The sequence below is a fragment of the Corvus hawaiiensis genome, chromosome 18 (genome assembly GCF_020740725.1).
Source record: "Corvus hawaiiensis isolate bCorHaw1 chromosome 18, bCorHaw1.pri.cur, whole genome shotgun sequence".
NCBI classification, from domain to species: domain Eukaryota; kingdom Metazoa; phylum Chordata; class Aves; order Passeriformes; family Corvidae; genus Corvus; species Corvus hawaiiensis.
The window spans coordinates 4,602,993-5,162,202 of NC_063230.1; the positions used below are offsets into that span (position 1 = coordinate 4,602,993).

Consider the following 559,210-nt stretch of genomic DNA (forward strand, 5'->3'; position numbering starts at 1 on the left):
AGAAAAAACAGCTCATGAGAGCTTAATTACTCGTTTTTTGGAGGTGATGAATTTACCAAAACAGCTGGCAATAATGTACATTAGGACACGTCAGGCAGGGTACTTGGGAGGCAACAGGTAATTGATTGGTGGATGAAGAAACTCAGAAAACAACACTTTTGCCAGAACTCTAAGATCTTCCCTTTGCTCCCAGTGACTCAATTGATGCCTTAGGCATCAAATCACTGCCAGAGAAACTGCTCGGGTTCGGGTGCAAGTGCGGGTGCGAGTGCGGATAAGGTTGGGTTAGGGTCAGGGTCAGGGTTAGGGTCATGGTTGTGGTCACAGTTGGGGTGAGGGTCAGGGTTGGGGTCAGGGACAAGGTTATGGTCACGGTTGGGGTCAGGGTCGGGGTTAGGGTGAGGGTCAGAGTTAGGGTCTAGGGTTAGGGTTAGGGTCTAGAGTAAGGGTTATGGTTAGGTGTGGAGTGGTATCTTTTCAGCTTTATACCGGCTAGTGCTTGTATTTCAATGCCTTAGAAAGCCTCGAGCAGCCTTGAGAGGTAGCACAGGCAATCTAGCACTTTAGTAGCTCTAAAATCGGTACCTGAATCAGCTGCAGAGCAAATACCATCAGCAGAAGCAAAGAGGGAGAAATATAGCTCCCTGCTCGCTCAATTCCCTGCAGTTAGAAGCCTTCAAATGAGACAGACGACCAGAGATGTTTACAGGAAGGTAGCTGAGCTGAGAGAGGGCGTTTGCCTCCCCTCGACCATCTTTTATTCGGAGAAGGGGAAAGGGGATGACTGGGGGTGGACCCGGGGTGAGCGGCCAATCAGACACTGCTGAAGAGTCTGAGTTACATTTGGCTTTGCCCGCGCTTGGAACAAAGGAACTCGGAGCACATGTCTTTGGGAGGGGGGAGGGGAAGCTCAAAACAGGCAGCAACAATTCCCTATTTTTTTTTCTTTAAAGCTGGGTTGTAACTCTTAGTAACTTAAAAGTGCATAGAACAGTAACAAAACAACAGTGCAAAATATAATTGTAATCTATCGTCCCTACAACTCGACAGTACCTAGGATGCCTTTAAACTAGTTCCCCAGTCAAAACTCAGGGGTTTAGTCAGGACATCTATGGTATGGAGTATCAGGACAAAGATTTACAAAATACAGTGCAAAACCTGAGTGCAAAACAGTGCAACTTAACTTAAGGGATTGACATGAAGATCTGCAGTAGGGGGTTTACATGAAGGTGCAAAATCAGGATTTCTTTTTACGGCGTCTCTTCCAGGAGACAGTTTTAACCTCCTTAACTTTTGAGGAAGTGACATACGGTTTTACCCACTTCCCTGGGATCCATCTCAGTCCTTGAGGGGTAGATACACTGGCATACCCACGTCCCCAAGTTACAAGTTTGTACGGTCCTTGGATTTTTTGAGTCTCTGGGTCCCGGATCAGGACTTCTGGATTTTCCTGCAGTTTCTGTCTGCTGGTGTTCTGGAAATGACGATAGATGGGAGGGTTTGGATCCTCAAAGGTGCCATTCAGGAAGTTTATGGTAAACAGTGCTTTGCTGAGTCTGAGGACAGGTGAGTTGAGTTTGGTGGTCCCTGATTGTTGTAGCAGCATTCGCTTGAGGGTTTGATGGGCACGTTCAACAATGCCTTGTCCAGTTGGGGAGTGAGGAATACCTGTAACATGTCGAAATCCCCACTGCTGACGAAAGTTTTTAAACTCCTGGGAGGTGTAGGCAGGTCCATTATCAGTTTTTATCTCCTCAGGTATACCGAGCACAGCAAAAGCTTGGACAAGATGTTTTTCAACGTCCTTAGCCTTTTCACCTGCATGTGCAGAGGCATACATAGCACCAGAGAAGGTATCAATAGAAACATGAACGTATTTTAATCTCCCAAATTCAGGGAAATGTGTGACGTCCATTTGCCACACTTCACCGCTATTGATGCCTCTGGGATTGACCCCCATGCCCAGTGATGGAAGCTGTAGCTTCTGGCAGTTGGGACATGTTGCCACTATTGCTTTTGCCTGTGTCCGCGACAGATGGAACATGCGGATAAGAGCAGGAATATTTTGATGGTACATGGCATGGCTCAATTTTGCTTGTTCAAAAACTTGGGGGAGCTTTGGTAAGTCGGCTGATAGAACTATGTCTGCTGGCATAGCCAGAGCATCAGCTTTACGATTACCCTCCGCAATAAATCCTGGCAGGTTTGTATGTGATCTCACATGCATGACAAAATAGGGATGCTCTCTGTGGGAAACCAGATAAATTAATTTTGAGAGTAAATCATAAATTTTCTTGTTTGAGATTTCTTTTAGGAGAGCATGCTCAGCTCTAACAGTTACTCCAGCTACATATGCTGAGTCTGTGACCAAATTAAAGGGTTCTTTGAATCTCTCAAATGCTCTAACAACAGCTGCTAATTCAGCTACTTGTGGTGATCCCTGGATTACCTCGATGTCAGATTCCCACTTCTGCGTCTTTGGATTTTTCCATGTGACCACGGACTTTTTACTTTTTCCTGAGGCATCAGTAAAAACGGTAATCGCATCGAGGGGTTTTCTACTTTGAATCTCTCGAGGGATGAAAGAGAATGGCAGATTAAACATGTCATGTTTTGGGTAATGATTTGAGATTTGGCCTGAGTAACTATCTAATGCAAATTGTAAATTTATATTATTTTGGAGTAGGTGATCTAATGTGTCAGTTGTTACAGGTAAATAGATGCATGCAAAGTCACATCCTGCCAGGGTGCGGAGCCTTGCTCTACCCTTCATGATAATTTTTGCCATTAGTTCTTGCGGCTGTGTGATGGTTTTAGGAGGTTGGAGTGGAAGGAACACCCATTCAATTATGATGAGGGGTTCCTTCTGCTCTTTGTCCCACTGAAATATGAGGCCATGAAAGCGTGGTACCTTCCCTAGAATGACAAGCTTAAAGGGTAGGGAGGGCTGATACCTGTGCGCTTGTCTGGTGGAAATGAGCTCTTGTATCTTTTTGAGAGACTGCCTTGCCTCTTCTGTCAGGGATCTAGGGGATGCTGGACCGCCTTCCCCTTTTACTAGGTTTGCAATAGGAGCTACATCCTCTGTGGTGAGTCCTAACCAGGACCTTAAATACTTCAGTGTCCCACAGATCTGTTGCACTTCCTCTAATGTTTTTGGGTTATTATTAATGGTGACAGGTGTTGGGGTGATAGAGGTTTCTGTGATTTTGAGTCCGAGGTATTTCCAAGGGCTTGTTCTCTGCATTTTTTCAGGTTGTAATTCAAAGCCCTTGGCCTCTAGGGCCTCAACCACCATGTTAAGTGTCTGCTCGAGATACTGATTATTGGGAGCACACACCAGCACATCATCCATGTAATGCAGGATGATGGCTTTCTCTGCTTTGGCACGGATGGGAGATAGAATTTTAGCAATATACTCTTGGCAGAGAGTTGGGGAATTTTTCATACCTTGGGGAAGCACAAGCCAATGATAACGTTCCATGGGAGTTTCACGATTAAGAGATGGTACAGAAAATGCAAATCGAGGGGCATCTGCAGGGTGGAGTGGAATATGAAAGAAGCAATCTTTGACGTCAAGAACAGCTAAATGCCAATGTTGTGGGAGCATTGAAGGTGATGGCATACCTGGTTGAAGGGGTCCCATGTCTTCAATAACTTTATTAACTTCTCTAAGATCTTGGAGTAGCCTATATTTGTTCTTTCCCGGTTTTTGTATTACAAACACGGGTGTGTTCCATGGGCTGTTAGTTGGAACTATATTTCCTTTAGCCAATTGTTCAGCTACTAATGTTTTGAGTGCCTCTAAGTTTTCTTTTTTTAACGACCACTGGTTAACCCACACGGGTTCATCTGTTTTCCAAGTTAATTTATGTGGATGGCACTCTGCTTCAGTGGCCTGCAAGGGAAAATTTTGATGTCTAGGCGTGATATCAATTTTTGTTCCCCACTGAGACATGGCATCCCTTCCCCACAGGGTGAATTTGGTGTCTAGGACATATGGACGAAGTGTCGCTATTTGTCCTTCAGGACCTTCAATTTGGATGGTGTGTTTGGACTGCTTTGCAATTTGGGTACCTCCAATCCCTTGTATGATGCCCTGAGATTGCAATTCCCATTGCGTAGGCCACTTATCAAATGGAATGACAGACACATCAGCACCTGTGTCTAACATTCCCATTATACTGATTTTATGTGATTTGTAACGGAGCTTACATTCTATTACAGGTTTGTCGTTTCCCAAAACCTCAGTCCAACAGATGGCTGGGATATGACCATCTGTGGGCAGGTATTTGGGCAGTGGAAAGGCCTGTGCAATGACTTGACCCTTTGGCATAAAGTATGGTGGATATATACATTGTACAATTAGGTTAGAACACCCGTTCTGATCCATTTTCATGAGTGTGGGTGTAACCTCTATCCCAGCAGGTGTTTCCCGAGTATCCCCAATAACAAAAAGGTATGTAAATTCTGGCATGTGGTCCACATTCTGGAATGAAATGGGTATTACAGTCTGTTTGTTGTTGAAATGGTGTGCTTTATCACAGGTTACCTTAAACCTGAGTCCAGAAGTCCAAGTTGCTTTGTCTGCAGCCCTATTTATGTCTGAACGCGGAGCTGTTAGGACGCGTTGAGTCGCTAGTTTCCCTGCTGTTGACCTGGGGAAACAGTCTTTGGAGAGTTTTTATCAGCAGTTATAATTGCTCTGCAATTGCGAGCTACATGTCCCTTTTTCTGACAACGATAGCATACAAAGTTACCGCACGATTGAGTTTCTCCTGTACCTGTAACATTCTCCACAACCTCCCCAACCATCCCCACTTTTTTCAAAAAGGGAGCAGCTGTGTTCAGCTGCACCTTCTTCGTACAGACTTCGAGGATGGATTCAACAGTAGGAGGAGGATACAGCGGGAGAGTGAGAATGACTTGTTTGCAAGCATCATTCGTATTAACTTGGAGAAGTTCGAGTAGGAGCGCTTGTTGGAGGTCAGGATTAGGGACCTGGGAAGAGACAGCTTCGTACAAACGGTTATAAAAGTGAACAATATTTTCATTTGGCGATTGCTTGATGGTGGTATAATGAGAATTAGGAGTTTGAGATGGTAATAATGTTAAGGCCTTTTCAGCAGCACGTGTGATTTCAGTAAGAACTGGACGAGGGATAAGCATTGCTTGTTTTTGAGGATTTGCCATATTATTGTCACCAGATAAAAGGTCTAATGTGATATAATTGTTTTCAAAATCCAGGTAATTATCTGGAGTTTGCCACAAAATTTTTAATAAATCAGATAAAATTATTTTCCATTGCTTTTTCCACACCATAAAATCACCAGGTGTGAGAAGAGTTTGCATTAATGTAAGTAAATCATGAGGTACAAGTAAGTGAGTTGCAAAAGTAGCACTTAAAAGGCTCTTAAAATAATTACTATGCATTCCAAACTCCTTAATTGCCTTGCACAAATCCTCAATATCAGAATAAGAAAGGGGTTTCCAGTCAGGGTTAGCTCCATTGCTAGTACAAGAGAGTGTAGTAGAAGCAGTTGGAGTTACTTCCTGGTAGGCATGGGTTCCCGGATTCAGAGGGGCAGTCACAGGACTGTGGGAACCTGGGGCGGGACAATGGGAAGCAGGGGCGGGGAGTGGAGGGGCAGGGGCAGGGAGTGGAGGCGGGGACACGGCCGGAGGAGGGGAGGGGTTGGGGGCGGGGTTGTGGGAGGCAGGGGCGGCACTTGAGCCGTGGGCGGGAACAGAGGGAGGGGTGAAACACGACGCTGTGGGGGCGGGGTCAGGTTGTGACGCAGGAGTGGGAGGGGATGGGGACAAGAAGGGATTTGTGGGATGGGGAGAAAGGGATTGTGGGAGGTGTAGTTTGGAGAGGAAGGAACATTGCGTCCGCCATTACTGGAGACAAACAAACTGGGAGAAAAGCGGTTGGGGGGAGGGTTTTTTTCCCGGGCTGCGAGCACGTGGCAATGGCTGACCCTGGGAACAAAGAGATCAGGGGAGAAGGGGTTTTTACGCGCGCTTGAAACATGAGGGCTAGAAACTGGGGAAAAGGGAGTGGAGAAGAGGGGTTGGGAAGGTCCTGGGATGGGCTCCGGATTCCCATCCAAGGCAGGGTGCTGAGGAAACACGGGTGAGCCAGGAGGACGATAGCTCTCCTGTGCTGAGAAGCAGTCTGCTCTAGCTGTGTTTTCCAGCGTAGGGGAAGAGGGGTCCGGGACACAGGGGTTGGAAGAGGGTATGAGGGAATTAACAGGGGGGTTTTGCAGCGGCTTTTCATGTACTGCCTTTTTCTCCGGCAAAGCATAACTTAGTAACAGGAGAGGAAAGAATTTTGAAACTGTTTCATCTCCTGCACGCCTCAGAGAGGAGAGTTTTCTCCCCACCTTATCCCAAAATTCAGCAGATCTTATGTCTTTGGAGGTCAGATTAGGAAAGTACTGAAAAAGCCATTGTACAAAAGATTGAACTAGATTTTTAGGGTATTTATGCCCAGTTAAAGAAAGGTAACTTTGAACTTGGTGGTATATTTCTCTATGGTGTGCAGAAACTTCAGATCCCATTATGAATGCACACGAAACCTCAACCCCTTACTCACCAAAAAGGAGGAAAAAAAAAGAGAAAGTTTACACCGGCACCAGCTTAAGACAGGAGCCCCTAAACCAGCAGGGAAATACTCACCAGAATTCTGGATTTATCACAGGAAAGCAGGTCCGGAGAAAAAAAAAAACGCGAGAAAGGTCTTCTGCTTTCCAGCCGTTCCCTCGCCACATGGCGTGGGGGAGGGTACAGGCTGAGGGTCTGGGCTCGATGTTACACAAAAAGTAACACCTCGCCACACAGAGCTGGCACAGCAGGACGTGCAGAGCTAACTCCAGCAGACACAGCTGCCGGGACACCCTAAAGTCTCTCAGAACCGGAGTTCAGAGATAGCACGCTGGGCGCCAAATGTGGAGTGGTATCTTTTCAGCTTTATACCGGCTAGCACTTGTATTTCAATGCCTTAGAAAGCCTCGAGCAGCCTTGAGAGGTAGCACGGGCAATCTAGCACTTTAGTAGCTCTAAAATCGGTACCTGAATCAGCTGCAGAGCAAATACCATCAGCAGAAGCAAAGAGGGAGAAATATAGCTCCCTGCTCGCTCAATTCCCTGCAGTTAGAAGCCTTCAAATGAGACAGACGACCAGAGATGTTTACAGGAAGGTAGCTGAGCTGAGAGAGGGCGTTTGCCTCCCCTCGACCATCTTTTATTCGGAGAAGGGGAAAGGGGATGACTGGGGGTGGACCCGGGGTGAGCGGCCAATCAGACACTGCTGAAGAGTCTGAGTTACATTTGGCTTTGCCCGCGCTTGGAACAAAGGAACTCGGAGCACATGTCTTTGGGAGGGGGGAGGGGAAGCTCAAAACAGGCAGCAACAGTTAGGGTTAGGGAGTGGGGTGCTGCCTCCTAAAATTGGGAATGGCACAGAATTTCACCCAGACCAAAGATGCCAGCAACTAGGACTCTGGCTGCCCTTGGAGTGCCAGATGCCACCTCCGAACTGACATCCAGAAACTGGGGGACTGCATTTTGTTTCCCATGGAAAAGGGCCAGCGTTCGCCTCCATGTGCCTGTGGCCGGTCCAGGCACCTGTGTGTTGTGCTGCTTCCTAAAATTGCCAGTGGTGCAGGATTTCTCCTAGACCAAAGCTGTCAGCAACTAGGACTCTGGCTGCCCTATGAGTGATGGACGCCACCTCTGAAGTGACATCAAGAAGCTGGGGGGCTGAGTGTTGTTTCCCATGGAAAAGAACCAGTGTTTGCCTCCAGCCACCTGAGGACTAGGGTCAGGGTCAGGGTTAGGGAGTGGGGTGCTGCCTCCTAAAATTGCGAATGGTGCAGGATTTCTCCCAGGCCAAAGTTGTCAGCAACTAGGACTCTGTCTGCTCTTGGAGTGCCAGATGCCACCTCCGAACTGACATCAAGAAACTGGGGGGGGCTGAATTTTTTTTCCCATGGGAAAAGGCCAGTGTTTACCTCCATGAGCCTGTGGCTGGGAGTGGAGTGCTGCCTCCTAAAATCTAGAATGGCTCAGGATTTCTCCCAGACCAAAGATTCCAGCAACTAGGGCTCTGGCTGCCCTAAGGAGTGATGGATGCCACCTCTGAACTGACATCAAGAAACTGGGGGCTGAGTTTTTTTCCCATGGAGAAGAGCCAGCATTCGCCTCCAGGTGCCTGAGGACTAGGGTCAGGGTTAGGGTTAGGGTTAGTGTTAGGGTCAGGGTTAGGGAGTGGGGTGCTGCCTCCTAAAATTGCAAACGGTGCAGGATTTCTCCCAGACCAAAGATTCCAGCAACTAGGACTCTGGCTGCCCTTGGAATGCTGGATGCCACCTCTGAACTGAAATCAAGAAAGCTGGGGGCTGAGTTTTGTTTCCCATGGTGAAGGTCCAGCATTCACCTTCAGGTGCCTGTGTGCAGGAGTGGGGTGCCTCCTCCTAAAATTGCGAACAGCACAGGATTTCCCAGTCCCCAGCAACAGGCGCCTGGAAACAAATCCTGGCACTTTTCTGTGGGAAATAAAACTCAGGCCCCCAGTTTCTTGATGTCAGTTCAGAGGTGGTGTCCGGCACTCCTAAGGCAGCCAGAGTCCTAGTTGCTGGAATCTTTGGTCTGGGAGAAATCCTGCACCATTCACAATTTTAGGAGGCGGCACTCCACTTCTGCACACAGGCGCTTGGTCTGTTCACAGGTGCCTGGAGGTGAACGCTGGCTCTCTTCCATGGGAAAAAAACCTCACCTCACCAGTTTCTTGATGTCAGTCCTGAAGTGGCATCCAGCACTCCAAGGACAGCCAGAGTTGTTGGCAGCTTTGGTTTGGGAGAAATCCTGTGCATTCGCAATTTTAGGCAGTGGCACCCCATTCCTGCACACAGGCTCCTGAACACAAACGCTGGCCTTTTCCCATGGGAAACAAAACTCAGTCCTCTAGTTTCTTGATTTCAGTTCAGAGGTGGCATCTGGCACTCCAAGGGCACACAGAGTCCTAGTTGCTGAGAGCAGCTAGTTGCTGGCATCTTTGGTCTGGAAGAATCCTGCACTGTTCACACTTTTAGGAGGTGGCACCCCGCTCCCAGACAGAGGGTCATGGAGGTGAACACTGGCCCTTTTCCATGGGAAACAAAACTCAGTCCCCCACCTCATGTCAGAGAAGGGCTCCCCATGGGCACCCCAAAAACTGGGGATGGGCATCTCCCAGGGTGGCAATTTGAGTAGCAGCACCCCTGTGTTGTCCCCGCGGGAGGGCTGGTGACATCAGTGTCTTGGTTTGAAAGACAGGTGTCTGCTAAGGAAGGCAGAAGCCTCCCTTGGAATGGCAGATGCAACCCTCTTCCCTCTGAGATATTATAATTTTGAAATCAAGGGCTTTTAGGCAAAGATTTGGGAAATAGGAATAACAGTTCTTTACTATTATATATATAACCAGTCCAACAAACAACAATAACTATGGCAGTAACAGCAAACAATCACAAACCCAGTCCCAGCCTTCTCGGCTGTCAGGCCCTTTCCCCTCGGGTGCAGTTCCGCTCGCAGCCGGCAGGGATCGCTGGCGGCTCCCGGTGAGCAGGGCAGGTGCGATGGTTCCCCCGCGGCTGCAGGGGGCGCTCCGGAGCAAGCTTGGGGAGCATGTGGCACCAGTGCCCTGGGATCCCGGGAAGGGATGGAACAAAGGTTTCACAAACCCCGGATAGCTGGCCCCAGTGTCCGGCTGGAGCTTTGGGAACAGCAGGCTGGAATGGCAGGCTGGAGCAGAGCAGGCTGGAGCAGCAGGCTGGAGCAGCAGGGATGAGCACAAATCCCAGGTGGCAGAAGCGTTGTATCCAAGCAGGGAACACCACCCCCCCCCCCCCCCCCCCACCCCCCCGGAGGTCTAGGAAGGCAGGGCGAGCATGGCTACAACGCAGTGAAGGCTTGAATCAGCGGTGGGGCAGGGCGGCCACAGCCCGGCCTCCAGAGGGGCAGGGAAGGTGGGCCGGAGGTCCTGGAATCTTCCTCCGCAGAAAGAAAAACGGCCGAAAAAGAACCAGCAGCTTCTCTCTCCGAGAACGCCGAGAGCGAACTGACCCCACACCCAGGTGAAACAAAGGAGTAGCCAGGCCCACCCCACCCTCAATGGGTAGCTCTTTTGTCTTCCTTAAGTACAGAGCGATTTGTTGTCTTAGTAACAGTATGGGGGAAAATTCCTCTAACAGAAAAAAACCTAGAATTCTTAAAACCCCAACAATCAGTGTTTCCCTTCCAGCAACTGGTGCTCCTACACGGTGACACAGAGGGTGTCATGCCACGTCCAGAACGGGACCTTCCTCCAGAGGGTCTCCCAGAGCTGCTGCTTGCCCCTGGCCTGCAGTGGATGCAGGTGAGCAGGGCCACTGGAATCCCCTGGCAGCAGGTGTGGCAGGGCATATCACCCCTCTCCCCACCACAGGTGGCCTGTGCGGACAGGAGAAATAACCCAGGTGGGCAAGACCCAGCAGGTATCATCTCCTGGCACCAAAAGGTCTGCCAGCTTAACCAAGAATCAACACCTTGGTATGGAAAACAGATGTGAGAAGAGATAAAAGAAAAAACATAGGTGACCAAAAGGCCTGCTTTACACTATAAAAGTACTACAGATTATCACAGAGGCAGAAGCCGTCTACACACACACCCTGAAAGAGTGCAAGACTTCTTCCTGGAGTCTGGACACAGATTCCGTGGTTACTTTCCTGGGAATTGAGGGAAAGGATTTCGATGTGTGCTCCATCAGGAATTGGATGGTAAGAAACATTGGATCGTAAGTTATATTATTCCTTCACTAGCTGTAAAATTAATGGTACCTTTAACCATGCATGTATAATACTAGTTGTTCTCTTTTTGTCTTACTCCTGTGTAGTAATAGTATGTTTTAAGTCTTATGTCTGCTAGTTTTGTGTCTATTAAATTAATAGTTCATTCTATAATGGACTGAATCAGCCATTATTAAACAACTTACAAATGAGGGTGGGTCTTGGGGTGCTGGCCACCTCAGTAAAGCTACTGCCTGCTGCCAGAGGCCTGGGCAAAAGGCAGGGACTTATTTAAACCCACATCATCCATTCATAACAGCAAGGAGACCCAGGATGCCCCCAGGATGGGTCTGAGCGCTGCCCCTCTGTGCTGCAGCTACCATCCGTGATCCGGCTCCTCTACAGGGTGGCCTACAGGACACTGACGGTGCTGGAATGGTGGTGCTGCCCTGGACACGCCAGAGTCAACTGCAAGGAGGTCAGAGCCGGAGTGGATGGGGGTCCTCTGCACAGCCAGGGTGGGGTGGTGGCACTCAGGAGCTGCCAGACATGGTCATCAGTGTCACTGGTGGGGGTGGTGTAAGAGACGGTCCGAAGATCCCTCATCTGCCTCACGATCATCGCCGAGGACAGAGACTGAACACAGGAGTCCTGGCCTGGCTGAGGTGGGATGTCTGCCAAGTGTTGCCTACGGGTGTGCCCACTGGGAACTGGTACGCATTCCTGAGGAAAATTAGTGCAGGTCGCAATGGACTGCGCCATTCTTGCTGCCCAGGCGGGAAGGTCTGCGCTGAAGCGGAAAGGAATGACCTGTCCTGTACACCTCTCCTGTACACCTGTCTTGTACGTCTGTCCTGTACCTGTTTCCCAAAGCAATGGACACCATAACAACGGCTGTAGATTTCCCAACCTCTTGGCCAGTTGCCCCTCGCTTCTGAAAAGGACTATAAAGGGACCTTCTGAAATAACCGAGTCCGAGATCTCCCCACGGAAAGAAGACGAACCTATTGGCGGAAGGCCACGAGGACTTCGTCTCATCCGTTGGTAGCTATTGCCCCTCTTTTTCCCCCTCTCTACTTTGTTTTTCTCTCTCTCTCTCTCTTACTCTCTTCTATTGCATTACTGTGTTGTGGGCACTTAATAAAGATGCACTGTTTTGATTAAAACTGAAATCTCTTGTGTCCTTTTACACTCTGAGATAGATAAACGAACCATCACGACCCCCACTTGCATTAGCGAATCATGACAGGTGGTGAGGAGAAGGACCTATGGGTGGGATGGATGGATGGATGGATGGATGGATGGATGGATGGATGGATGGATGGATGGAAGGAGGGATGGATGGATGGAAGGAGGGATGGATGGAAGGAGGGATGGATGGATGGATGGATGGATGGATGGATGGATGGATGGATGGATGGATGGATGGATGGATGGATGGATGGAAGGAGGGATGGAAGAAGGGATGGATTGATGGATAGATGGATGGATGGACGGATGGATGGATGGAAGGAGGGATGGATGGATGGATGGATGGATGGATGGATGGATGGATGGATGGAAGGAGGGATGGAAGGAGGGATGGATGGATGGATGGATGGAAGGAGGGATGGCTGGATAGATGGATGGATGGATGGCTGGATGGCTGGATGGATGAATGGAAGGCGGAATGGATGGATGGATGGATGGATGGATGGATGGATGGATGGATGGATGGATGGATGGATGGATGGAAGGAGGGATGGAAGGAGGGATGGATGGAGGGATAGATGGATGGATGGATGGATGGATGGATGGATGGATGGATGGATGGATGGATGGATGGAAGGAGGGATGGAAGGAGGGATGGATGGATGGATGGATGGATGGATGGATGGATGGATGGATGGAAGGAGGGATGGAAGGAGGGATGGATTGATGGATAGATGGATGGATGGACGGATGGATGGATGGATGGATGGAAGGAGGGATGGAAGGAGGGATGGATGGAGGGATAGATGGATGGATGGAAGGCGGAATGGATGGATGGATGGATGGACGGACATTCCTGTGGGTGGATGGATGGATGGACGGATGGATGTGTGGTGGCCGGTGAACATACATTACAAGGGACAGAGAGTTCTCAGTAAGATGGGTCCCTAGTACCACAGGAGCCACTTTGTGTTGGGGTGGCCAAGGGGCCTTCTCCTGAGATGCTTGTTCTGTTAAGTTAATCTATCCCAGTTTGGATTCCCTGGTTGGCTGTTAGCCTCTACCTCTCGTCACTCCCCCAGAGCTTCTCCATTGGTCCCCGTTCCCTAGTCCTGCCTTTTCCCTGCCCCTGGACAAAACTGTGAACCTCGGGATCATGTTCGTATTTGCCTCTGTTACCTTCGACAGTCTAGAAGCAATAAATGCTCCTGCCGGAACGCACACAAATGCCCTTCTTGACTCTTTGCTACCAACTATAATACTGACCTCACCCGCGCTTTTGTGCGTGCACCCCACAGAGCCGGCCAGGACGGTATTAAATGGTACCCAACATGGATGGCTTCAGACCATCCCCAACAGCGTCTCCAGTACTTCCTGGATTTAAGTCACATTTTGAGCAGCCATAGCCCCAAAGAAACCTCTGAGTTCTATCAGGGGCTTCTATGCAGAACAACCTTCTAGGGAAAGAGAAGACTGGTCTAAAGTCGGTGGACCACCCTCGAGACTTTTATTTGACCATCTGAGGTACTATGGGTCACTTTTGTATCCTTTTCTGTTAATTTCCTTTTATCTCAAGGGTTGGGAAGAGAGGGAGATGGGGGCAGAGTTTTCTCATCTTCTGCGGGAAGCCTTTCTCCCAATTCTAAGAGTCCTTGTTCGTGAGAATTTTCGTTATACATAGGAAGGTTTAAAACATTTTGTTCAGTGGTTGTTTAAGCAGTGGTTAGTTGAGTATTTAAAACCCTTTGTGCAATGGTTGTTTATATTGGGAAAAGGTTATTTGCTTTACAAGCTAACAAAAGCTGTTGATAGTCTTGTGAAACAACTGGGAAATGTTAACCCCAGTTTAAAAAACGCTTTACTGCTTTCCTCTCCCTGCATCCCTGATCCCTCTGCTCTGCTTCAAGGGAAACCGGGAGATGGATTCTGCCAGAGTGTACAGGTTTGCTACCGTCTGCCTGCTGTCTCCCTATCTCCTTTGTTCCCTGCCCAGGGTGGTGCTGGCCAGGCCACCCTGGGTTCTACCCCAAACTTCTTCCCTGTACCCACTTCCCCGGTTTTCTCTACTTTAAATTTGCTCCAAGATCGCGGTGGCAGCAGAATCAGTCCCACAAACTCAGCTGCTACCTTTATTTTTAATTCTCCCGCTTCCATTCCCCTCAAACAAAATGGCGAACGATACGTGGAAGCTGTGGTGGGCTTTTCGCCTGCACGCGGTCCCTCTTCTGTCCCTGGCCCCTCCCATGCATTGATACGTGTTGCATGGGGCCCTTCCCCCTCTGCCGAGACTCCCTTCCTAGCCATGGATCCTGCCTCTCCGTCCTGTGTCCCTGTGCCCTCCATTGATGGCCCTGCCCATGAAAACCAACCCAACTCACGTTCCCACGTGGCAGAGACTGGGAGTGGAGGTGGTAGCAGCTGGGGAGACTTCGAGACGCTCAGGGACAGCGGCACCTCTGTGTGTGCTGCCCTGCCTTCCTTCCCTCTGCTGCACAGCCGTAGTGAGTTTGCGGGTATGCACGCTAGAGCGCAAAGCCCTGCGAGTGCTGCTGCAAAAACACAGCGCCTGTACCTGCTTCATGAGGAGAAGTTGCGAAGCATTCGTACCTGCCGGCTCCAAGCCCTGTGCCGGACCAGTCGCTCCCACCAGGCTCGGCTTGACCCTGAGCATCGGCTCTGCGCCCCAGCCGAGCTGGCTTCAGGCCCCAGTTGCCCCAGCAGAAGCCGCAAACGAAGCGGCAACAACTCTCCCACAGAGCCCGCGATGTCCCCCCAGCGCCACGATCCCAGTGGGTTCCTACTGTGGCTTGAGAAGCCCCAAGCCAAAGCTGTAGAGCGGCGCCAGCACCCAGCTCAGAAAAAGCTTCCAGAGTCGCTGCCCGAAGACGCCCTAGAACTAAACTCCGATGGTGGCTACAGCCCCGGGCTGGACCTTTTGTGGCAGCCCTGCAGGGGCTTTGAAAAAAGCCCCGAGGAGCCACAGCTGCAGAAAAAAGCAGCATTCAGAGACTCCCTGAGAGGCTTGAGACAGCCTGACGATACTAGAGACAGAGGGGATCTAGTGCCTTTCGAACACAGACTGAGGAAACTGAGGCAGCTGTGGCAGCTTAGACGGGGCGCAAGCTCAGCATTTTTCTCCCCCGTCGCTGCTGCCGCAAAGAACGAGCCCACCAGCGACCTGCCGCTGGCTCATGCCTGACTACCACCCCCCTCCGAGGCAGGGGCATGCCCAAGCCAGCCACGCTGCTAGCCCAGGATCGAGCCCCGCGCGGCCACTTTCCACGGCTCGCCCTGGCCGCCCACGTGGCATGGGAATTGAAGGGACAGTTTGTTGTCGTTTCCCCTGCTGTGGCAGCGGGCTGGAAGCAGCTCCTGTGAGAACGCTCTACCGCAACTCACCCCAGCCGTTCCTTCACTGCCACGGCACTCCGGAGCCATGCCTTCCGCCCCCCCCCCCCCCCGCCGCTGCTCTGCGAATGCCCTGAGGCTGCCAAGTCGCAGTTGCTGCCTTTCTTCTCTGCCAGCTGCGAAAACCCCGCCCGCATGGTGCCTTTCACCTCAGCCCTGCTGGCAAATTCCACCCCTGTGCTGCATGAGAAGCAGAACAAGAGGGGAGTAGCAAGGGCCAAGCTGTAGGACTCAGACTGTTCCCAAAGCGCTGCAAGAACATTGTAGAAGAAGCAGTAGACCTGACCAGCTGGCAAGTGCAGCTGGAGCATGCAGAACAGCAGCCAAAGAAACAGAACAGTGACTTCTCACATTCTGATGCTGAATGTAAAAGACAAAAGACTGGAGTGAAGAAACCAAGAACCACAGATAATACCTGGAAACTGCCAGAGAAAAATAAGCCCTGGACCAGCCCAGCAAACACCATTGCTGCAGACACAACGCCAACCATGATGAACAGGGCGCAGGCAAAAGACCAGACAGCCGGTGCTTGGATACGGAGACGACGCAAACAGCACCGATGTCCACCATAGAAACAGACACACCATCCCGTAACCAGAACTGCAAACAAGACTTCAAACGGATAAGTCAAGACACCTGTGGTGTCTCCCCAGATCTTACCCCTTCTGTTGCTTTCCCAACATTTAGTATTCCCTACCACCACCCCTCTGTTTCGCCTTTCCCACAATCACACTCCCCAATACTCCTATTGAGATGGTTTCTGTTAACTTGCACTCCTCTCTTTATTTACTACTTGTTATGCATTCCCTAGCCATGGGTTCCTATACCCCTGTTACTGATATACCATTCCCCTTTCCCCAGACCTTTAAGTAAAAGAGAGGGGAAGGGAAAGCCCCCCCGCCCTTTGAAATGGCAAATTTTAAACTTTGTTTGAAACCCCAACAGAAGCAACTGCCAGAACCTGTGCCTGCATTCACCACCATGATGCCCAGCACCCAACACCTATCTGCCCTCTGGATGCTCCTGGTACCACCAACAGTGAATGCTTGGACTGTGCTGCAGCCCCTTTGGGGCAGAGAACTCTGCTGCTTCAACCTCACCTCCACCCATGAGAGCACCCATTCCAGCATCCAGAGAGAAAATCCTCTGAAAGATTTTAGGACTTATTGGGATATTGGCTTGTGGGTGCTTCTGATCATTATCGTTGTTTCATGTATGTTTAGTTGTTTGGGACATTGGGTTTTGGGATCCCTAGGGGAGGCCTTTTTATTTGATACAGAAAGGAGGAGTTGTGTGGTGGCCGGTGGACATACATTACAAGGGACAGAGAGTTCTCAGTAAGATGGGCCCCTAGTACCACAGGAGCCACTTTGTGTTGGGGTGGCCAAGGGGCCTTCTCCCGAGATGCTTGTTCTGTAGGTACAAAAATGCTGTTAGCGAGGATTTTCTTGCTATTTTCTAAGTCCATGAGAGACTTTTCTCTCTCACAGAAGAGGTAGCAGGGAATGTAAACAACCAAGCCACCTGCAACCTTGAAAAGTCTTGTTTATGGTATAATAGAGAAATATTTTGACAATGGATGGTTAGGATTTTAGCCAATCACCCCCAAGGGGTGTCTGGTCCTTTGTCCAATTAGACTGTGAAGAAAAAAGTCTATAAAAGAGTTTGTAAAATAATTAAATAAATCAATCTTGCTGCACAATTCCTGCCTGCTGGATCTTCTCTTCTCCTCCTCCTCCCTATGGCTGCGGGATATGGTGATATACCATAGGAACCAGGCCTGCGGTAATATTTGGTGCTGCCTGATGTGATCTGCACTCTCTGACGTGTCCTGCACGCTGTGAGCCAAGCCGAATTTCTCTGGAGGTACGCTGTTCCCCTTCCCCCCCGGGACCAGGAGGTCCGACAGGACTGAGAAATGGCGAACAGCAGCTCACAAACCGACGCTGTGGTACTGGTCTGGAAAGGTGTGTTTAGCATATTGCACACCTCCATTCCTGAAAACTCAGTTTGGGAATTATTAGACTGGGCTACCTTAAAAGGGATTTCCATGGACAGAGATACTGCCCTGGACTTTGCCTTATGGCAGGAACTCAGCTGTGCTGTCCGACACGAGCTCCCGTCTGGGGACCCAGCAGCGTTAGAATTATGCAAAACCTGGCTTTCATTATTTATTCTGCTGACAGACCTTGACTGTGATAGCAGAGCTGGATGGCCTATTTCGGTGATGAGTGATGGAGGAATGTCCGAGGGGGGCCCCGCTGACTGGGCTTCCGGGGCAAATGATGGTGGATTAGGAAAAACCTCCCCGGCTCCACAGGCAGAGCCTGCGCCAGCTCACCCTGCACAATCGCAGGACTCCGTGGCCCCCAGGGACCCCGCGCTGGCAGAGGCGGGGGGGTCGGGGCAGCAGGAGGGCGCACAGCCTGCCTTGCCGTTCAGCTCAGCGACAGCCACGGCTTATCCAGGGCCGCAAATCAGCGGTTTAGCGAATTGGACCCCCAGAGTGGCTTCTAGCTTGGTTGCGTATGCACCTGGATCTAACTTTTTAGCCGGTGTAGCACTGAGCGTGCCTGCCCCTAGACTGCCTGGGTGTGGTCCGCTGCCCTCCTTGGCACTGGACTGTTCTGCGCAGTTGCAGAACGGAGCCATCGACCTTTTAATACAGCATCTGCCTTTGCTGACAGAGTTACCGAACCTATCCTGAACAATGGAGGACCTGTTGCTTGCTACTGCAGCGGATGCCCGAGCAAACCTGCTGTGCGGGGCCTGCACTGCCACCACCGCCCGCACCGCCACCACCGCCCGCAGGAGACGCGGCTCCGAGCCAGGAAACGGTGCGGCCAGAGGCGAACCTGGAAGCAGCGCTGCTGCGGGAAAACCCGGAAGAGGCAGCAGCTGCAGAGACGCGGCCAGAGACGGCGGCGCTGGGCACGGCCAGTGTAAAAAGAAGAGAGGCCCGGCTCTGGCGGGGGGAGAAACTTGCAGTCCAAACCAATATGGTTGATAAGAGCAAAACTCCGTTTATTAACAATCCAGAAGCACTTATATAGTATACCAGCTTGTTAACTCTTAAGCGGCTTAAAACTTATCAAAGCGAATTTCTACTTCTACATAATTGGACTTACATTGGCAAACTTCTACAGTTATGTTATGATTAAAAGAATTCAAAGTTCACCTCCCTTCTCTCCCGGTTAGCACATCTTATCAGGACAGCTGCATCGTTTCAAAACTCCCTCTTTGTTTCTCAGGCTTGGTTCTCACACAAGAATTTTCTCATGGAGAGTCTTTCTCACACAGGCCTTTTGCTTGCAGGCTCTTGCTACAGTTCTTGTATTGATCCCATAATTCTATGAATGATCCATGTCCCTGATCCTTTAATAATTCCCAACAGGCCGGGGAGCGCGAAACAGCCGCGGGGGCAGCGGCGCCGAGCGCGGCCGGGGTATGAGAAACAGCAGCAGAAGCAGCGACCGCGACGAACGCAGCCGCGGTGCAAGAGGCAAGCGCGGCGCCGAGCGCGGCTGCAGCCCCAGAGACGGCGGCAGCAGCTTTAGTACCGGCTCGGTCGGGACTGGCCAAGACGGCACCCTGTAAAGAAGCTGCTGTCCAAACTGCAGCGCAGACAACTGCAGTCTGTACTGTCTGTTCTGGCTCTAGCGAACTTAGCCAAAGTGCCCCTCTCCATTCATTTCTGTTCATTCCCAGCACCTCAGAGTTGCCTTTGCCTGATGATTCCTTGTCAGGAAGTGAGGCAGATGAGGTTCTGGCCCTAGGTTGTCAGGCGGCTGTAGCCATGTTGCGAAGGAAAAGACTGCGCCGGTCTCGCCCCTCGACCTTTCAGGACTGCACGGTAACAGTGCGTCTGACCCATTACAATCGCTTCTTAGAGTCAGTTAAGATGCAAGCATTGGAGGAGGGTGACTGGAGGTTATTAGAAACCCTTGGAATGCCAAATAGATCTGAGGATTCTGGGGGTAACCGGGGAGCTGTTACACTCCATCCGCAGGCTTTGCCAGAAGTTCAAGATGGTAGTGCTTCCCCAAAAGGGGAGATCCAAACTTTCCCAGTGTATAAGGCTCTCCCAGATTCAGGGGAGCATGACAAGCATGAGGTAATTGCTTGGAAAGTTGCCCAAGACCTGCAATCCAAGGTGGCACAATATGGGCTAGGTTCTGCTGAGGTTATGCAGATAATAAGGGTGATAAATACAGATTTGCTTTCTCCATTTGATATCAGACACTTAGGTCAAATTCTATTTCAACCTGTACAATTTACAGTTTTTGAGAAAACCTGGAGAAAGCTGGCCAACAAGGCTGCATTAGGGAATATGCAGCTCCCTGCTGCTGATCCTAGACAGACAGCAGGAATGGATGCTTTGATGGGGACTGGTCCCTTCTCTGATCCCAGCCTACAGGGTACCTTGTCCTCTAGTGTCCTGCAGCAAGCTCAACAGGTCGGCATGGCTGCCCTGTTGAAAACCATAGAGTTGTCTGCGCCCAGAAAGCAATATACTGAAATAGTTCAAGGGAAATCAGAGTCATTCCTCTCCTTTGTAGAGAAAGTTGCTGCTTCTCTTGAGAAGCAGGTTGAGGATGACGGGTTAAGGCAGATGTTGTTAAGGCAGTTAGTGAGAGATAATGCAAATGAAGAGTGCAGAAAAATCATAGATGGCTTACCAGGGGATCCTGAGGTAACAGACATGGTCGAAGCCTGTGCTAAGGTGGGATCTGGGAACCAGAAAAGGCCTGCTTTGGCTGCGTTCCTGCAGCCTGTTCACGCATCTTCTGGTCGTGAACCAAAGCAACCAAAACAGGTGAAGAAACGGAAGCGGCCTAAGCCGAGCCGAGAAGAGAACACACCGATCCCCCAGTGCAAGAGGTGTTGGCAGGCCAGGGCATTGCTCAGACTGTTGTAGATCCCAGACTCATGCCGATGGTCGGCCTTTGTTGGGAAAAGTTCCGCCGCGGTGCAAGGAGGGGGAATTGCTCTCCGATGCAGTAGCTCCCCCAGAGAGTGGCACAGGTACAGGCACAGGCCTACCCAGCCGCCCTAGAGACGGCACCCAGGGATCAGACGGGTTTGACGTCCACACCGCAGCCGTAGTTGTCTTAGACTCTAGTGGTATTGATAAGGTTCCCTTGGATGCATATGGACCCTGAGCCCAGGGATCCAGTGCAATGCTGGTGGGAAAACCTGACGTTGCCCATCGAGGAATCTTAGTGCACTCAGGAGTTACTGACACTGACTTTAAAGGTCAGATTTGCGCTATAGTCTCCACGCAAAAACCCCCTGTAACTATTCCTGAAAAGACCTGCCTTGCTAAATTAGTGCCTTTTAAGTCTTGTGTCCCCAGGATAGAACAACAAACTCATGAAGATAACGGCAGTGGATCTACGGGACTTCCGCAGGCCTTCTGGACTGCAGACATCTCTGACCAAAGGCCACAGATGACATGTACCCTGATCCTGCTGAATACCCGTCTGCCCCAGACTCAGCTTCGAGGTTTGATTGATACGGGTGCTGATGTAACTATCATCTCCTTCTCTGCATGGCCTCCCTCATGGCCTTTAGCCCCGGTGGGATCGGCCATCACAGGAGTAGGAGGAACTACACAGAGCTATTTAAGGGAACGGCTTGTGGTGGTGAAGGATTCAGAGGGGCACCCAGCTACGATTAGGCCTTATGTTGCTACCACTTCCCTTAACCTTTGGGGATGGGATGTGTTGGCAGCTTGGGGCGTACAGATTGGGACAAATTTTTAGCAGGGGTCACTGTGTGTAAGGGCGCACAGTATCCTACACTGCCTTTGCGGTGGTTGACTAACACACCAATCTTTGAGCCGCAGTGGCCCCTACCAAAAGAGAAGTTAGACGCCCTTCATCACCTGGTTCAGGAACAGTTACAACAGGGGCACCTTGAACCTTCTACTAGCCCCTGGAACACTCCTGTTTTCGTAATTAAGAAGAAATCAGGGAAATCGAGATTATTGCAGGACCTCCGGAAAGTTAATGCAGTAATGGAAGGTATGGGGGCATTGCAGCCTGGCATGCCCTCTCCCACCATGATTCCTACGGGGTGGGACATCCTGATCATTGATTTAAAGGATTGTTTTTTCACAATTCCTTTGCATCCTGATGACAAACCAAAATTTGCCTTTACTCTGCCTGCCATTAACAATGCTGAACCTGCTAAGAGATACCAGTGGAAGGTCCTCCATCAAGGGATGAGGAACAGCCCAATTATCTGTCAGTGGTATGTCGCCCAAGCTTTAGCTGGAGTTCGCAAGCAGTTTCCTGATGCACGCTGCTACGATTACATGGATGATATCCTGGTGGCAGCGCCCACTCAGGACGAGCTGCTGAGAATACAGCCTCAGCTGCTCGCTGCTCTGCATGCCTACGGATTAGAGGTAGCTCCAGAGAAAGTTCAACAGCATCCTCCTTGGAAATATTTAGGAGTGAAAATTTTGGACCAAACTATCCAACGCCAAGAGGTGCAATTCCTGGATTCGATTAAAACCTTGAATGATGCTCAGAAGCTGTTGGGTGTCATCAATTGGTTACGACCTTATTTAGGTCTAACTGCAAAGCAACTTTCCCCACTTTTTAATACATTAAAAGGGGATCCTGATCTGAATTCACCTCGGGAGTTGACTCTGGAAGCGTGACAAGCGCTGCAGGAGGTCCAACAGGCTGTTTCCGCTCGTCAGGTTTATCGAGTGGATCCCTCCATTGCTATCACTGTTTTCATTACTATTCCAGACCTCCATCCTACAGGTATCATTGGCCAGTGGAATGCACAATGGCCTGATCCTTTGCATATCCTAGAATGGGTCTTTTTGCCTCACCAGCCGAAAAGGACTGTGACCACAGTGTTTGAATTGGTCGCTTCTCTGATAATCAAATGCCATCAATGGTGTTTGCAACTGATGGCTGCGGATCCTGCAGTAATTGTCATTCCGATCTCAAAGGAATACCTTGAGTGGAGCCTCATCCATAGTGCTCCTTTGCAAAGCGCACTGCAAAACTTTTCAGGGCACATCACTTACCATCTGCCCAGCCATAAATTACTGCAGTTGGCAAAATCAACCATGCTTTCCTTGCGGCCGAGAAATAGCCGAGTACTGATGCAAGGACCCATTGTCTTTACAGATGGTTCAGGGAAAACTGGGAAAGCCATTGTTACCTGGAAGGAGGGATCGGAATGGCAGGTGCTGAAGGAACACAAGTCAGGCTGTGCTCAGTTAGTTGAATTAAGGGCTGTTACCATGGCTTTTCAACGATTCTCACAGGAACCTTTGAATTTGGTTACTGACTCTGCTTATGTAGCAGGTATCACCCAATGCTTAGATTGTTCACTTCTGAAGGAGGTGAGCAATGTGGCTCTGTTTTCACTGTTGCAAACCTTGTGGTCTGCAATTCAGGCTCGAGTGCATCCGTATCACATTCGAAGCCACACCAATTTACCAGGGTTTCTAACAGAAGGCAATGCCAGGGCTGACATGCTGGGCAACCCTGCGTGTGTAGGGCCTCAGCCTGACAAAATTGCACAAGCCAAGGCATCGCACGGTTTCTTCCATCGAAGTGCACATACCCTGCAGAAGCAGTTTCATTTAATGCCAACCGAGACGCGCAACATTGTCAGCGCTTGTGCTGACTGTCATGGACTCGCTGCGCCTTTGCCAGCAGGGGTAAACCCCAGAGGGCTAAAAGCCTTGCAGATTAGGCAAACGGATGTAACTCACATCCCAGAATTTGGTCGGCTGAAATATGTGAACATGTCTATTGACACTTTCTCCTCGGCTATGTGGGCTACTGCTCACACTGGAGAGAAGGGCCGTGATGTCATTGCCCGTTGGAAATTGGCTTTCTCAGTCCTGGGTGTGCCAGCTTCTGTGAAAACCGATAATGGTCCTGCCTACGCCTCGGAGAAGACGCGGCAGTTTTTACACCTATGGGGTGTAGACCATACCTCTGGTATCCCACATTCTCCTACTGGCCACGCCATTGTCGAATGCGCTCATGGCACCTTGAAGCGTGTTTTGGACAAACAGAAAAGGGGAATGCATGGAGAAACCCCACAGAGCCGACTAGCAAAAGCTTTGTATACAATTAATCACCTTACAGTACCACAAAATTCAAATAATCCTGTTATTCTGAACCATTTTCTCTCATTGCAGTCTGCAGGCAAGAGACAACTGCCCCGGGCTAAAGTCTGGGTGCGGAATTTACTCACTAACCAGTGGGAAGGCCCACATGAGCTTATCGTTTGGGGTCGTGGGTATGCTTGCGTTTCCACAGATACTGGGGTACGGTGGCTACCTGCAAAATGCGTTCGCCCTGACCTACGGCACCAGAGGCAGAACAGGCAACCTCCAAATGATGGCCAGAACACCAGCCATCCAAATGGCGACCAGAATGTAGATCATCAGCCTAATGACTCTTCTGATGATGACCAGGATGTCAACCATCAGGCAGATGGTCCTTCTACAAGCAGAGACTGGGATGATCCTTCCACAAGCAGAGACTGAACTTTAAATTTCTTGCTATGGAGTCAGATAGTTAAAGCCTTAAGGACATATTTAGAATTAATAACTGAGGTAGATTTCTATTTAGGATTAATAAGAGAGTTGTTATCTTATAAAACAAAAAGGGGGAATTGTAGATACAAAAATGCTGTTAGCGAGGATTTTCTTGCTATTTTCTAAGTCCGTGAGAGACTTTTCTCTCTCACAGAAGAGGTAGCAGGGAATGTAAACAACCAAGCCACCTGCAACCTTGAAAAGTCTTGTTTATGGTATAATAGAAAAATATTTTGACAATGGATGTTTTAGGATTTTAGCCAATCACCCCCAAGGGGTGGCTGATCCTTTGTCCAATTAGACTATGAAGAAAAAAGTCTATAAAAGAGTTTGTAAAATAATTAAATAAGGCAATCTTGCTGCACAATTCCTGCCTGCTGGATCTTCTCTCCTCCTCCTCCCTATGGCTGCGGGACACGGTGATATACCGTAGGAACCAGGCCTGCAGTAATACTTGTTCTGTTAAATTAATCTATTCCGGTTTGAATTCCCTGGTTGGCTGTTAGCCTCTACCCCTCGTCACTCCCCCAGAGCTTCTCCATTGGTCCCTGTTCCCTAGTCCTGCCTTTTCCCTGCCCCTGGACAAAACTATGAACCTCAGGATCATGTTCGTATTTGCCTCTGCTACCTTCGACAGTGTAGAAGCAATAAATGCTCCTGCCAAAACGCACACAAATGCCCTTCTTGACTCTTTGCTACCAACTATAATACTGAGGCCACCCGTGCTTCTGTGGGTGCATGCGGGACCCCATGGAGTCGGGCAGGGACAGTATTATGGATGTTCCCTTGTGGATGGATGGATGGATGGATGGATGGATGGATGGATGGATGGATGGATGTACCTGTGGATGGATGGATGGATGGATGGATGGATGGATGGATGGATGGATGGATGGATGGATGGATGGACGGACGTTCCTGTGGATGGATAGATGGAGGGATGGATGGATGGATGGATGGATGGATGGATGGATGGATGGATGGATGGATGGATGGATGGATGCTCCCCTTGGTGGGCGAGTGTGTGAATGTTCCTATGTATAAATGGCTGGCTCTGCCCATGGATGGATGGATGAGTGGACAGGTGGCTGGATAGATCTTCCTGGGTGGGTGTCCCTGTGCGTGGATGGACAGATCCTGGCAGGCAGGGAGTGGATGGACATTTGGGTGGACAGGGGTGGGTGGGCAACAGGATGTGCCCAGGGTGGGGAAATGAAACTGCTGATGGAGGGGGTGTGGGTGGATAGACAGATGGACATTCCTCAGTGTGGCAGTGCCCAAAAGGGGGGTGTGGGCCCCCCACCAAGAGTGGCTGGGTCTGGGTGGGCAGTGGCTGAATGGGTGCGAGGCTGTGCCATGATGGGGGAATGGGCACTGCAGCTCCTGACAGGGGGGTCTTTGTCCCAGTTGTCACCACATCCTCCTCCTCCTCCCTGTCCTCCTCCTCCTCCCTCTCCCCCAGGACCCTGCTGTGGGTCCCAGCCCGGCCCCAGCTCCCTGGGATCCAGGGCTGTGAAGGCAGTGAGTGGCAGCCAGGGATGAGGACACCTTGGGGTGGCACTGAGGGCCTGCAGGACAGACGGTGACATGGGGGGGTCTGGAAGCAGATGGATGGGAGCAGCACTGGGGGAGGGGGGGATTTCTTCCTCCTCCTCTTTCTCCCCTTTTTTCTCCTCCTCCTCCACCTCTCTGTGTTCTTGGCCACCTGCCCCAGATCTGGCCCCACTTAGGGCTGTCCCCTGCAGCACGGTGGTGGCCGTGCCTGGGAGGACTGACAGCGTGGGGGGGCCCAGGGGCCACCTCTGCTCCAGACACCCCTTCCCTGCGGTGCTGGGGGGCCCAAGCTGCTGTCCCCAGGGTCCCTCTGTGGGGACAGGGTACTGGGACCCCACCATGGCATGTGGATGCAGGCAGTGTCCCCAGGATTGTGCCCTCCACTCCAAAGCCACCTCCAGAATGGGTTGGGGGGCCATGAGGGTGTTTGGGTGGATGGGGTTCAGGACTGTGGGTGGGGAGAAATTAGGGGGCCTGGGACTGGGTTTGAGGGGATGATCATGGGGAGATTTGGGGGTTGTGGACCATGGGTGGGTTTGGAGGGTTGTGTGTTGGGGGGATCTGGTGTGTGGTCATGGAGGATTTTGGGGGTCTGGTTTGAGAAAAATGAATTCACAAGCTGAATTTTCAGCAGCATAATATTGAACATTTATTAGTAGAACAAAGGCATATCATAGCGCTGGGGTGCTTAGCAATATTGCCAGAGGCGCGCCTCCATTCATTTTACTGTGAACTTAAGTGCTCTCGTAAACAGTTACATATTCATTAAGCCCAGAAAGTAATTTGCACTTCACTCAACTTTCCCCCCTCTCCGGTCCCTGCCCCCTTCCACTAGCATGATGCTGACTTCATCCTCTGGATCGGTACAGAGTTGAGGCATCCCCCCTCCAGTGCCTCCTCACTCTCCAACCTAATTTATAGCTGACAGTTTCCTTGGGAGGTGTGAGTTTTGATGAGATAACAGTCTTCCTGGGATGCATGAGGTTTATCTTCTTTGTTTCTTTAAGATGTCCTGGTTTCTGGCTCTGTAGTTTCTCAACTTAAAAGACATTTTTTTCCATGTGTTTATTACTACGTTTCCCAACATATTACAACTATTTCAAAGTTACAATTTACCTTAATCTTGTTCCTACTTAACTATATTTTATTTTAACACTATTTCTACATAGTACTTCATTACTTATAAATGTTAAAATCATATATGCGAAAGACAACATTTATCATTCACTCATTTATCACAGGTTCAAGACCATGGATGGGTTTGTGGGATCGTACCTCAGGGTTATGGGCGGGACTGGGGGTCTGAGGCTCACCCAGAGTGATGATGGGGCCCTGCATCCCTCACTGTTTTGGAGGGAGGTACGACAGCAAGGTCTCTCCCACAGGAGGCGATACCCCACAGTGGGGTATCCTCAGGCTGATCCCCCTTTCCTCGGCAGAGGCTCACACCTTCCTCATCCTGTGGGACACCAGGCACCTCAGCTCAGCCCTGTGCCGGCCCCTCCTGCACGCCACGGCCTTCTCAGGTGGGTCTCTCTCCAAACCTGCTGAGGTGGGCACAGAGGTCTGGGTGCCCCCCACCCCACGGCCTGTGCCCCCCAATTTCCCCCGCAGGGTGCCTGAACTGCAGCCGTGTCAGGGAGCTGACAGCCTGGCTCACCACTCTCAAGGTGCAGGCAAGTTCCAATCTGGGGTTTGGCCACCTCCCCCTGCACCCCCTGAGGGGCACCAGAGCCCTGGGGGAGGGTCACCCTGTGCCCCCTGCTGTCACCCCACCCTCCCGTGTCTTTACCAGGTGGCCCGGCTGGCGGTGGCTGAGCCCCTCACCCCAGCAGCACCCAAAGGCAGCACCCTGGGCGGGAGGCCTGAGGGGCAGCTCTGGGGGTCCCTGGCCACCCCAGGGATGACAGTAAGGCAGGGTTACAGTGGCCACCCAGGACCACCTGCCCGGGATGGAGGCAGGGGGCTCCCCAGAGAGAAGGGGTTACCCGGGTCCCCCGGCCCCCCGGGTCCCCCTGTCCCTTTGGGGCCAGTGATTCCCCGACTGGCTGAGCCTCGTAAGGGGGGCTGTGGTGGGGGATCCCCACCCAGTGTGACCCCAAGAACGGGGCTGGGTTGGGGGCTGGACTGGGGCAGAGCCAGGTTGGGGGGCCTGAGCATCACCTGGGCTGGGGGTGGTGTGGAGACCTCCTGGTTGTCATTGGGGTCCCAAGGATGAAGTGTGGGGTGCTGGTTAGCACTGGGGACCTCCCTGCCATCACTTGGGTCCCAGGGTTGAGGTGTGGGGTGCTAGGCAGCACTGGGGACCCCCCTGCCATATTGGGGTTCAGGGATGAAGTGTGGGGCACTGGGCACAGCCGGGCACCTCTGACACCACCAGGAGTTCAGGGATGAGGTGGGGGGCACTGGGCACTGCAGGGGGCCCCCTGCCAACATTGGGGTCCCAGCAATGTGGGGTGCTGGGAAGAGCTGGGGACCTCCTGCCATCACTGGGGACAAGACACGGGGGAGAGCAGAAGATGGGAATGGGGTCCCCCTGTGTCCCCAGGTGATGCTGGGAGCTGCAGGGGGCCTGGCCCCAAACGCCTCCCTCCATTCTCCCCCCAGGGGACCCCCTCCTCTCCAATATCTTCACCGAAGCCACCAGGAGCATTGTGGGTCCCATGGGACTTCCCGGACCCGTGGGGCTGATGGGTGAGAGTGTCCCCCCTTCCTTTGTCACCCCCCAACACTTTGGGGGTGCCCCAATGCAGGGCGGAGCTGTGTCCCCTCTCCTTGCAGAGAGGGGACCTCAGCCTCCTGTCAGTTTGGAGGGGGGATTGCTGTATCCATGAGCTATTCAGGTTTTATCATTTGTCACTGATCCAGATACCTTTGTTTTGCTTCAGCAACACTGAAAAAAACCAACAGCTGCTTCTCAATATCTTAAGTTGGGCTGAACTCTTGTAGTTCTGGAAGATATTGGCACGTGAGGAAGGACATAAGGAAGGGAAGAGAGCACGTTTGCAGCGTTTACCTCTGTGCAGTGTAACCAGGTACCTCTGACCAAAATGGCAATGATGCCACCTCATTGTTGGTGTTCTCATCACAGTTGTTCCTCTGACTGTGGGATGAAGAGGAATCTCTCACAGGCTGCAGCTTATTCTGCATTTTACATATATCTAGTGTTATCATGCCTTACAAAGGCAAAGGTTTAGTACCCAGCATGTCCAGATCAGACTCTCTGTATTGTCTTGATGTTTTATAACATTCCTCTAACAATACCTACAGTATAAGAAGCATCTACTCAGTACAGATATGCTGATTTCCGTACCTATAGAGCATTGTTTTGATCTTCTCTTCATTTTAGATCTCCTTTATAAAAAATAGCCCAAACACAGGGTAGTTGTAAGATTTAAGCCTTTTTTTTTTCTTTTTTTTTAAATTAATTATTTTAGTTTTGGTAATTCAGATGGGGGTTTTCTTGGCATTGAGTTTATTCTGTAGTTATTTCCTGATTATGGATCAATTATTGCCTTATTAACGTCAGTATTGAAAAGTCAAACATCATTAGATGCATTTCCCAGGTTTCCAGCTGAAGGTAAATTTTATATTTTTCCCTGATTACCTCAGCATATGCTTGCCATCACTTTGCAGGGAAAGACAGTAGAATGACACCCCTGAACTTGTAGACAGTGATAAATATGTGATATTTGTGAACCTGTCTGGGCTCAAATGTGTATTTCCTGGTGGGTCACAATTGCTGGATGATGGAATTGGTGACCCAGTGACTTTCTTAGCTGATGATTTTAATGAGCTGCTTCCTTGCCTGTCAAAGCTTCCAGAGGGCCCACTGGGGACAAATGCTATTGATCCTTCAGCCACAATAAGGGGAAATAAGGCCAGGTGAACACAGAGACCACTGATGTGTAATATGTTACTGATTAATGGCCTTATTTTGTCCCCCCTCATTATCAAGAGGTAATTGTTTCTCAGGGAAAAGAACCAAGAACACAGATTCTTTGACTTACAGACATTAAAGAAAAGTAAGTTCTTAAAGTTCTGTTGTGCTTCTGCTTTTCTCATTCTATATGTGGCAGTGATAAATTAGCCTATGTACAGGTAAAGAAATCATATTTTCCCCTGTCCATGCTTTTCTTTTCCTCCGTCTCAAAATCCAGTCAAAGAACCTCCCTCCACAAACTCTGTAGGCCTGATCAGGTGCTCAGAGAAATCAGTTGCAGTGCTTCTGCCAGATGAACATGATCGGGTCTCCTTCTGATCTTTTAACTTCCTTGCAGCCCTCAATGGGTTTTGAGGACCCCAGTTCTGCTGTTCTTCTGGGATCATTTCACCATGATCTGGGTCAAGTTTCATTGTCAGGGCTGTTGTGTTACCCTGTGGCCAACAAAAAGAAATCTTAATTTAGCAGCTTGGGAGCTCCTGGGTTAACTGTGGTTACAGAGGGTGGAACCTTCATCTTGGTCCTTCCTCACTGTATGGAACTGCAGGGAGAGTTTGTGAAATTTCATTACATATAAAAAATTGAAACAAAGGGGCTTGTCCTCAGCTGGAGGGCATGAGCCATGCTGCCAAAATCCAAACTTTATGCTAGCTAAGGAGGAGACCTAATGTGTCTGCCTGCATGTAAGATGAGATGATTGTGCCAAATGTAATTAGCTAATGTCTGAGCAGCTCTCTGAGCTCCCAGAGCAGGATGCCAATGTGAATGTTAGGAGTCTCTAATGGTTTTATGTCTTATCTATGCTTTTATCTGATGATGGCTCTTCTTTCTCCTATTGCCACCAGCTAATAAGGGGTTTCTCCTCTAAAAAGAAAACAGATTGTATTTTTTCTTCTCCAGCATCAGCATAATGAAAAATTTCTGCTTCTTTTACTTTGAGGTTGCAAAGAGCTCCTCTGAAGCAAAATAGCAGCTTTCCTTTTCCTGCTTCCTGAAAAACTTCGTTTCTTCAGGCAAGATCCTCAGCTCTACTCAAGTCTTTATCTGCCAATTTAAAGGACTGAAAAAAACCACTAAGAGGTCCAATACACAGATAAAAGAGGATTTGGGCTTTTCAAACTTCTGAGGGTTTTCTCCTGCAGGTATCTTGGATTCTCCCAAATACTTCCATGAACAATCTCACAGTCTTAGACTCTCCATTTCAGTAGACCCTTGCAAGTGAGGTTCAAAGTAACCCATTAATACCTGGAGATGCACCAAGAGTCCAAGCAGCTCACTAAAGGTCTCCAGAGCATGCGATGGAGCTGCTCAGATCAGTGCTCTCTCCACTCCTCCTTTGTCCCATTCTGTTCTGACCCTCTACAATTTCAGCTAATGGACCAGTTATTAACAAATTCCATTAGCCAAAACAAGCCATGAAAACTTGGGTTGGTCACTTGCTTGATGCTCTGGAGGGCATTCAGACAATGAACTGTTTCCTGTTGTCCGTTCCCAGTGTTACCCAAACCCCTCCCTCCTCAGGTTTCACCTGTGACACTGAAATAAGAACATTTGTCTGGGTATCACTGGGCAGAAAGTTATGGTTGCATGAGAATTTCCTGGATATTGGGCTGGCAAGTGCTACAGGAAAACTCATCAATTAAAAGGGTAACTAATGCCTCTTTCAGCACTCACCCTTCCCTTCTGCTTTGCAACAGTTCTGAAATTGTCATCTCTATTATCTTTTCCTAGGAAAGATTTCACCATTGTGGAAAAAAGCCAACCATCCTATTATATCAACAATAGTCCTTCTGTGTTTTATACTGAACATAAAAAGCAGTATCTTATAATTAGGAATTATAAAATAAACATCTCCATCTTTCTTGGAGATAGGCTGTTTTCTTGGAAAGAAAAGTCATTGTAGGGGTATTCAGAAACTGGGGTGCATCTTCCTAATCAGAATTTCAGATTTATCACCACTCTGTTCTGCTGCCTTTTAAATTAATGGTACCACACCAGCACGTTAAAGAGATGAAATTATATTTAGCCTGGCACACTAATAACAACGATTCTTTCTGTTAAGTTTCAATAAATATCACTGTTATAGCATTGCAGGAGATAAAAACTCAGGCTAACAAACTCCAGGATATTTGGGATCAGCTCCAGCTCCTGTTAAGGTCAGTGGAAAGATTCTTATTGACCCTGATGAGTATTGATGACTGCAAAATCAGAATACATTATTATTACAAGTGCCGTGACTGATCTTGTAACCAGCAGTTTGATCTGGTAACTGAGTGTGTGTAGCCACAAACCTACACACAGAATACATTTCCCAATAGGAAAACTGACCCACCATAACAAGAAAGTGATCACAGACAGAAAGATGGGACCAAATGCAGCTGGGAAGAATTCTCAGGTGCCCCAAGCTGAATTTTGTTGATTTTAAAACATGAACAGCTGATCACAAGGAGCTGGGAGCAGGTACCAGGGCTTGAAACACTTTGAAATTACCCTGTTTCTTGTACTCTTCTTAATCATCTGTCACTGAACACCAAAAAGGGGATGTTAATGCATTTTGACCTACCTGATAGAGCAGAAGTCAGATCCTTGATTATTCTGCAGTTGAGAAGGGAAATAAAGGGTGTGTTCCACCGGAAGGGAAAAATTCGCTCTTCCACAAAGCACAGCAACCTTGAAACTCTTTCCCCTTAGGACGTGCCTCCCCAAGGAGCTGGAATGCTCCAGCTACACAAACCTCCTGCAGGCTTTGGGCTGATGGCTGCATCAGCCCCAGACAATAGCATTATTTTTAGTGGCGTCAGTCCTGATTAACAATGTCTGTTTTCAAGATTCTGATTTTCCATTGTTGATCCAGACTCCTGCAGTGCACTTCACAGGGGCAAGATTAGACCCTGAAGTAGGTGAAGGCTGAAAAGAAATCCTTTTCTTTTTGTTGACATCTTTCTTTTTTTTCCCTGGCAAATGGTTGTTTCTTTCCCATGTGATTTATATGGTTTGTTATTAGGGTGGCTGTATTTTAGTACATTACATTGTAAATTACACCCAACTATTACATGACAGATTTGGTCATTGTGCCATAAATTGTAGTGGATTTTTAAAAGAACATGGTTGACAGCTCCAGCATCTAATTTATTTCTAGGACCAGGTTACTGTAACAGTCATCAAAACATTGTCTTGCACAGAGAGTTAGTTCATTAGAACATTTCTCAGAATATTCCAGCAAATCCTTGCCTTTCAAAGGCTGCTGTTCCTTACCTATGGCTCTTCAAACCATGCTTACAGAGAGGGCATGTTGAAGCTAAGGGAAATACACATATTCTGTAATGAAAACTTTGCATTAAAAGTGTGGCGGGAAGATCACAATGTCCAGCTGTTCCCATTTCTTGTAGGAAAAGAGGAGGAACTGTGACACACATAATCTAAGTGGCTGAGAGAAAAATGACAGAAAACCAAGCTTTTGCTCCTGTAAAAAAATAGACTTGATTACTGCAGGCTTCTAAAAAGAATCCAGGGCATGAGCAAAGGCTGAAAGTTGTTGAACCTTTTTGGAAGCCCTCTACAAATTCCATGAGAGTTACCAGATTTTCTCACACATGAAGTGTAAAAGGAAAATACTGAAATTTTTAAACAAGACAACCATTTAGAAGGGAAGCACTGTGGGGTTGAGCAGTGGGCAATCAGACTCCTCAGTCATGGGCAAGGAGCTGTTAATCTTTCTCTACAATTGCAGCTTCTATAGCTAAAGGGGACCAAAAGCCCCTCATCCTCACGGAAATCCACAAGTTCCTACACCCTCTATAGCCCTCCAAGGAGCTTTTGCCCTGTGACAACAGTGCACCTGGATTTTTGACAGCCATGGAGCATAGCATAGCAATTCTGTCCCAAACCAGAATATTTTGAGATATTATTTACCAATCTGTACTGCAGCTTGTCTTGGTATCACAGGACAAAAGTGAACTTTGAATTCGTGCATTTAAACTTTTTTTTTTTTTTTAATTGTGATAAATGTAATGTATAATTAGGAAAAAGAACAAGGTCCTGTTATGGTTACAAGCAGGTTATTTCCTGGTGGGTTCCTATCCCAGAAAGTTTCTCACTTGCTTTTTCCTCATTAAATGGTCTCTGATATAATAATTACCTGAACCCTGGGTCATGTTCACCAGTGCACCTGAGGCCACTGCAATTACATTGAAATAAAGCTGGAATGGTGTTGATCAGTCAGATGCAAATTTGATGACTGTTCTAATTACTGTATTTGGGAACCCTTAATGAAAGAAGAGTACGGCTGTGTATGTGTGAGAGAAGGAAAGATGGTTCCTTTGGGATGCTACACAAGGGAAAGTGCCAGGTATATTAAATATTTATAGAACAATTAGTATTCAGCTCATCCCACAAGTTCAGATCTGAGTCCAGACGCAAACTTTCCCTAATGGGTGTACTTAACCTTTCAAGACTTATCCTGCTTGTAACATAACTGGCCTCGTCCAGCCACAGAACCATGTGCACAGCCCTGCCTGTGTCTGCCTGTTGCTTGTGTTGTGTGAAGCTGGAGCTGATCAAGAGAAGTCCATGAAAAGATTCCAGGCTGATGGTGGAGTGGGAACTAATTAAATTCATTGTCTGTGTCAAATACCGTTATTAATGGAATATGAAATAATATTAAATAACCCCAAAATATTTCCATAAACACTTGAATTTATGAAAAACATTCAAATGAGGAATCTTCCAATATTTGCCACTACAAATCAGTTTGTAAGTTCCTTGATAATAAAAATCCCACTCAAGTTGGCAAAATTGTTCAAATTCTTAAACTAACGTTTGTTATAAATGTTTTCATGAACTCATAGACAATAAATGTTCAGTAATGTTTCCAAAAGGCTGAATTCACAGAACTGCATTGAACAGCCACATCTGAAATGAATCCTCATAGCAGGAAATCTGAAAAATTAGGTGTCCAGTTTAAAAGAAGCATAAAAATGAGAAGGTATCTGCTATTAAACTCCCTTGTAGTTTAATCCACGTGGATTCTGAAGGAAATTTGACTGAGCTGGGATTTGATGCTCTGTTTTCAGAGCATTAAAGTGAGGTAAGACAAAATCCTGCCCTTTCAGTGCTACAACAGACTGTCTTGCCATTCACAAGGAGAAAAACTTCCAAGAACATGAACTGGTTTGCAGGAAAATGGAGCACTGAGATGAAACCAGGGCTCCTCCCAGCACAGCACAGGTCACCCACAGCACTGAGCAGATGCCCAGCGCTGTCTGAGTTGCTGGAACAGATCCTCTAATGTTGATATCTGACTTAATCAGATAGGTCAGAAGCCAGGAGACAGAATGGAAAAGGACAGATCATGGAAAACACCCAAAGACATCTTTACATGTGTTTGAGCTCTTGCAGGCTTGCACAGTCAACTTATTTATTGACTTCAAATGGTGATAGCACTTCAGAAGGTTATCAGTGAATGAAAAAGCAATCTCAGACTGTGAAGGAAACTTCCATTTTTATCTGAACATTTCACTGGTCACATATTTATTTACCATGAATAATTTACCAAAGTTAACAGCTCATCACAAATCTTTGGTGTTTCCAAAGCCACAGCCCTCAGCTGTGGCCCACAATGAAAAATGGGAATCTGCAGCTGCAAGGGTAAAATTGCAAAGTTTGGTTTAAACTAAGAAAGGCATCTCTCTCACAGTACCTGTGACAGCATCAGTGTACAGAGTAAAGCCCCACAGCCATTGCTGACTCAGTAACACTTACAGAAATAGAACAGCAAAACCTGTCCTGATCCATAATTTTTAAGGAAGGGAATGTGCATCCTTGGAGTCATTACACTTTCCACTGTTTAATATGCCACATATAAAACTCAGTCCACTTCAAAAGCAGAATAATTAGCTGTTTCCTTTGCATAGTGTTGACAAATAATTTGATTCATATATTTATTTGGAATTACCAAATGAGAAGTAGTTTAAGCAGCCTCCCAAATCTCTCCTCTTCCTTTTCTTTTCTTCTCATGCTTCTCACTGAGTTTAGTAATCTCAACGTCTGTACAAAATGCTTCTATCTACAAGCTTCACTTTACAAACAATACAATCACCTGAAGAGCAGCTAAAAGATACCAAAACATCTAAGACCAAAAGAATAATGGCTATTTTCCAAAGCCTGCCAGTAAACAAAACTTTAAAAAATCAAGTTGTGGAGGTATATGTGTTTAATACCTCAGGAAAAAAAAAGGGGGGAGGGGGGTGGAATAGAATGTTTTCTGCAGCTGAAGTTCAGGCAGAAGTTAAAAAGACAGTTCACCTCAGTTCACTATAAATAGAGGCATCTAAGCAAAAACCTATCAGTGCAAAGCAAATTTGGACACCAAAATGTACAAAATGTACCAAGGAAAGGACTGATTTAGCAGTAGACGTGAAAAGAGGAAAAGCTGGAGACACTGGTTCACTTGGTGGCGCTGATTTGGAACAGACAGGGAGCCATTTTTTCTCCAGTGGCTGCTGAAGTGACACAGATTTCCTTATAACTTCATAGGACCAAGAACCAATAATGCAGCTCTGGGTTTGTTCCTTCATAGCCACAGTCCCTGAGTTTGGGAAGTGTTGCTAAGTGGCCTGGCAATCCTGAGGATGGACAGCCAGCAGAGAAGGGAGGCTCCCACAAGCTTGGCAAGACCAGAATTACCAGATACAGAACTGGCTTTGAAAAGAGAAGGGTAGATCAGTTTTCCCCTGTTCCCCTGCAGAATATTTCTGTACAAGGACTTATTAAACCAAGCCAAAATATTATTTTTTGGAATATGGGAGGCCTCCATCCAACCTCTTGTGTCCCAGGTGATCCCCCTTTTGGGTAAAGGGAAGTGTTATACTGAGCTATGTGACAGAAGCAGCAGCCCTGCTGCGTATGCATAATTCGAACCCCATAGTCTTTCCTCTAAAACAGGGATGGATTTTCCTATCATGAAATATTGTGCTGAAGTACATAAGAACTTCAAATTACTGTGCAATGGATGCAGTATGAGAATTTTAGGCACTGAGTTACCTAATTTCCAATTTATATTTTTTTCTTCCCTTAGAACATAGGGAGAGGTTTGCTGTTCTCTCAGGAAGGACAAAAGCATGGCTAAACATTGGAAGATGGTGAGAGTACTTTTTTTTCAGATAAGTAGAACTCAGCTTGGACCCTGATGTGCCCTTTGTTACTGTTTCATGTCTGGACATACGTGTTAGTCCCAAAGAACCTCTGGGCATTAAACTACCATTTTTGGTCTTTATGTGGACTTGTGTACAGACACTGGAACGTCTTTCCAGGACCCCTGTGAGCTGTGAACATGCCTTTGAGGAGAGTCCTACCAGCCAGAAATACAGAAAAATGTGGTGGAGAGACCTTATTCTGCCTTACAAGGAATCCTGGTGGCAAGCCATAGCATCTGAAATCAGGTGAAGACCTTTAAAAAAAAAGCATTTTGAAAAAGTCATGTCTCTGGCCCATCTGCTTTGCCCATCATGATAAGCAATTTTTCCATGATCTTACTCATATCCTCATATTCCTGCTCTGTGCAGAGTGATCAGTTCCTCTTTCAAATTTCAGCATGAAGTGCAAGGCTGTAAGCAGCAATATTGGGTACTCTGGCTCATTACCTTGGAGGGCTATTTTTATGGTTGTTCATGGAACTATATCTTAAAACTCTCAGTTCACATTCATAAATCACTTTCACAGCTTTCTGCTGAGCTGTCTCAGCGCAATGGTTCTTCCCTCTGAGGTTACAACCTCTCCGAGGCTCTTGGGACTGTAACTACCCTCCCTCACTGCAGCTTATGAAACCAAACTATTGGCTGAGGACATCCTTCCTTTTCCTCACCTCAGTAAGCGCTGCAAGTCAGCGCTGTTTAAAATTTAATCAGGTTTGTCCCAACAGGATATAGTTCATGGATTTTAACCCATTTTCTACACAAACCACTAAATTTAGCCACACTAACTGCCTCTGGACAGAACCTTTATCTCAAGAACCTCTTAATGAGCTCTCATTAGCACAAATTGGCCCTGAATATCTCACCACTTCCTATCTCCTGCTTTCTCTGCAATCCATTAGTATCTGTTAGCAGCCTCATTTGAACAATTAAACTTTATAGTTTCTAGAAACACACAATAAACACCAGGTTCTACTCTTAACGTCTGTGTCTTTGAGAGACCTGGGAAGGGATTCACATGGTCCAGCTTAACAGAGCCCAAATTCTACCTGTACTTCATTGTCCTCAGAGAAAGATTTAGGTTGTTTATGTGACTGGCAACTGCCAGTCTCCAAATCACTCTCTATTTGAGGTCCCCTAGAAAGGCACTAAACCTCAATGTCTGATGTTAAACAATAAGAATCTACATCCTTTCCTCACAGCCCAGGGTCACGTTTCCCCGGCTGATCTCCGCACACAACTTTGCCTTCTCCGCAGAGTTTATTTGCACAGCTTTTTGTTGTCCTTGTTTATGTCCACCTTGGATGGCTCAAACTGCCTTAAGCAGCTGGATTTTCTCAGCCATGACCCTGGTAACAGGTTCTTATTTAACTGTGTTTTAACCACCAGCAGGCAAACCCAAACTCTAAGCCATTACAATGGTTCCTGAATGTGGACTTGTGGATTAAAGGCTTGAGTGGCCCTGGAAGGTGCTGATCCCTTGATATGCAGAGGATATGGACTCCATCCCTACTGAAATCAACTCCAACGGTAATTGTGTGCTGTGATGTGAACTGTTTTTTCTGCGCTTGTCTGGTGACTGTATTTAAAGTCCCCTGAGAACAAACAGATCAGAGATTTTACAGCTGCACAGAGCTTGTGCCTGAAAGTTAATGGCTACGTTGGCAAGGATAAGGAACCTGGTCTTTCTTACTCTTTCCTAAAGATGTACAACCTTTTCTTTTGACATTTTGATAGATCAGCAGATTCCCACTCCATGTTATATTCCAGAAGTGCAGCTGAGAGATTATTAATGTCTGTGAAAGTGAAAATACTGCACATATAAAAGTATTTACTGCGTTACATCTTGTAGGATAACATCCAGAACACGGAAACTTTGGCTCCATTCAAGTCCATTGCAAAACTCCCAGGGATAAAAATGTCTCATTCATAAAGTTGTAAGCACACCCTACTATTTTTTGTAACTTTAATTAATGAAATGCTCTCAGGAAGAGCCAGAGAGAGCAAAATCTCAACTTCAGCCTTCATCTGACCAGAAGTCTTCATTTTGCTGATACAGGTGTGAAGGTTTTTCTAATACCAAATAGCAGAATCAGCCTGTTCCTTTCTGAGTGTAGGTTGCCGTATTTTTCCTCACCACCTTGAAAATCATGATGGAAGCAGATCTTTATTTACTAGTTTTGTGGTTGTTTGGGCGGTTTTGCCCATATGTTAGGTTTTAGACATAATATTCCATTCCTTGCTCCCTTTCGTGCATCCTCCAAAGTAGATTTCACCTTGCAGATGTCATGTTCAGTAAGGACTGAATCATTTACTAAAAAATTGACCATAATGCTTTAAGTTCGTTACTTTCTGCTGCTCTTCAATGCTTTCGCTAAGTTTAGCAAGAGGCTGGGGTTAGGAGATGGCAAATTCAGTCCAGATGAGAGGAAATGTCTTTGCGGGCTTTACTCCCCTTGCTGAAGCAGCTCAGACACTTGGAAATGCGAGTTTAAGAACGCAGCGCAGTTCTCCCGGGGGTTACGCAAACTCGGCTTAAGTCCTTTAACTGGAAGCGCTGAAAAAGTTCCGAAAAGGCCGGACCAGTCCCAGTTTTTGTGAAAATACTGCCGGGGCGCTCCCAGGGCCGGGCAGGGGCAGCGCGGGGACTCCACGCTGGAAACATTGGCGGGCGTCGTCGGGCTTGGTGTTCTTCCCATCGCTTCCCGTGAAGCCAGCCCCGCGCTGAAACCCCGCGGCAGCCTCCCCCGCCCCGCCCGGCGCCGTCCCGGGGCGGCTCCCTTGGCTCGGCACCGCTCGGTCCCGCCTGCCCGGAGCGCTGGGCTTTCCGCGCCGCCCGCCCGCCGCACCGCAGCCCCATGTCCGCGCTCCCCGCCGGCGCCGACATCAAGCGGGCTCTGGAGAACAGCCCCGAGACCAACATTGAGGATGAGCTGCCCGACGGGCCACCGCAGCCGCGGCCCAAGAACTACCTGCTCCTCAGCATCCTCTCCTGCTTCTGTCCCGCCTATCCCATCAACATCGTCGCCTTCGTGTTCGCCGTCATGGTGAGTAGCACCTCCAGCTTGGGCTCCGAGGGGCGACCGCCGGCCCCCCGCGCCCCCAGCCCCGGCAGGGAAAGGGGCATCCAGCTGCCTCTGGGCCGCTTGTCCCGGGAGCCTGCGGACACTGGGTGAGGCAGCGAGCCCGGGAACACCAGCAGGCGCGGGCAGGGGGTCCACCGAGCTATCCCAGAAGCAATGGAAAACGTGGAGTGGAAGGCAGTTTCCAACAAGTTTTCACTATCTGGCTATCAGGTGGCAGGTTTATTCCATTTAATGGGGTTTGTTATATCAACTAAGTCTCACACTGAACTGGACACAGACAGTATCTGTGGGAAAGTGTCAGCTGGAGAACAGAAATCAGATTTGGTGTCTGCTTTAGCTAATCAAATATAATAGGAGTGCTTTTTTTCCAGTAAACAGGTTCTTTGATACTATTTACTAGAATAATACAGGCAATTATAATGATTGTGGGTTGTTGGCAATTGCCCATGTAAATTGAGTATCAAAACACTAAGAGAACAGCCTTACTCCTACAATTTGTAATTGATACACATTGTCCTTAATAACCCAGAAATCCCGGTAACTTCCAAAGGATTGTTGGAACAGAAACTCCTTCTCTGAGTTAAAAGTTGCAGAGTCAGATCCAGAGTTTTCCAGTCATATACATGATCAGTGTTATCAGTAATACTGCAATGTATTTCTGTTGTTTAGGAGCTGAAAAAGGTTTAAAACATGTTCTGTATTTTCATCCTTTTCTCTGACAGCCAAGCTGAGAAGGTAAGTAAAAATGTAGTTATTTCTTTTTGCAATTAAGTATAAGAATAGCTAACTATGTCTAAAATATCCCCAAACACACTCTTGTAAAACTAGTAAACTAGTAAGATTGCTGAAGTTTGAAAACTACAACTCCAAAACCATTTTTCAAGTCTTTTTCTTGCAGTTAAGTATTAGCTGTCTTTTTTTTTTTTTTTTTTTTCCTTCTGTGTTTATTTTCTTTGTTGTTACCTTAACTATACAATCTCTTTTCATTATTTTGGGAAGATTTGGCTCTGCTAGTACTCAGCATGCTTTCTGTCCATGGACACTGAGGGTGCTATATAAAGTACTGAGAGCTGATGATCTGGGGCTGCGAGCGTCTGTTCGCTCTGACAGTGCTTTCATCAAGGTACTGGGGCTGTACAGAAGTTAACTGTCAAGGACAGAATTTGGCCTCTAAAGATTTTTGCACCCCATATGGAGAAATCTCCACCCACAGCCTCATTGAAGTTCATGAAGGCTTTTGGACTCAGGCATCAGTAACTGTTACCAGGGGATATGTAGGAACCAGGGTGGGAAGAGCACTTCCTGAATGCTGAACAGCCTGTGCAGGTCTCAGCTGCCCTCTCCCTTACAGGGGGAAACAAAAACCAGACCAATAACTTCCCCTGTGAACAGCTTCTGTTTCAACAGCATCCTACCTAAAACGTCTCCTTTTCCATAAAAATAACACATCCAACTTCTTTTCCACAGCTTGACCCCCCTGCCTTTCCAAGCTGCAACCTGTAACCGCTGCATTATCCTCAGCTGCAAGTTCTGCATTTTAGCCTGTGCTGGTTTTATTTCCACTTCCGCTGGGATCGGCATCCTCCCTCCCTTTCTCAGCTGGAGCTGCTAAGGGTTAACACTGAGATACAAGAGTGGGTTATTTGCTTTTCTTACAGAAGATACCTTTACAGTCTGCAGAGCTTGCTGGAGATCTTGGGTCAGATTTAAAGACCCCTACAAGTGGATTCTCTACAAATTTCCACTTCTTAAAATGGGCCTAAAAGTCCTATTGGCTTCTAGAGGGGGCATGGTTCAGCACCCTGTGTACCTGTGTCATGTCCTCCTTAACTGTTCTAAATTCAGACAATGTTTTCACTCTAAAAGTAGAGTCTGGGCTCTAACACACCCGCAAAATAAATGACAGATTTGTCTTCAGTCTCTTCTGTCTCTTCTGCTGCCCCATTTACAACTCCAGCACTGGTTTCCTCACTTCTTTCTCACCTTTGAAGGCTCAAACCTCACCATTACAGATCTTAGCTCCTTTATTTTTAGAATAAACCTTTTGCAAGTTCTCCTTATTGCAATAATAACCTTTCCTTGTTCCTTACCTGTCTGTTTCTCATGGCAGGGGTCAGAGGAAAGCTGGTAGAATGGACATTAATGGCATCAGTGTGTTGCTATATTGGCATTACAGGAGCCCTCCTCCAATGAGCCATTTGGCCACTTGCAGGGGTGACCATTGCTCGGCATTTTTGGCAAATGGAGTTCTGTTTTCCCCAGGACTCCTGGCTGTAGGATCACTGTTCCCAACACCCTTCTGCAGTCCCAGCCAGATGCCATCAGTTCTGCTCCTTGTTACTTCCAGCAGCTGGATCATTGCTGAGCAGCTGTGTCATGTTGCTGAGCCATCAGTTGGCTCACTCAGCCCCAGGGATGCCTTGCTCAGATTTGCCCTATTCTTTCTCATACAGGCGTAACCACAGGCATCAGGGTGTGGAGGCAGGTACCAAGTCAGGAGACTTAATGTGGCACAGGAGATTTCTCTGGTGTGAGGCTGGGGGTAGGCACTGTGCTATTGAGCTCTTTGGCTCCTTATCTGCAGTGGTGAACCCAAAGAGCTCCCAGTGAGCTGCCAGTTGTGTCTGAGACCTGGCTTGGGTGAACTGGCTATGTCTGGCTCATGGGATCAGAGCCAGAGGGAGGCTGTGGAATAACTCTGGGAAATGAATTGGATATTTTCAATGCCAGCACTGAGGTTTGACAGTTGAACACATTTTGTTGGCCTTTCTCAATACCCCCCCTTCAGCTGTCTTTATTTCAAAGATCTCTATGTCAGACTAGTCCTGTAATTCCATAGGGCCTTACATTTGTAGTGACCTCCAAACAGTCTCTCCAAAGCTATTTCTCACTGATTTTTGCTCCAAACTCCCTCTTTCTGTTGACACATTTCTGTTTAATCATTTCCATGCTTCAAACAACATATGTGGTCAAGCTGTGACAATGTTGGCTCATCTGCCTCTGATAGTAACAAGTTCTTTGTCTGCATTTGTTGCTGTTGGATTCAGTCTGTATATGGGTTTCCCTAAGCAGAGACAACAAAATAGAGGGTGGTGGAAGTTGTGGGGACAGGAAAGGATGGACCTTGCTTTCTAAGGGAGTCACCTCTTCTAACTGGTATTCTAACGAGCCATGGGCATCGTGTTGGCTGCGACCAGGTCAGTGACCAGCAGAGTAACCAGTGTTTCTGTAGTTAGAAAGTTTACTTGCAGAGTTTATTATTTATACATCCCTCATTAGGTAACTTGTAGGTACCTGGATATCTAACACCATATGGGTCAGCCTGTGCCCACTTTAGGAATATTAAACAACAGGGCTCAGCAGCTGCTGTTAAGGCATTTTTGCATTTTGCCCTTGCCTTTGCAAACTGCTAAGTTTTTGTTTTTCCTCTACAACACTCTGTAGAACAAACTCCCCTTTCATGTGTCCTGCTCAGCACTTGCCTGTTCTGAATTTCTCCCCAAGTTCCCCCTCTTCTTTGTGTTTCCCTGTGCACTGCTCCTACAAGTGAGGAGTCACCCTGAATCAGCAGGTCTCATTCTTCCTTAGGTCTGAACTAGAGAGTGTCTCCTTTCCAGGCACAGCCAAATAAGGTTCACCCAGCCTGGCTTATAGAGCCTAGAAAAGGCTGATCAGAGAACCTCAGTCTGGTCTGCCCAGATCTGTAAGAGATGTAGAGGAAGATTTCTGAAGTAACTCAGTGTTCTTTCTGTTTTCACCGTGATCAGTGCTCTGAGAGGGTGGAACAGAAAATACACATTAAAAGGGATTAATATTTTATAGCTAACTCAGCACACTTCTGTTCACATGAGGTCAAGTCACTTTATTGTTGAAATGAGAATGTTTTATAAATAGATGTATGTGAACCTGGTGAAGTCACTGAGATTACTCAATTAAATAAACAGCTGCAGAACTGTGGCTTTAATTTATGTTATGTTATGACTTCATAGCAAGCAAGGTAGCAGAAACCTGAGCAAACATATGGTGTTAGGTTGGAAAGGGCTGAAATTTGTTTTAAAAGTCAGACAGACCAAATGTCTCATACAGATGCTGTGTTCTCAATATATTGCCCAGCTCTTGGAAATAAATAGACATAACATTTAAGGCTTTAACAGTTGATGTTATGTCTGTCTAATGTTGAAAACTGGAAGCTTGAAAGCAGAAAAAAAAAACTGGAAGCAGATAGAAGTAATGGATTTCAAAAAGCTTTGCATCAGACCCCAACCACTCCCTCAAACCTCTTACTTTTTATTGAATCCTATTTAAGTTATTTTGTTTAATTTAAACCTTTTCATACAGAAACTTTGGTCTCCTTCCTGTATCTCCCAAATCCTATTCTTTATCATTAATGCTGTTTTCGTCCTCTTCATCGTGGATTTGTATTAAAATGACATTATTTATTAAAGTCTGCATGGTGAATTATTTATGCAGTACCTGCAGAAATCACATGGACATTTTCCAAACATCCTAAATACGTCAGTAAAATGGCCCAGACCTGCAAGCTGGTGCTGTGAGGTCTTGCTTACAACTCTGTCTCAGTTTTGAGACCACAAGCCTGGAGAATTGAGTTGATCTGTAGATGCCATGCAAGGGGAGTCCTTTGATAAGAGGGGAGCACAAAGTCCAGGGCTGAGGTGTCTGTCGTGCTTCTCTGTGTGGTTGTTGGCAGAGACAGAAGGAGGTCAGTCTGCTCAAGGCCAAGCCAAGCCATGTTTGTTCTCATAATCCTTTTAATGACTTCCCAAACATACTTTGAAAAAACTCTTCTGCAGCCAGGACTGCTGGGGACAGTGGAGTAGCTTAGGTGAGAGGACTGTGCCAGCCCCTCCTTTGTATCAGGATCAGGGGTGACACTGTCCTGTTTGACCATGTGCTCGTGTCCATCTCTCATTTCCATCTCTTCCCTCTTTCCCCATTATGTGCTCTCCACCACCAGCCAACCTCAAAGAAATCTGACAGCAGAGCAGAGGTATTAGTGATATTCTTTGGGGACATAAACTAGGGAAATGTTTAGGCATGTGGGCTTCCAGGAACGGAAGAAATGTATCAGTGCTCTCTTTAAGGACATGAGTGCATCAGCATCTCAGCCTTTTGTAGACACCAGAGAATAAGTACCTGCACTTATCCTTGAGATGCAATTCTAGGAATACAGGCTGTGTTGCTTTGGGACTGTCTGGACTGATGCTCCTGCAGTGCTGACACCACGAGTGCACCCAGCCCATTAGCTATGTGTGCTCGCTAATCAACACAACACAGGCATCATGTCCCTCATTGCTTTTCTGCTTGGGAGAAATGGCTCTACAGCAATGCTTGGTATGCTCTGAACTTCATCCCTTTCCTGCTCCCCACAGTTCCAGCTCTTCATTCTGTTGTTCTGTGTTTGCTGCAAAAAGTGATTTATACCTGAAGAACTTTCATAATAGCACTTGGTGATACCTCATGCAGTCGTTTTCTAGAGACAGTCTGAATTCTTTAGTCCAGAGAACAGTTCATTTGATCAGGTCCCCATATTTCTCCCCCTACTCTTCCCATTTCTCTGATACTTCCTGAAATATATACAAGATACTAAAAACCACGTTATGACTAATCTGATTCCCTGAGGACGTATACTAAGTTCAATAGTGCAATCTGATCAAGAAATCTGGACTCAGTGTTATGGTTTATGAACTCAAACCCTCATGATTTTACAAAACAATTCTTAGGAATAATGCCCATTAAAAAATGCTTTGATAGCATCTCATTCTTGGGAAAAAAATTACTACAAACTGTGTTTAGACTTGTGCACTACAGTACTTCAGTGTCATTCACTGAACCTTTTTCTTTAAAAATGGTTTGGTTAAACCGAAAATTAATTCAGAAAATCCTACAGTCTGTCTCACAAAAGCCTAGAAGGTTAGAGTGGTCTTATCACAAACTGCAATCTGAGCATGTAATGAATGTAAAGGATCTGCTGAGTCACGGGTGGGTATAGAGAAACTCGAGTCTCTAATATGAGTATATCTGATGCACACCTCGGGATGGATATAATAATAAGTGTCTTCCAGAAATGAAAAGGAACACAATTTCTAGCCTATAAGGATGGCACTCCGATGTTTTGTTCAGATGACCTGTATTTCTTCAGTTTGTATTTTTCCCACCACTAGCAAACTTACCTATTAATTCTTCAAACTTTGTTTGGAAAAGTAGAAGATTGGAAAAATAGGAAATTAGTATGCTTTTTTAAGTTTTGCTGAGACTTTCTCTAAAAATACAGCCTATTTATGCTCTTTTTTATGTTTATAGTCCTATAAAGCATAAGAATTTATCTCACTACTGGTGAAGTGGCCAACTAACAATTCATATATACTACAAAACTATTTCCAAAGATTAAAGCCACTGGTTTATGCAAGTGGGTGGAGGTTGGTTTGACAGGTTTTATGCTGGTGTGCATCATATGAACAAAGCCTCACCACTGGAAAAAAAAAAAAGAGGTGTCACTTCAAGGAAAGGTACTGAAAATGAGCAGAACAGAACACTCGACTCCCTGCTTACCTTGGCAGCAGACATTGATTTGTTCTGTTAGTTCAGAGCTGTCATGCTGCTTTGCCAACAGGTTTCTGTTTTAAAGGAAGAACTGTGAATTCCCTGTTTCCCCTCTGCAGGCTCTGAACAGTTACAACCAAGGGGACGTAGAAGGCTCCAAGAGGCTGGGTCGCAATGCGCTCTGGGTGGCGGTGGCCTCCATCATCATCGGCCTCGTCATCATTGGCATCTACTGCGTGGTTCAATTCACAACGGTGAGCAAATGCTCTCACAGCCCTATGTGCAGGGACTCCAGAACAAGACACTATGGGATTGACACAACTACCTCTTTTTATCTGTTTAGGGATGCGTGTATGCTTTCCAAAAGGATTTTTTCATATTTTATGGTTTTGAAAAATCTGTTGTCTGTGGTTAAACACAAGCGACCCTCTCAGCAGCAGGGGGTTTTCTAGAAACTCTTGCAACTCCAATACGTTTTTCCAATTTTGGCCAGTTGCTTTTTTGGTTTTTCTCCTCCTCAGCTTTACCATCTTTCAGACCAAGTGACCTGAGATCTTTAAATTTCAGGTAACAGAGTCCCCAGGTGCTAATTTTCGGTCTCACAATCTGGCCAACCGATCCTTTAACTCTGCAAGGAGGAGACAACAGTCAATTACTCTTCTACGGTTTGACAGTAAAACAGGTGACCAGAACTATATCAAAAGTGACCACAAATGTCATTCTGACTTGGGTCTCTGTGGGGTAAGGACCTTCACTCTCTGTGCTGTGTTATTGTTCTGCCTTCATACACCTGCAATAATAGAAATTAAACTCAACAAATGAATCTCCGTAACACAGGGGTTACCCAGATGGATTACTGGAAAAGAGGATGAAAGTAATTGAGGGTATTGATAATCTTTCTTAAGGTTGTGGAACAATATGTTCTTTTCTGCACAGTATTGTGTGCTTCCCATTACAATATCCAATTTATATGAATCAATTATTGGCTGGTTCGGTTGGAGGGCATTTCAGTGCACTGTACCAACTTTTGCATAAACTATAAACAGAGAACACCTCATTTACCACTGAAATGAAGACATCTCCAGGGAGTGGAATGGAGTAGCTGGTTAAACGTGTACAGCATTCTCATACAAAATTTGAAGTGCAACATACTGAGCTGCAGGGAAGTTACTGGACGTGGGGTCCCACTCTGCGGGATAATATTGGATGGTGCCACAGACTCTGAGGCTTCCTGTGTATTCATTAGTTTTCTCTGCATTTTGCAAGCATGAGTCTCTCTCTGGTTTAGCTTGTGTTCAGCTCATTCAGCCCTCACAGATTTAAACCCAAGTCCCTTCAGGCTAGGGGTGCCAAGTTTTGTAATTGACAGCAGCAGTAAATTCCTCTGTTTGCCTCCACCACCTTACTCGTAATTTCTCGGGCAAGGAGACCAAAGTCAGTAATTTTTTCAAAGTAGGGGAGAGAAGGGCAGTGTAAGGAGTGGAAGACAGCACTGGCCTGAAGCATTCACAGTGACCAAGCAGTAGTAAATCAGTATAATACAACTTTATTTTTGTTTTGAGGATTTTTTAAATTGGTTTTGGTTCTGGGGGTTGTTTTTGAAGAGAAAATTCTCTGTTGGGTGGAAGCAGCCAGGTGCCTGAGAACCCTCAGCTGGGGTATTAATTTCTGTAAATAGGTTCCACAGACCTTTCTTGGCCAAATGGTACCATGAGTTTTGTGAGGATTCAGGGTTTACTGGATTCACTCTGTTCTCTGCTTTTTCAGCCTCTTTACTGCTCCTCTTCTCCCTCTCACTTGTCACCCTCTAAAAAGTCTTAGCTTCTAAGAAAGGATTTGATGGCAACAACAATCTTTTGATATGAAAATGAGTCAACAGAAGCACCCAACTGGTCTTTCCACTCTCCATGCTTACCTGAGGCCCCTTTGTTGCCTTACTCCTGGACATTTTTACTTTATACTAAATTGTCTTGGTCTGACGTGCCACTGGTGTGAATAGCTTTGCACACTCTATTCAGTTATCTCACACCCATTTGGGCCTTGCTCATGATTATTTACTAACAGCCACTTTGTGTCTGCTGAAGTGAGGTGATTGTAAATTAATTTTATGCTGACTTTAATATATGTTTCAGTATTAGTAAGGTAGCACAAAATAGCCTTAATACAATAATATGGCAGATTTATTTGATTACCATTTAGCACAGATTTAATGTTTCCATGACCTACACATGCATTTTTCCTGGCAGTTAGACTTCAGCAATATGTATAAAAAGCTTGACCATTCCAAGATTGATTCCTGTGTACTTTAACCACTTGTAATTAATCAGATGCCACAGTACCCAGTTCTTCCTGCTGACATTCCTTGTGGCTTCTGTCGGTCTTCAAAGGGTAACAAGTCTCACTGCAAATTACCACTGGGAGATACTGCTGCCAGTGTCAAAGATGTACTGAGAACTTGAGTTCTCTTCCACAACATCCAGCCTCTGGAAAGGAACAAAAGTGAGACATCCAAGTCAGGCTGGCAGGAGGGAATCTCTATCAATTGTTACACAACTTTTCTTCTTGGTACAGGAACTTGAGTCGGGCTCAGCTGGCTCTGAAGCCTCCTTCAAAACAACTCCACATGCCTCAGCCAGGAGAAAAATATCGAGTCAGGTGTGCTGAGGGTAGAAATGGTAGAAGTTGCATAGAGAGGAAGAGCAGGAAATTCATGCTTTGAGCAAACAATGATTTTATACCACCAATAACAATCTCAAATGTACCCCCAATAACAGTGGCAGACTTGGGAAGAGGAAAACCCTTTCACTTTTCAGAAAACCCCTATTTCCAAGTGTCCTCATGTGCCTTCCTTGGTTTGTTCAGTCACAGAACAACAGTAGCACAGGAGTAACAGCAGCCAACACCTAAGTCGGCAGGGAAGAAACAGCCTTGACTTCTCATTTTGAAGATTTACTCAGAGCTAAGTCAGCTCAGGGCTTCTCCTGCTGCCTTGGAGAGCCTCATTTGTCTTGAACACTGGCATGTTATCTTTAGCAAACAAAATATAAAGTGATACATATATATATATCCTGGAACAGGGCCCACCAACACTTGGGAACCATCTACGTTCTGCAGTCATGCCCCTAAATGTAGGCAAGGGGAAGCCATCACTTGCATCACTGGAGTTGACAGCCCAACAATAAAACTTGTATGTCTTGATCAGTGTAAAGTGGTGTGTTTCTCATTGTGCTGAGGACTCTGAGTGCAGAGCTGTGGTGTGTGTGTAAAATCAGGGCTGTGCCTCATTCCACACTGGACCAAATTTATTCTAACTCTTTCCCATTCATTTTTATCCTCTCCTGTCAGCTTCCCCTGCGCCTCTGGCTTGCCAGTCCTGAGCTGAGTTACATTTCCAGGGTTTGCTCACGTGTAACTTTAGCTGGTATTTGTGTCACCACAGTCCGGCCCTGCATATATGCCTCAGGCATGTTGTCCATCAAGAACTGCAGTGAGAAATGGGACATATTTGCCTTCCCTGGGGAGACACCCCTGTGAACTGGAGCAGTGCAGGGCTGTGTGCCACAGCCTGTGTGTGCCATACCCTGTTTTCTCCCACCCAGTGCCACTGTTCTCATGGAGCCTCTTAGCAACCTTTCCACACACTTGCACAGACCTGGAGTCAGCCTTCCCACCTATAAGCATTTTGTTCAGCAAAAGATTGTAATTTTGTCAGTCTGTGAGGGCTCTCAAGTAATTTCCAATCTGTGTTTTCAGAGCAGCCTCAACATTTTTGAAGCAGATCTCAAATTCTGTTTTGTTTTGGGTTTTGCTGACATGAGACACCCTCGGATTACATTTGAGTTCTGCTGGCAGGGTTTAGGGAAACATAAGCCTGGGCTGGATCCTCCTTACTGAAGTGAAGGAGATCCTAAGTATCCCAAACCCTTTTCTGAACTGGATCTAAACATGTCATCTTCTACTTCATGCTGCCATGTGAGTAGTTCAGAACAATATTCAGCTCCTCACAGCACATACTTTCAGACCATCTCTAGTGTCTGAGTGACACTTTACAATGCTGTTCAGGGCTAAGCTAGAGCTCACATGAGTTTTGCCACCCAGCTGAGCCACAAGGCATTTTACATACAGCCCACGTCTTCTGTGTTCCTCTCTTGTGGATCTCTGCAGTCTGGACAAGTAGGAGTGAGCCAAGTAGAAATGTGGAGGATGAGTGAGGTGTTAGAGAGAAGTAAAAATTTCAGTGGACTGAGACAGCAACAGTTTTGGTCTGAGGAAGGGTAGCCAAAATGCTGTGGTTTTGGAATTTTATGCAAATCATTATGATATTTTAATGCCTTCGTAGAGGAGCCTGAACTTCTGACCCCTTCTTTATTCTCACTTGATTTAGAGCTTTGCTCCGGGGAAGCCACAGAAATGCTACATGTCAGCATGACTTCCAAGGAACACAAAGCCAGCCAGGCTGTGTGGAAAGCACCAGCTTGCACTGCTCAGAACCAGAAGGGTCTTAAATCAAGCACAGGTGTGGTAATGCAGCATTGATAATTCTGGGTAGAAGGAAAAGGAGTAAGTGTTTAGAGACTGTGCACCAGGGACAAATGTACACATATAGTTTCCTCACCGACTTAGAAATAATTCTTCAGGAGGAAAAGGCATGCAAGATTATTTTTAATATCTCTTCTGTCCTGAGGTTCTCAGAAGCCTTTGCAGGCATTTCACTTAGTGACTGCCTCTCTTTCAGAGACAGAATAAGCTGAAGACCAGCACGAGGACAGGGATTACTCAGCCAGCCTCCAGATCTTTACGTTGGCCATCCTGTCCTCTGCACCTTACCATAAAAATGAACAAGTCAGGGTCTTGTGCTGCAGGGATTGACCTGCCAGTAAGGGATGGAGCTCCAAGCCTGAAGTCAGGGCATTCCTGTTTTTTTACCCACATTAATTGTTGGTGTCCACCCAGCCAGGGAGCTCAAACTGCTGCTTTTCTATTGGTAAGGGCACATACTGATTATTTCCTTGATCCTTACCTCGTTTTACTGGACTTGTGAAAACATAGGAGCCTGAAGTCCTCTACCTGTCTCTCAAAGAGTTCCCTCAGCTGGGAGGCTGAGCAGTGGCACACGTGCAGGTGCACAGACAATGTGACTACATCAGCCTCACTTCCTTAGCAAATCACATGAAAAATCCTGGTCCAGCTGTTTCATCTGTGCACAGAGGAGATGTTCCTACAATGGATTCTGCCCAGTCCAAGAGACAATCAGAAAAGGCATTAATGCTGTCTGCAGGATATATTTACTGTGTAGTGCCTCAGGTCCTACGCCCCTCCTTGAGGAGCTGCTAGAACATAGCTGCTTGATGGAGGAGATACCTCAGACTCCAGCAGAACCCAGAATTCAAGGATAGGTCAGGGCATCCATAGGTGTTGTCTGAGACCTTTCCCCTACACAAGAATTTGAGGGAACTTCTCAGATCCTTCCTCTCCTAATGCAGATGCACAAGACAGGTTTTCCAGTCCTTTTAAAGTATGTTGTGAATTACTGTTGAATTTACCAAGTTCTCTACTGCTGGAGTGTTGTTCTTCTCTGACTGCTTTATGTACCACTCCAAGAAAGTAGAGATGCTGTTGACCTCATGAAGCTTTGTCAAATAAGAGCCCATTTCCTGGCAATGAAAGGCCCTAGCTTGCATTGATTCAGGTAACCCAGTTTAAAAATTAAGTTCGGATTGACAGATGACCAATGCCATTAGAAACTCAGCTCTTTGATTCGAAACTGTATTGAGCTGCTAATCTAGAGGGATGTTTGTTAAGAGAACAAGTGCCACTAATGTGGCATAACGTATCCATTAGATCTGTAGAATTAATAATTTAACTCACAGGGCAAACACTCTGTCTTCTCCTCCTTTAAATGCACATATTTCTGTGTCCTTGCAGAATGCTATCTGAAGACCAGGACTGCACTTGGAGGATATCAACATGTAAACCTCTGGAGGAGGAAAAAGAAGAGATGGAAACCATTCCAGACTGTTAGCTCTGACCCTACAAGTCTGCAGAGGCATGTTGGTGGCAAATGAACTGATAGCCCAGTTAGTTAATCAGCATGGCGTGACCAGGTTTCCAAAATTATTTATTTATAAGACATCTCAGTACAAAGCCGCGTTTTCTCTTTCACCCTAATGTATAATGAGATCTTGCCCTTAAAAAAATCCCTTTTCTTTCTCATTTCCATGGAATGTATGCTGGATCCATGATGTTCCCTGGCTGACCCCAGCCAAACAAAGCCAATGTATCCAGACTGTTTATAGTGCACAGTGTAAGATCTGATGCACAGCCCACTGGAGCTAGTAGGAGAACACCTGTTACTTCTGGTAGATTTTGGATCAGGCCATTAAGGATTTTTTCATTACTTTAAAACAGTCTGAACATGACACAACTGTAACCATGGGTTTGTGATTTTATCCTGCTCTGTGATTTTATAATGCTGTGGGTGCACTCTGACTCAGCAGCTGCTTTCTTTTGTCATCCTCAGCTTTTAGAACTTTACCTTGGATTTTTAACCACCTGGGACCGATTTCAATCACTTTATTATTAAGAGAGACTCTTCTTCCATAGCATCCATGTTTTTCTTAATGCTTTCTTTTTGTTTTGTTGTCTTTCATTGTTGCACTCCCTTGACTTAGCTCCAGTCCTGCTTTAAATTTGTACTGATCATATTCTCCTCTTTAAACTTCACATATGTAAAAAGTTCCTATTTTTTTTATCTGACAAAATATCTTTTTAAACAGATGTCCTTCATCCCTTTGTTGTTGTGCTTCTAGCAAGGCACACAGTTTCACTGTGTTCTGCATTGCTCATATGGGTTTTGTTTAGTTCATCCTCTCATCTCTATGACTGGTCTGTGTATCCCTGCAGTTAGAGATGGGCAGACTTTTGCACCTTTTCCTAGTTACAGACACACTTCCTGATCCTAAGACACTACTCAGTGAGCAGCCTCAAGTTCCAGAATTGATGGCCTCTAAACTACTTCAGTTTCTTGATACCTTATGAAAATTTAGCACGGGACAGCTGTTTTTATTAGCTGGAAACTGTTTCATAGAACACAATTGTTTTGTCACACAAATATTTCATGTTAAAAGGAGTAAGCTCTGGTGAGCATTAAGACGTGGCTGCATCTTCAGCAGTTGTTGCTCTGTTTGCTTTATTACCACACCTTCAAGAGAGCTGTGCCAACTTCCACTCCCTCTCCCTGCACTAACATCAACCTGGAGCAACTGCCCAGAAATCCAGGGAATTCTGCAGGTGCAGGTGAGAGAAGAATCATCTGCCAGGAGTTCAACTACCTATTAAAAAAAAAATTCTCCCAGAAACCTTTACCTGTTAAAGCATATGCCTGGAAGTAGCATGTATTTTCTGTGCCTTGATATTATATTTTCAATGTGCTTTTTCGCTTTCCTTCCCGCCAAATTTTGTTTTTCATTGAAGTCAGTGAAGCATCACTTCTCCTTAATTACTGCAGTATTAAACTTCACAAACACTAGTGAAGTCAGTTGATTTATTAAACATTTACACTGATCAGATTTGTTCACATGGGAATCTTGCCACTGATTTTGATGATCTCAAGAACTGGCTGTTTTGTGAACTCCTCTTTGGTTTTTGAATACTATTTTAATGGTCTGATATGTCTTGTGGGACTTTAGTAGCTTGCCTTATTATCAGATATGTTAGAAATGTCACTGACAAGTGGAATAAAATTACTTTTAATTCATGTCCATTCTGGTATGTGGGAAGTGTCTTTCCTTAGTTTTGTTGGCTCTTCTACTTGAAAGAGTAATATCCCTTTTTCTAATCCCTTGGACAGTTTCAGAATAAAGTGAATCACAGCAAAAGGAGGTTTCCAGAGTTATGTGAACACCAGAGGACAGGGATAGGCAACTCAAAGTATTTTTTTAAACTGCCCAACAAGGGCTGACATCAATAGGAGTTAGACACCTGACTTGTTCAGAGGCTTTTGAAAACCATAGTGGAAATCTAACTAGCATTTTGTTCCTCATAAATATCTTTTAAGTCTCGCTCTTAATATAATTGAGAATTGAGCCATTGTACCTTCAGTGCTTCTGAAGATAAATGTTGCTACCTTACAGTGCTATTGATTGGTATAAAAATAAAGGCTTTATATTAAACCACTTAATGTGACAGAGAGGGGAGAATGCAGTGATTCCTCTAATGTCCTTACTGCTTCTGTGTCATAGGTAACCTTATTTTTGCTTTACTAATGTATTGGTATTGGTTCTCTTCATCTATTTATGTTTACATAAATTTTCAATCATGTTTGGGAAGTGCAGCTTGTGCTGGAAAGGGGTATGGTCCTTGTACAACCACATCATTTTGCTGTAGGTGTGACAGACACATCCAAAGCAGGCAGCAAACACAGGGAGCCTAAATGACATTTTAGTGCCCAAATCAGCAAGGCCCTGGTGACAGCAGTGGGTATGGAAGGCAGAATGCAGGTGTCTGACTGAGGAATTTGTACCTGCTCCATATTTTGAGGGGCATGTATAAAAATTTTATTATCTTTGAAAGGCTCTGGAAATTACCTGTTCTTCATTGTCATGCATCTAAATTTGGATTTGGTCCATTATTCTGCAGTGGACCTACCTTTTTTTGGTAGGAAAAAACCCCTGTTATAGATACATGTACTGAATGATGTTATTTGATGAAACAGAGGGAGGTGGGAAGCGGTAAAATGTGTTTCAACTCAGCATCTGTGTCCTGGGTGCATGAACAGAGTCTTCCCTCTGCAAAGCTGCTTCAGGCTTCCATTTTTTGGACTCAGTGTCCCTGCATGCTGAAGGCACCAACTAATGCCTCAAGTCCAGTTCTCTTTTCTTTCCGGCACATATTATAGGCAGAGACAGATGGCAACTTGAAATTGCTGGCCTCAGCTCCTGGATCATGCTGGCACCTTTGACTTCTTACAAGGCAGCCGCATTCTGCAAAACAGCCCAGTGCGTGTATCTTGATATGTAACCCTAGAAGAGGCTTCTAAATATAAGTGGGAGTTCTTTGCTGCTGTGTGAAGGGGGTCAGCCAGACACTCAACACATGGTGGAAGTTTCATCAGATTGCACAGCAAAAAAAAAAGAATCTAGAGGACAATATGAAATTAAATTCTTGGTGTGCCTCCCTGCAGGGGCACCCAGGGGTTTAAAGCTTTCACCTGAAGACCAGCACTGGCTCTTCAATTTATGTGGTTGCAACCACGATCTATGAGTGGTGAGGCTCCACAAGCTGTTGCTTTTGTACCTCTATCTTTGGAAATGTGCTCACAGTGTATTCTGCCTCTCAGCCTGGAAATAGGTTGTATCTGGTTGCTACCACAATGTCCATCACTTTCAGCATCTGTTCAAGTGTTTCTGCTGAAACAGTGTGCAAACATTTCTCTCTAGGCTCATTTCCTCCCCTGGGCCCTAACTTGGTCTGCCAGTTATTTAACATGGATTTGTCGGTGATTGAATCACAGACCCAGACTGGCAGGGGATCTGAATTGTTTATTTAAAGGAGTGAGTCGGTTTTATACATTTTTCTAAGGCACAGTATTTCCTTATATGGCGTGACCTACCCCGTGTTGCCACATCAGCAACACACTTTCTCAATGTCCTTTTATGGGGTGGTCACTTACTGTTCACCCGTCCGTCAGCTCCCGGCAGGCTCCTCTCCATAGGGGTCTGCTGTGTGACACCACCTCCCCCCAGGGTCCAGTGGAGACAAGCCTCTCTGTGCCGCCATGTGCTCCTTCGTTCTGCCATGTGCCTCTGCAGGCAGGTTTTACAGCTCACAACTCAATTCTACCTTATAATTCCCCATAGGATTTTATTACTGATTTACCTCAGAAGGGGGAAGATGGAGTTATCTCCCCCATTGTTTTTACTTTGTGTGATTGTGTGTGCACACACACAAGAGGATTTGAAGGATTGAATTCCAAAATATAAAGGAAGTCACTGGATTGATGGGGGCCAAGCTGGTTAGAAGCATCCTGGTTACCTGACAGCTGTTCAGGAGCCTTTGTGGATGGGGTTGTTTCCTGGAAGGAAGAGTCCATATCACCAAACCTTGAATCCTACCGTGGCTTTGTAGGAGACACCTCCAGGCAAGGCTGGAGCCCTCAGGGCTGTGCAGGGCTGCTGCCTGACCCCCAGCTTTCTGAGACTGAGCCCTCAGTCTCCACAGGCAGCACCTTCAGGCTCAAAAACTATCTAAATGTTGGTTTCCTCTTACTGTCCTCCTACCTCCAACCTCATTTTTAATTAGCAGGTCTTGGTAGGTGTGCAGTGTTAGAGCAGAGAAGGGATGCAGTGGTGTTTGAAGGATTTCTTATGTGCACTCCCAGCTTTCCATTTCCCAAGCACAACGGTATTACTGAGTTCCTACCGGCTCTGTGGCTCACATGCATGAATGTAGAGACACAGGGATGCCTTCAGTAATAATAAGCCGATGGCAATGAGTTAAGAAGGGTCCTTGCGTAGAGTTCCACAGAAAGCAGTTTATTGCTACAACTTGTGAAGGTTTCTAGAGGCAAATGACTCCAAGCACGTGACAGCTCAGGCTTAAGTATAGGGGTGTGGCTAACACCAGGAGCCAACTGGGGAAGCAGAACTGGGTTACATTACCATAACCGAACATGGCATTCTGGGGAGAGGCTTCTTTCCCTCACCATAACCGCTAAGTCTTGGGCACCACAGACTGTCTTATAGGAGAAAGGTTCACAAAAGATGTCTGGACTTCAGGCGGCTCTCTTGAAAGCTGTTTATTGCATAGGCAAAGTTACAGCATTTCTGGGAGTGGGTATCCAGAGCCAGCCCTACAGCTATCAGCTACAGCTTGTAGGCATACCTGAAGCCACCATCTGTTCAAGTTACAAAGCATTATCTACTTTTCTTTGCTGAGTATCTTAATACATAACAACCAATAAGCACCATACACAATACCTTTACATTTGCCTATAGCCTATCATAGCTACTACCATCACCATATTATAGTCATTATTATCCAATCACAAGAGTAAGTAAGTTACAATTTAAGCTTACAATGGAAAATTCTCAGACCTCTCTTCCTCTTGCTACATCAACATTTCTTGTTTGCCTGTGATAGCTCTCTTTTTGGTAAAAACATGTTTTCTATTTACTTATGCTCTTCTTGAGACTTATTTACTTGGTGAAAAACATGTCTTTGGTTTTAGTCACATACCTTTGTCCTAAACATAAAAATCTCCTTCCAACTCATCTCCAACCTTTGCCTTCTCAGTTATTCAGTGCTCAGTGTTTCAGCAAAACATCTTTTACTCTATACCAAAACTTGCTTTCATTTCTTTCTCATCCTCAGTTTCTACATTCATATCTGAATGAATATATCTGTGATAATACATATCTGTGAAACTTTCTTGCCAAACTTTCATCCTTTCCAACACTGTCTTACCAAGAGCTCTCTCTGTGCCCTGTGCCACAGGCTAATCAGCTACCACACAATGGCATGTTCTGCACGCACAGCAGGACAAGTGTCCCTGAAATGGAAGTGAGCCTCTGAGGAGGCTGCCCGACTTCCTCTGCAGCACTCCCTGGCAGCGTGGCAAAGTGGCCTAAATTCAGAAGTGACCTAAAAGGAGGAGGGGGCCTGGAAATAGATCACCCAGCCAGTGTAAAGATGGAAAAACAAATTTGGGACCCTCTCCTAGTTTTTTCTGTTAAAGGAATTTCCCCCCATACTGTTGCTAGGGGAACAAATGGCCAGATACTTAAGAAGAACAAAAGACCTGGCTGCTCTTTTTTGTTTCACCTGGGTGTGTGGTCAGTCGGTGTCGACATCCAGAGAGAGAGGAAGCTGCTTTTCCTTCAGCCGCTTTTCTTTCTGCTGGAGAAACACCGGGATCCCAAGCCACCTTCACTGCCCCGCTCCGAGCTGGGCCGTGGCCGCCCTGCCCCGCCGCTGCTTCGAGCTTTCGTTATGTTGTAGCCCTGCTCGCCCTGCCTGCCTAGACCTCCGGGGGGTTCTCCACTTGGATACACCTCGTCTGCCATCTGGGATTTGTGCTTGTCCCTGCCGTTCCAGCCTGCCGTTTCAGTTTGCTGTTCTTGAGGCTCCAGCCGGACACCGGGATCGGCTGCCCAGGGAGTTTGTGAAGCCTTTGTTCCATCCCTCCCCGGGATCCCGGGGCACTGGTGCCGTGTGCTCCCCGAGCTCGCTCCGGAGCGCCCCCTGCAGCCGCGGGGGAACCATCGCACCTGCCCTGCTCACCGGGAGCCGCCAGCGCCCCTGCCGGCTGCGAGCGGAACTGCACCCGAGGGGAAAGGGCCTGACAGCCGAGAAGGCTGGGACTGGGTTTGTGATTGTTTGCTGTTACTGCCATAGTTATTGTTGTTTGTTTGACTGGTTATACACATATAGATATATAATAGTAAAGAACTGTTATTCCACATAATTTTTCCACATCTTTGCCTGAAAGCCCCGTGATTTCAAAATTATAATAACTTGGAGGGAAGAAGGTTGCATCTGCCATTCCAAGGGAGGCTTCTGCCTTCCTTAGCAGACACCTGTCTTTCAAACCAAGACAGACCCCAAGGTAGAATGGAAGACTATAGTAAGAAATTTACCCAGAGGGTTTCTGCAGTTAAATTTATCCTGTCTTGAACTCCAGGGTAAGTTCTGTTCTGCTCCCACCCAGCTCACAAGCTGCAAGAAGTACTTGCTCATGTGATTTATGGTATGTCTGAATCTGATCTACCAGCTCATGTCTGAGGATGGCTCTTCCGGGTTTGTCATCTCTCGCTGCAGGGCTCAGGCTGCTTCCACTTCACTTACAATGACTTCTCTTTGGCTAAATAAGCTTGTATCACGTCAAGGGAAAAAACTTTGCCAAATATCAATGGATTCTTCAGGACTTTGAACTGCACAGCCTGAGGCTTAAGGGCACCACATTTCTTTTTTGACACCCACTCTGAGGTAAGAAGAAGGGAAACTCCACTGAAAGTAAACTATACAGACCAAAGCAGGCTGTGTGGTCATGGTGAGCCGTGGCAGCCTCATGTTCACATTTCAACCAGTAGTCAATGGGGGCTTAATTGCCTTTTGATTTTAATCAAACAAAAAGAGAGAGAATGCATATAGTGAAAATGAGAGATTCTGGCCTAGAGCAGTGTTTGGTTAGTGTCATCCCTGACTTCTGTGCCTGAAAAGCTTTTAAGGTCACTCCTTACCCCTGTTGTAATGCTAGATTTAGTTTAGCAAGCTGCAGCTTTCATGAGAGCTCAGTGGAGCTGCTTAGGGCAGTGCGACCATTGTTGCACTCCCATAGTCCATTTCAGATGGCTCCGTGGTTTTGCTCTGGCCAGCTATCAGCCTTACAACCAGTGATGGCAAAGGAGGTGAGAAGGCTCTCCCCATGAGGGTTTCAGAGGACTTTTAATCACATCTTGTCCACTGGCCCCCAGAAGCAGAGAGACCTTGTGATCTGGGCACAGGGGGTTTTGTCAGGGGCTCAGGGGCAGTACATGGGCGGAGTTGGGGCACAGGAACCAATAGGGAGAGCTCAGGGGAGTGGCCAGGGCTAGGGGCAAGGGAACGTGGGGTGGGAACAATGTGAAAGGCATTTAATGAATGAATCAGTGGGAAATACACCACCACATACCTCATCTAATCCAAGACATGTATTCCCCTAATACAGGTCTCTCCTGACCTCAGAGCTATCCTGTTTGGTCCTTACTCTTGTTATAAATAAAATATGTAATTCGTGCTATTATATATAAAACTGAAATGTAATTAGACCCTACAGAGACCGAGTTTCTAAATCCCTGCACCAGCCTGGCTGAGAGAAAAATTTCACAAAACTAAAAGTATTTCTTTCACAATAAGTGAGGATTCCACCTAGGTGGGGTTGGATCTTATCACTGGGACATTTGCACCATGACGACTTGATCACCACACTCTGATATCTACATCGCATCTGATAAGGAATCGGACAATCCGGGAACTAAACTATTCCAGGAACCAGAGATGGCCCATCCATCAGCAGAAATGACCCACTCATCACCCAATTCATCAGACCCAGGAAAGGCTTTGTGCAGCCCAACTCCGGGACAAGAAAACTTCATGAATATGAGAAGAATAGAAATTCAGACTCTGCCCAAAAACTGTATAAGAAGGGACCAGCCAAAGCAGCATTCGTGAACTTGGGAGGTCTGATGTAGAGATCAGATCTATGCGTGTTCACCCAGCTCCGACCCCGGGCTCGGTGCTGTTTTTCTCAATCGTGGCGTTTGAAACCGATATTTCGGTCGCATAATAAATGTCATTTTCTTTATTAATTTTGATTGGGAAATTTTGTTTATAATACTCTCTTTTGAAGTGAGTCACCTGATGGAGAGGGACGGTAAGTGATATCTCTAAGGGGGTAGAGTCACTCAGTAGCAAAGATGTCACTTCACTTGACCCCTCAGCCTGTACAGCACCAAAAGTGCTCTGTAATGATTCTCAGAACTTTGACCAGCCCTGCTGAGTCTCATCGTTTTAAGGGCCAAGAACCAAACTGCCTTATAGTTAACTTCTGACTAAGAAGATTTAATAGTCATGCCAGGTCTAGTTCATGTTTACTAAAGAAGGTAGCTGTGAGTGAGGGAAAAAGGAGCTGAGCTTTGCTTGTGGCTACTGACATGGCAACTAACAGAGACCACATGGCTCTTCATATCCTGCAGGTATTTTACAAGCCTCTGCTTTTAAAACCTCACATTGTCCTAGGAGGTGGTGTGGCATAGTCATGACACCAGGTAAAGCATTTAATCGATTACTTTTTATCCTGTTTTATGGGCTGTGAACAGTCTCAAAGTGGACTGTGTCTTTTTTTTCTTTTTTTTTTAAGAGAATTTCTTATTCAGAATTACTCAGTTGTGTTTTCCCTGATCCTTTTACCCCAATGGGGCAGAAGTAGAAAAGGTATTTTGTAGACTTCCTTTGGAATGTGGACACTGGTTCAGATGGGGTGGAAGAGGGGGAGTTTTTATGCCCTTCAGGCTGCAGAGCATAGAAGGAGGCAAAAAGTCACAGATGCTGTTAAAGGGAGGAGCAAAACTCCAGGGTTCCAGAGAATCAGTGGGTGGCTGAGCTCTGCCAGGCTCCTGTGGCTTGTCTTTAGCTAATCTTTCACTTCCCACATCTCCTGCATTAACAGCTGTGAGGGAATTGGGCTCCCACTCAGGCTGAGGGGAGAAAACAACACTCCAGTGAATGCAAGGACCATGCACAGAGATGTGTGTGAGGAGGTGGGGGAATGATTTAGTTTTTCATGGTGTAATGTCATCCAGCCCTCAATATTCTCAGGGACCAGCACCTGACAAAGTGAGTTACAAGGCTGATTGCTCCAGGACTGTGCTACACCCACCTGTCATGGCGAGAGGAAACAAGAATCAGGCTTGAAAAGGGAGAAGACAGAGGGAAAATAGGGAGGAGAAGGCAGCAGCAGTGAGGCTGAGATGCTTTGTCCATGGCCTCTGTCCTGTCCACAGGCCAGCAGCTTCCAAAGGTTTTGGCATGGAGCACACAGAGGCTGGTTCCTCACCGTGGAAAGAGGAACCATCACATTTTAACACCAGACTTTAAAATGAATGCTTGTACCTACCACAAACTGGTTACCACAGCCTCGTGACCTGTTAGCAGTCCTTACCCTGCAGTTTGTTACCACTCTATGGTTCGTAGAAGAATAAAAAACATTGCAAAGGCCAGGCCCCAGGTGAAAGTACCATGGCCTGTAGTGGGTCTATGTGGCTGTTTTGCAGATCATCACAGTGGTCCTGATGGGCAAGTGATGGGCAAGACATGGTACCCTGTACTGCAAACAGTGCTGGCCAAGAAAACTGGGGAGAAGAAAACAACTGGGGTTGGAGACAAGGAATTTAGGATCACTAAGCTGTGTGAAATGCCAAAATAACAGCAGCTGCATTTTATAGCAGGGGCTGTTTTGCAGGGCTGGGGAAGAGTTGCCTGCACACATTGCCCTGGCAGCCCCTGCCAGCCTGTCCCATGCAAAAAGGGAGCAGCTGTTCCCCAAAACACAGTGGGAGCCAGCACTGCACTGGGCACAGCCAGTCTGTCCATCCCGGCAGAATTCTTCCCACAATGTTACAGCATGTGGATACACTTCCATTTGGCAGGAATTCTGTCTGCGTGCATTGTATTTGTAATGGGGGAAAAAAGGCAATTTCCCTGTAAAGAGAACTGTGACACACCTGCAGACCTCAGTTCTGTGGCTGTGAGGAAAGTGGAAGAAACAGCAACAGCTGGGGGAGAGCCAAGGGTAAAACCAGATAGTTAAGTGGGAATGCTTTGAGAAATGTATCAGTGTAATTTCATTTGGGAAACATTTATCAGTTAAGGACTTAGACTGCCATCTGTGCTCCCTCAGACACAAGAGCTCATGGTTCCAATGCACTCTGGCCTTGGGGCTCAGGCCCATCCGCCGCTCCCGATCCACGGCGCAGGGCACACGCCGTTCTCGCGTGACTCCAACACCGCCTCCAGGCGCTGCCTTGGACACGGCGGCTCCCGGGGCGGGCACGGAGCCTTGCCCTGGCACCAGTTCGGTGTTGAAGAGGCGCGGGGGGGGGGGCGCGGGGGGGAGCCCGGGATGGAGCCCGGGATGAAGCCCGGGGTGGAGCGCGGGGCAGCCCCGGAACGCCCGCGCCGGGCTGGGTTTCCCCCGGCGGCCGCGGGCCCGGCCGGGCGGAAGCGGAAGCGCTGCAGCGGCGGCGGGAGCGCGGCGGGCGGTGGGTGCCGGGGCCGGGCCCGGCGGGGCAAGGGCGGCTCCTGGGGTCGGGCATCCCGGTGCTGCCAGGCCGGGTTGTGCCCCCCATGCCCCGCGGAGGTTCCGGTGCGTGGGGCTGGGCGCCCGCGGGCCCCCTTCCGGCGGAAACTTCCGTGCGCATCCACGCAGGGCTGTGGAGCGGCAGAAGGGCTGGGTCTCGGGCGCGGCAGGCGCTGCCTCTCCCAGAGGAAAGCGGGGACAGAGGGAGCGTCCGTGGAGCGGCAGCGGGACTGAGCTCTCCCCAGGGGATGGTCATAGCCCCGAGGCTGCCAGAGCTTCAGGAGCGTTTGGACAGCGCTCTCAGGCACTGGGTGGGAGTGTTGGGGTGTCTGTGCAGGGCCAGGGGCTGGACTGGATGATCCCTGTGGGTCCCTCTAGCTCAGGACATTCTGTGGTTCTGTGTTTAGAGCCCCTTTCAGCTGCTCTCAGCATCCTCAGCAGGGTGAGATAACGTTATTCTAGCGAAGTCACATTTCATGTAGGCTGGTTTTGGAGCGTTCTGGCAGAAACTTCCCCTGGTGTTCCAGCTGGCGAAGTGCACGGGGAGGCAGAAGGCAAAGAGCAAGCCCTTAGCTTGGGAAGACACAACAGCTGTGTGGCAGGGACCTGCTTGGTCAACTTCTTGAGTGGCTGAATCTGATAGAAGTGCTCGTGTATTGAACTGTAGCACATTACCAGAAGAAGCTAAAACCTGTCATTTAGTGTCTTTATTCAGAATGTGGTATTGCTTTACAATGGGTTAATCAAGTTTCTGAGGCTCTTCAACTCAGAAACACAGACCAAGTCTACTGATGAGTTTTCTTTCCTGCCTGCTGGTGTTCCAGCTTCGGGAGTACCTGTGCTAATTGGCTTTCCCTGCTCTTTTAGATCCATAAAAATGGGGAACACAAGCAGCGAGCGAGCGGGGCTGGAGCGCCATGGGCACAAGGCCTCCCGAGGGGACAGCTCAGGAGGAGCCATCAGTACCAAAGAGGATGACAGACCAAAAATCTTAATGGATAGTCCTGAAGATGCAGACTTGTTCCATTCAGAGGAAATGAAGGTACTGCTGGTTTGTTCTCCCAGCATTGCTTGCTTGGAATGCTGTGGGGCTGTTTGCAACCTGCAGGGATTCTGTCACTGTGTTTACACAAAGCTGACCATCCCCCTTCCTTCCCATGCCAAGGAGAGAGTGAATTGATGTTTAAGCAGGTATAACTGGGAGGGAGGGGCATTATTTTGCCTTCCACTCTTCCTGCAAATTTGGTAGGCTTTAACACCTTGTGGAATTTGTGCAAATTGAACTTGTGAACGGCATCTAGAAATGCAGCTTATATTCTGCATCTGATGAAAGCTAGAGAATCATGCCTGAGGGCAAAAAAAGCGTTCAGTGTGACACAGGTTGTCTAAGTCTGCCAGGAAAGAAACTTTTTTGATTGAGACATTGTGCTTGTAGGCTCCATTGGAGAAAGAAGAATTTCTAGCTTGGCAGCAAGATCTGGAAGTGAATGACAAAACCCCAACCCAAGCTCGGCCCACAGTCTTTCGCTGGACTGGAGGAGGGAAAGAAGTTTATTTATCAGGGTCCTTCAACAACTGGAGTAAAATTCCTCTGACAAGAAGGTAACGAAGTGCTGCCGCAGTGGTGTTCCCCATGGACTGGGAGTGCTCAGTGTCATGAGGACGGTGGTCACTTGAGAGATGGGACTGTGCTTAGTTTACCACTGTCCTGCTTCTCTCCTCAAACCCTTGATGACAATCTGACTTTTCCATTCTTGGGTGGCACAGGGTGGAAGTGGAGCCAATGTGTCAGTTCACTGGGCACAACACACAGATAACCCAAAACAGTCTCTGTTGTGCCGTCTGTGCCTAGAGTGGGACTGGGGTGTGGATAGGGGAGCTGGTTCTAAGCACAGTGTCTCTGGTGACACATCCTTGCCATGTCAGTGGCTTTTGACCATCTCAAAGGGTCCGGAGACTGTGGCCGTTTGGAGCAGCATCATTTTTGAGATGCTGGTAAAGCCTTCTGAAGAATCGGGGAGTTCACAGCCCAGGAGTATGGAAATTGCCAAGCAGCAGCTATTCAGACCCAAAGTAACCCAGAAGTATCTAGCTGCTGCTTTTATCTGCTCATTGTTCATTTATTTCAAGGGCATTTGGGAAATGCAATTTCTGATGGCAAATACTGAAAGGCAAGGAAATATGAGAAAGCTGATCTTGTTCCATCAGCAGATAAATGAGGTCTCGTGTGCTAACAAGTAACATGAAGATGTGAGGGTGACTTTCCAAAAGCTCAGTGCCAGTTATGGGATGTGAGGAATGTGCAGGGACTCACTGTCACTGAGCATTAATCATAATTTGATTCTTTACCTTTAGATTGCATCAGAGATTCTCTGAATGTGCCTTTTTAAGGTTTTGCACATTGAGGAGGCTTGTGCTTTGTGTCACAGTGTGTGTCACAGTTTATAGATCAGTGTGTACTTTTCAGAACATTGCAGGGCTGACTGATTGTCTTAAATTCCAGTCACAATAACTTTGTGGCAATCCTGGACCTGCCAGAAGGAGAGCACCAGTACAAGTTCTTTGTGGATGGGCAGTGGACACATGATCCTACAGAGGTAACGTTTGCTTTGAGTCACTGTTATTGATTGAGACATCTGAAGAGGAGAAAGTGGCTTTTCAAGCTGGTGAGAGAGGTTTCTGATCCCTGCTGGCCTGGGTAGTAGCATCAAACTGAGCTCAGAGGGCAGGAAATGCAATGAGGGACAGGATCTCTGGGCCACTGGTTTGTAAGTGATGCCAGGCTTTTCTTGTGTAGTGCCAAACTGTCTTTTAGAGCACTGTAGCATTGCTGGCAGCCCAGAGCTTGTGTGCTGTCCTGGCCCTCTGTGCCAGGATGTTGCTATTGCTGCTCTAGATCTTTTCATAGTCCAGTAAATGTGCCAAAATCTACCAGGCCTGTTCTTCCTCCTCTGCTATAAAATGAGCTTTAACCCCAGCCTGCCCAGCAGTTCCCCACATGCTTATGAACTCAGTGTCCAGACCTGGTGTCACAGGTAACTCTAGCCCAGACCTGACCCTCGCCTTGTCTGCAACCCTGTGGGCTTGGCAGGTTCAACTGGCATTTTCCCCTCCCAGTCCTTAAAATCCTGCACTTCCCCTTAACCTAACACTCATTGAGCTGTTTTCAGATCTGGTTCTGTCATATTTCAAAAGCAATATACGTCATTCTTGGTAATGCTGATTGTGTAGTTCTGAGAATCTATTAGTCCCACAGGCTTGCTTTATTCTGATTTTTGTATCTTGCCTCTTGCCAGCCAGTAGTAACCAGCCAACTGGGTACTGTCAACAACATCATCCAAGTGAAGAAAACTGACTTTGAAGTGTTCGATGCTTTGATGGTGGACTCCCAAAAGTGTTCAGACATGTCTGGTATGAGCTTACTGGTAACTTTATATCACACTTTTTAGAGCTGATAAAAATTTCGTTTTCCTTTTTGTCTGGAGTTAAAACTCCAGTAGAGATTAATCTCCACTTGTGTCAGGCCCTGTGGATGTGTGCGGGAATCACAAATGCCCAAAGGAAGAATGTGGAATGCACAGAAGAGGAAACCTCTGACAAGGCAACACAGATGTGATGAGGAGGAAGTCATGGGTGCTTAATAACTGTTTGCCCCTGCTGTGTGCAATTGCTGGGTTTAGGGCAGTCATTGGTGGATCAGTCTCTGCTTTACCACATCAAACCAGTGTTGACAGCCTACATTGCTCCGAATTCAGTGTTCCTCTGCTAAGGAGATGGCTGAGGGGGTCAGAAGTTGCACTTTAAGAGGGAGAAATTAGGTGCATCTCAGTGCTAACACAGGCTCAGGAGTGTATCATATCCTCACAGTGTAGTATAAATTATCTATGTCTTAGAATATTTGCCTTAAGTTCCAAGTTGTAGTGTAACAGAAGAGGTGGGGTTTAGTTTGAGCTGTGTCTGAGGTCAGCCTTGCCCTGTTTGTTACTGAGCTTTGTAGGGATGGAGTCCATGACTGAAATAGTACTTTACATCCTCCTTCAGAAGACCTTGGGACCTGAGGCAGGAGGTGTGTTTGGGTGGGTTTTGCTCTGTACAACTTTGCCCTGGACAAAGCCTTTTTGGAGAAAGTGTTATCTGTGGGACAGGCCAAGAGGAGATTCTAGCTGATGCCTTGCCCCACATGCTGTAGTCCTGATTGGACTCTGAAGGGCTCTTTCCACAGCCCAGTCTCTGTACAGGAGGAGTAGTTGCCCTTCATGGGTGCATCCCATGTTTTTGTACCTCCCTTGCAGGAACAGCCTGCACTGTGGAGTGTTTGCAGGAGAAATGCTGGGCAGAGATGGCAGAGAAGTTCTGAAGTGCAGTTGGGCCCTCAAAACTGCTGCCCAAAACCTCACAGCTCGTTTCAAGTCAGGCTTTGGGCATCTTAAATCCCCTCTTGGGCAGTGACTGATCCTCTGGCACTGCACCAGCTGCTGCAGTTGTTATACTTAAGTGCCATTGATTCCCTTAGGTTGCATGTACCTATAAAGAGCAGATGTTCTTAAAAAGTATTTAGGATTAAATATCTACTATTGCTTTGGCAGAGCTGTCAAGTTCACCCCCAGGACCGTACCACCAGGAGCCCTATGTTTGTAAGGCAGAGGAACGCTTTAAATCTCCACCCATTCTCCCTCCACACCTGTTGCAGGTCATCCTGAACAAGGACACAGGCATTTCTGTGAGTACATTACTTTGGTTTGCTAAATAATGCCCTTGAGGGTGGGAGCAGATGGGGAAAAAATCTGAGTACAGGCAGGAGACAGCTTAGGAAAAACCTTAGGATAAGTTATTGTATTGGTGAGTTCCATATTATGCGTGTCCAGATGGATTCATCTGAAGTAAATCTATTTTTCTAGTTGACTGTCATTAAAATGGAAAATTATATTGCTGTTTTCCTCCCAAAACCTTAATCTTGTCAACTGTTAAGACACCAGAAGCAGATAAGGTGTAATCAGAGTCTGATTCATGGTCCTGATGACGACGCAGAGGTTTTACCCAGAGGGATCTGTGGTGGTTCTGAAATGGTTACTGTGTTTGTGATGGACTAAGCATGAGCAGCAGTGATGTACTGGGGGTATGGCTGGTCACATATTGTCACCCATTAGCTGTGATGGATGTGAACTGTGACTTCTGTTATTGTCACACTCTCCCTCTTCTCTGCAGTGCGATCCCGCTCTGCTCCCTGAACCCAACCACGTCATGTTGAACCACCTGTATGCACTTTCCATCAAGGTGAGAGGCCAGGGCATGTCCTGCACATGGGAAGCCTGGGTGTCTGACCATGGTACATGCTTGTTTTCCCTCCCCTGTAGGATGGAGTGATGGTGCTTAGTGCTACACACCGTTACAAGAAGAAATACGTGACAACTTTGCTGTACAAGCCGATATGAGCATCACAGTCATTTGTGACCAATTGTTCTGGGCCAGTGCAGTCTCAGAAAAAAAATGCTTCACTTAACCAAATGTACTTCTGCTCTGTGCTGTAGCAAACGAACTCTGATTTCATACTGTTCCTGAGACTTCCAGGTTCTCCTGTATTTCCCTTATTTTGTTAGCCCCACCTTGGAAGTTCTTGGAAATGGCAGCTTCACAGCAACTAGACAGGTGGCAAAGGTGTCAGTGCCGCTTGTCAGCTCAGTTAAAAAATGACCAATTTAATTAGGCTGATGTGAAGGCAGCAACAGACCAAAGAGCTTTAGCAGTGAGGCAGACTGGGAAGCTGCCAGCCCAAAGTCTAGAAAGTTCAGGATTCTTGGGGAATCTGATTTGAGCATAATACTTGGCAAAAGCAAGCTCATTACTGCTTCTGTTGCTTATCAAACATTATTTCAGTAATGAGTTCCAAACTTGCCTGGCTGAAGTAAGTGTGAGTATTGATCTTTTTGTAGCAGCCTTTTCTGGGCAAAATCAGCAACATAATCACTACAAGCTCATTATTATTTTACAGTAGAGTGGGGTGCACTGTTTCTACTGTGAATAGCTCTGTAGTTTTTCTCTTCATGAGAACTGAAATACATCTTTTCCCCTGTGGAATTTCTGGTAAAGACAATTGTTTTTAATGGCTGGATTTTTCTGTAAATTGTAAATGTGTCTTGCAGTAATCTGCTTTTAGAAACCAGTTTCTCTTGTTGTCACTGATGAAGACTTCCTTAAGCTGGGAGGGGTGGCTGTAAGGAAATGAATGGGTTCAGTTTAGGAGTTAGTTCCTCAGTAACAGCCTGAAGGGGACTGTAAGTTTCCTGTGTCCCAGTGGCCAAACTTGCCCCTCAGTGTCAGCAGTTGCAGTGTGCTGGATGCAGCAGCACTGCAGCCTGCTGTGCCCAGGGCTGGAGCTGGGCAACTTTTTATTCTGTTTCTGTTTTCTAAGTGATTATAGTAATGCCAGACTGCCTGTCCTCGGTGTTGACAGCCTGTTTTATCCCAAAACAAATGCAACATTAATGCAAACCTGCTGCCAGTGTACCCTGGGCCTGCCTGGGAGGAACCAGTGCTGGAGGGGCCCTGCTGGGCCCTTCCTTGGCTCGTTTTGGTGCCTGGGTCACTGTGACTGTGCCAATGACAACCAGCCCCGTCCCACTGTGGGGGAAAGCACTTCGCACAAGTCTGTGAGGAGTCTGAGTGGGGACAGAGTGCAGCAGCCAGCATGGAGTGGAGCGAGCCACAGCAGGAGGGTGCTTTGCCATCCTGGGGTCTGTTCACCAGCCTTGTTGCAGTATCTTCAGTAGCTAAGTAGATCTGGGTCTGGTGCAATGGTTTTCTCTGAAAACTCTTTCTTCATTCTGTGTTGTGGATAGTATTTGGTATTCTGAACTACAGAATTTCTTGTTTTCAGCCTCTTTAGAAACAAATAAAACATTTTCAAGAGAAGTGGGTGACTTGTCTTATTATTTTTCCATCTTTGGTAACCTTGCATTCAGTGAATTGTTATTTTGTTAGTGATTTCCTGATAGCAGTTTTATGCCTTGGTGGTTTGTGCAAGCTTTTCATTTAGCGGTGCAGCTTGAAGCACTTTATCCTCTTGCACTTAGTGAAGAAGACCAAGGTGTTCATGTTTATTTGTGATGTAAAGTTTAGAGGAAGGACAAGAGGCCAATTACTTCAAAGCTCCAGCAACAGTCCCTTAGGGCTGGAAAGCTTGGGATGGGGCCTTCGGCCTCCTGTCAGCTTCTCTTTGTTCCAGCAGCCACTTCAAGCAGACCTTTTTCCCCAAGTCTTTGTCCTCAACAGGGTGACTCTCTGGGGTCAGAGGCTCATGCAGGGTCAGGTCCAGCTGTGTGAGGGGACAGCCTGTGCCTCTGCAGTGTCCAGTAGCGCCAGGGAATGCTAAGGCTGTGGGAAGTGTGGTCAGTGCTGGTACCTGCAGAGTACTCCATGTTCTTCATCAGTGCATGAGGTATGGTGGAACCACAGGACAGGAACAATTATTGTGTAGAAAGCTTGAGGGTTTTTAATTTTGATTTTTGGTTTGTAGTCCCTGGCCCTGTCTCAGCTAGCAGAGGGCTCAGCACAGGAACTGCAGCTGCCACTGCACCATCAGCTTTTGCAGCCCCGAAAGAGTTGGGAGGCCCAGGGGGGAGACCAGGGTGGGGGCCCAGGCTGTGTGACAGCCTGCAGGCATGACCCTCCCTCAGCTCCACCTTTCCCTGCCCACGGCTGACCAAGCACAGCTGCCCCCAGGGCTCTCCAGACACAAGCAGCATTTGATGGAGAGGAGATGGTCCCTGGCACCTGTGGCCTCAACCAACAGTCTCAAGAGCCACAGATTTCCTCAGGTAAGCCACTACCACTCTCAGCCCCCCCAACTTCCTTTCTCTCCAGCAGGAGGGTGGATGAAGGAAGAGGTAAGCTGGTTGTTTTGGTTTTTGTTGGGGGCTGGGGTTTGGGGTCGTCTTATTGGTTTTTTTTTTGCTAGGTCCTTTTCTGCTTGACAGATGAATGAATTAGATTAATCACTCTTGTGTTCCCTTATTGCAATGGGATGAATCAAATCCCTCCAAAGGCAAAAGCTGGATCAAGAGTTGGGTTTATTAGCTCACTTACATTCCCCACCCACAGCTCACAGTCTGTGCTGTTGTGTTTATTCTTGGCTGTTGCTAGGAGAGCACATTTTTTAAAGGTAGGTGCAGACACTTTTGTTACAGTCACTTTTGGGGACCCTGGAGTAAACCAATACAGGCATAACAAGAGCTCCCTACCCTCCCCTGACCCCCTGAAGTTCAGCACAGCATGTGGGGGTCAAGCTGACCTGGATTTGTGCAGGGTTCTTGGGAATCAAAAAGTTCACTAAATAATTAATTTTCTTTTACTCCACCAGTTTCTGGATTAATTTAGTTTTGTTACAACTCAGATCATGCATCATAGGACTGCAACAATGAGCTTTAAATAAGTATTGTTTGTGCACAGTAAAAGAAATAAAGGAACATTGAACAAGTCAGCATTTCATCATATACATCATAGTAGGCACAATAGATAAATCAAGCAGCTCGGGATTGATGTGTAGAGCATTTTCATGGAGAATGTCATGTAGACCAAAACGTAAGAGGAGCCATTAGTAACCCACCCCCACAGCCTCCAACAAGCCCTTTCTCGGGGCTGAGGGGGTGGGTATGTGCACAGAACCAAAAACACTGAACAAATTAAGTTACTGTAGGCAGCAGGGTGCATATTAAAAACCTCTTCCTGTGAAAGAATACTTCAGACCCTGTAAAAACTAGTTCAGTTAAAAATAGATGTATTTACATTTAAGTCTGATCTAGCAAGTTTTCCCAGCAGGTGTAAGTTGAGCTGTACAGTAACTCTGCAGGTTGTACTCAATCTGACTGGATTTGTGAATGGTCTTTTTTTAAAGTTGCAGCTATTAGGCCTTAAAGCACCAGCATGTTACAGCAGTGGGATGAGGAACTATCTCCCTCTGCTTTGCTCCCAGTATACTGCTGGGATAAGTCCCAAACCTGGCATTAGATCACACTGTTGTTAATTAAGATGCCTTTTTTCCAGCTCAAGATGTGTGGGGTCATTTAGCAGGGCAAGACTGTTTTCCCAGATACTCACAGGTGCTTCACCTCTGCCTGTCTCACTGGTGAGGCAGGATTTAGCTGTAGGTGCTTGCAGCTGACTGCTGCTCTAGTGAAGTACTCAGATAAATCCACCTGGTTTAAAGCATGTCAACATACTTGGGGTTTGTGAAGCCACTTATGCTACTTGTTCAGGGAATGATGAGTATTAAATGCTAAATATTGCCAGGGTTTGCTCTTGGGTCAGCTGTGACACCCAGGATTCCCCAGCCCCAGAGCCAGGGGCAGGGCAGGAGGGGCAGGGGCACTCTAGAGAGAAGGAAGCCGTCATTTCACCATGCCAGTCAAGATAGTTATTTGTTTTATTTGGTTATTGTTCAACAACAAAGTTCAATACTTTCCAGGTGGAGCTTTGAACTGTCCCTCTGAACTGTCCCTCTGGTTCCCTCCCTTGTCAATAATAAAAAGGTAATGAAGAAAAATCCTGTACTTCTAGAGACCTAAAATCTCATTTATGCTAATAAGCTTCAATTGCAATTTAATGTTACAATATTTCTTCATGAGAGCGAGGAGGACTGAGGGGAGGCTCCTCCAGTGTCTGAAGATGGCTGTCCACAACCACCAGTAAAACAAAAAGCTAGTGTTGAAAAACGCACAGTTTACAATAAAAAAGTAGAAACCAATTCAATTCCCTTTTGTTACGAATATAAAGTTTCTTGTAAATATGTACAGTCCTTTGAGCTATTTCTATAGCAGGAAGCATTTCACGAACAAGACACAAGATACACACTTTCAGGACTCAACAAGCCCATTTCTGAGGTCTTGAAGATCTTCCATGAAATGCAAAGATTTAAAGACTGATCTCAGTGACCTTTCAAAATATTCAGACCAGGAGAGAAAAACTTTCAGCAAATTTCCTGCCAAATCATCTGACTGAAAATAACCCAACAGACGAGAACAGAATACAATATTCATGAAACTCGCCAAAGGACACCGACAAGGCATTGGAATTTTGATGGGTTTCTAGAACAGGTTAGCACAGGCTTGCAAGGGACTAGCAGAAATTTTAGTGTGGCGCCAAGGGAAGATTGGCTGCAGTTTTGCTCTTTCCAGTTGTAAAGAACATGATTGTTCACTTAGAATGTTGCTATTGCAGAGTGAATGGTCAAAACCTGCTTTGAAAATCATTTGCTCTCTGCTTCATGTTCACAGCAGAAGAGAATAGGAAGCAATAAAAGGCTCGAGGTCAGACACAGGGAAGCAAAAGTGTGTCAGCAACTGCCAAAGCTGCTCCCCGTGAGTGTCCTGTGCCAAGACACCGGATCTGATTGCATGACAAGCTCCAGCTCACAGGAGGAGCCAGCCTGGGCTGCTCCCCCTGGGGAGCTGAGGCTGGCAGGACTCTGCTGAAGAGACCATGTCCAGTGCTGAGAGGAGTGACTGTAATTCTTGTCATAGAATAAGGCTTATTAACTCTTCGGTGCCAAATTTCTAGAGTAATTAACGGCTATTTTGCAGCGTAATCTAAAGGTTTCAGTTAATTTACAAGTGAGGTACAATACACTACTCAGCAAAGCAACCTAAAAGGAGAGAGCAGCCAGTGATGGTGCAGCAGCATGCACTGAACTGTCATGCAGAAGACCTGGATAAAGTCTTACAACCCAGTAGCTTGTAGGTAATGCACTTTGTCTCAGGGCTCGGCAGAGGGGTCAGGTAAAGCAGCATTCTTCCCTCCCCATCAGAGCTGCTCTAAAGCAATTTTAGTGAGAACAAAATAATTTTCAGAAGTGGCAGGTGAACAGGCTAATCCGAAGAAATTTTTCCTGTGTTCTGTGGAGAACATCCAACCACAGTTCCTATTGAAAGACTCACTCACCTTGGCCCTTCTGTTTCCAGGCCATCAGGGGCTCCCAGCACATCTCAGAACTATGACCAACTCTCTGTTAAGGGGTGCTAACCACAGTGATGACCTGGGGCAGGACACTAGTCCCATTTCCGGGATGAACTACTAGGGACTAAAGTGGATACAAAAAGTTAATGAACTGCTTGAAAGAGTAACAGTAGTACAAAGTGCAAAAACAGGAGTGCAGAAAAGCACAGAGAAATTAACTGAGCTGTGAACGGTCTTCAAAAGCATCATGGCTCCCACTGCAGAGCGAGCTTGGGCCCAGGAATGCTGTTTGGGAACTGGGCTGCAGACAGATGGAGTGCATATACTCAGTCCATTTTCTTTTTTTCCTGCAGGTCAAGATGAGTAACTTCGTCTCGCTGAGACTTACACTGAAGACTGGTCCCAGACCTGGCAGGGAAATAAAAGGGCAAGTTACAAGTCACAGATACTTCTCTCCCAGGCACAAGGTGCTGGCAGCAGTGCATCCCCTGCTGCTCCCACAGAGCCAGGGCTCCTGTCATCCATAAACACTGACAAAGGCAGGCACTGTCAGCATCACTCTGAGCACAGCAGGCTCCCACATTCCCGGTGCTCCAGACATTATTCCCCTTCAAATCCTCTATCACTTGCTAGTAAATGCACCTTTGCTTTCAGCCCATTCTAGTGTCCATCAGCTTTGCAGTCCCAGAACCAGCCCAGGGCAGGTGGACACAAGGCCAGTGCATGAAACCCTGTGGGCTCTGTTCCAACAGAATTTGAGGAGCAGGCAGGTGAGATTTGATCTGCTCTTGTGCTTTCCAGTGCCACCAGCCCTTCTGCAGTACATACAAGCCTTTTCCTGAGAACAGACATGTTCTGCAGGCTCCTGACTTACCTTATTGACTTGAGCAAGAGGAGTTCTGGCCCCACTCACAGGCACCCTCCCTCGGCTGCTATCCTCGAACAGTCGTCCCGGGGACCGCTCCCTGCGGGTGCTCAGCAGTCGGCCCGGAGACTTCTCCCTCTCCAGAGGTCTCCCCGGGGACTTGTCCCTGCGCAGCTCTGTCCGTCCCTCACGGTACCGGTGGGGTGTGCTGGGCTCCCGGGGGTGGCTTGGCCCTTCCAGAGGCCCTGGGCTGGAGGCCACCCGCTTGGTGATGTGCTCATTGTACGTGGGAGGGCCTCTCTTGTTCGGGCTGCTGTCATTCAAAAAGAATTGATATGAACTGCTGAGTGACAAAAACCTCCCATTACATTTTCTTTTAGCAAAAATGTAACTTTTCCCCCAACACCCCCAGCCTTCGGGTGAGAAGCATCAGCCCCTCCCTGAGCCAAGATGGAAAATGCAGAGATATTTTGGTAGCTGGAATATCCATCACATGAGCCACGCTGGCAAAGTGCCTTAATGAGTTGCCAATGTAAGTCGTGTACGGAACAGGCCAGAGAACACCACCTTTTCATACACTCCAGCCATACATTTTTCCATATAAAAATACACTAAAATTTGATATATGTGTTTTCACACAATTTTCAGTAGCTCAGGGATGTTCAGGTCAGGCTGGGATGAACTACAAGCCTCAATTTCTCAGTGTCATGTGCACACTGTGGCACCATCAGCCCCCGTATCTAATTACCTGTGTATCACATCACAACTTTCCAGCACTGTCTCCCTAAGGCACACTCATTATTTGATAGAAGGGGGCTCTTGCTTTACAGCTTGTTACAGCCAAGCCATGTTTAGTGTAATAATCAACAGCATCTGAGCTCAAAAAGCTTTGAAGCCAGAGTTCTATCACAACAACAAAGCAAACCAGCACAAGGTCACAAAGCTTTTATGGAGATTATCCACATCTTCCTAGAGCTGCTGTTTGTTTCCTTCTGGATGTTAAGCCATTAGTGACTCTATTCCAGCATTACAGTAACTGGCTGTCATCAGCCTCTAGGAACAGAACAAGGGCATCCCACCATGCCAGGGGAAAAGGCATCAGGAGGGAAGTTTGCTCCTGAGGCACCCAGGGACTGTAACACCCCGATGTCACCATGACACCCTGATGTCACCATACCTGCGCGTGGCAGAGGAGCCTCTGTGGTGCTGCTGCTGCTGCTCATTGTTGGTCTCCTTCACCAGATTGCCTTTACAGCAGATCACCCTTAGCTTGTCTTGGTAGGAGGAGGCCAAGTAGATCGCTCCCGAGGAGATTGCAGGCCCAAGGTACCGTGGGTTTGGTATCTCCAAGTGGGCTCGTGCTGGAGTTCTGGGGAAAATTGCAGGAAAAAGCCCATTACAGTAGCAGCACAGTACCTTTTCCTGGCAAGTTCGCATATTTATGCAAAACAGGCTGTTCAAAGGAATGAAAAGAGAACAACTTACCCTAGAGAAGCTCGTGCCTGAATCTCGATCACTTCAAGGGAATTGAAGTGGGTCACGAACAGATAGGGCTCCCTGTAGGCTGAAGGAGCAGTGCAAAGGCAGGAAAAAACACAGAATACATTCTCTATTAAAAACTTCTAAAACACAACAGCAAGCACAAGAGAGACTGACAGCCCTGTGGGAAAACTAAAGAATACATTTTATGTAATGACACAGACACTAAGTGGGGAGATGCAAGCTTAAAGAATTGTTGCTTTGAAACCGTGTCTCAAGGACTTTACTAACCAAAGTATCATAAAAAAGGCATTAAAGCCAGACTATTAACTGAAAAAAATCTCATTAGGCAGTGCCAAAAGGCTTGAGGGAGAATATGTAGCCCTCATATTCTTCACTATTTCAGAAACTTAGAGCATGGTTAAAAATTCCACTAGCCAGTTCAATCAGTGTCAGACTAGGAACATTAAGGAAATGGAACTTTGGTTTAGTTTTCCTTAAATGGCTTATATTTCAGAAGGTTTGCCATCTGGATTTATAGTGAGCTTAAATCGTGGGAAAAAGATCCATAGCTTCTGGAAGAATTGGGAGAGGGAAAAGGAGACAGAAGGGCTCAGTGCAGACTACCCATTCCACAAGGATGCTTCCTGGTTTCAGTAATTTCCGTAATCCAAGGGAATGTCCCTCAACACCTACCAAAAGCTAAGGGCAAGCGGTTCCATTTCAGGTCATCTGTCCTACTGCGTCTTCCATAGGAATCCACAAAGACACCAAACTCTGCCAAGAGAGGTCACATCATGTCATGAGCATTGGCCTGAATTTTATTCATTTATTTTGAAGGGACAAAGGCAATTGTTCCTGGGCTTTTTATCAGGGACATCCTGCAAATCCCAGAGTGCCATGAATTACTCTAAATGCCATGGAATTGGTTAGATGTAGGAATACTGCCAGGCCAAAAGGTGCTGCAATTCTAGGTCTCTTTGTTCCAGCTAAGGTAAGGTTATTATTTAATCTACAGTTGGGAAGGTGATGAGACTCCTACCATTACTCACCCAAAATTACTGCTAGTGGGCTTTTGAAGATGTATGCATTCTCATGACAGTATCTAAGAGGGCAACAAAAGCAGCTATAGAAAAAAGTAACACCCTCTCTTACTTAATCACAAGAAGGTTAAAAACTCTCATCTGTCTGCATGGAAACCAGACAAAGCCCAATCTGAGAGCCCCTGAACACCTTATCAGGGTAATCAAACACCTGTTTGCACTTAACACACTGCTTGTGGTCCTTCCCTCAGGCACAGAAGTCTACACTCAGCAACTGATCCACAGGCATGGAGAAAGCCAAAGCAGGTTGTGCAAAATTCAACAGCACTTAGGTACCTTCTGCAGCTCAGAGAACAGGAGTGGTACAACACTAGCACCACTTACCATGGAAACACAGCAGATACTCCTCCCTCTGCCCTGCTGGGTTCACTTGGATGATACTGACTGGAAAACTGTTGGTGGAAGCAGCAAACACAGCAGAGGCCAAAGTGTGGTCATTTTTATCCAAAAACTCTGCAAAGAGAATGGAGAAAAACACCTTGATTTGCACCAACCTTTTTTCCTAAACTGCTTTCGAAAAGCCCTATAAAAGAACCTGTGGAGCCACTTGGAACATTCCTCAGGAATTGTCTCCTACCCTCCAGTGTGTACTGCTTCATCTCAATTTCATAGAACTTGTTGGTGCCAATGATGATGCTGTAAGTGGTCAAATGGATACAGCTGCAAGGCTCAGAGGTTTCAATCTCCTGGAAAAAAGGACAGTATGGACAGATATTAGTTCCCTGTACCAGCTTACAGATAGCGCTCAGTCTGGAAGGTTGTATATTGCTACATTTATCTTTCAAAAGGGAGAGAGATGGCAACCTCAAAGACCCTAAGAGCCTCTAAAAAGCATCTGGACAGAAACTCTTGCTAGAAGAAAGTTTTGTTTTGTTGGAAGTGATGCTTGAATGTAGACTTGCATATCAACTCGCCTTGAGGTGCTAACCCTAATAAGATCCCCTTCCTTTTGGAAGAATATACTGTTCTGGAAGACGTTCTTCTGCTCTGCAGCTCAGTTTTCTGGAGCAGTATTGAGCAGCTCCTTGTTTACAGTAGGTCACAGCCAATCTTCCTTCCTTCCTTCTTTGTACAATGACAGAGAGATGTCCACCAAGACCTGCCTTGTGACTGAACAGCTGGGATAGCTCTGCAGGCTAGCCTGACACAACATACAGATCCTGAGATCTTCTGAGGACAAGATTCCTTGCATAAATCCTACTTTATCTGGAAATTTAGTTGGCAGGAAAGAAAAGCATATTCTGGGCTTGCTGCCATCTTGTTAGGATCTAAATTCAGTTGTCTGGATTAGTGGAGATAGGGAAAACCTGCCCGCTAAAACACACTTTTGCATGTTCTGCATGTAACCCCTGTCAGAGGAAGGGCTATACACCCTCAGCGTTCCTTGCTGTGAGCAGGAGTTGGTATCAGCTACAATGCTTGTACACATTCCAGGTTAGCTGGCATCCACATTGTTTGTGCCGAGATCTCCATTATTTATGGCTTTCCTCCTGAGGAGCCCAGATCTGCATGACTGTGCCCATTGCTTCTCTCCAGCAGTGCCCACATAGCACTCAGGGATAACAGCCTCAGCCACACTGTAAAATTAACTGGTGCCTTCAAAGTCACCTGCAGAATCTCCCAGGGAGTTGTAGTTCGACTGGAGCATCCTTTAATTTGTGAATAGGAGAGGACATGAGTTTCTGGGCACCAGCCTGTTTTAAGGCAGGTGGTATTTAAACATTTTGTCCTGAGGAGAGATCTCTGAGGATATGATGACAGCTCAGTCCAATATCTCAAAAAAAATCACAGTTCTGTTCTGCATCTCTCCAAAAATGTCAGCTCTTATTAAAGGAAATTTCTGCCTACTCCACTTTGAGTCAGTGCACGGTTCAATTTGTTATCATTTTAGCTGGCAAACAAATGTTCTCATGCACACAGAAAGGTTTTAGATGTTTGCTCCAAAGCAAAGGCTTAGAACACTATGTGAATTACCTCAGCTATTGCAGGGAGCTACTAAACTCACCTTTCTGATACAGAACTTGCTTAAGCTCTCATTGTATCGCAGAACCACCACTTTATTGGGCATGGCTGCACAGATACAAAGACTGTTCTCAACCTGTAAGGAAGATAACAAGCATAGCTCAGGATGGCAATAAAGTAAATTCTATTGCTGAGCATGTGAAATGGATCTGAGAACCACCTCTTGCCACAAAAAGAACTTTGAAGAGATAAGCAAGTACGTCTTTTAATAGGGTAATTACTGTGAATTCATGAAATAATGAAAAGCCTCTTCATATTCTCAAAAAAGAACGTGAATTTAAATGGCTTCTATGATTTCTTTTATGCTTGAAAGACATTAAGAAAAAATTAGAAAGTTTCCCACAGAAAAGGGATTGACAAATTGAAATATGTTAGATCTATATTTTAACCCTTGAAACTTGACTTAAGCATCACTTTGAAATGAGTGGTGTTCAGTTTGTTACCAAGGTAAGCCATAGAAGTAATTGTTAATGAGAATTTTGGCTGTGGTTTAATGCTCCACACTAAAACCAATAACCTGTGTAAATGTCTAGAATTAAAGTGACACAAACACCTAAGGAAATTTGCTAGCCTGGAAGCATGACATTCAAGAACAAAGACTGGATAGAATTCACTAACTAAAAATCTCAAAATTACAGTCAATAGTGAGGAGACAGTAGTACCATGCTATGCTGGATTTCTTACTACCTAGCAGTTTAGGCTATACCATCATGGCATCCTGACTGAATTGCTCCACATTAGCACCAGATCCCCCATTCTGTCTCCAGCTCAGCCTCCCTTCAGCCCATACATTCTCCTTATTTGAAGAAAAATATTCAAAACAAGAATATAGACCTTGGATGTGTTGCCAGTGGAATGAAGATGCTGATTTGGTTAATATTAAACTCAGAGCAGTATAACAGGTGGTCAGGGGGCACGAGGGAGCTGTAACTTACTTTGCCAGCAGCAAAAAGGTGACATCCTTTGACAGCCTCAAAGACATTTGGTGAGACATCGGGCTGGGCTGGGAGGTGAGACTGGGCTAATGACTGCTTCACTTTCTTTACATCAACAAGACACAGAGCCCTTTCTTCTCCTGGAAACAAAAAAAGGTTGCATTTCATCAAGGGAGAACTCCCTATTCTCTACCGAAGTCATACCTAAACAAGCAGCTCATTGTTACAGGCTGTTACTGTGCAAACAGTCACAAGGTACCATGTAGAATTCATTCCATATTATTCCTATTCAAACTGAAACAGAAAACTTACAAAAACCCAACGCCACAACAGGCAGTAAATCCACCAGAAGAACAGCAATTCTCTGCATAGATTATTAGTGTTGCTGAAGTTAGCAGAACAGAGTAATTGTGGCCTCATTAAGACACTATTCAAAATTAGCCAGGAAGTTTTATTTTGCCCTTCAGAACTTCTTCAAGTAAAAGATGTTTTAATCACTCTGTGCCAACAGAACTGGTAAGGGATTTCCAAGAACTGCCCTAATGAATTGCATTATAGCCCAAGGCCAATTCCTCTCAGAAGTCCAGTGACAGACTAACACAGCCTTCTCATTATGTTGAGATTTGCTTTGTTCTCTACCACCCTGACACAAATAAACCATGGACATCTTAAATCCTTACCAGGAAAAAAAAACACAAAACAAGCAGAACAAGAGAGAGAATTTATTTTTCATTCCCTACAAATGTCATATAGACACTTCGATAATTTGGGCTTTCAGATGAAGATACATGATAATGTTCAGCATGCCTACATCTGTGTGGGAAGGATTATCTCTGGAAAACCACAGATGGAGAGATTAAAGCTGGTGTTCCTTTCATAAAGTAATCTTAAATCGTGACAGGAGTCCCAGCTTTGTTACAGGGCAAGAGAGGATAAGAGTTGGCCCTATGCCCCTATGTCAGTGATCACCTAGCAGTCCTCAAAGAGTTAATTACATTAAAAAGGTTATGCAATAATTACGAAGAGATGTTCACTCATTAGCTCAACACTTTTTAAATTGAACTTAAAATGACAACTGACCTCTAACCTGGAAATGTTTTGTCTCTGGTTCTTCCCTCCCTCAGCTCTGAAATCACCTTCTCATGAAGGTTTAACTGAGCCTTCATTCACATACATAATCCCTTGCCAGCCAGCCTCAGACAAGACTCTGTTAACCACAGCAAGTAATTCCTGACAATTTGCTGATAAAAAACCAGACAAAAGCCTGGAATGAATCCAAAGGCAAGCAGGACCTGGCAGCACAAAGCCACTGCAGAGCCAATGGGAACACACAGCCCTGTACCTGCTATCATGAGTAGCTTCTCCAGATCTTTGATGAGGTGAATTTGGAAGACAGCACCCATTCCTGGGATGTGTGTTAAGGAATTCTTCAGTACATTCAGGGCATAGAGACCTTCTTCTGCACCCACCAGTACTACCTACAACAGGGGAAAAAATAGCACTACATGAGGAGAACAAAGAATGCTCCAAGAGCAACTTGCATGACACTCTTTAGCAGTGAAGAGAAAAATCAAACCCACAAATAAGTGCATAATTACACATATTGCCATCAAGATACCGTTTCCCTGAATCAATTATCCACTACTGAGAAAGACCCAAGTGAACAAGACCATTACCTGGTCACTGAAGGGCATTGTGCAATTTATATCTAAACGGTCTTCACCCTCCAGCTTCAGCAGGGAGTTCCCCAGCAGTTTCTGCAAATGATAAAAATTTTGTTTTTCTTGTTGAGTTAATCTTCATCTCTTTATCTGTGAGTATTTTAACAATGTGAGGTCATAATTTCAGACAAGCAAAAAGCTTGGCACAGATTTCTTTTTCTCAGAAAGCTAAAAGTTGCAGGGATGCCTCCTACAAAAGAATTAGTAAACTTTTATCTACCTTAAACGCAGTAAGGGGAACTGATCAGAATTATCCAAAATTCAGACAGAACCCACTGTTGCCTCTATCCTTTCCATTTTCCCCAATGTCCTACAACAGAGCAGTGGAATTTTCCAAGGGGAAGGATTTAAAGAAAAGTATAAATGTTGGTGGGAGCATGTATTTTTCTCAGAGACAAAAGGAATGTGAGCCTGAGAAAAAAAGAGGATTTCCTGCAGTCACATATTTCGTACCTCCAGAGCTAACATTCTCTTATGCAATGCCATAGAATCCAATCTCCCTTTACCAGAAAATAGAGAGTCATCAGTGTAACAATATGAGAAAGGCTATCCAAAACCTAAGCAAATCTGTTTAACCTCTTATTAGGAATAAAACTTAAACTAAAAAGCGCACACCTCCCCACACAACAAGAAACATAAAACTTCTGACTCTCTAAGAATGGGAGGGGAGGGAGTTTTTGCTTCTTTTAAGGTTTGATCATTCCATGTGGTACCTTATGAGACTGGACTAAAACCATGTCCTAACTGCTCTTCCTTCCCCTGCTGGAATTACAGAGGTATTTTGGGATCCTCTTACTACACTCCCCAAGTCTAAAGAAGGGTATTGTAATACATAGCATTGGTCTCACAGTGAACTGGCTCCTGGTGCTCATATTATGAGGCAGAAGCAATAACTTACCTTCAGTTAAACCTCAGTATGTCAAATACTGAAAAAATATTTTTCAAAACTCTGCTCCCTCCCAGAATATTTTATTATTAAATGAAACTTTTATACTCACAGCATCAGCCTCAGCTTTTTCTCTGGAAACTCTCCCACCTGCCACTATTGATTCCAGTGCTGTGACCCAGCGCTGTTTGTCAGGGAAGCTGGGTGCTAACAGGTAGAGTGTTCTACCAGGCCAGCAAGTGGTGTGTGGATGAGACTCCAATTTTAGGATATATGGCACATCTGAGATGTTATATAGATAGAATAAGACTTAGATTAGTTTTTGGAATATTGTCAGTGGACTTAAAATCAACACCTTTCAGCCTCATTGGAGAGAAGTTGTATTTATCATGACGTACCATGGCAATTTACACATTGGTTTCTCCTTTACAGGTCCTGCACAGGCTAGCTACTTACACCTAAATATTAGCTGGATGTATGCAATCCATACATACAAGGCTGTCTTTAACTAAACAAAAATAATTTCTTGCCTTTTATTCAAAAAAGAAAGAAATTTCATTGTGGGGAAAAAAAACCCAAACCAAAACCAGCCACTTGACTAAAGTTTTCCCTGTACTGATTAAGAAAAATCTGTAAAAATTGGTTATGGAAACCTTTGTTTTTAACAGTCTGTATCCTTTAATGTAACAGTCAAGACATACAGAATCTTATCCATCAGTTCTGTTCAGTACATACAAATCAACACATCAACATTTTTTCATAATATGAGCCTGTATATACCCCACAGCATTCCTAAGTTAATGGCTTTCTGGTCAGAGCACAATGGTGGCAGGAGTTATACATCACAGTTAATAGAGAAGAAATTTAAATAAACCAAGTGTTTATGCTACAAATCTCTTAAAATTTACTTCCATTTGAGTTGATGACTATATTAACCACAGTTTTACCACAACAGAAGCAACAGCCTGGGTGTAACTAGATCTGGAGTGCTGAGCTATTCCCCTAATTCAGATGGAGGTAAATCACAGCATTACAGAATGAAAGCTTGAGGGAGAAAATTCTGTTCAGCCAAACAAGGCTAACTGATGGCAAGGCAGATGAAATCCATTTGACCTCATCTATGTAAGATTCTCACCTGTCTTTGCTGTATTGGTAAGCTCAGTAGCTCCTACAGCTCCATGAACAGTTACATCACCATCAGGAAGGCAGAGCTCAAATTCCTCCAGAGGCCTCTGTCCAGCTGCAGGAGGATGGGGAGACAGATTAGGAATGGACAAACAGGTAGCAAGAAAATAACTGTGATAGCAAAATGAAGTGGATGCACACTGTATGTTTTCACAGCTGGATTATTATGACATGCCAGCTAATAAAATGGCTAAGGGTCTAGAAAAAAATAATGTTGCCTTATCACTGAAGATTTAGCTAAATTTGGTACAGCCATAGCAAACAGTAATAATCTTTAAGCCTCTCAACTCACCAAACAATATCTTAAGATTTAAAAAATATGTCCTTGCTAGAAATTCTAAGTTACCTTCTCTTGCTTCTGCATCATAAATGAGCACTTTGGTTCCTTCCAGGACAATATACTTCCTGTCCCAGCCCTGTTGCCCACGTTTATTATTCCTGAGGAAAATAAGCACAAAGCCATGTTGGACTTCCTGCTTGTATTCTACATAAAGCAAGCATGCAACTCCTATAAAAGAGAAGTTTCAGTGGTAGTAATTGTAATTATGGTGGTGGCAATTGTAATGCCCACGTAATGGGCCTATACCAATTAACTCATTTTAAGAGCCAGGATAATATAAGGCCAAGTATTTCAGCACCTGACATGGCACCAAGATTCCTGTTTATACCTTGGCACTTTCATCCATCCTTCAAGATGCAGACTGGTGCTTGGCTCCTTCATCTGCAGGCCAGGGGAATTCATCTTATCCCGGCAGAACGCTTCCGAGAAGTGCGTGGCATATTCTGCTGGCAGCCCACAAGTAGCTGGTAAGCAAGTTGAGCATTTTGGGTGACACATCACCTGGCATTCTGACAAGAGGACAGGAAAAATCTTCTGTTAAATGACCAAAAAAAAAAAAATCATGACACAGCTGCCTCAGCTTCTAACACACAAATCCCAGCTTCTCCAAGGTTCCCCTTCCACTCCGAACCATCAGATGTTGTCTGATGTAGAATGTTTGCACCAAGTAGTTTCAGAGTCTTCATACTTAGTCGTTTCTTTCCCTGTTCTAGATGGCTGATGCCTTCTCCTGCCCCTAAGTTGTGCTGTGTTTTGCTCTTACCCAGACACTTGGAGGCCTGTCTGCCGAAGTGCACCGTGTCCAGGCACACGGCGCACTTGGTCGCCCTCATGTTCAGCCCCACATTGAAGCGATGGGGGATGTTGTGGTGCATTCGCTCTTTCAGACGCCGGCTGTACTCTGCCAAGGGACAAAACTCATCAGCAGGGTAAAAAAAAAAAATAAATAAAGAGATGGCATTGACATGGATAGAAAAACACTACCAGGAGCTGAGCAGGAGCCTACCCTCTGGCGTGGAGGATTCCTTCCTGCGGCTGGAGGGTGGAGCCAGCAGACTGATGGGTGTGGGCTGGTGCTCTGGGGAGCGGACCATGGCAGACATGATGATCTGCTGCCTGGCTGTGGCTGGGGTGGAGGGGTGAGGGTGGTCGGATATTTTCCGATGAGCAGCTAACAGACAAGACAAATGCCACTGGTTAACATAACCAACATGGCACCCTGGTTCCTAGCAGGGCTCTGTGTGACCAGTCAGCAGTTACAGCCCACAGAATGAAGTGTAGCCTTATTGTAACTTCACAGAAGTAGTAATAATTAAACAACATATATGTTACTGATAGAGTGGCACACAATTGAAGGCACATTTTTCAGACCAAAATTGTGTGCCTCCTTCCAGATTCACCTTTTCTGTAAACCCCTACCTTCTTCACGAGCAGATCTGAGTTCAATGCGTGTTTTCTGTAGAGCCTCCTCCAGCTCAGCAGAACGAGCCTTCTCCTTCTCCAGTGCCACTTTCAGCTCATTGTATTGCAGGGGAACCTGTGTGGGTAAAGAAGGGTCCTCTTTCCGCCGACTAAACAGGCCCTAGCAACAGAAACACACAGACAACTCCTAACTCCTAGCAAGAGATGGCTTAAACTAGGCAAAGTGACACTAGCTAGTGGCAGTCTGGCCAGAGGGCCTAATGGCAATTCTGTTATGAGTAAGGATGGATTTTTAGTTCATATTGGCACTGGAGAGAAAAATGCCAAGATACGGATTAATTTAAAGAGGGACATACATTACCTGTTAGTACTCACATCTGGAGTTTCCGAAAGCATCTAAACAAAGGATCTCAAAATATGTGGTTAAAATTAAATTACTTCATTCAAAATGACAGAAGAGCTTATGACAAAGATGTGACACAAGTCACATCGCCTGACTAATCAGTCCTATGCTGTGACTACAGGACAACCACTCTAGATACACGATAGGTTCATACACATATACATACTTACCATTTAAAAAAACATGCTTAAAATTCTGTATTTCTACAGCCTCACTGAAGTGTAGCTACTGGGTTGTAACCTAAGTGTTGTAGGAATAACAAAATACCAGAAAAGCCACAAAGAACACATTCTGCCTAGGAAAGTTTGTGTTCAACAACTCAGAATGGTCTTAAATGAGGACAACATTTTGTTACACAAAGAAAGATAAAACAGAATATTAAGAATACACAGCACATAACTAATTACAAAACCATTTAATTCCATTCCTCTCAAACCTTCTTCACCCACCTTTTTCTTTTTTGCTGGTTGGTCCATCTTTGCCTGCAGGAAATCAATGAGTTTAGTTTGCTGAGAAATAGTGCCCTCCATTTTCACTTTTTCATGGGAATAGAGAACCTGTGAATCACACACAGATGTAAGAAATTTCATCTTAACAGAAGAAACAAACTAATAACTTGATAGCAAAACAGAGCTAAAAAATACTGTAAGGAAAGTGTCACACAGAAACTGTCAATCACATCCTAAAGCCTCACAGAGAATGAGGCAGAGTGCTGCCCTGCTTCCTCACCCTCACCTGAATGTTTTCCAGCTGATACTCCAGGTCACTTCTTTCAGTCTTCAGAAGATCTGCTCGGTCCAGAGCCTCCTGCAGACCTTGAGTCAGGCGGAAGATGTGATTTTTCTGCAGATCCATTTGCTGCTGCAGCTTTGCCTGCTGTTAAAAGCAAAACAAAAGCCAGTGTTTTAGGTTTGTTGTCTTCTTGTTTGTAAGTAAAAGCTATTAAATGTTATCACTCCTTGTAAAATAATCATCATTGCAGAACTTATAAATAAACACACAACTCTTCAAAAGATGGGAAATTACAATATTGTAGAAGACTCCTTTCAGAATGCATTATGACTAGACAAGCATTTCTGTGTATTTATGTTAATCTGCAGCAACACCATTTTCTCAAGCTCTCTCTGTACAACCACCAGAAGCCATCTCAGTGCTTTGTAAAAATAAATTAAAACGGTAATCTTTACTATAGACCAGGACAGTCATAGTCACATAAGATAAGGAAAATAATGGCCAGCTGTTTACATCTTCGTCTCCAATTAACACCAGAAGAGGGCACATGACAAAATATTCCTAATTCTTTTAGGATTTGCACTTTCTTGACAAGAAAGTCCCTGACTAGGAAAACCATGAACGCTCCTATGTTACACAGGAAGAGCCAGAAATCTTTCCTGGTGATGCATAAAGGAGTGGGTGAGCTGTTAGTAGTACCCCAAGAATAAAGGCTTTAATTGCCCTAATTGTCCATAATTACCCCCGAAATCCACCTCTGGAGCCTCTTGCCCCACCACCCAGAACTGGTGGCCTGCATTCAATTACTTCCTGATATGGTGCAGGTGTGTGACCTTGGATCCAACTCCTGTGACCCAAATTAATGATGAAAAGAGCTGTGAGAAGTCTCACCTGTGGCCTCCAGGTGTGCATCCTCAGCATGTTGGCTCCAGAGCTGGTTTTAAGCTGTGGCCCTTACACTTGGCCTGGTCAGAGCTGTGCCTGGGCACAGACCTGGCCTTGCAGACCTGACCTAAGATGTGCCTCATTGTTAGAGGCTTCTATAATGATCACTGGTACCTTCACCAAATCTTCAGGTACTGTGGTCTGAGCCTGCAGGCTGCAAGGTCCTGTCCTTGCCTGGCATGCTTTCCCCTTTGGCTCCCAGCTCACCTGCCCCTGAGGAGCAGTTCACTTTTACTGCTCCCCGACATGGCCATACACTTCGCAAAGTTTTAAGTAAAAACAACTCCCTCAACTTGATTAATTTCCCCAGTTATATAGAAGAGAATGATGGATGTGTAACTCTTATTCACACAACCTCCCCTCCTCAAGATGTGGAACCTTCTGAAGTTCTAACATGAATCTCCAAGGTTACCTCCTCCAGAAGCCTCTGCTTGAGCTCCCTTTCTGTCTCAAGCTTCTGCTGTAAACTGCGGGCGTTCATCTCCAGCATGGCATGCTTCTTCTCCAGGTCATTGAGCTGGGAAAGAGGGTCAGAATAACACGGAACACTAACAAATATAGTTCCACAGTCTTAAAATCCAACTTCACCAAGAACATGCTAAAGACAAATGAGCCTTTGGTTGCTGGGGAAAAACCAGCCAAAAGACATTTTGGCTTGTTGAAATGCAGATACCAAGAAGGACTTCATACCAGGCATCATAGGCTGCTGTCTGCTTTAGTCTTTTTCAAAGAAAATCTGAGGTCTTTGGCTTGAAGATAGAATTCTGTTCTATGCCCTCCAGTCTTTTTAATTTGTCTCTATATCTTGAAAAAAGCTGCTCAATGCCACATTTCTAAAAGTAGTATCACTGGAAAACTATTTCATCTAATTATGAAAGTCTAGGATTGAAAGTTACTTACCTTATCAGAAAGGCTCTCTGCTTTGAGTTTTTGTTCCTTGAGTGCTTGCTGCAGGGCCAGAATCTCTGCCTTGTGTTCCTTGACAGCCAGTTCTACCACCTGGCGAGACTCAGTAATACGCTGATCTGCTCTCACTCTGCATTAAAATGGAAAATAATGTTACCTAACTCCTTTCAGGCTTGACCTCTCCCTAGCAGGCAGTAGCATCAATAACTCTTTCATAGGTTGCCTCAAATTCAAGATGTTTCTTTAGAAAGCCAGACTGTTTGCTGCAACACTTTTATATTATATAACCCTGTTCCTGCCCCTGCTAGAACTACAACCTTAAAAATTTCAAGACCCCACAGGAACAGTCAGGAGCAAAGACTATTTTTCCATAAAATAAAATAGAAGATAATAAATCAAGACATTTTATAAATTACAAATACCACTCCCATTGAATTGTTCACTTGCACAGAAACAAAAGGAACAATATCAGAGATGACTATTAACTAATAAACCCTTTTTCGAACTACCTCACAAGATTTTATATTTAGCTCCAACTCCCATATCCTATGCTAAATATAATTTTTGTACTAGCTTCTATAGAGCATTTTCATAAAAGTTAATAAAAGGGAAGGAAGGGAGAGAGACCTGCTCTGTTTCTCAGTATCCAGCATCCTCTGCAACTCTCTAACTCGACATTCAAACTGGGACTTCTCATCCCCTAGAACATTTCTCCATGCTTCCCACTGGCGCTCTTTCTCCAGGAGTTCATCATTCAGGGCCTCCAAGTCCATTACTTGTTCTTCCAGCATCGTGCATGTTGTCTTCAAGGCCTCCATAGTCTAAAAATAAATCCTCCTATCAATTCTCACATCCCACATCAAGCGTGCACTTTCAGCTTCAGCCTTACTATTTCAATTACAGTACATGCAAATCGGCGGCAAACAGGAGCTGGGAAATCACAGCCTGTTTACTTCAAGGCTCCCGTACATTCACTTGTGATCGCCGATAATGTCAGGTCAATCTCATTATGAACATTTTGAGATTTCCAGAGTCACAAAATTAAAATGAGTAATTCTAAATTACAATGCCTTCAGAGTGCAAGATTTCTAAATAAAATTGTGTAAAAACATGATGGGAAATACCAAATGTTTCCATTCACTCAACTGCCCTGGGAAGGAAGGCTTAAGTGCCACTGCCCCCAGCAGCATCATCATATGTTATGAGTTTCCAGATGTAAAAGGAATTTTTGCCAGCTCCCCCAAAAAGCTCCTGACTTAGGCTTAGAGAGCCTTACTTGTTTCTGGCTGGTCAGCTGCATCTCTCTCTCAGTTATCTCTCGGCGGAGATGATCAACTTCACTCCGCAACTGGACAACCTCGTCACTGGCCCCTGAGGCCTCGTCGAGTTGTTTGGACAGGAAGAAATTCTGGTTGTTCAGCTCTGCATTGTCTTCAGTGAGCTGGTTCAGCTGCTCTTCCAAATCTGAAATCACCTAGAAATAAAAATAAATTACTTGTGAGTGAGCACAGGTTTTTGAAAAAGTGTTCTCACACAGAATTACTTATTGCCAAGCTTTTACATTCTTTCTAATTTAAACAAAAGCAGTATTATAGTGGTAGATATTTGTGCATAGGAATGTGCTTGGATTAGGAGTAGAGTTTTGTGTCTTAGAGAAAACAGCTTTTTTAAAATCTGGTTCAGAGCATAAATATGCTGCAATGTAATTTATTATTTGAGAGACCTATCATAGCTAAAGCACTTGATTGGGAGCTAGGAGTTCTGACTGGATTCTCAGCTCTGCTGCTGACTTACAGAGACTTTTTGCCAAAGCACTTTACCTTTTTTTTGCCTCAATCTCCCCTAAGCACAATGGGGCTAATTAGTCTCAGAAAGGCTTTCAAAGTGTGGTATTGAAGAAAACAGACCAAGAGGTGCAATGGAGGCAGTGCAACCTGATGGATATCCCTGGGAATTGCTTATATTATTACATGTAACACTGGGTGTAACCAGGAAAGGCAGAAAAATATTAAGAAATGCATTCTATGAAAGTAACAGTGTTATGGATGGCAGCTGGGGACACATGAGGGAAGAAACCAGTGTGGGAACACAACACGGAAAATCAGTGAAAAGCAAAAACTCAACAAGGTCTTTGCCAAAATGGGAGCATATATTTGTTTAATCAGAAGAGCATTACACTAAATGCTTTAAACCACAGTCCCCTCCAATTTAAAGACAAATATAAACAACAGTGGGCCATTTTCATAGTTGGTTTTTATGAATGAAAGGCCTGAACACTGGGTGGATGAATATGTACCTCCTCCTAACTCAAAAGCAATATCACCACAACAGAAGAGAAAGAAACCTCAGTATAATCTTGAAATCAGCTTAATATAAAGAATTTCAGAAACTGGTAAACTCTATACAATTCACATTCAACCCTTAAAAATATGTTCTAGAGGCTCTTTTACCTGGATGTCAAAGAAAAGTGAATAGGATACTTCATTAAATGGGGGAAAAAAAAAAAAATCTCAGAGCACAGTTGGCCACACATTCAAATTTAAATGTTCCAATTTCCTACACTAGCCAAGGACTTAAACAACTAAAGCAGTAGAGGATAGAGCACATGGCTCTTCTCAGCTCTCTGGAAAGATGACAACCGTTTCTTTTTGAAGAATCCGTAACGCATATTTTGGCAGCCTTTTACCATGCCTCCCCTAGAGCTAAATTAACAGTATTTGGTTTTTAAACTGTGAGCAGAAAAAGCCATTACTCCCTGCTGGGTGAAGGGGAGTTCCTGCCACCCATATGTTCAGGGTCAAATCAAGACGATTCACACTTCAGAACACAACATTTCTAAAGAAATCTGAAAATGCGTTTGTTTCTGAGCACTCTCACTGCCTTGTTCAAAACACACATTTTGTTCTGCATTGTTTGCATCAAGCTTTCAGAGAGGGCAGCCTGTGTCATAAGGACATGTTAGTGCCTATATTGCTACAGAAATAAGAACTTAGATATGTTTATACAAACAAGAAGGAGCAAAAGAACATTTGTTTTTACAGTGTTTTACCTACTGCTCTCACAACAGCTGAGATCTCTACTAACTGCCAGATAAGAAACTCACTTTTTCTTCCACTTGTTTTAATTTTATGTTTAACCACACCGTGTATCTAGGCAGTTTCAAGATATACTTTACACATTTATGGTTTCTTCCACATCTATTTTATATACTAGTACAAGTAATGTCAATTAAAAAAATATTAAGCTAGTTTTGAAATACAAGAAAGCAGAGATGGGGGAAACACAAAATGGATAAAGTAATACGCAGAGTTAAAATGTCCAACTACTTAATTAATTATTAAAACTGGCTGTATTTCAAATTGACTTTATTCCTTAAGGGCTGGAAGTTACGCTCCCATTTCCTTTTATTCTATGTTCTGAGATTTTGACTTCTTTCCCTGAATACAAGTAAAATTAAACCAGATCATATTATATTTCACTGCTACATTTTACCTAGTAGGATATTTCTGGAAAACTTCAGACAAACAACAAAGCAGTTAAGAAAGAAGGGTTCCAGAAGATGTGACATGATCTTTTTCCTTCTTCTAACACTGTATTTACTGACAATTCCAAAACGCCTTGTCTTAAATTCCAAATATATTATAATCTATATAATGTAATCTAGATTGATAGATTTAATTTATTTTTTAGTAAGAGAAAATTTGTTCCTCTTGGTACAATCTTCCGTTTTTCATGGGGAAAGGGGATACTTGTTAACACATCCAATAGCTATCTACAGCTATGTATAACCCAACAGGATTAGAGAGTTTATTAACACCATAAAGCCTAAAGAGTAATGGGTAATACTGACACAGGAAAATGGGATGTGGTGCGATATAAATACCTGTCCTGAGGATCAACAAAAAAGAAAACACAGATCAAAAAAAGTCCACATTTATTTGGAAATGTTGTCTTAGGCATACATACATACAACCTCTACCAGAATCCTGTACCTGGAAAGAGTTAATAGCTTTAGATATTTTTCTTTTCAGTTAAGGAAATCCCCAGGCAAAAAAAAAGCCCAAAAAACCCAAAACAAACCAACCAACCCTGAGCTATTCTGAGGTAAATGTGAAGTATATTAAATGAAAGTCAGTAAGAAAATACTATTATATCCTTTAGAAACCCATAATATAATTAGAAAAATCTTCACATTTTAAGTTTATAAAATTAACCAAACACTTGAAACCTTGGAAAAGCAATTCTAGACAATCTAGACAGCCACTGTATCACCATTCACAGAGCAACTGGAATTTTCTATTCATGTACATCTTCATCACAAGTAATCCATAAAACAGAGATATCATCTAACTACACAAATTGTTCACTGCACACCACATCTAAGCACACAGTTTATTTTATACTGATGCAGAGGATTGTATCTCATTTTTAAATACTGCAGAGCAATCCAAGCATAGCGGCTCCTCAGTAGAAGGGACCATATCCAGCATAATTCACTCCCCACTGAATAGTCTGAGGAAAGCAAAGTATTCCTCTAGTGAGACTGAGCAGATTCACAGCTGTTACCCCAATCCTACAAACCTGTCCAGCCATGGACCAAATAAAATATCAGAGCAACAAACAATCAGGGCCATGATGATTTGGTTTGCATACCAGACAAAATGCACTAAATTTAATCCACATATGCTCCACATATCAAAACCACAGGCACAATAATGAAGAAAAGGAGAAAATAAAGGAGTTTTACTTATATACTAGTAACTGCAGATTGCAAACTTCTCCATACCCTATTCCTTCACAAAGGTGTCTCAGTTCTCAGATGCCACCAACAAACATACAGAAAGATGCTAGGACACAGCAAGGGCAACTGTTTTGGGATGCTATCAGCAGTGTGTTATTTGGAGTTTAATGTAATTCCAGACTAATAGTTTTGCTCTATCCATTTCCACTCCTCCCCATCCCCACTAATCCTTACCAGAAAGCTACCTGTCAGAAGTAAACAGGAAACAAGACAAAGCTGTCTCTGAGCCCCAAATTATTGTGAGGGGGAAGTGAGAGCAGACATAAGACTCCTTTTGTCTTTACCTACTCTCTGAGACAAAGCTTTTCAGGCAGAGAAATCCCAACACTGAGAGGCCCAGGCTCTCAAATAGGGCTGCAGATAGATTGTATCTCTACCTGTTCCAACAATACAGAACACTTTCCTCCCCTTTCCATAGTCAGACAACATCTGTGCCTTGAAACACACCTTAAACACAAAAACTCATCACGGTTTATCTTGAGGGACATTAGGAGCTGCAGAGTACTAGGACACTGCCCAGACTGCATTCCTCTCCTTCCCACACCAACCCAGGATTAAAACACCCAGCCCCTGTGTTACTGTCCTAGGTCGCAGAAGATTCAGATGGTGGTTCTCTAGTATTTTACTAAGCTGAGTGCAAAGATTTTATAAGACTATTTCCTGCTAAATATTTAAAGACTTTACTGCCTGCTTACTGGAAGTTTTCTTTTGGAAGCAATTCTATTATTATTTAGATAACTTAGTTGTATTTTTAACTTTAAACATGTTGGTGATCTGAGAACAAGCCATAGTTCAGAGGCATCTGGAAACAACTGACAAATATGTAAATTTTCCTGTTTAAGAACACCTTTTATTTCTAGATCTTTCTTTGATTGCCTGGAAAATACTTGTAACACTCAAATGGACTATATATTTCATAGAATAAATGTAGGGAACTAGTTCTTCTCCCTCACAGATCTGCTGGATGAGCTATCATTGTGTGAAGATTGTGATAAAATACGACTCTGTGTGTGCCCAGGAGCATGTGTGTGTATAGCAGGTACCACAAGTTACAATTGTTGTTGTAATTATGTATCCTATTATTTCTTGCACAACTGAGTGACAGAGAAAGCACAAAACAGGAGAACCTAAAAAAATGCCTCCTTGGGCAGAGGCCTCGGCAAAAGGAAGAACAAGTGTGCAATGAGGATACAGGGAAAGCAGACACAGCCTTCTCTACAATCAGAAGCTGTGACCTTTGTGAAGCTAGAGAAACAGGAACAATACCAAAGAAAGTAGATTAAGTATTTTTATTTATCTTTTGAAGACCACAAAAGTACAGAAGTAATTCAATTTTTCAATATTTTTTTCCTGTCTAATCTTATTTTCATAATTCTTACGCTGTTTGAGGCTTCTCAATAAAATCAAATAAAAAGTAATTCCCTACCAAAGTTTGCCAGGCTAGTTCAAGGAGTTTGTGTCAGCTTAAAAAGGATCTCTCTTGAGAGCTTCCTGAAAGAATAAATCCGTTCTTTATCATGCTGTGTAAGTAGCAGCACATTACAATTATTCCCTTGAAGCGTTGTTGGATTTTAAAAGGAGTGTAAATTCTAATCACCTTCAAGTGGAATCACACGGTCACCAAAAAGCACAGCCTGCATCCTACTGGTACCATCAGATAAAAATTAGTTTGAAACATCTGGTGAAAGCACTGTAATTAGCATTTCTTGACCCTCACTGGAAATAGAAGATTGCCCTGATTTCCTCATTCCTCAGGCAGGATGGACAGCCAGGAGCAGTCATAACACACAACATGAAAGTATCTGTCCATGGTCAATTAAATTATACATGCATTCTCCAGGGCTGGAAAGAGAGTATATAATGAGCATGTATTATTCATTTAGGAACTATTTAATTAATTTCTTATTGATGAGGATGTCTGATCCCACTTATCCCACTGAAGGGCTTACAATGCACAACACTTTTACAAGTCCTTTGAAGCTCTTGACATTCTGGAAATGTTATGGGTCATTCTTCACTGCTGGAGCTTGTTCCCCACACTCAAAGCTGAAGTGTCACTGGATAATGAGTGAACAGAAGCCACAGAGTTTCCACACCTGTTTTTGCCTGCATGGAGATCACAAAAGTGTTTTCACAGAGAGCTATCATTCTGAATGAAGGGCAAGATACAGACCAAAAGAAGGTAGCTCTGGATGTAAGATATATGATGATACATAGGGAGCTAAACGTTCAATCTAAGAAAATGAGGAAGGGAACAGAAAGTGAGGTTTCTTGTGTAGGATTTCTTTTAGACAGAGGTTAAAACAGTTTGGAAAGCTCTACTTCCTTACTTCTTCATATGGAGATATTCTATGACCAGAAGAAGTCCCTTGCTTAGTGCTAAAGAGCAAGAGAGGAAAACAGAATGACTCCCATGCTGAGAAGGTATTTTAAAAGATGAAAATTTATACATTAGAGACTTACTTCTACAGTATGAAAAATTACATTTGAGGAAATCACTGGAAGCAGAGAAACAATAAAGATAAAAAGTCCTAGCAATTAAGCCCTGCTTACAGTGTGGGCTAGAGAGAAAAAGCCCAGAATAATTTATAATCACTGCTGACCTAGAGGACTGTGGTCCTTATCCAACACTTGTATAATTCATGTCACTGGAAGGCAGATACTCTCCACTAGCCACCAAAAGCAAGTGTGAAGATAGTGTTAAACTGCAAGAATCCCTCTGGATAGACAAAGCCCTTGGACATCTGTCCTGGACTGATGAAATAAATCTGAAAACCTGTCAAAGATCTCAAACAACAGAAGGTAAAAATTCAGATCCTGGAGTTCTCTCTGCTGTGTGTCAATGCATTATTTGGAACCTTAACATGAACACTGTTTGAAGAGACCAGAAAAGTCCTACTTAAAACCCACTCTGGCCTAGATCTACAATGCAGCTCAGGATTTGGACAGGTAGATCTTTTCTTCTTGTGAGCAGAAAAGATCTTCACCTATAGTCATTTTTTGCAGCTGCTACACCATTCTTATTAGCTGCACTGCAATGAGATATTTTAATTTACTTTCTTCTCCAAAAAGAAGAATAATGACAATTTCATGATCAGACTAAAACCTCAAAATTGAGGTTTACCTGAAACCTAAAAGAAATCCAATCCATCCAGCTCCTACTAGCACCTTGAAGCCAAAAGTCCACATTAGGAACCAGTGTCATCAAGGATTAAATGAGGAAATTGTTTGTTTCATTATCCTTAATTTCAAAATAATTCAATGATCTGTATTTAATACTCACTGTGCAGCTATTACGAAGGGCTTCAAATTTACGCTGGATTTCATCTCTATGTGCCTAAAGGAGGTAAGAAGTTAATCATCAATTTTTCATACATTAGAATTCGAATCCAACAGCTGTTGCTAAACAAACTGCAGAACAACCTACTGGCAAGCAAAGTTTCAAGGCAGATGCTGCAGGCTATGAAAGCACCTTGCAGTGGCAAAGAACTGGTTAGCAAAAGTCCCATCCTACTTAATCAAAATACGCTTATGCTCCCAACTCTGGAACTGCTTTAGGAAAATGTACAAGCTCAAGAATGGAATTATGTAACAGGTTCCATCTGAAATGGTCACCAGAAGACTTGTTGATCTCATGTTAAGTTTTTACATTCTTGACATTTTAATCTGAGTTGGTTTTACTTCCATATCCAGATTGGTGTTTCATAGAAAATAAATACTGCATACAATTTAATGCTTGCAAAGAAAAACTATAATGATGTATAATGCAAGCTACCCCAAACAGCTCTGCCAATCTACCTGAATCCTACCATTAAGCCCCATTTAAGCCCGAGCCTCTCTAAAAAGCAGTGATAAAACATAATAATCAATTCTTTGGAGGACAGCATCCAAAGTACAGAAAAGTTCAAACACTCATTTTAAAGAATGCAGTATTGCATGTACCATTTTATCTCCCAATTTACAAGCAAAGCATGACAAAGCAAAACGTTCTTGTTTCAGCCTCATGGCCTCTCTCAAAATTCAAAGTGATTTAACAAGTGTCTAATGTCATGTGCTATCTGAAAATTAAACAAACGAAAGGTTAGTGCTCAAGCACATCCAGCCACCTTTCTTCATTCAGAACATTTTCCTTAGAGCCAAGAGACTAAACAGGAAAAAAAATGTTCAGCAGAAGTCAAATACGGGAGCTTTAAAGCTATCTTACCACAACAGGCAATGTGAGAAATAAAAGCTTGTGAAAAACTCCATGACAGGAATAGTCCCAAGCCCACTAAGCTGGACTGTCTTACAGCAGCTGGTCCAGCACTACCAGTTTGCCCCATTAACTGGAGCAATAACTGAGTGAACACAGGTCACAAATATTCATCTATTTCACTGCTGGGTAAAGATCTCAAGCGCATTGCCAGCCCCTGGCAGTGATATTGGTTGTTATGCAAAGCTTTCAGCTGGGAAGGGACTGCCTCAGTTCTGAGCAAAAGGAACCCAGTGCCATTTCTATTCAGTTATTCTTAGGCCTTGATGCTGTTGCTGCACTTGCCCAGCCTGTGCCCACTTCAGAACTGAGGGAATGGTTCTGCCATTCATCTACCCAAAGCATCAGCACCCATGTCAGCTGAGCCCACCTCCCCTTCCAAAAACCAGCAATGGCAGCAATATTCGGAACAGTTCTTTGATTAAATGTCACTGGAGCACGAATGCACAATTTTCAACACTTCCAAATCACAGGATTTGAAGGCCATTAAAGGCTGCTGCTCAAGGGGGGGTTAGCTGGTAGCGGGTCAAACTCTACCCCATAACCTTGGGAATCTTTTGTGACGGAAATATTTCTTAGAATCAAACAGTTTGAAAGCATCTTTTTGTGCTCAAGAGACAGCAACCAGCAGCATATAATCTAGAACTCCATTTACAGGAGGTTGGGGTGGAAGAGGGTGGCAGGACTTGAACTTTTTTTTCCCTTTCTATCACTCATACACCTCACCAGACTGCAAAGCACACATGACAATTTTTAATAAAACAAGCATTGGAATAAAATTATGTGTTAGAACACTCTCCCTAGCAATTTGGTGGGGTTTTTTTTCCCCTGAATAAGTATCCTCAAAGCAGGGTAACTGATAGGAAAAAAAAAAAAAATCATCAAAACATTTATGACCATCAAGTACTTTCAAACTCATGAGCTACTATTTAAATAAGTAAATCACAGAGTTAAACTCCTATAAACAATACCAATTTCGGATGCAACTTTCACCTCAAAACAAAAGTAATAATGCTCCTACAAGCCATCAGTCAGTTTTGGCAGCAATGAACCATTACCAGGAAGTATCCATACGGTTAAAGGTAAAATATGACAATTTAGCTATTCACGCCTCTATCAACAAAAGGCACAATTCATATCCATTTCTGAAAATTAAAAATTAAATCATATAACTTCCTTTTAACCTCTTTATGAAACATGCGCCTACATAATTCTATGTGTATCTGCAGCTCACAGGACAAGTTTCAGGGCTCACCGTGAGGGCTTGAATCTCCTCCTCTGCCTCAGCTGTTGTCTCCTCCAGCTCAGTCTTGGCCTCACGGAGCTGGTTCTCCAGGGCTGTCCGTGCAGCCTGCAGCCCAGTGATCTGGGATTCCCGCTCCTGCAGGGTCAGCTGCAGCTCCGTCAGCTGCCTTTTGAGCTCCAGCTTTTGTTCTTCATGCTCTAGACTGACCTGAAGAAAGACAAAATAGTATCCAAATGTAAATTACAAAGATGTGACAGGCAATGTAGTCTCATTTCAGAGCCCACTTTAGGATGCCATTGCCATATCTATTCCCAAAATCACACCCTGACAGATTGCTTAAGGCACTGAGAAACGAAGGACACAGCTTTGTCTACTCCGTAAAATCTACTGGGTTTCTTGGGAAAAGCAACCTGGCATTTTGAAACAAGAAGGGCACAAGAATAGTTCCAGCTGTAACTCAAACATATCAAACACTGATATAAAATGTTGAAGTAATTTGTGATGAACTTTCTTCAGTGAAACTAAGAGTTTCTAAAGATCTTTATTTGGCATACATTACATACATTTTGCAATTGACTTTCATACTTTGTCTTCCCTTCAGATTCCTTTTAAAGAAACCCACCAGCTTATCTGCCTCGGGGTTTACCTGAATGGCTTCTGATGAAGGTTTTCTTGCAGCACACACAGGATAAACATGTCACTCTATGGATAAGAAATTAACAACTAGAACAGATCTCAGTGCTCAGAATCAACTCCAAACCTTAGCACCTTCTTCAGGCTCCCTGCTATCCCAAGGGAATCTGTCGGTTGTGCTGGAGATGTGTGACAAGGCTGACAGAAACCTTACAGTCAGCTCTGGCCAAAGAAGGACAAGTTGGTTGTCCAACAACTTTAGCTAAAGGCAAGATTTCAGCCTTAGCTGAAAATTAGTGGACTGACACTGGAAAAGAATTTGTAGATCCAAACTAGTTAATACAAAATTAAAAATGAAGGACAGCTCACAAATCTTTAAAAGTGTATATTTCCATCTTACTGTTAGGCTTTCTTTCCAGAAAACTCTGACAGTGGTGCACGAAGCAGCAGGTTCTTGTTTTCTTACAGCAATTCTGTTGTGTCCTTTGCTTTCTAAGCTGTAGACTCTAAGGCTACAGGTTATCTGTTTGGTCATTGTACATGGCTGACCTATTATTCTCTACCCAGACAATTTTATAAGGGTATTGTACCAACAAACATATAAATAGAATTCTGAGAAAGCAAGATAATCTAAAAGCTCAGATTCAGGATGACAAGTCCTTAACACTTACCTTTATCTCCTTTTAATGAGCAATTTAAAATTTTTTTTTAATTACTTGGGGAAAAAAGTAGTTAGACCAAACTAAATTAATACACTTTCAAATACCACTACAACAGGTTACTTCTAGTTCTCACTATAATACACAAAATGGAATACATTTAAGAAAGTTTGTTGAGAGGGATTAGAGCCATGTTTTCACCTCTCTCAGCCGTGTCTCCAACTCCAGCAGGCGGTTCTTGTCAGTATGATCTTGGTGACTCATCTTTTCCAATTGTTCTTCTAATTTTCGATTCTGGGCCTCCAACTTTCCAGCTTGTGTTTCCAAGTAGAACTTCTGTTGCCTGAGTTCTGAAATCATCTCCTCTTGGGCTTTCCTGATAGGAGAAATGCACAAGTGACAAACCTGAAATGCCCTTAAGATATGTACTTCCACTGGGGTGAAGTAAGGAATAACACAAGTTTCCTGTGAAGTAGAACATTTAAGCTCATGGCTTAAATTCTACATCCCAGCTAAAAATAAAAATACTAGCATATTCATCAACATATGCCCAGAGCACTAAAATTCTGTATTTGCAAGTTGCACAGACAAATGACCCTTGCACAAGGTAATCTATAATGGCATTTAAGATACAGTTCATTCTTCTGATTTCATCAGTTCCTTCTTACATGTTTTTCTATAGGGGAAAAATAAATTCTAGGAGTTACTTTCTCTCAGTGTATTTCCATGAGATAAGAGGAACCCCATGCTTTAGGATTGGGGGTAGTGTGTTGGGGGTTGTTTTGTTGGGAGCTTTGTAAAGTTGTAATGGACATAGAACTTGGCCTACACTGAAGTGAAGCTTTGCTGTCTCTGATCAAAGTCTTAATCCACAAACTGAACAAAAATAATTACTTGTTCTCATAAGAATTTTGAGAGTTGGCAATGATTAATTATTACCATTTGAAATGGACAGCCTCAAAAGAAAAAAATAGGGTCTTTCTGCATTATTTATAGTTCCTGGAATCATGTTATTATGCATTGGAAAATTCTGCCTCATAAAGTGCTTTCTACTAGAAGACTCACAAAGCTCTACATATATTAATGAATTAATATTTTAAGAAGTTCACTGTGAGAGAAGCTGTTATTAATCCTATCCCAGAGAAATTAAGTGGGTTGCCCAAGATCAAATAGGAAGACTTAACAAAACTAAAAATAGAACTTAAGTCTTCTGACTCACATTTCTGTGCATTGCAAGCAAAACCACCCTTTCACCCTCTCTGATTTTTTAATTTACCTCTACAAATTATTGTCAGCCAGAACTGTCAAATGGTGTTATTTCATTTCCTACTGTTTACTGGGCTATCTTCTCAGGAACCTGACAATCACTGGTTTCCTCAGATACTGCTGGAACAAAAGCTTGCAGAGCTCCCCTCTCCTCTGAAGGGTTTAATCACTAGCTCTCCTCTTGATGCACGCTCAGATTAGCTGCAGCTTTTGTGGGTTCAAAATGCAGTCCAACAACAATTTATACATTTTCAACAGCCCAATTCACAAAATAAGCACAAATTCATTAACTATCTGCATGCATAATTAAGCAATTTTCTTTCAAAATGTTGCTAATTCTGTACTATCCCCTACCAACCCTGCAAAGTTCATCATTTGACAATGTCTCTCCATAATCTATTTTAAATTGCATGTTAAAACATTATTGTATGTTTTTCTTGTTTTCTGTGGCTCTCCAGTTAAGGATACTGCTCCCAGAAGATGCTCCCAGCTCAGCTAAGTCCTTACATTCAGTTCAGCACCCATGACTGAGACACTCAACCTTCCATACACTTCTCAGCTCCACCTTGAGACATTTCTGTTTTATTTTAGACTGAAGGTAAGTTATGGCTTTTGCTGCCTCAATAAACTCCCTGGGTGATTAACAGGAGGTCATCTGGAGCATTAAGCAACACAGTTACATTCCTCAGTTATTTCTGTGAATATTTTTGGCTGCTCAGGCTAAAATAACTTGCACGATATTTGAAACGCAATGAAAATTGGAGCCATTACATATCTGGAGGCATAATGACCACAGAAAAGGAACAAAACCAAAGCAAGTCTTTGGCAAAACTCGTCCTTATCTGATTCTATTTAATATTATAGGCGAATCTATCCAAGTGCTTCCCACAAAGGCACTACCTGATGTTGGATCCAGCAGCTGATGGACACTGAAACCTTTGTGCAGCTAAAACTGGTGAATCCCTGAACTCAGTAAGGGCAAACACTGTTTTAGCCCTGCCCTGCAGGATGTATCAAACAATCCATGCTTTTTCCTACACTTGAAGTAGAATACCCCCAAGTCATTTTTGACGGAAAAACATTGTAAGGATAAGGAATCTCAGCTAAAATCCAAAGAAAAATAAAGTTTAGGCAGACAAAAGGATCTGAATTCAAAAACATGCATAGAAATTCTTGGCTTAAAAATCTAGTGTTCTTCCTTGTCTTCTCATCCATCAAGGCATGATGAAAAGTTTATGAGTGAAGGGTGTTTAAATGTTTTCAATTTCAAAATCATGTGTCAGGGGAACTGAGTAAAATACAAATCTATTAGCAATATTTATGTTTAAAAAAAGGAATGTATGCTTCTCCAGGGGTATTTTAGACATAAAATTATTAGTATTCATTTAACATATTTGACAAACCTGCACAAATCACCTGCCTTAGGAAATGCTCCAAAGTAAACACTGTAATACAAACCAATTTTCCCAGTTGTGTTTGAGAAAACACAAAATACACAGCAAGCCACAACTGTTTGAAGAACAAAGCATATTTTTGAAAAGCTATCACTGAAAAACAAGCAGGGAGCACAGCAGGCCTGCAAAAAAAGAACCAATTTTATACAGTGAATCAGAGAATCATTTCAATTGGAAAAGGCTCTAAGGTCATGTTCCTGAGACCTGTTCAGCAGTGACAGCAGCTCTCACACTTACATGTTCCTCTGGGTAAAGAGGCTGCTATTTGCTGCCAGTTTGTTGGCCTCAGACAATTCCACAATTCTCTGCTCCAGTGACCTGATCTTTGAATCCATTGCATTGATCATCTGAAACACAGCAATGAGCCTTTGAGACTGCAAACACAAGCGGTTACAAAAATAAAGTTTATAAAAAAGGCTGAACTTTTTCCAGAAACAAAAAGAGCTAAAAGAAAACTGATCAAATGGCCAAAATGAGCAACACAGATGCAATTACTGGAGCTATTTGCAACTGCTTTCTATGGCTTTAACGTCAGGAAAAAGCAACCATTATATTATCGAGGCACAAAATGAGGGGCACGCAGCAAGCTGCATGGCTTTTTTTAAGGAAATATTCTTGAAGATACTCTGAATTAAAAAAAACATGTCTTTTAAAATTCACATTAATCAGTGAATTTCCTTCAAAGCAGCTCAGCAGCACTACAGAACCTCAAACAAGATTATCAGCCTCAGAAAGCTACTCTTCAAACAGCTTTGATTTCCAGCTCTACACCACATACCGCCTTCTGTTCAGCCAGGACTTTGCACTTCTCACGTGCTTCTTCTTCATGTCTTCTGAGCATATTCTCAAGTGCTTCCTTATCTGCAAGATCCTTCTTCATCTGATTTTCCAACACCTAAATGAAGACATTTCTTTTGTCTAAATTTTATCTGTTTCACTGGGCAAAGGGCAAGCACAAAGAAAATCATCAAGATAGACAGATTTTTTTTTTGTAAGTAATTGATCATATCTCAAGCAAAATTAAATCCATGATGCAATTGCATGAAATCCATGAAAGTGCTCCAAAAAGAGCACTCTCTCAGTTATCACTGAAGACTGAATTTAGCAACAGGATTTTGTAGAGACACGGAGATACTGTAGATTTTTTCATTATTAAGTCATATAAACTGTATTCAATAACTGTTCCAGCCTAATGCAACAGAAAACACTCTCTACCCCAAAATGTACAACAGAAGAAATAGGAAAGTCCCCATCCTTTGGCTCCCCTACCAACATGGCTTACAAGTAATTCGTGAGTTCCATAGGTAGGGATGAGAAGGCAACTGACACCCCACGAATTCTTCCAGTCAGAGACAAAAATTTAAAGCAAAGTAAAATACTTCTTTTTGTGGCACAAATAGCTGTCATTAACAGGACTAAAGTAATAAATTGCTACATTTTTCTAGAAATGCATGTTATGTATGTATGACCAGAGTTCTAAATCAGTTGTTAAACTGAAGGTCTCTTCCTTCAAAGACAAGTTTTTCAAAGGCACAACTTCTGGACACCACAGGATACTTTTTACTTTTCCAGTTACAAAAACCCCATGTCCTGTTTTATCCCTTTGAACCTCTTTCACCTGGCTTCCTGATTTCTCCTATTAAACCCTACATTCAAAGGCCCCCATAATATACCAGTTCTCTTTCTTTTTATTCTTTTTCCAATGCCTATCCTCTTTTCCAGTTTTTATATCAACACTTCTTTCTCAACATCTACATCTGATCTTCCTGCTTTCTATCACTCTCATTACTGATAACCACATGCTCTGATCTGTCAGCACACCTTACTTTTCTTTTTTCCTTCACATTTCTCCCACAGAAATTTCTTCTCTCCTCCTAAATACTACATCCTCTCACATTTAAGCTAAAATGTAGAATTAAAGTACTAGATAAATGTACGAGATAAAGACTGTTTCTACTAAGAATAATTTGTTCTTAGCAAAGATTCTTACAAAATGCATTTACTGGGTGTCATACTGCAAGTTCTTTAGAAAAATCCTTAGCCAGTGCACATACTCCTATTTGCCAGCTTGTTTTTCCTAATTTTAGATGGTGTCTATTTCTAACTGTTTGTTAATGCTACCTTGGAAAAGACAAAAACAAAGTGGGTGGTTTCTGTGGCTTCTTGGCAGATGTTCCAGCTCCAAGAAGATAGAATTTCAGAAATGGTCTACTATTTTCTGCATTTAAAACTTGCAGGTAGGCTGAGTGAAAACTCAGGGAAAATCAGTGGGAACTGAAAGCTTCTTCAGGGGATGAGATCCAACAGTGTTAACTAAATATTATTTAGTCAGCAGATGTCAAATTACAACCAACAAATGCCTTCCTATAGTTCTGGCTTCAAATGCCACCTCTCCTAATCCAGTGCCACAGACAGATAAGGTACAATGGCAGAAAAAATAGGAGAAAACTGATTTAGATTCCACTAAGCTCCCTCAACATTACAGCACTGGTAACAAGAAGGCAACTCACAAGACAAAGCAATCAGAGCCTAAAGGCAACTGTTTTTCCCTGAACTCATTCTACCCACAAAAGCTTGTAGGAACGTAAGATATTTTTACTTTGAGTTTCTCCTCATAGAATTGTTCCTTCTGCTTCAGCTGCAACTCCAGATGTTGTGCTGCAATCTGAGCCTCACGGTGCTTTTCCTCCAGCTCCTAAAAGCAGTAAAAATTCATATTCAGACACAAGGAAATGGTAGGTGCTGTGAGTATGTGTTACACAGGTACCAAACATTCATTCTCCTTTTTAAGGCTTCACACTATAAAAATCCCAAGTCCAGGATTTTCATGGTAAAAAAAAAAAAAGAAAAGATAAAAAAAAAGCATTATGAGACCTAAACATTATCAGCTTGAAGTTTGCATATTGCTGCTGACCCATCTACTGCAGAGCAAGAACACTGCTTAGGACAAAGATTTGTACTTCCATAGTAAGAATCTCCATCTCCCAGTAAAATATACCCAAAGATAGGCCAAGGACATTTGGTGAAAATACGTAGTTATAAACATTTTACAGCTGTAGTGGCATCACAGGAAGTTCAGATCTATTTTTAACAAGGTCTCTCACTTGTTTTCTCACTGCAGACCTCAAAAACAGGGTACTGGTGTCTGTGCTTTTCATTCTGCATTCAGAGGGGGAACAGCACTTACTTTGCTGTATTCCTTGGACAAATGTTGTCAGAAATACTATTTATAAATTGCTGCAAAAATGAAAAGTGGAGGATGCAATATATGTGGTAGAACATACCAGAATGTTTCTGGCCTCTTTATTTCACATCAGATAGTTTCAGCCATGCACAGTAAGGACTTAAATAATTTGTAGTTCAGCATTTAGCTATTTCTGTTGTCTGACTATATTATTTGGGGTATATCTATAATCACCTTTCAACAGGACACCTCTAAAGAGCCGAGTTTACAACTTTATGCTATTTATTGTCATATTTGCCATTCCAACAATTTCCTTAGAACAGGAGCAGGTCCAGGTCTGTCATTCACTACCAATGGGCTGACTCTTGCATAGACAAGTTCAGGTGCTGAGGTGCATCTGGATCTCCTATCTGCCCTCATTACTGCATAGCACAGGAAAATTTCTGATATTTGTGTGTGCTTTTCATAGTGTTTTCATATGCTCTTTCCTGATCTTAATCTTGAAGACATTTCCTGATCTTCCTCATCTTGAAGGCGCTTTTTTGCTACAGTAATTGTAATAGACCTCCTTTTCCAGAAGTGAGAATCAAAGAGGAGGCTCACCAAAAGTAGGTCATCAACAGTGCCTAGTCTCTGACACTCCTGCATGGAATGGAGATTGCTGCTATTTGCAATTGAAATATGTCTCCCAGCAACAAGAGGGACAACTCACCTCCCCCAGAAACCCACACGTTTCAGGTCCTGGCACAGAATCAGGCAACCAGATCAGCAGCAGCTTCAAAGCTCCCAGCATCAGACTGTTCATACTGTAGCAGAAGCTTCACCAGTTCCTGCAGTGGCACTTAACAGCCAGTGTGGGCTTAAAAAGGTAATTTCTTACCATTCCTGCTCTCACTTAGTATTCTCTATGTAGCACTGACTTTGTTATTGGCAGCACAGCAATGATCTGCACTTTCAGGCAGGGAGAAGTATCTTCTCTAACTTGTTTCTTACTTCTTCGTTGGTTCCTTACAGACAGATGAGCAGGTGCGTCTCAGGTACTGCTACATGAGTGTACATGAAAACCATGCCTTTATTCAACAATTTCCACCTTATTCTATGCAATTCTGTATCTTCAACTCCCTTCTTACCTTTCTATACCACAAAAAGTCAAAAATGTTTGAAGAGACAACCTGAGGGAAGGTACAGGGTAGGAATGGAGAAAAAAAGAATACCAGTACCTTGTGCTCCCAGATCAGCAGCAAGGGACTAGGAAAGACTCTACAGGATTATTTCTTCAATGCCTCTGACTTTTTTTATAAAATACTTTTGTGCCTCTCCAACATTCTGTCAGGACTCCATGGAAACTATCTATAAGAAGAGCTAAACATATCCCTTGGTGTAAAACAATTAGTTGATATTTCTGCCTTCCCTTCCACTTTCTTCTCCACAGAGAACATAATCAAAACCAAGGAACAATCCCCAAATATACACAAGAGGCTTATGAAACAATTCAAAGTTTTACACTATTTCTAAACAAAAAGTTGGCTCTGTGCTCAGCACAACTATAGTCTCCCACTTACCATGCACTCCTGCTATCAAAACAACTTGAAAGGAACAGCACTGCTAAAGAACTGATTCTACCTTTTCTTGACAGTGCTCAGGCATTCTGATGCTAAAGTCTGTACACCCCGAACAAGCCTGGGTCATCTGTTGACTCCAAATATGTTTATTTTTACATTTCCATTTGACATTCTCAGGTGTGTCTTGGCTTGGGATTACTGCTAGTAAGATGTAATCCTTTTTTTCCTTGTCATATTGGCAACAAACAGAGAAAATTCATGAGGAAGGCAAAATAAATTTAATTATTCCACTATTAAATTATGCTTTCTGTCCCAGGGAAGCAAAGGTATTAGAAACACCCTCTGCTTGATTCACTAGAGACTGACATACTAACTTGCCTTAATAGGTTTAACCAGGAAAGAGAGAAGAAATTGCCAACAGAGAAGTTATGGGGGTGCAAATGGTTTCCTAACAAACACCTTTGAAGACGAACAATTCGGATTACTAATTTCTCTCTGCTTCAAAATGTAAGCATTTCTAATAGATCTGACCCCTAAATTCCTCTGTAATTTACTTTAAAAGATAGATGTTTTTGTTACAGTAACCCGCCCTCACAATGTTTTACCTCTGAAACAATCATTAGGTAAATAATTTAAATATTACTGTGTTAACTGAAAAGTTTTCCCACTGAGATGACTACAATTTTGAAGCACTATTGAGACTAAAGGTACAGGAGTGAGTTTCTAACTAGAGGTCCAAATAATATTTGAATGCTTGAGCTTTCTCCAGTATGACTGGTACAGGAAACAAATCCCTTTATTCAAAAATTTCCACCTTATTCAATTCAATTCTATGTCTTCTGATCCTTCCCTACCCCTTTCTTACAAACTCTTACCCTCTAAGTTTCATTTTCACCTCTGCTCACCAGAATTTTTTCTGCCATCTGTTGAATCTGTTGAGATTTAGTTTGAATATCTTCTTTTAGGCGGTTTTCTCTTCGTTCCACAGTCTCTAATCTCTTCACTTGATTCTCCAGAGAATGGCGCCGTTCCTGCAGAGTAATTATGAGCTGCTGTTTAGGCCACCCAACTCTGCACTAGCACAAAACAAAGAGTAGTTTCTAGAGAAAATAGGCTGAAGGAGTCAATATATACGGCTGGCTTTCATATTTTGAATCTTCATCATGCCCCAAATCCCCCAGGCTAACCACATGTCCTTATCGACTCCTCACTGAAAATAAAACCCCTCCGTTTTCCTCAAAGAAATATGGTTTTTAATTAAAAATGGGTTTATGTCTAATAACACTTTCCCCTGAAGAATTACTACAGGAATAGATGCTGTTCACAGCCACCCAGATGGGGGTTCCTAAACTAAGACACATCCCAGTAACTAATTTACTCTAGACAGACACTCTGCACTCACCTCTGCTTCAAGCAATTTTTTCTTCATGCTTTCATTAGAATCTTCCCGGTTCTGCAGTTTCTCCAACTCCTTCTCAGCTCTCTCCTTTGCCTGACGGATATTCTGCAGGAGCTCAGTTGCCTCTGAGCTGGCTTTCACAGCCTGAAGATTAAAAGAGAAGAAAAAAGGTATTATATGAAAAGCACATACAAAAATTTGGTGTGTGAAAGGTTCAGAACTTCAAGATGAACCACTATAGAACTTTGGCCAAACAGTCTTAAATTAACGTGCGCAGGAGTCCAAATTCTAACTTCTGCTACATAATTTTTACTTGTATGTCACAAAAAAATTAAAACTTAGGATACATGTTTGTCTTGCTATACTGCAAGTTACTTGACTCTACATCCTCAAAGTTATGTCTACTCCCAAATTCAGCCCAAGTTCTTTGAAAGAACTCACAAAATACTCTTACTAAAGGACGAGGAGAATAACCAACCTGTTGGCTTACAGACAATTCCTTGGCATTAATGCAGGTAGAAAAGGAGATGGGATTAAAACATGATTGTTTTGAAATATTAGAAGTACTATTTCTATGTCGTTTTGGCCTCCTATTCACATTCATGATTATTAACCCTTGAAAAAGCCCCCTCTCAGCAGGTGCCAAGTTTGAAAAGCTCAATCAAGGGATTATTATAACAACCCCTTTCTTTTCTGCTGAAGGATTCCAATAAGAGAAGTTCCCTGACTATTCTTACAGTGACACCTTAAGTGCCAGACTGACCACGACAGCAAATATTAGATATTCTGCACTTCTTTCAGCAAATATTGATAAGGTGTTTTAATTCTGTTGTGAATCCTCAGCATTCAACGTTTTTACTGTGAAGAATCTGTGAAGAACTGAACTGTTAAGTGATTAAAGCAGAGTATACTAGGAGACTAAACCAAATCCACCATGTGTTTTACTAGAGAGCTAAAACCAGCTCTCTAGTACCCTGTCCTTCAGAAGCAAGGGACCAGTGCACTGTCCAGAGCATATCCAAACAGGCCTTTAAATGAGAATTTCTCTACATTACTCCAGTTCTGACTCAGCTTCCTTTGTAGAAAGAAACACTGTTGACATGTCTCAAGAGCCAAAAGCATATTGAGAGCACCAGTGACTTCAGATACCAGTTCCCACCCCCTTTTCCTTATCATCCCCCATGCTATGACTAATTCTATTATTGAGGGTAAAACAAAATGCATCCCTCCTCTTCCTTAAGGTCTCACTTGGAAATCCTGTGAAAAACTCACTTTCACCATCCAGTCATTACCTTTGTCAGCTTTTCCTGCAGCTCCTGGATTTTGGCCTGCTGCTCTGTATTGATCTATAGTTAGATAAAAAGATGGAGAGAAAGAGTCAAAACCAAAGAGGAGAAAATACTCTTTGCTTATGATACCATATTTCTTTTAATTCACTTCCCAAAAATCTTCATTTCCCCCTATAATTCCAACACACCAAAACACTCCTTGGCAAATCCATTCCCATTTTGCTCACCCCCAGCCAATTTCATATTTTGGTTATCAAGTAGATTGTTCAGTGTGAGAACACTCAGAATTCTTGTTGATTTTCATTTGCTGTTCTTTCTGAATAAATAAAACCCTGATGTATCCCAAACCTGACTCCAAACTCAGATGACACATAACAGCCTGTCTTTGCCTGGCTTCTCAAAACAATCAATTAAGAACAGGTTATCCAGAGACAGCTTTATATCAAATCAGAAAGGACAGTAAATCACACCAAGATGTCTTAAACTAAAATGAAAGGGGGTGGGGGCTGTGAGGCTATGCATGTCACTGACTAGCCAAAGACATTCTTGGTTTCTGTGCATAAAATGAAAGACCCAGGAAACAAATTCTAGGACACTGAAGTAACATACCTTTTCCAGTTTGGAATACAATTCTCCTGCTTCATTTTTTCCTTGATCTTTAACCTGTAACTTAAATAGAAAATACATGAAAATCTCAGGAAAAGTTGGGCTTCTATCCAGTCATCATCTCACGCAATTTAAACAGCAGCAGTTACACAAAGTATAAATCATATCATTTTGAGTGTACAACTGAAAAACTTGTCGTACTAGTTGTACAAACCACACTAATCTTTGAAGGGCACACCCACAACTCGTGTGCCCATGTGTCAAACAGCACAAGATATTCCAGCAAGCCTCAGCCCCCTCTCCCATGAAGCCTAAACTACCTTTTGCAGTTTGTTGTGGCACTCGGCAGCTTTTCGTTTGAATTCCTCAGCTGCCAGGCGGGACTCCCTCAACTCCGACTCGTAGAGATCGCTGCGCCTGCGAGCTGAGATCAGATCCTCTTCCAGCTGATTCATCATCAGCCTCATTTCTTCTACTTGAGCTTGGTATTCCTGTAGTTGGGGTGGAAGGGAAGGAGAAGGGATGACAGTTTAGAGACAACAAGGAAAATGCTTAGAGCAGCAGATTCCAGAATACTGACTGCAGGCAAGAGATGCATTTAAGAGCAAGTAGAAGAAAGGTAAAGTACAAAATAAAACAGTAAAAACTAACTAAAATAACATCCATGGTGTTCTGGTTTGAGTCTTGCCATTTTCAACTCAAAACCTCAAAGTCAAAACATTGAGTTTTTGAGAGTGCAGGAGCACATACATACATCTACATACAAATGATAAAAATTACTTACATTTCTAATTCCTGAAACAGAAATGTGCTTTTGAGTTGATGTCTCTACAAAATGCCCAGATACTCCCTCAAGATCTATTTTCTCAGGCTGATAGCATGACAGTTACCACAGATCTGCACAGCTTGGGTAAAAGGAAAGGAGAAGCAGAGGGGTAGCACACTGTGGCTTCCAGCCATCAGCTATTTTCTCTTGACAGAGTTAAAAAGGATCACATTGCTCTGTATGGGAGACAATCTAAAACCAAATATTATCTTAGAAAAACTATCTAAAACTCACATTGCTTATAGAAGATATTTGTCTATACAGGCAGAAATAAAGATTCCCCATGCACTACAACACAGGGCATTTGGATGGGGAAGGTGGGAGAAGAAAAGAACATTCGAATTGACTATCTCAATGAGACTGGGAACTCAAACTGAGACTAGCTTGAGAGATTGCTTCACATATCTTCACTGGAAGAAAATAATTTAATTACGTTTAGCATTTACTCTCTCCAAAATCAAAGTATTTTTTACGAAGCTGAGAACAAGTAGAAAAGTGCACATCAAGAGTTAGGAACAAAGATTATGAAGGACTGACAGTGGGGGAGTCTTTCTTTCCAATTTAATATCTTCCAATATGCTTGACTACTCCCTTATTCAGAAGAGTAACTGTCTCATGACAGAACCAGGTTTGTCATCGCTCCCTCCAGACAGGCAGCTGCCTTCAGTTTGACAAGTGACTGCATGAGCACTGACCCTGACATCAGCCCCTCATTCTCCAGCATGCAGAGCTTATGCAGATATTGAAAGAAGCTGAGCCTTTAGCAGATTGCTTTACTGTCCCTTACAGGGAGCAAAGAATGGCTCTTTGGCTTGTAATCCCAAAATTGGTTCTCCAGTTTGTAAACCAGACAGGGACCTACTCTTTCCAGTTCATCTCCTATGGAAGGATGATCTTATTTTCTTGCTGGAAAGAATTAGAGCTTTTTTATAATGACTAAGCATGTATTAACTCAAATATTCTTTTCATACAAATACATTCGTGAATAAAAAAGGCAGAACTGTTTGAAGGAATAAATGTTCTGCTCAGAAATTATCATTTTTTCAGACTTCCTAAAATACTGGGCTTTTACATCAGCGAACACTTGACCAAAGAATTACAGGTATGATAATAGTTGCCACTGTGACAATGAGTGTTTGGGAAGGGAGGAGAATGGGGAGGGAGAAAAGAAGAAAGGAGATAATTAGTAATATTTCAGGTTTTCTTGTTTCATCACATTTGCAAGACTATCTTTGAGTAAGTCTCAAGATCAGGTCAGAGAAACAGGCCACACCACTCAAGGCAACACAGAACAAACCTGTGGGAGTTTTAAAATAACAAGAGGTATTTAAGTGCAGATTACTAGACAAGCAAAGTTCAGGGCATGTACCTGAAGAAAATCACATCAGGGACCTACATAGAAATGAGTGGGGCTTTCAAAAAATACAGATTCTGATTTGTTGCAAGTTTGTCTGTTAGTACAGTTCTTCATCAAGTAACGACCAGAGCACAGGTTTTCTTAAAACAAAAAAACAAAACGAAACGAAACAAAAACCAAACACACACCCCAAGCAAACAAAAAACCCCACAAACCCACCAGGCTCTTCTGTTCAAATACCTGAGGTTAAGTTGACCCTACAGCTTTGCTCTGAAAATATTAAATGCCTAATTATTGGGTTTTGAAGATTCTGATTTGCTGTTCATTTGACTCATTCTCCCTCAAGCCTCAGGTTTCCAACAGCAAAACTCTAAGGGACTCTTACAACTCTCAGTTCCCTCTGACTTAAAAATCATGGTCCAAGTCTTTAATGGCCAAGATCCACCTGCTTATATGAGTCAGCACAAATCTCTCAGCATTTTTGGTTGCAATGTTCTTGCACACGTGTTTCAGATAGCTCAGAAGGTCATCACAGACATGAAAGTCTGCAGGATTAATTTGTTGAACTAAGCAGCCTTTTTATGCCACTGTGAATCTTCACAAGCCAAATCAAGAGATTCTGGGACAAAGCATTTGATTAAAAATTACTTGCATTATGTTTCCTCTGTCTATACTGCCTAAGAATCTATGGATATTTAAAACCATCAAAAATGTTCCACATTTCAGTATTTAAAGCAACTTTGCTAGCAAAACACCAGAAGAGAGAGCAGGGAGTTTTAAATCCCTTGTATTACATAAAACAATCACCCAGAAGAATGCTGGGGAAGTCTATGGAGGCCAGCTACATCCAGAGGGTTGGGTTTGCATTTCATTACTTTCTACATAAGAGGTACTCATGTCTGGAGAATTACAACCAAGGTTTCTGGGCTTCCTTGTCTCAGAGACTTTGAAATGAGTCAGTTAATGTTTGTAAAGTGCTTTGAAGATGAAAACCAACAGAAAATTACGAAGATTTGTTTGAATGCTATAGCAAATTTCTTTTTCTCAAAGCAGTATGTTGCTGTTAATTCATAAAACTGAATGGGTTCTCTCTTGCAATGACCACATTTGTCACGAAGTTTTCATTTAATGTTGACTTTTTTTCCCATATGAACAACTATGTGAATTAATGAATTTTCAACATTCTTTGGGTGGAAAAGAAAATGGTGAATTTCTATTTTGCAAACAGATCAAATCAGGAAAAGAACAGTTAGGCAACACATATTCTATTTTGAAATACTATTTAGCATTTTAAATGGTAAGATAAAGAAGGAAAAAAAACCCAACAACACAAAATTCAGGTTAGCTCAGTTCTCTCCCAGGTGAAGATTCATTAACTTGTGAAATTTCCATACCTTACCATTTAAAATGGATAGGTCATTTCTAGTGCAGCATGTTACTAAAGCATTGCAACTTTCTCCTAAGCTGATTTTATAGACAAAGTACTTCCAGGACTAGGAAAAGAAAAGCATGAAGTTTGGAGTTTGTGCTTACTTGCAAAATACACAAGTGGAATTTTGTTTCTTCCTATATCATTAAGGAACCCCTGTGAAATCACACAGCTTGGGAGTTATTATAGCCTATCAACACCAAACATAATCCTGGCACCAGAGCCAGAATATGCCAAGAATGCCTATTTGTGGGCAGCCACTCTGCTCCCCAAAGAAGCAGGAATACCTGTTCTTTGATCTCTTGCAGTTTTCGGCTTTGCTCTCTGATATCATGAAGTAGCTGTAGTGCCTTATCATCTTCCTGAGACACCTCCATCCGTGCCTGCTCCAGGCTTCGCTTTAAGCTCTGCAGAAAGCAAAATGTTCAATACATAGGCTTTGGTTTCTCAAATGGTTGTATTATGAAGATCTTCAGTTACACAAATGCCTCCTTGGCTGTAGTGAGGCATCAAAAAAATGGAGGCACCAGTGATGGAACCCTAATGAAATTCATGGCCAGTGCTGCTCCTCTCTGAACAGAAGCAGCCCATTTTACAAACACTTTACTCAACTTAAATCTTAGTTCAAATCTCCACTTCCTCACATCAGGTTTAGAGACAAAAACCAAACACAGATCACAAAAAGCATCCATTATTGACAGCATTTATCTATATTTTATCCAGCACTATTAATTCACAACCTAGATACAATCCTTCAACTTAATGTTACTTACATTTTTCTTGTTGCTGTTAAGTGAGTCAAATGCTTTAATCATTGTTAAACTTCTACAAGGAAGACAAGAGTTGAGTCTGTATCTCACCACATGCCTTACCTCCAAATTTGGAGTCACCAGTGGAGTGGTGCTCCTATTAACTGAGTTTTATTCATCAACAGAAAGACACAAACTGAATTTTATTTCTTTACCTACTAGCATTCAGTATAGGAAAATCACTTGGCCCCATTCTAAGATGTGCTTCCCAACAAACCAAGACATCAGAAATGGTTTTCAATTCGCTGGAACAGAGTATTAGCTGCATTTTTGTTCTTGGTACAAGAGAGGAAACATAATTGTATATCCAACCGAAAAAACAGAGTCTATCAATGACTGCATGAATGAAAATATCCTCACTGGAATCTTGCCAGGACAACCGGGCAGACATTTCAGCTCTCATGAAAAACGATCTTTTAAGACATGGTTTTACAGCACCATTTTTATATTCTACCTGAAAAATAGCACCTGTTCTCGATCCTCCCTGACTGACACTGTGCTGGGGAACTGGATCAGTCTGAACTCAGAACACCACAGATGGAGGCAACACCACTGCTTCCTAATCCTATTTGTTCTTGAAGATTTCTGTCTAGGCACTGATTAGGCCCCATTTTCTTCTGGCTAAAAAACCTTCAAGAAGCACAACCCAGGCATGTTCTAGCACAGCCAGTACGACAAACATCACAGAGAGTTTCAGCAAGACCAGGACAGTAGTCACTCCTGCATGATCTAAGCACATGACCATGAAACAACATTTGAATAAAACTACCAAGCAAGCTTTTGCAAACACTTCAGGGCTCCATATTCAACAGATAGCCTCTCACATAGTATTTTCTCTCCATCAAGTACCCTACTGAAAGCATGATGGAAGAGAAAGACAAAGACCACCAGATTTCAGGCCTTCAGAGCTGAAAGGACTGGTGTAAGGGCTCACACTGCATTCTGTGATATAGGTGGCCAGGTCCTGCTCCAGAAGGGATCGCTGGGTCTCAGAGGCTTTCAGTTCCACCTCCTTTTGGCTAAGTACAGCCTCCACCTCTGACACTCTCCGGTGCAACCGCGTCATTTCCTGCTCCATCTGCAATAAATATCAAGAGGTTATAAAGGGGGGCTTCAAAAGCTTTGTTAACTGCTACTTTCAGAGCTCTCTTTGTAAGGAATTTGTCTCCAAGAGACTTCTAGCTATGTTTCTCCAAATGTTGTTTAAATTCCAATACCATTGTCTCTGCTCCAGGAATGCACAGTTCTTCTTAAGGACAAAGTAGTAAGTCTAAGTCACCCCATTCATTCAAGCTGCTTGTTCATATTCAGTCATTCTTCGAACCCCAGTTAGCAAAGAAGACACAATCATTTTTCACCTGACTTGCAGAGATGGGTCACTTTAACCTTATCCCAAATCCATGCTGGACCAGAAGATGGCTTCCCCCCATCTCCTTGTCAGGAGCAAATGGTCAAATCCAGAACAGAGCGGGGAGAAAAGTAATGGAACTCTCATAAAAGTCTCAAACAAGCAGTAAGTGTTAAAAGACTCCACCAGGTTCCCTTTATTGAAGCACAGCAACTGTTACAAGACGTTCACCATAAGCAGTGACGTGACAACAGTTACATAAGCAGGAGCTGATGAGTGAGGAAGAACCCTCAGAACAGTACTGCTGTAATGGGTGTCTGATGAAGAGGCAGGGCCTGCAGGAAAAAGCAGTCGTCTGTGGCACGCTGAGAAAAGCACTGTTTAAAATCCAGAGCCGCTTCTTGTTAAGTTAAAAGTATCTACAGCAACAGCATGGCCTACATTCATCTCCCTTTGTACTGGACAGGAAGCCACCTCTCTGAAGGAAAAGCACTTTGCCCACCACGAGTCTGGATGATCAGCAGCATCTGACAGATCCCTGGACATACAGTGGCTGCAGATTCCTGGAGCAATGGGTGCGGCCAATCGCATAAATAAATACCTTGTGACACTTGTCCTGGGCGTCTTGGAGTTCTTTGCTCTTGAGAAGAAGTGTCTTTTCCATGGAGCTGACCTTGGCTGGGGAATCCACGCTTGAAAAAGCAGATCTAAAAGAGCAAAGCCAAACAGCACATGAATATGGGCAAAATGTACAGAAATCTGATTTATGCAGCCTCTGTAAAGTCATTGGGTACTTACTTATTCCAGGATAAAAGAAATGTGATTGTGCAGCAATCACAGCCTAACAGCCATCATTGCAGATCAAATGTACCATAAAAGCTAATGACAGTACATCAATATTAAATAATCCACGTGTACTTCCAGTTACAGTATTAATATTTTCCATCAGTGGCTATGTCACAGTGCAAAACAATAAATCACAGCAGTAGTTTTGCAGGATTTGTATGGATTTATAGATGCAACAAAAACAAAGCATAAAGTCAACATAATCATTCAGAAAAATAACAAATTTTCAGAGAAATGCTCTTTATTTGGTACTTCATTTTTAAACAGGTTGTTGAATTATCATCAAAGTAAAAAAGCCCTAAAAACTTCAACATGTCATAATCTGCACCACAGGAAGAATTTAATATCCTTAGCTACATTCTGTGAATCAAAATTGAGAATTCCCTAACCCAATTCATATGATCCCTACAAACCCAATCAATATCAATATGATCAGTCACACTGCAGAACTTCAGAGTTCCACTTAGAAGTAATTTTTTTTCCTGAACACAACTGTACTGTTCAAAACAATTTGACTCCAGAAACCTGGGGAAAATATTTACTTAAGCTTTCTGTGTAATTGGGGCTCAGCATTTAAGAAATTTATCATTCCTGTTAGTTTAAATTTATTTTAGAAAAGGATAGGAAGCCACCTGATGTTTAGAATCATATTTTCAGTGCTTTGCAGTCTTAAATATGCAACCTGCAACCAAAAAATTAAGTACACACATCAAAACACAATTTAAAAAGTCACATTCTCCTCACATAAAATGATTCAGACTAGAGACTCAAGCAGTTAATGATGGAAGCAGTGTTAACTGATAGATGAAAATGCAGCATTACAATGAAGGCACTAATAAAAGATGACACAGGCTGCCCACACATTGCTTTCTGCTTCTCCTGGCCACAGTTTGGTGTGCAGCCAGTTATCTCCACAGAGGGAAAGGAGCTTTGAGCAGCTCTCTGCATAGAGCCAGACACCCACACACAGCAGCACAGGCTCCTCTCAACACCAAGGAAAGTTTCATTCCATCACCACCATTTTCTGAGAAGAATCTACTCCTTAATCCAACTGGATATGCAGCAAAGGCACAGAAGGATATACATGGATTTTTACAAAAATGCAGCAACAATTCTGCATCAAACAGATCTTCAGCACCACCACCTTGAGCAGTGGTTAGGAAACACGGTTTTAATACTGGCAAACAAACACAGCAAAATCCACCAATGCTGCCTTGAAAGGTCATATATTAATACATCTCTTCAGAAATCTGATACGGAAAAACTTAGAAGAAAGAGTCCTGCATGGCAATGATACAGATATGATCAGGCCTTAATTAGAAAAAAATGTTTAAAATTAATGCTTTTATACAGCATTCTTTTAGCCCTGGTCCAATCAATCCGATCCGTCGAATTACCATATTTAAAAATCAATTTATAAAGTGTGTCTATACTCCTACAGAGAAAAAGCAACCATCTGAGAAAGATGCATATTAAATCCCGTAACAGCTGGGTGTACAAACAAGGCTAAAAATGAATAGTTGAGAAAAGCAGTCTAAAAATACAAATTAAAGCTCACATTAACTAAAAAAGACACTAAAGAATCTGCTTTCAAATGTTAATCAAATATATGTAAATAGCTGCAAATATGTACTGAGACAAGTCTGAAAATCTTCTTAAAATAAAAATTTAGTTTTACAGGTCTGAACTGTATTGGCTTAAGCAATCTTCATTTAAATTATAGTTTCAACCTTAACCTTAACCATTTACTTCCACTACTTAACCTTTTTACTTCCATTCTTTTCAGATCTGAGGCATTACCTAAGAAAACTCTAGCCAGTTCTCACAGACCTGGTTTTATTTCTGTCTTCTATTCCACCTCCCCAGAGGAGCTAATTCTATTCATTATTTTTGCTTATTGGTTTTATTTCCTATTAAAAGAATCAGAGCCTAATATTACAGGCACCATTTTGCATTTCAAAAATTTCTCCTGGTAAGTCAGCTGAAAGCATCCCCAGGCACTTCAAGCCTGACAGGAACAGGAGGGATTGAGGGAAGGAGATGAAGAGCTATGCAAAAGACAGGTGGTTCAGCCAGGTGGGGTGAGGGGGGGTGGGGTGGAGTGGGGGGGGGTGGGGTGGGGTGGGGTGGGACAGGGCACAGGAGACTGAGCAAGTTTGGATTTCATGAGGTGACTGCAGAGAGAGCTGCTACTCAGGGTTGGTGTTGGCTTTATAAGGGGAGAGAAGGCTACAGATAGAACTACAGTCTGTCCAAAGTGAGGAAGAAATTCCTTAAAAATACATGTCCTGGTGACGTGATGATTTTCCTGCCATGGAAACAGTGTATCTTATCCCCAAGGGAAGCTGATCTCAGTTAGCACTGGACACACAGTTTTTAGGAGACAGGCTTTCCCAGTAATTCTTTCCTGTGTACAAATTGTATTAGAACAACTTCCTGGACATCCATACAACCTTCAAAGTATCAGAAAGGGGCAGACAGAGGAAATCAAGAAAAATGGAATACTGGCTAATCTAATAAGCCTTGTAATGGTGATAGAAGCTCTCAACACAGCATGACAAGGTGGAAAATACCCACATTTCTGGGGCACTTACATTCTTCCTCAGTCAGCATCATTGCAGAAATTAAACACATACAAGCCAACATCAAAAGCCATGATGCAAAGCTATCATTCAGGCTGGGACCATCTCAGAGTATTTCATTCAATTAACTGCTATACCTGAATCAGTTCTCTTAGCACAACAGAGCAGTTTCTGCTGTTTCCTCTCAAGTGTGAAAAAAAAGATTAACAAAAGGTAACCAGCTCCATCAACAAGAACATTGCAATGAAAGATTAAAAAAACCCCAAAGTCAAGTCTAGAGTAACAAGATGTGATAGCATTGGCTATGGCGATTTACTTTGCAAAGAAGCAGCACCTGCATGACTAAAAGCCAAGCTAACTTAGAGCTGACTAGTGATTTCACAGCTAGATCAGCAGCAGCATCAACCAGCAGAATGAACAGAAATGGTGCTGATTGTGTAAAAGCTCCTCCAGTCCTAACATGGCTGAGATGAAGAAGAAAGCACTGGCACAGGAAAAGCTCCAAGATGATTCTTGGTATCAAACTTGTACCTTGTGCATCACATCCCACCTTGTAACTTCCTGTGTCCTTTTCTGACACTGTCCTAAACCCCCAACTCACCTGCGCTTCTTCCTTCTCACAACGATTGGCACCATCTGTCCTAATCCTGGCTCCCACACCACATGCTGATAATATCATCCCCCATCCCTCATGCTCTATTCTTTTTAGCATTATACTCATCTGTACCTTCCGCCCCCTCGTAAATGCTTGCTCAGGCCTAAAAAAACCCAACCAAAACCAAACAGTGATACCATCAATCTGTGAATAGAGCTCGCTGAAGCAAAGCATATTTTTGGTATGCTCATCCTGTGCTTCCTCTTTCATCTACCTTTGGTGAAAGAGCATACCAGAACCCAAAAAACTGTTGGAAGAAATCAGTAGTCCTTTTTGGAGGAATGGCCCATTTTAACTCTCAGTATTTTATAATGACAGTCATGAATCCATATCAATTTTTAAAATTTTAATTTAATTTTTAAAAAATTTTAATTTTAATTTAATTTAATTTTAATTTACTTTTTTAAAAAAACCCCAATAACCCAAAAAAACCCACAGAAAACAAAACCCCAGAAATCCTGAGGAATACCACTTCTTAGGACCTTACAGGGAGGACATAGGCAGGCAAAAATTTATGGAATAAACTATTTTTTAATTAGGCATTTATTTTTTATTAGGTATTTTGATATGTTTTATTTGGTATTTATTTTTATTAGGCAGTTTGGTATACTTGGTTAGCCCTGGATTTATAGCATATTTATCTTATGCCTTCAGGCTTCTGCTAATCACCTGCAAAGGACAAGAACGATTTTCTTCCACCACTTGATGCACATTTTTGGCAGCTAAGGGTTTCTGTCACTTGTTCTAAGCACTGGAGATCAGCCATGGTTAGGGATAGGAAGTAAGGTGGGGCTGGCTTTTAATGGAATTAAACTCTTGGTTGCCTCTTATCTTGTCACAGTCACACGCTTGCAGCCAAACCAGCAGCCAGATTTGCAATCAGACGGGCTTTTTTCCCCCACATCCAGAATTCAGGGGTCATGATGGGAGAAGGAGTTAGCTGGTCCTTCTCTGCAGCCTCAGCCTAGCTCTCCAAAGAGCAGATTTACTTAAATGCTTTGCTAGTACAGGAACCCATGACTTAAGCAATGCCCTTGATTTCTCCTGATTGCTTCCTATGACACATTATTGTTGTGCCTTTTGCATTTTTGTTAACTCTCACATTTGTTAGAGGGTCACAAATTCTTCCCACATCTCATGGTAGGGGGTCGCAGAGCATTGTAATTCAATGGACCCTTCTAAACTCCACACCAACTATATAATTTCTGGCAACAGGTCTAAGTGACTTAGGCAAACCCTTCTAGCCCTAAGTCACTGGGAGAGTGGAAAAGAGAAATTCTCTTATCCTTCTTCTGTCTTTTTTTTTTAGCTGCCTTTTCTCTGAAGTATTTGAAACTCCCAGCTCAGCCATAGCTTCTTATTGTCCAGTGGACAAGGGCAAGAGCATAACCCTCACCTTCATAGTTTGACAGCCCCCAGATTAAAAGTGCTGAAAGTTTCAAGGACCTTGTCACTGGCACTCTGCAGTTGCCTGGCCTTACTGTGAGCAGCACTAGAGGGTTCATGCTGCAGACAGGAAAACAGATCTGCATCACTTAGCAACCATAAGGTTAGACTTTCACAGGAAAGATTTTTTTAAAAAATTCTGGACTGATAAACTTCATGACTTAGGACCTTCCAGAGAAGGCATCCCAAGATTCATAACAGTTAAGTCCCCTCCACGCTTTACTGTTCTTCATCTAAGAATTTGATTTTCAAGGTAGCATGGACAGAAACAGTACTATATTTCCCCAAGTAAAACATACGCCAGACAATATTTTGTAAATAAGAAGTTATCTTTGTGACCCATTTGCAGTGGTATTGAAAATAAACTAATCACTGCATTATTTAAATACAGGTGTTTTAAAACCTGCATAAGCACTTTGCCATATTTAAATCACCTTCTTAGAACAAAATGCAAGTATTTACTGCTAAAATTAGCGAAGTGCATTTATCAAGATCTCATTCAGGAAACCATTAAGATCTACTCACATTAAAATTATTTGGGAGAAAATTAAACATATGATGCCTTTCTGTTCCAGTTTAAGAAAACACAGGCCACACCAAACAGAAATTTTACTTCAGTCAAAATTTCTGCAGAGGACATTAATATCTATATTCATTTGCTATACCTCTTCTCATCTATTCCCAAAATTCAAATATAACTTCCATACGCATTTTCAGTACCAGCTCCACAGAGAAAGCACCTCAGTCCATCTGCTACAGCTCTCTCAGCCTCCAGCACAGTTACACCACTATTCTGAGACTTTATCCCATTCTCCTCTTCAGTTCTAGTCCTGGGCCCAATTACATATATGTTTTTACCACACATATATGGTCATTGTTGAGGCTTTTCTGACTGTTACCTGAACGGCCACATAGCCCTTGTACACAGATTGCAGTTCCCCAGGCAGAAAAGATAATAGCCTAAGTTATCTCACTCCTAAATTAAGACAGATTTTAACCCCAGGTATCTACAGATCTAATATTCCATCCTGCTGACAATATTAGATCATTTCACCAAAAAAACACTTTCTGGGGTTTTACATCCTCTCCCTTCCTTCCTCTTTTGCCATAAAAGCAACTCTACTGAGGAGGGACAGCCAAAGATTCCCTTTTTATTTCTGGCATAACCATCATATAACCTTGATTCATCGTGTGAGCAAGATCAAAGATGTCAACAGTATTACCAAATTCAGTGACAAGCTTACTGCAGAGCAACTATCACAACCAATATGACACAAAATGAAACACAATTAAGACAGATTGGCAACGAAGTCCCTGAAAGGAGCAAACCGGCAGCAGGGAATGAGGGTTGACATGAAAACACAGTGCATTGAGTCACTAACCCAGCCAAAGCCACTGCGTTCCTGAGAGGCCTCCTGATCCTGAGCTAAGGACTTCCCAACTTAACACTCTGCACTAATACTTTTTCAATAGCTCTGTCATCAGAAACCAGCCACCCACCACATCAAATGGTTTATATCACACTACTTATAGTCTTCTTTTTCTCTGACTCCATCCTCTCAGAAATTGGTTTTCAATGGGAAGAAAACATGTTTCTCTGAGGTCTTTACATCCCTCCACGCACACAGCCTCTGCGTATTTCATCTGAATCTCCAGTCTCCTAACACACAACACAGCAATGTCCAGTCCTCCTATTTAACTTGACCCAGCAGCACAGAGCCAGCTGCCATGCAGCTCCTTCCCTTACTCACTGACCCATCACTGCACATTCCCAGGTTAGTGGAGCTCCTTTTCTATGGATCACTGATTCAGTCTTACACATTCCCAGCACTTGGTGCCCACTCTCTGATCCAGTAAAATAACACCATCCCCTTTTTCCATCTCTGAACTCCTCAGTATTCTCCTCCTTGCAGGGATCTGCAGTACCAGAAATGCAATCACCTACTGCTCCCTGCTTAACAGCAACAACTAATTCAAACTATTTGAACTACAATTTTAATAATAACTGGTTTAGAATTAATCTTTCCATCCCATTTCCCCCCCCCCCCCCATCCCAGAAACAATCAGAGAACAGTAGGACATGCACAAGACACACCAGCAACAGATAAAGCCTGAATCTGGCAGCTTCCCTACAGCAGAGTACAGGTCAGTTAAAACAGCTTTTCCTCACACACTCCATCCTCTCTGTAACAAACCTTCCCATTTTTCCAGGGGTCCTATCCACCTAAGCAATAATTCCTACTTACTCTGATCTGAGTATCCCCAAATCCTTGATGAATGAAAACCCCACAAACGGCAAATCTTCCCCCGAGAATCCTGCTGGGTTCAACTGGCGCATAGAGGATAAACCCCACGAATTCTTCTCTGGTTCATCAAAATTTGAGGTGTCATCATCAGACTTGAGAGTAGGAATGAAGGGGGGAGGAGCTGGTGGAAAAAAAGCAAGAAAAAAGGACAAAATTCAGCTACAGTTCACTCTGCAACAGTCCCACTCATTCAGTGCTTGCAATGGCACTGCAGCTTCTGCTTTTAATCTTGCTAACACAAGCAGACTGAGCTGCTGCTCTCAAAGCGTATTACAGCAACAAGAGATTAACCCCTAAGCTGCCAACATGGCTACCACTCTGCAGGCACAGCATCTCCCACACTGATCAAACTGGGATTTAGCTTGGACATTGGAGATTCTGGGATTTGGGGTTTGTTTTTCTTTCAGGTTAAGATGTTGGGGTTTTAACAAAAAATAATAAAATCAAAGCACCAGGCTAAGAAAATCATTACTGTAATATAGCCAGAAGTCTGTCGATTCTGATTAATCTTGAAAAGGAAAATGTCTCCAACCTGTCCAATCAGTGACACTACCTGAGAAAGAAGCCTGATCCTGTGCTAGTCAGCTAAGGGATATGTCTTACCCTTTAACACTAACAAGAATCTTCCCAGCATGGGTTTCTAATCAACAGCAAACTGGTCTTTCTCCTAGAAGGTTCTAATAAACTATAGACACTAAAAGCTCACTTCAGTGAGCTTTTCTTTAGGAAAAGAAGATTGATTTTATTTCTCTAAAAGAGCTTGCTTAAGATCTGGAACTCTTGCCGGGACACCACTGCAGTCTGGCTCTGATACAATCAGCTCTGAAGACAGGTGTAAATGGAAGGAATTACAATGAATTTCTTACTATAATTTCTAAATTGGTACCACTTAACTTGCTAAGCGTTTTTTTAATTTCAGGTGATTTTCTCGTGCTTGCTTCAGTTTAATTAACCAAAGGAACAAAAGGACAAGTTCTTCTTGGTGATGTGCAGCACCCGAACTACCTGCTGGCTTGGCTACGTGTGGGAAAGGAATGAATGCAGAAGCCCTACTGTGCAATTCCTACCTCATTAAATCTCGTTTCCTAACACCTATTAATTTATTTCATCACTGGGTCCCCACTCACTGCAACTCTCAGATTAGCAAAGGAGATAGCCTCCTCAGCCAGTAGCTGGAACAGCCCATTGTTACCAGCTGATGGAAGTGGAGTGTGCTAAAACCGTTACCATGGATCCAGTATGGATCCCCTGCAGCCGAAGGGCTGATGAGGATTGAAGGACCAGGAACAAACATTCCAACCCCTGCAGTGCAGGCTCCCTGCTCCCGAGTCCCCGCATGCCGGGTTTAACCCTACCTGCCTGTGGCGTGACAGACGCTGCTGCCTGTGAGCGGCAGAGGCACAGCGAGTCACGGCTGGAGGCGCTGGCTCCCTCTAGGCTGCCAAAGCCTTCCACTGCCCGCCTTTAACTCTCCATTCCCTCGCTGGAGCTACCCACCAGACCAGGATTAACAGCCAAAAACATAAAGAATCTGTCTGGATAAACTGCCAAATCCCAACTACGTGCACAGGCTTTGGTAGCAGCTCCCTGAAGAGCCATCCTGATGCTGCTCCCAAGCAGGGAAGTGAGAAGAAATTCCACGAAGCAGATGCTGCTCATGTACAGTAGTTTCAAGTACATTAGAATGAGATAAATGGGGAATATATACAAATTAAATAGATTCTGTAGTAAGCAGTTTCAGCCTGCTGCAACTTACCAGCTCCAGAACATTTTAAATTTATGTCAGTATCACGAATTTATTATTTTCTTCTATTTTATTGCTTATAATAAAAATATATAATATAATGCTGATATTTATGTACCATAAACATAATTTTGAAATATAGATTGTTGATTGGGATATGTACTTCTTTTTAAAAATCACTTAGTGTCAGGATAACATCCAGCTACTCTTGCATATACTCTTAATGATTAAAAACAGAGAAGTAACAGAAAACAATTTGTAAGCATATCATCTGTCATGCAAATATAAGCCCAAAGTTGAAGTTAATTCACAGCAGAGGAGGATTAGTTCAGGATTAGTATTTTTTAGTTTCAGAACCTTTGCTGAAAAAACTCTGCACTTCCTCTTACAGGAAGGGGTTGCTGTGGGATTTTTAACACTGTTTTTGAAGGCAGATACTGTCTATGAGGTAAAGTAATAGAGAAAACAGCAAACTCTTCACTTCATCTGCAAAAGTCTGGAATGATTTTAAAGAGGTAGCAAAAACCAACCTACTGCCTTTTTATAACTGTATAAGTACCCTGTTCTGTACTCCCCAGAGCCTGACAGATAACTTCATCTCTGAAAGAGAGATCTAAAGCCTTACTTCCCCCCAGAAATTAGCAAATAAGATCTTAAGAGTCATCTTCAAGCCCTTGCAATTAAAAAGAAAGTTGTTCCTCTTACCAACAATAAGAATTCCTACACAAACCACATGCATAAAAGAAAATATAATTTAACTATGCATGCACATAAAAAGATGAAAAAGCACTCAGTGGGGGAACAATGGATGCACAAAGATAAAACTGAATGTGAGGCAGAGCAAACCTTTGGGGCTGGTGGGAAACTAGTTTAAAGAGCCCGATGTTTTACACTACAGCTTCCTCTGTATGTTTAATAAAATATGAGAACAGAAATTGTAAATCCTAGATTAAAAATAATGAAAAATCCTTTGCCCTCTATTTTGCATTCACTGAAATCCATGACTAACAGTCCAAAATCTCTGCAACTCTACAGTATAACTTTGTTACAATATTTCTATCAAGAAATAGTAGCAACTGAAGAGAAAACTTAGAACAGTCATTCAACAAAAACACCTCTAGATGTTAAGTAGTTCTGAACTTGTCAACAGTGGCTGAAAATGAGAAGCAGAAGTTCTGAAGGCATTTCAGCACCTTGGAGAAAAAAAAAATCACTTAGGATTAAGAGGGAATAATAATTTAAAAAAAAAAAAAGCTAGATCCACTCTGTCTGATGTTCTTAATTATTTGGTAGCTTCTTCATAGACTTATATTCCTCAGACTAAGGAGTCCTTTCTCTGATGTCAAAAATACCTACAGAATAAACAGAGTAGTCTTGTAAAATCAAGCTAAAACAGACAAGCCATTTTGTTTTCAACTGTAGGTCACATGATGGCATAATCTCAAGTTATTATTTCTTGCTTAAAATCAGAAAGCTGTCACACAACCATAGTATTTTCAAAACAAGATGAAGACTGGTGAATGCAAATACACTGATGTGCTTATCAGTTGCTTCTTTAAAGGGAAGGATCCTTTAGCAGAGGTCAAGATAAGCCTCTGAGAAATAAATGTGAACACCATGCCATCACATCTGACAAGGTGACAAATTTGCACTTTTCTCAGGCTTACCCAGAAGGGAGGCAAAAGTATTACTCAGAAAGACAGTAAACCCAATGCTTCTTCTCACAGAAACTGGTTGGGTACAAAGACCTCCTTTTGTCTCCAATATGTTACAATGAATGTACATGTTCTGTTTACCATTTAAAGTATCCTGTAGAGAACTGCATGTTTTAAAAAAGCCAATTCCTTGCCTAGATACCTCCCCACTTGTGGAAAGATATAACCCTCTTCCATCTGTTCCAAATTATGACTTTCAGAGGAAAAGGAGGTGTTGTAGGTTGCTAAGTTTAAGGGGGAAAAAAAAAAAAGAAAAAGAAAAAAGGAAAAAGAAAAAAAATCCAAAACCACCACACACACTCTAGTACTTTAATCAGCTTATCATTAAGATTAGATAAAATGTGTCTTATGGAAAAAAGCCCTTTTTCAAAACTCTACATTAGTGTGTGTATTTATGACTGGAACATTGCCTTAACCAGGTCTTTCCATTCTTTCAAAATATTTTCATGCAAATTCAGAAGAGAGAGATTGCATTTCCCCTAGGACACTGAAAGACTCAACTGAAATAGGAAGCTTAAAGGCAATACAGAACATTTCTTAAGGATAAAAATGTGTCTGTTCTTGATCTACAAGGTGATCTATAAATGCTTTCTGAGGAAAAGCAGCCTTTTAAAATAGGTTAGGCATTACTCTTCCTCAGGCTCTAACAGACCTATTTGAGAAAGTGTGAAAAACAGACAATCCCAGTGATGAAATTTGTTATATATGAAATCCACCAAATTGGCCTTTGCATGTTAAGTGCCCTGATTTTGCATGATAAGATGTTATATGCCCCAGTTTTGCATTTTGCATATTAAGTGTTTTAATTGCCAGATTAGCCTTTACATATTTAAAATGCCCATCAAACTAGTTAAAGAGATAAAGTTAATTCTCAGAACCACTTAATCACACAGTTTCTAGTTAAAAATCCCTGTTGATAAAATATTCCCAAATTTAATCCCTTCCTTAAGCCTTAAACTTCCAAATGTCGTTTCCTGCACATACCCAAGTTATCCAAGTCAATTAGTATGTTTGAAAAAGATTCTTAAAGTGTTTATGGTTCAGTTTTAAAAGTTCCTTAAAATGACTGTTGATTGTTCTGTTTTAAAAGTTCTTTGAAGTGTTTGTAGTGCAGTTCAATGCTTTTATTAGTTGTCCTTAAATTCTACAAGCTCCTAAGCCCAGCTCCAAGAGCAGACTTTCTAACTGTCAAGGGCTATTTTTAGTCTCCTGTCCTTAACCTGCAGCTCAGCTCCTTGGCAATATGAACGTCAATGAGGACATTTTCCCGCCTTTCAAGCACCCTGGACAAGAAGCTATCCCATTGGCTAGATCAAATGACCTCACTTCAAGACTCCACCAATCGCACTAGACCATGGGGGCTGGATTGTGGGCGGACCTGGGTGGAGCATGGACATTATAAAATTCAGAGCACAGGCCGGGAGCTCGTATTTGCCTCAGGTTAGGTGCGGGGGAAGCTCAATGCTGGCGACTCAGGCCTCTATCTCCTGGAGAGACCATTTTAACTATCTAACTTTGGACTAGCCAAAGTTAGCCCAGCATAGCAGGCTTCCTGTACTGGGGCCTTGTGCCGGTTAGGCCTAAAGGTCTCTAATCGCTGCGGACCCAGGTTTTAGGATTTTTATTTGTGGATTTTTCCCAGACTGGATTATTTTAACTTTAATTAATTTTTTTAAATTATTCTTTTAATAAAACAGATGTTAATTTTTAATTAACATCAAGAGTGGTCTCATTCTTGACAAATTTAAGGATATTTTTGTTAAGACCACTTATAAAAAAGGCACTGTGCTAGTTCTAAGCTACCTCCACAATATTATCTTAACACCTTTACTGTTTTGTCAAGACAATCATCCAACACATACATTTCTATTAATAAAAGTGATTTCCAACCTGCAATACAAGTGATCTCCACTTCAAAAAACAAGTCAACACATTCTTCTGAAGACAAGAATTTAAATGAAACACCACAATGTGTAACTGTTAACATACTGAATGACAACGTGGTGTTCATAAGGACAAGTGTCTCGCACTTATGAATAATGAGATTTGGGTCCTGCCTGTTTAATAGCAGAAAACAGTTTAAAAATCAGTCTTTAGTATCTTCTCAAGTTCTTCTGCTTGCACAAGACATTAATTCATATGTTTTTTCATACATATAATTTCCATGTACAAGTTCAAATATGCCATTCCATTTTCAAGACCTCTTGGACTATAGTTACAAAGCAATTCTTAAAATGAAAGGCTCTTTATGCTAGACACATATTCCTTAGGTAACAATGAAAGTCGTCTGACCATCTCCCAGCTAGACTTCAGCAAGCAGATTTTTGGTTCCAAATTAAAAATCTGATGCAGTTTATGGATTTCAAATAACAAAAGACAACTAACAATATCCCCAAATTGTATCAGCCTTGTTGCTGATAACTCAAGTATGTCATTCCCTCATTCTCTACCTCTGATTTTAGATACTTTTTAGGTACACAAATGATTCTGTTATCAACTTTCCAGTGAAATACCTGATCATTCAGCTGAAACACAGACAGAAATATGTTTATTTCAGGTAAATAAACTCCAAAATATTTTCAGAAAATTCTTCAGTAAGTGAACACAAACTTTTGAAAGTTTAGGTTTATTTTATTTTTGGGGAGGAAGTGTGGTGGTATCTGTTGGGGGGGGGGGCCGTTTAACAAGCTTTAGAAGTCATTAAATAGCAAAGTTAACAGAGAGCAGAATCTATACATGTGTTTTAGCACAATACTCGACAAAGGGGAAAATCACGTGTTGAGACAAATTCAGATAAAGCTGACCTTAGGTTTAATGGTTTAATTATGTTTCTGTAACTTAGGAGCTGCTTCTACAGACACACATTACTTGGACCCAGGGAAGTTGGGAGCTTTTTTTAGAGGCAACGATCTTTGGGAAAGGGGTTTACTAAAAAGTCAAGTGTTTCATAGGTTACCATAACAACACAATGTAACACAGAAAAGCCCCTTAATGACACATTCTTAAGCAAAATCGGTGCATTAAGAATGGCTATTCTGGAGCTCTCAGCATGATAATTAAATACCTGCAAGGCAAAGGTACCAATTTTTTCCTTACCTTTCTCAGCCTGAAATAGAAATTGCATCACTGCCCTTATAGACTATAGGAAAGTCTGACTACACTGACACAGAATTTGTTTAACAATTGGGGAATCAGAGTCATGTCAGTTGGTAAAGGTTTTAGGATCACCAAGTCCAACACTCCATAACCTTAAAGTCTTTGACCAGATCAACTTGGGGGAGTGAGATTCTTTAATGTAAATCTAAATCCTATGACTTCTGCCAGCACTCATTTTCTCAGGCTGCCATTGCTCCAGTTAAACACCACTATCAGCAGAGGTCAAGATTAGAAAGAGACCTTTAGCTTTTAGATAGCCCAGGTCAAACCTGACACAGGTTTTGGACAGAATGACAGCAACACTGCTCTGAAAAACCAGCACAGGGAGAACCACTGCCGAGAGCAAAGCAATAGGTGATAACATTGAATCTGCTGCTTAAAGCACGGAGACTGCTGTGTTTTGCCCTTGTTACAGTGGGGGTTTATCAAGTATGAGGCATAACAACAAAGTGAGGGGTCAAAACTGCATGAATCCTCATGTAGGTACGTGGGGATATTACAGGGAATGATGCAATCCGCTGGCCAGCTGCAGACAGAAGTGGGATTTTTAAAATCCCAAATGATTGTTCCAACATCATAACCACACCAGGGCTGCCTACTGGCTTGTTCATCAGCATCACCACTGTCACACGAAACAGCAAAATGCTCCATTAACTCATGCAGCTGTGTGAATACTAGACAGACAATTGCCAAGGAAACACCAGAACATATGCTCACATGTCATTCTTCTTTCTATATCTGAGATAATGTGATAGAAACACAACACAAAATTCAGGAACAGAAACTGGTGGTTTAGGCAGGGCTCTGGGGAGAGAAGGCAGAGAGCACTGGGAAATGTATGCTAAAGTGATGAAAAGGGCTCGAGGCTCAATGGCTCTCGAAGAGCAAAAACAATGGAATTTAACAGAACAGCAGCTCCACAAGTTCAAAATTAATGAATCAACAGAAAAGTGAGCAAACAGTCTGTGGAGCTGACAGCTGAAGTGCTGAGATGATCATCAAAAGTAGAAGCACCGGCTTAGCAATATATCATGGAAAATGGTGCACAATCATTCCCTTACAGCACATTTGATAAAAAACATAAGGCAGACATGTTGTTTGCCCAGATAATATTACAGTTCAAATAATTTAAAATGCTCTCCAGCACAATCAGATCCCCATACAGAGATCACTGATGAACTGTGAAATATTTGCTTTTGCCATGGAGCTGGTGCCTCAGTACTTCCAAATACTAAAATCCATTGCTTACATAGTATTATAAACAGTTTTCTGCATAGAGAATTATCTGGTTCACTGGTTTTATTCTATTCCTAGTTGAATGAACAGATTTTTGACCAAAAAAAGTAGTAATACACTATCCCCATTGACTTTGACAAAAAACTCCAATGGCCCTATGGCCACAGACCTACTGGAACTACAAAAAGTAAACCAACCTTAAGTGAAGTTGGTTCACAAGTAACAAAAGAGAAAGGTGAAGACAAAACAACAACAACAAAAGATGAAGCCAAAATTAAGCAAATTGAGGTGGGAAAGGCCTGAACAAACATACTGATGCATTTTAATCTGAGGAAGGACATGGAAAGGACCATTTGATTTTTCAGTCTAGCATCTGCAGTAATACAGCAATTACATCAGAAATTCATATGGAGTTTTACTAAACTTCTACTAAACTTCCTCTTACCTTACAGTTTTCACCTGGGATGTTAACATAGCCTTTGCAAAAACCAAAATGAGCTGTTTTGTTAGAAACACCTGCTCCAGGAACCAATCTTGCTTCATTATGAATAATTCAGATCAAACACACTTAAATACTCATTGTACAAATTTTCCCTTTACCAAAAAGCCCAGGAATTGCTTATAAATACAATTTTATTCTACTTACAATTACGGATATTGTTCCAGTCAATTTTAGAAAAAAATGGATGGCAGCAGAGACCCTCATAACCCAGCCTTTCCTTCTGCCCACAGAGCAGACTCTCGATCAGGTCAAGAAAGTCACTGCTAACTTTCACATCCTCTGGGAACTTCAGAAATTTCTGCATTAGAAAGAAATAGATTTCTGCTCAATAGGAAAACAGGCTCAGAACAATAAAATTAAGTTTCATTATGCTGAGATATGTCAGGTACAAAGGATGAATATTTATAGCACACAAATAAAAGCACGGTGCATTTTATCAAAATAGGCTTTTATATGCATTTACTGCAGTAAAGATAAGAACACAGGAACAACCATTCCCACCCAGGCAAATGGTATCCCAGGTCACCATCTTATGCTGAACAATGGCCAATGGCACACATAAATGGAATAGTAAAACAAGACACTTCCCCAGAAAATTCTCACAAACTTGCAAAGGTTTGTGTTTTAGGATTTTTTGAATCAGGGATGATGACTCCTATTACAAAAAATAACTTGATATCTATAATACAAAGACATATAAATAAAATACAATGGATATATTACAAATCTTTTATGAACATGATGAAGTAAGAGACATCCATAAACTTTAAAAAAAGTTGAGAAAAGCAGTCTTTAGTTATAACCTTTTTACTTAAGAGGGAAAGGATTCTCTACCTGGAAGTTCATGATGTTATTTAAAGTTTTTGCTGAAGTGCCTTCAGTGAAGGGAGACCTTCCATAAATCATTTCATAGGCGATGACTCCAAGGGACCACCAGTCGCATTCGAGGCCGTAGGAGGCTTTGCCATCCCCACCCAACCCTGTCAGCACCTCTGGTGCCATGTAGTCAGGTGTGCCCACAGGAAGCCTGGCATTTACCTAAGAGCAAAGATAAACCGAGTGGAATTACAGCACTTTCTGTTCAATGTCATCTTGGTAATAAAACAAAGGTTTTAGATTTTTTTTCCCCTCCTTTTTTTTTTTTTAATGAGACATAATTTTCAGCTCTCCAAGTGAAGTAAGTAATTTTAAGCAAAGCTGTTTAGCAAATAAGTACCAGGTTAAGGAAACTGCTGATAAACCAACAAAGCAAGCTATTTGGTATATAAAGAGTCAAATTATCAGAGCTAATTGTTACTATAAAGTACAAACTGCTAAAGTAGAAAAGCAGCATTCCAAAAAGCACAGAAATACTAAACTGATGTTTTAAACAGCAAAAATACTCTGCTTCAACTAGTATTAACAGGGACATCATAGCTGAAACTTCAAAAATTGTCAGATTTAGACATAAATATTCTCTACCCTCATTACATAGGTAAGGTCACCCTTAGCTTTTTACCTAGTGTTCATGATCAGCAGAGTACTAATATTTGAATTTCTGGACTGCTTAGAAAAGGTAATTCAGGAGCCAATGCTGCAATCATTTTTGTACTGAGTGGCATAAAGAATGAAACAAAAGGGAAGGCAGGCTAACATAAAAACCTGTGAGTGATTGAAGATACAGTGTGAAGAAAAAACTTAAAAGGAAAATGCAATGCAGAGAAGCACTGAAAATGTAAGAACAGGGAAAACAGGATATTAAGAATCACATTACAAAGAAAATGTTATGGAAAAATAAAAATTGTAAAACAAGACAGAAATATGGTACAGAACTTCATGTTCTCACTTAGATACATTTACATTTTAAAAATCTTCACTGGAAGATGTATGCAGTTACCAAAACTTACAATCAACTTATAAAAAACTCCACTGATTCAGATTTGATGCAGTACTTTCTAGTGAGTGAAGCCCAGAATATTTAAATGTGATTCATTTTGATCAAGAGCTCCCCAGCCTTCAAAGTTATGCCACCTTAATTAAAACAGGCACAATTCTCATTCCAACTATAAATCTATGTCCTCTTTAAACACAGCATTGAACAGCTGTAAGAACCTCTAAAAGTATGATTTTGTATCACACTGCAGCATCATGAGAAAGCACTTACCTTTGCGTTTCTGGTGTATTAGTATTTTAGTAAGCAAATATGTATCTACTGAGGGCTGCAAAAGATACTTGAGCTCATGCTTGAAAAGCCATTCACAAATGGAAAAAGACGATTGTGAATAGACTCCATAGTGGACAAGAAAGGCAAAAGAGAGAAGAGCAAGGTGTAATCAAAATCAGATACCAAGTTAGTTTTCCCTTTTCGACTGGACTATCTGAACAAGCCACAGACAAATTTTTAATCCATATTATTACCGTTTTGTTTACTGTCATTTTGGCAGCTGACCCAAAGTCCACCAGTTTAATGTGTCCTGTTTGGTCAATAAGAACGTTCTCTGGTTTGATATCTCTGTAAACCAGAAGAAAGCAATCAGAACCTTTTCAGACCATTCCCTACTGTCACGTCCAGGTAACAGGATATCCCTATTCAGCTATACTCAACCATATGCATAAAGCCTTTCAAGTGTGAGTCTTATTTCCAACAGTTGTCCTGTTGATAAGCAAATATGGAAGTATTGAAGTCCCCCTTATTGCATGGAAGGTTAGTAATTATTGATATCAGATGAAAAGGGAAGGTGATTTTGCATTGCTCACATTGTAACTAAGTTACAGTACAGTATTTTGTGGTTTTCTTCCCAAATTCCCTCACAATTTTTTCTGCACATCTTCCAAATCCAGGCAGTGACCTTGCACTAGAAAGCCACAGCTCATGCTCTAAGTGCAGCCACTACAAACTCTTGGAACATAAAATACTTCCTAACATTTCCACATCCTCAGAATGGAATAATTTTTTAAATACAAATATTATTTGAAAATGCACACAGTAACAGTCTCCAAGCCTTGAGAGAAAACTCTGATATTTAACTCCTCCAACATCCTATACTGCCATGTTCACCAATCAGCACACAACAATTTTTAACAATCACATTAATTTCCCGTAGTATTTGGTGCCAAAAGCAGCAATCCATGGAAAAGATTTAACTTTTTTAACAGTGCAACATTAAGACTTCTTTTTACTGAGCCTCCAGAAAAACATATGTAACAATCCTTTCTTGATATTAGTCTGAACTTTACATCAAAGTTAATGCCCTGAGGTACAATTATAGTTGGGAGTCTGATTAATTTTCTAATTTCATCTTCTGACGAAGCATGTGAAATACTGTCCTGAAAGAGGACAGAATAGAGAAGCACCCAAAGCAACCTTTACATACCGGTGGACATAACCCATCTGATGGACACTGTGAATGGCCAAAACCAACTCTGCAAGGTAAAACTGCACCATATTCTCATCCAGCTGGTCCTCATATCTGTTTAAGAGTGACAGCAAGTCCCCGCCAGGCTGATACTCCATAACCTACATAAAATTTTAAAGGAACAGATATGCAAGATATTCCACTATACTCCCCAATATTCCACTGGGCACATATCAAACAATGGTATGTAGTGAAGGAAAATTTACAGAAACAAGCACATTTCAATCATCATATTGTTCTTTAATAAACCAACAGCAACGGCGTTCGACAGAAGAGAAAATCAAAGACTAGGCATTTACCAAGTAGAGATTTTTCTTGTCTTGAAACGCATATTGTAGCTGTGGAATCCATGGACTGGTGCTCTGAGCTAATATGCTGCGTTCTTCCTCAAAAAACGACACCTACCAAAAAAGTGTTCAGTTACATCATGATAAGAGGGAGTGAGAATACATTAGAATCCCTTAGTTTTAGAAAAACTTGGCACGCACCACAGAAAAATTACACAGAAATTATTAAGTGCTGTTTCCTGAGCAAGTGCCATGTGAGGGTAGTACCATACCTTGCTTTCTTGTCAATCTATGCCACATAAAGGGTCATTTTAGTTGAGCTTCATTTCTGTTAGCCACAAACAATGCTGAGGGATATCAGGAGCAACCTTACTGCACCACATATTGGGAAAAACTGATGCAGATATTGTATAAGTTCATGAGGTCTCTCATGGAGTATCTCTGTCCTACTTGTCATCTCATGTCAGCAAAGATTAACTTCTGTTTCTCACCAAACTATGACAACAACCTCCATTATCCCTTTTTAAAGTTTCCAAGTAACACATTTCTCAAGCTAGCAAGAGGTCTCCATAAAAATCCAGTCACCACAGTTTGCCTTCACACCCACTCTTGACATTCTACTTCGCTCTTTAAAATAAAAAAACCCTTAATGAATAGATTGTCTGAAAATTCAAGCCATCATCATCAAGATCAATACTGATTCGGTGTTTTCATCACCTATTTTTCTTTTCTTATAATTAGATGGGAAGCTCTTTACATGTTTTGGCACCTGAGGATGGCACCTCACTCAACAGACCCATAGACTGTGACAACGGCTTTTAAACACAGCAAAACTACACACAAATTTATTGCCTCACTGAAATGTAGGATGAACTTTCTCAAGATATATTTTTAACTCAATTCTAATAATAGTGTCAGAAGGAAGCGTTCAGCAAATTGCAATTTATCCTCCTACTCTCATAACAGAAAAATTTACATACATGTTCCTGTGCCATCAAGGACTCCTTGCTCATCACCTTCATAGCATAGACATCACCAGTGACTTTCTCTCTCACTACTTTGACATCTGCAAAGTGACCACAGCCAACCACACCCTTTACTTCAAAATCCTTCACACTGGGTTGCAGTTCCTTTAGTTCAGCAATAGCCTCTGCATCTATAAAAATAAAATACTTATTTTTACATTAGGCAACTGGCATTTTATAAAAAAGAGACAACATCGAAACTGGGGAATAAAATTTTAAAAAAAACAACAGGAAATCAAAGCCAAAAAAACCCCAAAATTAATTCCAGATTCTCAAGAAATGTTAAATCTTTCCAGAATATGCTTCTTATAAATAACAGCATGCATCAGAACTAGAAAAAGACTGTATCAATGCAGAGTTAAGTCTGAAATATGGTACATACAAAAGGATCAGGAAATGCTAAGACAGTTCCCATAGCAATGATAATTCTGTCCCATTCATAACATCGGAGGCTGAGAACCTCTCTGGTTTCTAATTTCTTTCCAGCCATCCATTATCAATACAAAGGATATTCTCTAAACATGAGGGCTTTACCCAGCGAATTCTAGTCCAGGGGCAAGGTTTGCTCCTCTGCCTGAGGGAGGCATCAGTCTATTGTCTAACAACCAACCACAGGCATTTATTGCAGATATTCAGCTCAAGTTTGCCACTGCCTAGTTCCAACCAGCATGAACTATGATAATCAATCACTCATGGGAGATTGTTCTAAAAATTATTCAAACTAGCAGAAAATTACTGTCTGCTAATAATACCTACAAACCATTGGGTGGAACTATAATGGAGGGCACGACATGTTACTTGAAACCAAATGTCTTTCTGCTATATCTTAATGGAAAAATTGATGGAAATTTTCTTTTCTCTTCCCCAAAAAGAATCTGAGCACATTATCAGCAAAATATTTACTCCTTTAGAACCTTTCTGAAGCACAGAAATGATCTTTACCAGTTACACATGCAAAACTGAGGTAACACATGTAATCTAAAAGGTGAAAGAGCCAAGCATTACCAAGTCTTTTTTTCTCATAGTCACTATCCTGCTCTCAGATCTTTTTTTCTCATAGTCACTATCCTGCTCTCAACTTCTGACATCCTGCTGTGGTGCACACTTGAAGCTTTGCTGTAGCCAGTACTCACTTTCCAAGAAAGTACCTCCTCAAATATACAGTACAGACTAAGAAGGATGCACATTTGAGTCACAGCACTTCAAAGCCACTTGCATTTGATCTTCTCAGACCTGAACAAAGCTTTACTAACATTTCCAAGATCCCCTTTGCAGAGTTGATTCTGCCAACAAAAAAATCAGATGCTCAAAGTCCTGGGTTACAGTCAAAAGCAACTAAAGCATTACTCTAACATCCATATCCTTAAGAATTGTTTTATAAAGTGACACATGAAAATTAGTCTAAACAAACTTACACTTCTTGACAAAGTTGCCAACATGTTTAATTTTCATTAAAGCAGGGTTTCTGCATTCTTCAAAAAGAACAAATAATGAATCAAGGATGCCTTCCCGGGAGAGAGGAGACATCTGCTGTTGAGTTACAAAGAGTGGCTTCCCCTAGAAAAAAAAAAGCAGCAACAGCAGATGGAGTCTCAGACAACAATGAAAAGCCTCAAACCAATAACAGATGTATAGAGCAGATTATATATTATCCATGCTCAAATCACATCTTCAGAAATTAGGCAAATGATACAGAAGTGTGACGTAAATACACCAACTCAGTGTCTATATGTAATAGCTGTTACAGGTGTTCTTTCTTTTAGACAATGCAATCCTTTAAAGACAGTTTCAAGAAAGCCGTGATCAAATTTTAACAATCTACATCCTCCTGATGACTCTGATCTGCTGGCTTTTTCCTTGACATTGTATCATGAAGGATTTTTCATGGTACAAATAGTTTAAACAATCAGTATCAATAATACCTCTAGAAGAAAAAGCTGTTGAATCTCAGATGATCAAATAGCAGCCCCTTAGGTAAATTAATCTCAGGACAAACCCACAGCTCCTTCACCCATGAAAAAACTGAAGATTACAGGGCACAGAAAGCAATATTACATCTTTACATGGAAAAATCCATCAGGCTAAAACACTGACAGACGCACAAAACATAAGACCAGTTAGTATCCACTGAACTTTGTGCAAACCAGATACACTTTGAACTTCACTTAGTTATCCCTTTCTTTTACCGCTTCCTCCAAATAATGACACAGGCATGATTTCAGCATCCAAACAAACAAAGCTGTATTTTGAGATACTGGGAATGGACAAGGACAAAACCGAGATCAGCTGCTCCCAGGCCAGAGGTTCTTCACCTGAAAGAGCAGATTTAGCCGAGAAACTCGGCTAGTGATAGGCTCCACTGGTCCTGCCTCGACTGGATTTCGGGCTCCACATTTAAACTTCAACATCTCTACAGCTTATCTCATACAAACGATCACCTGAAAAAGGGAACAGGGACAATCAGGAAGCACTTGACTGGCTCACTTTAAGTAAAAAAAATATGGACATGGGGGGATGTAATTTAAGCAACATCTGCATTTCCTTGGGGACAAAATTCATAAGCTTAAACGCGCCTGGAGCGTCCCGGCAGTTAAACTGGGGAGAAGCATAGAAGCAATTACGTTGAAGAAGACCTCCGAGACCATCGAGTCCAACCTGTGAGCGAACCGTACCGTGTCAACTTCCCCGCGGCACTCAGCGCCTCGGCCACTCTTTCTTTAAACACCTCCAGGGGCGGCGACCCCACAACCTCGCTGGGAAGGCGCGGAGCCCCCCAAATTCCGGAGCTTGCAGCGGGAGGACACGAGCCCCCCTCAGAGCCGCTCCGTCCCAAGCCCCCTTCCCGTGGCCCCGAGCCTCCCTCAGAGCCGCCCCACTCCAGGTTCCGTTCCCGCGGCCTCCTCAGATCCCCGCGCGCCCCGCTCTTACCGCCGCCTGCGTTTGAACGGCGCGGTGGGCGTGGGAGTCCTGGCGTCGCTTCCAGTACCGCGGCGCGGACCAATCGCAGGCCTGCGGGGCCGGAAGCCCTGTCCGGGAGTGGCGGCGGCCCCGTGAGGGTGGGAGTGGCGGCGGGTTCTGAGGGGACCGTGAGGGGACCCCAGGGCTGTGGGGCTTCCCCAGCTCCGTATCCGGAGGGAGCAGAGGAGGGCCTTCGGACACTGCTGCACACCAAGCAGCTAGTGCTGCTCTGCCCTCACGGCTTTGCTCCCGCTTGTCCTGTATTTCACCTCCTTTTTTTTTTTGTTTGCTTGTTTATTTGTTTTCCTTGCCAAATCTTAAAAGGCAAAAATGACTCATTCTCAGTAGTTTTGAGTGGAGCTGGCTCAACCCTACCCTAGACGTCATAGCTGGCAGCAGCTCCTGGCAGGTAAAGCAGCCAGAGGGGAAATGGAAAGGTTTTCAGAAGCATTAAATTTCCTTCTGTAAAATGCTTGCCTGACCTTTATGACCTTTTTTGTATGGCCGTTTTATTCAGATACAGGTTATTAACTTTCAAGTGAAGCACTAGTGAAAAGCTCCCAGCTCGGCACCCCCTCTGTCCGTGATGCATCGATCAGAAGGCTCCGTGGGATACAGGATGATCTTGTGTAAGGATGGATCCGATGGATTCATGAGGAGATGTCCGGGGAGAACATCGGCACGGAGCACTGATGTGACCTGCAGACATCACAGGTGCACAAAACATAGCCCCTTTTTACACAGTGTCTGGGCAAGATTTAATCTGGTAACAGAAACCTCGGTGATGTGGTTCTTAAAAATAATCATGTTGCTGATTGACAAAAAATAAGATATTTTGCTCTCCAACATTCATTTTAATGATGCTAATACTGGCTTGGCATCTAGCTGATCACATAATGGACTGATGGATTTATTACATTTGACTTTATAGAAATGATTTTAGAGATTTGTGCTTCCACCTCCCTGAGTCCACCCCTGGAACACTGACATAGTTGTGGTGTATTTCTTGTCTGAAACTTACATAGCTGGGTTCATTTCAAGTTACAAAGCCAGAAAGTGTTTTTAAAATCTAATTGTCCACTACCTGCACTGCCAGTTTGGTTTTTGGACTCCACTCAGGACACTGTCATTGCTCGTGTCTCATCCACATCCGCATTGCCCAGGAGAGATCAGCTCTTAAACAGAAAAGCAGTAAAGAGCTTCCTGTGCATGAGCTGGTTAATTGTCATGGTAGTGTGGTAGCATTTTAGTAAAATACCACATCCTTCCCTGATATTCGAACCCTACCATGTCTAAAGGTATTCTACCCTAGATTTTGAACAAGTCTCATTGTCTGCCATCCAACTAAGAGAACTTCAGGCTCCTCTGCCTTTCCCTTTCTCCAGCCTATCTCCTCAGCAAATGTCATTAACCCCCTCTGTTTTAACTGCCAGAATTACTGTTAAATATCCACACTCTTTCTAATTCCATTGGGATATCACCATATCTGTACATCAGTTTGGATTTAGAAAATGGGGGAAGCAGAAGAGCTGGGTTCTCCTTCTGACAGCTCAGTTCTATATTGTGTTCAAATCACAAAGGTGTGACTGATTCTCCTTCCATCTTCTCTGCAGGATGGTGTGGAACAGCTGATCCACACATTGGGAGAGGAAATGGGTCATTAAGGGTTTTATCTCATGTACATTAAGGCTCCCCTTTCCTTTCAGAATGTGAACACTGGCTCTGGGTCTCCCACACAATATCCCAAATTTAACCAGCCAAATTAGCTGCTTGGCTGGATCATGAGCCTCTCTCAGCTGCCCAACAGGTTCAACAATAGCATCAGTTTACTGATTTACAGGTTTATAATTTAATTTTTCCAAATAAATATATTTTTGAGTGTTTGCAAGCAAAGAAGCTGGCTCTTAAAAGCCTTTGGGACAGATACAGTTTTCCTCATAATTTAGATGAAGGCTCAAATTAGATTAGTTCCCTTTAAGAAGGCCCTTAAATACATATTTTGCTAGAAGCAGCCATGTGATACAAGGTCACTTACTGGTTTTTTTTTTTCTTCTTTGATCCTCTGTAACAGACTCATGTAAATAGGAATGTCTACCAGCAAAATGAAATAGTAGCATAAAAATGCAGCTGCACCAGAATTGTTATCAAATGGTAAGAAAAAAACTGAAGTGGCAGATGAGGGGAGAAGAAGAGAGAGAAAAACTACAGTTTCAGTGATAACACCTCAGTACCCATTTCTGATGTCTCAGGTAAAAAGAGAAATACATACCTGTTCAGAAGAACACATATTTTGTTTTTCTTTAAATTGGTGAAGTCTTCAGAGTGAAAGTGATGATTCCTTCCTACCTTTGATATTTTTATCAAGAGAAATCATAGTGCACCAGTCCTTTGTAACAGCCAAGTTATGTATCACTCCTTGAACTTGACAGCTGCTCCTGGTAATAACCTCACTTAAGTAGAATGAGCAGCAGCAGACCTGCAACCATACAAAGTAAAGGCTTATTCCTACTATTAAATTAATAGGTTGTCCAAAAGTGTAACAGCATAAATAGCTCTGTTATTTTCCCTAAGCAGGTCCCAATATGGTGCTCAACATGTTTTGACATCTCACCATGCATTGAATTGGTTACCATCTGTTTGACATTATTTTGTTATAAGAGTAGGGGTTTCCCTTTATTTCCTCAGCCCAAATTCTCTCCCCTCTTGCTGTTGCATTGTGCTCCAAGGTGACTATGTTCCCATTGCTTGTCACTGTAGCATCCTTCAGGCTTGCCTGAGGTCTAAGATACCACATAAATGTAAAAGTAAACAAGCAGGCAGGCAGGTACACCGGCTTTTTGCCAAGAACCTGGTGTTCAGATCCTCATCCTAACTAACTTCACCATATTTTAATGGGCAGAGAGCTCCCAAGTCCCCCCCAACACCATCAGGCTGTGAACTTCTGTATTTACAGCAGCATTACTCGGAAATATCTTCATCTGTGGAGCAGTGAGACACTTGTGGCTGCTCCCAAGGTGCTAATGAATTTATATATGGTTAGAAAGCAGTAAACCAGGCTTGTGCTATCACAGTGCTAAGAGCTAAGTATGACCAAAAGCCTATTTTTTTTGTCCTACCTTGCAAATCTCTCCAGCTCTGTTCTTTCCAAATTGTAATGCTGCTCATGCAGATGGGTCTGCAGGCAAGGCTTCCAGGGGATGTTGGCCCCAGAGATAAATCACGCTCTTCAGCAAGGCCTTTACCATAGCTAATCTATAATCTATAATTCTATATGAAAACAAAAAATTAGCTTTATCAGCTCTATCCCTTCCTCTAACTCACCAATATTTAAAAGATCTTGTAATAAACCAAGTTCTTTCTTCAGCCCTAACCCTGATCACACCTGGGTTACCACTTTGTGTTTCAAAATAAAGGATTTAACTTGGCTGATACTGTCATAAACCATTGTAGCTCTCACCTTTGCTTAATGGGACCTAAATAATCCCTAGATCCCTGACACATTTTGTTTTACTTTCTTTCCCCAAACTATCACAAAGTATCCAACCTGACATAATAGTTATACATACTACAGGGGACAGGAATATTTGCACAATACCTATTTGGGAAGAAGAGTTATGGAAGAGGGAAGTAAATTCCTTATCGAAGATATGAAGGCAAAGACAAATAATCGCCAGGAAAACAATTACATTGTCTTTCCTTCTGCAGTATTTTTAATTTCCTCCTGAGAATTTTTGGAAAAAGACTACTATGCTGTCATCCTCCTGGGATAAGCAAAAAGGAAATGAAACTTTAAAAGACCTGAAAGGCTGTTTGGTGTTTCTTCCACAGACTTTCACTAGAAGGTAGGCGCAGAGATAATATTCTTCAAGGTTATTTTGATTGAAATATTAAAGGCCTTTTTTGTTTGTATTAGCAATATGCTAATAATTGTATTATACAAGTTCACTGGGGGTTTTTTATGCATTGCTTCTATTTTCTTTATATTTACAGAAGTAAAATCCATTAAAATACTTTTAAAAACACATGGCCCTCTTATTAGGTATGTAGTTGTCATCTATCTTTTGATTTATTCATAAAAATGCAAACAGACATATGTGATGCTGCTCTTCAGACCAAATCCCAGTTCTGAGGATTCCTCATTCCAGCACACACTGCTCAGTTCTGACCACACTCTCCTAACAAACTGTTGAATTCAAATGTTGAATTTCCCTGTAAGCCAAAACATAATCATGATAAACTTCTGGTGACCAAAATGAAATAGTAAGAGAATTGGGTCACTAAGAATCCTTCTTTATGAGCAAACTGAGCATTTAACCACATGAAAGTGAAGCGCCTTTTTTAATCCTAATTGTCTTCTTCATTTTTTTTTATATTTGCCTAAAACAAATCCCTCATTACTTTCCAGAGAAATAATTTATTAACTTGTAGATGCAGTGAAAAGCAAATGATGTTTCATATATCTCAGCTTCAGGCTTCCTTTGTGCTATCACAGGAACACTCCTGATTCCACAAAAATTATTTTATAGAAAGCAATTTATTAAACCTCACGATCTGTCAAGACACATGAATATTGATGTGCTCACATTAACATCTCCTGGAGCAGCTGAAAACTAAATTTCGCATGACTTAATGGGAATTACATGTTGCAGAGCAACAGGTGACAAGAGCTTAATTAAAGCAAAACTGATAAAGTAGCTGAGCCATTATAAAAAATGTTTTGTTTTAAATGTCCTAAAGAACCACTTGCATGTTTTCATTGATGGGGAAGGGAAAGCAACTCTGGTTTACAAGATAAAACCTAGAACAGGACAGGTGCCACTTATCAGATGGAAACTGCATCTACCGTAACACTCAATTACTTTGGAATTTAGATAGAATAATCATGTAAAAAATGGCCGTATCCAATTATATTTTACTTAGATTCCAAAAGAAAAAAAGAACAGAAACACCTTTATGGTGAAGATACAGAATTCCTTTGAGAGCACAATTAAAACTTATTATTAAAATTTAATCATATGTTGGTCCTAGGGTGAATGAATTCTAGATGTTCACAGCAGGACTCTTTGCCTTAAATTAACAAATCCACAGAAAATACACCCTTTCCTTAAATACAGCAATAATTTGCTTGTTTGTGGGATTGGGCATCAGTGCCCAGATATTTTATTAGAAAAACAAATCCCACCGGACTGAAGTATCAAAATTTAGTATGAAAATAGATTAAACAAAGTATGTCTGTTAAAATTATGTCAGCATTTAAAAGACAAACAAACCCACTCCTTATTAACTCTGATGATTTAAGATACAGAGGTAGACTTGGATTCTTTGTGTAATTGAACTTGAAAGAAAGTCTGTCTTTTTCCTTTGAAGATTTATTCCAAAAATGCCAGTATCCAATAATCTGTGCTCTGCAGCTCTATAGCATAGTGGGCAGTGAGAATAGGGTAAAAAAGAACAATAGTAGCACTTTGTGCAGAGTATAAATAAAAGCATCAGATGAGGCAATGACAGTTTTAATGTCAAAGGACTCTTCCAGGTAAGACTAAAAGAAATTTAGATTTGATTGCCTGCCTATTTTTCAATCTGGAATCACGATTTTTGTACTTTACGGATTTTGGATGTTCTTGCTCTGAGTGGGTGTGTTCATTCCTGTCCTGAAGAACTCAGCAATGACAGCCTACATGTTACTTTATTTAATTCTTCTAGAATTAGTTCTATACTGTTTGCTTGGAGGCCAAGAAATATTTTACAGTGACTATTGTGGGATTCTCATTTTTAAACAGCTTTTCCATGTTAAGAATTGTGATGAATAAGTGATTAAAAACACCGACAAACACTGAAGTAATTTAAGGTTCATAAAGGAAGTGAATGACAATTTCTGGCTGCTTTGGAGGTCACTGCATGGTCAAATTGCTCTTTTTGGAGTGCTCGTCACCATTTCTCATGGTGATTGGCCTAGCTCACATTGTTTTCTCACACTTATAAATTTCCTTTACTACCTGGAAAGGAAAGGCTCCAAACCCAGTATATTCTTCCTCAAAAATAAGTTATGAAGGTGGGAAACTGTTGCAATGGTGCAATGTTCATGGTCTGCCAAGGAATTGCATTTAACCATTTTTAGCCAAAGGCTGGATACAAAAATACAAGTCTTGAAAGAGGAATGGAAACTCCATGTGAAAGAGTTTCTGTGGAATAAACATTACCTGAATAAAAAATAGCTCTAGGCTACCTTTTTTCTCCCCCCATGTTTTTAAAGTATTGCAGGTCAACTTTTGTTTAAAAATAACTTTTAAATAAAAGGTGGGTTTATGCTACTATTTCAGATTCCTCTATAATTGAATTAATTACCTCAGTACTAAGGTAGAATATTTTCTACTTTCTGCTCTTCCCACCACTTAGCTCTCCAGTTTTCCTCAGAGCAATGGATCTTGTGTATTGCTTCTCTGAAATGTGAAATGGATCAGATGCAGCATTAATTAATTGTGCCAGTGGATGAGAACAATTAATAGATCCTTGGAAATGAGGGGAGAGGTGCAGACTTGTTGGCGCACCCCACACATTACATCTTAAACCTTTTAAGCTTGAAGCAGAAAGTAGTCAGCTTTTCATATCAAAGAGTTATCCAAAAAAGCTTAATAGCCAACCTCAAATGACAAAAAACAACAATAACTAAAACCAAAAATATATCTCAAGTAATTGTTATTTGTTAACAACCTTTCTAAAGCAGAACACCAGCTACCACTTAAAATCCTCCAGAAGACAATGTTTAAAGCAATGGAGGAGGCTGGGTTCTGCATCAACCTATTCCACCATGAACAGATACTACGAAATAAAGATTATTTAGAATACTGGATGCTAAAAGATGCTGGAATAAAAGAGATTTGTACACAGGCTGCATAGTTAGTTGCATCTTTGTCCTCTCTATGTTCCTGTGACTTTCATTCTGATGCCTTTCAATATCCCAGGCTCAAAAGATGATGTATCATCTAGTTCCTGTGAATAAGAACTGCTACTTCTCTCTTGAAAAGGGTTCTTTAAATCCTACTGGTTTTCTGGAATTCAGTTACAATCTGAGCCAGAGGCACAGCCAGGCAGTGCTGGCAGTCATGTTCAACAGCAGCATAGAGTCTGCAAAAGTCTTCCCCCCTTATATGTAGCCTCTTGGGGCAAAAACTGCTATTCCACATTCAGAAATATCCAGTGAACAGGCTGATACAAGGTATTTATAAACAATGAAGGTGCAGGAACAAGGCTGTCTCCCCCTGTCACTGTCTGCCCAGCTGTGGTATGACAGAAGAATACACAGCCCCCACTGCATCATTCAGCAGTACCAACACATCAGAAAATGGCCACGGCTAAGAGCATTTTTCTTTTCATTCATACCAACTCATTTGTAAAGGGCCATTTCTGCCCAAGCTGCATATAAATCGTAGGTTGTTAGTGGATTGCTGCTCTCTGGCTTCATCTGCACAGTGCTCCGTGCCAAAACCACGGCTCTGCAGAACCTCAGTCGTAAAGAAGAAAATTATCAATAAGCCTGGGCAGCTTGTGATGCTCAGTGACAGATTTTCACTGCCTCTATGGCTGTATTTTAATTTAGACAAAAATAGTTATCAGCGCAGTTGCAAGGGAAAAGAAGTCATCTGCTTCTTATCTAATGTGTAATTCAAAAATTCCTATAATTGATCTTCATAGACAATTTTTGCAAGCTCACTCACCCACACTGCACATATTGTGCTTCCTGACATAATTCCCGACATAGACAATGATATTTCAACAGAGGAAGCTTGTTAAATCAGGTCAAACAAAATAAAGAATCAGAATGTGCTGCAAGTCCTTGCAGCTGTCTGTCTTTTCACCCTTCCCCCTTATCCTCACCAAAAAACCACAAAACAAAAAAAAACAAAAACCAAAACAACAACAGAACACACACAAAGCAATACAAAACCAATTTCCAAATACCGGTATTTTTGTAATGGGCTAAAAACACAAAATTCAGCTTTGTTAAATGTTGATAGGCTTCTGAATTAAAATACATTATTTTCTCCAAAGATGTTGGACTATTACTGTTGATCAGACGTAACTGCCAGTCTTTTATTGCTTCCACATGGTTTAATTTTCCCTGGAAGTGCCATATATATTCTAATGATCTGCCAAATTAAAAGAATTCTAAATGGGTTCCCAATTGATGAGATGGTGTTTCTGAGATAGGACAATAAAGGACATTTTCTCTCACAGACAAACACAAAAATTCAGGAGGTGATAATCGGTCCTCAGGTGTCTGAAAGAGCAATACATAATTTCAGAGCAACACAAACAATAGATGCATTTTCCATTCATAATGACTGTAAGTAAAGAGGAATATGTTTCTGTTTTATAAACACAATCACTGGCCTAGGCAGCATTCTCCAACTACTCAAACTGCTCTTATTCTTCAAAGAACTGAGATAAATGAAGGGTTCAACAGACTAACAACTAATAGATACAATTAAGGTAGCAGAAAGCCAGACAAAGTTCAACAGAAGCATGTTAGAATACTAGACACAAAAAGCTGGCACAGGGGAACCCCATTTTAATTTCTATGAATGCAACTCCAGCTTTTAAAACAAAACATTTGAAGTGCAGAGTGAGGTAGATTCCTTTATTCCAGATTCTTTTTCCAACTCTAGGTGCTAATTCTATAGCAGTTGAGAGATGATTCCCATAAATCACCTCCCTCACCCACAGGCCTTTCCCCCATCAGCTGGAGATGGCTCTTAGGCTGTGCTGCTGAATGATTTTCCAATACCTGGTGGCTATAGCGCTTCGGGTTATTTATGCTACACCTTACTGAGCTGGTAAGTCAGCAGGAGAGAAAGGGAAGCAACCAAGGGGGATGCACGTGCAGACACACTAAAAATCACAGTAAGCTCTTACCTTTCATGCCCACAGCAAGTTCCCAGGAGGCTTCTGCACTCAACAGGGATGTTGGTGTGCTCTGAAAATTGAGACAATATTTCCTGAGCTCTGCAGACATACCATGTTATGTGCAAGCATCTCCTCTTTCCCACTGAGTAAGTTCTGAAACACTCAACAAACTCAACAACTTGAAGGGCAGACCCATAAATATTTCAGCTAGTTGTAGATAGGTTACTTCTTTGGAGTTAAATAACTGGAGTAAAACTGACCCAGCATGTATTTTATATATATATTTATATATATAGCACAAAACTGACCCAGGGAGTAGTAAGGATTATGAGCCAGACTGTGGAATGGGAAGCCATACAGGCTCTTTCGCGAGGATATTCAATAATGGAATGTTTGGAAGGTAGTTGCTTCCCTAGTTTTTGGCCTTCACTGAAATTTCTTCATTTAAATGTAAATTTGGGGAAGCAATATTCATCTGTCTATATGATGCCTTTATATGAAAACAGTGAGGGAAAATAAAAATTAATTAAATTCTTTACATAAGGCTACATCTGACACTGACCTAAAAGAGCATAACTAAAATAGGCAAAAACATGTTTATTTAAGCTAAGATATACTTTTAATAGCAAAGTGTTGCTGAAAGAAACCAGATACCCAAATAAGTGGCAAGCTAACCCACAGCACTGAAATCAGGTACAAAATATGGTTTCTGATGACTTTTCCGTTCCTGCTCAACAAGGCTGATTTCGTGTCATTCTTGGCAGGCAAAGGTGTGGAAGCTTTATGAAATAACCTGTTTTCTAAGAGAGAGAAGAATCACACACCAAAGGGCATTCAGCCAAACCCAGAGCCTAGATTGCTATGGAGTTTTATCAGTCTCTACATCCAGAATGAAAAGCCATTGAGTAAGCAAAATATGCATCCCATCTTTATATTCTTTCTACATGTACTAGTTTGTAAACAAACCAGTGGGAGGCACCAAGTCAGAATAACAACTTAATGGAAATTAAAGAAAATGAAAAAAAAAAACTAAAATAAAACACTGGTTCAAACTGACATTGTCAAGATACAACCTGAGTCCCTGTTAGGCAGGGTGGTGGTAGCAGTCTAGTAGAATGGTGGCTGCAGTCTTCTGAAGCAGTGAGCCTGTAGAAAAAGAGTCTGCTCTTCTTCAGAAGGTCCAGTGGTGGCTATGCAGCTCCTGTCTTCTGGGAATCCAGTAGAAAGGGTTGCCTCTGGTGTTCAGAATCTCAGATATATCCACGATGGGATGCTTGGTTCCTCCCTCTGGGTGGAGCATCTCACAATGGGGTAATGAGTCATGAGGCCAAGTGTTGATTAGGCTCATTAACAGAAGATAGTTCGGAGGGAGTTATCTGTGAGTCATGCAGCAGGACAATGATGGGCCATTAACAGAAAGATAGTCTGGGGAGAGGAGGCAAGGAAACACTGCCCCACCTGATTTCAACAGCTCATGAGGATGGTAATAGAATACACTGCAACCCAGGACACTACAACAGCATGTCAACATATTCACTGATCCCAGTGAACCGTATTTGGCTCCCTTTTTGTCACATCGCTGCCTTCACTCACCCCATGGGAGAAGTTGGCTGTGAACTCACACCAAGGCTGCACTAAATGTTCATAAATGTCATTCCCGATGCAACTGAGCTCACCCAGTCCCTGCAGGCATGGAATGCTGTACAGCAAAATGCAAAAATGGGAAGCAAGAATAGAAGGCACTTTATTAAGGTAATGTTCATATCTAAATTTCACCCCCATATAGATCATGTGTGGGTGAATATTAGATTTAAGCAGTCAGCTTAATGCTGAATATTTTATTGACAAATATGGTCTATGCATTTCCTAAAATGTCTAGAAGTATGCAAAGCAATAATATGGGAAAGGCAGGATAGAAAGAGAAAGGAAACTTTTAATCTTAAGGTTTATTTTTAGGTGATCTATTGAATGAAGGTTTGGCTTTTCCTTAGAACACCCACATCCATGCAGCAGAGCAAAGATTCTGATGAATGTGATACCCAGAGTATCACAGCTTTCTCCATGGTTGTTTTTTTCATATAATGTAGTCAGTTAATTAGATCTCCTCTGATCAATCATTGAATTTCCGCTTCAAAAGGCATTATGATATGATGAGAGTGCCTTGCAGCAGTTAAACACTTTGATTTTTCTGTCCTAACACATTTATAACTGATGTCAACTAGGTCCTCCAAGCAGGAATAAATAAATACTTTTTAAAATTACAAGCACAATTTATCTGACAATTTAAAATCTGACCAGTAAAATTAGTGTAATATGGATTCATTCTCTCCATTGGTCCTTTCCAGTATCTAAGACCAATCTCTTTCATGTTTTCCATGTGCCTTATGTTTTGATCTCAAGCCCTCTGGAGCTTCAGCCTTCTCTCTTGCAATTGTTCTCTTCAGCTCTTTTGTAGCATCACTATTATACATCTGTGACTTCAGCTGTGTTACAGCAGCTCCTTCCTTGATCCTCAGGAGTCTGACTCAAAAACCAAAGCAGTGTAGTTGTTGTAAAGATATATTGACAGGAACTCTTTTGTTTTCCTTTTGTGACTTGTCTCTTGAAGAGAAACTGTGATCTAAGGGTTAAGACTGTAGGTCACAACTTCATTATGAAATTTGCATGCTTTGGCATTGGGGACTGTTGGCAAGTTACTGCCTTGGCTTCTCCTCATCCCTCTGTGAAAGGGGAGCAGGGATTAGAGGACAATGTCACCCCAAGGGTTGCCTCATTATAGTTTCTGTGAAGAGGTTTGGACTCCTTGGAAAGCAGACAGTACAAGGAGGGGTGGTGTGTAGTTTAGGGAAAGGTTGGGTTTTGCTTCCTCTCCAAAAGCAGATGGTATGTGCAACATCCAGGGATCTTTGCACAGTGCTGTTCAGAGAAGTTCTTATGCTTGCAGTAAAACAAGAAAATAAAAAAGCTTTCAATGTCCTGCTTTTGTTTGTGATTCAAGTCCCAAAATGAGGGAAAAAAGATACATTGGTTTTCTGAGCAGTATAAATGGTAGAAAATAATTTACTTTTTAATCCTATGGAAATACTTTTGCCAGATGAAAACTGTTCTGCTTTTGCCTTTCCAGCAGGGGAGTGCAGTCTGCAGGTAATTAAACAACAGAAAGCAATACCCATAATTCAACAGTATGTCTTAGCTATTACTTGGCAATTCTTTTTCTCTTGAAAACCCCTATACATAATATGAGCTTAAAACGGAAATCACTCATAGCAAGTTTCATTTCATTGTGAATTGTTCTCATACAGTAATATGGAACCACATTTGTAAGAAACCCAAATCTTTTCCTGCCAGCTGAAGCTGTCCTGCACTCTTACAAAGTCTGCTATTTTGCATTTGAATACCTGCTATGTGGGCAGCAGACCCCAGGGAGATGATACACCAGTCTGGAAACTTGACATTCTGTGAAACGAAAGGGTGCTGACAAACTGAAGGGGATTTAGGAACCAGCAACTAGAATGAGAAGACACAGGATTTTCATTTTTCTGGAGCGATTAAGATTTGGCTATTTTTATAGCAAGGTTGATTACTGCCTCCCAAATTAAACCCACTACTCGGGGAAACATATTATCATCTGGAAACTCATTCCCTAGTACTTGCAGGTCTCCCCATGGCCAGGCTGACACAGCAAAGACAGGTTTCCAGGTGCCTCCAGAGCCAAGAGGAGGAGAGGTTATTGCTCCTGACAGTGTAGAGCACTCCTGGGGCCCAGGGAGACAGTGTGCCCCTGTCGTGTGAGCTGAACATGTAAAAGGTGACAATGTTCTTTTTTACTAACTCAACTGTTAAAAAGAAATAGAAGAAATCACAGTTTGAAAGCATGAAAAAGGAGAAAGATGCTGGGGAATAGCACTGACTACTGAATCGCGCTGAAACTGGGCCAGGAGACACCTCAGAGACAGAGTCAGAGAAGTGGGTATTTGCTTTATTCGGCGCTCTGGGTGTGTGGGGATCGCTCCTCCAAACACACACACCGGTGCTCTCTACAACACAGTATTAAGGGTTAAATTATGAATATTCATCACATTCCTTGGGACAAGTGTGGTATTACAAATTATTTCTCGGAAGTCATTAATATCATTAACATATGGGTCATGCATGCGCACGCTCCTCTTCTTCCTCGGGGGTCTTTTTGATGAAGACCAGAAGTCTTCCTCACAGTGCCCTTTTCACCTTTCTCCCTGGGCATGTGTAGTCCTTTGAGGAATGATTCAGCAGTCTCTGAGATAATCCTTGTCCCCTCTATCTTGACAAGATTAGGGTGAATTTGGCTTCTTAGGTTTTGAAATTAACATCTGTCTGAACTAACATTTGCTGTCTCCCAATAGTTAACTTGTGCTTACATGAGTTAGTTATTGACTGCCCTTTCCTCACTACCTCAAGCTGATGCAGGGTCCCTCATCCATGTAGAATGAGCTTTAGCTCACCAGGAGCAACTTAATTACTTCTGTTCAGTGGTTTTCCACCCACGTGTTTATCGTAGTTTGTGGTCTTGGAAAGTGCTGAGGAAACAGCTCAGGGCATGGAAGGGGATTACTCTCATAGGTAATGGGTGCTGCAAAAACTCCTTCTGAAAGCTTCTCTGCTGCATATACCCAGGATGTCTCCCCCTGGACAGGATTGTCTGGCTCCTAATGATGTGACAAAGGAGCAGATCCTGTATGGACACAAAGGTGCTGGTATTTGCATCAAGGAGTTAACAGCCCTAAGGATTAGTAATTACACAAATAAATATACAGCTAATAAAAAACCCTGTTATCCTGTACTTTTTACTTTAAAATTCCTTGTTCCCAAAAAGTGAATCAGGTCTCTCTTCAGGTAATTTATAGAATACCAGTTTCCATAACAACATAATTGCTCAGTGAAGTAAAAATACCTGGCAGAGTTGCCATTATCATGAAATAATTGACCACAACAGTTAGTGAAAGAGGCTGCATTAAACCCCACATTGCTTTTTGTCAACATGGCCAATTACAATCCAATAGTACCAGATCAAAGACCAGCATTCCTAAAATGAGTCATTACAAATCACTGCATAACCCTAAGAAGCAGAGCAAGATAATAGTGAACAAATATTTTTCCCAACAACAAAGCACAAAGTAATGTCCAGTCATTAATGGTTGCAGAACTCCATGGCCCACACCATGACCGATAATTTTAGGACTTAAGGGTTTGCTGTAAAGAAATACTAGCAAAAACAGCTCTCTGTTTGTGCCTTCATATGAGTGAAGGCACGAGCTACTTTTCAATTCTTAATAGGAGTTTTTGTTCCACAAAGGCTTGGCAAACATTGTCATATGGTAAGATTCAAGAGGGAGAAACTCACACCCACTGCTGAAAATACCTACTTCATTAAAAAACACAGCACTAGTCCAGATGTAGATGTACATCTTCCCATGGAACCATTACATCTTTACTCCTCCTATGGGCTGCAGAAGCAGCCAGCCCACGGCTGGGTTTGTGTAGGAGCGCTCAGACTCAACACCTCTCACATGAGTGTGCAGTTCCCACCCTGCACAGCCCCAGCCCAGCTCTGCTCTGCACTCTGTCATGCTCACCGTGTCTGTGAGACATTTTTTGTTTCTCTGCAGCTTCTCCAGCAGCTCCAGCAGTCTGCTACTTGCTGGTGAAGGCACACAGTGCAATCCCTGCAGCTGGCGCAAGGGTATGTGAGGATGGGTGCCCTCTTGGCTTAAGTGTTGAAAGATCATCCTACTAAGAAGGACCCAGCTTGAATCCTGTGTCCAGAGTCTCCCTGGAGCATGGTAAGTCAAGAAGGAGCCTCAAGTGCAAAGCAGCTTATGTGTCAGGTCAGGGCCAGGCATGAACTGAAGTCAAATTGCTGGTGTGGTACCCCAAACAGATCAAGCTGGCCTGAAGTATTGGCCATGCAACTCCTCCAGATCCAGAGTAGTTCTGCTTGTTCCTGGCACTGTCAGCTTTGTTTTGGAGAGTCTGTTAGAGAATGCTTCCAAACTTCACAACTCACAGAGATGAAAACCTATAGTACAAAATTGTTAAATCTCTAACTCCTATGTGCCAAATTACAAAACTCTTCCCCTATTCTTTTCCCTTTGCACCCCTTGTTCCTTACACACAGGCAGGGTGAGCACAGCATGGTGTTGGCTCTGTCCTTGGGAACTCTTGAGTCATCCAGGCCATGCTTCACCCCCTTAGCAGTCCACGGATGTTTCCCCTGACTTCAATGTCATGAGTCACCTTGGTGGATGAGTGATCTTTCTGCTCTACCTGACATGATATTGATAACCCTGGGAAACAACAAACTTGTCAGAAACTCTGTGGAGATATTGAGCCTTGATAAAAATCAGGATGGTCTTTTATTTTATTACATCTCGCTTGGCTAACACTCATAACAGCTTTCTTTTCCTTCTGTTTAACGAGAAATCTCTGGTTTTTTCACCCTTACCAAGTGTCCTGGGTTGCAGTGTATTCTATTACCATCCTCATGAGCTGTTGAAATCAGGTGGGGCAGTGTTTCCTTGCCTCCTCTCCCCAGACTATCTTTCTGTTAATGGCCCATCATTGTCCTGCTGCATGACTCACAGATAACTCCCTCCGAACTATCTTCTGTTAATAAGCCTAATCACACTTGGCCTCATGACTCATTACCCCATTGTGAGATGCTCCACCCAGAGGGAGGAACCAAGCATTCCATCATGAATATAATCTGAGATTCTGAATACCAGAGACAACCTTTCCACTGGATTCCTAGAGGACAGGAGCTGCATAGCCACCACTGGACTTTCTGAGGAATATCAGGCCCTTTCTACAGGCTCACTGCTTTGACAGAACCACATCTATCACTTCAGGAGGACTGCAGCCACCATTTTATTGGACTGTCACCACCACCCTGACTAACAGGGTGTCAGGTTGTATCCTGACTCTGTCAGTTTAACCCAGTATTTTCTGCCTTTATTTTTTTTCCCCTTTATGTCCCTATTAAGTTGTTATTCTGACTTGGTGCCTTCCACTAGTTTGTTTTCGAACTAGTACACCAAGCTCTGCAAATACACCTTCCCATCCTGTATTTCCTCTACCCAGCACCAGGGAAAAGCTAGGCACATACTAGATAGCTTTGGACATTACAGAAGCAGAGAAAAAAAGGTCACACATGAGTTTTATCTCTGGCTTTGCAGTTCTGGCCTGTTTTGCAAGCAAGACACATATGGCTTTTAATTATTCATTAGGGTAACTGCAAACTCTCTGAGGCTGCCTGCACCTCTTGCAGCAGGGGAGGCTGTGGCTGAAACACCTCGGCACAGATGTACACAAACAACCAGAAAAAGCAAAACATTTGTCAGAAATAAAGTGCAGGAAAACAGTGAGAAAAATAAAGCAATTAATCATTCACAAAGTGGGGAGTGGGGCAGGGAGAGAGAGAGAAAGAGAGAGAATGGCCAAAGAAACCTGATATCTTGTGCTGCCTCCCCTGGAAGTCTGTCAGCCCACTGGCAGGAAGATTAAGGATGTTGATGGGAATTCCTTTCTCACCACAGTCGGCTCTAAAAGCACAGGACAATAACCTACTTTTACAGGTCTGGCTGTGGCTTTGCCACAATACATCTTTTTCTCCCCTAACTCTAAACAAAAAAGGATGATCTCTTGCACTGCCTGTTATCTGAGTGCTGCCCTCACAGCTGAGGTAAAGGTATTGATTGAAGCACTTGGACATTTATTGGATTTACAGCTTTTCTGATGTGTGAAAAATGCTTTGTCCTGCTAACTCATATAGTCTTACATGCTCCAGCATTTGTTGGTGTAACCACCAAAGGTCCAGACCCTCTGCCACACTTCCTTTGTGAACAGACCAACCAGTGAAATCCCTGCAAGGCAGAATACAGATTTCAAAGCATCAGATTTAACCATATACTTGACATTGGGCTTGAAGAGCCTGCACATCTTAGAGTTCAGCTCTCCTTGACCCTCTGGGAAGGACAATACTCATTGCTGTATCCACAGCTTAAGCTGGGTTGCCTGTTTCAGTATCTTGCTCTTTGAGGAACCTGTTTAGCAGAGTGAATTTGCACTGGCTGGTTGCCCTGGATGGCTTCTTGAGTCAAGCTCTCCAACCCTCCCCATGGCTTATTTACTGGATTCAGTACATGTGGGAGGGGGAAAAGAAAGAATGGAAAATTACTTAGAGGTAAGGTCAGTGCCATCCTTTTGCCCCATAAGGATAGAACCTTTTGCTACTTTCTTTTTTATACAGACCTGCAAGATTTTGATCTGAGCAAGGAAAAAATGATTCACCCTCTTGCAGAGACTCTTAACACCACTCTGTTATAGCTATGCTTTATTTTAACCCTTGTTTGCTAATATCACAAAGAAGGCCTTCATATGTCCTGGGCAAGGTGACATTTCTGTGTTCTGTAATGACATCACTGGCATCAGTCACTTGCTCTCAGTTCTCTGTGTGCTTGAGTCAGTCTGGCCTTTTTGCATTTTCAGAAAGGGCCATCCCTGGAGTGATTTCCAGGCTGAAAGATCATTTGTTCTGTACACACAGGAACCTTCTGTGTTGCAAGAGCATGAGCTCTTGAAACGCCTGATCTAAATCTCCACAAGAACTACTCACTGTTGCAGTCCTCAGTACATGAGGAGTGAAGTCTCACATCAGGCTTCAGTAGTGCAGTTAAACCAAAAAAATCTCATATTTGACTTGTTTCCAATAACTAGCTCTTCTATTTTCTGGGCTGAAGTTCTCCAAAGGACATAACCAAGCTTAAGCAGGGGAAGAAGAGCAGAAATGGGAGTTGGGTGTCTGTCCACTTACGGGCAGCAACTGTCCCAGCTCTCAGCAGAAATACATTTTAGGATCCTAATAGATAATGCCACCATATCATTGTAAAGAAACTGCATTATTATATTAACAGTTTTTCATAGGTATTTGACTGTGATGACATATACAAAATAAAATATTAATAAAGTAGCATACAAAGTAGTTTTAAAAGTAGTAACATATTTCTAAAATGCCAAATCAATAACTAAATTCACAGGATAATGAATTTCTTTGTAAGTCAATAACATGTTGTGCTATAAAGAAAGCTTTAATCCAGGGTTACTCCAGGTAACGCAGTTATGTTTTGCAGTCAATAGTCCCCAAAAGAGCATTAAGCTTGTATATATGCCTGACTAAGATGGTGGCATATTTACAATGTATTTCACTGATTTATATGTCCTTTTTCCTCTCCATCCAAGCAATAGCTTTTCTTCATCCCTATCCTAACAGCTGCAGAAATGGGGTTTGTCTCAGGCTTTGTTTGGGAGATTAAAACCATCTCTTTTTGTAGTATACAAAAAGTATAATCTCTCTTTGTTTTATACACTGAAGGAAGCATTAGAGATGAAAATTAATGCCACAATGGATTTTGTTAATCACACCAGGAAGCTTGGTTTGCTGTAGTAGGCACTTCCAGCAGAAGGTACTCACAATCAGTTTAAACGCCCTCCTGTGTTTAAATAGTGATGATCAAATCTGGGCAATCACAGCTCCTGTCGGGACAGGGGTTCTTTTAAAAGGGCCAGTACTGTCCAAACCATCTCACCTTATGGTCAATCCCTCTTTCCAGCAATATAAGTGTCTGTGGAACTGCAAGGACAAAAGGACTAGAAAAATCAGTGCCTGGGGGAATTGCTGTGAGATAAAGGAAGTGTCACCTCTGGGTCACCAGCGCAAAAGAAATCATAATGGTCATAAGGGCCAACAGTTACTGTGGTGGGACAGGTGCTGGCAACATGAGGGACCAGTCTCTGCTCGGTCCTTGGAGAGTAGGTGCTCACATTACAAAAAGCATCACTGCTGTTAACTGATGCTGCCAGGAAAAAGGCCAAGGATCAACAGGTCCCCCAAGCTGGGCTGTTGGGGTGTATCCCCACCAAAGGCCAAGTCCCAGTGGCAGATGGCCAAAGGGAAGTTTGCATTCCCACAATTCATGTTCTAACTGTTACGAGTAATCAGCAGCTCTCCAGGGCGCTGGGTTTGACGTGAGGCAGGAGCCAGCCCTGCTTGAAAACTGCATCAGTCACCAACTGTCCCAGCCAAAAACATCCTTGGACTGATGCGTTGGGGCTGTTGCATACAGATGAACATGGTCTAAGTGAACCTTCCATAGAAGGAAGGAAAGCAAGCCCCAGGAAAGCAGCATACAAAGAGAAAAGCTGTAAAAAACCTCGTAATTCCTTTCTGCAGAATCTAGGAATCAAAAGTACAAGTTTCCTTTAAAATGTTTTTGTTCAATCACTATTAAAGCCTTGATTGATTTAAAAGTATAATCAGAAATTGAGGGAAATGGGTCTTAGCAAATGTGACAATATACAGGTTTATTCTGCTGTATTCTGCCTCAGCCTCCCTCCTGTGCCAGGATCTAAGGGGATAGAAAATCAACAAAACCAAAACTGAAACCCCAACCAGTCCTGCCCCTAAGAGAAGGAATAGTGCTGGGAGCTGAACTGACTACAACTCCCAACGTTCACTGAGGGTACCTTTAGGACAAATGTTCCCCGAGAACATCCCAAACAATCTGAAATTGAAAGCAAGCCCCGGTGGCCGTTGGAAGCTGTAGTCAGCTCTCCGGGGTAAACTACTGAGCACAAAGATCCCGAGAGCTGCTCTGGCAACCAAAAGAGCCCCGCTAGAGCTCTGGGGGAGCGGGCGGCGAGCGGGGAGAACGCGCTGTTCCCCTCGGGGGGTGCAAAGCTCCCTCCTTGGGCTTCCCCGATGTTTTGGGGGGATTTTCGGCCTGGGCCTGCGGCACAAGGGGCGAGACCTGCCCGCGGCAGCTGGATCCAGCAGGACCCAGTTTTCCCCGCGCCACCCGGGCCCGATGCCGATGGCTGCGCCGGTGGCAGTGGCGGTGGCCGCGGCGATGCGCTGCCGGGGCCCGGCGCCCGGCGCCGGGGGGCGGGGGCCGGGGGCGGTGGCGCTCCCCGCCCAGCCGCCGCAGCCGCGGGCCGGGCGCGGGGGGCGCAGCGGAGCGGTGGCGGCGCACAGGGCCATGTCGGCGCCGTGCCTGCGCCTGCCCGCCGCCGGGTCAGCACCGGCGGAGGCGGACAGCGCCGGCGGCATGGAGCCGCCCGGGGCCGCCGCCCTGGAGCTGGCCCTGGAGGAGGAGCTGGCGCTGCTGGCCGCCGCTGGGGAGCCGCCGGAGCCGCCGCCCGCCGCCGCCGCCCGCGACCCCGAGCTGCTCTCGCTGATCCGGCAGAAGGAGAAGGACCTGGTGCTGGCGGCGCGGCTGGGCAAGGCGCTGCTGGAGCGCAACCAGGACATGAGCCGGCAGTACGAGAGGATGCACAAGGAGCTCACCGACAAGCTGGAGGTGAGGCCCCGCCGCGCTCCGCCCGGTCCCGGCCCCGGTCCTGGCCTGCGGGGTCTCCCCGCGCAACGCGGCCCCTTCCCTGGCCAGTGCCGGGGGCGGGCGGCGGGCGCAGGCCCTGCCGGGCAGCCCACGGGATTCGCTGTGGCCGTGACGGGGAAGAAGGATTCTGAGCAATGCCTGCGAAGCCTGGGGGAGGCAAAGCTGCCGTTCTCCCCCGCTCCTCCCGGCCGAGAGCCGGCATGTGGGGCCGGGGCCGGGCTGCAGCACCGCGCTCCGGAGGCTCCTGGGGGACTGCTCTGCCCCAGGACCACCTGGGAGAGATGTGTGCGACTCATCTCGTCACAGAAATACCTCGGAAGGTAGATTTGACAGCAGGTACTGAGCTACAGAGCATATGTGACCCTTATGCTAAGCTGTTGCAGCTAAGGCTTTCGGCATGGCAGGAGATAAGCCCTAGTGATACATCGCTGTTAGTTGTTTGCTCTGAAAAATGCCTACAGGTATCTGGAGAGAGCTGTTTGCCAGGAACTCGGTGGGTTGAGCTATTTATTGATTTTTAAAGATAAAATAGAGCTATTACAAAGAAAAAGACTTGTGGAGGCAGCTTTTTTTGGAACAACTGTCTTGCACAGTTGTGAGAGAGCCACTGTTACTCACTCTTCCTCAGAGGTACTCTTGAAATTGTATTTCTTCCAGTAAGTAATACTGCTTAGAAGGCTGAGACAAGCCTCTCTCACCTTTCTGGAGAGAGTTTGAACAGTGCTGGATTAACATTCACATTTCAAGTCACAGCCCTAGACCAGTCCTTTCTGTACAGTCCTGCATATTCCTGTATTCCTTCCTCACGGACTTAATATTTCTCAAGTTCAAGAGGATTTGTGAGATTACTGTACGCCTTTTGTTCTCCTGACAAAAATTCCTCTCTCTTATTAAACTTGTCACTTTACCCTAGCTGATCCCTTCCTCTTTGCATGGGAATCTCTCTGCCTTTGCTATTCTAATAGAAAAGTAGTGAAGGTGACATTTGCTCAGTGTTGCTTAGTGGCTCTGTTTATCAGATTAGAATTTCCCAGAGTATTAAAATTTGCCAGAGTGAATGTTTCCAGGGTGATCTTTAAGCAAGAACAGACATATGTGGTGTTGTGCTGACATGGATTTCCTTAGGAGTTGGAGTAAAACCTTTCCTACCATTAGAGGAAAAATGCACAAGTTTAGGTATCCACTGAGCTGCCTCTTAGGGAGTTCAGGAGCCTCAAATACCACTCACTGTTTGCAAAAGGTAGAGGTGAAAGGGAGAAACTATGACTTGATAGTACTTTAAATAACATCCCATGAATGGTTTACCTCTGGTCTCACAGGCCCATTCAGAAGGTAAATGAAGAGATTGTAAACACAACCAACTGTTAACATATTTTCATCCCATTACTATCACCCTAACTTCCCAGTGGAATAACAGATTGCTATTTTCCAGGCTACCTGTCTGATAGGAGTTAGTGTTATCTGCTTTAGGGTCAATTTTTTTCCACTGGGTTTGGCAAATTTAACCCAGTGCTGCTTCACACGAAAAATCAAATTTCAACATTAATCTTCTAAAAAACACAAGCTTGATAATCCCAGCCTCTGCAGATTAAATCTTGGCCTCCTCCTGTTGCCACTGAATTGAATAAAACTTCACAATAAGCTTTTTGATTTCAGAGGAGCAGAGAGGAAGGACACAGAGCTGTTCCCTCCTTCCCTATGCTGAGAACTTTCTGATGGTGACAAGAAGCAAAGTCTCAGATGAGATCCTTGGTGACAACCTGATATAATGATGTTTAAGTAGCACTTAGAAGGAGATATTTTTCTCCCAGTTCACAGTTCAGAATTGGTTACAAGAGCTCAGTGAAGCCTCTCCATTTCAGAACAGCCAAGGTACTGGTCTTCTCTTTGGGTGCTTTGCCTCAAGATTAAATATGTTCTAGTTTTGTGGGTTCATTGTTGAGGTACAGCATTCCTGCCATACACATACTCTGGCAAACCTTTCACTTCACAGCCTGAATTTAAATCCATTTCTAATCATGAAATATAAGTTCTGTAATAAATTCTGCTAGGTGATCCTAGAGAGTTTTATCTTCTGTAAGGGATTAAAACAGTTAATACTGCTGTTCCTCTGACACAAAGGAGCCTGCTGTGTCCAAGCATTTTACAGTATGAATGCTCTATATCAGCTGGGAAACTCTCCCCTTGGTTTCATCTCTTTAGATGAGGACCAGCCCAGCTCAGTTAAGTTGAAGAGAAGCTGTTTTCAGAAGAAAACATCTTCTAGAAAGAAGTTCTGTGTAAAAATCAATGAACAGCTCGTGAATGGAGAGACACTCAGGAAACAAGAAACTCCCCTACTGAGGACAGCAGTTTGCCCTATCAGCACTACGTGCAGAAATCCCCTCTCCAGATCTGCAGCCCTGCAGGTGGTGGGGTGAGGGCAGGCTAGAGGAGACAGCTGCTGGCAGAGGCAGGAGGGACTAGTCAACACAGCTCATCTGGGTTATTCAGCGTCTCTGTGCCCCACTGCACTCTTCTGGTTTCTCTGTCACAACAGAATAAACTTGATGCTCTTCACCTCCCTGTAACTCCAGCCTTTGTGATGGCCATTTATGTGGGCTGTGTCTAGTGGAGATTTTCTTTTGCAGTGAAGGATTAAAGTGCTTTTTAAATGATTGACAAGTCTTAGCAGTGGCTTCTGAATCACATTTGGGTGTCTGGGGCACTTCAGCTGCGGTACTGCTCCTCTGCAGGCTGAAGTTCCATCTTCCATTTAGAGAAGGCCCTGGATCTTTCTAAACGTTGCCTAGCAGTGAAAGAGGCAGAGCTATAAAAGACAGAATTTTCAGCGTGCCACTAAAAGTGAAATTGTGGCTGCTCCAGCCACGCTTGGACTACAAACAAGATTTCTTTGCAATGGTTGTCATGGGCCAGCTGCTGGGATCTCATTCCTACCTATTGCATTAAAATACTTATATTACTGCTTAGCTCTCATTTGCAAGGATGCTCACTCTTTTAGTGTCTGAAATATGGGGAAATCCCCTGCTATGGGGCACTGTTTTTAATCAACCTTCCCTCATATTTAAGGGTTTTTCATGTAAGTTGGGAATTTGCAGAACAATTTAGAAGGGCACAAGCAAAGTGCTGCTACACTGAGCTGGAAGGAGCATAGGAAAGAATTTGGGGTTCAGGTGAAGAAAGAGAAAACATGGCATCTGCATGGCAGAGCTAAAAAGGTGGAAGATTAGCAATACACAGACCAGAGGGCCGGAGAGGAACTGGAGGGTTTTGACATTCAGACCTGCTCGGAAAGGTGACAGGGACCCTGCCAGGGAGGCTCTGTGTCATCAGTGATAGGCACCCAGGGGAAACAGCCCCCTCACAGCCTGTGTTTCCAACAAGCAATAAAAAGCCACTTCACATAAATGCAGTGCAATTTTCTTTTCTGCCTAGCAGGCTTATTTTTCCCTCCTATCAGAAGTGCCATGGGAATTGTTCACCAGGGAGCAATTCACCTGGGAGAAATAGGCAAGTGCTACCATTGTTTGACCCATTGGGTTTCTGTTCTTTTCTAAGACACATTCCTAAAAGACTGGGGAATCTGAGAGAGAGTAGCAGGAGATTATTTTGGGCATCAGAGGACAACCAACAAGGAGAGGACTCCCGCTTTTCAGGTTTCCCTGCTAATCCTGGGATGTGCCCATGTCCCCAATCTGTGACTGTTCTGAAAGTAAATGTGTGGCTTCAGTCACCAGGGGAAATTCAGACTCAGAGTTTTGGAGCAGGAATTCTTTCAAATGGGCACAACATAAATTTACTTTGACCTGATTTGCAGCTCTGTTTCAGTCAAGTCCTCATTTAACTGAGCCTGTAAAACATGCAGAAGTTTCACCAGATTTGTACTGTCCCTCATTTTCCAGCCAATCCAAAGCAGAGCAGAGTCTCTAGAACTGAGAGTGGTTTCTAAGAAACCTGAACCCAGAACATGCACGTACATAATGTCTATAGCAACCAGTTCATTGCATCCATTGCCATTCCAGAGCGGACTGCATCAAACAGTGGAGTTACTGTGCACTATCAAACTCTCAGACAACTAATTAGGTCAGAAATAGAAAGAGCAAATGGATAGATGATTCAGCTGTTGTTCATGAGACCCATATGACAACAAGGATGCCTCATCTACATTCCTCACCAACAGTAAGGGTACAGTTTGTGTATTTTGACTATAAAGGCAATTTAAAAAGAATTATGACACTGACCACTGAAATATTGCTTTGGAGTTAAGACGGGCTCTGCTAAATCAATTGCTCTGTCTGACCTATATATTCTGCCTATTGACATGCAGCCTACTTTACTCTTTTGGCAGTTATTTCAGTGAAAATTCAATGTGCTGAACTCCAGAGGCAAAGGACAGGCCAATTGCTGGAAATGGAAAATGGCTTTAGTGCCAGTGACCTGCCCTGATGTGGAATTGCCATCTTCATGGCATTGTCACACTCTAGCACCATTCTCTTTCCTGCACAAGGTTTTAGCCCTAGCATAGATGAGGAAAAGGAGACATTCACCTTTTTTCCCTCCCTTCCTAACCTCTTCTCCCCCATCATTTAGCACCTGGAACAAGAGAAACATGAATTGCGGCGGCGATTTGAGAACAAGGAAGGAGAGTGGGAAGGAAGGGTGTCTGAACTGGAGAGTGACGTGAAGCAGCTGCAGGACGAGCTGGAGAAGCAGCAGGTCCACCTGCGCGAAGCCGACCGGGAGAAAACGCGTGCTGTCCAGGAACTCTCTGAGCAGAACCAAAGACTCCTGGACCAGCTCAGCAGGGTGAGTCAGCTGGGCATGGGACAGGGTCACAGCTCTGCTATCATCCACCTCTGGGGCAAAAGAGTGAGAAAGCTCCCACTTCCAGGAAAACAAAGGTTCCTGCCTCTGGTCATGTTACACAGGTGTCCCAATAAGACATGCTGCCTTTAAATTGATTTGACACCTCTAAGGAGTGATGCATTTCTTTGGCAAAACAGTTGTGTTTCTGGGTTGAGTGGTCATTTACTGCATAGTTGTCTCAACTGTTTTTGTATCTAGAACTGATTTAGAAAATCTCTTTCTAATTTACTATTAGGCTGAACAAATGCAGCATGCAATAAAAAGGCTAATCTGCAACAGTGGGGTGAAAGGCTTTTTGCAGGTCTCCCTTTTTTGAGCTACGTTGGCTGTAATGTTGTAGAATTGAACATACCATATCATTCTCGGATGGCGTGTCACTACAGATAACTTTGCCATGGTTAGATGTGTGAGAACCTACTGAAATTCCTTGGAATGGCATGTTTCATCAAAGAGCTTAACTTGCCTCTGAATGAAAGAGGATTTATAGTGAGGCTGCTACAAATCAGCCTAATTGACTGAATACTTGCAGCATGAGTTTCTTTCTGACAGCAAAAGACTTAACAGTTCCTGCCTCCTTCCCCCAGAAGTTAACCTGTCTTCTGGAATTAAGAACCTTGGTTTTTTTTCTCCCCACTGGACAGTTACTACAAACCATAATTTTAATTTTTGAGAACACAGTTACTCTAGCAGACAAAAGCATTTGCTTGTTATCAGTTATTCCCAAAACAGCACAGAACAAAAACACACACGCAGATTCATGCTGAAGAGGCCCATCTCATGCTGTAAGAACATCTCTCAGACTAGATTCTGTCAGAGCTAAGTCTCTGGGGCTGACATGTGGATTTTACCTATGGGAGGGTGGACACCTCAACCACAACACTAGGACCAGAAGACTCTGAAGTGGGCCAAATGTACAGGTCTTCACTCAAGCTGTGTATGTGGTTGTCCTGTGCCTCTGGAGGTGAGAAGAGCAAGTCTTGGGTATGACACTCTGTACTGACACTTGAGGAAATCATTCCTCATTCCACTGTAGATTTTCTTGTCAAGGATCAATGAAGTCATTTAGTCCAATTTGTTTAAATGGCTTTAAAAAAAAATACAAAAAGACCTAATCTTCCTTACTCAGGAATGTTGCTAAGTTTATCCATGTTTTTAAAGCAATGTGTCCCAAGTGAGCTACAGATCTGGACAGAGTATATTCCATATACACCATGAATGAGAGATTCCACCCAAGATTGCACAAGCCCTGTGTTGTGTCAGGTTTCTTATCCAGGGCTAAGAGCTTGGCTCCCATCAGATCTGGTGACTCTCAGTAATTTTCTGTGTATGTATGATTTCTGTCATTGACTGGGGAATGTAAGATTTGTTATGGTCCCAGCATAAGCACAAACTGGAAGAACGGACTAGAAGATGGGAGAGGCAAACCAGACAGCTTGTTTTGGGCTTTCAACCACATGGGATTATCCTCACATGACGCTTGTGCTGCAGGAGCCTCTCACAGTCAGATGCTCAGAGAGGCACTCCACAAAGCCTTGTCAGAAGAACCACCAAGTTAAGTCTACCAGCATGTGGTGTCCGAGTGTGGGTTTTGTTCCCTTAACTCCCTATTAGTGCCAGAAATAGTCTTCACTGACCCACTTCAGAACTGCCACATTCAAAAAAGATGCGTATTGGTGCTGCCCTTCCCATTCCAGCTCAGCCCTGCTCCCAGCTTGGAGGACAGTTTTTCTCCAATGCAGATAAGCTCTGATAGAGACAGAGCTCATGTTTGCCGAGGCGCGATTCAGTGCTCATTGAGTTTGTCACCTGGCCAAAACTTGCCAGTAATTCAAATATAGCAATGGGTATAGCAAGCTTGTAAACAGTCTTCCCACAGTCAGGAAAACCTGGACAAATTGAAAGAGAGTGGGGAACGGTCTGTTGTCATTCTCAGGGCTTTAGCTGAGGCTTTTTAAAATCCCAGCATTATATTAGCACTTGATTCCTGGCTACTTAATATTCCATATTTGCTGCTCCATAGTGCATTTGCAGTCTCATGTGTCTGGTCTCTTATTCTGAAGAGGTTACACATGTAATCCCTGAGGCAGTGGGACTGCCTAAACCCTGCACCCATGTAGTTCTGGCTCCTGTTACCACTTAGGCTTCCAATTAATAAAAAGGACAAATAGAGCTGCATGGATGTGCTTGCCCACAGCCATATTGCCATAGGCTGGAGTCTTGCCTGGGGTCATGAACTGAGCACTGGGAGAGGAAAAGTCCTACAAAGAGGTGCTGTTACAGCTTCTGTGACCTTTAAGGTGTTGGTGGTACCCTCCTTGTGTTCCTGGTTCTGCATTTTGCACCTGCCTTTTGTGTCACTGTGGGTTGTTTGGGAGCAGAGGGTTATGAGAAGTCTGGGATAAGGTGATGAAAGCCTTATTCAGAGCCTCAAGTCTGCCCTATCCAACACTCTATCCTGCTTCACTCACAGGACAGAAAGACGGGCTTCTCTCTGGTAGAGTCATTCTACAGTAGTAGGTACTGGCTCTTTAAATTTGAATTTCTACAGTTTTTAACAATTAACACCTCGTGGCCCCATTTAACAACACTTGATCATCTCTCTCTTGGAGAAGGCACTAGGCTCTGTGTGTTGAATGACAGTCAGCCTCAGGAGCTGCCACCCCACATGTTCCTGCTTGTTTCTTCTGGATTCCCTGGGTTTCAGCCTCTTTTCCCTCAAAGCAGGGCAGCAGCCGCCATCTCCTTCATCCTGCCCCTCCTTCTTCCTGCTGCTGCTGCCATTCTTTCACCAACTAATTAGGCTTTAGGACATTTTTTTAACCCTGCCTTCCCCAGAGATGAAAAGGCAACGCAAGCACATACTCACTTTGTCTAAACCTGGCACAAATGCCAACCAACCAAGCACACACACCCACACAAGGACAGCAAAGGAATCTGGAAAGTTCTGTCTTGCAATTAATGCATGGGACTGAAAAAAATCCATTGTCAGTTCTAGCAAAGACTGATAAGGAAAACTTAAGGATAGGAATTTTAAGTCTGTTCCAGCATCTAAAAATTAGCCTTTTTCCTCTGTCACCAAGAGGCTGAAATAAGGTCCTTAAAATGGTTTGAGGTCTTCCGATGAGGTGATGATATAGGAGAACTTTAAATATCTAATAATAGTAAGTAGGCTATAAGGAACTTTGCCTCATCTTGAAATACAGCCTTTGGTTCTCTGCTTTTAGCCTGAGGTTAGAACAGCATTAAACCATGGGGAAAATTTGGTTGGCTGGACTGGGAGCATACAGTGAAAGACATGATCAAAATGCCAAAGAGCAAGTTTAAGACCTCCACAGTATTTTTTAATTTTCTATGTGATGATTAAAATCCCTTCTGCACATTGCTTTGATTTCCTTCCCCCTGCCTCAGCACAGCAAAGGGTGCAGGAGCTCTCAGCAGTGTGTCCACACCAAGCTAAATGCTGAGTTTACCAAGAACTGTAGAGCTCCTGATGAGCAGTGTACCAGAGTACAAACCACTCACCAGGACCAGGTGATATCAGAGATAAAGTATAGGAGTCTCTTGTCTGTTCTTGACCATAGGAGTCAAAGAACAGTTCTGCTGAGAAAGTCAAGGCTTGGGAATTATTACAAGTTCTGTTTCCAGCTCCTTCAGTCTCTCCCATCTGTCTCAGTTCCCCACTAGGATAAAAAAAAGAAAGAGAAAAAACACAAAAACCATAATCGTATGCTTTCTGTCCTTTTATGGGGGAGTGTGTATAGGGAAAGGTCTCCTCTTACATGTGCCCACAGCAGGTAACACAGCAAGAGTCCTGTCCCCACCTTTGGGCTTCTAGGAGTTACTAATGCAAATAATAATAACAAGCAGTTGTCTTCTATAATGAGGCAACATATTACTGCTTTGTCAGGAAGTGAATGAAAAAAGACTTTCACGCTGTTTCTGAGTGCCTTCAGCAGATGGCTTTCCCACACATTTCCTGCTCCCCAGCTCTGTCTCCTGGAGCTGTTTGCTGCATGTAGCTTGGGTGAGGCTCATCCTTCCCAGTTCAGCTGGGCTTCTTTTATGGTACATGGAACACAGGGGAACGATTTCACAATGTCAGGCTCAGGTAGTCTTCGCAATGCAAATCTCTTTCCAGGGGCAGGGGAAAAGTGTCATCTTGCACTGCTGAAACAGCTCCTTGTGTTTAGAGAGGAGTGCTGGGCTGCTGTGGCATCCCTCAGAGGGGCCCTCAATCACCAACTCATTATATTCACTCAGCATCTAGAGCCAGCATGCTGCTACAAAGAATGAGGTGTTTCAGTCAATTCCTCTGGTACAGAAAGAACAGGAGCAGCCAGCACACAATTGTCCAAAGAAGCTATTATTTACTAACCACAAAACCCTCCTTTCAGTAATATTTCAATTGAAGTTTCACACTTCATGCTCTAACATGCAGCATGTTAGAGAACTGGCAGGCACTCCCTGGCTTTGATTTGAAAGAAACAGGTTTTTATTTAAGAACAAGCTGACCATACTGTATTCTCCTTTCCAAATTACTTGTATTTTAAATACATCCTTTTATGGTCAAGAGCAGACAAGAGAGGCACGTCTGTTGTCAGTTATTAATTTGAAGAGATTTTTCCGAATGGTTGGTTGCTGGGTCTGTCAGCATAGGAACAATGTTGGTTTTAAGAAATTCAGATTACTCACTGAAAAAGTTACTGGAAGAAGTATGCTGGGCAAGATGCACTGTTTTTGCCATGCCAGAGATTTGTAGCAATTACACTATGAATTATGTCTTTAATTCCTTATTTTATCTATTCAGGTGCTTAATGCAAGTCTCACTATGTTTCTTGTTTATTAAGTTGTCTCCAATAGCCCAGCAGGGTCTCATGGGAGCTCCATCCTTAGCACAGAGGCAAGTGAGGCTGAATTTGAGTCCTGCTTCAGGGGGTTTATTTTTAACTAGACAAAGATCCTGAGTGGACCTAGGCTAAAGAAGAGTTGCTTTGACTATCCCTACATTTCAAGGTGCAGATTAGCCACTACACTGAATTATTTTTCATAAAAACTCTCCAGTTTTTGCTCTTCAAAGTGTTTACTGGACCTATTCAGCAAGTAGCTTATTATGAGGAACTCCACACTGAACTCCTCAAGCACATAGCAAATCTTCACCTGCATCACCACTGAGCAGTCTAAATTCAATGGAAACAGGAGATTGCAGGAGAAAAGGCAGCACTGCCTCCTGTTGAAGGGGCTGAAGTACCTGCTTGTCATGGCAGCCTAGGTGGGGCTGCTCATTCCTTGGGGGAAGGCAGACAGCCCTTGAGCAATGTTTTGTGCCTGGCTTAAGGCTCACTCGTGTCACACATGCTGAGGTGAGAGGAAACAGACACTAGCACCAGACAGAGCCAAACATTGATTCCAGCAAACCTCCCAGTAAACTCATTCCTCAGCTCCCCACCCCTCTGGAGCATCAGCAGATCCTCACGCCACATAGCCAGATCCCTGATCACCTGGGGAATACTGATGAGAAAGGCTCCTTCTGTCCAGTTGCTTCTACTCTAGCAGAGAGCACTTTTTAATAATTCAGCTTCATGACACATCAGGCCTGGAGTACTGAGGCTTTCCATGATAAAGCTGTAAATATAGGATGTGACTGCAGCTGTGTGTTCTCGCCTGCAAAGTCCTTTAGTGAAATGATTCAGTCCCCTAGAAGGTAATGAAGAAACACCTTGAGGTCACTGCTGAGTGGCACTTACCCACCATCCCTCTAGAAGAACAAGGAGAAAGGCTCAACCCTCTGCTGAGAGTCAGTCCAAGTCTGCAGCACCCATTAACCCCATTTTACGACACACAGAGCTTTGGGACCCAACAGGAACAGGGCCATCCAGACACCAAGGAATAAACACAGGAAGTGCCAAAGAAGTAATTTCAGCAAACATAAGGAGGAGGCACCCATACAGAATTTGCCCAAGGATTTTGCACACACTCATTTCATGAAAGATTTTTACTCTTGAGTCCTTTGGTTTAAGTGCTGATGAGCGCTGAGAAGGAATGTGCGGAAAGAGAATGGGTTGTAGTGATAGGACAAGGGGGAATAGGGACAAATTAAAGGAAGAGAAATATAGGTTACATATTAGAAAGAAGTTCTCTCCTATGAGGGTGCTTAGACACTGGAGCAGGTTGCCCGGGAAGGTTGTGGCTGTCCCAAACTTGCAATGTTGAAAACCACGTTGGACAGGGCTTGGAACAGCCTGGTGTAGTGGGCGGATTCCCTGCCTGTGGCAGGGGGGGTTGCGACTAGATGATCTGTAAGGTCTATTCCAATCCCTTAACGTTTCGTGCTTCTATGAAAGCCGTGCCTGGAATAAAACAGGAGGCAAAGCCCTCCCTAGGAGAAGGATTAAACTACTATTAAGGTTAAAAAAATAAATGTTACTGTTAAGGCAGTGGAAGTACACAAATCGCTGCACCTGGGCAAAAGGATGGCATCCCTGGGTTCCAGGGGCTGGGTGGGACCCTTACTCTCCTCTGGGGCAGGGAAGCATCCCCTCCATTCCCGGGGTCCCCTCGCTGCTTGCTGGATGGCAGCACGGCACGCCCCAGCTGGTGATGTTGCTGTGGCAACGGGGTGTGATTTCTCTGCTTGTAATGCCACGACACGCAGGGAGACGCAGGGAGACGCACTTGTGACGTCCGAGGCGGGCGGGCGGTGGCCGCGGCCCGTCTGCCACCGCCGTGGGCTCGGCTCGCTGCCAGGACGTGTTCCCGCGTCGACTCTGCGTCCCCCGCGGGCCCCTCCCTGCCTTTCTTCCTCTGCTCACGGCAATTTCCCCCCCCCCAAATCGTGCTGGAGCTGTCCCAGCCCAAGGCAGCCTGTTGGCTGTACCATCCACAATGAGCTCCCGAGCTCCTGCTGGGGGACAGGTAAACATTTTATATCCTGAGTGAAAAGAGCCCCTTGTGAGCAGGTCAGTGAGCAGCAGGATGACCCTCCCCCCACCCCGGGCTTGGCACACAGCATCGCCCGGGACATGGCACCGGAGAAAAGATTGTCTGCCCGAGCTACTGAACCTCCAAGCTGTGCACGGCTCATCTCACACCCTCAGAGGCTCGTAATGCTTGGATGGAGCAGCAGAGGCTGCCCCGGGAGACATCACAGAGCTACACCTCCTGTCCCACTGCCACCCCCTTTCCCTGGGCAGCACATCTGCAGGAATGAGTGTCCACAGCACTCTCTAGGACAAATACACGTAGGTATAAAGCCCTTGGTAGTCAGCCATACACTGCACTTCAGCTGAGCCCAGCTCACAGCCCAGCTTTCTCCTCCAGCAAGTAGTCCTAGAAGCGATTTCGAAAGTTCATGCAAGGCTTCTGTCTTGAGACGTCAGCAGCACCACTAAGCTGTGAACATCTGAAGGCCAGAATCCAACATAAAACTGAAGCCAAACTTGTCCTGGAGTAAGGAGGTAAAATTCTGAATGAGTCCTTTTCTCCCCTGTGCACTGCACTAAAAATTCCGAGTGGCTATTTTGTTTAGGTCCAGGTTGTTTCTTGGAATTGTTTTATTATGCAGTAGCTCAGAGGTAGGAACACATGGGCAGAAGAAGTCTTTTCAAAATATTTCTGCTTATTCACACTTGCTGTAAACACTTCCTTCTGGAGATTCTGGAAAGTAGGACACAGAAGGTGTTTGTATCCAGCCACTGCATTACTGGCTAGAACCAAACATGATTGAAGGCTTTGCAAATATCTACATGAGAAAAAAACCAGTTAAAAGCATTTGATCTTTAAAGACCCATTCTGGGTTATAAAGTTTGCACACTTTATACTGAAAGTCCTTAAATTTCTTCTTTTTTCAAGCAGACTTGTTTTTTCTAAACATAATTTAGTAGACAACAGCTGAAGAGGGAAGTCTCTTCTACACTGTGAGGGGCTTTTGGGTGCTCTGATTACCCATGAGAACAGAGGCTTCTTGCAAAACAGCCTAGAGCTTAACCAACATTTTGTTTAGAATGGCATTTAGCAAAACCCAGTTTATTTTGAGCACAGATACAGGATCAGCAAGACACTCTTGTTGACTTCTGGTGGCCACAATGCAATACAGAGCTGGCTCATGCTTGGCAGCACCACCACAGGGATGGGAAATGCCACCTCAGATAGGGACACAACAGCATCCAGAGGCAAAGGTACAACAGGGAACAACTGACAGATGAGGACATAAGCCAAAGGACCTGCATGTCAGAGCAACTGGAAGAGCATTTAATTTTGAGGAGATAGAGGCTAGCCTAAGAATCTCAGTAGGTATCCTTCTGTAGAGGCTCAGTTCTGTAGATGCCAAGATCTGCAACAGATTTCCATCATAGATGGGATCCCTGTCACTGTCTGAGGGGAGACTGCTGAGGTCAGAAGTGTTGGGAACAATTCCATTAACTGTTCTTGCCCTCTCCTAACTATTCTTCCCTGGAAGGTTCTAATGTTGAAGCATGGAAAGAACATTTTTGAAAGGAAGAACTGCTTGGTTAGTTTCAGCTGGTTACCAAGATTAGCACAGTAATGCAGATCATAGATGTAGAGCTTTCACAGAACACTTGAAAGATCTGCAGATGTTTGGGTATCTAAAGCTCATTGGATTTGCCCTTTAAATGGAATCCCTCAGTTTCTTTGCACTTCAGTGCACCAAGATAATGAAATTTAACCTTGTGATTGCTTTGTTCTCTACATCCTTGAAAGTCGATTCCTGAATCCACTTCTAGATTTGGCACAGTTTTGTAGTGACAAGGGTCCTCTTAGAAAGCTGTTCCACTTGGTGTCTATTTAGCCTGAGCTGTTCCTGGTTACTTGTTGAACAAAGCACCATTGTATTTGGCTGTCTACAAGCTCAGATCCAGGAAAATGGAAGTCCTCTACAATTCAGGTATAGACCAGCAGATTTTTCACTCACACCAAGACCATTAGACAGGTACAAACCTTAAGACTTGCTGGAGAGAAGGGTCTATACTTACAGAAGAGATCCATAGTCCCAATTGCTTTTGCAGGTGAAGTGTTTCAGGACAAAAACACCCACAAATTTCAGGAGAAGGATGCCTTTTGGAGAAGTACCTAAAGAGTTCTCCATTGTTTCTTTACTTGGTTAGCAAGTGATGTGGCATAGATTCTATTGGAACACCAGGAAACTGAGGCATTGACAGACTAGGCAGTAATTATCAGTGTAAACCAATAAACAAGACCCTAGTGAACAAAAAATCTCCTCTCCACTCAAGCAGAGTATGCAAGAATTTGAACTTTTCTCTTGATCTTACAGAATCGGGATGCACTGGGGTGGGGCTTTTTGTTTGTTTTTAAGGTGTGGAATAGGAATTTAGTCATCTGTGTCCCACACTGACAGCGTGACAGGGTAAAGCTAGTGGTCAGACATTACTCCTTGACCGAGTATAAGCTTTATTCTCCATGTCCTTTACAATAACGGGCAGTGTGTATAAATTGCAGGATAAGAATTAGACTGATACTAAAAAAAAACAGCTGTAAGTTTGGCTGAGTAGAGGAGATAGCCCAGAGATTCTATAAGGTCTCCATCAAAGGAAACTTTTGGGAAGTGGCCAAGTAGCCACCGGTCAGGCAGGTCTGGCCAATTTTTGCACTGATACAAAAAGAACTAGGCAAAGTTAAGTCTGAAAGAGACCTTCTGGGGTTTCCGTTTTATGCAGGCAAGAGTTTGATTAACATCAGGTCAAGTCTTCTTGCTATTTATGAATACTAAAGAATGAGGCAGAGAAGCCTGAGGGAATACTCACAAGGAATAAGTGATCTCAAAGGCCTAGGAACTGGCTTGCATTTTCACTCTACATGGACATAAAGTAATGAAAAGGTGAAAAATGTAAACAGGGCATTATTCAAAATGCTTGAATAGACTCAGATTTTCTGGGAGTCATACTTTTCAACAGATTTTTGTTTAGAGAAGCCAAATGAGAAAGCCTGGAATTACCATGTTTGTTCAAGAGATCATTTGTAGAATGTAACTGTGATACTTGTCTAAATAATATCTATTGATCAGCTATGAAGTTGCACAGGGATTTGCCAACTCAAATTATTCCTGTCGGTTTGCCTCTGTTCCAGAGAGATTTCCCTAGGCTTTACTGGATGTTGTACTTCACTTTGTGCACAAATTCTTCCTAAATCTTGTGCTACTCAGCCTTTATTTCCCTCTCCACCTTGGGACAAGGGACCAGACTCTTGTGAAGTCTAACTAATAAATATTTAAAGCTTTAAGAGCTCCAGGCAAATGCTTATGAAATTGATGATTTCATTAATGTCACCTCTTCCTGGGGCCTTCCTGTGCCCGAGGCACTGGTGCCATGGGCACAGGCCCTCACCCTGCAGAGCTGCAGAAAGCAGGGGTCTCCTGGTCTTGGGCTGCTTTATCAGCAGAAGCTGCAATAAACCAGTCCAGGCATTATCCAATCCAGCAGCTCAGTTAATCTCTGCTTACCCAGATTAACTCTGGCATCACGAGACACAGCCCATCAGCTGCAGGCTGGCTCTCAGCATCTCCTTCCTTTCAAAGGAGTTATTTGCATCAGGCATTCAAAACTTGGGAAACTCCTTCTGTCTTCCCATCCTTCTTAATCATCCATCAAGCCACAGTATCAGAGACTAAGAAGGGCAAACTGGGGGAGAGGGAAGAACACAAGCAGCTTTCTCCCTCATTGCGGGTCACTGCCCCACCTCAGCACAGGAGGGGAAGATTTGCCCAATGTGGGACAGATCCAGACCACACAGCTTTAGTGCTCCTGATCCCAGACATGAGATCATCCGACAGTCTCTGACCCTTTTCATGGCCAGGGAACACCCCACCAAGAAAATACTTTGCTGTATGAAGCTGACAGTGCAGAAACCTTTCCAAGCATGAACTTGCTCAAATGAAGATACTAGCTCTCCAGCTTCTTTTAATCTCCCTAAGCAGAGCTATAAGCCACCCCAGGTCAGGGAAAGTGCATAATTGACCAACATGCCTGTCCAGATCCATATACCAAGTAGGCCATGGTGCTAACCCTGCCCACAGCTCAGTGAATCTGACACAAGCACCCAGAGGCAGGTGTCTGCGGTGCAGCTGGGCTCACCCTGGGGACAGGGATGGAGGAATGAGCAGGCTGGCTGTAAAGCCATGGACAAAGCACACACACCTCCACGCCTGTAAGTACACGTACACCACCACCTCTGCTCTTCCTTCCCCTCACACCATTGGCAGCCGAGACCTTTGCATGAGGCACCTGCAAGTATTTCAAACACGTGGACAGTTTTCATTAAGCCTCTGTCAGCACCACAGACTGAAATGGCTTCTTTACACTGTTTATCCTTGTGTATGCTGTGCTAATGCCACAGAGTGCAGGTGTCTGGACAGGGAACTCACAGCACTGCAAAAGCCTTGTCTGCCCCTCCCCACAGCACTGGATGCAGGATAAAGAGGAAAAACTCAAGGCCAAGCTGCTGCTGCTTTAAGTTCACAGGGACATTTTTTGCATGTGTATCAGTCCTCCATATTCATCACAGAAGAGGTAGTACTTCAAAGGCACTCAAATAATCACTTCTTGGTGCATTCCACCAGTATCATTAGGCAAATGTTCATAAATACCTTTCTCACATATCTTGTTTCATTCAGATTATCCTTGTCTCCTTGGCAACTGTCAGATGATGTATAATGCTAGCAGGGGATTAGCCCCAATGAGCCTCATAACCCTTGTGTAAAATCTGACTCTGTGAAGGGACCTGGCCAAAATACTCTCCTTTCCTGTTTAAGTGTTGCCATAAACAATATTAAATCCTAGACCCTTTCAGCAAACCTGAGTAAGGATGAAAAGCAAGAGAGAGCTTTTTAAGTGGTAATATTTGTCTTGTCCTCCAGATAAATAAGTTTGACACATGGATATACTTGGTGTTTCACAGTTTGACATGTAAAGCTGTATTTTGAATCACTACTTGAGAGCAGGTTTGTGCTGAAAACTTGGCTCTAATATCTTTATCTTCTTCGTTCCTTGTTGTCAGTGGGGATCACACTGGGAAATTCCAAATCCCTACAAGAGCTTAACAAACTTATGCTACACTTTAACCTATTAATTTCTGAAAACTCCCTGGGGTTCAAGTCATCACTTGGTGTGCACACACTGTCTGACATGGATTGCACTGAGACTTTCTGCCTCTGAGCAAGCAGCGGTGGGTTGCACCCTCACGCCCCACTGCTCAAGCAGACATGACCAAAGCATCAAGTCAAGGAGTTTCGATACATGCTCCACTTGCATGAAAGCTTGTCTCTACTCCATATCTGGGTCTGTGTACCAGTTTGAAAACAAACAAGTGGGAGATTGCAAGTCAGAATTATAATTTAATAGGAAAATGAAAATAAATGCAATAGTACAAGAACACTGACAGAGTCAGCATACAACCTGACACTGTGTTAGTCAGGGTGGTGGTAGCAGTCAAGATGAAGTGGTTCTGTTGAAGAGGTGATCCTGTAGAAGGGTCTGGTCTTCAGCTGAAGGTCCAGTGGTAGCTCTTGTCCTCTGGGAATCCAGTCAGTAGAGCTGCTTGTGCTGTTCCAAACCCCCGATTATATCTAGGTGGGAATGCTTGGCTCCTCCCCCTGGGTGGAGCATCTCACAATGGCATGATGTAATTCTGTGAGTCATGCAGTGGGTCCTTGATGACCCATTAACAGAGATAGACCCCCGAGGGAGTTATCAGGGATGAGTCATGGTAGGAGATAACAAACTGCCCCACCTGCTTTAACAGCTTGTGAAGATGATAATAGAATACATACTTTTGGTTACATCTTACACTGTAACCTAGGACAATCTGCTGAGAAAGAAGTTGGTTGTCTCGTGGCATCCTGGGCACCCAAAGCCAGCTTTTGTCATGTGTGGCACTGACATGAGACCTGTCCCCACATAGGAGATGCAGAGTGCCAGTACATGGAGCTGAGCAGCCCTGCATTACATACAAGTGTTAAGAGTTGAAGATCTAAGTGATAAAAGCCTACCTGTGCTGCACGAGTGACATGGTTAAACTACTTGTTCCTTCTGCAGTCCATTCAGTTCTTTATAATGTTCCAGATTAGGCATATCTGCTCTAATTTGACAGAACAACAAAAAATATCTTTAAGCAGAGCCGAAGAAAGGAGGCTGAAATCAGCACCAGCCTCAGGAACAAAACCAAATCCGGACATACTACAGCAGAAATAATAGTATTTCTGTAATTAAGCAAACAAATCTCTGGCACAGCATTGTGTCTAAAAATGAATTCAGCAATGTGCTATGGCTGGTATCTCTTAGACTAATCACCTAGAGAGAGCTGAGAGAGGAAGGGAAAAAACATTGTTCCAGGAGGTAGGGTCACAAAACAGCCAAGCCAAGGGGTGATGGGGAAGCCAGTGTAGGCAGGGCAGCGAAAGGCAGAAGAAAACCCAAGTCGTGGCACAAACTGGTTAGTAGTGATGCAACCTGATTTTTTTTGCTTGCCTGCATGGACGTGTTTTCTCCCCAGCCATCTGCCAGCTCCAGCACACACCTCTCACCCTTGTAAGGAGGGAGAAAAGAGATCAGTGGCTTAAGGCAGGTGATTTTTAGCACAGATAGGATAAAAGTGCTCCTAACTCACTCACATGTCTATGTACTGGCAGAAGCTCTAAGCAGCACCATTTTAGACACTCCAGCGTGTCTAAAGGCGCTCAGGAGATTTAGTACTGCTACCACTGGCTTGTGCACATAGAGAAATTCAGCTACAGCAGCAGGAGTAATAAAAACTGCTGAGAGCTGAATACCACAGTCTCATCTGTCTCTGGTCACATTACTCTTGATTTCAGGCAGCAAGAGAAAGTTAATCATTTATGTGCAGCAAAGCTAGGGAAGATCCCAGGTTAAAATCCTGCTGTAATAGCAGAAGAAATGGAGTAGATCAGCCCACGATCAAGTGCAGGAGGATCCACACACAGGCAAGGCAGCCCTCTCTGCTGAAGATAAAGTGATAAAAGAACATATCTGAAAAGCAACAAAGGTTGCCACAGGTAGAATATGAGCACACTCAAACAAGGCTTTGAAAATTAAGCACATTCCCAACAGTAGCTTGTCAGGGAGTCTTTGAAGCTAGGAAACAGCCACTGCCACACCACTTTCATTGTTTTTTTTCTTGTTGCACTTTACAGCTAGTCTCCTGTTCCCTAGGTAGGGCCAAAAGGCACATGCGCAGGGTACACGTCATTGGTACTGACTTCTGCTTAAAAGCACCGGAGCCAAAAGCAACAATATTATCCCTAAAGGGCAGCTGTAGGTCTTTACAAACTCTGCCCCTCCAAGACAAATCACTGAGGGTGAGATAGGGAACTTTGGTGAAGGAGGGAAGCCTGCTTCTTATAAGCCAAAGCCTCAGCCATGAAACCTTCAACCACCAGAGAAAAGAGATCTTTTCTCAGCATCAGACACAGGACAGGCTGCTAATTCTGTCTCTGCAGTGCTTCCCAGTCTTAAGACCTTGTGCAGTGCTTACAGGTGCTGGTTTGCAGGCAGCCCCAAGCCAGGGCTGTGGGCCAGTCCCAAACCTGCCTGGCACCTGCTCCAGTTCAGCCCAGGCTTGCCGAGAGCTGGCTGTGTCTGCATGGAGTCAGCTGTTAGAAAGCAATAGCCTCTGTGCCAAAAAACCACAGCTTGAGTGACTCTTATCCCTTTAAGCAGCATCTTAGACAGTGGGGGAAAGGACTTTCAGTTCAATGACATCTGACCTGGGTTTGCAAAACCTTGGCTACAGGTGCAAGTCTAAGTCTAACATGTTTGTGCCAAACTGGCTGCCCACAGCCAAGCACAGTTTTTGTAACTCTTTCAGTGGACTCTCTCCCGGGCCGTTATTCTAACACAGCTGCTGGGATGTTGCTACAGCAGGTTTTTCTTCCTCTGATAACACTTGTGCCTCTTTTCCATCAGAAAAATAGCTGAATACATGAAGGGGTTGTGACTGAGGTGTCTTCCTCCCATACAGGACCATCCATACTTTACCTTTTGCGATATTCAGATGCACTAAAGCCTGAAGCTCATACAGAGAGGGGCTCTTTCCAGTCCCTGATAATGATTCCCTGCATGTGTATGATTTGGCAGAGTATAGTATATTTTATATGCCATCCCACAGCATGTGCTGCACCCACCTCGTTTTTCAGCTACATTTCCTCTCCACATCTACTTGCTTTATTTTGTATTTCCAAGCACGGCTTTTTGTAGGACCTAAAGTACCAAAATGCCAGTGAGTTTGCCAAAAGCTGTTATTTAAATAAAATTAATGCAAGAGCTTTTTAAAAGCAAGATTGTAGGAGGACAAAGCTGCAAGGAGAGATCCATATTTCCAGACCCTCCCCTCATCCAGACACTGGCCACAGCTACAGCCATGCAGTCTCTTCAGAGGAGCACCTCACCTGCCAGGCTGGCGCATGCATAAGATCTGGCCACTTGCAGAAGTACTCAAGCTTCCCAAAAGCTGGGTTACAGGTGTTGTTTGGAAAATTTATCTTCAGCTTTGAATAGACCTGCTGTGAATTTAGGCTCTGGCTCACACTAGAAATTACTATTGCATATTTGCCCCTACTTACAGCTGTGGAGGTGCAGACTGCTCTGAAGGGCAAACCCTGCCCTGAGGATCTGGGAATTAAAGACCTAAGCCCCTCAATGTTTACATCTGTGCACTACACAGAAGGTAAACATACTGTGTTCCAGCATCTGCTGCACCTGCATCCATAGGTTCAACCTGGGTGGAAACAGAGCAAAGCTGGGCTGAAAGGAGACTCTTCCTGTACTTATTACCCATCTTAATGCACAAAGTATAGATTCAACTGCAGCAGATCAAAGTGCTCAGATGTTATTACTAACACATTGTAATTATCTTTTGTCAGCAATCACCAGGAGCAAGGTCTACCTTGTGCTCAAAGTCTGCTCCAAAGACTTTATGCTCTACAGGTCTTTTCATACTGCCAAGAGGGAGAACAATTCAGATTTAGCTGGAGGCTGCCAAAGTACAGGAAGAAACACTGCGAGGTTAAATGGTATCTCTCTAGAAGCTTTTTGTCTGCAGGTGTTCAGCATGGTTCTTTTGTGTTTAGAAGGACAGATCAAATGCTAGCTGACCAAGAAACATTTTCAAGTAAAACGTTACTTAACAGCTTCAGAACAATCCTTTAAGAATGTAGATTTGTACCTTTTTATTTAAGCATTGGAATGTGACATGCTGCCATATGGGTTTCATGGTTTGGGTTTTCTCCAAAACTCTGTGATGCGCTTGCTCATTTTTTATGGCATTCACCTTCCATTTATGACCCTATTGCACCTATCAGTGGTTAAAACATTTAGTGAAGAGGAAGCTTTTATGGAATAGTTTGAAGCTGTAGCTTTCATCCTGGCCAATATTCACTATAGGGTTTGGGTTTCCTTATTTTTCCATAGAAAGCAGCCACAAGTTCTACTATATTGGCTTTGAGAAATCAGCCTTCTGCACAAAACATTTCCACATCTTGCTGTAGTCAAGCCAAGCTCCAAAAAAACACTTCTTAGGTCTTCTTCCTCTGACTTTTGAAATAAATTTATCAAGTTACAAAGGAAATGAGCAAACACACATGAGCACCGTTTTTAAGAAACAGACTGATAGAAGTTATTTGGAATCAAACTTTGCAGGGATTTAAAAGCTAATAAAACATCTCCAGGTCAACCTACTATAAAATTTAAATATACATTTGAGAAAATGTTTTCTTTCTTCCTGTCTGAAGGCTTCTTGGGAGAGTTTAATATATTTTAAACCAACTCCTTGAATTTTGTCCCATTTTTTTGGCACTCGCTCATTTCACATACATGGTAACGGACACCACTATTTTCATGCACTCAGATGTGTTTATAACTGCAGGTTTGAGCATCAGGTCTACACATACTAGAAAACTTTTGGCTTGTATCTTATGACCAATGAATCCTAAAACAGTATACTGTGAGCTTAACAGGGTGTAGACATGAAGGTTTCAAGAGCAAACAGAGCTGCTAGTCTGCCATCATGTATTAGATATCCCCAGTAGGACTCAGTTAATTTGCCTTCAAATAAGGGGGGAGAGTGCTTAAAGCCAGAGCAAGAGACTGCAAGAAGCTTAATTATTGTCTGTTTCTTCCAGGCACAACCATTTGAGTTTGAACCACCTCCAGGTTTAAAGTCTTAGACTAAAACAATTTCATAAAAAAATTAATTCGAGAATGGAGATTGACTGTCCTGACTCCGGGCTACCATGGAAAGACCTCTCAGAGCAGGAAGGAATGTTACATTTCTTTGTCTCCACCATTGTAACCTTCTTCTTAAGTTTTCAAAAGGCTTTAATGACCCGGTTAAGTCTTCATGTTTCCAGTTCAGTTATTTCCAAACTAGTCAGGCATTTTGTATTTTATTATCCTCTCATCTGACCCACACTTTAGGCTCATTAGAAACTTACTGGAAGAAATATTTTCAGCCTTTAGCTCATGTAGAAAAGTCAGACTGAGCTCAGGCAAATCTGGATTAAAAACCTGCATCGAAGGTAATGGCCAAAATGGTCTATCAGGATAAAATATGCATTTTTTCAGGGGAAAAAAAACTTAGTGGAAATTAAGAATTAGAAGTTATCTAGGAGAACAGACCACAGAACTTACTGATGCAAAACATAAACCATCCAGCTTTCAAACTGTACCATTCCCTCTACCATTCCTAGTCCAGTACAAAACTTCAGGCACTGCTATCTCACACAGGCATGAGGGGAATGACAGACTTTTTAACCTGAAGGTTGCAGACCCCCTTGGAACAAGGCCCAGGCTGTGCTGCAGTGAATTATTGTGGTGGTTCCTCTCAGCTCCACCAGACTTGATTATTGCAGCCTTTCTGCTTCATGTGCAAATAGGTAACAAATGCTTCACTCCAGGTGATGTGCAGCATCCCCACAGAACTAGAAGAGCCTGCTGGTGTTACATGTTATTACCCCATTCCTTCTCACCATCCAGGAGCCAAACTACTACCAGCAAGCGCATGTTCAGCTCACTTTGCAGAGCCCCACAACAGACACTGTGCAGAGTTATCTCATCTCCCACACTTCTTCTGCAAAGCAGGATTTGCACACTGAAAGCAAGAGCCATTTCGTGCATTACTTAGCATGGTGTGTCCTCCAGGCACACTTTGTCCTCTGAATTATCTCCAGTGCTAATTTATTGCAGCATTCAAAGTATCATGCCTCCGGCAGTCCCTCCCACAGGAAGCTGGCTGACTCATTTTTCCACGAACTCTGTTTTCCTCTCCACAAGAGCCAAATGCTTAAGTCAAGAATAAACCACAAAAAAAAAGGGAGGCTCATGTTTAAGCACCTCCTAAAACACAGCCCACAGCCACTTGTGAAGCTCTTTCTTTCATTCAAGCAACAGACCCGGAGATGTTACACCCAGGTAGAGTTGCCCCCATATGGGGCCCAACTACCCTTGCTTCTGTTCTAAACAGCAGTTCCTAATCCTGTAAATTGATTTAGCCCAAGATAATGGGTTTTGGCCTCAATCAAACAGTTATCTGAGCACTTACTAAAACACAAGATGAAGACCCCATTAGGGGCATTCATGCCCCTAAGCTCTTTCCCAAAGCATTCAGATGTTTGCCTTACAAACTGGTTCTGATATATCCCCTAACCTTACAGGAAGGGAAAAAAAGAACAACTACGCTGCCAGGAAAACCCTGTCTAATTTTTCACTCTTTGCTTAGTGATGCAATGAAAGTCCACTGTCTTTGTTGAAAGGACTTTTCAAGCACACTTAAAAATAAAAAAACAGGAACTTTTGTCCATCTCCAGCCACACTTACAGTCCTCCAGTCACAAGAAATATAGGAAGGCACCAAAGACAGACGATTCGAACACTTCACCTCCCAAAAAGAGGCAATTCAGCTTCAGCCTGAGAAGAGCCAAGTTTCATAGATGTGTCTATCAAGGAACTAAACATCTCCACTCTTAACTCCACCTCAAGAAGCAGGTGCCAGCCCACCCCACCCCAAAATACAAAGCCCCAGGTGCTCCCTGCTGGGCCTCTGCCTCTCAGGTGTGAGGCATCAGAGCTGATGGGCATTAACCCATTGCCACCCACAACAGCCACTGCCCAGCTAGGGCTTGTTGAGAGGAAAGACATTCTTGGGGTTTTTTATTGTAAAACTCAGGTAAATAGGAGTGAGGTCAAAGGACACACTATGCATTTCCCACTTGTCCTACAGAAGGGAAAGGGAACAAATCTGCACAAAAGATTCTCACTTTCATGCAAGCAATAAAGGCTCATATTTCCAAAATGTCAAAACTCTGAAAGTAGTGCAGAGCTTAGCATAAGCTGCCACCTCTGCCCTTTGTCTCACAGGATCCTCTCAGAATAGGTTTAATGCTGCAGCCATGAGGCTTTCCCCATCAGTAATATGTCCCCAGCCTGGTGCTTATAAAGGAGTCATAACAGTGCCTTTCCTCCATTACTTAGTCTCCTTGCTTTGGCAATCCTTTGGATCAAGATTTCTGATTTCCTTTTTTCTTGACAGATCGAATTTGTGGAAAAATGAGGCTCTTTTGTTTCCTGTTTTGTCCCCCTGCCCTGTTGTCGGTGTAGGGCCCCCCACCCAATGGAGCTGGCCTCTGCCAGCCTGTTTCCTGGTGAAGGGAAGGCTCATCAGCCTTAAATCCCCCACGCCTGGGCAGTAGCAGAGTGAAGGATGAGGCAAGGAGGAGGATTTAGCCCAACTCCATCATTTGGTAGGGATGGGGGCAGTGCTGACTCTCACCAGCACTTCCTAGCTCCAGTGTCCTGTGCTGCACTGGGGAGAAGCGGGAAGAGGTCTCTGGAGAAGGCCTAGCCAAATCCCATCCTACTCCTCCTTCAACCACGGTGCTCATGGGGCTGTTTCTTACACTTTTTACCTCAGCTGTCACTGCCAGAAGGTGTTTTGTCCTTTCCTGAGTGCGTTTTTCCAGAGGCACTGAATGACAGGCTCAGCCCTGCCCTGCAGAGGGGCTGGGGTAGAACTCACCATGTCCATCCTGCTGGGAGCAGCCCCAGCCTCGCCCTAGAGGGTCTCTCAGCTCCCCTGGCAGTGCCTGGGCACCTGCAGCAAATAAATTCCACCACTTGCCTCAGCAAAATGGTAATTTAATAATGGTCATTAAAATATTCACTTGCCACCCACACTTCACAACTCCACTGATGACATCAGCCTCAAAAAAACCTCCTCACACCACAAGGGAAGGGGCACCATCACAACCCCACCAGGGTGGGCAGTATCCACCCTCGGTACAGTTCCATCCTCTCCCTCACCACAAAAATCCCCATTGCTACTGTAGTCCCCAGCAATGGCCAGTCTGAGCTTTACCTTTTACTTTACCAGTCACTGTTTTAACTTCAAATTCCCCTAATAGTATATAATCTCGCTGTCTTTGTCTCAACCAATGAGCTTTTTTAAATCTTATTTTCTCCCCCATTGTTGAGGAGGGGGGGTGAGAGCAGCTGGGTGGGCATCTGGCCAGCCCACCAGGGTGCCGCAGCTCTTCTCTGGAGAGAATTTCACAGGGAATCTCTCTGGGCACATAAATCAGCAAATACAAGCTGCAGGCCTCAAAAGGTGGTGAATGCAAGCACCTCTATTATATAAGAACTTTCCTGGGTAGGTTAATAATAACAATTTGAAGTTGATCTGCATTAAAAGCTTTGCTATAAGTCTTTCAAAGATTCCCAAACTGAGCAACCTCCAGGTGTTCAAAATATTGATGGTGGTTTATGGTGCCAGTGTGCCAAGGGCTGGGAAACAGCTGATTTATTGACATGGATCAAGCATCCCATAAAACCAGGCTTCTCCCCAGCACCAGAGTGCTGGCTGCAGTGGAAGGGCAGCAATTCCAGTCCTCTGGGGCTTCCCTCAGAAGCCAGATTAACAATTTTTTTTTAAATTATTAATCTTAAGCAATTTGTTGTTGTTGTTGTTGTTTCCTCCTCTGGTTATGTTTTAGTAGCCAAATATATTTTCCTTCCAGAGAAGACTTGGGAATCCAGGAACCTGCAGCCAGGGGAGGCAGCAACTAGTGGTATGAGGTGTTAATGGGACCACAGTGGGAATGGGAAGTCCCTTGAACTCAGCTATTAGCAAATTAATAAAAGGGGTAACATGCTCTCCTGAGTGTTACAAATTCAACACTACTTAGGACTTCTCTTTCTTAGCTATTTTAGGCAAGAAAATTTTCAATATCCTTTGTTAAATCTGAATCATCTTGTTTTGTAGAAGTAAATCAACTGGAAACATTGGTTTCTTCACCCAGCTACAGTCTATTAAACTTTTTCCATTCTCCTTTTCTTCCTGACATGCCTGATAGCTAGATATTTTGTATACAGTTAGCTTTATTTATCAAATCTTACCCCAAAGGAAGGTTTTCTTTGAGTAAGACTAACCTACAAGCCATTAATTTGTCACAGTCCATCCCAAACTTCTTAAAGATCCCCACTTCACAGGAACATCAGTGCTCCAATTTATTTGTATTTGTTTTATTTATTTATTGCTCATATATTCCAGATGTTAAAACTCATGGAGTTCTTGTAACTGGCAAGCATCTCTTTCTGCCAAAGATCTACACAGTTTTGTGTATTTTAGCACTTGGGAATTAATCATGGGCAAAACTTAATCAAGTTTGCAGTGATGAAAAGCCCTTAACTAGAGCAGAAGCCAAAATGTCCTCCTGCTCTTTCTTTCTTCTTGCACTGCCCAAATCTCGTCGCAACCTTGCCTGAAGAACAGAAAACAAATCTCACAGTTGATTGGCTATATCTAATTGTGAATTGATGTCTATGCTTCTGCAGATAGGTTCCAAACCTTGCCTGGTGGCTGTGTTGGCCAATTTGCCATACCCAGGAAATTAATTCATTTTTAACTACAGAGCAAAGCTGTGATGTTGAGCAATATGTGTCTGCCTTTCTGCAAAGAATATTACTTGTCTCTAGCAAAATCAGTGCATTGCTAAATGATTGACATAACCACAAAAGATTTAGCTTTTAATGTTTAGGAAACACTGATGGAGAAGAGAAAGCCACACAGGCTGGCTGAGGCAGAAGAAACTCACTTCCATTCAACAAAAGCCATATTGAGCAATAAAGAGAAAATGTAGATGGAAGGTTACATCTTCACTGATGCCACTAAGTAAAAAGACCGTTAGAAGTAATCAGTGGTAAGCTCATGGTTTAAAACACACATGTACAGGTGCACATCAACAGCAGTGCTGAGAACTGAAGCAGACACTTTATGAAAATACACCATAAAGCCTGAGAAATATTGGGCACTGTCAAGGTGGCTTTCATAAATTACTGCAAGTTGATGTTAAAATCTCTGTTTTATAATCAATTAGAAAGGGTAGTTTGGCAGCAGGATTAATAACCTCTGAAACAAGTGTAGCATGAAAAGGAAGATTCCATGACCAGAGCTCCACTCAGAAAACTGTTTCTTGTCTAAAAAAACGGGATGAAGACTTTTCTTGTTAGCCTGTGTTAGCCTGTGTGTAACACAAATTACAGACATTTCTGTTTACTTCTGCTAAACAGCTGGTCAGAGAATATTTTCTGCACTGTGTGAGGCTAAAGTTAGTGTTATTTTTACTTTTCTCTACTGCATGAGGCAGGATGTAAATGGTGTTCACTGAGGTGACACTGTGACATCCTGTCTGCTTTAGGGCTCTAAATACTAACAATAACTGAGTCCTTTTTTCCCTCCATGTGGGTTATAATTGTGGGAATAAGATATGTGAGCCTGTGAGCTGGGCAGCACATAGATAAATTCGAGATGATGATTTAATGCTGGTGAATACAAGTCTTACAGTCCTGCAAGCAGCCTGGTACTGGAGAGGACCTTTGAGGTCAATTCATTTCCCTTCTGTCATAGGCAGCCCTCTGAAAGAAGCTGCATGATAAAGTGATCCAGCTCCATTACAAAGTTATTTTTTTGCCGCCATTTCTACTACTGTAATGGTGCAGGAAGAGGAATCCTACATCAGGTCCTTGGAAATGTAGAAATCTTCCTGTTGCCAGCCTTAATATACTCTTATCCGGTTTGTTCACATCTTTCTTTTCTGCCAAAATTGTGCTTCTGCTTAAATAGCGCTTCTCCCTTCTGTGTGCTCATCCGTGATGTATTTATAGGGAGTTCTCTCTCAGCATTCACTCCATGAGATAAAACAAGCCATTCTTTTTTTAGACTCCTTTCATATAACAGACTTTCCACAATCTGAATCATCCTTGCAGCTCATTCCTTCACCTGCTCCAGTCTGGCCATGAGGAGCAGAACAAGCAAGAGCAGCTATATATTCTCTTACCAGGAATTTTTACAATGCCATTAAGTACTCCCTTGTTTCCTTACTGCTATATTGTACATTTATACTCTCTGTAGGTAGAATTCTTCAAGCATATAAATTATGTTACACAGTGAACCATCAAATACTGGTGTGTCATCTCCTCTGGTGCCACTTGTGCTCCTTGGGAGTGTGGTCAGCACCTTGCAGACAAAATCCTTCAGTGCTTTTCATCTGGTGCTTTTTCATCTTTGATAGCTCCTGCAGAGTGTTTCAGCATGAAGATGTTTCAGCAGTCATTACAAAACCAAGTGAATAATTCAAAAAAAGCACAATCCGTCCATCTTCTTTAGTGTCACCAATTAATAGCTGCTCAGGATGCTTTGCAACCTATAGTTGCTTAAGGGAAGAAAAATAACCAACACCTTCCTATAGTGCTGTGCTGTCATTATATTTTGTATATTCTGCCCATGCAAGGAAGCTTTATTAAATAAATGAGGCAATATGCAAAGGGTTCTGATATGGGGCTTTAAAGAAGAGGAGAAAAACAGTATAAGAAGGGAACTAAAAAGCAATTGGTAGACAAGATTATTTCTTATTATTGGGACTCTCTTCTCTTTTCAGAGGCCAGTGGTCAGAGCCTGATTTGGTGGCCACACTTCTGTCTGCTGCTGCCTCTCCAAGCAAACAGTTTTGGGGCCACCACAGTTTCCTCCACGTGATGGAGCTGTAACAGCCTTTTACTTCATGCTTCTGATTTGGAATATTTTGCTGCAGATTCTGCAAAATAAGGGACCATTTTTTAAAGGGAGCAGTGTTGCCTTTGTGGGCAGCTCAGGCTGGATCTGTGTGCTCATTGCTCCAGTCACAAGCTGCTAGAGCAGGGTCACTGCACCCTTTGGTGAAGCTCTGCCTTGGGCACTATCAGAGCACCCAGAGAAAATCCTGACCCACATTTGCCAGGCCTAAGGATGCTCTTCCCAACCTGCCCACAGCTGCTGACTCCAATCCCTCCCTCCCATCTTGCCTTCCTGTCTAAGGCATTGTGGCTTTTGCCATTGGACACACCCCAAGCAGGACAGCAGTGCCACCTCTTGAGGGGAATCAACTCAATTCCAGCCCATGTGGCATAGTTGGAGGTCTGTGCCTAAGTGTAATGGAACATGATGGAAGCTAATTAAAAAGAAAATCATCCATTTGTGCTGTCTCATTAGGGTTTCATCATAAAAACCTTATGTTGTCTTACAAGCCTAAACAAGTGTGTTCACATGCAAAAATCAGCCATAAAGCTGTCTGGAGAGTAGTTGACGTGTCTAAGCTGTCATTTGTAAGGGCTACCTCAAGCCTGGATCCTGCAGGTAGGAATGGCCTTTCTGCAGTCCTCAAACGACCCTGCATAAGACGGGCATCCCTCCTTCAAGATGGGAAAGAGGGACAAGTCCAGGGATCCCGCACAGACAGTCATGTGGAGTGGATGTTCTCCATCTGGCCCTAACAAGAGCTGGGAATCAGAGGCAAAGAGTACTTGTTATCTGAGAGCTGTGCCAAAGATGTTCAGAGGTTAAGAGAGTGTAAATCTAGTAGGAGTGTTTCCTGGTCTTCTCTTCAACCCCAGCTAGGCTACAATTTTTAAAGTGAATTTCCTGTAGGACACAGGAGTCATCATGGTTTTTTACAGTGGAAAAAACACACAGGCTGTGTCCCCTTGGCTGCCCCAAGGGAAAAATCAACATGGTTTAAATGGCAGCTCTCCCCAGTGTCTGTCCAGGATGACATTTTCACTCACCCAAACTGTGCAGAATTGAGTTTCTGCTGAAACTGGGTTTGTGCAGAAGTTATATCCGGGCAGGTCTCCCTGGGCAGGAGGAGATGGCTGCTTTGGATCTATGGGTGACTCCAGATGGTGTCTCCTTGCAGGCGTCGGAGGTGGAGCGGCAGCTCTCCCTGCAGGTCCACACCCTCCGGGAGGACTTTCGGGAGAAGAATTCCTCCAGCAGCCAACACATCGTGCGGCTGGAGAGCCTCCAGGCTGAGGTGAGTCATCAGCCTCCCTCCTTCAGAAAGCAGCCAGGGCTGTTTGAGCTTGTATAATGACTCTTTCTGAGCTGAGCAAACAGTCAGCTGGTGGGGCCAACAGAGGGATGGCAGCACTGGGGCAAAGGACTCCCCCAGCAAGGACTGCTCCATGGTGTTCTGGCTGGGCTGGCCCAGGGCACCTTCCAGTGCTGCCTCAGCCACAGCATTCCTGCAAAATGAACGGATGAGAAGGATCTTCCATACACATGGCTGTGCTCCTGCAGGGCTGCTGCCCAGTACAGATTAACGCTGGTGGGCATGGTGGAAAGGTCTGCAAGGGTTTTTTCTCCTGTTCATCATGCTTCCAAAGAAAGCAGCAATCCTCTCCTGCCTCTGAGACATTTACTTGGGAAAGCAAGAAGCCCCTGCCTGTTTTAACTCAGGTACATTTGCAGGAATGATACAACTTCCTTCCTTTTCCCTTCCCTGACAGGGTCACTGGGGATCATGTAGGCAGGAACTAGATGGGTAGAAGATGTCCAGTTCTACTACCCAACCACTTCTTTTATTTAAAAGCTGTCTGGAAAAGCTTCTAAAATCTCTCAATTTCTTTTCTCCCGCTCCCACCTGCTCCTTGCTGGTCCCTCGCCTTTTCTTCCCCTCCCCTTGGTGTGGAGCAGCAGGTCCTTGAAGTAAGTATGGAGGCTTGGAAAGGGTTTGCCTGCACGTACATCGCTGTTACCATGCATGCCTGCCACCGTGCATGCCACACCTTGCCTCCTCCTCTCCTTCCTGTCTCTTGCTTTCCAAACCCTTTCCCCTGTGCCCTTCCCGTGGTCCAGGGCTCATGGCAGAGTGACGTTTTTTCTGTCGTATGGTTATTTACAGCATGTTCATTCTTGGTGTGCCCACCAAGTATGAACTCTTGATACAATCTCTCCATTAAACCTCTTATTTTTCTTTCTCCAACCCACACAAATCATGATGGTGGTGGGCAGAGACATCTCAGAAACCATTAGTCACCTCAGAGCAGCTTTCCAATACCTCCACGAGCCTTTACTCTGCAGAAATAGCAAGTCCACACACTTGGCTGGTATTCCTTTGTGCAGCCAAATCTTTCCAGCAACCTGGAAAGCAGCAAAGAGACAAGGTCCCAAAGAGGCCAAGAGGGAATTTGCTGAATTTGTCTATGCTCCGTGAACTGAAAGGAGGCCATAGGGAATATTTAAGGTTATACTGGACTGGTGAATGGCTGGCATACCAGACCCCAGATATCCTGTGTATACTAATGTGGGAAAAGGCTCCTTCTTCGTGGTGAAACAAGAAGTGACCTTGGCTAGTGCTGATTCATCCTTTGCACTGTTCCCAGCTAACTGAGTCACGGAGGGTTTGTTTGGCACACTGTCCCTCGCCTGAAATCACTGCCCTTGACAGTTAAAAGAAATGAACCAATTTTGAAGGCAACCAATCACTGGGAGGCTAAAAATAAGCGGCACAGAAAGGAGTCTTCACAAGTGAAAAGACAGAAAAATCCCTGGTGAGGACCTGATGAACACACACCAATTAAGAACAGCTATGGGCGGTACTGTGGCACAGTCCTGTGGGGAGGAGGATCCCACAGGCTCACCCTGGATCCCACTGACTCACCCTGGATCCTTCTGGCTCGCCTTGAGGTCTCCAGCACCCATACAGGAGAAAATGCCACCATCAGGGACCAGCCAGGAAAAGTAACTAGTTTTGCCCAGTCTTTCAAATGTTAAGGTGCAAGGGATGGGCAGGGCTGGTCTCCACTTAATGCCTTTGAATATTCCTGCCCACTCCCTGACCTGCCAATGCATACCCAACCCCTGCAGCCTGGGGAAGGAGGAGTTTCCTTTCAGAGCTTTCCTAAGCTTTAAACCACACATGGAGGTAGTTTCTCTCATACAGGTACAGAACACCTATGTACATCCTTCTGCTTTTTGCTGTTTCATTTCTCTCTTCGGAATGTGGTGTCTCTCCTCTCTGGTTCCTGCAAAGTCTGACAGGGCCCTCTCTTTGCCCCGCAGATCAAAATGCTGACAGACAGGAAGCGGGAGCTGGAGCATCGCCTCAGTGCCATGATGGAGGAGAACGACCTGCTCCAGGGAACCGTGGAAGAACTGCAGGACCGAGTCCTCATCCTGGAGAGACAAAGCCATGACAAGGATCTGCAGGTGAAGAGGCAGCAGTGAGATGGGGAAGGGATGGGGAGATGCAGTAAAAGTCATTATTTGGGGAAAAATTGGCCACAAACTGGAAGACAGAACAACTGGAAGAATGAAATGGTTCATGCAAGAGTGGCAGCAAGCAAGGTCATGGGTGTTCTCCATGGAGACAGGTAACAGGAGTACCAATGAGGCATCCTGACAGCAAAGAGCAGCTTAGGAGGGAGATCTGAGCAAGGGAGTGGGGCAGGGCGCTGGGGAAATGAGGTAAGTGCAAAAAGAATCAGAGGACTCCAGTTGCAGTTCATTTTATAATTTTTTTAATAGTAGAATTGGCTTCAAAAGGGGCTTCTCTAGACCCTGCTGTTCCAGAGGGTAGTCACTGGCCTCTTAGATCCCAGTGCTCAGGTGGTTTCCTAATAATCTCCATGGTGTTCACAGCCACGAATCACCAAATGTCACTCCCCAGAAAAAAGCCTGGCACCTCTGGGCCGTAGGGCAGAGCAGGATTTTTCCATTTCACTTTTGTGGGTTGCCAAGCACTGAATCCTCAGCTCTGCAAAACAGCCCTGAATATTTTTCCTTTTTTTTAATATATGTTTGTATATATTTTTTAAAAACATGCAGGTATCACTTTCTTTTTGGGTTCACTTCCTGCTGTGTTGTTTTCAGCAAATTTCTTTACCTGAGTCCCAACTTCTTCACAATGTTTCTCGTTTTAGTGCTGATTAACCTGCTATTTTTATCTTTCTGGATATTCTGGATTCTAAACAGTGTCTAATGACACTTGGAGATTATTAAGCTCAAATAAATAGCAATACCAGCCAAGAGTACTTTCCTCCTGGCTGGAAACCCTGTTTTGTGTCACTCATTCCTCCCTCCCAGCTCCCTCACAAACCAAGACATTGATCCAGTCCTTATCACCTCCATTAATATTTTTCTGATTCCTTGGTTTTCTTCACAAGCTGCACCAAAGCCAGCTGGAGCTTCAGGAGGTGAGGCTGTCCTACCGGCAGCTGCAGGGCAAGGTGGAGGAGCTCAGCGAGGAGAAAAGTCTCCAGAACCTCAGCACAACCAGCACATCCCTGCTCTCTGAGATAGAGCAGAGCATGGAGGCAGAGGAGCTGGAGCAAGAACGAGAACAGGTATTTGCCCTCCAGCCCCTGGGAAAGCCCATGGGCCTCTGTGACCAGTCCCAGAGCAAAAGGGAGTTTAATGCATTTGATCTGGATTTGTAGCTGAACCAAAGGCCGGAAAATTGGGATTGGGGTCTGGCATCAGCACACCCTTTTGACCATGTGAAAGTAAACCTCTGCATCCATGTCAAAACCAACATGGCAAATATTTGTGAGGACTGGCAATCACACACTTCACTTTACCATGGAAGGAGGGTCTCCATGGCTCTGATGCCCCAGGCTAATGCCAGGCTCTGTTCCAGCTGAGGCTGCAGCTCTGGGAAGCGTATTGCCAAGTGCGGTACCTCTGCTCCCACCTGCGAGGGAATGACAGCGCCGACTCGGCCGTGTCCACAGACTCCTCCATGGACGAGTCCTCAGAAACCTCATCAGCCAAAGACGTCCCAGCCGGGAGCCTGCGGGCAGCTCTTAGTGAGCTCAAGAGACTGATACAAAATGTGCTGGACGGGGCAGACTCCACGGTAAGTTGGTGGCACAGAGAGGGCCTTGGCTTGTGCACGTTCCCTGGCCCAGAGCTTGCTGCACGTTCCGCTGGATCTTGAAGGCCCTGGTTTCCTAGAAAACCTCTGTGGCTCACAGAGATGGGCAGTCACAGAGCATAGTCCACTCCTTGTGTCTCAAATGGTCAGCCGAGAGCCAAGCACATGGGGTTTCAGCCTGCAGTGCTCAGACCACCTAAAGTTTCAAGCGCAACCGTCATTGGCCTGGGAGTTGTTCTGGAAAATTAATAAAAGTAGGCTTACTTTGAGATTTTCAGTAAGTTAGAGTTTCAATGTGGAAATATTGCAGATTGCCTTACACATCAGTTATTTCCTTTGGGACTTTCCTAACCTTGCTTTACTAGTAATAGTATCACAAAAACATCATAACCCCTATGTCGGGAGGTTCTGTCGCTGTGAATTGTCTTTGGGTACAAATGTCTTGGCAGGAGCTGCCAAACTCAAATCTGTGGCAGGTGAAGGCTTTTGCTGGCACAAGATGATGTCAAGGATGTGGCTCCAGGCTGCTGGGCAGGAGAGGGTGGAATGGAGGGACTACTCAGCATCCACAGGAGTGCAGAATTAAAACAGAACACCTCACTTTTTGTTGTGGCTCAAATCAGGCCTGTTCCCATTCCCTACAAGCTGGTTGCATTGCCATTATGACTTACTTGGGGTGCTGTGGTGAGGGAAACAGTGCAATCCCTGCAGGGGGCTGTGAGGGAATACTCACCCTCCTCGTTTAAGCACCCGTAGGCTGAGTGTAGAGATGAAGTTGTATTTGTTAAACAAAATGTAGAGAGTCCTGTAAAAGGTCCACAAACAGAGACTGTAGCCACATTGGCTACCAAATGGGCAGCAGGTCTCTAAATTTGGTTTATGCCAAGGGCTGCATGCTCTTTGCATCATGTGTAGAAACACTACCCTTGGTTGAGCACATTTCCACTGTGGAGGTATATGGGAACAAAAAACTCTACCGAAGTCACATTTTCACATTTTCTTCTTCCTTGTTTAGCACCCTGTTCCCAAACTGGTGTCAAATAAATGCAATTGCCTTTTTTAAAGTGAAATCTGAGCAAGAGATTTCTCTCCCGCTCTCAGAGCTCTCGGCGAAGCGACGATGATACCTTAGAGGAACAGATCAGGAGAACAAGTGAGGATTCGCGAGCCCTGAGGGAATTAATGGAGGGAGAACGGGGGAAACTGAGGCAGAGTTTGGAGGAGCTGCAGCGACTGCACAGCCAGGTTAGCAACTCCCACACTTTACATATGGTCTTTTAACACCAGTGTTCATCCTTCGTCAAAGAGACCAACATGATAAATAACCCAGGAGGATTTAGGCCAAAATGGTTGGATGAGGGAGACTTTGTTAAACCAAATGCAGAGGATTTAAGCATTTAGAATGAGAGTTTCTGACAAATTGTCTGGGGCCCATCCGAGGCATCATCTCACGCAGCCAAACTTCCTTTAAGCCTTTCTCTGAATCTGCATTTTAGCCAATCTCTGTTGCTTAAGTTCTTCTCAGCAGAAGACCCCAAAGTACGAGGCTGCTTGGTATGGGGTATTGGAAACCCAAAGGTATCCAGGCTAACCTGAATTGCTGCACTGAGCCCTTGTGAGGGGTATGTGCACCCATTCCATGGATACAGCAGTGCTGCTCTGCTGTGCATGGAGCAGGGCTTGACCCCATCCACAGCAGCATCACAAAACCCTCAGAAATGCACTCCCAGAGAATCCTAATCATGGCCGGGCACCAGGCAGCACCCCAGGGACCAGCTGAGGCAACCTCAACAGCAAGGAATGATCCAGTCCCAACACCAAGTCCACACCCAAAGCCCAGAATCCCATTGCATCCACACCCAGTGCAGCTTCGTCTGTCTGAGGCCCTATGCCAAGAGCAGCAAATGGAGACAGGCATCCAAAGAGATGCTTGGCAGTCCTTGTCTCTGTGGGACAAGACTCCAAATGCTGGAGGGGATCTGGAGGCTTCAGCAGAAACAGTAGCAACTGCACTGGAGCAGGGAATGGGATTAATGTCCTTGGCTGGTCTTCCCAGCAGTGCTGTATCACCCTTTGAAGCGTAAATAGGATAACACATCCCTGTTCAGAAAGTCAGCACAACCTGGGGTCTGACAGCCTTTTATAGGGCTGTGGGAGCCCCCACCATGGGACCAAAGAGAAAAGTGTGAGAGCATCATTAAATACCCTGGCAGTGATGGCTTGCACGTGTGTGAGGGTGGGAAATGTCCTGCTGCCACAGCAGCTGATGAGGGGCAGAGTACGGGAGGGGAGCAGCTCTGGAGCCCATCTTTCCCCCAGGACTGTTCCTCTCAGCAATGTGACCATCACAGGAGACACTTTTGAGTGTCCAGACTTCTGCCCCCAGTGAGACATGAGTCCAGACACTGCCCTGGCCATGCTGCCACAGTCCTGTGCACCACACACAAGCCCTCCTTGCCCTTAAACTTGAGATGGAGGAGACAAGAGCTCGATCTCTGCAACCTAGCAGTACTGACAGAGACCTTTAGAGGCTTATTCACAGATTTTAGGCTTGTCTGATCTCCCCAAACTCTCCAGCCAGGAGGGACCAGAATACTAGCCCTGGATTGCAAGTCTGGAACCCTGTGTCTGCTTTTAAGGGTCCCCGATTACCAAAGCTCCTAATATTTAGTAAGCAAAGGGAGGACTGCAGTTCTATTTTCTTCTCACACCTCTGTGTGATGTGGAGAAAGATGGGGCATAGCTACAAATGGAGCAGCCATTACTCTCAGAGAGGCACTCTGGCCTCCCGCAGCAAGTACGCATCTCCCACAGCTTTTGCCTGTTATCCAGCCTCACACTTGCTCCAGGTTAATAATTATTCTCACCTCCTGTTGAAGAGGCGACATCATCTTCTGTTCAGTGCTACAGAAAATTGATGCGTGTGGAAATCTTGTCCACCCAGGGGAAGCAGTGCTCTGCTGCCTCCTCATCCCTCTGTTGTGGCACTGGTATTGATACAATCAAAGGGGATCTTCTAAATGGCTTTTAGGACCTTGTAGCATCACACACATTCATTGCTCCTTCCCAAGAGCATGGTGAGCAGGTGGAGACAGGAGTCACCCCCCTCTCTGTCTACACTATTTCACACCTTCTGCCTGTTTGTTTTCTCCCAATCTTACCTGAAGCACAGACAGAACCAATTAAAATCCCAAACCTATCCCCAGACACCATGTTTTGGGTGTCCAGATCCTCTGTCCCCTGGGATTTCTGTAGAAGTGCTCAGCACCTTTCACGTCGCCCCACTACCACTGCTCTCTGTCACATCATTGCTCCGAGGTGCCCCCCATGTAGGGCTGAGGGAGGGCACAGTTCCCCAATTCCCTGGCAGCCCTGGCACAGCTCCCTGGTTCCCTGGCAGCCCTGGCACAGCTCCCCAGTCGTGTGGGGAGTCTCTGCACAGACAGGGTGCACCCTCCTCCCCCCAGCCCAGCCATGCCATGCTAATGGCAGATTGTCCCACGCTGTGGATGTGATGAGCCCTTTTTGACTGTCTGCCCTCTATTTAAAGATTTCTTTGAAGATTCAAGCACTACTGAGCTGCATTTAGAGGCAGGAGGTGGGTCAAATGCTGGAAGGGTTTCCAGGTGGTGGAGTAGCGTAACAGAGCATGTGTGTGCGCTAGACAAAGAAATTAAATGAGTATGAAATATTGTGAAGCTGTGCTAATGCAATCCTTGCATGATTTCACACCCTGTTAACTCACTCTGCACAGGACCAAAATGATAGATCATTTCTCAGACTATTTAAGACTCCACACATATTTTAAAGTCTAATTAAAATTGTAACACCTTCCGTGGCATAAAAGGGAATTTTCCCATCCTTTGTCTACAGCTTCATATTACTTCAGGAGACATAATGGTCTCTTCAAAAAATCTTATTTGCTGGTAAATTATGTTAGCAATAATTTAACCCTGGAAAGATCAGAATTACAACAGGCAGATTCAGAGGATGTGTGCACAAGACCAACTGCTTGGAGAGGGGCAGTATTTTAGCACTGATGCCATAGTGACAGCAAAGTCACAGGTGGGTCCTGCCCTGCACAGCTTTCAGTGCTATTTCTGCATGTTACTGAGGCCATCCTGGTGACACATCTTGCTCAGGCCAGCATCCCAGGGCAAGCCAGCACATTTCATGGAGGGTGGCACCAGCACTAACAGCCCCCCACACAGCAGACACAGCTTCTCCTATGACCAGGGGATCTCTCAACCTGCAGGTTGGCATATGTGGCGTTTTCCCACACACACACTTGTGGTGCGTTTTCCTGAGCAGCCCTGGGTTTCACGGCCTCCGTTCTGCCCACAGGTGACGCTGCTGAGTGTGGAGATGACGACGCTGAAGGAGGAGCGAGACCGGCTGCGCGGCGCTGCCGAGGACAAGGAGGCGAACGAACGGCTCTTGCAGGCCATCAGGGACCGCGACGAGGCCATCGCCAAGTGAGTGGCACCAACAGCCAGAGCCAGGCTAGGGCGGCAGTTGGGAGTGCCTTGGCAGGAGATGCCTCTGGAGAGGCTTTCTCCTGCTCTCCACAGCAGCTGTGACAAAATGATATCTAGGCTTTGCTGGCATTGGGAAATGCTGCCAGGAGCTTGGGAGCAGGGCAGGAGGTGCTAAAGACAGAGCTGCCTCATGGCTCGATTTGGGGCATTTAGGAGGATTCTGTTAGCCATGTTTGTGCCATCCCTAGTGCTGGTGTGAGTCACAGCAAGGAGGAGAGGACTTCAGGGAGCTAAATGGCAACACTAGGTCTGGCCTATTTGTCATATTTTTCTTCACACACAGCCCTGCTTTCCTGACCATCCCCATTACAGCCTGCTTGGGCTTCTTCCCTAACCCATTCCTCTGGTCGCTCCTTCTCCTTTCCTGTTCCAAGGTCTTTTTTGCATCTCCAGTCCTGTAATTCTCTGGTTCTCCTTTTGGGATTCTCCCACTGGTTTGGCTCTTTATTTTGACCATCCTCCTTACAAGTCTGTGCAGTTCTGCTCCCCCATACCCCAAATCCCCCTTCCCCAGCTCTGTCCTTGGGCTTGCCAAAATGCCCTGAGCACTCCTTGCCCAGAGGAGAGGGACAGACACTTTTACCTCTCTGTGCTCTGCTAGAAAGGGTTCATCTGATAATCCCTTCAACAAGCAGGTGGGCCAGGACACCACCAGTCCAGCTTCTTAGGGAAAAGTCTAATACTCAAGCCCTGGGCAAGAGGAGGAGCAGGAGATGGTTGCACCTCTGAGAGCACAGGACCTAAATCAACCTGCATCATCCTTTTTTATAAGTGGCTCGATCGTCAGTGCTGCCCTTGCCAGGAGAGCTGGCTACCAAATTCCCATTGCTGTCCTCTGTAACACCTCCATCTGTTGGCAAGGATCAGGAGCATCCCAGCTGTCTGCCGGGCACAGGGAGGTAGTTCTGACATTCCCGGTGCATGTGGGTTGCTGGCTCTGCCGTGGCTATGGCAACACTACCGCTGCGAACAATCCCCTGGAAACATTCAACCAGCAGTAGGGAAGCGTCGCGACAAAAGGCTGCTTCCGGTGCCCAAACCACAGCCGGGAGTGGAAGGGCACAGCTTTTCCAGTTCACTGTGACCCTGCTGGACAAAGCACCAATATTGGGGGGGCTGGCTGTCCTGCAGCACAGGAGCCCCGGGAATGGGGCACGGGCGAGGGGGATTAAGGAGCAGAAAGTGGCATCAAGTGAAAGCAGACAAGAGCATCCTGTCACTGGAAGTGAAAACACTCTTCCGAGACCACGTGGGCTGGTCACTGCCTGGAGAGGCTTGTGATTTTCTTCCCACCTCACACCCGATGGGTTAAGTCACTTTTGTTGAACCCATCCCTCCAAAAATCCCTAATTCTGAACAGAAAAAAAAAAAATTGCTGCCCCAGGTAGACATCTGGTGTGCAAAATTTTTGCTTGAAGCTGAAGTTTGGCAACAGGGGAAGCAATAGGAAAATAGGATCCTTTCAGAGGAAGTGTTAAGCAACCAGTACCTGGAATATAAACACAAATTCCCAAATTGCTCTTCTGCAGGGGAACACAAGGGAGCTATCAGGAGACAAGGAATTAGCTTACAGTTAATAAGATGCAATTATTTCTCTCGAAAGTGTGTGCAAGGAAAGATGGTTCCCAGCAAGTCATGTTACAGTTTCCTATCACACAGCAGTTAATTGAAAACCTAAGCTATGTACTCACCTGGTGTGGTCCCAGCATGGTGAGCAGCATTTCCCAGCTTCAGCAGCTTAGGAAATTGCTCCATCCTGAAGGACAATTCCTCTCCACAAGCAAGGAACAGCTGGAACATCTCAGCCACTGAGCACTTGGGGCTCCTTGGGTAACCTTGTCCATGGCATCACATGCCCAATGGCCACCAAATGTCTGGGAAGAAATGCAGCAGAGGTGTTCCCAAGGGCTGGGTCAACTACACTGAAATTGGGAGCTTTTCTTAAAGCCTGACATTTAATTCAAACAATTTTAATAGTTTGTCATTCTTAAAAGTATATGCTGTGCTAAGCTCTCTTCTTTAATTTCTTCCTTCAATCCAAGTCCCAAGTGAAAGCACTCTTAAAGAGGTTTTTTTATTTGTTTGTTCTATATTGCAATTTATTGATCAAGTGATCAGACACAGGTCATTTGATTTTTAGTGCGTACCATTTGTATTCTCTGTGCCTGTAAACAGAAGAAAAAAAATATTTTTATTGGCAAATCTTGCACGTTATCTAGACACACTATTATCTTTTACAGCTGTGTATGTGATTTTCTTTCAGTATTCTTCACAGTGTGCTTATGAGAAATCTGCTGGTTTTAAAGTAATGATGTCAAAAGTTCTATCCTACTCTTCAGATTAATAGCTTGTCCAGAATACAACAGAAATGAACACCTTAGTGTGTGGCAACTTAACAGTGAAAGACATAAATTTTAGACTTGTTTAGATATGCTTAACTCTTTGTTTAAAAAGAAAAGAGTGCCATGCCCCGATTTCTGTCCCCGCAGGAAGAACGCGGTGGAGGTGGAGCTGACTAAGTGCAAGATTGATATGATGTCCCTCAACAGCCAGCTCCTGGACGCCATCCAGCAGAAGGTGAACCTCTCGCAGCAGCTGGAGGCCTGGCAGGTGAGCACCTCGGCAGGGCAGGGGCTGTGGGGGAGTGTGCCCCCCTTCCTGTGGGTTTGTCATGTTCTCTGCCTGAGCATCCATGGATCGGGTGTTTGGAGGTGCTTGGTTTTGGCTCTGCAGGAGCCAATGATGCCGTGGGGCCCAGGGGGTGAGCTGCCCTCCCTGCTCCAAGCCTTTTGGCTGTGAGCTGTTAATTCTACAGCTCTACAGCTCTTAATACTCATTTAAAATGGAGAAGCAGACTGTGCCTCCTGGCAGAATGGGAAATGTGCACATTGCTCTGCCCTGGGGTGGGGAGGGGTCCATGCAGGAGGTGTCCCTAGGCAGGCACACCTTGGGTATGTGTGGGCACAGCATGTCCATGCATTTCCGTGACGGAGCAGAAAGGCAGGAGAATGAGGTTGTGCTGATTGTTGCTGCACTGTTTTCATCAACTCCAAAGATCCATCAAGAAGGAGAAGCTAAAATCCCAGTTCTTCACCAAGGTAAAGGAAACAAAGCCATGGCAGTTCCACAGCTGCCCTGGAGATGCTCTGCATGGGGTCAGTGGGGAAAACCATGTGAAGGTAGAGAGCCCTTGAGGGTAGACCTCTCCCAGCTGCCTCCTCCCAGAACCAGCACCAAGGGAGGGCTACTTCAACAGCAAATAAAGCAAACTCAAGAGAAAAGGTCTGTGCCATTTATAGTGATTTGTTGCAGACCATGCAAGACCCCAGCTCTACTAACAGCCGGCCTGACCAGTAGAAACCTTTCCCATACAACCTCGCTCCTGTTTCAACTCCACTGTGTTTTCGTTTCTCTCTCTCTTTTTTTTCCCCCTTTCCTTTTCTTCTTTTCTTTTTCCTGCTTACAGTTTGCTTCCTCAGGGCTTTTTACTATCTGGCTCCTTTGGTTTCTGATCTAGTGGCCTTTCTCAGTTCCTGTACCAACAGCTTTAGTCGTACACCCCTCCTGCCTTTGAGGTGAGCTCCCCATTACCCACCATCCCCTCTCCATCTGCTGCCACCATCACCCACATCCTTCTCTGCCCTCATCATCATCTGGCAAGAGGGGCCAGTGAGGGTCTCCATCACCCACCAATATTCCACACACAGCCCCCATCCCAGCACCAGGGGCAGCAGCCTGCACCCCATGGTGAGGCTTTACCAGGGCACCACGGGGAAAGCCAGGCTGATGTGCATGTATTATTAACCCTCTATATCCACATATTTAGTATCTGGAAAGCTTCTTGAAAGACAAACTGGGATTTTACTTCTCAGCCTCATTGTCTAGTAAGTGACACTCAATGCTCTTCATAGGAGCTGTCTGGAGCCAAGTTCAGTCTGAATAGGTGGCATAAAGTGAGACCTACTAGTGCTAGAATAAACCCAGCTTAGGAGTTAAGAACAGGTCCTATCGCAGTAACACAGCAACCCCAGACCTGCTCCCATCAGCTCTCTGAGCTGAGGCTCAGGCTCACTTCATGGCAGTAAGTTGTCTCCAACATACTGACCTGAGGTGTTAGTACACAGCAGCAAAATAGTTTCCAACCACCTCATGTCCCCTCAACAGCAGCTCAGCCACAGAAGCACAAAACAAGTTGGGTGATTTATGTATTTTGGGGACTGTTTTGCAGAGGGGTTTGCAGAAAGTGTCTGATAAAATAGGATAAGAGTCTCTGCTTTAGCTGGGCATAATTGGAGGCTTTAATCTGGTAGCATTTTGCTCTTGCACGCTTCTAGTCTGCATTTCATCAAGGGCCATCAACAAGATTATAGTGTTCTCTAAGGACATAATCATACAGGCTATAGAATAGGACTCAAGCAAAAAACCCTCTACATCCAAGTGCTTTGCTCTCTGACTCTCACATCTGACAGACAGGGACCAAATGCAGTGCACTCTCAATAGTGCATACTGTATTTATATATATATAATATTTTTGTGTGTGTATATATAAAAATATAAATCATTCTTGTCCCTTATTGTATGGTTGATCAAGGACACAGATCTGCCATGTAGGAGCCTGGGTACCTACTTCATTTAGCAGAAGAGGTACCTTCAAAATCCAAGTGCTGTACAGTTTCATGTGGCAGCTTCAGCTCTGGAAACTTGTGTCACTGATATTTCATACTGATGTTCACCTCAACCTCTTCAGCTCTCCCTCAGCCTTTCCTCTCTCCAGCCCTGCTCTAAAAAGACCCAAAGCTTCCCTAGTCTGCGTAGCTCTGCACCCTCCAGTTCCCCCAGGGGAAGTCCCCATACTAAATTGAGGTCCAGGTCATGGCTATGAATCCTTTTCCCTCCATAAAATGCTGCAACAAGAGATTAGCCATTATTAAGTTTCCAGTCCCAGCTGGCTGATTTGATTGCAATACAGAGCATCTGGGGCACCTGCTGGGCGATGGCAGCACCTTCCCTTCAGTCCTGGGGCTGCCTTGACAGGCTGCCCCTCACCAGGTGCTGAATGGACAGCACTTCCACCACTCCAGCCCATCCAGAGTATCCTTGTTCTCACCAGTGTCCTCAGCCTTAATGAGAGACCAAACAGCTGGAGAGCAGTTGATTCCTCCTGTGGGGCTAGTTTGTGTACATACGTTTTCACTAAGCTGTAGTTTAAATATGCAATTGTAGGAGAAGCAATGGATCTGTAAAATCTGTAAAATTGATAGCCAGGTTTTCAAGGAACATGTTAGCACGTCATTAGTGACAACAGAACTGGGTAATTATTTTGTATAAAGCAGCTTCACTGTGGTGCAAACATGGACAAAATCAGAGCGTTTCTGGTACATCTGAAAAGCCACAGTTCATGTTGAGCTGTCAGTCAGAGCTCCCCCCACTGGTATGGTGGTTCTAGGGAAAGGAGGGGTCTAAGGGACGAGCTCAGTTCTGTTTGGTGAGTCTGGTGCAAAGCCCAGGAGGGATCGGGTGGGCCCACACCTTCCCCAGCCCCTCGGCGCCTTCCCCAAAGAAGCCCCAGTGATAGTGGCTATGCAGCAGCTCTGCCACCCCTACCTGTCCACTTGGTGTGTACACAGACCTGCTCAGCACAGACGTCCATCCTTCTTCTGGCCTTTGCTTTCAGCTGCATTTGTTCTTCTTAATTATTTCTCCCCCAAAGGGGCCATCTGCAAGCTGCAGACAGCAGAGAAACGAAGCTTAGGGGTGGCACAGAGTCCCAAGCAGGGACAGTGTTCCTGTGCGAGACCACCTGAGCAATTTATCCCTCAGAATTGTGTGATTGATCTTCCTCGCTCCCTGAAAAGCCTCATGGCAGCAAGCACAGCTGAGCCTGCTGTCAAGTGGGGACACAGACCCATCCCCACTCCTGTCATGCCTGCTCCATCTCATCACTGCACATTTCATACCCATTTCAGCCACCCCTGGTGCAAGATCCCGTTAAGCATCAGCTGCCACTAATGCCCCTGTCCTCTCCCTCTGCTGCAGGATGACATGCACAGGGTCATTGACCAGCAGCTGATGGACAAACACCCGAAGGAATGGAGCCAGCTTGCTTATTCCTTCTCCAGTGGCTCCGGCGCCAAGCGGAGTGCCAGGCCCTCCCCTGCGTTCAGGCCGGAGCAGCAGGGGGATGAGCCCATTGGGGCCGAAGGAAACCGTCTCTTCTCCTTTTTCAAGAAAAATTAATTTGAAAAAGAGAAAACTCTCCAACAATTCCTGCTTCAAGATGGGGAGTGGGGCACCTGCCCAGCTTGCTGATGGACCCAAGTCTGATCCACTGAGTAAAAAAGAAGGGGGCAAAGGAGTTAACCCTTGAGACTCTGCACTATTTACATGGCACCTGGTCTGAACCAAATGTTTACATGAATTGGAGATTTGCAAATTGACAATGTGATTCTAATAGAAAGAAACTTTTCTTATTCTATAAGTGAAGTGATAAACTTCAGGGTATAATTTAGGCGCTTTTACACAGTCCAGTTTCTGCTGTGAAGAATACTGATTGTCTTTAAAGCATTCTTATGCTGGAGAAGGAAATAAGCAGCCCCAAGACAGAGTGGTGCAGGGGATTGAGAACTGCTGTCACAGCGAGCACAGGGGGAAGAAGAGGGCTGAATGCAAGAGGACAGAGGGGAGTCATTTGTACCACCCTGGCAGCTGTGACATCCTTCATCCATCCCACTGAGACTGGAGTCACTCTGGCCCCAGCATTACCATGTTTTGACAAATGTAGCTTTCTCCGTGGTGGAAGTTGAGCCCTTGCTGGAGATCCTGCCTGGGCACCATCTCCCCTGGAGCTCTGTGTGGCTGTTCACCCTCACTGGGATCCAGGCTCCTCGCAGCTCAGGGCAGGGGACAGATAGCTGGTGTCACTGTCTTCTCCAGCTCCCTCCTGTTACAGAGGTAAGAGTTGCAGGCTGTAGCTACACAGATTTCTCCCCAGGAGACTGACCATCTACAGACAGGGTAAAAGTTGTGCATGTTCAGTCTGGGGCACCTGCTGTTCCTCCAATGGCCAAAAGTAGTTTGGGAGCTTCAGCAAGTCACACACCTCTCCCCAAAGCCATACACATCTCCCAAACGGAGTAAGAAAACTGTCATTTTAACTGGCTAGGCCCCCAAAAGCCTAACTAATAATTCACTGAAAGCCTCACAAGGATGTCAGTCAGTCTTTGACACTGGGTTGGCAGACTCGATCCTCAGAAAGCACACTGCATCTGCCTTCACTGGAGCCAAAGGCCATCAGGGTCTCTACAAAGCTCTGGAAAGCCTGCAGGTTACCCTGCCCTATGCAGTAACATTGGCTATAGCCTGACAGAAAGGAGTATTTGTCCCTGCCTGTCAATCAGTTACTACTCAGCCCTTTGGTGAGCAGGTAGCCAAAGCTCCTTTTGATCAAAGATGATCAGAGCCTGCTTTGCATGACTTGATCATCAAAAAGGAACGTGGCTTTTTTGGTTTATGCACACAGCAGTGCTGGAAATCCTGCAATACTCAAGTAGAGACCTTCCCTCTGCACTGGATGGGCACTTTATAGCTCTTCATCAGTCTACTATCATAAGCCAGTGAGGAGCACCAGGCTCAGTTCAGAGATGTCCTGCTGTTGTCATGCAATTTTCACACATTCTCCCAGCTTATAATACCCACAGGCCCCAGTTTGTTTCCTGCTGCTTTAAAGAGGCCACCACCTGCATTGTCCCACAGCAGACAGAGCTGGGTGCACCTTCAGCTCTGCCCTGCTCAGCAACTTTGGTGCTAACACACCATCCCACAGGGAGCTGCTTATCTCTGCTTACTACTTACAGGAACAAGCTTTCTGCTAGAATAGGTACCAAACACCTTCTAAGCAGCAGGTAGGAGGCTGGTGGCTTGGGTTTTACCTGTGGGATAGAACATCCATAATACCTCAGTACAAATATCCTTTCTGCCTACAAAGATTTGAGCATTCCCATATTTCCTTGTTAGCATGAAACAACCGCACTGGTATGAAATCATATTGCACTAAGGCAGCTCTGTGTTGCAAGGAGGAGAGTGCTCTGGGATTGGCAATGATGGTAAAGAGCTGAGTGGTAAAACCCATTACATGAAAGCAATGAACCCTGGATTGCAGAGCCTGCTTCAGGAAATAATTGGGCAAAGCCCCACCAATACAGCTTGATGCTTATGGGGAAAGATGCTCACAGGCAGGGAAGGAAACTGAACCTTGGCCTCTCCTTTCTAGGCAATGTTCAGCTGTTGAGTATCTGCTTGTACCCACTTGTGCAGGCAAGAGGGAGGGCTGCAGTGCAGTGCAGTGCAGTGCAGTGCCATGTGCTCTCAGGATGACAAGTCCTCATCCTCCTGTCCTGCCTGTATTGTGACTCTGGACAGGGCAGGGACATGAGGCACATGCTCAGCATCTCCTGCTGCCAGGACTCAGTCACACCCAGATGCATTACCCTTTGATACCTGCAAAATGAGGCATGGCTTTGTGATGCCAGTGACACCTGTGAACACTGAGAACGATGCTCCATCGCAGGAGAGCTGTGAACATCTTGGTCCGCAGGGACCCTTCTGCTGTCAGTTGTCATTTCTCAGACCCCACCAACTCTTATTCAAGCCACATGCCCAGCAGTTGTGTGGGACTCTACCCCAGTGAGGACAAATGGATGGATGGATGGAGGGATGGATGGATGGATGGATGCAATCCTAAGGCAAGGGCCTTAAGTTATCCCATGAAGATACAGTAATGAGATGAAGAAAGGTACCTTCTGCTACATGTTTGCTGAGGAAAGTGACTCATTCAATTGCAGGGGTAGGCACAGCACATGTCTTCATTTAAGGAGAATCCTTAATCTCATTGCAATTTTATTTATTGAACAAGAGTGATGGAAGAGATTGCAAGAGGAAAGTCAGCGTGTTCTAAGGTGCCAGTTGGGCATAGTTTCTTTAAACAATCCCCTTAATCCTAAAGACTTAGTTGCACTACTAAACCCAGAGATACAAGAGAACTGGGTGTAATGAACTGGAAAACACACCAAAGGAGACCTCCTTGTGCTGAGCTGCTACTCCAGAAGAACAGAAACTGCCTTAACATAGCAGCTAGGTTTTGTCTTTCTGTCTTTGGAAACCTCACCTGTGCAATCCTTCACACTCATTTGTCATGTTGTGTTTTAACAAGGTCCCCACTACTTCACCCTGTGCTGTCATTAATACACTCACCTCCATCCTGTCATGTCCAGGAGCCTGGAATCAGCCTTGCAGTGCTGGTTAGAAGACACTTAACTTGTGGTACTTGACTCTTCCAGGACACACACTGTGTAAAGGAAACATCGGCTCCCAGGGATGAGATGGAGGAAGCACATAAATCTAGCAGGTACTCGGGATCCCAAAGGAGATTTAAAGAGTGGGATCAGCAGCTCTAAACACAACCCTCAGCCTTGCTTTTGAGATAATGGTAAATAAAACAGTAGTGCTGCACAGTCACTGTTCAAATATTACACAGAGAAGAGATGCCTGCTGAGATTAATGTTATAAAGGACTTTCCACAGCTGAGTAACAGGTGACTGTTTGGGCAAATGTTTGTTATTCCAGCCTGAGGGAAAAGGGATCAGTCTCCCCTTCCTAAACTCTGGAAGGGAAGCAGCTGTAAACAAGGAACAAATGTAAATGAAAGGCAAGTCACTAGCACTTTATCTTCATACAAACTTAGATCAGCAACTTGCCATGGAGATGATGAACAGTAAATCAAGAAGTTAATGACAAGAATCATTTTGCAGAGAGAGCAGGAAGTAAGGCTGCAGGCAGGGCCACATGCACTTGTCCTACTTAGAATGGTAAATTCCAGATATGCCTCTCCATCAGGCAAATTCTCTACTCCCCACTCAGCTATAAAAAGCAAAATTGTTTGAACCGAAAAGCCAGGAAAGGAAGTGTCTGGGTGCTGCAGCAATGATTCCCTTGGATTGAGAGGGAAAAAGCACACAGCAGGGAGAAGCAGAAAGAATGTACCTATAGATATGTACATATACCACAGTGCTGTAATTTTTGTATGTAGCAGTCATGTAAATAAATGTATGGTTTTTATAAGATACATATAAAAATCTATAAAGGCATATTTTTAGTAAAAACAATGCTCTACTTCTTTTGTAAATAGTTCTCTTCAGAATAAAACAGATCATTTATACTATACTGCCTCAGCTCTCACCACTTTACTGTGCCCAGCTGCAACACAAGCTCATTTTTTGAACTGTAATTTAACACCCAAACAGCATCTTTGATGCTGCATTGTCTCATGAAATTCAGCCCCTGTGTGTGTTTAAGAGAGAGGGGGCCAGGGCAAAAACATAAGAAATGCTTGTATCTGTTGGTGCACAGGAGAACATAAAGGTGGGTAAATTATCTCACCTTCCAGCCATTTGTGTCCTTTACTGGCTGTTGTATGGAGGCAGATTCAAACTGGAGCAAGTTTAGACACAAAACACAGACAGTGACACACCCACAGCTGGCAGCAGCTACAGCTCAGACCATCCACAGGTCCCCAGGATTCCCCTCTACCTACTCCTACCTGAAGGGTGCAGATGGAGCAAAGGCACCTTCCCAGAGCAGGTTTCCATCACACTCCTCAGGAGCAGCCTGGGCAGCAGGGCAAGGGGATGCTGAGGGCACAGCCACAGCTGCAGTTCCTGCACACATTAATTAAACACACATTCATTTCCTGGGAAAGTGAGGAGAGACTCCAGATGCTTTTTAGTCACCTTGGAAGGAGGAGCTTTCAAAGCTCACTCAATACTTTCTGTTGAGAAGACAAAAGATTACAGCACAATCACAGGCACCTCACTTCACACAGAAATAAGTTACCTGTTCCACCTTGCTCTTTCATTCAAACTAAAACAGCGACTAAACATTTGACAGCATTAATTATGGTTTTCTTAATATCCCCTCTCAGGAAATAACCCTTTTACAAATGGCAGCAGAGCTCACCTCTTGGCTTGCCACCCTCCACCTCCAGGTGCTGGACAGCAGAGGAAACAGAGCCTCAAAAAAAGATTTGGCAGCTTGTAAGCTTTATTTTTAGTTTTTAAAAATTATTTAAAAAGCATAATTAGAAACTTTCATTACAGAAATAATCCTGGAAAACCAGTTAGACATTCCATTGCTCAACATTTAGGAAGCTTCACATCAGCACCACTAGAGACACAGTCCCCACCCCTTCCAATTGAACAGTGATGGCAAGAGCAGAGGTAACTGCTCTTCTACGGCCAGCTCTGGGGAAAAAAAAAAAAGAAATTCCCACTTTAAGCCAGGAAGCAGGACCTGGATTGATAGAATTCCAACCACAGCCACAAAAACCTTGACTCAAAGAGGACCAATTTTTCCATATAAGAGAACACTCCAGGCTTGGGTGCACCATTTCCTCATTTTATTGCATCATTTCCAGTAAATTCAGACATGTTCTTTGCTTCTGCCTACATGAAGTTACTCCCTCCTAAATCTGCACACATGCTACCAACAAGAGTCCTAAAGTAACACAGCTGGGCCCTTTAATCTGCAGGGGGTAGCTCCCTACAGGAGCATTCCAGGGACTGACCCAGCCCCTCTCCAGTGTGGACCACATTCCACACTGGAGAGCAGACAGGATGGACTGGTGTGATCTAAGCCACCACTTTCCACAGCCACTCAAGTCTTACAATTACCAGAGCTCACTCCAGCAGCATCATCCCAGCTCACTCAAATTCTTGGGTTACCAATGCAAGCAAGATATGTGAAGAAAAGAAATGGGTGAAGGCAGCTGGATATATATCCCCAGCACCTGAACCGATTAAAAAAACCCATGTGTTACACATTCATTGTTTGCACTTCGGAAACAGTCTTTGAAGTGATTTGATTGTGATGTGATTGTATGATCAAGGCTCTTACCACAACCCGAAAAATCTAAAAAAATGCAGGCAAAGTAAGTGACTAAAATTTAGCCTCTCTGGGGGAAGGGTGAGGAAGGGAGAGAAGTGGGCTGATTCCAAGCTCGTGGACATGGGTGAATCACATCCTACCAAACTAAGGCCAGCAATTCCATAGGGCCACTTACTGGCACATGGAGTACGTCCACCTTCAAGGCTTTAAAAGAAGTCATACCCTCCATGCCTTTTAAGGAAAAATTATTTTTTAATATTATTTAGGCAATAATTCAGGTGCTGAGCATGTCCTTTCAGCCCAGACGTTTGATATTTTAGTTATACACACATACACTCTTTACCTTTAACTACATCTATTCAGGCTGAGGAAGTGAGCCCTTGTTTTCCCAGAAAGGCTGACAAGGGCCAAGAAAATGTTGCTGAGCACAGCAAGCCTGGTTTGTTTCCAAGTGTGATCCTCCACCACCACAAAATCCAAGCAAGCAAGCTTCCCATTTCTTTGCATTGAACAGCAGTCCTCTTTCCTAACAGAGGAATCCTGGGAATGATCCTGCAGTTTTCATATTCAGACATCAAGAAGAAGAGCTGGATTTTTTTTCATGCCTTTTCTCTCTCAAAAACAAAAGCTTTGCCACCAAAATTCACATTCAAGTTCAGATTGCCTATCTGTGGACAGGGCAACAAGAAGATTGGGGTTTTTGGCAGAATCACATGATTTTTGTTCTCAAAACAAATGGACCCTCACTTAGGACACTGGCAGAACCAGAAGCAGAGGTCAAAGTAGTTAAACTTTGCTTTAAAAAAACAAAAAGGTTTTATCCAAACAAATCCCACTTCTGCAGGTCAGTTTGTTTTCCAGTATCTTGACACAAACTACAGGAGAGCACAGGTATAGGTGGGCTGCAGGACAAGGAGGTGAAACCCAAGGATCCAGCCACAAATCTGGATGACAGCAAGCTGAAATTCCAGGCCCCAGCAGCAGCACCAGCTACCAGCCCAGGGGCTGGTGAAGTGAAACCCCAGGCTCCAGCAGCGACACCTGCAATCCTGGTACCTAGAAAAACACAGCCTGAGCCCCAGTAAAAGCCTGGGACTTCAGGAGAAGCCAGGGACCCCAGGGGCACCAGGTGCCAGCCTGGAGCCCAACAGAAATGCAGCTGGAGACCCCAAGAAGCAGTCGCTGCCAGCCTGGGGCCAACTCAAATTAAGAACTTTTTACCTTTTTCTTTAAAAAGATGAACTCTGCAGTTCATGATTGGTTGACATTAAGAAGGCAGAAGCCAAAGCGACAACAGGGAGGCAAGGCTGGTTAAAGCAATATACATTATATACAAACTCTTGGGTTAATTAGTCCACTTGGTAGGCAGCGTCCTTCTTGTCTACAAGGCGCACTGGAATGAGCAGGGGAGGAGGGGGGGGCAAGATTCCATCCAATACCTTCTTGGCACTGCAGTGGTAAGGTGCCAGCGCCTCTTGATAGAAAACATGGAGAAAAAATAATCTTTAAATAACGGCACAAAACTGAGAAAGTCCTCCCAAAGCCTGCCCCAGTGGAATTGCCAGAGTCTAGCTGGAGGGGCTGATCTGTTTGAGAGCAGAGTCTCTGCAGCAGGGAAGGAGCATTAGCAGCACCGCTTCTTCCTTTTACTGTTCTTCGTTAGCTTCACCACATCGTTCTGTTGCTGTTGTTGCTGCTTTGCTAAGTTTTCTTTCTTTGCTCGCAGGACAAGCTCTGTAATGCAATTAAACATCTGCAAGAGAAACAAGCACATTCAGACCACCCCAGAACTCAGGCTGGCTCCTGTGGGGTGCTGCTCCTTGGAAGCCACTCCCCTTTTCTACATGTTTCAATAATGCTTCGGAGACCTTCCCCAGCCCACTATGGCCCGAGTGGAAATCCAATACCTTTTCCCAACCTACTCCCAAACTAAATAGTACCTCTGTCCCTTTTTCCAAACCAGTAAATAAAACCAGGGTAGTTTGGCAACTGAGGCCAGGAGTGCAGCATGAGCAGTCATACCTCCTACAAGCATTCTCAAGTCTTTCCTAATACGTGAGCACTGTAAAGCTACTGAAAGTGCAGCATGGGCTCCTTCATTTCGCTTCTCCAACTCTTCCAAAAACAGTGGAATGTCTCTTTTTGACATTTTACCTACTACTTGCAACTCGTACAAGCACTTTATCTTTCTTCGTCAATGGGAAGAATGGAATTTTTATTTCCTCCCTCACAATTATCCCCAAATTACTGTATCTCTACTCTTTTGAATATTCTATTACCTCTTCCACATTAATATTTTCTTTGGCGCTGGTCTCAAACAACTGGATCTCCATCTGCCCAGCAAATTTATAGGCATCTTCTGTTTCTACCACTTTTCGGTCTGGGTCATCATTCTTATTCCCCACTAAGAAAGGAAAGAGAAGAAAGGTCAGTTTGGTATTTCATCAGGACAGCCCACTAAATAAGATGCTGTAATCCCTAATTACCTACCTAGTATCCTGCAGACATCATCACAATTTTGATTAATTTCATGCAACCACCGTTTTACATTCACAAAAGATTCTGCACTCGTTACGTCATAGACAACAATGACCCCATGTGTTCCTCTGTAATACCTGTGGGGCACAAAAGTACAGCAAATGTTAACTCAAGGTATCTCCTTCCCAGCTCTTGCTCTTCCACTTAGCTTCTACAGGAGTCACAAAAAATCCTCAGGTGATGGTAGTCAAGTGCCCCTATTTTCTTTCTCTTGAGACTCATGTAGCTCTTTTATAACAGCTTGATCCCAGGCTACTCCTCTAAAGCTACAGAGCTCCCTGCTCATTCAGTCTATACAAATAGGTTTCAAAGTCCGAAGACTTCTAAAATCTTCCTTGTTCAGGCTGTCAAGACCTTCAAGATGAATACTGTCTTCCAGCTACAGGACCAAAGGCAGTGGTACCCCTAGCACGTCCTCAGAACTGGCTGTGATGTGGACCTTGGGGCTGCATAAGCCACATCAGGTTTTTAGAGTAATTCTGTTATCTGTGAATGATCACATACAGACTAAAATTTCAGCAGATCTCCAAATATACCCAACCCTCAGTCACAGTTCTCTTGAGCTCTCAAAAATTTCTGTCTTGTTGAGCGACTGTGTTCTGATCACACCTTCCTACTCAACAGATCTACTCCATATGTGCATTCAATACACTCTGCTACCTTTAGCCATTAATAATAAGTTTTATTTCAGTTTATTGCCATTAGTCTTGGGCAACTGGCACCTTTAAAAGATGCACAAGTCTGATATGCAAGAAAAATATCTGAATTCAGGTTCCAACATTATCACCTGCACAAAGCTACCAAAGACAGACAGTATGTGCACCATGAGAATGCTATACAAAAAACCAGCAAGTTCTACCTTCTCAGTCTTCAGCCCCAATCACAAGGCTACCAGGTATGTTCCCTATTGCAAATTAGGCAGCTGTGACCCAAAAAAACCCCAAACATAATTGAAACAGAAAACAGTTAACAGCGAGGATCCATTTTTTATATTAGGTGTAGCTTTATTCTTTTCCTTTCATCCTCTTCTCTTTCTTCTGATCAATATTAAAATTTTTAGTAAAACAAATTCAAGAAGCCAGCATACAAAGTTGATGGTTTTCCCTTAAATTGTGACAGCATTCCTAGACCTTGCTCTCTTACCACAAGCACTTCTTGCAGTACATCCACTGCACTTCAGAGATGTCCACTGTAACCATTCTGCTCCTTTTTGGTTATTCCAACTCAGCAAACACACCTTTGAACTTCAAAGCCTTTGAATGTAACCCAAACACATTTTTGAGAAGATCTCAAAGCTTCAGCTCACTTTGCTACTGAAGTGCTCGAGCAAGTTACTGTCTCTTCGCACCTCCAGCCTCATCGACCTTCTACAGAAGAAGCCACCTGCCTTTATACACCATCAGACAGACTTCCAGAGAGGCACAGATCACTTCCAGAGTCACACATATTCCTCTCCTGATCCCCCTGCAGCCACAGTCCTGGGGTATCAGTGCTCCTCCATGATGCTCTGTAGAACAGTCCGCTGCTCCTACTGCTTGTCTGGGCATTTGCAGAAGACACTCAAATATTTCTCCCATGCCATGTTTTACCAGTGATTTATGCTGTACATTCACTTCCCTTGGCAGGAACTAACTCAGGTAAGAATTACTTATTCCCAGCCCGTAAGAGATCATGCACTTCGAAATGTTCTAGTCCATTCACAGTCAGTTCTAACAGCTTCAAAACTTCCTACAGCACTGCATTTGTGCTTTACTTCATTACAACTCAATTTTAATTTGTAACTTGGATCCTTTAGAGGGAGAAGTACTCCATGGCCTGAATCCATGTCGCAAAAATAACCCATCCTCTCCTGACACCAACATGTCCTGCACACTGGTTTTGATGAACCCTGTTTTGTGTGATAACATCAGAAAGGGAAAGATTCCCAATCCTACCAATACACTGGATTTCTCCACAGCTGAACAATAAACCAATTATCTTCAAGCTCTCCCCCCCCCATCATCACCTAATAGTCTTTTAATTCAGCAGCCCTCAGGCTGACCTACCACTTCCTCCCTAACACTAAGGATTGCATTTGCCAAGACAACCCTCAGCCCTTAGAGAAGTGCAGTGGTTCAGCTGCACCTATGCTGAGCTGCTTCATTCTGTTGTGCACACCATTGAGTCCAGCCTGGCATCCCTGTCATCCCAAGCAGGGGGCCCAGCAGAGTATCCTGCTGCTCCTACCTTGTCCATACACCTAGATTTTCTTCTAAGCAAAGCATATGATGTCAGGGAAAACAGGCAGCCTGCACGTACCGATCCCACTCCTGACACATCGTCAGCACAGTCAGACTGTGCTCCTGGAATGAGGACTGTGGGCTGGACCCTGCAGCAGAGACCACCACAGCAATGGGAACCCAGCAGGAGCTTGGAGCTCCTGCCACTGATATTGCCAACCACCTCATCAGAAATATCTTCCTTTGTGCAAGACAGCAACCCCTGATTCCTGCTGAGTTCCTACCAGCATACACCGCTCCTATTTTTGGAAGGGAAAATTGTCTGGCACGTCATTCTAGAAAGGTTGCTGACCTCTCATCTACACTGAAATGTCATTTTCTCCATTGGCTGTCATTACCAAGAGAGATAAGCCTGAGAGATAAGACCATGACTACCTGTTATTCTCTAACTCTTATGTCCCACAGCACACATTTTTTCTCAAAACGCTGGTCATGCTATTTTCTATCAGTTGTTAGATACGGCTCTTCATCCTAGATAACATTTTAGTCTTAACAAGTACAGCAAAGTTTCTCCAATCCCAAATGCAGGACAGTACTAGAAAACAAAATCTGATTTATCCTATCCCATACTTCAACTTCCAGAATGATGCAGTGCAGAATTGCTTTTATAACAAGTTGTGGGCTTTGGCAAGTAGGGAACAGATGGGGCTTTTGGCATTCAGGGAGGAGTAGGTGTAAATTTTGTGCTTTTGGCAACCAGGAGGTAGTTGAGACTTTGACACAAGGGAAAGAATGTCTTATCTCCTTCCCATCCACATTTTTGGGAAGATGGAGACCACAGAAATGAGAGCAGAAGAGACCTGATGTCCTCAGTCTGAGGCTCCCAGTTACAGACTGACTGATGCTGGCTGTCATCTGTGTGGTGGGTATGCTCTGCCATGTACTCTGCAAACCCCCAAAGCCAGCATCTGCTGGTAGAAGTACCTCAGTGAAATAACAGAAAAAAATGTTCTAGACCAGTTAGTCATGTTAAGGGTATCCATGAAAGTATCCTCCTGAGGTCAAAGACAACCAAACCTGACCTGTGTATGCCCTTGGCTGCTTGGTAATAGCCAACAATCTCCCATATAGTTTGAAGAGTTCCCTAGATATAGAGGCTTTACATTTAGCTTTGGTGTGGAAAAGGCTTAAGAAAGCCAACATTTACGTTGAAATAAACACCTTATTGCTTGTTCTACTATTAGAATTAAATTGGGGGTTACCCAAACTCAACATGTCCTTCAGCCACCTGCATCCTCCCCCATGTCCCTGAACACGGCCTTGGTAAACACAAGGGAACATTTGCCATTCATTGGGGCATTCCCTACTGCAAGATATCAGTGAGAAAGTTTTCATATTCCCTCTAGCAATTGCTTCCCAATATTAACATCTGGAGTTAAAACAACCAGTTTCTTGGAGCACAGCAGTAGCTAAGTCAGATTTCAGAGAGACACTATGTCAGTCCAGTAGGACCCATATGTTGCTGTTTTCAGGAAAACATGTTAATTGCCAAATGTGAAAGACAGGTCACTGGTTTACTCCAGCTTCTTTGTTCATATTTCACTACTTTGTAGCACACATTTCCTTCATTTTTTCATTCATCTAGAATTCTAACAATTTCCAGAGACTTCTAATAATCTGGTTTCATACTCATCTTTCAGGTTGTTGGAAGCACATCTATTGTCAGACAGACTAGTCTTTTAACCACTAGTCTTTTAGTCATATCTGCTTTACAAGACACAGCAATTCTATCATCTCAAAAATTTTATCCCTCTCTTGAACATGCCATTCCACAGGAAACCATGGCAGAAGATCCCTCTGCTATCACTCCTGAGCTGGCATCTGACAACTATTATATAACGCTTGAATCCTAAACCCACAGTCCTGAATCAGGACAAAGTAGTCCTGTCTACAGGGGACTGGCTGTTCATGCATTTTAAGTATTCCTGCTAATACAGCTGCATCCTGGCATGCTAAATCCCTGGTGAATTTAAATAAAATTTAATCTGGATGACATTCCATGGCAACCAAATTCACACAGATCAGCCTCTCCTCCCAGAAGGCACCAGCTATCCCAGTATTTCCACATTTAAAAGACAATAAAACTAGCTGCCTTTATACTTCCTAGTCCACAATTCTGATCTAGTTTCATTTTCTTGAGCTTCTGTAGAGTACTCCAGATCAACTTGATTTCTGTTCCTTAACAGTTTTATTCTGCTCTTCAGCTTTTGACTGTAGCTACAGTCAAGTGAAATCAAACTAGTACAACCTTTTAATGTTTCCCAATTTTCCACTATTAACTTCCTACCACCTCTAGCATTTTGCAGTTCTAAGTCCACACAGCAGCAGTTCCAACCTATTACTGTAATTACCAGATAGGCTCTAATTTCAAGCTTTCTTGCCAGCCTTGGCTCAACATCAATCTGAACTCTGCCTTTCACTGTAAAGGGACTCCCTGACCTACTGTAATACTGAAGGAACACCTTTTATGTTCTTAACTTCAGTCTAAACCTCAATCTAGTCAAAGACTAGGCAGACTACTACAATCTGTTGACAGGGCACTCACACTCCACCCATGATTTGACAGCCAAGCTCTTTTGTAAGAAAAAACAAGGTTACTTGATTTGTCACTCAGTTTACGATAAATAAATCGGTTACAGTACTTTGTCAATAAATGAAAAAAAACCAACCCAGCCAGAACCATTTCTAAAATCCAACTCTTGTTATCTCCTGGTTTTATAGGTGATATGATTAGGAACAGTAGAGAGGCACAGCCAGCCAACTTAGCAAGAGGAGCCCTCGTCTCAACGTAAACAGCATTCCCAAACCGTTTTCCTCAACAATTCAAATGCACTTAGATACATGAACTTCTTTTCTTAGAATTGCACAAAATGCAAATCTTTTTCCCTGACCATGGAGGATTGTGTAACTACCAGAGCTAAGGCAGAAACCTCGAAACTTTAGCTCCCCCCAAAGTAAAATACACCTCACTTGAGTAAAAAAGCTATGCAAAAGGAAGTGGCAGCAGAGTTCCAACAGGTCATGGCACAAATGCCTCAAACTGTTTCAGCTTATCTATTTTAAATGTTAATCAAGAAAAGAATTTACATTCTTGCAAAGTCCAATCTGTAGCTATTCCCACTGACAGAAGGAATCCTCCTTTGCTGGTATTCCCTGCTCAATGCTGGATACACCATGGCTTTCTAAGCTAGCTGGCATCAGCCTCACGACCCAATGCTTATTACCAAGCTCCAAGTCGCCTCAGGGAATATGCAAACAGGAAGGCCATTTGCTGACTCAGCAGTAATCAGGGCACTCTGACTAGCCTGTCACAGCTGACAGGGGCTGCAGCACTGCACGGCTGCCTCCCCCTCACCACTTCCTTCCCAAAGCTGCCTGCAGCACTGAAACAAGAAGTGATGTCCCACGAAGGAACCCTACAAGAGGCAACTGAGTTTTTTTTCAAGCTAAACACTTAAGAAACAATGGAAGTAATCCAGTAATATCCGCATAGGAGCGCAGAGGAAAGGGGCAGTGCACACATCACGTTAAACTTGGCCATTTCTAGTGCTTCAGCTATAACACAGATGTAACCAATCTCATTATTTTCAGGTCTCAGTAACTTAATTCATCAGCTGAAAATTATCCTCCTCTCAAACAAGAACTAAAGGAGAAGTGAGTCATGAAAGACCAAGTAAAACACATGGGTCTTTCAAGAATTACTATTTTGGTTAATACCCAAGGAAACAAAAGTTCCATTTCCAAGTGTACTTTTCCCTCTTCCCCAGTAAGCGGTCCACCTTTACTGCAGTCAGTTTACAAACACATTTTATTCTTAGTTCCCACCACTGCAGCTCTGGGTGTGGTTTCTTCAGGAACAGGAAAAGCTCTGCACATGCTGTTCAAAAGGACAATGAGCTTGAATCTGATTCCAACCAAGGAAAAGGTTAATATCATGTAGGCATCTGCTTCAGCATAACTCCACACAAAGATAGCTACTAAAGCATTTGTCCTAAAGAAAAACCAAGGATCAGAAATCCTACTCTTTGATCTCCAAGCTGTTCATTAGTTATACGACACTGACAGAGGGTTTGCACTCCGTGCTTCTGCAGTGCATTCAATCAGAGGATGAACTTGGACAGGCACAGAGACAAGTTTTCTACTACATTCAGTCTAATAATTCCAGTTCTACCATTTGGAAACCAGCAGCAGGGGAATAAGACAAAGCCACCAGGGTTTTGGTGGAGGGTGGAGGAACTTTGAAATCCCAGTTCCAAACCTTGCCAGAGTATCACCACCATGGTCGGTTCTGAAACAGCTGAGAGAAGTTTCACTGTACAGACCACACAGCTATCATTAGTTATCTACTGCAACACTTAAATATCTAAACCCCAACTCTGGACTACGAGATCCAGACCCAAAGCTGCACAGCACAAAGCCCAGTGTTACTCACGTTGACGTAATAGTCCGGAAGCGTTCTTGGCCAGCTGTGTCCCAGATCTGGAGTTTCACCTTCTCTCCATTGATCTCAACTGTTCGGATTTTAAAATCCACTCCAATGGTGGTAATGTAGCTGCCTGGAGGGAAAGTGTGGGTAAGTGAGAACCTAAGTGTTGTTTATTTTGGATGTCCCAAAGCACACTGCTTGAACACTAGTTGGCAGCAGCTCTCAGACTGGACAGAACAAGGTTCCCCATATCTGCTTACTGTTTAAAATGCCTTATATCATGCTGATCTGCATATTTTTATCTGCAGCTAACAGCTTTTTTTCCTAGCCATAAAACCACTTCTCCCATGCCACCCCTAAAATTAAAAGCTCAGTGTTACAACATAAAATTATTATTTTTCAACCACAATGATAAAGAGTATGCACCCAAATAGCTCAAGAAATAGACAGCAACTATGAGAGCATTTCATTTGTGAAAATTTTGAGATAACACTTTGCTTTAAATGCTTGTACAAACACTTACTTTGAATACAGTCTGTTCTAAGACTTCCCTCCCAATAAACTGGTTATATCACAAATGTAAGTGGTTTACCACAATAATCAATCTAAATCCCAAATGGCCAATAGGAAGTCTGCAGAGAGTACAGCATAACCTAAACCACCTAAGCTGTTTCTGGAACCACCTCAGTATTTCAATACTCAGGGACTTCCAACTGCAAGTGAAGATCAGACAGGATGGCCCGTACAGGCTTACACCAAGAGATGCAAAGTTTAAAGCACAACGTATTCCCAGCTATCAGTGGGCAAACACAGATTCCTCACCAGCCAGCAGCACTGGAGCAAACCTGGAGCATTTCACTTATTTAAGGAAACAAACCACTCACCTGAGAAGGTATTATCTGCAAAACGCAACAGCAAACTGCTCTTGCCCACACCTACAACAAACAAACACAGCAAATCTTTGAATACAGTCATCTTGGGGGTCAGGGAACATAACAGTGTTTTACCCATCCACTGCATAAAGATCAGCAGATCATATGGTACCATCCACCTTGACCGTTCATCTCAGCATTCTCCTTGGAGATTTGACCAAGCACAGTCACCCCAAGACTTAGGATGCTTCTAGTAGCAGCGCAGGGAGGTGGGAGTTGTCCCCCCTCTCCTCTAGCCCTCAGCACACCCTCAAACTGCAGCTTCTGAACTGTGGTCAGTTCAAGAGGTCAGAGAAGAATAATACCTAAAAGCAAATTTACAATCAGGAGGCTAGGGGAAGAGCCAAAGCTGAGCGTGTCCTGTGAATTAACAAGTGCTCAGAACATAGCTCTGAATTCAGCACTCTATTGAATTCCACTTGTACATCATGTGTAACATCAATAACACCACTGCCTGCCTCCCATTCTGTGAGGAATTTGGACTGCTCTGACAATCGGACCAGGGCTCGGTACTACAAAGCTCACATTAGCATGGCCACAGACTAATGGAAGCCTAAACCAAACAGGAACTGGGAATCACTGCCCTCCAAAACAGCCTTGTTCCACATCTAACAGGAAGGACACATACCTTTCTGAAGCTGTACCTATTGCCAAAATGTTCAATGAAACATTTTTCTAAGTGTTTTGAGTAGCACTTCATCCAGGTTTTCCATAACTGATTGTTTGCACCCTGATCACACCCTGTTGCAGGGAAGCATTTATCCGAACACCCCCACATTGTTATCTCTGCACAACATCTCTGCTGTTAGTAACCCTTCCTCTCCAAAATAAACCTGCTATGGCATGAATAGGAAATTCAACTTCACCAGGGTAATTATCTATTAAATCTTTTCAGGTAGAAGTTACTCAAAGTTATTCGTTTGATGATGTATAACTTGCAAGTTTTTCTTAATAGAAGACCTATGCCAAGGCTGTGCAGAACTCCAGCTGCTGGCATGTGACAACAGCTACCAACAAAAAGTAAAAACCAAGCTAAAAATCTGCATGATTGCAGTGAACCAGGTATCATTTGCAAAGAGTTCAAATCACCAGCCATCTGGAGAAGCCATGCTCATTTCTCATTACTGACAAGCTAAGGAGGAAAAGAGGAAAGAAACTGAAAAACACAAAGTTACAGCATACATATAATCAATACCTCTGAGCTCAAAAAAGGTAGTAGAGCAATTCCTGTACTTAAACAGAGGACTGGTTATTTAGCAAGAGTTAAAGCTCTGCAAATACCGGTCAACTAAGAAAAAATAAGAACGTTTCAGCAGCAAGTGCTATACTTCTTGACCAAGCAGCCTTGGCCTTCAGCTTAGTGAAAGGCAAGAAGGTGCTGGAACCTGCAGACTTGTCAGACCACACCACCATCTCCAAGCGTCAGCCATCCCTGGGCAGTGCTGCAGAACTGCACATCACACTGCTCTCTGTCACACTGCCCTCCACTGCACAAGCTGCACAGCTCCCAGCACGCTGGCAGCTTCCAGAGAGAAGAAACCTCCCAAACTCAGGAAGTTCTACATGCTCCCTGTGACAACGATCTCACTAAACAAACACTGCCTCTGACCCACACTGTTCACACATAGAGAAACCACACTCTTGGTGACCCCACACTTCCCACACGGAGATATTTGAAGATCTGAAGAGAAGGCTCACAGGGCCCTCAGCTTGTTGAAGACAGCAAAATGAAACAAAACAAAGAAAAGGCCTATTGACTTGGCACAATTAAAAATGAAAGCAAATGTTAGTGTCAGACAAGTTCCTAAGACCCATATCTTACTGAACAGTAGAATGAATTAAAGAAGCAGATGCAAAGCACAGATCTTCTGTATTATTTTTAAATACCTGGCACAGCTGAAATCACCAGCAGCTTTTCAAGATAACCTGCTCTAAAAACACACAAACCTACTACCCTCTTGACAGATTTGCATACAGGGGAAAGCAGATGAGACAGAACTATCCTATCCAGTAACAGTCCACTTCCTATTGCAGAGAATAAATGTTAATAAACAAGGCAAGCAAACTGTTTTGTGAAAGCACAGACAAAGCCTTCCTGTTGGGGTTAGCAAAAACAAAACCAAAGAAAAATCTATACTCAAACTTCATCATGAGATTTAATTACAGCAGAGAACCACAGGCATCCTGACAATTCTCACAACACTCCTTTACTGGATATATCTATATATAGGGATTTTGCTCAAGAAGACCTAAGAAAATTTATTTAATTGTTTAAAATGAGGAGAAGTCTTCCTCAGAGTTTTCATCACCCTCTTTCTCTTCCCTGAACAGTTTTGGAACTCATCAGCAAGCAACAGAGTTTCTGCTCTACTCAGAATGCAGCATTTAGTTGTAATAATCCACAGGCTCCCAGAACTGGATGGGGTTTAAGCTGTTCTGAAGCTGTTGTCCTGTCTCCCTCCTTAGATCCCTTCATGCAGGCACAGTTTAGTATAGAATAAAACATTTTTTTACATGAAGCTAAAGCTTCTGAAGGTGACAACTGCCAAGATCGTGCAACATTGCACTTTCATCCAAGAGCTGTGCCTCGCTGCATGCCGGGACCTGCCGCCCGAAGGACCACACCTCTGTTAAAAGAAGAAGGTGGATGCACCCTTCTCCAGTTTATGGAAATTCAACTGTAAGCTGCTGTAAGCACACTAAGCTGCGCCAAAGGCAGAAATCTTCCCAGTCCCAATTCTTATGTATTCAGACCAAAGCACCAGACACTGGCACAGTTCACATGCTCAGCCCTCCAGAAGTTTCTGAGGCTGCTGCAGAAGTATTTAAAGGTCTATTTTCAAAAAATTCAAACTACACCTTTAGATAGTTACATCCTATAATATAAGGATATACTGTATCCTTATACTATAAAAGTACACAAGGCTACCAGCTCTTCCAGGATTTATTAAAAAAAATGATGAACTCTACAACTGAGACTTCAGGCTGAAGCATAGAAAAAGTCTTAAGGGATAATTAAGATAATAACGACTGTTAAAACGTACTAGTTGCCACACTGGTAGTCCTTAGGGCAGTCAGCCCTTCCCATCGATCCCTAAACTGCCTCTCAGAGGGAATCCCCTCCTCATCCCAGCAACAGATTAGTGGGCGCCGTCAAAACATGCGCTCGCCAAGGTTGATGCCGGCAGCACTGCCGGCGCTGTCTTGACTTCTACGTGTCTAATCTGCCTTTTCTCAAACCCAGCCAAGCTATTTACCATAATATCCTGTGGCAGCCAGTTCCGCAGGTTTATCAGATAAAACCTCACGAAGCCCAAGCGAACGCGCCCCGCCATTCACACACAGCGCGAGGGTCCCGGCTCAGACCCGCGCCGCGGCACCGGCAGCACAAGGCCGCGGGTGCCCCGGGCGGAGTAGGAGGCCGCCCCTCCCCGACACCCCCGCGCCGCCCGCCCCGGCCCCGCCACAGCACTCCAGCCCCTCACGGCCCAAGGGGCGGCCACCCCGCCAGCGGCCTACCCACGCCCCCGGGCCGCGCCGCCCGCGCTCACCGCTGTCGCCGATGATGAGCAGCTTGAAGAGGTGGTCGTAGTCCCGGGCCATGGCCGGGGCGCGGCCGCGGGCGGCAGAGCGGGCGGGGGAAGCAGGGGGCGGCGGCGGCTCCAGCCGGAGCCACTTCCCGGACAAATAGCCGGAACTGACAACGGCGCCGCCGCCGCGCATGCGCAGGGCCGCCACCAGGAGCCGCCAGCTGCTTCTCCGCGCCTGCGCCGGCTCCGCCCCACCCCACGCCGCGTCTGCGCGGGAAAACGGCCGCGCCCTCGCGCGCCCCATGCGGCCGCGCCTGCGCGTGAAGGGGTGACGGTTGAGGCGTCTGGGGCACGCCGACGACCATGGCCGGAGCGTGAGGGACCCGCCGTCCTCCGCCGCCCGTGTCCCTTCCCTTCGACGGGGACCTTGTCTTGCCCCTGTGCCGAGCCGCCGAGAGACTTTCGTCAGGCGCCAGTGTGTCCCCCTCTCGTTCCCGTAGGTTCTCGTGTAAGGACACGGCAGAAACGACGCTGCCCCCAGGAAAGCATCAAAGGCGCGAAGGAGCCCTAGGACTCCCAGCTCTGCTCTAAAGGAACGATTTGTGTGCGTACAGGAACAGTTCCCATCGGAGCCCCACCCGCAGGTGAGGAGCCCCACAGCAGCGATATGAAATGCCCAAGTGTGTTTCACAGGCCTGTCAAGTCAGGCCAGCCTGAAATTAAATTCCTCGGTGTTTTAATCCAGAGATATGCCTGTGTATGGCTCAGGAAGGGCCTTGACCTCACGCCCATCAGCAGCTGTGCTTGCATCATCCCCAACCCACATCTGCAGTTCAGAAGCACTTTCACAGTCGTCCCAACAGCTTGTGTGATTTTGTTACCAGTTGCACAGACACTGACTACACAAATTCTGCAAGACTGTGGTCACTTTTTAGGCGATAGTGGGGACACAGCACAAGAAAAGTGCTGGGTTTTTGCTTTGATTAATTGTTCTACAAAAAACTATTCTTACTGGTACTTGAACTCCTGAGATCAAATTGAATTATTTAATTAAACCTATCACACTAACAAGTATTGTCATTGAGATGGGAAGAGGTATATTAGCACTAAAGAACTTGGATTGTTATAGACTATAACTGAGTCTGTGTTAGGAAGAAATTGTCCCCTGTGAGGGTGGTGAGGCCCTGGCACAGATTGCCCAGAAAAGCTGTGGCTGCCCCATCCCTGGATGTGTCCAAGGCCAGGTTGGATGTGGGTTGGGGCAACCTGGTCGAGTGGGAGTTGCCCACTTAATTATAAACCTTTCTTAATCTTAACCTTCAAAAACGTATTATAGTTTTCAAAGTCCACCCCTGTCAAGGTCCTCACATCCTGGAATCCACTTACATGACCTGCAGCTCACATTCACTCTGCAACTCATGCATTTTAAACACTACACGTATAGCTCATTCTGTTATGCTCAAATGGATGATGTGGGTATATATATATATGTGTATATATTCCACCCCAGAAAAGCACTGGGGCAGCCCATCATGCAACCCAGCACCACCAGAGTAACTGAGGACACTGTAGCTGCAGGGAAATCCCTTGAAACCAGCAACACAAACCACCAGTTCAAACCCAAAATTACAAAATGACAGTGACTCCTATTACTTCTGTTTTTAAGCTCATGAAATCTCATCATGTAAAAAGTGTGAGGTGTCATGATGTTACCAAATAAAATGGACGGTAAGAACTGTGACTAATCAAAAAAAAAAATCAAAATATTTGAATACTTTATGCTTTCACATTTGTCTCCCATTGTAATTTTTAGCACCTTGTACGTGTAAACCCCTCTCATAAATGATTTTTTGATCTTCTTGAAATACACACAGTTCAGCTGTCACTCAGACAGTTGCTTGACAGTTCAAAGATATTACCATCAGTTGTAGGGAAAGATTTTACTGACAACTGGTATTTTTAAGGCATTTGAAATGAGAAAAAAAGTAATTCTTTAGTCTCCAAGTTGGTACAACCAATTTATCAGATCTCATGTTGTGGTAAAAATTATGGATATTTTATCTTTGATATATTATACTGCAGTGTATAAATAGTTTAGCAAAAAGCAGCTATCAAAATCCAAATCGAGTGTTTCACTCGATTCACTTCACTGAAATATCAGCATATTCTTCACAAGTGCAAGTGAACTCCTACCTTTTTTACCCCTCCCTCTCAGGAACAACTAAATTCAGTGCAAAAATTCAGATGCTATTTGGGAAGATGAATGAGTTTTTACACTTACTGCTACCTAAGCTGGAAATACAAATTATCAAAATACCCTAAAAGAACTTATTGGCTAAAATTAACGCGTTAATAAAAAAGGCTTCATTTACCTATCATTTTCTTTCCCATGTTTATGTGGAGCATCAGTTGGAATCAGAGATAAACAGGTAAGCCAAGGTGCCCATGATCAAGAGCTCCAACAGCCATTCTTCACCAAAACTTGCTGGTTTTTCATTCCTTCCTGTCTGCAATGATGGAGTGAGTGATTCCAGTACAACCACTGAGCTTTCTGACACCTACTTAGTAGGTTTTGAATGGCATCAAATTTTGTACATTTCAGTGTAGAGGTTTTTGCATTGCGTGGTTCAGCTGCTGTTCCTGTGATCCCAAAGCACAGCTAATTGATTACAGGTGAAACTCATTCCAGTGGCCCGAGCTGCCAGATCTTTAAGAGCACACAGCTGAGTTTTCACTCTTAAGTATTACCAATTCATTGCAAAATATGTAGTTTTAAGATGGTTTCAGATTCACAAGATTCGCAGATTTAAAAGGCAAAAATCAGAACTAAAACCCACCTTTGGAATGCAGCTAAATGTGATAAAATAGTAGAACACAATTTCCATTAGACCAACTGGGAAGGACTGCAGTTTTGTAGAAATAAGTCAAATGCATAAATACAAGATTAGAAATAATTAGCTAAAGAGCCATTTTGTAGCTTGGCTTCATAGCTGATCACAAACTAAACGTGTCAACGACATGGTGGTGTTGCAACAAAGGAACACCCAGACCTTGTGCTGGAGTGGACAACAGTGTGTTTGTTATGTGGAGCTTGCAAAATAACTCCCCAGGAGACCTGGGCCAGCAGTGGACACCTTGAGGCAAAGAGGAGTCAGAATGGAACAAACAAACACAAGGGGCAGCAGTCTAAGTTTAGAAAACATGAAAATCTCTTAAGAAAATACATAGAAAAATCTAAATTTATTTCATCCAGGGGTGAGGACACTGAAGTGACATTGCTGCAAAAATGAACTGTTTTCAAAGTCTGTGGGAACAGGACAAGCAGCAATGAAGAGTCTTTTTTTTCAAACATGAGGGAAGTTCTGACAGTCTGGTAAGTTTATGTAACAAAATAGATGGCATAGAGAGGTTATGGAATCACCATCTTACAGTGCTATATAAACAACTGTGTGGCAGTCAGCTAGGAATGGTTTAGCGGCAGCTGCGCCTATCTTAGGTACAGGGTAAAGTAGCTGATTTCCCAAGTTCCTTCAAAGAGCATTTCTACTAAACTCCGACAGCAAATCTGTTGTCAGGAGCCTACACCAGAGCCTGGAAACTGACACAGCACCAAGAACCTTTCCACAGATTCTCATACTTCTGACCAGAACAAACCACAGCACTCCCAAATACCTGCTCACAATTGTATCTTGCTGTTTGAGGCATTATTATGATAAAAATGTTCTTGTGTTTGCTGCTACTGCCATAACAATCAGCAATTCGGTTCTAGCAGAACATGCATTCCCATGGGGTTCCACTTCATGATCTCAAATTTTATGTTGTGTAGTATTGTGTTCTCCTCCCATCATCATGGTTTGAGCTATCCAGAGTTACAAGCAAGGAAGGTTACTTACACAGACACACCATGCACATGAAATAACAAATCTTACTGCTCTGGCTTCTCAGGTGCAACCAGCTTCTGTGAGTTTCATAAAATAGATAAGGCTCACTTATCTAATGTAAAGCTCATTTTACCTTCTAAAAATTTGTATTCTGCAACAAGATTTTCACTATTTCCATCAAGTGACATAAAATGTACTAGTAAATTTTTTTTTTTTTTTTTTCAAGAGAGATACATGTGTCCAGGTAAAAGAATATACTTTCTTGGAGCAGCACAACTCACTGACCAAAAAACCTAATGCCAAATATCTTGTGAAGCCTTTGAAGATGTAAATACAAAGGACTTTTTGCAAGTTGGGTAACTAAAAAGCTGTCTGTAGTCAAAAATACTTTGGAAATTAACAGGAGTAATTACTTACAAATTTCATTAAATGTCAGTTCTGGCTTGGCTTTAAACCCTGGTTTGCCTCAGTTCTGCAAAAGGTTTTCACAGATCACAGCACTGTCCACTCTACAAACTGTATGCCCTAGAACAAACAGGTCTGAAAAGTAAATCAAAGTGTAAGTTTGTTGAAAAATTAGTTTGTAAAAAGAACAGTTTACATCAGAAGGATCAAAGTCAGAGCCTTTATTAAATGTTCCTTCTCTAAACAGACTGCATTTAATCCCCCTTTCGCATCTGTGATTTCTAAGGCTATTTTAAATACTCCGTTTTACAGGGATTTTCAGTCTTCAGAACCGTCACAAGCAGCAAGTTAGCAGTACACAAAAACAATACAACTGAACTTTCACTGAGTTCTATTCCTGCCTCCCAGAGTATGTGGAAAAACCAACAATACTTAAGAGTACTGGAGTTTTTGCACAGACCCTGGAAAGGAAATAGTTGTCATCAGAGTTTAAGCCTGATGTGCTCTAGCCACATCTCACAATTGGCCACAACTGACCAGTATTGGTTAGTATGTCTGTCTCTTGCACATAATCTGTTTCAAAAAGGGGACCAAATTTTTAATTTTCAGCTAATGTGGGTCTAATTAAGGCTATTGTGGTATATTTGATACTAAAATACTCTCTGGGAGTCCTTTTCATGAAATCCCATCAGAATTAATATTTTCAAAAATGAAAACATTTATAATAGGTGTTTGAGTTGAAATGCTGATGCAGCGGTTGGTTCAGTGTTTCCAGGTCTTCGGGAGCTTTATCACGTCAGGATAGTGTCATCAATCTGTTCCTCGGAGTCAGCCTGCCCAGCCAGCTTCCGCAGGGACCTCCTGCAGCTTTCATTGAGAAGCTCCAGGCTGGCAGCATCAAGAATCTTGGAAACTGACTGTGGAAGGGAGATAGCACCTATTAACAACTCCTTATGACACACCATTCAAAATCAGAGTAAGTGTAAGTGCCTTACACGCTGTATCAACTAAAAATCTTTCAAACATATCAAAAGTCTTCACCTGGTTTTACAATTCCAGATGGGGGAGCTATCCAAAAGCAGGTCAGACTTAGAAAACAGGTCTGGAAATGGATGCATGAAGTAGTCCATCCTAAATACTCCCTAGCACCACTATGATCTTACAAGTGACCAAAGCAATGAATCATCAGTGCCAGCTGAGGGAACTCCAGCACAGGCAAGGCTTAAGGGGGTATGTTAAATGCCTTGATTCTATTAATGCTGCACTAGAATAGGTGTTGCTGATTTCTTCAGAGCTTAGCATGAGAATGCTGCTGAAGGCCTAAAAAGGCCTACATGAAAACTGGGATGTCCCACTTCCTATTTCATAAGAGACTTCCAGCACATTCCAAGGCTGCAGGCACCCCACAGACAAAAGCAGAATGAGGTGACACAGCCTTTTATGGTTTTTTATGTCTCATACCTCAAGCACTTCTTCACCTGCTCTCATCTTCAGAAGGTTGACAATAGCCTGGTCACTGTAGGCTCTTACACTGGTGTTTTTATCCTTAGTGTTGTCCAGAAGTGCTTTGAGAATTGGTTTAATTGTCTGAGGATCCAATGGGGGAAGATGACTTTTATTTGCCCACCAAATCATCTTTTCTGCAACTAACTTAATGTCACTGGATGCGTTCTGAAGACACTAAAGGAGACAAAGATACTTATGTTCAGATATACCAAGGACACATATTTAAAGCAGTTGTTAATACTTTTTTCTAATTTAAGTATTTAAAACTATGCTAAGAAAAGCAAACAGTTTTCAACTCACAGGTACACAAGAGACACACTTCTTACCAATTAAGTCTGACTAAACTGTGTAAGAGAAGATCAAATCTTGAAAACAAGACAACTTTTCAATAGAAAATTTCTAAATATGTAGTTGATGACAGTGTCACATATTCATCTCAACTGTCTCAGGAAATGACAATGGCCACTAAGTGCAGAAAAGCTGATAGTGTCGGCACCTCTACAACACACTCAGCAACAACATCCAAGTCAGTCTCTAGTTGGAATACTGGGTGCATTTCAACAGTGGATTTCACTTCAAAATTTAAAAATTGAGAGTTTTATATTTTAATCTTAACCCATGTAAAACATGAAAGCTAATATCTGAATGTCAAGTGCATTTAGTGATAAAGATTTTGTGACAAGTGTGATATTTTATATTTTAACACAATACTATTATAGTAATATAGAAAAGTAGGATTTCAAACAAAAGGTCTGCTTTGAACAATGTTGGCCTGTATCATGTCAACTTGGCATGTTTGGTAGTTTTTCAAGTAAATTGTAAATAAATGTAAAATCTGAAAACGTAACATGCTCCAGCATCACCCCTCTCTATCTACCCTTGTCTACCAAGAAGGATACTTGGGGGTGTGGGTGGGGTTCAGGGAGGGCAGACCATGAAAGAAACCAAAAAAATCCAGCCACACACCAAAAGAAACAACCAACCAATAAAGGAATTTTGAATCAAAATATTTAAATAGAAAAGAACTGAAAAGATGTTAATTTCAATGTTCTCAGGTCAGGTGAGTTTTGGTATTTGACATATTTCTAACAAAGGCCGTTTGACCTTTAGCAATCTTAAAAACCTGACAGCTTCCTCACACTCCTCTCTGCCTCTCTGCCAGCTGTTTGCTACTGCAAAGGAAAAACGCATTTATAAGAACCAGACTTGGGATTTAGCACAGAAAGCTCGAAAACAAATTTCCATGTTAGAGCAGCGATGGCAGTGTTGTATTCACAGGTTCAAAACGGGCTCATACAGCGATTCTATCTGCACTCTGCCTCAAAAAAAAAAAAAACAGATTTTCAGGGATTTGATAGACCCACCCATGAGTTAGGTCAAACAGAGATTCAGACCACAAGACCACCACCAGGTAGTTACCATGAAAGTTCTTACCTTAATAAAGAGGCTGGAAAGTTTGGGAGGCAGGTTGCCTCCCCCTTCCATGTGGTATTTCATGAGAAAGCCCATCCCTCTGATGCCACTAACTGCAATGGGGATCTTCAACATAAAGACAAGAATTGGTATTACTACAGCAGAATTCAACAACAGCCTTTATAACCAAACTCATGGTCTGTCAGCTTTTGTGGAAAGCCAAACCCATCTTTCAAAAGAACAGCAGCATCAAAGCAGGAAAATGTTGGGTTAATGTTATTGGGTAATATGATGAAAAAAATCCCAATGCAACCATGAGCCAGATGGAATAAGGCATCCACCAAGCCCACAAAATTTCTACCCCAAATTACTCATTCAACCCCAGATTTAAAATCATCCTCCTAAAATGAGTAATTTCCACTTCTTGTAAACTTGGCCTGTGAATGAGAACTCTAGGGAAACAGGAGTGTAATTTACTCCAAATGAAACCTACTCTGCAAGTTAAAGATTATTTAATCTTCATCTCCCCAGGGATGAGAACTTAAAAGAACCAGAACGGTTGTGTAATTTCACCATAAAAACTGCATCTAGCCAAGGGAGAATCTTCAGATGTCACGTGGGGATTTTTGTCCTGTTTGGTAACACAGGAACCTGTTCACACACCTTTCAAAACTGCTCCCAACAAGTGCTTGCAACAGCACTCACCCACTGTCGGGCAGGACTCACCCTGTCGGCCATGGCATTGCTGACAATCATCTCCTGGACACTGTTGTAGTATTTTGGGGAACACAGCCTACCAGAAGCCACATTCACAGCCACAGAGAGAGCCAGGCTCCGGCCATGCCTCACCATCCAGTCAATGCCAGAGACATCTGCTGCAGAGGAAAGAACAGAAAAATGGTAGGGCTCCTGCTATCTAGTCCTCTTTATCTGAGAGGCTTTTGGCAGTTTGTGAATTCACTGCCATAAAATGAAATAAAGAGTAGCATCTAAAGCAATAGCCTGCTTCCTCCATTTCTCCCAAAAAGACATACAGACAGAGCTAAAATGCAACACCTTTTCCAGGCAGGAACACCACCCGGGCAGGCAGGAAAGCAGACACAGACAAGGGACTCTCTTGTTAACTCAGATACTTCTGATGGCTCAAAATTAGACAAGCTTTGACTCTCTAATAAAATTGTAAAAGTCATCTGTAATTTGACCAGTCAACGGACCCCCTTTTTAATCCCACACGGGAGAGTAATCCATAACACTCTCAAAACACTGGAGTCCTATAAAATCTATGGGTTTTTCTAACTTAGAGGCAAATTAGTTAATTCTCCAAAAGCATGTGAAGCCATCAGATGCTGTCTGCGATTAGCGTTAACCAACCTAAGATCAGAGTGCCCTCCCAAAAGGTGGGATGGCCTCCTGTCCACCCTGCCTGAACATCCTGTCATGTCCAGCTGTCCTTGTGTCGGCACCAGCAATTACTCAGCCATGCTGGTACTTCTATCAAGTCGTCTGATAACAAATCCAGAGAAAAAAAGGTCTGGGTAACCCCAACTGACAACCAGTTACCTGTGCTCCCTGTGTACCAGAGTGCATTAATTAAGAGCCATGAGCAAAGAAAAGCACAAAAAAGTACAAAGGAGAGATTCAGTCACAAAGTTAGCCTGAATCAATGGCTGAGAAGGAGTCTTCCCTGCTTTCATAATCTGTTCCAGTCCTGTAAACAGCTTCACCTACCCAGTAAGTGCTGGTGGAGAACAGTGCTGAGCTCCTCGTCAGACAGAAAGGCGCACAGCTCTGCCAGGCAGCCGGCTGAGGCCATGCGGGTGGCATCCTGACAGGGGATGGGAGAACAGAGAACATGGCTTGAGCTTAACACACTCCAGAGACAGGCAGCAAGAAAAACAAGTGTCAGAAGATGACAGGAAATAAAGAGGAGGAGAAAATAAATAGTAGTATTTCACTCCTACTCCCTGTGGATTTCTGTCAGTTCACATAGTTTCTTGTACATAATGGAAATTAAAGCCAAATCTAAGGTCAAAAAAGCCAGCAGAGACTGAAGAATTACAGATCTTATCTAAGTTCTGATTTGTTGAATGGAAAAGTCAAAGATGTTTTAAAAGATGAGTTCGTAAGAGCTTAGTTTAGATTCACTTACTGTAAGTGTTATTTCTAGCCATTTCTGGATGAGCTGATCTCTGTGATAAACTCTTACTACTTTTCATTTAACACTTCCAGGCTTTCACTATTTTGGCTTCCTTATGTGACCGTCCCATTACTACCCACTCCTCCCCAAAATTTACAACCCAGTGGGAATGTTTCAATTTTTCTATTTCTAGCTTTTCAACAGTTGCATGTCTGTTGCAGAGACTGACATAAAAAAGAAATTATTAGATGATTTAAATTAACCTCACTCATGTTACTGTTGTTATCTGCTGCATACAGAAGACCCTATATTAAACTTGGAGGGCTTCTCTCGTTGGAGAAAAATCTGCCATTTTCTGAAAAAATTCTCACACTGAATGAAACCTCACCTGAGAGGCTACAAACACATCTGTCCATACAGTGAAGGTATTGCAGGTTTTCTCCAAGATAAAAAGCAAATCCTTACTGCAGAGCTACCTCAAACCTGTTAGTGAGGAGCTGCAGGTCAAACCCACACAATGCAGTTGCTGAGGAAACACTAAACTGGAGGCTTTTCAGAGTTACCAGGGACTGGCCAGGAATCTCCAGTTCTTCACTGTGACTACATCATTAGTGATTTTCCCAGAAGTTATTTTAGATAGTAATTCTGCTAGAAAGTTCAGATTTTAAATGTATGAACAAGACTGTCTACAGCAGGGGTTCTTTGCAGCTGGCTGAAGCAGTACCTCATCATGTCCCAGCATCCCCAGCAGCACCACGCTGATATTCTTCCTAATTGCAGCATCTACTTTTGCACCAGCTCCTCGTGTGACAAACCGCAGCGCTTGCAGCATCGTATCCCTGAAGCAATCACAACGTATAGTCAGATACTGCTTCTCCCCCACCCTCCAAGAGAAATTTTGCTCTGGATACCTATAGATCCTTGCACAGCAATTACACTGATATGCCTTACAGTTTGGGAGAATGATCCCCTCTTTGCACTGCTGGAAACTCCATCCTAGACAGTACTTCCATGTTTCTCTTTGTTATAACACAGATGTTTTCTGATCGTTCAAAGATTTAAAAAATTCTCAAGTCAGGAAGTTTGTATCTCAGGGATCTGTGCCCTTAGGATACAAGAACAGCTGCTTTACTTCAGGTCAGGCTAACAAGTGGGCTGCTTGGGGATGTGCAGGAGAGGAGAACTGGGCAGACCCCAAGCACTGTTCCTCCTAAATACTCTCACAACTCAGCTTCTGACACAGGAAGGCCCCATCATGCCCATTCTTGGTTTACAGTCCACTGCTTTCATTAATACATACATCTTACTCTAATTGGGGGTTTTGTTCATTCATCCCAGCTCTTTCTTTCATCCTTAGTAAGCAGGAAGGTCTAAGCTGTCAGCTGCAGCTTACCTGATGGCAGAGTCATCACTGGAACGAATTCCATTCAGGAGCTCCATGAAGAGAGGATCCACTTTGACATGGATAACAATGAGTTTCCCAAGAGCATCAGCAGCTTTAAGGCGAACAGCACGGTTTGAGTCTTGCAGAGCTTTGGTGAAGGTTGTTTGCAACTGGGGCAAAAATGGTTTCAGGGCAATCTCAACCTATTCCAGAGATGGAAGAAGGGAAAGTGGTGGGGTCAAGTATTAAAGAGCAGCTAGAGATCAAAGCCTGAAAACAGCATGACCGCTTCTACAGCAGTTTGTTATTAGAGAGCCCTTGTTAGATCTAACACGCTACTAAAATAGGAAAAAAATGAAACAACGATTTACCACAAAACCTTTGACCTTTTCCAATATAATCATCTTTTCTTCATACTGAAATACAAGGGTAGCACTGAGAAATTTTACACTATCACCAACAGCCTTTTGTACACAGAGCCCTGAAAAAAAGCTCAGCTCTGTTCAAAAATACATAAGATTTTTGCACTTAACAATACATAAAAATGGTGGCTATAGGAGAGAATAATTACATGGTGGGCTTTAATCACTTGAAAGCAGGACCAGAATTTATCAATATTTCTAAGAAGCCCAGTGGTTCAGCACTGGGGGCTTTTTTTGTAGGCCAGAAGCTGCTGGAAGAATGCAATCCAGTTACAGTGCTATTCCTAAATATCAAATCCACAGCAGCAGGCATTCCAGCTGTATTTACATGAACAGCAACAGATATTTCTGAAGGTTGCCATGGAAAATGTTCACAAACCACACTTTGAATCTTACCTTAGCTAAAAGAAGGCTTAAAGTTTCAAGCAGAGCCACCTTGACATTCCAGCTGAACCGATCTCCCAAGATTCGAATGAGGGGCCCAGTGATGCTCACCACAGATGGTTTGAGAGCTTCAGCAGAAGTCAGCTTAATAACCAGCCCTAAGGCCTTTGCTGCCTCCTCCTTCTGTTCTGGATTACCAGTTAAAACACCTTCCCGCAGAACCACAAGTATGGAAGTCACTCCCTATCACAAAAATCAGATAAGAAAGCTTAGAATCTAAGATGCAAGAAATATGTATCTTATTTTTGCTCCCATTATACACCAGATGAACAAACTTGGAGAGTTTCTCTCAATTTCCTGTTGACCTGCAGCTGCCTGATTCCACATTGACAGACCTACTTTTATTGGGTTTGATTTCATGCCTCTTCACCTTACTAAACTAGTTGCTATGAAAAAAGTGGTGGCAGCTCAGGGAATTTTTAAACCAGAGAAATTTGGCACAGAAGTCCAATGTTACTCCCCCACAAAAAGCAGCCAGCAACCATAACTTAGGCGCATAACAGAATTGTCAGAGACCTCATTGCAAGAGGGGTCTTCTGTAGGGTTACTCAAGAGCTCTAACCTACAAAAAGTCCTCCAATATACAGGTGTGGAATGCCTAAATAGTCACTGCTTCTAACAGCTGTAATACCAATCAGCTCTCCCCAAAGGTGGAGTATTGTGGCTGTGATGAATTCACACTCATTCTGATCCTTTACCTTCTTAGGAATACAGAATCCTGGCACATGCTCGCCCTTGGCCTCATTCCCTACAGTCCGGATATCCTTGTGCAGGTCCTCAATGAGAGCAAGCTGGTTCCCAGCATCTAATTTCTGCAGGAGAGAGAGGTAAAACAAAGATCAGGTAACATGACATCCAGATCTCTCTTGTGAAGTCTTCTCAGGCCAGACATTACCCCTGTAACCTTTTTAAGCTGCCTCTCACCTTGGTGATGGAATTAAGTGCATCCCAGCTTTCATTCAGAACTACAGGGTTGGTGTCATTAAACAGGCGAATCAAGCCCGAAACCAAGCTCCTGAGATGACCAGTGTAGTCTGCTTTTGTCTTGGAGCAGTAGATATTCAGCATGACAGCTGCTGCCTGTCTCATGCCCAGCTCAGGGCTGCGGGTAGCTTCCAGCAAATCTTCAGTTATAATTCTTTGTCCAATATCATCTTCCACAGACAGGATCACAGACTGGCAATTTGCCATCTCCTGAAGAGCCCAAATTAACTTTACATTAACTCTCAAACAGAACAAAGCCAAATTTAGCCCCACGCTTCTCCATGTTATCCCCAGCATTGTCTCTAGATAAATACTACAACACACTCCACTCACTAATTGTTTCTCATTAAAGAGCTGGTCACATCACCATTAAAGGCTTGACTCAGTCCTGATGCAGACACAGGTATGACCAATTCTTAAAATTTAACAAGTGACCAAACTCTGCTGAACTGATTGCTGCAGCAGCTGCAGGAGGGCTAAGTTACAAACACTAGAGTAGCTCAGTCTCCCCCATCTTACTTACCCATGAGAGACTGTGAGTCTTCTCAGATAACATTCTTCTGATTTAGGTAGTTTAATGCTGTGCGTCACAGCCCTAATTACAAGCACGTCTGTGGGTACATTAGAGATCTCCGGGCGGACTTGGGGCTAGAAGCTGATCTAATGGGCATCCACAGCAGACAGACAACAGGACTCTGTCACTCATTCCTAATTCACCAACTGATTATGAAAATGTCTGTCCACAGTCACAACTCCAGGATGTTCTCTGGAGTCCAAACACCAGATGTTTTGGAAAGCAGTACAGGAGGAGTGCAGCATGCAAAATAAGAGATTTCCTCCCTGCAGCCCTTTAATCTCTCAGTCTTCTACACCAAGAATAAATACAAAGTTAACTAGACTCTCTGGCAGTTCTCCAGGAATAAGTAAACTGAGAATTGTATCTTGTAGCAGGCCAAGAAGACTTTTAAATGGATACAAATAGATTTGGAAAGCATATGGTTTTTTTGACTCACAATATGCCACCAGGCAAAAAGACTCATCCTGGAAAAGCTAATGGACTGAATTAAACATGCAATCTGTGAATCTAAAGAACACGGATTCTGGGCTGGGAAGTAAACCTGGTGCACTATCTTCAGGCAACCTGTCACAACAAAGAGCTGAGCTGTGCTACTTGCCAACTGCTCTTCACTGGTGCCCAGCTTCTCTTTGAGTGCAGACATCATAGCAGGCAGGATGACACTCAAGTGCCGTGTCAGAGCATCCCCTGCCACTGAGGAGAGGAAAGCCAGCACCCGGGTGTTCACTGGGGGGGTAGTCAGCTACAAAAATAAAAAAATAACAACAAAATATTGAAACAAGCAGAAAGTTTTTCCAAGAGTCTCACTTTCTCTACAACATGAAATATTTATGCATCACAGCCCAAATGACAATGTTTTGAGCACAAAATCAGAAGAAAATTTCAAACTATGTTCTCCCTTTTGCCATATTGGTCCAAAGACAACTGGCAGCAAGCAGAGGAAACAGCACAGATATAAAGTTTAAAATTTGTTTCCCATTGTACCTTTGGCACCAAATAAGGCAGCACCACACGGCTCTTGACAGCCATAACTTGTTTAAGACCATCCACAGCAAAGTCAGCTGTCTCTTCATTATCCTACAGGGAAAGAGAAAGAGACTAACTGAGAAATGATCTGTGACACACCAAGCTAAACCCTGTTTCAAGGGACAATTTTCCATGTGATCATAAAAAAAAACCCCCTAAGTCTTTCTATTCAAAAATGTTCTCATATTCTCATAGTACCTAGCAAAACCCAAATCAAGCTCTTGTCACATCAGAAAGATTTTCCATTTCAGGCATGGTGGCCAAGCAACTTAAGCAGGTGACAATGGCAATGCCATAGCAGAGCTAGGTACAGCAATCCTTAGGCCTATGCTTTAGCCACAAGATCTTCCCTACCACTGGCTAGGATGACTCCAGGAGGAGACAAAATATTGCTGCCATTCCCTGGCAGGTCTGCCACTACAATCCTCCTTCTTTAAGTTAATTATTCAAAACCTGTCCCACATCATTAATCAGGTTGTTGACTAATGCTGAGCAATGCTCACCAGCTGCTTCAGCAAGAAGGGCAGGATGTCTTCAAGAGCCTGATGGCCAATTGTTGAGTGCAGCTGTTCAAATGTTTTGGCTGCAGCCTCTCTAACTTCTTCCAGAGGGTCACACAGTGCTTTTCTCACTGTAGGGACCAGGGACTCGGAGAAAAGCAGTACCTGAAGATGAAGAGGTAAAGTTACAGAACATTTAAAGCACAACAGACATGTGTATCTCAGTGAAGTAGCTAAGAATGCAGAATTTGCACAACTGAAACTAAACTGCAGTTTGCTTGAAATAATATTGGAAGAAAAGCAGGATAAATCAGCACAAGTAGTTGCGGGGCTCTGACTGATACAAATTCATACAATTTGCCTGAGCAGCAACTCAGTGTTAGTTACAAGCTCTGACTTCAGTCCACAGAACGTATTTTTCTGTCTCAAGTGCAATACCTGCACCATAACATCAGTACTTGGAAAAACGGGAATTTCATCTGGAACATGTAACTCACCGCATCTCTGCTGGTTGATTTCATGATCTCGCTCAAACCAATGCAGACTCCTTGCCTCTCATCACTCTTGTCTGATCTCAGTCCATCTTCCAAGATAGGAATGATTTCAGGAAGGATCTTCTCTCCTAACTTTCGGACAAGATCTCCTAATGTCCGTGCTGCAACCTGTCCCCAAAAATGTATTAATAAACTATTTTCCTTTTTTATAAAACTTTAGAAGGTGAACTGCGAGCAAATGTTCAGCTACTGTTCATAGTGCAGACAGAGCAGTATTAATGGAAACAGTATTACAAATAACCATCGAAAAATAGTTTTACTGTCATCACAATCACTCTTGCCTACAGCAAACAGAGAATTCAGACATGCTCATGCTCAGAACAGTTAAACTGATGACAGCTTTGGCGTGACTTATAGAGAAGAATTATCCTGTGTTCCTCGGGAGTTATCTTCTACAGTCACCCACAGGATCAGGAAGGCACAACTTAACTCCTCACCGTTCGCTTATCTGCACAAGTACTGGCCAGGAACTTCAGCAGAAGGCCAAAGAGTGTTGGCAGGATTTCCCGCAGCGTGCGAGGAGTGTTTGAGACAACAATTTTCCAGACATGTAAGGAGGCCTGGCGCACCACCAGCTGCGTGTCCGAGCGGCCCATGTACAGCCCCGCCAGCACCCTGTTCCTCCTCTCCACTCCCAGAGCATTAATGATAGCCTGGAAAGAAATAGCACAAAATTGTATTATCTGCCCCTGAAATCTATAAAAATAATAGAATACATTATTATTCTAGATATCTTTCCAGCAGGCTGTCCATGCTGATTTAAAATGGGAGAATTAAAAAAAAAAAAAAAAGAAAAAAAAAAAGGCACAACAGGCAAGAACAGAACAGCTTTACCTTGTTTGATTGGGCTGTTCCAAAGTTGTCATCCTCTGAGGCAGTTTCTGTGGTCATTTTTCCAGTGACTCCTGAGATGTGGAATAGAAGATCTCCAAGGAGCTGAACTGAGCTAAACCTGGCAACAGGAGCAAGTCAAGTGTTACGAACAGGGCACTCAGGCAGTACCTGTTCAATTCTGACAGGACATCAGCTACAGACTGGAGCCAGATGTGAGGCACAGCTAGGTCTGCACTGAAATGCTGCATGGGCTGATGTGCAACATCATCTGCCTACATGGCTGAAAGGAGCATGCTAAACAGAAAGGGAAGGAGTGAATTCCAAACTGCAAGGGCTGAGAGAATTTTCAAACCAAAGCAATGAATCTGAGAATAGCCTTGACTCTAAAAAGGAACAAGACAGTGCCTGCATCTGTCTAACCCAAATGACATTCACCTGGGGTAAGAATACTTAGCAGCACTCAGCTGGCACAAATCATTTAGTACAGCTAATTTTTGAGCAACTGCTATCAGCTGTGAGTGCTCCACTGCACATTTTCATACACAGGAGAACGATAACTTGCTCAGCATTTGGAGAAATGAAAAACAATACACAAGGGCTAAATAATGCAACATCAACTGCCTTGGAAGTGCATTTCAGAGTCACTGCCAGAATTAATAATCCAGCATGAATGCTCTGCATGTAGTAGGAAACCTGACCCAGCCTGGCAGGGCTTTGCAGACTCAAGTGCTATAAGGCATCATACTCAAATCAACAGGCAAAAAGCAACACTTGTTTTTGCTTCACAGGAGGTCTCTGCATTTTTTTGAGGAGCAACATAGAGCCTGAATCACACCAGTTTTTCAAGCATGGGGGGAAACATTTGTGGCTAAGGTGATTTTGCCTACCTTATCCTCCACAAGTCATCAAAGAGCCCATCCTCAAGCTGTGGCAGGAGCAGAGCGATGGCTGTCTCTGCATACATGCTGATGATTCGCTGCCCCGCACGCAGCGCCGTGTCCCGCACAAACTCATTCTCGTCGGCCAGGGCCTGCACAGAGGCACAAAAAGGGCCCTGAAAACTGGGCCTTTCAGCACAATACACAAAAGCAACAGGAGGAAAACAAAACAGTGTTTTCTCTCTCCACCATGAAAAGCAAATGAACTACAGAGTTGTGAATGCACAAAGATGTCTTCAAGAAAAGACTAGTGACCACAAATAAAAGACAGCAAGCCCATAACGTAGAAGAAATAATTTATAATTTAAATTCCCTTGTTTTCTAATAGTCTGGACAAGTCTCTGCACATCCCACAATTACTGAAAATAATACTTAAAATACTCTGGAGGCTTCTTTTTATTCTCTAATAAATAAAATCCTTCAGTTTTGCTATATACCTTAAGGATACAAGGAATGATGGGACCAACATAGGGAGTGAACTTGTCTCCAAAGGTAATTGGCAGGTAGTTGAACATCATGATATAACCATCTCGTACATGTGGAGCAATATCCACTTTACTGGCAGTCGCTACAATCTCTGGCATAAGTTTCTCCAGCTTTTCTACCCCCAAACCAGCCATAACTTCAGCCAGACCTGGGGGAAAAAAGCAGGGAATGGAGCTGATACACACAAGAAACAAGCAGCTAATCTGATTTAATATGAGAAAACCTGAGCTCAGCACTCACGCACAGGTGTCCCCACCTTGAGCAGCACCAGAGCGATCCACTGAGCTCTGCTCATATGTCAGTGTCTCCATCAGCCATGGCAACAAATCCTCAAAGCAGGATTCTCCCATACCTTTCACCATGGCCCCCAGGGCCTTTGCAGACACTGTGCGCACCTAACAGACAAGAGAAACAGAGATCTGCAAAATGTCCAGTCAAAGATATGCCAGACTGATCAGGACAATGTTTAACCTAATGCACTGAAAGACAAACTGTGTTTGTACAAAAGACTTACTTCAGGTACAGGATCCAAAAGAGAGGCCTTCAGTCCAGGGGTCACACTGGGTAGGTACGGAGCCAGATCCTAAACAGCCCGAAAAGTCAGAACCAGATTCAAAATGAGAGAAAACATAGTCGCCTTCATGTAAAGGACATTCACCCCTTATTATGAGCAAACATCCCTAACATCCTGAGAGTTTAATTAGTTGCTCTCACAATACTGCAGATAAGCATAGTGAATTACTCTGCAAGTCTGAGAAACACCAGTTCTGTGCAGATTACTCAAAACCTTTTTAACACTCACTCACAACCCAGCAGTTTGTATCTAAGGAAAATCCAACACTCTTAACATTTACACAAGGTTTATATGTAGATATTATCAGCACAAAAATTAAACACAGATCTTTAGCCTATAGTCAGGTCCTACAAATACTTTTCAAACAAACCCTGGATCCATTTGTTAGCAGCTGATCTGTGTTTCACTTCTTTGTTTGTTAAGGCATTTTTTATTATGGTAAAAATTACAAGACCTTTTTGCGGGGATAAACTGGTAATAACTAGATGACCAAAGCACAAAGCTGACAGTCTTAAGGACCTGAGAACTGTCACTATCTTTATTGTCATCTGTTCATTTACATACATTTAATTAAGAAGCTGCATGGATATTAATATTTTCTACCTTAACAACAAAATCCCCAAGCCAAATGAATTCTCTCTAGTGCTTGTCAGAGTAATCTATTAGAATACAGTTAGAGAGCATTTTTAGCACTGTACCTTCTGGTCCGTCAGGGAGTACATGTTCCCAATGATCTGGGCAGCCATTTTCCTGGTGTCTGTGGAACGATCCTGAAAAGCTCTCTGAACAATTGGCATGATCAGTGCTAAGGATGGAGCATCAATGAAATGGACAAATTTGGTATCCAGTAGAGTCTGCAAACACTTCTGAGTCTTCCTGGAGGGGTCCGTGAGAGCATCCAACAGAACTGGAGCAATTGCTGAATATTTTTAAAAAGGAGAGAAAAGACTTTATTTGTACATAAACCAAAAACATGTGTCAGGATGAGCTGGTGTGTTCTCATGAGATGTTTGAGGTCCTTCTCAAGCAACAAGCAGCATAAGGACAGGGGAAACTCTATTAACATCAGCTGAAAAAATGGACAGGAACATTTAAAAAGCCTGGAAGCAGACAGCTGCTGTTAAGTCTTCATGTTATACTCCTGTAGGATTAGTTTCATTTCTATACAAATTTGCATTTAATCCTAAATACTGTGAACCTAAACCTTGCTATTATAAACCACAGTCACATCAGGACATTAGAGATGCACAGACAGGTCTTACCCAGGATCTCTGGATTCCTGATGACAGACCCAATCTGCCTGAGAGCCTGCTGCCCTGCATTCTGCACCTTCACATGAGAATCTGTCAGCACTTCAGTGAGTTTGGGCACGATGTTGGGTAAACAGGAAGAGAGTTGTTTGGGAGCACAGTATGCCATAGCCCCCAGCAGTTCCACTGACCCTGTGAACAAAGTACACCAAGAAAAAGAAGACAAAAGAAAAGACAAAACACAGTATTAAGAATTGACATGAGATGATGATCACACTTACTCCAAACTCAAATCTACCAGTCAGAGAACACAAAGAAGGGCTGAAATGCATTAAGTTACTCTATGGTACCTAAACACACCAAATAATACTTTTCTTTTGTATGAGGGAAAAGGAATGTGTTAACAAAATTCCATGTTCTGAAGTGCTACTACAGAGATGGGTTACAAACTGTCCCTTGAATATGCCAGGGGAAAAAAGGTTATTCAAATGTGTCAGGGAACTCAGCTGTAAAAAGCTGTGAAAGATCCACAGTTCCTTACAAGAACATAAAGCATCATGGCCATCTGTAAGGATGAAGGAATACACAAGGGGGATGACAGCAAAGGGAACTGTGGGTTACTCTCAATCATGTCAGGCAAATATTGGTCCATACCAGCTTTAGTTCTCCATGATTCCTCTTCTAGTGCCGCAAGAAGCGATGGCAAAACCAGCTTCACTCCGTGAGTACTCAGATTGCTCATTACAGCTTTGGCACAGTCATCTGCAGCCTCCAAGGAGAAGAGAACACTTACATACTGTAACACAACACTGTTTTCCTTCCTCTGAGACCCTCTGGGAACAAAGCCTTCATGTAAATAGTGTCTCAGTACAACAATACAGCTGGCTAAGTAGCTCCCAATTAATGGCCAATGAAAACAGATGCTTTCAGTTACTAAGAAGATCAAATTGTTATTAGTGCTTTCTTAAGGGATAGGTCACCTTCTCAACTTGCCTCATTACAAACAGGATTCACATCCATATCCATTCCATCTGGGTTTTTTAACACTCTGCGATAGCAGAAATTTAAGGCACCTTACCTCTCGCACGTACTGGTTCCCATCTCCAAAACAAAGCAGCAGGTGAGGCAGTACATGAACCACATAGGGCTCAAAGAGCTTCCCGAGCATGCTGCAGAGCATCTCGAAGGCAAACAGAGCCCCTACAAACCCAAAAAGGATGGTCAGAGGAAAATACAACTTCATTTAAGGATGATGGGAAAAGAAGATACAATTTGCCAAGTATCTGTATAACTGTTCCAAAAGCACTCAAGTCTCACAGCTGAAAGTCTCTTGCTTTCTTGCCCTTGTGGCTTGTGCTGTAGTGGGGATTTGTGACCTCAGAGAAGGAGCTCCCCCCCAGCAACACCTGCCTTCGGAAACAGGAGAGAGGGGCACATCCTTATGGTCTAGGACTAGAAATCCTTCTTCCAGGATTGAATTGAGCAATTTTGGGACACTATACACAACCAATGACCTCACAAGAGCCACTTCCCATTTCTTTCTTGCCAAACTTTAGTAAAATAAATGTAGCTAAACCAAACACAGGGGTGCAGGAATCTCCTGATGGAGATCCTCATCACCTGATGACAATGCTAGTAGGTTCAAGAGAAATGCTAAGTATCTGGAGGGAAAAGCTCCTGTCCCTTACCCTCCCGCCGGCGGAAGTTCTTCTTGTCCTGGATAGCATCAGTCAGTGTGGTCATCATCTCCTGCTGCTTGAGAGAGAGGATGCCCAGGCCTTTCACCAGGCCAGCCAGCCCATAGGCTGCACCTTTGCGCTCAGCATACTTATCAGACTCCAACAGCAGCTGCATCAGCTTCTGGATCATTCCTCCCGCATCCTCTTTAATTGCAGGCACCAGAGGCGGTAAACAGCTTGCCACTGACTCTTGAACCTGTAAAACAATCCACCAGATCACAAAATAGTCATTACTAACACAAATTCCCCCTAGAATGCACCCCAAATGAAACCTTTCTGTCACCATTTTTCATCTCTCTGCCATCCCTAACAGTATCCTGGTGTTAACCTGCCTCTGTGTGGAACCTGACAACTCCTCCCAAAGGCACCTACCTGCTGAGATGGGGTGGACAAAGCTGCTATCAGTTTGCCAACAATTGGTTTCACTTTAGGGTCACTCTTGTCCAGATGTTTTGCCAGTGACCCCATAAGAATGACCACGCTTTGCCTGACAGCATCATAACTGGCATCATTAGGAGCATTTTTCAGGAATTCTTCGAACACTGGCAAGAGAGAGTTAACATTGTCCTGAAAAACAAAACCACAGAACTTGCCACTAGAGACCACTCAGAATGAGATTTGCTATGCTCAGTGGACTTGTTTGTTCTTCTCTGAGCCAACAACTGAACAATCACACTGTATTTACAGTTCATTTCATGTGTCACATCACATAAAACCTTGTACCATCCCGACAGGCAACAAATATTTCCTGCTAGAGAGAAATTAGCTCTTCAAAATTAGAATCCCCAAGCCTGCCAGCATGATGTTCTGCCAGAAGCAACGCAAGCTCCCAGAGTTGAACATCAGTGCCCGCTCCTCTGCTTGCCCCATTTGCAAAGGGAGAACAGAAACATCAAACAAACTTCACACTGTTTTTCTAAGAAACAGAAAGAAAGAATGAATAATATGAAAATACCCCAATTGTCTTGGGCTAAACTAAGGAATAAAGACATCTGTCCAGAGGTGACTGGCACACATGAGGAAATCAGAAGCTGAGCAATTCACACCCTGCACACCCTTCCCCATCTGACACTGCTGGAGAAGGGCTGGCAGGGAGAAGGATGGTCCTCAATTCCTTTGATGTCTTCAGTTTAATGAAGCCAACCATCAGCAAGGTTTCATGTTTTGCTTTGCATGAAGCCTGAAAAGGAATTCTCATCTTCGCAGGATTAAAAGATCTATGGTCTGATTTTACTTTTATTACTCTAGTTTTATACCATTTTAACTCCAGTTGATTCAGGGATATTACTTTTTTATAGCAATGACAGGGATGAACCACACCTAGTCAACACTAGACACTAAAAGAACAACTCTGAACACAAAAATTCCTAAATGAAAGTCTTCAGCTGTTACAAGCAACAGCAACCTCAAAGAAATTTATTAAAAAAAAAAAAAATCTATGGGCTCCAACACAGTATCTACATATCCATTACATCTTTTTTCCACTGCTAGAGAGAGAAACGTTCAGACTTACTTTGCCATGAGTGTTGAGTGTTGAAAGAGCTGCATCCAACATGCACTTCCTGACCTCAGGACTGCGATCATTCAGAGCATCCGGCACAAAAAACTGGAAGAGGGGCTTCACCTGAGAACTGTCCAGATGCTCTGAGAGCTTGTTAAGGGCCAGTGCTATGCCACACCTGTGAAGAAGGTGAGCCTGTGAGCTTACTGACTTCTCACAGAATTGAGAGCTCACAATCCCATTTGCTATCAGCAGCAACTGAGAGCAAGAACCATTATGGAAACAAAAAGCCTCAGTGTCCAACCTCTGTGCATTTCATTATATAACCCCATGCCACAGTCCCCCATGCAAGGACAACGATCCCTCAGCCATGTAATAGCTTTTATCTCAATTAATCACTAGGGATACTTGAGCCAAGTTAGACATCAGGATCATATTTCAACTACTGCTGAAATGCAGCAGCTTTACAACAAGGTACATCGGCATTAAAGGATAGATTATCTGAAGACAAGTAGCAAACAAGATGATCTCCAATTAAACCTGTACAGAACATAGAAGTAAACAAAAAGTAATTATCCAAACTGGAATTTGGCCAGTTCATTAAGACTTGCACTGCTGCTCTTGAAACAATCAATGGCCCATACAGAGGTGGGAACACAGTAAGCTAAGACAAAAATCAGACAGCCTGTTTTTATCAGGACATAGAGATGACATCATCCAATATTTTGCTGGAGTTCTGCCTGCCCCCAGTTTGCTTGAGGGGCACAAATATTATCTACCAGAAGGACACATGAAAATAGCAAGTCAATACAATTGCATGTAATATGTCCTTCCAAATAAAAATCAAAAACATGTCATTTGGATGCACAGGAAGTGATGAGATTAATCTGAACATGACTATACCGTGCTTCCCACTGGTCAGGTGGTGATTCAGATATCACTCGTCCCAAAGCATCCAAAACTGGAGGTGGCCTCTGGAAGGAGAAAAGATTTCATTGAAATACCTTTTCAAGAATAGGCACACAGAGAATCTGTCAATCATACCTGCAATGCCATTTGATTATACTGCACAGACTTATGATACCACTAGCAGAAGAGCAAGGTAAAAAAATAAGCAGAAAGCAAGTTTGGGGTCAAAATTACTTAAACTGACACTGCCCTACCACAGCCTTTCTGTATCATCTAAGGTGCCCCTCCCACCTGTACAATGGTGCCATTAGTGGCTGATAACATGAAGTTCAAGGCACTGAAGTCTGTGCTAAGCTCAAACACAGCAACAGTGGATTCAATGCACATCTTCAGGACAGACAAAAGGAAAAGTGACTAACAGAAAATAAAGCATCAGCTCAGGCCTGTCACCCACAGGGCAAGAGTACTTACATAGAGCTTCTCCTGGTAAATCTCTGTCAGCTTGCTCATGACCTCTGCTGCTTGCTTTCGGTACTGAGCTACAGCTCTGGAAAGAGCTTCAGCCCCTGCTTGTCGAACTGCCTCTTCATGGTAGATAACATCTTTGATCAGCAGGGAACAGAGGTCAGGCTGCAGCTCCAGACCCATGGACTCCCACAGCCTGCAGCACACACACAGAGGTGATGGGTCACCCTTCAGCAAAGAAGCCACTGCTATTATGTACTACTGGAGTGACCTACAGCTGCTCTCCAGCTGTGGGGGCAAAGCCCCTGAGTGCAGCTCCATGCCATGGGCAGAGAAAAGGTCCCCCTAAAACCCAATCAACAAAGAAGAACCCTTACCTCTCTGCCAGCTTCTGAATCTCATCTTCAACGTCAAACTTTACTACCCAAAGGCGACGCAACAGGTTCAGTCCATTATTCTCATCACTGTCTGGGGTTGGTAGAACCATTTGTAGCTCCATCAGTCCCTGAATTAGGTAACAGGAAAATCAGTGCAAGGATCTGACTTTTAGAAACAGATGCATTAAAACACTTAAAACTTTTGGCAAGTCAAGATCTCAGTGGTTGTGTCAAAATTCATGTTTACTTATGCCTTATACTGCCCATGGTGGTCAAGGACTTCCTACTGCTAGTAGGTGAGATGGTGAAACTCAAGAATAGTGCTCCACAGGCAGGCTGCAGAGAGGCTCTGGTGACTACAGTCTACGTACAGACAAGACAGCTCAGGTGAGCTAAACTGGAACTTGTTTCATGGCAAAGAACACCAAGCACCCTGGAGGCTTTTCTGTCTATGTTCTCAGAATTGACTAAGCCTGAAGCTTTCCAATAACAAGGCCTAGTACAGACAGGAGTTTTCTGACAGCCTCTCTCTTTAAGACTAAGCTCTATCCAGTTGTAAACAGAAGGTGTTAAGTAGTCCTAATTATATGTCTTTTAAGGAAACAAAGGTGTGGATAAACCCAGAGTACTCCTTTTTGCAGATAAATCTGGCACAAAGAGTATGACTTGGAGCATTAGTTGCTCAGACTGCCTCTGACACACTGCCCAAAGCATGGCATCACAGCTGAAGCCTGTCTGCATCAGTGTTAGAGAAGATTCACCTCCCAGAAACTTAAGGAATTCGGTGTGACCCCGAATGATTCCCACCTACCCTGAGAGCTGCATCTCGAACATTCATGGAAGGAGACTGGAGGGCCTGCAGGAGCACATCGATCTCCTCCTGCTCAGCGTAGGCACAGCCATCCTCACCGCTGCTGCTCATGCACAGCGCGGTCAGTGCCTCTGAGGCCAACACCTACAACACCACGAGCAAGTGTGAGAGATTCTACTACACCTTGAACTGCTGTCAGAGCAAGCGCTGAGTGCTATTACAGCAGAAGAAATTCCCAAAGAAGCGACAAAACCAAGAAGTGACAAGTTCAGTCCAACTCTTTGCTTTTTATTACTGACCTGTCTGCCACCTCATCCCTTAGAACAAACACTCAGGGGAGAGACTACTGAACTTATTTGGCAGAGCAAGGCCTTAAAGAAAGAAAAAAATGTCACCTCTGGAAGACTGAAGAATATATTTGGTGCAATAAAACCCACAGAAAAAAAGATGCAGATATTTTATTCCAAGAATACCATAAACACAAAAGAACATTGGCAATGTATCAACCACTAACGTCAGAGACTTAAACCAATTGGTACATTTCCCTCATTTAGATGGTGATGAAAGGGAGAATCCTGACTGTGGTTATGAAGCTGAGCACTCACCTGCAACCGTGGAGAACCCGTTCCTATCACCTGGGTCAGCAGAACCAGCATGTCCCTGCGGGGCAGCAACTCTGGGCCATTCTGAAAGGTTGAGGGGAGAATAGGTGGGGGGAAAAGTCTTTTATCTTGTGATTCCAAAGTGCCTTGCCTGTGTATGACACTCCTTATAAAATCCCAGTCAAAAGCCAGGGCTGGACAGGTACCAAAATCCATGACAGAAAACAAGCCTATACTGTTAACTCTAACTTGGGGAATTTATCTGCTTTGTCCAGTTTACACATCAGATTCTGTTTTATCACATGGCTCGTCTGAAGGAGATCATCTGACCCCACAGCTCTCACCTCATCCACCAACAAAGACTGGCCATTTGCTGATGATCTCAACTGAGCATGGACTGTAAGGATCTGCAGAATCTTGACCAGGAACTCCTCCTTGTCTTCACTGTTATGGGGTGTCTCAATCATAACCATCTTCAGCAGAGGAAAGACTAAGGAAAATGCTGGAGCTGATAATGGGCCAGCACCTGCAAAAAGGAAAAACCATCCTGTGAACACAGCTGACCTTCCCATGACTTGGTTTATAATAGTTACTGGTATAAAATGTACACCTGAGTAGCTCATAATAGATATGGCCAAGCTTCAGCCTCATGCACAAACATGCTGAGTAAACCTAAGTATTTGCCACTTCACAGCAGCAACAGTGTAGCTCCGACAGTGACTTTTGGCATTTCAGTGTTAAGGGTAGGACTTGATGATCTTAAGGGTTTGCCAACCTAAATGATTCTGTGATTCTACCTGGCTTCAGTTAAAGTCACATTAGGATTCCAAATTACTACCAATGCCTCAAGAGTACAGAAATACATACTGTAAATGGAATTGAAACAATTCAATGGATTAGACAGTCACTTATAAAGTTCATTTGTCCCAAAGCAAGGCCCTGTTTGCCAGCCACATTTCCTTTAAACACTTCCTACCAACCTAGCTAACCTGTCATTCCAGTCTTCGGCTGGATCCTTGAGAATTAAGTCCTTTTAAATCTGGTGCAAGCTTCAACTCCCCTCCGCTCCTTGAAGAATTAAAGCTTTTGGATTCCCATTGTCAAAAGATTTTTCTCCTTCCTTTTTACAGGGCCTTGTCTATAGCATATAACAAATGCTCCTTCCAGTCCTTCCATTAGTCCAGTTAATATTCAAATATCAGATGTCTAGGGAAAACATTTCTTTTCTATACCCTGTCTGTGCTGACAGAGAATGCCCAAGTTTAAATTTCTAAATGTAAATGAAGAGCACTGCAGATACAATACTGCAGTATTAGTCAGCTTATGTAGGGCAAAAATACTGCAAAAGTACTTTAAGAGAGAAATATTAAATCTCAAACACATTCTGAGCTCCTATTTAACATGAACAGCTTCGGTAAAACCCTCTCTATCTCTGATGCGCGATTTTTCTCTGTTTGCTCAGTATCTGTTTGCTTTTACACTTTTTTTTCTTTTTTAATTATTGGCCAGATATTTTTAGCCTTAAACCACTGTCCCTCTATACCCAGAAGGAGGAAGAAAGCTTTATTTGAGAAGATAAATGTTCTATTTACACAGTAGCTGGTATTGACCAATATGAGAAAGATTATAAGATGTATCTTGGCATTTCAGCAATGAATGATAAATTCTATCATCCACATTACAAGGAGGTATGGTCTCTCTTAGGTCTCATAGTTACCTAAGAAATTAACCTCTACTAAATCATATCGCACAACTACATTCCAAAGAACTTTGAAAATGAGGAAAAATCCTTTGAGAATATAATACGACTTGTCCAATAAAGTACTCTGGAAACTACTGTCCTTCTCTTGCAAAAGTGGAAAAAAATAGTAAGATATTAATTTAATTAAGCAATATAGGAAATCTTGGAGGACTGAAAATACTTCCACTACATTCTGGAAATAAGCCTGAAAAAGGATTCAAATGTTAATGAACTTGCACTTACTATGGCAATAAATTGCACAGTGGAGACACCAAATTATCACTGAGATGTTCAGCACTGAAGCGGTGCTCAACATGGTCAATTGCCACTTGTCAGCTGTGACAGTGACACGTGCCACAGTCACACCACTGCACATCTGACTGGCAGATGAACAGCAAGAGAACTGAACTATGGGGCTAAGAGACCAAACAGAATCCCACATTTCCCTTAAAAATATACACCATCTACCACAGCAGCTTTTGATTGGGTTGCATGATGAACAGCTCCAAAGCCTGGGTGAAGTGAACCACCTCTGTCCCTAGAGTACACCCTGAGACAGCCAAAGCCATCCCAGCCCCCAAAGGACACACATCAACCCTCCTCTTCTGTACTATTACCTTCAGTGGAGTGGCACAAGTACTTGTGCACCCCACTGTGAAGAAGATTCTGGAAGTGACCTAAATTAAAACTAACTCCGTGAAATAAGATTAAAAAAAAAACACAAGAAGAAAGGTTTACTTTAACTCAAATCATATCCTTGCACTGTAATAATATTGGTTCTTGCCTTCATGTTACAGAGTGGAAAGAACTGCTCTTTCTACAATCATGCCAGAATAAAATATTCATGAACTGCAGCACTACACAGCAAACAAGAAGAGGCCATGGGCACTTCACTGGTGTGATCACAGATAACACGCAATTATTTTGTCTTTTCACTTAGTCTCACCGAATCCCTTACGGTAAGTGGTGTTGAAAGGTAGGAGCTGTCCTTGGCAAAGATGAGCCTTAATCTCAGTGCCGTTATTTCCGTATGAACCATTTTAAGAAAAAATGCTGTTATTTCATTTCTATACTTAACTATAGTTGTAACACTCCTACTACTACCAGCACAAAAAAACCTTGAAGTTTTTCATTATCTATGAAGAGTTATCCAATTAAAATAGAAAAAGTGAAGTTTTGCTTGCAAAATATAATACAAACTGTGAAAACTAAACCAGTTCATAGTTATTGGAAGTGGGGGCAGTGTCAGCAGGATCTACCATACTTCATACCCGGCTCTCCCTTGCTTGTTCGGCTGGGAATGGTGTGGGCATGCAGCAAACTGACCACCCTGTTCAGAGCAACAGGCAGCTCCTCCTGACACCAGGATCCATCTAACTCACACTCTGGTTTCATCAGGCGCAAGGTCACATGGCTTACTAAAGTACCTGGAATGGAAAAATAAAGAATCCATGAGAGGGCTAAATCCAAAGATTTCTCGAGAGAAAAACCCCCAGGAACACAGGCCCAAGAAATGTAACAAAGCTCTGGGCAAGAGCCCAGGCTGCAAAGAGGCTCAGAGCAGCAAGCCCAGCCCAGGGCTATCAGGGGACAGATTTCTTCACAACATGTGTGAGTTACACTCACACCCTCCAAACTCCACACAGGGAAGATGTTCCCACAATGAGCAGCTGCTCCTCAGAGCTGGTCGTTGACCAGACAAGTCGTTGTCTTTGGTCCCAGTCCCATCCAGCAGTAGGATCTCTTAGTCATCTCCCTAAGCACTGTTCCAGATGGTTTTTCCTCTTGACTTTCTGTGGTACATGGTCATGATCCACAGTTTGTAAGAGCAATAATTTTCACCACCATCAAAATGACACACCCTGCCCTTAAACAGCAACTGCAAATATTCACCAAAGGTTTTCAGTTGAGCAGGCATGACACAGGAAGCTAAGGAAAGAAAAGGCTTCTTAATCCTTGGAGCAGCCAAAGGAGATCGAAAAAGTGGCAAGAAGGAACTGATGAGACTAGGGATGTACTGAGTGAGACCGGGAGGCTTTTTCTTTATAACAGTGTCCAGGAGTCCTAGAGCTGTTTCCAGCTCATTATCAAGCTGTAAGAGAAACAATTCAAGAGATTACCATAAAAAAAAGTCCACTGGGAAAAAAAGAGAGTTGTTAAATCTCATTTCTAGTAACAGAAACAAATAGGTGATTGCTAGACCATTTTCCCTCTTTCAAAGTGATTTGGGTCATGGTGCCTGCAGAGGACCAAAAAATACAACCAAAACTTACCTCCTTCAGCCGTTTCCTTATCTGAGCCTCCCTTTCCAGCTGTGCGTGCATCAGCTCCTTCTGCTTGCTTGTCAGCTGCACCTCATCCTTTATTCCCTTCTTCTTCTTTATCTCCTGCAATAGAGAGCCATGGACATTATTATCTGGGAGCTACAAACACCATCCCTTCAGACAGAGAAGCAAGTTGGAAACGTTGGGGTTTTTTGCAATTTACTTTTAAAACAGTACCAAAATATCCTTCCAAGTATATCCCTCTTGAGTAAAGACACAAAATGAAAATCAGAAGGTTAATTAACAACACTTTAGTGTCCCTTTAGCAGCATAACATAAGTTTCTCTGCACTGGTCACAAATTATGTGCTATCATTAAAAAGTGCCGTCCAGTTCATTTACAGTAGATGATATGTCACCCTCCCCAGAGCAAAGAGAAGGCAACCTTTATTTTAAAAATGGGATACATACAGATAGCAGAATTCCAAGTAGTTCAGAGAATCTTTCCCACCAGCACACACACATATGCCAGAAACCATAGAACAACACACGACTTGCAGTGAAGATTGTGACCAGCCTGCCATTCCTTTTTCCATCAACTTACCTCCTTCAGCTCCAGCTCAATAATTTGTTCCTTGAAGGAATAAGCTTTGTTCTCCCTCTTCATGTTAGCCTTTTTCATACTATCCTGTTGAGCACTAAGAAGGAAAAGTAGAGAAAGAATCAGCACCGCTCTGGACTAAGGACCAGGCATAAAAATCCAGGAACTTCTGTACAGAAAGACCATCTGACATACCTAGTCACCCACTGGCAAGAATACCAGCAGTGATCAATCCCCAGGTGCACAAAGAAATTATGAAGACTTACCTCTGTATTATAGATTTGTCATACAGTTCTCCCTCAGGTGTCTTCATGATGGCAAATTCCTCTCGAGTAACCTGGCACAGAGCTGGGTTCTCCATTGATGCTGAGACAGTGCTGATGAGCTGTGGGAGCACTCTACCAGGTGAAAGCAGAGAGAGAGATCCCACTGCATTCATAGATGACTGTCAGTAAAATGAAGGAAAAAACATAATCAGTATTCCTTAAAATTGTTTCCAAGAAGTATGTCCTGCTGAGGCAGCCCCCATTACATTCTAATCCCCAATTCATTGTTCAGTGGATATTTGAATCTTATCTAAAATTTTACTCAGTTGCTGGTACGTTCTTTCCCTCTTGAGTCCCAGCTCCTTTTCACCAGAGACATTCTCATTTAACCTCCCTCTTCCCCACCTTTTAGACCAGTTAGTACTGAACTCCTCGAAGATATCTCCCAAAACTAACACAAGGAAAGCAGTTTATCACCTGGTTCTCCAGAGTGTAGGTGGTGATCCTGGGTAAGATGTCATTCAGGTGCTTGTTAATGAAGTCTTTAGGATCTATCTTCATCTTGATGAGGAGGGCTGGCCAAAGTCCTGGCTGCACTGCCACTAGCAAGAAGAAATGAGCATAATAAACATGAAGCAGGTTGCTGGCACAACAAAACAAAAAAGTACAATAAAAAGTCATACATTGGCCATGAGAATCTTATCCCTGCACTTACCTACAGATGGATGATGGCTCACCAGCAGGATCTCCAGAGCCAGCTTCTCTGGCTCAAAGGAGTCCACGTCAAGCCCTGCCACACTGGAGATGACACAGAGGGCCTCATGTAGCACACGAGGGGGAATGTATGTCCTTCCCAGCTCTGACAGCTCTCCCACCTCTGTCACCAGGACTTCATGAGGCAGAATCTGAATGGACAACACCAAACCTTCCTGAGACCTGAGCACACTTTCCCACAGTAAAACCAGACAATGCCAACAATCCCTGTCAGTATCAAAAACCTGAAGTTTTCAAAGGAAAGAAGGGGATACAGGATAACAGCAAAACCAAAGCACAGGGATGACAGTGACAAAAAGATTAAGAATAGAGGACTATACTGGATTTGGCAAGCTGGGATAAAACTAAAATGATCACTTCTGGCAAAGACTTTGGAAAAGGTCGAGCCAGCTGGCTGGGAAGTATGCCCAACTTCTGCAGTCTATAATCCAGGGCCAAAGAACCAAGATACAAAGAAAGGAATGAAGCATAGCAGAGGTTAAATCTGCATTAAAATAATAAAAATACATGGAAAAATACAGCTTCCGACCCAAAACATTTTGAATATGTCTTTTCTACATATATAGGGAAGATTAGGCACACTCCAGACATTCATGCTGTAATATGCAGTAATCCAGTATAAAGTGGCATTCCAGGAGATCATCTGGAGCTGAATCCTGTTCAGGCTAACATGTAATCCTGTACATCAGGATGTAATCCTGTACATCAATGCTAACAGCAAACCCAGGGCAGGGAGGTGACTGGCAGCACTCAAACATCTGTCTGAGCAGAGACTTGCTGGCTACTCACCTTATGAGAACTGAGAACCACTTTGAGCTCCTCCAAGAGCCCATAGGCCAGCTTGTACCCTCCCAGAGAGGACAAGAGCTTCTTAACTGTTTGATGGGCCTGTCTGCGGACGTGCCAGGTCCGGCTCAGCAGCACAGCCACCAGGGCACGGTGGTACTGCCTGCTAACAGAGATACACAGGGTTAGCCAGGGAGGCAGCTCTGCAACCAAGTGGACACAAAGGCACCAAGAGTTCAACACTCTGTGCTAAGCCCCAAGCCCACCCACCCAGTGCCCACAGCAGCACTCGGAAGTCAGACACGGATCACGGACAGCAAGTGCACTCTACGTACTGAACTTTGCTTTCAGGCAGCCGCTGTGCATGATCCAAGAGCAGGCGCTCTGTCAGCTGCAGCACTGTACACATGGCTGGGGGAAAAGACAAATATTTAAAACAGCATGAGACTTCATAAGGAAACAGATTTTTTTACCTGAAAACAAATGAACAGCAATCAGGACACATTAAAATAGCTCCCCAAGCTGAGCCTCTACATGATCTTCTCATTGAAGCTAGAGACAAATCCAACTCAGATCTGCCAAGACCAGGAACTGAACCATGACTTAATTGAAATGTTTTTAGCTGGATCCCAGGACAATTTTCCTGACCATTGTGTGTGACCTACTTTGGTCTAAGTTGACAGAGCAAAGCAAATTATAAACACCATGCTCAGTGCTTCAGTTCTGTTAATTCCTGAGCCCTGCCAAAACAGCTTCAGTGGCAATGAAATGGGTACTGAGTGTCAGCTGTCACAAGGCCCTTCCATTTGTTTATCATTTGGAATGATAAATGAGTCATAACTCAGGCTCATCAAGAAATAATTCATTTTCAAGCTTAGACTACAACTAGTCTAGATGTACTTCTGAAGAGTACAGAGCTGATTTTAATCTGAAACTGTATCCTCCAAGGATCACAGAACAAGGCTAACAACATTAGCTCTTGTCAAGTACTAAGAAACAGTTAAACAGTAACTGGATATACAGTAACTGCCAATTTACCTTCCTCTGATGCAGACTGCAAAAACTTCTCAGATGTAAAAATCTGTTTTTTCTCATCCAAAATCAGCTGCCAGAAACCACTCAGCTTAGACTCTGACAGGAAAAGAACAGATATCCATCAAGGATGTTTCAAAAGAAGTCAGAACTCATCAGTGCACACAAAATACAGTAGAATTCTCTCTCCTGAAATCCCTCAAATTACTTCTAGCCTTACTTGTCTTCAATTCTAAAGCCTCTCATTTCTCTCATTCAGAACTATAAACATGCCCAAAAAACACCAGCTGACAAAACCACCTTTCTCTGACTTACACATGTGAAATGTAAAGTCTGATTCACCTTAATCTTTCATAGGACAAACCTTCCTACAAGTGAAGAAAAGGAGGGAAGTGGGTGTCTTGCTTTTGATAGAACACACCTGATGGATGAACAGATGAATGAACCCAGAGAGCTCTTGTAATATCCTCTAATGGGAGGCAGAATTCCAGTCCCTATGCTTTCCAAAGGTTTGTAAAAACACTACCCAAATAACAATCAAGTAATACTTCCGATGCATCAGCCAAATCCTACCATGAAAGGTCAGGGTGAACAGCTCCTGTCAGAATAAAGAGGAATATTGCCCTATGTGAATGGAAGCTGGAATTTGCAAAGCCATGGAAGAGTAAGAATTCTTCACTCACATAAATGAGAGAGATGGAAGTTAATCTTTCCCTGGTTTATAGAAGACCAATAATTCTCTATGTAGAAACTTTACACAGATTAAGAAATAGTATTTCCTGCACAATGTCAAGGAGTGTTAACCCTCAGAACCTGTTTATATTGGATTCTGCCACCTGTTTTGTGACCTTACCAGTTTGTCCCTCTATTACAGACATCCTGCAGATCAACAAAGCTGCAGCAACTCCTTCAGTTACCATGGGAACCTGAGTACTTTGAGATGCTGCTTTTTCTACTGTCTGGATCAGCATCGGTAGCAAGTCCGTTCCCTGCAATAATGTGTCACCTGAGGGGACAAAAGAGACATGTTACAAAACAACACAGTCCTCACTTTACAACCCAGGTATAAATGGTTTTTCCGCTGCCATAAGACAAGGAAAGGAATCAGACACACACTGGGAAGACTCTGAATCTCCAGAGTATTTGCCAATCACTACCATTAAACTGCAATTATGAAAAGCTCAATGGCAACCACTTCAGTCCTTTCTTCACAGACAGAAAAGTGCCATCTCAGTATACTGAGGTTCTGTTCACAGGATGCAAAAGAAAATGCTAATTCAGTTACATTAAAGGAATTACTTCGAATCACAGGAAGTCTGACTTCAAAGATTAATATTTCCCTAAGAGGGAGAAAGCAAATTCCTGGCAAGCCATGACCATCTGTTTCATTTCAAACATTCAGAGGTTAAGGAATCCCAGAGGTCTAAATGAGGATGAAATGCTGCAGTGAAAGGGAGCAGGACCAACAGATGTAAATCGCTAGAGGATCACCAAAAGAGAATAATTTCTCGAGTTCTTCATTTCAAACACAGTAATTTTTACTTTTTTTTTTAAGTTTCCAAGAGTCAAAGCCAGAGACCACGATCCCACTGTGCTGGGTGCTATATAAAACAAAAGCATGGCTCCTGAGCTAGAATTTAGGTGTACCTTACAATTTAGGTGTAAGACAAAAATAAAGCAATCAAATATTACTTTGAGATATATGAAAGACAGCATGACGGGCAGTGATTTTAGTTATACATGGAAACAAACCATCTTTATAAACTTGAAGGCAAAAGAGAGTTTAAGGAGAAATCTGAAGGTGGTCAGTAAACAGACATTGCCTTACAAAATCTTTCCTAATCCACACAGCTCTCTATGTCAGGAAGTACAAAGTTTGATAACTCTCCTCCTGAGCCCCATGGCCAAGAGTTATTAACAGCCCCCAGTTTTACCTTTGAAGGAGGCTAGCATGCACTGCAGGTAGGCATGTCTCACCGCTGAAGTCGAGGTTTTAAGGCTGAAGGCTTTCTTCAGCCATTCTACCAGCTTTTTAGGAACTTCTGTGGTGAACCGAACACACCAAAGAGCCAGGACAGAGACTGCATGAACCAATGTGCCCTCATGGACTGCAAAGAAACAGAGAGCTCACATCAGTTCAGCAATTGCAGAAAGCACAGAACATGAAACAGAAAGCAGGTAACAACATCAGGATGCAGGAAAAGAACACATGTGGATACAAAAATGCTGCTAGCAAGAATTTTTCTCGCTATTTTCTAAGTCTGTGAGAGACTTTTCTCTCTCACAGAAGATAGTAGCAGAGTTCTATAAACAATGAACACCTGCGACCTTGCAAAAGCCTTGTTTATAGTACAGTCAAAAAATATTTTGACAATGGATGTTTTAGGATTTTAGCCAATCACCCCCAAGGGGTGGCTGATCCTTTGTCCAATTAGACTACGAAGAAAAAGTCTATGAAAGAGTTTGTAAAATAATTAAGTAAATCAATCTTGCTGCACAATTCCTGCTTGTTGGATCTTCTCTCCTCCTCCCTACGGCTGCAGGATACAGTAATATTTACTGCACTAATAAACACGTGCTTCTAACAGGCACACCACTGTCTCCATGGAGTGGCTCATCAAAACAGGGCAACAGATTCTGTAACACAGCAGGCAAGAATCCAGATTTATCTGGAATAACCATGTGAAAATCCTGCTGAAGATGAAAGAAGCTTAGCAAACCCAGAACAAAGGCAAGAAGTCTCACCTTCTTGTTGCAGGAACGGGATGAAAAGCTCAGCCACAGTTGCACTCAGAGCTTGGCTGGAGGGTCCAGAAACCACGTGGTGACTAAGGCTGCCAATCCCTGAAAGGACAGAATTCTCTCAGTAGTTCCCAAACTACGCACGACATCTAAATCCAATCAAGAATGACCCTTCACACTTCAATCCTTGCACAGACACCTCTTTTTCTTGTCACTACATCTGGATGTCACATCTACCACGTATCACACCGCCAGATCTCTGTCTTCATTTTCACCCTGGGTACAAGTCATCCTCTTTGCATAAAATTTTTGGCCTACTAGCCAATTATTATTCATTTATTTTTTTAATAGAAAGTCAGGAACCGGTATGTGGTATCCAGCACCCTCTAATGGCTTCAACTACAGCCAACTTAGAGTGACAGGCAGGAAATCCTAAAGGGTGAGGTACAGATCCCTTCCATTCAGCTTTCTGCTCAATTTCTTCCACCAGAGAAGCAGCTTTCTTCTAGGATCCTCACCTGAAAGGACACTCATCTTCTGAGCAACAACTGTCAGCTTCCCTTCTGAGCCTGCCAACAAGAAACACAAAGGTGATAGGTGATTACAGACAACAGCTGTAACCAAGAATCTCCTCCAAAACACAGAAGCTTGCCCCATTATCCCTGATCCAAGCTAAGCCATCCATTCCATCCAGGCAGAGAAAGAGAACAGAAAATACAATACACAAAACTCCTTGAGGCTGTCAAACCTCAATTCATCCCCACTGCTTATCCTACAATTCACTCACCACCCAAGATGGCAAAAAGGTGCCTGCCCAGCAACTCCACAGCCGAAGGATCGCTGCACTGCCGAGCCAAGTTCTTTAATGCCACAACTGCTTCATCCATCAGCTGCACACTGTTGGATTTCAGATGACCTAGAAAATAATGCACAAGCTAAGAGTTCCTTACAACAAGCTGCATAAAACCAGCAAGTAAGGACTGTCTTTACATGCGGCTTAATGCAGCTTCTGGAACCATCATGTGAACTACTCCAGTTCCAAGTTACAGCATCATCCTCCCTGCCACCTAAAACAACCTTTACACCAGCAATCAAGCTGTTGTAGATACAGCCAGAAAGTTGCAGAAAGCTTTATTCTGAATTCATAATTCCCTCCAGAAGTGAGAGTACTTACTGGCCAGTCCTTTCACAATGTCTACAGCATACTGGCTAAGATCCAGGTTCACAGATACGAGCAAGAAAGAGATTGCTGACAACATAAGAGATAAAAACAGTTACTTAACAAAATGTGATATGCCATTAGCATTTTAATACACCCTTCCCCACAGTTCACATCAAGAGCAAACAGGGTAGTAAGGAGTAGGAATAAAAAAAAAAACTACTGAAAATGATGCCCAATGAACAGAATAATTCAGGATTATTCCTAGCACCAAGCTGCAAAATCCTGTCCCCGGTGCAAACAGTAGTTATCACATACCCTGACACTTGGGATCACACCACAAATGTTGCTTCTCCACATCTAACCCTTGGATGCCAGACAATCCTGCCTGCACTCATGGGACCAAAAGCATAGTCCAGAGTGACACTGCCCCAACAGCTCCAGACCGCTAAGGATTTAGGCTCTTTGACAAAGCAATGCAGAGAGATGACAGACTCACTTTCAATTACATTCTCAGGACTCCGCAGCAGGGATTTCTGCAAAGTTGGCAAAACAGAGTCCTTGAATTCGGCATGGGACACATAGCGAACCAGCGGAGAACAGCTGTCCTGCAAAGGGGACAGGGCACTCAGCACAGGGCAATGCTGCCTGTGGGACAGCATCACAAGCAGCTGTAACACTGTGTCTCACCAGCACGTGCTTCTGAGGCTTTGTCTTGCTCATAAGGATGGTCTTCAAGTAGAAATCCAGGAGAGCACTCTGAACAAGCAGAAACACCAGATTACAGCCACATCTCAACCTGTACACAGCTCCCCGGCACACAGTCAGGTGCCAGGCTGGACACCCCACCTCCTCCTCCTCTGGAAGCTTTCCTTTCACTCTCACATCAGCCAGTCAAGCAGAGACCAATGCTCCCTGCTCTATCCTGAGCCCAACACCCAAACCACACCAAAAGCTACATGCTGCCTTTCATTCCCACAACAGGGACAAGGCAGGAAGCTGTACGTTGGACATTCACAGAAATGCACAGGCAAAACCAAACAGCCATGTATCTGGCACCTCCTCTCTAAACACACCCCAGCTGTTTCAATCAGAAGTGCAGGACTACTGAACTGACAGATAGTGAAACCAGGGGCAGATGCAAAGTACCAGCCTCACTAAGATGTCTATTCAGTCCCTTCTTCATGATAAGAAGTGATGCTTCTTATTCCCCAACAAAAAAAGCTGTGCAACAGATTTACCTTGTATCGTTTAATAATATCCATCTCCTTCTGGGCTGTGCAAAACTGGACCACAAGTCCCAGCATTGCAGCATAATTCTGGTTTGGTTCGAGCCCAAGAATGACATATAGGTACTGATCCACCAGATCCTGGTTCTTAAGAGAAAAAGAGCAAGGCATGTTAACACCACAGAACCCAGAACAGCTAGAGAATATAGCACATAATGTATACATCACCTCTTTCCACAGCCTGTTCAATTTCTTCACGGCCCCATCCACTGCCTGCTTGTGGGACCCTCCCAGGACTTCCAAAAGGAGCAAACACTGAACCTCCACCTGCCAAAGGCAACAGCCGAGAAAACCTGCTTCTCAGAGAGCTTGTATCAAACAAGGCATGCCAAATGTCAATGATTAGCTGAATCTGCTTAAGTCTTTTAGGTCATCTAAGCTCTTCCAACAAGCTGCCTTTGCTTTCATCCCGCACCTCTGTTCAGAACAATGCCTAACAGTTTTGGAAACACTAAAAACCGATTACATCTCTTCTTAAAACCTGTTCCAACTATATCCCAATGTGCTATGAGTACAGTAGCACATTTGTGTTGTTAAAAGTGAAAGAAAGGCAAAAGTTCCTTGACACTGTATGACAGAGTATCACACACGCATATTTCAAGGGAGGCACAAGAACTTCATGCCACACTGCAGATGTACCTCAGAGGCACCAGCAGCCATCTCTGTATGCATAACAACTGCACAGGTGCAAGACCACCCCACTCATGCTTTATATATCTCCTGCTTTCTCCAGGGGAAGAGGAGACATCACAATACACCAAATCTTCCTCCAAACCTGGATTCTAACTTGGTGTTTTCAGTTACATTCAGAATTATTTGCAACATTTCAGCAACTTAAACACATTGGAAATATTTAAGTCTGTATCTGCGATGGGATATTTCTGCAAAGCTTAAAGAACCTACCAGTTTTTTCCATGTTTCTCCCTGTCTCTTGTCAGGTGTTGGAAAGACTGTGCGTACAAGCAGGCATGTCCAGGAGAGTGCCAGCAGAGCTGCAGATCCACTGCTCTTACTGTTGTACAAACAGGAGAGGAAGGTAAATCTACACTTCCCAGGACATAACTTACACCTAACTAGACCATTACAGACCCATTTTGCCCAGGTTAGAACAGCACCTGACTGACAGGCAATTTTACCACACAAAAATGCAGCTAAAGCCTTTAGTTTTTAAAGGAAATAATCAGTCCTCAGAAGCTGTTTCAGCTGTGGTTTGACACTCAGAGCTTCCAGATGGCACAAGAGGCAGCTGAATGCTTGATAGGTGATGAAATCCCCTTTCCTAATAATTTTGGAGACTGTTTCTTGGAAGAGTTTGTTCCTCATCTCTCCAGACTTGAAGTTTAACAAAGGCTAAACCGAAACTCAGACCCAATCCACCAGCAGCTACACCAGGATACTCCCTTTGCCATCCCAAATTACATGGAAGAGGTAAGAGAGGAACATCTGAACAGCGTTAACAGTTTTGTCTCTAAAGGCTTTTAACGCCTCTGCCAAGCAGCAGCACAAGCCTCATTCTAAACAGGAGGAACTACCAGCAACTCAGAACTGCTTCCACACAAAGCGACTCCTCCACACCTGGGAACTCCAGCCTTGCCACCGATCCCTGAAGACTGAAGTGAGTGCAGCAGGTTTTTTGCCGTTGCCTCGGGCTGGGATTCTGCGAGCTGCTGAAGGGCCAACTGCAGGGCTCTGCGGGACGCAGCATCCCTGTGACAAACATGGATCACGAACATTCTAAACCTGCCACATTGCACCGTTACCACCCCTGCACCACACAAAGGGCTCTGCTTTCCCATTTCAGCAGTCAAGCTAGTAACTATTTTATCCTTGCTGTTCCACAAAGTGGAGAAGTTTCTGGCAGAAAGCTCCATTCCCTTCCTCAAATGACAGCAGTTATGTGGAGGCCCTCTGGCAGACTGCAGAAGAAAACAGGTTCTGAACAGCTCCTCTACCACAGAGCACAATTTAATCCCACCTAAAATTGTCTAAAAGACAGCTCAGTCTTGCTTCACAAGGACATGGGTGTTCATTCTTGCAAACTGAACCACAGGACTAAAGTTTTAATTTCAAAATTAAAGGTGAAATGCAAGGCAAATGTTGTAAAACATTTTAATGTCAATCCTCCCCTGAGAATGTAATTACAAGATGACATCCTTTGGTGTCATATACATCTCTGTGACACTGCATGCTAACATTTCCAGATGCTCCACACCAATTTAACTACTAAATACTGATAGATTAAATAATACTGCCTTTCCACATCAATTTACTTACCGGTATCGATGCAGAGTAAGGCAGAAGAGTTTGCAAAGGCCTTTCACTGCGCCCTCTGGAAGATCTGTAACAATGTATTCCAAAATATTTCTTCATAAATCAAGGAGCTCTTAATCTTTAACACAAACACAATTCACTTCATGACTGAAATCAGTAAACTGCTCACATCTACGAAATTGCTTGCACGAATCACAGTAAAAGTTTGCTCTTTTCATACATTTTATGCATATTTTTTAAAACAATGGTAAAACTGGAACACACGTTCATCTTCAGAAAATGAGAGAAATAAGTTTCAAAAATTTGCTTCAGCTGTTTTATTAAGACCATCTGAAATCTCCCATACTCCCCCTCTCTATACATGTACATACCCAAGTATTCCATGAGTACTAAAAGAACAGGCCAAGAGTCATGACAGAAACTCAACTGACACACTAATGAAGAACTAATGCTACACAATGCTACAACCGCTGACTGGAAAAAGTAGATGTGCCAAAAGCTGGGGTTCTCTGCTACCCACAAATTCCACGCTTGGAATTAACCCTGTGATGGAGCACTGGCTCCAAACTCTGCTAGCCCCCTCCCTCAAACAAATACCCCTCACACAACCTTTTGAAACAAAACATTATAACACCCTCCTTCACCCTGGTAACCAGAACAGTGCTCCCAAGTTTTTTACCTTTCCCAGAAACACATTTTCCCAGCTCACTGAGGATCTCTCTCCGCTCCTTCACGCTGGCTGTAGTTACTTTCACTGCAAACCGCTTCAGTGTGTCAGAAATCTAAAACCACGAAGCAGAAAAAACATCAGACTGCCTTTGTTTTCAGCCCACAGAACACAAACCAGGGCAAGCAGAATATGTCACTTGCTGCCACATGACCTCTTAGTGCCCAAATGTGAGCATCTGCCATCTCATCTGCCAAGGAAGGGTCACTGTGCACCACACACTCCTTCCCCAAGGCTGAAGGACGACTGCTCTCCATTAATCTGTGCTCTCGTGCTCTGTAAGAGACCCTTACCCCTCCAAAAGTAACACAGAGTAAGAGCTAAGACCCATAATCTGGAGTACAGGACCTTGAAAAGCAAAAAATAGTAACTTCTAGAATTCAAAGGAGCTTTTCCCTCCATGTTATCTCCTGAAGTCCAGGCAGTTCCAAAAGAGCACTCGAACTGCAGACAACCCAGGAAGACCTACATTCCCAGGTTTTCTGTATTTACATAAACCAAAGCACAGCTCTCCAGGAAATGCTTTTGAAATTCAGCTCTTAAACTGAGCAACTTTATACCAGCATCTTTCCAAAAGGCAGCAAATGAGCATGTCTTTAGAAACTCATCTAAAACGATTCCTTCCCTTTTCAGTCTTTTTCAAAGAGCTCCTCAAAGCTGCTTTCAGTGAAGCTTTTTGCTGACGCGCTGGAAGGCTAATCCTGCACAGTGGCTTCCTGAGATTTAAAGGCCATCCACACCTCTCTGAGCCTGTGACCATTTCACACCCACAGGTCCCCTTAAAAACTGGCTGGAAGCAAGGCTGCACCTCTGAACAGCAAGGCTGGGTTGAGCTGCAAAGGATGACCAACAATGTCATTGACACCAGAACCAACAGAACCAGCTGCTGTTACAGACCTGCTCTTCTCGCAAAACTTTTCAATTACATGAGTTCATCACATACAAACTCAAACCAAGCTGCACTTAGTCATGCTGCTTCCATGCAGGAAGATGTGCAGACATGAAAAACGTGTTAAAATTATCCTAAGTCTAGAAATGAAAAATATAACTTATGTATAATACTACAGAACCTCACCAGCATCTCAGTGACTTATGCAAACCGCAAAACCTCGACTAGTCTAAACCACCCAGTCTCCCCGGAAGACCCACTGGGACAGGCTTCACCAATTTGCTTTTTATTTTTCTTTTTTAGCATGTTTATGTACACGTTACAAAGCCAGCATACCAGCAATGCTGCTGCAACCAAATACAGAGAACAAAGGCAGTATCTATACAAGTACGGACCTGATGCTGAGCAGACTAGGATTTGCTCTAGGAACATCCCAAGCCCCTCACGATGAAGCCGGCGGCCCCAGGCAGTCCGGGCAGAGGGAGCGGTCACACCGCGGCCAGGCGGTGCGAACCGGGGGCAGCCGCTCACGGCGCCGCCGCCGGGCGGGACGCGGCTCGTGCCGGGCCTCGATCGGGACGGGCCCCGCCGCCCCCCGCTCCGCCCGGGTTCCCCGGCGGCGGCGGCCCCTTCCCGCGGGCCGGGCACGGCGCGGTGCGGGCGGCTCGGCGGGGCCCGCCCCAGCTGCCACGTCCCCAGGCGGCTTCGGGTGCCAGGCCGGGCCCCGCAGCCGGGCCGAGGGCGCAGCGGGGCGGGAGCGGCACGCGGCACGGCCCCGAGCGCAGCCCCCGCCAGTCTCCCCTGCCCGGGCTGGGCCCTACGCGGCCCATCCCACACTCACCTGCGTGTCGGCCGCCATCACTCCGCCGCGACCCCGGAACCGGTAGCGGCTTCCGGGGCGGGTCCGGCGCCACGGCGATGGGCGCTGCCCACCCGTCCCGGGAGCGCCCGTCCCGCCGCTCGGGGGGAACAGAACAGGATGGGCGGTAGCTGGACTGACCCGACCTGCTGCGGGCAAGGCCTCTACTGGGCCTGGCCGGGAACAGGTGCGCTCCCGCCCCGAGAACAACTGCTCCCCTGCAGCACCCGGGGCCAGGACACAACCGCTCACCTGCCGTGCCCCGGCCCGAGGAACAACCACTGCTCTGGAGTACAGGGCCCCGCCGGTTACACTTTCCCCAAACCCCAGCTGATACGCAGACTACACCATCAATGCAGGCACACATGAAGGTGTAAAACAGCTTTTTATTTCTCCCATTGGGCCAACTCTGACAGAGGCATAGAGTGGCTGCTGTTAGTCAAAGAGACCAAATCCCATGTCCTCGTCAGACTCCTCCGACTCCTCCTTTGCTGCCTCCTTCGCTGGAGCAGCAGCGGCGGCGGCAGCAGGTGCAGCTGCTTCAGCTACCACAGGCATGGCTGCCACAAAAGCAGAGGGATCTGCCAGGAAGGCCTTCACCTGCAAAAGGTGGGGAAAAAATGTAAACTCGCAACAAAACATTTTGCAGGACTGAACCTTTGCAATGATAAAGACAGCACTTGCAGCTTGCCTGAATCCAAAGAGGTCCACTTATCACTAGCAGATATGAAGAACCATTCATTACAGCCATTTCAGCTATGCTAAGTGTAACAGCCCCAAAGAAGGAACACCAGGTAAATCAGCTTTCTCCTCCCATTTGTACACAACACATGGAAGCAAGCACCCCTTCTCCAGACACATGCCACACACAGGCACGTCCCAGTCCTCTCAAACCAGGGAACATGCTGTGAATGTGCCTGGCTGCATTTCTAACTCTCTGCAGAGCTGAGAGCCAACCATTCATTACCTTTTCAGCCAGTGGGAAGGTGTAGTCAGTCTCCACAGCCACAGCCAGGACACGCTTGTACCCGTTGATGATGGAGTGGGGCACGGACGCAATGGTTGGGTACCCAATTTGCAGACAGATGCTGGCAACATTACGAACACCCTGTGAAGAGACGGACTTGTGTTTCTGTGGTCTGAGAAATAACCTGGACTAGAAACCACAGCAGAGGATGGCCAGATGACAACTTGTACACTGCCAACACAAAGGACAGTGTGCAATGCACACACAGGTAACAGCTCCAGTGAAATCAAGGCATCAAGATTTAAATGTCACTGATCTCTGCTCTGTGGTGACCAGTGACAGGACCTGAGAGAACGGCATGAAGCTGTGTCATGGGAGGTTTAAGTAGAATAGTAAGAAAAGGTTCTTCCCCCAGAGGGTGGTCAGTCACCAAACAGACCCCCAGAGAATGGTCATGGCCCAAAGGCTCCTAGAGCTCAAGAAGCATTTGGACAATGCTCTCGGGCACAGGGTAGGATTGCTCGTGCAGAGCCAGGAATTGGACTCAATGATCCTTGTGCGTCCCTTCCAACTCAGGACATTCTATGATTTCAAGTGGCCTTAAATGATTTCTGAAGCAGCTTCAGATGAAGAATCCTACAGGAAGGTACTCCCTGACACACAGTTTCTGTGGGGAACCAAGGAGAGTTCCTGGCTCTGCAAGACCTCATGGAAAACACCAGACAGGACGCTTTGTTCTGGGGCAGCACTGGCTCCCAGACCAGCGAGGCAGAACACAAGGGACACGGACTGTGGCACTCACCTCCAGGAAGCGCTTGTGCAAGGTCTCCTCGGTGATGTCCAGCACTTCAGGGTTGTAAATGCTGCCATTGTCAAAGACCTGCTGGATCACCAGCCCAAAGGAGAATGGGGAAATGTTCAGCATGTTGAGCAGGGTGGCTTCACTGGCACCCACTTTGTCTCCAGTCTTGATAAGCTGCACATCGCTCTGAGGAGATCAGGGAAAAGGAATCAATACACACCAAGAAATTCCAGTACGTCAAAGCAGTGGGACACAAATACAGATGGTGGAACTGGAGGAGCAAACAAGCACAACCAACACACTCCAGATTCAGCTCCATAAGCAGAGAAAGCCCCAAACCATATAAGCAAGTCCGCATCAGCCAGGAGAAAGGCAGCACCTTTCCTGCATTACCTATAGGTAGCTCACCTGCACGTTCCTCTGACAGAGCCTACCCCTGGAAATCTGATGGAGAACTTCAATCGCCCCACGCTGCACACTGGAGCCAAGCCAGACACCCTCCTTCCACATCCCAAAGTGCAATAATCACACTGCTCATACAGTATTTTGGCACTAACGGGAGCTTTGGCCTTCACAGCTCCCTCAGCTACCACAATCAAGGCCTCCCAGTCAAGGAACAGCTTCAACAACACGCAGCTCACTCACCAGAATTTCAATGGTTCCTCTGGAAATCTTCGTGGTGATGCCCAAGGCCTGGAAAAAGGAGGTCTTCTCGGGTCCAAGACCCGTGTTCTGGGCCGGCACAGTCACATCACAAGGAGCAATAGCACCGGCACGGGCAGCAGCTGGCACCTGGGAGGGCGGAGACGAGAAGCTGCAAGAATGCTCTCCTCAGATCTTGTGGGATCACTTCCTCTGTGACACACTCATTGAGGGTAGACAGTACCCAGGCACGCACAAATGAGACAGCTGAACTTAAGCAGTTTGGCTAAGACTGCAGGGGACAGTTCCCAACCCTTGAGGACTCCTACTAATTGGGTGTCCACTGTGAAGACCCAGTTTTATTTTTCATTCCATCTCAGCCTAAACATGCAGTAAGGGCTGATCTCCCTTACCTTGTTAGCCAGCAGCATGTCCCGGATCTCAGTCAGATCCTCCTTGGTGAAGACAAAGCCCACATTCCCACGGATATGAGGCAGCAGCCTGAAGGGAAGATGACAGCTTTCAGTTTTATTCCTTGGACAACCTCCTCTCCTTTCGAGACAGAGGACCCAGAAGTGCCCTCAGGCAGCATTACCCACTTTTCTAGGGCAGGGTTATTCTCCAGATGACCCCGAATAGCTTTGCGCATCATCGTGTTCTTCCCCATCAGCACAACAGCCTTTCCACGCAGAGACATACGGATCTGCTGCATCTGCTTGGATCCCACATTGTCTGCTCCCACAATGAAACATTTTGGGTAATCATCCAGGAGTTGCTACAGCAAAAGAAACACTGCAACTATAAAAAGAAATTCGGAGCAGTGCACATAGCAGCATTGAAACCTTAACACGTTAAAACGTAAAAAAAGTCTCTCAGAAGTTTGAGAGTGCTAAGCTCCAAGTGAGGCTGGATGTGCCACCGGCTGCATCTTTCACTCAGCCATCGAGTCACGCCCCTGAAAAAGTCTGCAAGCGCCGAGGCAAATTCTCAGGAGGCCTGATCTGGACTGTCTCAAGTCTCTTCCTAGCGCCAGGTACTCGTTCAGACACCCCACAGCATTCACCTATCTCTCTTAACAAAACCCCGCAGCCCGGCCCGCCCGGCTCTCGCTGCCCCGAGCATGCCCCGGCGGCGGCAGCGCCCCACGAGGGCTCCGAGTCGACACTCACGATGATTTTCATAAAATAGTTGGACTTCCACGTAGCCCTGTCTTCCCTGGGCATCTCGGCGGTGCTCCAAGGATCGCCCGGTGGGTTTAAAGACGAGCTGGGACCTGCCAGGAAGAAGAGCGGCTGAGGTGGGTCCCCACCCTTCCCTCCGCCCTGGTGCCCAGCGCTCCCAACCCCACAGTCCGGCCGCGGCCCAGGACCCCGCTCCTGGTCCCGGTCCGCTCCCCTCGACGTGGCCGCAAGTCTCCCCCGGGCCTCGGAGACGCCGCGCCGCACCCACACCCGCACCTCCACGAGGGCTCCGGGAAAGAAGGGCCGCAGGGCGGGCCCGTCTCCTTTTATACCGCGCCTCATGACGAATCGCAGGGCGCCGCGGCACTGCCCCTCCTCAGCCCATTGGCTGCCTTCCGTGTCAATCATCCGCCGCTCTATGGGCAGCGCGTGACGCCAGCGGAAGGCGCGAACGCCGCAGGAAAACGCGCGCGGCCGGGTGCGCGTCGCCCCCTGGCGCCCGGAGGAGCGCACTGCCCCTTCCCTCCCTCCCTCCCTCCCTCCCTCCCCTCGCGAGCCCTCTCAGCCGTGAGAGCGGGGCCCGCCCTGGGTCCGGTCCCTCACAAGCTACGGGACGGGAAACAATCACGACACAAGCGTGACAATAATGGTGAAAATTTTATTGGCGTAACTGCAACAATTTTAAATGGAGGAAAAAAAAAAGCGGAGTTAGAAGTTTACAAGGGAGGAAAGAATCAAATAATTGTTGACCCAGCAGAGCTTCCCCCCCAGCCCAGCCCGGACATGATGTGAAAGGCCTTCCCCAGGGATAGCGCCTGGCCCGGGGGTGCACTCATAGACCCTGCCGGCGCACTTCCATCTCCAGCCCTCGCACCCCCGCACCCCAACAGCGGCTGTGCTACCCTAAAACCGCATCTGCAGTGAACGAACAGGCATTTTGGACACCCACAGTGGCGGCAGCCACCACAAGGCGTTATTTGGCAGAGTAGCATCGGTGTCGCATCCCAGCATGTCAGACACCAGATGAAGGCAGAAGGTGACTGTGAAATTATCTCAGTTAAGCACTAAGGCCAGAGGAGCCTCCTCTCAGCACCACGCACCCTACACAGCACCCTGCACCCAGGTGTGCCACAAGTGTCACTGACACAGCCTCAGCTAGCAGCGAGATAGGTTAAAGACTCCGCAGACAGGGAAAGAGAGGCACAGGATTACACAGTTTGCAGGTGTCCCACAAAGTGGCAGTGCCAAAAACATCTCACGCCTCTCCAGCACTTCCACAAAACGGCTGTGTGTCCCCTCAGCGGCACCAAGGAAGTTGATCTTTCCAGCGAGATAAACACAGGCAGCTTAGGAGCATCCATTTTAAGTCAAATAGACTCACAAGATGAAAAGGCAAATGCATAAGGACTCTTGCCTCAAGAATTTCCCAGAGCTGTGCTCAGCCCAGCTGACACAGCTCTAGTGCTCCCACAGCTCTCTCTGGCCTCCCACCCACACACTGAGTGAGGTTTGTTTGTTGGGAGCAATCAGTGGGACAGTTTCAGTGACTTGAGCAGGGCAGCACAGCACTGCAATGAGGTTACATGGGGCAGTGACCCAGGCTTTCAGGGCTGGTTTCTGACACAGCTGCCCCTGGACCCCTATAATGCACCTGCCGAGCTGCACAACACAACCGGATGCCAATGGTTGTGTTGCGCTGCAATGGCAGCAGCTCTCTCGAGCAGTAATTCCAAACACCACTCCAGGGCTGGTACCACAGAATGGCCACCGGGAACTTCACCGCAATACTTCCCTCTCCATAGCACCCTCCAGCCAGAGACCTAAAAGTGCTTTAGCAAACATGAACTAGGCCTCAGAATAACCTCACAAATCCAGGCTAAACTGCCCCCATTTTACAGATGGGGAAACTGAGGCACGGTAAGGGTTAGTAACCTTGCCCAAAGTTGCACAGCTAGTCAGGAAGAGAGTCTGTCTCCCAGTTTCTTCTCCTCAGTCACAAGACCTTTCTTCCACAAAAGAAAAGGAGCCCCTTCCCCAATTAACCCTGCTCTGGTTTCAGGCAGCTGAAGATGAGAAGCCAAGGGCAAAGGTCTGAGCTCCTTCTCCCATAGCATCATATTAAGACTCACTCTTAACATCCTGGAAGCTCGGCTTTGGGAGAACAGCAGGTGATTCAAATACAGCAGTTTATAGGTTACAATAAAAACCAGAATCACACTTTTAGGTGACCCAGAGGAGGAAAAAAAAAAACCCCAAACCTATTCACAGTTCACCTGCCTTTGCTAGGGAAAAAAAAATACAAGTCACATTCCCTTCCCCATAGATTCCAGCCCTCCCAACCCGCAACAAAAAGGAAATAGTGAATGTTAGTTAGGCTTAACAAAGCATTGAGGTTACAGATGTAGTAAGCCAGCACAACTGGCACTGTCTAGAACAGCACAGCTTGATATAAAAGTTGCTTTCTTAAAATCACTTCAAAAACAATTTCTGTATAAGAGGATTAAAAGTAAATTAGATATGAATTCAAAATCAGTGTAGAAATCTAGTTCTTATCAAAGACAGGATACAGTATTCACTTTGATAGTAAAACTCCAAGTGTGTCATGCACACCTGACCCCCAGGACTTGTTATACCAGTAACAGTCAATATAAAAGGTTATTGCTGTAGCATCTCTCAGTAGAACATGTTTAACAAGAGTACAGAAAAGGGAAATACTAAGGAGCTGATAGGTCTCATTAGCAAACTGGAAGAAGAAAGGATATAAATTTCAGATTTTTTTTTCTGGCTTCTTAAACCCTTCCTTCTCCCCAGTCTTGTGACAGATTCAGGCCCTGATAGATGGGAGAGTTTCAGGCCAGATAAACACACGCACGTCACACTCACTCATGACAGGGATGGATGAAAAAGGCTGCTCTGACCTCTCTGCACCTGTGTTTAAAGAAGGGGTGATGCCTCTTCCTCTCTCTCAGGAGCAGTAGGTGAGGGGAGCAGATGCCCTGAGCTGGCCTGGGTGCCTACGGAGCTGCCTGGCACAGGCTGTCCGCACAGCAGAGCACAACAGTGCTGAGGGATGGTCGAGACTTGCCCCACCTCCTGCTCCAGTGTGCTGAGAAAAAGGCATTGAGATAAGGAGTAACAAACTAGGGAAAAAAAGAAAAAACACCCCACACAGTAACATCTTGATTCTTCTTAGTTTAAAAAAAAAAAAAAAAAAAAAAAGAGCAAGTGGTATTATCGCCTTACAGTGTAATGGAACTGGAGAGACCCTTGCAGGGTCTTGGCTGCCTGTGCTGATGCTCCAGTCTCAGGAAGTCACACACACCATGTGACTCTGTGAGCAGAGCCAGAGTGGCACTGAGGCCACAGGGTGCCCTCGCTGTGCTGTCGCTCACCCTACACACGTGCAGGCAAAAGCTTGAGAAGGAGGTGTCAAAGCAGAGGGTTGTGTTGCCTGCAAGTGTCACGATTTGCTCAGAGAGCTGACACAGGCTGAAATGTACTGGCAAAGCCTCCTGCTGCCAGGAGGGGGCTGGGGAAATCTCCCTGTTGGAGCCCTCGAGCTAACCTCAGCTATCAGTCACACACACAGACACACACACAGCATAATGAGGGATCTCAGCCTCTCTCTCCTGAGACACAGCAAGGGCGTTTCCAGTTTAATGGTCCATCTCATCCCTGGATCTACTGCCTCTCCATAGCAGCACCCCCCACCCCCCACCCCCCTCCTCCCCTGCCTGGTAAGGATCCTAAATCACAGTAATGTTCAGAGAGACAGAACTGCCAAGGGGGTGGCAGAAAGATGCTTTAGCGCCCATCTATGGTGCCTCTAACAGAAGAGCTTGAGGAAGCAGTTCTGGCAGTAGGGCTTGTCGTTCTGCTCTTTGAAGGTTCCTTTGTTGAGCTGCTTGAGGCAGAAGGCACAGACAAAGTGTTCGGGGTGGAATTTCTTGCCCATAGCAGTGATGCAGCGTCCTGTGATGGGCTTCTGGCAGCCGGAGCAAAGCGAGCCACGGCGCTCATGGTAGTGCACCTCACAGTAGGGCTGCCCATCATGCTCGAAGAAGCTGCCGTTGATGAACGGGGTGAAACATTCCTGCAGCAGGACAAAGCAAAGGGGACAGGTTGTTTGAGAAGCTGGGGTGGTCCGGAGGGGCAGCTCCACAAGTGTCCTCTGCTCTATGGCACAGTCCAACTGTGCTGTGGGCAGATGAACTGCTGCCTTTCAGCACTGTCCTGTTATCCAGGGCCAAATTCTGCCCATTGCAAAGAGTTTCCCAAAAAAGTCTGAGAAATGGACAGATACAGACACAAGCAAGGGAATTAACCAGCTCCTTTGCCCAGCTGGCTTCACTTCTACAAAGAAAATACTATGAATGAGCTACCAGATGTATCCAGCCAGGAAAAAAGAGAGCATTCCTCCCCTGAAATGGGAAACACTGCAGCACCTTTGCCTGGTTTTTTTTTCCTCACTCCAGCTTCCCCACAAGCGCAAGGAGAAGCAAGGACCAACTCAGGCTTTCATGCAGCAGAATCCTTATGAGCATGGGACTGGTTCCAGCTGAGAAAATCAGGCACAATTAATCTTTATGAGTGACCTCTCCAGAATGGCTGGCATTAGACAGGTACAGTCTGCAAAGGATTGTCAAGCCTGAAACATTTCCACCAGTTACACATGGGTCACTGCTGGGAGAAACTGTTTGTTTTACAGTGCTACTGATGTTGAAAAGATATGGGGAAGAGCATACACCAGCTATGTGGTAAGAAGTGTCCAGAGCTGCCCCTCCCCCTCAGTGTCAGGCAGCTGAGAACACTTCACTGCAGAACCTGCAACAGAAGCACCCACCAGACTGGGGAGACTCCTCTCCTTGTGGGAGTGGGAAACTGAGGCAGCAGAGTAAGGGAGAGAGTTGAGGACACCACCAGATCTTACAAATATATCAGCACCAAGACCCAGAGGAGAAGCCAGTTTCCTGACTCCTGGTTTTGCTGTCCTCTTCCCCAGGGAGGACACTGACTATCACACACAACTGGATCCCAGCGTGTGGACAGGAGTCCAACAAACAGCATAGGCAGCTGAACACTTGCAATACTGGGGGAATGCAGTTTGCCTGCAGTGAGTCCAAGATTTTACTAATGCTGACAGTTATTTCAGTGAACAGTCTTTTCCCTCAGTCAGCTGAAAAGTTTGCTCTGCTTTAGCAGAAACAGGAAGAGAATCACATCTTGTGGCCTGGAAGAAATCTGTGCTGGCCCCACTAATTCAGGCCACAGCAGGGGGAAAGGAAAACAAAACTGCTTGATGAAGTCTCAATCTCTGCACAAGAAAGCATAGCCCCTCCCCATGCCCTAGCCCCAGTCAGGCACGGCTTCTGCTTCTTTCACTGCACGACACTGCAGGAGCGCCAGACAGTCCCAACAGGCTGGTGACCGTCTGCTCTGAGCATCACACCAGGAATCAGCAGGCTGTGGTTCTGACTGCTTGATCTGGTTTCTGCCTTTCTCTCCCACTCTACAAAACAGTGGTTGATTTGGCTCATCTCTTGGGGACTGTGAGAGTTAATATTTGCAATGCTCTCTAAAAGACTGCCAAGTATTTAATCTGCAATATTCCTGTTTACTATGCTTGCTGTATGGAGCCTGCCACTATTTCACCGATTTGCATGTTTGTCTGAACAAGGTCAGTCTCATTAGTTTACATTGTCAGATGGAGCATGGGAGGAAGATCCTCAAGATCTGATTGCTGAGGCAAGTGCTCAGAGAGCAGCTTAGCTTGTAAGTATTTAAAGGTCACAGAAAATAACTCTGTTTATCTGTGAGCTGCTGCAGGAGCCCATAATTGCAGCTGGGAACAGGAAGAGCAAAGCAACTCAAAAGTTTAATGTAAACAGGCAGAGAACAAGAAGGTGTTTGGTTTTTAAGTTGTGGGGCTGGCTGCCCTTCATTACCCCACAGATGCCTTTCCCTGATATGGGACCAGATGCCTCAGGGTGGAAACAAGAGGGGTCGTACGGCAGCAGCAAAGGACCTTGGGTTTCTTACCCGACAGACAAAGCACTCAGGGTGCCACAGGGTGTTCAAGGCAGAGATGTAGTTTTCCAGGATAGCCCGGGCACAGCCTCCACACTTGGGAGCAAACATATCAAAGTAGTCCTTGCGGCAGTAGGCTTTGCCATCCTTCTCATGAAATCCTGTCAAAGGAGAGGAGAGGCAAAGGGATCAGCTCCCCATCTTCACCTGCAGCCACACAAGCTGTGCAGGGTAACCTGCATGGGTAGGATCATCCTTCCCCCTGGTAACACACACAGAAGCTATAGCTGTTCCTTGTTCTGTTCCCTTCCCATCCCATCCCAGGCACGTTCTTCCTTCCCGGGAAGAAGCCATGATTACTGGCAGCATCCTTCCCCCATAAACAGCTCCCTTGGAACTCCAGTGGTTCCCCTGTGATGCCTCAGGCTGTCCCTCCAGCAGCAGCTCTGCCTTACGCCCTTGTCTGTAGTTCAGGGGGGAGACTGTTTTCCCCCTGCATAAACCAGCAATACCTTCAGGTCCGAAGAAAGCTCCACATTGGGCACAGAAAAAGTGTTCAGGGTGCCATGTCCTGTCCAAAGCCGTCACCACTTTCTGTTCAGAAGAAAACACAAAGTGCAGGTCATGTAAATGATGGCTTCAGCTTGGAGGTGAGTAAGGGGGGGCTGGAGGGAGGGGAGAACACATGAATGTTGGTGCTGACAAGAGCAAGCATTAAAATAGACTGTCCTTTAGAGAGCAGAGTCAATTCACCCCTGCCTCTGGCTCATTCGGACTTTCCCACTGCACACTTTTTTTTACCCTAAAAGGATCTTGGGCACTGCTTCCTCCCTTACACAGGGCCCCACCCAATCCTCAGGACCAGCCCTGGTGCCTGTTACCACAGGCTACCAACAACAAAAGCTGAGGAATCATTACCAGAATGATGGAGCAATGTGGAGTTCTGAAGGAACTTCAGCAAAGATAAGAGGGACTAACTCCACTGACTAGTGTAAGAACTTGACTGTGCCAAGTTGTTTCCCTTTCAAAGCAAAGACAAAACAAATACAGAAATTCCTGAACAAAATCTTCCACCCAGGACACATGGGTGAAGTGGAATTTTAACACCTAGGCCTGCAGCAACTTGCCAGCACCATGATTCCTCCAAGGAACTCACATCAAGGATGGGCCCATTGCAGTAGTAGCAGCGTGGAGAGAAGAGGTTGTGATAGTCCTTCTCGCAGTAGGGCTGCCCATCCCGCTCAAAGAAGTTCCGAGACCCGATCTCCTCCTGGCAGTGGGTGCAGACAAAGTGCTCAGGGTGCCAGGTTTTCCCCATGGCTGTAACTACCTGTTGGGAAGACAAATTATGGAGAACAACTCTATCTCTTCCTCCCCTAGACCCCATGACAAGATACCAGCTGGAGGTCAGCAAGAATGACAAGTTCTACTACTCAAGTGAGCCCTGGACTGGGGTAGCATGAAAACTGAATTACCTATCATCTCAGGAAAGGGCAGTCCCTCAGGGGCAGGGTAGAGGTCACTGGAGGAGCTTACAGCGTACCTAGCCAGTGGATAAATAGAGTACTTCAGTTTCTCCAGCATCTCCAGTCTCTTCAGACTCACGAAACAGCCCTCCCCATTACTGCCAGCTGCAGTCCAAGGTTCAGCAATGAGGCAGCACCTTCAACTCACCTGCCCAGCAATAGGCTTCTTGCAGGCTCCACAGACACCTTTGGCAACTGTAGCTACACCCAGTTTATTCAGGTCAGACTGAAGACTTCCCAGCATGGTATCCAGCTGACTGCCAGGCTTGGTGGCTGTGGATGGAGGAGAGCTGCTCCCGGCTTTTCCCTGTGCCATGAACTGCAGGTAAGAGAAAACAAATACTGTAAGGTAAATGCTGCTGTGCTTATCAGGTAATTTCCTGCTGTTGCTGCCAGTGGCTCCTCTGCAGAGACAGACAGGAGTCAGCTACGCTCTCTGAAGAAGCTGGTGAGAGCCAGGATCAAGTACACACATGTATTCTGCCCATGCAGAGACATGCAGAGAAGCTGGGATATGTAACAGCAGAGCTGCGAACTGAGGATTTGATTTTCCTTCACTGCGCACACAGCAGAAGTCATCAGCACATCCCAGGCACTCAGTACAGTGCTCTCTAAGCCTCTGGCAAAAATCTCCCTTTACCTCATCAGTTCTTGGCCTGCTGACAAAGCAGACACCATCCAGAGGGCCCCTCCTCCTTGACCTCTCTCCATTCCTATGCTCTTGCTCTCAGTTGTCTCTCCTCTCTAATAGAGATGCTCTTCTCTCACTCACCTCACCTCCCCTTTCAGCTAGAAAATCTTCTCCCTTTGCACCAACTTCTGCACATCTGTTTTCCAAGTCTCTCTCTCTCTCACTCTCAGGTGGTTCTCATCCCATGCCTGAGCTAAGCAACTGGAAGCAGGAAGGAAGTAACTCCCTCCCAGTTGCCTGCTGTTTACCTACAGTGCATCCCCAGCAGACAGGGCTGCCACATGTATTGTCAGAGCTGGAAATGCACCAGTGGGGGAAGGGGATTTGGATACTTGTCTCGGAGGCCATTTCTGAAACTCACACCACCACAGCACACATGGTGTGAAAAGGCTTCCTAGAGGAGCGGAGAAATGCTTTACTGAGGTTCATAACTTATAAACAAAGTGTATGTTTTCCTCGGCCATCACAGCCCCTCTGCAGACAAACCCCAGCAAGGAATTAAGAGGTTATTTTAGCTGACTTCGCACTGCCATAGCTACTGTCAGGTTTAGGGACACATGAAGAAGTAGGGTTTGCAGCAAGTGAAAGGGTAAATTAAAACAGACAAAATCTATGCCTGTGAACAACCCACCAGCCTGCTGCCAGCATAGCCAACGGAGCAGGGACACACTGAAGTGCTCCAAGCCTTGGCAGACTCTGCCCTTCCAGCCACAGGAGGAGCTCTACTCCCTGTCCTGCAGCTGCTTGTCCTTGCAGTCAACCAGTTTACTCAATGACAAATCCTGGTTTCTGCTCGTTTGTATAAAAATTCTCATGACATACATGAATTTAGCTGCTTTTACACACACATCCACACACTCCCCAGTCTTGCCTCACATGCAGCATGACTCTCAACGGAGCCTAACACGCAGCTTTTTTCCTCCTCTCTCCTCCCATAACTTGCAACCTCTCCTAGTCCAGCAGCACAGAGCAGCCCCATCACACCCCAGTGTCCTCAGCTTAAAACAAACCCTTCACCACACAGCAGACATTTGCTACCAAAAGCTGTTACAGTGACTGTTTCCAAAGCACACACACAACTGCAAGGAGACTCTCACAGAGGGAGACAACAGGTTTTTGGAGACAAAGCCTGTCCAGAGCCCCAGGATAAAGCCCAGGCTTCCTGCATGGTGCAGCAGGAGGAAAAGGGCTGCACTCTGTGGAAAGAATCACAGCTTCTCTTGCTCTAGCCAGGGGTTATGGCCATGCAGGGCAGGCACACATGCCACATACAAGTGATAAATACCATCCAGGGAGAAAGGAGATAGGATGAATTCAGTATGTAGCAACAGAGCACTTCACCCTTGTAGTGACCTGTAGGGACCACACACTCCTGCCAGTCACGTCTGACCCCAGAGCAGGCACAAATACCTGTGCACACCTCAATTTCTAGCTGGCCTGGCCATCCAGCCTTCTTGAGAGCTCACAAATGAGCCCCCACCTGAAAGAGGTTTGTTTCCACCTCCTGCAGGTTAACGCCTGCTGTTTGCAGGGGACACTCAGCACAGCATCCACATAAACTTATCATGCAAAGGCCCTTCAAATTCCCACCCTTCACCCATGAGATCTGCCATCACTCAAGTTCAGAGAAGGGCTCTATGAGTAGCAAACCATGCAATACAGGATATTATCCACATTAATGGTGCTGGGAGCTCCAGGAGCAGATCCCAGCACACTCATCAACCAGAAGAGCACACACCATGCTAAGGAAACAGAAGGGGGATCCTGCCTTGTCAGGGCCTGGGGGGCCCGGGGGTGCAGGAGCAGCCAACAGACTGGCACTGTGGACAAGGGGAGGAGCAGAGGCCACCTGAAAAGTACAACAGATCAAGATGCAGAGGTATTTCCTTGCTCACTGCTTGAGAGCTGCCTGTACACTAACACTGGACTGCACATATACATTAAGACTTCCCGGCACCCTGGAGCTACAGCCCTTCCCTGGCAGGAGATGCAGAACTCAGCTCTTGACCATGCCATTTCCTCCCCCAAATCCACTCGTACTGTGGACACCTGTCTAAAAGGGCAAACACACGAAGGACGGCTGAGCTGCTCCTTCCAGTATGGATGTTCTGCCATCTTTTACTCCCCCCACTTCAGAGAGATTACGGCAGGGAAAGCTGCAGGCTGTGTTTCAGAGTTACCTTCTTAATCTCAGAGGGCAGTAAGAGCCCCTGCTGCACAAAGTGACTGTCAGGACACACAGGACCCACATATCCCAGCAAGTTATTGCACAGACATGTACTGTGTACAGCTGGGATTAGATACTGTCCATAAGTCCTCTCTCCCATCCAGCAGTTCATACCAGGCTTTACCTCAACACTGTATCTACTGAGCTCTCAAATTACACGCAGTAGTTGGATTGGAAAATACTACTAAAAACACAGAAGCCTGCCTGCACTTCTGGGAAGAAAGCTTCATCTTCAGTCTGACAGCCAACAGAGACAACTGTCTTGCTGCTAGGAGTCCAGGTCTGGGGAGAACAGGAATGTTTGGGATCTTCATTAGGAGGGGTGCCCACAATGGAAACCACATGATAACCATTATCAGAAGCTTCCCACTGGAAGAGAGGCCGGGGAGCCAAGCTGAAGAAAGAGGAAGAGACTGGACTAGGAGCTGGGGTAGATGACACATGGGAAGGCTGAGGTGGGAGTGAGAGAATAGGTGCAGGGCCAGAGACAGGAAAAGGAGCAGTGTTAGCAGGGACTATCTTTGCAGTTTCTTTGAAAGGCTGGAGCTGGGAAGAGGCTGGAACAGAGATCGTCCTCCTGGGGAGGAGTGGGGATTCTGGAGGAAAAACCACCTAGAAAGACACGGAGGAAGAAGAAAGGTGAATAAATCCAGAGAGGAACCAACAAGCACTTCCTTTAACAGGAAGGCTGGCTGCTACCAGTATGTTATCTGAGGGGAAAAAGCAGCAAGAAAGAGAACTAGAAAAGGTGCTGCTCTGTGTAGCTCAAGGAAGAGCACCATCTTATTCATCCCCAGAAAGCCTGTACAGGTACAGCACTGGGTAAAACAAAGTACGTCTCCATGTCAGGCTTCCCAGTGTGGTTTTAGAAATAGTCCCCACATGGACATCTGAGATGTGATAGCAGCAGACTGCATCAACAAACACCATCAGCAGCTCCCTCAGATCCCACTCCAATTCTTAAACACCCAAAACTAGGACCCTGTGCTGCTTTCCTTCTCAGGCCAGACAAGGATGAATAGAAAGAGTTAGTTCTTCATTCCGTGTTGTTTAGGATGCTCAGAAACTCAATCTGCACCTCCACACAATGCTGCCTGGACAGAGGGACATGCTGGAATTCCCCAGCACGAGTGACCCTGCTTTCTACCTTCTCTACTTGCTGTTCACCACTCTGCTCTTCCCCCCGGGGCCTGGCAGTGACAATGACCCCCTCTGTCAGCCAAGCATCCTGGCTTTGCCATTCTTCCTGCTCCTGGTTATCGATGCCCAGTCTGTCCTGAAGCTCTTCAATCAAGCCATCTTGGGACTCAGTCTTGTGGAATATGGCAGGACCTAGTTTACGCCTTGGAGAGAGGTCTCGAGACATTGGATGCACATTCGAAGTCTCTTTTGTCCTCTTGATTAAAGATTTAATCTAAATGACAAAGGCAATAGTATCAGCAGACAAGAGCAATGTCATAGCAAGCCCCAAGATACAACAGCACAAACTCAAAGACATTAGTGACAACTGTGAGCAGGAAAAGTGAGGTCATTTATTCCACAATGACAAATTTCCTCTTGGCACAGCCCAGAACAGTGACTCAGTGCAAGGAAAAGCCCCATAAGGATAATCACAGCAGCCAAAAATAACTGTCTAGAAAAGGAAGAGAAAGATTAACCAGCAGGAAGCCAAGATAAGAGGTGCAGCATGAGCACTCCACTGACCATTACAGAAACCTCAGCATCACAAGAGCACAGAGCTGCCTCTCTGTGTTTGCCCTTGACAGGCACAAGGCTCTTGGTCAGAGATGTCTGGTGCACAAAGTGTACTTACAGCACGGGAAGGAACAATAACAGCTTCAGCAATGAAACCTAAAAAGGTAAGTAGAGCAGAGGAGCTGCCATCCCCATCAGTGGCATGAAACAGCCCTTTCAGCTTCCTGGAGGTCTCTGTGGACTGAGCCTTACCCCAGTTAGGGAATAAAGTCCATTTCACAAGGACAACCCTACAAACTGCCATGTTCTGTGCTGCTGAACTACATGCAGGAGAGACCACAAGATAAAGCCGGGGGTTCTGAAGCCCTGTGACATGCAGCTGTCATTGACACCACTCAGAGCTCATGCTGTTAGTGGAAGTGAGCCAGGCACGCTCACTGCACACACACACAGTTAGTGTACTGGCAGTACAGTCCTGGCTAGGACTCGCCCTACTCCTACATTCACTCAGTGCCTGCCTGGCCTGATGCAGAAATCCTCTCAATGGGTGGTTTGGAGACACATGGCAGATCCCATTCAGCTTTCCCAAAGCTTTCAGGAGATTCCGGAGTGACTGCAGAGCTTCTGAACTGCTCATTTTCCTGGTCTCCTCTGGCCTTGTTCATGTTATCAATGCCTGCCTTCCTAGGAGTTCTGTCTCTGCCCTGCCTCTTCTTGCCCAGATCAGGATTGGTTTCATGTAGCACTTCAGCTTTTAGCTCCTGTCCTTGCTCCACTACAAAGCCCAACTGGTTTTTAGTGTCGGGGAAGACATCCCACCAATCCAGGGCAACAACAGAAGGTTCATTAACAGAATCCAAAACGACATTCTTTGCATGCACCTCTGGCACATGTGTAGGCAGTGCAAGGGCCCCCAGCTCATCTAAAGCTGTTTTCACACTTCTGCCCTGGGAGGAAAGAGCTGAGTTGTCCCTGAGTGCTCCCTGCTGATGCAGCTCTTTGGGTACCTGCCCCTTCAAAGCATTTGAAATGGGTACACTTGAGATTTTGAGGTCAGTTCTCTGCTCCTTCTCTGTCTCTGCCAAGTCATACCCTAAGCCCCATGCCTCCACATTAGCAGATCTACAGAGAAGCTCCACACTGGAAGCTGGCACAGCCTGGGAAGTACTTCTGGAAGAGTCAGGCTTTCTGCTCAGGTGAACTAAGCTTGCAGAGGTCACCTGCTCCCCACGAGTAGCATAACCAGAGGAGCTCCGTGGTGGGGGCACAGGGACAGTTTGTGCTAAACCGGGCACAGGTGGAGGGGCAGCAGGATGCCCCGACGAAGGCAGAACTGCAGTCTCACTGCCTTCCTCAATGCAGGGGTCTGCTGAGGGGACAGATGTTGGCGCTGTTGAGTTCCCACTGTGACTTGCAGAAGGGTGTTTGGAATGGGACAGCACTGTTAAACTGTGGTGAGTGTTGCTGGAGTCTGCGTTTGCTGAACAGGGAACCGGTTCTAGGGAAGATTCAGAAATCAGAGACATAGTGGAACTAGTCTGAAAAAAAAGAGATAGAAGGAATAAGGAGAGGAAAAGATAAAGACAGAGATAAGGAGAAGAAAAAAAAGCAAAGAATTAAGCATTACAATAATCATGACTTCCAAATCAAAAAGCCATGTTGACCCAAAGCCTTACTTCCAAGAGTAAGGAAGAGAAATGGGACACCAAAGTGCAGAACCAGTATGACATTGTACCGATCTTCATGAGTTCTACAGCCACTAGGATCCTTTTCCTGTGCCCTTCTCCTCAGTGACAGCTCAGTGTTCACTTGCAGCTGTGATGGGGGCATGACACAGCCACTGCCACTGCTGGGAAGCCAGCTCCAAACCCAGGAATGTCTCGACTGTGAATAAAGGTCACAATAACTTACTCACAAGCCAGACATGTAGATTCTATATTCCAAAGCTGAAAAAATTCAATCATGGAATAGAACAAAGCATGACATTTTCTTCTTGATACACTAATAAAATGCTCCAGTTGGCTAAGTTCATGGCAGCGAAAACAAAGCTTCAGGGCATTCATAGCAAGAGCAGATGACATGGGCTTTGCTCTATTCACATCACTAATCTCACCTTGGAAGTGACACATACTGAATCTATACAAGTCTGCCAGTCATTCCATGCCCTTGTGAGCATTGCTTAGGTGGCAGATTAGCCTCTTCCTCTTAGGCAAAAGACTGCACATTGATACTGTAATAGAATCAGTATTAATTTTGATCCCAAAAAAAATCTAAAAAGAGCAACTAATACAGAGGTTTTGGGTTTCCTTGACTTACAGGATCTTTTGAAAACAAAAGCTTATGGGTCTTTCTTTCCCCACTTCCAGTAGTTCCTGACTAAACTCTAGGAGACAAAGTGGTACTACTCGTTTTTCTCAAAAAGGAAGAATCATAACAGCAACTTGGACAAGCTCACACAGCAGGTCAACCTAAGACCAAGACTGGGCCTTCTCAGTTTTAAAAATGCATCCACAAAGGATCTCCAAATCCAAGAGCTATCAAGACCTGCTCTGACTCTTAGTCATATTTTCCAGAGAAGGCTAAAGAAGTCAGATGCTTACGCTATAAGGTGGAGGGGCACATAACTTCCTAAGTCTCATGTATGCTATCTCAGTCTCTACTCACCTTTCTGAGATACTTATAATGAAAAAAATGATGTAATTAACCAGAACATGCACAAAACCTGTCAGTAAATGGAAGAATCATAACCTTCAGATGACCTGAGCTCCTGCCATGCTGAGGGGCCAGGAGCTGGCACACATGCACACCATTTGCAAAGTCACACCAGTAGTGCTACAAGAAGACTGTGCTCAGAAAGGAAAGAGCAATAGGAGACCAAATTTCATTAGATTGCTCTTCCCCTCAAGTAGCACAGCCAGGCCCATAGTCATAGCAGAAAGGAAAATGACTAGCAAGTATATTAAAATGAGGGAATTTCCCAATAGTGCCCTCGCCCGGTATTTTGCCTAAGCTGGGTACACCTGTGAAAGTAACCTGGTTTGATGCTGTGCTTCACACTTGGTTTCCAGACTTCCTAAAATGAAGTCAGTCATTTTCAAGGCAAGAGTAACATTTTGCTCAAACATCAGTATTTTCAATATATTGAAACCATACTAATTCCAAAATAAGAGCAATGGGCGAGCACCCAGCCGTAACAGAACAGTTAACTACAAGCATCCAGCTATGCAGTAAGCAGGCATCACATTACACAGAAATGGCAGAGGGTAAAAAAACAAGTGCATTAAGTAATCTCAGTGGCCGCTGACTGATGAGCCAGATAACCAAAATCAAATGGATTCTGTAAGCAAAAAGAAGGGGCAACAAATTAAAGTGAGCAAAAGATGATAAAAGGGTAATATATCAGCACCTTTTACTCTGGGGTATAAGGCAAATAAAGCACCAGTGCCTCCACTCCTCCCATCGCGATCTACTGCAACTTCTACCAACTCCAACTAATTACACAGCGTATTTGGTTTTGGTTTTTTATCCTATTTCCTGTAGTCACACACAGGTCCGGTACCTGAACAGCAGCCTTTCATCTTCCTCCTTTGCAAGGACTCCCCTTCTCTCCCTTGTATTCTGACACTGGTACAGATTAGAATACATTTTTACAGACAAGTTAACACCACCAGCTGGCACAAACAGAAGAGGTATAACCAAACAAAAAGGACTAAAGGGAAAATGAAGCAACCTGGAGGACAGGAATAAATGAAAGTAACGTAAAAACACTCAAAGACATCATTAACAAAAGGAAAACGATCACAGAAGCTATGTTCCTTGCGCTCCAGGAAGAATGTTTGGGCACAGATGAGCTCAATGCCTCACAAAAATACCAATGCTGTGCTTAATAAAGCCCAAATCTTAAAATATTGCCGGATTTCAATTTGTTCTCTGAAGTCAACTGAAAATTAAGCCAGAAAGGCAGGTGGTGTATTAGTCACAGCAGCTCATCTCTGTCACTCAGGTTTTACTGGAGAGTCTAAAGCTTTTTCTCAAGAGTGCAAAGTACTGGAACACCGACACTTAAAAATGTCTCCTCCTTGGATCTTGCCAGAAAAACCTGTGCTGGGCAAGGTCATTCTCAGTTGCCAAGAGCACACCTAAGAGCAAAGGCTGGGCCACACCCTGAGCTTGTTTCCTGATAAAAGCAGCAGGGGCACAAGGCCACAGTACTCAGCTTCCACAGCACATGGAAGGAGCAGGGCAGGGAATGCCAGCAGCACAAGTGGGAACTCCCTCCAGCTTCACAACACTGCAGTGTTTCAACCAGGCTGAACAAAGCTTGTGGCTATCCTGCACTCCACCCTAGGACCTCAGAAGGAGAAAAAAGGCAACACTAAGGTGTCAGTATTTGCAATTGATTAAACACACACTACAGTAAGTCTAGGGAAAACACTGAGTAATTCCCAGATTCCACCAAATTAGGTGCATGTGCCAGGAATGGCAGACTGAATTCCATTCCAGCAAGCACAAGCCAAGTGAAGCTTCTCAAGAATGTGTGTGCTCAGTGCTGGGTTCTGAGCTTACACACTTGTCATAACTCTGGGTATTGTACTGACCTCCATGGGACCCACCAGGCACAGAAAGAACAGCAAACAATAAAGCTGTCACTGAATGTCCTGTACCTCTCCTCACAAAGCATTGCTCAGCTCTGGCTGCCCCACCTAACATCATCTAGGAGGGGATGGAGTTCAGCACAGACAAGAAACCTCAAGCATCAAGCAGAATTTTTCATATGAGGATAAAACAGAGAGCTAGGAACTGACTTCAGATTAGAAAGTAGATACGTATGCAAGAAAGGCAAACAAAGATTATCTAGTATATTTGCTTTCTCCATCTCTCTCAGAACAAATCCAAGTCAACAGATCAGTAAGACTATAAGCAAAGCAGCTGAAAGTAGAGTGAGAAAATATTTTTCATTTTGCTATGACTATGGGTAAATGAAGTCTCATGAAAACAACTTCCACACTTCATCATCTAGCGCAGGAATGGTAACATATCCACATGAATAAAGAAAAAGTTATTCAAGTACGTATGACAAGACTGATTAGTATTTGCTATCCTTTGCCCCCACAAGAAGCTCAAACTTTAATCCCATTTTGAGGCGAATAAGAGATTTTGTTTTAAGATAAAACCTTTGAAATCTCCTTCGGTCTGATGCAAAGGCTTCAGTGCCCACACCACATGCCTGGAATATCCATCCTCCTCAGGGAAAGCATATCAGGGTAGAAACACACTCCAGAGAGGAGAGTCATCCTACAGAGCAGAAGGGCCTGGTCTCTGTCAGTAAGCAGAGTGGTGCCCCATGCCCCTCTCCTTCTCATTAAGTTGTAGCATAGCAAAATAATTCACTCTGTACTGAGCAGTAACAAAGCTCATGATCTTTAGCAAACAGACGAACTGCAGAATTGAAGGAAAAACAGATCCCAGAACTGCCTTACCCTGCGCCAGTGATGAGAATTTATAGCAGTCAAGGACACCTACAGCACCACTCAGAAAGCACAAATACACCACGAGAAGTTTATCAGAGCAAATGTGAGAGGTAAAGGAGGCATTCTGGAGATCACCCAAGGTCAGCAAATGTGGCTAACAGGCAAGAGAGACTGTGGTGGGTAGGGACAAGATGAAGCATTAAGCTGTCATGACAGGGTACCTTAAAGTCAGAGAGAGATGCCATCAGCTCATCCAGCTCTCGTGTAGCTGAAGAAGCAGAAATACGGGCCTGCTGCTGACTGGCGGTGACGCGCTGGGGGCTGCTTACCTCGCCCTGGCTCACAGTGATCGCAGGCCTGGCCGGGGAAAAAAATAAAATAAAAATTTTTAGAAGAGTGTGTTTAAGCCTGGGAGGGCACTCCTAGACTGGAAGTCCCACTGTTCCAAGTAAGCAGAGCATGAAGAGTTTCATCAGCACAGCCCAACCTGGCCCAGCTTCCCCAACACATGCAGACTCTGCCTCAAGTATGCACACACATCCCATCTGGTAAGAAACAGATGATGCCCAAACATTCATTTTGTCAGACGAGTGTTTGTCGTCAGCTGTAAATCTGAGCTTGAACAGTCCACCTCTTATGCATGACTTAGGCATTTTTTCATCCAGAAGTAGATTAAAAAGCACCAGCATCTTCATGCACCTGCCTGACTTCTGACCCTTTACACAAAGCCCATCTTCCATCCGTCACTCTCCTGCAGTAGCTGCCCCTACACTACAGTCACCAGTCCCACAGGAACCCATCCCATCCCACCCCACCCAAGCCTGCAACCACTAAAACATTACTCACACTGGACTTGGCACAGAGCTCTCCAGCTCATCTAGCAGGCTCTCCACACTGGGACGCACATCTTCAATCCCTCGTGCACCATTTCGCTTTGGCTTTTCTTTTGTTGCGGGTGCAGCCTTCCCTCCCCCAGAGCTGCTACTCTCTGGGACAACATAGTGAGGGCCAGCCACACTGGGCAGTGATGGGCTTCTGCCAGCCTCATCTGAAGAAACGGGAGCAGAAAACAGCCATTCAGAGCCCCATTCCACAAACACACACACATGCTAATCACAGGCAGTAACAAAAAATTGTCCAGAAATCTTGTGGAACATCCATCTTCGAGGATATTAAAAACTTAACAGTGCAAGGGCCTGAGCAACCTATCCTAACTTCAAAACTTTAGTTAGAGGCAGTTTTGAAGTTGGCCTTGCTTTGAGCAGGGTCTTGCAGCTCAGACCTCAAGTGATCCCAGTCACACTAAATGAATCTTTGATTAAGGGCTGGAGGAGTCTTCCTCACTAAGGATGTTGGAAAGAAAAAGCAAGCTACTATTGAGAATCAAACTATCCACTCATACCAAATGTCTTCCTATTCCTTACCTGCTGTGAAGCCACTGGCAGGAGTATGTTGAACAGCATTCAGTTCCAGAAGGAGTCTGTCCAGTTCTGAGAGGTTGCTGCCCAGAGAGGAGCTGGTCATTGTGGGAGATGGTTCTGCAGACTTCTGCTTGTTTGGGAAACTGAAGATAAAAGGGAAATGTGAAACTTCTGCATCAAGATACAGCAGAAGGATGGAGGGAACCTCACATTAGGTTCCCAAAGTTTACACATATGCTGTGCTCTTTTCAGGCTGATGCTTTTAGCTCTGGGGGGAAAGAAGACATCAGCTTTGTGACATGACTAAACACAGCCACTGCTGCTTTTGTAAATTACAAAAATAGCACTGATGGACAGGGCCTCTGATTTTAGGACTACGTGCTGCCCAGCCCTGTAGGAAAGAGTTAACTGTCTGCAGATCCAAAATGCACAGAACAGCAGCAGAACCATTAGCTCACATATGGGAAAATGACTTGTTTCTGCTGACACCACAGCAACCTCACCCTCCCTGAGCGAGGGAATGCAGGGCTAGCACAGACTGGAGAGAGAGGCAAAGTGCAAACCTCAGATTATCAGCAGAAACTCTGAAGCAATAGGTTATGTGATAGCCTCTTGCAACACTCAAGGTCTCCCCAAGTCCTCACACCTTTAATTTGAGTAACTCTATTCAATTTATAAGAAGGTAACTTGATATTATTTTCTATTGTGTTAAATACACATGCATGTATAAAGCACTGGCTGTAATTACTGCTAGTCTTATATGGGTGATAACATTTACCACACAGAATTGCCAACTGTTTCAAAGCAGAACTTCACATCAATGCAGTGATTTTTATAGCAGTTGCACTGTAGTAACAGTCTTTCCATTGTCAGTGGCAGGAACACTTTTTTTCTCCTGGTTTTACAAGTGAAGAAAAAACTTCTAATGCTGTAGAAGTTCTTATTTTATCAAAAAGACACTTTCCAAATCCAAAATGGGAACTTCTGCCTTGTGCACAGGACCACATTATGCTCAAAAAGTTAGTATCTAGCAGGCTTAAGGTCTCTGACACCAGCAACACCAGTGACAATTATGAATTCCATAAGGGAAGTTATCCTTCTCTCCAGACTGAAAAACAAAATCCACAACTGCAACCTGAGGAGAACATACTTCACACCAAACCAACACACCAGCTGCAATTCACACCAGAACTGAGCCATGCCAGACCCTTGTTCAAGAGGACTTATGGCTGTAATTACCTTCATTTCATACTAATTGCATGCAGTCATCTGAAAAAATTGCAATTACTGTCTCCATTGGACCATCTCTGGCTAGGCTGCCCAGAGAGGAGCTGAGCTCTATCCAGAATTAGTTCTGCTTAGAAGCAACTTCCTGCTCAGCAGAAGGAGCTGGCATAGTTAGATTATGACTCCAAAGAAACACCAGTCTCCAAAGTGTAAAAAGGTGCCCAGGATGAACTTCTGACAGCCTCTGCATCACTCATCCCTATGTCAGCAGAAAAGTCTGTCTCCTCCAACCTCTCAGAGTGAGAACAGATGCCTTTTCAAGTGTAAACTTGTTATCTATCAATCACCTACTGAGATGGAGGTTTTAAGAAGTTTGAATTTACCTGAAAACTCGAGTCTCTGCACATCCCTCCAGGCCACAAGTACTGAGTTCCCACAGAAAAATAACCCAAAGGCCATCCACCTCCTAAAGAACTTTTGTGCTGTTTAACAGGGGAATGGATTTGTCACCTGTGTCTGGATCATATCCTTCACAAGACTGTCCAGATCCTGCTCTGTCTGACGGATCCTTAACCTCTGAGCAAGGTTCTTGATCCTTAACCGCTGAGCAAGCCAAGGGGCCAGGTCAACGTTTGAAGCGAGTATGAAAGTTACAGTGGCATGTTACAAAAGAGGCAATCAAAACTGACACAAAGCAATGTAACACACACGGGAAGCACTGTTCGTTTCCACTCACAGAAGGCAGCTTGAGCCTCAGCAGGCTCAAGTCGTGAGTCAGGCTTATCTCTTAAAAGGGACAAGATACCTGTAGACGTGCTCCTCCTCACTGGCACGGGGAGAAGGAGAGCTGAGCCCGTCTCTAGGAACTGAGGCACTGGAGCTTTTGGCACTAGAGCTGTATATAGGAGACTGGGACTGAGGCTGTGGAAACGAGACTTGTGTTGGAAACAGAAAATACAAAACAAATACGTACACTACTGCACTGCAAACCGACACATCAACAGGGCAGAACAAAGCCCAGCAGAAATAAAAAAAAGACCTGCTCTTTAGTCAAGCCGGTCTCTATCAGATGAGCTACACGAGCAACAACTTTTCTCCCCTTACTTCAGACCTGCCTGTGAGTCGCAGCTCTGTGCTGGAAACCCCCAGTCTGCTTTCCACAGGCTCAAGACAGATGACTAACACTAATCTCATCACACTACCATTTTGTCAGCACAATGACAATGGCTTCAAATTCTTTTCTGCCATTTGTTGCAACCAGTTAGTTCTAATAAAAGCTCCTACCTCCCCCCATTTCCCCACTCTGTTCATAGCCAAATCCATCTTTGCTTCTTTCTATTCCCTCCTCCTTACTTTCCGGAGAGATCCTGCACCCACAAAACAAGCACCCTCCCACCCGCACGCACCCACTTACCTGCTGGTGGCCGTATCTGGGTGTGTTGGGTTGCCACTGGTCTAAGGGGTCGATCACGGTGCCATTCAGGGCCTCGTTGGAAGGCGGTGGGGGCACCGGGGGTGGCACAGCAATCTCCTGGTATGTGTGGTTTCCAGTTGGGTAGGAGTAAGGAGTTTCCTCCGTGAGAAACACTGGTCGTTTGGAGATATGTGAGGTGGTGGATTCCAGGTCTGCCAGTAAGGCGTCTGCAGGAAAGCCAAAAAAAACCCCAACAAAATGGTAAAAGCCTGGACTACAGCTTTGTCTCTTTCTTCTCATTCAAGGCATCTGTATCAGAAGCTTTTTGGGAAGACTTTTCATCTAGGGTTATCTACCAAATGCCCTGAAAAACACTGCTGCTGTCCAGGAATGAACGAGTTAACCAAACTTCTACTACAAAGAAAACACCAGGATGTAACAAAGCAGCCAGAAAAGCTGTGTCAGTCTCAGATTTTTGCCTTAACTGGAAAACCACCCAACAACAGGAACCCGTAGTCTCATTGCACCCTGCAGAACTGCAACCTAGGCAAGCCTGTCCAGAGATCTACTCCAACAGGATATTGACACAGACTAATTACAGGCCCCACATCATCACAGAGTCATTTACTGTGGCCGCAGGCACTGCTTTCTGCAGGAAACAAGATCTCAGGAGGTGTTTTCTCCAGAGTCCAAGGTCGTGGAAGAAGCATGAAACATTCAGATCAGTCCATCAGTGCAGCAGGAGAATACGTTTCAGTTTTCTTAACAAAAAGCCCTCTCAGTACAGCATACAAACAGTTAACAAGTTTCCCGAGGCTGCCAGGTAAATGCCATTTCTTCTCCTGGAAACAATTCTTAACTAGCTGGGTGGAGACCGCTCACAAATTCCTGAAGAAAAGGAAAACTTCCACCAGCTAGAAACGCTGTCACTCATGCCAGGCAGAGCACCTACGTCACACAGTTAGCACTTCTCAAAAATCTTGAAGTCCCCTCAGAAGTGAGGCATAAAAAGGCATTCCCAGCTTTCTGGATTTCTCCCTGCAAATGTATCCTCTGCCCATTCCCAACCCTGCACTCCTCTGTGATGACTCAAAGGCAAATCCTGACCTGTTGGACCTTCCACTCCATGAGCCCACCCTGCAGAGCCCAATGCAGTCCCTATGGGGGGAACTCCAGTGAGCGCCTGCAGGTCTGTGCTGCGCTCACTTTCCAAAGAAAGCCTCCCTGGCCACGTGCCCAGCTTTCCACCGGGGCAGCAGCATCAGTGCACACCTCTGCAAGGCAGAGAGAGGAGTCAGCTCACTGGGGACATCTGTGCTCTCCGTGGAACAGCATCAGGACATACCTGGCAGGTCCCTTTGGAGATGTGGAATGCCACCAGAAAACAGTAATGCACCTTCAGCAGAATTAGGAGGGGACACTCTGTGAACCCCCCTGGATCTCCCTTCCCCCTAAGCAGACTCAGCTGTCCTCAGAGAGTCTCAGCAGGTCCCTTTGCCTGCACACAGCAGGTACTTGACACTCAGATTTGGGGCACAAGGGCTCAGCCTGAGCATGACCATCCTGCAGTGTCCCCCGGGTCACAAGGAGCTGGAGCTGTCTGGTGGTACCAGAATAGCAACTGAGCAACTGCTCGCACTAATGGCTGCCCACCCACAGCTCCCCAGGCAGCACCTGCCAGCCCCGAGCCACTTCCTGAGCACAGCACTCCACAGCAGCCAATGCACTAAGCAAACCTTCAAGAAAATGTATTAGAAGAGGACAGTACTATTGCATTACAAGATGAGGAAGGTGCCACTTTTATATTGACTCTTTTCAAAAAACCAAAGCATCACAAAAGAAAAAATAAGTGGTCCTGAACTCAGAGAGCAGAATACAGCCATTAGCAAATTAAATACTGTGTTAAATTATTTCTATACACCTTTCATTTAGTTAAAAAGATGCTCCAAACCATTAAAGTCACAGGATCTATCTTCCTAAAGGGACCAAAATATCCCAGAAACAGATTCTCTGAAGGGAGACAAGCATTCTGCAGCTGGGGAAAAATGAACTGAATCTTCTTTCTAAGGAAAAGCAAAAAAAAAAAAAAAAAAAAAAAAAAAGGTTAGATTCCAGAGTGAGAGGCACATACCTCCAGGAAACTGCCGATGAGCTGCAATTCCTACAGTCAGGCAGGTCCTACGACTGCAGATTTCAGGCACACAACCTCCCAGAGCAGTGCTTGCCGAGAAGGAGTGGTTTTTGCTTCTCCTCTCCAATGACAAAGGCAAATCAAACTCCACCAGGAAGTGAAAATCCCGTGAGGATGTTGGGCTCCTCCGGCCCTGCAGAGGGGACCCAAACCATTTTTCCACCCTCCACCTCCAGCCCTCAGTGCAGGACCGGCAGCTGTAACCATCTCGCCACATAAATTCCCCTGCTCGGCTCCTCTCTGTGCTGATGATCCATGGGATAGACACCCGCTGCCTTTTGCTAATGACACAGAGCGAGCTCGGCTACACGCACTGGTTTACTTCTACAAGTCTGCGGAAGAAGGGAGGTCTGGAAATACCAGGAGCACTGAGCCCCGTGGCTGTGAAGGAGTTAAGATTAATGATTAACTTCCCCCATATCCTCCCCCTTCCTGACTTGAGCAAACAGGCAGAGCCGAGGAACGAGAAGCGGAGGGAGGAGAAAAAGGCTAGAGAGGAATCAGTCGGTTACTCAAACTAAACTCCAACTTTACAACTGATACCGAAGCAGCTGCACGAAGGCACCACCCCAACCCGGCGGGACAGGAAAGGCGCTCACACACCGGTTTCCCGATGCCAAAGGACCTCTCCTTGTGCCTGCTCGCCCCCAAGTCCTACAAATCCGTGTCCTCCCCTCCCTGCGCCCCAGCCGCTCCAAGCTCACAGCCACGACAGACAGGGCTTCCCCATTCGCATCCCTCCCCGTTGCTGTTCCCGGATCCAATCCCATCAGCAACCACACTTCCCTGAAACTGATGAAATGGGATATTGCGCCTGTTTAAAGGGTCCAACACCAGCAGCAGAACGTCCCCGGCGAAGGCAGGGTGAGAGTGGCAGTGGCACTGTCCCACCTCACGGACATCACCCTGCCAGAGAGAAGCGACTCGCCAATCCACAGGCACGGGCTGCAGGTCACTCCCTTGGAGGTCACCCCAAGGAGTTCTGCAGTCCAGAGTGTGACTTGAGGCAATTATTCAAAACCCAACCAAAAAATTAACCAAAGGGATTAACATTTTGTTTTGCATGAAGCACTTCATCCCAAGAGGTCCCAAAGCACGGTGCATTCATTTAGGATTTGTGCAACTACCAGAAGACAATGTAAGATAAGAGATGAGGGGGAAGAAGGGAGATTTATTAATCGAAAAAGATGCATTGCTCTCTCTTTTACAAAAGGGCCCAGCATCTGTAACCTGATGAACTGTGACAGGGATGCTGTCCCTTGTGCAGTGCTGCACTTCTCATCACAGCTCTGAGTTCACTACAGTGGCCGCTCCTTAAATGGACTATTAAATGCTTAAATAGAAATATTAAAGTCTCGATCGATTTACTGGGTAATGAAGTGTTCCTGCCCAAGGTGACCCCTGAGGGACAGTGCTGCAGGAGGTGTGAATCAGCCAGTTAGTCCCCACAACCCGTAGGAAGCAGCTGACTGGGTCACCTCAAGGCAGTGAACTCGGGCCAGTGCCCACGGGCACCATCCATCAGAGGGCACCACCAACACCCTCACAGGGACAGAGCGACGAAACCCACGGCAGTGCCCAGCTTGGCAGTGCCTTCACCTCACCTGTTCAGCCCCGCAAGAGCCGAGAACCTGCCCCTGTTTTAGGCACACAAACTCGGCGGTGCCACGTGTGCTACACCTCCCCACCGAGACGCGCATCTTCACAGCAGCTACCGCCCAGTACTCCGGAAACAACCACACACACTGACCTCACCACAGCCTTACCGCTGCCCCAAATACCCTCTGGAACACTACAGACACAGCTCTAGGACGCAGAACCTCCCAAGGATAAAGACCACAAATTTAGTTATCTCTAGAGAATAGATTTAACCATTTTGTAGCAGTAAAGTAAACCACAGTTATAATGGACCTTCAACCAATTGCTCCTCTGCAGAATCACCCCTCTCTCCACTTTTCACCACTACAAAAAGCCACTAACACAACCCACAGACAAAATGTCAACTCACAGACATGTGCAAGGAGCAGAATCACTCCAGTTTCCAAAGATTCGGTAGGGCTCAGCTATGCATGGGCTGTGCATAGAGAAATCTGTATTTTCCACTCCATTAGCAGGGTGCTGCTCAGGAGGGTGCAAAAGGGATACCTGCTAAAACACCAACGTGGACACTCCTGCTTATCATGGCTACTCTGGAGCGATCACACAGCCAACAAAACCCTAACCTCGCTGTCCACTGCAGCACAGAGCACCTCAGCATGTACATGGCTGGTCCCCCACAGGCTCAGGTAACCTGGCCTGGCCCACCCACCTGGTAAAGCTGTGTAAAAACATGAAACAGAAGGACAGAGTCTTCCTCCCCTCCACTGGGCAGCCCAAAAATTACATATTCTATTGAAATCATATTCAGGCCTGAGGGCTACTCATATTGAAATCATATTCAGGCCTGAGGGCTACTCAAACCACATCCTCCCCAGTATGGGAGGACATTGGTGTTTGCATTCAGGTGGGTTTTCTACACAGGTTTTCCTGTGGAGGAGGGGCAGTAAAAGAATGATACCACATTTGACACCTTTACCATTATCAAGCACTCCGAGACACCTGGAGGTCCAGGGACATTAGTCTGCTCCTCTGTCCCTTTCCTCACTTTTGCCAAAAATCATTATTGACTATGAGGTCCTTGGGATTCTGGTCTACAAATCCCCCACACCACTCTGCACATATGTTAGATATGTATAAGGAGCCCTTTAATACCAACTGCATTGCTTCAAGGTAATTCCCAGCAAAAGCCAAAGCTCTGCTGGTCATTTCAACAGCTCAGGTCAAGAACTCTCAGGCTGACATCCAACGAATTGAACCACTCAGAAAGTATCCCTTCTACCACCAAAGTAGCAAGATGGAAGAGCGCGGCAAATCTTTAGGCTAAGCCTCATTTACCAGTTCAAGCTGCATTGAAAAGAGCAAGTTCTATACTGCACATTCCTGTGCTATCTCCCCAGCCCACACCTCTGTGGGCCGAGGAACAGCTCACACATTCCAAGGGGTTCAAGGCAGGCTCCTTCACCATCGCTTCGTGTCAGCACTCGCTGGCCTGCAGATGCAGCATCCTGCAGCAGGAACAGCGTCTGTGCAGCCAGGGGCACATTCTTCAGCTTCCCAAGAGGCCAGGTCTGTCTGACAAAGAGCAGTTAACACCAGCCTAGGGATTACAGCACTGCTCTGGTCTGGAACAGCAATGGGTAACACCGGGGCCCCTTCGTACTAATGCATACATCAACACCCCTTTCTAGCAATCTGAGCTGTACTCAGCCCCCTTAAATAGGTAGAGTGAAATTACTAAAAAGAAAAGTATATATAAATATATATTTAGAGGTATCTTCCCATGGATATCAAAGCATCAAAGTTTGTTCACTTCCCCTTTCCTGTGTATCTCAAAAATGCTCTTGGATTAAGGTGACACAGTGAAGCAGAACACATCATGGACTAGTTCTGGAAAAACTGTCATGACAAGACATCGACAAATTCACATTTGCCAACTTACATCAAGCAGCTTTTCAATGCTAATTTTTCCTCAAGCAGTAAATAATTTCCCACTATTCATAAGCAGTTTAGAATTTATCTTTTTCTTCCTTTTTTTAAAGTGAGGCAATTTAGAGAAATCTAAATTTGCTTTCCCCTGGAGAAAAGATTTCCATATGCAGTTCATCTCTCTCAACAACTGAGGATTATTAAGCTGTGCTGACACAGCAAATCACAGCATTATCAATATAGTGAGTAGATCAAAAGGATGGTGGTCAATTTTCTTCCACATCTCATCTACTGCTGGGGAGGAAATGGATGCATAACTGAAGCAAGATACTTCAAATGCCTCATATATCCGCCTTTCATTTTCAACAGCTAAAAGCCACATCTGCACATGTATCAAACCACACGTTGCCTATAGCTTGGCTTCTTGCATGGGACATCTGGAAATAGAGTAGCACTGGAGACAGGATTTCTCATCCAGCCACCACACAGAGCAAATGCATTCAGCCACAGAGTCCCATCTCCCCCAGCATCTCTGGTGCCACACATCCCTGACAGCCTAGACACAGAACACTAAGGAATGAGGATGAGGTGTCTGAGCACAAGCTACAGTACTTCCTCTACTGCAGCTGCACAGAACAGGCATCTTCACCTATCTGCACCCTATTTTCCCCCCTGCCTCTACTTACCGAAATAAATAGAACTGCTACAAGTTTTCCTAGTTTAGGGAGCAGAAGATTCCTAGAGGACTGGCAAATAGAAATAAAAATCAAGATACCCGTAAGGGCAGCCCTAAATGAGGACATGGACTTTACATGCTAATCCTATCTCACTCTGCGTAAGATGAATTGCAGACCTCTCATTTGTAGAATCACACACCATTCTCCAGCCCTTTTTTCTTAATACCTGCAAGATGCTGAACTCAAATCCTTGATTTTTGCTGTCCCCTAAGAGAATGAGGGGAAGTGAATTGCATCTCCAGAACCAAAGTTCGAGCTTGCAGCCTCATCTGAGCCACCTCTTTGCAAAATCCCTGAATGAAAACTTTTTAAATCTCATTAGGTTCAAATAAGTCTTCTTCCCCCCACCTCCAGGAGTAAATGCAGCTCCAGCTCACATATAGGGAGACAGCTCAAGGCAGAAACCCAATCCCTGGCACGACAGTTTTACATTGTGAGTAACTGCAGAGGAATGGGAAGCCTGGGTATATTTATCCTATTAAATAGCCTTTCAAAAGAAATATTTGCAGTGCTCTACAAGACCTGCATCAAGACAACTTGCTGGAGCTTTGCTGTAGGGACTTCTCATTGCCCTGGAGTTTGACAGCAGAATGTGTGGGGAGCCCCAAACACTGATGGCAGGAATTCCCATTTTGATTTTTCTCAGCAAAATGGAAGAGCCTTATCAGAAATAGGAAAATCATGAACAGGTAAAGGCAGGCACTGACTTCCAGGTAAAAGACATTTATTAACAGGTTCTTAAGGCATTATATTCTAATCAATGCTTTTAAATGCAAAAAGATCAGAGACTACAAAAGCAATAAAATACAAAGGCTACATTCAAAATGAGACCTTAAAAACTCGAAGTGCAATTAGAAGCTCTTAAAATCCTTAAGTTCTCCAGTTCACATATACAGAAAGCACGTAAAATAGCTTGGCTTACTGTGTAAAACATTTTGAGGAGATGACATTTAAAAGTTTTCCAAAATTTAACCAATATGTCAAGAAGGTGGTTAGAACACAGGACACATAAAAGTTCTCAGCTTTCTTGTGAAGCAGGGGCAGATTGTTATTTAAGATACACAAAAAATCAAGGCACAAAAGGTAGGTCATTTTCCAGACCTAACAACTGCTGGAGTATCAGTACAGAGCATCCACTGGGATTTTTACTTCATGTTGCCCAGATCTGCCTAAAGGAAGTTCAGATTGCATGGTCAGTAAAATCACTCAGCTCTTTCTTTGATGTACTGATGTTTAAAGCCTTGTGCTTTCTCATTATCAAGTCATGCCTTGTGTCACTGCTTAACAAAAAAATGTCCAAACTAATATCAGTATGTCGTATGGTAAATTACAGTAAAGACAATATCCATTAAAATTTTAAAGCTTCTCTGTACCTTCAGACCAAAACTGCCCCTTAAAATTAGCAAAACTTTGCATTTGTGGCACCGATTTACAAATTCACGTGGGTCCTCCTGAAAAGCTCAACAGCAAAGGCAGCCACCCAGCAGCAGTTATGCCTGGCTACCCCAGGCTGCAGAGACAAACTGAGCAGGTATTCATCCTGTGACAGACAGAACTGCTGTCAGAATCAGGTGGTGGCAGCCACCATGAATCCTTTCTGTGCCATAACCGGAGTACTGACAGCCAAACCAGTGAGCCTTGCCCAGTACAGCAGCCCATGCACCCAGCTCTTACCACTATCAGCAAATGTCTAAACAAAGACAAGACACTGCAATGTGAGATGTGGTCTCACATGAGCAGCTGCAGCAATGACTGTGACTTCCTTTCCCAACCATTGAGACCCAAGCTGGAGAGCTTATTCCAGAGCTTGTGGCCAACTCACTGGTCACAACTAACATGCACTACTACCACCCCAAGCCTGAAATTGTAGAAGAGTGTGCAAATACAGCCTGTGTAAAGCACTTTCAGGAACTGTTTATCAGTAACTACTCCCTGCACATTTGGGGATGAACTGCAAACCCCTGGAGTGCTCTGGCTGTAGTTCCAGCAGAGCTGACACCATCATGCAGTGCCAGTGTAAGGGAAGGGCCCAGGGCCCCTTCCCCAGCATGCAAACCCATGCTGTTCCTGGAACTTGCCCTGCTGATCACCAGACACATTCTAAACTAATTTAATTTACTAATTCAACAGAAGTTTGTTGAAGTGTTGGTTTGGTTTTTGCAGATGAACTCATTCGGTTTCTTGGAAGCACAACTCCAACCACTCTGACTTAAGCAGCTCTTTAGAATATGTATTAAAAAGACCAATGCCAGAATTGAGCCCTTGTTCAAGTGAATAAAGCGAATAAAACTTCTGCTTTAAATGGGAAATGCTCTACTTCCACCTTCAAAACTCAGGCCAGAACACAAATTGTAAATCCAGCCCATCTTGCCATTAGTTGAAAGAAATCACCTACCCTCCTGTCAGATTCCCATAATTCATCTGCAGCTCAGATGCACACCAGAAAAAAAGGCAGCCTGAAAAGATGCAATCGGCAGACAGCTCAAACTGAAGTGCTCTTAATTCTGGAGACATCCCTCACCATTACCTGCCGCTTCCACCTGAGCCTACGCTGACACTTTATTTGGCTTTCCACCCCCAGAACTGTGACACAGCTCAGTCCCTAGGGCTGCACACGCTATGTATCCACTGGTGCTCTCATTTGTGCTGCTGAGCTTAAGAGTAAGCTTTTGACAGAGACTGCTGACCATACACCTGAAGATAAGCCAACTCTGTATGCTACAAAAACCCAACAGAAGCCATCATGTGAACTCAGACCTTCCACCTGATCCCTCTGATGGGCAGGAGGGCTATTTGTGCGTGCATGTGTGTGTGCTGAAAAACCATTAACATCACCGCTAGATCCTTCCTGGAAGTGCCCACACCACTTCCTTGCAAATGAATACATTTCTGTGACGCCCAGACCTGCAGGCTCAGCAGTGGTGCATTTGTCTGCATGGTCAGGGTGCTGGAGTGCCGGGCAGCATCACGTGGAGTCAGCAGGTTCCTGTGCAGCCCAGCAGCTGCACGGCTCTCAAGGGCACGACGACACTGTAGGAAAACCAGCTGACCAGTTTGCAGCTTTACACCAGCAGTCCCTGGGAATCACAGCCCCACTCCTTGAGAGAGCACCTCAGAGCCTCCTCTTGTCATCTTGGATGCAACAGGCTGGGAAATCCTTCGGCTGGCTCCGTTCACATCACTGAGCTGGCAGGTAAACTAATCTTAACTAGATCCACAGGGCATGGCATCACCAACTCAGCGTGCTGGCTGAAAGACACTGCAAGTGCTTTAAAGATTGAGTCATCACAGTTTCCTGGATGAAACAATACAAATCCACAGCACTCCCTGCCCTACAGTCCAAGTTGTGTGAAGGAACCACAAATGATTTTCCTGTAGGACTAGAATTTTTCCACTTAGCTCTCTGAACACTAAACTAGACTCCAGCTCAAAATGGGTGAGAGAAACGAACCACCACCTACAAAAGAGAAACATGTAGTTATTCTGGCTTTCTCCAATTTCCTTATCAAAGCTTCCATCCCCTTTCCACTGTCTCAGAACAGTTCATTAGATAGCTGAGATAAAGGCAGCCTCACAAGGTACATAACTGCTTTCACAGAGATAAATATTCCTCAATATGTTGCAAGTGTGCTGAGCATCCTTACACTGAAAACGATTTGCACTTTAAGTCCCTTCTCCTTTCAGAAGGGATGTACCTGATGTTCCAGAGAAACAAAAAATATGGTTTGAGTAAGTTTTTTCGGTTTTCAGACAAAAAGCTGCTAAAACCAAATGTAGCCTTTTGAAGTTCTTCAAATTAACCTCAGCTGTCCACTCCACTGCCTTGGTTATCATATTCAAAAGCTGGCAACAGAAATACCAAGAAGAACAAACTCTTACTGGCACTGAAGATCTAAGGACAGCACAGAGGAAAGCAAGGCCATACAAAGCCAGCAAGGTTGGCTGTTGTACTCTTCACCTATTGCCTCCAAGAGGAGCACTCGAACTAAGCAGCAGCACTGTGACAGCTACTTTAAGAGGCTGTTCCCTCTCAAAGGTGTGTCCTCCCGTTTATTTCTCATTTCCAGAAATGCTGGATCAGGGGGAGGGAAGGATTATTTCCTGCCACATACAGCATCATCTTTTTTATAGCGTGGCTTTCTCCACACTTGAAGTGAAAAGAGACATCTTATATTTACATCCCTCTGTTTATAGTCCTGAGCAGCAAACAGCTCATGCCAAGTAAAAACACCCTATGCTAAGACTAGCTGCCTAAATCTGAATTCATGTTCCAGCTTACTAAACAAATACATGTTTTCAGTTTCACAGCTACCAAAGGCTCCTGAGAATGCCAGATCCAGCTACACAAGCCTTGAATGCTTCAGAGATTCATGGCTCTGTGAAGCTAAAACAGAAAATAATCCCTTGTGTGGTTCCTTTCTACCTAGATTCATTGGACTGTCAGACTCCTGAATAACAGGAAACCATTTCCAAAACTGTTATAAGCGCAGTCAAAAAATTCTTTCACTGCTCTATGAACAATCTTCAGGAGAATGAGGAAAAGTTTGTCAAGGCTTTGCACATCACAGCTGCAGCACATCCTGTGACACAGCGCGTGCAAAAGCTGAACCGACCTCAACAGTTGCACAATGCTGCAGAGCACAAAGCTGAGTTCTGCTTCACTGGACAGAGAAGTTGGAGATTGCACAAGTATCACAAGGTGATACGTAAAACGCTTCCCGCAGATGTAACCAGCCTTACCCAGTACTCCAGCTCCGGACCTCCAGGGATTCAGACCCCTATGATTTATGCACCACTGTCCTCAGATGATTATCCCACCCACAAGTTACAGCACTTATCACACAGAAGCCTTTTTCAGTCACAGCTTCACACCCTAAACCTGAATCTCCACGTATTCCATTCCAGATAGAACTGGCTGTGGCCTGCAGCAACTGCAGGCAGTAAAGTCTGCAGCCACTGCACCTGAATCCCAACGGGGCTCACAAATCAGAATCCTCACTTCCTTGACAGCACAAAAGAAATGTACCTTTCAGAAATGGAGAACTGAGACGCAGCCCTTAACAGCGTAACGTAACATGGCAAGTCCACATTATATCAGAATAGAAAGCAAATCTGACTCTCAGGCCTGTACTAAAAATATTTAGGTTGGAATTTCTCAGCCTGCAGTCTGCTATGAGCTCCACTGGCCACCAAGTCTTTTGTCAGAATCCTCTCCTTTTGGAAGCAAATTGACTGGTGTTCAACAGGCAGTTATAGCTAGCCCTGTAAAAGATCACAAGGAACAACTATCTGCACAAATTAGAGAGTCTCCCCGTGTGTCAGCTATGAAATTGGAAACAGCTTTGGGCTCCCAGGAGGGTAAGTACAGCCTCTGACAGTCTTCTCCTGGAGTGGCTCTTCTTATGCAAGATCTATTTCTGATCTCTGCCTGACAGCAAACACATTCTCAGGCATTTCCAGGAAGTCCCAGACAAAGGCAATAGTAAATGGCCAATCCTGATCCAACTGTCTCTGGGAGGGAGGTGAGCTGGCTCAGGCTAAAGCAAGGGACATTGCTCTGTACAAACAGGAATGAAATGGCATCCTGTCCAGTTTGGTGGGAGGAACAGACTGGAGTGAGTGTAAACATTTTACACAAACAACTGAATAGGTAACACCTCAGTACTGACCTGGGCTGGATTTTAGCCAACATTCTTGATGGGAAAAAAAAAATTTAATAAACTCAAAACCACTAGTAACCAATACACTGTCTTTTTTAGTCCTTTATTTATCTTTATGCATGCAAAATATTAAGTTAACCCTTCTCATGCACATCATAAGAATTTTAATTTGCTGCTGGCTTCCCTCTGAAAGTCTCTAGAAGTCCAACAGGATCTGCTCTCCTCTGCCAAAACAAAACAAAAAAAAATTTCATGAACACCAAACAAGCAGCCACTGAACTGACCCCTCACGGAAAATTTCCAAGGCCAAGGCCTCTGGACAAAATACCAACTCCCTTGTATTCCTACAGGAAGAGGGGCTCAGCCAAGCCAGCTATCTGAGGAACCAGACCCTTCCTGCTACACCAGCGAGCAGCTACTCCACAAGCACTAGGTCAAAACACAGCGCTGCCATTCTACAAACATCTGACAAATCTGGTACAAAGGAGATGTCCACTAGACAAAGAGCCCGAGGATGGGAATAGAACCAGCAGGAAACAAGACACTGTGGATTTTAAACCACAGCTCTGGTAAAGGGCATAAACAGAAGCTCAAGGCTTGAGTGCAGAGGTGTGTAGTACTCCAGCTACAACAAGCAACCCTCTACATGCCCACTGAAAAGAGGATAGACAAGGGCATTTTTTAAGCCCTGCATTGGTATTTGGTTGAGATTTATGTAACTGAAAGTTGTCATAAACAGCATTGAGATTACAACACATGCTGATCCAGCACTGTATCACTCTTCCAAGCAGCTTCTAAGCAGTAGCTTAGTGTGAAATCAAGAGTGGCAAATCACAACATTGTTAACATACAGCAGTGGTCTCCAAATCTCTGGGCAACAGCAATCGTGTGCATCCTCAGGTGGAAATGACAAGTGCATGGGTTTGACCTCTCAAGGGGACCCCTCACAACAGCTGTAGAGCACTTGTCAACTTGGAGATCATAATTTGGTAACTGCTGATTCTAACTCATCTAGGGAAGGAAAATATGTTGCATCAGACTTTACAGTGCAACAGAGCACAGGAGTTCCACTGGACAGTGAGCACCTTGGAGTGAAGGATACAGTTTCATAAGATGCAGAAAGGCAAATTAACAGCTCACCACTGCCAAAAATGGAGAGGTTTTACTCCCTCTTCCAGACATATGCAGCTGCCACTTACTTGTGCAGGCTCTGGCTCTCACAAGTCCCCTCTGTGAACCAATCCAACAGAACATACACCCAGTCAAAAAAAGCTGTCTTCTTTTGGGTCAGGAAAGAGATGAGCACAGCAGTCAGCAAGAAGGGCTATGTCCAAACAGTCAGAGAGCACAGAAGGAGAAAGGACAAGTAAAAGTAAAGCCATCTTCCTCTTCAGGAGCAACAAGCCCTTGTATTGACTCAACCACCAGCAGGACCACCACCTCAGACACCCCAGCAGCACACAGGTAACCACACTCAATAACAACACTGCTGAAGATCCCTGTGATCCTCTCCATCTGCATATGTAAAAATGGATTTGGACACAGTTGCAGACAAAATACCATCAGAGCCTGCACATTCCAAGTTAATTATCTACCTTTTTAGAAGTAACAGAAACAGGAAAGCATGTGGACCCTATAACCAATAAAGGGAAGAGTAGGATTTGCATGGTTATGCAATAATAGACATGGAACTTGAGGGGGAAAAAAATAGCATCTTTTAAGCTGTGGGAATCCTATCCAAGCAGCATAAACAGATCTGAAGATAGACCCATTCAGGCAAAGTGCCAGTTACAAAATTTGAGACACACATAAAGATGATTAAATAAATGACTGAAATACTAGTGTAAATTCTGAATTCATTAAAAGCATTAGAAGCACAAATTCTGCCAATGAAATGTAGAGTATCCTGGTTACCAGCAAAAGAAGGATTCCAGTAATAATGAATGGGCACACTAAAGAGATTCTGTAATCATATCCATATTTAGTACAGTCTTATTGAGGCATTCCTATCCTGAAGGCTCTTAAATGGGATATCAGAATGCAAACTTGCCAGATTTTGTCCTTGAAAAGCATTCATTAGCTTCAGCAACTTCCCATTCAGTAAGAAAAAAGCATATCTCCAGAGAGCATAAATGCAAAGAACATTCAGCAAATGCAAATCTACCCTTAAAAAACCAAGGTATCTCAAATTGTAAAAGCCTGTGTCAATAAGGAGATACAAAGTCCCAGCTAATCTCACCCAGATAAAAAGTTAGTATATTGAGACATAAAGACTTGCTGGCTTGACCTGCCAACCACTCTGAAGTGAGTTGTTTCCCTTTTTTTAAAATGGGAACTTGTGTCAAATGTCATACGTGGTTTAACTGGCTTGTTAAAAATCTAATTACTAAGGAAGTACTTTTAAAATGGTGGATGTTTCTTTTAAGAAGTTTTCATTTCTGCAAGGGTTCTCTGCAACAGGGTGGGAGTAGTCTTGGAAGCAACACTGAACTCTTTGTAAGCCAAAAAGCGTAAGTCATCACCAACAACTGACAAAGCGCTGCCAAAAGCACAACGTAAATTCACAGAACAGGGCAAGGGGAAATGACAACAAAATATTTCACATTTTTCAGTCGTGTGGATCTTGGTACTACTTATAACTATAATAGGTAGAAAGCTTTAAAATAAAGCTTTCAGTCTGATGAGCACTGCACTGTAACTTAAAATAACCCAAGTAATTATAGATACTGGACAAGCAACAGCTTTGAAAGAAAACAGAGTACAAGGGGCCAAGAAGCACATGGTTAAAAATCTAGTTAAAGCAGCTTCTTTTCACTTTAAAAGCAGCTTCTGGGAATGTAAGGTGGACAGTGTTTCAGAAATGAATGTGGGAACTGGTCTCCCGGTCCACTTTGGGATATGTGGGTGGCAATTTGATGGAGACTGCTGATGGCTCTACAGCTGCAGAGCTCTGACTTAGGTGGTTTTTTTTTTAGTATTGGCACAAGAATGTGGCTCAAGAGTTTCACAATGGCCCACTGAAAGAAAGAAAATTGTTAAATCTAGACAGAAAACTAATATTTTTAGAACTGGAGTATATTTGAGTCAGTAGATGGAGAAGAGCTGGAGAGTGTTTAAGGTTTTCTTATCTCTTCCTACATGAGAAAGTAGATGACCCATTGTTCTACCTGTCATCTGGCATCATGACACAAGTACTAGTTACAAGTCTCTTGCTTGTTTCAGCAGCAGCAGCAAGAGAAATAGTGAGGATTTTTTACCAAGAGCAGTATTAACAAAGCAATTAAACGCATGACAGCTTTTTCATCTCAATGCCCTGAACACAAGTTGTTGTTGTTATGTGATAAAGAAAAATTTTATTCTATCAACCAAAGGCTGTTACTCGCAAGAGAACTCTTGACCACAGAAAAGAGCAACTGGAAAGAAAAATTACAAAGACCAAAGAGAAAGTAGATTTTTGAGAGGTAAAGATGAGTAAGAGAGACCGATCTCTAGCACTGACCAAAAATGGAAATGGCAGCAATACTGAAATAGAAGCAGCATGAGAATAAAATTCCCTTTCAGAGGTACATGAAATAAATCCTTCTTCAAATTATTTTCTTAAAAGGGGGTTTCAGCACAATCTCTGATTGTTCCTCCACCAATCCTATGATTAAAGTCAACAATCATCGGAGATAACTGGAGAGACTGTTTTGCACTAGTCTAAAGAAGTCAAGATTCCCATTGCCTACATTTCTGCTTTGCTGAAAATTAAGTGGACTTCTTTGTCTCAACTCATCATGTTCTTCCCTGCTATGTCCTGAACTAGGGCACAGAGGAAAAGAGATTAATTTTCCTATCAAGTATCTAGATGCACATATATTTTATATGGACATGTACTTACTCACATCACTTTCATCCTGTTACTGTTGGGTATTTTAAAATTAACCTGCTCCACCTCAAACCACACCAGCATCCACAACCCTCAGAGGAACATAGGGACCAGACCCTGCCACTTACACATCCAGTGTACAACTTCCCACACATGCACAACAGTGCAACTGCCCCCTCACCAAGAACAATATTCCACTTCTATCTTCATGACAAATCCAAGCCTAAGTGTTTAAAGCAGCTGGAAAATAGAGCAACTCCAACTCCTTTCCCCCCCCCCCAAAATAGAAAACAAGAAAAAAAAACCAGCTGTTTCTGCCAAGCAAGTACTGAATACACTGCATTCCATTTCATTAAAACAATTATTCAAAAGCCAGCCAAGAATTACATAAAGCTTCCTCCCTGCACCACCCCCAGCCCCTTCCTTCAACCCCTCCTCCCCAGCAAACAGCCTCCCAACCCTGCAAGGACAGGACCACTCCAGAGAAACACTGCTCTGAACGCCTCGCATCCCACTGGCTCTCCCATCCCACATACAGCATTTTCCAGACCCAAGCAATACAATCAGGGGGCTCCAGCCCAGACAGCTCAGAATGTTTCAGAGTTTCACATCACCACAGCCATACCGCGGTGATCTCTTTCAAGTAGATTTCTTCCTCGCATTTGATGGGAAAGTAGCATCCAACAAATAAAGCCCTTAACCAACCCTTACAGAAACATGAATGATAACCTAACAGATTTTCTCTCTAACTCACACCAAGGCTTTTAAGCATGATCCCAAGAGAGAAGGTGCTGGAGGCACTGGATTTAAGCAGTTAAGAAGTACAGGAGCAGCATGCCAGAGCAGCTGTAAGGCACTGCCCAAGCAAACTGCTTAGGACAGCCAAGCAGCAAATCCCAGATTAAGCACAAGCAGGATAGATTGAAAACTACAAGCTTAGGGTTATAAGAACCTGACTGACAAATTCATCCCAAACTCCACACAGCTGCTCCACAGCTCTCAGCCTCACTGACAGTGCTGAGCTCCTCATCTTTCACAGCAGAAATAAAAGGCAGCTTCTTCTGGCCAATGCAGCTCACCCACTCAAAACACTGAGTTGGCCACTGATAAGAGATTTCATGACGTGGATGAAATGGCATTTCGTTCCCTCCCCCAGTGCTCCAGCTCTCTGCAGGGATCCTGTCTAACTGCTGGAGCTGCTCATAGCCAGGCAGAATAGTTCCAGCTGTGTGTCACACTGCCTGACCAGGCCTACACAGCCCAAAAAAAGTCTCCCCCATAAAACCACAACGAACAGGAGATTCAAACCAGAAGTACTCCTCCAGGCACCTTACTCTTGGGGATCACCTCTGCCCAAAAGGGGTCATTTGCTAGCAGCAAACCAAACCTAGTCCCAAGGCAGCTGGTGGTGCTGAGAAATGGGGAGCAACAGATGCAACTAATGGTCAAACAAGATGAGCAGCAGAGACCAGCCAAGCCATCATCTTATTCCAGCTCATGGGGCACCAGTAACCTCAAGTGACATGCAGTTAGCCTTAGGCTTTTTTGTCTGACCCAGCTGAAATTAGTGGTTTCAACCCAAAAGAAACCTGTTCTCAGAGAAGCCCTGAACTTGTTCAGAACCATGGAAGAGGATAAAACAAGGGAATATTATGCCCCTAATCCACAGCACATATTTTACAGCCCTCCTGCCCATGACCTTTTTCTACCTCTGGCTTCTTTTACCACCTCCTACTCTTATTAAAACTCAGCCTAACCACAGTCCCTGAACCACCACAAACTTCCTTGAAACACAAAGTGAAATTCTCTGTTCACCTTCCTCTGCAGCAGTGGAAATAAAGCAAGATCCTGTGAGGCACCTAGTCAGACACAAGATTAATTCTGTCTGCCAGCTCAGTTCTGTGACAAAAACATGGGACTGGTTTATTCCTGGACCCCCATAGTCTGATTTATAGCTGAGCCATTTAAAGCACAATTCCCCATGCAGAGTTGTCATTCAGAAGGTTTATTCCCTGGAGCGCCATTTACTTTTTTTGATGTTCTTCAAATAATTTGCAAAATGTTAGAGGTTTAAGCACATCCAATAACCAGTAAAAAACCACAAGAAATCAAGCTACACTCCACTGCATGCTGCCAGCTAGACAGTCAGTACCTCACCCAGCAGAGCCATCTATGCAAACGTGCACATGGTAATAAGAACACTGTGAGAAGTGACATGACAAGCTGCATTGGACAACTTCAGACTACCTCATCACCATTTAAATAATTTGAACTGTACTTGTTCACAGTGTAGAGACAGTCCAGCTCAGGAAAAAAGGAGCCAAGCACTAACAATGCAGGCTGCCTCCCCCTGTGCCATAAGTTCTCTTGGCTCCTCAATTTACGGTTGTCTCAAACCCCTTAGATAAACTTCCCATGTAAATTCAGAATAGTTACTGTCTGCTACAAGAAAAAGCTGCATTTGTGCGAGCAGAAAAAGAGTTTACCAGACTCCTAAACAGCACAAACACAAAACCTCAGGGACTCAGTTCCTGTAACCAAAACACCACCACCACCAAACTTCTTCCACAGCACTCCAGTTGCCATTTCTACTTTGTTTGCTTCATCAGGATTTAAAAACACACATGCACAGAAGAGAAAGCATGGGTTTTAACACCCATCAGCCAAGGGAGACCGCCCCCAGCCAGCTGGTAGCTGCTGCTCTGGGACCATTTGCAAAGAGACTTGAGCATGAATGGGAAAAACAGCTAAAACTGATATGAGAAAGTCATCACCCACCTCCTATTTTTATGGTATATCTTTAGCACACAACATTCTTCGAATGACTTCACGACACTCTGTGGTAAAGGGAAAGACCAGGGTAGAACTACTGAGGGGAACTTGGAACGGAAAGGAAATCTTTTCTCCCTACTCACAGCCTGTCATAACAGGCGATGAAGAAAGGATGAGCAATCAGAAAGCAGAGAGGGAACATTCAACAGGGCTGAGAAATTCAAACGTGCCACTGTAAGCTTTTCCAGCAATGGTGACCAGAAAAGCTTGAAAGAAGCTTTTCAGCTGAAAGCTATTTCAGAAACACAAAGATCTCAACCAACATTAATCACGCTTTGCAGGTAAGGAGTAATTACTGCTGTTTCACAGACAGAGAAACAACAAGCCTTAAGTTAGAGTACATTTTTGAGGCTGCGGATAAATGGTTACCTTATGCTATATTAAATATAACCCACAGCTGAAAGAGGTGGCCTCACTTCCCAGTCCACTGTTTACGTAAAAAATGACTTTGAGGAGAATCAGCTCACTGACCCAGTTAACAGTTATTGTGGACACAAGGAAGGGAGATGGCCACAGGGAACAACATCTCAGCAGCCAGCAGTTAAATCAGGTGAAACTAATTTGAAATCACAACTTCACAGCTTATTCCCTAACCCATTCAACTTCAACCAAAGTGGAAAGTAATGGTGCCACTTCTTGCTTCTACTCTGCACTACTGGATGTAGTAATCTTACCACAGACGAGACAGTTCCCTACTTATCATTTTAAAATGCAATATCCTAACGGTCATGATAACCTGTACTTCCAGGGCTTGTTACTAAACCTCAGTTAGTTAGGACAGGTCTAAAGTGAGCAAGAAACTCATTCCCTAAACCCCATCATCTTATCACAGCATGAGAAAGCTTCCCACAGACAATGTCTCACTTTCAGGCAGCTGGAATAGAAGAGCATCTTCATTAACAGCTTCCGCATTAGACAAAAAGGGAGACACAGGATCAGTACACAAAGAGGGAAGCGTAGGCTGAGACCAGAGCAGGAAACTGGGACCAGAGACCCTATTCATTTGCACTGATTTTCCACTAGCGCACACAACTGCATTCGGAATCTGCTCTGTCTGTCTCCAAAGCTGCAGCAGATTCTGGATATCACAACTAACACACTAGTTCGATTCCAACAGATTTGTTTAGTGGCCACGGACAGGCTTTTTCCACCCTCTAGTTAGAGAGTTTTAATTTAAAGGATTTATCTGTCTCTTAGCAGCAGATCAGGAAACCAACTCTGATCTAAATACAAGTGCATAAATACAATAAATACAAGTCCTTGTTCTGTTGCCAGACTTTAGAATTTTAGCTGTCATTTCTACCATTTCACAACTTGTTTCATATAATAAATACACTCCAAAGGGCAAGAGGTAAGGAAAAAGGGGTCCAGAGAAACTGAAGTATCACGATTCCCTAGGAAAGAAAGAAAAAGGAGAGAGAGACAGAGTTGAAGATGTATGAGAAGTTTCCCATTTGCTTCTCTAGTGGCAGAGATGGTGTCAGAGGATCAGTTCTAACCAGAAGGGCAGCTGAACACTTGTGATAAGTTGACCTCTCCCATGAGGGACAAAGGAGCTAAAGACATCACAGAGTCCAGCCTTTCTGTGGAAATAGAGCAACAAGAAAAGAAGCCTCTTTCTGCATCGCACACTGCTTGAAGCAGAGGACTCCCTGTCTGAGTTCCTCAGGACAATGAAGTCCCTGTTTTACAAGGGGTCACAACAGCTAAGGAGCTGAAACAAGTCAGAACCCTGTTGTGCAGAGCATTAGTTCTGTTTACAGCCTTCTCACCCAGCGGCAGGAAGGAGTCAGAAATCTGAGCCAGTAGAAAGCCAAGACACCAAATTACTTTACCAGTACTTCCCCCCAATACCATTTCCTGGGCGTAGCTGACCATGAGCAATTTCAGTAAACTTTTAGTTAAGTGGGCCCAAAACCCACAGCATATGACCCCCCAACTACAGGAACTGAGTCAGAAACAGGCAAGCATCCCCCTCTGGAGAGGGACAGACAGCACCGCCCTGCAGAGCACAGCAATCTTCCAAATGTAAGGACAGATGACAGATGGAAACACATGCACCTCCCTCCACACTCCCTTAAAAAATCAATGGCAAGATTGCTCCCTTTAAAGTCAATCTTGGGGGGATTAAACACGGAAGAGAGGGTGGATTAGAGTTCCTAAAACAGAGGGAAACAACTTTTAAAGCAAAATCTCTTGTGCCACTGAACCTTTGCACCCAGAATTTTGAAGCCAAATTGCTAGACAAACCTTATGCAAAAGAAAAATCCTTCTAGAAGTGAGCAAGCACACCTAAAAAAAGCAGCTCACAGTCTAGTTTACATGCACAGCCAAAATACTGCCATAAATATGTCCCCATTAAACAGGTATAACTTCTTTGTAAAACACCTTTTAAAAGCTCCAGTGAATGCTGTTTTGGTTTTGATTGCAAAATCCAATTTAAAAATATCTGAAGCCTTTGAAAGCAAAATTTTTTAAGAAAATAGGAGTAGAGAAGTGAGAATTTCAAAGACATCAAATGAAAGCTTCTAAAAGCCACAGCATTTCTGTTTGGAGTCACCAGAAGGTTTCCCAGTAGTATTTGCAAACAACCCCTTTCAGAAAAAGGCTGTAAAAAACTTTTGGAGTCAAAAATCGAACAGTATCTGACTAAAGCAAATGTAAAGTTTCTCTTCTCCTCTCACCACAAATACACGACACATGACACAAATTAGGTTTCTTCCTCTGCAACAAGCAGATCCTAATGGATCTGTTCCCTCATACTACTTAGACAAGGTAGCACCACAGAACCAGTAACTCAACATCTCACTCAGTGGCTCAGGTTGTCTGAAGCAAGTATGTGTGGATGGTCACTTATGTGCTGGAAGGTGTGCTTTGGCAATCCCGTGAAAGCAGCAAGAGCCCCAAGTCAGGATTCTCACTCTTTAGGACAAAGCTGTACTCCCTGTGCCAATTTACAGCACTGCAGAAAACTCATTCAGCAAACTTCCTGTCAAACTCCAAGCATATCCGCAAAATGCGCTTCCTTAGAGAGATTGGAGGGAGACAATCTGGACAAGCCTGGCCAGCTGCTCTCCTCCCCCTTCCTACCATGGGCTGTTCTAGTTTACATCCAGCCCCAGCACTGTGTGTCCTGTGCCACAGAGGCTCCCCCAGAACAACAGGGTGCAGCTCCAGCCTGCAGAAAGTTTCCTGTGTGAGCTTCTTCAACACTGGAAGAGGGGGAAAAAAGGAAACAAAGACTTTTTTCAATTCCAAATGAATCCCCAAAAAGAGACAAATCCACTCTCATATGTTTCATAACCTCTCCAGTCCAAGCACGAAACTGAGATACTTCTGGACCTCCATTTTACAGTGCACAAGTACACACTGATCAAATCCTCCAGCTCTAGGAAGAGGGAAGAGATTTTTGATAAAAGCAGGGAGTTAAGAACAGACACACCAGTGGTCTCTGTGAGGGGTTCCCTCATGCCCAGCAAGGCCCTTTACTCACTGCTCATTTTCTGCACCACACAGATTCCAAAGTGAGGTGTGGAAGTATCCAAGCTGACTTTACTCGACATCAACTCTGAACCTGCAAGTCCCGGCTCAATACCAAACTCCTTTTGGGCCAAAACTGTCCCTGGAAGCAGAGCAGCTTTGTCCACATGGCACCGTGCCTGAACCAACAAGTCCTGCCTAACCAGCTTGACTCTGGACAGAGCCAGTGCAGACATCTGTATCCATGGCACAGTTAATCCACAACTCAGATAATCCACCTGTAGATAATGAGGAAAGAAAAACAAACAACTCTCACTTGAGTTCAAAAGTCTGACTTATTTCAGGGGAGTTGTACGAGCACAGCACTGTTCCATTATGTGTGCATCCCAAGGTGAATGGCTTTAGAGAAGTGAGACATTTTGGAGCTAACAATGATTCACAGAGGGAAAACAGCTGGTGTGCTTTACCATGGTGAATTCTGTACACCACAGAAAAGCTTAGAGAGAGAAAGGGTCACACTTTTTTGTTCAGCTGCTTACTGTTAATTAGATCTTGTCCAGTCTGAAAGGCTGCATGAAAATTGAGACAGATGCAGTGTAATTAAGACTTCATGAAATCAAGTTGCTGAGACTAAAAGTTCTATTTTCAAAGTCAGATCACAACTTTAACTTTTGGTTGTCTCAATACACTTTGGAGCTCAGAAGAACAAACCAGGCATAAATTCAGATCCTTTTCACAATTTCTTTGCAGTTCACCTCTAATTTTCCTACAGAGGAAAGAAAAAATATTAAGAAACTGCAGCAGCCTATTCCAACAAGCGGGAAGTCACACTACTGCTGTTCAGGAATGCAACTGTTGCAGTGGGCACAGTACAGCTCCCATGGTTTACTCAAGAGCATGTTGGTGAGACACTAAACTGGCCTACACAGACCCGTATGCTCACTCTGAAGGGCCACTCAGCAAGTCAATTCTGGGTGACTGGGTGAATCCTGGTCTGACTAGCAATGCATTCTTGAACATGCTTGGATCTTGCACCAAATCTCCAACAGATAACCAGAACGAGGGATATGAGAAAAGGTAAACAAAGCTGTCTCCACTTAAAGGAGCAATAACCATGAGAAGAAGCTGCAGTAGAAATTAATTCTGTTTCCACCAACAGCTACTTCACCCAAGCAGAGGGTACGGTTTCAATTCCCAAGGATCAATCCTTCGTGGGCACACCTTTCACCAGGAAGCCATGCAGCAGATGGACTCCCTGCCCCATAAGTTTTATCACTAGCCCAATTCAAAGTCTGTTTTCTGAAGGTGTGACCACCAGCTTTATGCCAGCACCGTAATGTGAGCTTCCAGGTCCAGGAATAAACCTGCAATTTTCTTGGACTATATGTTAAGAGAACGTCTGATTTCTATTAAAGGTAGGATGGAAGTAACGGATCACAGCCCCTCCCCAGTGTCTGATTTAATCAGTTTCATAAGCGGAACTCAGTCGCCCTAATGCCTCCCAGAGCACAAGGGATTTTGGCATATCCACACCCTTTCCGGCTTGGTACCAAAGGAACTCAAATTCTCTAGATCTTTCCCTTGAGACCAGTTGCCTGACATGTCTCCATTACACGATTTCAGGCAACCGTATAATGCAGCACACCGGGGAGAAGCAGAGGGAGGACGACGATGAGCTCCGAGCCCGGCTGGGCTCCGCTTACCCCCGAAGGCTCCCCACTCCATACCCGCGCAAAGTTCAGATCTCGCCCAAGAACGGGCTAGAGAGGCTGCGGCGGGGCAGGAGAGGAGGTGCTTGCTGAAACCCGAGCACGCTCCACGCTGCTCCGGGCACAGGAGCGCACGGCGCCCTTCCCGGCCAGGATAGCCACCGCCTGCCCTGGCCGCGAGCGGGCGGCGCCGGGACAGCCCATCCGAGGGGGCCCGGGCGCAGGCGGCGGCGTGGGGAGCCGGGATAGCCGGCGTAGTGCGCGGGGAGCGACACGTCCCCGGACGCCGGCAGGCGCGGCCCGAGCCCCACGGCGCAAAGGGGCGCAGGGTGGCTGGGCGGGCCGCGGCCGCCACCGCCCGGGGCGCGGAGGGGCGGCGGCCCCCGTCGCGGGGAGCCCGCATAGCTCGGAACTCACCCAAGTCGTCCATGGTGCCACCGTGCCCGGTGCCGCGCCCGGAACCGCTCCCGCCCCGCCGGTGCCGCCGCCGCCGCCCGCAACTTTCCCGGCCCGCCTCCCCGCGCGCGCGCCCGCCCACCCGCCCGCGCGCCCCCGCCGTGCGCCCCGCGCCGCCCCCTGCCGGCCGCCGCGGGAGCCGCCAGCCCGGCCGCGGGGAGGGCAGCGGGGGATCGCCTGCCCGGTCCCGTTCCCGGTTCCGGGGCGCAGCCCCGGGCTGGGAAAACCCCCAGAGAAAGGTCGGGCGAGGCAGCAGCTCCCAGAGCCCCCACCCGTCCGCCCGCCCGCGGGGCTCTGACCCCGGGGCGAAGCCTGTCCTGCCGCAGAGGAGCCGTCCCGCTCTCCTGCGGCCCCACGCGCATCAGAGACTGAGCAGGAACACGACACGAACCCTTGCACTGTTCACTGGAGGAGCAGGACCCTTTCCCAGAGGAACGTCCTCCGGGGGCAGTGATGCAGCCGCGCCGGGCTTAGTGGGTGCTGCGGTAGGGTTGTGCCCCAAAACCTTCAAACAAACATTTGAGCCCCAGCTAATTTACCCTATCCCAGGGAAGCTGGGCGGCGGAAACCTTTCCTGAACAATTCTTCACAAGCTGTGGCCACCATAAAGGAAAGTCATCAGCCACTTCTCCTTTGCTGTGTTCAAAGACCGTAACAGCCCACCTGGATTTCTCATGTGATGATCTTGAACCATCATTTCCCACTGGCTTTTCCTTTGAAACCTCCATCAAACAACACCCCAAGGCAGCAAGGTCCTTGCTTTGTCCGAGCCACAGCACAGCTCCACCCTCATCAGAGATACTGTTTCCCATGGCACTTCAGCCAAGTTGACATGGCAGTAAATGCAGTAGTTTAGCCCAAATGTTCATCTCCTAATCTGATGAGAGATGTACCAAAAAATATCAGTGTGGAAACTGCTGAGGATCCAGGAAACATGACTCTTGTAGCTCTTCTCCTTACAAAATTACTACCAAGTCAGAGAATGTTCCCAGAGCTGAACAGCACACGTCCTGCTGTTGAGCTGAGATTACAGGATTGTATTTTCATAAAACAGAGGCCATGAGGTCAGCTGTGAGCAATCTCCAATGCTGTATTTTTCACTCTCTGGGCACAAACATGCCCAGTTTCCCCTGCTAGCACAAGTCAGTCATCATTATTTCCTGTGTTAAGTCATGCTTTAATGGGAATTATCGCTAGGGGGTCAGGGAAATATCTCCTCCCTCATCCCAGCCAATGCTTACAAATAGTCAACAACCTCCAAGAAATTCATTACAGCTTTTACTCCAAATACAGGACTTGTCAGAAAATAACATCCTTACCAAGATCTAAGTATAACACAAATATAAGCAAAGACTTTCATTGCATGCTTCACCATCCATGCCAAAGATCTCACCTGACATCCCCCTTGCTGGTCTCCCTCAGCAAAATGTAAAACATTATTTGGAGGGATTGTTAAATTTTCTCAAAATCCATCACTGGCTGTACAGTGACAGCTTCAGGATGTGTGTCCCCAGGTGGAGCAACATAAACCACTAGCACTGACTGGTCACAGAGCAGACCTAAGGTCATCAGAAGCATGTCCTTTCCTGGGGTCTGTATGTTTCCTCCAGCAACATGTGACAGGCATGTGCCTCAGCGTGGGTTGTATTTTTACCTCTGCATAAATAAAGTGCCTAGTGTGCTCTGTTCATATTATAGCCTGGTATGCAGGGGGTTTTTTTCAGCTTCCTAGAGTGTTCTTTGGGAGTCTGGAAGTGAGTGCCAATCAAGAAAGCAGTTTCTATTGTGTCTCAGGGCTGAAATTAAGCTGTCATAGTACCAGTTAGGGTTGCACCCACAAGAAATGGGTTGTGTCCAAGCTGCTCAGTGTTAAAAACAAAAATAAAGTCATTGCTTCTAAAGCTTTGCCTGTGGCTTCAGCGCTGCTTTGAAAGGGTTGGTGAGGTGGGAAGGCAGGGCTGTCCCATGAATGATACTATCCTCTAGTCATACTGCTTTTAAAATCAACCTGCTCATAGCCAGGTGCTGTTCATAACTGAATTCTTCACACACTGACATTTTTTACTTAAAATTGCCAGTCCCTAACCCTCCCATGAGAGCTGAAGGAGTAGGGGCAGGTTTAAACCCCAACTGCCAAGACAACTACTCAGTGGTGAGGGCTCAAGCTAAACTCACCCAAGCAATGCTCACCCTGTCCTTCCCAATGCCTTGAACTCCTGTTTCCTCATCATCTACCTGCTCTCTGCCTCAGACTCTCACTGACTCATGAACATCTCCTTGCTGATAGAAACACAGGCCTTCCTCTTACACTGTGCCCTGTGACTGAGATACATTACGGTTTACCCTTGTCTTTCACAGAAGGTGTTAACAAGAAGTTACCACCCCCATTTGCAGATGGGAAACAGGGCTGGGAACTGGAAATGAAGTCAGACAGTGAGTCAACATCCACAAAATCTTGGACTTTAGGGCTTCCTGTCTCCACACAATCTGTGTTCAGAGTATTTTTGACTCCACACAACCTGTGTCCAGAGTACTTGCTCAAGACATCTTCCCCTCTTGTCGAAGCATCGTTTACCAGTAACAGACCGGCTCCCTCAAAGGGCAGCTTAACCCAGTGACCACACATGGGAGCCTCAGAGTAGGTGGATTAACTGTCCACCTGCTCCTGTAATTTCAGACTGGCTGCCAAACAGAGCAGTGATCCAAGCTCATTTCATAGTACCACCAAAGAAAAGCATCATTATTTGCAATCTATGTCAGAGAAGAGATATAAAGCTACACTGGCTCATAAGGCATGTTTAGAACTTACCTGCGCACTTTCCAGAGAGTGACTTGAAACTGCAGAACAAGGACAATGCCTTCACTGCAGTGTGTGCCCTCTGTGCTGTGCCACATGAACATCATGCAAGGAGATTTAGCTCTTTCTTCAGGTGAATGCAAGAAAAAAAAATTCTATCAGAGCTTTAGGGTTCAGGAAACAGCAGTAAATCACAACATGCAACTTCCCCGTTTGAGGTCCACCTTCACACCTGTTTAAAGGATCTATTACAGCAAAACAAACAAACTGGGTTTCTGACATAAGATGTAGGACATGACTTTGCAATGCAGATTGAAAGCACCACACCAGGGCATTATCACAGACAATTCTGCCAGCAAAGATGAGAAACAATCAAATGAATAAACCCAATATTTATCAACACAGAAACAATAAATTACCTGAAGTGTATGACTCACTGCAAACTGCATATGACTTTGCTATTTACCCGTGTGGCTTGTTCTGCCAAAGGGTAATGGCATCCCTATGCTTCAGGTTTTGATTTCAATTGATATTGCTGGCAGTAGGAACAAATGGGGGGACGAAGGCAATCTATGAGGTTTCACTGTCACTCTTGGTCACTGTTATGTATAATACCCCAGCATGGCTGAATGTTACCAAAAAAAAAAAAAAAAAAAAAAGAAGAAGAAATCATTAAGAGGAAACACTAATGTTCACTACGAAGTTTTTTACTCTACGGAAGTTTAAACCAGCTGCCCAGATCAGGGTTTTACTGGCAGGGCAGGAGCATCCGGATGGCACACGTGGATCTGATTCTCTGCCCACATGGAGAAAGTCAGAGGCAACCTGTCAGCAGCATAAGGTACATCTCATTCATACAGCTTGCAGTTGCAGTAGAGCCTCAGCGGAGCTGGTGTGCACTGGTCATTAGTCTCCCTCCATAGGGTCTGCTTAGCTATTAAATAAGACAACTGCTGCAAATTAGGAAGGGATGGGGTTTACTTACATAATAGGATTTGACACCAGCAGCTGCTTTTTCCGGAGTAAAGTTTTGTGATTTCTTTGACAATAAAGAGCCTTTTTCTATTGTTTTGGGGTTTTTTTCTTCAAGTGGTGCCAATGGCTATACATAAAGAAATGAACACAAAATGGAGTTTACAGTATTTACACTAAGTGTTCCCTAATAGGTTTTCGAGGACTTCTGTAGCTAGGGAAGCACGATTCAGACTTTCACTCCCCCCCCCCAACCTCCTCACTGCCTGTTGAGAGGCTGAGCTCTTCTAAGGATCCTGCTCAAAAAGAGCTACTCGAGAAACCTTTCTCCAGCAGCTAAGCCCCACCACTTGCATTTTCACTGACCGACTCCTTTTTCAGCAGCTTTGAGAGAAAAAGAAGGAGATTTTTATGCAAAAGCTCCCACATTTTATTAAACCGCGTTTTCGGCGGCAGCAGACGCTAGCAGCGGTAAATAGTCAAAAGCCGTCTAACGCTTTGTAATGAACCTCTGCAGGCGTCGCGCAGAGGTTCGTAACAAAATTAAACTGTGAATGCTATCGATATTACTGCAACGAATCTATTCTTTTACCAGAATATTCAGTCTCCGTAGAGACTGTCAAAAATTGCCAATGCCGACTATATTTCAAGTCGTCATGGCGGGGTATTGGGAAAAGTTTTCAATTAGCAATAATCGCGCCTCGGATTAACCTCATTGGCTACGATACTGCCACTGCGCAAAGCTAACGCCCAACTTTCCGTCGCCGCCGCCGCTCGCCCCGGGGCTGCCGCCTAGCTCGGGGTGAATCCTCGCGTTCAGTCGGCTCCTCCCTGTGCTCCCCCAGCAGTGCCCCTTGCCCGCCCCGCGCTCCCCATGCCCCGCCGGGACCAGGGCGCTCCGTTCTGCCTCCGTTCTGGGCCCCCGTTAGACCCGCGAAGGCTGCTGGGAGGGAATATGCAAAGTAAGCGCGACGTCACTGAGGCCAGCCCCGCGCGGAACGAGAGGGGGCCCTCCGCCCCCGCGCACCCCCAGGCCGTGAGCTCCAGCCAGCCCGGAGCGGCCACCGCCATCGGTGTGCCCCATCCCAGTACGAGTCTTTCCCGAGCATCCCCACTACCTGCTCCAGCGAAAGACGGTTTAATAAATTGAGCGCGCTTTTAGATAAAGAGTTTAGTTCCTGTCTTTTTCTTTCAGAGGTGCTGATGGAGGAATGGATCAGTGCAATTAGAAGCGGAGGAATCTAGGTACTAGAGGGCCCCCCCACCTGAGAACACAACCTCCAAAAAAAAGAACACCTCTCATTGTTATGCGTATCTGTCTTTTAACCACAACAAAACCCGCCCGTAAAAAGGCTCTCAAAAATTGCCAATGTCGACTGTATTTCAAGTCGTCATGGCGGAATATTGGGAAAAGTTTTCAACTAGCAATAACCGCGCCTCGGATCAACCTCACTGGCTACGATACTGCCGCTGCGCAAAGCTACGGACAACCTGCGCCCTCCCGGGCCCACGGCCGCCGCGCCCCCGCTTCTCTTAGAGCGTGTGGGCACGATCCCGCTGGCGCCCGTCCGAGCCCCCTCCCCACAGCCTGCGCAACGCTGGGGCGGCCAGGAATGGACCGGGAGGCAACGGAGGAATGGACCGGGAGACGGTGGCACCACCGGGACCCGCGAAGGTTGCCGGGAGGGCACTATGGTAATGAGCGTCAGGGAAGGCGCTGCTCCAGCCGGGGACATTGGCCCAAAATCCCGGAAGGGAGCGCACGGAACGGGGGGGTGGAGGGGCACTCTCGGGGAGTACCAGGGAGAAACGGGGTCTGGGGGTGCCACCTGCCCTCACCACCCTGGTGCAAAGCAAAGTCATCACCCAACAGTTTAAAACACGTTTAAACTCCTAAAGTATAAATCACTGAAAGTAATTTAGACTCACGAAGCTGCCAAAAAGAGGGTTGCATTCCACACCTCTGCCCAGGGGCAGAAGGACAGGCAGGGTGGCACTGCACACCGAGCGAGCAGGATACGCTTCTTCCTTGTGATCACAAAATTACGCACTGCTACACAGAGGCTCGGGCTCACCTGGGCTTTGAAACAACTGTAAGAGACAAGAAAAATGGATTAAAACTTTTGCAATGTTTTGAACTGTTTAGCAAGAGTTCTTTGGTGAATGCATTTAAAAAGCAGTCCAAATGTTTAAAAGAGCCCATTGTCTGTAAGACAGCTGAGCATCCAGTGCACCAGGCTGCTACCTTGGAGCAGTCTGGCCTTTCTCAATTTATTTGTTCCTCAGAAAAATAAGTCTCATTTGAATAAAAACAAACAAAACCCAAACCCAAATGCAAACTCCTTATTGCCAGGCAAACTGTACAAATTACCAGGTGATTATTGAGACTGAAACCCGCACAAATCAGAGAGGCATGATCGGTTCCAGCCAGAGTGCAGAGTCGGCAGCAGACAGGTTGGCACTGCCCCAATTCCCCAGCTAGAAGAGATGCCTTTAGCACCCCTCAGTGGATTTTTCTTCCATTATTTTAGTCACATTTTAAGCCTAAAACCTGTTAGTATCAGTTAAAAGAAAATGCATCTTTTATACGGACAAACATCTACAATGCATTTTATCAATGCTATCACATGCATTTGTATCAAATTAAATCGGATTTTAATCTTATACGTTTCCGTGAGGGCTGTTATGAAGTTCTCAGCGTTTTCAAGTTGACTCAGCTGTTAGGATGTTGGGAACACTTTCGCTCCCACTCTCCCCTCTAAACCCCCGCCTTGACGCATGGGAATTGTAGTCTTTGTGCTTAGGGCTTGTTCTTCCCCCGTGAACTACATTTCCCAGAGGGCTCCCCTTCCGGCAGGCCAGCCTTATCCTTCCGCGGCCAGGCACGGCAGCACCATGAAAGGTGAGTTTTCAGCGTTATTCACCGTATCTCTCTTATTTCATTAGACGGGTTCGGTTCGACTGTCACCGATAATGCTCCGCCATTATCACAGCACAAGAGACACGTGGGAGTGCAGATGACGTGGGAGTCCGTTTGGATTTGTGGCCTGTAGCCTTTTGTAGGATCCTGTTTATCTTCTACCTTAATCTTGCCTGATCTTTTTCTGTGGAGCATCTTGGGTGTGTGCTAAAAACAAACTCTAGCCTCAGATCTCCGTAGGTACGTTTAAAGAGTTTCACTTATTATGTACAGTAATTTTTTTTTTTTTTAATCTGAGCACTTTCATTTTAAAAGCAGCTTTGTATTTGACGGGTAATATTCTGTCCTTTAATTTTCTCTCTTTCATAGTCCTTACCTGGTTCACAGCAGCTTTCAAATGTATCTGTAATTTTTGATTTTTCTCTCCTGTGGGCCAAGCCCTATTACATTTCCATTACATTTCCCCTCTGAACATTTCCTTCTGAGAGATCTTTTGATGATAAGGAGCAGGAATTAAGAGTTTTCATCAGTTAAAGCAATTTAATTACCATCAAACTGGCTTAAGAGTCTGTGGGGACCATCATGACACAAGTTGCTCTCAAAGCAAATTAGTTTATCGGGAGACTTTGTCCCTTCCAATTAATTCATATTGGAAATTAAACCTCTTCAGAGAGAACGCCCAAGACAACTCCTGCTAAACAGCAAAACAAAGCGAAAATCATTGCAAACAGAATCACTGCTTAGATACAAAAAGTAATTCAGACTATGGAGTCTGTCCAGTCTTCCCTGCATTTCAACTGATGATGACAAAAAGCCTTGAGAACTGAAGACTATCTGAGCCAAATCTACTCTTTGCCACTAGCATGAATTTAGAATCACAATACTTAGAGCTGAACACCTAAACCTCAGATGTATCTAAGCCCCCAGTTGCCCCCAAGTACTAGGTCTTACAGTAAATGGAGCAATATTTAAATACATCTGAAGTTTAGGTGTTCAGGAGATCGTCCCCTTTTATCAGTAAATAAAATTCTTCCTCCATCTTCCACATCTTGTACAAGCCCCCTTGCTTAGGGAGATTTAAGGAGGCAGAAATACCAGTCAGTTCTCAGGACCATTGCTTTCAAAGCTTTTTGTACATTGTTTGCAAAACCATAGAGAGGCCCAGAAAAAATAGTTCTAAAATAGTGAAATAGAGAAAGAACTGCAGACTGCTAGAAAGCCCAAACAAAATCAAAGTCCAAGCCCATCCACTTGTGTCTCAACAGGTCCTGCACACAATTCCAGGCTACTTAATCAGCAAAGCCATCCTGCCCATCCCCAGCAGGGCATGTCATTCCTCCCTTAAAGCAGAGTATCCCTCCCATTCCTACCTGCCAGGCAGTTCCTTCTACCCCTCCCCCCCCCCCCCACTTTTAATGATCTGTTCTCTCTCAGAAAGCCCCTGTTGTGGAAGCAAAGCAGTACCTCTCCATCTCCCCACTGACTCTGGGGAGGTGGCACCCACAAAAGAGGAGGTGCCAGAGGCACTGAGACAGTGTAGACAGTGCTCTCATCATCTTCAGTCCCATTTCAAGGCCTGTTCTGCACCAGGCCTTTGTAAAGAAAAAAAAAAACAAAAAAAACCCCAACCAAAACACACCAGACAGGAGTAACTCCAGTCAAGGCCTTTGTCAGGAAAAAACAATATTTCAAGGTTGTTTTTCTCTCCGTTCCTACAACATATGTAAAGGATGGGGTAAATAAAAAAGACCGATTTGGAGCAGGCAGAATCTTAAAAATACAGAGCAAGGCTCTCTTCTGAGGAGAAACCAGCCAGTGCCTTTGGGGTGAGGTGCTTGGCCTTCCTGCCATTTCCTTTCTGGCCCGCTACATATACCTGGGAAAGGCTTTGCATGCACAGGTCTTTCTGGGCTCTTTACAAGTCCTCTTAGGCACCCATCCTTTACACCAGGATAGAACAGCAGGAACCCTGCAAGTCAGGGCTGTTAACTTTGTGCTCAGTGTTCCCCTCTGCCAAAGGAACATACTGTCCTTGGATGGTGGGCTTTAGTTAATGTTTCCAAAATAATTTGGTTTTTTACCAAAAAGAGAGCAAAGAATACTTATCAGCATAATTTTCTAGAGAATTCCAAGAAAATGGCATTAAGGACATGCTTTTTACTTTCTTTTACCTGCCATGTGTTCTGTTCTTGCCTTTTAGCTGAACATGTTCTCTGCCAGGAAGTGTTCTGGAGTTTTCAGAGCCATCAGACTGCATCATTTCAGATCCCATTCTGTATCCAGAGCCTTTCCAAACTTGACTTTCGTGCCAGCCTGTCTTCCCCCAGATCCCGTGGAAGTGGAGGAGCTGCAGCGCTTTGTTTCTAACTCCAAGAGGCTGTTTGTAATGACTGGAGCTGGAATCTCGACTGAGTCAGGGATCCCAGATTACCGCTCTGAGGGTGTTGGGCTCTACGCCAGGACAGACAGACGGCCCGTCCAGCACGCCGAGTTCATCCGCAGTGCCAGTGCCCGGCAGCGCTACTGGGCAAGGAACTTTGTGGGCTGGCCCCAGTTCTCCTCACACCAGCCAAACAAGGCACACCTGGTACTAAGAGACTGGGAGAAGCTGGGCAAGCTTCACTGGCTGGTGACCCAGAACGTGGATGCCCTTCACACCAAAGCTGGGAGCCAGCGCATGACGGAGCTGCACGGCTGCACACACAGGTACAGCTGCTGGCACAGGGGGGTTGGTCAGTGGGTGACTGACAGGCAGCTGCAGTGTCAGCTGCTGAGAAAGGAGGCAAAATGTCCATGCTGTGTTCCTGGAGATGACACGCACAAACGTGGTATTGGGCTGGGGTGGAGGAAAAGATCACAACCCAGCGCTGTTCAGAGCACGGTATTTAAGAAACATGACCCCCACTCCATTTTTTGGGAAGCATTATTTGGATCAGTTTCCTTGAAGCCTGCATCCATTTCCCCTTTCCTTGGTACAGTGAATGTCCTCTTAGTAAAGAGAACAAGGGGATCATGAGGATGCAAGGATTATCCACCTTAAGAAGAGTGGATAGTGCCAGAATTGCATGGGATGCATGGACTGGAGAAGGGCCATCTACAGCCTGGCTGGGATCATCCAAAATTTCCAGATGTAAAAGCACATGCTGAGAGAGGATGTACAGCAGGACTCAAAGCACTTCCTCTAGAGCATTCCTACAAAGCAACAATCAGAGGCAGAAAGACATCTCCTTGACCTGTACTATTTGGTAAATAAATTTGGAAAATCATTACAGGCCTCCTAAGGAACGAGGTAGTCTCCAGATCCTCAGCTGACACGAAACTCTCCATTAAGACTTTGCTCTGAATTTCAGGGTTTTCTGCTTGGCCTGTGGAGACCGAATCTTGCGTTCTGAGCTCCAGGAGCACTTTGAAACTCTGAATCCTACTTGGAAGGCTGAAGCGTTTGGTGTGGCTCCTGATGGGGATGTCTTCCTGACGGACGAGCAGGTGCACAATTTCCAAGTCCCAGCCTGCCGTAAATGTGGTGGAATCCTGAAGCCTGATGTGACCTTCTTTGGAGACACAGTGAGCCAGGAAAAAGTCTGTTTTGTACACCGACGCCTGGCAGAATCAGACTCCATGCTGGTAGCAGGATCCTCTATGCAGGTAAGTAGGTCTGCCTCCCAAACTGCATTCCTGCTTCTCTGCTACTCTGCCTGCAATGATCCTTGGTCCCACAATTTAGGACTACAAATGGTTTGTGGATCAGATCAACCTTTGCAGAGCTTGTTTATATTTTTTTTTTACTGTGGTTGGAATCTGGCTTTATGGGTGACCTGTTTGGGCTTCCCTGTCATTCTGTTGCCAGTCTGCTTCATGCTGCTGTAAATAACTCCATTCAGACCTCTCTCTGCTGTCTCCTCCATCAGGTCACAATTGTCCATGAAGGCAAGATACCTGAAAAATTAATTCCTCACTTTTTTTTTGCCTGAAATTTTTAGCCTTTGGTAGTTTTTTAGGCTTCATGGCACACTGTGTAGAGTACCAGATTTTAGGACCTCTCATTCCTTATTAAATTCTCAATAAGAGAGCTGAAATATCTCTGCTGCTTGGGGCTGTCCTTTGTATCAGGATGTGTTTTCTCCACTAGCCTCTTATCTATAAGGTAAGGTAGCTAAACAACAGGGGTTTCTAAACCCATACAAGTTTTTGTAGTAGTGTTTGTATAAGATAGAACTTGTTCCTGGAAAAATATATTACATTAAAAAAACCTTATTCTAACACCTCTCAGAAGGAGAAAAAACCAAGGCTGCCTGATTGTGATTCTCTTGGCTTCAGGATATTGGATACAAATTCCTTGAGCTTGCACTTCTTAATCTTATAATCCTCTGTACAGGAATGATTGAAATGCCTTAGGTTCGTTCTTGTACTACCTAAGCTGGGCCATGCAAGAACCATCAAAGTGCAGCATTTAAGTACCTGTGATAACTAACAAAAACTGCTGCAGAGATTTACTAAAAGACAAGGACATTTTCCTTCAGTGTGCTCTGAAGCTTCAGTTTCTATGAAATTGCATATCCTTCACTGACAGAGGGTAAAAGCTGTTCTTTTTTGTGCACTCCTGAACGAAGACATTTCCTACCTGAGCTCAGTGCAGCTGCCTAACACAGCATGTACATACAGCCCTTTTCCCATTGCCAACAGCAACTATTTCATTCCTTTCTGTAACTCTTCTTTTGCCTAAGCTGCCAGTAATTTTGTCTTCTGGTACTCCCACAGGTATACTCTGGTTACAGGTTTGCTCTTGCTGCCCGAGAGAAGAAGCTGCCAATTGCAGTCCTTAACATTGGGCCCACCAGGTTAGATCACTTTGCATCTTTAAAGCTGAATTCCCGCTGTGGAGAGCTGCTGCCCTTAATTGTTTGCACATGATCCAATCAGCTGAGCTTCAGTAGCTATCAGGATTAAAGTTATTTTTACGAGGTGAGTACCTTTCCTGGTCAGTCACCTTACAGGGTAAGAATATGGGTTCCTGGCAAATGCTGAGGCTGAGATGTGCTGTCTGACAAAATGTTCCCAAACTGTGCACCAAAAGGTGGCTGTAAATTTTAATCTGTAACTGGTCTGTTCTGATGGGCCATGATACCGTTTCCCGTGATGTTAAACAAAAAACATACTAAGTGCTAGCACTCCCAGAGGATTGGGTAGGAGTAGCCAGAAAACTCAATAGTGTAGAATTCGAATCCATTTGTTACTATCAGGAAACTACAGGATCACCTGTAGTTCCAGAGAACCTGATCACAGCCGTTGTCTTTGCAACTGACCATTCAAAAGCTGTTCCTGATTGAATTGGTCCAGCTAATCCTAATCAAGGACTGCTGTTTAAAGTAATCAGTTCAATCGATAAAGCAGCTTCTTTCTTCCTCTCTTGCAGGACTCATCTCAGAAAGGGGAAAACTCCAATCCAAGAGGCAGCTGTGAGATCTAGTGCACAGCCGCTGAGGGCACCAGGAGAGGGCAGCAAGCCTTGCACATGTCAGCCTCACCAGTTCTCTCCATTGAAACCATCTCCACTTACCCGGAAACAGAATGATGATGGAAAAAAAAGTACTTTTCTGCCTTACCTTGCCATTGTAAACAGTGCCTTTTCATTCACTGGGGCAGGATAACTGGACTACCGTATCCGAGGACAAAATACCTTTCTTATAGTTGTCCCCAGAGGAGAAGTGGGGACAGGGATTCTGAGGCTATAGCACAGGAGGGCAATGTGGGAAACCAGAACACTGCTGAGGGATCTGATGTCACTGGTGGGATACTGTGGAGTGTGCAAAGAGGAAAAGGAGGCAAGAGGAACTGCAGTTGTCACATAAAAGAAAAAGGGTTCAAAATAGAAGCTGGACAAGGACAGTGCTCTCGTAACAGATTAATTGGAAGCAGAGGCTATAAGGTTGATGTCTTCCAGCAAGGAGGGGAAGTCAGCATTTCTCTCAACTGTCAGTTGATGAGCTAAACTGCTTCCTATCTGAATCCTTTAAAAATTAAATATTGTTGAGGTGCCAGAGCAGTTACGTTAAGCTAATCTGACCAGCACTACTTTCAGTGAGGTGGCTACATTTTCCAGAATCCATTTTTTGAAGATGTTATTTAATTAATGAATAGCTAAGGAATCAATTAAAATTGTTTACAAGATTGAGACTACTTGCATAGTAATTTTCTCTCCCTCCTATGATTTATTTAAGTACATTCTCAGTAGCCAGTTTAGATTCAATTTTTACATTGCAAAAATGCAGGATGTAAATACTAGCAGCTGATGAATTAAGAGAGAAATACAATTAAATCTGTACAATAGGTCTCCCTCAGGAGGTAATCTCTATTAATAGGTGCAATTTCCACTCTCCTAACAGGAGATCCATCACTACTGGGTAGTGATCTTTTGTTGATTCTTAGGGTGGTATTGTAAGCCATGTCAAACCATTTACAGAGTAAATACAGAACCTGGCACAAACTAGAACACTAAATTTTTGACCCGACCTTCTGCATTAATCTACCACTCCCCTTCTAGCTTTGAGGGATTTAATTGTCAGGGTTGCCCGAGTGCCCCCTCCTACTCTCCCAGTAACGTGTCCTGTACTAATATTTTGACAAGAACTGTAACAAGCAGTTGGAAACAAGGATGCCAGAGTCATCTGCTAAAAGGTCAAGTAGCAAAGCAAGGACAACTGACCAGAGGATGCAAAGTTCATTTTTGCTTTGTTGTTGGTTCAAATCCATGCCAGGAAGGAGCAAATAAAGCACAGAATCAAAGGGGTACATAAGACATCCAATTTCTACAGAAGGTAGAGGGCACTAAGATGCTTAACACGTTTCAAGATTTGGCTGTATTGGGTTAGAGGGGAGAGAGCTTCACTTAGAAGCCAAGCAAGAACAGTTTGGGACTCCCACCTGCCTTCTGCTGTCATTGAATGGTGACTCCCTATTCCGGTGACTCCATATTCCAGTGACTCAGGTGTCTGCTGTTTGGCAGTGAACAAAGCTCACAGATGTCACTCCATCTTTAGCTGCCCTGTCCATAGTACAGCTGTCCCACTAACCAAAGCTATTGCAGAAATCATGCCTAAAGCACAGCAGAATCTCCACATACACCACATTTTCATATAGGGATTTCCCTGTAAGAAGAGACACTGATGCCTGCTCAGCAGAGGAGCTGGGGCTGAGCTTCTCACTATCCACATCATCTTCTCCCCCTCCTTGAAACTTGCATGACATTGGTGTGTCAAAACCAGAGGCTGCAGGTTCAGTGCTAGTAGAGCATTTTGAGAAGGTGTGGGAACATTGCCAAGCAGTCTAAAACAAGTCTTAGAATGAGTTCTGTGACAGGTAACTAAACGTCCCACATCTACCCCTGCCTCTTCTCTAGTTCTGCAGGCCTATGGGAGGGGAGTCAGGTGTCTCTTCAGCATCACTATCAGATGAGTCATTACCCCAACTGGACACTGATCATACTTTTAAGCCACCAGGACCATGGCTTACAATAAATGAACATTACAGTAAATTTCCCATGCATGGTTTATTACTACATGTTAATGAGCATATATACAACTATATGAGGCTGAGATGAAGAAGTTCCTTCTTTTTTGTGTTAAGTTGATCCAGCACTACTAAAATTGACTTTTTTAGAGCAGGATCAGAGCACTTCACTTCTTACCTTGTTCCCCAAAATACCATTAAAAAGTTTGGTCGCATGAGAAATGCCTGAGAGAGCCTAAAATTCCTACACCAAAAGCCGTGGCATGAAATTAGCTGAACCAACAGCTTTTGCTCTTCCCTTTTTCTTACAGCTGTTTCTCCTGAAGCTTGGATAGAGGAGCTTAGAGTAACTTATAATGGATTTTTCTTCTGCTCCTCTGACAGTGGGATTGGAGTTACCCAAAGCAAATAAAAGTTACTTCCTATTTGGCAAATCTTGTCTTTGTTTCTGGGCAAATTCTCAGAGCAAACTGTAATTGAGCCCAGCAGCCTGAGGAAGGTATTTCATATACTGAACTCCAGTGAGGGCAGCAGAAAATTCAGATGGCCCAGAGGTTTTGGTACCTGTGGTATAAGTGCAGCCTCCCACATCTTATAGTCAGATTGCTCCTACTGACACACCTGCTTGTTCATTACTTCTGGAAAATGACCCAAAATCCAGGGCATGGAGAACTTGAGAGGTTCAGTGGAGTGAAGATGACTAAATCTACCATCTAGAGCATGCTTCTTCCCCTGTGACTGCTTGGGATATCGCCCTGTGAGTGCCTGGGATATCGCCCTTTCCCAGCCTTTGCAGTAGAGTCAAGCCAGATGGGCTTTAAAACCACTGTTCCAGACTGTTCCTGCAATTCTGTGTGCAGCTCCCTGTCATCTCCCTTCCCACTAAGGAAAGATACCCCAGTACCACTTTCTGCACTTCTTCCCTTCTGCACCACTAACTAAACAATGGCAGAGAAAAAGAGAAGCTGAGCCTGAAGAGGACAAGCAACAGTGCAAGTGTCTCGAATTGTCTCCAGGCCCAAGCAGAAATTGACACAGGATCATTACCATGAGCAGAGTTGTTTGCTGTCTGCATGTCTCACCTCTGCTGGAGCACTCTTTTTCATCTGTGCAATGCCCATATAGTTAAGAGTAATTCAGCTCTCCCTGCAGAGAGTGAAGAATCTTGGCATGGAAAACAACAATAGAGAAGAGAGTGAGACTTCACTTCTGCAGTGTGAGCCCACGGAGCTGCTCTCCCTCCAGCATCTCGCGCACCAGCTGTGGTGCTGTGTAGGGCCTCAGAGCTCCCACTTGCTGAAAACAGGGATACCTTGTGTTCCAGGCAATTCCTTTCTGGTTTGGAACAGAAGTACAGGCCAGCATGGCAGAAGGTCTTCACGAACTCCTTGTACTCCCCTACACTGGAAGTTCAAGCAGTCACTAGCCCTGCTCTTACAGTCTTCCCACAACGTTCCTCAAAGCCCTAATGAGCAGCTTTGCTCAACCCCTTCAGCCTCCCCACCTGAGCCATTCATTAGGGCCTGACACTGCATTATGTGGGAAGGCTCCCTATAGATGGGGGATGTTTGGATTCCCATGCCATCAAAGTGGCATGGGAATGAGAAGCATGATCAAGGGACCAAACATAAGTACATGCTTATAAAATCCATATCGAGTAAGACAGATATGGAATGAATTTGAGCCTTCATCTCTGAAGGTTTATCCATGGAATGCTAGTGTGCCCTAAATGCTGAATGCCAGGAGTAGATATACTGCTCACCTCAAATCTAGAGTTCCTGTTACAGGCAAAATTCATACTAACAGTTTCTGAAATGCTTCCAATGCACCCCAGCAATATTCCCTACTTGTGATAATACAGCTCAAAAGTGCAGTGTTCCTTCTAGACAGTGATGATATGTTAGTTTTTTTCTCTACAATGAGATTTATCACAAGGGGATTTAATAACATTTACTTAGGGACTTTACTGTTCTACAAACAATAATTTCAGAGAATCTAAGCTAGAGAGTGAGTACAGGAGACCTCATCTTGCTCTTCCAGCCCTAAGAATGACTCGTTTTGGCCATATGATGGGATCTCATCCAGGATCCTCAAGATTTCTGTGGAGGACTCCAAGTACTCAATGTTTCCAGAAAATTCATATACACAAACACCTGAGGACAAATAAGCAACAAATACTGGTACAAAACTAGGACAAAATGCAATTCACTATCCTTTCTCATTATCATTCTAATGCCCTCAAAGATACATTTACTTTCAGTAGGAAGGCATTGCAAATACCTTCCAATAACATATCAAGACAGCTTCATCCTTCTCCATGTTTCTCATTTCCCAGACCACTCTCAGATCCTTGGGTTTTGCTCTATGTTTGGGTACAGTTCATTCTGATGATGAACTGGGGCCCTCCTCATGCCCTGCCAGCAAGCAGAGGTGTGTGTAGACCCTGCCCTGGGAGCTCACCCACACCTCCAAAAGCCTCTGCCAGCAAAACTGGTACCAAGGGTGGGGGTTAGCTTTGGCACAGGACCTTGGCAGGGTTGGAAAAGTGGGGCAGATACTGTCCCTCAGAAGGGCTCCCTGCCTTCCAGGCCAACATTACCTCCTTCTCTCCAGCTCCTAAATGGGAACAGTGTCTCCTTCCCTGCAGCTCCTGACTGGGAACAGCACCGGGCAGGGGAAGGGCTCCCCGGGCTATGCACACAGGAGACCCTCAGGAGAAAGGAGCACCAAACAGCTCAAGACCGTCACGCAGCGACGCCCCGGGGAAGAGGGACCGCTGTGCTCTGGCTAACGCATGGGCAGCCCGAGGCGAGGGCGGCAGAGGCGAGGGCGTGAAGGGCGCCCTCAGGAGTCCCGGGAAGGCGAGGAGCTGCGCGAGAGTGAGGGCGGCGGGAGGGTGAAGGCGGCCGTCAGAGTGAGGGCGGGCGAGAGGGATGGCCTGGAGAGTCTCGGGAGGATGAAGGCGGGCGGGAAGAGCGCCTTGAGGAGCCCCAGGCGGGCGGCAGGGGAGCGCTGAGCAACCTCGGGAGGGTAAGGGAGAGAGGGTCGCCCTGAGGAGCCTCAGGAGCGTGAGGGCAAGCAGGGACAGTTGCCTTCAGGAGCCGCGAAGGGGTGAGGGCGGGAAGCCACGGCCCCGCCCGCAGCACCCCCAGCTTGCGGGTACCTGAGGGGCGGGCGCGCGAGGCCGCGACCAGGTGCGCCCCGCCCCACCCCCCCCAAGGGCCAATCAGCGAACGCGGGGACGCAGCAGGCGCCACACTGGGCCGTAGGCAGAGGGGGCGGGGTCTCCCTCCTTCTCTCTTTCCCTCCTTCTTTCTTTCCCTCTTTCTCTCCCCTCCCGTCGCGCCCGCTGTCCTTTCCCTTCAGCGCGGCGGTAGGAGGCGGCTAGGAGTACCGGTTTAGGTTATTTATTTGTTTATTTGGTCCTGCGGCCGCCCTGAGGCACATGAGGGCGATTATTTGCAGTATTTCTCGGTGTCCAGCTTCTTGTACTCGGGGTTGTAGGGCGCGTTGGCGAAGCACATGGCAGCGGCGCGGTCGCAGTTGCAGATGAACGAGGCGCACTCCTTGTTCTTGCCTGGAGGAGAGAGAGCAGCGGTCAGAGCCCGCGGCTCCTTCGCTAGGCGCTGCAGTGACTCGGGCTGGCATTTCTGCTGTCAAGGTGTACTCGTTTCACTGTTGCCATCGTTCTGGGAGTGCACAGGTTTCTCGCCACTAACCCACTGCCCCCAAAGCTTTGTGTTCCAGCCAAGCCATCTCTCTCTTTGCCCCTTCCTCCCTTCCCTGCAGCCCTATTTGCCAGCCTCTCTGCTCTTTACCTCCGTTCCAGAGCCCTGTAAAGTCTCCACTATTTATCAGAGGTGTCTGGCAGAAGACGTATAGCAATTCCCAGTTAACATACTGATCTCTTGGATACTGCCATTACAGGGCCTCCCAGAAAAGTACTCAATACCCTGAAGAGTAGAGAGGCTTCCCTATATCCTGCCGTACCATATATCTTCATAAAACTTTAAATTGTGGGCTATATAGAGAATACTCGTTCCAGTGCCTGTGTGAGGTGCCCTCCTTTTAACAACCAGTTCCCCTGGCAAGAAGTTGCACTGGTGCGAATGTAACACAGCCCTGTGCCTTCCTAAGAGAGACTGGAGAACATCTGGAGTGATGTGGAAATGGACATACTGCTACATGTGATCTGCCCATCAGAGCAGCTGAACTGGTACAGCTTAGTGTAGGGGTTGTCCAGGAGGAATCTGCAGGATTCCATTTTCTTTGCCTGGGTGTAGCAGTTATCATGTACTTGGCAGCACCTGGGAAATAAGGAGAAAAAGGTTAGAAAATACCAGAATTGCAAGCTCAACTGACCTGTAAGACACACAAATATGCTAGATTTGCTTTGACAAGGCACTGAACAATTAAAAAAAAGATACCCAGTGATAAGAGGGCAGACACAATGGGATAGAGTTGTGCCAGCTCATGGTCCAAGAGGTTCTAGTACATATATATACTTACAGGAGCATCTTCACACTTGTCTGTTGGGCACAGGGAAAGCAAAAGCCAGTGTTTACCCTACACACCCTCTCAGTGCCTGGTAGCTGACAAGCTCTCAGCCAACACAGTCCAAGACCTGGCTGTCAGACTTGTGTGTCTCTAAATTGCCCATGCCATTTCCTAGCATTTTGCAGTGCAATCCAGCCCTGCACATGTTGATGGTCAAGCACTGGGCAGAGTGTGCAGAGCTGCATCCAGGCTGCTGGCCCAGCACTGCTGCAAAAAAAAGGCTTGAATGAGCACACTGTATTGCCATAGAAGAGAAAAGAGGAGTTGCTGTAATTATATTTTATCTTAGTAATAAGGCATCAAGGTGTGATAGTGCACATCCTTTTCCCCTTGAATCCATCTGTGAGAGAAAGCTGCGTTCACAGCAGCCAGAGAGTTTTGTAAATGTTCACAGGCAGGGCCAGCTGAGATGAAGCTGAACCAGAAAAGTACAAGCAAGGAAAGAGGTTTGTAAAAGTAGAGTCTTATAAACCTGTCGAGCTTGTCCACTGGAGTGCCGGTGCCCCCCAAGCCACAGTAGCAGCCATAGTCAGCGAAGTCCAGCAGTGGGTAGCTGCCCGGCAGGGTGCACTTGATCATTTTGCGGAACAGCCACACAGCCCGGGGCGAGACCTCAGTGCTAGCTGCACCCACTGGGGAGAGACACAGAGAGTGGTTAGTGTCAGGTTCAGGGTTACCAGTGCGAGGGCAAGGGCACTTACACACCTGACAGCAGGAAAAGCAGGGCCAGGAACTTCATTCTTGCAGCACTTGACACAGAGACTGCTGCTAAGGGAAATGAGTCTTTATACAACAGGGTCACCTTGACATGGGTGTGATATAAACCAGCCAATATTTATGTTACTAAATGCAGACTTCTTCCATCAGAGGCTGTGGGCGGCAGATTGTGGTGTGACCAGTTGAAGGCCAATTGAGATAAATCCATGAAAGCCAGAAAGGCAAATATTTGCTCTCTAGATTTTTACTATTAAATTCTTGTAGTGCTACTATTAGAAGTCAGCCTGAAAGACCTGGATATTTTTAAGGGCTCTCTACTAAAAAATAATGGCAGTGTGGTAGTTCAGTTGGAAGTTTCTGGCACACTAATTAAGAACCTGCCACTAATGCTTGCATCCTCTTTTTATGGTATCCCACTTATCATTAATCCTGTATCTCTCCATGGGTTCTCTTGGTGTAATGCAGAAAATAAGGTACAGGTTGTCCACTCACATCAAATGACTATTTGGCATGAGCTGAACTGAAAAAAAATCAAGCTGTTCTTTACTTTAAAACCACAGAGAAGGAGGTACTACTAGGCAAGAAACAGGAGCCAAGTGATCTGGAAAACCTCTCTATTTGGCTTAAACAAGGAGTAGTATCTGGTTTTATGTGGCCTTAAGCAATTTACACTGGAAATGAACCGGGCTTAGAAGTTTCAACATACACAGCAGACTTCAGTAACTTAGAGCAGTTTCTCTTTCTCCAACACCAATGCAGAACCCAGTTAAGAACCTTTGGTCCTCTGTGCCAAGGGATGAGCTGAGTTAGGAACCTTGAAAGAAGTTCAAAAAAATGGGTAAGAAAAAGCTTCCTGGAATCAGCCTTGGGTAAGTAAAAACATTGCACTCATATTTAGATCCCAGAGGCTCTGGCATTTTCAGGGCTACAGGTTTGGCATTTTGACACACTCAAGATACAGTTATTAGATGTGATTGTCAAGTCTGTGTTGATTTCCAAAGCACCAAACAAGCCCTCAGCTTTTAAGAGCAGAGGAGGAGGCAAAGGCCACCTTTCTGCAACAGCCCAATATACCAGAGTACTCATGCAGGAAACTTTGGGCTCACCACCCACCAGCAGGTTCCAAAAAGGGTGATGAGGACACCTTCCTCCTCATAGGGTCTGAAACTACACCAGGGTACCCACAGTACCCACTGGATGTTGACATATCTGTAGGACATCTAGGTAAAGCTAGACATGGTGCTGAACAACCAGATCAATTCCAACTTTTTTGATCTCTTCAACCGCTCCCATTCTGGGGCTCCCCACTCATGGATTACCTACAGCCAAATGGATGCCGAGTTGCAGATTTAAGATTCTCAGTGTTCTAACAGAGTATTGAACAAACATTAAAGGCCGATGTAAAGGACAGTCTGTATGCACAGTTAGTTCAGAAAAAATAATTTAAACTTTTGTCCACAGATCAATCTGCCGACTTTCCCTTCAATATCCACTTAAGTGCTCTCTGTCTTCTCTGCTTTTACCATTAAAAAAAAAAAATTGTTTTCGTACCTATGAAACGTAGGAATCTGTGGTTCCTTTTTCCTCTTTTCTCAGTATCTGATGTATTATTGATGTTTGCTATAAAATTTCCAGTCAAGTGGCCTTTTAAAATCATAAATCAACAACGTCCTACATTTTTAGTTCAACAAAAGGATCACCAAGTGTGGGAAAGCAAGCATGTGAGCATTACAAGAGTGCCTCATGAGAAAAATCCCAGCAGGGTAAAGATTTTTTCACCGATGCTATTTTTGGTTCCCCCCAACCTGTGCTGTATACAAAGCCAGTGGTCCTCAGTACACTTGTGAGCGCATTTCAACCTCTTAACTGGTTCCAACTTACAGGCTTAAGCCTTAAATTATTTTTAAGACTTTTTTATAAGCCCCATTGCAGAGTTCCCTACTATTCTACACTGTTAAAATTCTCCTTTCTCTCTTTTGTCTGTTAAGGACTTTACTTCCCATCTCCACATTTTACTTTCTTACATCTAGCTTCCTTGGTCCACCACAGTCAATTGAATCCAGGGTATGAGCCTAACTTCTAAGCACCACATTATCTCCTTTTCTGAACCTACAAATACTTAAACAAAACCTCCGTAATGTAGAGAAGAGACACAATCTCTACTAAAACCAGATCTGCCTCACATTATAAACTGGGCCACTGCCCAAGTGGGGAAGCATAACAATGAGTAAGAGACCTGCCTGGGGCTTTTATCCTTGAGGCGGGATGCAACTCCTGCCAAGTCTAAGTTCACCTGAAATCTCCCCCACTGGAAAACCTCGCACCCCCAAATAATGACAGAGAAGGACAGTTTTCAAATAATTTATTAGGAATTTAAAACTGAAATCTGGAAAAAGGGTTACAGGTGTGGAGAGAACAAACATTGGAGTGTAATAACTTACTGGCTTAAAAACACAGCTTTATTTCTTTTAAAAAAATGCCCACCCTGAAACCAGAGCCCCAGCCTCCAGGCAGTGGCTAGAGAGTGACTCACAGCCCAGCAGCAGCACAGCTGGCCCAGGATGTCTGGAGGGGGCACAGAAGCAGCTCAGCGCATACACCAAGAGGGAGGAAAGCGCTGTCTGCAGACCCAAATTTGAAGTATATAGAATAAAAATAAACCCAATAAAATGCAGCTCTTCTTTAATTAGGAAATATTTAAAAAAACAGACATACAGACTCTTGTCTCAGTAACAAAAATTATTGCTTTGTGTTTTCAGTACTGATCTGTTAAGTACCTTCTTAACTAAACAGAACTCTCCAAACGCATCGCTCAGGTCAGGACAAATTCCAGCAGACAGGGGAGAGATGGAAGAGAAGGGCCCCGTGGGCACTGTGGCCCTCCCAGTCCTTTTCTAAATGCCCATCTCCTTTATAGGGGCTCAGTTTGGGAGAAGAGAGGGAATGATTTTTAAACTTAAGATGAAGCTGTTATTTCCCTGGGAAAAGAGTTTGGCTGCATCTTAATAAAAGGCTTAATCACCCCCCTTAACAAGGTCTTTGGTTCACTGAAATCCAGACCCAAACCTGCCCTGTGTACTCCTGCTGGAGGCCTCCCCTGGCAGAGTGCTGGTTAGCAGGGGCCTGGATCATACCAGGGGAAGCCCCAGCAGGTTCTGGAGAAGGGACCGGATCACCCGCACAGGACAACTGACAAATTCCCACAGTCTTCAGAACACAGAGTAAAGCAAACGGGAAGCTGCAATTCTATAATTCATATAATCCCTGAGAAGCCCTTAACCCGCCCCCAAATCACCACCCTAATGCTTTTCTCCCCTGTTAATGAATCCCCATCCCAGAGCCTTGCCCTTCAGAGAACGACTACCCAAATCTCCCCCTGGCTGACACCCCTTCTGATACCCTCGTCTCTGGAGGAGGATCCCCTTTCTCAGGAAATCTTGATGCAAGCGATATTGTTTGGAGAGTGAATTCCTTTCGAAGTAACCAAGACAAGCAACGGCAGCAAAGCCCTTTGCCTAAGCCAGCACAGCGCTGGCGCTACAGAGCCCAGGGATGGAGTCTGTACATCGAGCAATTCAAAGCAGCTTTAACCCGCTCAGCAAAACAGCCGATGGCTGGTACGTTTCACTCCCGCCCGCCCCCCCCGCCCCCCTTTCATCTCATCTTACAGTAAAAGGTGTACAAAAAAAGAACAAAGTCCTGTCAGGATTCTGCTGGAGAGTATTGCTCACGCTGTGGCACCAAGTCCAGGACCTGGAGCGGCTCCTTGGAGCCAGGCTGCAGGCAGCAGCCAGGTTCAGCTCACAATATTTACATATTATACAGGAGGAAAAGAAAACCCCACGTAAAACTAAACCTAGGGAAAAAAAAAATCTTTCAGCTGTAAGGATAGTGTTTTTCACTTAGCAAAATATACATTTGTTTTGTTCCATAGCGATGTCCAACATTTTCGGATCCTTGGAGTTTCACACTTTTCAAAGCCTCACATTCCTCACATTTACAAAACAGAAACAATTAAAAACAGTTTCTTTAAAAAAAATAGAAATACAGCAGTTCCTCTCAGCCTTTGCTCTCTGTCTCTTTCTTCCCTTCAGAACTGCATTCTTGTTACATACCGTGCTTTAAAAACACTGACGACAACAACAACAGTTGAAAATATTCAAAACAGTTTCAAAGCCAAATAAAAATACTCCTCAATGAAAACTACCTAACACAATCACAAAGCCAATTCATAAAATATGTCTACTAGCTCGGGAAAGAGCAAACAACAAAAAGAAGGGGCAGCCCCCAAAAACGATAAAAAAATAAAATAAAAAAATAAAACTAACAGCTAATAAAATAAATAAAAGAAGAATCAGTGGGCTGGGGGCAGGGAGGGGGAAGCGTAAACCGTCGGTGGTTAGTAACAAAGCGAGATGATCTCCTCAGGTTCAGTCCAGTGTGGTCTGGTCGAAGGGAGAGATCGGGCAGGGTGGCAGGAGCCTGGCAGCCAGCCGGCAGTGTGCAGTTTGATTCAAGAGAAAGGTAACCTTGGCTCATCCCCCGAGGCTCACCAGATCCTCCAGCCGCTCACTGTCCTCGGTTAGGTCACTGGGGAATCTACAGGACATAGCAGGAGAGGGAAGGGACAGGATCTAGAACAACCACAGCTTTCCTTCTGGGGTTTTCTTCCTGTGTGATCTGACAGTGATCTCAATACCCAAACTTTGCCCCAACACAGTCTTGCTCTGCACATCGCTGGGACAGGGCATGGGAGAGACGTTTCCATCTCTAATGGCAACATGCAGGCCTGGGAAACAAGGTCCCACACACCATGTGGCCTGGCCCGTGGGAGGGCTGGGACATAGCAGGGTTCAGCCATTTCCCCAGCACTCAGCTCAGTGCAGCTCTGCCAGGCTGCCATGGGCTCCTGTCCATGGACACCGTTCCCTCCAGTTTTTGCCCTCCTTTTTGAAAAGCTGGTTGTTGAATTTATTTTAAATTTCAAGCCAGCTAACTTCAGTCATATTTGTAAAGCAAACAAAGAATATCCACCAGCTCCCTCTCAGCCCATCCAAGGACCAAAACTAGAACTGATCAAACTTTCCTTCTGCCCTTCTCCCAGGCAGGAGATGAAAAACCTCCCTTCCCAGAGACTGGTCTCAGCAGCAGTGAGAAGAACCAGCTGCATGGTGGAGGCTTCCCCAGCCACACAGAAGAGCCAAGCTTTTCTCTCAGGATCACCACTGGGTTGTGACTCTGGCCAACCCTGCAGATGTTTTCTCTTTTTGTCAGTGCTTCATTTTCTTCCTCTTTGTGCCAGACACTAAGACACTCTCCACTCCCAGCCTGGGGAGCATTCAGTAGGAACCCAACCTGCCAAGCCTCTGGTGCAGGAGAGAGCCCCAGGCTGGCCACAGGACTCCTCCCGCCGACTGGGCCAGGCCATGGAGCCTCACAGCAACATCCACAGCTTCAGCTGAGAGCCCGAGCACAGGGGCCAGCTGAGAACCTCACTCCTCTCTCTCTCTTTACCTGCTCCTGTTCAAAGGTCTCTTACCTCCTGCCTCCTTGGTCCCCAGCTTCAGTGATACCCATTGGTAAAAGCTGTTGCAATCAAGGGACCCTGTGAAGAAAGAGTTAAAACCCCACTCTTAAACAAAAGAAAAGTGAAGAAGAATTACTAACACAACAAATTCAGTCATGGCCCAGATGACAGAGAAACTATTTTCAGTTGGAGGTGCCAGGTCTAAAGAGCACATCACCCTGCAGGATGCTGTGTCAGGGCCAAGACAGGCTCTTGGAAAGCCTGAGCTAGATCTGGGAAAGGTCTGGAGATCAGGACCTTGAGTGGTGATCAGGCAGAGCCAGCAGAAACCAAGGATGTGGACTCCAAGTGAGCCACTGCACTCTGCACAGTCTGTCTTTGGTCTGGGGCTCAGCAGTGGCACAGCCAATGCTGCAGTGGGTGGTATTTCATAAACAGAAATCAGGCTGTAGGCTGAGGGGGCTGCCTGCTGCTGCTCACCTCCCTCACCATGTGGAGACACAGCCCACTCCCCATCTCCCTCCCCCCCAGAGGGCACAGGGAGCACTCACCCCTAGGCTGTGTCCAAAGCCGGTGCTTGGGGCTGGACTGGCAGCGCTGATGTAACTGCTAACCCCTGAGTCCTGGTTGGCGGCTCCATAAAGCTCTGCCATCGGCCCGGGACTGGTGGTGCCCAGAAACCCACCGGTGCGACTGGGGGTGGAACCTACAGCAGGCAGCAGAACTACGTAGTGAAGATCCCAAAAATGCAACCCCATCCCACCCCCCCCCCCCCCCCACAGCCCCTTGGCAAACCTCCATGACAAGACTCCCCCGCTGGGGAGAAAGTGGAGTTACCTGTCCCTCGCACCACGGCCGCTGCAGCCGCTGCTGCTGCCATTGGTCCATATGCAGTGAGGGGGATTGCTGGAAAAGAAGGAATAGGCATCTCAGGAGCATTGTGGCTACATGGGAAACTCCTCGAAGGCAGCCTTCATTTCCCACTGCAAAATACTGGGCCCACACATACATACTGTCTTAGTGCACCGAGGACATCCAAGGATGACAACAGGAAAATGCATAGCCCTGAATTTATCAGTGTTCTTTTGCACTGCCAGCATCCAGCAGAATGCACGAGCCATGCTCTGTCAAGCCCACACCCCAGAGCAGCCAAAGGCACGGTATGGAAAAGCTAGCTGAATGAGCAGTGGGCAATTTCAGATGTATGCTGTCACTACTAAGCTTGCAAGATGCAGTTAATCTGAAGCTACGGATCCAGATTTTGCAGTGAATGTGGAGAATAGGAAAAGCTCAAGGACAGAAGCTTAACATCCTGAGGCTCAGCCCCTCCTCTGTCTCTTGGTAATATTCTTGAATAACAGCCTCTTTCTATTCTTTAATAGCCTCTTTCTCCCTATTTCTTTGCTCAAGATCTACCATCCTTCTCACACTGAGTTTTGCTCCTGAATTGCTCAAAACCTCATTGTTCATTGTAGAAAAGCAGGAAACATATACCTAGGGAGCAGGAACTAGAAATGGCTTAATTAAAACAGTTAAGTCTTAATTTATATGTAGCAGTTCTAATTCCCAACTCTACTGCCACAGGCATTCAGCCCTCGGGGCAGAAGGCATCTAGCCAGTATGTTTCTCTTTGCCCTTAAAATGACTGGGTCAGCATTTCATGCTTGAATGTGAAATTCACTGTGATTCTGTTTAGAGCACCATAAAAAGAGGTCAGAACAAATCAATCATGTAAAGGCTGAAACCCAGACTAGCTTAGGAGGGAATATTTAGTAGCAGGCACCAGCCTGTTACAAGCAAACGTCATACGAGGCTTCTATCTGGGTTAGTTGCTCATTACAGGCCCTGGGCCAATGCAAGCATGTTGCTGCTTCACATCACCCCCAAAGATGCTGTTCTGGGAAAGAAAGGCTTCTGGCAGCCACTCTCCTACCCCATCCCTGCTGCAAGTCCCTAACACACGAGTGAATGTGGTTTTACTGAGAAAGGAGGCGAGGTCTTCTCAAAAGCTCCAGTTCTTTTTCCAAGAAAAACCCTTCTTGCCTTTGCAGTCTTACGTACTGAGACACCAGGCTTGTGTTGTGGTGACAAAGCACCTGTGCGTGCATCCCTGGCTGTGCCATCCCCTCCATTTAGTTCCCCTTGCCAAGCCACAAAGTGCAGCCCATGTGTGCTGCAGCCACTTGAAGGCACAAGGGCCCTTGAGCGCACAGCTCGCTGCACCTTCGTGGGAGCGGGGGCCCTGCCCTCTGTGGGGCCAACTCCAGCCTATACATGGGAATCGCAGCCGCGGCCCAGCCAAGCGGCTGCGCAGGGCTTGTTTAACAGGAGGTAAGCATATCGAGGAGGGAAGAATGCCATGATCTCCAGCTGGTATTTCAGAGAGACACTCAGGACTGTAAGCTAACGTGGCATCCAGCCAGGACAGCAGCATTAATAACTTCTTGTTGTGCAGAGCCCTGGTGCACCCAGGCTACCGGTGACAGCCAGGCATCAGGTGAGTCACCTCTGCTAGGGAAAGGCACAGGACAGCCGGGGGTGGACATGAAGGGAAAAACACTTCTGCCAAGTCACCAACATTCCGCTACAAATGTGATGGGTTTTGCAGAAAAACACACATGTAAATAAACAACTGGACCCCCATCTGCTTTGCTTGCTAATCAGAAGGCTCAAAGGTGCTTATGCAGCTGTATACATTGTGTCAGGGAAGGGTTTTGTTAAGAGGGAGACAGGATTTAGTCTTCCCCTACCTCCCTCAGGGAAATTTGTTCATAGGTGGCCACCAACCTCAGTAGAGAGTCCCTGATGATTAACATAATTTTGTGCCACAGAAACTCCCTTTCAAGCCTGTTTGTACTGCTAATTCCAGAAAAGCTTCCCAGGAAGGTTTTCCATACCCTTTTGCAGAGAAATACAAGCCCTGAAACAGGTGGGGGGGCAAGGAAGCACTGGGAAGGAGGACCACAGAAATGAGATGGCACACAGGGAGCAGAGTGCTACACAAAGCTGCTTTTCTATGACAAAAATCATGGACAGGACAGAGCTGGGGAAAACATGGCCATAGAGGGGAGAGGAGACAGAAGGAACATCACGTAGGGAGAACACACTGCACACACCCCGGGAGCTGAGGATCCAGAGGACATTTGGACTTTGAAGACACTGACAATGATCCTCTGCTCCCATTTTGTTCCACAGCTCCCTACAAGCACTGCAGAACTTTGCAAAGTCCCACCACACTCACTCCTACCTGGGAAGCCTGTGTGGGAGTAGCTGGGGAGCTGCACCACCCAGAGAAGGGAAAGCATTCCCTGCAGCCCCTCCTGCCCAGGGAAATGGGATTAGAGTAACCAGGGGTGCATCTACACCCTCTCCCTCCCCCCAGCACTCCAAATTTCATTCTTGCAACAGCTCAGGTTAAAGCCATTTGTAGACCTGCGGAAGTCACCCTGCTCTCTGCAGTTTCCATATCTGGTTTACAAACAGCCTGGGGCAAGGAGCAAAAAATGAGGCAAGCAGCAGGAAAGGACCTGCATGGCCCTTTTCAGAGGCAATGCACACGGCTCTGACTGCCTCTCCATCTTTTCATCCCCAGCTTTCCAGATGAAAGAGGAAGGAAATAAGGCACATTTCCAGTCTAACTGCACGAGGCTGTGGAGCAGCAACATCACTGAAACAGCCCAAAGCCCCCTTCTGCCCTTCCAGCTTGTGAGTTTAGGAAATGAGTGGGACTGACCTGTGAGCTCAGGGAGGACGGGGGCACTCGGGAGAGGGGTCCGCTCTACACGGAACTCTAAAAACGAAATGCAAGACAGCTTAGGAATTCATCAAATGCCCCAAGGGAGACCCCGCAGAGACACAGCAGCCGGGGTCTGCTGGGGGAGCAGTCTGCAACCAGACTGCGACCAGGCCAGTGTCTTCTTTAAACTGATTTATAACTGGTGCTGAAAGGTGCTCGACTCCTGCCCTGAAGGCTGAAAGGATCCATTTATCCTTGGAATAAAAGTGGCCAGGGCAGGGCAAGTTCAAGCTTCAATGTGCAGCCTCAGGTCTGCCCTGGAGCACTGCTCTGTGACCCGGCCAATCTGACCTGTCAGCGGCAAGGCCAGTAGGTGCTCAGTACGGGCCACACTCAGCCTGGCACAGGTTTACAATGAGGGACTTGAAGCCACTACAGCTGGATTCATGGAGAGCTTCCAGACAGCCAGGAGGCAACAGCAACTTTCAGCCAGTCAGCCTGGGCTCACCTCAGGCGAAGGGGAAACTTCTCATTCCCAGCCCCTAATATCAAAACTTCATATATCAACCATCACACTGAGGGATGGAGTAAGGAAGGGATGCTCAGAGTTGCCACATCTCTAGAAAACAGCAATAGCACAGTGTGTCCCTTAAATGTGCTCTGCCTCATTTCCCTGCCTGGCAGAGAGTGAGAGGGAGGAGAGGCCCCACAAAGCTCTGAGCAGCTGCGGCACAGCAGGTTCCAGCCATTGATCTCAGAATCCATGTTCTGAGCACATGGCAGGGGTGGGAGCTTGAAACCACCCAGTTAGCAGGGGATCTGCAGCCCCCTGGCCAAGCAGATGCTTTGTGAAGGTGGTGAGTGGTCCAGGCACTGTTCACAACACAACTGCAGTGCTGCAGGCCCCTGCCTTTTGCATGCCCAGGAGTTCCCTGGCACATAGGGTTTAACATTCTGTTCTACTTCCAGAGTGGTGGCAACTCTGGTAAAGAGAGAGAGACACACACAAAGGCGGTGAGACAGGCAGAGCTGCAGGGCCCTTCTGTGTCACAGCAGCAGCCCTACAGAGGAGGCCAGCAGAAATGGTGTCGGAGCAGCCTTGGGCTTTTCTTGCCACTGCAGTGTGAGGATAATCCTAATGAAGGACAGGCTGTTCCCACCTATTCCAGGCTTCTCCCATCCCCCTTCCACATCCATCTTCAATTTAAAGAAAGACCAAACAGGGGAAAGGGTGAAAGGGGCAGAGCCTGGGTTATAGATCATGCCAGAGGCTCCCATCACCTGAAGGCAGACCAAAGAACAGAGCAGGGAGTTCCACTCACCAGGAAACTGGTAAGTGTAACCAGGTGCAATGCCAGTGTAACTTCGACTCGCGTAGGTGGCAGCTTGGAAGCCTGGATAACCTGGGGAAGAGAAAAGGACTCTGTTACTGCAAGCTGGCAAGGTCTGTGCCTGCAGTACCTGGCTGCTCACGAGCAGCATGACCATCCTTTGGCATTAGACAGCAGAAAGCGAGGTAACAGCAGAAGCCCCAGGAGAGTGCTGGGCAGAGCGCAAAACGCGTGCGAGCCTGCAGAAGAGTTTTAGCAGACCCATTTAATTTTTCCTTGCTCCAAACATGTAAGGACGTGGAGATTTCCTTCTTAAACTCACAGCTCCGCAGACTAAGGCTTTCTGATACATCAGCTGGATTTACAAACTGGAGATCAAGGAGGAGGGGGCATTTGAATGGCTGAACAGCTCTGAGTCACTTTTGCACTAGAAGGGCTGGTGAATGCAGGTACAAAGAATATTTCTTCCTGGCACAGGCAGGAGCACAACTCCTGCTGTTCTCCGGGAAGCTGACCACCTACAGGAACAAGCCTGTGAGAATGCAGGGCATTGACTCACAGATTAATATTTGATTTGAGATCTCCCAAGACATGAGTCTGTGGATTTCCCAGTGACTCAGTTTGAATCTTGCTGCTTTAAAATCCACATGGCTTAGAAAAGGCAAAACCCAAAACCACAGGCTGGAGATTTATTTTCCTTCAATAAGTCAAGTGAAAACATTGGTGGAAAAATGCCCTTTTGGGGGTTTTGTTCAGTGACTAACTGCTACTCAGCAGGCTTAGCACTGAGAGCCAGGCTGAGTACACCTTGCCCAGCAACACCAGCAATGATCCTGAGCAAACAGTACTCTTGGGTCTGAGCTCCAGTGAAAGTGGGAAGAGAGAGAAGCCAGGACCAACACTCACACTGGAAGGATCATGCTGACTCTCAGATCTAGGCATGAGGTTTTGTAGACCTGGAAAATGAGGCTACAAATGACTCTTTTTTTCATTTCTTAATTTTATCTGAATGCTTCTGCCTTGGGAGCATTGGTAGACATGATACCCAGCCTGCTTGTCACCAATTTCTCCTTACAAGACAGTCCCATGATAAATGTATCACTTTCCCTGCAATACCAGATACTTGCTGTACCTGAGAGGGAGGGAACAGAGTGAAATAACACTGAACTAGAACTTTAAAGGCATTTTAACAGTCTTTAAATGGCAGAGGGGACATTTACGCAGACCACTGTTTCAAGTGGAAGCTCAGGGGCTCTTTTAATCAACTAATTCATCAGCAGGCCTGTAGAAGTATGGGAGGAAGATGCCTGGGTGCAGATTACTCCACACTCAGCTGCAGTTACATCCTATTCCATATGAAGGGATTGCTGTCCGTGCGCCACGGCACTGCGGGACCGTGGAGGAGCTGCTGAGAGGCAGAACCGCCCCGCAGGGGCTGTGCCCAGCCGGCCCGGCTATCGCAGGACCGGCCGGGCTGTCGCAGGGCAGCGGTGGCACGTTTGCAGTTTTTCCAGGTGCCAGCAGAGGGCAAGTTGCGATCGCGAACAGGTCCCGGCGCCCCCGCAGCGCCGCCGGCCCCGCACGAGGAGCGCTGCCCTTGGCCACTGTGCCGCTCCCGGAATAAACCTCTAAGCTGCTGCCTGGCACGGCCGGCAGCGGGGGAGCGCGGGAGAGCTGTCCGGGGGCTTACCCAGCATGCCGATGCCCAGCATGAAGGCATCCATCCCGTAAGGCATGACTCGGGACCGCCCTCGTGCAGAGCCCGTTGGAGACATCACCTCCTTCGGCTGAGCTTTTTTACACTCCACCTGCCACAAGAAAGTAAGGATCAGGCTGGATCACAGGCTGTCACAGGACACGGCCAAAGAGCACAAGCAGACCAAGCAGGGCTGCCTGCATGACAGCACATCCCAGCTCCAGCCACCTCCGTCAGCCTGCTCTGCTGCCCTTCCCTGGCATCCCTGTCCCCAGCCTGCATGGTGCCAGCCTTCCTTCTTGCTCTGCAGCCACCACAGGCAATGGGGAGCTCAAACATTTTTCTTCTCCTCCTAGTGCTGCCCTTGATGTTCTACCTGACCCTGCACCAGGGTCTCAAAGCCTTATTTTCCTCATTTCTGAATAAAAGTAAAACCTGTCCCCTCCCAGGCCACCACGAGGTTTTGTGTAACTTCAAAACCTCCAAGCGCAGCACAATTCCTTGTTTAATTAGCTCTCCTCCTTGAGAACTCAGTATTATGCTTGTTCACCTCAATATGGTGACTTTCTTCCCCAGACTGACTGCTGGGATTTTTGGGAAAATACTCGATCTGATTCCCCAAAGCAGAGAAAATGCATCAGGACTCAAGTGCCTCACACCCTGCCCCTGTGCCACTGCCCTGCTCTCTCCCACACCTCTGTCCCTGCTCCCCCAGGTTCTGCCCCAGACACTCACCATTTTGTTGTTGATCTCATGGAAATGGATTTCACACACTTTTTCCACAATGTCTTCACTTTCAAATGTGACAAACCCAAATCCTAAAGAAAAAGCAAAACTCCCTGATCAGGTCAGAGCTCTCACAGTTTGAACCCTCTACTCACAGTCTTTTACTAGCAGGAAAAAAGTACAGTACAATCAGCCCTTTTGAAAACAGCTGTCACTCATCTTCCCTCTCCAGCAAATTCTGCTTTTATGCACAAGAACAGGACTGTCCTCTTATAGATTCTCCTCGCCTACTCATCCTGTACTTCCCACCCACTCTGACCCACCCAATTGGTCTCAAAAATAGGTTTGGTTTTTTTTTTAAACTTCGCTATTTATGAGGCAAACCACATGGCTGGTAACACTGGGGAGATCTGGGCAGATGCTCACACAAAGAGTCGGTGGGGAAACCAACAGCTGCTTGCCAGGTCATCACCACTCTCACTAAACACACCCCACCAGCAGGAACACCCTGCAGTTCCCTCGCAGGCACTGGCCATAAAGCCTCATGTGAGCAGGCACAGATCAGCATTGCAGCTGCATACAGTGAGGCAGATATAGGCACAGTGATTTGCAAAGTTTCACCAAAGTAAGGTTTTTATCTAGGGTAAGACAGGACAGCATGTTCCTGGCCCCTGGCCCACGCTCACACCTCCTTTCTCTCACCAACCCCTTTGCTGACAGTTTTGGCAAAGCCCCTTGGGTGGGCAGACTGAACTCCTCTCAGCTGACTGCAGCTGTTTCTGGAGAACTGAGGCAGGTGGGAGGATATCTTAAAGCTTGCCGTGCAAGCAAGCTGGGATTAAGCAGAGCTTTCCGCTTTCCAGAACTGGCCAATACCATGGCGCTGTAAAATAACATTTAAAAGCAGACGGGAATCCACTGCCCAAAACCCCACCTTTTCTCCACACTGCCAGAAACACCTCCCAATAAACTTCGCCATCTGTCTGTGCCCAGGTAGTTTCACAGCCTTCACCTCAACACCCACAAGCAGAGGAGTTCAGGAATTCAACAGCAAAACCCTGATGTCAAAAGCAGACCCCTACCAGGCCTGCTGTGCCCTGGGCTGAGCCCCTCACTGTTGACACAGTGGCTGGCAGCTCTCCCTGCTGCTTCCCAAACACCTAACAGCTCTAATTGGACCAGTGATTGGAAGGCACCCATGGGGGTGCCTTCCAGTCACTGGTTCCTCCATGGGTCACATGGAGGAACAGGGGTTAACACTTCTTCCCTTTCAAGATGAAGCTGGAACAACATCCTCGGACTGCCAAGGCCTGGCAGTCAGAGTAGATCTAATGGCTTTAGAAAAAGGCAGAAATCTGAAGGGCACAGAGTGTAGCAAGAGCAGAAGGGAGAGTTCCCTCACTGCTCTGGGAGCAGGGGTGCTTGGAAGTGCTTCAAACAACCGGATAGCAGCCAGCACAGGGCTGTTACTGACCCTGACTGGGAAGAGGCTGAAGCTAAGTTTGCAGGTCAAGTTGTTGCCAATAAATCTCCAAGTTGGATGCAAGTGTCAAGCCCTGCCACACCACCAGGTAGTTGGTCTGAGGACTCACCAGGAAGGCAGGGATGCCCATGGATGGGCTGGGTCCAGATAGCACAAATAGTACAGCCTTGCTCCCATCCTGTAACCAGACTCCACCAGCAGGACTCAGGTAAGAGAAGGTGACCTGGGCGCATAAGTGGGCTCCAGGCCGAGGAAGGGGTGAGAAGCAGGCACTCTTCAGGCTCTCGTGTCAGCTTTCCCAGAGCTCAGATTACTCGGGACAAGGTAAGACACACACTGCGGGCTGGAGCCACAGAGGTGAGCACACAGAGGAGGGGGCCGTCTCGTCTCACATAGCTGCAACTCGACAAGTTTACAGCACAGGAAATGCACTGGACAAAAGCTCTCTGTGCTGCAAGGGCCACTGGTAAAGGATGCAGATGCAAAAGAATGGGGTGACTGGAGGCAAGATAAAGAGCAGCTGTGACCCGCATCCCCTGCTGCTGGGATACTGACCCCTCCCTAGGCAAGGCAGGGGGCAAACCCTCTGCAGTAACCTCTCCTAGGGCCAGAAGACAGCTCTCACCTCGGTGTCGGTTCGTTGTCTTGTCAAACATCAGCATAGCATCATCCACCTGCAAAGAGAACGGCTGCAGTCAGATTATTACTGCTGCAATGAGCATCCTCCAACACAATTGTTCAGAGCTTCCTTGCCCTCCCCAAACCTGAGAGGATCAAGATGAGAAATCCTGTCCCCAAGAAGGAAACAGGGTGTGCACACATATGCACTGCACATAAGCTACTACACCAGGCACTTCCCCAAGCCACAACCAGCATGGTCCCGGTCCCTCCACCAGCCCGGGGCAGGTGCTGCCGAGCTGAGCCCCCTCAGCCCAGCCCCTGGCAACAAGCGACCCCAATTGTTTGCCTGTGGCTCCAGCCGGGGGCCAAGGAGCAGGGAGGGCATTGTTCCCAAATCCCGGCCTCAGAGGAGAAGAGAATCAAAGGGGGGCAGAGAAGCAAAGCTGGAGAGGGGAGAGGAATAAGGGGCCTCCCAACGGCAGGGGAAGCAGAGGTCTTAGACAACACAGCCTGCCTGGGAAAGCTGGGAAGCACCCCCACCCCCACCCCTGAGGAGCCTTTCCTCTAAGTGAGGTTTCCCACTGCTAGAGGCTGTAATTAGAGCAAATTTACTGCAAGGCCTGAGCGGGGCTGCCTTCCCGGGGGGGAGGGGCGGCCGGATCCCATCCCCCAGCCGGCCTGGGGCTGCTCTCCTTCCCGGCACATCGCCGCCTGGTGCCACTTTTCCCCCCATCTCCCCGTGGGTGTTGCCTTGCCGAGCTGCATCCGCTCCACAGGTCAGCCCGAGCAGGGTTAAAAAATACACTTCAATCCCCTCCGTGTAAGCCCCAGTGTAAACCTGTCCCACTGACCCATCCCTCCTCTAATACCACTGCCTTAATCCGATTATGAAACTGGACGTGCAAGTGCTCAGGGGAGGTGGCAGCAGTCTCTGGCCAGCAGCTGCCCTGGCCCTCCTCCTTCTCCATGTGAGACAGCCGTTCTCCGAGCAGCAAGCCCTGCATGCCCAACTCCACAGGATTACTCCCTTGCCTCGCCCAGGGAAGTATCTGTATTGCTACCTCCTCCTGAACAGTCACTGGAGAGGGCAGAGTACTGCCCATGCCCTGGCACAGGCAGCCACGGGCTTTGCCAATAGAGAGCCCACAGCCCCAGCCAGGAAAGGGAGAGGGTCCTACCCTCAGCCCCCCAGGACAACACAGGACACCCAGCTCCACCTCACGGCCAGATGGATGGAAGGAGCCTTACTGCCATTTCTAGTACCATCATAAGCAGACAGAGATCATATTTGATGCTCTTGGCCTTGTCTAACACATCCACTCCAGGTGACAACAAACAACCTGGCTCCTGCTCATCTCACACGCTTACCATTCTGGCTCAGCCTTCCTCAGCCAAGTAAACAAACACCTGAGAAACATGCCAAGCATCCAGGCTGGAGCCACAGGGGACATAAGCCTTGACACAGACCCGAAGCAACTCCTCAGCAACTTCCCAGGACACACAGTTAGGGAAATGGGCACTGAGGGCAGCTCCTCACACTGTCATTCCCCATTGCCACTTGTTCCTGCATCTGCACCATCTCCCTTCATGGTACAACACAATTGTGATGTGCTGGAGGGAAACCCGATGTGGTTGAAAAATAGTTCAAGAGGTTTTATTATCTGGTTTTGTTCATTTTAAAATCTAGATCCATTCCCCCATCCAGTTCACAAGAAGGCTGGAGAAATAGCTGTTCGCCTCCCCACTGGGACAAAGCTGTGACAAAGGCACTCTGAGGCAGTGCCACTCCCAACTCAGGTAGCTGGAGACCACAAACCCATCACAAGGAGAGATGGGCACAAGAAAAAAAAAGTGTCAACGAGCACACGCCCACTGCTAACTTACTCTGCCAGACCAGCCCTCCTCTCTGCAGAGCCTGGGAAGCAGGAGCAACTGCAAGTGGCAGAGCCCAGTGCACATCCACACAAACCCATGGCACAGAAATATCCCAGGCAATGGCCGGGCACTGCCACAGCACTCAAGCACTCAGACAGTGTATCTGCAACTGCTTCATCCCAAACCACACTTCATGTTGTGAGGAGAGCTGTAGCCTTCATTCTTCTGAGCTTTTTCCTACAGCTCTGCTTTGAGATCAGGTGTCTACCCAGCACCCCAAAATGAACTTGCCTTGCAAAAACGAATTTATTTTAACACATGTACTCTATTTGACAGCTGTTTCCTGCTAAAAACTAAATCTTATACAGATATATAAGTGTGTGTGTGTGTATATATATATATAGGTGTGTATATATATATAGGTGTATATACATATATTTAACTCCGGGGCTTCAACTCTGTGTATGGCTATAACTGATGTATTTTATTGCCATTAAAACCTACACATGACCATCTTTACGTCGCCTTTCAAGGCAACCTGAGAGCTGAGCTGGGTGGTCTCAGCACACACCTGTGAGGTAAAGCAGGGCCCAGATCCCCCCTAACTCTTGCTACAGGGGATACATCTCATACCACACACAACCTGGGCAGACCCTCGAACTGAGGGACCACAGCCAGCACCCACCAAAGCTGTGCCTGCACTGACTCTACAACCACCACCAGCCATAACTGGGCAGCTATTGTGGTGGTGAAGCACAGCCCCCCCTTCTTCCCTCCCCACCCACCACCGCCGTGTTGGGCCTTTCCTGGCTGGGTTGTGCCGGGCCCCAACAAAGGCGGCCGCCGGCGGGGCTGTTGCGATGGCAACGCGGCCGCCATGGCAGCTGGGGCCCGGATTAGCGGCTCACAAAGCCGCCCCGCAGCGCTCGGTGCCCGCGGCCTGTGATGGGCTGCGGGAGAGCACCCAACGGGGGCCTCCAGCACCCCAGCACAGGCAAATCGGCATTCTCGAGGGATTCATCGCGTCGTTCCAATCCCGCTGCTGTGTGCAGGGACACCTTCCACCAGGTTGCTGCAAGCCCCATCCTACCTGACCTTGAACACTGGGATGGGGCAGCCACAGGTCCTCTGCGCAACCTGTGGCACGGCCTCACGAACTTCACAGGGTAGAACTTTATCCTAAGATCCAATCTAAATCTACTCTCTTTCAGTTTGAAGCCATTCCCCCTTGTCCTGTCACTAAGTGCCCTTGTAAATGATCACCCCCAGGAACCTGGTACCTGGAGCTAGAGGAATCGAGACAGGATGACTTGGTGCTCCCTGCTCTCTCCTCTCTAGACCCTAAGTGTTTCTATGCGTCCCCTAGATAAGAAGGAAAAGAGAGGAGTGATTTTATTTACATGCTTTCTGTCTGGGCTAAAATGTATTTTTCAAAAGCATCTATCCTAATTTAAAGGCCTTAAGTGTGGCAAATCTAAGACACACTCAGGCTTGTGGCCTGAGGGTTACCTACAAACCTTCATGCAAAAGCCATCCAGCAGCCTGACCTCCCCTGTCCTCAGAAACAAAGCATGATCTCCCCCTGAAGCCAAGATCCAAACTGAGCTTGCCACTGGATTCTCAACCATTGACTACAAATCACCCCTGGGACCCTGCCACCGTGAGCTTGAGGAATCAAGACAGGATGACTTGCTCCTCTCAGCTCTCTTCTCTCTAGGTCCTAAGTGTTTCCATGCCTTTCCTGGACAGGCAGGAGGAAAGAGGAGCAATTTTTCTCCTGCCAGGTGCTAAAAAGCTGTGGAGCCACTTGGAAGAAGGGTGAACAGAGTTACAAAGCCCTTTCCTCAGAGGGCAAGTCCCCTGAAGAAATGCTTTAAAGGGGCATCCTTAACAGTTCTTTTTTTCACACAGTCCCAATGCAATTCCAGAAGCAGTACCGGACCCAAATGACCTGGAAAGTCTGTCTGAAAAAACATTTTCTGAGATGAGGATACCACCACGACTGAAGCTTCAGCACCTCTCACTTAAAGGTGCCATAATCGTAAATGATCCATCCAGCCTCAGCCAAAATACCTGGGGTTTTTCATGGGTTTAATCCCAGTCTAATATCTTTCAATTTTCCTGTTTCATTCCTAGTTATCTGCTATGGGGGAAGCCAATGACATCCTCAAGCAGATTTAAAAATTAATGATTTCCAATACCAGTTTGATCAGAAATGTTGGATGCACTTTCACAAGGGTAGATTTTGAAAGTTGTAAATATTCAAAGTGTTTGTGGAGATGCACATCTTCCACCTGAACTGCAAATAAAAATGGCTGAGCTGGTCCTAGAAGGAATCATGGCAACAGACTTGTAGTAAAGTCAGGCAGAAAAATAGTAACTGTTGAGACAACTTCCAGACGGAAAATATAAACCAAATTATCTAGAAACCACTCGGCCATCCTGTCAAGAGACACATAGCATTAACACCCCTGTGTGGTTCTCCCAGCTACACCAACAGGACAGGCCAGTTCCAGGGAGGAGGATGCATGGACAGAGAGCCTGGCTCCTAGGAGCAGGTGTCCTGTGCCATTAAGACCCTTCTTACCCCACTCTGCTGACCACTCTCAGAACTCTGGGAATGAGACTTGGCCAAGGGGACAGAGCCTGCTCCATGCCACAGGTGAGCAGAACAGCCTGTCCAGGTGTTCCTGCCTGCTCTCACACAGGCATCCGGCAAATATCAGATGAACCCCAGAATGACCATTACTGCTACAGTGTTTTCGGCTATGTGCCTGCCAGATGCAGAGCACAGAGAACCCTTTGTTCCAGAGGCATTGTTACCACAGGCCAAACTGCCTACTGCCACAAGAGAGGTGATCAGATTCCCCTTCTCCTCCCCTCCCCATCTGTTCATGGCAACCATGTTAAGTGTGAGAATTTACATAAATTGCCCTCTGATCTGTGGAAGAAAATCCAAAATCCAGTTTGGAAATCCATAGCAGGTTGACAAGTAGCTTTGATCCCTGAAATTTCCAGAGAGGAGCAGATTAAGGATTAATTAATTAACATTCTCCCAATCCAAAGTGAGGAAAATCATGCCCACTGTATGCACAGAAACAAGTCTTCCTTGAAAGACATTTGCCATCAGTATCTGAAGGGTCTCCCATTAGTCAGCACAGAAAACTCATTTCATACACCCAAATCAACCACCCCATTTTTCTGGCAGGAGTACATGAATACGCATTTGTAACAGACCTACAAACCCTCATCAGATCCAGCACCTCAGATACTGTGATTTTCTCTCATTGGAACAGTAAATGCCATCACCCCAATGAGATCTCAGGACCTCTCAGGCAAAGGGTCCAGAATTTGGATGAAGTATTAGATGGCAGCCCAAAGGTCAGAACCCCCCTCAGACCTTAGATCTTTTTTCTTGTTTGCTTCCAGGGTATTTTTAGAGAGGAAACCTCTGGGCAAGAGCTGCCTCAGAGAGAGGCCAAGCTTTCATGACCGACTCATCCACACACAATTACCTCAGGCCCATCGAGAGATGTAGACTGGTTTTAAGCACTTTCCAAGCACCCTTGGTGCTGCAACTGATTAGTGAGTCATGCAAAGACGTCATTGTGAATGTATTTCCTGCACTGCTGCTTCACCAAATGCAAAAGCATACAACAAAACCATGAGTTCAAACACCTGATTCGGGTGCAGGCCCCCATTTCTTCCAGGACCTCTGCACTTCCAATTTCCGTAAAGATCAGCTTCTCTCCTGATGACAAGCGAAAGATTGGCTGCACCACGTTAGAGCAGAGCTCTGCCTTGCCCAAAACCTCCCAAGATATCAACCAACAACAGACAACTTTGGAAGAACATAAAGATAAGGCAAGAATATTACCGTAGATCCCAGAACACTATCCCCTTCCAAGCTATTTGTGATTTGGAGATTTTCTGAATTCAAAGGGGTGTCTGTGTATGTTAAAAGACTTTCCATGAATTTGCCCAAACATTTTGGAGCTTATGTAAATTTTAGCAACAACATCCTGTGGCAAAGATTTCACAGTTTATATATGCTCCATGAGAAAAAGACTATTTGTTCTAAGCCTTCTCCTACCTTGCAATTTATATGACTTTCTCTACCACAAAACTTCATCAGACCAACTCTTGCATTAGAAAGATGATCAGAGTTTTTTTCAGTTTTGATTTGAAACAAATAACCTTTCTTACAAGATCAGAAACCCAACAGTCCAAAGAAATTACTCTGACGGACAATCCCTTTTCCTCCCCAAAAATAATACAGAACAACATGTTCCCATCGGTCAAAGTAGAAAAGGAGAAATCTGCAACTTGAGCTCCTCTGGCATTTTCATACATGTTGAACTAGACAGAGGACTAGCTATGCCTGAGGTGGTAGGTGCAAGACACCTTCCTCCTCTCTTTGTGTTGCAGGTTTCAGTGAGGGTGGTAGCCTGAATCTAGAGAAGCTGTTGAAATAATTCCTTGTGCTGTCTAAAGATGTTCAACACCATCCAACTTAAGCCAAACTACTTGGCTACACATACTGTGAATGAAAGTCTTTCCAGGACTTCTGCCCTACAGTTGAAAAAATAATCTCCTTTAGAAAGCATGTGCATGGCCTGAGCTTGCATCTCAGAGAGATTCAAGTTTTGGAACCAGAGAAGTGTTTCCTAGAGATCCCACTATGTTCAAAGTCCTTGCAGCTGCACCTGACAAACCACAGCCAGCTTGAGGTCACTTCTCAGTCTCTCTCCCTGTACTAAAAAAAAAACCTTTGTATTTTCTTTCTCAGGAAAACAGTAGCCCTAGTATTTTAGTCAGAGTTTTGGACGGGAAAAAAAACCCAAAATGATTCTTCTTAGAAGCAGAGACTCTCACACTGTATTTGGGATCTTCTTTGAAGCTTCACCTTTTGTGCCTGTTAAAATCAAGTATTTTGATATGAAGAACGGGGGTACCAGCCTCTCCCTTTCTTGCTTTATCACTAAGTAATACTCATGGGTTTCTTTTTCACACATTTTCACCCTTCTTTTGCCACTTCCATTTTACAAAGTTGAGAGAAGGTTTTGGACACAGCAAAGAAAGAAAACAAAACGAAACAAAAATAGGAGAAAAAGCAGAAATGCCAAAATGGAAAAATCAGATTTGGGAATTTTGTCTAATGAAATAAAAAACCATTTCCTTTGCAGCCCAACTAAACTTCCATTTTTTCCTGCTAATGGACGTAGGAGGTTCTGACCTGACACAAACCACCTTGGTAGACATGTGAGCTGCAGTTCACGGATTTGAACTGGAGAGAACATTATGATAATCTAATTTGACCTCATCTGTTCTGCAGGCCATAGCACTTCCTCTTGTAATTCCTTCAGCATGTACATGCTTTCTGTCTGGGCTAAAATGTATTTTTCAAAAGCATCTATCCTAATTTAAAGGCCTTAAGTGGTGGCAAATCTAAGACACACTCAGGCTTGTGGCCTGAGGGTTACCTACAAACCTTCATGCAAAAGCCATCCAGCAGCCTGACCTCCCCTGTCCTCAGAAACAAAGCATGATCTCCCCCTGAAGCCAAGATCCAAACTGAGCTTGCCACTGGATTCTCAACCATTGACTACAAATCACCCCTGGGACCCTGCCACCGTGAGCTTGAGGAATCAAGACAGGATGACTTGCTCCTCTCAGCTCTCTTCTCTCTAGGTCCTAAGTGTTTCCATGCCTTTCCTGGACAGGCAGGAGGAAAGAGGAGCAATTTTTCTCCTGCCAGGTGCTAAAAAGCTGTGGAGCCACTTGGAAGAAGGGTGAACAGAGTTACAAAGCCCTTTCCTCAGAGGGCAAGTCCCCTGAAGAAATGCTTTAAAGGGGCATCCTTAACAGTTCTTTTTTTCACACAGTCCCAATGCAATTCCAGAAGCAGTACCGGACCCAAATGACCTGGAAAGTCTGTCTGAAAAAACATTTTCTGAGATGAGGATACCACCACGACTGGAGCTTCAGCACCTCTCACTTAAAGATGCCATGAATCGAAGAGATGAAGACCATTCATGGTGTCTGGGACACCCATAAAGGCAGGATTCTGGGAGACCTCATAAACCTGGGAGGCCCCAGCACATCATAGAGAGCCACCAAAAGAGACTGTATCAAAATCATGTTTTCCATGAGTCACACCTGAAATTGAAGGCAACAGGCTTTTCTTAGCCCTACAAACCATACATTGGCACATTCAGAGCTCAAAAACCTAGAGCTGAAGGCTACAGGGGCTTTCCTCTGAAACGCACTTTCCCGCTGATCCTGCTCATCAGCCATACCGAGCTATCTACTGGGGAGATCTCTCGGGAAACAGTTCTCCTGGCCATGGGTGAATTATTTGAGGCTTAGCCTGGAAGATGGCTACAGGCCAGGAATGATGCTTTACACAAGAGCTCTGAGGAGTCTCTCATCTGAAGTGAACAGATGAGTCAGAAAACTCCCCCAAAACCATCAAGTCAATCTGACCAGCCCTAACCTCTCCCCATGAAAACTCCCCAGAGCCAAGGGGACAGCTGCTCCGGCCTCATGCAGGCTTGGAGCACTGGATGCTGTCTGGGACACTGGTTCTTCGGAAATGAATCGCACCGAGCTATGTAGAACTCTCCCCTCTGCCCACTCCAGAGAACAGTCTCACACAACCAGTCCTTGCCAGTCTCCTGATGTCAGGACACCTCTCAGCACACAACCATTAAACAAGAGAAACATAACAGGACAACACCCCAAAAGAGCTGAAAAGGGCTGCTCAGACTAGAGCACCTGTAACTGCCTGTAAACTGAATACTCCATGACATGCTTCTTCTTTGAATTAGCAGGGATACAGTCAAGATTAAAAGGGGATTATGCCCAAGGCATTTTGTTTTCCTATCAAACACACCCATCAGCAGCACAGGAGAACTTGCAAGTCAAACAACCTTTAGACTGCACAGACACATGCGGTAGCACCCTCAAGGATGCTACCACTTGTGTCTTGGAGACACAAGAGAATTTGCCTATTTCTTATAGAAAATGAAACCACACAGAGCTAACAACTGGCAAACATGGGGATATCTGACCACTTTCTCTTAGGAGTGAACTTTGCACACGAGGACGTGCAAATTTGGCTTCAGAAGCTGAACAAAGGTTCTGAGCAGATACTTGTCCCAAACTTTCTGCCCAAAAGTTTCAGCAATATGGCAAATCTGGTTACAAAACTCCTTTTCCTTTCACTAATTAACGTGCCTTAACATAACATCACCCTTTTGCAGAAAATTTCAAAAGAACATAAATACCAAGCCTTCATCCCCACACTGCAGTGCTTATGGTACTTCCCTCCACGTCCATGATGCTATCAGCAATGTTCTGGCCAGGTTACCACCCACCCACCAAACCATGTTCTTCCCTCCTAACTGGGCAGGAAGGTCCCAACAGCTTCAGAATCCAACACTTCCTGCCCCAAAGAGCAAACCCATGCACACCACCACTGAACAACAGTGAAACAGTCACAAAGTCCTGCCACAGAGGTGACCACACTCAGCACTTGGGTACAATGATCCCCTTCAGTTCCTAATCCCATTAAAAATCTCGGGATCCTTCAGTCTAATACTGCTGATATTGCTCCTGGGGATGCTGACAACCTCCTCAGCTGAAAGGTCACAACTGAGCCCCCTTCAATCCTCAGATTTGGTCCAGTCTCACAATTCACACACCTGGCTGTCATGGACCATGGCACAAGCGACTTCCAGCCACAGTGGCCCACCCTTCCCTGAGCCACCTGCCACAGAAGAGCCAGACCAACACAAGGGACAGCCTTAGTGCCAAACTTTCTTCAGCTGTACAAAACTTACAGCACCACTTGCCCAAGACTCAGCAGGAGAAGTTTCAGGACCAAAACACTTATTTTTAATAAAGGATTACTGAAAGATCAATCACAAGGTTTTGAGTTAGAAACAGGCCAAAATCAGAGGTTTGATAAAGTAGCCACTCCGTTAGGAGTGTCTACAAACCTTCCTCCAGCATTTGAACAAACTGCAAATCTGTGAGCCACAAGATGCTTCTGGATAGGGAAAAACTGGAAAACCATTTCCCATAGCCGAGGTCCTAGCAACTCTGGGAACAAGGATAAACTCTGTTTCAAATCATCACAGGGCAGGAGTCACTGGCTGTAGCCCCTACAAGGACATTACAGCTAGCCAGCGTCCGTAACTGACCTTCAATCTACTTAACCCTTGCAAAAGACTCAAGCTTCTAATCCCGCCACAACAAAAGTTCAGAAAAACTCCTTTTGCCCCAGAAGCAACAGCTTTGATCCAACACCACTCAAGAGACTTACCTTCCCAAACTGCTCAAAATACTGTTTCACATCCTCCACAGTAGTGTTCACAGACAGACCACCCACAAATATCTTCTTCGTTCGGGTCACCATCTGGAAAAGGGAAGGACAGAAATTCACCAAGTAAACCCAGAGTGAGCAGAGAACGAGACTCAAAAGGCCACTAACTCCCCTCTGCTGCTGGGAAGCATTTTTCCCTTCGCTGCACTTGAGCTTCCACCTTCTTGAAGCCCTCTGGCCAAACATGGCTGGCAGGTCTATCCCACACCACATTCATGCTCTTGCCCTCACAGATCCCATCACATGTGCCAGCACCCAGCCACCACCTCCTTGTCAGACAATTACCAGCCTCTCCCCTCACCAACCTGCCACCGCTCCCTTGGCACTGTGACACCACCCCAAATGCATAGGGCACAGCTGTCCCCTCCCCAGCCCTGCCACTTTGCACAGCCAGCCTCCTCCAGGCAACCCCAGAGGTACCTGCTCTGCTCCCAGGGTGGCAGGAGGCCTGCCAGCACAGGCAGGTTCCCTAGGCTCTGCCCTCCTACCCCACAAATTGCACAGCATTCCAGTCTGAAATGGAATAAGCCTCATTTCACTACCATTCCCCAGTCACTTAAATGGAGCCCAGTCAACACCCAGTTAAATCACTTTTGCCTCTGCAAGAAGGCAAAGACAAGATCCTTCTGCCACTTCTCACTGATACAGCTGGGACGAGGAAGAAAACTAACTACCCTGAGAGGGGCCATGGCTGCTAGGCTAAGGCACACCGACATCCTTTGAACCAGCTCTCCAGCTGCATCCTCCCCTTAGCTGCTTGGCTACACCCCTGCTCTTAGAGGAACACATGGTCCTAATTACCCCAAGGAGCATAGGGCTAATCCGCAGCAATTCCCTGGCTTGGAGAGCAGCCCGTTCTAACACTAAAGCACCTTCTGTCACCAAACTGCTTAATGGAATTAACCCAATTCCTACCATGTGCTTCCTGGCTCCAGTTACTTGGGATACCTGCTCACCAATTGTTCTCAGTGCCTGAACCCCTTACTTCCCTCCCAGCACCAGTCTCCTTTTCCCTCTCTGCTTCGCAACACAACTTCTCCTCAGCTCTTTCACCCATAACAGCACTTGGAATACACTCTAAACTTTAAAACTCACATCCAAGAGCCAAGTTAAAGGAAGACCCAAAGCCTAAAGGCAGTCTCCAGCCTGCTGCTGGCTCCTCAGCTAAAAGTTTCTAGCTGCACACCTGGAAAAAGTTCCTGCCACTGCGCATTTTAATGCCAGAGCCTCTTGCAGGTTAAGATCCAACACCAAACTCCTTTTGCCTTTTCCAGTGCTGAAGCACACAAGGATATTTCACAGAACGAAATCCTTCTCCCCTTCCCTGCCACACACCTATTTATCACACACAGGTGCACACACACAACATTCTTCCACCTGTGTCACATCACAGCATGGAGCTGTTCCACATCTCCTCATGCCTGGAACTTCCAACCATTGTCTGCAATTTCAGAAGGACTAAGTTCGCCCTGGGCAGCATTTAATCCACCAGCTCTATCTAGTGCATCCTGAAGTACAACCAAGGGGCCTCCTGGTTCCTTCAGTGCCATGCAAACTCCCAGCACTGTGCTCCAGGTGAGTCCTGAGCAAACCCCAGCGAGCAACTTCGTTGCATGCACTGGCCACCTTGCTCAGAAGGACAAGGTTCACCACCACAATTTTTCCCTTTGGGGCACAAGGGCTGCCCCCAGTGCTTACCTTGGGCTGTGCTCGGCGAGGGAATGCTACCTTCGGGTCAATCTGAAAGAGATGTGAGGAAGAACAGGTGAATACACTTTTCCTGCCTATTTACAGACAAGAGTTTCCTCCATGTGTGCAGCTGTCTCTGCCCATGTGGCACCTTGCCAAAAACCCAAAGAATCTACCTGAGGTGCGTAAAATGAAGCTAGCTGCAGACATCTTTCTGTCTTGGTAAGGTGTAATCCAGGGAGACTACAAGTCCCAGCATGCAGTGGTCCATCTCCAGCTGAGCACTGGGCAGATGCACTGAGAGCCCATCACATGCTGGGATTAACAGGCTGGGCTGCACCCTCTGGCTCGGCCTGCCCCTAGGTGCCTTGCATCACCAGCCTCATATTAAAAGTGGTTTCTTTTGCCTTTTTGCTCTCACCCTTCACTCTGCCTACAAGTACAGAGCTCACCTGGGTAGCAAGGAGACAGAAAAGAAGCAGCGCACAAACCCCCAAACGTTTCATCCCTTCAAACACAGACTGAAGCAATAAAAGAGCAGACAGGATGGCACAAATTAACCCGAGGAGCCCAGGCCCCCTGTCTGCAGAGGCTGCAGCCGCAGGGATCGTGCTGCCCCTCTCCCCAGGCCGCGCTGCACACAAAGCCGCAATGTCTCCCTCCCTCCCTCTGCGGGCTGAGCCTAGCCTCCATTATGCCTGTTCAGCTTCCCTGTAAACCTGCTGCCGGCTGGAGCAGCCAGGTCCCAAGCCGCCATCCAGGTGCCACACGTTCTGCTGGGCTCAGCACGGATGAGCGTGTGCCTACACTGGCCTCACACCACCACCAGCACCACCACAAAAGCTGGGACAACACTAATGCAGCTGCAAGCCAAACACCCACAAAGCCTTCTCTCCTCCTCAGCCACCACCTCTTTCTTTATAGCCTATTTTTACAGCAACTCCTGTAAAGTTACATCACATCAGGGATGATCCAGACCTACAAATCAGCTTACAAAGACCTGTGGTAAAGGCAGGTTTGGCTCATCCCTGCACTTGGACAGGCTGCAGCTGGGAGGGCAGCCTGAAGCCGTTGTCCCATCAGCCCAGCAGCTCCAACAGCCCAAAAGGAAGCTGTGTTTCTCCAGCTCCTCTCACTGCTTTGTTCAGCTTTCCAGCCTGGCTGCCCTCCTGTCCCGCATCCTTTTACTTGTCTCACAACCACGGAGCTTGGCCCCCCCTGCGCCCTTCCACCAGCTTCTCTCCCTGCCTTCCGCACCTCCATCCTGACTCACAGCTTACAACTTAAATAAACTCAGCATGTAGGTAAATAGAGGCAAAAGTGAAGAGCACAAATAAACTCAAAAATAAACCTTCCTCCCCAAGCTCCAAGCGCCAGCTGATTAGCATACCCTCCAGTGCCTCCCTCGGGCATCAGAACCATCCAGGCCCTCCCCTCCCCACACACACACACCCCCACTGCTTCCTGGCTAGTGCAGACACCCACAGCGAATTCTGAGGATGGGGGACGGCAGGAGACCAGGAGGTTGATGGCAGATAATAAGCAAAAACAATAACCTACTGTCTTTTACTTCTCAGTCAGTGTCATTCAGCTCCTGCCAATAAGATGCTTTCATACTCAGCAATGCTAAGCTCAGCTTCATTTTCTCATTACCCTGAGTGTGATCAACTGGGCAGAGATAACATGTCCTCCTGGCTGAAGAGAGCAGGCAGTCATTTCACAAATTCTTCTGCACAACCAGCTATTGTTGCAGGTAGAGGGAGGCTGGGGTGACCGACTGCAAGCGCAGCCCTGGGAACATGCAGAGGGGAGTGAGTTTGGTGCCAGACTCAAGTTACTCAAACCGGACTGCTCCTTGGTGGCTGGAGTCTTTCGTAATTAAAGCAAAAGCACTGGTACCTTATTCCCTCACTTCTGGTGTTAAAACAAATAGCCCTGGAGGAGTTGTGTTTCAGTGTCACCCACTGACGTAATGGATCCTTTTTACAAACCCAGATAGAAATCTGCTAAGAGCATTCAGAACTGCTCAGATTGTATCCAAAAAACAAAACTCCAGATCAGGCTGCTGTGAATGGAAGTTACCTGAGCTCAAACTGCTTCCAGTTCACCCCACAAGGCTTTGGGGATGAGGAATCCCACTGATGTCGCAAGTGTATCAACAGGCCAGCCAGGTCCCGGGGGCCACCTACAGCCCCATTTCATAGCTCAGGTCGCGTAACTCCTGTCTTAGTCCAGCTGCTATCAGTGTTCCAAAGCACAGGGAGGGCTGGGAAGGACCTGTGAGACATCAGGTCCGAGTTTGTTCGTTCATTGTACCTCTGCCACTACCTCCGCCCTGCTGGTCTGCACTGCCAGGGAGCTGCAGATCACTCCATCCACCACAAAAGACAAACCCAGCAAAAAAACTCAATGACAGCAACAAAGAAATGATGGGGTGACCCAGCACTGCCAAGTGCTCTTCCCAGAGCATGTAAAGAAGCAGCTCAAGACAGCAACCAGCTGCAGCTCTACAAAGTCACGCAAATCTTTTACCTTGAGAATGCTGTAAAGCCAATTCTCATATCAAGTATTTTCAAAAATAACCCTGTAGTCTGCTGCTATCCAGCTTACAAAAAAGAGGAGTCTGAAAAGGACAAGGCTGTCCTGAAGAATCAGGCCAACTGCCTTCATTAGGGTAGGAAGAATCAGAAAACAATGAAGCAACAAGTTGAGCAGACACTGTCTATCAAATGCTGTTTGCCAGGAGACACCAAGCCTCAAGAAAAGGCTGTCCTTACAGGACACCAGGCCTTTTTCTGCAAAGTTTCATAAAGCTCTAAATTAAGATTTAGATGAGCTTGTGTCATTTAACCCATGACTCACAGCAGAGCCTTTCAGCTCAGCAGGGAAAAAGCATATGGAGGTTCCATGTGCTAACACAAGACCAACCTCTCATGAGGCAAAACACCCCAAAACATCTGAACCAGCTGAAAACAGCACTAAATAAAAAACGAGAATGAAGGGGGAGAAGGATCAAAGTTCCTAACAAAGGAGGGGCCTGGCAAAACTGTCCCCATTCTCCGTGCCGTGCCGGCCGGGCAAGCGGGCCAGATGCAGCAGGGAATTTCAATGGCTGGCCGGTCCCCACGTGCCCTGCGCCATGAGGCCCTTCTGTTCTCCTGCAGTGCCCACCATCCCTCCCCGCCCTCGTGGGCTGCACTGTGGGCTGCAGAGTGCCTTCGCACAGCCAGCAGCGGCAGCTTGGGGAGAAGAATAGACACCATGGGTTTCAGCTCACTCCTAGCCACGAAACACTTCCAGGATTAGTGCTACAACAGACATCCATCACTTGCCTTTCCAAGAGGCGTCTACGCCAGCCTACAGACTCACAACAGGACTAGCTGATCAGACACTGTGTTTACACAGGCTAGTAAAAAAAATAAAGAGAAAAAAGAAAACCCTGGGTCCTCCTCAAAAGACTTTACTGTAAATCCCCCTCAGAGAAAAACTCACTTTACATCACTCCTGGAAGGAGGAGAGCTAGGAATCCTGGGGACCCAGACTCAGTCAGGAAGGCTGGGGTAGGTTTAACCAGGAGCTCCCGTGGGGAGGAAGGACCTGTGCACATCAAAGGGAGTGATCCAGGCAGTTAAACAGGAACAGACATAAATCTTGCTGCAACTCATGCCGTAAACCCTAAGAAAGAGGGTCTTACTCTCCCGCCCTCTCCTTCTGCCAAGATAAAGGCTAGGACGCCTGGGCCATGCACTGTAAGAAATAAAGCTGTGCATTTGGACTCCTCAGCAGCCCTCGCCTGGAGCCAGAACATGTCCCCTCACCATGCCATCCCCTTGCAGCCCCTGCCACTCCCCCATCCCTACCTTCACCCCAGGGCATCAATAAGGAAAAGGAATTCAGTGGAAGGCAAGTCACTAAAACTAAAGAGAAGGGACCTCCCACTCAGACATCTCCCCCCCCACTCCTCGAAACAGCCTGCACATCTCCTGAGTGCCACAAATTCACAAGGCAGGACCCACCATGTTATGCCACTAGTCCAGTGAGCCACCAAATCTTTCTGCTGGCCCAGCTGGGGCTCCTCATCACCCCAACTTGCAGAATGAGGGCTGGAGCCACAGCCACTCCAAGAGGCTGGTGGTGGCCCACATAGGCAGGCACTGACCACACTCGGAGACAATAAAGTCCTGAACCTCCATGACTGTTGCAAAAACTTTGCCTGGGGAAACCACAAGAGAGTCTCTAGGGTGCACAGCATGAAGGCTCTCTGCCGGGAAGGGGGGGCACAGGCCACCATGGCCAGGGAAGCAGGGCCTGGGCGCCAGGGAACAGCACCCCTGAGAAGTGATCAGTGCTCGGCAGCACACAGGATGAAAGGGCGGCTTCCCTCTCTCCAAACGCAGCCACATCTTATTTCCCAGGACAAATCCTCATCCCAAATGTGCTCAGGTGACCCAGCTTCGAGAGGGCTAGAGTCACCGCCCAGATGGGCCTTACAACCAACGGGTGAGAGGAAAACCATCACCAGGATCTACAGACCCACACCAGGAATCGGCACACGGTGAGCCCAGTGCTTGGGCGGCAGCTAGGCTACCCGCCGGCAAGCGGCACAGAGAAGAGAACCATCGATCCGTATCAGGAATCGATAGTTTACAACCTCTAACTGGAAATCAAACACTACAGTCGACGGCTGCTCTGAGCACAGCCGCTCCGCCGGCAAATACACCCCTGAGATGAGAGAAGTCATCTCACCGTCTTGGAGTCCAGTTCATGTCTGGATTGGGCCAGGACCTTGTCGACGCCAGCCTGGTCCATGAACGTGACGAACCCGAAGCCCCTGAGCCCCGCAGCCCGGGCAGAAGAGGGGATGCGGAGAGAAGAGAGAAAGTTGGTTAAAGTGGCGGCCGGGCCGCGGCAGGGTCAAAGGGAGGCGCGGGCCCGGCCTCTCACCTGGATCTCTTTGTCAGCGGGTCCCGCATCACCAGGCACTCCTTCACCTCGCCGAACTGGCTGAAGTACTCCCGCAAGCCCTCTGCAAGCACAGCATCCACCGTGGATGTCCCGTCCCGTCCCGTCCCGTCCTGGTCCGGCCCGGCCCGGCGCCGCCACCCCCCCCGCCCCGGCTCAGCCCCAGCTCCACCACCCCCAGCCCCAGCGGCAGGTGCGGGGCACCGCGGCGCTCACCTTGCGTGGTCTGCCAACTCAGTCCCCCGATGAACATTTTGCTGCGGGAGGAAGGGGAGAGCCGTGAGCGGGGCCGCGCCGGGGGGCCGCGGCGCCCCGCGGGGGTGGCGGCGGCGGCGGCGGGGCCGCGCGGGGAGGGGAGGGCGCGGATCGGCCATGTTGGCAGCGGCACCGCCGCTGCTGCCGCCGCCGCGCCTGCCCGGGCCGGGCGGCCAGGGCCGGGGGAGGAGGCGGCCGCGGCCGGACCGGGGGGGGCGGTGGGGGCGGCCGCCGGCGGCTGCCGCGGCGGTACCAGGGGTCGTGCGGGGAGTCCGGGGAGGCGAGGCCGGGCTGGCTGCCGTCTGTCTCCATTCGGACCTCTTCTCCCTGCGAGGAGCGGCGCCGTACTCCCGGGGCAGATGAGCGCTGGAAAAGGGGCCGGACGGACAGGCCATGCTGCCCCCTCCCCCGACCCCTCTCCGCCGGGCGGGGAGGGAGCGAGGGAGGAGGGCCCGGCGGGCACAACCTGCCCGGCTCCTCCCACCCCCGCCGGCCCGCCGGCCGCTCTGCGCATAAAACCCGCCGGCTGCAAAGGGGCTGAGTGCTGGGAGCCGTGTCTGCACCGTGCTGGGGGAGAGCGTCCGACCCCGGGTGCGGCGGCGGCGGGAAGCAGCCTGGGAGCCCGTGGTCGCTTTGTCCTTGGCCGCCCCGCCCGCACCTGCCCCAGGGCGGCGGACAAAGGGCGGTGGAACCAGGCCTGGCCCGGTGCGCTCGGGCTCGCTGCGGCGGACCCCGGAGACACCGGCCCTGTTCCTCCCGGTGTTTCGCCGCCGCCGAGGGCGCTTCCAGGTCGGGACTAGGACTGCCCTGCTCACCCCGGGGCCCCGACCGGGCAGCGGGGAGTCGAGGCACCTTCCCGGAGCCCTGGTACCTCCGTGCCCCCTGGCAGCCCACGGGGACCCTGCAGGGGTCAGGGGCTTCCCGGCCTCACCGCTTGCTGCCCCGCACGGGAGTGCCTAGGCTGCAGGACCCGGGGCAGAGCTGCTGCCGGGCACCGCGGAGCCCCGTAGAGCCCCGCAGCACCAGGTACGCACAGCCCAGCCGCTCTCCTCTGCCCGCGGCTCACTGGGAAGAGGGTAGCCTGGTCCCTAAGGCACTGCGCAGTTTCTTGCTCACTCAGGCTGACAGACTCGTGCCGAGCCCCAGCCGAGTTCCACAGCCACACAAGTTCATTCACATGCTGCTTCTCGAGCAGGTCTGTGCACTCTGCCTCTGCTCTTGGGCAATCTACCCCGAGTGGCTGGAGGAGCTCAGCGAGGAACAAATGAAATACCTGTAAAGTTGGAGTCGAGAGCTGAAAGCTCGCCTGACTGCACCAAGCATCGCTCTGGGAGAAGGCACTTGTTTGTATCCATGGCATATCAGAACAGAGCAGTGCCCAAAACCTCTGGTGACAGTGCTGTGAGCCCTTCTCGTGGCAAGAGGGTATCACTGGATCCCAGGAATGTGCTACTGTATTGCGAAATACTCCCCACAGGCATCTCTGACTCTGCTCCTTCCAGCACATGTCCCCCCTGTACCTTCTCACTGCTTAAAGCAAGGTATTGGTAGCTCAGGTTTGACCTTTCTTCTTCTCTCATGACTGCTTTTCCCTTTCCCAATACACATCATCTCCTTCCTGGAGCGGAACTACACCTTTGTTTTAACAATATTTTGCAATAGTATCTTTTGTTACATGGGCTGCAACTCTGAGTTAAATTCATCCTCTGCCCATTAGCTCTGCCAAACCACCATTCACCCACTCAGTTTCCTGAGCTGGGTCAGTGACCCTATCCTGTCTCCTGGCCCTGTGCTTGGGCACAGCAACACACTCAACACCAGAGACTTGGTAGCTGCCCCTGGGAACAGAGCTATGCAACATCCCAGCTCCTGCTGCCACTGATCCAGGCTGAGCTGCTTCTCCAGAATAACCCACTCTTCATTCCACAGGGCTGGAGTCATCACTTTGGGTGGAGGTGCCCTGAGAGGCAGCAGGGAAATATAAATAATGACATGCAGAGGTGGTACTGCAGCTGGCAGTGATGGGCAGGACTGTGGAGCCAGTGAAAGCGGTGGTGCTGAGGCAGCATCCCAGCCATCTCCCCTTGCATGTCCTGAGAAACCTGGACAAAGCTGGGCTACCAGAGCCACCACCGCTGCTCTGCTCCTTCCTGACACCTGCTCTCTCCCATTTGGAGGGCAAATACTTCAAAGGGGGAACTAACTAACTAACTCTTTCAAGTCAGCTAGAATAGGTTTTATGTTCCATAATTGCCCAACCTAGGCACACTACTAATGCCAATTAAAAACAAGAAAGGAAAAAAAAGAAGAGCTCAGTGATGAACTCACTAAAGGATAACATCTCTTGGTTTGCTACCAGTGCATTATTATAATGTGTTATTTTTAAGGCAGTATAAGTCAGGCACTCTGAGGGACACTGTTAAAATGCTTCATTGTGTCTTTTTTTTTTTTTCATTATTTTTATTATTTATTCACTTTTTCTCCACTGAAATAATATTGGAGAGGGGAGAACAGGATCAATGTGAGTTAATATCTGTGAAGATCAGCGGAAAAAAACCTGAGCCTTCAGAAGATTTGGATAGAGGATGTGGTAGGACTTGCATCATTGGCAATGACACAGTAACCTACCATGTAACTTATTCTGAGGTTGTTTACAAAACAAACACATGATATTTTGTATTTCCACCTTAGGACCCTGAAGTGCTTTGTAAGAATCAATTCATATATTTCTGTAATGCACAAGACAGTGGGTCTTGAAAAATCTGCTGATTAGTGACAGTAGGAAGCTTTCCTCACAGAGAAGTAAATATATAAAACATCCCAGACCTTATGATTAGAAAGATGATCTGCCGAATATAAAATAATGCAGCATTGTATTCCTGGGGCTGCAGACAGACAGCTGTAGTGCTTCAGTGGCTGCTGCTGAGAGGTTGCCAAACACCAGTGAGATTAACAAAACTGCTCAGTTTTCTTGCTGCTATTCGGTGTCTCATGTGTGGTAGAGTGACACTATCAAAATCATGTCCACTTCCTGCTGAGGAGGATGATTGGCAAAGCTCTGCCCAGCACCAGTGGCAGACACTGGAGTTATTCATGGAGAGAGGGAGGTTCCAAAAGGTGGAGGTTAGGGGAGGGGCAGGGACAGCAGCCACCTCTTTTCCTCCCTCATCATATAAAGCTTAAGGAGAGACTGTCTGGAGACCTGTCTCTAGCTGGGAGGTTTTGGCAGTCAGGAACTATGAAAAGTTTCATTTTTCATTTAGTTTGGACAGTTAATAAACAAATCTGAACTGGAATTAAAATAATTTTTGTAACACTTGCATTATGATGCTGAAGATGCAAACCTGGAAGGTATTAACTGTGGCTCCATAGGCAGCCTGGGGGCAATGCCAGGCTCTGGCAGTGGCTGCTGGTGGTGCTCACGCCTGCTTTGGGAGGATGGCTGACCCTCTGGAAAGGCTGGTGGCAAAACCCTTCTAGCCCATGCATGAGGCAGCCAGGGGTGTCTACCTTGAAGGGAACCCACTGCTCCAGCCACCTCCTGCCTGGCAGGAGCTGGCTTGGGGCAAGAGTCAGGCACACAGGCAGAGAAGAGCTATTTAGGGAAATTAAATTATTTAGATTCCACTCAGGTGGGGGGAGAGACAGAGTCAGCAATAGGAAGAGACTAATGACTGCAAATGCACCAAGGATTTCTTTAGTTCATATAAGAAACCTCAGGGAGCAAGATTCATGGCGGGGAGGGGAAGACTTTACATGGTGCAGAGCACTGAAGTACAGAATGGGTGGGAGTACAGAAGAGGAACAGGGTGGCATGCAAGAGAAACATAGAAACATAGGTATTAATAAAGATCAGGAAAAAGGGGAGTAGGAAGAGTAAATAGAGACAACTGGGATAACTGGAAGAAGTGAGGGAGGAGAGAGGAGGAGACCACCCCAATTACCACAAAACAGCAAGAAGGATTGAAGCCTTAGGGGGAAAAAAAGGGAAAGAAGTCTGCAGGGGATGGAAAGTAAAGCATCAAGAGAACTTGCAGCATAGTAAATTCAGTGTAGGGATTCAGCATAAAATAGCAAAACCAGAGAGATCGCTGAAGGACAATAGGAGATTGCAGGCTTCTACCAGCTGTCCTGGAAATGATGGCTAAGGGAAAAATCAGAGAGCCCTGCCTGCTATTCTCCCTCTCTACAAACTCTAAAAACTACTACGTGGCGTCTAGTCTCCATGATCCTATCTAAATCGGTCCAGCAAATGAGGGAGGAAGCCCTGGCTGCTCAGCTCTAACACAGGAGCTGTTCCATGCACGGAGTGTGCCCAGCACCACACCAGCCCAGCCCAGGTGCCACCTCTCTGCGGCAGCCTGCAAAGGATCCCCCCTCCCCAAAGAGGAGCTGGAAACATTTTCATTTCCCAATATATATTTTTTTAAATCAAAGCTTTAAATCCAAAAATTGCATATGAAGTGACAGAAAGCAACAACAGATTTGAAAAATGAGACCTCCTCGAAAGTGCCCTGAGCTCCCCCTTCCCTCTAACCTCTTAGTTACCATTTGTCCCAGTCACTGCTTTCTGGTCCTTTCTCCTACCTAACCTCTTCCCAGTCTTCACTTCCTATGGAAAAGGGACCTTTCTTAGAGCATCCACGGTTAAGAGGCTCTTCGCCAGCTGAGAAGCAGAGCATTGCCTCCTGCTCTTCCCCTCCTTGCCTGGAAGGTCAGAGCTTCCCATGGTGGGATACAGAGGGACTCATTTCCCCACCATTAGAAAAGAGAGATGAGGATGGATGCAACCAAAATCCACCAGATGTGCTGGACTGTTTTAAAGAAGATTGATTAAATTGTTTCTTGTGCTCACTGAAGGTAAGGCAGTAGGTTCAGTTGACACAGAAAGAGATAAATGTTAGATATCAGGACAAACTAGCAACTATAAGGATGGCTAAAGATGGGAGAGGTCAGTCAGGAGGGCCAGGGAATCCCCATTCATGAAAATTTTTAAGAATAAATTAAGCAAGTATCAGTTTGCTGATCACATCCTGTTTTGTTCTTGCACATTACATGCATAGATGGAGCCTAGAGAAGAGGAATAACAGAGAAATTTAAAGGCTTTGGTCCATGGGCTCATATCAGGGCAAGTAACAGTGCAGCATGGGGCCGGGCTGACCAAATACCACCAGGACGGAGAAGAGGTCTGGGAATGAGCTGGGTGAAGAGGGGTAATAGAAAAAGTTCTGGGTCAGGTTTGAGAGCTGCCAGACACCTTATACAAAAGGGGTTTCTGTACTAACATTTTAAAAAAGTATTAAAGTTCTTAATTTAAAATAAAATCTTGTGTCCCAGTGGAGGAGGGGCAGGGTGAGCCCCAAACACACCACCACAGCCAACATAGCTTTTCCAATGTCTCCTTGCAGTGACACTGCTGGTGCCTGGCTGCTCAGTCTGCTGGGCCTCCAGCATCAGCTCCTCAGGCAGTGATGCTGCACTATCCGTGGACCTGCACATCCTCTGCAGGTCTGATGCATGTGTGAATTATTAAACTGGGAATGAAGTCAGCACCATGTCAAGGACCTCTAAAATCTGCCTTAAAGAAGGTAGACTCCAAGAGAATAGAGGAACAAGGGGAGAACAGGGCTCAGGGGAAGGACTGGATTCCCTGCTGAGATGCTTGCAGGAGACAGAAAATCTGGGTCCTGGCACTATCCCAGAGTAGCACCAGAAGGAAGCATGCACAGGAGCAGACAGAGAACTTTTGGCTCAACACACGAACAGGAACTGAGCATGCAGAAGCTGCTTCTTCATCCCCTCTCTTTCAGGACATAATCGATTTCCTATCTTTGCTATAGCACTCACACTGGCTTTTAACTCTCCCATTTCTTCAAGACTTATTTTCTAATCTAAGATGATGGGACCTCTGCTCCACAAATCCCAATGGCAGTTCTCAGAGGATGACATTATAGCCTTCAGGTACCATGATGGTGTTAAGTAACTGGGGCTAAGTAACTGTTAACAGCACAACATTGAGAAGGTTTGCAGATTATTTGGAGGAAAGAACAGAAAAGAGCATCTTTAAAATCCAGGGTACATGCTGGAGCTTCTGAGATGAGAAAGGTTCAGACCAAGGCAAGTGTACAGGACAGAAATACACACTGTAAATCTTCCTAAGCAGCTCAGCCTGTCCTGGTTCCTCGAGGTTTTGCCAAGGTATTTTGTTTGTACTTGTCACATGACTTACATCAAGCATCACATCCTAATCAAGACGGACACCAGTGTCTTCCCAGGCAAAGCTCCCATCCTCCGATTGCAGGAGAGGCTTAGCTGCTCTGTACATGTCACTGCTGCCTGAGCCTCCTCCCTGCTGAAGGGGAAAGGAGGCGAGAGGCTGCCAGGGTCCAGGTGCACTTGAGGTCGGTCATCTCTGGTCATTCTCCTGTTTGCTGTAGAACAGGCAGGCTGCTGAAAGGCACAAACTCACCCAGTGTGTGTTATACTCAGAACTGTTTTTCTACAGCAGTGCACCCAGCACAGATGCTCTGAGGCAGGAGTGGTGTCCACCAGAGAGGGAGGGCTTCTCCCACCCCAGGACACATCTTCACTCAGGCTTACAGGCTCCCAATCCTTCCAGGCTAGGGAATGTGAAATGAGATGGCTGTTACTAAATAGTTTCAGCAACCTTCACCAGCTTTTAAATGTGTTTGGAACTAGAAAAGGCTCAAAATCTGTTCTTTGATCCCAAAACACAGCGATTCCCCCTGCCCACACACCCTGTGAGCTGACCTCTAACTGAAGAGAAGCTCTCATTCTGCACTGCTCAAAGTCTAGTGGGAAATACTTTGCTCATGCTACTACTTGTCCATTCTTGCCCATCTTTTTCTCACTTTTCACAGCCTTTAAGCATTTATCTTTTCACGCCTTTGCCTGCTAAGGATTTCCCTCAAGGCTGATTTTGCTACCTTAGGGTCCTAATGCTGTTTTCTTTTCTCTGGTTTGTTTGTTTGTTTTTGTTGTTGTTGTTGTTCCAGGCATAAATTTCCCCACCTACCTCATGTCCATAAGTTCCATGAGCTGAAGTAAACTGAGTCACTGACCCTTTTCCCACCAGGAGCAAGTAGTGATTCACAAATTATATTCCTCAGAGCTCCCAGCTGGCTGGTGGCCAAGGCACTGCAACAGCTAAGGACCAGCTCCCTCAAGGACAGAAGTAGCTGTCCAAGGCATTATTTAGCACAGGGCTAAGACAGACAACATGGAGACACTCTTCCAAAAGCAGGGACACAGAGGAGCAGCAGGAAACCTCTCTCACAGTGGAGGTGTGAAATGTGTATTGAAACCATCCCTTCAGTAAAGGTATGAATGAAACAGTAATCTCTACAATTCAAAGTTTCTGTCGGATACATGAATCAAAATGGGGAATAGTAACATTAAAAAACACTTAAGGTTTAGACAAAAATGTGTCTAAGATTTTAGTTCCATCTCCTTACCATATTCCCAATTATTCAATGAGCAATTCTGCACTCCTGTTTGCAGGAATGATCAGTGCCTTTTTAGAGACATCAGAAGAAAGGACTCTCATGAATTACATATGAAATAGAGGGATCATACTCTGGTTTAAGACATCTTGACTCGCTGGACTTGGATTATATGGGTGTTTTTGGAAGCCCTGTGCAGTATGTCCTGCTCTGCTCCAGCCTTTCCCTTCTGGAGGTAACCAGGTTTACTGCTTCACAGACACCCTTGGCGTTTGGAAACTGCCCACTTGTGATGGATGGAAATAGTGAGGCATCTTCCAGAACTTCCCACTGATTTTAAATGTTTAAGTCAAGAAGCTGGAAGTGAGTAAACATTCCTCTTCCAAAGGCAGCCTGGGGAAGCTCTCAGCAGACAGCATTTTCTGCAAAACAAGCTCGTGGTGTCCCATGGTGTGCACACACAAGGTCTGGTGACCAGGTCAAAAGCATAAGGCTCAGTAATTTATACCTTCTCTATGTTTTTAGCTGCAATGCATCCTAGCCTCTGTTTACCAGCACTCTGCTGGACACCCACGAAACCAGTAGGAGTGTTTTCCTCTCTCAAATGTTGCAATGTTCCTGTAATAGAAAGCGTATTTAAATCACATTTTGAAGGGTGAATCTAAAAGGTCCTCTCTGGTGTTTGAAGAAACCTGGGAACAGAATAGACAGTTACTAGTAGAGCAGCTCTGGAGTAAAACAAGTTTTTGAAGTAGGAAAGCTGCTCTTACACACTCCTGCTGTCAGGCAAAGCATGCGCAAGTGTGTTGGTCATTCTGAAGCCTTGAAAGCAATGCAGTGTCTGGTAAATTCATCAGATGCTGGGAGAACAAGGGTTTGTGGGAGACAGTGTAAGATGGGGAGGGATTTACAGAGAAAAAGCAAATCAATGAAAGTTTGTTCAGACTTGCTTCCCTTTTGATTCATTTTTAGTGAGGCTGCAGGAAAAATTTTAAGATTTTATGCTTGTGTTGCTTTAAGGACAGGAATGCTGGTATTTGATACCTTTGCTGCTAATTACAGTGCAAGCTCCCAGTGTCCTGACAATGCCCTTGTCCCTGACCTGGAGGGGCCTCCCTGTCTCAGGGTCAGCTGTAATTTAGTTTCAGGTCAGACCTGGGACTCTCCTGCCAAACTAACTGCACTTTATTTTGAAGTAGAGACCATTTACTATCAAGTCTGAGACCATCAAACTCATTTCGCTAACAAGAAACAGGAACGAAGTGCAGAGCCCCTGAGATGAAGGTCAGTGTTCGACACAAGAAGAGTTCAGCTGCACCATGAAGGAAGGGGCTGTTCTGCCCACCGAACCACACAACCACGGGAGCTCAGATCTTCTGCTCTCCTCAATTAAACAAGTTTACTACAGACAAGCCCAGGGACCAACTAAGCCCTGCTAGGCCCTGAGCAGGCAAACAGCACTGTCAGCCCCCATCTTAGAGCGCTGCTACACAGTTGCTCTATTTCACAGGAGGCTCCAGAGGAGTGTGCTCTTCAGTAAAGTCTTAAGTTGTTTGTGCTGCTCCTACCTCTTTCTCACAAGTTGGCCAGTTGATTTGGGCCAAGAAAACTCTCTTTCACTACTTGAAAACAGAGGGTTTTTTTTCCTACCTCAAAACAAAAAAAAAAAAAAAAGAAAAAGAAGTTTCAAGAACTTCAGACAGAACATGTTGCAGAAAATAACTCAAAGCTGTAAAGGGAAATACTCTTTATCTTCCCTAAGTAATCAGCCCTCTCTAAATCAAGGGAAAGTAGTATTTTTTCAACAGAAAAACAGATTTTGATTCTGATCGTCTTCCCCTTCACCATACTGATGGCCAGAGATTCTACTGTCACGATACCACATGGCATTACCTGAAATTAACTTGTCACTTAATGAGCAGTTCTTTACAATTTTTGTGTTAGTCTGAGCGCCCCCTGCATTTTGCATATTTTCAGAGTCCCTGTTCTTTTGCATTTATGTAGACATAAGACTGGGTTTGCTAAGGGAAAACCCACCCACAGCACGATTTTTTTTTTAACTCTGCACATCACTGCAACAAGAGGCCAACTTAAAAAATCCAGATGAAAAATTAGTCCCAATTGCAAAATAGTAAGAGGTTTTTGACATCAAAGGAAGGTTCCATGTCCAAATGTATAAACACACGAGTGAAGCAGACAAGTATAGACCCAAACATGCTTTTTGGGAACAGTAAAACATATTCAGCTCTAATTGATGGCCAGAGTTGGGGTTGTTGGTAGGATGTGAGAGATCACAGCTATAGCAAGGAACAGGACCTCTAAGGGATGTTCAAATCTTTCTTTCATAGAAGTTGACTAGAAGACTGCAACACACCCTGAGGTATGTTAACACTTGTTCCCTGCCATGCTGGACAGCTGCAAAGCAGTGTGATAGGAAGAATTACCGGTCCCACAAACTCCAGATGAGTTCAAAATACAACATTCCTGTTGTCACACACCACAGTTCCCTAACTGCCTATACACCCAAACCACTCCTCTAAGCATTGGTACCTCTGCAAATATGAAACTAGCTTCCAAGAGCTCATCTCCACTGCCAGAGCTCTTTGTGGGACAGATCCCAGCTACCCAAGAGCTAGGTACCTCCTTTGTGACTCCCTGAGAAAACCACGTGTTTCAGGAGCAATGGAATTGCCATACACCAGAACAAGGCTCTGGAGCAGAGCAGATAGCTTCCTTGGCAGCTGGCCTGCAGTGTTGGAGCTCACTCCCAGGAGAGATTAGAGGGAGTGGAAACCTCATTGCGATCACGGCAAAATGCTCAACCTGCTCCTACCACAGATTTCTCACAAGAGTAAAAAAATCCAAAATTATCTCTACAAATAGGAGGCTACAAGAACAGAGAAAAGATAACCCAGTTAATGTCATGCACACAGCTTTGCTACCAGCTCAGGCAACACTGATCCGCAAAGGACAGGCAGAAGCTCTTAGCAGAGCCTGTTTTACACCTGGAAGATTACCTGGCGAACATCTGGACAGAGAATTGTCTCCCTACTTAAAGTCACCCAAGCCCCAGATCTGCAGTTGCAAAGCTTTCTAGAGAGATTTTTTAAATTTGGAAGTTGAATAGCATGAAATGTATTCTATCCCCCATATGACCTTATCCAAGCTCATTTTCAGGACACAACAGAGGACGGAAGTTACCCTCGGGTTCCCAGCTAATGGAATTTATACACTGAGGAAGATGAAAATACAAACTACGTGGACTCACTTAGACTTTGTGTCCTTTTGGACTCCCCTGCTACTTCAGGTGTCACTACATCTGCATGACCCCTACAGTGAAGGGAAAAGGAGAAGGTTTTCACTCCTTTCAAGGAAGGCTGAGCTCTGCCCATAGACAAGGTAATTTTCTGTCTACACACAAAGGAGCTGTTTCCCGAGGGCACAGCAAGAGCTCCTTTCGAGACAGCTCCCAAGGCTGGAGCTCCTGCAGGGCACCATGTGGGCTCATCCTCAGCCTAGGAGGCTCCTGGGAACAGGGACACAATGAGCATGGACTGCCCAGTTAACTATATGGAGGTCATCTCCCATCCTCTACTTCATTGCCACCGAAGTACGACTCTGCAAGGTGGAGCATGAAGCTCTGGGCAGGGCTGTGCGGGTGGCAGCCCAGCCTGGGAACTCCAGAGCAGCAAGGAAGGAGAGGATGCTGGAGTGGAAGTGATTTGAATTAGAACAAACTGGCTGCTGAATAGAAGCTTTTATTCCAGCATGGAGAAGGCTTTGTTAGTCAAGCACATGTGATGCACAAAAGCCTCCACTTGAATTCATTGAGTTTTAATTGGTTCTCAGGTGGGGGAGGAGATGGGTGTTAGGAATTAGGGATTCCTTAAAGAGGCAATATCATTAAATCTTAACGCCTCTTCCCTCTCATCCCCAGCTTTGGCTTAGGAGTCTGGCCTCATTCAATTGTCTCATGTTAGAGAATCAGAAAAACTGAGGGAGAGAAAGGGTGGGAGGGAGAGTCACTAATAAAGCCTAAAGGGAGATCAATGAATGAGGAGTGTTAGGGGCAGGAGGAAGACTGAAAAAAGAAAGAGGCTGGTTGGAAGAGGAGGGAGGTCACATGCAGGCAGGGAAGACAGGAGAACCTCAAAGGGATGAGGGAAAGAGAATGATGCCATTTGGGTCTCGGTGCTTTCTTTTCTCCCTGCATTCCTTCTTTTATTGAACACTTAAAACTTCCTTTGGAGATCCTCTATCTTGGGTCTGTAAGCCTGTGCTCCAAAATAACAATCACCAGAAGGAAGGAAGCAAATCCTGGGATGGTTATGGGGTGCATGGTGCACGTGCATGGGGAATGACAGCAGTGAGAGAAACCTGCTTGGAAGGACCTTGCAAGAGCTGCTGCTTGTTTTGCCAGACACAGCACTTCTCAGACAGAAGTTCTGGTACTAAGAGCATGCCACAGACATAGCTGACTCAAGGTCCTTGTGAGTGAAAAAGAAAGGGAGTAATCAGGAGTTAAGGAGATTTCACAGCCAACATTGCAGGAAGTTCAGCACACTGCCTAGTGTACAGAAGGGACCCTCCGTGGCCTGTGAGCCAGACCCTGACAGACAACTGCTATGCTGTGATGTGGAACACACATCTCACAAATGTGTAATGATTTCCATCAGTCCAATACATCATAGGAGAATGAATTAATGTTGATTTAACTACTACACTTGGAATTTAGATAGGTAAGTGAATGACATACCAAATGCACTGCCAGCAAACACCAACTCAAATGCATTTTCTTTTAGGGTTCCTGACAGAAGAACACTGTTTCTATATTTAAGCCAGACAGTTTATCCTGTACAAAGCCATTCACAGGAGATATTCTTTGCAGGAAGCACTGCCTACTGTTTTATTATAATTCTTCATTACAAAATTAGACTGCACGATCTCTGCTTGTAGACACCATGGCACTAAAACAGTGGCACTGCAACCAATTACTATACAAACTCAAGTAGGAGGTCTCTGACTTATGTTCGGGGACAGTGTGGGATGCTGAAAACAGCATTCCCATGGTGGCTTCTCTCTGAGAGAGTGTCTGAGCCAAGTAACTTACTGTGTTGTGAAATCTGAAGAAAACACAAGATCCTCCACTGACATAGCTCTGATACAGGATAGTTCTCATACACTTAGGTTATTCATGTATTTCAGAGCACAGAGGAAAAAAGAGAGATTGGTGAATTCCCCCAATTGAAAGTGTCATAGGATTCAATTTTCTAAACCCCCTACCTGAAAGAGGAGCCTAAGTATCATTTAGAAGTGACACAGCAAATGAAGTCTAATTTGGTCCTTAACTCCAACTAAAAGCAGGTATGGTCTCCACATGGGCAAAGGCATTTGTGAGCAGTGGGCTGCGACAGCGCCTGGCACCAGCTACAGAGAAAGCATTTAACCACACATGGAGAAGAGCTAACACCACTTGCCTTGATTTTTAATACTGCAAAGTCTACACACAGACTCTGCCAAGCTGCCTACTGTCACCACTTGACCAGTGGCAACCCACAAGAGCCCTGCCCTTCAGCAGTAGCAGGGCTTTCCTCCAACAAGGAAGTCTCCTCTGGACAGCTCTCATAGGAAAATACAAACAAAATATCCTATTAGAGAGGTATTATTTTTCCTTTTCAAGAAATGTTTCTTATGTGCTTCAGCTTGTCTCTTCTCAGAGTGTACCTGCATCATGGGTAACAGAGTTATTTCGTTTTTTATCTTAAGGGTTTTAAATAATCCATAGGCATAATTTCAAATTATATCTGACTCATTTGAAGCAACCATCTGCTCTCCATCATCAACAGTAACATGGGTGAGTCCATCTTATTGTGCATAGTTCTAAAACACAATCCCTGCCCTGTTGGAAAGCCACATCACTCTGCACAGGACCAAGCAATTGTACTGTTTTCCTACAACCCTGCATTCCATGCTAGAGATAGAACAACTCCTGTTACTATCTTCCCAGCAGCACAATGCAGGAAAAGGCTGTTGTAGTAAGGATGGGCAAGGTCATGCCTCCAAGACTGTTCCCTATATTTATCCTAGACTTTTGCCCTGGATGCATTTGCCCTCCTCCCAGCAGTTTGCTAGTAACAGCCTTTCCTGTAATTATTTTCTTCTCTTTCAGATATGTTTAGTTTATACTTCAGTGCTGGAGTATCAGTTTTCATGATTTCACCTTGTTTCTCAAGAATCCCCTATTTTGTAGCTTTCAATAGAATCAGACCATTTATGCCTTTGGAAAGAAAAATATTGGGGAAAAAAGGTCTCCCAGTACTCTCAAATACCTCATTGCTCTCCTATGGCTTTCAGTAGAAGCCTTTGGTAGTTGGGATCATCTTGCAACATATTTCCTAGCAAGTACCATATCCACAACCTCTTGGTATGCGATAGCAGGCACTTCTGAACTGCTTCACTACACAAGCCACAGATTTGTCTGTCACAAACAGTGTCAGTTATCACAGCATCAAATTTGCTGTGTGCAGCAGGTCCCCAAGACTGCCATGAATTGAAAATTGTTTTGCTACCTCTTCTCAGTGCCTGACGGGACAGGTATCTCAGCAATCAGCAGTGGCTTTGGGGCAAAGTGTGACTGACACATCTGTATCAGCTATCCAGTTAATTTTATTCCTGGCCTGTTTTGTTACATTAAGCCTCATGATGCTCACCATATTTCCTCCTTTCCAAGCAGGAGAGATAGCAAAACCATCCTTTCAGTCCAGAAGCAGTTTAGCTATGGCTGCTCCACTGATTGGACTGGCTTCACCTCACAAGTCCTCCTGCAACCAGGAGATTGCCTCTTCCTTTTCGAGTCTAAAATCACAAAATGAAGCCAATCCTAAGCAAAACTTAGCCTTAATAAGGTATCACTGACCATTTCAACAGGACCACAACAGAAATATCCTTGCCCAAGCTACTGGTCAGGCACAAACTTTTACCTTCTGTTATCCTCCGGGAAGGGGCCAATTTGTGTGGCTGCTGACATAGTTTCAAGAATATGAAGGCCACCTACAGCACAGGTCTTTACAAAGCTGGTCAGAATGTTAAAACAGAAACAAGCCCTAACATCCTCCGAAATCACTTGCAAGGACGCTGGGAGCACCCATCCTTTGCTCTGTCAGTGGCCACATCCGCATCACGTGCTGAGCCCAAGGGTTTCCTGCAGATTGCAGCTTCTCATGCTGCTTCATTTAAAGCTGCAGCCCCCAGGCAGGCTCCACACACAGGCTCCTGCTCCAGCCCATGCCAGGGCTGTAGTACCTGCAGGACCAGCCATCAGAGCACTCACAGCTTCTCTGGGCCCAAAGGCCACATCCAAGTCTGTGCAGGAGGAGGCCAGAGCTGCACTGGAGCCAGGCACTCTGTGTTACAGACAGAATGAGGCTAGGATGACTAATGAGAGAAGCCAGCACTGCAGAAGCTTTCCAGTCCAGTGCCCTCACAGGTTTCTGTGTGAGATGGTAGCATTTGCACATTTATCAGTGTAATAGTGCACACTTACTCTTCTTTAAATTTGAACAAACCTGCACCTCCATTGCTCTGCTGGTCAGTGGACCTTGCTTGGAAAGAGCTTTACAAATGCACATCACTACTGGTAACAGCACACAAGTTCCCACTGGGAACTTCAGGGGAGAGCTCTGCACTTTGGTACATTCACTCATTGTATCTAAACATGTTATTTCTCTGAAAGATACCAGTGCTCCGTCTCCTGTGTTTTGACAGGTAAGTAGATAAGGGGCACTGTGGCATTAAGAAGGTCATTTCCACTGTCCTGCCGCTGTAATTAGCCTGCTAAAGAAAGGGCAGAGGCTGGAAATTGGATTGAGCAAACCAGGCTTTAGCCGCAGGATGAAAGCAGAGCTCCGGGATTGTTATGTTAATCACCTGAGCTCAGCAGTCCCTGCCCTTCAAACCAGCACAAACCCGGTGCAAACCCAGGACTTCTCTGCAAAGCAATCCCAGCCTGGCTCAGGCTTCAGCCTGGTATCTCCCAGGGTATCTCCCTCCACCTGAGATGCATCTCCATCCTCCTTGGATGCAGGAGCCACCCCTGCAGACGGGCCTGGTGGCACCCGAAGAGGATCCTCTGCCTGGCTGCAGCCTCAGCCCCTGATCATAGAGCTCCTCTGATCCAGAGCGGCAGGACGCAACTGCCAGCGGGGTGAGCACTAAACGGGGGTCACAGGTGATGCTGTGAGCTGATGAGCCAGGGCTGCTTTTCACCATCTGAGGATCCAACCCCGGTCCTGCTGGGTCAAAAGCATGTCTGAAAGCACAGATTGCTTACTGCTATTTCACAGATGAAAAATAGCGTTAAGAACAATAGGCCAGATTTGTATTCGGCATAATAATGGCTGTAGGTAGCAGGACTGTGGGCATGTGTCAGCCCCTCTGCAACAACAGCACAAGCCCCCCAGGTCCCTGGGCCACTGGCTAGTGCTCCAGTCCAGTGTCTTCAGCACCAGAACTACCCCAGTTTAATCCCTGGAGCAAGTCCCGGGGGTACAGTCCCTGACCTGCCCCTGAACTCTCTCCAGGAATGCAGCCACACTCTGTGCCAGAGCTGTCACCTGCACCAGACAGTGGTGTCACCTCAACAAGAGGTCCTCCAGAAGCAGTGGCGAGCTTGGCCCAAGGTGCCCCACGTGCTGTAGAACATGTTTGTGGCACAGCCAGTGAGAGTTGGTCATTAATTGGTCCAACCCGGCTGCCTGCTGCCTTGTTTTGTCCTCTCCACCTCTCCCCTCCACGGGAAACAAGGCTGGGGTTTACCTCACTGCACTTTACTAGCTTGTATCCCTGGGAAACGTACCATTTTGTCTCCTTTCTGCTCAGAAACTTTGGGCTAACAGCCCTCACCACCACCACCATCCACCTTCTTTTCAAGGCAGCAACCCAGGCTGGCCATTGTCCCCTCCTTGCTGCCCCTATTTTCTTAGGGCAAGCTTATGCTTCTCCCCCACATCGGGACAGCTGGGACTCTGCGTTACCTCCCTTGTTCTTTGGCACATTTTCTCACTGCATCCCTGCGCTGCTGGGGAGGGGGGAAGGGAGGGGAGGAGGATGGGAGGGCAGTGTCTGGCTCCGCATCCAGCACGCCGGATGGCATGGTTTTGGAGAGGCTTGGCTTAGTGAAGTTATTCAAGCCAACGGCAGCCTGGCAACCGGGCAGCCACAATGGGAGTGCAGGAGGAGGAATGTTTCCACATGCCTGATCAATGGGAGCAAGGGAGACAGCAAAGCAAACAGAAGCTGGGAAAGAGACACAAAGAGAAAGCAGCCTTTTCTCTGCTCGGTTCCTTTCATTTGTCACAGCTCTTTGTGTGGCTGATGACAACGGAGGCCCTTTGGAGACTAGTTTTAGGGAGTTTGGTTTTTCTAATTAAATAAAATGCCGTGTCCTTTTTATTCACTTGTCGCCTTCCCACTCGCCAAAAAACCCCCAAGAGCAGCCCCATCAGCTCTTCAGCCTCCTGCTCCATGCACCTCCCAGGAGCCCCAAGCAGCACTTTCGCCCTGGGAAGGTAGAAGGGCACAACCACCCCCTCGCTCCCTCAAGAGCAGCTCTGTGCTGGATGCGCTGCCCTGCCCAAGCACTGCCAGGGCCCTGCATGGGGGCTGCAGCACAGGCCACGAGTGCTCCCCCCTCCCCCCTCCCCCGGCTGCTCATTATGGGAATAAAGAGCCCAGCAAAGGACAACTTCTCTAGAGGTGGCATGCTCCTGCAGCAGCTGCTGACAGGACTAATGGGCAACTTTCTATGGGAATGAGGCAGCATTCAAAACAGGGTGAGGGGAGAGTTGCCATGGAAACTGGGGCCATTTCTGCTGAGGAGCTACAATTTCCCTCGAAATGTCCCAGACAGGATTTACCTGGGAGCTGACTGTGGGAAAGAAACTCCTGCAATCTGCAAAGCAGATGCCTAGAGAGGAGATGAAGGCAAAGGAGTGGTTTCGGAACAGAGGAACCAGCGTGCTGGTGCTGGGTTGTGTGGTGACAAATAATCCAGCCCTTTTGCATAACCAGTGGTGGGAGCCCAAAGTTGTTTCCTCTAATTACTATGCAAGAGTTCACAGCGATAGGCCTCCTCTTTTGCAGGAGTTTACAGGAAAGGTCCTCTCTGGCTCGAAGGCATCACCAAGTAACAGGAGAGAGAGTCTGAGGGTAAGCTTTCCTGCATTGAGGCCAGAGCAGAGGTTATCCTGTCTCTTTTTTAAAAAGAAGTCTAGCTGGACATATATAGCCCTGAAGAACAGAGAAACCTTCTGGTTGCTGAGGAACAGGAGGCAGGACATCTGCCTCCTCCACACCTCTACTAAAACACATGCTTCCCCCTCCTGTAAACAAGTAGACAGAGCTACAGCAGCTCAGCTCCAGCCCGCTGACCATCATGAGTGCAGGAAAAGGACTAGTGATCTAGGAGCAGGAGGGAACCTTAGGAGGAGGGAACCTCTTTAATGAATGTGGCAATGTTTGGGATCTCACCAGGTTTTTGCTCAGAGTTAGTGTCAAGCTGCAACCAAAACCATGTAAAGCAGCTCCAGCAGTGTAAGTCAGTGAATGGCATCATGAGCTCAAAGAAATAGAATGAACCTTGGTACTAATCATGGGTATAGCCTTGGTTCAACAGCACAGGAAAATTCCTGCCCACTTCCAACATCCAAAGACACAAATAGCTAAATACAGGCTTTTCAGTCCTCATGGACAGATGTTCCAGACTGTCCAGGTAGACAGCAAGTTCTTCTATCAACACCTCTTTCTATTCCCAGGATTTATACTGAGCTCAGGACCTCTTGTGTCCTCAGTAGTCTTGTGTCTCAGTCAATCAGTGGACCAGATATTTTGGCAGTCAGGATCTGAAGTGATAAGGATAGGATGTGTAGCATTATCCGCTTCCAACATCACTCCACATGAATTGCACTTCATACCCTGCTTCTCTACCCAGCCCTCTCCTTTGGGGGTTCAGGCACATCTGTATTGGCAGGTTAAAGAGGATCCCACAACCATTTTTCACAAAAGCTGAATTTCAGCAGTGTTGGGATTTCTTCTGCCTCATTCAGGAGGCATCAAGGGGGTGACATGCCTCAGTTTCACTGTTTCCCCCACCTCCTCACAGCATCACGTGACGCTTTGCTGGGTAATAATGTCCATGAGGTATTCCTTTAACAATGTAATTGCCTCTAAATAATAATAATAATTACAATTACTAAAAAAGAGGATTCTACCCTACCCCTTAACACCAAGTTGTTTGCTGCCATATAATCAGCAAACCTGCTTTTGGGAAGCGTCTCGATTTCCATATCGAGTATATCACTTTTGTCCCGGTCCTGCCTGGCTCTTCCACTGCCCCCAGACATGTGCTAAGTGCCAGTCTGCAGCTGAACAAATAGGAACCTCCCCCCCACAACTTGAGAGAGAAAATTCACTCCACAGACATTACCTGCCCCTTCAAACTCATTCTGGTGTTCCTTGAGCCTTTTTGTAAGGAAGAAGAAATCCGCCTTCACTCCTGCTCAAAGGACTGCTTTCATTAAGGCCTCTACAGATTTGCAATGGCAAGTATTTGACCTGCTTCAAAAATATTCATGAGACTCACATGCATTCAGTAAGGGCAGACAAGGAAAATCCTCAGCTCATGTTCTCCTGAGGTTTCGGGGTGCTGATGGCAATATACATCCTAATTACAGTATATAACATATTGAGAACAAGACCTTGTCAGCTCTGGTGATGCTTTATTTGAGTCAAAGAATCTGGAAATGATTGTGATTATTTCTCAGTAGATCAGAAAAAAGTCTAACCATGTGCAAATACTTTCAAGTAGCTGCCCTTTTCCCTGGCCTCAGTGAGACGCTTTCAAGACAGGCCACAGGTAACATCTGAACTGTACAAGAAAACTTAAGACACCTCCAGAACCTGGGGTGTGCAGAACAGCAAAATGGGCTGCTCCTATGCAGAAGAAAAAATAAAATTCTCAGGTATGCAGATTGCCAAGACAGTCCATTATGGCATTCATTAAGCTCTGAAACAAAGATTGCTCTTCTTCACAGACAGTACATGGTGTAATGTGTGTGGACAAAACGAGCAGGAAAAGCAGCATTCATTGCTCACAGAATTCAGTTCCAAGCAGTTACTGCAGACTTCCAGAAATGTTGCAAAGCAGTGCAAAACACAATGCAAGTGGCCCCTTGTGAGGAAGAAAAGCAAAGTGTACTCCCTCTTAACATGATCACTGCAAGGCAGAGCAGTTCTCACAGAGCCGGTGCTGCTCTTTCACTCTTGCACCTATTGTGAAGACACCATCCCAATAAGTAGCAGCATTCTACAGCTCCCTGCTCTGCCTCTCTCAACAAGATCCTTCTGTGCTGCCTATGGATTCATCTCAAGATAATGTTCTTTGGTAGAAGGACAATCTGCTGATGGACACATGCAATTAGTAGCCTGCTGACAGGAGCCCTTTTAGCCTGTCTGTGGCCCCTTTTACTCAGGTAAAGCTGGCACAGTGATCCAGCCACTCATCCTTTGTTACAGCTCTATAAAGCAGAGGAAATAATTCAAAAAGTCTTAAAGGGAACCTCAGGGTGGAAAGCGAAAACCTGACAGGTATTCCATAACTGAGGGACAGGCACCATTTTATCACTGTTGAAACAGCTCCCACTACTGAATCAATAAGTGCTTGAGCTTTTTATGATCCTCCTTAGCACAGGTAATACCAGAACAAGGCAAAGAGCTACCTCCTGCAACCATATAAACAAGTAAATCTTAGAGGGGAGAAGGGGTAGGATGGACAGAGACCATTTCTCTCACAAAATACTGTGTTCATCCCAACTGAAAGGGGATACTTCGTCTAATAGCCTTTCTTTCAGTCTTGTTACAATGTGACCCTGATGCAGATAATGCACAGGTGATGCAGAGAGCACACACAAGACACCTGGGATGGTGGTGTTGCCCCACCAACCTGCTGGCCTCCTGAAAGTTATGGACTACACACCATACCCAGCAACCAGATCTCCCAGCACCCTAATTACACAACCTTGCCACAGGGGTCAACCCCTAGGAAAGGAAATTCCTTTAGGCATATCACATCAGATCTTCTTGAGATCCTTCCCACTTATTTAAGATCTCAGTCCCACACATGTGCCACAGCCTTGCATAGTTGTTTTCTGAACAAAACTGGAAGCAAAGTGATTCCAACTCATTTTAGTATGGAGCAAGAAAAACAACTTCACATGGCTACAGGACAGACTGCAAATGTTTACTATAACACTCTCTTCCATCCACCGCCCCACATCCTGATGAAAATCAGAGAAACCCATGCCTTGGGTACAGCCTGTTCTTGGCCACAGCACATGTGGGTGCCAGAGACAAAGCACAGGGCAGATCCAGCTCTGCTTACTTCACCACTTGAGGCCCTGACCTTGATCATTCACTTGGCAGAGGATGTATGTGGCGTTCAGAGGTTGCTCTCTGCAGTGTTCAGGCTTTTCTCTTTGCTCACAAATATGTTACACGAAACACAGCCCAAAGTTACCACAGGTTTTCATAGCTGTGAAAACCAGACATCGTCTCTATGGAAATCCACCAGTTTCCCTTTAGCCTACCACAGCCCACTCAGATATTCCTACAAACCCAAGAAAAGCGGCTTGTAACCTGTTCTCATTTGCAGACACTTACAGGATTTTCACTACAAATATGGACCTATACACAGTGACTTCCAGCCTGCTGCAGATACACCACATTTCTGTTCCAAAGCATGTAGCAAGAATCCTTACAAGCTGGAGAAGCAGATATTAAGCTGGGTCAACAGGAAAAGATTACAATTGGTCTTTACCTAGGGAAGGAACCTTTGTTCCAGTAAAAAAAAGCTGAGAATTGCAGAGAGCTTAGGCACACTGACTTGTGTAGCCCATCCCTTATTTTGCAGTGATCAGCCAGGCTGTGCAGCCCAAGGGAGAAATCTCTTCTGGCTTGCTCTCTGTCTTAGAAGAGAGGACCAAAGAACACCCATCCGAATGCTACCCATAAACTCCACTGGAATTAAAAAGCCATTCATACAAAGCCATCAGTAACCTCCTATACCCTGCCAAGGTCTATGAGCAGGCACAGAAATGCCCTCCTAATAACTCTGAAAATTCCCTTTCAGAAAGGCTCTGACAGCTGATCTCTGTTACACCATTTAGCACCTGATGAGCAGCAACCAGGGAAGGGGATGCTTACAGTGGCTGCCGTGATGTGCATCTCAATACTGGGGCCCTGCCAGAGGCAAAGTCCTGCACAGATCTGGGGGGAGGTGGATTTCATCACTCCGAAATTGTGTCAGTGCAGCAGGTCAGCCCTCTTCTGCATTGTCACTCTGGCCAGCTGTTTACAGACAGTTGGCTTGAACTCCAGGAGCAGCAAAAGCTACTGTCTCATTTCTTCTGTCATCTGTGTTGTCTTAGCTCTAAAAGCCATATGAATCCACAGAGATAAATCCACCCACCTCTGCAATTCCAGAAGTGTTTGCATCCTTCTATCACACTAAAACTGCCATACTAATAGTGCCTAGCAGCAATTCCCCATCCTGCCTCTTGGCCAATGTGAAAATAGCTCTGTTATGCTAGAAGAGTTTGTCAGCTTGTCTCACACCCAGTTCTGGGGATACTGGTGTATCCAAAAGGCATCTCTCAACAGCCCATCATAAAAACAACCACACGGCTGAGTACCGAAACTGGCCATGGGATGTCTGCCCACAGCTCCAAGGAGCTAATTTGAACCAGGCCAGAGCTGTATGGACTCCATAATTAAGAAAGAATGTACATGTGATTCACATGAAGTCAGTATATTAAGGGGTGAGAATATATTTCAGGTCTAGAGAATTAAACCATTGTAATCAGAGAAGAAAAAAAAAAAAGAAGTAAAATTTTTGCATAGACCTTGACTATTCCCTCAGCAGGACAAACCTGATGACTAGTTGTTGTTTACAACGATAAGGTCAGAGGAAAGGCCATTTCCTCTCAACAATTGTCAGAAAGGATTAAAACCTGCATTCAGTCTCGCTTTGAACTAGCAGGTACTCCATTCCCCGATGGTATCAGGATCCATTCAGCTCCGTCTCCGGCAGCCTCCGGGGCATGTCTCCATAATGCCCCCATTGTGGAAGTATGCACAGCACTGCTTCCTGCAGTGACTCCATCTTTATGAAGCTTCACCCTTGTGGTCTGATACCCAGGGCAGGAAGCAATCCTGCAATCACTGTTTAATTAGTCATTTCCCAAATCTGCCTCAGATGAGAGTTGCTGCTGCTTGACAGCTTCTGGAGAGGGCGGCTGGGAGTCAGAAACATCACTACCAGATTGGGAAAGAAAAGTTGCTCGCAGGATTTGAGGCACATTATACTGCAGCTCGACAGGCCACATTCTCCATTTCCACCTTTTTTTTTTCTAAGTAGAAGGATTTGAGCAGATGAAGGGACCATTGCACCTTCTGCAAGTCGAGACAAAAGCTGATTTATAACAAAAGTGGCTTTATTTTTGTTGATTCATTGTTATGGGCTGGGCTTTGGTTGGCTTGGGTTTTGTTTTGTTTCGAGTTTTTTTTTCCTTGAGAAATAGCGTCTTTGATACAAAGCACATACTTCAAGAGAGGTCTGTTCCAGGAATTCCAGTTGCATACTTTCCTTTGTGGAAGTAAGTACTGAGCCTGAGAGGTTGGATACATGCAGCTTCGGCTTTTCCAAGTGAGATCACTGGAAGAGGTACTTACCACACAGTCACCAATTTGAAAAGAATGAGAGTTACATAGTATTAAAATATTTGTCTAGATAATGAGTGTTTGTGTGTGGAGGAATGCTAAAGGAAAAAGTATGTTTGTTGAAGTCGAACTGTTTTGAAAAACTATGATTTCTCTGTTTAACAAAACTATTGAGGTATTTAATGTCAAAAATGCCTATTTTGGAATTTTTTATGTACTGGACATAGTTGAGAAAAGCTTTCCAAAATAAAAAAATATATACAATTATATAAAAAGTTAGATGAAGCTATATAAAATAACTTCTTTTTCAGTTTAAAGACACTGAAATCAGAGGAACTCTGATCAAAAGAAGACAATGTTTTCAGAGTTAAATTTTGTAAGAAAGCTCAATTTAAAATGTGGTACATTCTGTAATAGTTCTGAAATCTCAACATTTCCCAGTAAAATGAGAACTTCTCTCTTTCTCTAGTCCCATTTTCCTTTGCTGCAACAAAATAATTGTAAAAGTTGTGTATGCAAAAAAATTCCTTGTGGCAGTAGGACAACTCTGCTTTTGGTCAGTGGGTTGTGAAGCAGGAAAAAGCAAATCAGAAGAAGAAAAACCCCAGATCAGCAATCCCACTGAGAAATTTACACAAATTTCAAGAAACTGGAATTCACAGAAGACACTGGAAACTGACTCCAATGGACAGTAGAACTGGCGAGAGAATTATGAATTATTGTTGTTATCATATGAGAAGTTCCCGCGCTCTCCCCAGATCTAGCATGTAACTTCTTATAACCTTGTTCAAATCACATCCTGTAATATGCTGGATCAGTCTCTGTACAGGGCTAATGTACACAGCTTCCAGCAGCTCACAGTGCAGGCAGAAAAAATATCTATTTGCTACAAAAAATGGTGCAAGTAGGTCCTCAGAAGGGTTTACCCCCCCTTCTTTCTCCCACTAAGGCTATAGTAACTTTGGCAACAAAATCGAGAAGATATGGGGATGAGACAATGTCATATGAGCATCCTTTCTCCTCAGCCACTCAAGGAGACAAGTGGCATCTTCTCCATGCTCCTTTCCTCTGATTCCATGACAATACCCCTTTCTGCAGTGATGTTTCTGAGACCACACTATGCTCCTCTGTAATGTGATCTCTCTCTTAAGCTGAGGTTTCTTGCAAAGTCCCAAAACACAATAAGAAAAATTCTTGTTAAGACTGACACGGATGAGGGAAGGGTGCACAAGAGAGCTGTGAGAGAGCTCAGGAACACCTGTAAGGTTATGGGTTCCATCCCCTCACCTGGGGGAACAAAGGCTCTGCATCCAGCATTGCCATAGCACCAACAGCCATCAATAAATTGCTCTTCTAAGAAAAGAACAGATGTGACAAAGATTGTTCCAGGGTCTGTAGCAGACCACAGCCAAAGCAGAAGAGTCTAAATGTGCTGGGCTGGAATGGCAAGGGAAGTCACAACTGGGTTCAATATAGAGGGAATTATTCTTACACTCAATTCATCAATTTATGGGCAAGCAATTCCACAGGCAACATTGACTTGATTAAACAGAGCCATAATGACAGTGAGTGTAGGGAAGCATCCAGCCAAGTATGCAAACTAGCCTTCTCAGTCTAGAATAAAAGCTTTCCAACCAATAATTTCATGCTTTTATCTATACGATCATTAATACAGATACTAAACAATGCCAGCTTGACGTGGTGTCAAAGGCTCTGACAACCTCTAATTGATAATAAATAATTCAATTTCTGTCCCAATCCAAAACTGCTGAATCTTGGGACATGTTCCAAATAAATGATTAAAAAGAACTTTGAATGTAATAACTGGGGATATTGCCCAGATGAAATTTACAACAACTATTTAGAGCTACAAAATTTCAATGACACTGACAACTCTTCATGCCTACTAGAAAATGAAATGTTTTTTACCCAGGCGATGGCACAGAGTGCATTTTTTATCAACAGCTTTATGCCAGCAACTCACCCAGGCCAACAGTGCTCCCCACAGCAGTGCAGTCTTTCCCAAAAACACTAAAGAAAATTTGGGAATAGGGTTTTGATGCAGCCATATCTTCATTGTTCTGTACAAGCAGAACTGGATCTTCTTTCTGATACACCTGAGTCTTCCTCTCTCCCTAGACTGCTTACATTACAATTAGCAAAAGTTTCTTAAGAAATTAGCACTCTTAGTTCCTGGAAGGAAACTAGGGCAAGGTGTTTCAGCAGGAAAGTGACTATCAGCGCAATCCTGAAGGGATGAAGGCAGCATCTCAGAGGCACATCAATTGTTCTCAGTAATTCCCAAACTCCAAAGCCAGAAGGATCTCTGAACACTTACTGAAAACACAGGACACACACTTACAGAAACATCCTTACATAACATTTGACTCCTATTTTTCTCCCATATGTATAAATCCTCGCTGAAATCTTACTTTCTGAATCTGTAAACAAGGGATAATATTCACTTTTAATTACTTGGATGCAAATTTTTTTGAATGCAAATTTTTCATTTTCTTAGGAGAAAGGTATATGTAACTGACCTGAAGTAGTGACTGTAAGAACTTTGTAGGTTCACCATAGATTGTAAGTTAAGTTATATAAAAGTGCATATATATGTATATAGACACACGTAAGATACAAAAAGGAGGGCAACTAACAGAATATTTAAATATCACAAAAAACAAGGATACTTTCTTTATGCAATCTCAGTTGCACACACAAACTAGACAAAGATCCCACATGTCTTCAGAGCCTTGGTGAGGTGGTTGTTATTTTCTACGATAATGGAACAGTGGAACCCAAGGACAAAATACTGTAATGTCAGAAATCACTCTGGAAGTTGCTGAGAGAACTGGATTGAGCTCTGTGACCCTGTAACATTTTCACTGCCAGGTCACAGGTACAGAATGTGTGTTCACAAAGTAACTTTTAATACTTTGTGGTTAAGCCATATATCTGTAGGAAGTGTGTTCCTAGCACTTTGTTATGCGAAGTTCATTAAAAGGGAGTTTGCAGCAGTTCATTCAGAAATTCCACATGGTCAAGTCCTTTTTGAAAGACCAGAAGCCAGTGGCAATAATAGAGGATTCAAATTAATATCTTGATTTCTCATTGCACACCTGCAGGTTGGAAAGGGCATGGGATGTTAAAACAGCTGTGTGCTTCCCCTCTAGAAAACCAGACAACACATCCCTGCTGGCAGCTTTTCTGCTGAACAGAAGGGATAGCATGGGAAGACTCGATCTAACATCTCTAATGTTAAAAGAATTTCTCTACTAAAAAGCCCATAAAAACAAAACAAGAAGGAAAAGCATTTCAGAGCTCCAAGAGGGGCCAGAAATGGGATAAGAGAGAAGTAGAAATACATATGATGTATTAAAAAGATGTCATCACTTCTTTAATGTGTTTTGTCTTGTCAGCTGTTAACATCCATAGCTGCTCCATTTGCAGTGGTACAGAAGATGGGGAAAGGCTGAGCTTGGAGCAGCAGCTGTAGTCTGAGGGATGGGTAACTGGATCCAGCCTTCTCAAGCAGACACAGGGCGAGTGCTGCTGAGGTGAACTCAGTTTAATAGGTTGCTACTTACAGGCTTAGACCGATTTACAGGTGTTTGCCCTGAAATATGACCACGTCATCACTGCTAATCCTCTCCCCTTCTGAAATACTCCCACTTCAACAGGTAGCTATTTTTGGAGGAGAAAACCCACATATATACCAAAAAGCAACAGTGCTCTCTAAATCTCCTCCCACAGGAAAGGCAGCTTGACTATCACAAGAGACAAGTTGTCTGGTACAGCACAACACCAAACCCTCAGTTGCCTCTGTCATGGTGGGTGCCAGCTACCTGCAAGTGACAGTAATAACAGGGATGTTACAGGGAGAACGCACACAGACCTCTCATTCTCCTCCCTGGCAGCCTGGTAGAAAACCTTCTGTTGGCAATGCAAAGCCTGGGAAGCATAGCTGGCTGCTCCCACTGTGTCCAGGGGAACAGTGTTTCCATCTTTCTCTGCTGAACACTCCTCTTTTGCTTGCTCTCTCAGGCTTCTGACCTCTTTTCTGCAACTGAGTTTCCATCCAGCCTGCAGCCCAGTTTTGGATCCTGACACACTGCTGGAGACACACACTGAGAGATTCAATGGCTAGGGCACTGTGATGCTCTGGACCTGGTGAATCAATTCCTATTCCCTGCACATACTGCCCCAGCACTGTGGTAATGATTTACAGACATACAAGAGGACAGGGTTCACAGTCTAAGTATACTAAACAAAAAATTATCTTGGGATTGAATGTAAATTTACATAAGTAGATAAACTTTTTTCCGTAAGTAATATATCATATAGGTACTGACTGTGTTGCATACATCTGTGTCTTAGCTAAGCTTAGAGACTGCTGGGTACAGTTTCTAGAAATCTACCGCTCACAGAAAAATGCAGCTTCAAGGAGCTCAAGGCCATGCCAAGTCTCACATACTGAGCATAAGATCTGGTATCCTTGCTGCTGTTCTTTGCTTCATACCCACAACCTGCATTTTAGCTATTTTGAAGCATAGCAACCCTCCCTCTCTGTCACTTTGGGATTTTATGTGGCAGATATTTTGGTTTTGCAGGGCCTGCTGTGGGAGAGGTGCCCCATCCATGAACCACAACCAAAACTGCTGCCAGAAGGAATAGCCTGGTGTTGGGGACCACCTTCCCCAACATGTGGGAGCTGCCAAGTGGGAGATACACAAACCCATCTCAGAGCCCAAACAATGCCAATCAGGATCTCAGTCAACTCAATGTATTCCATAACTTAAAGAATCAGATGCATAGGCACAGGAGCCCAACTTTTTACCCTGAAAAAAATATCCAGAAAGCTCCTAGAAATTTTCACAGACTTTCTAAGCAGAAACCAAACAGGAAGCCAAAATATACAAGTTAGATACAGGGATAAAACTGGATGAAAGTCCACTGTGAATGCGAGTTTCATATCCGAACTAGCAGGGAAAATGAATCTCTGTGCTGCTGTAAAACAGTCACATATGGAGCTCGCAGCACTGCAGGAACAGTTCTGTCTGGGATTCCCCACTTCTTTTCAGTACTACAGAACAAATACCTCCAGCAAAAGCTGATGGTGACTCTAAGTGATGACAGTGCAGGGATCCCACATGCTTCATGTTTCACCTCCATCTCTCTTATTCTTGGCCCTAAAAGTACCATAATATTTTGAGGTATCTAAGTGTGTGCCAAGAGACTGACATTGCCCTTCAGTTTCTGTGGATGCCACCACTCTACAAAAGTTTTCCTTGGGATAGACAATCGCATATGTGCATTTCTACCCTTTCAGTTTTGCCAATGGCTTCCTCTTTCCATTCCCTCCCGGCTTTTTGCAATACATCCTGCTTCTGTTGTTCCTCTGCCATGTAAGGAGTTCTCTGTCTATTCTTGCTTTTTTTTTCTCTAGCTCTGCACAGCAGCTACTTGCTAGTTACTCAGAATCCAAATAATTTAGGTCAAAAAGCCCAGTGAATCTGATGTGGTTTGTTTCACACAAAAAGAGTGAAATTGAAAACCACCTTATTCTTCTCAACTGAAATGCTGCATCCCTATTAATTCAGGTGTACAAATAACACTCTCTAATGCTGCATCAAGGGTTCTGCTTTGTGATTAAACCTGCCTCCCTGACCTGTAATTAGAAACTTTGGTTTTGAAAGGCAGTTTGCAGAGAGAAAAGGAGAAAGAAAGAGAGAAAGGAACCAGCTCTCAGACCTAACAATTTTGTTCTTAATAAATTATTCAGTTTTTGAAAGTTGAGCTGGATTTCCATCTGCTAGCATTAAAGACCCAAAGGGAAGAAGAACTGAAGGATTATCACAGCAGAACACAACAGTACAGAGTGGGGGGCTGGAAACCAAAACCCAGATGAGAAGTTCACTGTGTCCTCTGCCTGTCCCTGCCCAGTTCAGCTGCTGCCTGTGGACACCTGGACTTCCAGCAGGTCTCAGAGTAATGCGGAGTGACCCTCCACCAGAGTCCCACTGTGCTAGTCATGTGTTTGGGACATAACATTAGAAGAAAACCCCCAAAATTCATGAATGTTTCACAAATGTCAGCAGAATCAGGCAATGAACACACAGAATAGTGATGGTCATGAGTACAGAAACAACATAGACACCAGATTGCATGGTCATACACCAGTAATATATAGCCTTTTCAAGACAAGTAATTTAAAGATGAATTATAAATTATTAACTGATTTTTTGCTCCAGGGGCAGTCAGACAGTACAGACCATTGTTCTGTTAGAGATGCTAATCACTGTTAGTTGCAACCCCAAGGTACACCTGCTGTTATAAGGTGAACTTCTCACTTGGAAGTGGGGAGATAGTAAATATCTTTTTCTCCTGGAGTCAAAGTAAAATAATTACTATTCCTTCAGCCAAATGTTGACTCATTTTAACATTAAAAAAAACCCAAACAAACAAAAACCAAAAAACCCACCAAACATGACCCACAAATAAAACTCTCCAATTTCTGAAAAGGATGTCAGTAAGCTTTCCTCTTTCCACAAGCTGGGGACAGAACAAGCTTTTGAGCACTGTATAACACAGGTGATGAACTGACCCTGGGAGAGGTCTCTGGCCTTGTGTATTTAGCAGCTGTTTCCAGGGCTCTGCTTGACTTCAGATCAGAGAGATTTTGTGATGAATTCCTCTTCTGGTTACACCTATAATCTTTGTGTTGAGGGTGTGACTGACATCAGTCTTTTATGTTTTCAGGCTCAAGTTTGCAAGGCCTCACACCAGGGGAATCAAGAGTCTGATAATTTTCTGCACAATTGTTTTTCTCTAGGAACTTTACCAGGTTGATCCGAAGTTCCAGGGCAGTCTTATGAATTGAGACATCAGGTTTAAGGAGACTTATGTGAGAGAGGGGAAACCTGACTTTTACATCTCAAGGACCCTTTGGTCAAAATACCAGATGTCACTGAATTCTCCAATGTTTTATATCTTCTACTGTGTTTTTTGACATGCACAACTTTAACAAAAAGAACAGGCTAAATCTACCAAAATAATAAAATGTCACTGGTGGAAATGTCTTAATTCCAGTTTGCCTAAGTTTGTAACAGAGCCACTGCGGACCAAAAACTAGGTACGAGGGTGTGGATCCTTGAAACAAAAGAGTCCTTCAAATTCAATAACAACAAGTTTAAGTAATCTTTTGTGTTTGCAGTGTGGTAGAGTCCAAGTTTGTCACAGAGCTGCCAGAACATAAATCTGATACAAACTACTTTGGATTAGATAGTACAGCAGAAAGAGCTTTACTAGGGTATTGTGACAAGTTTTATGAACTTTTTAAAGAAACAGAACTTGGAAATACTAACACTGTTGTTAAGTTATTGTCTTGCGGGCTTGAATACTCAGCACTAAGAAGGGAAGAAGAAAAAAGCTAACAAATTCAGAAAAAAAGCAGTACTTGAAACTTGTATTAAGCTGCATTTGTTTCTCAACTGGAATTTTATGTCAGCTGAGTCCTGTGAGTCTAGCATGCTCTAGCATGCTCTGCCCTCCTTGGGTGCAACTGTGGGCTCTCCTCCCCCCATTTTTACAAATCCTCAGTGAATACTGTGTCGCTTCACTATGCTTGCCTTTCAGGGTCTCTCTCATCTTTTAACACTGGCATGCAATTACATAAGCAAAAAGAGGTAAAAAGAACTAGGAATACATCAACTTCCAGCGACTACCTGTCTCTGCATGGTACCTTCAGGGACAGGGAGTGCCTGGTAGCCCCTGAGATGCACCACCTCTGCACCAGCACAGAGGGGAGCAGCCAGACAGCAGGTCCAGCTCTCTGCAGGGACCACGTTCAGGGTAAGCTACTTGTGTGGCTCTGCTTGGAGCTCTGTCCAACCCTGGGCTCCACGCTGGCTTGCTTGAGTTACTTACCAGTTTCTCTGGTTTCCAGCAAGTCATACATGGCCAGAACCAGCCCACATGGCTTGAAACCTCCTTTCCCACCTGCTGCCATGGCCCTCTCACTCTCCACAGCCTTCAGCAGAGTTGCTCAGGGTGAGGTAGCTGCCTGCCCTTTACTTCTCATTTCTTGTGGGCAGTTCACTATCTACAGCCTTTCCTTTGAAGATTTTGCTCTCCCAGGCAAGGATTTATTCCATAAGTCTCACAACCTCCCTACACAAATGCCTCATATGCCACCTTCCCAAGCTTCTTAGCTCCCCTGGCAATGTCTGGGGTATGTGCATGCCCTCAAGCAGGCTGTGTATGCGTTGCTGTGATCGCAGCATTTTCCTCTTCAGGAATCCCTCATTCTCTCTTACAATAGCATTTTAATGCCCCATCTACCTCCATTCCCTGAGTAAATGGGTTCTCTAAATGTCACTGTCAGGGTTCCTGTGGACACTTACACTACTGCTCTAGCAGGGCACCCTGAACTGCCTCACATCAGGGTTTCTCTTTCCTTTTAACTTCGGATCTCGATTCTCCTCCAGTTCTGCAGAGGTTGCATACAAGCCCTGTACTTATCTGGTGACAGATCTTTCCGTGTGCTCACATGATAACTTTTGTAGAGCAATGGACAGAGATGAGATAAAGGTATTTGTATGCAAGAGCTATCACCCAGTTGCTTCACACCTACAAGTGCAGTGGTATCTAAATTACTGCTGCTTCCCAATTCTCCTTTTTTGATTTCCCAGTATTTTCACAAATTAGTGGTGTTCTCTCTCACAGTAATAATAGGAAGTCACTGAAATTTTTGTTTATTGATCAGATCAATCATTTAGAAGTTATCCTATATCATGAAATCAGAGAGAAACACTGACCAGATGAGCACACAGCCTCACAAGTCCAGCCTTGGACATTATGAAAATCAAAGGGAAACTTTCATCATTCAAACATTGAGCTGAATCACAGTGGAATAACCTTCAGTTGGTCTTGGGAAAAAGAGGGTTTATGTGAGTTTTTCTTGGTGACATCCCAAGTGATTTCCAAATCTCAGAATAAAAGGAAAGATGGATCCGATGGTTTGTATTTTTCCCAGCCTCCAGGCTGAATATGGTACTACACTGAAAAAGAACTCTCAAAAACCCCCAAACAAACAAACAAACAAAAAAAACCCCAAAACCCCAAACCAAAACCAAAACCAAACCAAACCAAGCCAAACCAACAACAAAAAAAACCAAACCAAAAAGGAGGAATTGTTCAGCATTTATTAAACTCTAGTGACTCTGAAGAAAACCTTCCCCATTTCTCAGTACAAATGTTTTTCTAGCCTTCAGAATGCAGAGAGGGTTCTAAAAATCAAGCTGGGTTTCTGAGCATCAACAGAGGTGCCATTTCTACACTGCAGCTTTGAAAATATGATTAAAGCCTGAAGCACAATGCTGTGCTCCATGGGACATATCTGACCCACACGCTGCCTTTTCAACTCTCTGCTTTTTCTAAATCATGTACATTATGAGTGAATAGGAAGAAAATGTGTAAACAAGAACAGAAAAGGTCATTGCGAGTTCATTAATTCTGATCACTTAATAAGCTGTAAATTGAAGTGCATGAATTCCATTCTCTTGAACACCAGGATAAATTTGAAGAATCTCTATTGACTTAATTTATGCTGATATGCATTAGAATAGTTTCTGGCACATTCAGAATCAAAATAATTATTACAGTAACATTCAGGACTAGAAGGCACCCAGTTCCCATTTAGTAACTAAATGAGGGACAGACTTACAAAAGTAAAGAATTCACCAATTAAAAAAATAAATCTTAATTATTTTTAAAGGTGGTGCAGAGGCACGACCATGAGGGTTGTGAAATTTAGGGCTGCAGGAGTGGCCCGAAGAAGCAGAGTGATACTTTGCACCTAACTAATGAAAACACTGTGCTGTGCAAAAGAGCTACTACTGTCCTCTGTAGCCACTTCTCACAGAAGACAAAGGTGAACTGCATATAAGGAGGCAACTATTTGAATAACTTTGTCAGGCCAATAATCAGAGTGGTACTGATACATTTCAGAGCCTTTTGCTTGCAGGTCCTCTCAAAGGTCATGAGGACTCCAGGAGGATATCTTCCTATGCTAAAACAAATATTGTTTTGGAATTCTTTACTCCGTGGTTAGGATGCTGTCCAAGAAATCTTACACTAGCTTTCTTGGAAAATAAAACACTTGGCCACTTCTAAGGACCAAAAGGCATAGTCAGTATCTTCCTGAATACCTTAAGTATCTAAAATAATGACAGATAAAAGCATCATGGTGGAAGAAACAAGCTGAGAAGTCTAAAAAAAAATTTTAAATAAATCACTGGGGCTGCTCGGTTGCAATACCACAAAGTTTCCTCTGTCTTCTGCTGCTGCTGGTTTGTCTGCAAGAAAGTCCCACGAAGGCAGATCTAAAGCGATGCCCTTGAAACATGCGTCTGTGACTTCCTGGGAATGATCCAGCGACGTGTCCAGCGAGCTCCTCCTGCCGGCTGCTCTCCCGGCATCCAGGCTCGTGTTGATAGACCTCAATTTCTCTTTGGCTTTTCAGGAAGCTGAAGGGAGGCAAAGCTAATGACATGTCTTCCTTATTGTCATAGCAATAATGTCTCTCATATCACTGCCCACCCCCTCTAGGAGTCTCAGAAACACAGAGGTCCTGTGATCCATGCCAGGAGCTGGGCAGAGCAGCCACTGCAGAGGAGCTTGGGAAGCCTGAGGAGCAAAGGTGAGCAGGGCTGGAAGCAAGGACAGCAGGGGCCTCCGTTAAAGGGGTACAGAGACACAGTGACCAAGCAAGAAGAGCAGAGTGACCACATATAGCCAGGAGATCAGTGAGCCCACAGGGATGTGCCAGGTCTGAGGCCCAGCCAGGAAGTCATCAGGATCAGTCACAGCCAGGTCCACAGTCAGGCACAAACACCCCTACAGCCCACCCCAAATCAGGACTGAGGACAAGGGCAGCTCTGTGCCATGGCTCCCAATGGAAGTGGGGAGGCCCCAGCTGGCTTCTCCCAGCTCTTTGGCAGACAGCTCTTTTCACAGCACTCTGATCCCAACTTACATTCCACTGTATCATGACAGACCTCAAACACAGGCAGCCAAACCTGTAGGACAGGGGTAGGAAGTTGCAGAATCAGCTGGTGCACTCAGGGCCCTGTCAACACACTGCCCAGCACAGCCAGGGGAGAACATAAAAATTATTCAAAGTGCTGACAAAGGAACCTGGGTACAAATACACCACAGAGGTTAGCAGTGTGCAAGACTGACAATCTGTACTTCAGCTGTTTCAGGGTCTGATAAGGAATTACCTCTGCAGGGCACTGTATGTGTGCTCATGTTTTGCCAGTCTGTTGGGAAACCCTTCTTTCTAGGCTAGAATAAAGAAAACTGCCACTGAGATGTAATGACAAAGCCTTTCCAATTTTTAGCTTATAACTTAAACCAGAAAAAAAGCAAATGTAAACTAATCCTGGCTTCCCATAAGAAAAGCCACCCACACCATATATTTCTCTGTGACATTTCAGTTGCTCAGTTCTTTGGTCAAACTATGTCCCGAAAGAAGAACACAGGCAAGACATACTGGTACCCCATTTCCTACCTCCTCAAAGGTGATATCTGCCATGGCCCTGCACTGGCAGGTCTTGCAGGTATGTGCATCAGTCCAAATTCCTAACCCTGCCTGCATGGACAGGTGAAACTTCCTGAGGTAACAAAGCCCAAGTGGCAGATAACAACGGTTTTCAAAAAGGGAACTTGTTGAATCAATAAGGAAAGGCTAACCCTTTGGAAAAGGGTGTCCATGATTATCTCATTGAGTTACACCAGGAAAAATCAAAGACAGACAGAGAGGGGAAGGGAAAAAGCGTGAGGTGAGCATCCCAAAAGTGTTCCCAGCTGCACTGACACACTGCTCCGATAAATCCAGTCTGCCCTGCAAAGTTTACGTGGATACAGTAGAGAGCAACGGTCTACTGAAAAAAACCCATATTTTATCAATATTGATTAGAAACCCCTCCAAATTATATCAAATATTTTGGAAAAAAGTCACATTTATGAAGAGGAACCCATAATTTTGCTGAGGTGGCCAGGAACATATTGTGTCTCCCTCCATATAGAGCACTGAAAGTATACAGGACTGCTACTAAATGTGGCTTGTCTGCCACGTAATTGTATTCCTGTACTTTATATTTCCAGTGTGAAAACTCTAATGAAACATTTTAAACCAAAGCAGTTTCCTTGGAGCTGCATTCAATTTTCTTTTCCTTCTCTCTCAGCCAAATCTTCCTGCCAGGATGAATTCAGACCTAATGTCTGCTCCTCCCCACCAAGCTTTTGGATATGTGACAATATCCTACTCACTGGGAGCTGTGCCTGCTGGTGCCCATTGTCTTGTGTCCAGTTTGGGAGATGGCTTTTAAGGAAAAGCCCGGAATTAAATTTATGAAGAGTCCAATGATTTACAGGAACGACCAACGCTGTAGCTACTTTGTGCACACATCTACCAAAAACTTGTGAGTCCTTAGTAACTAATTCACAAGACTCCAGCATAGGAATGGTTCAGGGTCCAAGAAAAAGCTTTTGAAAGCTTAAAAAAGAAAACAAATAAACAAAAACAAACTTGAAATGAGGGTCCAATCTAAAAATACTACAAGCCTGTGCATCCGCTAGAGGTGTGGTAGTGGGACTGCCTACCAAGCTGCTGTGCAGAGCCTGTTACATTCCCGACAGGCACCAAAAGGGGTTACACACAGCCCAGACAGAGCTGCTGGCTGGGCTCTGTGGAATGCATCTGTCCCAGCAGTTCGGTGCAGCCTGATCACAGCCACTGCCGAGTACAGCCAAGGCACTACATCATGACACTGAGGTCCCAGTGCAGTGACAGAACACAATGAAGGGTCCGAGAAAGGTGCTGCTCAAAATGGAAATGCCAGGTGCATCGCCCAGGTAAAAGAGGAGTGGGTCTGTGGGACAGGGGACACAGAGCAGCAGCCAGGTGTAGCAAAGTGCAGCTGATTAAGGCCCTGCATAATCCAACAATGGTGCTGATGGTATGGTCAGACACTACCAGAAAGAAATCACATTATATGCCTTATTTACAATCAGTCCAAATCTGTAGAAACATTATATGTATCATCTGTGTCTCACTTTGTGTGATGTCACCTATACTGCCTGCCCTATATCGTTTTGGTACGTGAACAAATACATACCTTGGGAGAAAATAAAACTGCTTTCTCTGTTAAATCTCCTCTGGTAACACCACAAACCAAAAAACCTTTGCAGATATCTATCCAATTCCCACATTAAATCAGTATGTTGCTTGACAAACGTTTTCATTTAAAGACCAAGTACCTGCTAGGAATTCACAACTAGGCTTGAGCCCTTGGTCTACACACTCTTAACTTCTCTTCTTCAGCCCCCTGTCTCCCCTTCCATCAGTGTTCTGCAATTTGCCAGCCTCTTTTACATCTCAGTTATGTCTGCACGATGTGAGGCAGGCAGACTCATGTGCCCACAAACAGAAAAGCTCCTCCACCTCACAATAACTCAGCAGGCTTCTGCAGTTTTCAGAGCCTGCATTACTGTGTGCCCATATCTGCTGTCAAATTACTGCCTGGACACAGGCTCCACAGCTAACTTCAGCCTTACCCCAAACATGAAACTGTCTCTGAGCCCTCAGGAACATTCATCTTCTCATGCAGCTCTTCCTACACAAAGTGGTGTAAACCTGGCTGATGCTTCTAGGAAATAAAGAACAAGCTTACCCCTCCAAAGATGTGTTATGATTTTATGGCCTCTTTCTGCAACCTACTGAGAGTGGATGTGCTCCATATAATGCATTTAAAACACATCAAAACAGATTTGAAGGGTGGACAGTTTTCCTGAGGTTTCTAAAGGAAAATAGAGATGAAAGCCATAAAAAACAACCCTCCACACACAGCAGAGGTTGAGAAGTAAAATTTAAACATAAGTTCATTTTTCCCTTTAGTGTAATTTCTGGCAGTCCCAGGGCTGTTCTAACTTCTAGCTGCTTGTCATGGCTGCAACATCACAGCAGTGAGAAAAAACTCATTTACTCCAACCTTAGCTGCCTTCCCTTAAAACCCTTACCCTGCCCTACTCTATCTGAGGCTGTGAAAAGACAATGATAATAATAGGAAGCTGCTCCTAGAGCTCCTACTAAGGAAACAGTTATTTTCATGTCCTGCCTCATTGCAAATACCTGTACATAGGAAAGATGACATGCACAGAGCACACATAAACCTGTAATCGAGGCAAGTCAAGATGTTATTGAATGTAATTGCTGTTGTCTGTGTCGACCTTCTCCTCGAGGTGTCTCCACCTCCCATTACAATGTCACAGCTAAAGGAGTTCCCTGGTGGTCTGCAAAGAAGCAAAACAGCAAATGGCTAGAGAGAACTGACACTGTTTATATAACATTAAAATTAATTCTAAATCAACGATTCAGAGAAAGTAATGTTGCATAAAAGTAGACTAAAAGAGATTTCACTGACAGACAGTGCTAACAGTAACCTTTCTTCAGTGTTTTGCAGAAAAAGTGAGGCATTCATAGGGTTTTGCAGATTAACTGACAATTTGCCACCAGAATGAAGAAAAGAATCCAGGCTTTTTAATCTATTAGTCAGTTATGTGCATTATTTTAAAGCAGCCCTTAGATTTACTCATTTTAGTGTAGGTTGGGTAAAAAAAAGAGCACTAAAGCAGAAATATGCATGTGTTCTGCATCTTAAACCAAGACTTTCCTCCTGGAATGGCAATAAGGATACCCTGCAGCCCAAGGTTTTCTATGCAGCCATAAAACCTTCATCTTCTTGACTGTGCTGGTAGTCAGGATAACCAATCCATATTCTATACCCAGTGCATGCTGCAGGAGGGAAAGATAACAAAGGCTGTGACAGAACTCCATCAGAGAAGTCCTTTTGGGCCCCATTTCCATTAGCTCATAAAAGGAACAGCCTGGACCCACATGCTGGGCTCTGCTAGGGCTGCTCCAGGCTGCAACTCTTCATTTGCAAGAGAAATGACCCATTCATTTCCCTCTGACCTCTGCAGATACTTCAGACTGCTGACCTCATCTGCCAATGGCTCCCACCACCATGAGCCAGCATCATCAAACAGGTGCTCCCAGATAAAACCCTCCACCTTCCCAGGCAATCTGAACTAACACAGCTCCAAGAATCCCCAATCAAGGCTCTCAGGAGATTATTTGTGCATGGGCTGGGAATGTTCAGCCCTCAACTGATTTATTTCCTGTTCAGAAAAGCAGAGGCCATATATGACAAGGAGGTACAGATGAGGAGGTGTAAATTTCTCTTTGTCAAGTGAAGTTAAAACATATAAGTGCACACTCACATGCTTGTATGAGTGTGCACTTGACAACACAGATTTCTTCCCTGCAACTGCAACTCCTGTCAGCTACACCTCCTATTAGTGTGTGGTGCCTCAAGCACTCTGAAGCCCCTCCAGAAAACTCAGTGACTTGTGACTGGGAGTTCTCACCTCTGCAGTAGGTTTCCAGACTCAGTTTTATGACCAGGGATGAAAGACGACATTGCTACTTCAGCAGAGGAATCCCCGTGCTTGTATTGCATCCCAGGAAAAAGATACATCTCTTCAGACACACCCGTCTTCCTTGGCATTCACAGCCTTATTACCAAGAGTATCACAATACATATTGACTTTTGTTCTTAGCAGCCCCATTCTAGAGAGATTACTCCATTCCACAGCTAAGGATACAAAGGCATTCGGTGGCTGAACTGGGAATTCAGTGCTGGTTTCAAGTTCAAGTTCAAGTTCAGAGTGCTGCTCACTGGACTAATCTCTGGACACTTTTTCTACTTGGCAGAGAAGTGTGAGTTGTCAGATCTGAAAGAATACTGAGGTCTTCAGACAGAGTCACAGATATATGTATCACAGACTAATATCTTTGTCAATAAAAGTAGCATAAAAACAAAGCAAGCTAGGTCAGCTCTTCTGTTGGTCTCAAAAGAACACCCAATTATTAGAGTCAGCATAATCATCTTTAGTAACTAAGCTGTTTTGGAAGCTGAATAGTTTGTTCCAAATGCCACATAGACAGCTCTTGCTACTGGCAGAAGAGGACCGTGAATCAGAGCCCGAAGTCTGATGCAAGAGAAATTTGGGCGTCTCAAGCTGATTTCCCCAGCAGAGAACAACCCTGTTAATTTGAGAAAGTCCCCTGCCTGCTTTCTCTCTGAGTAATTAAGAGTGAAATCCTCCTCTCAGTGACCCCAATGCTCTCAGCCTAGGCTGATTTACACATGAAAGGAACCCTCTGAGGGGCTTTCTCCCTTTCACATTCACAACCAGGCAGGACCTATAAATAAAACCTTTCTGAAAACAGGAGCTTTCAAAAAGGTCTGTGTATGTGCACAAATGTGTATGAGAGAAAGGGAATGGCTGTGTGCACTCGAGGATGTGTGTTTGCATGCGTATGTGAGGCGTGGGTAAGAAGAATGTGCATTCACACACCAGCCCTCATGCAAACAAGTGTACTCAGAAAAGCATCTGCATGGATATGGGAGCGTGCACAGGTGCTGGGGGCACTTACAGGAGCCAGAAGGCATATCCAGGCTGGTTTCCAGCTAGCACAATCCCAGGGGTTTGCCCCAGTCAGCTGAGTCATTCTAGAGTTACACATGGAAAAGCGAGAGCAGATTCAGACCCAATTGTGCATGAGACCATGCTTGTGATGCACTTTCCCTCCACAAAGCAGTAAAGTACTTAGAGGACAAACACCAGTGGTTTACACTGCTTTGGCTTTAACGAGGGAGGTAGCATAGACTCAGGTCTCAGGGTGTGTGTTCCTATGATTTTGACAGAAGGTGGGGTTTTTAAACGGCCACATATTCTCAGCTGCTTGGGAGAGAGAGTAGTGTTGCATTTTCCAGGGCTGTCATTGCTCAAAAGTAATTTTTAGTTTTCTGGAACATTAAACCCCTCAAAGTTTGAAAAACAAACAGCGAGACAGATGACCCGAAAATGAAGGTCAGGAAATCAAAAGGACTATGACTGCTTTTACAGTAGTTATAAACACAAAAATGCCTAGATATGTATCTGAACTATCCCTCCCCTACTGTCCTGTTCATCCATGTGGCTACAAAGTCAGGATCTCTCCCCTTCCATGAGGCCTGCGGAGGACTCTACATAACTTCCAGGAAACTTGGCAGTTACTGTGACCCTGCCCTAATACAAAACAGGTGACAAGGAGCTCAGAGCCAAGCCAGGACAGACCATAGGATTTCACAAAGCAAGTTCTGCTCTGTGGGTCTTTGCCCCTGTAAGAGGTGGCTTTTTAAGACCTGGCTAAATCATAATTTCACAACTGCAAATTATTCTACTCCACTACTCCTGACCAGCTGAATCATTTGCTTTACTGAAACTGTGCCTGTGCCATATGCTAATGCTGGCAATCGGGATGTAGGTATGTTAGAACCACTGCAGCTGCTCCACTGCTTGGTGGAAGACTCCAGGGTGTGAGAGGGGGGCAGGAGCGGTGCTGCACCCTTCTGACTTCATCGCTGCTAATCGCAGCTCTTGGATCTCTCTCTCTCTCCACCCCTCCCCCCCCCGCCCGCCAATTCTTATGCAAACATTTAGAAGAAGTAGGCAGAAAAAAAGGCACAAATCAGGAGACATAAAGAGTGCGAAGCCTCACAGGAGCGCACAAAGCACAAAATATCTCTTCTGCTCATTCAAAAGACTTCCCAGCTCCTTGCACTAGGCAGGAGTGTGTGAGCACGGATTCAGAGCTCCCCTCCCACTGAGCTCGGAGCTAAAGCCCTCCCCCAGTTCCCAGGGTCTTCAAATGAAGATTTGCATAGTTGTTCCAGATCATTCCTGAGAGAAGGGACAATGGCTCTCTCAACGTCCTCTTCCCCCCATCCTTCCCTCCCAAAGCTGATAAAGCCCTGGTGAAAAGGGGAACAAAGGATTTACAGATGTCAGAATATTGATTTCTGCCATTCCAGGACTACAGGGAGAAGATGAAGAAAACTTTTGCCCCCAGAAACTCTCTGAAGTTTGAGACACAGACGCTATCTCTGCAGCACGAATTCCGCGTTTGTTAAGACAGTATCCGATGGAGACAATATTGCTATTCGAGAAGGATGAGCAGGGCCCTGAAAACGCGAAAATGCTGGGGAATGAGATTACAGCCTCCAATCCCAGAGAGCGCATTTTGTTGTTCCCAGACCTGAACGGAGAGGCACTTCCAGTGAAAGCAGTTTGCCACCAGGCGGGCCGGGCCGGCATTGCTCTGAGCGCCGGAGATACAGCCCTCCCATCTCATCGTGACTCATGCTGGTATCCGTGCCCTCTCTCTGCCACCCACCACTGCAGCTGGGAAAAGTAACAGAAAGAAAGGTGAGAGACGAGTCTTTGGCAAGTGACCTTTGATTCTAAATCAGAGTGGAATGGAGGTTCTTAAAACTCACTACATTTAGGACCATTACCTGAAAGCCAAAGCTTTCTGCTCCCACAAGCATTTCTGTGCACAGTCCATATAAACCCGAGCTTGCTTTTGCACAACAAACATTCTTTTTCACCGTAGTGTGTCAACTTCCCCTCTACTGAACTCCACCTCTACCAGCTTGCTGCAATCATTCAAATTGTGCTAAACAGAACAGCGACATGATCCAAAGTGTCACATGTCACTGCTGCACACCCAGCAGGAGAGGAGTACTGGGCAGCCAAGTCAGGTTACAGGAGTTCTGGCCTGACCTCCACCTGTCCCACCACTACTCTGAAACACCTTTCTCTTGGTGACTGGATACTACCACTTTATAGACTTTTTTTTTTTTTTTTTTTTTTTTCAGAGATAACTTTGTAGCATTTCTGCACTCAGAAAATTCCTGGGATGCTGGATCTTTTGTAAAAATGTACCTGTTGAAAATTCCTCAAAATGCTGGATTTAGGCCTGGATTTTTAAAGGTGATCAGCTATTTTCTAAATCAAGCTCTAGGCCCTCAGGTCAGCTTGGGGAAAACCCACCTGAAGCCCTTTCTGCATGGCACAATAGTGAGTACAAGAGGGGTTTCCCATGCCATGGGTCAGTAATTCAGACAGAGCTCCAGAGCCAGAGTTGACTGTTCACTCATTTTCCACACACCTTTGTAAAAACACATGCTGTCAGGAGGACTGCAGTCATCACAGTGATAATAACCATCACATATTGCACAGTTAAACACATTTCATACAACTACATCAAAACATTATTCACAGTACTCTTAAAATATCTAGGTTTCTTTCAATACCTGCCTGTCTTCCCTCAACTAAAAGAAATTATTCTTCTGGAATATTTTGTGTCTTCCAGCAGTCACTCCTAATTTACATTTAAAGATGTGAATCAGACCCACTAGACTCCTGATACACCTCATACAGAGATTAATCACAGCTGTTGGAATTATAAAGACTAAGACAGACTCATTTTAAATCAGTCTATCGGAGACTATAATGAACCTCCTACCATGCTCAGGTTCAGGACAGACTCAAACCCCATTTTCAGTTGCTCTCCATGAGCCCCTTGGAGCTCCATGGGTAGGACAAGGTGCACTTGGGACAGTTATGCTAAGAGTTGCCACTACTGCCTTCTCCAAAGAGCATTTTCCAGACTGTTGGAGGAGTAAGGGTGTCAGAGAGAACTAGGGAGAAGCAAACCTTGGCTGCTCTCACCTCCTGCTGAACACTTGTATGTTGTGTTTTGAGGCTGCTGCAGCAGCAGCACATCTCACAAATTTGTTTTATTTTAGAGAGAATTTTTCCTCATCCTAGACAGATGTTTTCTTGTTTTGCTGATTCTTTGTTTTCTCTCATCGTAAACATTAGTGTCTGTTGCTTACTTAAAGTTCTTTTTGCTACAAACAAGAGTAGTTTTGCTTACGTAGCTCCCACTACAAATTTGCTTTAGGATACAGAACTTAATCTTGGTTTCATCACTGAAATATTGTACAAAATAATTCTCGGATCTTCTGTTCCCCCCAAAAAACACATGCAAATTACTTTTAAATTAAAAGTCTGATATATTAGATGTCCCATAAGCCCGAATCCAAAGGATGAAGGTGTGGAAAGGCAAAATCTACCTCCAGTGTGGATTTAGCAAAGCAGGTGTGTGTGCACATGGCAAGCCCCAGTGGTTTGAGGGCTGTTTTGTACAAAATGAATCATGTCCATGATGACAGAACAGTTCTGCAGATACACACAGTACCACCTGGGAATAACTTCTTTCAGTATGGAAGCAAAGCTGTCCTTAAAATTATTTATTAAATAAAATAATATTAAAACAAATTACTGGAAGAGCTAATTGTAATTAAAAAATAAAATAAGAGAAGAACAGAGAAACCAAAGCACTTTGAACAGTTTACAGTGCCCAGATACAGTAAACAAATGTAGCAGTATTTTCATGCCAAAGTGTGTTTCACAACAGCCTTCCAAGGTTCTGGCTATCTTACCGTTCCTTTATGCCATATAGTAAATTGGACACAAGCCCTGCTGCAGGTGAAAAAGGGTAAAGAAATCCTGCTCCCCAGTAGCAAACACAGCTTCCCACCATCTAACAGCCATGCCACACTGCATGCCTTGGTCTTGGCAAAAGAGAAGTGACCAATTCCATGGGACCAAGGTGTGCACATTACCAACAAACCTCCTCCTTCCAACAACAACTGAACCTTGTTTGGAGTAAAACACAATTCCTTCATGTCATTCTTCTCAGACCAGCCCCTACCACTGTCCTTCACAACAGCTAAGTTTCTTTGCTTTTCTGCTGTTACAGTTTCTACATCCACCATGGGAACCCTCTCATTTTGCTTGATGCTTTAAGTGCTGAAAAATGTACTCTATACCTACACAGCTTCTGCTAAAAGTCAAACAGCTAACCATAAGGCTCCAATAAAGAACTAAAAGAGAACCTAGATATTTGTTATTTTTTTCCTGGAAATCTTGTCTTCATTCAAGTGATGTTAATTTTTCAATAGAATCATCCCAGGAATACATGTAATTAAAAACACATTCGTGGTAACAGAACTGCCCCACTTGAGGGGCCCCTTGATCCCCTCATGCCTGGGGCATCCCCACAGCTCTCCCTGTCTTCACATCCCCAGGACTTCTCACTCTCTTAACTACTTATCACTCTCTACTTGACAGGAGGTTGTAGGCAGGTGAGGATCAGCCTCTTCTCCCAGGCACTAGGAACAGGACAAGAGGAAATAGCCTCCAGCTGCACCAGGGGAGGTTTAGCTTGGGCACCAGGAGTCATTTCTCCACAGAAAGTGTGATCAGACATTGGAATGGGCTACCCAGGGAGGTGGTGGAATCACCATCCCTGGAGGTGTTTAAGAAAAAGCTGGACGTGGCACTAAGTGCCATGGTCTGGTTGACACGGTGATATTCCGTCATAGGACAGATACGACGCTCTCAGAGGTCACCACCCACCTAAGCGAGTCTGTGTCTCTGTCACCGCCCCCCGCACAAGCTCCACAAACCCCGACCGGCCTCGCTCCGCCCTCAACACCAAGAAGGCGCCGGCCCGCCCCTCAGGACCCCCCGCGCGTGACGTCACTGCCCCGCCCCTCCCGCCCAGGGCGGCGCGTGCGCGCGGGAGGCCCTGTTCAAGGTCAGCGCGGCCGCTGCCGCCGTCGGTTCCGCCCAGCGCGGTTCCGGTTCCGGTGTGCGGACGGGGAGGACATGGCGGCGCTCGGACGGGTGTCCCGCCTGCTGCTCGGCGCCGCTGCCCCGCGCTCCCCCCCGGCGCGCGGCATGGCGGCCGCGGCACACGAGGGCGGCGGAGGTAACGGGGCTCTGCGGGGCGGGGGCGGGGGCGGAGCCAGGGCGCGCGGCGCTGCCCTTGACAGCCGGTGCCCTTCGCTGGGGGAACGGGGCATAGCAGGCGCTTGGTGTGAGCCCCCGCCGGGGCACCGGGGCTTAAACCGTGAGCCCGGATCCCTGTTACAGACGGGGAGGAGACACGCGCTTGAGCGTGGGACACAGCGTTCATTAGCGCCTCGTTAATGCGCTAATTGTATTTAACGTGCTATCAGGTCAGTAATGCTAATGAAAATGGTGATTGTTGTTCTAATTGCTGTCCCGCTGCCCCCGCCCAGCCCGGATGTGGAAGACGTTGACCTTCGTGGTGGCGCTGCCCGGCGTGGCCGTGTGCATGCTGAACTCCTACCTGAACGCACAGCACGGGGAGCACGAGAGGCCCGAGTTTGTGCCCTACACCCACCTTAGGATCAGGACCAAGGTACTTCCACCTGCAATGTTTAGGAGCCCTCGTTTCCTCCATGGCTGCAGAGCTTCCTCTGAGATTGCCACAGCATTTCTTTTTCGTTTGCTACATTGGCTGTGATATCAACTCATGGCTGTTTTTGAGGCAGTAAAAGTTTGTCACAGCTCTGATGAAGTACCCATGGTATTCACAGGCCTTCCCACCCCAAAGTGATCCTCCCAATGTCTTGCTGAAAAGTTTTCAGTCCTAAAGCTGCTGTACTTAAACTAATACAGATCTAAAAGCTAGCAGTGGAGATGCTAAATACTCAAACTTGGGATCCTCATAATACAGCACAGTTGATCTTTAAGTAAGAGCAAAGACTGTGCTGTTTATAGACTGTGACTCCCAGCCAGCTAAGGGAGACAGTTTTCCAACTCTTGCTTCCTATGTCTTGGGAGCCAGCTTGCTTAATTCACCAGCCTGTTGAGCTGTGTGATCATAAAATTATTTAGGTTTGAAAATACTTCCAAGATGGAATCTAGCCTGTGACTCATCTCCACCCTGTCAACCACATCATGGCACTAAGTGCTACCTCTAGTCTATACCTAAACACCTCCAGGGATGGTGAGCCCAGCAGCCTGGGCAATGTATCCCAACGTTTAACAACCCCTTCTGTGACGAAATTCCTCCTGATGTCCAGCCTAAACCTTCCCTGGCACAGCTTGAGGCTATTTCCTCTTGTTCTGTCACTAATGGCCTGGGAGAATTGATGTTTGAGTCTGTATTGCTCTTGGTTTCTGATGCTTGAGGGATTGTTCAGGAGCTGCCACTGGCTTATTTTCTTTCTTCTTTCAACAGCGTTTCCCCTGGGGTGATGGGAATAAAACTCTGTTTCACAATCCCCACACTAACCCTCTTCCAACTGGTTATGAAGATTAAAACCAAGATCCTGACCACAGCCAGAACTTTGGCTCTCCCCATCTTGAACGAGAAAGTTGAGTGGGATCCATCATTTCATGGGGTCATAGTTTCAGAAACTGCATTTCTTCTGTGATGAAGCTGAGTGGTGGTGGTCCCCATGTGTATTTGTGATGGGGTCCTTTAAATAAACAACTCTGGACATGAATTTCGGATTTGACTTTGTTTGTTAACCTGAATTCTTAGAAGTTTTTTAGTTCAGTGTTTGCATAAAGCATTAAGATTTCCCAGAGGACACAGTGTATGAGCAAAGGGGTTTGACTGCCTGAATGTTAACATATGTTCCTGTGTCTGATAACACAAACAACGGGAATGCACTTGGCATAGGACATGAATCAATTTCATATTCTTCATGTCTGGTTTAGCTGATGACTCTAAACTCGCAGCCAGAACAGATATGTGGATTAAAATTCAATATATACTGAAGCACATTCTCCATCATCAGCTTTTACAGTATTTATTAACAGTCATGAAGGTGGTCTTCTCTTGGTTCTTCTGGCAGACGGAGTGGCAGCAAAGATGTTGAGCTAAGCTCTGCCTTCACACTGTTCACCTTAAGCTCTGAAATTTTCAGGTACATCAGCACATATCTTGCTCACCACTCTGCTTTCCATGAAGCTGCAGTCTGCACCAAAGTCTCTCACACAGGTTTTGCAGAAGAAAACACAATTTTGGCTCTACTGCTTATGTCTGTATAATGTGTACTGTGTCATGCAGAAGCTGCTTAAAGTAGAAGGGATTAATGAGCCAACAGCCTGGGCCTGTGCCAGTACAACCTTAATTTTCAAGTTTTTGCTCGCTACAAGTCAACCATTTCCCAGTTCTTTCTATAACTTCTGTATTTTTTGGACCGTATGAAACTGAGCTCTCTCTCAGCTATCATTAATTTGGTTCTTCCCAAAAGGTAGAATGCAGCAGCTGCTTTGGCATCTTGCTGTTGAAAGGAGTGATGGATAGCAAGAGAGAATCTCAGAGTGGGTACTGCAGGATGTCCTTCCCCATGTTTCCATATGATTTTTTTCATCTGCTTACCAGTAAAAGATTGCTGAGAAAAGTTTTGCTGTGTTGAAAGTACAAGGCACTGATGGGCACAGTTGTTTTAAAGCTGACAAAATCACATTACATGTAGCCCTACATGAAGATCACAGAAGAGCAAACTGGTTTTGTGTGTTATTCCTTAAAAAAGAAAACCTACATAATTAACTGTCTTCAGAATGCTATTTATAGATCATTCCCTTAGATCACTGTTTTCATTTATACCTGAGTGACACAGCACTTTGCCAACAGCTTGTTTTTTCAGTGCTATGTTTACCCCCTGTGCTGACACTAGGAGCTCTCTGCACCTGAGAACAGGAGTGTGGCTCACCTGAATATGTGACTGACATAGGAACAACAGCCTCAGGCTGCAGCAGTTCCTGATGCTTTGCACAAGGCCCACAGAACTGTGGGGGTCTGTGAGGGGGCTGTGGTGCAGGCAGGCAAACTATAATGTTTGAGAACTGCACCTTTTTTAGGCTTTTTAAAAAGTAAAACCTTTAAATAATTAGTAGAAATTAAAAGCAGAGAGTGAAGCTTTCTTTTTTCCTCACTCTAATTCTAGAATTAGGAAGCTGACCAATCTTTTGTCCCCAGGCCGTAATATCTTTTACTCTTTCACCTGTGTTGGTGTAAGTAGGGGAGCAAGCTTTGCGCCATCCCTGTCTGAGGATCAAACCACATGAATGTGTAAAGCTAAAGGAGAGAGAATTCAAGTTTGTGGTTGCGTCAGTACCTCAGAAAAGGTTGAAGTAACCTCTGCATTAAAAGTCTTCTCTTCAGCTTCTGAGCAGGCCAGCTCTGTCACTCCTAGAGGTCACAATCAGACTCTACTGCACAGTTACCTACTTGAACAAAATATAACCTGGTTGTATTTATTTTAGCCAAGCTGTTGCAGGTCCAGTAGTGCTTTTAAACCATCTCTCTTGCTGACACAGAACAGTGCTTAAGCCCTTCAGCTTTCAGGATCACATGAAACCAACTTCACCAAAATTCAGCAGCATAGAGATGACACAAAGTATATCAACTCCCTCCATATTCTTCTTAAACACTTTCAAGTGTTATATAAATAAGCAAAAGAAATCAGCCACAAAGAAACTATCTCAGCCCACTTCAACCCATTCCCCCATTACATTCAGTAGGAAGTTAGTTCACATGGATTTTTAAGCCATTAGATGCTGAACCACCAACAACTTTCACTGGAAAGGAGGCAGCAGTTAGCACATGATCCAGTCTTTTTTTTCCTTTTAACTGTTTGTTTTCACAAGCAGAGAACATTTCTCACTTCCTATAAGGGAGTTAACAAAGGTCTAAAGGTCTTCTCCAGGTGGCATCCACGGTACACCTGGTGATGGTGCTTAGTCCAAAGGCTTGTATTAGTGACTCCACCCGTACAGCCAACATCAAGAGGAGTTTTCCGTTTTTCCTTTACTCGGGCCCATGAACTCCACGCCCTCAATGGGTATGTCCTTCTCCTTGATTGCTTTCTGAAAAGAGGAAAAAAGAAAACCAAATAATTCAACTTGACGCTTCGTTATAGGGCTACATGATGTAATCTTTGGTACAAAACACAGAATCACAGGATCAATTAGGTTGTAAAACACCTCTGAGATCATTGAGTCCGACCTATGACCCAACAGCATCACGTCAACCAGACCATGGCCATGCCCAGTCTTTCCTTAAATGCCTTCAGGGACACTGACTCCACCACCTCCCTGGGCAGCCCATTCCAATGTCTGATCACCCCTTCTGTGAAAAAATTCCTCCTGATGTTCTACCTAAACCTCCCTGGTGCAGCTTAAGTCTATAACCTCTTGTCCTATCGCTTGTTGCCTGAATAGAAATTATCTAAAAAGAAGTGACCTAGAAAAAGTAGTCTTAAAGCTGGTTTGAATAAAGCTTCAGTGTTAATGAAGGACGTACTGAGAACTCACTGAACTATAGTCCGGATCGTATAACAGAAACGTGCTGCAGCCTCTACAGAAGCAGCCTTAAGAACTTACGTGCAATAAAATTAGGAGACACCTGTAAAATATTCCATGTCATGACCGACAAAGGGCGAGATAAACCCAGAGCTGCGTGTCGGGGTCACTGGTGAAGGCTGAGGCTGCTCCTGGGGTACCAGCACGCCGGTAAGAAGGGTCAGAGCGGGGGAAGGACGCTCGGGCAGGGAGCGAAGGGGGCCGGGGCCCCGGGGCCGGACGCACCTGCACGCAAAGTTGGTAGCGCTTGAAGAGCTGCCCGCAGGGGTCGCCGGCGCTGTCGCCCTTGAGGAACTTCTCGGCGAACCAGCGGTTGAAACACTGGTCGTACTCGCGCTTCAGCTCCGTGCACGCCTCGCCCACGCTGTTCATCGCGACGGCCGCGCCGGGACGGGCCGGGCGCGCCGCCGAGTGACGCGCGTCCGGCGCGCGGGTGACGCCACGCGCGGATATGTGAGGTCACGCGGCGGTGGCGCAATGCGAGCGCTGTCCCTCGAGCGGTGGCTCCGCGCCTGGCGGGCCCTTCCGCGACGCCCCTCACGCCCGGCGAGGTGGCACAGCGGGCACCGGCCGCAGGTACCGCCGCGGAGCCGGTTTGCCCCTCGCGAGGCAGTACAGCAGAAACAGGATAAAACAAGGGTTAATTTTCCACGAAAGTAACAGGAACCAGCGGGTTCCTACCAGTAGGTTGGATTTGATGACCTTAAAGGTCTTTTCCACCCTTAACGATTTTAGGATTTTTTGGTAAACTCTGGGTTTGACGTATAATAAGTTATTAATTAAAAGAAAGTAGCACTATTAAACTTGTTAATTTCTGACTTTTTTGTCCATATTGGTGCTTTTGTGCAGCAGAAAGTGTCGGTGGAAGTGCTGGACCACTTGGAGCACCTGGCCCTGGTGGATTTCCGGGATTCGGAGGCCGTGGAGCGGCTGCAGAAAGCTGTCCAGTTTGCTGATCAGCTTCGTGAAGTAAACACCGACGGCGTGGAACCGATGGATTCAGTGCTGGAGGACAGGTGGTGTATCACAGCAGTCTCCTTTTATCTGTTAATGCATCAAGCTGTTAGCTTTTGTGACCTTTTTTCCCTGGGAATCATGATGCATGTGGCCACTTTGCTCAGAATGTCTTACTGTGCTTTTGTGGGGGATAAAGTTGTCACTGGGACATGATTTTTATGTGTGAGCAAAGTGAAGGTGAACTTCAGTTCTTTAATCTGTGTTAATTGTCACCCTGCTCCCCAAATACCTGCTAGTGGCATTCTTGGGTGCTTCAAAATGTTCCAGTACTTGTCGAAGTGTTTATTTAAGAGACCAAAACCAGGTTTAGACATAAGCCACCCTTCCTACCTCATATTTACAGAATAGCTGAAAGACAGCCAGTAACCTTTGTCCTTCAGATGTCTGTATCTTAGAGAAGATGATGTGACAGAAGGCAACTGCGCCAAAGACCTGCTGGAAAATGCCAGAGAGAAAGTAGAGGAGTACTTTGTAGCTCCACCAGGTATTGACTTTCTTACAAAAATCTCTTAATCTCACCTGAATTAACCTGAAGAATATAACCTGCCATAGCTGCATTTACTTTCAGAAATACTAGTTAATAATAGGGAGTACTAAAATAAATTGCTGTAGCCATCTATGTAAAAATAATGTGCAATTTATTGGTCCAGAAGCAGTACAGAGGCTGACCTGATTCTGAAGTTCTGCACATGTTGTGAAATTCCTTAGAGGAAGTCAGACAGGACTTACTTTCCTGACTTTCTCAGGATATTTAAGCTGCCTGTACATGGAGTAAACTGGAGAAGCACTTCCGTGCCAGAGTGTCCTGCCCACAAGGTAACTTACAGCTGGTCCCACACAACTTGTTTTTTGTTTTCTCTCAGGTAACATCCCTTTACCAAAGCTGGAAGAATGAGACACTTTTCTGCAGGGCTTTTAGTGACAGCCCAGAGCCCAAATGCCCTTTCAGTATTTTATTTGGGAAAGCAAAGTTTTGTGCAGTCACAGCTGAAACACCCTGGCACACCTTTTGGTCAAAAGAGCACTTGCAAGACAGAAGAATGAAGATGTTAAAGTCTAGTAGTGCTGCTGAAATATTCAATGTCTGTGCAGCTGGAAGGCAGCATGGCAGATGACCTTGGTGCTTTTATTTGGCAAAGTGAATTTGCTGTCTGGAGGTGAGAACAAACCCTTGTCCCACTCTGTGCAATTACTTCATTATTTGTTTAAGCATCCATAATATAGTCACATATAAGCATAAAACATGTAATTACTATGATACTTGAATTCTTTCAGTGGTATTAAAATAAAGCCTTTGTTTAACACCACTAATCCAATCCTCTGCAAAGCTGTAACACTGTATTATTGCTTTAGTGTCAGACTTGTCAAGATTCAGACCCTGCAAATGCTGAAGTTTTACCAATATACAAGCTCAGCCTAAAAGAAATTTATAATGTGTATATAAATCGTAACAAGGAAAGACTATCAATCAATCAATATGATTGATATCACAATCATATTAGCAGATAATTCCCGCTTTGAGAAGTTCCCCCTTGTTCTATCCATTTTGGCTTCCTCCTTTGACCACCAGAGAGAATGGGGACGATATTATTTACATAGAAGAAGGAAGAGGAATTTGAAAGTGAACTGCATGGCTGCAGGAGCTTTTAACCCAAAATAGCATCAAGTAACTATTTAAAGGCAACAGCTAAACCAACAATTTGGACAAGATGATTCCACATTCCCAATGCAGCACAGGCCAAACTTAAAACTGCCAGTTCAGTGCTGCTCCCACACACTCCAGGGAGAGAACAGACTGCCTGATGCTTGTTCCCTGCAGCCCAAACTGCATTTGAAGTGGAAAACACACATTTCCTTAATGAAGGGGTTTGATGCAACTACACGAGTAAGGGCATTGCAACCTTGACTCAGACACCTGCAACCACCAAAACAGAAAAGCTCACAGACGGCAGATGAGCTGCCTGTGGGGCAGGGCGAGTCAGTGTCTTAGTGGGTCTAATGTGGTGGTGCTCAGCCCCACGGGATGGTGCTGAACCCCACTGGGCCCTGGCTGCACTTTGAGAGAGGGAGAGACACCCCTCATGTGCTGGTTCACCTGCATTCACTGCAGGACTCAGTAAATGGATCCAGTTTCTCTGGAGACCATGGAGATAACCTCACTTAAACCTGCTAACGTTTTTCCACCACCACAAATCTGTACATACAAAATTGGATTGGAAGCCCTTGCATATAAATCCCAGGTTTACAAAGAAAATTTCAATGTGGGGATTGCTTCACTTTTGTGGAAAGAAAAAGAAAATGGAAATTGTTTTATTGCTAATAATGATTATTTTATGTTTTGGTATTAACTAGGAGCCCCAGTAAAAATCTTTATTAATACAGTGATACATTGTGCAAGACAGACTAAAAGAACAGCTCACGCGAAAAGTGCTTACAGTCTAACCTCCCTCTGTGAGAGGAATCTCATATGCCTTATCCATTACCCAGATTTCTTAAGCACCTCCTCTACCCCAGCTATCATCTCCTGTGTTTGTTCTGCATTTCCCTGCAGCTCTGTCCTGAGGGAAACTGTAGTTTTATATTCTTGATTAACAAGTAGGACTCCAATGTCTCTCTGTAAAGCCATGTATCTCAGGCTTTAATGTTTCTCATTAATGACATGTATCTCACCCACACTGACGTTTCCTGCAGTCATCATTGCAATTGTTCTTTCAGCAAACCATTTCTTAATAAATGCAGAGAAACTTGCCTGCAGCTACCAAACACAACCACCTCCTCAGAGATTCATGGGTATTTCTGAAGTTCAGTGTAAGCACTTGGAAGATTGTTAAATGGTTCCATTCTGTCAGCACAAAACTGTCCAATACTCAAAGAGCTACTGCAAATGCTGCAGATACTGAACACAGTTCTGTAAATTAATTACTTACTGTGGCCGCAAGACCATTCAAAATTTCTTCAGATTTCTAGCACACAAAGTTGTGAACTGTATCTCTCCTAATTGGAATGCTAAAATCTGGGAGTCAGGAGTTACTCCTGAGATATTCTAGAGTGACAAAAGTATTACATTATCCAGTTTCAATATTTCTGGGGGCAGTATATTCTTCTGAGTGTTGCAGTGGGGATACTGCAACACGCATATATCAAACCAGGAGTCCCGTGGAAAGGAAATATATATGGACAGACAGATTCTTGCTAGATGTTTCAGAGATGTTTATTTCTCCAGCCGCATGGCCGGAGCTCTGCCCAGGAACTGTTCCAGTCACGGGACCAAGGGTCCTTCTGCCCGCGCAGGGAACACAAACCAACCAACGGGAACGAGGCTGAGCAGGGGCAGGGAATCCCCGTGTCTGTGCCCTCAGGGCCCCTCTCCCAGGGCTACACGGCAGGGGAGGGACCCCAACACCTCACCCGTTTTATTTTAATAAAAGGAGAATGAAAACAACTGGATAAACATAACAAGAACAGTTTCAAAACAAAACAAGCCACCCTCCTGAGTCTTTAAATGTCCAATCAGATTCTGTGGAACATCTTAGGGCTGACAGAAGGGAGACAGGACTCTCTGAGCATGCTTTGTGGGGAAACTGAGGCAGGAGAGGGTTTAACTTCTTCCCTCCCCCTTTTCATCCCCCACTCGGCATTGGAAAGGGATTTTTGGGGAAACAATTGGCAAAAGCATGGTTTTGTGAGGGAAACCATGGATGAAAAAACAGATTGGGAATACACTGGGGGTAATAGGACATAGGGTAAAAGGGAAAGGTAAAAGGGATTAGGAAAGGGAAACTGTAGGGGGGGCTTACAATAGAGATACTGTCTAACATGACTACGATTTTTTGCATATATACTGCCTTTCACAGAAACACCATCAGGCCCAGTGACCTGCGATGCTTGTAACCCTTTTCTACCTTGTATAATTTTGAATTCCACTACCTCTCCATCTCCCAAGCTTGGGATGCATTTTTCAGGGTTATTCTTTTTAATAGCAGTTCTATGCACGAATATGTCTTGCTGGTTGTCACACCTTGTTATAAAACCATAATTTTGCTTAACATTATACCATTTTACTATCCCTAAGGTCTTAGTTACTATGATCTTTTCCTTTTTCCGAGTGGCTGCTGTTTTCTGTCTCGCTGCGTCTTTGCTCTCTCTTTCGGTCGCTCCCGTGTTGGAATTGTCGGGGCTGCTGGTGCCTGCGCGCTCTTCCCGGGGTCGCGTTCGGGGCTGCGCGGGCCGGGCCGGGCCGCGCCGCTCAGTTCTCCGTGCGTCGCCTCCTCTGGTCGCAGCTTCGCTGCTGCTGCCAGGTGCTGTACCCACGTCTCGGCCGGGCCCCCGAGCGATAACCCCCCCACGCTCCGCTCCAGCGCGCGTCTCGGCTGGGCGCGGCTCCGCTCCACCGCCGCCAGCCGCTGCCCGCGCGCCGCCCCTCTCGGTCGGGCGTTCACAGGGCTCGCTCCACCACGCGCTGCGCTGGGCCAGGTGGGCACCGCCGGGTCCCGCCGCTCCCGCCACGCCTCGCTCCGCCACCGACACTGCGGCTCGCGTGGCTCCGCCCGCACGCGGGAACTGCCTCGCTGCTGCTCGCAGAGCGCTCGGTGCACGTGGCCTGGGCCGCACGGTCCCTGCGCCAGGCTTCCCTTCGCCAAGACACAGCTGACATTGCTCAACAGTCTCGGTAACTAAATAATATTCACGAAAATATTCTTCCATCGGCATGTATTTTGACTCCAATATTAACTGTGTCCAAACGGTTTTCCAATAGCCCTTCGTAAGAATTAAATCCCAAGAAACACAGAAAAAGTTCTTAAACAACCATGCCAGGAAGTGTTTCAGTTCTTTTTGAGCTTGAATCAAGCTAAAATTTACAAATCGTTGTTCAAGAATCATTTTAAGTTTAAGATAAATGTCCATATGCGGCTCTGAGAGCCAAGAGTCTTCCCACGGTTCCTCCATAGTTTAGATATGGAATAGCAAAGCAAAACCAAGAAGAGGAATCCAAAGTTTCCAGGGTTTACTCACACAAATCAGTCGCTTAGGGATCGGGGATCGTTCTGCTCTCAATTCTCCACCATTATGTTGCAGTGGGGATCCTGCAACACGCATATATCAAACCAGGAGTCCCGTGGAAAGGAAATATATATGGACAGACAGATTCTTGATAGCTGTTTCAGAGATGTTTATTTCTCCAGCTGCATGGCCGGAGCTCTGCCCAGGAACTGTTCCAGTCACCGGACCAAGGGTCCTTCTGCCCGCGCAGGGAACACAAACTAACCAATGGGAACGAGGCTGAGCAGGGACAGGGAAACCCCGTGTCTGTGCCCTCAGGGGCCCTCTCCCAGGGCTACATGGCAGGGGAGGGACCCCAACATCTGAGGTTGCCTTACAGTTTGCGAAAGCAAAGGGTTGCTTGCAGTTATGCTACTTTTGCTCTGAATGAGATTGAGCAGGTAACTACACTGTATGAATATGAAAAATATATACATTTCAAGTGAGGTAAATGCTCTTGAGGTGTTTTGGTTTTATTTTTTTTTTTAATTTCTACAAGGAAATCTGAGTCCTACCAAGCAGTATTTGAAAATTTATTTTAAGTCATCCTGTGCTGTTTGCTATAGACATGGTTCAGAGTCCTATTATTAACAGATCACCAGCTGTGGAAGACTCCAACAGCAATGTTCTATCTGCTGACAAGAGTGTAAGTAGAAAGTGCCCCAGGGAGAGTGAAACTAAGAAAACAGACCACTGGGGACCTACCAAAACATCTTGCTTCATTTAAACAAAAAAAGAAACCAAAACAAAACCAACCCAACCAACCAACCAAAATAACCCCCAAACCAAACACAAACAAAAAAAGGCAAGAGTTGCAGAAATAGTGAGGTCTGCAAAAGATGGTGTAAATGTCTGATAGATTTGTTTCACTAAAGGAATAAAGTTTGCAGCTGACTTGATCATACCCAGTAAATATGGGTCAGAGATTTCGATCAGAGGTCACTGAATTGAAAACACACAACTGAAAACAGACAAGTGAACAGGACAGATGATCAAGTGTCATTTACAAGCTATGGAACTCCTTCCTTCAGCATGGGTGGGCTTCACTCTCAGTAAAGGGCATATTACTGAAACAGCTACCCCAGGTAATATCCCAGTATTCTTTCAGTAATATCACATACTATTGAAAGGGCTATTCCCAACAAGAGCTTGTTTCAAAGAGAAACAAAGTCTGTTGCAGAGATAATTGGTTAACGTCAGCATTTCTGTGATCCAGGCTGGGGCAAGTAATAAAGTGGCTTTTGGGGCCCATATATCAACTATGGAAAGGTGTTTTACAGGAGCTGGTGGACACATTACAATGCCTTGGAGACTGAGCATACTTTAAGGAACAAGTTTTTTACCCAGGATCACCTGCTGATGCCACACAGAATCACAGAAATAGATTGGAAAAGACCTCTAAGATCATCGAGTCCAACACCACCATGTCAACCAGACCACAGCACTCAGTGTCATGTCCAGTCTTTCCTTAAACACCTCCAGGGACAGTGACTCCACCACCTCCCTGGGCAGCCCCTTCCAGTGTCTAATCACCCTTTCTGTGAAGAAATTCCTCCTAATGTCCAACCTAACCCTCCCCTGGCGCAGCAGACGAGTAGCACGGGAGCCAGGACTGAAGCTTTGCATACACAGCCCAAATCTACGTGATCATCCCAAAACATGCGCCCTGTGCTCCCGTTACCTCCCCGCCTCCCGCCGGTCGCCAAGGGAATGGACGCGGCGCGAGGCATCCCGGGCCGCAAGACAACGCTGCAGTAAAGGCCTGCCGGGCGCCGCGCCGCAGCCAATGGGCGCTCGGGGGCCGGCAGCGGTGGCCAATGGGCGCTCGGGGGGCGGTGACGATAGCCAATGGCTGGAGGCCGGCGCGCAGGGGGCGGGGTTGAGGCGCTGCGAGGCGCGCACGGACCAGAGCGCAGCGCCGTTCGCTCCGCACCGCGCCGGTCCCGCAGCGCCCGAACGGTGAGGGACGGGGCGCGCACGGCTCCGAGAGAGACTCAACCATTCCGGAACCCGGGGACCCCGCGTGTCCTGGCGGCTCCCCCGTGCCTGGGCTCTTCCCCGGCCGCCGCCTCCGATTTTTCCGCATCCCCGGCAGCTGCCGGCGGGACCCTGCAGCCACGCGGGGCTCCGAGCCCTTGGCCGCGCGTGCCGGGCTTTCTTCGCCTCCCTCAGAGGAGGGAAGGGCCGTCGGGGCCGGGCGATGGAGCGCCCGCGCTCTCTCGCGGAGCTCCCGGCCGGAGCGGGACTGGGGAGGGCGGAGATTGCGGCGGTGCTTGTGTCGCTGCCGGCCAGAGAGCGAGTGCTTAACATGAGCCGGCGTTTGAGCCGCCGCTGCTCGGGCTGTGCCCGTGCCCAGCACACTCGGCCGACGCTCCCCGGCCACGGCGGTGGCACCGCGCGGCGCCCGAGAGCGCGCTGGGAATGAGCTTTGGGGCTGCTTGGCAGGTGGTTCTGGCAGGCGCTCCTGCAACTTTGAATTTCCTTCTTCTTTTCTCCAAGCAGGCAATCATGAGTGATCGAAAGGCAGTGATCAAAAATGCGGACATGTCAGAGGAAATGCAGCAAGACTCCGTAGAATGTGCTACTCAGGCCTTGGAGAAATACAACATTGAGAAGGACATCGCTGCTCACATAAAGAAGGTAGATGTTGGCTTGTAATGTACTCATGATATCTCTATGCGCATGAAAAATCAATTGGGGAGAACGCTGCTAGGCAAGTAGCTCCAGAGAAACGAGTTCTAGAGGCACTAGATAATCAACTTAGACTTTCTCTCTTTCTGTTCCTTTCCCCACCCTTTATGTGGACCTTTCTAGGTCCTTCTGCTTTTCTCTTGTAGTGCCTTACACCTTCTCTGCCACTGTCCCATTGTCCACGTGAGGACAGAGTGGCAGCTGACTTTCCCTGTGACTGATGAGCTGGTAACAAGACATAGGCTCTGTGCAGCCTATTTAAAGAGCGGTGGTTTGCCAACCATGTAATAAGTGCGTTTGGTTTTTTCCCTTTCCCACCACATGTAAGACAAGCTGTTCATGCTAACGCTGAACAGATGGTTCATAGCTTACAGTTCGTCACATTTTCTCTCTTCACTCCTACTGAGAGCCTGACTGAGCTGCAAGTAACTGAAGGGTTTGGTTGAGCAGAACAGAAACTCCCATGTCCTCACAAAAATATCTTCAGATGACAGCTCTTAGGTACTGGAGTATAAATCTACTGACTGCATGGGTTTGCTCACTGTAGACCTGTAAACAGGAGTTTATTTATAAGTTGTAGCAGGCTCCTGACAACAGCGTGTCACAGCATCATCTGATGACCAGGTGTCAAGGTTGTGGCAGAGAATTTGCCATTAAGTGTCCTTTCAACATCCTTATTGCAAAAAACAGCTAATGAAGTCAAAATACCAGTTTTGTTGGAGATTCTGAACAAGCAGTGAAGTTCTTAGAAGTTATGGTTTGAGATCATGGCATGACTTTAGGGGAAAAGTTACTTCCCCAACCATATGTTTTAAGCTTATTCCTGCTCTTCTTGGAAGCACTTTTTTTTTTTAATATGACTAAGCAGCAAATGAGTTATAAAGTGACAGATGATCCTTGTACTTAAGAACATATGCTGCTCCTTAATTGCCTTCTTACCAAAGTGATACTTGTTAACAAGTGACAAATCATTGCCAAAAAACCCCCCCAACTGTTAGACAATATTAGTATAATTACCATGAAAATGCTGAGTTTCTAATTCTCTCTTCTGTAGGAATTTGACAAGAAATACAATCCCACTTGGCACTGCATCGTGGGAAGGAACTTTGGCAGCTACGTGACTCATGAGACCAAGCATTTCATCTACTTCTACCTCGGCCAAGTTGCTATTCTTCTTTTCAAGTCTGGCTAGAACCATGGACTGTTACTGAAACTTGCACCTGGGTACAGGACTGCACACTGACTCCCACCTTCAGCCTTCCTGATCTTCAGGTCTTTTGTTGTATCGTTAATAGTCAGGGATTTTGCTGTAGCAGCTGGTATTTTCATTGTGGCTATAGAAAAAAGCAAAAATGTCTTCCTTGTATTTATTTTCTTTCAAAAGACGGCTTCTTTGCTAATAAAACTGTTGGAACAAGTTTATCCCTTTGCCCTCTTGCATTACTCTCTTTATTACCTTGTGAATGAAGGATGAACATCCCCACTTCTATTCCCAAATCCATCCTTTCTTAGCAAACCTTCTTACAAGACTGATTTAAGTGGAAAAAAGTTGATGCAGAGCCCTTTTATTTCATAAGATTTTCCATTTGCCTTTGAAAGAAGTAGAGGAGTCATGGGAAAAAATCCCTAAACTCCACATGACAAAGATAATAACAGCTTCATAGAAGTCCATAGTTACTTCATAAATCCAAGTTACTTTTCGCAAGTATAATATCCTCCTTAAAGCTTAGTAAAAAGAAAGGCATCGTATTTGAAGACTAATCTGTCTATTTCTGTATCCACACCCACTGCCAACTTGCTTCACTTGTTAGCATTGCTCAGTTTTGGCCATGTCTTTTACATTGCACTTGAAGGGAAATGCAAGTGTAAGAAACACCACTGGAGTCACTCCACAGGTTTCTTGGTGGGGATAGGTAACTTGTGTTCTTCTGAGTTTGGCTGGTGAGCAAGTATCTGCTGCACAAGTTCTTGGAACTCCTCTTGATGCCATTAAAATTCTACAGCTTTCATAACCTTCATGAAAATTATACTTTTGGTGTTTTGCTACACAGACTCACAGTTTGAAACCTGAGTGAATGGCAACAATGCCAAAGTTTAAATTCTCATAATCCACTTTGAAAAAGCCTACATCTTCTATCATTGCCTTCAGCTCCTCCTGAAAAATAAGTGCCATAATTATTAACAACCTGAAGGCCTGTAAACCAGCTGGCCACAAGATTATGCTGGAATTGTGTTTTGTGTGTTAATGAATTCGGGGAAATACTACCTTACCTGAGGGGGGAACTGTCGGATGCTCTCCACAAGATACTGGTAAGACTTCCAGTCACCAGCAATAACCTCACCCAGGACAGGGATAACCTGGAAACTGTAGAGATCATAGAGCCTGCAGAGAGAGACAACAAATACAGATCAATAGAAACAAATTTTAAACCCTCTCCAACATGAGCTGGTCTCTCTGCCACTATGCTATGCAGTCTGTAGCTGATTTTAAAAGTGCACCAAGATGTAGCCTCAAAGTGTCTCCATGTCTTATTCTGAGTACAAATAAGAGAGCCTTGTGACACAGCACAAAGTGTCACCATGTTCCTACCTGGAAAGAAGAGGGTTGCTGACATGACTGAATTCAAGGCAGAGAAATCTTCCTCCTGGTTTCAGCACACGATAGGCCTCTTGAAGTGCCTGAGACAAAGCAGATGAGATAAGTTTGTTTCTATAGAACAGCACCTGCCTATTATCATGCCATGTGATATTATCATGCAGCTCTGATGAACTGAGGGGAATTAAGAGTATCCTGACCGGCAATCTACAATATTTAATGTAGAGAAGGATCTCAAGACAAGTAAAAAAAAAAAAACAAACCAAAAAACCAAACATGACACAAACCCAAAGCACAAATACTCTTGCTGCTACATAAATAGACTTTTACAAGGCTTTGTGTCAAAACTGTGATGTCAGGTTTGCAATTTTTCTTTTCTTTCCCTACTCCCATCTGATGAAAGTTTGTTGGCAGAGCTCTTCTAATTACATACCAAACAGAAAAGGGAGAAGGTGACTCACCTACAAGAAACTGAAAATGAAAAAAGGGCATGATAGGTTTTTTTTAATCAAAAGAAAGGATTTTACTGTGAGGCACACCCAAAGGTTCAAAGAAGGAACGATACTGGGTTTCGGATGAGCAATGTGCAAGAACAGGAAGAAGGAGAAGGAAGAAGAAAATCTTTGGCTACTTTGAAAATTCCATCCTGCATTGAAATAGAATACCTAACAAGAATCTGGACAAAATTCTGTTTAAAACTGTATATTCTTTCATACAAGAGCAGAGCAGAGTTGTATTCCAGAACCTCTGAAGGCTGTACATCTGCTTGACTTCAACTGTCCTGTTCCTACAGGATAAAATATAAACACTACACAGGAGCTCTGCTACCAGACTGCTGTATGCACGAAGGCAAAGAGCCTTTGCTTTGGAAGGGTGCAGACAAAGCACCAGGAGAAGCCATCCACATTAAGTTCAAATGCATATGGTTCAAGGTGGTTTGGATCCAAATGCTACACCTTCCACAGGAGCTCTGCCAAGGTTGTAACACACTCCTCCAAAATAGACAACCAGCATATCCAGTCAGGTGTCACCCCCACAGCCAGTCCTTCTCAAAGGACAGAGATGGTTTATAGGGTAAGACTTATCTTAATTAAAACCATACTTGTTCTTTATAGTGAGCTCTGCCACCAGCCAGTGTAAAGACACTGAGCAGAAGTGGGCTGAACAGGTTAGTTCACCAGCAGTGGGGGCAGCAGCCTCCTTCCCACTCTGCTCTGGCAGTTCTGTTGGCTCAGGCAGGGAAACAGAAGGGGACAGGAAGCATTGGACCCACTGTCAGTGGGATATAGATCAGGTGCTTCAGGAACATTTGAGATATACACACTACTGCACTGTGCATGTGTATATCCAGCCATGCCATAGGTCAGGAGAAGGTGGGGAATGACTGTAGCATCCAGCCCTTTGCCTTAGGAAGAGACTGTGTGGCTTGCCAAGCTGTAAGGATTGGGTGCAACTGGTATAAATCTACGTCTTTATGGCAAAGGTGGGGCAGTTGATTGCATTCTCTATTCAAAGAAGTTGCATACTACATGCCACTTATTTTAAATGTTTCAGGAGTAGACTAGGACCTTCCTTTATCCAAAGGAGTTCCTACTTTGCTTCCTTTGTAGAGTAAAAAATCATAAGGACCATATGTCAGGATACATTCTAGTAACTTACCAAATCAATACGAGTTACATTTCGGATTCCAAAGGCAATTGTGTAAACATCAAACTTATCATTATCAAAGGGCAACTCTTCGGCATTCCCAAGTACCCAGGACAAGCCTGTAGTGAAAGACAAGTCCCAGAATTGAACTCAGACTGCTCCAGAAAGGCTAGAACTTACCCATTCTAGAAGGAATTCATTAGTTTTAAAGTGATATTTAAACCAAATGTTTCCATTTTGCACTTTTGTTGGAGCAAAGACACCTTGACCTATACTCACAAATCTTTCAAGACAGAGTAGTTAATTCTGCAGATCAGCCAAAACACTGTTCCACATAAACACATAGTATGTATGTGCCAGAAAGATTTTACCCAAAACTTGCATTATAGTGGAAAGCATTGTTGGCTGCCATTTGTTTGTGGCAAAGTTGTAAAAAGAAAATCTCTGCTCAAAGTGTAACTATAGACAACTACTAATGTTTTGCCATGCAACACTGACCAAAACACTTAATACATTTTGCTAGAAAGCTTCCAAAGTCTGAGGAACATGAAAAGCCACACTCCCTCCATAAGGACTATCAGTATGTGATGCAGTTGCAGCTGTGTTGCTTCCCAGTCTCCAAAGGATCAAGACCATGTCTATCTGTGGGACATGGATGTCCAGGTTACTGATAAGCCCACCACTCATGTAGACAAAATGCACAATCACTGACTATGTAACTCATGTTCCTTCTCCCCACGCACAGTTCCCACTCTTGGTGAATGTACACAGGGAAACAGCGAAAAAAAACTCTGCCACTTAAAATTTCTTGCTATCAGGAATGTTACTGCCACGGTACAATGCATTACTTACCTTCAGAGTAGCCAAGATGCTGTGCTTTCTGCTTCCCAACTTTTAACATTTCTCTGTTGATGTCACAGACCACCACTTGGGAATCTCCTAGTGAGTTAAATTTGTCTTTCTGGTAACTCTCAAAAATTTCCTGCCATGACAAATTCTGACGGTGCTTGAGCTTCCTCTGGAGCTGGCGTTCTCGTACAGAGCGAACATAGTTAATGAATCGAAAGGCAATATCACCTGCAATTGTTTAAAAGGAAAGAAACACATTTTGGAATGTTTTCTGACTCCAGGAAGTTGAAACATAAGGCTTTGAACATCCAACTGAGTTAATATTTCTTTTCAGTCATATATATTTATAAAAACACCCCCTCAGACACACTGCATAGACACAGAAAGAGTGTGTGCACATGTATATAAGGGAACTTATTAAAATCAGAGCCCATGACTTTCTACAAATTCACACAGTGTTCCACAACATATCATTGCAGTACTATAACACTCTCAGACCCTTAAAGCAAGATATTAAAAAACACTAAAATAATAGCTCTCAACCCTTCTCTGGGAAAGTCAAGTAGAGTCAAGTAGATGCTTCACTAGTTTTAAAGACAGGGAGCTAAGGGGCGGGGGAGAAACCCCCAACAGGCAACATAATTCTGAGCAGACTCAAACAGCTGAAAAACAGTGTGGCATTGTCATGTGGAACTCACCAAAATTATTTACCTGTTCCCCCAGCAACATCTAGGAGAAGTGTTCCTGGGGAAGGGTTCATTTTATGCATGAGGATATCTTTCCATACCCGATGAATTCCTAAAGTCATTGAATCATTCATGACATCATATTTCTTGGCCACACTTTCAAAGACCTGATAAACTGCAAAGAAAGGACATGGGAATGAGATGCAATTTACTTAAAAATGCTCATGTCGAAGTAAAATGTATCCTTCATTGCCTTGCAGAAGTCTGTCGCTACGTGGAGCTGAAAAATACCACACGAAAACTCATTACAAAATAATATGACTGAATCCTACCGAACCTGTTGCCTGACAAAGGTCTCTGGAGAAACACAGCCTTCCCGAGCTGAAGAGAGTAACAGTGATATTGACTCCCGGTAATGCCTCAAACAAGGGCTCAGCCCCAAACACGTCCCTAGCACCCTGGAGAACGATCACCGGCTGCCCGGGAGCCCAGCTCGGCTCTAGGCCCAGCCTCCCCTCTCCCGCCCCCGCCGCCGCCCTCACTTTTCTCCCTCCTCTCCTCCTCCGTCACGGTCTGGAAGCCGAAGTGCATCTCCGGCCCCGCGGCCAAACCGCGGCGCGCCCGCAATCTCCCGGCGGGCCGGGAGAGCAGCGCCCAGCAGCGGCACCGCCACAGCCGCACCGCCGCCATCTTCGGGGCACCAGCGGGGCGGGGGCGGCGCGGGCCAGCGCAGAGCGGGAGCCGCGCTCCGGCGAGTGTCTGCTCCTACCGGGGACGTACCGGGGAGCGGCGCGTTCTCCGCAGCCCCACGGGACGCCAGTTCTGCCGGACACGGTCACCGAACCCCCCTCGGTCCCACCGCTGCTTACGGCACGACGGAACCTGTGCTGCGAGGACTAACGTGACAGGGAAAAAAACCCCCAAAACCCAAACCGAACACAATCCTCACCATGTACTTGACTAATTTTGTAAATCGTTTTCTTTAACTTTTCTTTATTTTCTTTAACTTTATTTAGTTGTTCTTTAGATTTCTAATTTTGGACTTTCCTTCACTTAAAGTGAAGCCTCGTGGGGAGCAGGAGGGAGAGTTTGTGGCTTCTGATGAATTGCAAGGAGTGAAAGGTGCCTTGATTCCTGTCAAGAGCATTAGGACACATTAGAAACTTTTTCTACCCTTCCCCCCCCCCCCCCCCCCCCGCCCTGCTTATCACTTTTTTTTGAATCATTCAGGAGTTCTGCCAACTTGTAGATACAAAGAAGCTACTTAACCTATTCTCAGGGGAGATGACATCATGCTGTTAAGATCAGCCCAGGGACTGCATTCCCAGGGCATGAGCTGGGGTCCCTCACCAGGATCTTCCTGCCATATTGAGACTTTTAGCACCGTCATCAGACCACACCATGATTTTCCCCTATTTTTCTCATATAATATATTTTAATTCTATGTTCCTTGCAGCAGGATGCCCTCCAAAGCATCATATTTGATTTTGTTGGGTATTTTTCTCAGCCTCAGCTGTAGTGACAGATGATCTTTGCCTACCAGAGCAGTGACTGGGAGAGTCCCTCTCACACTGTAGTCACAGACACTGCACAGACACCAGTGACCAGTTGCATGCACAGAGTCACAGAATGGGAGAGGCTGGAAGGGACCACTGTGGGTCATATGGTCCAACCTCCCTGCTCCAGCAGGGTCATCCCAGAGCACATGGCACAGGATTGTGTCCAGACGGTTCTGGAATATCTCCACTGAGGGAGATTCCACAACTTCTTTGGGCAACCTGTTTCAGTGCACAGTCAACTGCAAAGTGAAGTTCTTCCTCGTGCTCAGGTGGAACTTCCTGTGCATCAGTTTCTGCTCGTTGTCTGCCTCTTGTCCTATTTCTCAGCACCACCGAGAAGAACCTGGTCCACCCTCTCACACCTACCCTTTAGGTATTTATATACATTAATAAGGTCCCCTGTCAGCCATCTCTTCTCAAAGCTGAACAGGCCCAGCTTCCTCAGGCTTCCCTCATAAGAGAGATGCTCTGGTCCCTCAATCATCCTTGTCGCCCTCCACTGGACCTGCTCCAGGTGCTCCATGTCTCTCTTGTGCTGAGGAGCCCAGAATTGGACACAGCACTCCAGATACACCTGACAAGGGCTGAGGAGAGGGGCAGGATCATCTCCCTGACCTGCTGGCAATGCTCTTCCTAATGCTCCCCAGGATTCCATTGGTTTTCTTGGCCCCCAAGGCAGACTGCTGGCTCTGTGCCCCAGAGCTGGCTCAGGGACAGCTTGTTGTCCACCAGGACCCCAAGTTCCATCTGCACAGTGCTGCTTTCCAGCCAGTCAGCCCCCAACCTGTACCGGTGCTTGGGGTTATTCCTTCCCCTCCCTCCTTCCCGCGTTCAAGCAGCTCTGCCGTGAAGCAAGAAAGAAAGCGACAGGGAAGGGCTGAGCACGGCCTGAGGGCCACCAGTCCTGGCCTGCCCTGCGCTGGCCCGGCGGGGCTCCGGGGTTGCGCCAAGGCCGTGCCCCGCCGCGCATCACCGCGGCCGCCGGTCGCTGTGGTAACGGCCGCAAGGCATGCCGGGCTGAAAGAAATTGCTGCGGCAAAACCCTGCAAGAGCGCCGAACCGGGGCCAATAAGATCTCGGGGTGATGGTGGCCATGACCAATGGCTGGCCGCCGGGGCTGAGGGGGCGGGGCTGGGGGCGCTCGGGGGCGCCGGCGGCCCGCGCGGGTCGGTTAAACAGCCGCGGCGCCGGAGCCGAGTGTGTGGATCATTCCGCACGTCGCGCACCCTCAGCGGCTCTGCATCCGCACCGCGCCGATACCGCGGCGCCCGCTCGACGGTGAGGGTAAGGTGTTGATGGCCTTGAACGTTGGGCAGGGACAGCTGCCGAGAGGGGCTGGGTCCGTTTCGGGTACTGGGACGTCTGGGACTGGGTAGCCCCGTGCCTGGGCTCTTCCCCGGCCGCCGCCTCCGATTTTTCCGCATCCCCGGCAGCTGCCGGCGGGACCCTGCAGCCACGCGGGGCTCCGAGCCCTTGGCCGCGCGTGCCGGGCTTTCTTCGCCTCCCTCAGAGGAGGGAAGGGCCGTCGGGGCCGGGCGATGGAGCGCCCGCGCTCTCTCGCGGAGCTCCCGGCCGGAGCGGGACTGGGGAGGGCGGAGATTGCGGCGGTGCTTGTGTCGCTGCCGGCCGGAGAGCGAGTGCTTAACATGAGCCGGCGTTTGAGCCGCAGCTGCTCGGGCTGTGCCCGTGCCCAGCACACTCGGCCGACGCTCCCCGGCCACGGCGGTGGCACCGCGCGGCGCCCGAGAGCGCGCTGGGAATGAGCTTTGGGGCTGCTTGGCAGGTGGTTCTGGCAGGCGCTCCTGCAACTTTGAATTTCCTTCTTCTTTTCTCCAAGCAGGCAATCATGAGTGATCGAAAGGCAGTGATCAAAAATGCGGACATGTCAGAGGAAATGCAGCAAGATGCTGTGGAATGTGCTACTCAGGCCTTGGAGAAATACAACATTGAGAAGGACATCGCTGCTCACATAAAGAAGGTAGATGTTGGCTTGTAATGTACTCATGATATCTCTATGCGCATGAAAAATCAATTGGGGAGAACGCTGCTAGTCAGGTAGCTCTAGAAAAACAAGTTCTAGAGGCACTAGATAATCAAGTTGGACTTTCTCTTTAGGCTGGTGTCCATGTGTTCCTTTCCCCACCCTTTATGTGGACCTTTCTAGGTCCTGCTTTTTTCTTGCAGTACGTTCAGTTTAAGCCCTTTTTTGCCACTGTCCCATTGTCCACGTGAGGACAGAGTGGCAGCTGACTTTCCCTGTGACTGATGAGCTGTTACAAAACACAGGGACTCTGTTGAGCTCTCCTGTGGCTTTTGTCTGACAGGAACCCTGTTCTCCTTGGTTTCAATTGTATTTAACTTAATCTTAAGGATCTCTTTACAGTTCTTGCCAGCTGGATCAAAAATAGCAGGGAAAAGCAGTTTTCTGCAATTCTCTGTAATCACACCTCTTCTTATGTAGTGATACAAGCACAAAAGAAAAAAAATTCTGGTGGCACTGATTATCTGTTGTTTGCAACATCTGTGTCGTCCTTTATGTAGGATTAACAATACATCAGAAAGATCTAGTTCAGATTATATTTCCTGCTTTGTCAGATTGGGAGAACGGAGAAATCAAAGTGCGTTAGTAGAAGTTATACTGATCTGAGTGGAAGAGCTGTTGAAATGTTAAGGCCACTTGGACTGAAACTGTCTAGATTTAACTGCTTGGCATGAGGAGCTAAAGTGATAAAGCTTTAGGCCACAAGCTGAGAATTTTCACATAGATACATTAACTTTTACCTAGCACTGTGAAAAAGGGCCTCAAGACCTAGTTCAGGCTGAAAAATAAGGAAGCTATAACTGTCAGCAGAAGCCACAGTAAGAGATAATAAAGACTGTCCAGAGACAATGAAAAGACCCAATAAAGAACAAGAAGTCCCCAGACCCTAATGTTCTTATTGGTCTGAACTGTGAATGGTGGGGAGCTGAGATTGGGAGGGTGTAATTGCGTGGCAATTTCTTCGTTGAGGTCCTTCTGAAGATACCCAGCTCGAGCTGTTCTACCGCTGTACCACTCAAAGCCTGAGGCTCTGCTCCAGGACACCTGGGGTGGAGATAACTTTAAAATACAGGATACTTGGGGTGGAGAAGCTTCTCTACCATGAGAAGTAATTCAGCTATGCAGAATGATTGCCTCTGCTAAAGAAATACTTGTTTGCTATGACCACAATACAGAAAGGCTTTTTTCTCCAGATGCAGAAAGTACCTAAGAAAGTTAAAAAGAAAGTTTAATACTTTTCAGATATTCTTTGCAGCAACTACTGAGAATTTATAGAGGATTTGTTTGAAAATATGTAAAACACAACTACTAAGATGTGTTGATCATACTGGTGTTACAGAGCGTGTGGCAGAGAATTTTCTGTTTAGCAGCTGTGCTGCTGATAAACAATGAAGTCTAAATTACGGCTCTGTGGGTACAAAACTAATGGTGAATCTTTTACTTGAGGATTGTATATTCAGTCATGTTATGAATTATGGGGATTAAAGACTGCTTTCAACAAAAGTAATGTTTTAAACCTGCTACTGCTTAGTTGGGAAGCACTGGGGTTTTTGTGTGTCTGACTAAGCAGCAGGTGAACAATAAGATGTAAATAAGATAATTCTAGTACTTAAGAGCATCTGTTCTTCCTCTGACTGCCTTGCTCAGAAAGTGAATACCTATTAGAAGATACCTATTAATTTGTAGTGATCTGTTTTGCAGGAGTTTGACAAGAAATACAATCCCACTTGGCACTGCATTGTGGGAAGGAACTTTGGCAGCTACGTGACTCATGAGACCAAGCACTTCATCTACTTCTACCTCGGCCAAGTTGCTATTCTTCTTTTCAAGTCTGGCTAGAACCATGGACTGTTACTGAAACTTGCATCCAGTTACAGGACTCTCTGACTAGTTACTGCAGCCTTCCTGAGGACACAGGCCTTGATCTTCAAGGGCAATGGCAGGGATTATGTTGTAACAGATGACATTACATTGTGGATATAAAAAGGAAGAGTACCAAAAACGTCTTCCGTGTGTTTATTTTTTTTTCAGAAGGCTCATCCTTTGCTACTAGAGCTGTTGGAGCAGTTTTGCTTTTGAGAGTTTTATAGCCATCTACTGTATTTCCCGATTACTGCTAGTGCTATGCAAGTACTGACAGTGTTTAGTTCTTTATGTTCCAAACTTCTCTTACTCCTCTGATTTTACTTTTATAAAATAATTTTCCCCCTCTTGTTTTGCTGGATGTGCTGTCCCAAAACCTGAGCTGTTTCTTTTTCTGTTGTCTCTGGAGAAATGTGCTGGAGAATAAAAGCTGAGTTCTACCCCAGCCAGGTTGTTATTTCTGGCTGATTTGTAATGTTGTGGTGATGGTGGATGACTCAGTCCAAGTGAGCTGTGGGGAGTGCTGTCTCAGGGCATATGCTGCCTAAAGGGGTATGCCGGGCTCGAGGTGTTCCTGTCGTAGCCGATGACTATGAGTTCCCACTGTGCCTGGGGGTCCCCTGGGATCAGCTCCATCCGGATCTGGCCATGGCTGCCGGCGACTCGTCACCATTACCAGGCATCAGTCGTGGTCCTGGAGATGGAGCAGAGCCACCCCCCCTGCAGGCCGACACCGAAGAGCAACAGCTGCACTCTGCCTGGGCTAGGCTGGTACAGGGGAGGGGGAGCCCCAGAGCCGTGAGACAGGCTGCTGGCCGGAGAGCGGGTGCTTAACGTGCATTTGAGCCACCTCTGCTTGGGCTGTGCCCAGGGCTGTGCCAGTGCCTGGCACACCTGGCCACTGCTGCCCAACCACATTGTGTGGCGCTGAGGGCGTGCTGGGAATGGTGATACCTGTGGGGCTGCTTAGCAGGTGATTCTGGCAGGGGGCTGCTCCTGCAACTAAACCCTCTTCATTCCTTGATACAGACATCCATGTATGATCAAGCAGCTATGGTAGCGGATACAGATGTGTCCAAAGAGATGCAGCAGCAGTCTCTGCAATGTCCATTTGGGCTGTGGAGAAATCATAGCCATTATAAAGATGGTAAATGTTTGATTGTAATATCCTTTCATTGAACACTATCCACACCAGACATCAAGCGGGATAGGTGCTACAACGCTTCAGAAAAGTGAAATACCCTGTTCACAAGATACTTTGGACTTTTCCTGGGGCCTGGTGTTACCTGTTAAAGAAATCTCTTCTGAACTCTGGAATACCTGAATGCTGAGATAAATACGTAAGTCAGTAACCCAAAGCAGCACCAAGGAGCACTGTGGTTAGACAGGCTTGTCCTCTGTCAGGGACAAGTAGGAGCTACAGCAGCCCTTGGCCTGGGTTGAAGGCCATCTGTCTATCCCATGCCCTACTCCTGGTGATTTGCTGCAGGCAAGGAAAATATGTGGAGCCTTGAAGACAAGCCCAGTCTCCTCTGTGTTTTTCCACTAACCACAGACTCTGCTGATAGCAGACTCTCCGATAGTTTTTTGAGAAAAAACTCAGAAACTCTTCCCAGTGTGGGCTCAAAGCTCCTTGACGAACTGGAGAGCACCCAGCCAGGCTCTTGCTCTTGTACAGCAAACAGTGTTTCTAGGAAGCTTTTAGCCTAATCGCCTCCCTGTTCATTGCAGCGTCCACAGCATTACAATTGCTTCAGGCAGAGCTAGGCAGCAGCCGATCTCCCTGGTATCCCCGGTCACCGTGGCTGCAGCGGCCGCAGAGCCGGCGGCGTTCCCGTCACCATGGAAACGGGAGCGGGCGCGCGGCACGCCGGGCTGGGGGAGCGCCCCGCCCATCTTCCCGCGCCGCAGCCAATGAGCTCCCGGCGAACTCCTGGCGGTGACCAATGGCTGGCGGTCGGCCCGCAGGGGGTGTGGTCGAGGCGCTCCGGAGCAATGGCGGCGGAGCGAGAGGGGCCGGATCCGTGGGGCGGGGATGGCGGAGCGCGGCCGGGGCGTGAGAGGAGCTGCGGGTCCTTCCACAACCACGCCCTTCCCGCACCCGGCACACCCGGCCGACGCTGCCCGGCCACGGCGGTGGTACCGCGCGGCGCCCGAGAGCGCGCTGGGAATGACGATACCTGTGGGGCTGTTTGGCAGGTGGTTCTGGCAGGTGCTCCTGCAACTTTGAGTGCTTTTTTATTATAGGTGACCATGTGTGATAAAGGACTGTGATAAAGGATATGGACCTGTCTAAAGAGATGCTCTGCAGGGTGCCAGTCGGTCTCTGGAGGAATGCAGTGTTGAGTGTGGCACTGCAGGTCCTATAATGAGGACAATTGTTTGCTCCTAATATCTTCCTATTAAACACTATTTGGACTATATGGTTGTTTTTATTTCGGTGCTGGGTGGGGGAGAAGACTTCCTTGTATTTAATTTCTTTCCACAGCCAGCTAATTTGCTAATAAAAATGTCGTATTTTGCTTTTAAAAGTATTGTGTCCCTATAGTCTTTTTCTAGTATTGCATGTGCTATTTCTTATTTCCTTTCAAATGTGGAAATATGGAGGAGCAACTTTGTTAGAAAGTGGATGTTGAGCTTTTGACGGGGTACCCTTCCTTCTCAGACCAGGTTAAAAGAGCAGACGAGGCTGCTGTTCTGCTAAGCTCTCTATTTCATAGTCTCATAGCTTTTTTGAAGGCAGTGTTCAAAGGGGGTTACATAATAAAGCCAAGCGCAGCAGCAACCGCAGGCAAATACATCTTCTTCTATATGCTCTATATGGTCCATATATTTTTTCTTACAGAAGTGTGGATTATATTTGTTAATTGACCAATAAGATTAACACACAATTCTGATTTTTCTTTTCTTAACCTGTCCTGGTCTAATTCTAACAATCGTAAGTCTTACACAAGTGTTACATAGGTATTACACAGATTTGCGTGTACAGTTTCTGTCAGTTCTTATTGTTTATGTGAACACTCAATTTTAAAAAAGTGAACAGTATAATTCTATGTATATTTTGTCTAAAGTAAAGAATTCTGTGAAAAGGTAACACTGCTGCAGCAAGAACTGTGTTTAAGGTCTCTGCTACAGCTTTTTAATGTTTAAGGCACTTAGCATATATTTCTACTAAAAGTTAAAAATCTATATTTCTATTTCACTTTGGTGTGGCTTCATGTATCTCAACTTGTCCAAAGGTTTTAATTCAACCCCTGTGCTTTGGCTTCCCTCTGGGCCTGAGTCCAGAGAAGCCTTCACTCCAGCATCTCCCCCTCCTGTTTGAACCATGAAGACTCCTTTAATAGCTTTGTTGATCATTTGCCTGATACATTGAAGCAAACAAGGCACCATTATTAACACAACTATAATTACAACTAATATGTAAAAACCCATCTTTAAAAGCTCTTTCACCGATGTTGTTAAGTTCTATCCATCAAGCAGATTATCTAAGTTCCATCATCAACTCTAATCTTTGATACACTTTCTTTTAGTTGTGGAATACTCTTATGAATAGATTCTGAATGATCAGATAAATTCATACAACACATTCCTTCAAAGTCTTTAAACCCATGTCCATGTGCTAATAAAAGGAAATCGCAGCTCTGTTCTGCAAGGTAGCACGTCTGACGTCTTTGCTATCTGTTAGCATATCACTTAATGCAAGGGAAGTAGCATTGAATTCCTTACTCAGCCAACACCCTAGTCGGTCTAATTGTTTCAGTGCAACTCCTGAAGCAAGTTGTGGTAAAAGAAGAGCTTCTGAGAGCCTTTTTACAGGACCCCAGGGTACAAAACCATCATTACAATCTGGCTTGTACGGAAGAATAGACTTTTTATGTCTCATAAAAGCAAGCAGTTTTGCACTGGGTGTTAGCAGAGTAAATTTTCCCACGCTACTTGGTCCACCAGTGATGTATGCTGGGATAGCAGGCCAAACTCGATCTCCACAAATAAAAAATACTCCACGTGGTAATCGAAAGGGAGAATGAATTAGAGAAGTATAATTACACCATGAGGTCTGATTTTTATATAAATTGTGATGAGGAGTGACATCTTTAATTAAAGATTGAGCCTTGTTTGTATAATTAAATTTGACACAAAAGGTCATATATGTAGAACCAAGGATCTCTAATTCCTGAGGTTCAGAAGATGCCTTGGTGTAGAGGTTTGGTCTAAGATACTAATTACTATTTACTTTCTGTGAGATAAGAATTAGGAGAAACACAAAACAGGTACCAACTTTGAAAGAATATAAAGAAGTTTATTAACAGACCTAAAAGAAGGAAAAAAATTATACCACCTTCAGAACTCTCCTCCTCCCCCCACCTTCCTCCTTTTCCCACTGACAATGTAAAAAGACAACCCTTCAGATGTTCAGTCTGTTAACCACTTCCATAATAACCTTGTTCATCCATTTAGAAAGAGAAGTCTCTTCTTGCTCGTGCTATGAAAACATTATCACAACGAGACAGCCGCTCACTTCCAAATAACTTTGTTCAGTCCATTTAGGAAGAGGAGTCTCTCTGCCTGCGTGTGAGTCCCTTCCCCCGACTTGCAGCTTTTCCCACAACTGCTTTCGAGGGTCCACTCTTGAAGGTTTTTGGGGTACAATTTTAAGGTTGAGCCGTTCAGAAACAAAAGTTCTCTTCACCCATCTCTGGGAGCATTTCATCTCTAAGAACAGAGGCCCTTCTCCTTCCCTGGGAGCAAAGGGTCTTCCTCATCTTTATCTTTAGGACTATCTCTGGGAGCATCTCTAGGAACTGAGGTTTTCTCCTTTCCCATTTGGAGCAAAAGTCCTCATCGCTTCCATCTCTCCCTGTCCAAACTTCTCATGAAATTACAGCTGCGTCAGCATCTGCCTATCTCAGCGCAGGTGCTTTTGCTTATGAGTTGAACACTCCACCCCCCATATCTTCATGAAATTACAACAGGATACTCTGATATATCATAGCTTCTCAACAGAATTTCAGCTTTAAGCATCTCCTCTTTCTCTTCCCTCAGGTTTTCAGCTCTTCACAGCAATAAAAGGGTTAATCTCACCTCGGCCTTGCAGCTGGAATGTTGCTTATCACAGCGGAGAGGGGGGGAGCCGAGCCGCTCCGGCTGCCCACAGCAAGGCGGGGGGGGGGGGGGGGGGGGGGGGGGTCTGCGGGTGGTACAGGGCCCATTGGCTCCAGGATGGCCGTGGCCCAGCCCAGCCTGAGCAGGGCCTGGCCGGGCCCACTGGCCCCCGCATGGGGCCCGCAGCCACCTGTCCCAGCACCGGAAACGAGAGAGAGAGCTGTAGGGGGGGGTTGTCTATTCTTAAGTGTTTATCACAGAGGCGGTCACAATTTTAAGTGGCTCAAAGGATTGTCCATATTCAAACTGGCCAGCTGATAGGTTCTGTTAGGTCATAGAGGAAGCTGTGAGAAGAACATCACTTCTGAGGCTCAGCTTGCTAACCTATGACACTTGGGAAGATGAGGAACCCATCAATCCCATGCATCTACTCGATTGTAGTAGTTCCACACATTTGTCTTAACGAAAGGACCTTGAATAACTTCATCAATTTCTATTGGGATTGGCCAAGCATCCATTGGCATGCCAACCAAGCAGGTGGAAAATGGTTTCTCAGGGGTCATGGGAGACAAACATATAGTATCTAAACCTGATGCATTAGCTAAAGTCACATTAGCTTTATGTTGCTTAACTGGTAAATCTGCATAGCTAAAAGCAAGCAAAGCAAAAAAGCATAAGCATAATTTTCGATTAAGTTCTATATTTTTCTTATACCATCATCTAACAAAGAATTCTATAATACTATTGATTCCCACACCCAAAGTTCACAATCTTCTGTAGATAGAATGCAATACTTCAGACAGACATTCCAATCTCTGTTCAGCTCACGTCTGTGTGCCTGCTTCTTTACTTGTGGGGTTGTCAGCGTTTCTTCACACTTGATAGGGTTTCATGTTCTTCGCTGGAAGCCATCTGAGTTGACTGCCTGTGGAAACACAAGCAAACCCTTTGCTCCATGTCATTAAAGGAAATGGACCTTCAATCTGCCCTGTTTCTGGGTTTCTAATTAACACTAGAGGATTCTCTTGTAACTTTTCTATTGTACTGTTAGAGAAACGTCTGAAAATTGGTGGATCAGGCTCTACAAAAGAGCTGTTTAAAAAATTAAAGACATACAGAGCTTTGCTCTACCTCCTCTGTGGTGTTGGCTGTGCCAACCCTCCTTTTTAAAGAGTGATGTGTTCTTTCAACAATGGCTTGACTGGTGGGATAGTAAGGAACACCAGAAGTGTGCCGCACTTCCCAATCCATTAGAAAATCAGCCAATTTCTTTGCTGTGTATGCAGGGCCATTGTCTGTTCTTATCTCTTGAAGTACCCCTAATGAAGCAAACGCTTGCAAAAAATGCTGACAGGCGTGGTTGGCTGTCTCACCTGTATGTATTGAAACAAAGACTGCACCTGAAAAAGTATCCACTTGTAGTGGTGTGAGGTTTTATTATGTTTTTGTATGCTCTCTGTACCCCAAATGGTTTATCCCTATCCCTCCCCTAACCTCCATTCCCAGTTGGTATACCCCAAATCCTAGCCGCTCCCCCAATGCTCCCTACATGGTTGTTCTCCTCCCCTTGTTCTAGTTGGTTCTCCATCCATCACCCAAACCCCTTGTTGGGGTTTTAGTTTAGTCCTAGTTTTTTTTTCTGTTAAAGGAATTTTCCCCCCCATACATGTTGCTAGGGGAGCAAATTGCTGAGTACTTAAGGAAAACAAAGGACCTGGCTGCTCTTTTTGTTTCACCTGGGAGTGTGGGCAGTTGGGTCTCTGGTCCAGAGAGAGAGGAAGCTGTTTTTCCTATGGCCACTTTTTCTTTCTGCTGGAAAAAACACCGGGATCCCAAGCCCGCCTTCCCTGCCCCGCTCGGAGCCAGGCCGTGGCCGCCCTGCCCCGCTGCTGCTTCGAGCCTTCACTACGTTGTAGCCGTGCTCGCCCTGCCTGCCCAGACCTCTGGGGGGTACCCCGTTTGGATACATTGTGTCTGCCACCCGGGATTTGTGCTCATCCCTGCCGTTCCAGCCTGCCGTTCCCGAGGGTCCGGCCGGACACCGGGATCGGCTGCCCAGGGGTTTGTGAAGCCTTTGTTCCATCCCTCCCCGGGATCCCGGGGCACCGGTGCTGCGTGCTCCCCCAGCTCGCTCCGGAGCGCCCCCTGCAGCCGCGGGGGAACCATCGCACCTGCCCTGCTCACCGGGAGCCGCCAGCGCCCCTGCCGGCTGCGAGCGGAACTGCACCCGAGGGGAAAGGGCCCGACAGCCGAGAAGGCTGGCACTGGGTTTGTGATTGTTTGCTGTTACTGCCATAGTTATTGTTGTGTGTTTGCCCTGTTATATATATAATAGTAAAGAACTGTTATTCCTATTTCCCACGTCTTTGCCTAAAAGCCCTTGATTTCAAAATCATAATAACTCGGAGGGAAAGGGGTTACATCTGCCATTCCAAGGGAGGCTTCTGCCTTCCTTAGCAGACACCTGTCTTTCAAACCAAGACGCCCCTCCTGTTATTCCTGAAAGTTCGGTGTCCATCACCTAAGCCCTCCCTGTTTATCCTTATATGGCCCTTGTCAATTCCCCTGAGATCCTGCCCCTTCTGATACCTCCCCTCTGGAAGTCCCCTAAACCTCGATGCCCCATTGGGGCATGTGATCCCTTTCCCTCCACCCCTTAAGACCATTGATCCGTGTGAATGTCCATCCCTATCCATATCCCTCCCCCAGAAATCCCTACTGGCCCATAGTTGGGCCATTCCCCCTTGTAACACCCCGGTTATAAGTTGTTTCATGCCCTTGCTCTGCGCTTGTGCTCCCTGGACTTACTTTGGGCAGTAAACCTGAAACTGTATCCAGAGGCAAGCCTCCCCACAACTTCTTATCTTCTCCCTCATTGGGGCTGCTGACAGCCACAGCACCTGAGGCTTCAGCTCCCCTGGGCAGGGCTGAACTCCAGAGGAGCAGCTTTAAAGCCACGAGCCTTCGGCTGCTCCCCACTCCTGCCACACACCGCTGGAGCTAGCTTGGGCTGTGGTCAGTAGCAGTCACTGCAACATCCACTGATACATGGATATTTTTAAATTTCCCAAAAGAAGGGTATTTGGTTATATCTGTCTGCCATAACTGCAAGCTTTGCAATCCTTGTAGATTGACTGCTCCTGTTGAGACAGAAGGCTGTACACGTTGGCAGTCAGGACAGGCACTTATGATTGCTTTTGCCTGATCCCTAGAAAGATGAAACATTTGCATAAGTGCTTGCGCATTTTGATGGAAAAAAGCATGACTCAGTTTTGCTTGTTCAAAAATGTTATTCAGAGTATTAACAACAGCTACTGTCAATTCGTCAGCTCTCGCATTTCCTTCTGCCAAAAATCCTGGAAGCGAAAAATGTGCTCTGATATGAGAAACAAAATACTGACTTTTTCTGTTTTGTAAAATTGAATAAAGACATGTAAGATAACGATATAAACTGTCCTTACTAACATCCTTTAAAACTGACCCTTCAATTCTCTTAACTATATTTGCAACATATGCAGAATCTGTAATCAGATTAAAAGGTTCTGGAAAGAGCTGAAATGCTCTGACCACAGCTGCCAGCTCTACCACTTGAGGAGAACCTTCCACTATTTGAATATCTGATTCCCATCTTTTGGTTGTTTGGTTTTGCCACATTATTACTGATTTATTGGTCTTGCCTGAACCATCAGTAAACACCGTGACAGCTTCTAAAGGCACTTCACTTAAAATAGGTTTTTCCCTGAAGCTTTATTTTGCTTGCAACAGCTTGTGACTTGGAAAGTGGATAGAGCAGGCACTTGAGTAGTTTAACAATGCAATTTGTAAATCTTCTGATTTTTGTAAAGCCCAATCAAAATACTCTCTTTTTAAAGGCATATAAATTATTGCAAAGTCTTGACCTGTCATGGTCAACAGCCTTTCTCTGGCTCGGATTATAATTTGAGCCAGCATTTCCATGGTCGTAAATTCTGTTTTCGGCAACCTGTAAGGCAAGAAGATCCATTCTATTATCAACAAAGGCTCTCTTTTAGAAGTGTCCCATTGGAATATGAGACCATACAGCTGCATCTTCTCTCCTAGGACTGCAAGAAAAAAGGGTAGGGATTCTACACGTCAATGAGCTTGTCTTTGTTGGAAAGCTTCAGTGACCTTCTTGAGAGCTTTCTGAGCTTCAGGTGTTAGAGATCTCGGAGAAGTAATGTCACAGTCCCCTCTGAGTAGGTTAAAGACTGGAGCAAGTTCATCACTGGTGATCCCTAAAGTGGATCTGACCCAGTTTATTTCTCCCAATAGTTGTTGCAGATCTTGCAAAGTGTTGATCTTGGTTCATAGCTGTATCTTTTGCGGTCTGATTGATTGCTCTGTCATTCTCCATCCTAAATACGTCCATGGAGAAGTCTCTTGTACTTTTGAAGTAGAAACTTCAAGCCCAGCATCTTGGACTGCTGTGATAACACTGTCACGGGCCTCTTCCACTTCCTTTTGAGTTGCTGCTGCGATAAGCAAATCATCCATATAATGTAGAATCATTGCTTGTGGATGCTTCTGTTGAGCTGGAGAAAGGGCCTGAGCCACGAACCACTGACAGATAGTTGGTGAGTTCTTCATGCCTTGAGGAAGAGTCAACCAATGATATCTCTGCAGTGGCTCTCACCTATTGATGTTTGGAACTGAAAATGCAACCACGGGGCATCTTTTGGGTGAAGTGGAATATTGATAAAACAGTATTTCAAGTCTATGATAACAAGAGGCCAATCTCTTGGAACCATTGAAAGAGATGGAAGGCCAGGTTGCAAAGGTCCCATGTCCTCTATCACTTCGTTGATCCTTCTGAGATCATGAAGCAATCTCCAGGAGCCAGAAGCTTTCTCCCCTTCTAATTTTGCTCCCCATTGGGACAGCAAGTCTCTTCCCCATACTGTGATTGGTTTCTGCACAACAAAGGGACAAATAGTTGCTATCTTCCCTTCAGGTCCTTTAACTGTAATCATGTTCTGTAGACAAACAGTGGCTCCTCCAATACCTGAGAGAGAGCCCAAAGGTGCTACTAGAGTCCATTCTTTTGGCCAGAACATATGAGAAATCACTGTAACATCTACGCCTGTATCCAGAAGGCCTGTAATTTGGACCGTTTTGTTATTACATGTTAAACTGCAGGTCAGTTGTGGTCGACTGTGACCTATATGTTGTACCCAAAAGATTTCTGGAGTCACACCTGAGCTTCCAGATGAGACCTGGCATTCTGTGAGATGTTCTGTTATGTTGGCTGGCAAAGCAATAGCTGTGGCTATTGGAGTTTTTGCTGGAATGACAAGCGGAGGATTCCATGTTTGTGCTAAAACTGTTACTACTTCATTGCAACTAGCAGAAACAATGGAAAGAAAAACCACAAGTCCCAAAATATGATTTCTTTCTTTCCCTATAATCAGGAAATCTTGTGTCTCTTTTGTGATGTTCCTGTCACCCCTGTGGATATCACAGCGTGACAATCACGTAGGAAATAAACTAGTTTCAGTGCTGCAAATTCGCATTGGGCCCCTGGTGGTAGTAGTTCGGGATCACCTGGTAAGTAGGTGGCAATCAGTTAAATGGGGTTTGGCCCAAGTAATTCACAAATTCAGCCCCTTGGAAATTCCCTGGCTGTTGAAATGGCACTTTTTGTTTCCCCACACAGTGACCATTCGTGCTCCTTTTGTAGTTTCCCGATATGAGGTTTCCATCTACATTATACTTGGAGCGGCACTGGCTAGCGTGATGTCTTCCTTTTCTACATCTTGGACAACGACTGAATGGCTTTGAGTTTCCTGTCAATTCTGGGCAATTTTTCTTCACATGTCCAGGCTTTCCACAATGATAGCACTCTTTTTTATCCTGCTCTTCTTGCATAGCCTTGTTGTTCTGCTGAATTGTTAAATTGAGAGCATCGAGAGTTTTTGCAAGTCTCTGGTCTATTACTTCTGACTGGCTTTTGAGAGCCTTTTCAAGTGACTCTCCCAAGGTAGCTGCTTGTATGGTAGCTATTTGTTGAGGGCTGCCTATTTTGCTGCAGGCTTCTATCATTTGTGATAAAGTAGGTTCCTGTTCAGGTAGACTTAGAATGACTTTTCTGCATTCTTCATTGGCGTTCACATATGCAAGGTTGCGAAGCAGAAGTGATCGGGCTTCATCATCTTCACACTGCCTTTCCAAGGCTTGTGTCAGACGATCGATGAATGCTGTATAGGGCTCTAATGGCCCCTGCTTTACTGATATATAAGTCCCTTCTGGGGTCCCCACCAGTTGTGTCAATAAAAGAGCTTTGCAGGCTGCTTTTTTTATGTCCTTTAATACTGCTCTCGGTAAATCTATTTGTTCTTCAGGCTTATCGTTGGGAGAATCACCTGCTAACTGTGCTATTGTAAGTGCTGCGTGAGGACCTCCCGCATATGTTGCAATTTTTTGTTCAAGAATTTCCTCCATTTCATGTCCCATAAGATGTATTGTGATTCTGTTAAAATTGATGAAGCAATGTATCTGCAATCAAGAGGTATTAAATCTGCATTATCAATTACTGCTTTTAGAAATGACTTAAAATATGGTGAGCCTATCCCATTTTCTCAAATTGCTCTTCTCAAATCCTTGATGTCATCATGGTCTACCTTCACCCATCTTGGTTTGGCATTCCCTCGGCCGTATCTGACTGGCAGAGCTAGAAGTGGCTCTTGGGCTAAATCAAAATCTTTTTCTTTTAATGTTTTTCGTCTAACTTCTGCCCAGTCTGTTGTCACTGGCTTTTGACTTTCCCTTGGAGGGTGTCTTGATTGAAGGAGAGATAGGTTTTCTTCTTCATCAGAAGCAGAACAATCATTGTCCATTCTTCTGTCTTTATTATTCCAGCAGCTGTTTCCTTCTGGTCCATCTCCCCCTTCTCTGTGAAATAGAATGCGTTGTTGCAAAGCAGGCTGTATCTGTGTCTGTGTATTTTAAGTATTTGAGGGTGCAATAACAGAAGCAGCCACAGGTGGCGCTGCAGCTAGAGGATGAGCCTCTCTTTGGTTGCAAGATGGCGCTGGCGGAAGTACGTAGAATTGTTTACGGAAGTGACGAGAGGCCGCCATGTTGTTGTAGTTCTTCAGGACAGCATGGTCAAAGTTTTGTGGTGAAGTTGTCTTTCGGCCTGGCACCGGCCCGAACAAAGGAGGTTTAATCCGCATTAGGAGCCATGGGCGGAGGGCTGTAGTCAGGGTGGTCCTGCCACTGGCTGGCCAGCGCAGGCAGCGGCCGCACGGATGACTGTGAAGCCAAGGCGGGTGCCGAGCACCGCTCCGGCACGGGCTGCAAGCCGGATCCCACAGCAGGTCCGCAGGGGAGGGAATACGCGAGCTTCGGAGTCTGAGAGTCTGCCTGAGCCACGCCAAGCGTGGGGAAAGCCGCGAAAAGCAACAGCGGAGACCCTGCCCGAACCGCACCGCTCGAAGTGGAAGATGCGACTTGCAGCGGCAAAGAGTCTGCCCGAGCCGCACCAGGCGCGGGGAAAGCCGTGCCTGGCAGCTGAGAGGAGCCTGCCCGCACCACACCGCATGGGGGAGGAGGTGCCGAATGCAGCAGCGGAGTCTCCCTGCGCCGCGGCGAGCAGGGGGGCAGACGCGAACGGCAGCAGCAGAGAGCCTGCCTGAGCCGCGTCCGGCGCCTGGATCGGGCTGCAGGATTGACTCAGCCGTAGAAGCAAAAGGTAAAACCTTTTCAGAAAAGTAAGGCAGAACCCCTCCTGTTTTCACGGCTCGGGAGGGGGATGGGAAACCTGATGAAAAAGTAAGGGCAGCGCCTGCAGAAGGCCGCTCCGTTGCCCGTAGTTGACGGGGCGGAGTTTGCAGCGTCTAGGAGCGGGGGGGAGCCGCTTCGCGAGCGGGGACCTCCAAAGCGTCCGCAGGGATGCCGCCTGCATCGCTCGGGGGAACGTGGGGAGGCACCGGGGCTGCACACGATGCTGTTTGAACTAGCTGTGCAAGCAGAGAACACGCCTGTGCCCTGTCCTCTGGTCCCGAGTGTTGGGGTCTCCTCCCCCGCCGTGTAGCCCTGGCAGAGGGGCCCTGAGGGCACAGACACGGCGTTTCCCTGCCCCTGCTCAGCCTCGTTCCCATTGGTTGGTTTGTGTTCCCTGCGCGGGCAGAAGGACCCTTGGTCCCGTGACTGGAACAGTTCCTCGGCAGAGCCCCGGCCATGCGGCTGGAGAAATAAACGTCTCTGAAACAGCTATCAAGAATCTGTCCATATATATTTCCTTTCCACGGGACTCCTGGTTTGATATGTGTATGTTGCAGTATCCCCACTGCAACACCTGAGTGTTCCCGCGGTTGCTGGCTAGGAACAGTGAAAGAATGCAGAGGTTTCGGGGTAGGGCCACCCTCGTTCGAATCACTACGCGCGCATTTGTGTCTCCCGTATGTGCTGTGTCTGGCTGAGAGCCCTCTCCGCCCACGTTAATGTCCAGCTGCGATACAGAGTTTGAAACTGGAGTTTGCAATATTTCATTATCAGATTCTATTGCAGGAACTGTAATTATTAATTTAGAGAAGGGATTATTCACTATTTCAACAATTATTCGCCATATGGGCAATATATTTGATACAGATTTATTTCCACAGGTGGAATAATCAAATAATTTTATACCAATTTGGTCCCATAATTTTTTATTTAATGCAGAGCCTGCTTTAACTTCTGGAAAGTTTTTTTGAGCATATATTAAAAGATCTTTCAAATCTTTGCTTGGGACCTCATAATCATTACATATTAATAAATACTTTAAAAGTTCATAAATCTGCCTCTGCTCTTTTGATATATTGTTCCCCATCTAGATTACTTCAAAGGATGCTTACCTTAACTCCTGTAAGGCAAGCTTCAGCGTGTCTCTCTCCGATTCGTCCTGCGACTCGGGATTTATGCTTCGTTTCAGCATTCATTAGAGCACATGTCAGCTTTCGTTTCAAGGTCCACTTGTTCCCGGGATTTTTCTATTTCCTCCAAACAGCCTTTTTCTTCCTACTTTGAAGATGCTTCAACCGGAAATTATTTAAAATAGAAGCATCATTTGTTGAGCTTTTGACGGGGTACCCTTCCTTCTCGGACCAGGGTAAAAAGAGCAGACGAGGCTGCTGTTCTGCTCATAGCTTTCTTGAAGGCAGACTTCGAAGGGGGTTACATGATAAAGCCAAGCAGCAACAGCAACAACAGGCAAAAACACTTTCTTCTTCTTCTATGTGCTCTATATGCTCCATATATTTTTTCTTACAGAAGTGTGGATTATATTTGTTAATTGACCAATAAGATTAACACGCAATTCTAGTTTTCCTTTTCTTAACCTGTCCTGGTCTAATTCTAACAATCGTAAGTCTTACACAAGTGTTACATAGGTATTACACAGATTTGCGTGTACAGTTTCTATCAGTTCTTATTATTTATGTGAACACTCAATTTTAAAAAAGTGAACAGTATAATTCTATGTATATTTTGTCTAAAGTAAAGAATTCTGTGAAAAGGTAACACTGCTGCAGCAAGAACTGTGTTTAAGGTCTCTGCTACAGCTTTTTAATGTTTAAGGCACTTAGCATATATTTCTACTAGAAGTAAAAAATCTGTATTTCTATTTCACTTTGGCGTGGCTTCATGTATCTCAGCTTATCCAAAGGTTTTAATTCAACCCCTGTGCTTTGGCTTCCCTCTGGGCCTGAGTCCAGGGGAGCCTTCACTCCAATAAGTTGAGGGTTTTTCCCCCTCAAATCCAGAAGATCTAAACACTGTGGTAACTACACTCACAGTTTGGTCAGTAATTCTAAGAATAATAGACCTTAATAGGGAACAATCAGGTGTTAAAATAAGGCCTTTATGAGGCTTTTCTTAATATTTATAGAGGATTTGTTTTGTTATGAATGTATTGTGATGTTGGCTTTTCACATGTTACATAATTGTTATGAATGTATCGTGATGTTGGTCTTTTTCATGTTCCTTAATGTTAGAAAAACTTTACCTAGGTTCTGTAATGTAATACATGACATAGAATGTCCATTGTTTATGTAGTCAATTTAGAAAAGATAGACAGAGAAAGCCTTCACATTCCTGGAGTATCTTATCAGAGAAGAAGAAGACCCAAAACCAAAGAGAAGAATTTATGGAGGGAGCAGAGACGTAATGGAGCCAAGGAGGAAGATAAGGCTGATGGGATGATACACAGAAACTCCAAAGAATTTATGAATCATGCACGATTGTGATGAATATGGAATAAGAGATGTACTTTTAAAGACGATCTTTTGGCTGTAGAGGTGTGCCTTTGGATCTCTGCCAAAGCACCCACCTGTAACACCCTTTTTGCTATTGTCTCCTAATTGTCCCTTTTATTAAACTTTCCTTAAAATTTTACTAAGAGTGAACCTCGTTTTTCACAATTTGGTGGCCTGTATGGGGAAAAGGCCTCACCTCTGAGATCTCCTGGGGAACCCAGAGTGGGGGGGTGCCCCTGCCCGCTTTTGGCGGCCTCACTTTGTGTTTCCTGGCATGGTCAGGGGATTTGCAGGTCAAACACCCGGAGGACACGAGAGGAGACAAAGCAAAAAGAAAGGAAAGAATAGGCTCCCTAAGATACCGTGGTAACAATACACGTAAAATCTTGTGCACGAAAACTCCAAGAAAGGTATCTTTTCTTTCCTCTTTTTGGGGGATACGGGGGATGAAAGTGTGTGCATGAGACGTGGGCTGGTTACCCCAGACCTGCGAAGCGAGTGTGGAGCCTCTGAGGCTGCAGTTCTGCTCTCCCGCGAGGGAAGCAGTCAGTAAAGAGGCGAAGCCAAAGATAAAAGGAGTGAGAGAAGCCCCGGGTTAACTGGGACTGGGTTTCAGGGGAGGGATTGGACTCCTTGAAGGAGGGGAGTGAAGAGTTTCCTAGTATTGGATCCGAGAAATTTAGGTTTTAAGACTGCCGGATTGAGGGCTCAAAATTCAAGAAATCCAGGCTTACTTCTGCCAAATTCAGGATTACTCCAAGAAACCTGGAACTTTGGGCTCGGGTGAATACTGGCCAACAATTTGAAATTAAAAGGTACCTTAATCTTGTGCGGTTGTGACTGATAGCACTTGAGAAAGAGAAATTGGAACAATAAAAAGGAGTGAGTGAGAATGAATGAAAATGTATGTGATAGAAATGTTAAACCTTGAAATATAACTTTATTTTCTGGAGGGAGGCGTATTTTATTAAGAGGAGGAAACTTTTGTATTCTAGGAAAAGAAAGGGGAAGGAGGTGGTAGGGTTTGAATACTTGTTTGTTTTGTTGGTTTTTATAAAAAAAAAGTGGGAAACGAAGGCCTGGGAAGGATAGATAAGATTCTGAGAAAATGGGACATAAAACTAGTAAGCAAGAGTCAGGAAATAAAAAATGGAATAGAGGCGTGCCAGCGGAGATACCCTAGGAAAGCCCTTTGGGAGTTATGTTAGCTAACTGGAATACTAACCCAAATACAAAGGAAAAAAGCAAAGTCAAAATGATACAGTTTTGTATGTTTGATTGGGCCGAGAAGGAAATAAGATCTGACCATGTTTTCTGGCCCAGATATGGCTCTTTTGAAGTTTGGATCTGTCAGGCTTTAAAAGTATCTGTAAATTCAAAAAAACCCTTTAACACAGAAGAAGGCAAGAACGCTTCATGCTGGGTGGGAAACATAGAGTCTAAGGGAATAAGAATTTTTAAGTTGTCAGAGACCCAAAGAAAGGAGCAAAGGGAAAGCAAGAAAGAGAAGGGCTGGGAGCCCCTGGAAGCATCGCCCCCTCCATTCCCGCCTGCCTCGCCCCAAGCCCAGGCTCCTGTGGCGCCGCTCGCAGCTGCAGCGCCGCTCCCGGAGCCCGAGGTCCCGCCTGTGCCGGCTCTCAGGCACCGCCCGCGGCTCCACCGCTTGTCCCGGCGGCGGCGGCTCCGCCGGTAGCCCCGCTGTTCCCGCCGCCCCCTCCAGCCCCTGCGGCTCCAGCGGTAGCCCAGCCCGCCGCTTTCGGTGTCCCTGTGCCCGTCCCCAGCCCGGCTCTCCGCTCCACAGCTCCCAGCCCGCCACTTTCGGTGTCCCTGTGCCCGTCCCTAGCCCGGCTCTCCGCTCCACACCAGCCCAGCCCGCCACTTTCGGTGTCCCTGTGCCCGGCCCTAGCCCGGCTCTCCGCTCCACACCAGCCCAGCCCGCCACTTTCGGTGTCCCTGTGCCCGGCCCTAGCCCGGCTCTCCGCTCCACACCAGCCCAGCCCGCCGCTTTCGGTGTCCCTGTGCCCGGCCCTAGCCCGGCTCTCCGCTCCACACCAGCCCAGCCCGCCGCTTTCGGTGTCCCTGTGCCCGGCCCTAGCCCGGCTCTCCGCTCCACACCAGCCCAGCCCGCCGCTTTTGGGGCCCGCCCCGGCCCCAGTCCCGGCTCCGGCCCCGCTCCCGATGTCTGCGGCCGTTCCAGCAGCCCCTGCCCCCGCTGCGTTCTCTGCCGTGGCTCCATTGAACCTGGCTTCGGCCCCGCGGGCCGCGCTGGGCCCGCCGGCAGCTCGGAGTCCTGTCGCCGCGGCTGCTGCGGACTGCGTGCAGAGGGTCCACGCCAGTCTCTGGTATCGGCCGGCAGAGCTTGTCCCCTTGGCGGTTCCGGCAGCAGTCTCCGCCTTTGCTCCCCCGCTCCTGGAGGAATCGGCCTCCGAGAGGATTCCCACCTCCTACCCCCCCCCTCCCTCGCCTGCACCGTTCCCCTGGCAACGACTGCTTCTGCTGTTCCTCTTAAACGAGAAGCGAAACACCAAAGTACGGAGAGCTCAGTTACAAAACAGCCCTCTCCCGACACCCCCCCAAGACAGGAAAGAAGTATCATAAGAGAGAAAGGACACAAGAACTAGGATGGGGAGGTCTGTTTGTTCCCTTTAAGAGAAGTTCCAATACGGGCTGGTGGAACAGGATTTGTAAACGTCCCCCTCACTTCAGAGGTCAGAAATTTTTAAAAGGAGATCAAAGGATTATTAGCAATCCTATGGGTACAGCTGAATAATTAGATCACTTTTTAGGCCCAAACATTTTCACTTGGGAAGAGATGCAAGCAATAATGAAAATATTATTTTCTGAAGAGGAATGAGAAATGATTAGAGTTACAGGTATGAGAATTTGGGAAAGAGAGAACCAACAGGGACTGCCAGGAGACCAGAAGATGCCATTGACACCTCCTGCTTGGAATCACAATGAAGGGGCTGGGTGAAGGAATATGAATGATTACTGTAATTTAATAATCAAAGGAATAAAAGAGGCAGCACCTCGAGAGCAGAATTTAAAAAGGGCTTTTGAAGGGCAACAGGGAAAGGAAGAGTCTCCAACTGAATGGTTAGAGAGAGACTTAGGAGAAATATGAAACAATGTTCTGGGATAGATCCTGAGACAGTAGCTGGGCAGGCTTTACTAAGAGTCAATTTTGGCACTCATGCTTGGCCAGATATTAGGAAGAAATTAGAAAAATTGGAAGACTGGCATGAAAGATCATTAAATGATTTCTTAAAAGAGGCTCAAAAAGTTTATGTCAGGAGAGATGAAGAAAAAGCCAAAGTAGAAGCAAAAAAATTATGGTAGCCACTATGAGAGAAAGTAACTTTCAAAGGAATATGAACTCCACAAGGGGAAGGTCCTTTTCAGGTGCTACTGACGACTGAAGCAGCGATCCAGACCAAGGAGCGAGGGTGGATCCATGCCAGCAGAATCAAAGGACCCATGGAAGAACCTAAGGAGTGGACTATAACATCTAAGCCTGGTGATACCAAGTTAACTCTTAAAAGGGAACTGGGTGGTAATGCACTGGGAAGACGCAAATGATCCAAGAGATACACCAAGAATCACACCTGACTGGGAAATAAGGTCAAGCTTATATCAGTAGTTTCAAGTGTTGCCTGGACAAGTCCTGAGACACCTCCAATACCCTCCTTGGGGAGGAATCCTTCCACTCCAAACAGGAGGATCAGGACTATTTCGGTCTGAGAGTTCTCATATTCTGGCCTTAGCCTGTGATCCTTATTAAAAGAAGGAGGAATTGCCACTTCCAACAGTGCCATACCATATACCCTGTGTAATTCGTCCCAATACTGGACATGCTAGCTGGTTTAAATATAAATGTCTAGACTGTAAAAATTATTGGTTGTTGGGGAAGATGAAACAGGAAAGCCTTATAAATATGATTGCCTGACAAAAGATTTTGGGAATATGAAAACTACAGGCGACATCGAAATGAAAGCCACTTTTGAAATACCAAATCTTAGTTACTGAACAACTGGAAAACAATGGTATGGCCGACTGAAGGTAATCCCCTCTTGATTGAACAATACCCTCTGCTTGCAGGCAGGTCCAAGGGTCAGAGCAGACCCTACTAGCTCAGCAGAAGGGGTCCAAAGAGTAGTTTTTAGAAGTTAAGATGTAACACTCTATGGTAATATAAGAACTCTTATAGGCTGTATGTAAATGCTATAGGATTTGTATCTTGTATGAGATTGGTTAGTGACAATTAGAATATTCAGTACAGAAGATGATTTATTGTATTGTAACCAAGACTTCACCATTCCACTCTTACACACTCTTACTACTTCTTCTTCACTCTCATTCCTCTCGCTCTCTCTCTCTCGTTACTTACCCGTTACTTACTCTCTTGCTCTCTTGGGCCTGCTCAGAGCTGCCAGCTGCAGCTCTGAGCAGTGCCCCTATACCTACGCCCTTTGCAATAAACCGCATGTTCCAAGATCAGACTATAGAGATCTCTCGTCACCGTCCGTCCCGACCGTCCGAACCACCCCGCTGACCTACAGTCTGGCGCCCATCGTGATTGCCGAACCCACACCCAGCACCTGCAGTCTGGCGCACAACATGAGTGAAGGCCTGATTCAGCTTTCTCCATCTGTGGGAGACTTCTCCATGGACGGTAACTAAAAGACCAGTTATAGCCACCTAGAACGTGTCATGAGCACGGCATACCGTTGCTGCGCATCATAAAAGCCGGAGCTCTATAATTCTGCCGAGGCAGCCCTCGAGCACGGGGATTACCTGGAGCTCTTGGAGGGAATTGCCTGGCAGTCCTCGAGCACAGGCGGCCACTGCCGCGCAGCGGCTCCCTGGAGCTCTTTGAGGAAGTTTGCCGTGGCACCCCTCGAGCACGGACACGCTGCTAAGCAGTGCCGACTGGAGCTCTACGGAGGGACCCTGCCGCGCGCCCCGAGCACAGGCGAGTAGTGCTCAGCACCGCCCGCGCTGGAGCTCTCAGTGTGGACCCATCCGTGAGATCCTGAGCACGGAAAGCCGTTGCCACGCGACGCCTGAAACCGGAGCTCTGAGAAAGGACCCAAAAGCAGCGTCCTGAGCGCCGAGTGGAGTGCCTGGCCAGCCCCCCACGACGGACCTCTGACTAAGGACACTGCTCCTGCGACATCATCTAAGTGAGTATCATACTGGTCTAATAATGGGACAAATCCACTCTGCCCATGACAGAGATCTCTATAAGCAACTTAAGCATTTACTTATAAGCTCCGGTCCAAGTCAATTACCTAAACAGGAGCTAAAAAATCTTTTAGAATGGACTCGAGTTAATTTCCCAAATGCTGACCGTTCAGCCGTCTTTACAAGAGACTTTTGGGACACAGTTGGGGTTAAGCTCTTTAATAATGTCTCCTACCGAGATATGGCTGCCGCGCAGCTGATCCCAGCTTGCAGAGCGCTGGTAGAGCTGTTTGCTGCGATGGCGCCGCCCGCAGCAGTCACCCCGCCGAGCCCGGCTCCTGCTGCGAGCCCGCCCCTTGCCGCCGCAAGCCCGCAACGGGGCACGGCCCCCGCCTCTCCGCCGGACCTCGCGGCTCCAGTACCCGCGGTCCGGCTGACTCGCGCCGCCTCGCCCCCCGCGCTCGCGGTCCTGGCACCCGTTACCCCGGCCCCAGCCACCCCACCGGACCCTACGGCCCCTCCCGCCGCTCCCACCATCCCCGCCCCCGCCATCCCACTCGTCCCCGCGGTCCCCGCCCTCGGTTCCAGCGTCTTTGCGGCCCCGCCCCTCGCTTCTACCACCCTATCCGCCAGCGTCATCGCGGCCCCGCCCCTTGCCCCTGCCCCCACCTGCCCCCCCCCTTTCCATCATCGCGGCTCCACCCCCCGCTGCTGCTGTCATTGTTACCCCACCCCCCGCTGCTGGCATCATCGTGGGCCCACCCCCCGGCGATACCCCTGCGGGGCCAGCGGCTACACCCCTGCTACCTACGGGTGCTGCCGCTCCACCAGCCGCGCCTGTTATGGCCATGGCTGCCGTTATAGCTGGCCCCCCGCAAAGCCAAGCGGCGACCCTTCTTCCAGCCCCCCAGGTCCCCCCCCCCCGACACGGCGCTGATGGTAGCCAATGTTCCATCCGCGTCCGTCGCTGCCGCGTCTTCACAGTCTCCTGCCGCTCCTGAACCACCGGTGCCTACAGCCCCTGTCACGGCCGCGCTGGTGTCCCCGGCACCCCCTGTGCACGTTACCGCAGGAATCCTACCCCCCCACCCTGCCGTTCAAGCACACACAGCACGCCCCGAGCTGTCCCCCGGCCCCGCGGCAGCACAGACGTCTATGTCTACTCCCGTCCCTGCTAGGGTTCCTGCGCAATTCCCCGATCCCGGCACACCATCGCTTGCGCTGGGACGCGGAGCGCCCCAGCCCAGCAAGCCATTTGGTGCCGGTGCCGCAGCGTCTGCACGGATGGCTGCAGCCCCCTCCGTGCCTGCCGCTGCTCCAGCCCCGTCTCCCGGCACCGCCGCTCCGGCAGCGCCGTTCCTGCCCGCCGCACCACCACCCACCCCAGCCCAGCCTACAGGCTCCCAGCAGCAGCATGCCGCGATCCAGCCGCCGGCCCTCCTGCCTCCCGCCGCCCCGGGATCATCTCCTGCCGACAGGGCAGCCCTGCCGCCGCCGCCCGCCTCCGTAGCCCTAGACCGCACCCTGCCGTCTCCACCGCAGCCTCCTGCTTCTCAGCTGCTGAATAGTGCGGTCCCACCGCCACCGGCATCCATGATCGTCCCATCGCCCCCTCCCTCGACCGCGGCTGCAGCCCCAGCCCCTGGTTCTGCAGTCCTGCCATCTCCCGCTCTGCCCAAACCATCCGCCACACGGACTGCTGCCATCACAGCCTGCCGCGTTGACCCGATGACGCAACCCACGCATGCGCAATTGCTGCGACCCACGCATGCGCAATTGCCGCAACCCACGCATGCGCAATTGCCGCAACCCACGCACGCGCAATTGCTGCAACCCACGCATGCGCAATTGCTGCAACTCCCGGATCAGCGATATCACTCCGCTCACACTGCTCCAACCACAGCACCGCTCCCGGGACCAGCCGCACATCTTCCCGCGGCTCCGTCGCCTGCCTCCCTGCCTCCGCCGCCGCATCCCGGAGCCAACCCAAGCAGCACCGAATCACGCCCGCACTCCCTCGAACACCCAGCCGCGCTATCGCCCTCTGCGCTCCTGACACCGAATGGGACTACTTTGTATCACCAATCGATCGCACAGCCACAGCCAGGCACACAAGCCGTGCAACAAAGAGGGGGAGGGTGGAATATGACACCTGCTTTTATAAATACAGGACAGACTGAGAACTATTGTGCCCCTGCAAATGCCAACAGCTTAATCCCAGTACAAAACAATTCCAAAAAAGAATTAAGTCTGTTCTCAAACAGCTCCAGTGTCCCCCCAGCGTTTGGGACAGACTTCTCAACCCAAAAAGAGACACTAAACCCTGAAAATTCGCCCGCATTAATCCCAAAAGTAGAAAACTCCCAAAAATGTTTTAATAATTTTCAATTAACAGACTGGCATGAAGTCAGATGCCAAATTTGCAAAGAGGAAAATCTAAATCCTTTAGCTATGCCTGTACTATTCAGCCAGCAAGCTGGTGGTCCTAGAACATGGCAAGCTATCCCACACCATGAGATTAAAGAGTTGCGGAAAGCAATAAAGGACAGTGGTATCTGCTCTCCATACTTTAAGCAACTGCTGAAAAGTACCCTAGAAGGACATACACTTACACCAAATGACTGTAAAAATCTTGCTAGTATAATTCTCACAGACTCACAATATATGCTATGGGAACTCAAATGGAAGAGACTGCTTGCAGGGGTACTAGCCACTTATAAACAAAGTACTGACGCAGACCTTCGTACCCTTGTCATATCTAAGCTGACTGGTGACCATCCTGATGATCAAAATGACAATCAAATAAATTTACCCAAAACAGCATTAGATGACATCAAAAAGATGGCTCGCAAAGCCTTCTTGCAAATTCAGCCTGCAGGAAGTTTTGAGAAAGCCTATAATCTCATTAGCCAAGAGTTGTCTGAACCATTCACCACATTTGTGGACCGGGTCATCCAAGCAGCAGAACGGCAATGCAGCGACGACATAGCTTGCCCAATAATGATACGGGACATTATTGAAAATAATGCCAATGCGGAATGTAAAAAAAGTTATCAAAACTCTGGGAAAAGAAAGACCCACAGTGCCTGAGATGATTGATGCCTGTAACAAAATAGGAGGTCCACAGCAGGTGGCAACTATCCAAGCAAATGAACTTGGAAAAGCTCTAGGAGAAAAAATTGAGAGGGCTCTGACAGCTCAAACAGTACAAACAGCTGCACAGGCAGCACAAGCAGAAGCACGAGACCAAAAACTTACTGAAATCCTGGCTGCCTTGCATCTAAACTTCCAGCAACAAGGCAACACCATAGCATAACAATGCAAGCTGCTGTAACTTCAGGACCTTGCTATTCCTGTAAAAAACCCGGCCATATCATGAAGAACTGCCCAGAACTCAAAAAGGGTGCACAAGCACCAGATCGCTGCCCTATCTGCAAGAAGGGAAAGCATTTTGCCTGGCAGTGTCGATCCAGACAAGATACAAGTGGAAAACACAGTCCAAAAAACACCAATACGAGCGCGCAATGCCATCGCGTGACGAAACAAGTAGTGGCACCCCAAACACCCAAGGTAAAATTTATGAATACCCCGACTCAGAACCACTTCGCTTCACCATCAGCGCAATCCCAAGTAATGACCCAGGCCTGCTACCCCCAGAGTCCCAGTGCACTTTGGCAACCTCCAAGCCAACAACCTTTTTAAAGGATAATGGCTATGACTATATTTCAACAAGAATTACAGGGACTTCACAAACTAGACAAGACTTTTTGGTTGTTGGTAAAGAGAGGAATGGCATCCTGGGACTGCTGGTTTTGCCTTGTGTAATATCTGCTAGCTGCAATGAAGAACTGCTAGTGCTAGCAAATGCCTGCCATCCCCCATTGTATATCCCACCTAGAACCCCTATAGCTATTGCCATAGCACTGCCCATGGGAACTGCGGAACAAATACCACCGCGCCGTTTCTCAGTTGCTCCTGAAAGTCCTGAGGTTCTATGGGTTCAACACATAAGTCAACAACGACCAATGCTAACTTGTGAATTGTCAAATGGTGGGATTCAAGTTAACATCAAGGGGATGACTGATATGGGGGCAGATGTTTCTGTTATCTCTTATTATCATTGGCCAACAGATTGGAAATTAATAACCCCCCCAGGCGCTCTCACAGGCATTGGAGGTGTCACTCCATGCCTGCGGAGCGAATCTGTAATCAGTATTACAGGACCACAAGGGAAAAACGCATTGATCCGTCCCTATATAGTACAAAAACCCATCACAGTGTGGGGAAGAGATTTGCTCTCTGAATGGGGAGCCAAAATTGAACTGGATTTTTCATAGGGGCCACTAAAGCACTCAGTACTTTAAAACTGACCTGGAAAACTGACACCCCTGTCTGGGTCGACCAGTGGTCCCTGCCAGGTCATAAACTGAGTGCCCTCAAAAAACTAGTGGCTGAACAACTGCAAAAAGGCCACATTAAACCTACTAACAGTCCCTGGAACTCACCTGTGTTTGTAATCCATAAGAAAACTTCTGACATGTGGCGATTGTTACATGATCTCAGAAAAATCAATGCAGTAATTGAAGACATGGGCCCTCTCCAACCTGGCCTGCCCAACCTTTCCATGATCCCAAGAAATTGGCCGCTTGTAATTATCGATCTAAAAGACTGTTTCTTCAACATCCCACTGCATCCAGACGATGCTCCTCGTTTTGCCTTTTCCGTTCCAAGTACAAACCTGCAAGAACCGCTTCAAAGGTATCATTGGCTAGTCTTGCCTCAAGGCATGAAGAACTCACCGACCATTTGCCAACATTTTGTAGCCCGTACTTTGTCCCCAGTCCGTGAGCAATTCCCGCAATCAGTTATTCTCCACTACATGGATGATTTGCTCATCACAGCGTCAACACAAAAACAAATGGAAGAAACTCGTAACAGTGTTGTTGCTGAAATCAAAAAAGCTGGACTGGTGATCTCCGAATCAAAAATACAAGAGACTGCTCCCTGGAAATATCTAGGATGGAAACTAACAGAACAGTCTATTATACCTCAAAAAATACAAATTCGAACTGATGTTCGTACCTTGCAGGACTTGCATCGGCTCTTAGGAGAAATCAATTGGGTCAGGCCTGTGCTAGGAATCACTAATGATGAACTTGCTCCACTCTTTGATTTGTTGAGAGGAGACAGTGACATTAAATCCCCTAAATCTCTCACTCCTGAAGCTTGCAAGGCCCTGGAAAAAATTACTGACGCTCTGCAGAACAGGCAGGCACATCGCTGTATTCCTAACAAACCCTTTTTCCTTGCGGTTTTAGGAGAAAAGTTGAGACTGTACGGCCTCATTTTTCAATGGGATTCCTCTCAAACAGAACCGCTGTTAATAATTGAATGGGTTTTTCTTCCTTACAGGTCGCCAAAGACAATCCTCACACCTTTAGAAATGATGTCTCAAATCATCATCAAAGGCAGAGCAAGGCTTCTTTCAATAGCAGGTTGTGAATTTGCAATTATCTATTTGCCCATGATTAAATCCTATTTTGATTGGGCAATGCAAAAATCAGAGGACTTGATGTATGCCTTGCTCGATTTTCCAGGCGTTTGCTCTATTCATTACCCAGCACACGGAATAATCAAAGCTAAATTGTGCTACAAAGAAAAACCCCTAATCAGTGAAGAGCCTTTAGATGCGGTCACTATCTTCACTGATGGGTCAGGGCGAACACACAATTCTGTGGTCACATGGCAAAATAAAGATACTAAAGTCTGGAAGCAAGATGTTCAAAAAGTTGAAGGTTCTCCTCAAATTGTTGAATTGGCAGCTGTTTTAAGAGCTTTTCAGCTCTTTCCAGAACCTTTCAACCTAATCACTGATTCAGCATATGTTGCTGGTATTATTAAGAGGATTGAAGGATCTGTTTTAAAGGATGTGAACAACGACAAATTGTGTCTTTGGCTCACCTGTCTCTACCAAATTTTATCACACAGAACTAATCCTTATTTCATTTGCCACATTAGAGCTCATTCTGGTCTTCCAGGATTTATGGCAGAAGGAAACGCACGAGCTGATGCATTGGCATCAGCAGCATCTGATGGAGAAATTGCAGCAGACATCGAAAATCCTACCTCGGTGTTTGCTGCAACTACCTTGCCTAACAGTATTGAACAAGCCAAATTAAGTCATGCGTTCTTTCACCAAAATGCACAGGCAATCAAACGAGATTTTCACATTACCCTAGAGCAAGCTCAAAATATTGTACGAGCTTCCCCAAACTGTCAGCTTGTTCAACCTGTCCCCTCCTCAGGAGCCACCAACCCACGGGGGTTGGAGAGCTTACAGAAATGGCAAACAGATGTTACTAAGTACCCCTCTTTTGGAAAACTTAAAAATATCCATGTCTCTGTCGATACATTCTCAAATGCAGTCTTCACTTCTGTGCATACAGGAGAAACAGCTAAGCATGTTTGCCATCATTTTTCACAAGCTTTTTCCTATTTGGGTATCCCGCAAGAAATTAAAACTGATAACGGTCCTTCGTATGTTTCACAAGAATTAGCTGCATTCTTAAATGACTGGGGTGTCCGCCATACATTTGGCATTCCCTACTCCCCCACAAGTCAAGGAATAATAGAAAGAACACATCAAACTCTAAAACGCATTTTAGATCAACAGAAAGGGGGAGAAGCCCAGGATACACCTCAAAGGAGGTTGAACAAGGCTTTGTATGTTTATAATTTTTTGAATAGCTCTGCAGAAGAGCCTGACCCCCCCATTTTCAGACATTTCTTAAACAACAAAAAAGCAAAACTGAAAGAGCACCCCCCAGTTTTAATTAAGAATCTAGAATCAGGAAAAATAGAAGGACCATACAATCTTATAACATGGGGGAAGGGGTTTGTGTGTGTTTCCACAGTTGGAGAGCTCAAGTGGGTTCCAGCAAAAAACATGAAGCCATACCACACATCAAAGCCTGCCGACGCCTCCACACCAGCCAGTGACCCTGCAAGTGGAAGCCAGGAAGCAAGCACCCAGACCTGAAGTGCGCAGAATCACCAGAAGAAAGTGATCTGCCAAAAACAGCTCAAGAAAATAATGGAGTTTTCTCATCTGCGCGCGTGCATGTTGCTTTTATTCTTATGTTTTAGTTTTTGTAGTGAAGCTTTACCTGTAAATCAACCAAAGACAAATGTCTGGGTTGCCTTAGCCAAATCTGCAGGCTCCGATACCATCTGTCTATCTGACACAAGCCCTGACAAACCTTTTTCAACCTGTTTAGTTGGAATACCTTTACCAGAAGGTTTTGATAATGTTACTCTTGATAAGTACTGGCCATACGACGATCATCAAGTATCTCCAACTACCAGCCATAAACACCAAACTTATATTGATAATTCTAAAATTGATAAATCTGACCTTCAAGAGCTAGAAATCCTAGGCTCGTTAACTATGGATACCTGCTATTTCTTTCACTTTCTAGGAGAAAACGGTCCTCATTTAAACATTACCCCATATCACCCAGCTTATAGCAATGTAACTTCTTGGTGCAATCAAGCTAAGCTTCTTATATATGACGAACCTCATGCAGATCGTTTTAACAAACTTCCTATTCGATTCCCTAGAGGAATTTGGCTCATCTGTGGAGACAGAGCCTGGCAAGGTATACCTTCAAAAATAGATGGTGGCCCTTGTGCTCTGGGACAACTTACAATTATTGCTCCCAGTGTCAAAGAAGTAATCAAAAAGAAAAACAGAAAGATTAGATCTTCCTGGGGACATCAGTATGAGAGCGACTGTGATAGTGACTTTCACCCTTGGAACTCTGAAAAATCAATTGTTGCGAGCATTTTTCTTCCTCAGTTAAGTTCCTCAATTGCATTAAAACAGTTAAACAAGTTGGGATGTTGGCTCAGCAAGGAGGTAAATGCCACCTCTACTATGATCAGTGACTTGTTAACCGATGAAGAGGCAGTCAGACATGCCACTTTACAAAATAGAGCTGCCATTGATTATCTTTTATTAGCACATGGGCATGGCTGTGAAGATTTTGAAGGATTATGCTGTATGAACTTATCTGATCATTCTGTTTCCATTCACAAACAGTTACAAAACCTAAGGGACCTAGCTAACCAAATTACAACAAATGACCCGTCTTGGCTAGACAGTTTGTTTGATGGTTGGAGCTTTGCACCTTGGCTAAGGGAACTCTGTCAAATAGGCTTGATTATTCTAGTAGTAATAACTATAGTTTTAGTAGCAGTACCTTGTATACTTCAGTGTGTGCAAAAAATAAAGAGTAGGACTATGTCTAATATCTTAATTGTTCATCAGAACGGGGGAGATGTTGGGGAAGATGAAACAGGAAATTGCCTGACAAAAGATTTTGGGAATATGAAAACTACAGGCGACATCGAAATGAAAGCCACTTTTGAAATACCAAATCTTAGTTACTGAACAACTGGAAAACAATGGTATGGCCGACTGAAGGTAATCCCCTCTTGATTGAACAATACCCTCTGCTTGCAGGCAGGTCCAAGGGTCAGAGCAGACCCTACTAGCTCAGCAGAAGGGGTCCAAAGAGTAGTTTTTAGAAGTTAAGATGTAACACTCTATGGTAATATAAGAACTCTTATAGGCTGTATGTAAATGCTATAGGATTTGTATCTTGTATTAGATTGGTTAGTGACAATTAGAATATTCAGTACAGAAGATGATTTATTGTATTGTAACCAAGACTTCACCATTCCACTCTTACACACTCTTACTACTTCTTCTTCACTCTCATTCCTCTCGCTCTCTCTCTCTCGTTACTTACCCGCTTACTCTCTTGCTCTCTTGGGCCTGCTCAGAGCTGCCAGCTGCAGCTCTGAGCAGTGCCCCTATACCTACGCCCTTTGCAATAAACCGCATGTTCCAAGATCAGACTATAGAGATCTCTCGTCACCGACCGTCTACGCCCGGTCCAGACCGAACCCACACCCAGAACCTACAATTGGTATTGTAGTTCACTAAAATGACACTTTCATTGCATGAAGTGTCGAATGCCAAATCTATTCCCCATCCAGGTAGAGCAAAGAACAGCTGAAACAGTAACCTTGCTTTGTGGATGGGACTTACTAGTGCCTGTTGAATGGGAGATACCTGAGGAATGGTGGGAAGCTACGATTAAGAAGGATCAAAAGCAATTTGCCTGGAAATTAACGAAGAGGAAGTGACAAGGAAATAGAGGGCAAGGCCCAATGACCACTGTACCTGCCACCAAGAAGATCACATACCCCTGCTGTGGGTAGCAACCCCATAGGCATGGGAGGTGGAGGTATCGGCCATATCAGACCTCTGTTATTCCTTTATCTGTCACTCCTTTTTTGTCTCTTCCCTCTGGGGATACTGACACAGCCATGCCTGTTTGTGGAGTTAGGGGAAAGGATAGGTAAAGAGCTTAATGTAACCAACTGTTGGGTCTGTGGAGGGCCTCTGATGACAGCGGAATGGCCAAGGGAAGGCAGTAGCTTAAACCCAACAGAACTCCTTAAGTGGAATCGGACAAGGATAAGGGGAGAAAACAGACCAGAAGGGTGGGTACTGAGTTCAACAGTGATAGGAGAGGAGTGTCTCTGGTGTACCGGAAACAATTTCCTTAACAAAGTAGGAAATACTCCCTGTAGGAGATATAAGGTCAGTAATAGAACTTTTACATGGTGTGTCCCCGAGAAACCAGCTCTGTACTGGACTCGGGAAAAAACAAAGGAAAAGAATTGTAAGTACAATAATAAGGTCAAACTTTTTCAATGCAATGATACAAGCAAAAATCCTTATTTTTGGGATCCCAGACTTTAGAATTTTGAGAAAATATAAATCAACAAAAATTTGATTACTGGAAGGCACCAGATGGCCTATTTTGGATATTTTGAAAAAGGGCATATGCAAAGCTCCCCTCTCGGTGGAAAGGAAGTTGGGAATCATACCCTGGGAATCATACACCCAGGATTCTTTCTTTTACCAGAGCCAGACGGAGATCAACTAGGAATACCAGTGTATGAGGATCTGAAAAGGAATAAAAGAGAATTGATTGGAGGATCTCAAAAATGGGGAGACGAGGGATGGCCCACTGAGCGCATAATTGAAACATACGGGCCAGCCGCCTGGGCACAAGATGGGAGTTGGGGGTATCGAACCCCAATTTACATGCTGAATCGGATTATAAGACTCCAAGCAGTTGTAGAAATAATAATGAACCAAACTGGTCAGGCATTGGAATTACTAGCTAGCCAACAAAGCCAAACAAGAGCTGCGGTGGCTGGCTTTAGACTATCTATTGGCTGAAGAAGGAGGGGTTTGTGGAAAATTTAATACATCAGACTGTTGTTTGAAGATAGATGACCATGGGGATGCCATCCTAGATATAGCCAAAAATATCAGAAAAATAACCCATGTACCGGTCCAAAAGTGGGAATCCGTGTAGATACAAAAATGCTGCTAGCAAGGATTTTCTTGCTATTTTCTAAGTCCGTGAGAAACTTTTCTCTCTCACAGAAGAGGTAGCAGGGAATGTAAACACCCAAGCCACCTGCAACCTTGAAAAGTCTTGTTTATGGTATAGTAGAAAAATATTTTGACAATGGATGTTTTAGGATTTTAGCCAATCACCCCCAAGGGGTGGCTGATCCTTTGTCCAATTAGACTATGAAGAAAAAAGTCTATAAAAGAGTTTGTAAAATAATTAAATAAATCAATCTTGCTGCACAATTCCTGCCTGCTGGATCTTCTCTCGTCCTCCTCCCTATGGCTGCGGGACACGGTGATATACCGTAGGAACCAGGCCTGCGGTAATATTTGGTGCTGCCCGACGTGATCTGCACTTTCTGACGTGTCCTGCACGCTGCGAGCCAAGCTGAATTTCTCTAGAGGTACACTGTTCCCCTTCCCCCCCGGGACCGGGAGGTCCGACAGGACTGAGAAATGGCGAACAGCAGCTCACAAACTGACGCTGTGGTACTGGTCTGGAAAGGTGTGTTTAGCATATTGCACACCTCCATTCCTGAAAACTCAGTTCGGGAATTATTAGACTGGGCTACCTTAAAAGGGATTTCCATGGACAGAGATACTGCCCTGGACTTTGCCTTATGGCAGGAACTCAGCTGTGCTGTCTGACACGAGCTCCCGTCTGGGGACCCAGCAGCGTTAGAATTATACAAAACCTGGCGTTTGTTATTTATTCTGCTGACAGACCTTGACTGTGATAGCAGGGCTGGCTCGCCTATTTCGGTGATGAGTGACGGAGGAATGTTCGGGGGGGACTCCGCTGACTGGGCTTCCGGGGCAAATGATGGTGGATTCGGAAAAACCCCCCCGGCTCCACAGGCAGAGCCTGCGCCGGCTCACCCTGCACAATCGCAGGACTCCGCGGCCCCCAGGGACCCCGCGCTGGCAGAGGCGGGGGGGTCGGGGCAGCAGGAGGGCGCACAGCCTGCCTTGCCGTTCAGCTCAGCGACGGCCACGGCTTATCCAGGGCCGTGAATTAGCGGCTTAGCGAACTGGATCCCCAGAGCAGCTCCTAGCTCGGTTGCGTATGCACCTGGATCTAACTTTTTAGCCGGTGTAGCGCTGGGCGTGCCTGCCCCTAGACTCCCTGGGTGTGGTCCGCTGCCCTCCTTGGCGCTGGACTGTTCTGCGCAGTTGCAGAACGGAGCCATCGACCTTTTAATACAGCATCTGCCTTTGCTGACAGTTACCGAACCTATCCCGAAGGGTGGAGGACCTGTTCAGCTTGCTACTGCAGCGGATGCCTGAGGCATCCCACCGCGCAGGGTGCGCCAAGCCCGCACCGCCAGCGCCGCCCGCGCCGCCTGCGGGAGACGCGGCTCCAAACCCGGAACCAGCACTGCCACGGGAAAACCCGGAAGCGGCGGCAGCTGCGGAGCAGCGGCCGGGGGCAGCGGCGCCGGGCACGGCCGTGGAGCACGGGCCAGCAGTGGCGCCGAACGCAGCCGGGGAGCGCAAAACAGGAGCGGTTTCGGCAGCGACCGCGCCAAATGTGGCTGTGGTGTGAGAGACAAGCGCGACGCTGAGCGCGGCTGTAGCCCCAGAGACGGCAGCAGCAGCTCCAGTACCGGCTCGGTCGGAACTGGCCAAGACGGCACCCTGTAAAGAAGCTGCTGTCCAAACTGCAGCGCAGACAACTGCAGTCTGTACTGTCTGTTCTGGCTCTAGCGAACTTAGCCAAAGTGCCTCTCCCCGTCCATTCCTTTTCACTCCCAGCACCTCAGAGTTGCCTTTGCCTGATGATTCATCGTCAGGCAGTGAGGCAGATGAGGTTCTGGCCCCAGGCTGTCAGGCGAGGAAAAAGGCTGCGCCGGTCTCGCCCCTGGACCTTTCAGGACTGCACGGTAACAGTGCGTCCGACCCACTACAGTCGCTTCTTAGAGTCAGTTAAGATGCAAGCATTGGAGGAGGGTGACTGGAGGTTATTGGAAACACTTGGAATGCCAAATAGAACTGAGGATTCTGGGCGTAACCGGGGAGCTTTTACACTTCTTCCACAGGCTGTGCCAGAAGTTCAGGATGGTAGTGACTCCCCAAAAGGGGAGATCCAAGCTTTCCCAGTGTATAAGGCTCTCCCAAATCCAGGCAAGCATGATAAGCATGAGGTAATTGCTTGGAAAGTTGCCCAGGACCTCCAATCCAAGGTAGCACAATATGGACTAGGTTCTGCTGAGGTTATGCAGATAATAAGGGTGATAAATACAGATTTGCTTTCTCCATTTGATATCAGACACTTAGGTCAAATTCTATTTCAACCTGTACAATTTACAGTTTTTGAGAAAACCTGGAGAAAGCTGGCCAACAAGGCTGCATTAGGGAATATGCAGCTCCCTGCTGCTGATCCTAGACAGACAGCAGGAATGGATGCTTTGATGGGGACTGGTCCCTTCTCTGATCCCAGTCTACAGGGTACCTTGTCCTCTAGTGTCCTGCAGCAAGCTCAACAGGTCAGCATGGCTGCCCTGTTGAAAACCATAGAGTTGTCTGCGCCTAGAAAGCGATATACTGAAATAGTTCAAGGGAAATCAGAGTCATTCCTCTCTTTTGTAGAGAAAGTCGCTGCTTCTCTCGAGAAGCAGGTTGAGGATGACGGGTTAAGACAGATGTTGTTAAAGCAGTTAGTGAGAGATAACGCAAATGAAGAGTGCAGAAAAATCATAGATGCCTTACCAGGGGATCCTGAGGTAACAGACATGGTCGAAGCCTGTGCTAAGGTGGGATCTGGGAACCAGAAAAGGTCTGCTTTGGCTGCGTTCCTGCAGCCTGTTCACGCATCTTCTGGTCGTGAACCAAAGCAACCAAAACAGGCGAACAAACAGAAGCGGCCTAAGCCGAGCCGAGAAGAGAACACACCGATCCCCCAGTGCAAGAGGTGTTGGCAGGCCAGGGCATTGCTCGGACTGTTGTAGATCCCAGACTCATGCCGATGGTCGGCCTTTGTTGGGAAAAGTTCCGCCGTGGTGCAAGGAGGGGGAATTGCTCTCCGATGCAGTCGCTCCCCCAGAGAGTGGCACAGGTACAGGCACAGGCCTACCCAGCCGCCCTAGAGACGGCACCCAGGGATCAGACAGCACCCAGGGATCAGACGGGTTTGATGTCCATACCGCAGCCGCAGTCGTCTTAGGCTCTAGCAGTACTTATAAGGTTCCCTTGGACGCATATGGACCCTGAGCCCAGGGATCCAGTGCAATGCTGGTGGGAAAACCTGACGTTGCCTATCAAGGAATCTTAGTGCACTCAGGAGTTCTTGATGCTGACTTTAAAGGTCAGATTTGCGCTATAGTCTCCATGCAAAAACCCCCTGTAACTATTCCTGAAAAGACCTGCCTTGCTAAATTAGTGCCTTTTAAGTCTTGTGTCCCCAGGATAGAACAACAAACTCATGAAGATAACGGCAGTGGATCTACGGGACTTCCGCAGGCCTTCTGGACTGCAGACATCTCTGACCAAAGGCCACAGATGACATGTACCCTGATCCTGCTGAATACCCGTCTGCCCCAGACTCAGCTTCGAGGTTTGATTGATACAGGTGCTGATGTAACTATCATCTCCTTCTCTGCGTGGCCTCCCTCATGGCCTTTAGCCCCGGTGGGATCGGCCATCGCAGGAGTAGGAGGAACTACACAGAGCTATTTAAGGGAACGGCTTGTGGTGGTGAAGGACCCAGAGGGGCACCCAGCTACGATTAGGCCTTATGTTGCTACCACTTCCCTTAACCTTTGGGGATGGGATATGTTGGCAACTTGGGGTGTACAGATTGGGACAAATTTTTAGCAGGGGCCACTGTGCGTAAGGGCGCACAGTATCCTACACTGCCTTTGCAGTGGTTGATTAACACACCAGTCTGAGTCAGACTCTGCTCAGTTAGTTGAATTAAGGGCTGTTACCATGGCTTTTCAATGATTCTCACAGGAACCTTTGAATTTGGTTACTGAGGCCAACTAGCAAAAGCTTTGTATACAATTAATCACCTTACAGTACCACAAAATTCGAAGAATCCTGTTATTCTGAATCATTTTATCTCATTGCAGTCTGCAGGCGAGAGACAGCTGCCCCGGGCAAAAGTCTGGGTGCGGAATTTACTCACTAACCAGTGGGAAGGCCCACATGAGCTTATCGTTTGGGGTCGTGGGTATGCTTGCGTTTCCACAGATACTGGGGTACGGTGGCTACCTGCAAAATGCGTTCGCCCTGACCTACGGCACCAGAGGCAGAACAGGCAACCTCCAAATGATGGCCGGAATGCCAACCATCCAAATGGCGACCAGAATGTAGATCATCAGCCTAATGACTCTTCTGATGATGACCAAGATGTTGACCGTCAGGCAGATGGTCCTTCTACAAGCAGAGACTGGGATGATCCTTCCACAAGCAGAGACTGAACTTTAAATTTCTTGTTATGGAGTCAGATAGTTAAAGCCTTAAGGACATATTTAGAATTAATAACTGATGTAAATTTCTATTTAGGATTAATAGTAGAGTTGTTATCTTATAAAACAAAAAGGGGGAATTGTAGATACAAAAATGCTGTTAGCGAGGATTTTCTTGCTATTTTCTAAGTCCGTGAGAAACTTTTCTCTCTCACAGAAGAGGTAGCAGGGAATGTAAACACCCAAGCCACCTGCAACCTTGAAAAGTCTTGTTTATGGTATAGTAGAAAAATATTTTGACAATGGATGTTTTAGGATTTTAGCCAATCACCCCCAAGGGGTGGCTGATCCTTTGTCCAATTAGACTATGAAGAAAAAAGTCTATAAAAGAGTTTGTAAAATAATTAAATAAATCAATCTTGCTGCACAATTCCTGCCTGCTGGATCTTCTCTCGTCCTCCTCCCTATGGCTGCAGGACACGGTGATATACCCTAGGGCCCAGGCCTGCAGAAATAAATCCGCACTAAAACTTAGCTGGTGGGATAATGTATTGGGAATAGAATGGTAGAAGAAGTGAGGCTTCTTCCTTTTATGTGCCACCGCAGGCTTGATATTTCTCCCTTGCCTGATCCCCTGTTTCATTCGATTAATATCTACTGTGGTCCAAGGCATGCAAATAGTACCAATGCCTGTGGAACCAAAATTGGCTACATCTGGAACGGCACAAAAGATCATAGTGTTAAAGAAGCAAAATGATATCAAAGACCCCTTTGAAGAAGCAAGATTGGTTTGTGAAAAAAATGAGCAAATAATAAAGGCTAGAAAACAAGGGATACAGCTCAAGCCAAATGATCTGTAAAAAAAGGAAAAGGGAGGTATTGTTATGAATGTATTGTGATGTTGGCTTTTCACATGTTACATGATTGTTATGAATGTATTGTGATGTTGGTTTTTTCCATGTTCCTTAATGTTAGAAAAACTTTACCTAGGTTCTGTAATGTAAAACGTGATATAGAATGTCCATTGTTTATGTAGTCAATTTAAAAAAGATGGGCAGAGAAAGCCTTCACATTCCTGGAGTATCTTATCAGAGAAGAAGAAGACCCAAAACCAGAGAGAAGAATTTATGGAGGGAGCAGAGACGTAATGGAGCCAAGGAGGAAGATAAGGCTGATGGGATGATACACAGAAACTCCAAAGAATTTATGAATCATGCATGATTGTGATGAATATGGAATAAGAGATGTACTTTTAAAGACGATCTTTTGGCTGTAGAGGTGTGCCTTTGGATCTCTGCCAAAGCACCCAACTGTAATACCCTTTTTGCTATTGTCTCCTAATTGTCCCTTTTATTAAACTTTCCTTAAAATTTTACTAAGAGTGAACCTCGTTTTTCACAGTTTGAAATTTGTAAAACACAAATTCCTAGATTTGTTGATCATACTGGTGTTACAGAGCATGTGGCCTGTGCGTACAAAACCAGTAGTGAAGCTTTTACTTGAGGGGCTGTAGATTCAGATCATGATATGAATTATGGGGGTAAAGATGCCCTTACATGCTCCACCCATACTTTTTTTAAGAATCTGGGAATTGCTCTCCCACAGAACTTGAAGCTTTCATCCCTAAAATAATGGAAAAGGCATCAGGAGAGGCATTCAAGATCTTTGTTATTTTAAAGGTTAAAAGAAATGCTTTTAGGATCGAGGTTGCCTTGTGGGGTCTTTTTCCCCCTTTTGCTTTGAGGGAAAAGTTAAAAAATATCACTTCCAGTAGACCTGATGAGGTACTTTGCGTTGGTTTTCTTTTTTAACTTTTACGGTTATTTGCTACAAAGAGGTAGCACTGATTTTATACCAGATGATTTTCTATCCTCTCGGACGCTACTGGAGGTGGGGGTGATCCCTTCGGTGCGGGGACGGGAGCGAGGGGCGGACTCCAGGCTCGGTGTGCGGGGCCCGCGGCAGGCCCGCCCCGCAGCTCCCGGCGCGCTCCGCGCGGCCCAGGACTACGAGTCCCGGCATGCCCGCGGGCCCGCTCGGGACCGGCTGCATCCGGGTCCAGCCACTGCTGCGGGCGACTTGTCGCCATTACGGGGCAGCGGCGGCCGAGCCGGGGCCGGTGCGGCGCCGAGCAGCCGGTGGGTGCCGGGGTGGTGCCGACCCCTCGGGCGGCAGGAGCGCCGGGCCCCGCGGGGCTCCCTGAGCAGCTCTTCTCTCTCCCGCGCCCGGAGCCCCGCAGGCCCGGCCCGGCCTCCCGCGGCCTTCCCCGGTTCGAGCGGAGCAGCGAGAAGATGTCGCCATGAAGGAGGCCGAGTCCGCGCTGCGCCGCCCCCGCCGGTCGCCCCCGCGGGCCATGAGCCTGGGCCCCCGCCGGCTCCGCCAGCGCCCGTCGTGCCCCCTCGCCCAGGGCCGCCGCTCGCCCAGGGCGCCCGTTGATGCTGCAGAGCCCGCCCGGCGCGACCCCCGTAGCCCCCGCCATGGACAAGAGCAGCCCCTGCGGCTCCGGTGCGCCCGGATCCTCGGCCGGCAGCAAAGGGCAGCAGCCACGGTCCGCCTCGGCCGGGCCCGCCGGGGGGGAGTCTAAACCCAAAGGCGGTAAGAGCTGGGAAGGAGCTCCGCAGGGAGGGAGGGGGTGAGCTTGGGACCGGGGGGACAGACGGCTTTATGCCGCTCTTGGGTTTGTGGCGAAGCTGAACTTCGCCTTATCGGGTTGTTTGTCTCTCAGCTAGGTTTAATAGGCGGCGTTTCAGGTCACTGTCTGTTTTTGGTTTCTTTTTCCTTCCTCTTCCGGCTCTGCTCGCTGTTTGGTGAGCTGGGATTTCCGCTCTCCTCTTCCTTTAAGGGTTATTGCTTTATCTTCATTAGTATTGGAATAACTAGCTTGAGAGCTAAAGCCCTGGTGCTATAGTAAGAACATACATTCACCAGTGCCTGTGAATAGAGCCTTTAACTTTATCTTGTACCTGTCGTTGTTACACCTTGCCAAGGAGGTCTGTACACAGCATTCCCCTTGCCCCGGTGTTTCAGGGACCTCCTTTGGGGGAGCTCAGAATTTGCTTATCTGGCATTCAACCCAAAGTGTCACCCCTGGCATTGCAAACAGCTGGTTCTGCTGAGAGAGCAGTTTGTCAGGAGCCAGTGTGGTTCCTGTCGTCATTTCAAGGTAAGACCTAAGCCCCTTTAGTTCCCTAAACCAGTTTAGGAACAGAGTGTTCCTGGCAACCTTTCTTTTTTTTTTTTTTTACCTTCCTAAAACCTAGAAATGGGGCAGTAGTGATTAAATTGGTGATTTTTAGTCCTGGAAGTATATGAGAGAGTGTCAACAGATTGCTACACCACCATTGCTGTACTAATTTCCTTCTTCCTCAGTGGTTTGTTTCGGCTGTATTACTTTAGGCCTCTGAGAAAGCAGCAGTGCACTCCAGCAGGTTAACAAAATTAGTATCTTGGCGGTGTTTGTTGACTCCTTTTTGGACCTTCTAAACACGGTCATGTCCTGGGTAACCTGCTCTTCACCTGTATTAATTGACCTTCCACAGGATTGGCAGAAGTGGGACATGGGAGATGACTCACCCACAGCTCCCCAGGTTGTGGGATTGTGCAATTACAGTGAAATTTTAACTTCAAATTCAAACACTTGGAAGTCTTTTTAAGAAGAATTTTTTCTGTCTCTGTCGTGCCAAGAGACACCTCCTCACTTCAGCTTCTTTTGTAGTGGTGTGTGATGCTCTGTGGAGGATTGTTCACAATATAAACTTCATGTTTGTTCAGAATACAAACATCCTTCAGGAAGGAGTTAAGATGGCCTGTGCTGTGGCTGGTATCTCTTCATGTAGAAGACACAGTATCTGTACTGAGGAAGGAAGTAAAAGGCCTGATATTCCAGCCCAGAATAAAAGTGTTAAGTGGTTTTTATGGAATGTCACCTTTCAAAGGCTTGAAACAATGCCACTGGAAACAAAAAGCAAAAAAAAAACCAAAAAAAATCACCAAAAGCACAGGAGCAGTGGGGAGAAGAATTGTGACGACTGTTCTCTTCTACTCTGATACTTTTAATTTAATAAACCCCAAGACTTTTTAAGACCTCTTTTTAAAATAAAACAGAGGAAAATTTTGTCATTACATAATTCCACTTCAATGATACTTGCTTCTGAACTACACTGGAGGGCAAATGGATGAGTTGCTTCCCTTACAGGGCATCAAAGAGACCCGGAAAAATTAGAATCTCTTTTCATAGGAGTAGGTGTTTATTTAGGACTATCTTAACTGGAGTGTACTGAAAACTAAAATGAAAGGATTCCCTTGGTGAAATTAGGGCAAATGACTGCACAGGATGCAACTGGGTAAAATTGTGGTTATATTTTCATAGCTGTTGCATGTAAGATACTGGCATGTCACCATATGGAATATTTTTCTTGAGTTTCTTATCACTGTCCTTGTAGCTGATGTGGTCCATCCCTTTAAGGACAGGTATAGGATGTATTCTGGAAATCTTGTGTCTCCTCTGAAAGGGAAGGTAATCTTATGGACCTTCCTTATATGGTCGCTGGGTTAAATCCAGTCAAGCACTTGCCATTTGATGCTTTCCAGAGTTACCTGCTGTAACTGTCCAGCTGAAGAAATGAAGAAATGGATATTCCTGAATCCTTATGGTAGCTTTTCTTTCTCTTGCAGTGCAGCTGGAAATGGGCTAAATAGGTTACTGTATTCCCTTGTCTTTCTGGAAGCTTGATTCCTCCTATCTTTTGAATTTGGCCTCAGAGACTAAACTAAACTGAAAGTTTCCAGCAGAAAAGTTTCTTTATGTTGTATTAGTGTGCCAACAGGAATCACATCCAATTAGAGTGGAATAAAGTAGCTAGCTAAGGCAAAACAGGCTTGTTGGGATTCTCTGCAGTCCTTAAGAGCTGATGGACAGCGTTAGTTGTCACAAACATTCCTGGGCCTTATCAGACCCCGTGTGAGCCTGCTTGGCTGGGCTGTGTGAGAAGTCGGTCACCTCCTGTTCACTGGGATGTTTGCCTTGGTGGCAGCAATAGCCTCTGTGTGTTTTCATGAAACAACCCTGTGGCTTTAGTGTGATCCAGATCCCTTATGCAATGCTGCTGGCTTCAGCACAGCTCAGCAGGAAAGAGGTGAAAAAGATGGAAGGAAACAGCAGTTCTGACCCCAGTAACAAACCAGTACTGCAGCTCCAGTGCCCAAGTGGTCACCTAGAGCTGCTCCTAACGCTGTGAATTTCATCTCCTCACTTGATCTTTGGAGATAGAGGTCCTCTAGCAGCAGGAGAAACCACAAATCTCAGGGCTTGCTCCAAAATGCAAGAACAGTTTTGTTGCTAGTCTTTTTAAATTATATGGACAGTATTTTTTGTAAGTCTCTTGGAGTGCAAATGGGGAGATAAATCCCATAATTTGTGTATATGTAGGTTAGATGCCATGAAAACAGCAAAAGGACTAACTGAAGACCTTAGTGAAGAGTAAGTACCTCACCAGCACTCTTGCTATTGCTAACTCCTAATTTGCCAAGAAAAGAGGGGAGAAGAGAAGCTACCAAATCCAAACTTAACGCTACTTAAAACTGGGATCTCACAAGAGAGGATGGCAGTGAGAATCTTCCACTTTTCTCGGTGCCTGACTGCAGCCTGTCCTGCCCTGCTCTTTGTGGGAGTGCTGTGATGGATGATAGAAAGCAGAGAGCATGACATGTGGCATGCTAGAAAGGTTGGAAGGAACAGCATTGCTTAATTCAGGATAGGGGAAAGCTGTTCCAATTTACAAGTGCATTCTCCGAGCTCCTGGTTGTCTGCTGACCAATTTCATTACTACTCTGATGGACCAGACTTCTACTGAGGTCGGTTATTCTCGTGGGGGCGGGAGGGTGAAACTAACAATCTGTAAAATCAGGTTTGAAGCATTGTTAGACTGTTGTAGGGTCCTTTTAAAAAAGACACAAGTGGAGAGCTCTTTCCTATAAAATACGAGAGTCACTAAAGTGACTCCCAAAGGCTCTAGGAGGTGGCTTGAAAGGACCTATCGTATGACAGGAATGTATGTAAACCATCTGACTGACAAATTTGATTGTGAGTAACTCGATTAAAACTTTTAAGTGGTAGGAAATTCTTCTGTCAGCTGCAGGGGTGAGCTGTTCCCTGTTCCGGGGCCTTGTAAACACCCAGTTTAGACTGATGGTTTTTGAGTTGTTTCTTTTCCCCATTTGAAGATGGCAGAGAAACTACAAAGTGGTACAGACAACAAGCACGTGTCCCTCTAGTGCGTTTGCTGAAATTACAGATTTAAGAGGGTGGTTGAGCTCTAAACTGACAAGTTCTGCTCCTGAGTAACTTAAGGAGTAGTCCAGACCTCTTCAAAATGACTTAATTTTTTACCAGAGACTCTGAGGTGTTGGTTATTCCTTCTTCCCTGCAAACACTCTCAAAAAAGATCTGCCTAATCACTCAGCCAGACCTGGTCACACCCTCAGTACTTGGCAGCTTCTGGTGTGTTTTTTTCCTGATAATGCTCAAGCCATGTCTTTTGAGCCTGATGTGCATTAAAGCACTGCCAGCTATGCAGGCATGTGTTTGAGTTACACAGCTGTGGTTCTGACAGAGTTGGTTTAATTCTGAATTAAAGGATCAGCCTTTTGAATAGCAGAGTAAATTGCCATTTCTGATGATGAAGTTTGTCTGCAAAATGAAGTTTGTCTGTCACACTGTGTGAAAGTAGTGATAGTGTCCTGTTTTAGCTGTAGTTGCAGGCAAAGACTGAAGTCTGACAAGTGCAAGAAACAGCAGACAGCACAGAACCTGGTCCAGCCACTTTTATTACTTAATTTATTTTAGAAGTTGGATCCTCAGTAATATGCAGTAACACACAGACCATCCTGTCCTCAGCTCACCTTTTTTGGGAGGTGCAGGTGGGAGAAAAAACGTAACCAAAAAAAAAAATATATATACCATTCCAGCTGTTTTAAATGCTTCGGTAGATGAAAAGTGGTGCTGAGAAAGGGGGAAACTGGAAGCACTGGCAATGAAACTGCCTGTATGAGAAACATGATCCAGAATCACAGTGGTGTGTTTGCCTGCCATGTAAGGTTTACGTTAAGGGGTGGGGAGGAAGACTACAAAGTGGGAAAAGGGAAACTCATAGGCTTTTATAAAATGCAACTAGATACTGTGTGAGGCCTTGCTATTTGTGTAATGTTTACTGAGTATCCAGAGTGACTTTGGGGCTGGCTGGTGTGGATAGATGTCTTGTGGGGCCTGAGGAGTTTTGTTTTTGAGTTTATCACCATACCTCTTCAACAAATAAAACTTAGGGCGAGTGGTGGAAGTGCCAGGTTAAGCAACCAGTCAGCAGTCCGTTGTGTCCTTGGGCAACTCTGATCTTGTGTTAAGACTACTAGAAATACCTTCATAGTATTACCTCTGTTCTAGCAGTTTGATGTAGCAGCTGTTAAGGCACAGAAAACCCCTCTCAAGAGCTGGAGTGATTTTTCTGCTCTCGTGAACTTTATTCCTGCAGTGTTTTTCTTTGTGCTTCACCACTGCATCCTGTGTTAGGGTCAGTGGTGTGCCAAGTATGGTTTTTCGCAAGCAGTTCTTGTTGGTGGACTTAATACTTAGATCTTAGGTATGTGCCCTGCAAGGCCACAAAGCATTTGGTTTGTGCTTCAAGATCAATTAGCATTTGTTGGCCTGATGACATAAAAGTGTGTTTTTTAAACAGAATTGGATCTGCTGGGATCTTTTAAGCATAGAGTGCAGAAGTGAGTGAATGCAGGCAACAGAAGCCTTCAAGAAAAATGCAGGCAGCAGTGTGTTTATACAGTGTATTTTCAGTGTAGTGATAAATATGATGAAATGTGTGTTTTAGGCAAATTAAATGAAAAAAAGAGAACTAGTTGTTGTCAGTTCTTGTAATGGGGCATGAAGATGTGGTATGTGATGTTAGTATTTATAACGTAACGTACCAGGCAACACTCTGATATGTGGTGGTGCAATTCCAAATCTGGAAAAAGGAAATTCAACTATTTTTATAAAAGGTAGAGCACAGCAAATATATTCTTTTAAACTCTTTGACCAGCTCTTTGGGCAATGATAGGAATGAAATTGTTTGGGTTACTGGGGGGATTTAATGTCCTGATAAACACTATCCTTAAGATAGTGGCTGAGGTGATTTCATCTCTGAGGTGAAGTTAGCTGAGGTGCAGTACATGGGGCCAGCTCTGAGACTGCTGATCTGATTTTTCTTTTCTTTTCCTTTCAGATGGAAAGAATGCAAGTGGATCCAAACGTTATAATCGTAAAAGAGAAACTTCATATTCAAAAAATGAGAACTTTTCCAGTCAGTCCCGTCGCTCCAATTCACAGAAAAGCAAAGCTTTTAACAAGATGCCCCCTCAAAGGGGAGGCAGCAGTGGAAGTGGCAAACCTTTTAGCTCTTCTAATGGTGGAAGACGAGATGAGGTGAGAAGTGTAATGCCATGCCTCCAAGGCCTTCTTTCTTGGGATGAGAGGATCACCCTGGCCTGCCTAGACAGGTCTGCTGTGTTCAGTTCCTGGGCTGGGAAGGAATAGAGTGATAAGAGGTGCTAACATCGTTGAGATGCCAGAGGGAGTGTGAGCAGAGTAACTTGGCAACTAAAGAAGAGAGTGCTCTTTGCTCTAGGTAAAAATGCCATCTGAGGAATGGGTGCCAAGACAGGCCATGTACCCATCTCATGACACAGGTCCTTTGTGAAAATATATAGTGACACAATTTCATTGCCCTGTTCCTGCTGGCCACACTATTTTTAGTACAGCCCAGGTGCCATTGGCTGCCTTGCCCACTTGGGCACACTTTGTTCATGTTCAGGTGCTGTCAACTAACACCCCCAGGTCCTTTCGTGATGTGCAGCTTTCCAGCTGCTCTTCCCCGGGCCTGGAGCATTCCAAGGAACTGTTGTGACCCAAGCGCAGGACCTGGCACTTGGTGTTGTTGAATGTCACACCATTGGCCTTGGCCCATCAATCCAGCCTGTCCAGATCCCTCTGCAGAGCCTTCCTACCCTCCAGGAGATCAACGTTCTCGCCCAACTTGGTGTCACCTGTGAACTTGCATAGGGTGCCCTTAATGCCCTTGTCCAGACCATTGGTAAAGACATTAAACAGGATTGGCCCCAATACTGAGCCCTGGGGAACCCCAGTAGTGGGGCCCAGCTGAATGTCCCCCCATTTCCCTCCACTCTCTGGGCCCAGCCATCTGGACAGGTATTTTACTCAGAATGGTGTGCTTATCCAAGCTGTGGGCACCAGTTTCTTCAGGAAAATGCTGTGAGAAACTGTGCAAAGGCTTGTCTAAAGTCCGGGTGGACAACATCCAGAGCTTTTCCCTCATGCATTAAGTGTGTCATCTTGTCATAGGAGGAGATCAGGTTAGGCAGAACCTGCCTTTCATAAACACACTGGGTTTAGGGCTGGGACTGATCCCCTGGTTGTCCTGTACACTCTGTGTGATGGTTTGAAGGATGATCTCCTCCATAACCTTCCCCATCACTGAGGTCAGGTTGACAGGCCTGTAATTCCCCAGATCCTCCCTCCAGCCCTTCTTGTAGGTGTGTGTCACATTTGCTGACTTCCAGTCAACCGGGACCTCCCAGTTTGCCAGGACTGCTGGTAAATGATGATCACTGCTGCCAGCTCCATCTCCTCTTGGGTGGATCCCATCCAGCCCCATGGACTTGGGCGTGTCTGAGTGGCACAGCAGGTCACTGACTGTTTCTCTGGATTATGGGGGCTTCATTCTGCTCCCTATCCAGCTCAGGGGGCTGGGTACCCTGAGGACAACTGGTCTTACTATTAAAGGCTGAGGGGAAGAAGGCATTAAGTACCTCAGCCTTTTCCTCGCTCTTTGCCACTATGTTTGTTTCCCTTTGCATCCAATAAAACATGGGGATTTTCTTTAGCTCTCTTTTTGTAGCTGATGTATTTATGGAAACATCTTTCTTTTACAGCAGTGGCCAGATTAAGTTCTAGTCAGGCTTTGGCCCTTCACTTCTTTCCCTGCATAACCTCATGGCATCCTTCTAGTCCTGCGGAGTTCCCTGTCCCTTCTTTCTCAGGTCATAAATTCCATTTTTTCCTGAGTTCCAGTTAAAACTCTCTGTTGAGCCAGGCTGGTCCTCCCCACTGGCTCATTTTTTGTCATAAGGGGACAGCATGTTCCCATGCCTTTAAGATTTCTTGAAGAATGTCCAGTCTTCCTAGACTCTTTGCCATTCAGCACTGCCTCCCAAGGGACTCTGCCAACCAGTCTCCTACACAGGCCAGAGTTTGCCCTCTGAAGATTGATTGTGTCCAACCACTTCAGGGCACAAATTTACAAGTGATAGTGGTAGTGAGAAAGTAATTGTATGGCCTTGCTGATATCAAGGTTAAACTAGACTGAGGCTTTTATGCTGATGTGGATCTAAATACTGTAGAGTGTGGGCTATAACTGATACTCTTACTTTTCGGTTTTGATGGATAAGCAGCACTTCTCACCTAGATCACCTGCTCAAAATTCACCTGCTGTCTCCGTTGAATTCTAGTTCTTTGCTTCATTATATGAAAACTAAACAAAACAAGTACAACCTGTGCAAACAGTAATCAGGCTTGTATTACTGTCTAAAAGAGGATTTGAACAACTTCTTGACTATGTTTTGCCAGCTTTTACTTGTCTTTGTGGCTGTTTTAACTCTCTCTTCCTTTTGCTCAGTGTGGGATGAGACCACTGAGTTCTGACTTGCAAGTTCTCATGCATTTCTAATGCTGCACTACTTGATTTGCAGAACAGGGATGGGAGAAGGTGAGTGAGTAGATGCTGCGTGTTCTGTGTGCTATCACTGATAGGGCCTGGATGTCCACCTGTACTGATGCTTTTGCTGTAAACTCCAGCAATTTCTAACAAATGCTGTTCTCTCTTAGGTAGCAGAGGTTCAACGGGCAGAGTTCAGCCCTGCCCAGTTCTCTGGTCCCAAGAAGATTAATCTGAACCACTTACTGAACTTCACTTTTGAACCCCGTGGCCAAGCAGGACATTTTGATGGGAATGGACATGGCAACTGGGGGAAAAGGAACAAGTGGGGACATAAACCATTCAACAAGGAGCTCTTCCTGCAGGCCAAGTGAGTGGGAGATCCATGGGGCTCTTCTGCAGAGGCATGGAGCTGTAAGGGGTGACAAGCCAGGGAATTGCATTTGGGCTTGACTAGTTGTATTGTCTTTTCCAGGGTGAAATTACCTTTCTGTAGTGTTTTTAGTGGTAATGACTATATTTTAAAGGGATGTTGTCATCACCTATTCGCAAGGTATCTGATGGAGTGAGTCCTTTAGATACAAACAAAAATCTTCTGCTCAAATTTTCAAGCATGGCTTTGGGACATGACACTCCTATTTGGGAATATCTGTGTAGTTCATTATAGAAGATGGTTGTTTTTTTCCAAAAGTTGGTATGTTGAGATGGAAGGGATAGCAGTTGCTAGATGAAAGCTAATCTGAGTTTATAAGTCCCAAAGGCAATTACTTACATGGGTCTTAGTTCTTAAAATGCTGATTATTTTGCGGGCCCCTAAGTATGTAGTATAACCCAAATGATGATCAGTATAGTAACCTAGCAGCAGAATTCCTTTTTGACTGGAAATTTCCCCAGAGTTTGAAGTGTGTTCAGGACTTCCTGTCTCTGATAATGTTAAAGATAAAAAGTATTTTCAGCACTGATGCTTCTGATTTCTCCATAATGTTTTGTGGCTTATTGTAGTGAAGTCTATTTGCAGGAACCCCAGTAGCTGTAATTTTTGTGACAATATTTTTCCCCTCGTGGATTCCCTGTTTTTTAATAGATCCCCATTGCAGCTGTTTCTTACATGTTTCTGGAAAACCAGTCTGCCTGGCTCATTCTGTACTTAGTGTATGATGTTGTGTCTAACTGAAATTAGACACACCAGTATCCTGATCTGGCTGTGAACTGAACTCTTGATTTTTTGTTGATATAAGTTACTGACTGCATCCAGCAGTTTTCTTCTGGACAAAGAAGAAGCTCAGAGAATCCTGTAGGATAGTTCTCAAAAAGTTTTTAGAAACAACTGTGTGGATCATCTGTCTCTTTGCCTTTCCCCAGCTGCCAGTTTGTTGTCTCTGAAGAACAGGACTACACAGTCCACTTTGCTGATCCAGATACCTTGGTCAACTGGGACTTTGTGGAGCAAGTGGTCAGTTATGATGGGCTAGATTTTTTTTTCCTTCTTAAGAACCTCAACCTGTCTTTAACTACCTCTTTCCCTCTGTGATATTACATAAAACTCAGCTGTTTTTGAGTTGAGGCCTTTTCTGTCACTCCCACAATACTGGGAAAGATCTGTCATGGAATATATTATGAAATACTTTCATGACAGGAAAAGAGAAGTGCTAAAATCTATTAGGAAAATTAGCAGCTTCTTGCTTTCGCAGATGGGAGTTCATCAAAAATAGAATCTGACATTCTGTAGACAGAGTCCTTGTGATGGAGATATTAACAGAAAACTTAGGCATGAGTCCATGGAAGAGGACTAGAGTGTAGAATTTTGAAGAATTATTCTGTGCATAGGTGGCCTATCTTGCCTAGCAACAAAATGGAAAATCTCTTGAGAATTGTGGTCAAAAGTTTTGGGTTGCCTCAAGCAGAAATGTATATCTGCCAAGACAGTCTTGTGCATGGTGTAGGTGGCGAGGAGGTAGGCTTACTGTTACCTGTCACTACAAGAGAGCTGAAAAAATCTAGGTGCTTGCTTGGCAGTTATGTCTCTGCCACACAGAGGTGCTACCAAAATGTCTGACTAGACCTAGCATGTTCATGGAAATGGGTAAGTTCAGTCTCACAGTTACACAGGGCTGCATAAGTCTGCTTGTGTGAGAGGCCACAGAGCTCACTTGCCATCTTCTCACTGTCTGAATTTGGATGATGAAGATGCTGCTAACTCGTAAAGATGATGAATACGTGAGGTGATGAATATGAAAAAACTCACTTTTTAATGTCATTAGAGTAGAAATAAGATGTAAGCAATAAGATGGGTGGCTTAGAAGGTTGTTCCTTGTGCAGTCTGAAGGTGTTAGTGCACAGTGCACTAATTTCTTGGTAAATGAACAGAGCCTAAAGAGCTGGAAGATAATATGTTAGAGTAGATCTTACAGGTGGCTTATTCTGTATCCCAGGAACTGATTTCTAAGTCTAAAACTTGTACTGTTCTTCTCATGTGCCATTTCAGCGAATCTGTAGCCATGAAGTGCCCTCTTGCCCCATATGTCTGTACCCACCAACCGCAGCCAAGATCACCCGCTGTGGGCACATCTTCTGCTGGGCATGTATTCTTCACTATCTCTCCTTGAGTGAAAAGACCTGGAGTAAGTGTCCTATTTGTTATGGCTCTGTTCACAAGAAGGATCTCAAGAGGTGAGACAACATTAATTAAGTCATGCATCTTTTTGAAATGTTATTTTTACACTGCTAACCTCCTCTATAAATTGCAGTGTTGTTGCTATGGAAACACGTCAATATGCAATTGGTGATACCATTACGATGCAACTTATGAGAAGAGAGAAAGGTGTTCTAGTAGCACTGCCCAAATCCCAGTGGACGAATGTGGTTCAGCCTGTTTACATCAGAGGTGAGTGTATCTGAATCCTGGTGGTTGGAATCCTGTTCTAACTGTGACCAGGATTAGTGTAGAGACAATTTACCCTGGCAGTGCCATGCTGTCACCTTAAAATACACCAGACTGCAAAACATGGGGCTTAGCAGCTGAAATGCTTAATGACCACATGTTAACAGTAAACTTCCTACTCACACTGTTTTTCTGTAAGGCTTTAGCTTGTGTGCTGTGTCCCTTCACGTGACTGCACTTCAGACTCCTACCTTCTCAGTCCCTGCTTATAGTTTGATGTGTACGTTGCATCTGCAGTCATTGGTGTGACTATTACTGCTTTTATTGGCTCTTCAGTGTCCTTAACTTTTTTCCTCCTGACTCCTCATTATACAGCTTCACAAAAATAACTGTCTCTGTGTCTAAACTATTTCAAGGCTGTAATCTTCAACAAGGTTTTCATCATCTGCACTTACCAGCTGAAGTCAGTGAATGCTATGGGGAAATAATCAAAATTATTGCAAACCTATTCCAAACATCTGTTGCCTGACATCTTCAGTTTTCTCCAGTCAAGAGTGTGACTAACTCATCATCTTATCTGTTAGTATCACAAAAATTTTGTGACTAAAGAAATAATTTTACTGAACATTGCTGCTTTGTGGGCTGTCTTGGCTCACTTCATTTTGCAGTCACATTTAGGAAGGGCTGCATGCATTTAAACTCTGGAAAAAGTCAAGTCTCCTAACATGTGATGGATAATCCAGCATGCAGGCTGTGGTCTTACGTGTTGCTCAGTATTTGAAACTAGAGGACTTTAAGTCCTTTCATAAAGCAAAAGAACAAATATAGGATTTGAGAACATTCTAAAGCCAGGAAATTCACCATTAACTTGTTGTCTGTAGGCAAGGTTGGACCCTTGGGGAGCAGTGAATACGGGGACTGTTTTAATATGGGATGCTGTGGTTGCTGTAAAGTAGTGACAATGGTCACCTTTTGCTAAACTTGCAATTCTTTAGCTTACTATTTCTGCTGTGCTTCTTGTAAAAACCTCATAATAATGTTTTGTATGCATTTTTAATACATATGGTCTTATGAACTAGTTTGAGCCAAAGTAGGGTGCTTTGCAGAAATTTCCAACTGCAGTATTTTTGAAGAAAGAGGAAGAAGCTGCAGACTGCATTGTTTCAGGAAGTTTTGACGCCCCCAAGGTTTCTCAAAGGGGATGCTTCTACAGTGTAGAAGTTTAGGCTTGATTTTTACTGATGTGTAGCAACTCAGTGGTGAAGTGGCAGATAAAGTGCTGTGTGGGGGAGATAAATGTCAGAGCAGCTATGTGACACCAGCTTGTGATACAATGGTAATTTGTGGAGTCTGTATCAAGCTCTTGCTGAGTGTTGTCTGCCCTGGGGGATTAACTCACAAAAGTGAGCAGTAACAAAACTTCAGAAGAAGCAGCAGTTCAAACTGGTGGCTCTGTGTGCAGATATTAATGATTTGGTGCTCCTTCTGTGCAGATGACCAGCACAGTCAGTATTCAAAGCTGCTTCTGGCATCCAGGGAGCAGGTCTTGCAGCTGGTGATTCTGGAGGAGAAAGCGGCATTGCTGAAACAGTATGAGGAAGAAAAGCACACCCCAGAAGCCTGTTTCATTGAGGCAGCTATCCAGGAGTTGAAGGTAACAACCTCTTGCGAGACTTTTAGTAGCTTTATTTTTAAGAGTATGCTGGGTGCTGAGCATCCATGTTCTGCTGCATAGATGGTTGTGTGTGATTATTCTGGTCTCTAGCAAGTTGCTGGTGTTTGCTGCTGGAGTAGCATTATACACCTTGGAGACTGTAGCCTTTGGACTCCAGGTATCTGGTGGGGTGTTCAGGATAACACAGCAGAATGGTTTTTGATGGATGATATTCCAGGAAAGGAATACGAGGGCAAGGCTAAAAATAGCTATGGTGACGGCCTCCTGGCTTAAATGGCAAATTGAAACTTGATCCCTTTGGATGATCTGCAGGAGCGAGAAACAGCACTCTCTGCTGTCCGGGATAAAAATAATGGCATTGCTGGAATCAGTGCAGCTGTGGAAGAATTGGTCCTAGAAAGCTCCAAAGCTGTGGAGCCTGCTGTTTCCCAAGAGAAAAAGGTGGGTGACAAATCTGCTCTGGCAGATCGTGTTAACACTTAGTTCTGCCAGTTCACACTGCAGTGTGCAGTGAACTTGTGCCAAAGATTTTTGCAGAAATGATAATCTTTGAAGGAGGTGACGTGGTACTAACTCTATCCTCTCTGCTGTGGTAGTGTGATGTGGAATATCTCTCTGCATTCGATGAGGAGCTTGTGGAGCCTTGTTCTGACCTCGCACGTTCCTTTTCACCTCCTGTGGAAGTAGAAGAGGCAGTGCTGGATGAGGAGGAAGTACCTGAGGTGGACACTGTACGAGAACCTGTTATGAACACTACAGAAGAACCAAATCCAGCTGAAACAAGTTGCCAAGAATCTAAAGATACAATTAGCAGTGGACCTCTTGGCAGCTCTCCTTTTTACTATTTTTATCAAGGTCAGTGGAATGAAATCCTGGAATCATAGGGGCAGAGATGCCTCCTTTGGGACCCTCCTTGAGAAATGTGTTTGTCAGTTCATTAGATGCAGCTAACCCCTGTGAAATAAAAGGGCCACAGGAACTCAGAATGGAGCTTTAATTTTATTAGTGGAGGGTGTACTGAGGTGGGGAGAAGGGTACTGAAAATGAACAGGCAAAGAAGGAGTGATGATGTCTTGCCTTTCAGCGGAGGATGGACAGTGCATGTACCTTCACCCTGTGAACGTTCGATGCCTTGTGCGTGAATATGGCAGCTTGGAGAAGAGTCCAGAGAAGATAACTGCAGCTGTAGTGGAGATAACTGGCTACTCCATGACAGAGGTAGTTATTTTACTTCTTATTAATTAAGGGCCTTGTTTTAGCAGATTGATCATTGTAGCTGATAGAGGAGACTTGATTCTCCTCAGTAGTAAGAAATAATAAGCATGAATGGGTAGGGATGATAATCTGTGAAGGGCATCTGTGGAAGGTGCTGGGGCATATGTTGCTTTTGGTAAGTAGGCTGCAGTCTAGTCTTTTTTCTAGAAGGTCCAGTACAAAAATAATTGTGTTGCAAGTCTGGTACTGCAGAATTTTATTCCAGTGATGTGAGTGAGAAGGGAGGAAAGAAGAACATGAAAATCAGTAAGCAAGCTGGAATAACTGCATTCAAGTCTGATTATGATGTAGTTGGTGGAGATCTTGGAACATTTGATTCTGACTCAGGGCATCCGTCATGTGTTTGTAGTTTTTAAAGTAATTATTGTGTCACTGGTGCTATTTTTTTTCCATTTGATTTGATGAATGGTGTGCATTCTATTTCCATTCATCACCATGGCTGCCTTCAGTCCTTGTGGTGACATATCACTCTCTCTTTATCAGGATATAAGACAGCGTCATCGCTACCTCTGTCACTTGCCCCTCACCTGTGAGTTCAGCATTTGTGAACTGGCTCTGAAGCCACCTGTCATCTCTAAGGAGACTTTAGAGTTGTTTTCAGGTTTGTACTACCTTTCTAGTAGGTTCTTCCACGAAGGGGAAGTTGGTTTTGTCCCTTTACTGGTAGAAAAAAGAACATACATTAGAGCTTTACTGTTCTTGCACCAACTGTCTAATGGCTGCTAGACAGAACAGCCCCAACTCACTGTTTCATAAACAATAATTACAGAAAGAATAAAACATCCCGACTGCTTGGAAGAGCATATGTTGTTTGTAAGCATATTTTGCTACTAATGTGTTAAAAGGTTGTTCTCAGAGCTGTAGGAAACCTTGCCAGATTATTGGGGTTTTTGATATCCAGTGCTGTGCATTGCTCCTAGATGACCTTGAAAAGAGGAAACGTCTACGGCAGAAGAAAGCTCGCGATGAACAACGGCGCGAACGCAGGATTGAGATAGAAGAAAACAAGAAACAGGGCAAATGTAAGTCATGATGGTGCATAACTGGTGGATTTTTAGTCATATTTGGTTGCTGAGCTGATCTCTTGAGCTTTAGGATGAACTCTGAGGCCTGTAGTTTGTAGTGTGTACTTAGAACAAGATTACAAAGTATTAGGAACAATGTCTGTATAATGAAAAACATCAGCTGTTTTAGTCAGGATGTTAAGTGATGTTATGCAATTGCTGCATACTTGTACATTTTGGGAGAGATGGAGGGCATTTAGGGGCACAGCTATCTCCATGGTGTACATAGCTCTCTTGTTTTTATAGTAATCACGATGTAAAGTGAAAAGTGAAGAAGGCAAAAAAAGGCCTAGAAACTGCTTCCATCCAGCACCAGGGCTCGTACTGGTCTCCAAAATAGAGAGCGGAAAGAAATGAGTTGGCACCTCCTAGACTCCCGAAATGACTTGCATATTGACAGTCCTCCCCCACATTGTGGAGTGCTTTAATTTAAAATCTCTTTTTAGATCCAGAGGTCCATATTGCTCTAGAGAATCTGCAGCAGTTCCCTGCTTTTACCTCTTGCCCCAGAGAAACTACCAGCATTGATCATCAGAGCTTCTGTCAGTCTCCTCTTGGCAGAAGCCTTGTGTTTCAGACAGGTGAGCTTGTGGAAAAACACATCACATCTAGCTCTTGATCATTCTTTTGGGATCTATTGCTCAGGTAATCATGCTAAACTTTCTCAATACTGATCAAAGACAGCTTCTTTTCAGAGCAGCTGTGGCTGCCCCATCTCTGAAACTGTTAAAGGCGAAGTTGGATGGGGCTTGGAGCAACCTGGTGTAGTGAAAGGGGTGCCTGCCCATGGCAGGGGGGTGGATTGAGATGGTCTTCAAGTCCCTTCCAACTCAAACCCTTCAGTGATTCTATGATTCTTTCCTAGACTGCCTATGAGATCATACACAAAAGGCAGACATGGCTAAGAAACATTCTGTTCCTTTGTCTGCTTTTTACTGCCTCTACTTTGACAATATGAGATCTGCACTGTAGTTACCCCATCTTTTACATGAGGCAGAAGAAAGGAAACAATTGCCCCAAAAAGAGAAGAAAAGAGTGTGTGCCAGGAAAGCACTACTGGCATTTTTTCTATCATCTCCATCTTCTCCAACACATTATACTAAAATAAGCCCAATAAAAAGCCCCCCCCCCCCCCCCCCAAAGTAAACAAAACCCCTTGAACAAACAAAGAAAACGAAAAGAAAACCACAAGCAAACTTAAATTTCCCTTAAATAAAATGATTGAGGAAATTTGAGAGGTCCTACTGTGTGACTGATGGATAGAACCGATGAGATAAAAAGGATGAGTTACATATGTTAACAAAACTTTATTTCTGTTACATCCTGATAAGCAGCATAATGACTGCCTTGGCCAAATGCAACTGGCTTTAATTCTCAGCTCCTTTCTGTGTATACAGACTCTATTCCAACTCTGCTGTCACCTGCTGCCAGCCAGGTCAGCCCATTGCTCTGTGGAAGCTTGGAAGAAGAGTCTCCCTTCCCTTCCTTTGCCCAGGTAAACTATTTAGCAGAGTGAATCTTGTCAGAATTACCTGTGTCTTAGTTGGAGATTAGGCTGATACTACAATTGCTTCCCCTACAAAAGCAATGTGGGATAAATCTTAAGGAAACATTATAAGGTTTGACTGCTTGAGGCAGTTTCTAGATTTTCTTGCCACTTAGGGGGTATGCAGGATTGTTCAAGTTCGTGGAATTTAATCATACCCTACAACTTTTTTGATAGATGTTGAGAGTTGGAAAGGCAAAACCAGAAACATGGCCTAAACCTGCTCCAAAGACAAGAGGTAAGAAAATTTGGTAGTAGTACTTCAGTTTCTTTACCGTGCGTCTAAATGTGAGAAATCTTGTAACTTCAAAAGAAGGATCTGGAGTGTGGAGGAGCATTTGTGTGGTGAAAAGTTTTATACAGCCTTCTGCATGTCCTTCCCTCTTTCAGATGAGAACACTCTGGCACTCCCTGTGCCTGTAGACAGTGATGGAGAAAGTGACAGCTCTGACCGGATACCTGTGCCCAGCTTCCAGAATTCCTTCAGCCAAGCTATTGAGGCAGCCCTCCTGAAACTGGACAAACCGTCCACAGCTGATCATTTATCAGGTAAAAGGCAGGGGGAAAAGACAGGAAAACTTCTGAAAGCAAAAAAATTGAGTATTTTCCCTTCTTCCTCTGGGAGAAGTGAAAGCAGCAATTTTGGGGACCAAAAATTGGCCAGAGAACAGTTCTTAAAATTGTCAGGTTGTGGTTTCTGAACAGCTTGCCTAGGGCTTCTGTCAGCTTAAAGCAACCTCTCAGTGGGAGCTGAGATCTCCAACAGGCAAAGAATCCTGTTAGGACAAAGATGGCTTTTGACAATCATGTCGGCCATGTCTCTACCAGAACCTAAATTAAGCTTTATCTTAAGGAAGTTCAGGTTATGCATTTTTAAATTAAAAATACTTGAGCTGCTGAACTACCACTTCAGTTTGACCAAAATGACAAGGTAACTGCTAGCTGAAATTTCAAGTTAGGGAGTGTGAAACAAATTGAGGTGAACTTTTAAACCTGGTGCTGGCTGGTGAAACTAATTTTTAATGCTCAGTTCTGATGGTTAGCTTTGGCTTCTGTTTGGAGACTGCACTGGATGATGGAGAGAGTTGGATGGGAGGGCTTGGGAGTTTCAGTGGAGTGTCTGCTCCAGTTGCAGTGGTTTTTTTGGGCATGTATGAAAGTAATACTTGTTGGAAAGGCAAACTGCTGGATGCTGCAGTCCTAGGGTCTGCTGTTGCAGCATTAACTTTGCAATCATTTAGGCATGTTTGTAATTGTGTTTCAGGTGTGATGGAGTCTCCCTTAGTTCATCTGCAGTAATTTTTTGTTAAACTACCTGGTGTTCAGTGAGTTTATAGGAAGTGTTGTGGATTGGTAGAAGCCACTTAGGCTAGGGAAGACCATTTATCATTTGTGTGTGATGTTCCTGTTCCATGACAAGAATGACAGTATCATTTTAATTCTTCACAGAGGAAAAGGGAGGCAAGAAAAGAAAGAAACAGAAGCAGAAGCTATTGTTCAGCACCTCTGTTGTTCACACAAAGTGATTCTGCTATTCAAGAGAAGTTTCCTCTCCTGGTTTTCTTTTCATTTTGCTTTGTTTTGCTGCTGTAGTTTAAGTATTTAAATTTGGACAGCCTAAACTTGTGTTTCCAGGACTTCTAGGGGCTTCAGGAGGAAACCATGACAGTATATGTTGAAGTAACATGTTTTGATTCCAACTGCTTAATGAATTTATACTGAAACAGAATTTTGGAAGTAACAACCCACAGACAAATCCACCAAGGCTTCTAGTTGCCAAGTCAGTTTTTTGGGCCTGATAAGCAGTGTCAAAGTCCTTAGAGCTGTGTGGCACTGCCAAAGTACTGCAGTATTACCCAAGAGAAAAGGCAGAGAGCCTTTATTTCCCTGTAAGTATTCATGGACAGAAGTCCATCTGACTGACGGTAGTGCTGTTACAGTAAAGCTGTCAAACTGCTCTCCTGAGAAACTGGTTTTGGCTGCACTGGAAACAGGCAAAAGAACTTACTGGCTTTAGCGTGTTAGCTGCTATATCTGTTCGTTTTCTAAAGAGCAAGAATTCCTCCTGTTCTCCTGGCTTGGAAAGATAAAAAGCTGAGGTGAGTGTGAAGCAGAACTTGGCTACTTGGTTTTAAAGTGGCTTGATGATTTGTGTATTTCAAAATGCAAACTGGCACTAGTGGTAGAAGGAACCTCCTGACTTCTCTCAGTTGTTCAGGTCTGTTTCAATGTCGGTGAGTGAGGCTACTACTTTTTGTTTTTTGCCAACCATGGGCTACAGATTCTTTTTAATCTGATCATTTAGAATAAACACTCCCCTCTAGGGCTTCCGGTAACCATCTGAATGATGGTTTGAGACTGGCTGCTCCTGAGTTGGAAGAACAATTGATAGCTGAAGTCTGTAGGTAACTTTCATACCCCAGCAAGAAACTGGGATTCTCTTGTACTGGGTTAAGGGCCTGTATCTGCTTGGTTCTCAGATGTAAGTTGATCTGTGCTACGAACATGTCTCTCCTGGACCCCTCCCCACTCTTTCTTTGGGTGGTCACATTCTGCACTGTTTGTGGTTTGATTTGAGCTAATGAGTTAAGTGGTGTGGATTTTGTTGAATAAAATGAATTTTAGGTGTCATGTACCAGTCAAGGCCAACAGTCGCAATAAATCATACACAGACGCACTTACAGTACTGTACCCTTCCTCAGCTGTAGCTGAACTGTCATAGCAGTGTGGAGCCCCAGAAACCTCCACTGCACAGATTCAAATTTTACCTTCCTGCTGGCAGAATTAATTTCCAGGGTGCTTGTATAAAGTACCACTGAACTTAGAGAAGGAGACTGACAGTGTCTTCTGTTGTCTTTGACTGCACTGGCACAGACTTCGGTGTGCTCTGTCCCTCTGACACCGAGACAGATCTGAGCAAGGAAGTGTGTGTTTGAGGCACCTGGAGTTAGGTATTCCAACATCACTGGCAGTTAGTGGTTGTGTCCCTGTTTAAAAAGCTGATGTCAATACATGGGTGCTTGATTGCAAAGCAACAGGCTCCAGATGCGTGTCTCTTGGGAAGCTAGTACCAAAGAGTATGTCACGTGTGGCTGTAGACCAGAAAGGAGAGGGGGAAGATAAAGTATGCTTCCAACTGCTACAGTAGGATAGACGAAACACCTGCAAAGCATTCTTTGAAAGCAGCTTGACTTCACACTTGGTCACAACTAACCCTGCTTGATGGAAAGACTGAGTACAGCTTGTCAGGTGACTGCAAAGAAACTAAGACAAGATGCCTGAAAGTGGTAACACATCTTGCTGTCAATACTTTAAAATGCTTATAGGAAAAGAATTGGTGAGGGCAGAGAAAGCAACTAAGAGAGATTCAAATATGCAGTTAACTGTTCACAGCAAGTAATTTTAAGCCATGGAACAGGAGTAACTATTTAAGTGTCTAACCAGTATCTGTTGTGTTCTATTATCTCTGTACATTTACAGTCAACTTTTCTTTGCATTGGGAAGAGAGAATAGCTGGAGCTGGTGTAACTCACCTTCACATGTCACAGACACTAGGATAAGGGAAGTGATGCGGGCAAGGCAGGCTGTCCCTCCTGCAGGGGCAGTCCCCACAGGGACAGTATCTTCAATTGTCTCTTGTTTTCCTATGGATTCGAGATAATACCAGCAATGCTACTTTCCTGTAACTGATTGGTGTAAACTTAATAAATATCTAAGCAGTACTTGTACCTATGAGTTTTATAATGGGGGGGATGGAGTTGAGCCTTGCAGCTCTGCCATGCATTCCATGTATTCTCTGCTCCTGTGTCCACAACTCGTGCTTTTTTGACTCAAAACAATGGATAGCCCTGTGGTTAACAGAGCACTTAAAGATAAGGTAAAAAGCAGATGTTAATGCTTTTTGTATGCTGAAGGAGAATAACTACATTCCTTGTCTGTGCCTAAAGCTCTGCCTAAAGCTCCCTTCAACCTCAGCATGAAGAACACGTTGAGCTGCTGCACTCCTCAGGAGTGCAAGTGGTTTTGACTCCTGGAGTGAAATAGGCAAGTAGCCTACTTAAGTGAAATAATGTTTTATTATTTTTAAATTTGTTTAAGAATTTCTGGAATGGGGAATGAAGTCTAAATATGAACAAATGCTTTTTCTGTCCTCTGCATTGCTTAACACTGAAGATAACCAGTCACAACTTGATTAAATAAGTACAGAATGGAGGTGAACAGTAACAAGTGACATTCAGTCTGTCTCTGTGCCATCATCCTCATCTCCACTTTGAGACTGCTCTTCTGTAAGGAAACAGCTCAACAAGGACTTCTGTATACATTGTCTTTCCTCTGCAATAAAGAAAGCAGAGGGTTATTACTTCATCTCTTCACATGCACTGGAATATTCTCCACTTCTAAAGAAAGAAACATTTCTCAGGGCAAGAATTCAGAAGTAGCCCAGCATATATCCTACAAAATCCCCAGGAATTGAGGCTACATTTTAGGAAAGTGGCTGGAGAACCTCACCTTCAGTTGTACAGTTTTGCAACAACCTCAGCAGCTGTGTTCTGTTATACTGAATCAGAAATTTCTGACATGTTCTTATGGTACCTGTGGAAATCACAAGAACAGTATGTAACAATCTACACAACCAAATGTTTCAGAGCTGCTCGAGTATCTCCCAAAGAGCATCAAGTGACAAATGCCCCAGGAAACAAGTTTGTTAATGCAAATGCTAAGAAGGGGCTGTAGACTTCATTTCTGCACTGCTGAGGTTAAGTGGTGGAGTAATAATTTCTAACATGCAGTGCCTGCTAGTTGCCCTGGGGGTTAATTTTCACAATATAGAAGATACTATACTTTGAAAATGTATTTTAAGAAGAGAATGGAACATTGTATTTGGTGCTCTGGTTTTGTAATGAATGTAATGAAACTCCAAGCAAAATTAACGAGGATTTCAAAAAAGAACTGCTGGTGCCTGTTTCTTATTTGGATCTGCTTAAAGCAGTTGACGTTATTAACACACGAGGAATGTCTGTGGCACCCAGAGCAGCACCACGGGGTCGTGGCAAGTATAATTAAAGCTCCGTTCTCCCCCCAGGCCCGGGGGGCTCCTGACCTCCGACGTGCAGGGTGTTGAGGAAGCAGGGGTAGCGCTGGGCGCGGCTCTCCAGGTATCGAACGAAGGGCAGCGCGGAGCACAGCAGCCCGTACGAGTCCTTGCGGCACCGCAGCAGCACCGTCCCCGTGTAGGCGTTCAGGTACTTCACTGCGGGGGACACGTGCACCGGTAAGCGGACCCGGAGGGACCCCGCACCCCCGGGGGCCGCCCGTCCCCCCCGCACCGGTGAAGGAGATGGAGCAGCACGCCAAGCCGTAGTCCCCGTGCACCCGCGCGATGGCGTCTCTGACGGCGAGGCCCAGCGTGCGGTCCTCGATGCACTGCCGGCACCGCGGGTCCTCCGAGACCACCTCGCACAGCACGTACCTGCGGGACAGCGCGGCGTGAACAGCGCAGCGCGAACAACGCAGCGCGGAAACGGCCCCAAACCCCGCGGCAGCGCCGCCCGATCCCCTCACCTGTTCTTGAACCGAACCATGGCGGCGGCGGCGCGCGACCGGGACAGACGGCGCGCCGGGCCAATGGGCGAGGTGTCTCCGCGCGTTGTAGCCAATCGCCGGCGTGTGGGGGCGGGGACAAGGGAAGGACAGCTCGGCCACCGGGGTGGCTCCGCCGCTCACCATGGATCGCGCATGCGCGGTACAGCCACGAGCTGCTGACGGGTTACGGAGTCACGGAATCAGAATCGCTTAGGTTGGAAAAGACCTGAGGTCATCGTGTCCATCCTGTGACCAGTCACCACCATGTTAGCCAGATCACGTCCAGTCTTTCCTTAAACACCTCCAGGGACGGTGACTCCACCACCCTGGGTAGCCCATTCTAATGTCTGATCACCCTTTCTGTGAAGCAATTCCTCCTCATGGCTAACCTAAACTTCCCTTGGCGCAGCTTAACGCTGTGTCCTCTTGTCCTGTCGCTTGTTGCCTGGGAACAAAGCTCGACCCCCACCTGACTCCAGTTCCCTTCCAGGTACCTGTAGATGGCGAGAAGGTCCCTCCTGAGCCTCCTCCAGGCTAAACACCCCAAGCTCCCTCAACTGTTCCTTACAGGACATACGCTCCAGACCCTTTCCCAGCTCCGCTGCCCTCCTCTGGATCCGCTCCATTGTTAGTGGAGTATATCCTGGCACATTCTGGCCGGGTGATATTACACCTCAACGGCCTTCCTGAACTGGGGGGCCCAGACCTGGACACAGCACTCGAGGCGCGCCCCCACTAGTGCCAAGTACAGGCGGACGATGACTCCCTGGTCCCGCTGCCCGCACTATTCCCGGCGCACGCCGGCTCCCCCCCGCCCACCCGCTTCTATCCGTGTCCTCCTTCTCGGGGCGGCCACGTGCCGCCCCACCGCCTGCTCCCGCCCTCCGCCAGGGGGCGCGCGCGGCGCGCGGGTCGGCGTGAGGGGGCGGCTGAGGGGGCGGCGGGAGCGCGGGGTCTGCAGAAGGTCAGATGCTTCGCCTTTAGTCCCTTTTGCTGCTTTGCACCGACCCGCCCCCGGCCAAGCCCGCCTTATCTTGTGCCTAAAAAGTCTAAAGGAGGGAGACGGGACGTCTCCGTGTGATGGGAGCCGCGGGAGGTCCGGTGGAGGCTGGCGATTACCTGCCTCTCGAAAGCTTCAGCAGAGCGTCCAGAGCCCCCGATGCTCCTGGAAGGGCTCTGTCTTTGCTGCCTCAGAAAGCTGCTCCAGTATTTGTAGCTCCTCAGGCTTCAGGTATCGGGGGTTTGGGGATATGTGCTAATTAATGACAACAGCTAAGGAAATTGTGGAACAGAGCCACTCCTTATAATTATTTCTGTAGTGGTGTCCCAAACTGATGTGTGACACGGTCGAGGAAGCAGGCAGTGTTCTTTGAAAAGACCTGGTAGGAGAATAAGCTGAGGAGAGGGGAATGGGGGGAATAAGGGAAAAGGTGTGAGGTAAATATCTTAGTGTGAGATGGGAAAGTTTCACCGAGGTTCTCGGAGCCAAGTCACATATGAGTGCTGAGACACTATAGATTAAGTGGGAACTCATTGCTAATTCAGGGTGGAAACATCTTTAATGACCTTCATTCTAGGCACAGAAAACAATGATAAACCCAGTGGAAATCCTGTCCTGGCTGATAAACTTCTGCCCTCTGAAACAGATGCCTGTTCTGCTGCTCTCTCTTTGGCTATGAACTTCTTTCCTTCACCTGTGATCACATTTTTGAGTTGTGTTTTTTTCTGAGAACTGCAGAATATGAGTTGCCTGAGGGAAAAAAAGCACAAAGCCCAGTATGGACTTCTAAGAGACTTTTTCTCTTGGGCCACAATCAAAGGGACTGAGGGCAGTTTTGAAGCTAATGCAGACAGAAGCATTCTCTTGATGAGAGGACTGCATTACATTGATCTTTGCCATATTGCTCTGTGTTTTAGTATCCAAATGGGGATCTAACTGTCATCTGTTCCACTAGTCAATACAATCAGCTCCTAGGTGATAAGATAATCTCACATTTTTTAACAATATTAAAGTCCATGAAGATTCCATTGATTTTCTTTGTGGAATGAGATTCCAGCTTAGCCTTACGGTGTGCCTGCCAGGTATGTTTCCCTGCTTCTCCTGTGTTTGTGGTGGCATCCCCCAACCTGCCTTCTGACAGGGCTCAGGTTGCCCTGTGCTGCTCAGGTTGCTTTTATCCATGCCCTCCTTTATTTCTTTCTTGCAGAGGCACACTGAGCTCTGACAAGCAGAGCACGTGAGTGCACTCTGCCCTGTAATCCAATAGGACATGTGCACTGTGCATGCTACAGGCTGGGCCCTGTGTACAGCACAGGCCTCTGTTTTCAGTCCAGAAGGCTGATTAGGAGAGACATGGTGCAGAGAGCAGTGTTGTGAGATAGCCCCGTGCTGCTTCATTTCACATTGGATATTGCCTTAGTTCCCTGTTGTTGGTTTGGAGGATGCACAGAGCAGACCTGAGTCACCACAGCTCCCTGCACAGTCACTGTCTGTCTTAATACAAGGTGTGTGAGTCCAGTCGGACATCCTGGTGTGCTGAACTGACAGCACAGGACTAAAAGGTTACAACATCTTCAGATTTGTTTTCTCACCTCCTCACTCTCTCACCCTTTGCCAGCTCTGCTATATTGATTCCAGTGTCAGGGATTCAAGAAACTGTTGCAAGTGATGGTGAGTTTCACAGTCAGAACTGTCTCCTAAGAAAAGATCTGAGAAAGAAAAAAATCAGAAAATGCTATTTCAATGGAAGAATGGGTCAAGAGACCTGCCAAGAGAGAGGATGGATGTCTCTCCTGCAGACCTGGGAGAGACAATGTGACCTTGGGATATCTTATCAAATAGAGATTATGGAGGGCAGAGCATGCAAGGACAGGGGGATGACATGCACAGTCTATACACATTAGAGATAATTTGTAAAGCAGTTTGAGAACTTTCAATTGAAGATTCTCTGTCAGTGTAAGTGTTCATCAGTGATTGTCCGATAAAGTTGTGGTGCTAGGGAGGTGCAGGAGGAATACTGAGGTCTTGTTTTCCCAACTGCTGTTTGTTATTTGTGGTAGTGTGCCTGCAGAGGGGCTATTCCCAATCGGTCTGAGTTGGTTTTATTACCATTTTAGTTCATTATTTGACATTTTACTACAGGTTTGAAGGTCTAGAACCTCACTTTGTATTTACATGCCATCTGTATTCTCCAGGTTCCAGGTTAGATTGCATTTGTTTTGTATGGAATTAATTGTGCTAATAATTTGCAATAGCCATTGTGATGAATGCATGTTTTCTTGTGTGCAGTCAGCTCCTAGAGTTTGTATGTATTTGCTGTAATTAAAATTACCAGTAAATGTATTCAATAACACACACACACACCCCGCATATTAGCGAACCCTTGCACTCTTTTTAGGTAGAATGCTTCAATTTTATATATGAGGAAACTGAGGTACAGGGGGAGTGAACAGTTTCTTCATGGTAAATAGCTCTGAGTCTGAGATAAGGAGCAAAGCCATAAAGTGAGTAGAAAGAACTGGCATATCAGCACATACTGTGTTGGAGGATAGGTCTGGTATGTTGCTCATGCATAAGGTAGCCAAGTAATTATATTCTGGAGTAAAATTAGGATGCATTGCCACTCCATCCTTGTGATACCACTATTATATCTTCCCTATGTAGCCCAAATAATGATTTTTTGTTTCTCCCTGGAAGCACAGAACTTCATTTGCCATCAGGTGTGGTAGCAAAGTTGGGGGAGACAACTACATTTTGTTCCAGTGTATGCACATTGCATCCCCAGATAACCTCAGAGCTGAAAATACAAAACAATGTGGCTAAAATTAAAACTGCTTCTTAAATCCTGTCTGATGTTGCCTGAAGCTTTTTGTTCAGTTTATCTTCACAAGGTCACTGAGACAGAAGAGTGCATTCTCTGAACATGCTGGCCTGGAGCCTTTCATGCAGATGCTTTCATTTAACATTTGGGACATTCTCCTTCTCCCTTTGGTCTCTTCCTTTTTACTCCCTCATCTTCTATGTCTCTCTACTCCTCCCTTTTGAGTTCAGGTTCCCTCAGACCAATAACATATAAGACCAACACATAAGACTAAAAGCTATCCCCTTTTTTTAACACCCGAACATGTAATCATTAATCATAAGCTTTCTGGACACCCAAGCTGTCATGGGTCAGAGACTGCTGGTCTGTCAGAGCTGCCACATGAGCTGCCCCTGTGCTGCCTGCAGCACTGGCCTCATCTTTGCTGTCATCCTGCCATGTGGAGTAATTGTCTTGCAAAACCATGCGTTTGAAGCAAATTCTGTTGCTGCTTCTTTGAGTGCTGGTAGTGCGATCGTGGAGTACTTGCTTAAGTTCAAAATAGTAAATTCACATTTCTTTGATTGTTTTTTTTAATAGTCAAGAGCAGGACATATGCTCTGAAAGACATCCCATGTGTTATAAGGTGAGCTTCCATTAAGATACTGGAAATTGGAAGCCATATTGGAAGATTTAAGCAAAATATTAAGATCTGATAAAGGACATTAAGGGTCTGTGAGTTTGGCACGTGCTATCCAGCATGAACACAGAATCAGGAGTCTCCTTGTGCAGCAAAAACCAGTGTGAGAGAAGAGCAGTACAAGATGGTGATGTGCCAAGTGAGAAGCTGGCCCTAGAATTTTGAGTTTCATTTTCTCCAGCTCTGCAATGGGGATAATTGCAAATACCGTATTCATAGATATATGTTAAAAATTAGTAAACTGTCCACTTGAATGTTATTATTTATCAAATATGGTAAAACTGCTGCTCTGTACGAGAGATCTGTAGGCAGCACACTTCATTTGCAGCAAGCTGCTGCAAGAAGAAAACAGCTGCTTCCAAACTAGCTAATTAAATTAAGGCAAGAACAAGGATATTAGTTCAGATAGTTCAGGATTCCTTTCTCTTTCCTTTCTGTATTAGGGAACACAGACTCAACTGTAAGACACATAACTTACTATGTAATCTGCTGTGTAAAACCCCCATATTTAATACCTCCTTAATGGGGATGTTAAAATGGATTAATTATTCTTTGTTCTGGTCTCTGAAGATAAAGGGTAATTACTATTAATTATGTATAATTGAAAAACTACTCCTTCACAAAGAATCCAGTAGCATTAGCAGGATTTTAACTTATTTCTACCTATAGGGAGTCTTACAACATTCCATAATGTTATGGCAAAGACTGACATAAACTTAAGAATGGTCTCAGCAAGTCTTACTTTCCAGCCCACACTTGAGATCAGGATTTTCAGAGATAACAGATCTCACAGCAGCCTGGGAGACAGGACTCGTGTTTTGTTCTGTGCTGAATGGCACTGAAACAGGAGGTGCAGTTTGAAGGGCTGGTTGTCATTGAGGATGCTGTAAGACTTTTCCTCAGTAAATTTCCAGAAACCCGCGGAATAACCACCAAAGGGAAAGTATTATAAAACAACAAACAACTACAACAAAGCAAACCCCAAGATTGCCTATCTGGGGAGGAAGCTTATGAAAAAAAAAGAAAAAAACCACCCATGACTCTTTAGTAACCAGTACATCTTCTGTGGGTAAGCACAGGCAGCAGAGGTGTCTGACAGAGTGGAGACTATGTTGAGATATTTGAATTAAGCTGAAAAAGAAAAGAAAAATTAGAATTTTAACAAGAGCAGAGCACCTTCAATTATATAAAATTAGTGGATAGGTTTGCCCATGGCCTGAAATTCTTAACAACCCCACTGATTTCTGTTGTCAAAATATGTAGGTACATAACTTCCTTTAATTTCAGTAGGAGCTGGGCACTTCCATATGCACAAAAATCTGGCCTTTAAGCTCTCCAGGCCTGAGTTTCACATTGGCAAAATGAGGATAATGACATTTATCTACTTCAAGGAGTGCTACAAATAAATTATTGACTTATTATGCACTTAAGTACTATAATAAATGAGATAATATAAACTCATATGACATAAACATAGCCTACCCTGAGTAACATCCTTCACATATGAATTGGTGTAGGGGCCACTCTGAAACAAGGATGATGTGTCTGGTGTTGCTGTAGTCTTGCAGAACTTTGCTCTCTGCTTCTCCTTTCCCCTGAATTCCCATGAGCAGATTAAGCCAAGGCCCTATTTGTAAGATGTATCTGCTTATGCTGCTGCGTATTGAATAATCCTTTCTCTATGTGGCTTTGAGTTTAACTCCAGCAGCCTAGGAGCAGCGTAGGATCAGAGTCTTCCGCAGAGCACTTGTCTCCCTAATGAGGGAGGCAATGAAAAACATTTTCCAGTGCATCCATCACTCAGTGCTGAGGCGAGAGGACAGGCATCCTGGAGCAACCTTATATAATACGTGCCTGCTGCCTGGCTCTGGCTGGGCAGCAGCAGCATGTGCAGGGGAGAAGGGGGGCTGTGCTGGAGCTGCTCGGTGGGGTACCGCCAGGGCATCCCTTGGCAGTTGCAGGGTCTCGGCTTGTATTGGTGTCAGCTTAGTGCAAGGAGTGTGTCAGTCACTGCCTAGCTGGAGCACACGGGTCTCAGCTCTTTGCCTGACCCGCTCTGACAGAGACCTCCCCACCCGTCTGTTCTTGCCTAGATCGAATTTTAGCTGCAGCATCCCACAGCCCAGCACAGCAGGTGAAAGCCCCTCAAAAGCAGAGTAGGGTGTAGTGTGTGGTGTGATCTGGGTGGGGAGAATCAAGAGTGACTCTGTTTCTGCTGTGCTGACTGGGGGTGCTCATAAAGACTGGTAAATGCAAACAGATTTCCAGAGGCGATGGCTGTTACAGATCAGAGAAGACAAAAAGCACTGGGAGTGTCTGGCCTATTTTGGGAAGCTTGCTAGGGCTTTTTATTTTTATTTTGTTCAATTTTTTTTCTAAAGATGTGCTTGCACCTGAGTCAAAGAGTGTCAATATTTGCCACTTTTTTACCTATGTTCATGGTGAAGACCAAAGCAAACCAAAAAAATATCTTGCTGGATTTTCAAAGCTGTTGCCACCAGTTGCCCTGAGGGCATGAAGGTTTGAGCTACACTTGAGATGTCTTCTGCCTGCTGGTTGATTCCAAGCTAAAGCTCCTGGTGATGCACGTAACAACCTTTTTGCAGTGCTTGATAGCATCTGCCAGAGTGAGATGATTAGGGGGCAATTGACCCAGGGCACAACCCTCAGGGCCCCTCAGTAAAATTCCATGGTACTCATGCCGGAACTCAAGGAGTTGTTGCTATGTTACCTTCTGTGTTCCTGTTTCATACCTGTGATGCTTAAAAGATCATGTTTATCCCACTGTAACATTAGTGACTTAATTAGAGCTGAGTTTGGTCCTACTGTCTCTGAACATGAGCAGCTTCCATCAAGTCATCTAAAGGATCAGATCTGGTTTCTTCTCTCTCTCAGTATTGGTGGCATCTGGTTTCATTTTCCATCTTTCCTAAGGGAGCTCACTTTCCCCCACATTTCAGCATATGCTTGTTGTATGTCAGCATCCTGGGCTGCCTGCATGTCTGTGTCAAGCCAAGTACCACTCTTCCATCCAGCAAGCCACAAGATGGTGTAGAGACAGAATGTGAGACACATCAGGAATTGTTGCGGACTGTGTGTACCTTAAAACCAGAACCTGCTTACATGTCAGGAAACTAAACTGGAGCCAGTTAAGTGTGGGGTTTTTTTCCTCTGTGTAGGATGTGTAGAGGTAGCAAGATTTTCATCCTATAGAAGCCAGTGTTTTTGGCAGTGTGGCTTCTCTTTGTCAATACCAAAACAGGCACTGAAGGGACACCACTTCCAGGCTAAGTGCCAGGGAGGGACCCTGCTGATGTAATAGCACCACACCTGCAACATTGCAATTTAATGTCCAGCGTTGTCTGCAGGATATCCCTGTTTATTTCTGAAGATGCTGGCATGGGAGTATTTCTAGATGTGATGGTTTGTCTCCAGAAGATGTATTGGTTCTTTTAACTTGTTCTATCTCTTCTGCTTCCCTTGCCCCACCCCAACCACTTGGCCAAACTAAAAATTTTCTTAGCTTTGTTCGTGGCTCACAGAGGGACAGCTATTCAATCAATAAATATGAAGTTCTTGTTTTGTAAGATGTAGGATTTTTAAAAGGCATAAAAAGATTATTTTGAGTATTTATTAGATTCCTCTAAAATATACATTCAACTTCAGCTCTCAACACTTTCATGTATATTGCTACATTGATAAACCTGTTGCTTGAAAAAGAATATATACTCTCCGTTGTTTCTCTATTTTTATAGTGTTACCCAGAATTGTAAGATCAGCACCTGTGAGTCATCACAGACAGTAACAAAATCATTTTAGAATGATTTTATTTAATTAATTTATTTAAATTATACATACTAAGCTCTTTTATTTTGGGACTTGCAGGGTGCAGGTCTTTGTAAGTGTGGGGGCAAGCAACTTCATTAGTCTTTTAATAGTCTCTTAGTATCAGAGACAGATGGTGTCATCTTATAATGAAGCTCATTTTTTAATAAAATTGTGGCATTTTATAACATGGATACAGAGCTCCTGCTCCCGTTCATGTTCCCTCCTACTCCACCCCATATTCTTCAACAGAAAGATACCACAGTGACAAAGACAAGAAATTGAAGGACACATACTAAATCTCGAGTTCACTTCTTTAGTGCCTTTCACACATTATAGAGGAGGTGATGTTTTGAGGACAGGGTATAAAGTTACTTTAGATTAAGTAATGGACTTAAGAACTTCATATGCAAGCAGACCGTCTTTCTGGCTGTCAGTGCCAAGTAACCGTGTCACTGATAATGCAGTCTGCTGTTCTCTGTATCATTATTCATAAGCTCCCATGCCGAACAGCAATCAAATTCCTCAGGCTGTGCCGACTTGGGGATTATCACACTCGCAGGGCAGTTAAAGTCACTTTGCCTCGAGTCTTCTGCCTTTGAAAAGTGCCCAAGGCTAATCACTGTGAAATGTGACGCCTGTCATGTCTTCTTGTTCAAGTATGTGCAGCAGGCCTGTCATTCACTAAAAGCCTTAACATCTGTTATTACATGGTAATCCTCATGCATCAGGCTTCCAAATAAGAAACTGGTGGAGTCCAACAAGGTATGGCTCAGCCTTGCTTTGCATAATTCCCAGAATGCAAGGCAACTTGCTCTTCTTTCTGAAATCATTAATAAGCAATAAGAATATTATATAAGCTGGCATCTTTTTTTAAACCGTGATAATTTCAAATGCTATTATAATTAGGATGAAGATGAGAGTTTGAGCTGGGGGAGGGAACAGAGAAAGGATTAAGCTGATCTCCACCATGACGTTAGAAGGTGGCTTTGTCTGCTATATCCTAGTTTGGACAATAATGGATACACTTTAGAAACATGAAGATGCAAATAGACAATTTATTTAAAATTATTAATCCTTTTCATCCTGAAATGTTATCTCGTACCGTAAATAGGATCACAGCTCTCCAGTCCACTTATATTCTGACTAATTGACCCTGTAGAAAAGCCTGAAGAGCAATATATGTTTGTGTTGTACCCTGGTGACTATAAGATCCATAGTGGGTCTCATAAAATGTGCGAAAATATTCTGTGGCCAAGAATATCTTTGCTTAAGCCAGAGTGATTGCTTGGTGATTGAGACTGCAGTGCTATCACATCACAAGAAGTGGCATCTTGGGTGGCAGGTCCCAAGCCTGACAGATCAGATGTGATATTTTAATGAAAAAAATGTTTAGTGTCTTAATTGAAGAGGTGGGACTTGCTGGAGAAGGAAAACCAGGTGAAAATATGGTTCATAGATGTAACTAATAGGGTGGCTTTCTTTGGAATAGGGAAGATTTAAATAGGCACCTGTCAAAATCATTTCCCTCTAATGCTGCAGCAGCGCTTGGATCTGAGCATGTTCCTGATGTTCCCCCTCACTCACATGCACAAACACGGGGAGGCAGGCGGGAGAAGGCAGCTGCACTGACACACTATGGGGTTTGCAAGAACATGATGGCAATTTAGAAGAGCGATTAAAAGATTGCAAACATTTATTAATAGCTTTGCTGCTGCAGCACCTCTGCCAGAGAAGCCTTGCTTCCTCTGGGATGCTCTTACCTCCTGCCTGTTCCCTTCTAGAGCTTTAGAAATTGAAAAGTCGGGTTTGGACTGGGTTTCAGTTTAAAGCCGTCATACCACAGACCAGATTAACCCACTACCCCGTGAGGGGACAAAGGGGACTCGAGTGTGGGAAAGAAACAAGAGAAGGTACGCAGAGCAAAAAAGAAAGATTTTTTTTTTCTTTTCGACTATTTCTTGGTCTTTCTTTTCTTCCCTGTGCTGCTTTCTCTTTCTCACATTGTTCCTCTTTACCCATTCCTTCTCTTCTCCCTTGGGACAAAGTGAATTTTTGTTCAGTGCATTGGCACTAGATTCAGACGGGGGCCTACAGTGCCCTTTTGATAGCGTATAACAAAATCAATGAAAGATGGGCATAAAAGCAGTATTGGAGAGCATCTGCTGAAAATTCTGCAGAGCAATCTAATTTTCTAACCCCAGCATAATCAGTTCTTCTGCGAATCTCATGACTCTGTTGATCTCTCTTCAGAGTTTTAACACTGGGGAAAGGGAGGAGGTGAACATTCAATTAAAAAAAAAATAAAAGAAAGGAAAGGGTAATTGGCAGAAGAGCAAGAAATCACCTTAATCTTCATGGCTGATCCTGCTGAACAGCAGTAAGCACTGTAAATTAAATGGGAAATTCTGATGTTTGCACAGTGTCTGAGGCATTTTTATCCCACAGAGCAGATGATGGTGACTGACTGATACATGTTTGCAATAGGAGGATATTTATCCTACACATATGGTGACCTCCTCCATATTCCTATCCACAGTGGAATAATCAGTTTCTTTCGCTTTTTATTTTTCTTAAACTGCATCCTAAGAGAAACTGAAATGTCTGGACAGGCTAAAAGGAATATATTTTTCTTTTAAACAACAATAACAGCAAATATAAATGCTGCGTCCTGGTCATTATCTGAAGTCCTGCTGTTGGATGACAGTTGGATGACAGTGCACTTCAACTGTGGCATTTCCTGTACAGCATGGCCAAGCAACTGGATGGGCACTGGGCATCATCACCTTTCTACCTGTTCTTAACTTTTTAGTTCCATCAGGAGCATTTTTCTTCTGTTCATACACACAATTTAATCATTCCACCTTGCGATTTAAGAAAAATCTTGCTGCATAATTACTACATCTCTGCTCAATGCAGTAGAATAGGCAGAGGGGAAAGCAAAGTGGATTCAGTGGATCAGAAAGGAGAAAAAATACGATGGTGAAAGAATGCAGGAATGAAGTTAGAGTTGAACTGTGGGTCCTGCATTATTACCTGAACCTGCTTTGGGTTGAGTCAGGATTTTTTAACTGCTTCCCCTATTTCTTGAAGTTTTCAGTTTAAATATTTCCTTGGTCATTTTTCAAGTGGAGTGTTCAATTTGGAACTTGAGCATGAATTTTTGTCTATTGCAAGGGCATGTTGCTTATGAAAAACTGGTTGTCTCTGTTCACCTTGTATATCATGTTCTTTGTGGGAAATTACACAAGGTGAGGCACAACAGAAAACATCATCCCTTGGGATGTTTAAGGAAGGTCTGTATAAATTTCTGGAGAGTTTGGCAGACAGCCTCTGGGACTTAAAAAGGCTTTCTTTTCTAGGAAATATGTTAAATACTTTGAATAATCCTAGTCTAAAAGACAGAGGACCCACCAATGTATTTGGGCTAATTGCTTGTTCACTTTTTGTCTTTAGGAGCTGGAATTCCCCTTGTTCAGAGTAGCCAAAGAATGACATTGATGAGGATGAAACAGACCTGGATGTTAGAGAGGTACCTGGTCTCAGGTAAGAAAGAATATAGATAGGATCCTTCAAGTACCAGTTCAACCAAAGGAACTATGTTTCTTGTTTGATGGTTGTAAGTGGCAGTCCCTTCCACGAAGTAGCAGCTATATCACTCAGCTGCTCTATCAAAGTTCTCATCCTTTTCTAGCAGTAGCTTTTTCATTCCCGTTGGTTTCAGTACCTTTAATTTCCAAGTTTGCTGTGTGTGACAAGAGGGCAGCTTACAGTCCTGGGGCAATTAGGACACATGTTGGTGGAATTGTTTTGTTGGGATTTTTTTCATGTCCTACTGGGTATTTTGGGATGTGTTGGGCTTTACAAATATTTAAAGCAAGAGATTGTGTTTTGTTAGCATTTCCCCTCTTCCATCAGCATCTTGGCCCATACTAAGGCTCTTGCCTCCCATATTCCTAGTTTTCTTTTTATTAACTATTTTCTTGCTCATTAATAAAGCTATATATTGTGCTTCCTAAGTATCAGAACTACCATTCTCTTAGCCATAAAACTGTCACCCTAGCCTTTGCCATTGGCATTCCCAGGTATTGTGAGGACAGATGCTCCCTCTGGGTACACTGGCCATATCTCTGGAAGTAATTGGAACTGTACTTTGCAAATGAGCAAAGAATTTGCTGTCTTATGTATTGAGATATGTCCTGTATCTTGTGCCAGCTGTTATCTCTGCATCCAAGTGGCAAGTAACAGGACTACAGCTATGGATAAAATAAGTTGCACTGAGTTTCAAATACAGCAAAGGACCAAAGCATTAAGTTTCTGAAAAGTAGGGAGGTGAGGCTCTTGTGTTATTGCTCACTGATACAGGAACATTGCAAGAGAAAACAGGTATTGTTCTCTGTATCCTTGCTAGGAGACAGGGAAAAGGTAATAACGAGGGAAGGGAAGACAGGTTAGAGGTAGTAGCAGAAAGGAGAATTGTCCTTTTATGAGAGCCAGGTACCAGTAAATAACTCTTAAGTGCTAAGAAGGTGGTAGAAGGCAGGACTGGGGTCTTTTCAAGGTTTAGATTCTTCTGTGGAGAATTTCTGTTTAGGAAAAAAAATCACCAAAGATAAAATATTCCCAGACGTGAATATGAAAATGATGAAGCTGCACATGATGAACCTATAAAATTCCGGAGTAGGTCTGTTTTAAAACTCTATCAGAACAAAGTCATTAATTTTTAACAGAATGTACCTTGTTGGTTTGATGATGAATTATAAACTGGAGGGGAAATGAAGACGCAGTTCATGTAAAGCTACATCATCCTCTGCCTCTGTTGAGACAACACTGTATCATCTCAGCTGGTGGCAAAAAGTCTGCCAAGCTCTGTCCTTGTTGGCATCACAGCATGACCTGAAAGCAGACATACCTTCTGCCACCACACAGTGCAGTGCTGGGGACCACTGGCTGTGGCCACAGGGCTGGGGAGCAGTGCTGTTGTTAGCACCACTGGCAAATGGAACGCTGGCAAATGGAGAGAACTGAAATACAGTGCTCTTTTTATTCTGTTTGTGTGGATTTTCATCACTCTTACTTGTTTTCAGTTCAAATAACAGCTATTTGTGAATTTTATTTTTCAAGATTCTACTTGCAAAGGTTTGACTTTAACTTAACTGTTCAATTATGTTGATTGTGTGTGCTGTTGTCCAGAGCTTGCTTTCTCACACAATGCTTGAGTGAGCCATAGGACACAGCCATTAAACTTAGTTTATGGAAAATATACCAGAATTATTTTGATCACATTGTCTTAAACTCTCCATGTGAAAGAAATGTAGCAGATTTCCTCATGTTCTGTCTCCAAATCTTGCTTTCTGTTTTTTTTGTTGTTGTTGTTTTTGGGGTTTTTTTAAGAATGGTAATACTGGCTTCTGGACTCTGCTTGTGTTCTTCTTTAGCATTGACTTTGTATTTTCCTCCCTTTCTGATATTCTTTTCCTTCCTTTTAACCCAGTATTGTTTTAAATTATTTCCTCCACTGCAAGTACTCATGCTCAACCCCTTCAGTCTCTGCTAACCGCAGCAAATTAGTGTGATTTTCTTGGCAAGGACTTGTGCTTTACTTACTTACATAGGTGTTTATCCTAAAATTTATGAAACATCTATCTTTATTGTCTTAGGTTTGAGAAAGGACATGTTTCAGGAGAGCTCCATCTGCCTCTGAATAAAGTCAACATGAACAAACAAATAATTGTTAGAATTTCTTTACTCTGGGCACCTGGTGTCCTATGCAAGGTCAGGAAATCACACCAAGGAGCACTCTGTTTTCCTGCAGCAGAACTAAAAGAAATACAACTGTCTATCAGCTGGGTTAATTTCTCTCACAATGGAATAAGCAAATCTGACATTTCTTGTTAAAGTTCTCATGTTATTTTATCATAGGAAATACAGAGATGCACCTAGTAGCACACCTCACCTAGAGGTGAGGGTTTGTCAGCTCGCTTGTTGCTGAGCCCAGTTGCTGAACAATGTCACCAAATCTTGGTAAGAAAAAAGTTCTTTGTAAGCAGAATGAGAGGTTCACTCTCAGAGATTTGCTCAATCATTTCCATAGCAAACCAATTAATGGGTTAGAAACTCCAGTTGAAAACCAGAGTTGTGTGGATACTGGTGTGGACAAAGGGAGTTGTTGCCAGTGTACATTTCTAAGCCCTCTTGACATTATTCACAAAGCAATGTGGCTTTTGGGTGCTTACGAGTAATGAGTACATCTGGATTGTTTAGTGTCCCTGTCCCCCAAGGCCACTGCCCTTTGAGAGAAAACAGTGTGTACCACTGTGTTTGGCAGCCACGCTCCCAACCTGACACAGTCATTTTGGGGGGGCCACGGAGCTGGCAGAGATGACTCATTCCGCCTCAGTGGCTCACTGAGGAGCTGCAGGGAGAAGCTATTTATAACCAGACCTTTCAGGTTCAGTGCAGCATCATCTTCCGCAGGAAGGGGACAGGAATGGGGATGGCACATAAGACTTTTCAGATACAGATCAACCCCCACCCCAATATTGTCCCTAGACCCACACAGCCACCATCTTTTCAGCCAGCATCTTTTCCAGGTCTTTTGCTCAGCTGTCTGGGTACTGTGGTCCTGGTGCAAGATTCTGGTGATAACTCACCAGCTTCTCAAAGAGCAGGGACACAACTGTGAATATCATCAGTGTGAACAAAACAGAAACTCTTTCTACTGAAACTTCGAAGCTGACACTTGCTGATTCTCTCTGACTCATGACCATAGCATTATCACCTCTATCTTTTATTTGTCCGTGTTTATCCCTGGCTCACCATTGAGATGAGCTCTTGTCATGGGTGTTTTCAAACAGGCTTTATGCTGCCAGCAAATCCCATTTAAACTTCTTGAGGTTTCTCTTCTATACAAGCTAACGCTATAAAACTGTAGTTTCCTTATTTTGCTGTGGACTCATTTCATCTTTAGGTGCTTCCATGACTCCACATGTGAAACAGAGATAATGATACCCCCTGGGTTAAGCACAGTGTGATCTATAGCGATGAAACACCACCTGAGTGGTAGTGTTATTATCAGAGTCACAGTACAATAGGAAAGTATTTTACACAACAGTAGAGGACAGCATGTGTTAAAGAAAATATTTACTACAAACTCATACATCTTTGTATCTAGGTAACTGTGGACTTTATCTTGAAGCATATTAGCACACATAAAAATTTTATGTCAAATTAAACTTCTTCAAGTTGTCTGTTTTATAACTGGCTTTTGAATTCAAAGCCGCAAAGCACCAGGGATCCTGTTACATGAATGCTTACCTTGTTCTACCACTGTCCTATTAAACCAATTTGCATGCGTGTCTAGAACTGGGCTGCAGTTAGATGGTTCCTTATCTCCTGTCAGTCTGTTGCTTCTTCCCATAGTTTAAATGCTGCATATCTGGCCCTTCATCTTCTCTTTTTTCCCTCTTTACTTCCTTCTTCCTCTCCGTTCTTTATTCAGTAGACAATTGGCTCAGCAGTGTGCAGGTGTTGCACAGTTTGATCAGTGTAAACACTCTGTGTTAAGGCCATTTGGTAGATCCAAATAGGTTTCCTTGGTGGTCTCTCTTTTGGCTGCCCTACATCCCTATGCTATGGACCCAATGCTATACTAGCCTTTCTACAGTGGGTTATGTTGATTATCTTCATACAGAAGCTTTGCTATAAATAATTCTTGCCTTCAGCTTTGGCAACCAGCTAAAGGGGAAGTCTACCTTGCATAAACCAAACAGTGCTGCAATGATAATTTATTTCTTGAAGTCCAGCTATAAGACTGCAGAGATATGTGACATGTACCTCATGACCTGGACTGGAGGTTGCCTCTGCACAGTAGTCCAAACTCTTCCTAGCTGCCACATTATTTTCTGTAATGTCTCATTTTGGGAGAAGTAGACATTTGGCTTTTACGGTTGCAAATAAACCTCTGAAACATCAACAAAATGTAACTGGTGCAGAGATATTTGTACTGGTCTTGAGAAAAAGAGACCATATTTCAGGAACATGAGGTGCAGTGTTTTGGGGGGGTTTTTTTGAGGGGTAAACTAAGGTGCTTATAACTCATAAGTGATTATAACTAGACAGTCAACTTTGCTCCTCTTCTTCAACAAATTTTACACAGTAGATAAAATGGTTCTTAGAGCTGTTGGTCTATCCTTTCAGCAGCTGCCCTGTCTTCCCTTTGGCACTTTAGGTAGCCATGAGTACATGAGTATGAAAGTGCAGCTGGCTCCCCTGGGGTATGTCATCACTTCACTTGGCCTGAGGCTTGCAACATTCTTGAGCAGGCCCCTGGAAGGGGATCCCAAGGACAGTCAATATAGCCAGAGAGTGCACAAGGAGGTGTATACAGGTTTGACTTCATGAACCCAGAACCAAGAGGGTTGGGAGGGGAAACGAAGAATGCACATACATATCAGAGCCTGAAAGGATTTACTTCCCTGCGTTTCCAATTGCTTGTTTTCTATCTGGAGAAAATCCCTTTTGACAGTCCAGGCGGTGAGCTTCTAATTCCTGTCTCCAGCTCATTTTTCACTTCAATCCCTCAGTGAATGGATTTTAATGCTTGATGGATTCAAACAAAATTATTTCTGTTCCTGTGGCTTTGCAAAAGCCTTTGGCGCGTGTGTATGTGCACACTGGTGAGGAGGGATGGGGCTTGTTTTCGTTACACTCCAGTAAGCCTCCTCTCCAAGGGAGACCTATTTCATTTCTTCATTAAGGGCTTTCTTGGTGATGATTCCTCTCATGCTGTCCTCCTGGCTCTTGGGTCACAGGTGGACCTGTAAAACATTTGCTGTTCCAAGTGGTACAGGATGCAGTGTTCCAGATCAGTGTTTCTGCAGCAAGTGGGGATTCAGAAATTATGACCATCCTGTGCTTCCAGGAATAGCACTGCTTTGGGGGGAATAACTGTGGAAAAACTTTCATACTCCCCAGTTTTCACTGGGAGTGAGACAACACCACAGGCTGAGGGATGGGGTTTGTGACTGAAGCATTATCTGGGTAATCAGTAGTGTTTAGCATTGTCATCTTGTTTGAACATGTGTACAGTTCACCCTACTGCCATTGTAATGGACAAGTGTTGCTTTTTATTACAATTTCCAGGCTCTCTTGCCAGCAGAAATCACTGCAGGGAGCTGTGCAGGGGCTCTGCTTGCATAACATTCAGTAATCAGTCAGAATTTCAGCTGCTCAACGAACATGTGTTTCTCCTGGGCTTCTTCCACAGAGTTCCTGTGTCTGGGAGGCTAAACTATTTAAATGCTCAGTATCTCACCCTTCTATTCAAACCAGATCATCATCATCAAAATTAACAAAACAATCGCTCTACATTACACAGCTCTAATAAGGACTTATAACTAATAAAAGCTAAATATCCTCATTATTCTCTGAAGAATTTAGAGTGTAGCATAAAGTTGATTATGTCTGTCAATGTATAAAACTACTGTTGTTAGGGTGTGCTAAGCCCACTTGGTGATACCACATCTAGATTAAGTTGTTTCAACTTATTATAACTGCTCCCAAGCTGTCACTTTGTCAGTCAAGGCAAAAATTCCTGTTCCTGGAATTGGAAATGTATTCTGTGCTCTTCTACAGCATATACCTATCTTCTAGGAACACCTCCTGTGTTCACAGCCTCCTGTGAGTATTTGCTTATTGATCGTCATAAATGATGACATGTATTGTGTCATGCTTGTAAAGCTGGTGGATCTGAGGACTACAAGATGTAACTTCTGAGTTTGTTCCTTTTTATTTATCTCTTTATATTATTTCAAACCCCCAGTTCCTCTAACTTCAGTTTTTTTCAGTATAAGTGTTCTAATTCTCATTTTTTATTTTGTTAAATACATTGTCTACAGATGAAAAGTCTGTATAATTATAAATATAATTATAATAAATAATTAGTGTTGTTTTCTAATATGTTGCATCAGAGACTCTTAGCTTGCATTATAAATACTCAAAATTATACATAAAGTATGTGTTGAAGTTTTAGTTGTAAATACTGTAATAGTATTTCAAGAATTATCTATCTGGTTAACATAGTCTTGCCTGTAATTGTATTTTTATTTCTACTATGTCAATAATCCTCAAGATTTCAAGCCAGGTATAGTAAATTGAAGTGGTAATGAACTTCTGAACTTTATTAATAAAATGATGCAAAGTCTGTCAGGTAGAATAGGGCACTGATTTATGGACCAATAGATACTACTGGCCTGAAAGCTTCAGCTAATTATTACAGCAATGGTACAGGCAAGTCTCCTTTTACGTATCTTTAGATTGTAAGAAAGAAATAAATCTAACCAACAGTTTCCTAAGGATCAATTAGAATTTTAATTCATTGTGAGTAATTTGGATTTACTTGCTTCAGATCAAATTATCTGATATTAAATACATATTACCATCTGACTGCAAAGTTTTATCATGAAGATTTGCCAATAAATGATAACTTATTTTAATAGTGATTTTCACCACATCGTTGAAGTGAGGATAATGGAGACTGGAAGTTATCCACAGTGACAGAATATGGCGTCAATACCACTGAGAAAGCAGCATGTTGGGTTTTCTCTGTCACTTGTCTTTTTTACTTAGTTGGTGACTGAGACCAATAAGCCTTTCTGTCACTGGAAAGTCTTAGAGATACAACTGATGTGTTCAGCTGGAAAATCAGTATCGAGCTTTTCTTTGCCTTCCGTGTTGTATCAACTTTCCTACCTGTGCTGCCATTTGCTCAAGTCTAGGGCTTGCTGTGCCTCTGGCACAGTAAACAATACTCTTGCCACTACCCTTAAATGTTTTTCAGTCTCCTATTTACTCATATATCTAGTCTCTATAATCCTTTAATAGTGACAGGTTTATCAGTATAATCTCTGAATTTTACCTGGATATCCCTTGCTCTATTTGTTATTTTATTTTTTAATTGCACATAAGACTGCATCTAGCATGGTACTTGTGTGCCATTGCCCAATTTAATAAATGTTTCATTTCCTTTAAAGCTGATAGCATATTCATTTCCTGCTGCAACACTGCACTTTCCCCCTATGAACAGATCACTGGAGGTGGCACTGCAGAAGTCTCATCCGTGTTGTGCAAGCTCTGCTGCTGCTGGCAAAATGTGCAAAGCTGATCCATGACATTTCTGGTGCCTTCTTCTGCATGCCAAATCTTTTCTCGGTCCATCCTGGTTATTATCATAGAGCATGTGTGGTTCTCCATGATTTGATCTTTGAGCTAAATGTGCTTACATCTCTCAGATCTCTTGTATGGCGTATTTTGTGTTTTCATGGAGTTTAGATCTGACTTGCACTTCATTCTGCACTGGATGACTGCCAGAGGCTGGTTCTTTGACCTTCTAACAGCTTTGAAAATTTTGAGAGTGAATCAATTCCCTATTAAGAGGACAGACCTTAATTTGTATTTTCTGAAAAAATCTCAGGAGAGACACCCCTTGGTAATCTTTGAAAAGGTAAGAATCAGCCAGGCACAAGCATTTCTTCACCTTCACTTTCTTTATTTTTATATTTGCCTAAAGAAAATAAATCTTTACATTTAATTTTTACATGAAGTGCACTCTCATAGTGTATATGGATTTCTAAGGAGTTTTCACTGCCAGAATTGACTAGAACCTCTTAAACATTTCAAATGCATCAAAACTGAGTATTAAGAAAAATAAAGCTTCTGATTGTCTTCCTTTTTACTGGCATACATGACTTTTAGATAAACATGGATTTATAGCACATACACATACAATTTATGTTTTCCCAATTGCCTTCTATATTTCTAGACTATTTCAGCTCTTCTGGACATCTTGGTAGCTTCTTCTTTTCCACTGAAGTTACACTGCTTGGCATCTTTTTATTCCTGATACCATATGGCATTCCTTAATCCCTGTGCACACAAACTGCTCTCAAAGTTATTCCTTATTAGTGACGCATTTCCAGCTGTCTCTACTTAACCCAATGAAGACTTTTGCCACGTCCCCGCTCCTGAGCCTGGGCGACTGAATCATTTACAGTTACAGTGGCCAAGGCTATGCCTTGGGAGGGAACATACTACAGGCAGTCCCTGCCATAGAAGTCATGATGTGGGAATGACACATTGGCAGAGGGGGTCAGTCTCCAGGTTTTTCCAAGAGGAGGATACCTTGTAAGTAAGAAATATATTCAAAATGCAGCCAATACTATTCACCTGATTACAGTGTATTACAACCTAATATTTCGGTAGAAGATCTATCAGAGCAATTGTTCCCATGAGAATCACAGAGACATGGCCTGGGCTCTCAAAATAAATACCCTTTAGGGTACTTCCTTGTGATACTGTTTTTGGAAAATAGAATCAATCTCCAGAAAATAAATCTAATAAACCTCAGTTTGTGTAGCATTGAGCCCTGTAAACATCCATGCTCATTCCTCTTGGCCACTGCTCTGGTGCGAGGAGCTGATATCGCCACTGAATGACAAAAGCACTGAGTGGGAATTCCGTTCTCACATGCTCTTCCCAGGACAGCCAGTACAGCCACAGGGGTGTAAATGTGCGGATGCTTTTCCCCTCTTGTGCAGATACCTTCTGTCAGAGGGTACATTTCTGAGCAAGGGTCTCTAGGCTGCACTCCTAAATTTTGTCCTTTTTCTTCTGCACAAGTATTTGCTAATAATAATAATAATAATAATAATAATAATTGTTATGTGATGCTGCAGCCCTATTCCCCTTCTTCTAAGATGTTTCTGCCACAGCCTTTTCTGCCTTTGATCCCAACCAAGAAAATGGCTTTGACATCATATGTATTCCCCTAGCCCACTGCAAAGTTCTAATCCTTCTAATAGCTGGAGGTTTTCAGTTTAAGTCTTTTATTAATATTCAATCTTAATTGTAAAGCACTTCAGTGATATCCAAAAGCCTGTCTTACATAAGAGTCTTATCCACATTTGAGTCCTTCAGAGCTGGAGTGTCAGGAAAAACCTCTGTTTGATCTGCCTAGTCTGTCATTAGTCCTCACGCCTTTAATGCATAAACCCATTGGAAATTAACAATATGTTTCAAATGTCTAAGCTCAGACAATGTATATTTTAAAATATTTGATATTATTAGAAAGAGTATCACTTACTGTCATGTACATATTTAAGTGGTGTCATGAGCAGAGTCTCTATAAAGTCTTCTGGGAGCCTTGTTTGCAGCTCTAAATCATCTGGAAAGTGAAAGAAGCTATAATAAATTGAGGTAATTAAGACATTTCATAAAGTGCCAGTGTTGATAAGATCCTACTATGCCTTAGGTTTTCCTCAGCTGGGTAAATAGATGAGAGCACCTGGAAACTGACAACTACTTGTTTCTTGACAGTGGATATCCCAGAAAGTTACTGAAAAGGAGTAAAGGAGAGATGTTTTTGCTAATCAATAATAAATTTTTGAATTATGGTTTTTAAGATGTTAATTCATTGTAAATGAACATTCCTCTTACACCGATTCAGCTATTTTAGGCAATTGCCAGCTCTTCCCAATGTTTATATATTTTAGTAAAGACTAGGAGTGAGCCTTCACACTAAAACTGGCATATTTAGAATATGAACCCTTCATGTTTACTTAAGGACATGTTTTTCAGGGGATTGATTCAGCTCAGACATCTATTGTTCAGATTGAACAAAGCCCAGAGTGTAAAGACAGCCCAAAGTGAGAGCCTTTCCAGTAAACAAATGCAGGAAACACAGTTTTAAACCAGTTTGATGTTATTAATAAGCAGATAAAAGAGAGATGTAAACTTGGGCTTCAGACAGCAAATATTAACATCTCCTTAAAACCCGCCTCAAAAGGCAAAGGACATTACAGCGTAAGTCCACAGTTTGCATTTAGAAGTCATATCCAGAGGCAGATTTCTGCTTCCTCCAGCTTCTGTACATGCTATGTTGAAAGATTTTTAGAAGCCTGCAACACTTTCTCCTTTGTATCTGAACAGAGACTCTTAAATCCAAAAGCCTGAGAACCTCTTTGGAAAGCGGGTGTTACTGCCTGCACTTCACATGGAAAGGAACTAAGCCATAGTGCAGTAAAGTTGAAATCCCTGTAGGAACTCTTCACTGGGGGGAAAAATACCAGGATTTATTATTTGTGTCTCAAGCAAAATCATGGGCAGTCACGATGGTCATTAACTCATCTTTTGACACCAGTTCCCTGCTTACACACTGGTGTATGCTGACAACCTGAAAACTGCCAAGCTGATTTTTTGCCATTGCACAGATAAAACTACTTGTTCTGTATGAGTTAACTTGATCCTTTAATAATTATGAAATAGAAATGCTTCTTTAGATGTTTAAAGGAATTGTTGGAAATAACTAAAAACCTACATTGTTCAATATAACTTGATAATTGTATTAATGAGATGTTGTTAGATCCACTACCAAAACACAGCACCCCTCTGAAATGAGGAATACAAAGCATTTTGCAACGAACTTATTTGTACAGTTGACAAAATGCTTTATCTGAAATTGAAAAGTAATTTAGGCAGGGTGATAAGCTGTAATTTTGTTCAGGACATCAGGTCTTTTATTTAATTATTGAAAAAAAAATTTAGATCTCCAAGATAAGGAATTCTCAGTGCCTTTGTCTAGTTTCTTGTGCCAGTGTGACTGGTAGCAGCATCTTGCCCCTCTCCCTCCATGAGCCTGCTGGCGCAGCAGGGAGGTGGGCATGCTTGCACAGGAGCTGTTTCAGCTGCTGCTGAAACAAGGTGTCCTTCCTCCACTGGCATCCTCGGGCTATTTGTCATCTGAAAGAGGCTACTGTCTGCTAACGGAAACCTGACCACATTTTGTAACTCAGGTTCCTTTGTTACAGCTTTCTTTCTGGTTATAAACCAGATGTGCAGAACCCTCTCTCCCCCTGGAGCTGCATTCTACTTATAACTGTGCTGGTTATGTACCAGTATCAATGTTCATTAAATAAAACATTTGAGAGAGAGCAGCTCTACGGAGAGAGAACAGCTGCCCTGGAGATAATGAGTGATTCACTCCAGTTGATCCCAAATGAATTTCAACTCACTATAGTTATTTCATACTCTTGCCTGTCTGTTGTATAACTGAGTTTATGTTGTATAACTGAGTTGTTCCATAACATATTGAGTTGTTCAGCTCATATTTTAGTTGCTGGTGTTGAAAGAGTCAAGGGATGAAAGCAGCACCTACTTTTATTCTGATTTCCCAGGTGCATCAAAAGTGGCAGCATAAAATATGAGGACTGATGTATGATAATCTTGATACACCTTAATACTCTTCCCACTGGAAAATAACCCTCTCCCAAAATAAATACAAGAGGTCTTCTTTGCCAGGAGACTGGTCTGAGATCAGGCTGCCAGGCAATGAGCAAGCAATAACAATTTGTCCCTAAACTACTTCCAACCCATATTGCAAGTATCTGGTCTTCAGTGCTGCTCTCTTTCCATTCCCTGACCTAATTCGTTAGGCAGTTGATAAATAACCTTTTTTCTTCTTTTTTTTTATCTGGCAAAGATTAAATGTTCCTAGTTGGAAAAAAAAAAAAAAAAAAAAAAAGCAGGCTTTTTACCTGATAATCAGGGATCCTTTTTAATGCAGCTGAAGCGTCCACCTGTCTCTCTGAAAAGCAGCCATAATCCTGTAGTCCAGGTCACATTTCAGCAAGGGATAACTCCATCATGTACATAGTTTATTGTGCTTGTAAAACATCTGCATGAGCTTGTGAAAAGCTTCGATCTTACCAAAGAGCTTTGCTCAGGTCTTCTGAGAAGTGGAAATTTATGAAGTTATTTAATTTTCTCCCTCCTGAGTTAATTGTTGCTCTCAGTGTAAGCCAAAGACAAGCTGACCAACTGAGCATTCCTTTGTTATTTACTATTTGTCACATTATCATTTTATGCCTTGAGACTGTCAAATGGAGGGAGAGACCACTGCCACTGTTAAAACCACATCAGTTTTGCTTCAGTGATTTTCAGATGTTTGGGGTTTTTTTTTTTCCTAGAACCTGTACTCAGACCTCTCCTTTAATGTCCTCTTCCTGCCTGCCTTGTGGTTCACCTCCACTTGCACAACAGTGCTTTCTACAGAGATGGGACAGTGAAGTTGACTGTAGTTTGGCAACAGAGATGTCTGATATGAAAGAGGTGACATTTGCCAGCCATGGCAAACTGCAAAGCTGAGCCAGCTTAATTAATTGCATTCCTAGCTGTGTGAACTGAGACTCAAAAAGGGTGTGTAGGAAGGAGGTAGGGTGAGGAGTAATTCCAGGAAAATTATTTACTTTTGTTACATGCCTGGAGTATGGGAGGCTGGATCCCTTCATAGTAGTCTGGCTAAAGTTAGGCCACACATGGTAGCTCAGGGAGCCCAGTTGTATCTGTCCCATTGAAAAGCAGAATTTCTGTTACATCTTCTTTCATGCTGTTTGGTTTTACAAGCTAAGAAAGGGTTGGGGCATCATCTCTGCATGAAATGTGGTCTCCTTCTCTAACTGGTATCTTATGTGCCAACAACATGGAGCTGTAAAGGCAAACCCAGGTCTGTGCCCTCACAAAGCATCACAGTGAAAAAGTTTGTTGCTTCTCCTTGGAAACAAGTCCCCTCTTCCACACTGATGATTGCACTTACCTGTTTTTCCCACTGCAAACTTTGTGGGCACAGCCTGGCCCTCTGGCCAGTCCTGTATATTTACATTATAATGTATAGGGAGCTTCACCTTTGTCCCTAAACACTTCTTCTGCCCCTTATTTTTCCATCATCTGTCTCTTCTACAACTGTGTTTTTCCTGTCATTCATCCATTTCTCTTGTAGACTGTTATTTTTGTTCCGTTGCCCTTCATCCTCCTTTCCCATTCCTGTAGGCTTATTACAGGATCATGCTGCAGCCTTTCCACCTTCAATGCTATTTGACCATAGAAAACAGTGACAAGCAATCTATCTGCTACTGTCCTGACAAATACAAAGGGAAGTTCTCTCTTTGCAATCAGGATGCAAGTAACCTGAAGAGTGGATTTGAGCACAGGGATTACAGCTCGAACAATAATGCCTTTGTAATACTGTCAGGATTATTCCTCTCCTGTGGAGAAAAACTTGGAGAGCAATACCAAGTCTTCAAGCAAACAGAATCTCCAGCTGTCAGTGCTTTTTGCTTCCTCTGGTGGAGACACATGCCTGTCCAAATACAATATGCCTGAAGACCAACACTTGGCTATATGACTATTGAAACATGATGTGTTTCTGAAACCCTCTAAAAGCAACGGAGGGAAAAGGCCATAAATGAGTGCTAGGCAGTTAATCTTCTGTTACAGGACAGATTCCTGATTAGTATCCTGATTCTCAGCCCAGACCAGCTTAGAATTTAGTTTACTTTAGTAAATTGTTTGTATGATATCATACTTACCCTAGATGATTATGTTCTTGAAAATGCAGGTGAGAGAAATAATACAGACTAAGAAACTAGAACCAAGAGGACTGCTGCAAAGCATCACAGACATTTTGTGCCTTCCCATCAACAGCTTGCTGAAGACTTTTTTATGGGCAGTACTCACACATTTTACTCTTGAACTCCTTTTCTAGGCCTTTATGTGAAATGGAAATACACTCTCCTGAATTCAGGGCAGGCAATGCAGCCCTTATTTGTTTTAACTGTATTCCCATTTTTGTAAAAAATTTTCTCTATGCACAGGTGAAGTCAAAAAGGATTGACCAAACCCTTCCCCCAAAAATGCTTGTGCATTTGCTCACGGGCATGCTTTATGATAAGCACTCTTACAGATTTTACACAGCCATGATTTTACACTTGCAGGCAGTGCTGTTTGTCATTGCATGCTGGAATTGGATCTACCTTCCCCCACCAGCCTCAGGCTACTCACTTGCTCCAGAATCCCCCAGGTTCGGGAGGGAAGTGCAGCTCCTCTCTGACTTGGCCTTGGGTTGAATCACACAGATAGTTTAACTTAGCTCTGTCTTGGGAAGCAGGCAGCATGCATGTTACATAATATAATCTTCATGTCTTGAGGATTCAGGCCTGTCCTCTTTTGTGCTGCCAGATGGAAGAGGAGCCACGCTATCTCTGGAGAGATGTCCCTGCACATCTCGCTGCTCAGGCATGCTGGAATTAATGTGCTTCTCGTGCAGCGGGGCACTGTTGTTCCCTAGCATTTGGCTCCAGAATAACTAGCTCTTTAGTATGCAGTGGATGCTATGCAGCCACTGGGATCCCAAGATTAATTTGTCTAGAAAAAGAGATACATGAAGAACCTCCAAAAGGAATTTGTGGGAGGATGCACTCCAGATTCTCTCAACATCTGGGGTTTGTTCCCAGCTGAAACCCAGATACAGGTGTTGTGGACAGCCAGGTTTCTGCTTTGTGCCCTCACTCTGTCCCATTACAGTTTTTTCAGCTGTTGCTGCTGTTTCGTTACTCAGTTCTGTAACATGGCCCCTGCCTGCATTGTTATTGCCTCTGTTAGTCAAGCTGTTTCATGCCCTGATCCCTGACATGCTCTCCAAAGTGGTGAATCACACCTGCACTAGGGAGTCCCTTCTCACTAATGAGGCATATGCTCCAAATTCTGCAATGCTCAGTTGATTGAGGCAAGGAGCTACAACCTACCTGTAGACAGAAATGGCACTACAGGCCTCAGGAATAGCTCAAAAGACCCCAAGGAGGGTGAGGGCACTGTTAGTCAGACTAAAGAGGAATCTTATCTGTGGGACTTTTCTCACAACAATGCCTCATCAGCACCAGCTGTAACTCCAAAAATGGCAGCTTCTCTAGAAGCAGTGTTACCTCCTGATGGAATTAACTTCCCAAGACGTGGAGCTATTGAGAAATGTTCATTTCAGCCTCCTGCTACCTCTGAGATTCCTGGCAGAATGACCCCTGTAGCAGCTATGGCTCCAGCAATGCAGATGCAGTAGGGAAAGCCAGGACTCCTGTTCATCCAGCCATGACTAGTGATTCTGCACTGCTGATAACAAACAGGAGCAGCCTGTTCTGAAATAAAAAACAGCCCACAACAAAACCCCAAAAGGTAGCTTGGCTATAATTAGGAGCTGAAATGATGCTGCAGGTTTGAGTGGAAAGTTAGTGCTTGACAAACGTTCTTGCCATGAACCCCTTCAACAGCCCATTTAGCCACCACAACAGCTGCTGCCAAGAGTCCTAAGTGGGAGAGGGGCAGAGAGGCTAGCCTCTTCTGCTCTCTGCCATCCTGAGGATGGATGGAGGGCACCTTCTGCAGGAATTGCACATGGCTGCTGTGCATCTGGTGCTAATAGCACAGCTTAGGAGATGGAGCACACTGAGCGGGGGCTGCAGCATCTTCCTCTTTCCATGACCAGCACATGTATCTGTAGAGGTGGGGGCACAGGCTGCAATGAGACCCCAGGCTGCAGAGAAGTTGCACTTGGATTGTTGCAGAGAAGACTGTCATCACATAGTAACTGCTGTGCATGTGCCAGCAAGAGCAGAGTGAGCATGAGTAAGCTTATTATGCGATAATCACACCTTCATCTTTCTGGATAGATAAACTGCTGAGGTATCCAAGTCTGGCAGTGAGGCACAATCAGTGTCTGAGGATGAGCAAGAAGCAACTGGGACCTTTCCCCATTGGAAACATATGTCTGCTTTGATGACATTATCTCTTTCTGTTTTTAAACAGAACATCGTTATTGAATCACCTGTTGCCACTTAATTACCTATGTTTGATTACAAAGAAGTAATCACCTTTTTAGGTACAAACTTCTTCATTTTTATATCCTTTCATGGCGTCCCCTAGCAAAACTTCTACATCCATTTCAAAGGCTGCATCAAAATTTCTGTGAGCTATGTCAGGCATGCAGCAGCCCAGCCTCCTATCCTGAACTCTGTGAAATCCAGATCAAGACTTTGAATCCTCTCTGTTATAGTGATCAGACCTATAGGTGCTGACCTATGGGGCCAGTGTTGGTAGGCTGAGCACACAGGCAGAGTACTCAGGTGGGCCACGACTCCCACAGCATGCTGGATCCCGATTGCGGCGCGGAGGAACTCTCTGAGGGGCACACGTGTGGACAGGTGGGTCACCCCGCGGGGCAGGGGTGCTCGCCTTCCCGGCTCTGCTCTCGGAGGCACGCAGCTCCTTTCCTGGGAGCCTCGGGAGCCAGGCCTCCCCCACCGTCGCCCCCGGAACGCCGCCGCCAACCTCGCCGTCCGCGCCGCCGGGGGCGATGCTCCCGCGGCTCCCGCCCGCCGCCGCGCCGGGGGGCTGCGGCCCGGCGGCCCACACCGCCGTGCCCGGGGCCGCCGGGCCCTGCCCGCCCGCCGCGCTGCGGGAGCGCCGCCCGCCGCCGCCCGCACCCCTCGGCGGAGGCCGCTTCGCCTGCGGCGCGCCCCGGCCCGAGCCGGCCCCCGGCGGGGGGAGGCCCTGGCTCACCTGGAGAGGCGGCGGCGGCGGCGCGGGGGGGGGGGGGGGGAGCCCCGGAGGGGGAGACGGTGCCCGCCAGCCCCCGCCGGAGCGCCCCTGCCGCGGCCTTTGTCTGCGCTGTCACATGGGCCGCGGTGCGGGATTTAAGCGGGTCTCTGCAGGACATGCCGTGAGCGGCGCGCCGCAGCCCTGCCCGCAGCGGCAGCGCTCCGCCCGGCCGGGGATGCGGCTCTAGCGGCCCCGCTATGAGCGGCTCCTCCATGGCGAAGAGTGAGTCCCGCACTTCGCTGCTGAAGGCGGCGGGGAGCCGGCGGGTGGCGGGCGGCCAACCCCAGCCCCGCGGCAGCCGCGTCCGGGACGGCAAAGGACAAGGCGGGCAGATGGGGAGGGAGCTGAGCCAGGAGCAGCTCCCCGGGGAGCCTAGTGCCCGCAGGCCGCTCTGCCACCCGGGCGCCCGGGAGGACGGAGCGAGGGGTGCAGGGAAGCTGTCACATGGACGGGGGGAGAGCCAGCCCGAGCCGGCGGAAGGAGGTCCAAGGAGAGGCAGCGGCAAGGAACCCGTGCGGACATCCAGGCAGCATCACCACCTCCCGCCGCACGCCAGCCACGGTCACCCCCAGGACCAGCATCACCTCTCAGACAGGGATGGGGAGGAGGCAGAGGAGGACTTTTTCTTCAGTCACAGGCAGAGGTCCAGCAGAGAGTCTCTGAAGCTCTCGGAAGGCGCTTCACCTCTGTCCAAATCCAGCAGCAGGTGCTCCACCAAGTCCTGCGGCAGCGATCGGTCAGTGGAAGCGGATCCCCTCATCCAGCAGCTGCACCCCATGCTCAGCTCGGTCTTTGGCCAGGTAAGGGGCAAAGCGCCCCTCGCCACCCACCCCTCCCTCTTTTTCCACCCTCCTTCCCTCCGCGCCTCCTCCTCCTGCGGCTCACGGACCTCCGGCTCGTCGCTCCGGAGCCCCCCGCGCCCCCGGGCGCAGCCCGCAGCTGTAAATGCACTGCTTCCTGGCTGCCCCTGCCGAACTTCTCCCGGCGCTGCGGCACGGCCGGGGCGCTGCGGGGTCGGCCCCGAGGAGGGCTCCGCGCCGGGGACGGGGCGCGGGTCAGAGCCCCCGGCACCCGTCGGCCCCGCCGGGCACTGCGGAGGGCGCTCTCGGTGGTGCTGACGGGGGAAGTGCCGGTGCTTTCCCTGTCGCCGGGGGAAGTTGTGGCTCTGCCTGCTGAGGGTGAGAGTCAGAGAAGCGGATTTTTAAAAGCTATTTACTTATTAGATTCAATCTCTCTGGCTCCCCGCCTTGCTTTGCTGTATTTGTTTACATCTCCTTATGGTACATTTCTGTACAATCAGCATATGAATCATTTCTGATGGCAGAAGCTGTCAGGAGAAGGTAGTGGGGAGGACGACAAAAAAAAAGATCCTGACCCAGTTCCGAAGCTTTCCCAGTCACTATGTTAGAATGGAACAGATGCTTTTGGTGTTTGCAAGCTCTTTCGGTACAAAGCTGTCACTTTTAGCTGCTTTTGGTAGTGAAATTACCCAACAGGGTTACCCTCTAAAAATGAAAAGGCAGAGGGAGACTAAATTGAAATTTTCTTTTAGAGACATCTAGGGATGTTACTGGAAAATGTAATCTCTGGGAAGATTAATGTAACTGCAATCTTCCAGAAGCACAATTATAGATATAAGCCAGTAGCCTGTGTGGCTAAGTTCCAGCCCTGGAAATGATTGATTAAACCAGAATTATGATTTCTGGGGTTTATTGTTGAGTCCTCTTCTCTTCTCTTCTCTTTTTAAAAATTTTTTCCTTTTTTTTTTTAATGCATGTTTGGGAGGCTTTGCAAGGAGCGCATTCAGACTGAGATTATGGAGAGAATTAGAAAAATTTTTGTAATTGGGTGATACACCCATATGTTTAATATGGGAGTGTTGTCTATCTCTGTTCATCTTGACTTCTCCAGATAAAAATCAAAGCACATCTGTTCTCTCCAAAGCACAACAGTTTTCCATCCTCACTGACAGTCTGCTGTTTAGGACTGTTATGGTTATGTTTAACTCAAAACGAGTCTTATCTTTCCTGTGCCAATGGTGCACCCAAAGTCTAGATTAAAATTTTGCTGCAACAATAAGGAAGAGCCTGGTCAGAGACAGATGCTCAGCCAGGTTACAAAAAGCAGTATTCAAGCAGCAGGCTTTGAAATTCGTGGTCTTGGCTCTGACTTACGCTGTAGTTTTGAGGGCAGTGAAGATGTATTCGAGAAGAGATGTTAAGTCTGTGGAGCTGTATGTCCCCAAAGCGTCAGAAATACAAACAAATCCATGCCCTGTCTCCCACTCATGGAAACCCCTCTGGTTTTGAACTCAGTCCTTACCTGAACAGCATCTTTATTTTATCTGCTCTGCTGCTCACATTCCAGTGTCAAAAGACATTTCTGAAAGCTGTAAATGAAGCAAAATTTATCTGTGGTGTTGAACAATGCCCTTTACAGAAATGAGAGAGATACAATTCTAGTTTTCACTTTTTCACTGAGTACATTGCACCAGTGCTTACGCACACACACACCAGCATCTTTCTTTTAGAGCGTAGTGTTATTTATTCCCTTTTCTCTCCGTATTCATCTCTCACATGCTTTCTTTGAAGTAACTATGACAGAAGGAAAATTTAGTGGAGATTTTAGGACTGACTTTTAGGAGCGGGCTGTAATAGATCCCCCTGTACAGGGGCAAGATGGGGAACTATAATTTAGGATACACAAAGAGCTGGTTACAGAAAGAGATACATGAAGCTTTTATTTTGTAATGATATCAAAATCCTGTGATGAATAAAAGCTCAGGGGTAAGATGTATGGAAATTCTGTCATGGCACAGAATGATACAAATTTTGTTTCTGTGAATGAAAAAATAAATGCCCAGCATTGTGTGAAAATGCCCAGCATTGTGTAAAAAGGTTTGAGACAGGCAAGGACTTACACCTGCAAGAGCCCAGGCTGCAGCGTGGGCTGTGGCAGGGTCATAGGTGCAGGCAAGTCCAGGGTTGCAGTCTGAGGCTGCAGGTGCTGTAACACCAGTCTGCTCCATATTGTGATTAGAAGACAGCAACAGCTCCGCAGATAATTCATTTAATATGAGAACTTCTTTCTAGCCCACACAGCCCACTGTGAAACAGTTAAAACAGTAATTTTGCTGTACATAGGAGAGGAGCACAGTGATGCATATCCGCAGCAGCAGAGCACTGTGGTCCAGCAGCACCAGTATATCTTGTCCCAGCTCTACAGATGTGGAACGTCATCACCCTGTTCCATGGTGGTGCAGTGATGTGGTCGCAGATGCAGACACTACAGTGGTACAATCAGATACACAGAAAATATTGCAGGGATGACTCCATGGAGGATGTAATTACTGCAGTAACAGCAAAAAGGAGCAGTTCGGGACTAGAGGGTTGTGTCTGAGGGAGACAGATTTGTAGCTGTGCACAAAAAAAGACGGAGTGAAGGAAGAAGCACTGTGTTTATATAACCAGCACAGCAATATAGTGCACTGTGGGTGTGTACTCCAGAAGAATGCTAAGATACTGCCAGGATACAGGATACAGTGATATTTTATTAATTAGGCTTATGCTATATTGGTGCGGTGATGTTCTAATACCATTAAGCAGTAATACTCTTTTAGGTTATTTTACCATTTTATAATTGAGTGGTACATTAATTAACAAAAGTAGGGTAGTGTAATGATGCATTAAGTATAAGCCAGGATGTCATCTTAGCCTAATGACATGTTTGCACTGGCTCGGTGCAGCAGTTGCAGAAGAGCGCTCTGCTGTGGAGTTTGTACTGGGTTAGGATGCAGTGCGTGCAGCTCTGAATGCCTGGAGAACACAGCAATGCAGTGGTGTGGTAAAGCAATCCTGGGGCAGAGCAGAGATGTGATACTGGTGCCATGTGGTAGGAGTTTGGCAGTGCCTGGGTGTGATAATTGTGGAGTGTTCTAGCCTGACAGAAGAGTTTAGCGGTCTACTGATGTAGTAATACAATATTCCAAACAAGAGCCATTCTATACAGCAGTGGTCACTTCTGGTGTGATATTTGCAAAGGGCTGTGCTGATCTGACAGCACTATCCTGCTGTAGCAGAAGGCAGCAAGTGAAGTATTACCACCATGCTGCAGTTTTGGAAGCATGGCTGTGAGTTAGCATGAGGACAACGCCACAGACTTACTTGGTGACAGTGCAGTGTGAGTATGGGCTGGTTTTGTGTGGGACAGTGGGACAGCAGTGTTTTAAAGTGGCCCTGCAGTGGCAGGAACTCAGTGCAGTGTGAGAGCAGTGCTGTGACACAGGTGTAGTTGGCAAGGGATGTGTGTGTAATAATGCAGCAAAGTGGGAAAGTGGAAAGAAAAAGGGAGCGTGAGGAGGATATTTCATATAATTTTGGCCTGATAGGATAGTGTTGGAGTGGCCAAGTGGCAAGAGTGTTGTGAAGCATAAGGGAGCATGCTTACTACCCCTACAGAGCAGAAGAGTATGAGGGTCCTGTAGTGTCTCTAGTGTGGCTACAGATCACAGTTCAGCAACAGGAGTGACCCCTTGGCAGCTGGGGTGGTGGTGAGGTGGCAGCCTGACAGCAAGACACAGTTTATTAAGTGACAACAGTAGCAACAGCAGCACAGAGACCGGGACAGCAGTGCAGTGGCAGCAGGACCGCAGTGCAAGTTTTGTGGCATTCCTGGGGCAGCGGTGATGTGGCGGCTGCAGTGCCTACAGTGCAGCAGCCGCTTGGCACCTGGCTCACCACAACTCTGTATGGGGACTGCAGCACAGGGAACTGCTGGCTCTCCTCGCTTCATTCCTCCTGTGCTTCAGCACGGGCCTAGCTGGCACCTTCAAGAAGAGCTTTTTCTGGGCATTTGCTATGCAATATTAATTTGTAAACGATCCTGCCATGTGACACCTGAACGTTTTCAGAGCCGTTTAGCTTTCACACCCTGCCTGACTGTTAAATTTTTCAGTCAAGTGATTCCCCAACAGTTTTCTGTCAATTGCCTCTGGTAGCATGGGGATCAAAGGGGTCCAACAATTGCCGTAGAGAATCATGAAATATTTACAGGGTTCTGCTGTTAGCACTGTGGCCAAAGGAGCTTTTGTATTTCTATTTGTGCAGGGAGTTTAAAGCATCTCCTGCACCATCTTCCATTCCTACTTTAATGTTCACATCCACATTACCATTGAAATAGGGAAGGAATGTTTCTGCATTTCTTGTAAAATTTTCCTTTTCTTGTCCTGCTCCATCCTCCTTTATTCTTGAGCTTTAGCTCTTCGTAACAGGTTTTAATGGACCTTACAGCAAACTGGGATGACAGAAGTGGCCCCATTTTGGGGCAGGAAGTGTCCCCAGGCTGCCTGTGTGGAAAGTATGTGTCAAGAACATTCTCTTCTCACTAGCCAAGAGCGTGTAGGGAAAAGGTGCCTTGTAAAGGAGAAAAAGCCTCTCACCTTTCTGATCTTCTCATCTGCCAGATGACTTTGCTCCCTCCAATGTTTTTGGCTTCAGCTGATTCTAATGGGAGTTTTGCCCAAGAGCAGCCACTGCATCAGGACCATTTTTGGAGCTCCACCCGTGGAGAACGAGGAAGCCCTGGCCAGCTCTGCCAGGGAAGAGTGGCTCGTGGCTCAGTAACGGAAGTTTTCAGCTGGCTGTGTATTGGCGAGGGAGGCTGCAGCTTGTTGGGCTGCTCTGAAGCAGCGATGCCAGCAATGGAAACTTTCATGTGTCACGCTGTGGGGTAGCGAGGTGAAGGTGAAAGGTCTGGGTTTCCAGGTGCTCGCACGCTGTGTTGTGCCTGTAAGGTGAAGCAGTGGCATGTCAGGGTTCGTGACAAACTGAGACAGTCTCTAACTAAACTGCTCATCAACACTGTTAAATCTTCACAGTAATTTGGGGTGAATAGACTTCTGGCTTAGCATGACTGATCGCCAAAGTGATGCTGGTCCCGTGGCATAGTCTTGGCTTGCTTGGAGTACGGAGCATGGGTGCACAGATTAGGAGGCAGAAAAAAACTGGAGAAATGCCGTATCCTGCACCGACTTTTCCTACGTGATTTATGGCACCTCTAAAGGCTTGTACCGGCCCCAAAAGAGTCCCTAAAGGGCGCGGGCGAAGAAGGAAGGCAGTCCCCGTGGCTGCAGGGGACACTCCCACGGACGGCAGTATTCCCCCCGCTGCTGCCCGTCCCGCTGGGACTCCCTGGGAACGGCGCTGCCCCGTGGCGGCCTCTCCCCCTCGCACTCCGCCGCGGGGCTCCAGGACAGCGGGGCGGCGGCGGCCCCGGCCCCGGCCCGGGCTCCGGCGGCCCCGGCGCGCCCCCGCGCGGCCCGGCCGCCCCGTCCCGGGGCCCTTCCGCGCCCGGCGGAGCCACCTTGGCACGGACCCGCCGCGCTCTGGGCTCCCGGGGCATGCCCTGTCCCTGGGCCGCCCAGTGAGTGTGTCAGACCCGAGGTGAGCCCCGCTGTTGCCGTGATGTAGTCGAGACCCGCTCCCAGCTGCGTATTCACAGGAGTCCGGGTACCTGCGTGGGGCCCGTACAGCCTCTGTGCTTCCATCCCTGCATGAGTTGCCGCAGCCCATGTCCATGCATGTAGATTGACGTAAAAAGCCTTCATATACATGTCTTGTCTATGTATACACAGCCTGCTCGTGCAGCGTCTGCTAAATCTTCTGTGTGGCTACACAACCATCTCTGTACACGCTTATGCATTCCTGTGCTTAAAGCATCAGTCGGCGTTTGCGTACACACCTGCCTGCTGACACCCGCCACACCTTCCAAGGTACGTCTCATGTTTTTATATGTAACGAACTCAGACACAGAGAAACATTGTTCCACTTGAGCATATCCACTCAGTTCCCTCCTTGCTCAGCTTGGAGAAAAGTTTATCACGTTTATTGCTTGTAAAGAGCTTGAGGGATGTGAGCCAGACACGCAGAATCACTAAGGGGCAATGGATAAGCCTCCTGCCTGCAGTGGGTCTGCCAGCAAACATTAATCTTTGTCAGTGATTTACTTTTTAAACAAATCTGTTTTAAAAGGCTGTAGAAAGACATCAAAATAAAACCAAGCTAAAAGAACATTCATTAAATATTCTATTCATGAAATACACAGCAGTATGATCTAATGCACTGAAATACACAAACTTGGTTAGATTCAGCTTATCTTTGGCGAGAAAAAAAACCTTTCAGTTATAAATTAATCATCATTTATAGAAGTCCACTGTCCGTTTTGTTAAGCTTTACCACCTTGATTTTTTTTTTATGCAATCCTGGGTTTCAACACAATATCAGGGAAGTTTAGCTTTAGATGTAGTGGCTAGGCTGCACGCTGTCATCTGAATTAGCTGTGGTACTTTGTAGCATTCCAGCTTCAGTAACTGTTTTTCCCTGATGAGTCCATGAGTGGTATTGATTTCCAATAACAAGCAGCTATATGGTGTACATTCAATAAAAGATGCCTAGCTAACTTTGGGCTCCCTTTCAATAATCCTCTGACATTCCTGTTACCTTAGAGAGCAGCAGCAGAGCCCACAAACCTGAGTAATCCTCAAATTTCAATCAAATGCCCCACTTAAAAATAAAGAGAAAGAACTGTCCTAGCTATGGTCATATTTAGATTTTTAGTAGCTTTCTGCACCAGCATAAGACCATGAACTCAATACTATCCATGAATGAAGACATGAGCAATATTCTAATATTTCTTCCACCCATTCCTTCCCTAGAGTACTTTGCATCTTGCAACCATCTTTGGAAAGAATACACAGCATTGTTTCATCCCACGCAGAAAAAAAATACATTCTCTGCTCTTGGAAGGACACAGGCAACTGTGTAACGTTGTGAAGCATCATGTCACAACAGCTGAAGGCAGGAAGTAGTAAAAACACCAGCAACCCCACTGTATTCTGCTGAAATAAGACACAAAGGGTTTAGAAACTTTGGGACCAGCTGTATTGAGATATAGCCAGAGACCTGGGATACACAGTTTGGCCCTTTTAAAGGTGCCATCAGATCCTTACTCAAATTAGAAGTGAGGCAGATGTCTGTTTTATGGTGGCAAAGCTCATGTAATGCTGCAGGGTTGGTTCGGAGTATTTGGTTGATATTGGTTTCCAGGTCTCTGCTCATCTGATGATCAGCCACGTTTTCAGTAGCACCTCAGTGTGCCAGCCAAACAGTGACCCCCTGTCCCTCTTATTTCCAAAGAGATAGGGAGCCAGGCAGAATTAGTTGGTTTTGCAGTAGTCACAGTTGGACAGAGTGGCACAAAACTCTCATATTCTGGAGCAAAGAGAAGGGATCACGTAAGGTTTATTTTAAACAACCTCTGTGCCCCATATACATGACGAATCCTCTCAGCAGCTTCTGAGCAGTCAAGTTTGTACTTGTCTTTTTGTAGCCCATTGATGGTCTTTAGAATCATCATCAGCAAATATCCACAGTACATTGTGCTCTGGCCAACACATCTCCTGCGTAGGAACTTGGAAGTTGGGCTAATGCAAAATACTTGGATCAGATCTGCAGGGAAGGTGTCAAGAGAAGGCACATTCCCATCTATTTTCATCTAATGCAAAATGAAGCCAGCTATTTACAGCCAGAGCTGTTCTAAACAGAAGTTGACAGGCAGTCCAGGCTTTGTTACCTTGAGAGGGATAGAAAATATCCTTGGTCTTTTTAATAAACATTGTATTGTTTGTGATTGATTATGATCCAGTTGCTCTAATGGAAGAGAATATTATTCACAGCATGAGTCAGCAACACTTTCTTCCTGGAACAGTTGACAGCAAAGAAAGTTCCCAAACTCTCTGCAGAAATATTCCTCTCCCTAGATGAGAATCTGGACTGCATCCACCAATACCTGCTGGTGCCTCCCCTTGAGATGGACATGTACTTGTCTGACTGGCATATGGAACTATCCAAGGTTCATTTGAGGTTAGAAGACACAACTCAATGTGCAGCAAAAGCACTTGGGAGCTGATGCAGAAGAAGAAAGGGAAATCAGTCGCAGAAGTTCAGAGTGCCAGTGCATGTTCCAGTGGTTGGGAGCTTCAAAATGAGGTCCTTGACAGCACTGGCAACAGGAGGATGTTACCTAATCCAAATGCTTAGGCTCATCTGAGGTCATTCAGCAAACAAGATAGTTTCTTATAGAACAATCTGTTTCCTTTAAAATATAGATCTATAGGCACCAGATAAAGGGTGATTGGAAGCAGATTTGAAAGCTACTAATCCATATATGCACTCTCCACTCTGGGGTAGGAAAAAGTACAACAAAAATTCCTGCCTTGTTAGGATAAATCAAGTAAGATGGTGTATTTTAAAATACTAAATGTTTGAAGCAATTAACGGGCTCTTAGTAGAACTATGGACTTCAGTGAAAAGATGCTAGGAAAGAGTTTTCCCTGCTTTACTATACACTACCCACTACCTACTGACATTGCAGTCTTTATGTTGTGTTGAGAACAATGATGTAATGTTCCAGCATGTGAAGGACTGTGCACTGAAACAGGCCTAGCATCTGAACAGTCCCTGTACAAATCTGTACTTCCACTGAAAATTTTTGCCAAGCAAAGCTACAGTTTGAGAAGCAATCACATGTTTTGGACTGATTTTGGTCTTTCTGTTGTGTCTGTTGGATATTTGCTGCCATTGGATAAAGTTTCCAGCAGCTGCCAAGCGATTAGCTATGATGGGTTCCAACATTTTCCTATGAAATGAGCGTTTCTGCTAAAGGTGCTAACCCAAAGCACAACACTGCTGCTTTTTAAAGTATCCAGACATATTAAACCACCTAAATCATTCCTTGTTCAATGCCAAGTCACCCAGCCTTCTCCCTCCCCTGTGCTCAGGCCAGTCAGTGTGCCAAATGCTTCTTTCCCGTGAGCTGAGACCTTGCTCTGTGCCAAGCTACGTCTCCTGAGGTTTTTGCTCTCCACCTTGGACCTCAGGAGAAAGGGAGGGTGCATGAACAGCATCAAGACTCGCATTTCACACAGTTCCTACAGATTTTTAGAACGCTTACAACAGAGACACAGACCTTAAAAGAACAGTGTGATTGCCACAAAGAACAGTGTGGGAAAACCAGTATACATGCATGTGCAGCCCTCCCACATGCATACTGACTACCCCAGATATAGGCATACCCACAGATCAGCACCTACACAGAAATGTTTCTGACACACTTATTCTCAGCATCCTGTTCTCTTACAGCAGCCTCAGTTGGAGGAAGGGAGAAAATGTGTTCCTTCTAACCTAATCTTCTAATGACCTTTCTGCCAGCTCCACTTTCCTGCCTATCTCTAAGCTGCCTGTGGTGGTGATGGGAACAAGATCCCACTGTAGAGAGATTTTCCTCCTCAGGGCTCAGCAGGGGCTGTCTGCTAGATTGTGGTGTCCTGCCCAGTTGCTCTTAAGAGAGTCAGGGTAAATAAGGGGATTAAAAAGTTGTTTATGATCGCATCTCTTGGGGCCTTGCAGCTCCACTAGAGTTCTTACAGAACTCGAAGGGTTGTAACTGTGCTGCAAACCTGGTGGAAATGGGCTCCCATTCCCTCTTCCCATCCTGGATTGCAAACTCCCAGCCAAGCCTGGCAGCAGGTCTCAGCCCTCTCACTCTGCCCTGCACGTTTCCTACAACTGCCTGTAACTGCAGGGAAGAAAAGCTGGAGAGTAGGCAAACACAGTGATGTACCACAGTGGCTGGCTCTGAATGCTCTGCTGCAAGCTAGTATTTAGAGGGTGACCATCTTGTTGAGAGGCTTTTCAAGCTCAGTAAGACACACTCCACAGCTGTATTCCAAAGCTGTCCCACAGCAGTCTGGGAGCTGTGATGGATTTTTCTGGCAGGAGATGTCTGACTCCCTTTCTTTCCCTCCCTCTCTCTGGGACAATGTGGGAGATGGGCACTTCTCAATTGCAGGGCTGGCCTCCATGCTTCCTGTCAGGGAGAGATTCATTAGCAGCAGAAAGGCAATTCTCTCTCCTCTCTACTCTGGAATTGAAGTTGTTTGTCTCTGGAAGGAGCCCAGGCGCCTCACTCGCTGTGTGGCAGCTTCTGCTCAAGGGAGACAAGCACTTTTTCAATAAACAAGGAGCCTGGGGAATGGCTCTAGCTGACAGAGGACATTATTAATGACTGGCACTTTGTCAGAGGATCAGCCTCCCATTAGCTGCTTTAAGAGGGGAAGGAGAAAGAAGGCTAAAGATGGGAAGCCTGAGAGCAGCTGGGAGTTTCAGCATCTTCCTGTGAAGTCCCCCACTGCAAGGCCCAGGGATGGCACAGTCCCCAGAGAGTGACTATTTTTCCTCAGCATCTCCCGTGACAGTGGGAGACAGGCCCAACTCAGGAAGAGTTTAGCTTTCCAGCCTAGTGTGGGTAGGCTCTGCTGTGGAGGTCTTCCTTCCTGTCCCCCTCTCAGTCAGCCCTGGGTACAAGGGGCAGACAAGGAGTGTCTTCCAGCATCTGTTGCTGCACCTTCTTGTTTTGAAGAGCCTGTGGACCTTTGTGCAGCTCCTACCCAGATCATTCAATGAAGAAGTCATTGAGGGAATCTGAGAGGAGGCTGTTCCACTGCCTTCACTCTTGGGAAGCCGTTAGTACAAAGAAGAGCAAGAAACACCATCCCCTATGGCCATGCACTTCTGTCTGTGACTGGAACTGGAGAAGCTGTGGACTTTTGTCATACTTGGATTCCTAAACTCATCTCCTTAGGTGGAAGATGCCTCTAAACTCTAAAGCAACTGTTGAGTCACTGTAGAATCATACTTAATTTGCCACAGCACCATCAGGGAGGAAGGAGAAATCCCGCTTTGTTGTGATATTGCCAGTTCATCCTTCTCTGTCCTACAGCCCTAGAGCTGCTATGAGAGTGAGTCCTGGGCTCTGTCACAAAAAGCATGTGGTGCAAGTACTCAGCCCATGGCGTAGGTCTTTGTAGAAGCTTTTGTTTGGAACCACACTTGCAAACAAAGATGTGAAATCTTTCAGCTGAACACCTGAGTGTCCAACCAGCCTGCTGCATAACAGGGTGTAAGATTCAAGAGGACACTGTCTCAAGCTGCATCAAGGAAGGTACAGGTTGGATATTAGGAAAAAGTTTTTCACGGAAAGAATAATAAAGTACTGGAATGGTCTGCCCAGGGAGGTGGTAGAATCATCATCTCTGGATGTGTTTAAAAAAAGACTGGACATGGCACGTGGTGCCATAGTCTAGTTAAGGTGTTAGGGCATGGGTTGGACTCAATGATCTTGAAGGTCTCTTCCAACCTCATTATTCTGTGATTCTGTGAAGATCAATGTCATCCCTGTCTCCACAGTATTTGAAGGAGTTAGCTCTTCATACTTCTCATCACTGTGGAGCTGCAGCTGTGGTGCCTTCATAGCTAAAGGTGCATTCACCATCCTGCTCAGATCCTGAGTGTGATGATGTGTTTTTTATGCAAGTTAAATTTCTTTTCAGACTGAATGCTCTTATGCTCAGCCTGAGATCAGGAGAAAATATATTGGGGACTCACCCCTTTTCTTTCAGAGATTATTCTATGCTACAGGCATAAAGTCCAAAGTTTAGAGCCGGCTCTAGGTTCAAGTGCCTCTTATTTGTTCCAGGACTTGGGCTCTTGCAATGGATGGATCTGATGTCAAAATTCTTTGATTCACATTATCTAACCTGGAACTGTTTAGATTTAGGATTCAGGTGTGAGCCCATCGTTGGCAGACTTGTGCAGGTTAAACGGCCAATTGATTTTTACTTGCAGAAAGCTGGAAAAACTTTACTGCAAGACTGGCTCAAGGTCTCTCCCTTGTGGTTAAATATTACCGTCCTGGGGCTGAGAGTGTTGTAGGGTCCTAGGACTGCTGTCTCCAGGCTTGCTTCCACCGTGACAGGAAAAAAATCAGACACTTCTAGGTCTGCTGGTATTTATAAGCTGAAACAGGTCCCACCCAGATAAATGGTCCATTTCTGCTCTGAAACGAGCCGTGGTCTGCTCCAAGCCCCTAAGTGGATTGCCTTCTGGCCAGCCTAGCGCTGTGGTGATTGAAAAGCTGAGAGGAGTTAGAAAGGGGGTGGGTAGGGATGCAGTGTTCAGAGGCTGTGTGGACCCAAACTAGCTAGATTCACTGAACTCATCACTGAAATCACTTCTTGCATCGCCTCTCTGTTTTAATTCTCCCTGAAACAGCTCTCTCCTATGAGTGAAACAATCTTGCCTGCAGATTGAGGGGGGTGGGAGGGATTTGAACATTAATCTGATGTAGATTATACACCCGCCTCCCTCTCTCCCCCCTTCTCACTCACTCTCTCTCTCCCTCTCTCTCCTTCTCTTTCTGTCTGTTTCTCTCCCCTCCCTCTCCTTCCTGCTTCATCTCTTCAAGTGAACATAAAGTAAAATACGGAGAGAGAGAGGCAGAGAGAGAAAAAGCTCCCTGAAGAGGGAAAGCCCCAGCAGCCAGTAGCTGTTTGGATTTGCCTGGTACTGCCTTTCTTGCTTTGCTCCCAAGGAATACCTTTAATGGGATCAATTGCTTCAGTTCCTTTATAACCAAGTCCACCGGAAAGGCAGCCTCAACATATTATGGGCAACTGTGTGAAGTCTCCACTGAGAAACCTCTCTAAAAAGGTATGTTCCCTGAATCAAAGTGCGCTGTGCATTTCCACTCCTGCTTCTGTGGATGGGTGACATTGTGGGCAGATGAGAATGGGAGATGGGAGAAACACAGAGATGAGTATGAAGGGTTCAGCTCTCTCCACCAGACTTTTTCTGTAAGAGCTGCACACAAAAGTGCAGCCAGTAGAGGCCAGGATGCTGAGAGCCATAATGTGTGTAAATGAATGTGTGTGTAGGCTTGTGTCCTGCTCGATGTGTGTGTACAGCTCTCCTCTGGGTATGTGCAACTATGTGCTTATTGATGTGCACAGTGGGCTGGCACACTCCTGCCAGGGCGTGTGTACTTGATGTGTGTGTGTACGTGTGAGTTTGTGCGTGTGCACGTGCTTCAGTTGAGAGTTACCTACATGAGTAATCACATGTGTCAAGGGTGTAGGGACATATATCCACGTAGGTGTGAAGGGTCATATGTCTGTTCGTTTTGCCATTGCTGTAGAAGAGTATGCACACCTATCGGCCCATCTGATAAGGATACATGTGTGTCCTTACCTCTTTACGTCTCTACACAGGCATCTCAAGCAACTGAGTGGGTTTGCTGTGAGTGCAGAAATGGGGAATTTCTGTGTATCACACACATACCTTTGCTTGCATGGTGCTGGGAGTGTGCTCACCTGCTAGTGCATGTCCTCACAGAAGCCTGTGTGTAGACATGCACACGTTTTTATGTCTCTCCATCCTTGCATATGCACACAATTAGTTTTGTTGGTATGTGTTTGGGTACAGAAGCATGTTTTTCTCTCTGCTGTGTTTGTCCATGTGTCTGGTTTTGAGTGGATACACTGGGCCCTGGCTGTGTGTTCGTGCATCATGTTGCACGTCACCATGGCCATGCTTGGGCCCAGCTGGACTTCATCTGTGAGCTGCCACGTGTATCTGTTAGGCTTCAGCCCAAAGTCTGCTCTGTGCTGAGGTTTTACAGTGGTCCTGGGACAAATTAGATTCAGGAATAATTCTGCTGTTATGGACTGGGTCGAAATGGGAATGACATGCACCAGAAACATTTCCTGTTTGACTGAGGAAAATCTTACAGCACTGTGTACCTGTCAGCCACATGGTTCTCACTTGGCATTGCTGCAAATCTAATAGCTCAGCAAAAAACTATGCAGTTCACTCTCCATAAATGATAAAGTTATGCTGATCATCCAAAGTATTGCAATGAGATGTTGCCTCTGTGGAGACCTTGACAACAGTGAAATGCCACTGCCATCAAGATGCTCCATCCAGGAGACCTTGCTGCCTGGGAAAGCTCCTCTGGGAGGGAGCTGTCTGGGAGAGGCTCTCCATCACAGAGTGCTTCTTTTGGTTGGATGTTGGCCTCTTCTGTGTAGAAACACAATTTGCTTGTTGTTTTTGCTGCTGTAAACAAAGCTGGTAATGGCACAGTGCTGCTGTGGGGCAGCTGGGATACTTGATGAGGGAAGCAGTTAGGCAGTGCTGAGACCAGTCCCTAGGTCAGGGTGACCTGCAGGGAGATGTAGAAGTAACGGAGGTTCACCCAAATGTTGCACATACGAAAAACCAACTTGGTTTCTTGTAGCTCGTCTCCAACTTGGAATAAAAGGAGTTGGCTGCAGCTGTGCAAGGGGATTGCAATCAAAGTCTGACATGTAGCCAGGCTGCTTGAATCAAAATGAATTAAAAAACCTGTAAATTCTGTGTCCTCAGTCTTTTAGGTAATTTATGCTTTCTTTCCTAAAAACTGCTTTGAATAACTCACTTTGTGCCTAGTTAAAGGACCTGGGATGTCAGGACTGAAGAGAAAAAGTTGCAAAGCTGAATTAGAGAATTTCTCAGACATCACTCTAGTGAGCTATGAAATAAGGCCTCGCACACTCATCCTGACAGGTCCTGGTGCTCTGCCATTCTTTTGATCGCAACACACGTGATTATAGTGGAGACTTTGCAGATCAGTCTTAACATTGCACAACTTCACTTGGTTGTTATATGATCCCAGTTGTTTTTCTCAGATTTTACCTTGAGCAAACTCATTTTGCTGAAATGTTAAAGAGGAGGGACTGCAGACAGCGTGTGTGGAAGCTGCTCTTGGGTGACAGTCTGAACTCTTGAGTACATTATGTCAACCCAAAATTTGGGATTCACTCCCAGGCACCAGCTGACTTGGTCTGGGTCTGGCTGACACCAGGGTACCTTGCTTGTTCAGGCTTTGACTCCATGTCTGTTGTTGGTCGCTTCAGTTTCCTGTTGTCACAGTGTCCCCCCAGTGATTGTGAAAGCCATCCTGGCTGCTTTTCCCTCCAAGAAATACTGCAGTTGGGATGGAGGCCCCTCTTGGCTTGCTGTTCTGCAAAGTCCCTCTGACACTCAGGCAGGAAAATGAAGTGAATCCTGGTGTGCTTCTGCTATGCAGAAATTAAAAGTCCCTCACTTCACCATACCTCTCCACTTTGGCCATCTCTAGATCAACCAGGTCTCTTCTCACTCCATAATCTGCTGGTCTGACACAGCCAAGGGCCAGACTTGGCCAGGAAGGTTAGTGGTCCTTCGCTCAGGGAAGGGACTGGGAAAGCCTGATCTCTCCAGTCCTATGCTTCCATTTTCTTTGTCATGCACACTGCTGTTTCCCGTGTAATGGGTGGCTGATGTTTCTTTGCCCCGTACGAATATCACAGCTCCCTTCCCCACTCTTCTGGGATATAGAAGGAACATGGTAAAGGGAATTTGAGTGGATATTTGCAGGAGAACTTGTGAGACTCCTGGCAGAGGGAACATTGAATGCCATAAATCCTGCCTGCAAGGGCAGGGCAGGGCAGGGAGCCCCACTGAACTGTTCACCATGGTGTTTTGGCACTGCAGCAGTTTGACTGGTCACAATCCTCAGTGGCTCTTGGCAACTGTTTTGTCAAACTGGCAACCTCTATCGAGACAGAAAAATACTTGGATGACTATTATGAGGTACTGCTGAATAGCTTGGTAATAAACTATTGACTGGAAGTGTCAGAAAACAAACATTTGGGGCTGTGGGGCTTTGCATCCTTCACATGGCTTCACTGGAATTAAACACAGAACCAATGTGGGCTATTTAAGTGATTCATATTATTTGGTATATTAAACTGAAAAATGTGCCAGGAAATAAAGCTGATAATTTTGAAAATACATTGCACTGATGTCACAAAGCTGTGTAGTTCAACACAGATGCCTTGACATTTAGCTGAGTTAGTAATATGCCATTTGTGGATGGATGCTTATCTTTCAGTTTAAGGACAAGTATCCTATGTGTCAGAACTAATCAGAGACAGATTCCTTTCTCATCCATGACTGCAACAAAAATGCTTTTCTGCTTCATCATTTTCTTTCCTCATGGCTTGCTTTCTGAGTTATTTTTGTTTTGATGCTTAATATTCACATGACATTATACATGAGCAGATTGGTGTAAGACTGTGTACAAAAAGGCAAATTACAAACCATGCATGCAGTGTAATAGCACATGGCGGACACAGAGAGTAGATACAATAGTCGTAGACACATGTGAATGGGGGGGTGTTTATGTCTGGTCTTTTAGCCTGAAAATGTACCTCAGGATTTAATGAAAGGGTTAATAGAGACAATGACAATTGACAGAGCTTCTCTGATCACCAGTGGGAACACTGGCTGTAGAAGTAGAATCATTCCTGAAGAGGAGTCTGATGTATGATTAATGTTTATTCTGTAAAACCAAGGGTCCTGTGGGTTGTGTTGGCTTTTTATAGCTGCATGGGAATATCAGGATAAGAGTTTTTTTGCAGAGCCAGGGAAATGCATTTCTATAAAAGGAAAGCAGTGCCTCCTTATAAAATCCAATGCTGGATTCTCTTCTGGAGCCTTAGCTTAGCAGGACATGTGCACTCAGGAAAGTGTGCAAATGCAAACACACAAAAATGTTGTGCCCATGCCTGATCTCCACTTTGGGACTGTCAGTGATTAGAAGAGGCCAGGGCAGTAAGTGCCTCAAACCCTGAGGATGTAACTAATTAGTAGCTGCACAGGCAGCGTGAGCCTGCAGTTGGCAGAGCCACCTGATGCTGTAAATGGTCTTCTGATAATGTGATAAAGCGTGTGATGCTGTGTTGCTGAAATGTAATGTGGAGCCTGTGCAGTGGCTTTGTGCAGGCCCTGCCTGGTCTCCTGGGGATGCCCTGGCCAACACGACTCTGCCGGCAGGTTTGCCTGGAGTACGGGCTGGCACACGTACTGTTAAATTGGGATGTGCTTGTCCTTTGCAGCTCATTCAAGGCGGTGTTAACTCTGGGGCTGATTGTGGGAGTGTGGCGCTTTGGGCTGTGTCTGGGTAGATGTGAGCAGTGCTGAGAGTTTGATGTAATTTCAAGGTGAAATTCTTGTGCTTGGTTGTTCTTCTATCAGCTTTTGAAAGTGAACTCCTGGACTTACTGCTTTTGTACAAATCCTAATAGGCTGGTGGGGGGGACGCTGTGTGCACCCGATGAAAGAAATTTAGCAATTACGTCTCTGCGAGGCGGTTCAGTAAAACTTCAGAGGAACAAGATGGGGAGGTAACATCCTCTGTTGTGTTGTTTGCTTGCTGCTGGTTGGCTGGGAAGATCCGCCATGATGAGAAGACGAGCTATAAAGCTGTCCAGACGAGTGAAGAGGGGTCGTCGGCTTGCGAATACCAGGGTCCGCTCATGGTGCTGGCCCAGAACTGCGCCGTCATGCACAACCTGCTGGGGCCAGCATGCATCTTCCTGAGGAAGGGCTTCGCAGAAAACAGGCAGCCTGTACGTAAGTCAAACCAAGCGGGGCGAGACACACACAAAGCCATGTGGACGCGAGTCGGGGATGCGGAACTGCCCCCGTGCTCCGTCTGTGTGGAGCTCTGTAACTCCCAGTCCTGGGTCTCGAGCATCCCGGCTCCAGCTCCAAGTGCAAATACAACCACAGGCAAATGTCTGACCTGAAGGATGTGCAGATACCCTTGTGCCTAAACACCAAGAAAGGAGGATTCTAAAATTGCAGCTATGGAAGATAGATCCAAGCCTACACTCAAGTAGCCATAATCATATGGGCTCAGGAAAAGGTTTTAGGACTTCAGGACTTGAATAATCATAGTGACTCAGGAAGAGTCCAGTGCTCAAAGCTGTTATTCTAGCAAGACACCCACCTCTCCTTCCCAGAGGCTCAGATTAGCATTTAAGGCCTAAATAGCCAGTTAAATGCAAATCAGGGCATCTGTATTGGGAACAAGCCGTCCATATTTGATACTGTTCCTATCAGTTCACAGTGAGCACACTAGTACCAGCAGGAATAAGCAGACAGCTGCCTCCTCACAGATACCCAAACACAATCTCTTGTGCACTGACATACCTAGCCTGACACTGGAACAATCCCAGCCAGTTAAACCAAGGAACATCAGGCTGTCCTCATATTTGCAAATAGCGCCAGGCTACCAAATGCTATTACCCTCCCACACAGAGAGAGAGAAATAGCAAAACCATATTTATTTATTCAGTCACACCTATTGTAACTATGTGTTCATATGCATCCAATGTATGCATTTATATACAAACAATACAAATATGTGCTTCTATGTATGCACCCCAGTATTGTGTCTTTACAAGAACTAAAACATACTTTTGCCCCCAAACATTCTACTCCTACAATATCATTAATTTAAAGACAAACAGAAATGTATTATTAACACACCTTTTATGGATATGTATGAGTGAATATGTGCATTGTCACATATTTACCCAGTGCCTTCCATGTTCGTGTGGTCAAACAAAGCTCACTGCAATTACCTCGGAATCAGAGCTTTATTGCCTCTGTAAGAAGCCTCTGTTTTACTTGTGTGTTGGTATGTTAATCTACAGCCACAGGAGACAAGTAGGTCTTTATTTCTGAAACTTCTCCTTCAACCAACAACTCAAAAAAGAGTCATTATGTGTCATTATTGATCAGAGGGCTTTTTTTTTGTTCTTCCTAACCTTCAGCCACTAAGCGATCACATAGTCCCTGTGCCAGGTCACTAAAACATGAAACACACTCTCACACAAGCATACTTGCTGACCTGCACAGAGCCGCCTGTCACAGGAGATAGGTCCAGCTCCCTAGTGGACAGCTGGACAAGTGTCCATCCTGCTTAGGCCATGGAAGCTCACTGTACCCTAAGAGATCTCCAAAATAGGATTAATGATGTTTCTAAGTACCCTGATGTAGAATAAGTGCATCTAATAAACAGCTTTACTTTTATTGACTCTCTAGGCCGACAGGATTTATTGTGCATAGAACAGAAATAAATGAGGGTAAGACCCTTAAGTATAATGGACTCTCTGGGGGTCACCTCTGCTCATATCTAGATCTAAACTCTTGGAATAGTTTTATTGCTCTTCCCATATGCTCTCCAAAAGCTTTAGAGTGATTCAGCCCATTTTATCCCAAGCAATTTTATTCCTTAATAATTTTAGGGGATCTTCTTTCAAATTTAAAAAAAAAACCTCTTCATGATGTTAGTTATCACTCGAGTCAGATTTTTGGAGGGACATAAACCCTCCCCCTCCTTCTGCATTTGCAGTCTGTGGCTCTCTGATGGCAGAATCTTTATGTGCAAAAATCTGCTCAGAATCCTGCAAATGCAAATACTTTGGTGTGCCAGTGCTGAAGCCCCCAAATCTGACAAGTGTCACTGATGTCAGTTGGAACATGGTCTTCAGTGAGGGGGGAGGAGGAGGAGGATGGTCTTGTGAGGATTGTGCTGGAGGAAGGCCTGGGTCCTGCTCTGGCCACTCTCACAAGACAGTGGCTACCGTGGCTGAGTCATGGCACCCTTTGCACCGCAGCGCTGGCGCTCACAGCCCTGCACCTGCTGTGCACCCAGCCACTATCTCCAGGGATAGTCTTTGTAATCACTGAAATAAAGTACACAAGGTGCTGGAACTTATCACAGGTGGTTTTCTTCTGTTATTTTATCTAAGGCAGGACGGCAATTATGCCTCCTGCATCCGGTCTAAGGAGTTTGAATTGTTTTATTACTTGGTGTTGATGAAAGCAGAACAAATGGGATGACATGTTTGAAAATACCAGGTCTGTGAAGGATGAAATGGCAGAGCCAGCATGCTCCAACAGTTCCATCCAGCACAGAGATGCCTCTGGGAAGGTTATGAGTGGCAAGCTGGTCATTTCTCTGGCACAGCCCACTTCTGCACAGACGTAAACCAGTGTGTGTCCTAGTTTGCTATGCACTCTGACAGCTGCCATTAGAGTTTCCAGAGGAGCCTGCAGTTAAATAGCAAAGGATCATCCTTCTCAAACTGATCAAAGGCACCATCTCCAGGGACGTGTGGTGAGGCTGGAGGACACCTGGAAGGCAAGGAGAAACTCTGCACGGTTGAGGGGAAAAGCCGAGAGTGAGACGACAAAAGGGATCGTGTTTCTGTGTTTCCAAATTCTCAGATGTTTTGGATTTGCCTGGGAGCCATGAGAGGAATTAGAAAGGGCATTTAAACCAGAAAGCAGTGCATTTCTATGCTCATCTCTTCTTCCTGGTGCAGTGTTGGAACTTTCCTATACTCTTTTATATCCTCCCCCTTCTTCCAAGAAATTCAGATTGGATGTTTGAAGTTGCAGTGTTTCCTGAACATGGTGAATCCTTGTTCTGTTTCATTTGAAGATGACCTTGATGATGTATATGTTTTGTGTCTGCCTTCATGCCTGGTTTCAAAATGTTTGTATATGGAGTTGAGACTGGGGGGAAGGGGGAAGTTTTTACCTTTTTGTGGGGACAGACTGCAGGAGATGTCACTGGGACATTGACTCATGAGAGACCTCATGGCTGTTGCCGTCCTGCCAGAAGGACAGAGATCAAGCAGTGATCGGAGCAGATGATGGTCTAGACTGCTGGTTACAAGGACTGCTTCCAGCTGTTTTGATCTGTGTGTGTCAGCAGGAGCGGCAGTAGAAATACAATCAGAGCTCTAGAGGAGATCATAACTTCTGCAGGGACAGTCTCTGCTCCAGAACTTGGTGCTGGGGAATGATGTAGGAGCTTCATGAAGGTGCCAATAGTACCATCAGTGAGGAGGCCACACATCTTGCTGTGTTGGTCCAGGTCTATTCTGTTCAGGGACCACCCGTTATCCCCCTGTCCACGAGATGAGAGGGAGAGGGGCTTCCAGAGAAATGTGTGCAGGTTAACACTTCTCTTTGGGAAGGAAAGCTGGGAAGCCTTCCTAGGTAGATGGTATTAAACATGTCATCACCTTCTTGTTTCTTCTCTCACTTTCTGGCTTGTCCCAGAACTCTTTGTACCAACAAGTGCTATTTTGAAACTATGTTTGTGGCCAACAAATGTCTTTAACATAATATGTTCTCTTTTTGCAGGATAGAGAACTGCGTCCGGAAGAAATTGAAGGTAAAATTTGTTGCTCCTTCTGTGTCCCCTTTCTCCCTGCCCAGTGAAAACCTATTGGCTGGCCCTTCCATGTTGGCCCCCATGGGTTAAAATAATTTGGGGCAAATCAAGGGAGATGTTTACTGGAATAATTCCTGGAAACCCCAGCAAAAGAAATAATGTATAAAACTGTAAGAGTGCTCACTGTGAAGGAGTTTGCATCCATTTCAGATTCTTCAGGGTGGGAGGATAAGTAAGTAATAGGATATTGGCTGTTAGGGAACTGCTGTCCTTCCAGCCTCCACAGAAAGCGTTGTGGAGCATGATACTATAATATGGTTCCAAGGAAGCTGTTTTACCTGCTAATCCCTACAGTGAGGGGTATGTAATAGAATGCAGAGGTAAAAGTTGGAAAAACTTAATAGTTGCAGTTTCTTTAGGGAGCACAGTTTGGCAATGAACAGTTTGTGATGGTTGTAGTCCAAGCAAGCTCTCTTACAAGGAATGGGTCAGCAGTGCTGCTGACAGAAGGGCTTTACTTTGCTCCAGTCATTGCCTCATGCAGGGAGACCTGGTGGGAAAATACTGAGTGTCTTAGAGAGTCTGGCTTCATAAAGTGCTGTTGATTCTGGGGAGGTTTCTTGGAAAAGGTATTTCAAGCTGTCACTGACAATATTGTTCTTCTATTCCCACAGAATTAAGAGAAGCCTTTAAGGAGTTTGATAAAGACAAGGATGGGTTTATTAACTGCAGGGACCTAGGGAACTGCATGCGGACCATGGGTTACATGCCTACTGAGATGGAGCTAATAGAGCTCTCCCAGCAGATCAACATGAACCGTGAGTAATACACACCCAGCTGTACCTGCCTGTTGCTGCTATGCCCTGCATCATTGCCTCAGGCTCTCTTGGTATCTGACTGCCTCTTTTCCTTTGGATTTTTCCCGTGTCTTCTTTGGTTCTGATATTCACTCCTTATCATCTCTCCTGTTTGTTTGTGGTCCGTGGAAGTTGATGCCCTTGTTTTTGCTTATCAAAGGGACTGTGTGGACTGTGCTGTATATGGGAGCAGTGAGTGGAAGGGTTGTCCTTCATGCTTATGTTGTCAGGTATAAAACTGCCCTTAATGTGGGCAGTCAGACACTGGTGCACAAGTTCTGTATTGTCACATTGAAGCTGTTGTCAGATGGTGTCAGACTGAAGAGTGAGCTTGGGAAGATGGGGATGCTTTGATCACATGGGTGATGGATGGGCTGTTGCTCTGTGGTGGTTTTTTGTGTATCTGCTGTGTGCCTGGGGATGGGCTGCAAGTGAGCTGTGCTGGCAGCATCAGATGGCAGTGTCTGGTGCAGTCATGGAAAGATGTGACAAACGCATCTAATTCACTGTAACTGTGTTTGTGGCCCTTGTCTTTCACCATCATTTTTTTGTCACCTCTCATCTGTAGCAGCGAGGGTATCACCCTCAGCCAGGCAGGGAAAAGCATATTTAGTGCATCTTATTTGTGACACAGGATTATGTTAAAAGGACAAGTTACTTGGTCAAGGGAAGGAAAACAGCTGTGACATACGCAACCAGTCACACGAAAGCAGCTGATAACCTTGGTACACGAGTGCTTGGGAATTTGAGAGTGTTGCTGACAGCTCTCAGGGCACTAACAGGTAAAAGAACTAATACAATGAATAAACAGTTGGACATGCATTAGTTGCTGTAATGGAGCAGGACTCCACCACTGCTGCAGGGCACTGCCTAGGCCATGCAGGAACATCATGCTGTGCCCTTGCCGTGCCCTTTGGCACAGGCGCAGCAGAGAGCTGCTATAAGCACTAGAACGATCAAGCCTCTAATACGTCATATATGATACAATAAGGGTGTGACAGTCCATGGCAGGCTAGGATGGAATAGCTTGGGCTCATTCTGCCTAGCCCATAATCTGGAAAACACAGGGTAAAACTACCTCTGCTTTTCTTTTCACTGTCTCATACCTTCTGTGCTTTGCTTCTTGGAGAACCAAGTGCTCTCTGGGGCACACAGAAATGCAGAGTGCTGGTCTTGGCTTACTTACGGAGTTCTTACATACAATCTTTCATCTTGTCCAAAGTGGGCGGCCATGTGGATTTTGAAGATTTTGTTGAGCTCATGGGACCAAAACTTCTAGCAGAGACTGCAGACATGATTGGTGTAAAAGAACTCCGTGATGCCTTCAGAGAGGTGAGTGATCCCTTCTGTGTGTCCCCAGAGAGGTGAGCAACACAAGACATGATAGAGAGAAGAAGGAGAGAAGAAGGAGAGGAGAGGAGAGGAGAAGGAGAGGAGAAGGAGAGGAGAGGAGAGGAGAGGAGAGGAGAGGAGAAGGAGAGGAGAAGGAGAAGGAGAAGGAGAAGGAGAAGGAGAAGGAGAAGGAGAAGGAGAAGGAGAAGGAGAAGGAGAAGGAGAAGGAGAAGGAGAAGGAGAAGGAGAAGGAGAAGGAGAAGGAGAAGGAGAAGGAGAAGGAGAAGGAGAAGAGAGGAGAGGAGAGAGCAGCACAGTGGAAGACCTAGAAAGAGCCCAGTCAGGCATGGAATAAGAGAGGAGCAGAGAACATTACTAAGATAAGGGAACCCTTGAGGCAAGGAAGAGGAAAGCTGGTGCAGACACAGCATTTGCAAGGGATTTCTGAGGAGAAAAGACAGACTGGATCCAAAAGACACCCAAAGGAGAAAAAGGAAGGACATGGAAGCAATGGATAAAATATAGGGGGTTCAGGAGCAGGGCAATACAAAAACCAACCCAGAGCAAGATCTGTTTCTATTAACTGTATTTCCTCTGCTGGTATTTTTAATGTACTTGCAGTTTGACACCAATGGTGATGGGGAGATCAGCACCAGTGAGTTGCGAGAAGCCATGAAGAAACTTCTAGGGCAGCAGGTGGGTCATCGGGATATTGAAGAGATCATCCGGGACGTGGATCTGAATGGAGATGGGCGTGTTGATTTTGAAGGTGAGAAGGGATCAATGCTTGCTGTCCATCTGCTCTGGTGTGAGTCAGAGTTTCAGATCAGAAGCTGAAGATTTGCATGCTCAGGGCCCAGGTTTCTGAAGTAGGGAGAAAAAATAATTCCATTTTTTCAGTCAGCTGAGTTGTTCATTTGTGTATCACGTTTTTCTGCGTCTCAGTTTTGACTGGGTCTCCATAATTCTAGCATGGTAAGAGATAGAACCTCTCACACAGAAGCAGATTCTGGTGCACACATGCTGTGTCTACCATCATTTTATGGGGCATTTTCCTTTCTTTAAATCTATTGCAAGAGCTGTGAGATGGCTGGATTCTGTTTTCTCTGGCTCACCTTTGTTAACTGGGTTTGTAGAGAATTTGTTTCTGTCCCTTTATGCCAGAAGATGGTCATGTGCCAAGCTGTGCTCACTAAGGCTGCAGATATCTGATCTAGAGCTGTCATGTAAAATCCTAGAGATAATTAATTTCTTCTCACAGTTTTCATGCCAGAAGGACTTTGAAAAATAAGAGTGGTTAGGTTACTATCCTAGCCATTAGCTGTGGCAGGAGCAATATTAATAGAGCTCAGGGTTTCTGGCAAGGAAGCAGTTGATATCAGACAGCTAAGAAGATATAAGAGCTGGAAGGTGTGAGAGTATGGCAGGCTGCTTTTTTCCCTGGTGGAAATCCAGTTGTCCCTTTGCAGTAAGTGTGAAGTACAGGAACTATAGACTTAAAGTAAAATTGGCATAATTTTTTTGACTCAGCAGCATTCCTGGATCTCCTACATGACAAGGCATCTCAGTCCTCAGGAGGAGGACCCTCTGAGGGCTTTGAAAATATTAGAATACTACCACTATCTTCCTAGAAAGTATCTGGTAGCTGTAGTTGTTCTAATGCAGTGGCTGATTACATGACAGTAGCTCTCCTTGTTTCCCACAGCTAAATTTTGTTAGACAGCTAAAATACATGAAATGCTATCCCAGTATCATTTTCTCTGTGAATTACCACTTTAGCTGTCAAAGGACACCTCCATCAATGGAAAAGGAGAAATCAAGGGGGTAATTTCCACTGTGCTCCTCTTTGCAGAGTCTTTAGTTTCTCAGCAATTTGAGTGCAGAATGAAGACACATTTATATTTGATGGCATTTACACTCAATTTGAACAATTGCAATTGACTTCACAAACTGCAGGGTGGTCAAGAAGTAGATCCAGGGTATCCTTACAGTTAACATGTATCTTTAAAAACAAGAAGTCTCTCAAAGTAAACTTTTCTCTACAAAAATGCTGATACCTAGCAAAACTCTTGTGTTTTCCCACACTGGTATCTCTGTGAAGTGGCAAGTTTACTAAGAAATCATACCATGTTCCCAAAACTGTAAATCAAGGTTCCCTGAAGTTACAGTGAAGGGAGACAATGCTTGCTGTAGTGTGACACAAAGAGTTGCTTGTGCAAACAAGACCGTAGGTGCCTGGGAAGGAGTCCAAGGCAATGAATTGACCTGCTAGTGGGATTTATCACCCATTATATCTAATGCAAGAATTAAAGCCCATGTTGTGTGAGCTCTCAGGACCAGTCTTGGAGCACACAGACTTTTCTGGCAGCCTGGGGACTCCAAGTCTCACTCTGTCTGCTTGCTGTCTCCAAGGAATGAGAGCTGGGTTGAGGACCATGGATGCCTTCTGGTTCAGGGCTGTCTTGTGTTGTTGGTTGCAGAGTTTGTTCGCATGATGTCCCGCTGAAGATTATTCTCAGCTAAAGAAGAATCAGCACCTTAGAGAGGGCAGAAAAGGACCTAGATGGAGCATCTAGCCCTGATGTTCCTACATGAAGGTTTATCGGCTGGCTGCAATTAAGACATTGCAAGATGACCTGCTGCTCCTCCCTCATGGTGGTCCCCATGCCCCTCCACCCTTTCACACTGTGAAAGACTTGCAACTTCCTACAACTGGAACCATTCCTTGAAGATGATTGCAGGAAACTGCAGAGCCAAGACTTGCCATGATGCTTTCATGGGATATTTGCAACTTCAGACTCCTCCTCCCCAGCTTTATTCTCCCACCATCTGCTGCAAAGCAAAAGCAGGAGAAATCCTCTTGGCTTGGTGGAAGAGAGCAAAGCCATTGGGACTGGTGGCAGCCTCAGGGCGTGCTCTGCACTTCTTGGTTTCCCTTGGTGAACAGTGTCTGTGTTTGCTGTCTCAGTGTGTGTCTATCTGTGTGGAGTTATTTATGCTTCCCCAACACTTATTTGCATCTCCTGTGTTTATGTTTACCAAGAGTAAATTCAAATATATGTCTTGTGGGGGGAAGGCGATAAATATGCACGTTGAAATGATGTGGAGCCTGGATGTCCCTGTGAGAGGTGGTGGCCGGTCTGGGGGGAGAAGGGCTTGGGCAGATGCACACCCCAGTGTTTGCACTGGGATCCAGAGGCAAGCCCTTGCCGCAGGAAGGGGAGTCAGTGCTGGCCACTAAGCCTGTGTCAGGACCCTGCCCTCCCTCCTGCTGTCCCCCATGGTCAAGGAGCCTGGAGGTACCTCACAGTGAGGGCAGTGTGAAGGGTCCCCATCTCTGCATCCCCTCCACTGGTATGGGTGCAGGTGAGAGCCCCTGCAGTATCGTGGCAAGGAGCAATGGGAGAAAGGGCCCAGAGGGGAGCTGGGTGGGAAGGGGATAGGCAGCAATAGCCTAAAAAAAAAAACCTCACCCTTTTCAGATAATTTTAAACACAACTGTGAGCACATGTACAGTGAGGCCATACTGTGGCAGCTGAGCTGTAATTCCACTGGTGTGGGGATTGGCTGGGAGCCTCCTTGTGTGGCAGTGCCCTGCTCTCCAGCCTTTTCACACTCAGAAATGCTGCATGTATCTGCAGCAGTGACCATGACAGCAGCCTCCAGGCCCTACCAGCTGCTTCCATACACATCAGATCTTATCCTCCTTTCTCCAAGATACTCCCAACCTACCACTCCCTTCCCCTACTCTACCAGACCTACAGTTGTCTCCTTTCTCTATGTGAGGGCTCAGTCACAAGTTGCCAGGATTAATGTCTGCTTGGCTTCAAAGGGCACCATCATCACTGTGTTTCTTGGTGAGACTGGGAGCTGTCTTCCTCTTGGTTGCCTCTTTACTCAAACTGGATGGTCAAGGACCATTATCCTCCTGCTTCCTCCATCTCAAATCTTTCACTTCCAAGGTTCTCTTTCAAATTCTTGGGATCCACAAATCCATGTCCCAGAGGAGGATTATCTCCTCTGCTTTCCTGTTGCTGTGCCAACCAGCACAGCTGCAGTGATGGCTGATGCTCCAGTAACAGAAAAACAATGTTTCTCCTTATATTTTTGTGTGAGTGCATGTTTACTTGTATTTGCACAGGTGTGTGCACTAGGAAAGGTTTGTGTGCATGCACATAAAAGCAAGGAGTGCAGATAGGTACCCAGGAGTTCAGCAGTAGAAGTTTGTATGCAAGTGGGTGTATGCAAACTGTGTGTGTGTATCTGTGGAGCTGGTCCCATCTTGGCAATGTGGGTGTGAGCCAAGAAATTGGAAAATGGGTATTTACAGATCTCCACATCTACTGGCACAGCAGCTGTATTGTGGTTAGGAGATGAGGGTGATAAATTGAACAGAGTCCAGAGTCCTGGTACATTATGAATGTGTTTAGGGTAATACTGGGGGGGAGGAGCCGTGTGCAGGCTCGTGTCTGCCAAAGGCAGTACTGGTACACAACTGTGCTTCACTTACAGTGGAGCCTGTTGAGGAAGGAGCTGCTTGTGCATGTGGAGCAGGAGGACAGTTATGCTGCTGCCTGTGTGCTGCAGAGTGCTGTGCCTGCCTGTGGGCACCAGGAACAGCTTGAGGCATATGCCTTGTGTCGCAGCCAGCCTGCATGAGCCCAATGGATAGTCAGAGGCTACAAGTGTGGTGGCTGCCTCTGCCTGCTCCTTCCCAGACCCTGCCCTGAGCAGTCACATCTTTTGGCTGCAGCATCAGATGGCAGGACAGTCTTTATTTAAAAGGACTACCTCATTTCTAGGGGCTGGACTGATCCCCAGTGCAGAATCATGGTGGCCGGGTGTCTTCCCTGCCAACTATGGCCATTTTCACTTAGGCAGGTCCCTGTCATCCCAAGAGTACTAGGCAAAAGGTGGCTGCAGGACACCTTTGTGTCATTGCAGAGGCAGTCCTGGAGCCACAGCTACTTCTGAGGAAAGCTGAGTCAGCCAAATCATCTGTAGCTCTTTTCTGCTGGGTCTCACCATGATACAGTGAACAGGTCAGACAGGGCAGCTCTCAGAAGCCTTCATTTTTTTTCTTCCAGCAGAAGCTCTTGAGCTTCTAGCTGCTAGCCTGATTTTACCTTCACAACAAACCCCAAATATTCCCAGGGAATTTTACTGTTTTCTTGTGTAGATAGGGGCAGAGATTAAAGATCCAATCTAAATAATCTAATTCCAGAGATAATCCTTTTGCTCTCATCTCCAATTTGGTACCAGGGAGGCTTCCAAGGAGCTCTACATGGCAGGGCACAGCTGGTCTCTTGTGGGCACCTGAGCCTTGTAGCCCTGTGTCATTTGGGAGGTGGCTCAGGCAGCAGGGCTGGCTTACATTGATTTCTTAGATGTCTCATTAGCCATGAGGCCTGCTTCTGACCCATGCATCTTTGCTGCTCTTTTTGGACATCCCAAATCCTGATCACATTTTCCAGCAGGAGATGGTTAATACCCTAAACATGTGCCCCTTGTTGCTCGTGAACAATCAGGGTGGTAGGTAGACCAGGCAGGACTGATTCAAGACTGAGTCATTTTGGCACAGCTGCCAGGAGACAGGGAGAGATCAAGGGATTGAGAAGATGACCCTGAGCCTTTCACTTGTAGGTTACTGGTGTAAATCCAGCCTGCATCAAGGGACTGACTGATGGCTCAGTGGATTAGGAACAGGATGGAGCCTTTGACATCTGGGGCACAAGCTAGCATCAAGCTGCTGGTGTGATGGCAAGTATTGATTCAGGGTGGGCAGTGTAGGACACCACGGACACAGGCAGCATGTCTGCCATCCTCTGCCAGGAGCTGTGACCAGCCTGTGACCTAGGGCGAGGGCTCCTCTTGCCCCTAGATGAGCACAGCCACTGTCCCTCCTCACTGCTGCCCCCAGATGAGCACAGCCACTGTCCCTCCTCACTGCTGCTGTTAATCCCTCTCGCTTTGTGATGCACTACTGATTCTTGGGAAATGATAATCCAGGCTGGGTTTTAGAAAATGCTCTACCTGGGGACACCTGGTAACACTTAAAGTATTTATGTGCTTCAAAGTTGTGTTCCTGACCCACACATCGCAGTTTAAAGTGTAGGATTAGGGAGGACCATTTGTAATCAGCACAAATGTGCTCTAATGAGGCCTCCCTTGGCCTTGCCAACTAGACAGCATTATCCTGGCCACAGTTGCTTGAATTTGGGGGACACCCAGCAAATCACAAACACAGCAGGGATACAGAGT

At 45.4% G+C, this 559,210-nt stretch overlaps 19 protein-coding genes, 4 long non-coding RNA genes, 2 other non-coding genes and 1 pseudogene across 59 annotated transcripts; 12 read left to right on the plus strand and 14 right to left on the minus strand.

Moving 5' to 3' along the window:
- Positions 1-39,216: 39,216 nt before the first annotated feature.
- TMEM233 (transmembrane protein 233) lies at positions 39,217-54,499 on the plus strand. Of its 2 annotated transcripts, XM_048323283.1 has the most exons (4): positions 39,217-39,725; positions 46,445-46,579; positions 46,893-47,066; positions 52,251-54,499. In XM_048323283.1, exons 1-4 carry the CDS (start codon positions 39,537-39,539, stop codon positions 52,260-52,262), a joined length of 510 nt encoding a protein of 169 aa, XP_048179240.1. In that variant the 5' UTR covers positions 39,217-39,536; the 3' UTR covers positions 52,263-54,499. The 2 variants fall into 2 exon arrangements, with proteins under 2 accessions (XP_048179240.1, XP_048179241.1); XM_048323284.1 differs by lacking the exon at positions 46,893-47,066 and having other exon boundaries at positions 39,231-39,725.
- An 8,540-nt stretch (positions 54,500-63,039) lies between these two features.
- On the plus strand, positions 63,040-70,068 carry PRKAB1 (protein kinase AMP-activated non-catalytic subunit beta 1). Of its 3 annotated transcripts, none has more exons than XM_048323144.1 (8): positions 63,040-63,121; positions 64,027-64,201; positions 64,595-64,761; positions 65,663-65,756; positions 66,456-66,570; positions 67,746-67,879; positions 68,365-68,433; positions 68,514-70,068. In XM_048323144.1, exons 2-8 carry the CDS (start codon positions 64,037-64,039, stop codon positions 68,589-68,591), a joined length of 822 nt encoding a protein of 273 aa, XP_048179101.1. In that variant the 5' UTR covers positions 63,040-63,121; positions 64,027-64,036; the 3' UTR covers positions 68,592-70,068. The 3 variants fall into 3 exon arrangements, with proteins under 3 accessions (XP_048179101.1, XP_048179100.1, XP_048179102.1); XM_048323143.1 differs by lacking the exon at positions 63,040-63,121 and adding an exon at positions 63,128-63,225; XM_048323145.1 differs by lacking the exon at positions 63,040-63,121 and adding an exon at positions 63,487-63,601.
- Positions 70,069-71,489: 1,421 nt separating this feature from the next.
- On the minus strand, positions 71,490-140,488 carry CIT (citron rho-interacting serine/threonine kinase). 8 transcript variants are annotated; one of them, XM_048322975.1, is made up of 47 exons: positions 140,378-140,488; positions 139,481-139,622; positions 138,021-138,196; positions 137,053-137,154; positions 136,712-136,854; positions 135,756-135,849; positions 134,193-134,396; positions 133,503-133,656; positions 124,946-125,126; positions 117,772-117,877; positions 116,757-116,900; positions 115,301-115,420; positions 111,722-111,892; positions 111,405-111,458; positions 110,799-110,852; positions 109,510-109,650; positions 109,013-109,138; positions 105,961-106,056; positions 104,140-104,256; positions 103,599-103,708; positions 100,843-101,017; positions 99,359-99,556; positions 97,135-97,188; positions 90,327-90,524; positions 89,678-89,871; positions 89,045-89,180; positions 88,557-88,661; positions 87,203-87,343; positions 86,917-87,024; positions 86,062-86,179; positions 85,649-85,813; positions 85,406-85,543; positions 84,971-85,151; positions 84,649-84,740; positions 84,253-84,357; positions 83,230-83,399; positions 82,187-82,267; positions 81,853-81,988; positions 80,511-80,650; positions 79,559-79,651; positions 78,131-78,239; positions 77,878-78,006; positions 77,147-77,227; positions 76,457-76,535; positions 76,149-76,340; positions 74,981-75,284; positions 71,490-74,514 (listed from the first exon to the last, which is right to left on the minus strand). In XM_048322975.1, the coding sequence occupies exons 1-47, from the start codon at positions 140,471-140,473 to the stop codon at positions 74,491-74,493; spliced, it is 6,177 nt and encodes a 2,058-aa protein (XP_048178932.1). In that variant the 5' UTR covers positions 140,474-140,488; the 3' UTR covers positions 71,490-74,490. The 8 variants fall into 8 exon arrangements, with proteins under 8 accessions (XP_048178932.1, XP_048178930.1, XP_048178929.1 ...); XM_048322973.1 differs by having other exon boundaries at positions 74,981-75,281; positions 86,062-86,224; XM_048322972.1 differs by having other exon boundaries at positions 86,062-86,224.
- Positions 140,489-141,340: 852 nt separating this feature from the next.
- Positions 141,341-147,911, plus strand: LOC125335403. The gene is made up of 2 exons (XR_007207443.1): positions 141,341-141,432; positions 141,541-147,911. It is a non-coding gene; the product is annotated as an uncharacterized LOC125335403 (long non-coding RNA).
- Positions 143,418-161,480, minus strand: LOC125335404. Its single transcript, XR_007207444.1, has 4 exons — positions 161,305-161,480; positions 149,937-149,997; positions 147,369-147,463; positions 143,418-143,499 (listed from the first exon to the last, which is right to left on the minus strand). It is a non-coding gene; the product is annotated as an uncharacterized LOC125335404 (long non-coding RNA).
- On the plus strand, positions 160,982-211,363 carry BICDL1 (BICD family like cargo adaptor 1). 6 transcript variants are annotated; one of them, XR_007207441.1, is made up of 12 exons: positions 160,989-161,317; positions 165,947-166,162; positions 191,486-191,602; positions 192,265-192,276; positions 193,633-193,779; positions 194,736-194,915; positions 195,209-195,427; positions 196,547-196,690; positions 199,790-199,920; positions 202,473-202,593; positions 206,020-206,934; positions 209,319-211,363. XR_007207441.1 is itself a non-coding variant. In XM_048322987.1 (11 exons), the coding sequence occupies exons 1-11, from the start codon at positions 160,997-160,999 to the stop codon at positions 206,218-206,220; spliced, it is 1,809 nt and encodes a 602-aa protein (XP_048178944.1). In that variant the 5' UTR covers positions 160,982-160,996; the 3' UTR covers positions 206,221-211,363. The 6 variants fall into 6 exon arrangements, 4 of the variants coding, with proteins under 4 accessions (XP_048178944.1, XP_048178941.1, XP_048178940.1 ...); XR_007207442.1 differs by lacking the exon at positions 209,319-211,363 and adding an exon at positions 203,450-203,558 and having other exon boundaries at positions 206,020-206,105; XM_048322987.1 differs by having other exon boundaries at positions 160,982-161,317; positions 206,020-211,363.
- A 47-nt stretch (positions 211,364-211,410) lies between these two features.
- On the minus strand, positions 211,411-225,814 carry RAB35 (RAB35, member RAS oncogene family). Its single transcript, XM_048322989.1, has 6 exons — positions 225,647-225,814; positions 222,048-222,098; positions 221,170-221,293; positions 214,411-214,535; positions 214,200-214,324; positions 211,411-213,673 (listed from the first exon to the last, which is right to left on the minus strand). The coding sequence occupies exons 1-6, from the start codon at positions 225,696-225,698 to the stop codon at positions 213,545-213,547; spliced, it is 606 nt and encodes a 201-aa protein (XP_048178946.1). The 5' UTR covers positions 225,699-225,814; the 3' UTR covers positions 211,411-213,544.
- Positions 225,815-230,117: 4,303 nt separating this feature from the next.
- GCN1 (GCN1 activator of EIF2AK4) lies at positions 230,118-268,757 on the minus strand. 3 transcript variants are annotated; one of them, XM_048322967.1, is made up of 58 exons: positions 268,726-268,757; positions 266,948-267,050; positions 266,272-266,335; positions 265,573-265,704; positions 264,901-265,009; positions 264,166-264,264; positions 263,950-264,084; positions 263,399-263,467; positions 263,208-263,316; positions 262,724-262,798; positions 262,337-262,465; positions 262,068-262,118; positions 261,553-261,651; positions 260,742-260,915; positions 259,661-259,813; positions 258,814-258,906; positions 258,111-258,186; positions 257,779-257,938; positions 256,931-257,120; positions 256,693-256,817; positions 256,216-256,394; positions 255,953-256,046; positions 255,359-255,472; positions 254,979-255,177; positions 254,357-254,512; positions 251,689-251,870; positions 251,348-251,428; positions 250,743-250,886; positions 249,932-250,059; positions 249,561-249,750; positions 249,084-249,154; positions 248,193-248,358; positions 247,052-247,246; positions 246,629-246,875; positions 246,019-246,140; positions 245,595-245,709; positions 244,953-245,132; positions 244,389-244,609; positions 243,631-243,699; positions 243,373-243,511; positions 243,068-243,264; positions 242,580-242,722; positions 241,693-241,810; positions 241,296-241,511; positions 240,802-240,966; positions 240,308-240,469; positions 239,763-239,855; positions 239,377-239,520; positions 238,142-238,411; positions 237,916-238,029; positions 237,170-237,400; positions 236,361-236,554; positions 235,692-235,806; positions 234,559-234,655; positions 233,557-233,705; positions 232,852-232,956; positions 231,373-231,591; positions 230,118-230,828 (listed from the first exon to the last, which is right to left on the minus strand). In XM_048322967.1, exons 1-58 carry the CDS (start codon positions 268,741-268,743, stop codon positions 230,703-230,705), a joined length of 8,013 nt encoding a protein of 2,670 aa, XP_048178924.1. In that variant the 5' UTR covers positions 268,744-268,757; the 3' UTR covers positions 230,118-230,702. The 3 variants fall into 3 exon arrangements, with proteins under 3 accessions (XP_048178924.1, XP_048178925.1, XP_048178923.1); XM_048322968.1 differs by having other exon boundaries at positions 233,557-233,702; positions 257,779-257,941; XM_048322966.1 differs by having other exon boundaries at positions 257,779-257,941.
- Positions 268,758-269,109: 352 nt separating this feature from the next.
- Positions 269,110-272,681, minus strand: RPLP0 (ribosomal protein lateral stalk subunit P0). The gene is made up of 8 exons (XM_048322988.1): positions 272,612-272,681; positions 272,324-272,427; positions 271,754-271,929; positions 271,568-271,655; positions 271,158-271,304; positions 270,513-270,698; positions 269,711-269,851; positions 269,110-269,343 (listed from the first exon to the last, which is right to left on the minus strand). The coding sequence occupies exons 2-8, from the start codon at positions 272,375-272,377 to the stop codon at positions 269,179-269,181; spliced, it is 957 nt and encodes a 318-aa protein (XP_048178945.1). The 5' UTR covers positions 272,378-272,427; positions 272,612-272,681; the 3' UTR covers positions 269,110-269,178.
- A 292-nt stretch (positions 272,682-272,973) lies between these two features.
- On the minus strand, positions 272,974-319,222 carry PXN (paxillin). Of its 5 annotated transcripts, XM_048322979.1 has the most exons (11): positions 296,166-301,979; positions 294,035-294,261; positions 293,426-293,541; positions 291,397-291,536; positions 290,819-291,020; positions 290,194-290,329; positions 280,037-280,207; positions 279,519-279,692; positions 278,875-278,956; positions 278,375-278,523; positions 272,974-276,428 (listed from the first exon to the last, which is right to left on the minus strand). In XM_048322979.1, exons 1-11 carry the CDS (start codon positions 296,440-296,442, stop codon positions 276,162-276,164), a joined length of 1,941 nt encoding a protein of 646 aa, XP_048178936.1. In that variant the 5' UTR covers positions 296,443-301,979; the 3' UTR covers positions 272,974-276,161. The 5 variants fall into 5 exon arrangements, with proteins under 5 accessions (XP_048178936.1, XP_048178937.1, XP_048178938.1 ...); XM_048322980.1 differs by lacking the exons at positions 272,974-276,428; positions 278,375-278,523; positions 278,875-278,956; ... (1 more) ...; positions 280,037-280,207; positions 296,166-301,979 and adding exons at positions 284,184-286,039; positions 319,156-319,222; XM_048322981.1 differs by lacking the exons at positions 272,974-276,428; positions 278,375-278,523; positions 278,875-278,956; ... (1 more) ...; positions 280,037-280,207; positions 296,166-301,979 and adding exons at positions 284,184-286,039; positions 318,454-318,530.
- A 1,384-nt stretch (positions 319,223-320,606) lies between these two features.
- On the minus strand, positions 320,607-324,343 carry LOC125335428. Its single transcript, XR_007207455.1, has 3 exons — positions 324,191-324,343; positions 322,275-322,391; positions 320,607-321,416 (listed from the first exon to the last, which is right to left on the minus strand). It is a non-coding gene; the product is annotated as an uncharacterized LOC125335428 (long non-coding RNA).
- LOC125335591 lies at positions 322,866-323,006 on the minus strand. The gene has a single exon (XR_007207492.1). It is a non-coding gene; the product is annotated as a U4 spliceosomal RNA (small nuclear RNA).
- Positions 323,603-323,743, minus strand: LOC125335592. The gene has a single exon (XR_007207493.1). It is a non-coding gene; the product is annotated as a U4 spliceosomal RNA (small nuclear RNA).
- A 760-nt stretch (positions 324,344-325,103) lies between the features above and the next one.
- SIRT4 (sirtuin 4) lies at positions 325,104-331,353 on the plus strand. 2 transcript variants are annotated; one of them, XM_048323151.1, is made up of 5 exons: positions 325,104-325,163; positions 327,382-327,887; positions 328,532-328,826; positions 329,940-330,143; positions 330,595-331,353. In XM_048323151.1, exons 2-4 carry the CDS (start codon positions 327,388-327,390, stop codon positions 330,090-330,092), a joined length of 948 nt encoding a protein of 315 aa, XP_048179108.1. In that variant the 5' UTR covers positions 325,104-325,163; positions 327,382-327,387; the 3' UTR covers positions 330,093-330,143; positions 330,595-331,353. The 2 variants fall into 2 exon arrangements, with proteins under 2 accessions (XP_048179108.1, XP_048179107.1); XM_048323150.1 differs by having other exon boundaries at positions 325,119-325,421.
- Positions 331,354-336,103: 4,750 nt separating this feature from the next.
- Positions 336,104-340,097, minus strand: PLA2G1B (phospholipase A2 group IB). The gene is made up of 4 exons (XM_048322898.1): positions 337,950-340,097; positions 337,717-337,876; positions 336,867-336,994; positions 336,104-336,264 (listed from the first exon to the last, which is right to left on the minus strand). Exons 1-4 carry the CDS (start codon positions 337,981-337,983, stop codon positions 336,143-336,145), a joined length of 444 nt encoding a protein of 147 aa, XP_048178855.1. The 5' UTR covers positions 337,984-340,097; the 3' UTR covers positions 336,104-336,142.
- Positions 340,098-340,306: 209 nt separating this feature from the next.
- MSI1 (musashi RNA binding protein 1) lies at positions 340,307-370,740 on the minus strand. Of its 4 annotated transcripts, none has more exons than XM_048322833.1 (15): positions 370,570-370,738; positions 370,213-370,253; positions 369,979-370,060; positions 369,781-369,865; positions 365,044-365,085; positions 363,286-363,378; positions 353,086-353,134; positions 350,987-351,069; positions 350,246-350,363; positions 348,547-348,627; positions 347,222-347,278; positions 344,326-344,394; positions 344,040-344,194; positions 343,501-343,566; positions 340,307-342,560 (listed from the first exon to the last, which is right to left on the minus strand). In XM_048322833.1, the coding sequence occupies exons 1-14, from the start codon at positions 370,644-370,646 to the stop codon at positions 343,525-343,527; spliced, it is 1,074 nt and encodes a 357-aa protein (XP_048178790.1). In that variant the 5' UTR covers positions 370,647-370,738; the 3' UTR covers positions 340,307-342,560; positions 343,501-343,524. The 4 variants fall into 4 exon arrangements, with proteins under 4 accessions (XP_048178790.1, XP_048178791.1, XP_048178792.1 ...); XM_048322834.1 differs by having other exon boundaries at positions 370,505-370,682; XM_048322835.1 differs by lacking the exon at positions 347,222-347,278 and having other exon boundaries at positions 370,570-370,740.
- Positions 370,741-415,133: 44,393 nt separating this feature from the next.
- LOC125335370 (cytochrome c oxidase subunit 6A1, mitochondrial) lies at positions 415,134-416,830 on the plus strand. The gene is made up of 3 exons (XM_048322931.1): positions 415,134-415,281; positions 415,595-415,737; positions 416,563-416,830. The coding sequence occupies exons 1-3, from the start codon at positions 415,179-415,181 to the stop codon at positions 416,641-416,643; spliced, it is 327 nt and encodes a 108-aa protein (XP_048178888.1). The 5' UTR covers positions 415,134-415,178; the 3' UTR covers positions 416,644-416,830.
- A 1,728-nt stretch (positions 416,831-418,558) lies between these two features.
- TRIAP1 (TP53 regulated inhibitor of apoptosis 1) lies at positions 418,559-420,134 on the minus strand. The gene is made up of 2 exons (XM_048322932.1): positions 419,925-420,134; positions 418,559-419,204 (listed from the first exon to the last, which is right to left on the minus strand). Exons 1-2 carry the CDS (start codon positions 420,069-420,071, stop codon positions 419,121-419,123), a joined length of 231 nt encoding a protein of 76 aa, XP_048178889.1. The 5' UTR covers positions 420,072-420,134; the 3' UTR covers positions 418,559-419,120.
- A 9-nt stretch (positions 420,135-420,143) lies between these two features.
- Positions 420,144-422,027, plus strand: GATC (glutamyl-tRNA amidotransferase subunit C). The gene is made up of 4 exons (XM_048322930.1): positions 420,144-420,275; positions 420,549-420,715; positions 421,097-421,200; positions 421,580-422,027. Exons 1-4 carry the CDS (start codon positions 420,177-420,179, stop codon positions 421,609-421,611), a joined length of 402 nt encoding a protein of 133 aa, XP_048178887.1. The 5' UTR covers positions 420,144-420,176; the 3' UTR covers positions 421,612-422,027.
- Positions 422,028-427,573: 5,546 nt separating this feature from the next.
- LOC125335473 lies at positions 427,574-429,869 on the plus strand (annotated as a pseudogene).
- A 130-nt stretch (positions 429,870-429,999) lies between these two features.
- On the minus strand, positions 430,000-435,024 carry COQ5 (coenzyme Q5, methyltransferase). Of its 2 annotated transcripts, none has more exons than XM_048323132.1 (7): positions 435,006-435,024; positions 434,251-434,400; positions 433,543-433,767; positions 432,703-432,809; positions 431,038-431,126; positions 430,719-430,830; positions 430,000-430,602 (listed from the first exon to the last, which is right to left on the minus strand). In XM_048323132.1, the coding sequence occupies exons 2-7, from the start codon at positions 434,357-434,359 to the stop codon at positions 430,501-430,503; spliced, it is 744 nt and encodes a 247-aa protein (XP_048179089.1). In that variant the 5' UTR covers positions 434,360-434,400; positions 435,006-435,024; the 3' UTR covers positions 430,000-430,500. The 2 variants fall into 2 exon arrangements, with proteins under 2 accessions (XP_048179089.1, XP_048179088.1); XM_048323131.1 differs by lacking the exon at positions 435,006-435,024 and adding an exon at positions 434,768-434,943.
- Positions 435,025-436,932: 1,908 nt separating this feature from the next.
- Positions 436,933-440,133, plus strand: LOC125335519 (dynein light chain 1, cytoplasmic). Of its 2 annotated transcripts, none has more exons than XM_048323195.1 (3): positions 436,933-437,068; positions 437,622-437,762; positions 439,527-440,133. In XM_048323195.1, the coding sequence occupies exons 2-3, from the start codon at positions 437,631-437,633 to the stop codon at positions 439,662-439,664; spliced, it is 270 nt and encodes an 89-aa protein (XP_048179152.1). In that variant the 5' UTR covers positions 436,933-437,068; positions 437,622-437,630; the 3' UTR covers positions 439,665-440,133. The 2 variants fall into 2 exon arrangements, with proteins under 2 accessions (XP_048179152.1, XP_048179151.1); XM_048323194.1 differs by having other exon boundaries at positions 436,935-437,068; positions 437,625-437,762.
- A 37,085-nt stretch (positions 440,134-477,218) lies between these two features.
- RNF10 (ring finger protein 10) lies at positions 477,219-498,082 on the plus strand. 2 transcript variants are annotated; one of them, XM_048322591.1, is made up of 17 exons: positions 477,221-477,736; positions 483,412-483,611; positions 486,090-486,289; positions 487,282-487,372; positions 488,405-488,589; positions 488,667-488,803; positions 490,294-490,454; positions 490,788-490,916; positions 491,072-491,330; positions 491,560-491,693; positions 492,234-492,351; positions 492,671-492,772; positions 493,261-493,395; positions 494,212-494,309; positions 494,538-494,598; positions 494,751-494,909; positions 495,810-498,082. In XM_048322591.1, the coding sequence occupies exons 1-17, from the start codon at positions 477,577-477,579 to the stop codon at positions 495,884-495,886; spliced, it is 2,406 nt and encodes an 801-aa protein (XP_048178548.1). In that variant the 5' UTR covers positions 477,221-477,576; the 3' UTR covers positions 495,887-498,082. The 2 variants fall into 2 exon arrangements, with proteins under 2 accessions (XP_048178547.1, XP_048178548.1); XM_048322590.1 differs by having other exon boundaries at positions 477,219-477,736; positions 494,751-495,825.
- A 335-nt stretch (positions 498,083-498,417) lies between these two features.
- POP5 (POP5 homolog, ribonuclease P/MRP subunit) lies at positions 498,418-500,012 on the minus strand. Its single transcript, XM_048322592.1, has 5 exons — positions 499,923-500,012; positions 499,688-499,830; positions 499,462-499,611; positions 498,870-498,953; positions 498,418-498,692 (listed from the first exon to the last, which is right to left on the minus strand). The coding sequence occupies exons 1-5, from the start codon at positions 499,940-499,942 to the stop codon at positions 498,595-498,597; spliced, it is 495 nt and encodes a 164-aa protein (XP_048178549.1). The 5' UTR covers positions 499,943-500,012; the 3' UTR covers positions 498,418-498,594.
- Positions 500,013-500,889: 877 nt separating this feature from the next.
- Positions 500,890-513,945, plus strand: LOC125335185. Its single transcript, XR_007207370.1, has 3 exons — positions 500,890-501,174; positions 511,725-511,814; positions 512,999-513,945. It is a non-coding gene; the product is annotated as an uncharacterized LOC125335185 (long non-coding RNA).
- Positions 513,946-528,277: 14,332 nt separating this feature from the next.
- CABP1 (calcium binding protein 1) lies at positions 528,278-556,050 on the plus strand. 7 transcript variants are annotated; one of them, XM_048322765.1, is made up of 9 exons: positions 529,456-529,546; positions 535,378-535,515; positions 542,106-542,350; positions 546,955-547,131; positions 550,730-550,760; positions 551,435-551,578; positions 552,840-552,949; positions 553,571-553,718; positions 555,430-556,050. In XM_048322765.1, the coding sequence occupies exons 3-9, from the start codon at positions 542,306-542,308 to the stop codon at positions 555,453-555,455; spliced, it is 681 nt and encodes a 226-aa protein (XP_048178722.1). In that variant the 5' UTR covers positions 529,456-529,546; positions 535,378-535,515; positions 542,106-542,305; the 3' UTR covers positions 555,456-556,050. The 7 variants fall into 7 exon arrangements, with proteins under 7 accessions (XP_048178725.1, XP_048178720.1, XP_048178721.1 ...); XM_048322769.1 differs by lacking the exon at positions 546,955-547,131; XM_048322766.1 differs by lacking the exon at positions 535,378-535,515 and having other exon boundaries at positions 529,458-529,546.
- The last annotated feature ends 3,160 nt before the right edge of the window (positions 556,051-559,210 follow it).

What these genes read in the sequence shown, in the direction of transcription:
- TMEM233 (XM_048323283.1), top strand. Translation starts at nt 39,537, where the DNA reads ATGTCCGCGCTCCCCGCCGGCGCCGACATCAAGCGGGCTCTGGAGAAC. An exon ending in CCTTCGTGTTCGCCGTCATG is followed by an intron (nt 39,726 to 46,444) that starts GTGAGTAGCACC and finishes TCCCCTCTGCAG; the next exon opens with GCTCTGAACAGTTACAACCA. An exon ending in GCGTGGTTCAATTCACAACG is followed by an intron (nt 46,580 to 46,892) that starts GTGAGCAAATGC and finishes TTTAAATTTCAG; the next exon opens with GTAACAGAGTCCCCAGGTGC.
- PRKAB1 (XM_048323144.1), top strand. Translation starts at nt 64,037, where the DNA reads ATGGGGAACACAAGCAGCGAGCGAGCGGGGCTGGAGCGCCATGGGCAC. An exon ending in AAAATTCCTCTGACAAGAAG is followed by an intron (nt 64,762 to 65,662) that starts GTAACGAAGTGC and finishes CTTAAATTCCAG; the next exon opens with TCACAATAACTTTGTGGCAA. An exon ending in GGACACATGATCCTACAGAG is followed by an intron (nt 65,757 to 66,455) that starts GTAACGTTTGCT and finishes GCCTCTTGCCAG; the next exon opens with CCAGTAGTAACCAGCCAACT.
- CIT (XM_048322969.1), bottom strand. Translation starts at nt 140,473, where the DNA reads ATGTTGAAGTTTAAATGTGGAGCCCGAAATCCAGTCGAGGCAGGACCA. An exon ending in TGGAGACACGGCTGAGAGAG is followed by an intron (nt 99,557 to 100,842) that starts GTGAAAACATGG and finishes GTCTTTCTTCAG; the next exon opens with GTCAGTCTAGAGCATGAAGA. An exon ending in GGAATCCTCCACGCCAGAGG is followed by an intron (nt 85,544 to 85,648) that starts GTAGGCTCCTGC and finishes GTCCCTTGGCAG; the next exon opens with AGTACAGCCGGCGTCTGAAA.
- BICDL1 (XM_048322987.1), top strand. Translation starts at nt 160,997, where the DNA reads ATGTCGGCGCCGTGCCTGCGCCTGCCCGCCGCCGGGTCAGCACCGGCG. An exon ending in TCCTGGACCAGCTCAGCAGG is followed by an intron (nt 166,163 to 191,485) that starts GTGAGTCAGCTG and finishes GTCTCCTTGCAG; the next exon opens with GCGTCGGAGGTGGAGCGGCA. An exon ending in TGGAGCAAGAACGAGAACAG is followed by an intron (nt 194,916 to 195,208) that starts GTATTTGCCCTC and finishes GCTCTGTTCCAG; the next exon opens with CTGAGGCTGCAGCTCTGGGA.
- RAB35 (XM_048322989.1), bottom strand. Translation starts at nt 225,698, where the DNA reads ATGGCCCGGGACTACGACCACCTCTTCAAGCTGCTCATCATCGGCGAC. An exon ending in TGCAGATAATACCTTCTCAG is followed by an intron (nt 221,294 to 222,047) that starts GTGAGTGGTTTG and finishes CTTTCCCTCCAG; the next exon opens with GCAGCTACATTACCACCATT. An exon ending in AAAATATTAATGTGGAAGAG is followed by an intron (nt 213,674 to 214,199) that starts GTAATAGAATAT and finishes TTTCTCTTGCAG; the next exon opens with ATGTTTAATTGCATTACAGA.
- GCN1 (XM_048322966.1), bottom strand. An exon ending in TGAACAGGCTGTGGAAAGAG is followed by an intron (nt 264,085 to 264,165) that starts GTGATGTATACA and finishes TTTTCTCTTAAG; the next exon opens with AACCAGGATCTGGTGGATCA. An exon ending in CTGCCTGAAAGCAAAGTTCA is followed by an intron (nt 257,942 to 258,110) that starts GTACGTAGAGTG and finishes TATCTCTGTTAG; the next exon opens with CAGGCAGTACCACCGTGCCC.
- RPLP0 (XM_048322988.1), bottom strand. Translation starts at nt 272,377, where the DNA reads ATGCCCAGGGAAGACAGGGCTACGTGGAAGTCCAACTATTTTATGAAA. An exon ending in ACTATTTTATGAAAATCATC is followed by an intron (nt 271,930 to 272,323) that starts GTGAGTGTCGAC and finishes CTTTTGCTGTAG; the next exon opens with CAACTCCTGGATGATTACCC. An exon ending in AATAACCCTGCCCTAGAAAA is followed by an intron (nt 271,656 to 271,753) that starts GTGGGTAATGCT and finishes TCTTCCCTTCAG; the next exon opens with GCTGCTGCCTCATATCCGTG.
- PXN (XM_048322978.1), bottom strand. Translation starts at nt 296,442, where the DNA reads ATGTGGCGAGATGGTTACAGCTGCCGGTCCTGCACTGAGGGCTGGAGG. An exon ending in GAGGAGGAGCACGTCTACAG is followed by an intron (nt 291,537 to 293,425) that starts GTATCTTGTCCC and finishes TTTTATCTTCAG; the next exon opens with TTTCCCAAACAAGCAGAAGT. An exon ending in CATCTCTCTCTGACTTTAAG is followed by an intron (nt 286,040 to 290,193) that starts GTACCCTGTCAT and finishes CTTTTTTTTCAG; the next exon opens with ACTAGTTCCACTATGTCTCT.
- SIRT4 (XM_048323151.1), top strand. Translation starts at nt 327,388, where the DNA reads ATGTTCTCTGCCAGGAAGTGTTCTGGAGTTTTCAGAGCCATCAGACTG. An exon ending in CTGCACGGCTGCACACACAG is followed by an intron (nt 327,888 to 328,531) that starts GTACAGCTGCTG and finishes TCTGAATTTCAG; the next exon opens with GGTTTTCTGCTTGGCCTGTG. An exon ending in TAGCAGGATCCTCTATGCAG is followed by an intron (nt 328,827 to 329,939) that starts GTAAGTAGGTCT and finishes GTACTCCCACAG; the next exon opens with GTATACTCTGGTTACAGGTT.
- PLA2G1B (XM_048322898.1), bottom strand. Translation starts at nt 337,983, where the DNA reads ATGAAGTTCCTGGCCCTGCTTTTCCTGCTGTCAG. An exon ending in CCTGCTTTTCCTGCTGTCAG is followed by an intron (nt 337,877 to 337,949) that starts GTGTGTAAGTGC and finishes GTCTCTCCCCAG; the next exon opens with TGGGTGCAGCTAGCACTGAG. An exon ending in TGGGCAGATCACATGTAGCA is followed by an intron (nt 336,265 to 336,866) that starts GTATGTCCATTT and finishes TCTCTCCTCCAG; the next exon opens with GCAAGAACAAGGAGTGCGCC.
- MSI1 (XM_048322833.1), bottom strand. Translation starts at nt 370,646, where the DNA reads ATGGCCTGTCCGTCCGGCCCCTTTTCCAGCGCTCATCTGCCCCGGGAG. An exon ending in CCGCTGACAAAGAGATCCAG is followed by an intron (nt 369,866 to 369,978) that starts GTGAGAGGCCGG and finishes TGCGGGGCTCAG; the next exon opens with GGGCTTCGGGTTCGTCACGT. An exon ending in CGTCCTCCCTGAGCTCACAG is followed by an intron (nt 344,395 to 347,221) that starts GTCAGTCCCACT and finishes CTTCTTTTCCAG; the next exon opens with CAATCCCCCTCACTGCATAT.
- LOC125335370 (XM_048322931.1), top strand. Translation starts at nt 415,179, where the DNA reads ATGGCGGCGCTCGGACGGGTGTCCCGCCTGCTGCTCGGCGCCGCTGCC. An exon ending in GGCACACGAGGGCGGCGGAG is followed by an intron (nt 415,282 to 415,594) that starts GTAACGGGGCTC and finishes GCCCCCGCCCAG; the next exon opens with CCCGGATGTGGAAGACGTTG. An exon ending in ACCTTAGGATCAGGACCAAG is followed by an intron (nt 415,738 to 416,562) that starts GTACTTCCACCT and finishes TTCTTTCAACAG; the next exon opens with CGTTTCCCCTGGGGTGATGG.
- TRIAP1 (XM_048322932.1), bottom strand. Translation starts at nt 420,071, where the DNA reads ATGAACAGCGTGGGCGAGGCGTGCACGGAGCTGAAGCGCGAGTACGAC. An exon ending in GCTACCAACTTTGCGTGCAG is followed by an intron (nt 419,205 to 419,924) that starts GTGCGTCCGGCC and finishes TCCTCTTTTCAG; the next exon opens with AAAGCAATCAAGGAGAAGGA.
- GATC (XM_048322930.1), top strand. Translation starts at nt 420,177, where the DNA reads ATGCGAGCGCTGTCCCTCGAGCGGTGGCTCCGCGCCTGGCGGGCCCTT. An exon ending in ACAGCGGGCACCGGCCGCAG is followed by an intron (nt 420,276 to 420,548) that starts GTACCGCCGCGG and finishes GCTTTTGTGCAG; the next exon opens with CAGAAAGTGTCGGTGGAAGT. An exon ending in GTACTTTGTAGCTCCACCAG is followed by an intron (nt 421,201 to 421,579) that starts GTATTGACTTTC and finishes GTTTTCTCTCAG; the next exon opens with GTAACATCCCTTTACCAAAG.
- COQ5 (XM_048323131.1), bottom strand. Translation starts at nt 434,915, where the DNA reads ATGGCGGCGGTGCGGCTGTGGCGGTGCCGCTGCTGGGCGCTGCTCTCC. An exon ending in GGAGGAGAGGAGGGAGAAAA is followed by an intron (nt 434,401 to 434,767) that starts GTGAGGGCGGCG and finishes CTTTCTTTGCAG; the next exon opens with TTTATCAGGTCTTTGAAAGT. An exon ending in AGCAACCCTCTTCTTTCCAG is followed by an intron (nt 430,831 to 431,037) that starts GTAGGAACATGG and finishes CTCTCTCTGCAG; the next exon opens with GCTCTATGATCTCTACAGTT.
- LOC125335519 (XM_048323195.1), top strand. Translation starts at nt 437,631, where the DNA reads ATGAGTGATCGAAAGGCAGTGATCAAAAATGCGGACATGTCAGAGGAA. An exon ending in TCGCTGCTCACATAAAGAAG is followed by an intron (nt 437,763 to 439,526) that starts GTAGATGTTGGC and finishes TCTGTTTTGCAG; the next exon opens with GAGTTTGACAAGAAATACAA.
- RNF10 (XM_048322590.1), top strand. Translation starts at nt 477,577, where the DNA reads ATGCTGCAGAGCCCGCCCGGCGCGACCCCCGTAGCCCCCGCCATGGAC. An exon ending in GGAGTCTAAACCCAAAGGCG is followed by an intron (nt 477,737 to 483,411) that starts GTAAGAGCTGGG and finishes TTTTCCTTTCAG; the next exon opens with ATGGAAAGAATGCAAGTGGA. An exon ending in TCAGCCTGTTTACATCAGAG is followed by an intron (nt 488,804 to 490,293) that starts GTGAGTGTATCT and finishes CCTTCTGTGCAG; the next exon opens with ATGACCAGCACAGTCAGTAT.
- POP5 (XM_048322592.1), bottom strand. Translation starts at nt 499,942, where the DNA reads ATGGTTCGGTTCAAGAACAG. An exon ending in ATGGTTCGGTTCAAGAACAG is followed by an intron (nt 499,831 to 499,922) that starts GTGAGGGGATCG and finishes GCTGTCCCGCAG; the next exon opens with GTACGTGCTGTGCGAGGTGG. An exon ending in GCAAAACTGTACAACTGAAG is followed by an intron (nt 498,693 to 498,869) that starts GTGAGGTTCTCC and finishes TCTTTATTGCAG; the next exon opens with AGGAAAGACAATGTATACAG.
- CABP1 (XM_048322763.1), top strand. Translation starts at nt 528,944, where the DNA reads ATGAGCGGCTCCTCCATGGCGAAGAGTGAGTCCCGCACTTCGCTGCTG. An exon ending in TCAGCTCGGTCTTTGGCCAG is followed by an intron (nt 529,547 to 546,954) that starts GTAAGGGGCAAA and finishes TTGGCTGGGAAG; the next exon opens with ATCCGCCATGATGAGAAGAC. An exon ending in TCGCAGAAAACAGGCAGCCT is followed by an intron (nt 547,132 to 550,729) that starts GTACGTAAGTCA and finishes CTCTTTTTGCAG; the next exon opens with GATAGAGAACTGCGTCCGGA.